General features: G+C 37.5%; 1 protein-coding gene, 1 non-coding gene and 2 pseudogenes across 3 annotated transcripts; 2 read left to right on the top strand and 2 right to left on the bottom strand.

The window, feature by feature from the left end:
* The first annotated feature begins 102,808 nt into the window (after window positions 1-102,808).
* Window positions 102,809-511,932, top strand: TMTC2 (transmembrane O-mannosyltransferase targeting cadherins 2). 2 transcript variants are annotated; one of them, XM_061205504.1, is made up of 12 exons: window positions 102,809-103,589; window positions 263,306-263,876; window positions 307,122-307,950; window positions 330,512-330,626; window positions 366,183-366,268; window positions 366,784-366,968; window positions 368,048-368,126; window positions 396,092-396,213; window positions 428,306-428,387; window positions 450,182-450,296; window positions 462,044-462,107; window positions 467,672-467,891. In XM_061205504.1, the coding sequence occupies exons 1-12, from the start codon at window positions 103,507-103,509 to the stop codon at window positions 467,783-467,785; spliced, it is 2,445 nt and encodes an 814-aa protein (XP_061061487.1). In that variant the 5' UTR covers window positions 102,809-103,506; the 3' UTR covers window positions 467,786-467,891. The 2 variants fall into 2 exon arrangements, with proteins under 2 accessions (XP_061061487.1, XP_061061486.1); XM_061205503.1 differs by lacking the exon at window positions 467,672-467,891 and adding an exon at window positions 509,298-511,932 and having other exon boundaries at window positions 102,811-103,589.
* LOC133101861 (U6 spliceosomal RNA) lies at window positions 331,303-331,409 on the bottom strand. Its single transcript, XR_009702747.1, has one exon. It is a non-coding gene; the product is annotated as a U6 spliceosomal RNA (small nuclear RNA).
* LOC133101802 (U6 spliceosomal RNA) lies at window positions 419,062-419,162 on the top strand (annotated as a pseudogene).
* A 6,812-nt stretch (window positions 511,933-518,744) lies between the features above and the next one.
* On the bottom strand, window positions 518,745-571,062 carry LOC133101644 (uncharacterized; annotated as a pseudogene).
* Between the last annotated feature and the right edge of the window lie 5,654 nt (window positions 571,063-576,716).

Below are 576,716 nucleotides of genomic sequence, written 5' to 3'. Positions count from 1 at the left end.
GACATAGTACGCCCTTGTACTTTTCCGGCCATAGAAAGAAAATAAATTGAATTGTAATGGTAACTATAGCTATCTCTAGCTACATTATGAGCTTGTCTGCCCTTCTACAAGAAATTTTCACTTTGCAAGAAGTTTTCCAATTTATTTTACTGAACTGTTGACGCAAAAGCAAGCATATGTGAGCTTTTTATAAAAGTTTAAGCAAATTAATTTTTTTAAAAAGAAGGAAAGGAATATTGCTATGAACTTATATTCTCAGAAAGAACCCAAGAAGAAAAAATAACACAGCAAAGGCCAAGGAAAACAAAACAAAACAAAACAAAAAGCCTGGGAAAAAGTTTTAAAAAAAAAGTCAGGCACAAGTCCAAAAGCATGATGGAAAGGCAAATTTATCCCATTGAAAAAATGAGAAAAGCAATAGTTCATCCTCGATTTCCTTTTTCTGACCTGGAGATAAGGAATCACACAAGTATCAAAAAGGCAAACGATAAAAGACTATGATTCATCCCCAACATCCCCTTCCCTTTCAGTCCTTCCCTGATCTCCCTAAGCAGAACCCACACCCCAGCTTCCTCCTACCCAAGACATGCATACCTCCACAATTGCCAAGAACAAGGCCCTGGGCACTCTTACATTTGGTAGTCCCACCCCACATTATAGCAAACATTAAAACACATCCAGGGACTTCCCTGGTAGTCCAGTGGTGAAGAATCCATCTTCCAATGCAGGGGACAGGGGTTCGATCCCTGGGCAGGGAACTAAGATCCCACATGCCGTGGGGCAACTAAGCCTGTGCACCACAACTACTGAGCTCGTGTGCCTCAATGGGAGAGCCCGCGTACCGCGAACTACAGAACCCATACGCCCTGGAGCCCACGTGCCACAACTAGAGAGAGAAAACTCACACATCTCATCTAGAGAGAAGCCCACGCCACAACGAAGAGCCCACACTGCAACAAAAGATCCTGCATGCCTCAACAAAGACCCCGCGTGCTGCAACTAAGACCTGATGCAGCCCAAAAAGAAAATAAAGAAAATAAATAAATGTTAAAAAAAACAACACACACATAACATCCACATCCTGCAAAGTGGACATGATTTAATAATAGTTACCTTTTTGGAGCACTTACTTGCTGACATGCACAGTCAGAACACTTTATGCCTGTTCCATTGTCAAACCACCCTATATGTAAGTGTTATAATTACCCATGTTCCACCAGTAAGGAAAAAATGACTAAATAACTTGCCCAGGATCACATAACTAGGAAATAACAGAACCAGGATTTAAGCCTAGGGCAGTATTATTCAAAACATCATAAACCATCACTAAACTATCGTGACATAATGGTATGTTCTATAGGTATTTAAATAAATATTTATGTATTTTAGTTTTGCAGTTGTCTTTTCATATTTTGGAGCCAGTGCATTTTTTTTTTCAAGCATCGTAATGTTTCACAGTCCCTTTAAAAAAGCCTATGGTCCCTTTGTTCTGTTCCTATAGTGGCTATTAAGTAAAACAACTCTACTTCCCTTATCACATCATGTTTTTCTTCCTCACCTGTCTCCCTTTCTAGAATGTCAGAAGTTAAATAGTACAGTGTCTTACACAGAGAGGCATTCAGTATGTGTTTAACAGTCAAACTGAAGAGTGGCGATAGAATTTAAAACTGAGTCATTTGCTAAGGACAATTTGCTTAAAATTAACTCAGGGCTGGTATTTGGAGGAGGGAAGTGCTCTAGGGAAATGGCCAATTAGCTAATCATGCAGTAATACGGAAGGGGGGTTATTGAGGCAATGGCTTGGATATCATGCTCCTAAATCAAGCTTATAAATTCAAAAGGAAGGTTATATTGAATATTTTCCTAGAGAACTTCAAAAAAGGGAATAGATAATCCCTCAGACGTTGGCCAACAAGCAGATGATTATAATTAACATCTCTCAAGGGGTCTTATATACCTAATATTTTGTTGTCATATGCTTAGAAATTTATATTATTTGTAAAATACCAATATTTAACCCCATAATTGTATTATATCAATTATAAGTGTTTCATTGAGCCCACAAATGTTATATATTATTTATATAGCAGGTCGTCTTTTCATTTATTTGAAACCATATCCTATATCTTTCAAACTCAAAGGATATTGTTAGAAATAATTCAGTTACCTTGTTAAGGTAATCGTAGAGACTCAATAGTTAAAACAATTTAAGTCGTATTTATTCAGCTTCAACTATATGCTTATCATTGGTTCAGAAGTGGGGAAATACACCTCTTACTATTTCAATGAATGAAAATATATATGCATACCACTCAGTAAAATAACAATGTTAAAACGTACTATCACTGTTTATATGAATGCTATAGAGACTAAGGGACATAGAGGAAAGAGTATCAAATTAGTAGGACTGAAATTATTAAGGATGATTTTCCTGGGGAGAGCAACATCGCAGAGTTTTTTTTTTTTTTTTGATTATTCATATTTATTGTTATCCTTTTTTTTAAACATTTTTATTGGAGTATAATTGCTTTACAATGGTGTGTTAGTTTCTGCTTTATAACAAAGTGAATCAGCTATACATATACATATATTCCCATATCTCTTCCCTCTTGCTTCTCCCTCCCTCCCACCCTCCCTACCCCACCCCTCTAGGTGGTCACAAAGCACTGAGCTGATCTTCCTGTGCTATGCATCACAGAGTTTTTAAGCATATGAATTTTAAAGCCCAAAAGACCTGGGTTCACATCAATTCCCCCCACCTATTTTCTTTGTGACTTTGGTCAAAGTTATTTAATATCTCATGTCTCAATTTCCTCACCCATGAAACAGAAATAATAGTCACTCATTGAGATATGATAAAGATTCAAATGCGACAATTACTGCAAAGCACTCAGAATAGGGTGGGGCTCATCCAAGGAACTTATTAATGATGTTGAGGTAATTAATGATTAATGATGTTGAAGTAGTACTTGCTGTCATAGTCCCAGTCTTAGCAGCAGTAGTAATAATAGCAGTAGCACTGGTAGTAGCAAGAGCAGTACTATTGATAGTAGTAGTAGTAATGGGAGTCGTAACAATAATCAGTTGAGCTGAGTTGTGAGTATCAGCAAAGAGTAGAGGAGAGAACACTCTAATGGTGACAACAGGATGGACAAAGATTAGGAAATAATTATGAGTGTTTATTTTTATTTTTAATTTTTATCAAAATATAGTTGATTGACAATGTTGTGTTAGTTTCAGGTGTATAGTAAAGTGATTCAGTTAAATATATATACAACTGTGTGTGTATATACATATATATATATATTCCTTTTTAGATTCTTTTCCATTACAGGTTATTACAAGATACTGAGTATGGTTCTCTGTGCTATACAGTAGGTCCTTGTTGGTTATCTATTTTATATACAGTAGTGTGTATATTTTAATCTCAAACTCCTAATTTACCACCCCCCTTTCCCATAAGGTAACCATAAATTTGTTTTTTTTTATGGCTGGATTGTTTATTTTTAGATCAGTGAGTTCACCTAGTTAAAGTATAAAAAATGATTACAAAATAATGGGAAATAAAACTGAATAAGTAAATTAACAGTAGATTGCAAATTACTAAGACCAGTAATTTTCTTTTGTTTGGAGGTGAGAGTGGGTGGGTAATCATGAAATAATTCCTCTAATAATCTTCAGTTGTCATTGTGATGCATCTACCTGGCTGAATGGGATGGAGAGTAAGCTGTTATCTTGAATGGAAGGAAAGGAATATTTGAGTGCAGTTTTGTTAACTCTCATTTAGTAGTCAAAGGAATAAGAAATAACCTCGAGTAGTTTAGGCTGAGGATGCAGGGGCATTCTCAACCATTTGGAAGCGTGCTGGCAGATATTTCCTATTATTCGTGTGATAGCTTCAAATCTCTTTTGGATCATAAAGATTCCGGAGGGGGAAAATAATCTGTAAGAAAGCAGGACTTGCAGGGAGCTGGAAGTTTCTAGCCCAGTTAACAAATAACTTTATGCAAAATAACTTTCACACTAACAAGCAGCTTCCAAAGCAGCTGGCAGTGGTTGCCATGCTACCAAAAGTGAGCTCTATGCCTGTCTTCAGTTATTTCTGCTTTGGAGGGTATTTTGTGCCATTTTTGCCTCCAGGAAGAACCAGGCAGTCAAGGCTGGACTGGGCTGTTTGGTTCTCTGGGAAAAGAAGAAAAACACAGATCACTGCCCAGGGGAACAGGGCTCATTAGGAGACAAAGGTGACAGGTGTTTGCTCTCTGAAAAGACTAGTAGCTATAGAAAAACTCAGCTGTGGTGGATTTCCAGTACATGAAAGCTGTTAGCAGAGGGCAGATAGAACAGACTGAGAAGGGAGGGTACAAAGAGTGTGACCAAACATCCTCATTTGCTTGGGACTAAAGGGTTTCCCAGGATTTCAGACTTTTGATTTTAACACTAGGACAGTCCTGGGCAAACTGGAATGGTTGGTCACCTAAATACATGCCGAGCCTTATTTTCTGAGCAGGTAAAATCTTATTCGATGGGCAGCAAAATCATATGCTGAATGTAGATGTACTAGCAGAACCCAGAGATGATGCATCAGACTAGCACTTAAACCATGAGCCATCAGTGGGTAAAATCATAAATAGTCCACCCAAAGTCACCAGTTGCTTCCTACATAAGAATAAAGAGATGTGTAACATTTATTGATCAGTAATAATGAATCTGAGATAGTATTCAAGAACATAATAAATTGTTACTTCTTGATCTTGACAAAATTGCCCTCAATCACAACCTACCAAGTTACTGAGAGTGAGTCCATTTTCCTTTTTGCTGGGGAGGCTTAACATCATAGTGACCGTGCTCATGGGACTTAATATAAGACAGATCTGGCTTCAAATTATGGCTTTATTGCTTTTACACTGTGTGATCCAAGGTAAATTTCTTCACCTCTCTGTGAATTAATTTCCTTTTCTGTAAAATTATAATACCTATTCCAAAGTGTTGTAGAAATTGAAATGAAATTAGAACAGTAAATGGGAAATGAGTAGTCAACAAATATTGAAGGCTCTCTTGTTTAGTCTACTTTTCTCTTGGCTCTTCTTTAAGTCAGGTTTCAATCACAGATAATAGAATCCCTTAACCTACTATAAACAGAAAGGGGTTTATTTCAGGGAATTGGGTGCTTACAATATCTTTAGCTGGACTGAAGGAACAGGCTCCAGGCTGAGCACACAGAGGAGATCCCCGATCTGCAGAATTGTTCTTCTTCTGCTATAATCAGGAAAGCTACCTTCACTTCTGTAAGACAGTTAAAGTAGCACTTTACCTGCTAAACTGGGAAGTTGTCCCTACAGCTGTTGGGTCCAGAGCCAGCCACTTCTGCCATGATCTATGTCTGTAAATTGGCTATTCCACACCCTGATTCTTTTCCCAGAGAATTCAATTCTGACTCAGTGTTTAATGAGAACATTTCGTTGGTGAAACTGAAGTCACGTGAAGAGCCCTAGCTACAAGGTTGTCTAAGAAATGTGTGTTTCTTCAGGCTCTTAGGGGTTGGAAATTGTTTCAGTTGAGCTAATCCATAGCTTCCACCACTGCTCTAATAAAATGGTTAGTTTTATGTGTCAACCTGACTGGGCTAAGGGATGCCCAGAAAGCTGGTAAAGCTTTATTTCTGGGTGTGTCTGTGAGGGTGTTTCTGGAAGAGATTAGCATTTGAATCAGTAGACTGAAGTAAAGAATATCCACCCTCACCCATATGAATGGACGCCATTCAGTCTGTTGAGGGCCTGAGCAGAACAAAAAGGCAGAGGAAGGGCAAATTTGCTCTATTTGCTTGAGGTGGGAAGTTCATCTTCCCCTGCTTGTGGAAATTGGTGCTCCTGGTTCTCAAGGCCTTCGTACTCAGACAGGGATGTACATCACTAGTTTCCCCAGTTCTCAGGCCTTAGGACTCGGACTGAATTACATCATAGATCTTTCTGGTTCTTCATCTTGGAAATGGCAGATTGTAGGACTTCTCAGCCTCCATAGTCACATGGCCCAATTCCAAATAATAAATCTCCTATCTATCTATCTATCTATCCATCTATCTACCTATATATCTATCTATCTACATCCTATTGGTTCTGTTTCTTTGGCGAACCCTAATACAACTTACTTCTGTTTTCCACAGTTAATTACACAAATGAGCAAAAACACTTATAACCATGCATTGGAATTTGAGTAGAACCTTTCCAAGATAAAGCAATCCTTGGGTTCTTTGGTTTAAATAGGAGAGATTCTTACTCTAAAAACATGTTAAGATAAATTTTTTGCACTATGCTAGTGTGTGCTCATATCTTTCTGTGATATGGGTTTAGTGACTTCACTGGTACTCTTTCTCCCTTGATATTTGGCTGAGCTTTGAGTATGTCAAACCCACAATTAAGATCAGGGTAGAACTCAGCAGCCTTCTGGGAACCAATCATACGTTCCCAGTAACCACGGTCTTTGTCAATGATAAACAAGAACTCAAGAAAAGAGAATGTAAATCATGTCACCGAAAACCATTTATCTGGCTTTTGTTGACATAAGCATCTTGGCCACTTTCACTGACTAAAGTGGCCTTATCTACAACATGCATTCATGCTGCTCCCCTCTGCAGAATTATCACCCAGAAGGATTTCAAAGTAAAGAGAAATTTATGTTTGAGAGTTGTAGCATCAGAACTTTATGGGGTTATTTCTAGAGGTAGGAGGTCCTTAGAGATATGTTGCCAACAGCAGAGACCTCATACAGAAGTCAGAGAACTCAATGATTAGCACTGTTTTTTATTTGTAGATTAGACGAGTGTGATGTGAAGTGAAGAAGTCCGTATGGGTGCAGCTCAAATCTGCAAAGCAGGGGCTGAGTTGGGGGATAATTGGAAGCAATAACTGTCTTTGGGGGTCCAACCAAGAATGACCACATTTCTAATTGAACCATGAGCCTGGAAGGTACTGTTGGTGTATGTTAGCCATTTTCCTACCTCCCAGCCTTCACTATCTTCCTTTCCTTCCAGCATCCTCCTTCATCAGCTTCCTCTTGCTCCAGAAACTTGACTAATCAGGTGCAAAACTGTATGGTCAATCAGTGTCTATTTCTTAATAATTATCTGTTGTTGAGTTGAAAGTTCCACGTTGGCCAAAGAACTTTTCAACTCTTCAACAAGGTAATTGCCTTGCTAAAGGAGAAGATGTGAAAAAAAGAACAGAGAAATTTACTTTTTCTGAGTAAACTAAGATCATCATGGAGAAATGTAAGAAAGGAAAACAAATGGAAAATATATATATATATATATTTGAGTGACAGTTTCATTCTGAGCAGAGGCATACATTTGACATCCTAAATCACAGTTAGATATGACAATGAGTAGGATTAATTAAGCATCACCAGTCAAGAAAATAATAGGAGCTCAAAAAAATTTTTAAGGTTATTCATATCTTCCAGTTAATAAACTTCTCTGTAGTGTGTTATCTATTTAAATATATACCCAAGTCTTTTCTTTGAATTCAAAAGAGTTAGCGTTTAGAAATAATGATTCTACAATGCAATGGCTCTTGAGTGCATGTAAATGATGTGTGGTTGCTCCAAAGAACCCTCATACCAGGTGCAAATGACAGACACAACAGGCATGATGACAGAGAGTTTTTGTAAATAGCAACAGGAGGGTTACTTTACTAAGGGTTTCAGCATCCACAGCTGTTTCCCTTCAGCTGATGTGACTGAACTACTTTGTTAATAGACCTTATAATACTCTCTCTGATTATGTTACTGTCTTTGTCTGCTGCATTTTTGAGTATCAGGTTGATACAACACTGAAAAGGGACATTAAAAGATTCTGATGAAACCTAGAAAGATTTCAAATTCAGTGGCGTTTGCTAGGTGCTATGCTTTTCTCTGTTGTTTGTTTTAACTTAAATGAAACATGAAAGTTTCAGAACATGAAAGTCCTTCAAGTGTTATTTTTTACTGTGGAGTGAATGAAATTTTATTTGAGACCTGCGAAGTATACGGTTCAATTGAATTTGGCAATGACACAGTCTTTGTTCAGGGATTTGAGTCAAATCACTTTCATCAGACCGATTGTATTCATGACTGAGATTATTTGAGTTTGCTCATGTTTCAGTATTTGATACCACGCATGCTGACATGTTCTCTAGGAGGGTTATTGTTGGCCATAGAAACCTGGGTCAGCGCTAACAATAGCAGACCGCTCTGGATGCGTGGTTGAGTGTGCTGATTCACCATCTGAACTGGTAGAGGCTCTTCACGTACCTAGGAGAGCACTTATGTATTCAAAATGGTACAAAGTGAAGAGTCAACATCAATGTTTAAAAACAGCATTTATCATCAGCCAGTTAACAGAATAAAATGCCTAATATATCAGCGCTGACTAAAGCAAATTGCAATATGACTTGCTGGATACTGATGATTCAGTGACATTTTCCCATGACCTGGTGATGAGTTATTTCTTCACTAGTTTTATTAAGGTTAATAAAATAAGGAAGATGGATCCCACTGAGATTAAGGCTTTGTGAAGGTGAACAAAAGACCACTAGCTTCTGAAATACTGTGAGCATATATATTATTCTTTCCTCAGTAAATTTATGTTTCAATTAATGAAAATACCCCAAAAATATTCTTCTTGAACTTAAGCTATTCTAGGATTCAATTCAGTAATCTGATCTTTAATGAAAATTAAAATTTGAACTCAGGAATTCTGAAATATTAAGAAAATATCTGTTCAGTGATGTCCAAGTGATGACTGATGTGTTGAAGACATGTGGGAATATCTATTTTCAATTGTATACTCTTAGTTGCTGGAAAAATGCTAATCAAAATTAAGTTTAAGTCGTTGCTAAGCATCATGTCAAGGTATACACTTAATATTTTTAAGGGTTATAAGGAAATTTTGGACTTCAAGCTTACTCTAAACCCAAAAGGGGGTAATCTCTGATAACAATTTAAGCTTTAGGAAACCATTGACATGCTATAGACATTTCCTGATACTTCCTTTAGGTTGCCTATAAATTTCTTTGTGACCAGCAGGGTCCAAAGCCACTGTAAGATGTTCTACCTGCTTCACAGACACAATCTTTCAAAAACAAGATTCATCATCTTCTTCTCTAAAAGCATCCATCCTCTGAGTTCCCTAGCCTGGTAAAAGCTCTCCAAGTCAGAAACCTAGACAGTATCCCTGATTCCACCCTTAATTCCTCCCCCACCTACAATCCACCACCAACTCCTGTCAATTCTAACTCTTAGGTATCTTTTCAGTCTACCCACCTCTCTTAATACCAGTGTCCGTACTCTAGGTTACCATTGTGTGCTCCTGGATTAGGGCCACAACCACTTAGTGGATCTCCTTGCTCTTAACATTTTATCCCTTTGATTTTCCACACAGTAACCAAAGGGACTTTTATAAAACTCAAATCTGCCATGCTTCTCTTTAAATTCCTTCACCAGTTTCCCATGTTTCTTAGGACAGGGTCTACACTCATTATAAAATAAAAGACGTCCAGCACAGCCTGCTACCTTGCCTATAAATGCAAATTTTGGCCTCCAGATTCTTGTCCATGCAATTCCATCTGCACAGAAATAATCTCCTCCCTTAGCCTAACTTTCATTAGTCCTTCAGTGGAAGGTGTCAGCTGTATTATTTTTCCAGGAATCCATCCATAACTCTTCCTCCATCCCCACATCAAGGTCATGTGTCCTTCCATTGTGTATCCACAGCACTCTGTGCTTATTGCTCCCAAGACACTCTGTATGGTAATTACCTGTTTATCTGTCTGTCTTTGTCCATTTGATATAACCTCTCCAAAGAGAGAAACCTTATCTCCTCTATATAGCTCTAGGGCATAGACATTTCTCATATCTTGCACATAATGGGTGCTTAATCGACAATTGTGGAATGAACTAATGGTGTGAAAATTGAGTTGAAACAATTTGTGGTATATAATCATCTAAATAATCTTTTAAAATCACTGTAAATACATAGCAGAATGGAGTAATATAGTTTCTTTGAACAAGGGACTTAGGAATACATGGTGTCCCCCTCTAGAGGTTTACATTCTAAAGTAAAATTTGATTGCTAGCCATTCCACAAGTTTGTGCTTGATAACAAAGGCATCTATGAAAATGGAGTTAAACATATCTAACCAACAGTTCCATGAAACTTAGAAGGGAGCCAAGGAAAACAATAAACAGTTATTAGAGCACAATATTATGAGAACAAACTGAGTTCATGTCGGGGGCTCTGTTACTTACCAGACATGTGATATTTAGTTAATTAATCTCTTTTTAAACAAGGATATGGTGATCCCTACCTCATGGATTATGGGCAGTATTAAATCAATATTATGTATGTAGTATTCGCAATGCCTATCTTCTAAATTGGGAACTTATATTTATGTCATAGCACTCTACTTTCTACCTCTAGCACCTAGCCCATAATAGGTATCCATTAAATCTTTGAGTAATATTAAGATGACAAAGTATTAACTTGCACAGAATCCTAAAATTGGTATAAAATGACAAGATGGGGAGGGAGTCACTTAATGTCAGATATCCACAGAAAAGTTTCCAAAGAAAGTTATAAACTTTCTTGCCATGCATGTCAATGAGAGTATTTGAAATTCTTATTTTAAAATGTTTTCCATTAATTTTTCAGCAAATTTTTTGATTCAAAAAGTTTGAAAATCATAGGAACTTTCCAATCCATGGACTGTCCTAATAATTCCAGAGTTGAAGGACAAGCATACACCTGAAAGGCTAGCCATATAGTACAGAAACCTTTATAGAAGAAATATACTCCTTTCTTAAAATGCATTCATTGAACACTTTTTGTCCTTCCATTTGGTCCCAGGCACTGCATTGATGTTAAGAACGCTAAAGTGAATACTAAACATTCTTGTTTGCAGGAACTAACAGTTACATGGCAGAGATGGACAGATATACTGAGAAACACTACCATGTGATAAGTTCAGTGATAGAGTTATACACAGATGCAGCTGTGTGGCTGTAGGGAACTCGGGAAATACTGCCCTGAGGAAATGTCTCTACAGTGGAGTCCCAGTGTTGTCCAATGTTGTGGAGGGGCATGAGGGAAAGATATTCTGGGCACAAGGGGAGGTGAAAATAGTGTGGCGCGCACGCATGTGCACGTGTGTGTGGGTGTGGGTGTGCATGTGGGTGTGGGTGTGCGTGTGGGTGTGCATGTGGATGTGGGTGTGCGTGTGGTTGTGGACGTGGGTGTGCGTGTGTGTGCATGTGCGTGTGCATGTGTGTGTGTGGTTGTGGATGTGGGTGTGCGTGTGTGTGCGTGTGTGTGCGTGTGCGTGTGGGTATGCGTGTTCATGTGCGTGTGGGTGTGGGTGTGCATGTGGTTGTGGGGGTGTGTGTGTGTGCGTGTGTGGGTGTGGGTGTGGTTGTGGGTGTGTGTGTGCGTGTGTGTGTGCGTGTGCGTGTGGGTATGCGTGTGCGTGTGGGTGTGGGTGTGTGTGTGTGTGTACTACAAGGTATACAATGCTGGTAGAGTGGCCAGAGATGAGACTGGAGAGAAGACAGGGGCCAAATCCTGGAACCCCTCAAACGATATGTGAAACCTTGGACTTTATTCTGAAGGCAATAGGGAACAGTGACATGTTTTATGCAGAGGCGGGATGCCAAGGACATCTGTGCATTTTAGATAGAGCATGTATTCTGTAAACCAAATGTAAAAGACATTAGAAGCTTCCTCCTCTCTGCTCCAATAGGAATTTATACATAACTCTTATCAAAATGTTTTGTAAATCTATTTGCTTCTATTATTTTCCCTAGACCTGTGGTTCTCAAACCTGAGTATAGATCAGGATCACCTGGAGGTGTTGTTAAAACACAGATTGTTGGGTAAAGTTGGGAGCCTGATTTTCCATTTCTAATGAGTTCCAGACTGATGTTAATGATTCTTACCCTTGGCCGTATTATGAATATCCCAGCTTTAGACTATGATTTTGGCTTACTTATTATTTATCTTTGTTTCCCAAACATCTAGTCCAATGTCTGTTACTGAACAGGTACTCATTAACTATTTTCAAATAAAAGAGTGAAGGAATGAAAAAATTCCAAGTACAGGGTAAATAAATACATTAAGTAGAATAATTTTGTTTCTCTTCTTCTTCAGAAATTACCATAAATGATAGAGGTGCATATGTTAGTATAAACTGTGGGAGAAAAAACAAAGAGTGACAATAATAATGGTAAAGAAGAGAGCTAAGTTAAGAATCTGAAGATTTCCATTTGCCTCCAGTACCTACATGAATAGAGTAGCTTTGAGCAAACCATTTTACTTTCCACAGTACTATATCCGTGCCTTAGTTGAATGATTAAGTGGCCATTAGCAATACTTCATTGAATAGGCCCTTTGAAAAAATCTCAGAATTTATTCATATAAAACCTATTGAATTTAACTTTCATATAATGAATAGTGCAAATCGAATAAAAGTTCCAAATGTACTACAGCAAGCGTTCTCTTACATCATGTCCATAAATTCTTTTCTACTTGATAAATTATCTTAAAAAGAAACTCTATATTCATTGTAACACTATGCTGTGCTTCATGGGTGAATGCTTCAGTTACAGACTATACTTCATATGGGTGGATTCTGTTTTGATTCAGAGGGTGAAGGACCCACTCTTGGTGTTTCTTTTTCCAGGATGGGTCATGTTTATGTCAAGTAATCCTTACTTTCTCACTTTATACACAGTGACTAAATTTTCAAGATGGCAGGAATGCTTCACTGCTGCTATATATAGCTGGAATTTTTTACTTGGTTAAGGATGAAATCTGCTTATCCCATAGTCTATTCCAACTAACCAGAATCAATAAGCAGAGATGCAGTGTAATCTCTCAGTTAAAATATTTTTGACAAAAATTCAAATATCCTATTGGTCATTGGTGTGAATTTGCCCACAGTACTAGAGTTCAGATAATATCACATTCCCTGAAATTTAATCTGGTTCAGGCTCTACCCACCCAGATAGTAGAAAGTCCAACTTAGTCTGTTTCTAAAAGATACTTCCTCTTCTCTTAAAATTATTAAAGAACAGGAGGATTTATAAAATCTAGAAGAGGGAAGACTTTGGGTATTAAGTTCATAATGGTCATGATTTGAGATTCTTTTCCAATCCACTGAAGAGCAGTTCAAACCCACCTCCTCCTGTAACAGCATCCATTCCTAGGGTGCCAAGCTCAACCACTGACCCTAACATCTATGGAGCTGTCCACAACTTCCCCCCACCTTGAGGTCCTTGCACTTCGAATATTTCCACAACAGAACTGACCTACCATCTCTGCCAGATCCTTTAAGTCTCAGGAAATACATTCTACCCTCTAGGATTATATTACTCCCTTTTTCACAACTTGAACCACCAACCTCCATCTTGCCCTCTCTCTAATCACTCCAGGTTCATTCTCTGATAGGACTAACTCTGTAACAAAGGCTACCTTGTCACCTAGTTCATAGTTCTCCTTTCTTAAGGTGTAAAGCCTTAAGTCTCAAGACTTTCAATTTCTCATCTACAGTGAACCAACTTCAACTGGGATTAGTGCAATGGTCTCCTAGTAGCTCTCCTTGCTGCCTCTCTCTTTAATCTACTGCTCCTTTTGTATTTGCTCTAGGTAATCTGGAAACATAGAACTGATCATTTTAGAACAGTGGTCAGCAAAACAATGATCAAGTGCACAGGTCAAACCTGGCCTGCCTCTTTTTAGTTTTTTTTTTTTAAACCATCCTAAGCTAAGACTTTATTTTTACATGTTTCAGTGATCGAAAACATATTTAGTTAAAGAATAACATTGTCTGGGATGTAAAAATTATGTGGAATTCAAAATTCAGTGTCCATACACCCAGTTTTCTTGGCACATAGCCATGCTCATTCATTTGTGGATTGTCTGTGGCTGCTTCCACATGACAATGGCAGAGGTGACTAGTAGACACCAGATGGCATGCAAAACCTGATATATTTACTAACTGGCCCTCTACACGAAAAGTTTGCCAACTCTTGTCTCTGGGCACTGTTTGAAAACCTTCAGTGAACCACATCACTCAGTAAATAAAGTCCAAAGCCGTGGTCTTCCCCATGAAGTACCATAAAGCTGTTTATTACTCAGCCCTCCCTCCTCCTTCCCTCTGCCTTTCACAGTCTCGACATCCAGCTTTCCAGTCACACAGTCCTTACCGTTCCAAAAAATGACCTTGATTTTTCATTTCAACTCACTCTTGCAGTGTTTCTTTTCCCCCACCGCATTTGCCTGACTTACGTCCATTTATCTTCAAGACTTAGCCTAAATATTGTATTTAATCGAGTTAGAAACGTCCTACTCTCTGATTTTATTCCCTCCTAATTCTATTAGATGACTCATCACATTGAAATACATACAGGTGGCAAACATCAGCTTTGTCGCCTATGGTCCATTCCCTCGTCTCGTGACATTAAGATCCTGATTTAGGTTTTTCTAGCCTCTACCTCCTTGCCTCCCGTGTAATCCCCACCACCCGGCTAAGCCAGTGGGTGCATTCCATCTGCTCAGCCATAATGACTGCTTCAAAGTACACCCAGGCCAAACAAATCAGAGCTAGTAAGGTTCGATTCCAGGACTTTTGTCCTCCTATGACGTTATTTGGTTTCTGTCAACCTCTCATCTGTAGGACAAAGTAAAGGCAAGCACAAGCCTGAAATCACTGGGGGCAGTGAAACATCTGGTGACATTGTTTGAGCCCCAGATGAAGCCATACCTGAAACCAGATGGCCCCTTGAACATCTCGGTGACCTCAATTAAGATCTCAGTAGGATCTCTTTGCTTGAACTAGTTTGGGTCAGGCGTTCCATCACTTGCAGCCAGAGGAGTCCTAACTGACACACTGTCTGCTTTTTCTCTAAGACTCACCTCTGTATCCCTGGCACATGCTTCTCTCCCTGACACATAGGATACACTCACTACATGTTTTTGAAATAAATGATTTTTACTTTCTTATGTTCCTGACCTGCTTGGAAGTAGGATGGAAATGTCCCATCTCCTGAAGTTACGTGCCCTCACTGCCTTCACTTTACCACTTATCTACTTCAGTGGTTTTATCTGGGCTCGAGAGCTGACTGGCTCCTGAGTGCTCTCTTAGCTTGAACTTGAACTGCGATTAGTTCAACCTTACTGACATAGGCACAGGCTCTAGATGCTTTCTCTTTCAAACATCATTCTTTCATTTCTGGTCTCAATGTTATATTCATATCAAAGCTGTAAGATGCCTAAAGTAAGAACATGGCCTTTAAAGGTGGGTGGTCCTAGGCTGGAATACTGGACTGTTACATAATACCCATGATACCTTAGATATTTCTGACTCCTCCTTGTAAAGTGAAGGGACCTGTATCTATCTTAGGTTGTAACAGTGAAGGGAAGATTGGCACAGGCCTAAGCACAGTCACTGTTACATAGTTAGAACTCAATACATAGTTTTATTATTTTAATATAAAAAAAACCCTTGCTTTTTATGTCTTAGATGCAAGGCTTAGGGCATGCATTTAAATTTTTATAAAGAATTAGATTTTTTTGCTTTGAGAAGTGGGTGTTTTTAATTATTAAGAATGATTTTGAAAAGGAAAGTCTGATCCCTTTCAGTTTCATTGTATTCACTCCCTCTAGGTCATTTTGACATTGAGGCCGATTAATATGCTTACACATGTGAATTAATATTTCAGGCTCTCGTGTGAAATTGTACGCTTTCAGAGTCAAAATAAGTTTCCAAAAATCTAAGTAATATCATAAATCTAACTCCAAATTGTATAGATCTATGCATTGATGCCTTATGAAAATATCTAGAAAAGTTCATTGTACAATATACTTTTAATCGCATTTATTCCTCTTTCTCTCCTCTCATCTCCTAATTTCTTTTTTCTTCCTTTCTACAAAGGATCTGAGGAAGAAGAAAATATTGTTAAATTCTTTAGAAGTATAAAAAATTTCAAGTAGTATTACTTAAACTTAAGTAATGCTCTGTAGGCCAGATTCCAGCAAAAACTGACTCTCAAACATCCTTCCCTGGTAGTAAAGTGACCACTACCACTGATCTGGAACACCTATTCCACTGCTAAATTTATAGAAGGCCAAATCAGCAATTCCACCACACCTTTTCCTACCCGCCACCACAGCAGAGACAGAGTTGTGGATTTTCTTCTTAACATACACATCCAGCTGGATGTAAATGATTAGCATATAAATAATTCCAAAGCAAATAAACGCTTTCCATATAAATTTTATTTGAAAGGAGACCTCTTAAACATTTGCCTTCGAGGGTAATAAATCTTTGAACTTACCAAATCGCTTAGCCAGCATGCATTAAAGGCATATTTGTTTTGTTTTCATATGTGTTACTCTTGCAATGTCTAGGGCTGGAAATGAAATATGGATTCCTACCAAGGATTATAGGGAAGGGGATTGTATGGGGGCACAAACATGTAACAACACAAGGAGGTGTTTCAGGTGAGGATGACAGGGACTGGATAAAGGGCAGGAACACATTGTTTACCAGAAGGAGGTATCTAACCCCTTTACAAGGCTTTCTTCTGAACCAGAAACTGGCAAAAAAGAGAAATAGAAAAAAAGAATACATAAAATTTAGGATTTGAGTAATCAATAGTCACCCTTAAGTTCAGAAATGCCAAAGCTGTCCAAAGTCAAAGTTCAATGCTATGTTCCATGAAAATAGCTGTGAAGATGATTTAGGAAATTGAGCAAATTATAGTTTGTACCCCTCACTCATTCACACTACTATTTGTATTCCATTCCAAGGCCAAATTATATTCCTTCTCACATCAGCTCATTGATGTCTAGACTTTAAAATAGTGCTGGCTTCAAAGCTCCAAAGTTTAGCTTTAGATTCTCAAAGAGGTAAACTATCACAGACTGCCTTGAGTATCATGCATTCTTAAAATTCCCTCTGGTGTGTTTGATTATCCTTTAGTTCAGTGACTGAATATCCTTTTCCTACCTGAGATGTAAATGAAGTAGATATGATGTCTTTTTTGCAGGAGTAACTATAAATGCTGTTCTCTTACATTCAATTGCTTTGATCTCTAATAATTGCATTAAATATGTCCAGGTTATAGAGAGTTAATAAAGAATAAAGGATATAGGAAGCTTCAATAGGAAAAATAGACTCTTAAAGGCCCAGAATGTTTCTAGTTCATCTATTTTTACTTTGGATCAGATTATAGAAATGAGACCTAGAATCACACAAATATTAGAACCTAGATAAAGCTCATGAGATCTGACCTTAAATCCTTTCACCTCTTGCAAAAATAAACTCAATTTCATAAAGGGTCAGACTGAGCTTATAAAAAAATCCCTGGGAAGCCAAAGATGAACTAGCTTTGGGAAATTAAAGGCTCTTTAAGACCCCACCACACTTCCCTCAAGGTTTGTTATTGTCATATACACTTATTTCTTTCCCTTTTCATGCCCTTTCCCCTACACCCTTTCTTCCAAGCCAGACCGTTGAACCAGCTTGCCAGAGAGGAGGGTTGTGTTAGAGGACAAAAAGCAAATGTTGCTTACAGATAATCTGCTTTCTGGGCTTTAGAAACATATTGGAGGAAGGGAGAAGGGGAGAGTGTGTTTTGTATAGTGTGAGGTGGAGGAAGAGAAAAAAGATGGGTGAGAGAGCAAGAGAGAGAGTGGCAGTGATGCCTAGACCAAGCAAGGCCTCAGTGGAGGATGGTTGAAAAGCAGACTTACAGGAGCTGGACCTTGGGCTCAGGCCACCCAGCATCAGCAAACCTACCAGCGTTGGAGCCACAGAGCTGCCTGCCTGCCAAAAGCCAAGGGGGCCTGGATGGTGATGTCTAGCTCACTGATGTGTCTTTAGTGCCTAGAACAATGCCTGTCCATTAGTAAGTTCTCAATATTTGTTGAATGAATGAATGAAGTCAGTGGAGAACATCATGAACTGAAGTGAACACTTTCATTTCTGAGGCATTATATGTCTCTTGAATTTTTGTGGGATTCTGAGGAATGACAAGCACCCTTCCCCGCCCCCCCCCCCCAAAAATATAGTGACTTATATTGACTTCCTACCATGCTGGCAAGATGGAAGTTCAGAGTCAGATTTAATTTGATTTCTCTCACAACTACAGCTTTGGAGTGGAATGCATACCCATGCAAAGGTGTATCCATGGTTGCTTCCATGTGCTGGCTATTGTAAATAGTGCTGCAATAAACACTGAGGTGCATGTATCTTTTCAAATTATGGTTTTCTCCAGATATATGCCCAGGAGTGGGATTGCAGGATCATAGGGTAGCTCTAGTTTTAGTTTTTTAAGGAACTTCCATACTGTTATCCATTGTGGCTGCACCAGTTTACATTCCCACCAAGAGTGTGGGAGGGTTCCCTTTTCTCCACACTCTCTCCAGCATTTATTATTTGTAGACTTTTTGATGATAGCCATTCTGAAATAATGCCATTTGCAGCAACGTGGATGGACCTAGAGATTATCACACTAAGTGAAGTAAGCCAGACAGAGAAAGACAAATATCATGATATCACTTATATGTGAAATCTTAAAAAAAAAAAAATGATAAAATGAACTTATATACAAAACACAAGTAGATCCACAGACATAGAAAACAAATTTATGGTTACCAAAAGAGAAAGCAGGGGGATAAGTTAGGAGTTGGGGATTAACATGTACACACTACTATATATAAAATAGATAACCAACTAACACCTACTGTACAGCACAGGGAACTATACTCAATATTTTGTAACAATCTATAAGGGAAAAGAATCTGAAAAAGAATATATATATATATATATACACACACACACATATATATAACTGTATCACTTTGCTGTACACCTAAAACTAGCACAACATTGTAAATCAACTATACTTCAATTAAAAACAAAGAATCATTAAAAAAAAATGCATCCATGGGACACTAAATTCTACAGGAAGAGTCTTCAGAGCCTCTTGATCGCCCTGGGAGGGCAGCTCCAGAATTTTCACTTACGTGATGTTTCTGAGTCTTAAGGTTGGCCATCTAGTTAGAGAAAGAGGTGAGATGAATCATGAAGCTGCATTTGCATAGCATTTCTCATATGATTAAGGAACCACCAACCATGCATTAAAAAAAACATAGAAAAGGGTTTGTTGGAAATGGGGAAGGGAGGCTAAAGTTCTCTCAAGCCACCCTGGGTGCCATCAATGCTTTGTCCTACTTCATGGAAAGGTGCACACGTGTTCTCAAACACACAATCACGCTTGAACACATACATATGCACGCACATACAATGGAGTATCAAACCTTTATCCTGAATATTTTTTATTCTGCTATATTAATAAAACCCTGCTGAACTGAACTAATTAAGATGAAAACAGTGTAAATTAGTTTAAGCCTACTTTAAAGATGTTTACCAGGCCCCAGCCATGGTGGGGTGGGGCTAAAAATAGTCCCCAAAATGTATACAAATGACCATTTCTCAAGTATTTGAAATGTTTTATTAAACATTAAATTAAATTTATATTTTAAAACTTTCCCCGCCACTTTCACAATATTTTTATTGATAGGTAGCTCAAGTCACCATATTAATGACCACAAATTCTCCACCTGGAATAAGTAAATGAGTTTCCACTGATTTAATATGTTAAAATTAGTGCCCAGAATAGTAAATCAAGGACTGAGAATCAATGGGTCTTGAGCCAAATATGGTTATCTTCAAATTCTACTATATGTCCCATTTCTCAAATATTTATTGGAAAGCATGCTTCTGAATATTTCATTCATGTTATGAAATCCACACATTAACACACATGGACACTGGTTAATTCAACAACCTCAAAAACACTGAAAGAATTTATGTTGTGCTCTTTGTTAATCTTTTTTAAAATTATAATTTCCAAATAAAATAGGGTAACACCAGATAGAGAAAGCAAAGATCACTGTATCACAATGTTATTACCTCTGCTGATCTGTGGCTCTCTTTCCTATTATGTAATAATTATGGGATGACAATTCATTGACATACAAGTACACAAGCAATAAATAGATAGATACATTATGTATGCTTGGGTTCAAAGACTAGTGGAAACCCAAGCTAGAGTATGAAACTGGTATTTATAAATATCAGTAACAAAAATTCAAAAGGAACATGCAATGATATATGCTTAAAATATATAGCCAAATTTAGACATTCTCTAGTAGGTCATGTATATTTTTATACAATATTTTGTTTTCATAAAAAGAAATCTGGAAACACATAAAAATAGGAAGAAAAAGAAAAGAAGGATGTTCACAGCCCTACCAATCTAAACACATCCAAAGTTAATATTTTGATTAATTTCCTTTGCCATTATAGATATATTTTTATATAAATTTATTTATTTATTTATTTTTGGCTGCTTTGGGTCTTTGTTGCTGCGCGCGGGCTTTCTCTAATTGCAGCGAGCAGGGGTTACTCTTCGTTGAGGTGCGAGGGGTTCTCACTGCAGTGGCTTCTCTTGTTGTGGAGCACGGGCTCTAGGGCACTTGGACTCTAGGGCACACGGGCTCCATAGTTGTGGCTCGTGGGCTCTAGAACACAGGCTCAGTACTTGTGGCACACGGGCTTAGTTGCTCCGCAGCATGTGGGATCTTCCCGGACCAGGGCTCGAACCCATGTCCCCTGCATTGGCAGGTGGATTCTCAACCACTGCACCACCAGGGAAGCCCCTATATTGTTTTTAATGCATATTTGTACTTTATGTTACATCTTTTAAATTTTTCTATAATATAATAAGCATTTTTCACATTATTTATGCTTTTCATCACATTTTAATGGTTGAATAATATTCTGTTTAGTTGATATATCATAGATTGCACAACTATTGTCTTCAGCACTTCATAAGCCTTTTAGAGTTCTTTGCTATATATGTTTCATGTTAAGATGATATTCTCCCTATCTCTCTCTCTCTCTCTTTCTTTTTCTTTCCCCTCTCACCCTCTCTATCTCATTATTGGAATTAACAATAGAATTTTGTGCTCTTTTTGTTGTTTGCGTTTTGGTTTCTCACCCGTAAAATGCAAAGGGAAAGATGTGTCCCCTTAGAAGAGAGCTTAACAAACCTCAGTACATAATAAGCATTCACTAAGATTGTAGGATAAATAATTGAATGAATTAACAAATTATGACAGGAAATTCCTATTGGGCTTTAATTGTTTGAGTTAGGAGATTAGAGGAAGAACAGCATATCAATATACTTCCCTTATTTCCATTTTGACTCCATTCCATCCTGAACTCTGTCCCATGGCTGGTCACCATCCATCTCTATACTCACCTCTGCCTTCTCCTATATTCGCTTTGGATTTTAGATATATCAAAGGGGAACCCTCCAGAGCAGCATGCGTGTACTCAGAAATGATGAAGTAACGTGAATATTGTCCATTCCCTTAAAAAATTAGCTAGATCCTGTCTCTTCTCTTTCCTCCTACCTGAAATCTAAATTCCATTATTTTCTCACTGCAGAGAACTTGCACAGCTTTCCACTGGTTGTCCTGTGCTCCCCAAACTAAGATATCAAAGGTTCCCCTGATCCCGGCTACATTTCTTTCGGCTAGAGACATTAGACAGGTGATTTGAGTTACTATTCTAAGTTCATAACAAATGTTTCATCACAGTTGCAGCTTTCCCCCTTCTTAGATTCCTAAATTATAGCTCAAAGTCCCCAGCTTCATATTATGAGTCACGTTTATCATAATAAGCTCCTGTATGTAAAATATGCCATTATATCTACTATTACTTTATCACTTCGAAGAAATTCATGTGTAGGAATTTGGGCCTTCCTTCAAGACGAATTTCTTTATTAGGCTGTGGTTATAAAATGCAATCAATTAGCAGAGCCTGTTGTCATCCAACCATTAAAATGTGATGCCCGAGGCTTTTAACTTTGCTCATTATCTTTTGATTCCTTTGTAAATACAGTTTGCCATTTGAACTGCTTTGCTAATTACTGGGAACCATGTTCCATTTCTGCAAGCTAGTGAAATATATAGTTCTTCATTGAAATGGAAGAAGGGTAAATTTGACTCTTCAGCATTAGGATAAAATTGGCGGGAAAGATGACTTGATGGGCTAGTTGCAGCACAGAGACTCTACAAACTGACAGATACTATGCCTGTTCCTCCACATAGACCAATGCTTCTAAAGCCTCTTCAAGGGATCAGCTCTCACAGATACATAGGGTGGTTTTCATAATGTACATTTAGGATCTCTGACACTGACCCACTGAATCAGAATCTCTCTCATGAACACAAAGTTTGAAGAATTATTGGAAAAGGATTATAAGCTTACAGGCTCTAAATTGAAAAAAAAAAAAAAAAGACAAAAATAAAACAAACCAAAAAAACTGCGTTAAAGCTCTTTGGTTTTTCTACCCAACTTTCTGATGGAAGATGTTTGAAGATCACAAACTTATTTTTAGACTCCATTTATCATTGACTCATTGACGATTTTACCAATCTAGAAGGCAAGTGATTATGCCATTCAACTTGTATAAATATTAATGGAATTTATGCACAAACGTACAGATATTAAAAATATCTTCAAATACCAAGAGAAGGAAAATGCAATATATTTCCTTCTGCTACATATTTTCATGCTGTGTGACCTCAGCTGGGATCTCACAGCAGCTCAGAAATATTTTCAGTCATCTGAAGGATTACCTACCACTTCTCCACAGCTGTTTCCGCCGACTGTTCCTGCATCTCTCTGAGCATCTGTTTCTCTCTCCTATGTGTCTGAGAAAATGGAGGCTGTACCACATGAGTGCTTCCAACTTCCCTCCCCTCCAACCTCAACATTTCTCTATAGCATTGTATTGCCTCTGCACCTTGTGTGCATGGAAAAGAAGTACCATCTTTCTTTCTTAAGGTTAATCCTGCCAGAATCCTAAAACTTTAAGTCTTTTGGAGATAATAACATATAGGTTTCAGGAGGAAGAATGATTCCTGCTGCCCATGGGCAGACGGAGGCAAGAGAGAGATGATGGAGAGTACTGGGAATAATTGTGGGGTGAGAAGGTTGAGACATCAAAGGAGAGCAGCTGAAGGGACAGGTGTGGATGACAGGGTACCTAGAAACCAGGACGAATCACAGGATCGAGTACGCTAGGATTTGAGAGACCAAGAGAGGCACCAAACCTGAAGGCGTGGAATGAGAACAGAGCTGCAATAGCTGAATTTATAGCCAAGTGGAAAGATATTACAAATCAAGGATGGAAATATGTTTAGCCTGAACAGCCACAGGGATCAAAGAATATAAGTGTAAATTGTGCTGAAAGCCTTTTTTGTCATTAGTGACCCAGAGGTTTTTGCTTCACCCTTTTCGGTTTTTTAAAGTTCCTGTCCTTATGTGGCTGAAGAGTTTCTTAAGTCCTACAAAATCTTTCTATCTAAACCCTTGACCTCATCGTCTCCCGTCTTTTCCAGGATGCTACACTATGTCTGTAGAATATGAAGAGGATGCTTAGACTACAGGGGATATCTTCTTTTCCTCTTGTTGATACTGCATCCCCTTTGCATAATCCCCAACCCCTGTTGATGTGGTTTGAACAAAATTGACCTTAGCTCCTGGCTCCCAGGATGAGCACGTAAGTCGAGTCTGGCCAAAGTACCACATCCCTCTGGTCCAGTGATGGTTCAAGGATGGTGCATGACTCAAGTTGTGCCGATCAGAGATGATGAGCTTCTGCCTCAGGACTTTTTTAAAGCCAATATAGAGAAAGTAGAGCTGAGATATGGAGAGAAACAAGAGCCACATGAAAATATTTGAGCCTTAGACCTAGTTCTGCCTGAAACTAAGACCTGTTTTTTCTATTATAGGAGCTAATAATTTCCCTCTTTTGCTTAATGAAGATTTAGTTAGGTTTGTTTAACTTGAAATAGAAAGTCATCTAATCAAAATTAAAATGTGGTATAATCCTAGTAAACAACCAAGTATTTTCAGGGGAGGTATAGAGTCACAGACTCTCCAGATAATATTGTGTTTCTGTGATTATTCAGGATTACATAATGTTCAACCTTCTGTCTTTCAGCCTGATCTCTTTTGGATTAGAAGGTTTCTTCCTTCCTCTGGTTGATATGTAAAATTTGCATATTGTTTGTTTTAATCCTATGCTATTCATGAGAGACAACCCAAACTAAATGCTGTTCAGTGAATATTTTATTAATACCCAACGTCTCTTTGTGGAATAATTCTTCCTTCATTCTTAGCCCAGTTGTTTTAGGTGGCGCTGACTGTACCCCAAGCACCAGGTGCTTGGAGCACATGACTCAGAACAATCCAATTAGAAATTTCCCTGAGACTTTTGCTGAAGAAAGGATTACCCCATCCTCTGATATTGCCGATTATAAGTATATGTAAGTCTAAAGCTGTCCGTGGATATCTTGGGGGCACTCAATGCATATATGAGATTGAGCCCATCCCAGAGAAAAGCAGAAATTAGAGATGGAGAAAAGGGAGTAGTTTAATGAAGACATCTTTGAACTTGGATTTATCAATGCCTAAAGTCATCATTGCTTAGACCTCCCAGTCACATAAGTGAACAAATTCCCGTTCTTTGCCCTAACCTGGTTTAGGTTGGATTTTTGACACATGGAACCAAAATCTTGACTAACTATACATTGGCATCAAAATGATGATGCTTATGGGTTAGTGTCAGCTGTCACAAGATTCCAAAAACTCTTGAGAAGAGGTGAGGCTTCTGAAATCCATGTCTCAGGATTTGCTGAGACAAAAGATATTAGTGACTTACTGACTTCTCTGAAAATACAGTTGGTTGTCACAGTGATGGAAGGATGCAGATACTAAGAGAGGATTCTAAAATATTTTTATATAAAACCTGAAATGGGGAGGAGACATATCTAACACAGCCCTGAAAGTCCTCTGAACATCATGGCATTGCTAGAACCTCTTGAGATTCTGAACTACACTGGTCTTGGTTTCTCTGTATTGTGCAAGGATTTGAAAGGGTCAGCGTAATTGTTAAGAGATGACAGACAAATCTGATCTTGTGTCTTTGCTAATACTCAGTGCTGGGTGTCAAATTTTGGTACCCCCTCAGCCCTCTAGACAGCCACATATACTCTCCAGGGATTTTCCCTCTACTTTGTAACCCTGAAAAGACATAATGCATAAGTAATAAGGCTAGGCTTTTAGGTTTTTTTCTTTTCCAATATTTTATATTTATTTTTGAATTTTATTTTATTTATTTATTTATTTATTTTTTTTTTTTTGTATTTGTATTATATTTAATATTATGTACATATGCCTACATGTATATATACATATATATATACATATATACCTAATCTATATATTATTTATAGTGTTTGTAGGTTGAATATGTATATATTCCTAATCATAACTCCATGAGGTATTATTTTGTATTTCATACAAGAGAAAACTGAGGATTAGAAAGTTAGGTATTTTTTCCAGAAGCATACAATTCTTAATAAAGAAGTGGGACTTAGGCACATGTCGCTCTGACTTTCCAGCCTCTGCTTTCTCTTAATATCAAGCCACAAAAATACATTATAATAGAGATTCAATTAAAATCCCCTTCATACTTATATTTAAATTTGTTTTCATGCAGAATTAAAATATATTTTCCTTCCATTTATTTAATGTATTTTAATTCAACTTAAAATTTTATATATATACTTTTAATAAATTTATTTATTTATTTATTTAATTTTTGGCTGCGTTGGGTCTTTGCTGCTGTGCACAGGCTTTCTCTAGTCACGGCAAGTATTCGTTGCGGTGTGCGGGCTTCTCATTGCGGTGGCTTATCTTGTTGCGGAGCACGGGCTCTCGGCGCATGGGCTTCAGTAGTTACGGCTCGCGGGCTCTAGAGCGCAGGCTCATTAGTTGTGGCTCATGGGCTTAGTTGCTCAGTGACATGTGGGATATTCCTGGACCAGGGCTTGAACCCGTGTCCCCTGCCTTGGCAGGCGGATTCTTGACTACTGCGCCACCAAGGGAGTCCCTGTATATATACTTTTAATTGAAGTATAGTTGATTTACAGTATTGTGTTAGTTTCAGGTGTACAGCAAAGCAATTCGGTTTCATATATATATATACACACATATATATATGCATATATATATGTATTCTCTTTCATATTCTTTTCCATTATAGGTTATTATGAGATATTGAATATAGTTCCCTGTGCTATAGAGTAGATCATTGTTGTTTATCTTTTTTTTTTTTTTTTTTTAAAAACGGGAAAATATTTGAATGGTTACTCTACAAAGAAGATGAAGATGAACAGATGGCAAATAAATACAAGAAAAGATGCTCAATGTCATTAGCCATTAAGTGAATGCAAATTAAAGCCACAATCAGATACCACTACAAACCTATCAGAATGGCTAAAATAATAATTTTTAAAAATATAATACCAGTGTCCGTGAGAATGCAGAGCAATTGAAACTTTCATATGTTGCCAGTAAGAATGTAAAATGGTACAGTTGCTCTGGAAAACAGTTTGGCTGTTTCTTATATTCTTTTTTTTTTTTTTTTTTTCTCACACACACTGTATTTTATTTTTACAAGAGATAAATAGACTGACACCAAGCATTGTACATGGATGACCACAACAAAAGCAACAATGATTGCAATTACCAAACATGAAACACACTCATACTATGTCATAATATTGACATTCAGTCCAGTAATCCTCCACTGCAACAGCTCCTTTACTTTGCAGTGAAAATTGATTTGTATATTCTTTGCCTCTGAGTTCTTGTGGGATTTTTTCTTTTTTTAAATTCAACCAGAAAGTCACAAAAATTATACTCATCCTCATCAGTTCACTCAGTCCCATGTAATTAATTTTTTTTTTTTCATCTTGATCTTTTGTTAGCACTTTTATGAGCTCATCAGTTTTTCATTAGAGTTCTGAAAATGCTTATTCATTCAGTTCAGCAGTACAGTCAGGTACCAGAAACCTGTACTTGTCAGAGTCTTTTCCATGAATTTCCTGAAGATGAAACCCTTTTATAGGAACATATTTACAAAAGCATCAGAGTACACCCAGAACTGTCTGTAAATGACAAAAGACTTAAAAATGACCACGGTTAAAGATTTGATGAAAGTTCATAATAATGCAGTTGACAAGAAAATTAGTTATTTCTGAGATATACATTTTAAAGTAATAACTAGGATTATGACTTGTAACATTATACCAGAACATATAAGATTTTTAGAAATTTCATGTAATGTCTGAAACATTTATATTAACATATTTCCATACAAATAACCCAATGAAAGTTTAGTATTAGTTGTTTTGTTTGTTTGTTTATACTGCAGGTTCTTATTAGTCATCAATTTTATACACATCAGTGTATACATGTTAATCCCAATCGCCCAATTCAGCACACCACTATCCCCACCCCACTGCAGTTTTCCCCCCTTGGTGTCCATATGTCTGTTCTCTACATCTGTGTCTCAACTTCTGCCCTGCAAACCGGCTCATCTGTACCATTTTTCTAGGTTCCACATACATGCGTTAATATACAATATTTGTTTTTCTCTTTCTGACTTACTTCACTCTGTATGACAGTCTCTAGATCCATCCACGTCTCAACAAATGACTCAATTTCGTTCCTTTTTATGGCTGAGTAATATTCCATTGTATATATGTACCACAACTTCTTTATCCATTCGTCTGTTGATGGGCATTTAGGTTGCTTCCATGACCTGGCTATTGTAAATAGTGCTGCAATGAACATTTGGGTGCATGTGTCTTTTTGAATTACGGTTTTCTCTGGGTATATGCCCAGTAGTGTGATTGCTGGGTCATATGGTAATTCTATTTTTAGTTTTTTAAGGAACCTCCATATTGTTCTCCATAGTGGCTGTATCAATTTACATTCCCACCAACAGTGCAAGAGGGTTCCCTTTTCTCCACACCCTCTCCAGCATTTGTTGTTTGTAGATTTTCTGATGATGCCCATTCTAATTGGTGTGAGGTGATACCTCATTGTAGTTTTGATTTGCATTTCTCTAATAATTAGTGATGTTGAGCATCTTTTCATGTGCTTCGTGGCCGTCTGTATGTCTTCTTTGGAGAAATGTCTATTTAGGTCTTCTGCCCATTTTTGGATTGGGGTGTTTGTTTCTTTAATATTGAGCTGAATGAGCTGTTTATATATTTTGGAGATTAATCCTTTGTCCGTTGATTCGTTTGCAAATATTTTCTCCCATTCTGAGGGTTGTCTTTTCGTCTTGTTTATGGTTTCCTTTGCTGTGCAAAAGCTTTGAAGTTTCATTAGGTCCCATTTGTTTATTTTTGTTTTTATTTCCATTACTCTAGGAGGTGGATCAAAAAAGATCTTGCTGTGATTTATGTCAAAGAGTGTTCTTCCTATGTTTTCCTCTAAGAGTTTTATAGTGTCCAGTCTTACATTTAGGTCTGTAATCAATTTTGAGTTTATTTTTGTGTATGGTGTTAGGGAGTATTCTAATTTCATTCTTTTACATGTAGCGGTCCAGTTTTCCCAGCACCACTTATTGAAGAGACTGTCTTTTCTCCATCGTATATCTTTGCCTCCTTTGTCATAGATTAGTTGACCATAGGTGCGTGGGTTTATCTCTGGGCTTTCTATCTTGTTCCATTGATCTATGTTTCTGTTTTTGTGCCAGTACCATATTGTCTTGATTACTGTAGCTTTGTAGTGTAGTCTGAAGTCAGGGAGTCTGATTCCTCCAGCTCCGTTTTTTTCCCTCAAGACTGCTTTGGCTATTCGGGGTCTTTTGTGTCTCCATACGAATTTTAAGATGATTTTTTCTAGCTCCGTAAAAAATGCCATTGGTAATTTGATAGGGATTGCATTGAATCTGTAGATTGCTTTGGGTAGTATAGTCATTTTCACAATGTTGATTCTTCCAATCCAAGAACATGGTATATCTCTCCATCTGTTGGTATCATCTTTAATTTCTTTCATCAGTGTCTTATAGTTTTCTGCATACAGGTCTTTTGTCTCCCTAGGTAGGTTTATTCCTAGGTATTTTATTCTTTTTGTTGCAATGGTAAATGGGAGTGTTTCCTTAATTTCTCTTTCAGATTTTTCATCATTAGTGTATAGGAATGCAAGAGATTTCTGTGCATTAATTTTGTATCCTGCAACTTTACCATATTCATTAATTAGCTCTAGCAGTTTTCTGGTGGCAGTTTTAGGATTCTCTATGTATAGTATCATGTCATCTGCAAACAGTGACAGTTTTACTTCTTCTTTTCCAATTTGTATTCCTTTTATTTCTTTTTCTTCTCTGATTGCCGTGGCTAGGACTTCCAGAACTATGTTGAATAATAGTGGTGAGAGTGGACATCCTTGTCTTGTTCCTGATCTTAGAGGAAATGCTTTCAGTTTTTCACCGTTGAGAATGATGTTTGCTGTGGGTTTGTCATATATGGCCTTTATTATGTTGAGGTAGGTTCCCTCTATGCCTACTTTCTGGAGAGTTTTTATCATAAATGGGTGTTGAATTTTGTCAAAAGCTTTTTCTGCATCTATTGAGATGATCATATGGTTTTTATTCTTCAATTTGTTAATATGGTGTATCACATTGATTGATTTGCGTATATTGAAGAATCCTTGCATCCCTGGGATAAATCCCACTTGATCGTGGTGTATGATCCTTTTAATGTGTTGTTGGTTTCTGTTTGCTAGTATTTTGTTGAGGATTTTTGCATCTATATTCATCAGTGATATTGGTCTGTAATTTTCTTTTTTTGTAGTGTCTTTGTCTGGTTTTGGTATCAGGGTGATGGTGGCCTCACAGAATGAGTTTGGGAGTGTTCCTTCCTCTGCAATTTTTTGGAAGAGTTTGAGAAGGATAGGTGTTAGCTCTTCTCTCAATGTTTGATAGAATTCACCTGTGAAGCCATCTGGTCCTGGACTTTTGTTTGTTGGAAGATTTTTAATCACAGTTTCAATTTCATTACTTGTGATTGGTCTGTTCATATTTTCTGCTTCTTCCTGGTTCAGTCTTGGAAGGTTCTACCTTTCTAAGAATTTGTCCATTTCTTCCAGGTTGTCCATTTTATTGGCATAAAGTTGCTTGTAGTAGTCTCTTAGGATGCTTTGTATTTCTGCGGTGTCAGTTGTTACTTCTCCTTTTTCATTTCTGATTTTATTGATTTGAGTCCTCTCCCTCTTTTTCTTGATGAGTCTGGCTAATGGCTTATCAATTTTGTTTATCTTCTCAAAGAACCAGCTTTTAGTTTTATTGATCTTTGCTATTGTTTTCTTTGTTTCTATTTCATTTATTTCCGCTCTGATCTTTATGATTTCTTTCCTTCTGCTAACTTTGGGTTTTGTTTGTTCTTCTTTCTCTAGTTTCTTTAGGTGTAAGGTTAGATTGTTTACTTGAGATTTTTCTTGTTTCTTTAGGTAGGCTTGTATAGCTATAAACTTCCCTCTTAGAACTGCTTTTGCAGCATCCCATAGGTTTTGGGTTGTCGTGTTTTCATTGTCATTTGTCTCTAGGTATTTTTTGATTTCCTCTTTGATTTCTTCAGTAATCTCTTGGTTATTTAGTAACGTATTGTTTAGCCTCCATGTGTTTGTGTTTTTTATGCTTTTTCCCCTGTAATTCATTTCTAATCTCATAGCGTTGTGGTCAGAAAAGATGCTTGATATGATTTCAATTTTCTTAAATTTACTGAGGCTTGATTTGTGACCCAAGATGTGATCTATCCTGGAGAATGTTCCGTGCGCACTTGAGAAGAACGTGTAATCTGCTGTTTTTGGATGGAATGTCCTATAAATATCAATTAAATCTATCTGGTCTATTGTGTCATTTAAAGCTTCTGTTTCCTTATTTATTTTCATTTTGGATGATCTGTCCATTGGTGTAAGTGAGGTGTTAAAGTCCCCCACTATTATTGTGTTACTATCAATTTCCTCTTTTAGAGCTGTTAGCAATTGCCTTATGTAATGAGGTGCTCCTATGTTGGGTGCATATATATTTATAATTGTTATATCTTCTTCTTGGATTGATCCCTTGATCATTATGTAGTGTCCTTCCTTGTCTCTTGTAACATTCTTTATTTTAAAGTCTATTTTATCTGATATGAGTATAGCTACTCCAGCTTTCTTTTGATTTCCATTTGCATGGAATATCTTTTTCCATCCCCTCACTTTCAGTCTGTATGTGTCCCTAGGTCTAAAGTGGGTCTCTTGTAGACAGCATATATATGGGTCTTGTTTTTGTATCCATTCAGCAAGCCTGTGTCTTTTGGCTGGAGCATTTAATCCATTCACGTTTAAGGTAATTATCGATATGTATGTTCCTATGACCATTTTCTTAATTGTTTTGGGTTTGTTTTTGTAGGTCCTTTTCTTCTCTTGTGTTTCCCACTTAGAGAAGTTCCTTTAACATTTGTTGTAGAGCTGGTTTGGTGGTCCTGAATTCTCTTAGCTTTTGCTTGTCTGTAAAGCTTTTGATTTCTCCATCAAATCTAAATGAGATCCTTGCCGGGTAGAGTAATCTTGGTTGTAGGTTCTTCCCTTTCATCACTTGAAGTATATCATGCCACTCCCTTCTGGCTTGTAGAGTTTCTGCTGAGAAATCAGCTGTTAACCTTATGGGAGTTCCCTTGTATGTTATTTGTCGTTTTTCCCTTGCTGCTTTCAATAATTTTTCTTTGTCTTTAATTTTTGCCACTTTGATTACTATGTGCCTCGGCGTGCTTCTCCTTGGGTTTATCCTGTATGGGACTCTCTGCGCTTCCTGGACTTGGGTGGCTATTTCCTTTCCCATGTTAGGGAAGTTTTCGACTATAATCTCTTCAAATATTTTCTCTGGTCCTTTCTCTCTCTCTTCTCCTTCTGGGACCCCTATAATGCGAATGTTGTTGCGTTTAATGTTGTCCCAGAGGTCTCTTAGGCTGTCTTCATTTCTTTTCATTCTTTTTTCTTTAGTCTGTTCCGCAGCAGTGAATTCCACCATTCTGTCTTCCAGGTCACTTATCCGTTCTTCTGCCTCAGTTATTCTCCTATTGATTCCTTCTAGTGTAGTTTTCATTTCAGTTATTGTATTGGTCATCTCTGTTTGTTTGTTCTTTAATTCTTCTAGGTCTTTGTTAATCATTTCTTGCATCTTCTCAATCTTTGCCTCCATTCTTATTCCAAGGTCCTGGATCATCTTCACTATCATTATTCTGAATTCTTTTTCTGGAAGGTTGCCTATCTCCACTTCATTTAGTTGTTTTTCTGGGGTTTTTTCTTGTTCCTTCATCTGGTATATAGCCCTCTGCCTTTTCATCTTGTCTATCTTTCTGTAAATGTGGTTTCTGTTCCACAGGCTGCAGGACTGTAGTTTTTCTTGCTTCTGCTGTCTGCCCTCTGGTGGTTGAGGCTATCTAAGAGGCTTGATGGGAGGCTCTGGAGGTGGGTAGAGCTGACTGTTGCTGTGGCGGTCAGAGCTCTGTAAAACTTTAATCCACTTGACTGTTGCTGGGTGGGGCTGGGTTCCCTCCCTGTTGGTTGTTTTGCCTGAGGCAACCCAGCACTGGAGCCTACCCGGGCTCTTTGGTGGGGCTAATGGCGGACTCTGGGAGGGCTCACGCCAAGGAGTACTTCCCAGAACCTCCGCTGCCAGTGTCCTTGTCCCCACGGTGAAACAGAGCCAGCCCCCGCCTCTGCAGGAGACCGCCCAACACCAGCAGTTATGTCTGGTTCAGTCTCCCCCAGGGTCACTGCTCCTTCCCCTGGGTCCCGATGCACACACTATTTTGTGTACGCCCTCCAAGAGTGGGTTCTCTGTTTCCCCCAGTCCTGTCGAAGTCCTGCAATCAATTCCCACTAGGCTTCAAAGTCTGATTCTCTATGAATTCCTCCTCCCGTTGCCAGACCCCCAGGTTGGGAAGCCTGACGTGGGGCTCAGAACTTTCACTCCAGTGGGTGGACTTCTGTGGTATAAGTGCTCGCCAGTCTGTGAGTCACCCACCCAGCAGTTATGGGATTTGATTTTACTCTGATTGCGCCCCTCCTACCGTCTCACTGTGGCTTCTCCTCTGTCCTTGGACGTGGGGTATCCTCCTTGGTGAAGTCCAGTGTCTTCCTGTCGATGATTGTCCAGCAGCCAGTTGTGATTCTGGTGCTCTCGCAAGAGGGAGTGAGAGCACGTCCTTCTACTCCGCCATCTTGGTTAATCCTTATTTATTTTTTATACAGCAGGTTCTTATTAGTTATCTATTTTATACATATTAGCGTATACATGTTAATCCCAATCTCCCAATTCATCCCACCACCACCACCACCACCCCACCCCACTTTCCCCCCCTTGGTATCCATACGTTTGTTCTCTACATCTGTGTCTCTGTTTCTGCCTTGCAAACTGGTTCATCTGTACCATTTTTCTAGATTCCACATATACGTGTTAATATACGATATTTGTTTTTCTCTTTCTGACGTACTTCACTCTTATGACCGTCTCTATAGGTCCCTCCACGTCTCTACAAATGACCTAATTTCGTTCCTTTTTATGGCTGAGTAGTATTCCACTGTATATATGTACCACGACTTCTTTATCCATTCGTCTGTCAATGGGCATTTATGTTGCTTCATGACCTGACTATTGTAAATTGTGCTGCAATGAACATTGGGGTGCATGTGTCTTTTTGAATTATGGCTTTCTCTGGGTATATGCCCAGTAGTGTGATTGCTGGGTCATATGGTAATTCTATTTTTAGTTTTTTAAGGAATCTCCATACTGCTCTCCATAGTAGCTGTATCAATTTACATTCCCACCAACAGTGCAAGAGGGTTCCCTTTTCTCCACACACTCTCCAGCATTTGTTGTTTGTAGATTTTCTGATGACACCCATTCTAACTGGTGTGAGGTGATACTTCATTGTAGTTTTGATTTGCATTTCTCTAATAATTGGTGATGTTGAGCAGCTTTTCATGTGCCTTTTGGCCATCTGTATGTCTTCTTTGGAGAGATGTCTATTTAGGTCTTCTGCCCATTTTTGGATTGGGTTGTTTGTTTTTTTAATATTGAGCTGAATGAGCTGTTTATATATTTTGGAGATTAATCCTTTGTCCGTTGAGTCGTTTGCAAATATTTTCTCCCATTCTGAGGGTTGTCTTTCGTCTTGTTTATGGTGTCCTTTGCTGTGCAAAAGCTTTGAAGTTTCATTAGGTCCCATTTGTTTATTTTTGTTTTTATTTCCATTACTCTAGGAGCTGGGTCAAAAAAGATCTTGCTGTGATTTATGTCATAGAGTATTCTTCCTATATTTTCCTCTAAGAGTTTTATAGTGTCTGGTCTTACATTTAGGTCTTTAATCCATTTGAGTTTATTTTTGTATATGGTGTTAGGGAGTGTTCTAATTTCATTCTTTTCCATGTAGCTGTCCAATTTTCCCAGCACCACTTATTGAAGAGACTGTCTTTTCTCCATTGTATATCCTTGCCTCCTCTGTCATAGATTAGTTGACCATAGGTGTGTGGGTTTATCTCTGAACTTTCTATCCTGTTCCATTGATCTATATTTCTGTTTTTGTGCCAGTACCAGATTGTCTTGATTACTGTAGCTTTTTGGTATAGTCTGAAGTCAGGGAGCCTGATTCCTCCAATTCGGTTTTTCCTTCTCAAGATTGCTTTGGCTATTCGGGGTCTCTTGTGTTTCCATATAAATTGTGAAATTTTTTGTTCTAGTTCTGTGAAAAATGCCATAGGTAATTTGATAGGGTTTGCGTTGAATCTGTAGATTGCTTTGGGTAATATAGTCATTTTCACAATATTGATTTTTTCAATCCAAGAACATGGTATATCTCTCCATCTGTTTGTGTCATCTTTGATTTCTTTCATCAGTGTCTTATAGTTTTCTGAGTATAGGTCTTTTTCCTCCTTAGGTAGGTTTATTCCTAGGTATTTGATTCTTTTTGTTGCAATGGAGAATGGGATTGTTTCCTTAATTACTCTTTCTGATCTTTTGTTGTTAGTGGATAGGAATGCATGAGATTTCTGTGCATTAATTTTGTATCCTGCAACTTTACCAAATTCATTGATTAGCTCTAGTAGTTTTCTGATGGCATCTTTAGGATTCTCTATGTATAGTATCATGTCATCTGCAAACAGTGACACTTTTACTTCTTCTTTTCCAATTTGCATTCCTTTTATTTCTTTTTCTTCTTTGACTGCCATGGCTAGGACTTCCAAAACTATGTTGAATAATAGTGGCAAGAGTAGACATCCTTGTCTTGCTCCTGATCTTAGAGGAAAGGCTTTCAGTTTTTCACCATTGAGAATGGTGTTTACTGTGGGTTTGTCATATATGGCCTTTATTATGTTGAGGTAGGTCCCCTCTACGCCCACTTTCTGGAGAGTTTTTTATCATAAATGGGTGTTGAATTTTCTCAAAAGCTTTTTCTGCATCTATGAGATGATCATATGGTTTTTATTCTTCAATTTTTTAATATGGTTTATCACATTGATTGATTTGCATATATTGAAGAATCCTTGCATCCCTGGGATAAATCCCACTGGATCATGGTGTATGATCCTTTTAATGTGCTGTTGGATTCTGTTTGCTAGTATTTTGTTGAGGATTTTTCCGTCTATATTTATCAGTGATATTGGTCTTAAGTTTCTTTTTTTGTAGTATCTGTCTGGTTTTGGTATCAGGGTGATGGTGGCCTCCTAGAATGAGTTTGGAAGTGTTCCTTCCTCTGCTATATTTTGGAAGAGTTTGAGAGGGATGGGTGTTAGTTCTTCTCTAAATGTTTGATAGAATTCCCCTGTGAAGCCATCTAGTCCTGGCCTTTTGTTTGTTGGAAGATTTTTAGTCACAGTTTCAATTTCATTACTTGTGATTGGTCTGTTCATATTTTCTATTTCTTCCTGGTTCAGTCTTGGAAGGTTATATCTTTCTAAGAATTTGTCCATTTCTTCCAGGTTGTCCATTTTATTGGCATAGAGTTGCTTGTACTAATCTCTTATGATGCTTTGTATTTCTGAGGTGTCTGTTGTAACTTCTTTTTCATTTCAATTTTATTGATTTGAGTCCTCTCCATTTTTTTCTTGACGAGTCTGGCTAAAGGTTTATCAAGTTTGTTTACCTTCCCAAAGAACCAGCTTTTAGTTTTATTGATTTTTGCTATTGTTTTCTTTGTTTCTATTTCATTTATTTCTGCTCTGATCTTTATGATTTCTTTCTTTCTACTAACTTTGGGTTTTGTTTGTTCTTCTTTCTCTAGTTCTCTTAGGTGTAAGATTAGATTGTTTATTTGAAATTTTTCTTGTTTCTTGAGGTAGGATTGTATTGCTATAAACTTCCCTCTTGGAACTGCTTTTGCTGCATCCCATAGGTTTTGGATCATTGTGTTTTCATTGTCATTTGTCTCTAAATATTTTTTTATTTCCTCTTTGATTTCTTCAGTGATCGCTTGGTTATTTAGTAATGTATTGTTTAGCCTCCATGTGTTTGTGTTTTTTACATTTTTTTCCCTGTAATTCATTTCTAATCTCATAGTGTTGTGGTCAGAAAAGATGCTTGATACGATTTCAGTTTTCTTAAATTTACTGAGGCTTGATTTGTGACCCAAGATGTGATCTATCCTGGAGGACATTCCATGAGCACTTGAGAAGAAAGTGTAATCTGCTGTTTTCAGATGGAATGTCCTATAAATATCAATTGTATCTATCTGATCTATTGTGTCATTTAAAATTTGTGTTTCCTTATTAATTTTCTGTCTGGATGATCTGTCCATTGGTGTAAGTGAGGTGTTAAAGTCCCCCAGTATTATTGTGTTACTGTCGATTTCCCCTTTTATGGCTGTTAACATTCACCTTATGTATTGAGGTGCTCCTATGTTGGGTGCATATATATTTATGATTGTTATATCTTCTTCTTGGATTGATCCCTTGATCATTATGTAGTGTCCTTCCTTGTCTCTTATAACATTCTTTATTCTAAGGTCTATTTTATCTGATATGAGTATTGCTACTCCAGCTTTCTTTTGATTTCCATTTGCATGGAATATCTTTTTCCATCCCCTCACTTTCAGTCTGTATGTGTCCCTAGGTCTGAAGTGGGTCTCTTGTATACAGCATATATATGAGTCTTGTGTTTGTATCCATTCAGCAAGCCTGTGTCTTTTGGTTGGGGCATTTAATCCATTCACGTTTAAGGTAATTATCAATATGTATATTCCTATTACCATTTTCTTAATTGTTTGGGGTTTGTTTTTGTAGGTCCTTTTCTTCTCCTGTGTTTCCCACTTAGAGAAGTTCCTTTAGCATTTGTTGTTTGCTGGTTTGGTGGTGCTGAAATCTCTTAGCTTTTGCTTGTCTGTAAAGCTTTTGATTTCTCCATCAAATCTGAATGAGATCCTTGCCGGGTAGAGTAATCTTGGTTGTAGTTTCTTCCCTTTCATCACTTTAAATATATCGTGCCACTCCCTTCTGGCTTGTAGAGTTGAGAAATCAGCTGTTAACCGTATGGGAATTCCCCTGTATGTTATTTGTCGTTTTTCCCTTGTTGCTTTTAATAATTTTTCTTTGTCTTTAATATTTGTCAATTTGATTATTATGTGTCTCAGCATGTTTCTCATTGGGTTTATCTTGCCTGGGACTCTCTGCACTTCCTGGACTTGGGTGGCTATTTCCTTTCCCATGTTAGGGAAATTTTTGACTATAATCTCTTTAAATATTTTCTCACGTCCTTTCTCTCTTCTCCTTCTGGGACCCCTATAATGCAAATGTTGGTGCATTTAATATTGTCCCAAAGATCTCTTAGGCTGTCTTCATTTCTTTTCATTCTTTTTTCTTTATTTTGTTCCACGGCTGTGAATTCCACCATTCTGTCTTCCAGGTCACTTATCCGTTCTTCTGCCTCAGTTATTCTGCTATTGATTCCTTCTAGTGTATTTTTCATTTCAGTTACTGTATTGTTCATCTCTGTTTGTTTGTTCTTTAATTATTCTAGGTCTCTGTTCTTTGATTCTTCTAGGTCTTTGTTAAATATTTCTTGCATCTTTTCGATCTTTGCCTCCATTCTTTTTCCGAGGTCCTGGATCATCTTCACTATCATTATTCTGAATTCTTTTTCTGGAAGGTTGCCTATCTCCACTTCCTTTTGTTGTTTTTCTGAGGTTTTATCTTGTTTCTTCATCTGGTACATAGCCCTCTGCCTTTTCATTTTGTCTATCTTTCTGTGAATGTGGTTTTCATTCCATAGGCTTCAGAATTGTAGTTCTTCTTGCTTCTGCTGTCTGCCCTCTGGTGGATGAGGCTATCTAAGAGGCTTGTGCAAGCTTCCTGATGGGAGGGACTGGTAGTGGGTAGAGCTGGCTGTTGCTCTGGTGGGCAGAGCTCAGTAAAACTTTAATCCAGTTGTCTGCTGATGGGTGGGGCTGGGTTCCCTCCACCGTTGGTTGTTTGACCTGAGGCAACCCAGCACTGGAGCCTACCCGACTCTTTGGTGAGGCTAATGGTGGACTTTGGGAGGGCTCATGCCAAGGAGTAATTCCCAGAACTTCTGCTGCTAGTGTCCCTGTGCCCATGGTGAGCCACAGCCGCCCCCCGCCTCTGCAGGAGACCCTCCAACACTAGCAGGTAGGTCTGGTTCAGTCTCCTTTGGGGTCACTGCTCCTACCCCTGGGTCCTGATGTGCACACTACTTTTTGTGTGCCCTTCAAGAATGGAGTCTCTATTTCCCCCATTCCTGTCGAAGTCCTGCAATCAAATCCCGCTAGTCTTCAAAGTGTGATTCTCTAGGAATTCCTCTTCCCGTTGCCAGACCCACAGGTTGGGAAGCCTGACGTGGGGCTGAGAATCTTCACTCCAGTGGGTGGACTTCTGTGGTATAATTGTTCTCCAGTTTGTGAGTCACCCACCCAGCCGTTATGGGATTTGATTTTATTGTGATTGCACCCCTCCTACCATCTCATTGTGGCTTCTCCTTTGTCTTTGGATGTGGGGTATCTTTTTTGGTGAGTTCCAGTGTCTTCCTGTCAATGATTGTTCAGCAGTTAGTTGTGATTCCAGTGGTCTCGCAAGAGGGAGAGAGTTCATGTCCTTCTACTCCGCCATCTTGAGCCAATCTTCTCTCTTTTCCAAGATTTTAAATTTCACATAAGTATCTACAGAGCTCTTATTGAAAGACCAAAAGATAGATTCAAATTTATTCTCAATTTTCTAAAATTTCCAAACAATGACACCCTGAACTAAATATGAAATATCATTTGTGAAAATTCTGAGTTTCTATAGAGTTTAGATGTTGCTGAATTTCTTAGAGCAAACTTACAGCTCAACTTTTTCATATAAGATCACATCTGAAATGGTTTAGTTCTTTGTTAATCACCTATTCAAATGGTAGTTTTTATAATGAAAAGTATCATGATAAATTCTGAAATGTCATACACTTGGTGGGATAAATTTTATGAAATTAAGATTTGAGGGTACGTTTTCATCATTTTCCCTTTTTAATGGGTTTTTTATAAAACGTACATTATCTTTTATAAAATAGCAATTATATTAGGAATTAAGAGATGAGTTCTTGCCCTGGTTCTACTATCAGGTAATCCTAGATGAGAGACTTTACCTCTATGAGCCAGTGTTTTCAGATTTAAAATGCAGGAATTGGACAAGATGAGCTCTCGGGTCTTTTCCAACTTTGAGTCTATACTTTTATGTAACAAGCAATTCTTACAAATAGGAATTAGCAGCTATTAATAAAAAAATTTTCCCTATGCCATAAAGACAGAGATCCAGTTCTAAAACTACTTGGCAAATGCGTTATTAAAGCAATTGTTTAACTAGAGGGAAGATGTGAGAGCAAATGTAAATGTGCTTTGTTGGATGTTACATAAGCTACTTCTGGGAGATGTTTTAATTCTTAGACTTGATGACACCACTAGAGGAGTTGGTTCCTTGGCCATGTTTCTGTAAATGAAAGACTGGAATAGACTCCTGCTGTGGTGGGCATGGAGATGTTCTGCCCAGGTTCCCCTCCAAGAAAAGACTCACTGCCCAGCTGAGGGGAATGAGGTCAGCCAACAGCCTGAGGCCGCCAGCTCCTTCAAGGACAGCCACAGCTGCATGGAGACACCGTGCCTGTGTCATGCTCCTTCTGGGGACAGAGTGACTTCCCTGACCAAGTGGGCTTCTGAGGGCTCCAGGCAGGACCCTCCCCAGGCACCACTTGCCCCAGGGCTCCCTGCTGGGTTGGCCAAGGCTTTTCCTGTACCTCCATCACAGCTTTTGCCTTTTCCCTCTGCCCATTGCTGCTTCCTCCCCTTTCCCTTCATGAGTGCTGATCCCTTAGAAATATGTTGCTCCCCAAATTCCATCTTAGCATCTGCTTCCAGGGAACCCAGCTTTGAACACCTGTAATTAATTTAGAAATGATAAATTGATATATTGATCTTTTGTCACACATGAGAGATGATGGGATTAACACCCAATTCAATATTAACAATGGTTGTTTCTAGGTAGTGGGATTTTTAAAAACTTTTTTTGTACTTGTCTGTATTGCTTCAATTTCTCAAAAATTATGAACAAACACAATTTTTTACCCAAAAAAAGTCATTATAAAACAAGAATAATAAACAAATACGGTATTGATTCCACAATGGGATAAGAGAGGTAAGGGATGAATACATAAAAAGAAAATCAGCAGTAGATTTTAAATCAGAATTAAATCATATTTATTTCTGACTTTTACTACAACTAGAAACTTTTTAAGGTTGCTGTAGAGTATTCTCAATATTTGTATCTCATGTTAGTTTTCTTATAGAAATTAATACTAAAGGTGCTTTGAGAAAATTGCATACACTGAAACATTTTACCAAGTTATAAGATAATCATACATACAGTGTTGCTATGGATGTAAAAATTTTTAAGTTTGACAAAGTACACCTTTCTTCTATTTATAAATCAAATTTTGTCCATGCTTTGAGAGGGCTCATGTCGATAACTAGACATATTCTACCCAGTGTGCTTGGGCATGTCTAATATTTTGAACAGACAATAACTTTTGAAATTCTACTTATCTCCACATATTATGGAAAGAAGTTGAACAGAAATAGCCATAGGGATTATATAACATAAAAGTCTTCCTCAGGCAAACCTCAGATGTTTAAAGTTTTCATTAGGATCATATGTGGTAACTGATGGCCAGTTGGTCCTCTCAGCCATGATCATGGTTCCTATAACATTCTGGATTTCCAGAATCTTAGCCAATTGCTGTGGTCTTGATCCAACCAGGAGCCATTCTCAGCATGACTTTTGAGTGTTTTCTTCACTGCTAAACCAAACATTGACATTGGCAAATGAAATCCTTTGGTCTTAGGTGAGAGTAAGAAGTAAAAATATCTCCTCAGCTCTATCCCTAGAGTGTTACTGTTATCCACTAATTAATAGAAAAAACAAAAAAACAAAAAACTTCATTTTCCAAGGGCTACAATGTAGAATTCTGACAATAGTTTGGTAAGCAACCATCATACAAACTTTTCTTTCTCCCTTCCTTCACCAACACAATTACCAATGTAACCTTTCTCTCTCCTCCCAACACACCCCTCCCCAGAATGTAAAGGGCACTATAAAGATCAAATTCCCTTATATGAAAACTTCTTATAAAGACACACACACACACACACACACACATTTGTTTGAAATAACATTTGATGAATGGACATTCCCACTACAAAGAATGCAAACTTTCTTCATATTCATTTGTATGAGGTTTTTAGCTGCTTGTTAAAAATAGACCAAGTGAGAAACAAAATCTCACTAATTGAAATGGATGGGCTCAGAGCAAGTGTCCATGGTCAGAAACAGTTTTTCCAAAGGCAGGATTTGTTAATGTCTCACTGTAGCCACATTTACCAGGCTGTAGCATGTATGGAACAGCTTCCCACCTTTACAAAAGTCAAAGTAAAGATGTGCCCAGTGGGGAATAATAGCAATAGTTCCAAGAAGTGGCATTCCAGAGCTCTAAAGTGTATTTGAGAATTCAATTAAAAGTCCCTACCTACAGGTGGGATTCTTCCAGGTGCTGCCCTTAGGACCCTTGCTCTTTCACGAGCCAGGAAAATGACCAACCATCTACAGGGCTTTGTTTTCCGGGTGTGTTGTAAGACAGTGGAATAATGAACAGCAAACCTAACTGGTGCCAGAGTTCTGTCACACAAGCCTGGCATCTGGGAGTCTGGTGTTTTCACTTGGAGCAGCTGTGTAAGTTTGGAAAGACATTCCAGTTTAACGATCCATTAACCCCTGCTTAGGGCCACATTTTAGTATGAACATTTTTTAAGGGATAAATAAGTGTTGAAGCCTGTTGAACCCAAGCCCAGATTGTGCTAAAAAAGAGTTGCACTAAATAATCTTCGAGATTTCACAGACTCACGTGCTTCGAAGCTCACATTTTGAGAGGTGTTGGCAGTTATCTTGATAATGTAGTTAGAGTGGTTTGCAATGCTGTGCTTTGTTCTTCTGACATGTTTGGGGAAGACATTTAAATAATGCCCTTCACTTAGGATGTGCCTGATCCTTATATGAATGAGGAAATAGTTTTACAGTTCCCGTGAACTATGGTACGGAAGACTGTGCCTTATTAATTCATTCAACAAATATTTGCTGAGCACTTACTATCCCAAGCACATTATTAGGCACCTTGGATTGGGCAATAAGGAAAACAAAGTCCCTTATTATTCCTATAGTTGCACATACACTAGAAGTGTCACTTCTACACTAGTTACAAGTAAGTCATGGGTATATGAAAAATAGCAACTGGGAATTCTAAAATATTACTTAAGTCCTTCAATTCTTTGGACCCATTATAAAGAATAAATTTATCTTTTTTTTTTTTTTACTCTTAAATTTTTGCACCTGTTCCTCCTTACTTCTGGAATATTGTCATCCCCATCTTTAATTTTCAAAATCTACTGGTACATCAAAGCCCTATTCAAAACTCCCTGCTCTGTGCCCACCATCCAGATTCCTGAAGGTAAAATGTATTCTTCTTCCTCTGAGCCCTTAGAGCAACTTGTCTGAACATATCCTAGGCATGATGTATTTATTATATATGACCTATCATCTTTCTCTCCTTCTTATCCTCCCAAACATCCAACAAACTCCACATACACATGATCACTGAGACTCAGTTGGGATAGTCCCATTGTATTGGGTAGATATATCATAACCTTTACACATCAGTCTAGATCCTAGACTACCTAATTATTCTACATAATTTTAGATTGACATTTTGTGCCATGGTTAGAACAAGATTTGGGGCCATCTATGACCTACTCTTTACCATTATCAGTCAGGATGAGTCAGGAAAGCAGAGCCCACATCAGATAGCTTGAGAGTGGGTGTTGGAAGAGCTGAAAGGTCTACAGACGATAGTGAGGCAAACCTGAAAACAGCAATAGCAAGAAGCTCAGGGAAGGAGGTAGGGTTAACCAAGCCTAAGAGTCGATGTCTCCTCATGAAAACCAGAGCTTGACAGAGGCTGTCCAACGTGAGCTTGTACCACAGAGGGAGCAGCTGTCTGGTGGGAGCTGGAAATATGGAGAAAGGGCAGTTATTGCTGGAGAAGCTACCTGAAGTAGAGAGGAGGGGGAAAAAATATCCTGGCTTCTTTGTCCCCTATGCCGGTCTCTAGCCAATGCCTCCCACTGGTAGAAAGCAGCCAGAAGCAGCTGGCAAGGGAGTCTGAGAAATAAAGTTGGCAGGGTTCAGTTACCTGCAATACAGAGCAAAGCAAAGAAAGGGTGGATAACGGATTTGGAGACAGTCAAATCATTAGCACAGCCTGCTGAATCAAATATTTACTGCATATGCTCTCTTCAAATGATAGCTAATTTAGTTTATGAATATTGTGTCTTCAATTAGAAGCCAATTTGATTATAAGATCTTTGAACACGGACCTCTTCTGAGCTATTTGTGAGCTAGACTAGTCTCAGAAAATCATGCAATCTAGTGTGGGTTATTTCTACTGTTCCTCCATCTTCTTTTTCAAGGTTTTCTATAATTTGGTTTGCTCTTGTCTTGGGTTGCTTGCTGTGGTAGTACATATAAGTCTTACTTTGGGCAGATTTGAGTTTTCTTTCTCCTTTCCCTGTCAAACTCCATGTGAGAACACTTGATAGTCTACCACATAGAAAAACATAAATAGCTAAGTGTTGGTAGTAAGTCTCCTAGATCGCTCTCAATTATTCTCATATACTGGAATTCACACTCTTGTGTAGTACCATCTGCTTTGAATCAGAGTTCAAAGTGGAAGTGATCTTGTGTCACTTCGAAGGTTAGGTCACAAATAGTGATGCAGCTTCACCGTGGTCTCTTGGATTGCTTGCTATGTGGATGCCAACTGTCATACTGTCAGGACACTCATGCAGCCCAATGGCCCATATGGAGAGGGGCTGAGGCCAACTTGCCAGCCCTGGAATGAATCACCTTGAGTAAATTCTCCAGACCCAGTCATGCCTTCGGATGACTGAATAAGCTCCAACAGAAATTTGATTGAGGCCATGAGAAATCTTAAGTGAGAAGTGCCTGGCTGAGCCCTTTCCAAATTCCTAATCCTGAGATTTTATAAGTATAATAAAGTTTTGGGATAATTTGTTATGCAGCATTAGATAACTGGTGACTTTTGTTACTATTTTCATGATAGTTCTTCAAGGTTTATAAAGTTGATGCCTTAATAATGCTGATATTCCCCCATCTCACCGTACTTTGCAAGTTGCACACTAAATTTCTTCCAAACAAATTACAGTCATTCTTATATTAAACTTGGGAGTTAGGTGTGGTAATTTTTTAAATTAACGTTGTCTTACATGTGAGGAAAATGATACTCAGAGTTTAAAAAACTTGCCCAAGTTTCCTCAGCTGCTGAGCAGCAGATCCTGAAACCAAACCTGTCTTCAAATCCTTCCACTGTACATTACTGGGGATTTTCAGCACTCGAGCAAGGTAAATATGGAGACTTGGGGTTGGGACTTTCTGATGATCCTCAAAATTTAGAATGTGTGTACCTGGCTGGTCCACCTTTGCAAGTAAAGAATCAAAAGTGACAACACAATGTGCAGCTGTGGAGCTGACCTATAGTGGCCAGCTAGGCAGGAGTGAGCTCTAGCTGTTACTTCACACAACTGCTCTTCTTCGTTTCCCTGTCTACTAATACTTTCCAGACCCTCACATCTAGGCATCTTGAAAATCTAGTTGCAGCTTTTCTTTTCCAAGGATTTGGTTAAGATTATAGACATATGTGCTTGGAATGTCCAGACTCTGTGCATGTTACAATGTGTTTCTCATTTGTGATTTTACTGAAGATTTCTAATATCTAGAACAGTCCCATAGGCTCCAAGACACTTAACACCAAGGCCTGTTTGATAATGAAGACATTTTTTTTCCTCTGACAGCCCACAGTAAATGCACACACCAAGATTTTCTGCCTGTTATTCATTTCATAAATATGAAAATTTGCAATCCCTGCAATACATTTAGTTTCATGTCCTTTGTCACTTTCCAACCTTAAATAACTAATTTCCTGATTTGTTCCAAGTTGGGCACTTTGGTCAGAAGTGGATTTACCACTAGGTTGTGAAGTCCAGTGTGGATGACACAATTACACTCCACTGCCTCTTCTCCCAATATCCTGAATGCTTTTTCTTACAGGAAATCAGATTCAAATAAATATCAAGGGTAGCATTCAAGGGGAAAAGTCACAAAATGATGGCTTCAAAGGATTTTTTAAGAGCAGGGCTTGGCTCAACCCCTTTACTTGGGAATGTCAGTCTTCTTAGCCTAGAATAGTGAATAACCACCTTACCTGCATCTTAGAATCACCTGGGAAAGACAGTACCAAGCAATGATCTGGGTCCTACTTCAAAGCAATTAAATTAATTCAGAATCTTTGGGATGGAGCTCAGGCATCAGTATTTTTAGCCAGTTCTCTAGGTATTTCCAATATACAGCCAGGGTAGGGAGCACTAGCCATAAGTATGGTTCGGGGGTTGACTGAAGACAAGAGAGCCTTCCTACTTTCCCCCCACCAGCTTGCTTTCTGGTGATGATCTGCCTCAGGCAGCAGGCACCAGAGTTGGAAATGACCAGGTCTGTCTCGTAGGCATGCTTTATAGTAGGGCCAGTACTGAGCAACACACCAGAGGTTTATGTTTTCTACCTTGCCCCAACAAAGCTTGATCTTGTTGACCTGAAATAGATTGCCAGCTATTTCTCCAGCAAAGATGGGTTCATTCAGGATCAACAAAAAATTGCAATTTGGGGTCTGCAACCATGTAAGTACCCCCCCCCCTTATGGCAAGAAAAGGAGAAAGCTCTTATAAAGGGGAAAAGGAAGCTGGGAGGACTGTAGCAAAAAGTCCATGGCTTTTCATTGGTTGAGTCCTTGCCAGGGAAGAAGTCTTTCTTCTTCCTGTTGGGCTCTGCTATCATCACAGGGTGTAAGAGCTCCCCCTTTAGTCTCCTGATTGTATTTAATTGAAGTTTCTGTTTAGTAATTTTTTACAGTCTTAAATTTCAGGACACTGTACAAACTTTACTGCTCTCTTTGCCTTCATTTCCCCCCAGTCGTGTGGATAAAGTTACTGAAAGAACACAGTATATCTTAGTTAACAGGTTGAGGGCAGTGACAATAATCGCTGTAGCCTGTGTTCGTTGTGGCCACATTTTAGAAGTAATTGTGTTTAATGCTGCCCATGTTTTAATAATAGGCAGCCTATCATTATAAGCGAAGTTCATTGTTGCTTTAAAATGACTCCCATGTGCAGGCTCTTGCTGCGGCCTACTTATTTAATCCTGGCAGACACTTACATGCCTGTATGGATCACTTATAGAAACCCCACATTGTTTCCTCTCCTGTGAGAAAGGCTTTAGAGCCCTTTTCCTAAACGTCGCATATGTTATCAGTGGGTTCACAGATAGGTCATCATCCCCTTTGACTTTAAAAGCTCTAAATGTAGTGATCTGTTTTTCATAATTCTTTGTGTTTGAGTGACTATACAGTAATCCGCCCATAACGGATGTTTAACAGGTGCATAAAATAAAAGCGTGCAAATGTCTTCTGCCCAATTTCCCCTTGTAGATGGGCAGTTTTTCTCCATTAGAAAAAGGCAAGTCTGGTTATAGAATGGCAAGACTATGTAACAGATCCTTTTCTGCATTGTGTCATTTTCCAGAATTTAGGAGAAAGAAACAGTATAAATCTTCGAACATGAAAATTATATAAGCTTCAGCTTCTAAATAAGCCAAAGCATGAGAATGACAGAACCTTAAATGTAGCTGCCTTGGGAGTGCTGTATTTAAACGGTGGGCAGAGATAGTTAACCTCAGCTTATATGCCAGATTCCTTGGGCTAATTTAACATCTTTCAGTGCCTATACTCATTTTGTTTTCCAACTCATGCACACTGGAGACATTAAAATTAGAAATCTAAATTGTAAATATGTTTAAATATGTCTATTTCCTCTAAAAAATTTACTTTAAAATGTTTAACATTCAAATCCACGCACATGTTTTGGGATGTTCAGGATCATAAACAGAAGTACTAATAGAGATCAAGTGGTGATTTATTATCTTATCCAGAGTTTCACTTTAATATATTAAACTGAACATCTCAGCCAGTAAATATCAATTGCTTTATTTGCCATGCCCACTGCAATCTTACTCTATCTGTGTAACAAACATAATAGAAAATTGATTTTTCTCTTTTTTATGAAAAAAAGATCAATAAAGATTAAGTACAGGCTAAATAGATTGAATAACGGGATTTGACTCAGGACAAACATTAGCTACGGAGAAAAAGAATGTTATATAGAGAGTTGTGTAATATAATAATGGTATCCCCAAATCCCCCCATAGCATGGTATTAATGATATTATTCTTGCTTAAATTCCCAACTAGAAGAAAAAAAACAGATGAGAAACAACTATATGGTTATGCATTATGGTTAATGGGTTTTTTTTCTGTGTGCCTATTTTATGGAAAGTTCTCTATTTTTCTGATAATAATCCTTTTAAACCAAATTCCTACAGAGAAATATATATATATATATTTCTTTGCATATCGAAAAACTGGTGGGAAGAGGACATGGTTTTAGAACTCTTACAATTCTAAGAGAAAGTTTTATAATATAATCAATGGCTTTTCTTGTGCTTGGTTAAAAATAACACGGGATAGTTTGTGTTTTAAAGAGATATCACACACACCCCATTTTAAAATTTTGTTTCACTGAGTTACACATATTTATTGAGCACCTATGGGACCAGGGATTGGAGACAGTGAAAATGCAAATACGGTCCTTCCTCCCATAAATATATGTTCTATAGAGACAAACAATAGCAAGCAATCAAATTTATAAATGAGATAGTATCACATGGTGGTAGGAGTTATGACAAATAAAAGCATAGCGTGATGGGCAGGAGATACTATTTTAGATAAGGTGGAGAAGAAAGTCCTTTTCAAGAAGGAGATATTTGGGCTGAAACTAGAATGTTGAAAAGGAGCTGGCCAGGCAAAATTGCAAACAAGTTTGTTTTCAAACAGGGGAACAGCAAATGTAAGGGCCAGCAGGAAGCTGCCCGGCTCACCGCACAAATCATTGTTTATGATGTCTGTTTGAATTCCATTCGGAATTAGAAGAGAAATGCTGCTGTAATCATCAAAGCACGACTTACCTATGAGGTCAGTCAGTACATGTCCTGAGAACAGTGATGATTTGCATTTAATTGGCCACTTTAATTTTCATATCCTTTAATTCAGCAGACAATTTGCAATTTTCTGTCCAGCAAAATCTCCCTAACAAATATAGTGTACAGATGAGAGGAAGCTTCTGATTTATCATTCAAGTCATTCAGGGCCCAAATCACAATCTTTTTTTTTTTCTCCCCAATAAAATAATATAACCAGTTCACTGCACTGGCTGAGGGCTTTTCAGGGCTCCATCCATCTTACAATTGCCCATTTCAACAAGATTTGGCTGTCCCCCATCTGTAATATGCATTTTGTCAGGAAAACAATGCCAATTCCACATCAGACAACACAACCGTGACAGTCATGGAAGGGGACCATACCCCCAACAACTGGTAATAGGTCCTTTGTGCTGCTGTTAGAATTTTTCTTAAGAAAGATCATTTCTAACATTAAAGCCAGAAACCGTAACTCATTAACAAGAATGAGAGACTCATTTGTTTTTAGTTAAAAATGAGATAAGAATGTGTTTCAAAGGAATGAAAGTCTAAAGTAAAAGGGGGAAAATGCAAATAACAAAGAAAACCTGTCTTCAGAAATTGTAGGCAAGCTGTCTCAGCAGGAAAAGGGAAAATACGAGAGAATAAAGAATTAAACGTTTTAATGCAGTTTCTGCCATTAAGTCATTACTGTTTGTACTAATTCAACGGTATTATGAATGCAGAGAATTATAGCGTATTTTCTCCATCATAGGTGTGTTGTGACACATAAATAATGAAAAGTAAAATGTTATTTAGCCACTTCCTAAAACATGGGAGCATCTGCATTTACACCTCAATAATTCCGAATGCTTCAAAAGTAATTAAGGGATATCTATAAAGACATAGATTTATTATTATACTTTCAAGGGTACATTCTCACTTAATGCAATGAATAACAAAGTTCTTCCATGCAGAGGTTATACGAGGGTCCAAAATTTAGGAGTATTTGTAATTAAGAGCATTGATTATGTGAAAAGTCTCAGAGTATTATAAAAATTTAATCTTCTGAAATGCCTATATATTTCCTTTATAACCTTTAAACAAATTTGGTTTTGCATTTAGATACATGTAGCACCATACAAAAATAAACTCCTATGCCCATATTTCATAATTTTGAATCTCACCAATGTGAGAATGTCAATCACCACCCATGTATCGAGTGGCTGTATTTCCAGAACTAAAATTAGGACAAATAATAGAGTCATAAATATTGGAATTTTGAAGACCTTAAAAACAATTTTTAAGGAGAATAGGCCTAGCTATTAATCAAGACTATTCATCAACCCCCAGGACACATAATAGACACAAAGCAATATGGGGTGCTGACCCTCCATTCAGTTGAAAATTCAAGTATAATTTACAGTCGGCCCTTTGTATCGGAAGTTCCTCTGTATCCGAGGATTAAACCAACCATGAATTGTGTAGCACTGAGGTATTTATTATTGAAAAATATCTGTGTATGAGTGGGCCTGCACATTTCAAACCCCTGTTGTTCAAGGGTCAACTGTACTTTAGTTTTTAGGGATTTGACCTACACTTCCAAATTTTCAGCCAGATTGACATACCCTTTCATAAATTCATATTTTTCTATATCCTGGCCCCAGTCACTAACCTTCACCTTGAACTCCTTCACCTAGTGAATTCCTCCTCATTCTTTAAGTCCTGGCTTAAATAGCAACATATGTTAAAATTAGCTCAACTATACTCCAATAAAAATTTTTTAAAAAGTAAAAAAAAATAAAATTAGCTCATGTCTGCTGAATGGCTACTAAGTGTCCAATGGCTACTAACATTATCTCACTTATTATTTACAATACATTTGTGATATTTCTCCAATAAGAAAATTCAATAAATTGTTTAATGCAAGTGCTCTCCAGCTATCTGTGGTAAAGAACCATTTTATTTTTATTTTCAGCCCACCATTAACCAAAAATTTTTAAAAAATAAAAGTAAAGAAAAACATGAAATGAAAAATGCTATAAAAATACAAGCCCCAATTTATTTATTATTATACTGAACAGACATAAAATTTCTCTATCAATCTGCTGTAAAGTTTACAGAGTCTATGTTTCTGTACTTTCTCAAAACTGACTGAGAACACACACTTCTTGGACCAGCTCTGATGCACGGACATCAGAGCAGCCCAGTTCAGCAACGTGTTCTCAAGTAGCAGGTCAAGATTCTTTTGACTCCAAGGTTTTGTTCTGAACTCGTAAGCCGTAAGACTTCCTTCCACACTTCAGTAATCTGGACAAAACTGCCAATAGGCCCCGGTGAGAAATGCTTTTCTCAGATACCATTTCACACTAAGTCTTGCCTCATTTCCTGTCCCCATGCTAACCTTTCTCTGTGTGAAGGGCAGTGAGAACATTAATTAAGGAATTATTAAGGAAACCTAGCCACAAGGGTGTGGTCCTGTGACTCAAAAGAACAAAATAGAGCACTGTCCTATAGCCAAGTTATTCAGTCTTAGATAAGCCGCAAACGAAGCATTAAGTTCTTCTGTCAGGGTGTCCTCTGGAGTGAGCTGTCCGCCCGCTGCTGTTTCCAGCATTCCCCATGACCTCAGTTACAGATTTCCTGTAAACAGTTGCCTGAAGGAGAACACCCACAGTTCTCTGAGACTAAGCAATAAGCTATAGCACTGGGAAGATTTTAAAAATGAAAATGTCTCCCAGAGACAACTAAATCGACAGAGGCCACGTACTCAGTTTACATTTCGAAACAGAATAAATGACTTAGACCAGAAACATCTACATTCAAGTCATTTCCCTGTCTTCAGGATACTGTGAGGGATCTAGTTTCACAATTTCATCACTAAAAAGCCTATTGCGGTGTGTGATTCTTTTTCCCCCCAAAGTAAATGTGTGACCTGCCTCAAAGGTAAATACAAGTGTTCAAAATTTAGAAGACAGAAAAGTGTAACATCGTTTACTGTTTGGTTTTTTCTAATCTCACTAACAGTTTTAAAAAAATCTTAAAGGGGCTTCCCTGGTGGCAGAGTGGTTAAGAATCCGCCTGCCAATGCAGGGGACACGGGTTTGAGCCCTGGTCTGGGAAGATCCCACATGCTGCGGAGCAACTGGGCCCGTGAGCCACAACTACTGAGCCTGCGCGTCTGGAGCCTGTGCTCCGCAACAAGAGAGGCCGCGACAGTGAGAGGCCCGCGCACCGCGATGAAGAGTGGCCCCGGCTTGCCGCAACTAGAGAAAGCCCTCGCACAGAAACGAAGACCCAACACAGCCAAAAATAAATATAAATATAAATAAATAAATTTTTTAAAAAAAGACCTAAAAGAAGATATACATGGCGGATATCTAAAAAAAAAAAAAATCTTAAAGTCTTGTTTCAGTGAGTCATTTTAATTCAGAATTTAATACACACAAACTATTAACTTCAGAATCTAATAACTTGCTATAAATATCAATTGCTTCCTTCCCTTGAAACAACCAAAACCTAAAATAAACACTGAAATATATTTCTGACACATTGAAAAACATGGTGGGGGATTTATTGTCATTTACACAACTGAATATTATCACAGAAGAAAAGGTCGGTGGATAGATGCACGTAATTTGATGTGGGTCGCCTGACCTAATGATTAATCAGGCCCTGAGCACTTGTACTGACTACTGCACCCACCTTTACAATTGTGTCTCTGGGCACACAGATCTATACTTCAAATAGAAGACCAGCACAGGACAACAACCTCCCCAATCATGACATATTTGTAAACTGTGATGGAAGAAGAAGCTTTATTCTGAAGTCAGCTTCAAAAAGACTTTTGCTGGCAACAAATGATCTTGTTCGTGGTCTCTATAACTGGGTTACATTTAAAAATGTGGTACCATTTTTCACTTATAGAGACCACCAATATAATTTTAGCATGTTCTAGAATGTTCTTCATTGTTGTTATTTTAATTATGTACGTGTTCCACTACCTGAGATGGGGCTCTGGACATGCTACCCCAAAACATGGAACCTTGGCATATTGAAGATTTTAAAATGAAGGAGTTTGAGAAAACAGCAGAAGCAGGAAAGTCAATGTGACCTTCCTCACTTACTTCTCCCCTGAAATGGGTCATAAAAACCTCAAGTGAGAGGTGCCCTTCCTATCCCCGGAGGAAAGGAGGAGCATCCTTATCTCCAAAAACAGGACTCTGGGGCTTCCCTGGTGGCGCAGTGGTTGAGAATCTGCCTGCCAATGCAGGGGACACGGGTTCGAGCCCTGGTCTGGGAAGATCCCACATGCCGCGGAGCAACTAGGCCCGTGAGCCACAACTACTGAGCCTGCGCGTCTGAGCCTGTGCTCTGCAACAAGAGAGGCCACGACAGTGAGAGGCCCGCACACCGCGATGAAGAGTGGCCCCCGCTTGCCCCAACTAGAGAAAGCCCTCGCACAGAAACGAAGACCCAACACAGCCAAAAATAAATAAATAAATAAAAATTTAAAAAAATAAAGAAAGTTGTTTAAAAAAAAAAAGAGTATGGTAATGTTACAAGAAAAAAAAAACAGGACTCTGAGAAGAATCTGAACAAACAGGCCTTGCTAAATGTCTCCAGTTTTTTATATTTACCTTATATTCTTTAACCTATCATATTCCTCCACGACTGTTGCTGATGAAAATAATCAATAAACAGTCACTAATAAGAATAGAAAAGAGTTTTATTTGAGCAAACTGAGGACTAGCCTGGAAGCCTGCTTCCCAGATTACTCTGAGAAACTTCTCTGGAGAAGCAGGGTTTTCAGCACAGTTTTTTATCTGGTCAAAGAACGTTAAACACGTCAGGGTTATGTTTCTTCAAGCTTTCAAAAAAAAAAGAAAAAAGGAACAGTCCAGCATGTACACAGCAAGTCAACATGGCCTTGACACCTGGGAAGGGAATCAAAGGAGTAGCAGTATTGGCGTCTCAGGAAGAGAGACATTTAATCTTTATTTTTAATATGGACCATCTTTACTTTTGGTCATGTGTTCTTTCCTCTAATAATTAAAGCAGATGTACAATGTATGTTTGATAGGCCACAAACAGGCTATGTTAGCTAGCATAAAATTCAAGTTAGCTCAGGTATAAGCCAGAATGACTTCCCCATACCTCAGTATGTGAAAATTTCTTTTATCACTGTCCATTCTTCATCAAACCTAGCATAAACGCTCATGCCTAACTGCTTTTGTGGGTCTTCATTTCCTATGAAGTCTCCTATGTCACATAAAACATAATTTTTAATGCTTTTCTCCTGTTAATCTGTCTTTGTCAGTTTAATTTTCAGATCCAGCCAGAGACTCTAAGAAGGTCGAGGAAATTTTTTTTCTTTCCCTACACCTGATTATGGACAAGATGTTGGTTTCAACTTCGGCTTTTCCTTTTTTCTCTCCATTCTACTACCGCATGAGACAATAATTCCCTCTATCCATTATCAAGTCACGGCTCAGTGACCTGGGATGAATTTTCCAAATTGAGGGTTATCCATTCTTTTCCTTTTTCTCTTCTGCTTCCTGTCCTTTCACATTCTAGTAATTAACCAATACTTTCAAAGATCCAGTGGAAAGTGGGAGGGGGGGGGTAATGAAGTCAATTCTGCTGCTTATTAGGAATTCTCATAAAGTATAACAGAAACCAAGAGCTAAAATGAGATTTTTCTCTGCACTGCCTCCACATCATTAGCATGAAGAATCAAGAGCTAGCTGAACACTGATAAGTGAGCCAGTAGTTTAGAATTGTCCTGAGGCAATTTTCAATTTTCTGGTTCCTTTCTTTGTAAGTAATTCTCTTCTCTATAGATGCACTTAGTATTGCTCTCACATTTACCTCTCTTTCAGGAGAGTAGGTCTTCATCCTTGTGTAGCAAAGATTTGTAGTATTTCTTTTAAGTTTTTTATCAAGACCTCAAAAAATCTTGCATCTACAACACATATTGTATTAGTTTGGATTTTTTAGTTGTAAGTAACAAAACTTAACTAACTTGAACTAGTTAAGGTGCAAAGGTTGATTTATTGGAAAGACACTGAAGTATCTCCTGAAATGAAAATAACTAAAACAAACAGGATGGCTCCAGAGTCAATGGGAACTAAAAATGAAGATTCTCCTGTAGTATCTCTCTTTTTTTTTTGCTTTTTTTCTTGATGTTGGCCTTCTTTCAGGCTTTCTCCCTGGAGAAAGGACATGGTTGCAGTGACTTTGGGAGGGTCACACCCTTAAGGTTCCGTGACCAGAGAGGACAGGGAACTTTCCCTATAAGATATAATTAGAAAATCTGGGGAGGGACAACGTTCTGGTTCAGGCTGGTTTAGCTTCTCATTCCCAGCCTTATTACTAATCAGATGTCATTGGGGCAGTTTCTTTTTATCCTTATTAGTTGTTTTTTAAAACAACTAATATGGATAAAATTTTTAAAAATATTTTTAAAATATTACTTTTTTTTAACTACAAAGCAATTTTATTTTATTTGTTTTCCTTCCAGTTTTATTGAGATATAATTGACATACAGCACTGTAGAAGTTTGAAGGGTATAGCATAAGGATTTGACTTACATACATCATAGAACAATTACCACAATAAGTTTAGGGAGCATCCAGCATCTCATATAGATATAAAAGAAAAGAAAAAAACATTTTTTTCCCTTGTGATGAGAACTCTTAGGTTTCACGCTCTTAACAACTTTCATATATAGCATACAGCAGTGTTAATTATATTTATCATGTTGAACATTACATCCCAAGTGCTGATTTATTATATAACTGTAATTTTTTATCTTTTGACAGCCTTCCTCAAATTACCCCTCCCCCCTGTGGTAACGACAAATCTGATCTTTTTTTTCTATGAGTTAGTTGGTTTGTTTGTTTTTGAAGTATAATTGACCTACAATGCTATGTTAGTTCCTGTAATAAAACTTAGTGATTTGGTATTTCTATACATTTTTAAATGAGCATCATGATTAGGTCTAGTTACGATATGTCACCATACAAAAACATGGCATAGTTATTGATTATATTCCCCACACTGTACATTTCATAACTGTGACTCATTATTTGGCACCTAGAATTTTGTACCTCTTAATCTCCCTGGCCTATTTCTCTCCTCTCGTCTCCCTAACCCCCTCCCCTCTGGCAACCACCTGTTTATTCTCTGTATCTATGAATCTGTTTTTGTTTAGCTGTTTGTTCATTTGGGTTTTTTAAAATTCCACACATACAGTATTTGTCTTTTTCTGTTCAACTTATTTCACTTAGCATAATATCCTCTAGGTCCATCCATATTGTCACAAATGGCAAGATTTCATTCTTTTCTATGGCTGAGTAATATTCCATTGTGTATGTGTATATATATATATATATATATATATATATATATACCTTATCTTCTTTATCCAGTCACCTATTGATGGGCACATTGATGGGCATATCTTGCCTATTGTAAATAATGCTTCAAAGAATATTGGGGTCCATGTATCTTTTCTAATTAGTGTTTTCATTTTCTTCAGATAAATCCCCAGGAGTGAAATTACTGGATCATTTGGTAGTTCTCTTTTTAATTTTTTGAGGAATCTCCTTACTGTTTTCCATAGTGGCTGCACCAATTTACATTCTCACCAACAGTGCATGAGGTTTCCCTTTTCTACACATCCTCGGCAACACTTGTGTTTTGTTGTTTTTTTGATAAAAGCCATTCTGACAGGTGTGAGGTGGTTTTCTCACCATGGCTTTGATTTGCATTTCCCTGATGATTAGTGATGTTGAGCATTTTTTCACATGCCTGTTGGCCATCTATATGTCTTCTTTGGAAAAATGTCTATTCGGATCTTCTGGCCATTAAAAAAAATTTTTTTTGATGTTGAATTGTATGAGTTCTTTATATGTTTTGGATATTAACCCCTTATTAGATATATTGTTTGCAAATATCTTTTCCCATTCAGTAGGTTGGTTTTTCATTTTGTTGCTAGTTTCTGTCACTGTGCAAAAGCTTTTAGTCTGATGTAGTCCATTTGTTTATTTTTGCTTTTGTTGCCCTTGCCTGAAGAGACTATCCAAAAAAATATTACTAAGATAAATGAGAGTACTGCCCTATGTTTTCTTCTAGAAGTTTTATGGTTTCAGGTCTTATGTTTAAGCCTTTAATCCATTTTGAATTTATTTTTGTGCATGGTGTGAGAGAGTAGTCCAGTCTGATTCTTTTGCATGTAGCTGTCCAGTTTCCCCAACACCATTTATTGAAGAGACTGTCTTTTCCCCATTGTATATCCTTGACTCCTTTGTCATAGATTAATTGCCCATGTAAGTATGGGTTCATTTCTGGGCTCTCTATTCTGTTCCACTGATTTACGTGTCTGTTTTTGTGCCAATACTGTACTGTTTTGATTATTGTAGCTTTGTAGTATAGCATGAAATCAGGGAGCATGATATCTCCAGGTTTGTTCTTTCTCAAGATTATTTTGGCTATTTGGGGTCTTTTGTATTTCCATACACATTTTAGAATTATTTGTTCTAGTTCTGTGAAAAATGTCATTGGTATTTTGATAGGGATTGCATTGAATGTGTAGACTGCCTTGGAAAGTATGGCCATTTAAACAATATTAATTCTTCCAAACCATGGACACGGTATATATTTCCATCTGTTTGTGTCATCTTCAATTTCTTTCATCAGTGTCTTATAGTTTTCCAAGTACAGTTCCTTTACCCACTTAGTTAGATTTCTTCCTAGGTATTTTATTGTTTTTGATGGAATTATAAATGGGATAGTTTTCTTAATTTCTCTGATAGTTCATTGTTAGTGTGTAGAAATACAACATATATCTGTATATTAATTTTATATCCTGCAAATTTACTGAATTCATTGATGAGCTCTAGTAGTTTTTTGGTTGCATCTTGAGGATTCTATGTATCATACCACGTCATCTGCAAACAGAGACAGTTTTACTTCTTTTTTTCCAATTTGGATCCCTTTTATTTGTTTTTCTTATCTGATTGCTGTGGCAAAGACTTCCAATACTATGTTGAATAAAAGTGGCGAGAAGGAGCATCCTTGCCTTGTTCCTGACATTAGAGGAAATGTTTTCAGCTTTTCACTGTTGAGTATGATATTAGCAGTGGGCTTGTCATATATGGCCTTCATTATACTGAGTTATGTTCCCTCTATACCCACTTTGTTGAGAGTTTTTATCATAAATGGATGTTGAATGTTGTCAAAAGCTTTTTCTGCATCTATTGAGATGATCATATGATTTTCATTCTTCAGTTTGTTAATATGGTATATCACATTGATCAATTTATGGGTATTGAACCACCCTTGCATCCCGGGGATAAATCCCACGTGATCATGGTGTATGGTCCTATTAAAGTATTGTTGAATTCGGTTTGATAATATTTTGTTGAGGATTTTTGTATCTATGTTCATCAGTGATATTGGCCTGTAATTTTCTTTTTTTCTGATATCTTTGTCTGGTTTTGTTGTCAGGGTGATGTTGGCCTTGTAGAATAAATTCAGAAGAATTCCTTCCTCTGCAATTTTTTGGTATAGTTTGAGAAGGATAGGTGTTAACTCTTCCCAAAATATTTGGTAGAATTTACATGTGAAGCCATCTGGCCCTGGACTTTTGTTTTTTGGGAATTCTTTTATTAATGACTCAATTTCATTACTGGTAATTGGTCTATTCATATTTTCTTTTTCTTCCTGGATCAGGCTTAGGAGATGGAACATTTCTAGGAATTTGTCTGTTTCTTCTAGGTTGTCCATTTTATTGGTGTATAATTGTTCATAGTAATCTCTTGCGATCCTTTGTATTTCTGTGTGTTGCTTGTAACTACCTCTTTTTCATTTCTGATTTATTGATTTGGGCCCTCTCTTTCTTTTTCTTGATGAGTCTGACTAAGGGTTTATCAATTTTGTTTATCTTTTAAAAGATCCAGCTCTTAGTTTCATTAATCATTTCTAGTGCTTTTTATCTCTATTTTATTTATTTCTGCTCTGGTCATTAAGATTTCTTTCCTTGTACTGACTTTGGGTTTTGTTTTTTCTTCTTCTAGTTTATTTAAGTGTAAATTTAGGTTGTTTATTTGAGATTGTCCTTATTTCTTGAGGTAGGCTTGGATTGCTATAAATTTCCCTCTTAGAAATGCTTTTATTGCATCCCATAGATTTTATTTTATTAAAAAAACTTTTAATACCTTTATTGGAGTATAGTTGCTTTACAATGTTGTGTTAGTTTCTGTTTCACAACAAAGTGAATCAGCTATAAGTATACATATATCCCCATATACCCTCACTCTTGAGCTTCCCTCCCATCCTCCCTATCCCACCCCTCTAGGTCGTCACAAAGCATCAAGTTGATCTCCCTGTGCTATGCAGCAGCTTCCCACTAGATATCCACTTTACATTTGGTAGTGTATATATGTCAATGCTACTCTCTCACTTCGTCCCAGCTGCCCCTTCCCCACCATGTCCTCAAGTCCATTCTCTACGTCTGCATCTTTATTCCTGCTATGCCACTAGGTGCAGCAGTACCGTATTTTTAGATTCCATATATGTGCGTTAGCATGCGGTATTTGATTTTCTCTTTCTGACTTACTTCACTCTGTATGACAGACTCTGGGTCCATCCACCTCACTACAAATAACTCAATTATTTTTCCTTTTTATGGCTGAGTAATATTCCATTGTATATATCTGCCACATTTTCTTTACCCATTCATCTGTCGTTGGACATTTAGGTTGTTTCCATGTCCTGGCAATTGTAAATAGTGCTGCAATGAATATTGTGGTACATGTATCTCTTTAAATTATGGTTTTCTCAGGGTATATGCCTACTAGTGGGATTGCTGGGTCATATGTTAGTTCTATTCTTAGATGTTTAGGGAACCTCCATACTGATCTCCATAGTGGCTGTTTCCATTTACATTCCTACCAACAGTGCAAGAGGGTTCCCATTTCTCCACACCCTCTCCAGCATTTATTGTTTGTAGATTTTTGATGATGGCCATTCCGACCAGTGTGAGGTGATACCTCATTGTAGTTCTGATTTGTGTTTCTCAACTGATTAATGATGTTGAGCATCCTTTCACGTGTTTGTTGGCAATCTGTATATCTTCTTTAGAGAAATGTCTATTTAGGTCTTCTGCCCATTTTTGGATTGGGTTGTTTGTTTTTTGATATTGAGCTGCATGAGCTGCTTGTATATTTTGGAGATTAATCCTTTGTCAGTTACTTCGTTTGCAAATATTTTCTCTCATTCTGAGGATTGTCTTTTCCTCTTGTTTGTAGTTTCCTTTGCTTTGCAAAAGCTTTTAAGTTTCATTAGGTCCCATTTGTTTATTTTTGTTTTTATTTCCATTTCTCTAGGAGGTGGGTCAAAAAGGATCTTGCTGTGATTTATGTCATAGAGTGTTCTACTATGTTTTCCTCTAAAAGTTTTATAGTGTCTAGACTTACATTTAGGTCTTTAATCCATTTTTAGTTTATTTTTGTGTGTGGTGTTTGGAAGTGTTCCAATTTCATTCTTTTACCTGTAGCTGTCCAGTTTTTCCAGCACCACTTATTGAAGAGGCTGTCTTTTCTCCACTGTATATTCTTGCCTCCTTTATCAAAGATAAGGTGACCATATGTGCGTGGGTTTCTCTCTGGGCTTTCTATCCTGTTCCGTTGATCTATATTTCTGTTTTTGTGCCAGTACCATACTGTCTTGATTACTGTAGCTTTGTAGTATAGTCTGAAGTCAGGGATTCTGATTCCTCCAGCTCCGTTTTTCTTTCTCAAGATTGTTTTGGCTATTCGGGGTCTCTTGTGTTTCCATACAAATTGTGAAATTTTTTGTTCTAGTTCTGTGAAAAAATGCCATTGGTAATTTGATAGGGATTGCATTGAGTCTGCAGATTGCTTTGGGTAGTATAGTCATTTTCACAATGTTGATTCTTCCAATCCAAGAACATGGTATATCTCTCCATCTGTTTGTATTACCTTTAATTTCTTTCATCAGTGTCTTATAGTTTTCTGCATTCAGGTCTTTTGCCTCCTTAGGTAGGTTTATTCCTATGTATTTGGTTCTTTTTGTTGCAGTGGTGAATGGGAGTATTTCCTTAATTTCTCTTTCTTATTTTTCATCATTAGTGTGTAGGAATGTAAGAGATTGATGTGCATTAATTTTGTATCCTGCTACTTTACCAAATTCATTGATTAGCTCTGGTAGTTTTCTGGTAGCATCTTTAGGATTCTCTATGTATAATATCACGTTATCTGCAAACAGTGACATCTTTACTTCTTTTCCAGTTTGTATTTCTTTTACTTCTTTGATTGCTGTGGCTAAAACTTCCAAAACTATGTTGAATAATAGTGGTGAGAGTGGGCACCCTTGTCTTTTCCTGATGTTAGATGAAATGGTTTCAGTTTTTCACCATTGAGAACGATGTTGGCTGTGGGTTTGTCATATATGGCCTTTATTATGTTGAGGTAAGTTCTCTCTATGCCTACTTTCTGGAGAGTTTTTATCATAAATTGGTGTTGAATTTTTTCAAAAGTTTTTTCTGCACCTACTGAGATGATCATATGGTTTTTATCCTTCAATTTGTTAATACAGTGTATCACATTGATTGACTTGCGTATATTGAAGAATCCTTGCATTCCTGGGATAAACCCCACTTGTTCATGGTGTATGATCCGTTTAATGTGCTGTTGGATTCTGTTTGCTAGTATTTTGTTGAGGATTTTTGCATCTATGTTCATTAGTGATATTGGCCTGTAGTTTTCTTTTTTTGTGACATCTTTGTCTGGTTTTGGTATCAGGGTGATGGTGGCCTTATAGAATGAGTTTGGGAGTGTTCCTCCCTCTGCTCTATTTTAGAAGAGTTTGAGAAGGATAGGTGTTAGCTCTTCTCTAAATGTTTGATGGAATTCACCTGTGAAGCCATCTGGCCCTGGGCTTTTGTTTGTTGGAAGATTTTTAATCACAGTTTCAATTTCAGTGCTTCTGATCACTCTGTTTATATTTTCTATTTCTTCCTGTTTCAATCTCAGAAAGTTGTACTTTTCTAAGAATTTTTCCATTTCTTCCAGGTTGTCCACTTTATCGGCATATAGTTGCTTGTAGTAGTCTCTAATGATCCTTTGTGTTTCTGTAGTGTCAGTTGTTACTTCTCCTTTTTCATTTCTAATGCTGTTAATTTGAGTCTTCTCCCTTTTTTTCCTGTGGAGTCTGGCTAATGGTTTATCAATATTGTTTATGTTCTCAAAGAACAAGCTTTTAGTTTTATTGATCTTTGTTATTGTTTCCTTCATTTCTTTTTCATTTATTTCTAATCTGATCTTTATGATTTCTTTCCTTCTCCTCACTTTGTTCTTCTTTCTCTAATTGCTTTAGGTGTAGGGTTAAGTTGTTTATTTGAGGTTTTTCTTCTTTCTTGCGGTAGGATTGTATTGCTATAAACATCCCTCTTAGAACTGCTTTTGCTGCATCCCATAGGTTTGGGGTTGTCGTTTTTCCATTGTCATTTGTATCTAGGTGTTTTTTGATTTCCTCTTTGATTCTTCAGTGATCTCTTGGTTGTTTAGTAGCATATTGTTTAGCCTCCTTGTGTTTGTATTTTTCCAGTTTTTTTCCTGTAATTGATATCTAGTCTCATAGCATTGTGGTCATAAAAGATACTTTATATGATTTCAATTTTCTTAAATTTACTGAGGCTTGATTTGTGACCCTAGATAATGTGATCTATCCTGGAGAATGTTCCATGAGCAATTGAGAAGAAAGTGTATTCTGTTGTTTTCAGATGGAATGTCCTATAAATATCAATTATGTCCACCTGGTGTAATGTGTTATTTAAAGCTTGTGTTTCTGTATTTATTTTCTGTTTGCATGATCTGTCCATTGGTATAAGTGGAGTGTTAAAGTCACCCGCTATTATTGTGTTACTGTTGATTTCCCATTTATGGCTGTTAGCATTTGCCTTATGTATTGAGGTGCTCCTATGTTGGGTGCATAGATATTTACAATTGTTACATCTTCTTCTTGGTTTGATCCCTTGATCATTGTATAGTGTCCTTCCTTTTCTCTTGTAATAGTCTTTATTTTAAAGTCTGTTTTGTCTCATATGAGAATTGCTACTCCAACTTTCTTTTGATTTCCATTTGCATGGAATATCTTTTTCCATCCCCTCACTTCCAGTCATTATGTGTCCCTAGGTCTGAAGTGGGTCTCTTGTAGACAGCATGTACGGGTCTTGTTTTTCTATCCATTCAGCCAGTCTGTGTCTTTTGGTTGGGGCATTTAATCCATTTACATTTAAGGTAATTATTGATAAGTATGTTCCTATTACCATCTTCTTAATTTTTTGGGGTTTGTTTTTGTAAGTCTTTTCCTTCTCTTGTGTTTCCTGCCTAGAGAAGTTCCTTTAGCATTTGTTGTAAAGCTGGTTTGGTGGTGCTGAATTCTCTTAATTTTTGCTTGTCTGTAAAGCTGTTGATTTCTCCGTCGAATCTGAATGAGATCCTTGCTGGGTACAGTAATCTTGGCTGTAGGTTTTTCCCTTTCATCACTTTAAATATATCTTGCCACTCCCTTCTGGCCTGTAGAGTTTCTGATGAAAGATCAGCTGTTAACCTTATAGGGATTCCCTTGTATGTTATTTGTTGCTTTTCCCTTGTTGCTTTTAATATTTTTTCTTTGTATTTAATTTTTGATAGTTTGATTAATATGTGTCTTGGCCTGTTTCTCTTTGGGTTTATCCTGTATGGGACTCTCTGTGCTTCCTGGACTTGATTGACTATTTCCTTTCCCATGTTAGGGAAGTTTTTGACTATAATCTCTTCAAATATTTTCTCAGACCCTTTCTTTTTTTCTTCCTCTTCTGGGATGCCTATGATTCGAATGTTGGTGCATCTAATGTTGTCCCAGATGTCTCTGAGACTGTCCTCCATTCTTTTCATTCTTTTTTCTTTATTCTGCTCCCTGGCAGTTATTTCCACCATTTTATCCTCTGGCTCACTTATCCGTTCTTCTGTCTCAGTTATTCTGCTATTGATGCCTTCTAGAGTATTTTTAGTTTCAGTTATTGTGTTGTTCATCACTGTTTGTTTGCTCTTTAGTTCTTCTAGATCTTTGTTAAATATTTCTTGTATTTTCTCCATTCCGTTTCCAAGATTTTGGATCATCTTTACTATCATTACTCTGAATTCTTTTTCAGGTAGCTTGCCAATTTCATCTTCATTTATTTGGTCTTGTAGGTTTTTACCTTGCTACTTCGTCTGTAACATATTTTTTTGTCATTTCATTTTTTATTCTTTTGATGGGTGGTACTGTATTCCTGTCTTACTGGTTGTTTGGCCTGAGGCGTCCAGCACTGGAGTTTGCAGACAGTTGGATAGAGCTGGGTCTTGGTGCTGAGTTTAGGACCTCCGGGAAGCATCACTCCAATTAATATTCCCTGTGGTGTGAGGTTCTCTGTTAGTCCAGTGGTTTAGACTCAGAGCTCCCACCACAGGAGCTCGGGCCTGAACTCCAGCCTGGGAACCAAGATCCCGCAAGCTGCATGGTGTGACAAAAAAAAAAAAAAGAGAAAGAAAAAAAGGAGCAGTACAATATCAAAGAATAAAAAACAAAATAAAATTAGAAAGATAAAAAATATATTAGGAAAAATAAAAATATAATTGAAACAACTGCAACAAGGTAAAATAAAACCACAACATAAAAAAGAAGAAAAAAAGGGGGGAGGTGTGGGGGGAACAAGCCAAAAGGAGAGAACAGTAGCAAAGCATAAAAAATAAAATAAAATTAGAAAAATAAAAGATTTATTAGGAAAAATAAAAGTATAAATGAATCAACAACAATGAATCAACAAGGTAAAACAGAATCCCAATCTAAAAGAGGAAAAAAGAAAAAAAAAAAAAAAACCTTGGCTATGGGGCCGGAGTTTAGGGGGGGTTGGAACTTAGCCAGGGGCAGGCTTTAGGGTGTTGCAGGACCTAGGTGGGTGGAGGGGTGACATTAGAGCGTGGGGCAGGGCCTCGGCTCAGGACCCACACAGCCAGAAAGGCCTTGGGGTCAGGGCCTAGGCAGGGCGACGTGAAAGTGTGGAGTTGGGCCTCTGCTTAGGACCTGCACAGAAGGGGAGAGGCAGCACATCCAAAGATGGGCCTCTGGAGTGTGGAGTTCCGGAGTTTGGAGGTAAGGCCCTGGGTGAGTGTGTGTGGGTGGGGTTTAGGCCCAGCACATTGGAGGGGTTCTCCGAGTGTAGAGGTAGGGCCCTGGGTGGTGGTGTAGAGGTGGGGCTTGGGCTCTGCGTGGCAGGAGGGAGGCTCTGAGGGCAGAGGATCAGGCCCAAGAGCCCAACTGGCTCCCTGATGCCTAAGTGGACAGGGAAAACGCTGGGCGCGTTCCCTTCCGTTCCTCTGCACCCCTCCCCCACCATCTCCCCCAGGGTCTCCCCCATCCCTCCTGGACCCCTAACTGTGGGTAGGTTCTGCTGGGTGTAGGAACTCCTCCCCTCCCCCAGCCAACCCTCAGGGGTGCCGGTCCTGGAGGTCCAGCCTTTACTTTTGATCTCCCTTCCTTTCCTCTCACTCCCTCAGGACACACACAGCTGGAGGGGGCCTCAGTGGGCAGAGGATCAGGCCCAGGATTTCAGCAGGCTCCTGGGGGCCCAAGAGGGCAGGGAAAAACCTGGCCACACTCCCTTTTGATCCTCTGTCCTCCCAGTGGTCCCTCAATTCCCCCTTTGATCGTGGGATCCCTTCCCCTTCACCAGCCGCTGAGAGGGTGTGCAGAAAAGGGAACCCTCTTGCACTATTGGCGGGAATGTAAATTGATACAGCCACTATGGAGAACAGTATGGAGGTTCCTTAAAAAACTAAAAATAGAATTACCATACGACCCAGCAATCCCACTCCTGGGCATATACCCTCAGAAAACCTTAATTCAAAAAGAGACATGTACCACAATGTTCATTGCAGCACTATTTACAATAGCCAGGACATGGAAGCAACCTAAATGTCCATCAACAGATGAATGGATAAAGAAGATGTGGCACATATATACAATGGAATATTACTCAGCCATAAAAGGAAACAGAATTGAGTTATTTGTAGTGAGTTGGATGGACATAGCGTCTGTCATACAGAGTGAAGTAAGTCAGAAAGAGAAAAACAAATACCATATGCTAACACATATATATGGAATCTTAAAAAAAATTGGTTCTGATGAACCTAGGGGCAGGACAGGAATAAAGATGGAGACGTAGAGAATTGACTTGAGGACACGGGGAGATGGAAGGTTAAGGTGGGACAAAGTGAGAGGGTAGCATTGACATATATACACTACCAAATGTAAAATAGATAGCTAGTGGGAAGCAGCTGCATAGCACAGGGAGATCTGCTCGGTGCTTTGTGACCCCCTAGAGGGGTGGGATAGGGAAGGTGGGAGGGAGTCGCAAGAGGGAGGGCATATGGGGATATATGTATGCATATAGCTGATTCACTTTGTTACACAGCAGAAACTAACACACCATTGTAAAGCAATTATACTCCAATAAAGATGTTAAAAAAAAAAAAAGCAAAGCAGTGTGCCAATTGAAGAATAAAGCAAGGAAAGAGAAGAAACAAGTAAAAATGATTAAAAAAATAATAATAATAAAATAAAAAGGGAAAAAACACAGGACAACAGAAAAGCAGAGATGGAAATATAGTAAAAAAAAAAAAAAAGCTAAAAGAAAAATATATTAATGAAAAAGAGGTATAAAATATAAGGTAAAAGAATGCAGAACAACAGAAAAGTAAAATAAAAACAGAAATGTATAAAAAATAAAATAAAAAATAAAAATATGTTATAAAACATGGAGATCCCAAAATACTAAATAAAGAAAAAAGACTAAAACAACAACAAACAAACAAAAGAAAAAAAGAAAGAAAAATAAACAAACAAAAGCTCGAACCAACAACAGAATGAATCAAAACATAATAAAATTAATTATAATAATTATGTTTCCCTGGGGTCTCTGCTGTGAGTGTCTTTGCACACGCTGTGAGCCGCAGCCCACCTCCGCCTCCCCAAGAGGCTCTCCTCTGCCTCTGGGCTGGTCTCTAGACCTGCTGTGGGCCCTGTGGGGACCACTCAGACTCTGATCTGGCCCAATTCCTGCGTGTGCTGCCCCCAAAGTCCACAGCTGCCAGAGCTAGACCTTTTTCATTTGTGGGAACACTCATTGTCTACTCCGATATTCCGTAGATGCAGGGTCTACCTAGCTGATCGCGGGGATTTAATCTGCAGCTTGTACAGCTGATGGAAAGATTTTAGATCTTCTTCCTTGGTCACCCCGTCTCTGGGGTTCAGCTTTGGTTTTATCCCCACCTCTGCATGTGGTCCATCCACAGAAGCCTGGTCCTGAGGCTGCCTTGCAGGTCTTGGGTTGCCCCTGTGAGAACCGGGCACAGAGGTGGTATGACTGCTTGGTTCGCGGGAGCCCCGGTGGTGCCAACTGCAAGGAAGCTGGCGGTCATGGGCACAAGAGATATGGCCCTAGTGAGGGCCTTTTCTGAGGGGGCTTCTTTTATTGTCGTCAGCATGCGCCAGCATGTGAGGAGAGAGAGGCTACAATAGTGGCTCCTCTCCCTGTGTGTGACTCAGCAGTAGCGCCCTGCTCCCATGGCAATCCAGTCTCCCTCCACAGGCACTCCCAGCTGCAGATTTCCTCCCTCCTGTCCCCACAGCCCATCTCCCTACACCCAACAGCAGCCCCTGCTCCAGGCCTCTTCTTCAAGCCCCACGCACTAGCTCCCAGCCCTCTTGCACACCTGAGAACACACGTCCCAGTCCAGGGCACATAGGGCCAAGGTACGGACCATCTGTGTATTTCCCACTCTGTCCCATCTGCCACAGATCGGCTGCTTCACCCTCTTCCAGTGGCCTCAAATGCTTCCCTTCTGTCTTAATCGATTTCCCTGTGGAGAGGGCGTTCCCCCAAATTAGGGAATCTCTCCTCTGCTTCAGCTCCCCCGCCCCCAGTGTGCAGGTCCTGTCCGGCTTCCTCTCCTCCTCCTTCTCCCTTCTTTTTTTTCCGTCCTACCCAGTTTTCTCCCTTCTTTCTTTCCGTCCTACCCAGTTATGCAGGGATCTTTATAGTCCTTTCTGGTGTCCAGGGTCTTCTGCTAGTTTTCAGCCAGTGTTCTGTGAGAATTGTTGCATCTACAGATGTATTCCTGATGCATCCGTGGAGAGAAATGAACTCCACGTCCACCTACTCCTCCGCCATCTTGAATCTCCATCTCCCATAGATTTTAGCTTGTGTGTTTTCATTTTCATTTGTCTCCAGGTATTTCTTGGTTTCTTCAGTGATCCATTGGTTGTTTAGTAGCATATGGTTTAGCCTCCATATGTTTGGTTTTTTTTGCAGTTTTTTTTCTTATAGTTGATTTCTAGTGTTATAGCATTGTGGTAGGAAAAGATGCTTGGTAGGATTTCAAATTTTTTAAAAATTTACTGAGACTTGTTTTGTGGCCTACCATGTGAGCTATCCTGGAGAATGTTCCATGTGCACTTGAAAAGAATGTGTATTCTGCTGCTTTTAGATGGAATGTCATATATATATATATATGACATACATACATATATATGAATATATTCCTTTTTGGTCTAATGTGTCATTTAAGTCCAGTGTTTCCTTATTGATGTTCTGTCATTCTGCCTGGATGATCTGTCCATTGATGTAAGTGGGCTGTTAAACTCCTCTACTATTATTGTGTTATTGCTTTTGATCTCAATTTATCAGTTTTATTCCCTTTTCTATCACAAATTAAATAATGACAATTTTAACTGTGGCAATAATTTCAGTAATATATTAGATCTAACTTATTGGAATGTTTACTGTGTGCCAAGATTTATGATAAGTGACATGTATATAACCACTTTTAATCCTCAAAGACTATGAGATGGGCCTTAGAGAGAAACTGGAAAGCAACCAGTTTCCACTGATAATTGATAGTCAAACAATGGCTTTACTACTGAAACCTCAACTAACTATTGTTGAAGTCTCAGAGCTGAACCAATGATCACATGATTTTTTTTATATAGACAGTGCCAGGTTTTTAGCTTTTGTTTCATTATGCATGAGGTAAAGACTTCGGGCTATTCATAAAGTTCCATCTCTCTTCTTTGTGGACTCACATGCAGCTAGACTACATTTCTAAGCGTTCTTGTAAAGTGTAGCTAAGTGATTAAGTTTTAATACACGGTAAGGGATAGGTGCATCTTCTAGACCCTACCCACAAGCCTCCCCCATGTGCATGCTGCTCCGAGCTCTTTCCTCTTCCACTGGCTGGATGGACACAGTGACAAGGCATAGAAGAAGGTGGACCAGAGAAGGACAGAGCCCAGAGGAGAGTTACTCTGGCTACTTGAGTAGCTGCCCTGGACTGTAACATGAGATTTCAAAATCTATTTGGTGGGCTTCCCTGGTGGTGCAGTGGTTTAGAATCCGCCTGCCAATGCAGGGGACACAGGTTCGAGCCCTGGTCCCGGAAGATCCCACATGCCGCGGAGCAGCTGGGCCCGTGAGCCACAATTACTGAGCCTGCGCGTCTGGAGCCTGTGCTCCGCAACAAGAGAGGCCGCGATAGTGAGAGGCCCATGCACCGCGATGAAGAGTGGCCCCCACTTGCCACAACTGGAGAAAGCCCTCGCACAGAAACGAAGACCGAACACAGCCATAAATAAATAAATAAATAAAATTTAAAAGAGATAAGCAAAACATTCTCTCTATAAATTTGACCTTTAAAAAAAAAATCTAATTTGTTTAAAAAAAAAAAAATCTATTTGGTACTACAGGCTACTCTACCCTAACTAATTGAACACATTAGAGATTTTACTTTGTATTTTATAATTAATTTTATAAACATATGCAGTTTTTTTCTTGTCACTAACAATAAGTAAGTAATAATACGTACTTAATTAATTAAAAGAAATAGGATCATGTCTGGCTGACTGATTTAGAGCAGTTGTGCTCCACAAGCAAGGAAAAAATCTTTTCAACAGACTTCTCTGTAATTCAGCCAACTATGCGTTTAGAGAAATTCTCTGCTCTAGAAATGAAGACATGTCTTTACGAAGCCACCCATCTTTTCATAAGCCTCAATTCTTACCATTAAAATATTTGTTTTGAGGAGGAGCTGAGTCATATTTTAAATTTCTTCTCAAGAGCAGTATTATTAGCCCCCATTCCACAAATGAGGACACTGTATTCACTTTCTGTTTGTGCTGTAAAAAAATTGCCACACACTTAGTGGCTTAAAACAGCAAAAATTTATGATGTTACAGTTCTATAGGTCATACTTCTGACGGGTTTCATCAGGCTATATCAAGGTGTCTCCAGGCTGGCATTCCTTTCTAAAGGCTCCAGGAGAGAATCCATTTCCTTTCCTTTTCCACCTTCTAGAGACTGCTCACATTCCTTGTCTTGTCAATCTCTTCCTCCATTTTCAAAGCCAGTAATAGCAGCTTTGAAGTCCTTCTTATACAGCATCATCCTGACCTCCTTTCCTGCCTCCCCCTTCCACTTTTAAGAAACCTTGCAATTACATTAGGCCCACATTGATAATCCAGGACAATCTCCCTATTTTAAGGTCAACTGATTAGCAAATTTAATTCCATCTGCAAACTTAATTCCCCTTTGCCATGTAACCTAACATATTTACAGGTTGCAAGGATTTGAACTTGGACATCTTTGAGGGGCCACTACTCTGCCTACCACAGAAACTGAGGCTTACAAATGTCAAGTTGGCACTACCAGTGTTTAGATTCATTCCATAACTATATTTGTATCTTTGCTACCTATCCTTTAGCTCTTCATTGCTGATTAAATTAAATTCATTCTTCTATCTCTTTTCACTAAGATAAATCTTTTGGTTTTGGTGAAGAATGTTTTGTTTTAAAAGAATTTGAATTTTTATTAAAGTCTTCCTACGTGGCTAACCCACCTTTGTGACACAGATTTGATTAGTACACAGATACTGCGAACCACATTTCTCTAGGCTTTCAGAACTTTTGACCTTTTATTTATTTATTTGTTTGTTTGTTTAATTTTTTGGCTGCACAGCATAAGGGATCCTAGTTCCCTCACCAGGGATCAAACCCATGCCCCCTGCAATGGAAGCCCACAGCCCTAATCACTGGACCACCAGGGAATTCCCATAACTTTTGACATTTTAAACACCTCTTTCCTGAAGTAAAATGAAAGTCTCCATTCCTAATGGGAACACTTTCTCCCCAGTGGCAGAAATAGAAAATATGTGCCTATGTCCACTCTCGGCCCCAGATCCAATCTCTGCCCTTGTTTGTCGTGCATTGTTTGCACAAGAAGCCGGCCCCTGTGGACTATAAATCCCCGGCTTGCTTACATTTGGCTTCTAAATGTGTTCAACCAATGGGAGGTAAGGGTGGAAAGAGAGAGAGTATAGAGTATTTTTTCCCCTGCACCTTCCCTACTTTGGCGCTATATTTACATAGGGCTGATTCCACATTCCTCTTTAACCATAGCTTTCACTGGGAGTCCCCTGGTCCATATTTCCTCCTCTTTTCTCTTTGGTACTAAGGGTAATGGTCTCCAGCTGATGTTGGTCTCTGGAGCATCACCGTCCCTTGTTTGTTTCCTTCATTTGCCCATAGGTACTTCTATGAGAAGTTTTTCAACAAATCTCTCCATTTGAAATGAATCCTGTTTTCTGCTGGAACTCTGACACAATATCCCCAGGCAAATGTTTTTAAAGGGCACTTTTATCTTTTGTTAATGGTAAAACAAATAGATCTGTTCAATGGAGCTGAAAGTTCTACTTTGTTGATACATAAAAATAGCCATGAAGAAAGGAAAGGAGGTAGCCAGTAGGGTTTTCTGCACTCTCCCTCTTTATGCATTTTGGCTCTCACCTTCATAGTATATAGTTTCCTCATAGATATCAGAACCACCCATTCATTCATTATTCAATATTTATTTGGAATAAAACAGTGGTTTTATTATACTGGTGTGCAAAACAGACAGTGTTGGATCTTATAGCTGAGTAGGAGGAGGTGGAGGGAGACAGTCCTCAAATAATCAAACAAATGTACAACGACAAACTGTCTTACCTGTTTTAAAAGAAAAATAGAGGACACTGTGAGTATGGAAGTAGGGGTGCTACTGACCTTGGAAGGGGCCAGTGGAAGCTTCCTTATGAAGTGATGTATGTGCCAAGGTTTGAAGGAAGGGAATGGTAACTCAGAGCAGAAGTGGGAATAGGTAAAGCATGTAGTGTGGTTGTAGGAAAGTCTCAAGCAAAGCACAAAATGCACAAAGGCCTAGAGGAGACATAGAACTTAACAGTTTTGAGAAATCTAGAAACCATTGAAACTGGATTGTAGAGAGCAAGGAGAATGGTAAAAGATACATGAGGAACACTGGCCAGGATTTTGCATCCGTGGTAAACATTTTGGTCATCATCTCAAGAACTGTTGGAGGCTACTGAATGGTTTTAAACAGATATGTGATGACGAGATGTATGTTTCTGAAAAACTCTGGCTGCCACAGAAATAAAGAAAGGTTTGTAAGAAAGCAACAGGCATGAAGCTAGCAGGATAGACTGTTTCTCATCTAGGCAAGTGATAATGGTAGCCTGAACCAGGATGGAGATAGTAGAGATAGAGAAAGGGGGACAAATTTGAGAGATGTTTGAAATTGGCAGGAATTTGTGAAAAATAGAATATGAGGATAAGGGAGAGGGAAGTGTCCAGAATGGATCCTTAATTTCCAGATTATGCAACTGTATGAGGCTTTTAATGAGACAGGAACAATTGGAGGAAGTCCAGATTTAGAAAGAGGAACAGCATATATTTCCTTTAGGACATGCTCCTTCAATATGACCTTTATCATATTGTATTTTTTTCTGTGTGGTAAGAATACTTAAAATGAGGCCTACCCTTTTAATACATTTTTAAGTGTATATACGCTATATATTCTATGTTGTGCAGAAAAAGAAAAAAAAATCCTGAAATTCATATGGAGCCACAAAAGACCGTGAATAGCGAAAGTAATCCTCAGAAAGAAAAACAAAGTTGGGAGTATCACATCCTGATTTCAAGATACGTTGCAAAGCTGCAGTAATTGAAAATAGTATGGTACTGACATAAAAACAGCTATACAGGCCCATGGAACAGAATAGAGAGCCCAGAAATAAACCCATGTATATACAGTCAGCTGATATTCAACAAGGGAGCCAAGAATATACATGTGGAAATGGTGTTGAATAGTACACATTCAACAAATGGTATTGGGAAAACTGGATATCCACATGCAAAAGAATGGTAAGACTTTTAGACGAGACACCCAACTAGCTGAATCACAAAGTAGAGGTGCACAAAATTCTGCCTCTTTGAAGCGAGATCTAAGCATGAGAAATATAAGGATCTTTAGAGAACAGATAATGGTGGACATTCTGAGTATGGAGGAGAGAGAATAGAATGAGAATTGAAGATGATTTTTAAGAAGTTTAGAGTTTAGCAAAAGTGGGTATTGTGTTTAATCTGGGAGATACTGGAGGAAAGATATCATATGCTTTAGGAAAATTTATTGAAGCTTTTACTATTCCTTGACTCTCTGTCTCTCAATCTTTCACCTAAGTTGTAGCTATACTACCCTTTTCTAAAAAGAAAATATTCTACTTCTCTTTTTCTGTTCTTTACCTGGTTGAAAGAAAATTAGTCAATATTCGTAATTTTTTCCTCATATTCCAAAGAAAATAAGTATTTCAATTTTCTAGCATTTAATTATTACTTTAGTAATAATAATCCAAATTTTTATTTTCAAGCTTTCAAATGGAGTTTCCTTTGCAGTGGATCTTAATTTTGAGATGTCGCGGACCTTTGAGAATCTGATGAAATAGTAGACCCTTATCTCAAAAGAAAGTGAATATGCCCACCTCTAAAATTTTGTGATCAAATTCATGAGGCTCAGGGATCCCCTGAAGTCCATCATCCAACATAGATTCCCTAGAGATAGAAGATTAAATCCTCCTGCTCTAAGAAACATAGAAAGAGTGTTTTGCTCTTTTTGCCTTAATTTTAATGATACAACAGACTGCTTTGATTTTGGATACATTAGGTATTTTTTTAAGGACTTGAATTCCTGATATTTTACATATGTTTTGTTTCAGAACCCATGGCTTTTAATGATTATATATTTTGATACTTTTCATGACATTGAACTTCTCCACAAATGACAAAATGGAAGATCAAAGAAGTTTTGAAGGAGAAAAAAAGCAAACCTTGATTTCACAAAAACTATCTCTAGAGAATAACTTTCAACCTGATAAATTTTCCCTTTGGCAAGCAAATTATTTGTTCCTTATGCACAAACATATTTATTTGATTTTTTCTTGTTCTTTTTCCATGGAGGAGTTCACTGAAACTAAGCTGCACACACAGTATGAGAAATATTTTCTAGACCTTTATCTGAAACATAACAGATTGTAAACACAGTAATGTAAGACATGCAAAATTAATGTGTCTGCTTTTCCCATAATTTTTTAATAGCAACAATTCTTCCTTCTGACAGTCCCTTAACTGAGACTGCAAAGCCACTGGTTTTTATTGTGGTTTTTACTTTTTGGCATCCCATTTTATAGCAATATATTGATGTCTGTTGGCTCTCTAGCTGCAACGTTACTATAGATGTAGAAGATTCTTCAAGATATGCGTGTAGTCAGAAATGTTTTATTCAGGTCCGGACCTGTTCTGGCCACTGTTCCCCGGCCCCTGAATAAAGGAGAATTCTATTACCATGACCCATGCCTGGAGCACAGCAAGCCCTCAAGAATTAATTGCTGCCACTAACCAGCCAAGTGTGACTTGGTGATGGTCGGAAGTCTGACTCAGGATCACAGCAGCAACCCTGCCCTCTCACAGTTGAAAGGGGTGGGGGGGCACTCTGAGAAGCATCAGGTTGGTGAGACTGGCGTGCTTTATTAAAACATTTCCTTAGAAAGATAGCCTTGTAATTGAAATGGAAATGAAGACCACAAGATTTCCCAGGCTCAGCCTGTACAAAAAGGAGTGGAGGGGCTACCAGTGTTGGCAAACAGAGAGCTCGCGAGAACAGCAATGGAGGTAGAGATTCATGGGGTTAAAGAGAAAGCAGAACAAGCTGAATGTTGTACTCTTGACCGCATGCAAAGAATAAGCCAACATTTAATTTTCCCACCTAAATATGATAATCCAAACGGAGGTGCAGGCAGAGGACTGCCAAATCTGTCCATATTTTCAATTTTGCTTAAATATGTGTTTTGGGAATCATATAAGAGGAGCATAAACAAAGTTCTTTCATTTTTTGAAAACCTTTAGATTCTTCAAGTGCAGCATTAATGCAAATGCCTGTGGTAAGAATTAAATACAGATCCAGCAACATTTTTGTGTGTGTGTGTGGTTAGCTCTGAGGGCTATGGCAAGGTGGTCCCAAGAATTTGAATACTGGGGAATTTCGAGACCAACAGATAGTAGGTCCAAGCATAGATATGCAAAGTCACCTAAAGTGGTCCATAAAGTGGTCCATTGTTTCAAGGTACATGTGGAATGGTGGGGTGGAGGTAAGGGGGAGATACCTACAGGAAATACTGACTTTATTTTTTTATTTAAAAAAATTTTTGAAGCTTAAAACAGAAATTTATTTTCTCACCATTCTGTAGGCTAGGCATTCAAATTCAAAGTGTTATCAGGATTGGTTCCTTCTGAGGGGTTGAGAGGGAAAATCTGTTCCATGCCTCTCTCCCAGCTTGGGGTGGTTGCTGGCAATCCTTGGCATTCCTGCATAATTCCAATCTCCTTCTGTCATGGCCATCTTTCTTTCGTGCATCTGTGTCTTCACATGGTATTCTCCTATCTAAATCTATCTCTCTTTCTCTTTTATAAGGACACCAGTTATATTGGATAAAGTGTCCATTCTACTCCAGCATGACCTCATCTTAACTAATTACATCTGCAATGACCTATTTCCAAATAAGTTCACACTCTAAGGTTATGGGAAGGACATGAATTGAGGGGGCAGGAGACACTATTCAATCCAATACACGTTCCCTGACTCTCGATTTGAAATAAGGTGCACTATATATATAGTTATGGAGCTGTATCTATAAACATAGTCACGAGTTATTTATTACTGGCCAGTGGTGAGCAAGGCACTTCATTAGACCACATTTCAAGCATTGTACTCAGTTCTGGGCACATCATCCCTGAGAGGGAATGTAATTGAACCAGGTTGTGAACATGGTTATGAAGATTTTAGAAGTAGTGTTATATGGGAAATAACTGGGGTTGCTCTGTTGGAGAAGAGGTTTGGGAAGTCATCATATCCCTCTGCAGTAGGACCAGCCCTTCAGAGGAGAGGTCGTAAGGAAGATCAGATTGTAAATTACACAGATCACAAGTCCGTTCTCCTGTGTGTGAGAAGCATGGTGCTGCCTTTTGGGCGGGTGGGGCTGGGGGTTATCCTTTTACATTAAACCCGATCCAGCTTCCATCTCTCAAAGGACAGGGGATACTGACTTTAAATACTAATGTAATTACCAAAAGACTAAGTCAGTCAGACTATGAAGCCACTGATCAAACTTAGAAGTACAGAAAAAGAAATGAAAAAGAAGTACAGAAAAAGAGAGAAACTGATCATGTTAATAACAGCTAAAGTGTTGAGAACTGAGTGTGTGCAGCCACAGTCCTATTTAGTTCTCATAGTCATCCAATTATTTAAGTACCAAATTATTCCTATTTTATGGATAAGAAGACAGAGGTTTAGTTGCAGCTAAATAACTTGCCCTGGCCACACAACTAAGTGATGGAGTATGAGTTCTAATCCAGACAGTCTGGCTCCAGGACCCATTAGCAGGGCATTCTCGGATAAGGAACAAAGATACCTGCCTTCAAGTGTTCTGTTTTAATGCGTGCCTGTGGTTAGAGTGAGAGAGGTGTTTATTGGGCAATCTCATCCTGGTGCCTCCAGCATATATTTCATTCATCATTTTTTTTTCCCTAGTTTTGCCAACTTTATTATTTTTTTTAATTTAAAAAATTCTATAGTGCTTTACAATTTGCAAAAGTTTCACACACATAATTTCATATAATCCCATAATAACTTTTTTCCCTGCTACTGCTACGTTGCCCCTCTCCCCTTCCGTGTCCCCACTGGTAACTGCTAGTTTGTTCTCTATATCTGTGAGTCTGCTGCTTTTTTGTTTTATTCGCTAGTTTGTTGTAGTTTTTAGATTCCACATATAAGTGATATCATACAGCATTTGTCTTTCTGACCTATTTCACTTAGCATAATGCCCTCCAAATCCATCCATGTGGCTGCACATGGCAAAATTTCATTCTTTTTATGGCTGAGTAGTCTTTCATCGTCTATATATACCACATCTTCTTTATCCATTCATCTGTCGATGGATACTTAGGTTGCTTCCATGTCTTGGCAATTGTAAATAATACTGCTATGAACATTGAGGTGCATGCATCTTTTCAAATTAGTGTTTTTGTTTTTTCGGGTATATACTCAGGTGTGAAATTGCTGGGTCGTATGGTAGTTCTATTTCCACTCATCGTTTTTTATCTACTAATTGACAAACACTATTGAATAACTTTTATGGGCAAAACTGTGCAAATCATTGGGATACAAAATCATGAGTAAAAACAGATACAATTCTTTCTATCACGGAGCTTACAGATGTAAGACGGCAATGGTGACAAACGCTAATGGTGAAAAGGTAAAGGCAAAGGTAAATGGGGCCAGGAGAGCCTAGACCAGGGCAATTTGTCCAAGTCAGTGAGGCCAGTGAAGCATTCCTTGGGGATGCTCTATGTGAACCAAGATCTGAAAAAAACTGTGAAGCAGTGACTCCGTGAAGAAGGGATGGTTGCATGAGGGTGCTAGAGAGGAGGAACTGTGCGTGCCGTGTTGCTGGGGCTTGGGAAGCTACAGCAAATAAGAAACCCAGAAACACCAGGTGGTAGGAGCTGTGGGGCTGGGGCATGTGGAGGAAGATGAAGTTGGAGAGGGGCACTGAGACCAGGTAGAGCCTCAAATGGCATTTAGGAGATTTGTATCATGTGTCCCAATAGCAGTGGGAAATCATTGCTGGAAGGGGCTTGGGGTAGTGATAAATGTTCTAATAAACCATTATAATTATAATATGAAGGATCAATTGGAGAATGGAAGCGTGGAGATCAGGGAGGCTATTGTAATTGCCCAGGTGAGAGATGAGGGTAATTGAAACACCATTTTGTTGACGGTGATACATTGAAGTATAGACGTCGGTGCGATTTTTTTAGAAGCTAGAATCAACAGGACTTCGAAAAGAATAAATTATGAGGGTTGTAAGGGAGAGAATCTTATCCAGAGTGACTCCTGCGATTCTACCTTGTGCAGCCAGATAAAGGCAGTGCCATTCGCTGAGACAGAACCCTAGGAGAGATGGCTTTGAGGGGGAACTTCATGAGTTGGTTTGGGAGATGTGCATATTTTGAGATGCCTTTGAGACATTCAAGGGGAAATGTCAAGAAGGCAGGCAGATAGAGGGGTTGCAACTTGGAGAAGAGGTTGAGGCCGAGATACAAATTTGTGAGTCATCTGCCTCTATTCCGTGATATAAGTTATGTGTGTGGGTGAGATAGCCTGGAGGAAGATACAGAATAAGAAGAGGGCCAGGGAGGAAAGCTGGAGAGTGTTCAACATTTATTCCAACCCCCCATCCCTGGTTCCTGCCTTCCAAGCAAACTTCAGATTCAAGGTGAGCTAACTCCAGGGAGAGAAAGCCCTCATCCTGGGGAGATCAAGTGGCTTCAGTCCTGTGCCAGCATTTCCACAACATAAATTCAAATGTTGCTCCTGAGAATGATGTAGATTCTCATGTAAATTTGCACACGAGGGGAGAATGTACAGATTGTGTGAATGAGATGGTTATATTTTGTATTTTAAATTAGTAAATTGGCACTCTGCTGCTGTCTCACTTTTGTGCATTTCAGATATGGTGAGTCAGTCTCTCAGAACCCAAAGGAGAGAGTCCCAGAGCCTTGGTCACTTTCAGAGGGACACATCTGACCAAACTCTCCCTCCTATAGACCCCACTTTCAGCTCCCATAATACTTATTTTCACATCCCAACTTTCAGTATCCGTGGAGCTGAAAGCAAGATCCTGCTAGATCACAAGATCCTCTAGAGATTCTGGAGAGACACAGACCTTGAGTAAGATGGAAATGCTTGGTTAATAAACATTATATGAAGTTCTAGGTAATCAACACGAAGTATGAATTAGTAATTGCCTGGCAGTAAAGACCCAGTTTAAGGTAGACATTCTGAATTTGTGGAAAACCTGGATTGTACTATTACATGAATTTCTTCCCCCAAACCAAGGAGGCAAGCCTTAATATCTTTATTGTGTTCTCTAGATGTTCTTATTGAGAGAAAAGCAGCTCATTGTTAAATATTTAACTGGGATTAATGTTTATAGTAGGGAAGTATAATGGACAAATCTACTATATTTTGGTTTATTCTTTTCTTGTCAAAGGCATTTTGTTTAAAAAAGCTCTTCCCTAATTTTAGTCTTTAGAACATGAATGTATGTTCATATCTCCATAATTATGTTCACATTTGACATATTTTGCTTTTAGGCCTTTTGTTTTGGGCCATGCAATCAAATTATGTCTTACAAATAAAAGTATAAATAGAAGCAAATGTAGACAAGGTACTTAATCTCTTTGTACCTCAATTTTCTCATCTCAAACAAGGACAATAATACCTACAGAATGGGGAAATCAATTTTCTCACTGTCCTCACGTTTCTGCCTAAAATAAAAAATAGAAACTTCTCTGTCTTAGAGATATTGGCTTAAGGCTTTATGCTCTTCCTTTCACCTTTCTCATTAGCTTGTCCCCACAGGATGAGAAGGTATTTATATAACTGGTGAAATGAAGAGCGTCTGGCATTCACTAGTCAATCCATTGTGCTCTATTGGGCAGGGATAATGTGTTAAAGCTTGGTGTACACATATGGCCTTTCTCTCTCTGCTCCTCTATTTTGGTTAGGGTAAAGCTAGCTGCAGTAACAAACAGACCCCTAATGTGTGCTGTGGCTCAATTACAATAAAGGTTTGTTTCTCTTTCTATAACAGTCCAAGGCAGGTGTTCCTGGTTGCCGGGGTTAGAGGGGAGTGCATTTCCAATACATCGTGATTCAGAGGTTGAGAATCCTTTCATCTGTGGTTCTGCTGTTCTCTAGCCTTGTTGTTATCTGCATCCCACTGGAAGAAAGTGAAAGACAGTGAGGAGGGACAAAAACCCCTTCTTAGAAGCCTTGGTTCAGAATGGCACACCTCAGAGATTTAGGTAAAAATCCAGTAGTTTCTCAGGTTTTCAGCCTTTTGGCCTCTCTGAGCTTGGTGGGCTTTGAGGCAGGTAGTAATTCCCCAGGATGCTCTGGAAGCCCAAATTCATAAAGTGTGAGTCCAGAGATCTACATCTGGACTGTTATATGAGGAGGCCTCTTCTGGATTCAGTGTTAAATTCTCCAGTCCAACTTCACAACATACTGGTTAAGCGTCCTTTCCTGAAGCCAGAGTTTTGGGGTTCAAATACTGATCTGCTACTTACTGTATGTCCCTGTTTCATTCCTTTGTAAAGTCAATCTCTCTCTCTCTCTCTTTCTCCATTTCCTCCTCTGTGAAATGAGGATAAAAATAGAATATACCTCAAAGCATTAGGAGATTAGTTTAATTAATCCCTATAACTCACTAAGTAAATGCTCAATAAAAATGAACACTTGTTATTATTAGTAAAAAGATCTTGTTTCTCTCTGACTTCTGTCTATAATTTCTCATTTGGACTGAATGCAAAAGGAACAGAGTCACATCACTGATCATCTAACACTTACCTTCAAGTATACCTGGCACTGTGCCTGGTGCATGCTAGATATGATAAAAATAGAAAATATTACAGATTTTCTTGTTTTTATCCTCCTCATTTGGGGCCTTAATTTTTTGTTTGTGTTTCATTCTGTCTTTAGTCATAACACATGGTGTCATTCTACTATCATTTGTAGTCTATAACTTCCTCTGTCAGAATGCTTAGATTTTTAAATTTGAATTTAATGTGCATAGATTCTTCACAGATGGCTCTTCACTTGGTTTCTGCATATTTCTTAATTGATTTTCAGCCATGCTTGTAGACTATCTCTTGTATCTTTAGTAGTCGGGGATCACTAAACATGATTTATTTTTTCTTTTTTTTTCTTGAAGTATAGTTGATTTACAATGTTGTTTTAGTTTCTGGTGTACAGCAAAGTGATTCAGTTATATATACATATATATATTTAGTTATATATACATATATTTTTCTTTTTCATATTCTTTTCTATTATGGTTCATTACAGGATATTGAATATAATTCCTGTAGGACCTTGTTTTTTACCCATTCTGTATATAATAGTTTGCATCTGTGAACATTATTTTTAAAGCTCTTCTTTCTCTGCTGAGTTAACATAAATCTTCCAGGGAAGCCTATTACTTTCTTCTGTGTCAACTCTTCTGATGCACTGCACAGAGTTCCTAATCTCCTCCACACTTAGAATCAGACTCCTCTTATTCTGTACACAGATTCTCTTTTGCTGATTTCCTGGGAATAGCCCAATCAGCTCATTGGCTAACTACCAAATATTGATCACCTTGAATGTATAACTTGTGGAGCCATAATGTTATAGAATGACCTCAGTTTCTTACATTTGTACAGTGCCTCCAACTTCACAAAGTAGTTTATCATCTATGATCTCATTTAATAACCAAATAAACTCTGTGAGCAAGTACCTCAATTTCTGGATAAGCACACTAGGGATCTAGGAGGTTAAGCAACTTTGTCAAGATCACCCACTCTGCAGGAGCTTGGGCGCGATGCAGGAGTCCTAATCCCATGTTAGACGTTTCTTTCCATTTAAATACTCTTCCTTTGAAATCGGTAAGCAGACACAATGTCAGATTTCAGCTCTGCTATTTTTTTTATCTTTTCCCTCCAGTTTCTTCAACTCTCAGACAGGATTAATAATATTGATCTCTAAAGATTTCTGTGAGGTTGACCCCTAGCAAGCATTCAATCACTGCATTAAAAGAAAGAAAAAGAAAACAGAAACAGCAGACAGGTTAAGTCCTCAAAGAGAGAGAGAGAAACATAATGATTATGAGAGATTGTGTTTTGTTCTTTATAATTTTCTATCCCTTCCCTAGATCTAAGAAGTTATCCAGGGCCTTTGGGCTCCCCTGTCTTAAGGGGAGTTTGTGGGACTAAAAGAATAGTATCTGAAGACAACTCCCACTTCCTGTCTAAGTCGTAAATTAATATATGTTGGGACTTCCCTGGTGGTCCAGTGGTAAAGAATCTGCCTTAAAATGCAGGGGATGTGGGTTCAATCCTTGGTCAGGGAACTAAGATCCCACATGTCGTGGGGCAACTAAGCCTGCGAGCCACAACTACTGAGCTTGCGCGCCTCAACCAGAGCCTGTGTGCCGCAAATTACAGAGCCCACGCGCTCTGGACCCTGTGCACCACAGCTACAGAGCCCATGCACCCTGGAGCCTGAGCGCTACAACTAGAGAAGAGATAACCCACATGCCACAACTAGAGAGAAGCCCGCACGCCGCAACAAAAGATCCCGCGTGCCTCAATGAAGATCCCGTGTGCCACAACTAAGACTCAATGCAACCAAAAAAATAGAATAAATTAATAATAAATAAATCTTTTAAAAAATAAAAAATTATTTTAAAAATGTTTGCTAAGATTAAAGTCTTATGGGATTAGTGGGGATTCTCAGCCATTTTCAACCCACTCCCTTGCAGTACCTGAAGGAAGTGACAAAATCTTAAAAAAAAGCATTGTGGATTCTGAAGGTTTGAACATTTGGCTCTGAGATTTGGGCACCAATGAGATTCTTAGGCCCCAAGCATGGCAGAAAGGTTGCTGACCTTCAAGGGCTCACATGGGCTTCGGCAATGGGAATTACCTGCAGCAACCATGACAGGTTGAACATGAAGAGTTCCCCTTCCATTTCAGTCAAACACATGAGCCACGGGATTCCTCAGAGAGCCCAGGGAAAAGAAGCAGATGTCCACCAAATGATTGTGTTTTAATCTCCAAACAACCCAGTGCGGTAGGACTCCAGTTAGGTTTCTTTTTTATTTGAATTATTTAAACAAGGTGATGTTCCTTACATACCTTGTTTGGGGAACTAAGATTCTCATCCACCAAAATAGCATTAGAGGGAGAGGCGGGAGGGAAGAGAGATTTATGCCAAATGTGATAGACCATTGGAAGAGGAGCAAAGTCTTCACCTGAGAGAAGGAGAGAATGCCAAAATATGTCTGAAGAGCAGGAGGACTGAGGGGTTAAATGCCAAAGGGCAAAAGTCATGAATTCCCATTAATCCTTTTAACCCTCCTGAGGGGAGTTACCATAACTTCTGCATAATAGTCACCTACTGGACAACAATTGAGCAAGTGCCTATGTTCTTAGAAGATTGGCTTAAGCAGTGGCATCCATGGCAAACTACCAGAAGGGCAATGATAGCCACCTCATTTTTGCATTCCTTGATGATAGGAACTGTGCTACATCATACTCATCTTTATACCGCTAGCATCATGTGAAAGAATGTACTCAAAACTTCCCTAAGCACACGGTGGGTTGAATTATCTAATGAATCCCACTTTACACAAGAACTTTGGGACATCTCCTACAGATACTTCACTATACATTAAACAATGGTCCAGGATTTGTGTAGCAGAACTAAATGGGCCGAAACTCCCACTATCATTTTATATCTTTGATAATCTGAAGTTGTGTCTTGCTCAGCCTAAGTGATCACTGTTTACAAATCCAAACTCAGAGAATACAGATTAATGTTTATTTGCTTTAAAACAGTCAGCAGGACATAGAACACATAATCACTCTCCATCTGTTTCTTGATGATCACACAAAAAATAACAAGCGTCCTCCTTTTGAGCCATAGTTCTTTTATGTGCATCTGGTGGTAGAGAAAAGGAATGTGTTGCCCTCTGGTTTATGATTCCATTTTAGTAACTGAAAAAAAAATAGGAAGACTGTGTATAAATAAGTAACTACAGCATGTTTCTCTCCACTGTTGGTACTCATCACTTTCTAATAGAGTTAATGATTTAACATATGCTATTATTAGCATATGGACTTTTTCATAGAAGCCAAGTGTTTCAGAAAAAAAATCAATGCTTAAATTGATACTTTATTTTAAACTACGCCTTGGAGAGATAAATGCAGGGAAAGGGTGCAATAATTCAGTCCAGTGAACACTTACTATGTAACCACTGGGTGCCAGCACTATTTTGGGAATTTGCCTTTAACCATAATAAGAGAAGAAAATGTCTGTGTTTTTTTCAGTCTACTTGGATATTTGCAGGCCGTTTGAATTTTTAAAAACCTTTATGCTCAATGTAGAGGTGGAGGAAAAGGTCAAAAAATATGCATACTTAACTGTGGTCAGAACATGGTTCTTATTTCTTCTCTCTCTGGAAATGGAAAAATAGATAAATCATTTTATTATTTAAAGAAAAAAAACCATAAAGATTATTTTGTGATCAAAATACCTATTTGGCAACAAATTTTTTGGTATTCCTAAAGGCAGGAACCATATATTAGGTAAAACAGCATCATGCTAACAAAAAGTGTTTAATGTACAGCTTTTGTAGTGTTATTTTTATATACACAACACAACTGACCAAAGCGATCAGACGATAGTGTAATCATCAAGAGGAGTCAGTCTGATGACTCTGATTAAAATGTCTGGGAAATCTGGAAAGCTCAAAATAAGTATAACCAGGATGTCTTTTGAAAATTAATAAACAAGTTGTGGTAGCGTGAAGGAATATGTTTAAATAAATGAAGAGCAGTTGGGAATACTTCAAAAGAACTGTTTTATATATATTTATTTATTTGGCAAATCTCTAACTTCTGCACTGGCATTGTAGAGGAGAGTCTCTTTTCTCTCCTGATCACAGCTTCTCACACATCAGACGCAACAGCTGTTTTAACTGGCACATCAACACAGCCATTCCTGACAGAAAGTGCATTAGGACAGTGAATGTAATTGAAGCTGCAGAATTTAGAGAGACAGCACACCATTGACCAACTGGGAATGTGGCCAGAATACTGCAGGTAACATTTTTCTTTAGAAAAAGGGGTATATCGCTGCACAAAGCCACCATCAACTCAGCTGAAGTCCTTCTCTCCCAGGCAGTCCTCTGCCTCTCCTCATAATGCCTTGTCATGGCCTAGGATTGTTCAAAAGTGCCCTGCATGATCTATGAATGTCATCTTCTGAAAATGTACATTTTGCATACAGCCATTTTCATAGTTTATAAAACCAGATGTGTACAGGATACACAGGGAAAGATAAATAACAGAACAGATCAAATAGTTGGGTTATAGTATGCTGAAAGGATTAAATAAAATATTTTTATTTTACAAGTTAAAAGTTTAAAACAGATCACTTGATAATTGGACGACTTACAACCTCACTCGAGTGATGAGCATTTATGGAACAGGTGTTATGCAAAGGACCGGAGCAGGAAAGGAATGAAGTTGTCTTTCAACATTTTTACCTCAAGGGAAATCTTACGGAACAAACAGCAGAGATGGATACTGAGCCAACAGATGACAAGAGGACTTGCTCCATTCTCTGGAAAATATGATGATAAGAAACAGATTTCAGCTGTTCCTTAAGTTTTCCCTCTATTGGACAACAAAGCTGCCAAGAAATGAGGATACACAGATTATGACACACACAAAAACCCTCCACCTGCATCACATCCTGACAAGTCACAGTATGTCTTTGATTCAAGTACGGGAGACCTACCCATGAAGAGAAATCATCTTCTCCTGTGAAATACTGTATTCCGTAGAAGAATCAAGCAAAACAAATGAGTATTTCTGTGGCATTCTTTAGAAAGCAGCTCAAAATGCCTCTTAACATCGGTAATCAGAGGCTCACATAAACACTACTCTAGAAAGTAGCATCCCACTTTCACCTCCACCAACAAAAACAGACAAATAACAACAACCACCAAAGCTAAGAGAAGTTAGGGACAAAGTTTTGTTACTCTATTTTAAGTACATATTATTTTTCAGTTCTTCTGATATAAAATGGAACTTAGGCCTGCCCCTAACATTCGCGGAGCCCAAGGCAAGAGTATAAATGGAGAATAAACAAATACCATCTACCTCTTAAATCAAGCAAACAGTTTTCCTTTTGCGACAAATATACTTTCATATCAACAAAATTGAAAAATATGTGTAAAGTTCTGTTTTTCCATATGACTGAAATTTGGCAAAATACCAAAGCTGAATGAATTTAATTACTATTGCTCACATTGGGCGTTCACAGTGACGTTTTGGTAAGTCATAAAATAAACAATCATAATATACACATTATTATATGTTTTCTATAGTATTATTTCCTTGTATTCATGTTTCATCCCAGCAAACTCATTAATTATGTTTTTGAAATCAAGATTTTTACATAATTTGTTTCCTAATAACAGTAATGATCTAAGGAACTAAATATGCAATTATTTTTAAAGTGTACAAAATTTGAATGTATTTTCATCAAAACTATAAATTTATGTAAAAAAATAAATACAAATTATTTTGTTTTCAAAGTAAATGATATTTCTTCTAAAATACTCATAAGGAAAAATACAAATTATTATTAGTAAATATAAATACTTTAAATCAAAATGATTTAAATAAATCTCATTAAATAATTTTATAAAAATCAATCAATTAATGATCCCACCATTCAAGGTTCCTGTGGCTGCCAGTGTAAAGAGTCGGTATCACATTTTATTACTAGACTTCAAATATAAATATAAAAGAAATGAATTGTTTAATATTCCACAACATTCTTTAGCTGCCATGTGCAAGAGTTGAGACTATCACACTAAATTTGTGAGAATGGACAGAATGGCAAATGGAAATATATAAAGAAGCGAGACGCACTGGGACCTCATCAGCACAGCAAGATTGAAAGTGGTGAAAAAACTGTTACCATGAAACAAAAATTTTCCCCAGCTGTTGGGTGACTTCATAAGGGGACTCTCTTGTCCAATATACAGAGTCCGAAGATGTTTGATGAACTTGGGCTTGATTCCAGCAGGTATGGTTATGCAAGGAGACCCAGTCTGCTGAGTGGGAATACAGCCAAAGGAGTCCATAGGCATCAGGCTCTACTAGAAGTCAAGAGAGGGATGGAACTGTGGTTTCACATGATATATAGCAGAGCCTCCTTGAGTAGCGGGAGGGTCCAGGTAACAGAGCTCAGCCTCCAAAGACAATCCTGTCAAACCTAGGCAGGATGTCAGAGCTCCAGCCAAGTGGGCTTGGGTGCAGGGAAAAGCTCTACATCCAGATGGGTTTTGAAATGATGAGAGAAAACCAAAACAGATGTCTGGATATATGCATAGATTCAACCAACACAACCAGGGTGAGGGGGAAAGCACTGATTCAGTAGGCAAATAGAAGGGGTGAAACAGGAAGCATGTGGACCCCAGGTCCCCTCCACTTGCTGATGGTGCAGATGTATTTTCTGCCATGGTGAGAATTGTTCCTGGTTTTGGTTGAGGTCGAATCTGAATGGAAAGGGCATTTGTGATTATCATTGAGTGGAGCTCAAGAAGACATTGTCTGAATAATTTTAAAGTAGTGCCACGGCATGGCATACTTTTTTTAAGTGCATATATGTGATTGTTCGGGAAATTATTTATTCTGGTTTTAATCTATAGGTCCAATATATTGGTGAAATTTAATTTATTTTTAATTTTTTTAAATTAATTAATTTATTTTTGGCTTCGTTGGGTCTCCATTGCTGCCTGCATGCGGGCTTTCTCTAGTTGTGGTGAGCAGGGGCTACTCTTCGTTGTGGTGCACGGGCTCCTCATTGCAGTGGCTTCTCTTGTTGCAGAGCATGGGCTCTAGGCACGCAGGCTTCAGTAGTTGTGGCACATGGGTTCAGTAGTTGTGGCGTGCAGGCTCTAGGGTGCACGGGCTTCGGTAGTTGTGGTTCACAGGCTCTAGAGCACAGGCTCTAGAGTGCAGGCTCAGTAGTTGTGGCACATGGGCTTAGTTGCTCCGCAGCATGCGGGATCTTCCCGGACCAGGGATCAAACCTGTGTCCCCTGCATAGGCAGGTGGACTCTTAACCACTGTGCCACCAGGGAAGTCCCATCGAAGTTTAACTATGATGACCGTTTGACCTGATATTTATGAGTAAATTTCCTATTAAAATATTATACAAGTTTTCATTAATTTAAGTGAATGTATATTATAAAATCAATTTTGTAAAATCTTTATTATACATCTTAAGACTCTTGAAACTGCTTTTCCTATGAGTCAATCTGGGGTCTCATGAGTTTGCAATTTCCTTAACATGGATGGCTCTTTTGACAACGTTGAATGGCTGAAATTGTGTGCCGCATTTTTAGTACCAACTATAAAAACATATCTCTATTATGAAACTAAGCTGATCCATGGATCAGCTCTGTCCATGAAAATGCAAATTTCTGAATACAAGATCTTTAAAGAAAGACAAGGTATATTCTTTCATGTCCTGAAAAGTAATTCTAGGTTACATTCTAAAGATGGCTTTCAATTCTGTCAGTAATACTGATGTTATATGAGATTTCGAAAAGATCTTTGGATTTGGAATTTGGACTTCAAGGGACTGGCAAGGAGAGTGGAGTATTTGCCTGTTCTTACTGACTTTTACATTCCAAAGGCTTTTTTGTTTTTATATGACACAGGAGAAGCATAATCAAGGAGCCAAGTAGCCACTTAGATCTGGAGGCTCTGCACTCTAATAACAAGTGGCAATTAGTGAATCAGAGGAAATGGAAGCTACTTTTATTGATGTTTTTCCTGAAAAGGTCCTATCTTAAATAATATTTTAGCTCCACTGACTGATCTGAGATAGGAAATGACCTCTCCTAAAAAACCACTTTGGTGGTAGCTCTATCTGATATTCAGGCAAACACTTTGATTTTAACTGTAGTTTCATATTATTTCCTGCTAAATGCATTAGAAGAATAGTAAACAGATTAATCTTCCTCTAAATACATGATCTATTTTGCTGAAATAATTCTGCCAACAGTCAGCTTATTGAAGTAAGTGTTGGTATTACAGAGATATGCTGTAATGTGTATTTTTTAAATATATTTAGTAGGGTAACATTAAAAAACATATACAGTGAATAGTAAGTCTTAATTCCAATAATATCTGACAACTTGAAATGGCATTAAAAGAGGTACTCTGCAAGTATTCATTAATTATCACTTAAAGTTGATTTCCCAACATCTCTTTCTTTTTTTAACTGTGGTAAAAAACACATAACATGAAATTTCCTCTCTTAATAATCTTTAAGTGTACAGTACAGTATTGTTGATTATATGCACATTGTAAAACAGCAGATCTTCAGAATGTTTTCACCTTGCATGACAAACCGTACCCATTGAAAAGGAACTCCCCATTGCCCCCTCCCCCCAGCCCCTGGCAACCACTCTCAGCATCACTTTTCATGAATGATCCTTTATTTAATATTATACAGTTCTAGAATTTTCCAGAAGTATCTATACATATTATTAAGAATTTTTTGTTGTTGTTTTGAGTCACTTTTACTGAGTAATTGTTTCCAGAACCTTGAACGCTTTCCAAGGATGGATAGCCAAGTTTTACTTCTTTGTTACCTGGTGTTTCTGTTATAAAAAATATTTTTAAGAGGTGATTTTAATAAGATGAAGAGATAGGAAATGTAATTAGTACATCTTTGTGTATATGTTGTATTCTGTAATGTCTGTATTGGGCCTCAAGGTAAAAGGCTAATTTTTCTCTATCTATGAAAGAGTTTAAATAGGTATTTCTTGATGTCTATCTGTGCAGAGTGACATCCCCTCACTTGGCTCTCAATACTAGATTGAGAGATAAAACTTCCAACAGTGAGAGTTGGTCCATTCTCTGCCTGAAATGGCTTCTTTAAAAAATATTTTGGGAATCCCCTGGCGGTCCAGTGGTTAGGACTGGGCACTTTCTCTGCCATGGCCCAGGTTCAATCCCTGGTCAAGGAACTAAGATCCCGCAAGTGACGCAGCGTGGCCAAAAATATAAATTTTTTTTCTTCTAGTTTTTTTGAGACATAAATGACATACAGCACTGTATAAGATTAAGGTGTACAGCGTAATGATTTGTCTTACATACATTGTGAGATGATGATCACAATAAGTTTAGTGAACTTCCATCATCTCATATAGATACAAAATTAAAGAAATAGAAAAAGAATTCTCCTTGTGATAAGAACTCTTAGGATTTACTCTCTTAACAACTTTCATAGATAATATACAGCAGCATTACTTATATTTATCATGTTGTACACTACATCCCTACTGCTAATTTATCTTATAACTGGAAGTTTGTACCTTTTGTCTGCCTTCATCCAGTCCCCACTTCCCCAACCATTTGCCTCTGGTAACCACAAATCTGATCTCTTTTTCTATGAGTTGTTTGTTTGGTTTTGAAGTATAATTGATCTACAACACTATGTTAGTTCCTGTTATATAACTTAGTGATTAGATATTTCTATACATTTCAAAATGATCACCACAATAAGTCTAGTTATCATCTGTCACTATACAAAGATATTATATAGTTGTTGACTATATTCCCCACATTATACATTTTATACCCATGACTCATTTATTTTGCAACTGGAAGTCTGTGCCTCTTAATCTCCCTCACCTATTTTTCTCCTCCCCCCACCACTCTTCCCTCTGGCAACTACCTGTTTGTTCTCTGAATCTATGACTCTGTTTCTGTTTTGTTATGTTTGTTCATTTGTTTTGTTTTTTAGATTCCATGTAAAAGTGAAATTATACTGTACCTGTCTTTCCCTGTCTGACTTATTTCACTTAGCATAATACCCTCTAGGTCCATTCATATTGTCACAAATGGCAAGATTTTATTCTTTTTTTTTATGGCTGAGTAATAGTCCATTGTGTGTGTGTGTGTGTGTATGTGTACATGTATATACATTCCACTGTGTATATATATACACACAATGTAATATTATTATATTAGATTATTATATTATTTATTACATTATTATATTACATTATCACATTGTTATTACATATTTGTGTAATATATGTAATATTCCATCATGTATATAATATATATCACATATTATTACATATATGTGTACATATATACACAATGGAATATGTATATATAATATATATATATATAAAAATATATCTCACATCTTCTTTATTTATCTGCTGATGAGCACTTAGGTTGCTTCCATATCTTGGCTATTGTAAATAATGCTGCAGTGAACAACATAGTGGTACATTTATCTTTTCTAATTAGTGTTTTTGTTTTCTTTGGATAAATACCCAGGAGTGGAATTGCTGGATAGTATGGTAGTTCTATTTTTAATATTTGAGGAATATCCTTACTGTTTTCCATAGTGGCTGTACCAGTTTACATTACCACCAACAGTGCAGACAGTTCCCTTTTCTCCACATCCTTGTCTTTTTGATAATGCCATTCTGACAGGTATGAGGTGATATCTCATTGTGGTTTGATTTGCATTTCCCTAATGATTAGTGATGTTGAGCATCTATTCATGTGCCTGTTGGCCATCTGTATGTCTTCTTTGGAAAAATGTCTATTCAGATCCTCTGCCCATTTTTAATTGGGTTATTTGGATTTTTGGATGTTGAGTTGTATGAGTTCTTTGTATTTTTGGGCATTAGCCCCTTATTGGATATAGCAGTTTCAAGAATGAATCTTAGCTTCTTGGTGTTCTCTGTAGGAATTCACTCCCACTAGTGTTTCTATCTTTTATATTCCAAATTCTTCATATCCTGCCCCAAATTCAGTAGCCATCTGGACTTGCCTTCATTTTTTGTTTGTGCAAAACCTAAACGTGGTTGTGTTTGCATGGCCCATGAGTCTATCTCCTTTGATTCCATTATTTCACAAAAATCTCAGCAGAGCAAAGAAAACACTTTGAAGTCCTCCCCAAAGATGTTCTTCATCATCTTACAAAGGGCTTAAAGAAAGAGAGAATCTGAAAAAGTCACTTCATTCTGAAGATGGTTCTCAATATTGTTAATAAAATGGACATCATATACAATTTTAAAAAAATAAAGGCTCTTGGAACAAGACAGACATGGTATAGAATCCTGGGTCGTCATTTACTATTTGTGCCATCATCTAGCGTAAGTTATTTGATATCTTTGACCCTCAGTTTTGTCATTTGTGAAAAGACAATAACAATACCTATCTGGTGAGACAGAGAATTAAGCTACCTAGTGTATTTAAAATAGCTGGCATAGTGCTGGTAGACAGTAGATGCTCAACAAATATAAGCACTTTTTTTTTTCTCTGTCCCTACATCAGAAACCCAGTTTAATTTGGCAGTATGTAAGAGAGACAGTAAGGGAGACGGGGAGGAGGGATAAAGAAAAACAACGTATTCAAACAAGGTAGAAGCATACATGTGGGCAGCCACAGCGCTTGGCTTTTAGTAGTGTTATTTGGGCAGTGGAATTGTCACATGTACCCAGAGCCAGGTTAAAAGATGGGTCAGCCAGGCAGTTGCCCAGTGCTCTGATCCATTAGGGATACAAAATCACAACTGAAATAAATTGGAAATGTAATGCATATTTGATTCCTTTCATAACTGGCAAGCTGTAAAGATGATTGATCCGTTGAATTGCAACTCAAAAATCTCTTTGGGTCAGAATCAGCCTATCTCGAAATGCGTATTTTTGTAGCCTGCTTCTGTAAGTAGGGGGCCTGGTGCAATAACCCTGAGACTGAGGTCTGTAGATCCTGTCAGCCGAAAGGGTAAAACTGAGTACAAAACATGATATATGCTGTTCGCTGAGAACCAGTGATTTACAACTAAAGTTTAGACACTGTAAGATGTTTCCAAAGATGTTGTCTTGTTCTGAAACCTCACAAAAGTAAAACTGATGACAGAACAGGAACCACAGAAAAATGGGAAATGTTTTGTTGGCATGAATGCGTGAGGGGGGCAGGGAATTTAAATACTAGGAGAAAAAAACTTGTAACTATATCCATTAAATCACTTATCTCTTGTGAAAGCTGGTGATTAGTGCAATCCAATGACAGTATAGATATGAGTGATAATCCCAGCTACGTTAAAGTGTTGTATCACTTTCAAAGTGTACAATAATTTTTTCATTTGGAACACAGAGAAAAATACATGTTGAACAAATATTTTAAGGATATTGGTTAGAAGGAGTGATACCAGCATATCTTTTTTTTTTTTAAGTTTTTAAAAAATTATTTATTTTTATAAATTTATTTATTTTATTTGTTTTTTGGCTGCATTGGGTCTTCATTGCTGCTCACGGGCTTTCTCTAGTTGTGGTGAGCGGGGGCTACTCTTCGTTGCAGTGCGCAGGCTTCTCATTGCGGTGGCTTCTCTTGTTGCAGAGCACGGGCTGTAGGCATGCAGGCTTCAGTAGTTGCAGCACGCGGGCTCAGTAGTTGTGGCATGCAGGCTCCAGAGAGCAGGCTCAGTAGTTGTGGCGCACGGGCTTAGTTGCTCTGCGGCATGTGGGATCTTCCTGGACCAGGGATTGAACCCATGTCCCCTGCATTGGCAGGCGGATTCTCAACCACTGCACCACCAGGGAAGCCCGATACCTGCATATCTTAATCATGCGCTGCCCATTTTACTAACTGGTATCATAGACCATAAATATTCACTCTACTTCTCATTCAAAGAAACTCACTCAGAAAACAGATATATTTACATACCTAAATGCCCACATATACATAATCATGTATTGACATATAAATATAATTAATAAATAAATCAAGAAGAAGCGAAAGAAAACAAGAGCCAAATTATAAGGGCTCATAATAACAAAGGGAAATACAGTTAAAAATTTTGTAATTAAATAGAGGTAAGGAACAACTTTGAAAAAGAACAGTTGTAAGAACTACACTACCCAATTTCAAGACTTATATAAAGCTTCAGTACTCAAGACTGTTTGATATTGGCATAAAAATAGACAGAAGGATCGATGGACAGATTATATGTTCAGAAAGAGACCTACATATATGTCAGTTAACAAAGATACAAAGGCAATTCAGTGAGGAAAACAGAATTTTTAACAAACTGTGCTGGAACAATTGGATATCCAAGGACCAAACCAAAAACAAAACCCCAAAACAAAAAAACCCAAAAAACCACCACCAACAAACCAACAAACTTTGAGCCATACCTCATCCCATATATAAAAACTAAGTCAAAATGGATCATTGATCTAATTCTAAAACCACAAATTACAATACTTCTAGAGGAAAACAGGAGAAAATCTTTGTGACCTTGAAATAGGCAAACATTTCTTGGATCCAGCACCAAAAACACGATCTAAAAAAAAGAAAAGAAAAGATAAATTCAACTTAATCAAAATTAAGAATTTCTGCTCTTTGAAAGACACTGTTAAGAAAATGAAAAGACAAGCCACAGGCTGAGAGAAAATGTTTGCAAATTACTTACCTTACAAAGAACTTATATTTTGAATAAAGAACTCTCAAAATCCAATAAGAAGAAAACAATGTAATTGTTTTAATGGGCAAAAAAAAAAAAAAAAGCAGAGAGATTTGAAGGATATAAAGGACCCCAAGCACCACTGCTGTTCTCGTGAGAAGGAAGGAGACAGTCTCTAAAAGCTAAGAGGCAGGGAATTCCCTGGCAGTCTAGTGGTTGGGACTCCCTGCTTCCACTGCAGGGGGCATGGGTTCGAACCCTGGTCAGGGAACTAAGATCCCACATGCCACGCGGTGAGGCCAAAAAATAAATAAATAAATAAAAATAAAAGCTAAGAGGCAAAGAAATGGGGACCTCAGTCTTACAACTGCAAAGAACTGAATTCTGCCAACAACTGAATGAGTATGGAAGTGGATTCTTCTCCAGTGCCTCCAGATGAGAGCTCACCTGTCTAAACCACTTAATTCCCATCAAATGAGACCTTGAAATGAGAACACAGTTGAGTCATGCTGGACTTCTGACCAGAAAACTGTGAGCTAATAAATTTGTGTTGCTCAAGCAGCTACCAACAATGAAGAAGAAGAGGAGGTGGAGGAGGGGGAGGGGGAGGAGGGGAAGAAGAGGAAATGACTTGAACAGACATATCACCAAAGATGCATGGGTTGAAAATAAGCATATGAAAAGATGCTCAACAGCATTAGTATTAGGGAAATACAAATTAAAACTTTAATGAGATACTACTACACACTTAGTTGGATGTCTAAAATTAAAAAGACTGATCCCATCAAGTGTTGTCAAGGATGTGGAATAAATGGAACTCTCTTAAGCTGCTTGTGGGAATGTAAAATGTTGTAACTATCTTGGAAAAAGTCTGGCAGTTTCTTAAAATATTAAACACTACCAATCAAAAAACTCAGCCATCCCACTCCTAGGTATTTATCCAAGAGATATGAAAGTTTATGTCCAGACAAAGGCTTCTCATAAATGTTCAGTGCAGCTTTGTTTGTAGTAGCCAAAAGCTGGAAACAATTCAAATGTTCATCAACAGATCTATGGATAAACAAATTGTGGTATAGCTATACAAATAGAATATTACTCAGAGAAAGAGATGAAAAGAAATGAACTACTAATATGCACAAAACATGGAAGAATTTCAAAATAATTATGCTTAGTGGAAGATAGCAACCCTCACCCCTGAAAAAGTACATAGTGTTATTTCCATTTATGTAAAATTCTAGAAAACGAAAATCCATCTCTCCTGACAGAAAGCAGATCAGTAATTGCCTGTGTCACACGTTTGCAGTATAAATCGAGGGAGACACTTGGCCAAAATTATCAAAGGTAGTGGATCATAACCTTCCAGCCTAGCACTGGCATGTGATTAACTTCAGGCAGGAGGTGTAGAGGAATGAGAGGCTCCTGACCCAGGTTCCCATTGGTGCTCAGCTTGGAAATGATTCATTCAGTGTTGTCATCATTTGTCCATTTCAATGCAAGGACTGCCTCTCTGGTACTGACTACCAAGAAAATAAATGTCTTAACTTCGAATCTACCATTGCAGACAACCTGTTTTCTTATTAGTTTATATATCTCAGGGCAAGATCTTCACATGTGGGAGGGTGACTGTTGTTTTGTGCACTGAGATTTAAATCCTTTTGTTGGAGCAAAATGTGCAAAAATGAAAGAATAGAATGAAAAGGACAAAAAGAAAGATGAAAGAGATAAAGAACATTTGGAAAGAAAAATACAGGAGGGTGGAAGGCTATATGTAAGGCCATAAATATGTCATTTACTTGTAATTATTATTATTATTATTATTTTATAATCCCATAATCTTTTTTTTTTTTAACATCTTTATTGGAATATAATTGCTTTACAATGGTGTGTTAGTTTCTGCTTTATAACAAAGTGAATCAGTTATACATATACATATGTTCCCATATCTCTTCCCTCTTGCATCTCCCTCCCTCCCACCCTCCTTATCCCACCCCTCTAGATGGTCACAAAGCACAGAGCTGATCTCCCTGCGCTATGCGGTTGCTTCCCACTAGCTATCTATTTTACGTTTGGTAGTGTATATATGTCCATGCCACTCTCTCACTTTGTCACATCTTACCCTTCCCCCTCCCCATATCCTCAAGTCCATTCTCTAGTAGGTCTGTGTCTTTATTCCCGTCTTGCCACTAGGTTCTTCATGACTTTTTTTTTTTTTTTTTTGCACATATATACAATGGAATATTACTCAGCCATAAAAAGAAATGAAATTGAGTTATTTGTAGTGAGGTGGATGGAGTTAGAGTCTGTCATACAGAGTGAAGTAAATGAGAAAGAGAAAAACAAATACAGTATGCTAACACATATATATGGAATCTACTTGTGATTATTAAATAAAGTATTATAAATGTTAAGCTATTTATTCATTCAAATGGGCAAATTAATTAAATCTATTGCAAAAGTTTTAAATGCATTGATTTTCAGTCATTTATTATTAGATGAATAGGCCAAACTGCAAATAGACTTTCTAATCATTTAATAGGAATAATAAGTGGATTAAACATGCTTTATGATGTGCAAATTTGTAGTGGTGTTTTTAATATAATAATATTAAGTCACTTTTATAAATGCTTTACTTGGTTTTCCAAATTTTAATTTACATTAATACTTTCATTATTGTGTTGGAGTTTGGTTTATGCTTACCCCAATTATTTTTCTAATAGATGGTGTGGATTATGTTAGGAAAAAGTCTACGCATGCTTTGAATACATTTATTCTTAAAAATGTATTGTGTGTGTGTATATTTTATGGGGGAGGGTTTCTATCACAGGTTAGAGTGTAGTGTTTGCAGGTATCTATATCAGATTTGGGAAAAATCAGGCAGAAGTGTAGACAAAGAAAGACTTCCACGGTATTTTATCCTGAATCTTCTGAGGGACAGTAGAGCAGGAAGAATATGAATTTAATCAAAGCACCTTGGTTCTAGCCAGGAATTCCCTTTCCTGAAATAGATCCTAATGGGGATGTGGCCTTTTGAATGGGAGACTACACTGAGTAACAGTTGAAGCATAGATTTTGGAGTTAAAAGACATATATTCAAATGTCATGTCCATCACTTAGAGACTGTAAGACTACAGACAATTTATCAACCTCTCTGAGCCTCCATTTCCTTATCTGTAAAATATGGTGGTAAATGTACCTATCTCCCAGGGCTATTGAGAGGATTAAATGAGATCATGAACATAGATTGTGCTGGTAGCACAATAGCTGGTAGCTATTTCATAAAAGCACGTCACATGTGGGTGAGGAGGAGAACAGAACAAGAAGTTCCAGGCTAAAGCTTTGACCACTGGGAGGAGTAGGCAACTGGCTTTTAAGTGAACTCATTGTGTTGTCCAATGTAGTAGGCACTAGCCAATGTCGCTATTTACATTTAAATTAATTAAAATTAAACAAAATTTAAAATTCAGTTCCTCAGTCACAGTAGCCGTACTTTACGTGCTCAGTAGCCGCACGTAGCTGATGGCTACCACACTGGGGAGCACAGGTATAAAACCGCCTTTGCAGAAAGTTCTACTGGACGATGCTGGCTCTGAAGAGTCCATGTTGGGCTAAGCATTGAGGCAATGTTCATGAATAACTGGTTAATTTACCTAAGGTCCACCTCAAAACTAGTCTTCTACCTACTCTTTGATTTATCTTTTATTTTACAGAATCTGAGGCTTATCAAAACTCTGTTACCCAAATTCTGTGCCATTTTCAAGCCGTTAGAATATTTTTGATCACTGTTTATACCAGTGCATGTGAATGCATTCAGAGAGATTCTATGAAGGAGGCTGTCCTTGCTTTTCTTGATTGAGTTTCTGAATTCTGTCATTAGCCTCATCATCTCTGCAATTATCCATATCTGGTTATCAACATGTTATTTCTACACTCTTCTTCCACCTCCTCTCCTCCTCCACCCGGACACCCTGTGAATTGGAAGCTGGGAGACTGGGAGATTCTTAAAGTGATCTTTATTTTAGTAGCAGCTGGTTCTTAACAGCCCTGGGTTTGTGGCAGAGGCGACAGGATCTCTTTCCATGGTTGCATCGTCCTAATTATATTCGTTATGGATCGCAAGTTTTGGGATAAAGCGATGTTACATTTGTAATGTCTACAGGGTAGCATTTTAAGGTATGCTGGGAAACATCGAAAGGTAACATGTGTAGCCGATGCATTTACTGTCATTAGTTAACCAAGCAGCCCTGGTGCCTCTTTCAGCTCCCTGACCCACATTTCATCCACGCTCTGCTGTTTTTCTCCTGCAGGGTTATTTCCTGAGTAAAGCCCAGAGCTTATGAGTCCCCCAGCAGAGAGCTCTGTTCTGACCTCCCTAAACAGGCAGTTTCACCTGCTGAGCTAGTGCTGTTCTGCTTCCTAGTCAATCTGTTAAGATTTTAGCAGGAGATTCTTGGATACCTTTTCACAAAACATATGGGAGATTGTAATTACTTTGGCCTGGTACATATTTAGAATTGAGAGAGCAAGGAAGAGGTGCAAATCTTCTGTTCATAAATAACCAAATCTGTGGGCACTTTAAAAGGCATTCTAGGCTGCAGGAGAATTTATGTGCCACATTTCACCCTTGCCACACTTTACAAATGAATTGTTCAAAGAGAAATTATATTAGGACAAATAGAAATGACGACCAAGACCAGATGTGGATTTTTAGTTAATATTTATGCAACACCCAAAGGGAAGATAGTATTGCACAATAAACTAAAAATGTCTTAGGCAAATAAGGAAATCTTTACCCCAAGGAACTGGCACTGCAAAGGTATGAACTGTACAACAAAGGGCTGGAAATGCAGAACAAATGCAGGGTAGGTCGGGGCAACTATAAAAAATAATTCACTGAGGAAGTGGTGAGGTAGCAGATGTGTGGAACCTACTTGGGGAAAATAAAGGCTTAGCACTTTTTTGGACAGTCTGGTGTCTAAGGTAGAAAACTCAACTCAGTCAGCCTAATTTCCTTCATCTGTGGAGAGAAACAGTAGCTTTAAATAGTATATGCGTGTGTGTATGTATATATATATATATATATTTAATTTTTAAAATACATATATATATATTTTTCAAAACCCAGGCAGCAATCTCACAATGGGTAAATATACCTTAATAAATTAAATAGCAATGTCCTCAGGTTTGAAATGATCTGCCAGGAGAGTGATGACATCCTTACATCTTTAATCTGATTTCCCCCCCAAAGTTGTTCAAGGAAGGTCAAAAATGCAGGCAATGGCTGCTTCTCAGCCCTTGGAGAGCAGTGTGAAAGAGACCAAGGCTTAATGCCCTGGAAGAATATTGAGACCCACGTTAAATTATAGTAGGAAAATTTGTTGAAAGCAACTGGATTTCTCAAATACAGCTGGATTTTCAGCCTTCCGTTCATCAGGGATGGCAAGACGTGCCACTTTGCAGCATTTCTCAGTCTCCTGTGCTTCTAATTCAGAGGAGTTGGGGGGTGGGGGGAGGAGAAAAGGAGGAGGTGAGGGAGCAGTGTAGAAAATATTTCTTTAAATCTGTTGGCTCCTTGAGAAAGAAGACAGCTCTGGAAAATGCTTACAAGCTTTCAGCAGGCTGAACCCACATCTCTCTCAAGCTTTCTTGCCTCTGAGTCCTTCCTCTTAATTACTGAAGGGAGCCGCCTGTGACTTCCCACCACTCCCACTTTCCTGAAGAGTCAATGCGTTCTTAAGAAGTTTTAACCTACTTCCTCCCTCGCTCCTTTGTTAATACTTTACTACCTTTAACATTGACAGTTAATCCGTTTACCCTATTCTCTCATGATGAAAATTCGTGGATTTTCAGTGGTTCTACAGTTTCTGCTGAGCACATTTACTTGTTCAGTAACTGTGAACTTTTTTTTCTTCTACCTGTCCAGATGTTTATAGGTGCTGGGCATTACATGGAAAACAAGACTGATAAGGTCCCTGGCCTCTTGGAGCCACAATTCTGGTGGTGATTCCAGATACTAATGTGTACTATGAAGAAAATAATGCAGCCTGATGGGATAGAGATTGCTGGGGGAGAGGCTACTTCCTAAAGTGTGGGCTGGGAAAGCCTTCCTGTGATGACCTTTGAACTAAGACTTGAATGCTGAGAAGGAGCTGGAGAAGGTCTGGCTAGAAGGCATTCCACGTGGGGGGGAAGAAAAGTGCAGATTCCGGAGGAGCAGGACGTCTCTGTGCCTGGAACACAGGAGCACAGTGAGACGGGCGAGAGTCATTGGGCCAGACGAAGGGCTGGCTAGCTGTGGTAAGGATTCGAGTTTTATTTTATGTATAACAGGAAATCATTGAACATTTTCTTTTAGCAGGGAGATCATAGGGTTTCAAAAGAATCCTCTGTCTAATACCTGAAGTTATGACTGGCGAGGGGTGAGAATTGCAGGAGTAGAAGTAAGGAGAGCACTTAGAAAGCTTCTGCATTTGTCTGTGTAGGGAACATGGGTAGCTTGGATTAGGACTGGAGCAGTGTGGATGTGATGGGAGTATGTTTTGGAGGTAAACACCTAGGTGTTAGTTGACAACCTAAAGGATAAGAGGGAGTTGGAGAGAATAATAATAATAGTAGTAGTAGTAATAAATAACAGCTACCACTTCTATTGCATTTAGGACGCTTCTAGGTGCTTTACACATGTTAACTACTTTCATCTTCATAATAATAGTGCCCATAGATAGGTATTATTATCGTCACTGTTTTATAGGTGAGAAAACTGAGGCACAAAGAGGTTAGGTGACTGGCCAAAGGTCACCCAGATGGTAAGCAGCAGAGTGGGGGCACAAACTCAAGCATCTGATTCTAGAGGAGGGTGCCCTTCTTCCAGTGTCCTAGGATCCAGTATCAACATGTAAGTGCAGTGGAGGGACACAGAGAACCTTGATGGGCCAATTGATATGATCTTAAAAACTTTTTGACAGTGAGCAGAGGTTATGGGGTTAAAAAAAAAAGGTAAAAGATCAGTCCCTGCCTTTAAAGATACAGTTCCCTCTTATGTGCGTTTACTTATGTCTTTCCCAGGGCACAAAAATGGGCCCTTCGTGCATGGCATAATAGGTATAATAAATATTCATCATTTCACCAGTGAATACATAGGTTTCCTTGTGAAATCAGGAAAAGATGTTGCTTTGTTTTGCAGACACCCAAACCACGGTATTTGCTTTTCAGGCCACTGCCAGACATCCGGGGGGCTCAGTTTCTCGCCGCCGTTTTGGAGCGCTTGCTGGTTAGGTGCTGCCTTTGGAGCTATGGCCGAGGTATGGGGGGGAGGGAGGGAGTCAGCCCTCTACAGGTCTGTTTTCCATGCATTGTGGCTGCCATGCAGCAGGGGGCGCTGCAGTAGTGTTCATCGCGGTCCCGGGAGCCACTCGTCCAGCCAGAAAGGGGCCAAGCCGGGAGGAGATGTGGCAGGCAGCCCACGGTCCTCTTTGGTCTTGCAACTTTAGTACCCAGAGCTCGTTCTACACAGACCATTCTTCTACACCATATTTCATCATGTTGGACGTCTTCCATCCAGTCCTGCATCCGGGCGGAAAGGAAAGGGCATTAGCTTCCCGCCTTCCTAGGTGTAAGGATAGCGCTGTACTCGGTTGTACAGGCGTCTCTTCTCCGTGTTCTTGGGGTCAGCCTGACAGTTCCCTTGAAACCACGAAAAGCTCCCGCAGCTGCGGGGTATGGATGTGTGTGCGCTAGTCTTTCTTCCCTCTTCGGGGGTCCTTTTTTTAAACCTGACTGCGGGAATATTTCCCTCCCCACACGTCTCTCCATTGACATTCGGGACAACGGTCGGCTCGGAGCTGAAATCTCTCCCTCCTAATATACCCCTCAAGCTCTCCAACGCCCCCCCCAACCCCCCGCACCGTTTCGGCTCACGCACAGTGAGGGTGTGTGACAGGTCGCGTGTGTGTTTGTGGCAACCAAGTCTGCAGCACTCGCCAAACCTGTTCTTCCTCTCCCGGTCCCCAGAAGTCTCTCCAGCTGACCGGACCTACGCCTGGCAGCGCTTGGCACACGCAGCGCTGGGGTTTGAGATCCAGTCGGTGCTAGGCGCCGCCAGGCAACAGCGGGGCGAGCGAGCGACTGCGTCCTCCTCGGTCTCGTTCCTCCTCTAGCTGCCCCGCCCAGGGCGCACTCCAGCTACCTCTTTGGGCTGTCTTCCAGCCGTCGCCCCTGGGTTCCCTGGGCTTCCCAGAGTGAAATCGAAGGTGAAAGAAACAAGGGGAGGGCGGGAGGTGGGGAGGAGGAGCCTCCGGCCGGGAGAGAGAGTGGGAGGAGCCTTCAGCCCAGGGGGTAGCGTGGGCGGAACCTTAGGGGCGGATCTGGGTGGAGAAAGGGGCTGGGCAAACCCGGTGGAGGGTTGGCCACGCAGGCGCGGGGGGCAGCTCCGAGAACCCCACGCGGGAGCTTCTGGAGTCTCCAGACACCGCTTCTCACTTCATTGGAGAAGGGGCTGGGGCCGGGAGGGGAGCTAATAAAGAGTGAATGAGCTGCAGCCGCTGTGGCGGCCGGAGAGTGCCCGAGCGGCACCGGAGCGGTGCGACCGGGAGGCGGCGAGGGGAGGCGGTTCGCCTTGTCCCTCCCACCCGCCTTTCTCTCTCTCTCTTCCTCCAGCTGGTCTCAGAGCCCGGCTCGGTCCGGTCCCTGTGTCCCCACCCCGCACTCTTCCACCTCCTCCGAGTCCCACTCCTCACCTAGGGCGCCCTGCACTGCCATGGGTTAGGGTGGGGGCGCGAGCCGCGCGAAGGACTAGCCGTGTGCATCCGCCGGGGGGCGCGGAGCCCGAACGCCGCTCGCCGCTCGCCGCTCGTCGGTGCAGGGCATGGGGAGCGCGGTGTGAGCCCGCACCCGGGGAGGACGCAGGAGCAGCGGAGACGGGCGCGAGGAGGAGGAGGAGAACGGTGGATTGGAAGGACCCGAAGGAGGAAGGGAGGGTGGGGAAGCGAGGGAAAAGTGAAGCTGGGAGGAGAAAGCGGCGGAAGGTGGGGATTGATGCTTCTGTTTTTTGTTGCCGCTGTTGCCCTCGCGCTGGTAGCCGAGCCGGAGAGAAGGCGGTGGAGAGATGATTGCAGAGTTGGTGAGCAGCGCTCTGGGGCTCGCTTTGTATCTCAACACCCTGAGTGCGGATTTCTGCTACGATGACAGGTAAGGGGGTGAGAGGAAGGGGTGGCGGGCTGCTTGGGACTCCGCGGTAGCTCTGAAGCTTCCTGCTTTAAGGTTCGAAGTGCGTCTTGGGGGGACTGGTCCAGCACCTGAAGGTTTAGGAGACGCGTAAACATCAACACCTAAAGCAAACGCCGGGGACGCGGGCGCACTGGACGGGCTGAGGGAGTTTGCGTTCCTAGTTTGCAGCAGGTTCCTCTTCCTTGCTTCTAGGCTGTTGGCAGACGCTTAAGTTTCTTAGCGGAAATCACAGCAATTTGGGAAACTCTTTAATGAACGTATTAAAAAATAATCTTGGGTATTCCATGGTGCAACAAAAGCACATTGAGGGATTTTACGTCTGGTCTGGAAGGAAGCTGCTCCCCGTCCCCTAATAGATCTTCCCTGTAATGTTTCCTTTTATTGATGGGACACTTTTATTTCCCGAGGTTAAAACACACGTTTGACAGTTGACAAAATAGTGGAGAAATCGCACTCTGTTTCAACTTTCCCTTTTGACGTATGGTGTACTTTACTTTGAGCCAGGATAATGCTGCTGGTCATCTCTTCCGCTCCCCCGCCTCCCTCACCGATCGATGGAGTAGCACTTTATAAAAGCCTGGGTTTTCGTTTCTGTTTGGGAGTTTTACATTAGACGTTAGCGATTCTTTTGTGCTAACTGGGGAAGAAGACGCCCCTAGAGACTGAAGTTGTCTTCTGCGTTTGGGTTAGTTTGGGTGGCTAATGAGACCTGAACTGTGTTGTCAAAGAAACTGCATCGATTTCTGGGAAATGTCACAGTTGTGCTCGTGTCTCTACCTATTTTTTAAACGTTGTTAGTGTTTAGAAACTGATGAAAAGCTCTAATAGCCATAGGGAAAATTCCAATTTGTGCCTTTCCGGTGACTTAATCTGATTACAATTAAAACAGATGCGTAATTAAAATATATTAGGGAGAACAGCACGCCTGGCTAAACTTATTGACCGTCCTGGGGTGTTTTCATGCTCCATTGAAATTAAACCATCCAAAAAGTGAGCACAGATTTACTTTGACAGCTTTTCAGCAGCCTCTCTGGGTTATGGAAAGTGAATGGATCCTCAGGGTCAGGGCGAGACAGTGAGTGAACTTAAGCAAAGTGGTTGATAGTGAGGGGAGAGGAAGGCAAAATTTTCTGCCGGTGGTGCTTAGCCATATTCTGTATCCTCTCATGCCCACTCTACAGCTAAAAGCATGTTCATGGATGTATGCCTTCAGTCAGCGAATCTTGGTTCACACCCACATGTCTGTTATGAAATACCCTGATAATAGGTACAAGAACATCCAGCAAACCCTTCTTAATTCATTTTATGTAGTGTCTATCAGAGACTAGTTGATAGGAAGCCACTGTTACACATAAACTTTTCCTCAACTTTTAAGCAGTGTACACATTTCAGCAGTTTTGCTACGTGCTTCGAGAAGTAAATGGTCTGTGTGTAAGAGTGAGGTCAGCTGCTTCTGTACCCTCCAATTTTGTGTTACTCTGCACCTGCTATTTCTAGAATATTGGCAGGAAAAGCTCTTGCTTCCAAAGTTGGGTGACTTTTCACTAACGCGGGCTCAGGGAAGAATCTGGGCAGTTACTGGCACTGTTGGGGACAGTTTGAAGAGTAAGCATTTAAACCAATAATTTAGGGCTTATATAAAAAGTAACTTACTGTAATACTGTAACTATTGTAGAACACTGTGATAAATCAAGCAAATAGCATGGTGTGGCTATTCTTTATTGCTGTCCAGTTCTTTAAAAAGTACATGTCAGAAGAAACTATCCTAATAAAGGCTGGAACTAAACTACATTTGCATGTACATTTCTCTGTAGACTTAATGCTTATTTTGTGTTCTTTAATCATCAGTCAGAAGTGTTAGTGTTGTAACTCGGCAGAATGGTGTGAGTGTGATGATAAATTAGTTGTGCTTTGATAGTTGGCAATTGTTATAAGTTCTTTACCTGCTATAGATTGAATGGCGCGTCAAAATTCCTGAGTTATACCTAGCTGCATAGATGAATTTAATGTGATGATTTGCCCGTATCATCTAATTGATAGCATGCCCAATGTATGACATATAGACAATATATACCATTATGATGTTGAAGACCTGTAAATATACATTACACTTAGTTACAATTTGAAAAGTGTATTTTACTCTAATTTTCTTGGTAGCAGAACTGCATATGCAATCACATACCCTTGAGAGTATGAAATCTTACAAGTATCACACTTGGTTTTTATGAATCCTAGAAATTATGAAATATGTATTAATAGGAGCATGGCACATATTTGGTGTCTGCATAGCATGTTCAGGTGATTCAGTGCCAAGGTTTCTGTCTCACTGCTCTAACTCGCTTGTGTGAGAAGCAGGGAAAATAGCTGGGGAGTCAAGTGGAAACTGTAGGATGATGATAATGTGTTTATTTCCACCACTCCATTTCATACTACAAAGACTCAAGTGTAAAACTTTGTTTAAACTACATCTGTGGCTTCTGCCGAAATACCGCCCACTCCCCTTCACCCCCCCCCCCCCCCACCCTAGGAACTTTTGTGAAATATGGTTCTTCAAGGAGAGGGCAGTGCTGGGAGTGAAGGAGCAGCTCAAGGAAGGGAGGTGGCTCTTATGCTCGACTTGCTTAACTAAAGCAAGACTCTGCATTTTAGCTGAAGAATCTGGCATTTATTGTAGGAGGGCTTTCTATTGCTTCAGCTTAAACATTATTGCTGTGGTACTTCTCCAAGTTATCATTTCTTTTAAATGTAGTGCTCAGGTTTACTTTATAAACTATATATGTAATTATATTCAGTGTTTGATGTAGCTTGGTTGAGATTAAGTGGTAATCTGAAACCTTCTTCTAGCAAAATCAATTTCCCTATGGTAAAATTGAATATTTTACAAGTGTTTCTGTGCTAAATGTAAGACTATGGCTCTGATGTGATGAAACAAACAGTAGAAGAGTAGAATTCATCATATCTGATGAAAAAGCATATACAGTTTCAGCTTCTTCCCCTCTCCCCTTGCCTTCAATCTAGTAAAGACTGTATTGAATCTTAAATTGTGGTTAGAGTAAAATTGGAATTATAAACATGCAGTCTTTGCCAAAGTTGAAGTCATGCTGCGTGTGACTTCGTGAAGGACTGTCTCCCTTTCTGGAGCAATTTGATGTTAGGTCAGTGGGAAAAACTTGCTGACCCCGAATTCTCTGCTCTCTTACGTATTTGTCGAGGATAACATTGCATCACTTTCCCTGCATCCTCTTTAGAAGTCCTGCTATGTTTTGCATAAAGATAGCACTAAAAGAAGAGTCAGTTTACTTCAAAGCAACAAAAGTAAAATATATCTGCTGTTTCATAGTGTGATTTCATTTGGCACATATCATCTAATTGACGGCATGCCCTTTGTGATAGATAAGTAAGAACATAATGCACCGAATACATCTTTTTAGTCTCATGTGAGTAAAATAATGCATTAGTTTTTTTAAAAAAAGACAATTTGAGTTTTTGAAAGTGGGAAATGCATTTGTGGCTGCTTTGAAAATTTTTTTCCTTATTGCCCATTCTGCAACTTTTAAACTCACCCATGATCATTAGCATTACCTTTAGGTTCCTTAGTTATTGGTGTGCAGTAATTTTGTGAAACTTGGAGAAGCAACTCCACAGCAGGAATTTCTACTCTTGAAATCAAACCTACTCCAAACTTTCAGTAGCACATCCCTAATTTAGTTATTCATTTAGGTATAAATGTAAATCTCAGTTTTATAGAACCACTTGTTAAGGTTTTTTTTTCCTTAATGTTACAAAGAGTTTGGTTAACAGTATTTAAAATGAAGGAATAGAGGATTTAAGGTATATTGACAAGCTTTTTAGAAAAACCTTTTTTTTTTTCCCTGAAGATATTCAACTATACTTTCTACTTGGTCTTTTAGTGTTATTATCAGTTTGGTTTTTGAGCTGGTATAAGAATAGCTTGTGAAATGATCAGTCCCTCTAACGTCTCTCTGAAAAATTCTCTCTAATAAACTTGCCTTGGACCAATCTGGGTTTGTTATCTTAAAATTCTAGTATGTTCAACCACTGAAGGCATGTCTGGTATTTAGTAAAAGCATGTTTAGAAAGAATTACTATAAAATCAAAGTAAATAAGGGAGAAGTTTGCTTTGCATCAAAGGTTGTCTCTTCAGGTCTTTATTGGAAGAAGCTAATGTGTACAAGAGTGTTATTTTACTCTCATTTCCTTCCCAGTTGATAATGTACTAAAAAAAAGGCCAGTGGGTACAGTTCATAGTTTATGAAATATTTTATGTGACATTTTATTTTCTAGCTAAGTTTTGATTGTTTAATCAGATCTATGTGGAAAAGGTTCATTTTGCTGTTTGAATAAGTACATCTCTTAACAGTAAATTAAAATTAAAATTCGGTGAAGCAGGTATGGACCACTTTGCCTTACCTCCATCGAGCTTGTCACATGGGGTTTATCCTAGCAAATGACCCAGATAGAAGCACTGAACGGACATGTGCAAATGCCATAGGGGAAACTGCTTGCCAGCCATCTGTCTCTTAGTTTTTCTCATTTATAAATACACTATATTTGGGGGAGGGGCTGCATTTATTGCACATTATTAGTTTACATCATCTCATCATCTGCACTTAGTTTTTCAGAGCTAACGTGTCCCTACAGTAACACTGAATTCCCTGCTGCTATAATTCTGAAATAGCTACAACCTTTTGGATTCCAACATGAGTTAAGAGCAGTTTGTCTTCCTAATCTCTTTGTTGCTGTTCAGCGCGCTAAAAGCACTTGTTTAAAATGCCCTTGATGGTGCAGCTGTTTATCATAGGCGAAGGGTATGTTTTCTCTAAAACAGGCACCTTCATAACATTAGGAAAGGACAAAGTTTACCCTTAAGGCGCTCTGATAAATCTGTGGCTGACAGACCTACTTTCTTATAACTTCATTATTCTCACCCAACATGCTTTCAGCACAGTAACTTTCATCTCTTAAATTTTTTGGTCCTCTCTTGGAAGCTAAGTCTTACATGAGCTTTGGGTCCTTCCTTTAATGGCTTCACAAAAGTGACAAGTGTGGCAGCCTTGATGGAAAGGACAAGTGGGTTGCTGAACGTAACGACCTTCCCTCTATGAATAGCTGTCCTCATTAAGAGCCTAGTTGAAAAAAGTGGAGAGGCCTATCATCAGGAGCTACATCCTATTTTTCATGGGATGAAAAAGGCATAATGTTTTGAATCATTACGGGTGTAATTATGCACAACGCTACATGGTTTCTTTGAAGATTTGATTTGTATGTGTTTTTGAGGAATAAAGGGACTACATTCATTAATTCACTAATTATGGACACCAGTAGACATGGGCTTCCCTTATATATGGTGCATAATACAACAGCAGCTGTTCCCCATTGTCAGTAAGCGTCCCTGTCCGTCCTTTCCTACCTGTACTTTACCAGGTACTATATAGTGTTTGAATCTGGGAATCTGGTGATAGACATAAAAAATGCTGATAGCTTGTCCTTTAGCAGAATTTCACTTGCATTGACTCATGTTTATTTTGATTGATACTCATATTTTTAAACTTTTATTGGGATTCTGTTGGCTTCTTTCCCAGAGCATCTCTGCTGAGGATCCATGGTTGATGGTTTGAACTGGACTTTTTCTTGATCTGGTGCTCATTGGCACTTTATTCATATCTGTGGAAGCTTTAGAATACCTTTCCCAAATGGCTCCTTCCTAATTGTTCAGGTCAGTTGTTTTCCTTGGAGGTCTGCAGTGGCTGAACTCTTTGAGTTAACTAGATTTGCCTTGACTGGTCATAGGGATTGAAGACTTTTGCCTCAGAGATTATTTTGGTTGTATTTTCTAGGCAGTTAATTCCAACAAGATGCAGCGCTATCAAATTTCTATTGATGTCTTTTCCTCCACTCTGACAGTTTAGTTTTTCAGTTACATTTGTCAGTTTCTCTGGTACTCGAGGTTTCTTAGAATAAAAGTTATAGGTGTTCGTTTCAGTCTTTTAGAAACTTTTGGGAATTACAATTTTGGGTTCAACCGTGAGCTTTTTTCTTTACAGGTAAGTAGGAAAGAATTGAGTAAGCCTATCTATTCAGGAGAAATTTGAAGAAGGCGGGAACACTGAAATGATTTGTTTTCAAGATTCTACATTAAAAGTTTCTGTTGTGTTTTTAAAGTAATTTATTTTATTTAAGGGCACTTCATAAGATACAGTTAATTTGAGTAACTAGAAATGATTGTTTTAAAGATGAGATGGAGAGAGATTTTGACTTGCTGATGTCTAAAAAATTAATTTGGAAAAGAGATTAGAATTCAAAACCCTAACTCCACCTTTAGATACCATTTTATCATGGAAATAAGTGAAATTATATGTACATTTACTTATTCCAAGGCTATAAACATGCCGCATTGCTTGAGGGCAGTGCTACTGTATCTGTTTTAAAAGTACCTTAGTACGTGGCAGAGGAGATGCTGTTTGCTTATGATAAATTGGTGTAAGCTTTTGTTTCTTGATTTCTTTGCTGGGGCATTTTGTGATATCAGGGTGAGGCAGGGTCTGAAGCGTGGCACAGCATATAGTTATTGTCAAGGAGACTGACTAAATTACATGATTTGTCAAATGAAACACACATCAGTGCCCTTGGAATAGCAGCTATGTGGTAGGTGCTGTGTCCAAATAAAATGTGTCTTTCCCTTTGTCTTTGATGACTACTCTTTATTTCTGTGGAATTTATTATAATAAATGTGTGATTATTCCTCAGGAGCATCAAGTTAAACAAACAAAAAAAGCAAGTTCACTATAGTCTTATGATTATGGTTTAACTAGGAAACAATTGTATATTGTCATTACAGAGCCATTTGGGAAAAGGGGGGTAAGGCTGGCAGCTGTGTTGTTCCTCTGGGGACCATTCTCCTTGTTTTATAAACTATCTTTTGTGTACCTCTGCCCTCCTATCTTCAGGTTTTTAAAGGTATTATAAATACTGAGCCTGCTGCTTTGGGTTGTAAAAGATGTCTTAAGGTAGAATACTTGGGTCCGAATAGTTTGTCAGGTGTACTTTTAGAATAGGATGTTTCTCTCCTCCTCCAAATAATTAACTACAGGACTGCTCTCCCAAAGAAATTGAAAAGAGCTCATTTTGACAAAACAAGCTTCTAATGGCAAATTTTCCAACTACAAGTTTGCAGAAGAAAAGTTCTCCGATGATGAAGAAGTTTAATCAGGCAAAAAGACATTTTTATTTGCAGAAATAGGCCCTTTAGTGGGAGACAATTACTTCTAACTGATGTGAAAAACTACTATACCTGAATTCATTTGGTAAACCTTATTTAAAATAGGAAGGTTATTCTTGTTATTCTATTGAAAAAAAAAATGGAGCTGAGTTGTGTCACTGAATTTATATTAAAGAAATAAGGTTTTACAATTTAACCCACTCTTATAGGGATATGTACTGACTTAACCAAAGAAAATGAATTTGAGGTTTGAACAAAAATCTATTATAAAGACACCAGTGTCCAGCCTGAAATTACCAACTGTAGTTTGCCACGGATATCTAGTCTTCTATTTAAAATATCCTATTGAAATGATCTCTTTTGGTTTCCTCCACCTTTATATTTTTAAGAGTCTTTGTATTTTTTCTTTTAGAAACAGTGGTGTTTTTGGCTTTCGTTCCATGTTGAACAGAAAATGAAATTTCACTGTTTTAAAACCTCTTGTATGTCATTAACATAAAGTAAACCATTTCTGTGAGAGAGTATTTAGTAGCTTCTTTTAAATTCAGGCCTGATATGATACTGAGGATGCCTGTGGTAGGCCAGGGGGCTTTAGACCTGGTCCTCTCTCATAACCCCCCACTTCCACACCCTACCTTCATCCTTTGATATGGATGATTACCTTTTAGAAAATCTTTTAAAATGCAGTTCAAATTCTCAGTTTCTTTGAACCAGATGGATATTTTGGTACCTCTCCTAAAAGGACATTTTTGAGCTGGGCCTCTTGTTGGATCTCTTTCCATCTATGTATATGTATATATATTTCTAGATCAGCGCTTCCCAAACTTCAATCTGCCTGCACATCACCCGGGCTTGTTAAAATGCAGATTCTGCCTGGAGTGGGTCTAAGAGTCTGCATTTCTGTCATTTCCAGGTGTGATAGATGCGGCTGGTTCATGTAATGTACACATTAGTTCAGTGTGTTTTACAGATATTCGGAAAAGACTGCCTAAATTCCTGTATTAAAAAAGATTTAAGATAATCTTTTATATCTCAAAAGCGTATGAGTTTAGCCATTTTATTTAATCTCTCTGTTTTGTTTTATATTTGTTCAATCATGACATCTTTAAATTGATCTTAAGAGTTTAAGATATTGTGTACATTTTGAAAAGGTAGAGAGCCTGCTAAAATCTAGGAGATGATCTCTATTGAAATATCTTGTCACCAACTTGTATTACAGTATCTTCTTTGTAGTTACTGTGGAGACAGATGTTGGATTCTGAGTTTTACAAATAAACTGATAGGCGGTTGCCTTAGGCTTACGACTTGAATAGATGCTGATGCCTAAACTGAGTCTATAGTCAGTGCCTTGATGAGTTTGTACTTTAGTTGAACAATCCCTTGTAAGGAAACTTGGCTTACACTGAATGAAGATTATAGATGTCAGGCAGGTGGCAAAATATAGGCATTAGGCAGCTGAGAGTAGGAAAGATAAAGATTTATTAATGATATTCAGGCACTGGGTGATGCTACTGGGTAAAGGTATATCTACATAGTATTAGAAATGCTTGGGCCCCTTTGATTTTTTTAACCTGGTACACTATACCTCAGCCTTTGGGCGCTTTGGTGGATTTCTGAATAGGTGAATACCATATATATGTGAAGTTTTACATTCCTACTTAGTAGAAATCTTTTTAAAGAACTTATTCTAAAATAAGTTATAATTATTTCTTTCTTTTTAAAACACTGTACTCTGTACTACAGGCAGTATTGTGAAAGAACACTGGGCCAAGATAAAAGAGGAGAGGTCTTTAGTCTCGGAAATAGCACTTAATTAACTAGTACTTGAGCTACTAAGCCTCTAAAACTTGGTCTTGTAATTGGTCAGGAAGTGCAAATGATGATAACAACTGCCAACAACAGAGTGAGGACCGAATGGAATAGTCTGATGAATGTTTTCTGTGTGTTTAAAAAGCTGCATGATGTTGCAGTCAGATGTAAACGGTGTTGGACCAGAGGATGATGAATGACTCAGTTATCCCCGTACATTAGCATCTCACTCTCTTCTCCCCTGAGAACAGAGCTGTGTTCTACTCCATGTCCTGGCTCACTTTTTCACTCAGAGTCAGTGGTTGAGCTCCTGTGGTCTCAGCTTCTATTGCCTGCCCCATCTCTGCTTCTAATCTCTGGCCACCCTTTTGGTCAGCTGTCCCTGGTCTCACTGTAGAAGCAGGTTTTGCTCTCCTGTGTTTCTTTTCTGCTGCTTTCCCTTTGTTTCTGGTCTCTGTGCTTATTTTGAATAGATCTTCTGGCCAATCTGAGCACTTCTTTCCTTCTGCAGGGTAAAAGGACCAATTGCAGTGCATCGGGTGTGAATAATCTTTGGTGCTCTGGTTCTGCTTGGCAGGGTATATTGTTACTGGGTACTCATGATCTCTCTCTTCAATGAAACCCCTTTTCTTTTGGGAGTATGTTCAGATTTAGAGCAGTTCTGGCAGCCCAGTGATTAGGAAAGATAGATGTCAGGTAAGCTGAAGTTTTTCTGCATTGAAGTGTTTGTGTTCATCAGGGGTGTACTGAGAATCTATAGTAAGTGTGCTTAGCACATGTACTAGATGGTGACATCTAATATCTAAACCTGATGATACATTTTTGTAACTAATTAGAAAATGTTTTTTTTCTTTTAGACCTTTCCAAGCAACAAGGTGGCAAAAAGTGAAAAGACAACAAGAGTTTTGGAACCAGATAAACTAGGGATCTAATCCCAGAACTGTTACTTGCTAATTGTGTAATTTTGATTGTGTTACTAAAACTCTTCTAGCCTCTGTTCCTGTTCTATAGAATGAGGATAGTAATACCTAGAGTTCTTGGGAGAATTTAATAAGTTCTATAAAATGCCTGGTACAGTGGTGTCTGTTATTAAGTATTTCTCTTGATCAAGAAATTATTCATTAACTTTATAACTGATATTTTAAAATCATTATATAATAACATCTAAAAATATTGTAGAGCACTTAGGGAATTTTCTTTAAAGCCAGTATTCAAAATTTAAACTTATTTCCAATAATATTTAACTTGGTATTGCAGATAGATTTAGTGTCACTGAAAAGTTCAGTGAAGTATATTAAATAATTACTAATTTAAAATTTTAATTTTCATCTTGGGTTATAGGTTTGGAGAAATGATTTTGAAATTTAACCATTATATACACACATATGCGTGCATACACACACACAAATTTTGCCAATAAAATGTTTGTGGTATATACTTGATTAAATGTATAACTGAATCACTTTGCTGTATACCTGAAACTAACACAACATTGTAAGTCAACTATACTCCAATAAAATTAAAACATAAAAAAAAAATTAATTGAACAACCAATTAAAAAAAAGTACATGCGAAAACCAGAACTCAGATATCTCCCATCTTCTTCACTTCAAGTGACTTTCTGCTTTAGATTAGATAATACTTACTGTGTGTAGGAGCGTAGGCAAAATTATGATTTCTTAGCATCTTATAAGAATTGTTTCACTCTCTGATGTGTAGCTTAGATTTTTAAGGAAAATCATTGTTTAAGGACATATCTTAATATTAAGTTATTCCTTATTAATATTAATAAGAAAAATATTAATGAAAATATGGAGTTGTTTTCGGTTATGTTGCAAAAGATAATGTTGAATAGAGAGTTAGCCCAAATCCCAGGAATACTTTTTATATATCTTTTGTTTTACAGTGAGTAAATTGGATAGAAAAGCTCTGTTCTTTGACGCCTTTTCTGGGAAGCTTTTTATTCTCTAACTTGCTCTCTCACCAGGACCTACAACTCACATTAATTTATTTACAGGTAGTTCTGCATTTAAGAATATTGATCTCTTTCTTGATTAAAACAGATCTTTCACATGTTTACTTACCATTTGACACTAACATTTCTGGCTTTCTCCCCGACTCCCCCCCCCCCCTAAAAAAGAAAATACTTTCCCCCTCAAAGTCCAAGTAAGCTTAGCATGTTGAAGGTTTACTGTATTGATAACATGGTTTCCTCTTTAAAGTCAGGGTGAGGTTCTAATGATCCTCCAGGGTCCTTCCAGCTTAAAGCAGGTCACAGTTATAGGGTTTAGGGTTTGGGCTCATTTGCCTAAGAAATGTATATGAAATTGGCCATTTGGAGGCAATTGATAATGTTTTCAGTAAAACATTGGGCATTTTGCTACATATACCAGATCAACTAGGGATCTAATGTTTTACAGTGAAAATGAAAATGAGGCATTAATACAACAAACCATATCAACCAAAGATGTTTTTACCTCAGCCGTGATCATCATTTTATTTCTTATGTGTTACCTTCTTATTGGTTGGAATGTTTATTACTCTGTTCCTATTGATAACTAAACACTAACAGCAAGTGGCAAGCTCCTAAAAAGGAGAGCACTTTTGGTTCTTGTTGGATAGCAGCCTAGTTTTCTCTAGTGCACATCTGTTCCTTGGAACATTTTTAGGATGTTCAGGTGAAAATTCATCCAGTATTTTAATAAACCAGATTCTGTTACTGATGGGTTAAAAAAAGATCCGTCATACTGTTTTAATTTATTAAAGGGAAACGACAAATGGTTTCTGTACGATGGCTCTCAACTCTCTGGGATTAATTTAAATGAGTACAAGAAACCAATAATTCAGGACCTTATTAAACATGCCTCAGCAGTTGATTTTTAAGACTAAAGAAAAGACCAACAGCTGGATTTCTCCAGGGTGAGGAGTTGGATGGAAAGGAGGGGTTATCTACTATGAAGGAGAAGGTTAAGTTTGACATCCCTATAAATGAACTTTGGTGAAATTGAGAGGAGTTGACTTGAAGAGTATTTTGCCCCTTTCTTGTTTATGATACAGTGCTTTCCTTTTATGGTATAGAGGAGGGATCATTATAGAGAAATTGGGATGACCTTTCTTCGTGAGGGGAAAACAGAGGCACTGCAATGGAAGATGGGTCATTTTGATTGGTACCTCTGTGGATTGGAACCAGAGCAGCAACTGATTGACAGCTTCTTGAGGTTAAATCAAGACAGGTTGTTAGAATGGAAATCCTCTGAATTCAACTGTATTTGTGGAAAGTAGGTCTTTGGTGTTTCAAATAATTCTGTGGTAGATTTTGATTGCATGCTGAATTTGGGGTGTGTGTTATAAAATAGCAGCTTGTTTGTATTTTTTTTTTTTTAAAAAGGCAGTTATCACAATAAATACCCAGATGTTCATCTTTGTGTACTTAGAATTTGCATTCTGAGAATTTATTATTTTGGGGAGGGGGTTGGGTTTATTTTCCAAACTAAAGCCTGAGAGAATTAGCAAATTTAATGTTAAATTGGACACTTTATTCATATACGCAAACCTTGTAGATTTAAGGTAGACCATATATGATATTTAAAAGTTAATATTGTTTTCAATACTAAGAATAATCTTACGTTTAGATTTTCACTTTTATTTCTTTTTATGTCATCATTATTTATGAAAACTGGTTGAAAATGAAGATCAAAGATTTCCTGTAAAACCTAAGATATGACAAGAACGTTATTTACTTTAAAGTTTTCTCTAAACCGGAATAAAAACTTAAACACAAACCAGAACTTATCCCGAATGTTTTTTCTTTGAGCATCACTGGGAATCTATATAAAAATAGAGTAAATGCTTTGCATGCAGCTTACCTACTGCATTTGAAGAAAATCTTTTGTGTATGTCTGCAGGCTATTTGTGTGTTCAGAAAGAGTTTACCAGAATCAACTGAAATTGGTAGGAAGTGGCCAAAGTAACACTGTAGCTATAACTTTATTGAAAACCAGAATGGTATTCTCTGTCATAATCTTGAGTAAATGGAAGCTAATGAGTGATTTCTTTTGTGAAATATTATCAGTTTTCCTTCACTTGAAGGAGATTAATTTTATTTTAAGGATTTTTTTTCCCAAGAAAAATCATATCAGTTCCTGCTAACTTCTATTCTATCAGCATTGAGTTTAGAAAAAAGGGAGATGAATAGAAATTAAGAAAGCAGCAAAACTGGTAAAGAGATAATTTCCTTATACACATACCAACCAAAAGATTTAAGGATACTTAGTAATAACATTGTAAATTGTTTTGTGTATTCTGGTCACTTACCTCAGAGACCAGAAACAGCTGTTGTTGCTAGAAGTGATGGAGAGAAAGAAAAGGTAAGGGTATGTTTACCATTTAAGTAACCTGATTTCTGCAAATTACAGTATAAAAATATGATAATTCTATTCAAAGTTTGGGAGAAAGATTTGATGTGGTTTATTTTAAATTCAGGAAATCCACTCAAATAGACATTCGCCTTTGATTTAAAAGTGTTAAGTCATTCTTATCTAGAAGTGCGTTATCTCCCAAGAAAGCATCAGTGTGGGATGCTCCTGTCATTCCTGTGTTCCTTTAGCAAGCATTTGTAAATGCTTAGCTGTGTCAGGAACCATGTTTAATATGGGGGGCACTGACCCTGAAGAAGATGTAGTCCATAATCTCAAGGATCTTAGAGTCTGGTGGGGAGACCAAGTAAACAGACAGTTTCCCTAATCGGGAGACATGCTTATGATTATGAGTACGTAAGAGGGGCACTTGACCCAGACTGGGAGGGAGGATGAGGGAGGCACTTGTGAGAACTGATTCCTGAAGAACAAATAAGAAATAGCTTAATAAAATGAGAGAGAGGGAGGATTATTTGGGGAAAAAAATGTGCAGCAAGAGAAAGGCATGGTGTCCAAAGAGCAGGGCATAAAGCTAGAGTAGAGGGTAGGGAGCGGGAGGGAAAAGAGATGAATTGGCAAGGTAGGTGAGAGCCAGATCACCGAGGGTCTTGTGTTCCCTGATAAAATTTGGAGAACTGTCTGAAGAAGGGTGAAATCCAAAGCAGAGAGACCAGAAAGGGGTCCATTATAGGATTATATTGGAGGATTTGTATTCCTGTTCGCGATGAGGGCTAAAATAAGGTAGAAACAGAGGTGAAAAAAATTGGGGTGAAATAGAAAGGAAAAGGTGAAGAAAAGTTGACGTCACTTGGTAACAAGCTGAATGTGGAGGGTTGTAGGAGAGGGACTATTCTCAGGTTTCTGTCTGGAGCAAGTGGGTGAGAAAGGAAGCAGACATGTAGATCAGTTTGGGGTGAAAGATGGTGGAGGGATGTGCTTATTTTCCTCAGTGAGTAAGAAGAAGCAGTGAGATGTCACAGCATGGAGATGCTGTGGGTGCTTTGGAGTTTGGCATGCCTGTATTGCTGCTTTGAATTGCTGCTAAAACATTGTCATCTGCCCTTTATTTTTGCTAGCATGTTTTATTTTGATAATAAGGTTTTAAGTGCCCAAAGCCCAGTTCAGAGAAGGTAGAACCTCTTGCTTGTCTGAACCTAAGAGCCCTGATGAGGCCTGAAGACTTCATTTCTTTCTCCATCTCTTGGTCTGGCCATCTTGGTGGTCATTGTGGCCAGTGGCAACCTAAGATCTCTTCCCTAGCTCTCCCAGAATGCTCCAGAGGGGATCTTAGTTATCCTGACTTACGTTTCAAGCTCATCCATGAAATGTACTTCTGGTCTGGCATCGGAGTGAAGAGGAAGCAGGTTTGCCTAGCCCATGCCATATGCAGTACAGGAAAGAGGGAGTTCATTAGAAGGAAGGAAAAGGGATTCTGCGAAGAGAGGGAGACCACACATGTCCATGGAACCCATGATGTCCACTTCCAATCTGTTAATACCCTTAACCAATTGAGTATACTCTTTGGTGCCAACTCGATCATAAATGCAATCTCAGAAGTCATGTGGCCTTACTTAGTTATGAGGTGGTCACACATATGAGGTAGAACATTCATTCATATGGGTGTGTGTGTGGGGGTGTGTGTATGTGTGTGTATTCTGGACTATCATCTAAATTGGGAGTAGGCACTACAGCCTGTGGGCCAGTGTACCCTGTAGCCTGTTTTTTAAACAGCCACACCCATTTGTGGACTTGTTGTCTCTGACTGCTTTCTCTCTACAATGGCAGAGTTGAGTAGTTCCAACAGGGACCTTGGGGCTCGCAAAGCCTGAAATATTTACTGTCTGGCCCTTAACCAAAAAGTTTGCCACCTCCTGATCTAAATGGAAACACATACTTTTAAAATTCTTCCAGCAATGATCTTACTGGTCCCTGAGAGCAGGGGACGATCTTACTGGTCCCTGGGCCCACTCAGGGGTTCCCTGACACTTGATGGGAAACACAGGTCTAAGATACACTTGTTAGGAGTTAAAACTCAAGGTCAGTCTTACAGATGTAAAATGTTACTGACTTCCCTTTCTCTTGGATGACACTATAGTGAGTCCTCACTGGTGATTTTTGGTAGAACTTGGCAAACTGCAGCCTGTTTGTCTAGAATAGCAGTAAGTGACTAGATGGCATGGATGCCACATGTCTGCAGTCGTTTATGGGTTTTGTCCTAACTGGTCCCTGGATCCTGAGTGTGTTCGTGAGCAGTGGGTTTTCAGGCAACAATATGTCTTTGTGAGCTGGTGCCCCAGCCCCTGCCATGCAGCCTGGCAGTCCCGTTGGGCCTCAAGGAAGCGCCCACTGCTTTCATCTCAGAGCGGCCGCCTAGGGAACGCTGCCGGAGCTATTTGTGAACCTGGCTCCCCTGCCTCTGGAGCGGCAAGCCTGCGTTTCCCAGCAGTTGTTGCCCAGCTGTCTGCTGCTTTGTTACATTGTTTCAGGCTTTGCTTCAACCTGTTCTCCAAGTGTTTTGCTTGACCTCCCCCCGGGTCAGGGTCTGAGCCTGGCTTTAGCTCAGCCCTAAGCAGCTGTTTGGTATTCTTCTGGTATCTAGTTCTCATGGGGTCGGCCCACTGGTCCTGATTTTCTGTGATTGAGGTTTTGACACCTACAAAGTGACTGCGTCACTGCTTGGTTGTTGACAGCCTCGTCTTGATGCTTTTTCATTCTCTGGGCTCCCCAAGAGGCACCCTTGATAAAATGTGTTCAGTAATGCGCTGGTTTTTTTTCTTATTGGCAAGGAAAAAGGCCGTATGTTTCTGCTTTGAACTGGATTGCCATTTTACACGTTCTTTTAGAGTCTCCACTTGTCAAATGGTTGCGGTTTGGACGTGGTTGTCTTCAGGTAGAAAAATCGGTGTCAGGACCAGGATTGCCTACTGCAGGATTATATCTGATTCTTAAACTTTTCAGGAGTCTTGTTAACTTGTGAGGCTAGAAGTGTAAGATTTACAAAGCAGTTGTACCTGGCTTTTCAAAATTTGTACCTTGAAGGTTGGTTTGCAAATTTAAAATAATAGACAGATTAATCCTTACTGAGTGGAAAATGCTGCCTTTGGTATTATTTTCAATAGTTAATTTGAAGAATAACTAATTATGTTCGCATGTGAAATGAACCTGGGAGGCCTGATAAATAAGTAGAACACATTTTAGCCAGTAGCCACCTGTTCTGCTTAAAAACAACACCAAATAACCTGTTCATTTGATTTTCAATAAGGGCCTATTAAAAATTCTTAATTCATAAGCCAGGTAATAAACAGTTTCTGTGAAAGCAGACATTTAGATAGAAAGGTTTTGACCTGGAGCTAGTGAAATCAATTAAAAAACATTAAGCTAGAAGAGACACATTAAATCAAACATATATTGTAATACTTGTTTAATATATTGTATTACTTGTGATACTCTTGTTTAAAGGGTATCACAATATTCTGAGTTTGGGGAAAGTTCAATCCTAATGTTAAATTTTATGAGTAGATATGTAATATATATGCATTTATACGCAATTCTCTACTTGCCATAAGCCAAAGAAGAAACAATCAATTTACAAATAGCACAGAGGCAGTAAATTTGTTGGCAGCAGTTCTAGGCCTGTTGTAATTCTGTAGTTTTTTCAATATGCAAGTGGTGAATTGCTAATGCTGCTCTGAGCCAAAGATACGGTGCTATGTGAACGTGTCCAAGCACTTACATTATGTAAAGCTTGGAGGTATTTATATATCAGTGAAATACTTTATGGGAGTAATAGGAAAATGTGTACTGTTGAAATCATATCCATAAAATCAGTGTTTATATTGAAGTTACCCTCCCAACTCACATTTCAGATTTAAGGGTTTGGCTTGGTGCTGTGTGATCAATTGAGACACAGTTCCCCGCTGGCAGGGGTTCATGTCTGAATCTAGACATCTTATTGGCTCTGCTCTAATCACATTGATCATTTTGAGCTGCATCAAGGAGAATGTGGCTTCCAACATGGGTACCCTGTTTTCTTCCACAAAGTTCAAAGTACATTACAGTCTCCCTTTTAGTTGTTCCTCTTTTGATCCGGCTGTCATAGCTTGGGTTCTTTCTTCTTTTGCTTGGATTCTTGCTTTTGCCAGCATGCTTCTTTCTTTTCTAGGCAGTCCAGTATTTCCATCTCAAGTCATTTCCAGCTCGCCTATTGTGTACTTAACTCAGGATCTGAACGAATCACGATCATTATGAACATAATACCTGAATAATGCATTAAAAAGAGAAATATTTTGAAGCTGTATATTTAATTCTCCAGGGGAATAAGAAATTGAGAAAATGGGCTAAATATTTCTCTTAATAAAGGGAAGAAAAATCAAGTATGATGGATCATTGACTAGTGGGAGTCCTTGAGTTTATTCTTCAGTTTTTTACTCTCTGGCGGTGTTACAGGGGGCAAGTCAGTGACTTGTCTGAACCTGGGCTTGCTCATTTATGAAGAAGACAGTAATTCCTGATCTCATAGGGTTGTTATGAGCACGAAATCCAATTCAGCTTCATACACTTTAATTTTCTGTCTAATCCGTCAGGTGCTCTGTTAGTGGAATGGCATGCAAATGGTGAATCATATGGATTCATGGAGGAAATGTCAGGTTGTTAGAATGATGGAAACTTCAAAACTGTTACTGCAGAGTTTTGCATGTGTCTTCAGCATGGATAATGGTAGATGAAAAACATCAAGCTGCCCAGAATGATGATCAGGAGGGAGTAGGCAGGAGGAAGTAGTGTGACTTCATGTGGGGTCCAAAGATGGACTTATTAGTAGTCTGAAGATGGAAACTAGGGTCAGGGCCATGGTGCTCTAGCTGTTAGCTTCAGATCTTCTGGGGCCATGAGTTCTTTTGAGAAGAAAGTAGGCTCTGATTTTTAGGGTTATGTGGAGAGTGGCATCATACTGGCAGTAAAGTTTTAGAGAATGGTAAAGCTATGTGGGATATAAATAGTATTTTGAAAAACTCCATAAAGATATATAGGCATGAAGTAGATTATTATATCTTTTATTTTTAAAATTTTTTTAAATTTTTGGCTGTGTTGGGTTTTCGTTGCTGCTCATGGGCTTTCTCTAGTTGCGGTGAGCGGGGGCTACTCTTCCTTGTGGTGTGCAGTCTTCTCATTGCAGTGGCTTCTCTTGTTGTGGAGCACGGGCTCTACGTGCGCGGGCTTCAGTAGTTGTGGCAGGCAGGTTCAGTAGTTGTTGCTCACAGGCTCTGGAGCGCAGGCTCAGTAGTTGTGGCACATGGGCTTAATTGCTCCACGGCATGTGGGATCTTCATGGACCAGGATTGAACCCATGTCCCCTGCATTGGCAGGTGGATTCTTAACTGCTGCACCACGAGGGAAGTCCCTATTATATCTTCTTGATAATTAAATTATGTGCAAAATATCATAGTAAGTTCTTTACATATTTCATTACAGTTCATCCTCTCAATCCAATAAGGCAGTTATTATAAACATGGACACAGGCTCCTGAGGTTAAGTAACTTGCCTGAGGTCATTGGCCATTAAATGATGAATCAGATTTGAAACCACACGTCTGTCTCTGAAGCTCAGGCTCCTGACCCCCTCTATAAAAGCATCGGAATACACGACAGTTCGGGAGATCTGAAATTGAATCCTGTTTTTTCCCACTAACTGTGTTAGAGTGCACAATTTACTCAAAGAAGTACTTACTTTTTATTACCCATCTTGTTGTTGCAGGGTACACAGAGATGCATTTGAGTGAATTTTGCTTTCAAAGCAGCTTTTATTTGTGTCGTGGATCCCTTTGTCCATCTGTTGAAACCTATGGACTTCTTCCTAAAAAATTGTATTACTTGCATAAAACAAAACATATGGAAGCCCCCAAATTGAAATATATTTATCAAAATACTAAAATACCAAGTTATTATATAGTGAAATATATCCTTCTTTATTAATCTATTTAATAACAAAACCAGGTGGTAGATCCATTAACTGCCATAATATCGAAGTGGTGATGAGGGTAAATGATTTTTTGAGAAATTTTCAAGAATTGTACTGTGATAGAAAATCATCTGTGATTCCTACTGGTGATGAAATCACCGTCATGGTTAGTTGCCTTTATTCAGAATTAAAGGCATTGCTAAGTTTCTTTACGACTAGTGAAAGCTAAGATGTACTTTTTTTTCCATCCAAGTTCATGGACTCCTTAAATTCTCTTTGTGCATTCCAAGATGAGAACAGGATAAGAAGACACTTATTAAGGTCCTGTGAAGAAACATTGCAGAAAAGAAGGATCATCAGTATTGAGAGCTCTAAGATTTCTTGGGCTTTCACCTCTCTAAACTTGGAAGAGTTTGGCTGGAGTCAGTAGCTTGAAGCCTGGGAAGGGACATGGAAATTCACAATCAGAATCCACCATCAACTTCCATTAAAACCCCTAAGCTTGTAGTTATCCAATATGGGATCATATAGGCTAACAAAATGTTGAGATTTTGTTTTGTCTTGGGTTTTGATCAATAATTATATAAATTCAGGGGTCTTAGCACTGAGTAGCTTATGTTTGTCAGAAAATCTGATTGTTAGCTTTGATTTTTGGTTAATAAAATTGAAAGCTGCATTGTGAAAAGACAAAGTTAGGTGTAGAAACTATTTGAAAGCCAGGCCTTGGGTTGAGTGCAGGTGGATATACTTAAAGGGGCCTGTGGAGAAAGTACTGGAAACTGCTGATTTGGATAACCTCTAATACCTCTTTTAACTCTGATTCTTTCACCGAAATATCCTTGATATTTATGGCGTATTGAAATAAGTCTAGTTTTCCGTGGATTCTGATGAAAGAAATGAAAAAAATGAAAACAGATGGAGAACCTGAAAAGTAACTCTTGGTTGATTGACAGTTAATGTGGAGAATGCTTTAGAAAGGAAATGAAATGTTGTCTCCAGCAGATGGGAGTGTGTAAATTTTTCCTCCACTTTAGGGCTAGAATCACTGTGAGTGGTAGTGTTTCAGAATCAGAAAAATAGAAATAAAAATGGTATGGTTATCATCACAGGTAGGGGGAACAGAAAGGGTTCACATTGTTAGTAAAGGCTCATGCCCAAAAGAAAAGCCTCCCCTCAGAGATGTGGGTCTTACCCCTTCTTCCTCTTTCTCCTCCAACATCCTTTGTCCTCAGGGAGCATGCTTTACCTTTATCATCTTCCATTTTCCCTCCTCCCTTCCTGTCCTTTCATACCCTATTTCTCTTTCCTCTCCCCATTTCCTCTCTCTGCTTCTCCTCCCTTTCCCACACACCTCCCTCCCTCCTCCATACTTTCCCCACCCCTACCCTTCACCAAAGTCAAGTGATGCTGAACTTGGGCTCAAGAAGAGCCACTTCACTGAGGTGATGGCACTGTGAGAGCTTCTTTTTGAGCATTACCTCATTCAGCTCTGGACAGAGAAGGTACCTCCAAATCATGCTTGGTGATTTATGACCGGGAATCTGATTAACAAAGTGATACTTGAGCTGAGCTTTGGGAAAGGCAAATGGCCGTCTCGAGGGTGCTGTGAACTGACTAGCTTGCCTGAAGCCCTAAGACTGGCTCACACATTGAGAAAACTGCAGGTTGTTCAGAACGACCGGTACCAAGGGCATATTTGGGAGACTGGCCAGGGATGGAAATACAGAAGTAGGTAGAAATCAGTTTGTGATGGGCCCTGGGTATCACGTTAAGGAGCTCAACTGAAAGCTAGGGGGGCCCTTGAAGGAGAGAGAGATGATCAAACTTGCGTATTAAGAGAGAATCCTCTGACAGAAGCAGGATGGATTGGAGGAAAACACCACTGAAGGTAGAGAGAACAGGTAGGAAGCTTTTGCACTAAATCAGGAAAAAAAAAATTAAGAACTGTGACTAAAGCTCAGGGAATGAAGATAAAGAGGCAAATTCAAGGGAGGAAAGAGGACTCTAGAACTTGCCGACTGGATGTGAGAATGGGTAGGAAAGAATGAAAGAATTTGTGGAAGTTTCTGATAACTGTCTGGATACTCAGAGTGTTCTCTGTGTGGAGAGACTTAGGAGGAAAGCAGTTTTGAAGGGAGAGTTCATTTTTGGACATGTTGAATTTGAGGCTCTGCTGACATAGAATCTGTAGTAGACAGCAAACCACAGTAGGGTATTAACTACTTTAAGTTAGTGTATTGTGCCTTTGACATGTGCCAGCCAGGGTTCTAAGCACTTTACATGGATTATCTCATTTATTCCTTATAATAGCTCTGTGAGATATAGGTATGATCATTGTGAGGAAAATGAGGCATAGCAAAGTTAAGTGATTTTACATATTTAGAAAGTGATAGAATATTGTGTGATTCCATTCATGTGAAATGCCCAGAAAAGGCAAATGTCTATAGAAAAGAGAAAGTAGATTAGTGGCTTCTTGGGAGTGGGAATGGGATTAATGCAAATACACATCAGGGATCTTAATAAGATTGTGAAAATATTCTAAAACTGATTTATCCTGATGGCTGCCCCACGCAGTAAGTTTAATAAAAATCATTGAATTGTACACTTGAAATAGGTGAATATTATGATATAAAGTAAAACTCAATAAAGTTGTAAAAAAAAGTGCTTGGAGTTGGGATCATTAAAAATATTTTATTTTAGCTGTTGTTTTCACTGGACTGTAAGAGAAAAGCGCTCTTAGAGGTATCAAGGCACGTCAGAGTGCTTCAGAAACGGCGCCCTGAAAATTGTGCCTGGACTTTAAAAAAAAAAAAAAAAAAAGATGTTTTCGTCTTTTTTTTTTTTTTAATGCCAGTCTTTCAGCTATTTGCTTGTTTAGGATCTGTGAAGCATTTTCCTGTTGCCTCTTGTAACTTGCTGTTTCTGGTCTCCTTTGGGATAATGTGCAAGATGGCTAAGCTGGCTTCTGCCTCCCCTAGATTCGCCTTTACTCGCTCCCTTCCTTCTATATTCAAGATCTGTGTTAAGGACTAGGAATTAAAAAAAAAAAAAAAACAGAAAAAGAAAAAGATAATTAAAATATTCTCATAACTGGCATTCTAAAATTAAATATTAAAAATGACTCAGTGGGACTCTGAGTCTTCCCTTAGAGAAACCAGGAAGGATCTTTACAGGATTGCTCCTCTGTTTATTGGTCTTGGTTTGTTTCTTGGCTTATGGGACTTGAACATGAGTAGGACACAACCTTGTTGAGAAAGTTCACATTTTGTTACCATCAATGCAAAGGGCGCCTCGTGACTGTATTAGTGAAGATACCTCTAAAAGATAATGACAACAAAAGCAATTACTTCCTCCTCTCCCCCTCCCCACCCCCTCCCAAATCTGATCACATTAGTATCATTTAGTTTTATTTTTGTCATTATGAAATAGTGAAAATTAAATTATCCAATATTATGTAAAATTGAATAGAAGAAGGGTAATAGGTGTTTTGGTTCTTTTGCTTTATTTCTTTTGGAAAACTCGGTGTGTAAATCATTTTCCTTTCTTTCTTTTTTTTTTGGTCAAATGAATCCAGTTTTGAATGCAATAGACTTTTCTGGTAAATCTTTGGCAAACCTGGTACATCTTTGGGCAAAATGTCAACTTTTCATTATATTTTATTACACAAAATGTAAATATTGTGTTCTAAGGAACAAGCTTTTACTTTGTAATCATCTATTCTTATTTGCGCTATCAGAGAATGGCACAAATTGCTGGTGGTAGAATTAAAAATGATAATGGTGCTATTATCAGAATTAGTGGACGCTTGTCAAGTTTTAATGGTGCATTCATATTTGGATGCTTTGGAATATTTGGTAAATTGTTTCTGCGAGTGCCAGTTAACTGTGGGGACAGACATATGTCAGGTGCCTGGATTTATCATTGAATTAAGTAGAGTGGTCTTTAAGGCTGTGCACGACAGTACCCTGTGTTGCATCATTCATTATGTAGAAAATGAGGAGGTTTATATGTAAGACCAAGACTTAGTTATTGAAATGCCCATGAGCCTTTTTTGCTTCTCATATACAAGCATTGTTCTTTACACAATCTGTTGAGAAATTAACATATTCATATTTAAAGCATCACAAATGTAAGGGTGGAAGATGAGAGGGTGATTTAGAATGCTGGGGTGTTTGTATCCATGAGGAATTTATCACCCCTACCCTGGTATGCCTGGAAGTTGAGGACCTTAAAGCAATTCAGTGATAAAATTCTTCACCACATTGTGAACCTGCTCCCAAGGCAAATTTATTATCTGCTGGTTTTACTCCTAAGAGTAATAGGTGAAGGGTAATTTTATATTGTGTACTTTAAAAGACTTATTTTAGGCACCTAAATTGAGCAAATAAAAATCGGCTCTTTAAAAAATTAGAAACAATTGGAAAATCCGAAGCAGGAAATGAACAACACAAAACACCTTGAAATCTTCAAGGGACCTCTTTTAATTATCCAGAGGGCATTCATTCAGTAAATTGTTTAGCACTGACAATATATCAGGCATTTTGTACATTTCTGAAGTTGTAAATTGGCAGCCTAGTTTTTTGGTTATTCTGAATTGTGTTACAAAAAAATAAAAAGCAAAGGAAAACAGAACAAAACAAAAAAATAGTAGGTAGCCAACATCTAAAAATTAGGACACTTTACTCCCCGGTGCATATTTACACCTTTCTTAATTTAAAAAAAAAATTAAAAAGAATTTGACAACCGTGGGCTCATATTCCTGCATGGAACCAATTATCAGGAGCAAAAGAGTGGCTGCCCCCTCATTACCAGTTTTATAGATGAGACAATTTAAGGAACACTGTTAGGCAGCATCCCCAAGGACACAAAATGGGTTGTTGTGGAGTTAGATTTCAAACTTCATCTAATCCAGTTAAAAACCAAAAAAGCTCCTCTACTCTTTCATGTTGCAGAGTATTGTGGAAGTTGCAAAGCAAAGCAAGATAGAAACTAATATTCCCTACATGTGGCAGTGCTTTAAATCTATGAAATCTGAGCTTTCCTAGTATATCCCAACAATAAACCTGTAAATCCAGGCCGATGTTTTAATTCCCAGGTTTCAGAACGGGGAACTCTGGAGGCTCAGGGCATAATTTACTTATGGTCACAAGTCTGCTAAGTGACCGTGTTGGATTAGAACCCTGGTCCCCTGGACTCTGGTGCTGGACCTCTTGGTACACAGTGAAGGTCAAGAGTTGGCCAACAGTTTGAATATAAAGCCTGAACTCAAAAAATGTGTAATTCTTAAGTGTAGTATGAACCATATGGTAGTGCCATTTTGTCTGTCAAGAATGGTCAAAGATCAGCAATTTCATGTGGTTTAGTGAGTACTTCTAAAGAGATCCACCTATTTACTGTGATTCTTTTTTTTGGCTGCGTTCAGTCTTCGTTGCTGCACGTGGGCTTTCTCTAGTTGTGGTGAACGGGGGCTACTCTTCGTTGCAGTGAGTGGGTTTCTCATTGCGGTGGCTTCTCTTGTTGTGGAGCACCGGCTCTAGGCACGTGGGCTTCAGTAGTTGCAGCATGCGGGCTCAGTAGTTGTGGTGCATGTGGCTTAGTTGCTCCGCGGCATGTGGGATCTTCCTGGACCAGGGATTGAACCTGTGCCCCCTGCATTGGCAGGCGGATTCTTTTTTTTTTTTTTTTAACATCTTTATTGGAGTATAATTGCTTTACAATGGTGTGTTAGTTTCTGCTTTATAACAAAGTGAATCAGTTATACATATACATATGTTCCCATATCTCTTCCCTCTTGCGTCTCCCTCCCTCCCACCCTCCCTATCCCACCCCTCTAGGTGGTCACAAACTACCCAGCTGATCTCCCTGTGCTATGCGGCTGCTTCCCACTAGCTAGCTATTTTACGTTTGGTAGTGTATATATGTCCATGCCACTCTCTCACTTTGTCACAGCTTACCCTTCCCCCTCCCCATATCCTCAAGTCCATTCTCTAGTAGGTCTGTGTCTTTATTCCCATCTTACCCCTAGGTTCTTCATGACCTCTTTTTTTTTCTTAGATTCCATATATATGTGTTAGCATACGGTATTTGTTTTTCTCTTTCTGACTTACTTCACTCTGTATGACAGGCTCTAGGTCCATCCACCTCACTACAAATAACTCAATTTCGTTTCTTTTTATGGCTGAGTAATATTCCATTGTATATATGTGCCACATCTTCTTTATCCATTCATCTGCTGATGGACACTTAGGTTGCTTCCATGTCCTGGCTATTGTAGATAGAGCTGCAATGAACATTTTGGTACATGACTCTTTTTGAATTATGTTTTTCTCAGGGTATATGCCCAGTAGTGGGATTGCTGGGTCGTATGGTAGTTCTATTTTTAGTTTTTTAAGGAACCTCCATACTGTTCTCCATAGTGGCTGTTTCAATTTACATTCCCACCAACAGTGCAAGAGGGTTCCCTTTTCTCCACACCCTCTCCGGCATTTATTGTTTGTAGATTTTTTGATGATGGCCATTCTGACCGGTGTGAGATGATATCTCATTGTAGTTTTGATTTGCATTTCTCTAATGATTAATGATGTTGAGCATTCTTTCATGTGTTTGTTGGCAATCTGTATATCTTCTTTGGAGAAATGTCTATTTAGGTCTTCTGCCCATTTTTGTACTGGGTTGTTTGTTTTTTTGTTATTGAGCTGCATGAGCTGCTTGTAAATTTTGGAGATTAATCCTTTGTCAGTTGCTTCATTTGCAAATATTTTCTCCCATTCTGAGGGTTGTCTTTTGGTCTTGTTTATGGTTTCCTTTGCTGTGCAAAAGCTTTTAAGTTTCATTAGGTCCCATTTGTTTATTTGTGTTTTTATTTCCATTTCTCTAGGAGGTGGGTCAAAAAGGATCTTGCTGTGATTTATGTTGTAGAGTGTTCTGCCTATGTTTTCCTCTAAGAGTTTGATGTGTCTGGCCTTACATTTAGGTCTTTAATCCATTTTGAATTTATTTTTGTGTATGGTGTTAGGCAGTGTTCTAATTTCATACTTTTACATGTAGCTGTCCAGTTTTCCCAGCACCACTTATTGAAGAGGCTGTCTTTTCTCCACTGTATATTCTTGCCTCCTTTATCAAAAGTAAGGTGACCATATGTGTGTGGGTTTATCTCTGGGCTTTCTATCATGTTCCGTTGATCTATATTTCTGTTTTTGTGCCAGTGCCATACTGTCTTGATTACTGTAGCTTTGTAGTATAGTCTTAAGTCAGGGAGCCTGATTCCTCCAGCTCCATTTTTCGTTCTCAAGATTGTTTTGGCTATTCGGGGTCTTTTGTGTTTCCATACAAATTGTGAAATATTTTGTTCTAGTTCTGTGAAAAATGCCAGTGGTAGTTTGATAGGGATTGCATTGAATCTGTAGATTGGCAGGCAGATTCTTAACCACTGCACCATGAGGGAAGTCCCTACCATGATTTTTGATATGTTTTCCTTTATGTTTATAGAGATTTAACCTTTCATAGGAAAATGGAAATAGGAAGTTTGGTGCAAGTTTATTAAGATCCAGTTCGAAGTTGTGGATCCAAATAAGCATACAGACTTAGGATTTAGACCTGCAAATACCGCATGCATACCCCTTCTGGATTCTGGAGAGATTAATCCTGTTGATTACAAATAGGAAGCATCACTTTTCTATTTTGGCATATATATTCAGAATATTGAGTGCTTACTACATTTGGAGTGATATGGAACTTACTACATTTCTGTGGCTTTTTGATGATTATATTTGAAATAAGCCTGAATCATAAGATACATTAACAAGATAAATAAACAAAGACTGCAAACGAAAAAAATATTCATTTAAAAAGGTTTTACAACCATCTCTCTATTTTGCAGATAGTAGACTCTCAGGAAATATATTTAAAGAATGAATGAAAATATCATGTAATACAGGTACAGTTAACCCTGGGTGAATGCTTTTTCCCTTCTTTATACCTAAATTACTCATGTAGTAATTTTCTTTGGGCCTGATAGAGAAAACATGACTCTGTCTCTTTTAATTATGATGTCATAATGTAGGAGAAAGAGCACAGCTTTGGTGTCAGGTAACGCTGGGTACGTGTTCTGGTGCCATTGGTTTTCTAACTGTGTGACCACAGCAACGTATGCTTTCTCTTAGATTCTCATTTAACTGCATCATGGAAATAAAAACATCTGAATGTTAAGAAAGTTAGAGATGAAGTGTGTAAGGTTCCCAGCAAATGGTACATGCTAGATAAATGGTAGTTTTTATTATTATTTTTGTTGTTTGTTGAAAAGATTTTTATAATGAAATTTCTACAATTAAAGTGATTTGAATTTTGAAGTACAATGATTAGTTTACCTGGTCTCTAAAATTGCATACTTTCTGCTCTTTTTTCTTGTTTTTTTTTTTTTTGGCAATAGCTTTATTGAAATTTAATTCACATATCATACAATTCACCCATTTAAATTGTACAAGTCAGTGTTTTTCCCATTTCTGTATTTTTAATAAAAATTGTATATATTTTAGGTGTATAATATGATGACTTGATACATACATACATAGTGGAATGATTACTATAGTCAAGCCCACTAACATATCTCCTCACATATTAACATTTTTGTGTGTGATGAGTGCACTTGAAATCTACTCTCAACGTTTTTCCAGTGTTCAATACAGTATTAAGTAGTCATCATGCCTGTACATTTGATATCTACACTTATTTGTTCTACGTAACTGCAACTTTGTACCCTTTGACCAATAAATCTCCATTCTCCCCACTACTGCAGCCCCTGGTAACCACTAATCTACTTTCTGTGTCTGTGGTTGGATTTTTTTCTTTTTTTTGGATTCCACATAAAAGCAAGATCATAACAGTATTTGTCTTTCTCTCTCTAGCTTATTTCACTTAGCATATATTCCCAAGGTCCATCCATGCTGTCACAAAAGGCAGGGTTTCCTTCTTTCTCATGGCTGAATAATATTTCATTTTATAGATATATATATTTTTCTCTATCCATTCATCTGTTGAAGGGCATTTGGGTTGTTTCCATATTTTGGTTACTGTGAATAATGCTACAGTGAACATGGGAGTGCAGATATCTCTTTGAGATCCTGATTTTATTTTCCTTGGGTATATACCCAGAAGAGGGTTTTTAATATATTCACAGATCTGTGCAACTGTTACCCCAATGATTAGAACATTTTAATCACTTCATAAAGAAACTCCATATCCTTTAGCTATCACCCCCTATGCCCTCATCCCCCCTGTCCTATGCAACCATTAATCTTTTTATATAGATTTGCCAGTTCTAGACTAGTCATATAAATGGAATTATTTAATATGTAATCTTTTGTTGCTGACTTCTTTCACTTAGCAAAATGTTTTCAAGGTTTAACATGTTGGAGCATACACCAGTACTTCATTCCTTTTTTATGGCCAACTAATATTTCACTGTGGATTCCATTGTATGGATACACCACATTTGTTTAGCCATGCATCAATTGATGGACATTTGGATTGTTTCCACCTTTTGGTGATCGTGAATAGTGCTGCTATGAACATTCCTTTACAAGTTTTTGTTTGAGTACCTATTTTCAGTTCTTTTGGGTATATTCTTAGGAGTGGAGTTGCTGGTAATGTGATAACTCTATGTTTAACCAGTTAAGGAACTGCCAGACTATTTTCCTAAGTGGCTGCACTATTTTACATTCCCACTAGCAGTCTGTGAGTGTTCCATTTTCTCCACACCTCATCAGTACTTGTTATTATCTGTCTTTGTCATTCTTGTCATTGTCGTGAATGTGAAATGATTATCTTGTTGTGGGTTTGACTTACATTTTCTTGATGACTAGTGCTGTTGAGCATCTTTTTATATGTCTCCTTGTCATTGGATTATGACTTGTGAAGAGAGCAAAAACCTAATTTTTGTCTTGTCTTGTCCACCTCCTAATGGCTGAGGTGAGGGTTGGAGGGGGAGAAGGATTTGTCTGGATCTAGAAAGCTCAGCAAAAGATAATTTAATAAATGTTTCTTACCTCTGCTGTATTTTAGCTGTAAGTAGATCAGGAAAGGAAAGCAAGAATAAAACTAATTGCTCATCAAGAGAGGAGTTAAATATAAGTGGTTCCCATATGCATTTAAATTAGATTACATTTAATGAGAGGTTTTCTAAATGGAGTTAATTTGAAAGGACACACAAGTCATTGGGTTTAATCTGTGTACCTTCCAGCAAAATAGCTAAAATCCCTCCTCTCCCCTCCAGTTTCTGGTGAGTAAAAGTTACTCTTCAGAAGAGCATTTTACTTCCTTGTTTCCCATGCTTTCTGTGAGTGGCAGTGCTGGGTGGGTTCACTAGTGTATGCCACCCAGTGAGAGAAGAAACTCATGCTTGTTTAGTTTTCATCTGGACCAGAAAACATGGGCATTTTGACTAAGCAGCAGAGAAAGTTAAAAAAAAAAAAAAAGATTTCTGCTTACTTCAGTCTTCATAATAGCTTCAATTATGTTTTTTATTTTCTGTTTTTTATTTTCTGAATTCCACAAATTCTCTTTTGGTACTTTGAGTATTAACGTTTAAAGAACTGAGAAATGACTTCTTTATTATAGTTTCCTACTGAATAGAAACTATGTCTACAATTACGCAATGAACCCATTGTCTGAAAAAGACTATGCATCCAACAGTTGACTATGAGGTAATTTCTAAAAATTGTGAAGAGGACGATTGATTTTAGCAAACTCTTTGGAAAAAAAATTCCAAGTTAATTTTGGTGAGAGTGACAGAAATAGAGATTAAAATATGCAAGCTATTTAAAGATTTATTGAAAAGTCATTGCCTTGCTCTGACTAAATTTCTGAGATTTCTGTGATGATATGTGTGACCATTTATGTAGGATGTAATATTTTTTTCAAAGTGCTTTCCCATCCTCTGTAGTGTTTGACTCCTCATGAGAACTGTGTGGTGTAAATAGGCCAAGCAGTTTTTTTTTTTTTTAACATCTTTATTGGAGTATAATTGCTTTACAATGGTGTGTTAGTTTCTGCTTTAAAACAAAATGAATCAGCTATACCTGTATCCCCATATCGCCTCCCTCTTACATCTCCCTCCCACCCTCCCTATCCCACCCCTCTAGGTGGTCACAAAGCACCGAGCTGATCTCCCTGTGCTATGCGGCTGCTTCCCGCTAGCTATCTATTTTACATTTAGGCCAAGCAGTTTTATCCTCACTTTGGAGATGAAGAAATTGAGGTCTCAAGATGGTAATGACCTACCCAAATCTGTCTTCTGACCTACCCAAATCTGTCTTCTGGTTACAGCAAGGATTAGAATCTGGGTCCTCTGACATCATCAGTGCTTTTTCTCGCACATTCTGTGGCTGTTTTCACTTTTGCTGGATTGCTGCTGGAAGAACTACAAGGTTTTTTCCTTTGTATATTTTGCAAATTGGTCACCAGCTCTCCCAACTCCTGCCATTATAAAGACTCTCCTAATGAATTATGCATCAGCATTTGACTTAAAGAAAAATCAAAGGACTTGGATTTAAGTAGTAGTCTCACATGGAAACGTACTACTTCTTACATGTTTTTCTTTTCCCCTAAAATTGTTTGTGAAAGAATGATTTAAATACTAATGTGAAACCTCATATAATGTTGCCACCTCAAGAAGATGTGATTTACTAAGCTGTGGAATAGAGATAGTTTCAAGAAAAATTAACTTCAGTGGCATTAAAAAAGTCTATTCTAGTTCTTTCACGCTGACTTTATCAAGTGTCAATAAAATCCATCCTAAGAAACAAAGCACATTTTGACAAGCATCCCTCACTTTCTGCCTCTTGTTATAATCCTTTGAATTTAACATGTTCCATCTAGCTCATCTATAAGACTGTAGGTTTTTCATGGCAGGTGTTCGTTCATTGCATCTTCATAGCACCTACCACAGAGCCTGATACATCGTCGGCACTCATTAAATACAGGCTGCATGAGTGAATTAGGATTTATAGCCATAGAATTGAAGAGAAATATATAACTATAGCAATTATGACACCTCAAGTCTTATAATTTGGTGCAAGAGTGGGTTTGAAGCTGAGAGTTAACTGGTACAGTTAACTTACTCAGAAGCGGGATCCTGCTCGTGAGGGGAAAGCTTGTGGCATGGAGGTTTCCATTATGTTTCAATTTAGGAACTCCCACTGCAGTTTTCTGCTCCCTATTAGCTGTGGTTGTGCAAGGCCTTCTGGGAGATAGGATCTAATATGGCCTTTTGTGCCTTACCAAACCAAAGCACAGGCTGGAGTACATTACAAAGCATCGTAGGACTTTTGAAAACACACCTAGCCTGCTCAGTGCACTGAAAGGCAGAGTATAGGCTTTCTTGCCAAGTAACCATTTGAGTGCCAGCCTTTGTTACTTACAGCCTGAGATATTTCAGTTAATTTCTCTGTGGTCTGATTTCCTCATCAGGAAAATGAAGACACAAAGAACTTCTGGATTTGTTATAAGAATCAATTCTTCTTATAATTTGTTAGGAGAATTAGTGATAATCAAGGTTAATTGCCCTGGGGAAGGAAAATCTTGTCCAGTTTCCTTCCGATGTAGCTCACTTTTGAGCATTGAGACATGCAAGCTAGACTGGAAATTCAGAAACAATCATTTATTAATTTTGGAGTCATATGAAAGTGCCATGGTGTGCATTAAGAGTCTATCATTACCTTAATGAGGAGTGAAGGGAGATTGGCTATTTAGTCAGAGCCTCTCATCTGGCAGTCTTAAATAGGAAGGACAGAACAATTATGTTACTTGTTAGACTTGAAGGAAATAAAATTGTTGGATGGAGACTTGGAAGGAGACTGATAATCAGTTGTCAGGCTTATATTCCATCATAAATCTTTTAGAGGTAGAACTGTTATGACTCTCTGAGAACATACGGCTATTATTGAGTGACGTTATTGTCTCATATTTTGTTTCTTGTAGATAGCAGTATCCATTTATACTTCCCTAAGAAAAATATTGAGTGACTTCATGACCTTTGATGGTATTATGCTTGTGCAATAAACATCTCTCTGCTCTTGTTGTTGAGGAGATGATACCTGTGAACCATAGGGAATCAGGAAAGGCAAAGGCCATTATAAGCTAATCGCCTTGAATTTTTGAGAGCTCTTCCTATTAATTATCCAAAATTTCAGAATGTTCTTTTCTAGTGTAGGAGAGCAGGAAGGGAAATTATAAACTAGATTTAGAGCAAGAAGCCTTTTTCTTTTAAAAAAAAAATGTTAATAAAATGTCTTTTTTAAAAAACCATCAGTAGAAAATATTTTTGGAATACATCCAGATTTAGAAATGGAGTTAGGGGGGAATTATTTTTTCAAAAGATCTTGCTAATCTGTGTATTCAAAGTAAGTTTTCTTTTTACCAGTCACTTTTCTAGACTTTTTTATTTTCTGTCAGCTTCCTAATAGCTGGAGGTGTTTTCATTAAGTGTGAATTTATTTGTTCTGAACATTAATTTTCCTTTGATCAGGTTGCTTTAGAAAACTGAAATTATGATTTATGGATTTCATTTTTTCGATGAGTAGTTCACAAGATTTGTCAAGAAAAATAGTTCTGGGTCTCTTTGCCCTTGACTGGAAGTGGTCCCCAGTTGTTTATAGTGCACACAGATTGAGATTAAAAACACAGGGAAAGCCATAGATGACTGAATAGTATGTGTGAAGCCTACCTCCCAGATGATGATAATGAGATGGTAATGACAGTGCGATTCTTTTTCCTAGCAAAAAAACATTGTTTGAGTTTTTCACATGTGCCAGGTATTGGCCCAGGCACTTTACGTAGACTTCCTAATGACCCTGGCGGGAAGGTTCTGTTGTTACCTGTATTTTACAGATAAAGAAACTGAGGCCACCAGATGTAATGTAATTTGCCCAAGGTCACATAGCTAGAAAGTTGCAAAGGCAGGATTTGGGCTCAGATAGTCTGCTTTTAACCAATTATACCATACAACCTTTGAATTGCTCTGTATCCTTAGGAGAGTCCCTTTTCTTGACTGATACACAGTTGAGTGATCTGTTAAATAAGGAAAGTCTGATGTTTTCTTTGTTTGCCCTCTAATTCTGATCTTTTATGTTGGCTTTCTTAAAACAATTTTAAAAAAAACACTTGTAACATTTATTTTATTTTTCCCCAGTCATAATGCTCATTATAAAAAACAAACAAAAAAAGAGGAGTTAAACTGTAATTCTACCACCTCAAGCCTATCATCATTCTTAACCCTCTGTTATATTTTCTTCTAATCCTTTTTATATGTGTATTGATTTATCTCTTGTACTGAGATTAAACTACACTACTTATTCAGAGCCATTTGCATTCTGTTTGTTGGGCCTTTGAATTTTCCAATTTGATTCTCTTTTATTGGTGTGAATGAATCTTCTCCAGAAATGACTGTCTCATTCTCAACACAGGGGATACACAACTTAAAAAAAAATCTAGTTTTAATTCAAGACTTTACCCAGAAATCTGAGGGGTAGGGGAAAAGATCACTCCATAACACAGCTCCACTTGAAAGCACACCAGTGACAGGATAGTCCAACAAGTTAAAAAAAAGAAAAGTAAAAAGAGAGAAAGGGCGAGAGGGAGAGAAAAAACAAAGTGGCAGAACAGAATATTAAATTGCCATACAAGTTATAGCTGTTAAGCACTTTTATGTTTGTTATTTTGGCGTCTCCTTTTAACACTTGAGGTCGAGTTTTGAGAGCCTAAATCAGGAATGTAGAATACCTCACATAGTGGCAGAGCCACAACTAAGGAAGTGGTCTTCGTTTTCTTTTGATTCCTGGTGGTACCAGGAAGTCTCCAGCATTTGGAACACACACATCAGAATAACTGGAAATACCAGGCCCTCTTGCCCCCTCGCAGCCACCATTATCACTTAGCTAACTGGAGTGCCTGCTTCTGTGCTGGCCCGCTGGTTGTGAGAACTGGTAATAGAGATGGAGTTCCTGCTCAGTTTCCTATTTTGTGTACCCCTGGAGCCTGTTAAGCAGTAGGAACATTATTACTTAAAACTGGTTTTGAGATTATTTAACTTTCTTAATTTTTATAACAAGTTTGTTTTTATTAAAGTAATCCTTCTAATTTGAAAAGTCAAAGATACTGTAAGACTTTTAATGAAAAACAGACCCTGCCTCATCCACTCCCTGTCTTAGAGTTGGGTTTCCCCCAACCAGCTACTTTCATCTCTTCGAGTTCTTCTCCTGGCTGATTATCTGTGTTGGAAAAATAAGAGGGTGGCCCCAGGGCCACTTCTCAGTTATGTGCTCTAGGAAAGAAGTGGTGGTGGGTACCCAGCCCACAGCTGTGTCCACTTAAACAACATTGTTTCAGCAGCGACACATTTTCGGGTCTCCAGTAAATGCTCTTGACTATTGCCCGTTCTCTTCAACTCATGTCCACTACAGAGATTAACAATCTTAGCCTGTTAATTGTATGGTTTTATATATATCACATAAATATTCTTCAGTGAAGCCATTAGTTTAAGAGTGAACTGGTTAAGTAATCTCAGAATCAGAGACAACGGGATGAGAAAAATTTAGGGGAGACATCCTGAAAAGGAAGCTGTGACCATACCTCAGTGCCCTTTACATTATTGTAGCCACCCTATCCTGTAGAATTCTAATGGGCACACTTGCAAAGTGAGATCTGCTTGGAAACAGTGGAATAAAATTTTCTAGGGAGGTAAAAAAACGAAGAAGTGCGTTATACAGATATCTATATTGCCTTTCCAAGTATATAAGTTGTTCTGATTAATGTGTTTGCACATGGCAAGCTATTGCATTCAGAGTAGCTCTGCAGCTATTTCTAGTAGCTTGTGGAGAAGCAGACATCTTCAATAAGGTAATTATTTTAAGTGCATCCATAGCTATGTAATGTGCACATGTGTTTGTAATTACAGTTGGCGAATTTAGAATCAAGTGCCAGAGTTATCAGTGTTTATATATTCAACAAATGAAAAAAAAATCTATTGAATATTGGCTGCTACCTTTACAAATGTGCATTGTTTCAGAGTTTGCAAAGCACAGTACTTGATAGTTGTCACCACTTAAATTTGCTGTGTAATGTGTAGCACAGAAGATTGTGTCGGGCAACCTAACAGGCTTATCGCCGAACTGAGCGAATGTGACTTTGTAGGTTGCCAATGTGGGGCTCCAGAGTGTCTGGCCGTGTGGTGGTAAGGCTTGGCATGTAGGAGTTCAGGGTTTTTCCTCATCTTTTTAAGAAAGAAAATTATATGTTAGTGAGTACAGTAATATTTTCAGTAAGGAGAAATAACATGCTGTCAGGATATAATTTGTGAGAAGTATTTAGTAGGTCATATACAAATTTTAGAACAGTGGGGATTTGGGGCTAAAAATTTATAGCTGTGTGTTCTTAAAACTGTAGGCATCAGAAGCCTCTATTTAAATACTTGGTATATGTATTAATTTGTTTACTTATCAATTTGTTGAAAGTTTCAGGCTTGAACTATAAATAATAGGCTTTATTTTTGGCCAAGTCAAGAAAAAGAACAAATGTGGGATTTGGCGAAAGTAATATCTTAGCTATACAGTTTAGTTATGCATGTGTACTGCATTTAGACTGCTGTGTATTCAGGAACTAGTAAACCAAGTTAAGTGTTTAGCTGGCAAGGTTCTATTTTATGAGGAATAGTATGTGTAATAAATGACTAAATGGCTCGGCTTTAGTTCTTGGATCATGCTAATACATGCAAAAACAACATAGAGCCAATTCCTGATTAATAGGAAGTTTAATTTGTAAGTCATGAGGGCTTTCTCTTTTTCTTCCTTGTTCATTGCCTCGCCCCCTTCCCCTCTTATTTTCATGTCAACTGGGAGGTAATGCTTAGAAATGTTGGGGTGGGAGAGCAATGGAAATTTATTTGGTAGCGATTGTGGCTGGTATTTTTGGAAGCTAAGAATTGTTAAAATGTTTTGCTGGTGTTAAATTTCAGGATTTGTTTTTTATGTATTTGAAAAATTATTCAGCCTTCTTTACCAAAGGAAATTTCAAGTTGACTCTGGCTGTGTAATACTGGTTCTGGAAGTTTAAAAATCTCTATCATGCTTTACTATCGATTTTTATACAGATTTTTGTCAGACTAAATATCTCATTGGGGCTTTAAAAAAAAATTTATTCTGGCTACTGTTTTATTGAAGGGCAGCTATAACCTCTTTGCATTTTGGTTCTCTTGAGCTTAAAGTCTCAGTGAACAATTGAACGTGGTAGTTATTCACAGATAGACGAGCACTAATTTAGGTTTTCAGCTGTGTGGAAGCACAGTTTATCTGTATTTTTGTAGGTCACACAATTAAGTAATTTTATGGTTCTAATTCAGAATATTCCAGCACCTACCTAAAACACTGTTAGCTGGAGCTTAGGATATGCTAAAACATAGATTCCTCTTGGGTGCCATCCAAAAAAGGTTAATTGCCCTAAGAGGACCTTGTAAGGGAATTTCAAAGCATGGATACTAATACCAGAATCATGATAGTGGGCTGTATTTACATAATTATAGCAATTAAAGGCTTTGACTAATATATTAAAAAAATCTTTAAAAAAATTTTTTTTTGAAAATCACTTTTAAGATAGAATTTATAGTAATGGTCCCTTATATTAAGGAGCTTTGATCACACTGTTGGTGGGAATGTGAATGGGAACAATGTATTTTCTTTTTTCCTTTTTTTTTAAAAATTTATTTATTTTATTTTTGGCTGCGTTGGGTCCCCGTCGCTGCACGTGGGGTCTCCCCAGCCGCGGCGAGCGGGGGCCACTCTCCGCTGCTGTGCCCGGGCCTCCCATTGCGGTGGCCTCTCCGGCTGCAAAGCACGGGCTCCAGGTGCGCGGGCTCCAGAGCGCAGGCTCAGCAGTTGTGGCGCACAGGGCCCAGCTGCTCCACGGCGTGTGGGATCTTCCTGGACCAGGGCTCAAACCCATGTCCCCTGCATTGGCAGGCGGACTCCCAACCATCGTGCCACCAGGGAAGCCCCCAGAATTTTTTGATTTTAATTTTTCGATTTTAATTTTTCTTAGCATCTGTTTAGTTGCTTCACAATACTTTCCACTGGTGAAGCACTTTCCCTATTCATTATGTTTACATAAATGCAGTTAAGAAAGCAAGTTGAATAACAGAAATGCAGTTAAGAAAGAGTGAATATTGGAAAATATTTATTTTAAGCCTGCTGAATTATAAATAGTGAATTCATTGCTGTAAGGTGACAGTAGCATATATGTTTAAGGATACCAAAAATCATCACAGATTTTAGTGCTATTTGAGTTCAATAAACATGTATTGACAGCAATTTCACTTCTGGGTATATATCTGAAAACAAAAACAAAAACAAAAACACTAATTTGAAAAGATACATGCACCCTGATGTTCACAGCAGCATTATTTACAATTGCTAAGCTATGGAAGCAACCTAAATGTCCATCAACAGATGGATAAAGAAGATGTGGTATATATATCTATATGTAGATATACACACACACATACACACACACACACACACACACACACACACACAATGGAATACTACGCAGCCATAAAAAAGAATGAAATTTTGCCATTTGCAGCAACATGAATCGACTTGGAGGGCATTATGCTAAGTGAAATAAGTCAGACAGAGAAAGACAGATACAGTATGATATCATTTATATGTGGAATCTAAACAACATAACAAGAAAGAATCAGACTCACAGATACAGAGAACAAACTAGTGGTTACCAGTGGGGAGATGGGGGAGGGTCCATAATGGGGTAGGGGAGTGGGAGGTACAAACTATTGAGTGTAAGATAGACTACAAGGATGTATTGTACAACACGGGGAATATAGCCAATATTTTATAATAACTGTAAATATAGTGTAACCTTTAAAAATTGTATAAAAATAAATGAGATTACACACATTTAAAAAAACATGTATTGAGTACCTACTATGTTACTAGATATCACGATAAGTATTTGGGATTAAAAGATGAATACATACACAGTGTTCATGCCAGCTCCCTCCTTTGTGTAGAATTTAGGGTTATGGATGGAAGTCAACATTAAGCAGCTAATTCAGTGATTTGAGTTTTTCTTTTTGTGTGTGTGTGGCTTTACCTTTCTAAGAACTGCTTATGGACAGTCAGTCTAAGTGATTAGGTTTACTTCTTACTTTTTTCTTCTTGTAAATGACATGCCTTTGAACATACTTCTCTTAGAAAATAAAAGTTTTTCTTTTTCTTAATTGAAGTAAATATACAATATTGTATTAGTTTCAGGTGTACAATATAGTTATTCAACATTTAAATACAAAATAATCACCACAATAAGTCCAGTAACCCTCTGTCACCATACAAAGTTATTACAATATTATTGACAATATTCCTTATGTTGTATCTTACATCCCCATGACTTATATATTTTATAACTGAATGTTTGTACCTGTTAATCCCCTTCACCTATCTTGCCTCCCACTCCCTCCTCTCCCCTCTGGCAACCACCAATTTGCTCTCTGTATCTATGAGTCTTTTTGTTTTATCTGTTTGTTTGGGTTTTTTAGGTTCTACATATAAGTGAGATCATATGGTATTTGTCTTTCTCTGACTTATTTCACTTAGGATAATACCCTCTAGGTCCATCCATGTTGTCAAAAATGGCACGATTTCATTCTTTTTTATGGCTGACTAATATTCCATTGTGTGTGTGTGTGTGTGTGTGTGTGTGTGTGTGTGTGTATGTGTATAAAACATCTTCTTTATTCATTCGTCTATAGATGGACACTTAGGTTGTTTCCATATCTTGGCTATTGTAAATAATGCTGTGATGAATATAGGGGTGAATATATCTTTTTGAATTAGTGTTTTTGTGTTTTTCAGGTGAATACCCAGAAGTGGAATTGCTGGATCATATGGTAGTTCTATTTTTATAGTGGCTGCACCAATTTTTACTCTCACCAGCAGTGCACAAGGGGAAGGTAGAAGTAGTTTTGAGGGAAGTTTTTTCAGAGATTATGATTTTGGGCGTCACCCTGATGGCAGTGATGAAGCTGGAAGGCAGGGCAATTGGAGTGAAGAGAAATAAGGAACGTGGTGACATTAAGGATATTTTGTCTATCTTCTTTGTGGGAGATACAGTGTAAAAGTCCTTCTATATCTAACCTTGTGTAGTTCTTTATAGATTAAAAAATGAAGGTGAGATTATATCCAAGTAAGTATCCCAAGTTTGCATAGTTGTGGAACTGGTCTTTGAAATGTGTGTTCCTTCAATTACATAACACGGTATAGAATGGCAAAGTTTAGCCCACGAATACTGATTGAGGGCCCATGTTAGACGTAAGTTGCTTCTTTTTCATCATTACTGTCAATACCTTAAATCTTTATTGAAGAACTAGTGTGCGAATTCATTCATCTCTTCAACATCAGCTGTGTGCCTCTAACATGTCTGGCCTTGGGCAAGTCACACCAGGGTGTGTGGGTTAATCCCTAGGCCTTGATAATAAGGAGCTCAGATGAACAATTATCTAATTGCCATGCTTTGTAATATTATGATGAAGTTATGCAGGGGTTGATATATAAGTTTTCTATTGCTGCGTAAACAATTACTGTAAGTCTTAGCAGTCTCGGCTGTGTTCTCTGCTCACAGTCTAACAAGGGTAAAGCATAGGAATCAACTGGATTTTTATCTGGAGGTTCTGGGGAAGATCTGCTTCCAAGCTCATTCTAGTAGTTGACTGAGTCCAGTTTCTTGTGGTTGTGGGTCTGAGGTTCCTATTTCCTTGCTGGCTGTCAGCTGGGGGCAACGCTCTTCAAAGCCAGCAATGGCGTGTTTAGTCCTTGTGTTTCAAATCTCTCTGACATCCTGTGTCACCAGCTAGAGACACTCATTGCTTCTGAAGGAAGGGCTCATGTGATTACATTAGTCCCACCCATATAATCACCCTTTTGCCGTGATCACGGCAGTGACACCAGGGGGCAAAGATTGTGAGGGTCATCTTAATATTCTGCCTACCACCCTTGTTACTGGAAACAGAAGAGGAACACCAAAATCCAATGAGAGAGGTTTAAGAATGGCTGTATGGGGTTGATGATTGCTGAGCCAGAGGAACATGTACTTGGGTTAAAGTCTAGGTCTCTGCTTATTGGCTTTGTCATTATTATCCCACCAATATTTACTGAGGGCCTGTGTTAGGAGAAAGTCACTGTCAGAGACTCGTTTTCCTCAGTCATAAAATGGGAAGAGTTATATTTACCTTGAAGGGTTCTTGTGAGAATTAGAAGTAATATAAATAAAGTACCTGACAAAGAGGGGTGCTCATAAGCGGAGCTATCAAGAGAGTATATTGGAAAGAGTCTGAGATTTGTTGCAGGTGGCAAGGAAATATTGACATAAGTTAATTTACACATTCTGTCCTTCATTCAACAGTTATTTATTGAATCCTAAACAGCAGGCTGGAACTAGGAGGAAGTGAGGGAGATATTTGCCTCAAGCACAAAATTTTAGGGGCAAGAGGTAGTGCCAAAAACTCAGTAATAAAGTAAATTATATGCTAATGTAATATTTAAAAAATCAAATTAATGCCAAATCAAAATAATGAACCAACTATCCAAATAAAGGCAGAATCAGTAACCACTTGTGCTGAGCCATATTTCAGTCTGAGGCAAAAGGAGAAGTCAGCAGTGTAATACTGTTACTGAACCAAACTTAGGTCTGCTCACCCATGTGCAGTAAAGCCAATCTACTGACACCAGGTTGTGGTGAAGGAAAGAGCAGCGTTTTTTATAAGGCACCAAACAAGGAGTCTAGGCAGCTGATGCTCAAAAATCCTGAACTCCTGGATGTGTTTCGGGGAAGCATTTTTAAAGGCAAGGTGAGGGAGGGGTGTCACAGGGTGTGTGATCATCTCATGCACAGTTCTCCGCTTGGCTGATGGTGGGGTAATAGCGTGGTGTCATAGGGGTTAACATTATCAATCCTTGGGCTCTAGCAGGTCTGTGGGCTACGTGCTCATGGTCATCATGTAGTTACTTCTTCCATTCGGTAGGAGTTTCAGTATCTGTAAAACAACTCAGGAATGTGTATCAGATACTGTTATCTATGTACTTCAGGGAGGAACTAAAGATTCTGTGATTGCCATATGGAGGATTTACTATTTAAATTGTTATCAGTTCTCCTGGCCCAACTGCTACTTTTGTTACTACCTGTTCATATCCTTTCGGTCATTAATTCTTGAACCAGGCTTTTGTGACTCAGGGAAGGCCTGGGTGACTAGCTTTTCTGCAAAAAGAGACAGGCAGAGGACATAGAGGGGGTCTGTCCTGGGAGGGTCCCATAGGGTCCTGCTCAGTTACAATATTGATCTTGTGTTTATTTAAACATTTTTTTTTTGCATTAACTTGATTTTAAAAATATTGCATTAATTCCTTTATCTTGATTACTGAATTTTAAGTTTTGCACCTGAGATGAAAGCCTTTCTCACCTAACCCTAGCCCAGGCCCTGCTCACTCAGTATAAGTCTTTTCTTTTCCATTGAGTTACCTCGGAAGTGAGTGATAGAACATAAATGGTGAATAAATGGTACTGAAAATTTAATCAAAGTTAAACTTAACTTTAAATATTATTTTGACTACATTTAAATATTATTTTAGGTTAGCATTCTGGCATTCTCAATATTCTTCCATTTCCTCATTTATTAAAATAATTATCAACAATTGTCAAGGTGATTAACTTATTTTTTGACAAACATGTCCTATGTATACAAACAGAATTTCTTTTGTCTTGGAGTTGCTTTAAACATCTTCCAGTATCAATAAAGTACCATGAGAATGTTCATATAATAAAAAGTCTGCTAGTTTTGACTTTTTTAATTCCTCTTTGATTTCAGTGGCTTTATAATCATCATTGTTTTTAGCTGTTACATTCTATTATGCATGCTTTCCAGTAATATAAATGGTGAGGGCAACTGCAACATAATATCAGAATAATTTTTTTATTACAAACCTTTAATCCATTGCGCTTTTCTTCCTTGGCCTTGTCTGAAAAGGCTAACATTTTCTATGGTCTGGGCATTATTCCCATGATGGATATTTAGTCCCATGATTGCTATATTACAGCTAGCATTTTAACATTTCTGAGAAGTACAAACCAAGATTGCCACTTGCTGTTTTGAATGTATTCCAAACAATAGACTTTACCTAAGAATAGACAGTTGGAAAAGGAAAATATTGGTTGCTTTCAGCTAATCCAAGATGAAATGAAGTCTTTAACTTTGAGGAACGTTCCAGCTACACAGCTTTTAAGATCTAGTAGGGAGATGTATTAATCTCCCTTTTACCTTACAGATGAACAAATGCTCCACTTTTATACACTAATGTATCCATGATTTGAGACATTCTTAAATCATATGAAATGCAAGCAACTAAAGATTAGTTAGAATTTACGACCATTAAAAGAAAATGTCCAAGGGGAGGTAATATTGATTGATCCATTTAGAAATTATGCTGAATGGTGATAAGCTTTGAATGACTAATGCCGTGAGTCTTTTCTCTAATAAAATTTTGACTAGAGTTGTAAAATTATGGTATTGTTTAACCTCCATCCTTTTGAGAAACTTAAAATCACATTGATGTAATGATAAAGTTGAATAACGGTAAATATAACACTAATTTATCCAAATAATTTCTTCCTATGTTATGTCCAACTGAACAGTCTAACGTGTGTTTTTTTAAAATGTCAGGTCTGAAATGACACTACAGGGAGAGTCAAGTTAATAATTAAAATTGGTATGTGCAGCTCTGTTTAGAAATGAATTTGAACCTACGCTCAAAGCATCGACACTGGGAGACTAGACAGTTCTGTTTACTGCTTTAGAGCAACCCCTCTGTGGGAAACTTTTAAAAATAGCCATACGATTAATATATTTATTTAAAATGGCAGGCAGCTCTGCCTACCCCAGGAAGGGAACAGGAAGTATATGCCACTGTATGCAACATAATAGGCTTGCCTCTAGGCTTTGTTTATATACATATTGCAAATAGTTCAGGAAATAAAAATGGATAAATAGTCAGAAGTTAAAGATTAAAAAAACACAGAGCTTTCCAACTACAGATTTGATTGATTGTGAAGAAATTTGAGGTTGATTTAAATCTGTGATGCTCAAGCTTCCTGAGAGTAAGCGGCAAGCACCCTATTGAGATTTTCTGTATGCATTTTAAAGAGGGAATATATTACTCTAAATACCAGCGCCCAAAGGAAGACAGTTCCCTGATGTCCTTCAAAGGATCACATTCAAAAGAAAGCATTTTAGGCAATGATGTGGAATAATAAATATATGTTGGGAGAAAGGAAGAAAGTGCATTGGTGTGGAAAGCAAGCTTTCAGTTCTCAACTTTCCTAATAGTAATTTACAGGAGACATTGAGTTGCTCTGGTATTTTTCTTTTTGCCTCTCTTAGAAGTTTCTAATAGTTCCAAGTTAAATAAAATACTCTAAGTCATTTGATCTAATATAATTAAGTACTTTTTTTTTTCTTTTCTATCCATTTGCAAGTTTGCAAAGGACAAATGGCAAAAATGATTGTGTTCCCTTAAATTAGTACGCCAGGGACGAACCTATATTATCTTTAGTGGATAAAGGGGAATGTCTTCTTTATTCATAAAACTACATCTTTCCCCAGGGTGAGTTGTTGGCCTGGATGTCATGGAGGAACTGATTTTTATCCTATGGTTTTAGCTGCTTTAGCAGACTTTCTACCTTTCAGTTAGTTTATGAGAGTATTTCTTGTGACTTTGATTAAGAAGAGTGATCTTTTAAATTTTGTGATCACTTGCTGAATACAGAGATATTTGCATTCCAAATCAACACACTAAGAATTGTTAATAGTTACTTATGTTCTCTCCTAAATAGATATAAGCAACGGGTTGGCTCTTGTGTTCATTTTAGTTTCATAGTATTTTTCAAGTTTTAATGCTGTATGATGAGTTTTATTTAAGACTTGGGAACATTTTCCTCTGACTCACTTGGAATAAATTGTCTTTTGACCTAGTAGGAAAATGTAAGAGTTGAATATGTTCTCATTCATATGGAGTGAGAATTCCAGATCACTCACCACCAAATATTTAAACATTTTGAGGCTATTGTGGCAGAGCAGAACCAACTATTATTGTTAGTTATTTTAATGTCAGTGATAGCTGTTTTGATCAGTGATGAAAAAAATTAGTAAAATGATCCATAGTAAGTCTTCACTTTAGTTAATTAAAAATGATACATAGAAAGTTGTTTAATAAATGCTTGTTGTGTGAATGACTGTGGCAGTGATTGTAAAAATCATAGTGGCCAGTGTCTTAAACAGTGTCAGTTACGTGTTGAACACTTAAATAAGACACATTTCTGCTCTGTAAGAGCTCAGATTCTCCAGCCTCTTTGTGGGTAGATGTGGCCATATGATTTTGTTCTGGCCAATGGGATGTAAGTAGAAGAGATGTGTGTAACTTGATAGGCCTTATTTTCTTTCCTTTTTCCTGCTGGCTGGAGTGTAGGTGTGGTGGTAGGACCAAGATGGGCCAAAAAGCAGATGTTTTGAGTTGAATATAGCAGAGCAACAAGATAGGATTCTGTACCGGTCCTGTATTATCAGCAATCTGCTGTTTCTAGCACTGGACCATATATTTATGTAGATGGAATGAAATCCCATCTTGTGTGTGTCACTATTATTTTGGAACTTCTATTTATTTTTGCTGAACTTAATCCTATGTTAAATATAATGAGACAAATTTCTTAAACTATATACTTTTTAAAATTAATTAATTAATTTATTTTTGGCTGTGTTGGGTCTTCGTTTCTGTGCGAGGGCTTTCTCTAGTTGCGGCAAGCGGGGGCCACTCTTCATCGCGGTACGCGGGCCTCTCACTGTCGCGGCCTCTCTTGTTGCGGAGCACAGGCTCCAGACGCGCAGGCTCAGTAGTTGTGGCTCACGGGCCTAGTTGCTCCGCGGCATGTGGGATCTTCCCAGACCAGGGCTCGAACCCGTGTCCCCTGCATTGGCAGGCAGATTCTCAACCACTGCGCCACCAGGGAAGCCCCAGATTTCTTAATCATTGGTCAGGAAGCCACAAAGGCTAAGTCAACTGAATAATGGATGAAAGGGCCATCTGTTAGGAATAGCTGGGGTGTAATTAAGGCAAGTGTCCAAGGTTATCTATCTTTATGTGGATAGGAGAGGCTAGATAGGGATCCAGGAGGAATGACTCAGAAAAACTTAAAGGAAAACAGGAGGTGTACTGGAAAGAGTACAAGAGGTGGCTTTCCAAAAATGTGTATCATAGAACCAATATTGCTGCTTACTGTTCATTGAGCCCTAGTTCCTTAAACTATGAAAGTGTGATGGATTGATATAAAGATGAAATGGAACATGTGTGGCAACTTGCTTTGTAAACCATTTCCTGGCTAATTAGTATTCTGAACACATGTAAGTCATGGGATGAAATCATAAGGCAAATTTAAGTTGTGCTTCCTACTATCCATTTAAAATGTATTCATGGGACTTGCCTGGTGGTCTAGTGGTTAAGACTTCGCCTTCCAATGCAGGGGGTGTGGGTTCGATCCCTGGTCGGGGAGCTAAGATCCTACATGCCTCGCGGCCAAAATACCAAAACATAAAACAGAAGCAGTATTGTAACAAATTCAATAAAGACTTCAAAAATGGTCCAGATTCAAGAAAAAAAAAATCTTTAAAATGTATTCAAAGGACGAAGTTTATCCCCTGCTATTAATCAAAATTCTAGCAAGTCCTCTGACTTTTCTGGTACTAGAAAGCCTTATAACCCCTTTGGCTTGCAATGATAGTCTCATTTGGGAAATAAATCCTCTGCCTTTGGTGGACTTTGCTATGGAAGGGAATCTGCATTCTGGACAGGGGGAGTGTGATGGGCATTCATTCATTGCACCTACTAGTTCTAGGCTGAGGATACAGTAAGTAACAAAACAGAGAGGACCCCCTGCTTCTTGGAGCATACTTCTCTCCTTTCTGTTTCTTCTCCTGTCTTCTGTCAAAGACTGTTCTGAAATATAAGAATCGTGTAAAGCGTCCACAGGAAAGTTCTTTCTGTGTGTGTTGTAGATTCACACTGGCTTTGCATACTTGAGACCTAGCAGATACTCAGAGCTGAATTATTTTCTTACGGTTGTGTCTCTGAGTCCATCAGAGCCTTCCCTGCTGGGATCTGCTGACCACAGCTCCCCTGGAGTGTTTTGTGTTTCCCTCTGGCTGACACTTTCCCCTTTGTTTTTTGATGGTCTGTGTCACAGTCTCTACTGGTGACCCTACCATGTGGACTTAAGAAAATTCAAAACCGCTCCAAGCTGCCAGACCTGCTGCTGACCCACAGGGAACGCTTGCCCATCTTTGACCTCCCTTTGGAAAGGGAAACCATCGGTGCTTCCCAGGTACAGCATTGTCGTGCCGCCCCAGGCCACCTGATATTTCTCAGGTTAGCGACACCACTAAATGGTGACTTCCAACCCTGAGACAACATAACAAGCTTTGAATGTGCCCTTGAGGTTCCTCTTTTCTTGAGGTGAAAGAGGTATCACTTTCCCCCTTTTTCTCCTCTCTATTACCCGACACTTTTGTGCCCACTACATCAGGGACGGGTCAGGTACTTCTGTGATGCATACTTTGAAATTTGCATTTTAGTTTGCACCTCCCTGTGTATCTCATATTTATCATCTGGGGCCTCGACCAAAACTTATTTTAATATCCAGTTACACAAGCTTTTCAAAAGTTATTTATTTGTATTCCCTCAAGAGGGCTTTCCTAGGGGTAGCTTTGATTGTTTTTTTTTTTTTTTTTTTTTTGAATTTCAATGCATGGTTAAATGACTCAAACTCAGTCCAGATGTGCAGAGAAAATGAGAGCTTTTTTATTACTCTGTTAACTGATCTGGCCTTCCTTGCTTCCTGGATAGTAGGGAAGGGAACCACTACATAGTCAGGTAGAAGAAACTTAGTCCAATGCAATTAAGTCATATCTTTAGGTAAAATGGGAGGCTCTAGGTTTTGCCTTCCTACCTCTCTTCTCGTCTTCAAGAAGTCATTTGGGGGGACTTCCCTGGTGGTCCAGAGGTTAAGAATCCGCCTTCCAATGCAGGGGACTCAGGTTCGATCCCTGGTCGGGGAACTAAGATCCCACATGCCACAGGGCAACTAAGCCCCCGTGCTCTAGAGCCCATGTGCCACAACTAGAGAGAAGCCCGTGCCACAACTAGGGAAGCCCGTGCACCACAACGAAGAGCCTGCAGGCTGCAACAAAAGATCCCGCATGCTGCAACAAAGATCTCACGTGCCGCAACTAAGACCCGAGGCAGCCAAATAAATAAGTAAATATTAAAAAAAAAAAAAAAAAAAGTCATGTGGGTATATTGGAGAGAAAATGAGACATTGGATAGAGGGAGAGATGCGGTCCTTAGATCTGTATGGAGCCCTTGGAATTCTCATCTGTTCCTGTGATCAGGAAAAGTGATTGCTAAGATGTAAGTGGTTCTGTCTTTCTATTGAGAGAATCTGGACAGATCCCTTTGTTTGGATCCTAGTATTGTTCTTCCAGTCTACATATATTTCTTAGCATTTGCATTTCCCTTCCTGGGTCACATAAAATTCTGGGTCCACTGCATACCATGCGGAGGTCATCGTGAGCCTAGTATGGCCAAAGGGGATTGTCATTCCCCCAAATGTTTTGACGCTCCTCCTAAAGCACATCCCTTTCCCACTGAGTGCAGGACCACTGTACTTGACTTTCATGAACTCTTCTGTGCTCTGCATCCTTATGACCAAAATCCTTTAAGATAGAAGCATGCTTTCATTTATTTCCTTCTGGAGACTTCACCTATGTCATGTCAGCTTCCTTTATGTCTTCAGCCTCATGACTGAGCCTAAATGACACAAGGCTAAGCTTAAATGAGACAAAGATGTCTTTCAAAAATATTGTGATATCTAATATTTACATTGTATGCCGTCACTACATGGTAGATTGGAACATGAAGCAACGGGATAGTCCAAATGAGAAAAAATTAGTTTAGAAATAGCTGACTTCTAAAGAGGATGACTTTCCACTATATCCTGTACATTCTTCATTCCCTAGATCCAGTCTGTTTTTATTACCACCTGCTCATCATCCATACCCCGACCATGTGACCACCTTGCCTCTAGTATTTACCCATTCTAGTGTATTGTGCTTGCTTCATATGTAGACAGTTACCTTTCTATGACTATTTTGACTGTCTATACCTTTTTACCATCTTTATTATGAAATCTGTTTTGCAGCTACAGTAGTTGCTATGTGGCATTTGGCTGGTTAATTCTTTCTGAGCCTTGGTTTACCCATTGGTGAATAAGGATAATAATACCTGCTTCATACAGTTATTGTGAGGATGAAATGAAAGAGCAGATATATAGCCTTTAGCACCATGCCAGGGAAGGACTACCAGGCACTCAGTTAGTGGTAGTTTTTATTATTCCTTTTCATTGCTTCCCAACACAAGCCTTCCCTTTCAGCTGGAGTGGTGGTGTTAGTCTCTTAAACATTCCGTGTCCCACTTTGCCTTTAGAATTCATTGCAAGTCTTATTTATTTTACTGGTGCCTTTCTGATAGTTTTATTTCCCAATAATCTGCCCTTTCTTTTAACTACCTTAACATTATAGAAAACATAACTCTCATAGCACCATAGAAGATAGGACTCCTTAGTCACAATGCATTGTGACTTATGTATTTCAAGTATATATTTTGTATTTTTTCTCATTGTTTCCAATTATTTTCCTGTTTTCCATGGTTTTCCTTAGCTGTTTCAACTAGATAGTATGCTCCTGGAGAGAAAAGTTTTGTTGTCTTTTTGCCCTTTTTTTGTAATTAAGCAAGCATATATTAAGTGCTTGGTAACCCATTGTTCCATAATATTTTTTGGAAATTTTGACTTTGACTACTGTTGACCAGCAATAACTATTAAATGACACGTGGTAGACTTCCATAACCTTCTTTATGGAATATCTATCAAAAGTAGTACTTGTGTGTTTGAGAGAAATATTAGCAAATATTATGACAACCTTCTGAAGTGTGAACTTTTAGTACTCTCATCAAAGGGAATAAGAGTCAAGTACGGTTTCAGTTTGAAATGCTTTTCTTTGCAAATAATAGGAAACCTGCCTCTGGAGACTTTAAACACATAAGGGGTTTATTTTCCCCAAATAACAAGAGATTCGGAGGCCAGTGTTGGGGGCTGCTCCACACTACATACCAGGGCCAGCCTCTCTCCTCCAGCATCCTTGGCATGTTGCCTTAGATCCTCACCATGTCACTTCATTCTTGCATGCTGGTTGTTACACTTCTAAGGGTCAGGTTCATATTCTGGGCAGAGAGAAGTGGAGGGAGCAAAGTGTAGGAAAGGGCACATCTGCCAGGTATTTAAATTTTTTTTTATTTTATAGAGGCGTCATAAACTTTTATGGAACTTCCACCTGCAAACCTCTACTTACATTTCCTTGCATGGAATTGTGCCACATGGTGACCCTTCACTGGAGGGTGGCTGGGAGCAGGGGGCTGACGGGGCTTGGGGCAGACACCAACGGTACCCCACCCAAATATTAAGCAACAGCTTAAGTAGTTATCTTCCCAACTAAAGCCCCATTTTGAAAGTGCCCTCTACTAGGTATCTCTCAGAAAAAATAACTTTAGGCTAATGAAACTATTAATTTAACTTTCTGAAGGGGCGTTTATACCTTTTTGGGGGGTGATTCTGATGCTTGTTGGCTTTCTTTTTATTGTCCAAGACTGTCTGCAAAAGATGCTGCAATCTTCAGGTTTGGATTGGAGAAATGCTTAGAATATAAATCCAGTTTTATTTCTGGAAGGAAAAAAAAAAAAACAGTAAGGCATCAGTGAGCATCTTGAAAGACACGACAGGGATTTATTTTCCCTTCTGTTCATGTGTGTGCCCTTTAATTTTTTCATTCCTCAAGCAGAGCTCAGGCAACCCCAAATTAAAGCAGTTCATGCCGTGCCGCACATGATGATTAAATCTGATCTGGCTGTTCTGGAGATGGACAGATAACAGTTGTTGCAGAAAAACCTTTTGTAGAATCTGAAAAGACGACTGTCACAAAGAATGCTCTAACTCCCCTGTGTTACAAGATAAAGTTAAATTAGATCAGCTGAGGTCCTTTGCAGGTAGCGATCCCTTTAATAGTATTTGATATGTGTCGACTGAACAGAAATTGTATCCTAAGTGAAGTTTCATTATCCATGGGATCCTGTTGTAAATACCAAAGTGTTGTGATGTGTGTTTAGCTAATTTCATGTCCTTTTGAAGCTGCTCTTCAATAGCTGGAAATGCTTATTACCAGTAAACATTGTGCATTAGCACACAAGAACCTAGGGAAAACACCACTTGCTCTTTGGTAATGGACAAATAGATAATAGCGGAAGATGGAAATTAATTATCTTTATGCAGATGTCACATCAGCCTGCAAAAGAACAGGATTATTTATGCTTTGGAAAAAATACCATTTTGTTTTCATGAAGATGCAAAGCAGGCAGGTAGGGGCTCAAGAATAAATTATTTGAGTTGATATGAATTCTGCGGCTTATTCAGAGCATCTAGGAATACAGTGCATGCTTTTTAAACTTCCCCCTTTTTAAATTTAAGAAATACTGCAAAATGCTTCAGCCTTCTGAACTAGGAACTGTGGCTGAATGATTTGTTTCTTTTGTCCTGCTCTTTCCATGGGCCGTCTGTTTGCTTGTCGGCGCTATTCAAGGTGTTGATCCTAAATTGTATTACTTATTGACCCTGGCTGGAGAGGGCACTACGGTGCTACTGAAAGCATTATGAATCTTTGTAGAGAGGTCTTGCTTTTACATTAGAAGTTTCTTCTGGTGAAACAAAGAGCTTTTATTATAACGTTAGAAAAAGGTATGGGACACTGGAGTTTTGGAAATAACCAGGAATTGTATGTTCATTTTTTTTAAACATCTTTATTGGAGTATAATTGCCTTCCAATGGTGTGTTAGTTTCTGCTTTATAACAAAGTGAATCAGCTATATGTATACATATATCCCCATATCCCTTCCCCCTCGCGTCTCCCTCCCACCCTCGCCATCCCACCCCTCTAGGTGGTCACAAAGCACCAAGCTGATCTCCCTGTGCTATGCGGCTGCTTCCCACTAGCTATCTGTTTTACATTTGGTAGTGTATATAAGTCCATGCCACTCTCTCACTTCGTCTCAGCTTACCCTTCCCCCTCCCCGTGTCCTCAAGTCCATTCTCTACGTCTGTGTTTTTATTCCTGTCCTGCCCCTAGGTTCTTCAGAACCATTTTTTTTTTTTTTTAGATTCCGTATATATGTGTTAGCATACGGTATTTGTTTTTCTCTTTCTGCCTTACTTCACTCTGTATGACAGACTCTAGGTCCATCCACCTCACTACAAATAACTCAGTTTCATTTCTTTTTATGGCTGAGTAATATTGCATTGTATATATGTGCCATATCTTCTTTATCCATTCATCTGTCAATGGAACTTAGGTTGCTTCCATGTCCAGGCTATTGTAAATAGAGCTGCAATGAACACTGTGGTACATGACTCTTTTTGAATTATGGTTTTCTCAGGGTATATACCCAGTAGTGGGATTGCTGGGTCATATGGTACTTCTATTTTTAGTTTTTTAAGGAACCTCCATACTGTTCTCCACAGTGGCTGTATCAATTTACATTCCCACCAATAGTGCAAGAGGGTTCCCTTTTCTCCACACCCTCTCTAGCATTTATAGTTTGTAGATTTTTTGATGATGGCCATTCTGACTGGTGTGAGGTGATACCTCATTGTAGTTTTGATTTGCATTTCTCTAGCGATTAGTGATGTTGAGCATCCTTTCATGAGTTTGTTGGCAATCTGTATATCTTCTTTGGAGAAATGTCTGTTTAGGTCTTCTGCCCATTTTTGGATGGGGTTGTTTGTTTTTTTGATGTTGAGCTGCATGAGCTCCGTGTAAATTTTGGAGATTAATCCTTTGTCAGTTGCTTCCTTTGCAAATATTTTCTCCCATTCTGAGGGTTGTCCTTTCGTCTTGTTTATGGTTTCCTTTGCTGTGCAAAAGCTTTTAAGTTTCATTAGGTCCCATTTGTTTACTTTTGTTTTTATTTCCGTTTCCCTAGGATGTGGGTCAAAAAGGATCTTGCTGTGATTTATGTCATAGAGTGTTCTGCCTATGTTTTCCTCTAAGAGTTTGATAGTGTCTGGCCTTACATTTAGGTCTTTAATCCATTTTGAGTTTATTTTTGTGTATGGTGTTAGGGAGTGTTCTAATTTCATTCTTTTACATGTAGCTGTCCAGTTTTCCCAGCACCACTTATTGAAGAGACTGTCTTTTCTCCATTGTTTATTCTTGCCTCCTTTATCAAAAGTAAGGTGACCATATGTGTGTGGGTTTATCTCTGGGCTTTCTGTCCTGTTCCATTGATCTATATCTCTGTTTTTGTGCCAGTACCATACTGTCTTGATTACTGTAGCTTTGTAGTGTAGTCTGAAGTCTGGGAGCCCGATTCCTCCAGCTCCATTTTTCTTTCTCAAAATTGCATTGGCTATTTGGGGTCTTTTGTGTTTCCATACAAATTGTGAAATTTTTTGTTCTACTTCTGTGAAAAACGCCATTGGTAGTTTGATAGGAATTGAACTGGTCTGTAGATTGCTTTGGGTAGTACAGTCATTTTCACAATGTTGATTCTTCCAATCAAAGAACATGGTATATCTCTCCATCTGTTCGTATCATCTTTAATTTCTTTCATCAGTGTCTGATAGTTTTCTGCATACAGGTCCTTTGTCTTCTTAGGTAGGTTTATTCTTCTAGGTATTTTATTCTTTTGGTTGCAGTGGTAAATGGGAGTGTTTCCTTAATTTCTCTTTCAGATTTTTCATCTTTAGTATATGGGAATGCAAGAGATTTCTGTGCATTAATTTTGTAACCTGTTACTTTACCAAATTCATTGATTAGCTCTAGTAGTTTTCTGGTAGAATCTTTAGGATTCTCTATGTATAGTATCATGTCATCTGCAAACAGTGACAGCTTTACTTCTTGTTTTTCGATTTGGATTCCTTTTTCTTCTCTGATTGCTGTGGCTAAAGTTTCCAAAACTATGTTGAATAATAGTGTTGAGAGTGGGCAACCTTGTCTTGTTCTTGATTTTAGAGGAAATGGTTTCAGTTTTTCACCATTGAGAATGATGCTGCCTGTGGGTTTGTCATATATGGCCTTTATTATGTTGAGGTAAGTTCCCTCTATGCCTCCTTTCTGGAGGGTTTTTATGATAAATGGGTATTGAGTTTTGTCAAAAGCTTTTTCTGCATCTATGGAGATGATCATATGGTTTTTCTCCTTCAGTTTGTTAATATGGTGTATTACATTGGTGGATTTGCGTATATTGAAGAATCCTTGCATTCTTGGGATAAACCCCACTTGATCATGGTGTATGATCCTTTTAATGTGCTGTTGGATTCTGTTTGCTAGTATTTTGTTGAGGATTTTTATATCTATGTTCATCAGTGATATTGGCCTCTCGTTTTCTTTCTTTGTGACATCTTTGTCTGGTTTTGGTATCAGGGTGATGGTGGCCTCATAGAATGAGTTTGGGAGTGTCCCTCCCTTTGCTATATTTTGGAAGAGTTTGAGAAGGATAGGTGTTAGCTCTTCTCTAAGTGTCTGATAGAATTTGCCTGTGAATCCATCTGGTCCTGAGCTTTTGTTTGTTGGAAGATTTTTAATCACAGTCTCAATTTCAGTGCTTGTGATTGGTCTGTTTATATTTTCTATTTCTTCCTGGTTCAGTCTCAAAAGCTTGTGCTTTTCTAAGAATTTGTCCATCCCTTCCAGGTTGTCCCTTTATTGACATGTAGTTTCTTGTAGTAATCTCTCATGATCCTTTGTATTTCTGCAGTGTCAGTTGTTACTTCTCCTTCTTCATTTCTACTTCTGTTGATTTGAGTCTTCTCCCTTTCTTTCTTGATGAGTCTGGCTAATGGTTTATCTATTTTGTTTATCTTCTCAAAGAACCAGCTTTTAGTTTTATTGATCTTTGCTTTTGTTTCCTTCATTTCTTTTTCATTTATTTCTGATCTGATCTTTATGATTTCTTTCCTTCTGCTAACTTTAGTGTTTCTTTGTTCTTTCTCTAAAAGCTTTAGGTGTAAGGTTAGGTTGTTTATTTGAGATTTTTCTTGTTTCTTGAGGTAGGATTGTATTGCTATAAACGTCCCTCTTAGAACTGCTTTTGCTGCATCCCATAGGTTTTGGGTCCTCGTGTTTTCATTGTCATTTGTTTCTAGGTATTTTTTGATATCCTCTTTGATTTCTTCAGTGATCTCTTGGTTATTAAGTAGTGTATTGTTTAGCCTCCATGTGTTTATATTTTTTACAGATTTTTTCCTGTAATTGATATCTAGTCTCATAGCATTGTGGTTGGAAAAGATACTTGATACAATTTCAGTTTTCTTAAATTTACCAAGGCTTGGTTTGTGACCCAATATATGATCTATCCTGGAGAATGTTCCATGAGCACTTGAGAAGAAAGTGTATTCTGTTGTTTTTGGATGGAATTTCCTATAAATATCAATTAAGTCCATCTTGTTTAATGTATCATATAAAGCTTGTGTTTCCTTATTTATTTTCATTTGGATGATCTGTCCATTGGTGAAAGTGGGGTATTAAAGTCCCCTACTATGATTGTGTTACTGTCGATTTCCCCTTTTGGCTGTTAGTATTTGCCTTATGTATTGAGGTGCTCCTACGTTGGGTGCATAAATATTTACAATTGTTATATCTTCTTCTTGGACTGATCCCTTGATCATTATGTAGTGTCCTTTGTCTCTTGTAATAGTCTTTATTTTAAAGTCTATTTTGTCTGATATGAGAATTGCTACTCCAGCTTTCTTTTGATTTCCATTTGCATGGAATATCTTTTTCCATCCCCTCACTTTCAGTCTGTATGTGTCCCTAGGTCTGCAGTGGGTCTCTTGTGGACAATATATATACGGGTCTTGTTTTTGTATCCATTCAGCCAGTCTGTGTCTTTTGGTGGGAGCATTTAATCCATTTACATTTAAGGTAATTATCGATATGTATGTTTCTATTACCATTTTCTTAATTGTTTTAGGTTTGTTATTGTAGGTCTTTCCCTTCTCTTGTGTTTCCTGCCTAGAGAAGTTCCTTTAGCATTTGTTATAAAGGTGTTTTGGTGGTGGTGAACTCTCTCAGCTTTTGCTTGTCTGTTAAGGTTTTAATTTCTCTGTCAAATCTGAATGAGATCCTTGCTGGGTAGAGTAATCTTGGTTGTATGTTTTTCCCTTTCATCACTTTAAATATGTCCTGCCACTCCCTTCTGGCTTGCAGCGTTTTTGCTGAAAGATCAGCTGTTAACCTTATGGGGATTCCCTTGTATGTTATTTGTTGTTTTTCCCTTGCTGCTTTTAATATTTTTTCTTTGTATTTAATTTTTTTTTTTGGAATCAAACATGTTCACAGGTATATATTCCACACCATCCCTGAAACCATTTGTTTGGAGTTGCGTAGGACCCCTGCCCTTGCTGTGAGCCTGCAGGGGAGTCATTGGGTAGTTTCTTTCAGATTTGACAATGGCAGGGCAGCAGAAACATGTCTTGGAACTACAGGGTTTTTCAGTCTCCTCAGCTTCTGATATTTCTGACCTTTGCACTCTTGAATAACCAGTGGGCAGCATCGTTTACTTTCCCTCCCTCCCTCCCTCCGTCCCTCTGTCCCTCTTTCCCCTGCCTCCTTCCCTCTGTCCCTTTTCTTTTTTTCTTTTGAAGGCCTGCTCTCCTCTTTCCTGTAACCCTCGCCATCCGCACTCTACCTGCAGTAACTGCAGTATGTTTCAGTATTGCACTATGCTCGCTCACTCTCATTGATTTTCACCCTGGCCCTCTGAACTGCATCCCCAGAACTGTTTTTGATAGTTTGATTAATACGTGTCTTGGTGTGTTTCTCCTTGTATTTATCCTGTGTGGGACTCTCTGTGCTTCCTGGACTTGATTGACTATTTCGTTTCCCATATTAGGGAAGTTTTCAACTATAATCTCTTCAAATATTTTCTGAGTCCCTTTCTTTTTCTCTTCTTCTGGGACCCCTGTAATCTGAATATTCGTGCGTTTAATGTTGTCCCAGAGGTGTCTAAGACTGTCCTCAATTATTTTCATTCCTTTTTCTTTATTCTGCTCTGTGGTAGATATTTCCACTATTTTATCTTTCAGGTCACTTATCCATTCTTCTGCCTCAGTTGTTCTGCTATTGATTCCTTCTAGAGAATTTTTAATTTCATTTATTGTGTGGTTCATCATTGTTTGTTTGCTCTTTAGTTCTTCTAGGTCCTTGTTAAACGTTTCTTGTATTTTCTCCATTCTATTTCCAAGATTTTGGATCATCTTTACTATCATTACTCTGAATTCTTTTTCAGGTAGACTGCTTATTTCCTATCATTTGTTTCGTCTGGTGGATTTTTACCTTGCGCCTTCATCTGCTGTGTATTTTTCTGTCTTCTCATTTTGCTTAACTTACTGTGTTTGGGGTCTCCTTTTCGCAGGCTGCAGGTTCGTAGTTCCCGTTGTTTTTGGTGTTTACCCCCAGTGGCTAAGGTTGGTTCAGTGGGTTGTGCAGGCTTCCTGGTAGAGGGGACTGGTGCCTGTGTTCTGGTGGATAAGGCTGGATCTTGTCTTTCTGGTGGGCAGGACCATGCCCGGTGGTGTGTTTTGGGTTGTCTGTGACCTTATTATGATTTTAGGCAGTCTCTCTGCTAATGGGTGCAGGTTCGTAGTTCCCGTTGTTTTTGGTATCTGTCCCCAGTGGCTAAGGTTGGTTCAGTGGGTTTTGTAGGCTTCCTGGTGGAGGGGACTATTGCCTGTGTTCTGGTGGATGAGGCTGTGTCTTGTCTTTCTGGTGGGCAGGTCCACGTCTGGTGGTGTGTTTTGGGGTGTCTGTGGCCTTTTTATGATTTTAGGCAGCCTCTCTGCTAATGGATGGGGCTGTGTTCTTGTCTTGCTAGTTGTTTGGCATGGGGTGTCTAGCACTGGAGCTTGCTGGTCGTTGAGTGGAGCTGGGTCTTAGCGTTGAGATGGAGATCTCTGGGAGAGCTTTCACCATTTGATATTACGTGGAGCTGGGAGGTCTCTGGTGGACCAGTGTCCTGAACTCGGGTCTCCCACCTCAGAGGCACAGGCCTGACACCCGGCCGGAGCACCAAGTCCCTGTCAGCCGCATGGGTCAGAAGAAAAGGGAGAAAAAAAGAATAAAAGAAAGAAAAAAATAAAATAAAGTTATTAAAATAAAAAAATTATTAAAAATAAAAAACTTAAAAAGTAATTAAAAAAAGGAAAAAAAAGAAGGAAAGAAGAGGGCAACCAAACCAAAAAACAAATCCACCAATGATCACAAGTGCTAAAAACTATACTAAAAAAAAAAAAAAAAAAAAAGAAAAACGGACAGACAGAACCCTAGGACAAATGGGAAAAACAAAGCTATACAGACAAAATCACACAAAGAAGCATACACATACACACTGAAAAAGAGAAAAAGGAAAATAAATTATATATCTTTTGGGAAGTCTGAGGTCTTCTGCCAGTGTTCAGTAAGTGTTCTGTAAGAGTTGTTCCACATGTAGTTGTATTTCTGATGTGTTTGTGGGGAGGAAGGTGATCTCCACATCTTACTCCTCCGCCATCTTGAAGGTCTCTGTACGTGCATTTTTAAAATTCTTTTTCCTCATTTGCTCAGTTATTTAGCTTTTTATTCGTATCTGGCATTTTCCTATTGAAACAACTAATACATAATCAACATTTTATCCATCTGGCTAATAAAGTATCTGCTTTGAGGTAGGTACATCACATTTCTGTTTAATCTTGAGTGCTAGGGTTCAATTAATGGCAGCATTTAGCACCATGTGTGTTTTTGTCTACAGGGTAGTATTTTGCTGAATTGAACAGATATTTATGGGACGCATCATATTTCAGCACTTACGTGTATAATGGAGATACAAAAAATGACTGTGGCTTCCAGCTTTGTGAAGGGACACACACATGTACATATCAACACACACACATTGTAGTTGGAATTCTGAAGATGGCCCTCCTAGTTTCCCATCCCTTGGCTATTCAGTAAACCGTGAATCCAGGCACTAGTGTGAAGGGATTTTGCAGATGGAATTAAAGTCCTAAATCAGTTGACCTTAAGATATGGAGATTATCCAGATGGGCCTGACCCCAGAAGGTGAGCCCTTTAAAAGCAGAGAGGGACTTCCCTGGTGGCGCAGTGGTTTAGAATCCGCCTGCCAATGCAGGGGACACAGGTTAGGTCCCTGGTCCGGGAAGATCCCACTTGCTGCGGAGCAGCTAAGCCTGTGTGCCACAACTGCTGAGCCTGCACTCTAGAGCCCGCGAGCCACAACTACTGAGCCCGTGTGCCACGACTAGTGAAGCCCGTGCACCTAGAGCCCGTGCTCTGCAACAAGAGAAGCCACCGCAATGAGAAACCTGCACACCGCAGCAAAGAGTAGCCCCCACTCGCTGCAACTGGAGAAAAGCCCACATGCAGCAACAAAGACCCAACGCCGCCAGAAACAAATTAATTAATTAAAAAAAAAAAAAGAGTGTTTTCTCTGGCAGTGGCAAAGGAGGAAGTCAGAGAGATTCAAAGCCTGAGATAGACTTTACTCACCTGGCCATTGCTGGTTCGAAGGTGGAAGAGCCATGTGAAAAGAGGTGTGGACAGCCTCTGGAGGCTGAGAGCAGTTCCCAGCTGACAGCCAGCAAGGAACTGGTCAGTCTTAGAATAGCCAGGAAACAGAATTTGTCTAACAACCTGAATGAGCACAGAAGTGAATTCTTGCTTAGAACTTCCAGATAAGAGGCCAGTGTAGCCATCACCTTGGTTTTGGCTTTGTGTGAGACTCTAAGCAGAGAACCTAGCTGAGTCATGCTGAACTGCTGACCTACAGAACTGTGAGCTAATATATTGGCACATTATGAGCCTCTGCATTTGTGGTAATTTATGCAACAATAGGAAACTAATACACATGCAGATAGACAGGGTGGTCCTCTCCTCTGTGCTAGGAGATGTTAGAGATACCGAATTAATTTCAGTTTTCAGGACACCAAAAAAAAAAAAGAGTTGGATAACATTATCAGAGTTTTAGATTTACCATCAATATTCTAATTGTACACATGAGAAAATAGAAGTCCAGAGAAGTTATGAGTTTGTCTAAGGTTTTAGAGCTAGCTAGAGGCAGAGCTGGGACAGGCACTCATATCCTGATTCAAGGTTCAATGTTGTTTCCATTATATCTCACTGTGGTGCGTAATGAATTCTAGCTTTAAATTGGAACCAAAGTGCAAAGCGAGATAATGGCAATTGCTCTGTCATAATGCCTAATGTAAGGAAGGAAAGGAATAGGACAAAAAGGTAATTTCAGGAGACCATTGTTATTTTTTTCCCTAAAGATTCTAAAGCATGGAATGAAGTATGGTGTACATGCTTGTGACTCGTTTGTAAGCCAGCATAAGAACATTGCCTCATTCAGTGGAGTAGCGTTCCCTTCCAAACTGAGCCATGGCTGAGCTCTCCCAGTGATTCTGCAGTTATTTGATGTATTTTTTTGCTTTAAACACATTTAGCACTTTCTTTTGAACATTCTCAGTGATGGCAGCTGCTTTACCCTTGAGGGTTTATTTGATATTGTTTCCAAATAGCTTTTGGATTGGTTCTAATATGACAAATCAGATTTGGTAATCAGTATGAATAATCTAATGAAAATCAATCTGGGTAATACGTAAGAAAATTGGTCTGGGTAATATAAAAAAGAAAACACTGCTATCGTGTATTAAGATGGCCTTTCCTATTTGTTTCTTAAATCTAACGGACCATAGTTTTAAAGAAAGTTTAAAAGTCGTTTGCAACAGTGTTCACATGACTGGGGTAAGTACCCAGTTGCTTCTGATAAGTAGTTAAACAGAACATGTGCTTTGGAGAGAGTTGAATCCTGACTTGACAACTTTCTATCTGTAGGATCCTGGGAGAGTTAACCTCTTCAGACCCTGATTTTTTAATATGTAAAATGGAGACAGGAGCATTAACTTTATGCCCGTCACGTAGGAGATACTCAATAAATGAATGAAATGAGTGGATTAAGTATTAGTTATGTAAAGCTCTTACATATAAACCTTATGCATAGTTTGTGCTTAAGCATAGTTTGTTTTTCAAAATGTTATTTTTAGTGAAGGTTAAATTATATGTTCAGGTTTGATGAGTAAGAGTAGCTTCTTGTTTTACTTGAACCCAAGAAATAGAATTCTCCACTGAATTCCTTTCTTTGTTGATTTGGTGCTGAAGCTGTGTAGAACCTCTTTGGTGGTGGCCTGAGGTGTGTCTGCTCATTATAGGAGGTAGACTGGGCTGTTCTCTGTTTTTTGTAACCATGTTTTCCCTCTTTTCCAGTGGACCCATGTTAGTGTGGGATCATTCTGGCTTCTCTTGAGTGTGCCAAACTCTTTTTTTTTTTTTTTAATTGAACTATATTTAACATGCTACATTGTGTAAGTTTAAGATGTACAACATACTGATTTGATGTAGTCATAGTGCAATATGATGGCCATTGTAGCGTTAGCTAATGCCTCTATCACATCACATCATTATCGTTTCTTCTAGTGTTGGGAACAATTAAGATTTGCCAAACTCTTTCAACTTGGACTTGCTTCCACTTTAGACACAAATATTCATTCATTTATATTACACAGTGAGAAAATAACATCTTTGTTTTCCTCCTCAACTTACATTCTAGTGAGAGAGACAGATGAAAAACCATTTTTTCTTATCACAATCTACCTGCTCAGCCTTTCTCACCTGAGTCTGAAATGTGGGCACGGCTCCACCTTGTACACCTGGTGCTTTTTTTGTGTATGTATAGCTGCTGAATTCCTGACTTTGAGGCCCGGCCTCAGCACAGAGAACTCAGTGTCTCCATTCCTTTCGGCCCGTTCTGATGCTTGTGTGATGTCACACCATACACTTATTTGTACTTTTGTTTTCCTTCCCTTTAATCATATTTGGTTCAAGTTATGAAGTGCCTCCGAAGTTTTATATCATTGAGCTCTAAAAGTTAAAACCATTTTTTAAACAAAGAATGATGGATGTTAAGTACTTCCTGTAATGCTGACCCAATCAGGCAGGCTTCTGTTAGGGACCAACGTGCATGATTGAGATGAAGGAATGAGACGGCCCTTGACATCCTTTCCTCATGTTTTTGAGAGGTGACCTGACACAGCATGGGGTTTGCCATTTCTTAAAGCACTTAAAAGACCCTCCTGGCAATCATCACCCCATTCTCCCCACCTACCACCCCCAGTGAATAGAGATTATATTAGAAATAATCATGATGTTAGTTATTTTATAATAATAGCTGGTATGTATAGAGATTTTTTTTTTTTAACCTAAGGCTAACTACTTTGTATGAATTAGCTCATTTAATTTTCACAAAAATCCTGTGAGGTAGTTATAGCTATCATCAGCCCTGTGAGATAATAATAACTATTATCAATCCTGTGACTTTAGAGCCCTCATCTTTTGAGTGTATGCTTGTTTCTGACACCACACAAAGTGCTTTATCTGTATTATTTTTCTAGTTCCTCACCACAGCCCTCTGAGTTATTATCCCACCAGTGTATAAGCTCTATGAGGTCAGTGACTTTGTTTTCTTCTTCTGGGCTAAATCCTAGGACAGCAGCTATTATAGTGCCTGGTGTACTTAGTAAATAGTTATTGAATGAACAAATTTGTAGTTTTTGGATGAGGAAACTGTTAAAGAGAAGTTAAATAACTTGCCCAAGGTCAAGTGGTGAATCTGGGGTTTGCACCCAGGCAAGTATGACTTCAGAGCTGTGATCTTTACCTGTGTTCTATGAGAGTTATTTTTTTGTTGACAGATTTCTGGGATAATGTTAAATTCTGAGGCACAATGTTGCATAATTCCAGGTTTCTGAAATAAAAAGTATAATGTTGTTTTGGAAACTGTGCAAAAATTTATTTTGTAACTGTTGTAAATCATCTCTTAATGGAAAAGCTATGGGTTTAGAAGGACTGATCTGGAAGAAATCATGAAAAATGTGTATATTGCTTATTTATGGGAAAATAGGAATGTATAGGAATATATTAATATTTATGCGAATGTATATGACTATATCAAGATTCTGTGACACAATAATGTTTTTAGTCCGTTTAAAGAAGGAAAAATTGAAAGTATAGTTTTAGCAAATTTGCCAGTGTTTTGCATAATTAAATATGAATTTTCAAAATTTATTGATTTTAGCACCTACCATTATTCCTAATGCTTTTTTTTTTCCCTTTTAGAAAAAATATCTGGAATTATGAACACTTACATTGTATGGAGTGTGAAATATGTTTTTGATACTTACATATTTAGGGTGTCTCCAGACAAGTAGTTTTGTGTTAAAGGGTGAGCAGAATTCCAAGGTATTTCAAAAAAAGATTGCGCCAATTTCCACTGCTTCTAGAATATTGTGAACATATACTTTATTCTAACCAATATTATTGGCTATTGGTTTTCAGAATTATTGCAGTTTCTACAGGGGAAAAATGGCATTCCATTTTAACTTGCAGTCTGTATTTTTGATGAAGTTAAGTATTTTTCCAAATTGTTGTTAACTAAATACACTTCCCCGTAGACTGTCAATTTTTTCATTTATTGGGAGTTCCTTTTTTTTTTAAACTCTAGTTGGTTACCTTAGTCGACATGAGTAAACATCTAGTATGTAGAACTTTAAAGAAACTAAGCACTACAGTAGGGCTTTGCTTTAAATAGGAACAACGAACTTCATAAATAATAATTTAAGACTTTGGGGAGTAGGTTTAGCAATATATTAAGGTTTATCCCTCTGTCTTCTCTTTATCCCTGTTTGTAGCCGTGCTGTGGGGTAGCACAGCTGGCTCTGAAATCTCCCACATCAGGTGCTACTACTGTCTTGTTGTCATTAGACACCCAGGTTCCAGGCACCTGGATCATTTGTTCCTGCTGTCCTTGAGGGCTGCGATAGTGAGGGTTTCTATCTCCAGGTATTTCCTTCACCTTTCTGAATGAGCTCTGTTCTCTTAAGCCAACAAGTTAGAGCCCTATACCTGATTGGCCCCCTGGCTTTTCTATTCCAGTAGCCCGCAGCTACCAGATATACAGTTGGCCCTGTAGGCAGCTTATCTTTTCTACTCATTACTCTTGCCCTCCTACCCTCAGGAGCCAAGTAACTCCACAGATTAACTGTGTAGAGTTTTTTTTTTAAACAAAATGTACAAGGAGGAAATCACTTATTGGTGCAGTCTTGATATTGCCATGCCAGTTTGCTCACTGAGAACAGAATAGCTTTTTTTTTTTTTTTTTTTAATGAAAGAAAGAGGGGAATTCCCTGGCAGTCCAGTGGTTAGGACTTCGTGCTTTCACTGCTGTGGACGTGGGTTCAATCCCTGGTTGGGGAACTAAGATCCCGCAAGCCTAGTGGAGTGGCCCAAAAAAAAAAAAAAAAAAATTAAAAAAAGAATAAAGGAAAGAAGAAGTTTTGTAAAAGCAAAAAGACCAACCATGTGTAAACATTCTTTAAATGATTTCCTCATTTGTGGCTTTACTGAGTGTGGGGTTAAAGTTTAAAAGTAAATACGATGTTATTATAACAAGTGTTTACGACTAGTTTTATGTACTGGCTACTATTTTATATATTGAGTGGCTTAGTAATTTTAACTGGAGGAAACTGACTAGGAAAATAGTCGTTCATTTCTTTTTGCTGAATTGAGAAGAATCTATAAAAAACAGAAACTTCAAGAGCTCATTTCTTTTAAAGAAGGTTTGAAAACTTTACACATAACTTTTGAAATTTAGGTCTCTCATGTGAGACAGCCAAAGGCATAATACATTCTCTGTGAGACCCAATTGATTGTGTGTAAAGCTGTTCAAATTTTCAAAGGTCTTCTAAAATGCATTTCTAGTTTTTAGATGCAAAAGTTAATTGATTTCAAATGTCAGCCTGTGTCTTCTGTCGATGAAACTGTTTGGCCCTCCTAGGAAAATATAGGTAAAAATAAATTGTACTACATTAATTAGAAAAGCTTGATGGAATTAGAGCCATCATTGAGCAGATTCTCTCAGGAGTCTCAGTAGGTCATGTTTTTCCGGGCATTGGGACATGCTGGAATCCTGCAGTCACGTCTGTGAAAGGGACAAATGGAGATGTCACTAGAATGAGGAGATTGAGATTTATGCCTGGAGTCCACCTGTTTTTCCAGGAGATACCCCGAGAGAATGACATCTGCTCATATTTCCATTATTCTGCCTTTTGTTTATCAGATAAATGGAGAGATGATTGAGAAACTAAGGCATTTCTTTGACAATAATAATCAAGAGTAATTGCATTGTTTTAAATGCACTCCTTTCTTAGTGGCTTCTAGAAACAAATATTCTGTTATTGATTTTCTCACCAGTAGTTTAATTCACTGAGTTCAGAAAACAGTTATAAAACAAAAAACAAAAACCCATGGGGCATTAGGCTTAGCAACTTTGTATTATAAGAAATGGATGGCCCTCAGTTAAAACAATAGATAGGCTTTGCTAATTTATTTGTAGAACAAAGCTTTGTAAATTAAGTATTTGGATTGTACTAGAGATACTTTTAAAAAGTACTTCAGCTGAGTCAGTTCCTGCAATGCTGTATCATTTTGGAATGTAAAAAAGCACTCCTGAATTTATGTGGCCTGGAAGTTGGATTTTCTTGTATTTGATTTTCTCAAAGTACAGTACAATTGCACTCATCTCCTTGTGAACAGGAATGTTTGAGGATGGGTTAAATGAGCTACAGAAAGCATCCCAGAAAAAAATGTCATGCGAGGCATAATTATTTTCCAAGTACTATCTGTAAGCAGCTTTCACAAATCAAAGCTTCCTCGAAATAAGAGATTACAATCAAAGTTCATCTGTATACTATTGTATTTGGAGTGCCTACCAACATTCCAACTTGCAGTCACTTTGAGGGGAAAATTCTTCAGATTCATCAGTGTTGTAAGCAAATGTAATTGAAATTCTGATTACAGAGGCGTCCTTAGGCAGGTAAGTTGAGCTGCTCAGTGCCTCTGTTTTTCCTTTGTTCTTTTAAGGTTTGGAGCAGTGGTTGATTATGGTGGGTATCTATTGTTGGTGCTTCTCCAGCATCAACATCAGTTTCCCTTTCTTCTCCTTATAGTATCTGGAATTTCATTTGGGAAACCTCTCCTCGTATATTCTTTGTAGTTCAAGAGGGGCTACCTGCACCCCTCCCCTTGCTATGATGGACAAGGGACCCATCCACCGCCCACAGAGACTAATTGATGGCTAAGTAACCAATACTGGTCAAGTGAGACTCAATTCTTGGACTTTCTGTTGCAATTTTTGGAAAGGAGACTTTAACTTTTTCCTCTGGAATTTCTTAGCATGTAGCAAGCAAGATGGTCTGGTGTTGGTGGGAGCTCCCATCATTTCTGAGGGGAAGGCAGAGCTTGAGCTGGAAATACAGACTCCTGACAGCCTAGTATGAATATCTTATCAGTTATGTGAGCCAATGAATTCTCTCTCTCTCTTTTTTTTTTTTTTGTAAACCAGTTTGAGTTGGGTTTCTGTCACTTGTACCCCAAATAGACCTAATTGATTCACTCTTATTAATTTAATGTTGGATCCACCTTCATCCTCAAAACTAACTGGGTGTATGTATCGTCAACTGAAGAAAAATGCACAACCTTAAAGTTGCAAATTGTGTTTTATTCAGTACCTTACTGAAGACTATAGCCTGGGAGATTGCCTCTTAGATAGCTCTGAGGAACTGTTCCAAAGAGGTAAGGGAGAAGCCAGGATATACAGGAGTTTTTGCTGGGAAAAAACCCCAAGAAAGCAAAAAACCAAAACAACAAGAAGAACAAAAAAATGTAGTTGAACATCAAAAGATTACTGCTAGTCACAAAAACAGACATCTCAAGTTAATGATTTTATTGCTTTTCTATGTATGCAAGAGTCTGGGCTCATTGAAATTATTCCTTAGATATGCATCTTAACTCTCTAGGGCCAGTATACTGGGTTTTTTTTTTTTGGTCAGTAATTTAATTTTTCTTAAAAAATAAAAATGTGTTTTTTTATTACAATACAAAAAGTAAATTACTAAAGGTAAAATGGCATAATAGAAAAAACCAAAACTCTTACATCCATGCTCACAAGTGACATAGGTGGCCTTTGTCTAGTTTGGGAGACAGGGTTACAGTAGCTCATAAAATGAGTGGAGGAAGCATTTCCTCTTTTTCTATTCTGCAAAACAAGTTGTGTAAGAGTGGAATTACCTGTTCTTTGAATGTGTGGTAAAGTTATCTCTAAAACTACCTAGTCACAGCTTTATCATTTCCGTATATTTTCTTTGTTTTTTTTGTCTTATTTTTCTAACTTCTTAGGTTGGATGCTTGGTATATTTTCTCTATGTACTAATAAAAGTATGTAAGATTGTAAAAAAATTGAACAACCCGGCCCTCCATGTCCCTCCCATCTATAATGATTTACAATTCCAGGACTTTGAGGTATATGAAACACTTCCGAGGACAGAGTAGTCCTTGATTAACAAGAGTAGCTGGGTTATTAGTCTGTGTCAAAAAGTTAAGGGGAAACCCTGTATTTTCTTTATAGAAGAAGAGGTTGGGTGTGCTTGGGAGCAATCATCCTGCCGGTAAAGCTGTGGGAGGATTTCACCTTACTGTTGTGGCCTTGCTGTTTCTGGCAGGTATTACTGCTTCCAGATTTGGTCACAACATGGGACAAAGGAATATACAGACCTCCTTCCTGCCTTTGAATAATTAGCTCCAGCGTAGTAGTATCCTGAACAGTGATGGGATATAAACAAAGCAAGCAGATAGAGAACCTGGAGAGATTTGGCTTTGGAAAATTATTTAGCAATCATCCCCAGCTCCATTGAATGTGGACGCATTTGTGGATTTTGATAGCATTTTCCTTTGGCCTAACAGGATTTGGTTTTTTTGTTGAAGGGAATCAACCACATAGCAGAAGTGATAGCCCTACTGCTTGTACACACAGATGGGCAACTACCAATCCAAATATCACACTGTTACAGGAGGATTCATGCAAATGGCTCTAACTGAGCCCTTTGCCTTCAAGGGCCTTTTCCTTCCTGTGAAGAAAATTTGAATCCTTGTGTTAGCAGTGGTAATAAAAACATTGCTATTTTAGAAGCTTTATTTTACTTAACACCTCTTGTGTTTTTTAGTCCAGGTTCTTTTCCTAAAACAAACCCTGATTTCCAGGGATAAAAAGAAAATGCATGACAAACCCTAAATATTCTCAGTTTTGTCCTGGCTTACAGTATGTAGATGACCTTAACTTTATCTAATATAGGTATGTTCCTGCAAAGTTGAAAATAAGTCGATCCCATTTTCCACATAGCTGAAGAGCTTGCAGTTTCAGTAATTTTACTGGGACTCTATTAGGAAGCCAGTGAGAGCCTCCTCTAGTGAAAGCTGGGACATGCTTAGCAGTCGTTGTCTCTGGATATCCACTGGGGATTGGTTCTAGGACCCCAGATGCTCAAGTCTCTTATATAAAATGATGTAATATTTGCATATAACCTACATACATCTTCCCTTATACTGTATGTTAAATCATCTCTAGATTACTTATAATACCTAATACGATGTAAATGCTACGTCAGTAGTTGCCACTGTGGGGCAAAATCAAGTTTTGCTTTTTAGAACTTTCTGGAATTTTTTTTTGTTTTTAATATTTTCAATGCACAGTTGGTTGAATCCACAGATGCAGAACCTGCGGATATGGAGGGCTGATTTTATTCCTCTATTATTTGTTATGATGTACTTTGTTCATTTGCTTCTAAGTTGAAATAAACATTGCTTCATTTGTGTAATTGCCTTCTCTGGCAATTTGCTCATGAATACAAATCTCTTTAAAATATTCATATTTGATTAAATGTGCTTGAATGTTTACAGAGTTTTTCATATAAATTGCCTCGCCTTCTTTATAGCAACATTGAGGGGCCAGTGGTTTATTAATGTTTCCGTCAGTCAGTTCAGTGAAGAGCAATTTGAGGCTCTACAAAGGTTAGGAAATGTACTCAGTGCTAGGAATCCAACTTGTCCAGTGCTTATTATCATAGTTCCTGCAGGAATGAGGTTGCTCTCCAAACCAAGAAAATATTTATTAATGATTTGTCATTAATAAATGACTCCTTATTCATGGATCCCTCTCTGCTTAATCCTACCAGCATCTCTGCTCTTTGGCGTCAAGTCGATAAGTCTTCTGCTGTCTTCTGTGAACATCTCAAAATCGCATGCAAATGCAATGCAAAATGCACACAAATTAGACATCTTGCACAGTATTTGGGATTCCATGAAGTCAGTGGAAGTGGCTCAGTAAGATCTGAGTTAACACGTAAACCCGTAGATAAATGGGGGTATAACGGGATTGGATCAGGCAATTATCACTACGGATATGACAAGAGAGACCCCTCAAAAGAGTATGATTGAAATATCAAAGGATTAGTCAGGAGTCTCTACAAGATCCAAATTCTTGACTACTTTGACAGAAATAGTGTTTTCTAAGATTTTACTGTAATGTAAAGTAAGACTTGTATGGTACTGTTGTCACTTTAAAAAATACAAATTTTAATAGGTAAGCAACAAGGATATACTATATAGCACAGGGAATTATAGCCATTATCTTGTAATAAACCATAATGGAATATAATCTACAAAAATACTGAATCAAAGTGCTGTACACTTGAAACTAACACAATATTATAAATCAACTATATTTCAATAAAAATACAAATTTTACATGATTTTATACTTACAAAAGAATATAGTAAAATATATTTAATCACTGCACCCAAATCCCATATTTCTGCTTTCACCAGGAAGAAAACCCCATCCAGAATTTTGTGTTTATTCTTCTGCTGTTTTTTTAAAAGTAGTTTTATTATGTATGTGTATATCTCTCTATTTACATTTTTCTGGTTTTGAGCTTTATAAAAATGATATTGAGCTCTATAAAGCCTTTTGTCATTGCTTTTTAAAAACTCAATGTAATATTTTAAAAATTCATCCTTGTTGTGATACGTGACTCTCTTACTGATTTATACTACTGTATAATATTCTGCAATATTACTGACAGTACTAAGATTTGGTATGGATCCGTGGGAATTCATATATTTACAAGTGTGAGTATAAATTGGTATAAAACTTTGAAAAACAATTTAGCATTAACTTATTAAACTATTTGTATAGTTTCCTTCCTAGGTATAGATCCTAGATCTAGAATGATAAATTTGAATTATAAATTTTATAAAATTATCCATGACAGTGTTAATAAGTGTTGTAAGTGTAGTACAGAAGGTTAGATGTGTGACTTATAACTAATATTGTTAATGTGAAAATAAAACTGTGGAATAATTATTTTCTATTCAAACACCAATTTAAACACAAAGCATATTATCCCTTATAGTAAAAATAGATTTTAACAATAATAAAACACTGAAGATTAAGGTAATTTTGGTTAGTTTAGCATTATTTGATGTAAATATATATCCAGTAGAGCTTCCCATCTGCTAAATATTTACCATGAACTTGAGAAATGCAAACCGTTGTATAAGATGTCACTGTAGGAGATAGCGTAGCCATAAGGGATGAATCCTGGATTGGATGTCAAGAATTGGAATCTATACAAGTGCTTCACCTCTCAAGCCGCATCTGATCTTAACCTCTTAACATCAGTTTCATCATTGGTAAAACAGGCGTGATGATATCAGACTTGCTTCCATGGCTGTATGTCAATTAAGTGAAATAGAATATGGGAAGATTCCTTTAGTGATAAAGTACTGTGTAAACCACTTACTAGTATTGTTACCATCACTGTTGTTTGAGGAACCCTGCTTTAGGAGGCAAATCCAGATCACGTATTTTGAACATTTATATCAAGAGAATATGTCTCAGTGGCCCGGTGTATATTGAAACAGGCTTGTTTAAAGAATGCCTTGAACCCTGCTTAATACCTAATCTTGCTTTTGTTTTGTTACATAAAATGAACAAGAAGCTGTCTTAAGAATTTAAAGTAACTTTTCCTCCTTCAAATGGATTTTTAAAAACTTATCTTAAAAGAGAGATAAGATTCCATTGTAAATTTTGAATAATTCTTGCTCTTTAGGGAAAAAAGTCCCAAGGATTATACAAAAACACTTTTATGTAATGAGAATGCACTGTAATATTGAAATCTTGATCCTATGTGTCAGTAGCTATCTGATGTGATTAGTATATAAGCACTGAGTTCTACTCAAGTACTGGGAAAATTCCAGTACTTGATTGATATATTATAAACTCTGTTAATAATAATTTGAAAAGCTTGCTGTGTGAAAAGCTGGAAATATAAAAAGTTAAAAAAATTGACAAATTTTCCAAGCTCTGGTAACAAATAAGAACCATGCCCTTTTATAGATGACAACCCCAAAACTAGTTTGTATTTCTAAATGACTTGTAAATGTCAACTCCAGTTAATGCTTGGGTGAATGAATGCCTGTGGGTTGGAAACCTGGGAGTTGATAGATAAAGTGATTTAGATAAATGTGAGGGTGTTTAAACTTTTGGTGCTCCTCTAAGCTAAATGCAAACAGTATTATTTTAACAGATTTTGGGGTACTTCACTAACCTAATTTTTAGAGAAGTATATCTAAAATAACTATATGGTGAATGATGATGCCACTGGATTATTTCTTGTGTTTTGTCCTTTCCTAACTCGAATTTCTTCGTTATTCAAGTCATTCTATCACTTCTGTCCAAAGTCGGGTCTCAGAATTAGAAAAACAAATTATTAACCAAGTAAATTTGGGACATTACTAATTTATATTTTTAAAAACCCCAAAAAACCTAGGTTTTCTAGTTATTCTAAAATGTGTAGTCAGCATTTTTGAGGTGTTCTGATTTAGTTGAATCTCTACACAGATATTTGTAGCATCTTCCTAGCAAGATTTCTGACATCATTTGGCATTATCTTTTCATTTGCAGCCAGTGTAAAAAAACACACAAATGCATATTCTCAGATTTTCATTCAATAACTATATTTTCTTAGCGTTAGGAGAATATTAAATCATCTACTAAAATTATTCCTCACTGGGCTTTAGCTTGCACTGTGCCCCAGGTTTCTTTGGAGAGCCTTCAATGGCAAATTGGTAGTTTGAAGTCCAGGATTCACCTATAAAAGGGACATCTTAGTTTGAGGATATAGTACAGGGAGCAGTAAGGAACATGGGTTTTTGTCTCAGGAAGATGAGACAACTTGCCACTTAAGCAGCAATGTGATCTTGATCAAGTTTGGTAACTTCTCTGAGTCTCCATTTTCTAACCTCTGACAGAAGGGAGTGTATTTTTCACTGTACTAAATGTTAAAGGAGATGCTGATACAAAGTGCTTACCTGTCTGCCTGGCATGTCATGATGCTCGGTAATGGTTCATGAGGCATGCACCTGATTAGGTAGGAGAAATTGCAGAGCAGTGAGGGGTGGGACAATTATTGTGTTGGCTGAAATGGAGATGGCTCAACAGGGAGAAACGTGCAGTCCAAGCTGTGGCCACCCCATTCTCAGATTCAAATAAGTATTAACTTGAATCCCTGTCCAACATAGGTTGGAATTCCCTGTGTACTTACTGTCTGTAGGGATTCATAGAAGGCTCACATTTTCCTAGTTGGGCTGCCAACTCTAAGTTTCTGCTTTTGCTGCGATCTGGGTCACATTACACATTGTGTCTCCTACTTGTGGTGTCTCTTTTCCACCCCCTGGCAACCCGCTTAGCTGAAGTGTTCTCTTTATTTCCCAGAGCCCTGCTGATGTTAGTGCTTTGGACCTAGACTTAAATGAAGGTTTGATGTGAGCAAGGGGGTTTACAGTACAACGCAGCAACAACTTAAAACGGACCCTTAGAAATATCAGTCTTTTAAAGCCCCTCAGTTATTACTGCTCTGGGAAGTGTTCATTCATTGCTTCTTTTGGCTGTATACTCAGGGACTGGCCATCTACCAGATTGCTGGCCATCTTCTCTCTCCTGGTGACCTCACTCATCCTCCTTCTCCCAAATGCTTGTGCAGGGCTACTGCAGAGCTCTTGAAGTGTTTTGTCCCAAAGCATCCTGGTCTTCACCACATAAAAAAGACCAGCCTTATTCCCCAAACACTTACCTTCCCAAGGGGAATGCTGTGGCCACTTAACCTCTTTATTTCCTTTGATAAGACTTGAGAGATTGAATATAAGGGACAAAGAAGAAAGAGTCAACAATGAGTACAGAATTTCTAGACTGGGGGACGAGAAGAATAGTATTTCCTGCAATGCAAAGGGATAACTGGTAAAGGAAACTGACATGGTATCTGAATATTCAGGAACTCTTTGCCATATTTGACATTTTCATCAGGCTAGATTTAGAATACCTAATTATCTTTATAAGAAGGAGGCGAAAAATGCAACTTTGGAATGGCAGATAGCTGCAAAACCTATTTGCTGTTAATTGTGGTTCCTCTAAGACGGAAATGAAGTGCAGGAACTAAGGCAAAACAGTATAACGAGAGTGATCAGTCACCGGGCAGATGTCTGTCGGCTCTTCCCGGCTTTAATAAGGATCATCACAGGAATTGGCACTGAATCGACACCATCTTTTTTCTTTGGGGCTTTTATTTGTTGAAAAACAGGAAGCTGGGAGAGACATAGTAACTTGGTTGGGAGTCTTCCCAGCAATAGGAGTGTGTAGTCACAGATAAGAATACACGTTTGTCCGGATGTTCCAGGAAGCCTACAGTGTAAAGTGTGCAGCCCGAAGGCAGAAGGAGGGGGTCGGAGAACATCTGAAGACTCCTCCTCAGCCCTGTGATGTTGGAAACTAGTGGAAGGCTGGAGCATTTTCTGCATCAGCACTGAAAGCCTAGACACAGAGAAACTTCTAAGCCTTCATGATCCAAAGCAGCAAGAGGCTTTTAACCCTAAAGCTGTCACAGAGTCCTAGGCCACCAGAACCCGGGCCAGGACCTGAAGCTCTTTTAGCTTGGCTTCAGTGCTAGTCTGCATCCAAAGGAAACCTCACCCCAAAGAATCCCTGTCTAGTGAGAGCTCAGTGATATTGAGACCCACTGAGTTCGTGAACATTTTACAGTGTTTGCAATTAAAAATCTGAAAAATCTTGTTTGATAATCTCTTTTTTGAGGGCTTTCTTTTGCTAGTTAGATTCTTTCTAACTTTTCTTCCATTCTTTTTTTTTTTTTTTTAAACATCTTTATTGGAGTATAATTGCTTTACAGTGGTGTGTTAATTTCTGCTTTATAACAAAGTGAATCAGCTATACATATACGTATATCCCCATATATCTTCCCTCTTGCGTCTCCCTCCCACCCTCCCTATCCCACCCCTCTCGGTGGTCACAAAGCACCGAGCTGATTTCCCTGTGCTATCTATTTTACATTTGGTAGTGTATATATGTCCATGCCACTCTCTCACTTTGTCCCAGCTTACACTTCTCTCTCGCTGTGTCCTCAAGTCCATTCTCTACGTCTGCGTCTTTATGCCTGTCCCCCAAGGTTCTTCAGAACCTTTTTTTTTTTTTTTTAGATTCCATATATATGTGTTAGCATACGGTATTTGTTTTTCTCTGTCTGACTTCACTCTGTATGACAGACTCTAGGTCCATCCACCTCACTACAAATAATTCAATTTCGTTTCAGAACTCTTTTCATCTTGCAAAACTGAAACTCTGTACTCATTAAACAACATCTCCCCATCTCCCCCTTTCCCCAGCCCCTGGCAACCACCATGCTACTTTCTGTCTCTATCAATTTGACTACACAAGGTACTCCGTATTATTGGAATCATACAATATTTGTAGTATTGTGACTGCTTTTTTTTTTCACACACACACACTGTATTTTATTTTTACAAGAGATAAATAGACTGACACCAAGCATTGTACATGGATGACCACAACAAAAGCAACAATGATTGCAATTACCAAACATGAAACACACTCATACTATGTCATAATATTGACATTCAGTCCAGTAATCCTCCACTGTAACAGCTCCTTTACTTTGCAGTGAAAATTGATTTGTATATTCTTTGCCTCTGAGTCCTTGTGGGATTTTTTTTTTTAATTCAAACAGAAAGTCACAAAAATTATACTCATCCTCATCAGTTCACTCAGTCCCATGTAATTAATTTTTTTTTTCATCTTGATCTTTTGTTAGCACTTTTATGAGCTCATCAGTTTTTCATTAGAGTTCTGAAAATGCTTATTCATTCAGTTCAGCAGTATAGTCAGTACCAGAAACCTGTACTTGTCAGAGTCTTTTCCATGAATTTCTTGAAGATGAAACCCTTTTATAGGAACATATTTGCAAAAGCATCAGAGTACACCCAGAACTGTCTGTAAATGACAAAAGACTTAAAAATGACCACGGTTAAAGATTTGATGAAAGTTCATAATAATGCAGTTGACAAGAAAATTAGTTATTTCTGAGATATACATTTTAAAGTAATAACTGGGATTATGACTTACAACATTATACCAGAACATGTAAGATTTTTAGAAATTTCATGTAATGTCTGAAACATTTATATTAACATATTTCCATACAAATAACTCAATGAAAGTTTAGTATTAGTTGTTTTGTTTGTTTGTTTTTTTATACTGCAGGTTCTTATTAGTCATCAATTTTATACACATCAGTGTATACATGTCAATCCCAGTCGCCCAATTCAGCACACCACCATCCCCACCCCACCGCAGTTTTCCCCCCTTGGTGTCCATATGTCTGTTCTCTACATCTGTGTCTCAACTTCTGCCCTGCAAACCGGCTCATCTGTACCATTTTTCTAGGTTCCACATACATGTGTTAATATACGATATTTGTTTTTCTCTTTCTGACTTACTTCACTCTGTATGACAGTCTCTAGATCCCTCCACGTCTCAACAAATGACTCAATTTCGTTCCTTTTTATGGCTGAGTAATATTCCATTGTATATATGTACCACAACTTCTTTATCCATTCGTCTGTTGATGGGCATTTAGGTTGCTTCCATGACCTGGCTATTGTAAATAGTGCTGCAATGAACATTCGGGTGCATGTGTCTTTTTGAATTATGGTTTTCTCTGGGTATATGCCCAGTAGTGGGATTGCTGGGTCATATGGTAATTCTATTTTTAGTTTTTTGAGGAACCTCCATATTGTTCTCCATAGTGGCTGTATCAATTTACATTCCCACCAACAGTGCAAGAGGGTTCCCTTTTCTCCACACCCTCTCCAGCATTTGTTGTTTGTAGATTTTCTGATGATGCCCATTCTAACTGGTGTGAGGTGATACCTCATTGTAGTTTTGATTTGCATTTCTCTAATAATTAGTGATGTTGAGCATCTTTTCATGTGCTTCATGGCCGTCTGTATGTCTTCTTTGGAGAAATGTCTATTTAGGTCTTCTGCCCATTTTTGGATTGGGTTGTTTGTTTCTTTAATATTGAGCTGAATGAGCTGTTTATATATTTTGGAGATTAATCCTTTGTCCGTTGATTCGTTTGCAAATATTTTCTCTCATTCTGAGGGTTGTCTTTTCGTCTTGTTTATGGTTTCCTTTGCTGTGCAAAAGCTTTGAAGTTTCATTAGGTCCCATTTGTTTATTTTTGTTTTTATTTCCATTACTCTAGGAGGTGGATCAAAAAAGATCTTGCTGTGATTGATGTCAAAGAGTGTTCTTCCTATGTTTTCCTCTAAGAGTTTTATAGTGTCCAGTCTTACATTTAGGTCTCTAATCCATTTTGAGTTTATTTTTGTGTATGGTGTTAGGGAGTATTCTAATTTCATTCTTTTACATGTAGCTGTCCAGTTTTCCCAGCACCACTTATTGAAGAGACTGTCTTTTCTCTATTGTATATCCTTGCCTCCTTTGTCATAGATTAGTTGACCATAGGTGCGTGGGTTTATCTCTGGGCTTTCTATCGTGTTCCATTGATCTATGTTTCTGTTTTTGTGCCAGTACCATATTTTCTTGATTACTGTAGCTTTGTAGTATAGTCTGAAGTCAGGGAGTGTGATTCCTCCAGCTCCGTTTTTTTCCCTCAAGACTGCTTTGGCTATTCGGGGTCTTTTGTGTCTCCATACAAATTTTAAGATGATTTGTTCTAGCTCCGTAAAAAATGCCATTGGTAATTTGATAGGGATTGCATTGAATCTGTAGATTGCTTTGGGTAGTATAGTCATTTTCACAATGTTGATTCTTCCAATCCAAGAACATGGTATATCTCTCCATCTGTTGGTATCATCTTTAATTTCTTTCATCAGTGTCTTATAGTTTTCTGCATACAGGTCTTTTGTCTCCCTAAGTAGGTTTCTTCCTAGGTATTTTATACTTTTTGTTGCAATGGTAAATGGGAGTGTTTCCATAATTTCTCTTTCAGATTTTTCATCATTAGTGTATAGGAATGCAAGAGATTTCTGTGCATTAATTTTGTATCCTGCAACTTTACCATATTCATTAATTAGCTCTAGCAGTTTTCTGGTGGCAGTTTTAGGATTCTCTATGTATAGTATCATGTCATCTGCAAACAGTAACAGTTTTAATTCTTCTTTTCCAATTTGTATTCCTTTTATTTCTTTTTCTTCTCTGATTGCCGTGGCTAGGACTTCCAGAACTATGTTGAATAATAGTGGTGAGAGTGGACATCTTTGTCTCGTTACTGATCTTAGAGGAAATGCTTTCAGTTTTTCATTGTTGAGAATGATGTTTGCTGTGGGTTTGTCATATATGGCCTTTATTATGTTGAGGTAGGTTCCCTCTATGCCCGCTTTCTGGAGAGTTTTTATCATAAATGGGTGTTGAATTTTGTCAAAAGCTTTTTCTGCATCTATGGAGATGATCATATGGTTTTTATTCTTCAATTTGTTAATATGGTGTATCACATTGATTGGTTTGCGTATATTGAAGAATCCTTGCATCCCTGGGATAAATCCCACTTGATCGTGCTGTATGATCCTTTTAATGTGTTGTTGGATTCTGTTTGCTAGTATTTTGTTGAGGATTTTTGCATCTATATTCATCAGTGATATTGGTCTGTAATTTTCTTTTTTTGTAGTGTCTTTGTCTGGTTTTGGTATCAGGGTGATGGTGGCCTCATAGAATGAGTTTGGGAGTGTTCCTTCCTCTGCAATTTTTTGGAAGAGTTTGAGAAGGATAGGTGTTAGCTCTTCTCTAAATGTTTGATAGAATTCACATGTGAAGCCATCTGGTCCTGGACTTTTGTTTGTTGGAATATTTTTAATCACAGTTTCAATTTCATTACTTGTGATTGGTCTGTTCATATTTTCTGTTTCTTCCTGGTTCAGTCTTGGAAGGTTATACCTTTCTAAGAATTTGTCCATTTCTTCCAGGTTGTCCATTTTATTGGCATAAAGTTGCTTGTAGTAGTCTCTCAGGATGCTTTGTATTTCTGCGGTGTCTGTTGTAACTTCTCCTTTTTCATTTCTGATTTTATTGATTTGAGTCCTCTCCCTCTTTTTCTTGATGAGTCTGGCTAATGGCTTATCAATTTTGTTTATCTTCTCAAAGAACCAGCTTTTAGTTTTATTGATCTTTGCTATTGTTTTCTTTGTTTCTATTTCATTTATTTCCACTCTGATCTTTATGATTTCTTTCCTTCTGCTAACTTTGGGTTTTGTTTGTTCTTCTTTCTCTAGTTCCTTTAGGTGTAAGGTTAGATTGTTTACTTGAGATTTTTCTTGTTTCTTTAGGTAGGCTTGTATAGCTATAAACTTCCCTCTTAGAGCTGCTTTTGCTGCATCCCATAGGTTTTGGGTCGTCGTGTTTTCATTGTCATTTGTCTCTAGGTATTTTTTGATTTCCTCTTTGATTTCTTCAGTGATCTCTTGGTTATTTAGTAACGTATTGTTCAGCCTCCATGTGTTTGTGTTTTTTACGTTTTTTTCCCTGTAATTCATTTCTAATCTCATAAAGTTGTGGTCAGAAAAGATGCTTGATATGATTTCAATTTTCTTAAATTTACTGAGGCTTGCTTTGTGACCCAAGATGTGATCTATCCTGGAGAATGTTCCGTGCACAGTTGAGAAGAACGTGTAATCTGCTGTTTTTGGATGGCATGTCCTATAAATATCAATTAAATCTCTCTGGTCTATTGTGTCATTTAAAGCTTCTGTTTCCTTATTTATTTTCATTTTGGATGATCTGTCCATTGGTGTAAGTGAGGTGTTAAAGTCCCTCACTATTATTTTGTTACTGTCAATTTCCTCTTTTATAGCTGTTGGCAGTTGCCTTATGTATTGAGGTGCTCCTATGTTGGGTGCATATATATTTATAATTGTTATATCTTCTTCTTGGATTGATCCCTTGATCATTATGTAGTGTCCTTCCTTGTCTCTTGTAACATTCTTTATTTTAAAGTCTATTTTATCTGATATGAATATAGCTACTCCAGCTTTCTTTTGATTTCCATTTGCATGGAATATCTTTTTCCATCCCCTCACTTTCAGTCTGTATGTGTCCCTAGGTCTAAAGTGGGTCTCTTGTAGACAGCATATATATGGGTCTTGTTTTTGTATCCATTCAGCAAGCCTGTGTCTTTTGGTTGGAGCATTTAATCCATTCACGTTTAAGGTAATTATCAATATGTATGTTCTTATTACCATTTTCTTAATTGTTTTGTGTTTGTTATTGTATGTCTTTCCCTTCTCTTGTGTTTCCTGCCTAGAGAAGTTCCTTTAGCATTTGTTGTAAAGGTGTTTTGGTGGTGCTGAATTCTCTTAGCTTTTGCTTGTTTGTAAAGCTTTTGATTTCTCCATCAAATCTGAATGAGATCCTTGCCGGGTAGAGTAATCTTGGTTGTAGTTTCTTCCCTTTCGTCACTTGAAGTATATCATGCCACTCCCTTCTGGCTTGTAGAGTTTCTGCTGAGAAATCAGCTGTTAACCTTATGGGAGTTCCCTTGTATGTTATTTGTCGTTTTTCCCTTGCTGCTTTCAATAATTTTTCTTTGTCTTTAATTTTTGCCACTTTGATTACTATGTGTCTTGGCGTGTTTCTCCTTGGGTTTATCCTATATGGGACTCTCTGCGCTTCCTGGACTTGGGTGGCTATTTCCTTTCCCATGTTAGGGAATTTTTCGACTATAATCTCTTCAAATATTTTCTCTGGTCCTTTCTCTCTCTCTTCTCCTTCTGGGACCCCTATAATGCGAATGTTGTTGCGTTTAATGTTGTCCCAGAGGTCTCTTAGGCTGTCTTCATTTCTTTTCATTCTTTTTTCTTTAGTCTGTTCCGCAGCAGTGAATTCCACCATTCTGTCTTCCAGGTCACTTATCCGTTCTTCTGCCTCAGTTATTCTGCTATTGATTCCTTCTAGTGTAGTTTTCATTTCAGTTATTGTATTGGTCATCTCTGTTTGTTTGTTCTTTAATTCTTCTAGGTCTTTGTTAATCATTTCTTGCATCTTCTCAATCTTTGCCTCCATTCTCATTCCGAGGTCCTGGATCATCTTCACTATCATTATTCTGAATTCTTTTTCTGGAAGGTTGCCTATCTCCACTTCATTTAGTTGTTTTTCTGGGGTTTTTTCTTGTTCCTTCATCTGGTGTATAGCCCTCTTCCTTTTCATCTTGTCTATCTTTCTGTGAATGTGGTTTTTGTTCCACAGGCTGCAGGATTGTAGTTTTTCTTGCTTCTGCTGTCTGCCCTCTGGTGGTTGAGGCTATCTAAGAGGCTTGATGGGAGGCTCTGTTGGTGGGTAGAGCTGACTGTTGCCCTGGCGGTCAGAGCTCCGTAAAACTTTAATCCACTTGACTGTTGATGGGTGGGGCTGGGTTCCCTCCCTGTTCGTTGTTTTGCCTGAGGCAACCCAGCACTGGAGCCTACCTGGGCTCTTTGGTGGGGCTAATGGCAGACTCTAGGAGGGCTCACGCCAAGGAGTACTTCCCAGAACCTCCGCTGCCAGTGTCCTTGTCCCCACGGTGAAACAGAGCCGGCCCCCACCTCTGCAGGAGACCCTCTAACACTAGCAGGTAGGTCTGGTTCAGTCTCCCCCAGGGTCACTGCTCCTTCCCCCGGGTCCCGATGCGCACACTATTCCGTGTGCACCCTGCAAGAGTGGGGTCTCTGTTTCTCCCAGTCCTGTCGAAGTCCTGCAATCAATTCCCACTAGGCTTCAAAGTCTGATTCTCTATGAATTCCTCCTCCCGTTGCCGGACCCCCAGGTTGGGAAGCCTGACGTGGGGCTCAGAACCTTCACTCCAGTGGGTGGACTTCTGTGGTATAAGTGTTCGCCAGTCTGTGAGTCACCCACCCAGCAGTTATGGGATTTGATTTTACTCTGATTGCGCCCCTCCTACCGTCTCACTGTGGCTTCTCCTCTGTCCTTGGACGTGGGGTATCCTCCTTGGTGAAGTCCAGTGTCTTCCTGTCGATGATTGTCCAGCAGCCAGTTGTGATTGTGGTGCTCTCGCAAGAGGGAGTGAGATCACGTCCTTCTACTCCGCCATCTTAGTTAATCTTTCCATTCTTTTTTTTTTTTTTTTTTTGACAAATACTTTTTGAGCCCCACTGATATGACCAGGATGAGAAAATAGTGACTATGCTCACAGGGTACCTGCTTTAGGAAGCTAATAATCTACCTGGAGGAAGGAGAGAACACCTAACGTGCTATCTGACACAGACTAAATTTTAATACATATTTATTGAATGAATGATTAAATACTATGATACAGAAAGGTGCTGTGAGTATGTGGGCAAAGTGTGGTCTTTCAACAGTGTCCTTGAGCATTTATGCCTCTTTACTGTTGTTTCACTGGGGTTTTGTGAGAGAGCAGAGGTAAATAATGTGTTTTCACTTTGCTGTCTTTAACAAACAGCCTCCATTAAAAAAAAAAATACATACACACACCTTTATTTTTCTACCTTCACATGTTGATGTAAAAACTATGCTAATAATTTTCCTATAAGTAAATGAATATTGCACCTGACACTAAAACCAACAGAAGTACAGGGTGATGTATTAATACATTGCTAGAGTCTATATGCAAGTGGTTTTTGTATTTGTTTTCATGAGTGAGATCGGACTGTGGTTTTCTTTTTTTAAGCCGTATTTGTCAGGATTATGCTAGCATCATAAAACCATTTGGGAAGTTTTTATGTTCTCTGAAACGTTTTATATGACACGAGTATGTGTTCCTTGGGTTTGTATGCATTTATCTATGTAACCATCTTGGCTTGGTGCTCTTTAGAAGGTATTTCATTGACAGCTTTTTACTGCTTTTGTGGCTATTGATCTGTTCAGTTTTATTTTTCTTCTTTAATCATTCATTTTTTTCTTTTTTTCTGGGAGAGTAATTTATGTCTTTGAATGTTTAAAATTTATTAGGATAAAATGGTGAATAGTGTTTTCTTATACCTTGAGATATCCTTGCCGTATTTTTGTCTGTCTCCTTCTTTTTATTGAGTTGTTTTATTATTTTATTTATCTTTAACAGACATGAGCTCTGGGTATAAAACATTTTCTTAATTCTCAAAGGGGTGTCCTCAGACCACAGGTATCAGGACCACTGGGATGCTAGTTTAAAGTGGACAGTCCTGAACACTATCCCTTGCAGGTGAGTCTACATACTTTTAATAATTTCTCCAAGTGATCTGTAGGTGCAGTAAATTTTGAGAACTACTGATCTAGAGGGTTTTCTTTTTCATACTTTTGCTTCATAACACTTACTCGTGGATGTACTAATCAGTTCTACAATGTTTTTTCTATATTCTAATGAATGTCTGACTTGATTTTTATGTTAGTTTTTTTCTTGTTAAATTTCGAATTTCTGTAGTTGAATGCTTATTTACCTTTTTCTACTTTAAAGTGCTTAGAAATGAAAGCTTTTTGTTATAAATTTGCCTCTCACTACTACTTGGCAACAAAGCATAGGTGTTAATTTTATCATTATTTTTTAATGTGTTCTATTTTTATTATTTAATAAAGTAATATTTAATTTACAGATTTTTAATTTATACATCTTAAGGTAATTTATAGTTTCAGTTCATTGTGATAAAGGAAAGACTTCCTTTTTCAAATGTGCTGATTTTTTTTCTGTTATAATACAGGATTAGTTTTAAAAGTACTCCATAACAATCAAAGGTGTACCTTTTATAGCATATAGAACTTAATATATATTTGTTAAAGCAACCTTATCAGTTCTAATATTCAGATTATCTGTATATCCATTTCTTTTGCCTGTGTAAATGGAAAAAGAAAGAGGTCCCTTAATATTTCCTTCCCTCCTATGTTTCTACATTTATTCTCTTTTATTATGTATTTTTAATACTTTAGTTTTTGCTACGTGAAACCTCTCTCATTTGCAAATTTTTCATTTACACCTCTCTAATTTGCAATTTTTTCATTTACATTTACCTACCTTTAGTAGGTAATGCCTACTGCACAGATTTTAGTCATGCTCAAATGTCCTATGTAAACATTCTTGTCAGTCTTTACATTTGTTCAGTAGGATAGATTATACATATGTATGTGTCTCCCTTCCTCCTTCTCATCTTCCTCTGTCTGTACACACACACCCCTGTTTACCCATCTGTGTGTATGTGTATCTTCATTTGTATTTTATCTTTTCATTCTAAGAAACTGTCTTTAAATATAGGAGTATAAGTCACATATATTGCCTTGACTAAATCTGTGTCTTTTTCTCTCATGTAGTTCAATGCTCTTGATGGATTATTTTTTAAGTTATTTGAGAGGAATGCTCATCTCTTTTAGTTTCCATAATACCTACCTTAAGTTTTTAAAGCACAGGAACATATATTTTTGTGTTCATTATTAATATAAGAAAAGATACATTGGTATCCTCTTTTAAAACTGGCAATATTTACTCAAATTTACTCTCTTTTACCACTCTTCTCCCTCTATTTCTTTTTGGCATTTTATTATTCTTTTTATGTTTTCATGTATTTATATTTTTTCTTTAAAATTTTTTGTGTCTTTGCATTCTCTCTTTTTTTAAAAATTTATTTATTTTATTTATTTTTGGCCTCGTTGGGTCTTCGTTGCTGTGCACGGGCTTTCTCTAGTTGCTGCGAGTGGGGGCAACTCTTCGTTGCAGTGCACGGGCTTCTTATTGTGGAGACTTCTCTTGTTGCAGAGCACGGGCTCTAGGCACGTGGACTTCAGTAGTTGCAGCACACAGGCGCAGTAGTTGTGGCTCGCGGGCTCTAGAGCACAGGCTCAGTAGTTGTAACACACGGGGCTTAGTTGCTCTGTGGCATGTGGGATCTTCCCTGACCAGGGATCAAACCTGTGTCCCCTGCATTGGCAGGTGGATTCTCAACCACTGTGCCACCAGGGAAGCCCTGCACTCTCTTTCATGACCACGTTTACAATAGCTATTTTTTCATCTCTCTCTTGACTCTGTATGTGTATGAATACCACCTTTGTATGCAAATATATAAGGGCCTTTGCATATCTGTCACTTTTTTTTTTTTCTCATCACGAATGAACAACTTGTGTATGCTAATCTTGAGTTACATACAGTGTTGCTTCCTTGGCTTCTGGGAAAGTTTGAAGCCAGTCTAGTTGTAGTTGAAACATTTTTCTGTCTTGATGCTTTTAGGATTCTTTTTTAATTCTTACACCTCAAAGATGAACTAGGATATAGCTAGACCTTGGTTAGTTTTCATTAATTTTGCTGGTGTCGATCATTTCCTTGTCCTGAGTCCTCAGCTTTGTATCAGCCTCTGAAAGTTTCTTCCTCCCAAATGTTTGATATTTTCTTCCTTTTCCTTGGTCTGTCCCTCCAAGGTTACCGGTAGGTTGGTTTCCGTTTGTTCTATGCCCTACCCAGCTTTCCCTTCTTCTTCATCTGATTTTTCTTTCTCTTTTCCTTGGGATGGAGGAAGTTTGTTTTCTACTGATTGATTCTGTTTATTTCATCCTGTGAGGAGTTAAATGCTGGTATGGAATTTTCAGTTTCAGTAAACTACTTCCTCAAGAAACCCAACCACCTTTAAATCCTGCTGCTTTCCCAGCCGGTCCTATGTAAACTCTCATTCTAAACTCTCAGATCTGGTTCATAGAGACCATGTTTTCTCAAGTGGTATTGAAAATCCAAAGGTGAGTTTAAGAATTTGTTACCTGAAGTAATTCTGTTTCAGAAATAAGTTTTTCTTTATGTTTTAAAGTTACTTTGTATATATATATTTCCTGCTACATTGTCTTTGCAAATGGAGAGGTCTGTTCAGAACCATAGTTTACCTGGCTGTCCCATCCTGTAGGATTTCCATGAGGCTCCTTCTCTGAGAACTTGTGCTGGGGAGCGAGGGGATAAAAATCAACTCTGTAGAATGAAGGTTTTAGAAGTTAAAGGAGAAGCAGAGAGGAAGGTGGAGATCTACATAGTCCAGCAGAGGAATGTTGTGTCTGCTTCTTTCCCTCTGCTGTTTGCTGTGTCTGTAGTGTCCGAATGCACACTTAGTATCTGTGTTTTTGCTTTGACCTCAGAGCCAGGTTTGAACTATGGCTGTGTCTAACCCCCTTTCTGGTACTTCAGCTCTTTATAGAAGGAAAGGCCCTAGGACACTTGTTTGGCTGTGTGAACAGTGGGCCTCCCAGCGCAGCTGCTCTGCGTTACACTGAACAGTGCATGCCCAATCTCCCAGGGCCTGTCCACACTTCCAGCTCCCAACCCTGCAACTTAAGATGCATCGGTGGAATTCTGCAAAACCTGCTTTGTGTACTTCCTACAGTACTGGGTGGTTTTCTGGTGGTGTGGCCAGTTTTTTAGGTCTTTAGTGTCTTTTTAATTAGGTTCCTTATGTGATATTTCCAGAAGAAATTCCTGAAAGTTTCTGGCATCTTGATAGGGGTGCTTCCTTAATTTATAGTGTGGATGCAGGATTTTCTACAGTGGTATATTTATTGGTCATTATGGTTGAGGTTCTGAGAGCCTAAAGTTTTTTTTTTTTTAACATCTTTATTGGCGTATAATTGCTTTCCAATGTTGTGTTAGTTTCTGCTTTATAACAAAGTGAATCAGCTATATGTATACATGTATCCCCATATCTCTTCCCTCTTGCATCTCCCTCCCTCCCACCCTCCCTATCCCACCCCTCTAGGTGGTCACTAAAGTTTTTTGTTTTTGTCTAGAATCAGAACCAATCGAGAGAGAGAGTATGGGAATCAGGTGGGGATCACACTCTGCTTAATTACCGATAAAGCTGTTTGAATGCGGCATAGACTGTGACAATCTGAAGAACTAATACTTTTTCCTTAACAAGGCTTCCACACCCAGCCACAAGCGACACGGGCAATCAGAGACCTTCTCTTCCAAGGACAGATTCTGCCCGGCTGCTGGGTGGCCTAGAGAACATACCAAAATATACAATCTCTGCAGGCAAGTAGATCCCAAAGCAGACCAAGGAAGGACTGACCCACCCATGCCCAGCTCCATCCACAGTTCACCCATCCATCAAGTCTCTCCATTTCTCTAAGGAGGACCAGTTGAAGGGCCACGAGAGTCTGGCAGTATTACTCCAGTAGCAGCGAGATGTAGCTGTTAAGTAGTTAAGAGCAACTACTGAACAATTATGGTGATGACCTAGAAGTTATATATGTTCAAGCCATCGTCCTCCCTAGATGTTTCTGGAGCGTAAAAGTGAGAAGTGAAAAAAAAAAAAAAAAAAAAAAAAAGTGAGAAGTGATGTAAGAATATTTATTTTTCATGGGCTAAGTTTTGTTTTCTTTTAACGCAGTCCTTCCAAAATCTGAAGAACCAAGATGCCTATATTCTGACTTTTTATTGAAAATTATCTATGTCAACCCAAGTATAAAATTCTACTACTAGAGTTTAATTTTGTGTGTGGATGTGAATTCCATTAGCATTTAAGTATCTTTGAGTAATTTATTATCATACCCTTTATAAAATGCATAACTACAAGCCAGATTGTGACTTTTACTTCAGTTTGCCTGGGAAATAAACCTTCCAGTCTGTGAAATTTAGTATCCCCTTTAATACATTATGACTGTAGTAAATGGTTGGGCAATTAAATTTCTTAAAGGTATGCATTTGATGAGTTGATTTGCTTCTAGTAGCTCTTGGTCCATTGTTTATAAGGGTATCTGAAAGATTTAGGGTTTCAGATTTTCAGATACCTATTATGTTTTACTCTGTTACAGGATGTTGGAAGAACTGAGTGCTCTGTTTTAGTTCAGCAAGATTTTTCTGTCCGTTTGAGGGCTCAATAACTTTCCTCCATAGAGTATAGCCTACAAAAAAGGATATGTTATTCCTCAAAGCAAGGTAAATAATCACAACCACTGACCTTTAGAATAGCTACCCCTGAGCCTTCCCTTGAGATAATTTTTTCATTTGTACAAGAAAGGCCAAGGGGGAGATTGATTTGTCCTAAGCACTTAATCTAAATGGGCCCATCACTCTTTTAATCACTCTGCCCTACTTTAGGTGGAACCTTTATGGTTATCTAAAATTGCCTTATTAATGTGTTTTCTTGTTTATTATCTCTCTGCTCTATCAAAACCTAAATTGTCCTGTTCACCAAAGTATTCCTGGCTGGGTGCACTGTAAAGGGTCTGTTGAATGCAAGAAAGTGAATTTGCCTAGAGCTTATCCCGTAGGGCAGAGATCAGAAATCCATGGCAGGATCTTGCCAGAGGATATTTGTTTGATACATTCAGTATCTTTTTGTTTTATTTTGTTTTTTCCCCTTTTAATTGAATAAGTTAAACATTTATAAATTTGGTTTTAAATAAACACCTGAGTGTCTGGCTTCCCTTGCAAACTTGAAAGAGTTGGCAAGCCTGGTCTCACATCACCACGTGGCATCACCAGCAGGACTGGGTAATGGCTGTCACATGTTAGACAGAACACCTTTCTTTTTTTCTTAAACCTGCTTGGCCACTGAAGGCTTAGGAGTTCAATACCCTTGCTTTCAAACCAGTCCTTAATTTCATTATAAATAAGAACAAATAATGGTTTGGCTTAAATGCAACACCTTTGCATTTGACAATACGAATTATATTGGCATGGGTAAGACAAAGATAAATAATTGAGTAGGACAGAGAGCTTATAAATAAATAATGAACAATAGAAAGTGATAAGCACTATTTTAGTGGAACTCCATTACCTGCATTTAATTTGCATGAATTCAAATATCTAGAATGGTTGCAGAATAGAGAGAGGGAGGCTGGAAAGGAAGTAGGTAGTTAAGGAAGAAAGGTAGGTAAGCTTAAAAAGGGGAGTAGCAGTAGATAAGGAAAGAGGAAGAGATGCTGTTGCATGGGTTCCTCTGTACTGCATTCATGTTTGCACCGGAATACCTGTGATTCTCACATTAGTTTCATTCACATTGTGTCTCTCCCTCTGCTGCTGTCAATTGGATATCTAAATGTGGATTGTTCTTACACTGCGGCCCTTAAATGTAAATCTGCTACTGCATTTGGTGTTTAACAAATCAGGAATGGTGTTGAACAATTGGGAATGTGTTTCCAACTTGGGAGAAAAACTGGCTTAGGAATTACTGGTCTTCTTTGTATATGGGATTCTTAGTCATTTTGATTAAACTAAATTTTTGCCTTATTTGCTGACCTAACCCCATGTGACTTCTCTCTGTATATTTAAATTGCTGTGGCATACCAGAGGAAAGAGATCTAACTTCTAGGCTGCAGGATCTGGAAATATTTCGTAGAGAAGATAGTGTTTGAGTGGAGACTTGAAAGATGGTGGAAATGGAACTCCATCTGGACTTGTGTTTCCAATATGGTAGCCACTGGCCGAATGTTCCAATTAATTCAAGAAATAAGGAGTTCAGTCCTCATTGCACTAGCCACATTTCCAGAGCTCCTTAAACTCTCTTGACTAGTGGCTTATACAGTGCAGAACATTTCCATTATTGCAGAACGTTCTACTGATGGTTCTGCTGTCTACTGATGGTAGACATAGGAAGTAGTTTACATCATTGCAGGAGGTAGAAAATTTTGACTTCTGTTAAGGTGAACAGTGAATAATTAATTTGGAGTATTTCCTGTCCCCACCCTCCCTACCCTCAAATAAATTGAATTCTTTTTCCCCTGGAATCAAAAGCTAAGCTAAATAATGCTAATTCCCCAAGAAATTGTGGAATTTTATAAGTATTGAAATTCTCTGCTGGGTCTTTGTTTTCATTAATCATCTGTTGAATTATTCAGCTGTTGAAAGTGATGTTGGGCTAGGTGAGGATATTTCTTTCCTAGGTGTAAAACAAAGAGGCAGGGTAATTACTGATTACTTTAGAAAATTGTCCTTATATTTCTTTATTGACATAGGTTTGAAAGAAGGTGGTTTTTTGTTTTCTTTTGTTTAGTTTTAAATGTAGTTTGGTATGTTGATGTATGTGTAGATTATAGTTTTTCTTCATATCATTTATATGCCACGTTTTTTTTTTTGCTGGAAAAATTGAGCCCAAGTGAAAATGTTATATGTTGCTTGGTTGTTTCTAGACTCTCTCCCACACGCTTCTCTTCACAGTTATTCCTGAGTTAGTTATATTGGTTGTCACCAGGGACTACCAGCTTCTATGTCTTTTTGGCAGTTTTAGAGTCTTGTTTCAAATTATATACAGTCCAAAGCTTGGCAGTGATCTGTTACTGCTCGACCTAACGTTCTTTTGATTGTATTGCAGTTTGTGATAAAAAGTCTGTAGATTTGTGATAAATAATGAATATTGTTTGGACTGTTGGAGTTTCCTAGGTAGTGGTTTATGTGTGGAGGACAAAAGAAAACGTTTCCAGCATGTAATTTGTCCACAGCAAAATGAGAAGGGATATTTCTTTAGCTAGAACATTAATGCTTGAGCCCTGAAGTGGCCCCTGGAGACCTTTTTTTTTTTTTCTTTTTCCATTTTCTTAAAGTAGATGTTACCTTTTCTTTTTCCCAGGCAATTTCAGAGATGAGAATTTTAGGGAAGATGTTTCTGTGTCAGAATGAAGAGTAATCCCTTGTTATGCTGTTATATGTAAATGTATTTTTTAAGTGTGAGAATTGCATTTTTTTAGAATTGGTATTGCCCTGCCAATGGTTAAGAAGACTATTTCTTTCATCCAGGATATCTTTACCTTTTTCCTCTATTATTTTACCTAGAAATGAAGAGACATGAAGAGAACAGTTGATATAGTCATCAATTTATAGATTGAAGGTGCTATTTTATTTTATTTTTATTTTTTTTAAAAGATCAATTTATTTTTTTTAATACATTTATTTATTTATTTAATTTTGGCTGTGTTGGGTCTTCATCGCTGCGCGCGGGCTTTCTCTAGTTGTGGCGAGCGGGGACTACTCTTCGTTGTGGTGCATGGGCTTCTCATTACGGTGGCTTTTCTTGTTGTGGAGCACGGGCTCTAGGCACGCGGGCTCAGTCGTTGCGGCGCACGGGCTTAATTGCTCCACAGCATGTGGGGTCTTCCCTGACCAGGGATCGAACCCGTGTCCCCTGCATTGGCAGTTGGATTCTTAACCACTGTGCCACCAGGGAAGTCCCAAAGCTGCTATTTTTAAAATAAGCTGAAGTAACAGTGACTTCAGGGTGATAGAAGTTTATTTTGCTCTCATATAAAAATTCCTATCGAAGGCTGATAGAACTCCTTCCATCCATCCTCAAGACTGGGCTTTTATCTCATTTCTTAGATGGCTGCCATGCCCTCCAGCACTGTGTCTCCACTCAAGGCAGTACTGGGGAAGAGGAAGTGGGTGGCACCACTTTCCTCCAAAGGCAGGACCTGGAAATTGTCCTTATCCATTCTACTGGGTCCCCTTTGCTAGAAATTGATCTCATGGGCACAGCTAGCTACCAGGGAGGTTGAGAAATAGTCTTTGAGTCTTCATGTCCTTGGCCCAAACCGGGTGTTCTGTTGTAAAGCAATAAGGGGAAATATATCAGCAATAGCATGGTGCTTCTGCCACAAACCCACTGCTTGATTTCCATTCAACTTCCAAATAAACTGTGAATATTGCAATTGGTAAGATTGACCCCAGAATGCCATTAGTAAATAGGATTTTATTTTAGGGTTGATTTTGCTACTAATGAAAATATTAATTTAACCATAAGGAAAAAAATTAAAGCGGGGCTGCCTATTTTTTAGGGCCTGAATCGAATAGTTAGAAACAGGATTCCCATACTCAGGAGCCATGGGTGAGGGCCTAGAAGAGTAAACCTTGTGAGAGGTGCAAATGAAGGGAAACTTAAGAGAGAACTTGAGCTGTGATTATAGCTGATTTTAGGTCTCATGAAGTACATGGAGTTCTAGGTAACTAATAATGGTCACTGAACTCTTTCGCAATCTCAAAAAGAAAAATATTTTTACTGGAGAATAAAAATGTTCTGCTTGAGGCCAGCCTTAGTCTCTAGTAGCAGTAAAAGCCTGTGATGTATAATGATGCTCATATTTCTTCCTTTTTTAATAGCACTGTGGTAGGGAATGTAAATGTACCAAGTCATATCTAGTAGAAGGAGACAAAACTCAGCCCTTTTTGCTTTTATGCTTGATTTGATTTTTCTCTGACATATTTATAATCTTTCAGTTTCTTTAGTCTCAAGTTGAGGGCTTGGCAGATTTTTCTTTGAGAGGATCGTGTTCTTTCCTTTTAAGAGGAAACATAAATTTAGGAAAAAACTGGAAATGGGTTGTCTGTATGTGTGTGCTTTAAACTCTGTTTCTGGTTTTACCAAGAAAATTAAGTATGTGTATGTATAGAGTATCCCATTGAATTGAACCAACTTTTATTGAGTTTCCAGTGATACGTACATAAATATCAATATTAGCTAATGTATGTTAGGAATGTCTTGGCTTATTCATGTTAGCCTTTCCTATAGTACCTGTTTTATGTTTAGATTTTTTTTTTTTTAAACATATATATGCTAAACGTAACATAGCATGGAGCAAAGAGAGGAAAGGGCCAGTGTAGGCCTTCCTGATGGTTCCTGGGCTTTACCAGGTGTGGATGATACAAGTCCCCAGGGAATGCTAGCACCGCATCCTGTTTCCACTCTGGGTGTATCCTAGTTTTGAGGTCACCTGCACATTTTATTTTTGTTTGTTTCCTGCTGGGGATTTAGTTTAGATACTAAAATCTGTGGCACAAAGGTGCGTCATGTAAAATAAGCTTTGAAAAGTATGCCTTAAACTGTTCTGAAAGTAGGAGCCAGCCAGCATGCTTTGATCTCTTGGTTCCTTCTTCCTCTGTGTGACACAGCTCCAGGGGTGCCATATTCATAGATTTCAGTGTGAATGGTGCCCCATAGGGTTGTGTAACAGGAAGTCTCCTGTCACAGCCTTGACATTGCTGTGTTCACTGTAGTATCTTCTAGCTAGAAAGACTTTATCGTTTATTGTCTAAGCTAGATTTTGAGAGTGAAAGGGGACATAATTAATAACTACGGCAGAATAACAAACACGGACTCAGATTTTTCTAGAAAACCAGGCACTCACGGTTCTCCTGTTTGTAGCAATCAGTGTATACCACTTGGTTGGTGATTAAAATAGGTTAAGTAAGTTGTTCTGTTTGAAACATTTCTGTTGATAGAATAAGGCAGTGAAGCAAAGGAATCAAAGTGAAATATCCTAAGAATGGGTTCCTCTTTCCACACTGTGTAATGTCTAAAAGAAATCTTTAGAGGGTGCATTTATTTTTTTGTTTTGCGGCCATCTTTACAAAGGATGCAGGATGTTCCACTCCTTTATGTGTTTAAGTCCAAGTTTCTCCAGCTGCTAAACTGTTAAATTCATAGTGAATCCTGGTGAGGTTTTCCCAATAAAATGTACTGGAGGCTATTATTTAAAACATCTTTCTCAAATTCTTTAAATCTGATGTTGACTTGCTCACAAACTGCCAGTTGCAGACTTATATACTATCTCATTCCAAATGCTTTTTTTTTGGCTTTGCATCTCTTTAGGTACTGGTTCCCCAGCTGAATGTTTCGCTCTTGCAGATTCCTCTCTTCACAGTCTCCAAAATTGTTGATGTTCATTCTATTTTCATTGTTTTTCAATGGAAAAGCTTAGCTGTTTTCTCCCTTTCCAGATCCTTCCCATTCTCCAAATGGTCCCTTATATCACGGTCCCTTTCCTCTGTCTGCTTTCTCTATGGGGTTGTACCATGTTGAGAAAGTGAAGTGAGAATGAGTTATATTAGTGTCCTAGAATCATGTCCCAGATCCATCCTAAAAAGAGTTGTATAACCTTTTGACTCATTTTTACTTTCAGTAAGTTGGGTATAATATAAAATCACTCCTTCATTCAGTTACAAGGATTAAATTTGGTAATATATGGAAATTACTGTATACATTGTAAAATAGTATATACATTTTCATCGTTCTTATTCCCATCCCTTGTTTTTTGGTCAAATTTGTTAGTGTCTACTAATTATTTGATGTACAAGAATCTTACTGCCCCGATGATATTTTACATAGTTTAAAAGCGGAGACGGTATCTTACAATGTTTCATTAGCTCTCAGCCATGCCTAGAGAGCTGTGATAGGCACGTTATTAAATATTGAGCATTCTAGGTCTGTCCAAAGTCTTCTCTCTTCTTCAGCTTCATCTTTCTGAAGAAGTTTGAAATAAGGCTTGCTAAGTATTAAACTGGAGAGTTCCTTTTATTGCGGTTGTCAGTCACTTAAGAATTCTTACACTTCAAGGCTGAGTAGCTCTCTGGGCAAGCAGTGTGGCTGAGGACATTCCAGACAGAGAACATAGCACGATCAGGCAAAGAATCCTAACATCGTGGCAAAGTGGAAAGTGTAAGGAAGTTGGAAATGGTTGCAGTGCTGCATAATTATGTTGGTAGTGATGGGGGCGAGGTGGGGAAGGTTGGCAAAAACCAGATGCTGATGGGTTTATGGTAACCTTGCCCATGGGGAGATGCTGAAAGATTTAGGCAGGGGTTGTAAAATATCAAATAGGATCTATTAAATAGATTATTCTAATGTAATCACTCATAGAAGATAGCAAATAAGAATATTTCACATGATAAGCCTTTCAGATGTAACTCACATTTATTATAATTGAGAAACAATATTCAGGGCATAGCTGTACATTGTAAAACCTGCCAGGATGAGCTTATGAATATCTCTGTTATTCAGAAAGTATATACTAGCAAGTATAGGTTGTACTGTAATCAAGAATAGTGAAGATGTGACAGTAGATGGGATCTTTTAGCAATTTCACTTAGCATAGCGATGAAACAAAATAGCCACATTCTCAGGATGTTACATGCAGTGGTTCTAGCATTAATGGAGTCTCGCTGATCACATTTCTCCTCTAGAGTAGGGGTTGTTCCTTCAAAGATGGATGTTTTGTAAGTTCCTTTCTGAACCATTTATCTGTAAATATTTAATGACAGGAAAGATTATCTTGATAATTATCTGCTCTCCGTCTTTTCTGTTTCCCTTTTAGCACATCCACACCCACTGTAAGATCATTAATGAATCGAGCAAAGCACAATATGAGCATTTGCCAGTATCTGCTTTTTAAACCTTTAAGTGTTTAATGCAAAACTGCTGTTTACTTGTCTGCCTTGAATAATCTTAGAGTGAAGGAGAATATCTTGCTCATTTTCATTAATCTAATGAGTTTAACTGATCATTCTAACATCTAAGAAAAGTAGTTTTCTCTAGCTTCAAAGAGCAATAAAATGACTTTATTTCATTTTTCCCTTTTGTGAAAAATATAGAGTAGATGGCTTTGAGATAAGTTCCCTAAAATATCAGACTCAGTGCTGTTTTTTGACAGCAATCCCTACCTCTTTTATTGAAAGTTCATATAATGCAGATACTATTGAATACATGGTATAAATTCTATGTATTATACTGATACCTTGTGATATGAATATATAAAAAGCATAAGTAGCATATAAGGAAAGTTCGTAAAGTTAGTTTGCACATTCTTTCACAGTCAAATGGAATGACAGAGAACAATTAGGAAATGTACTTTTTAAAAAGTATCTTAGAAATATAAACCAAAAAAATAGTGTTTTCCCCAAGAGAAATTTGAACTAACACTTTGCAGTTTTGTGATAAGAATGTATCTGTGTTCTCAGAGAATGCATGGGACACAAAATGTACTTACGTATTTGAATAAAAATGTTCTATCTCATCTTCCTTTTTTGTTGTTGATTTTTCAACATATCAGAAGTTTTTTTTTTTTTAAGTAGAATTAATGGGCTTTCTGGCTGCAAACACTTGTTCTTAAGTTGCTGTCTAGTTGGAGGAAAAGTTTCTTAGTAGGGTTGTCTCTCATTTGTTTTTGTTATAAAAACAACTTTCTGTTTTAGAAAGTAGGGCTAGAATAATGAATGACTAATGAATGTTACATTTTATTTTGAGTTTTCTGAACTTCTGTTTCTTTTTGTGTTATCTTGGAAAAATTTTGCCTTTGCAATTATAAATATTTTCTGACCTTAAGCAACTTGATGGCTGATATAAAGTCTATTCTCATTCAGGACAGCTAAAACTTTCCCCAAGTTGGCTATGAACAAAAGTAGGATTAAAAGAAAAAAAAAAAAAATCCCCAACAAATCAAAACAGGGCAGGGGATTATGGTTGATGATCAGATCAAAGTTAACAGGGTTCCAAATGCTGAAAATATCTCTCTCAAACTTTTCCAAATCAAATTTCTGTAGTTATCTTGCAGTAATTTGAAGAAGGAAGGGTTTTTACTGCTTGGAGAATGAAAAAACCAACAGTCCCATAGTACATTTTGAAAAAGGGGTTCTTTGTCACTTTTGAATAGAGGATGTGTGTGGAGTTTGTTCTTTATTATTTTCTTCAACGGAAAAAAAATTCAACAAGTTGGCAGTTAGTTGCACCGATTTCCTCTTTGTGGTAGAAATACTGGGATGTCGTGGGAGAAAACCGCTGCCCATCTTAACACGGATGCTTAATTGTATTCTTTAATTCTTCTTAGTTACCATTGCGATGTTCTTAGCTGCCTTTTATTTGTTGTTTCTCCCGAACAGAAGTGATTACTAATTATTGCTGCACCGAAGAAGTGGGCCATTTGGTTTTCTTTTCTTTTCTTTCTTTTTTTCTTTTTTTTTCTTTTATTTTTTAGGAGACAAAGTGAAAGGAGGATTGGAGATTTTCTGGCCAACTGCTCATCCCCTACATGCCTGGGCTGCTTCCCTAATTTGCATGGGTACTTTGGGCATTGTCCTGTGGGACTGGGGTACCTTGACCTCTTCTTTAGTTTAGTGACCCTTGTCATCTTGCTGTTCATTCGTGGGGCCTGTTTAATGCTAATTAGTCCTTCAACCAGTTGCTGTTTACAACTGTGTGCTTTAGAAAGCAGGGCCCTCTCCAAAGACCACATTGGTGGTCTTAAACTGAACTACTAGGATTGAAGACCCCCCGCCCCCCACAGAAGAGCTTGTTAACATTTCTGTTTATTTCGAAATACGTAGCAATCACATCATTAACATAAATAAACAAACAGTGAAGAACTGAATTTTTGGTCTCAATGCTTCTTAATTTTGGACAGATGCTCCTTAGGAAGCTGCTTTAATCCTTAATCTTTAACTCTGGGTTCCTAAAAAATATATGATCTCAGCCTTCACATTAACACTGCGGACCATGAATATTGGATAAAGGTATGATAAGAGTGCTGAAAAAGAGAGAGCAGGTTCAATGACCTCAGGTTTAGGAAATATTTACAATATGGTTATCTACTGTTTGATGAAACTGATTGAACAAAAAGAAAAAACTCTGTGGACCTCATGCTTGGTGTGTGTTTGACCTTGGTAAATATAGGCCCCAGAATTTATTACTGGCTTTATTTGAAAGACATTGAATCTGCATTTCAGCTGAGAGTTCTGTGCGCCTTCCTGGTGCTTGGCTAATGTAAGGATCAGGAATGCGTTACAGACCTCTTTGACCCGACACTGCCGTTCTCGTCTTATGGACGTGTTGACTAAAGCCAGTGCAAGTCAAAGGCCTCTCCTGCCACCACTTTGGGGTGCTGGTTACAAAGCCACATTTTGAAACAGAACCTCTGAGATCAGTGTTTGGCATAGTCACTGAAGCACACTGTCTCTGAAAAGAGGACAGTGGAAAGAAATCTGTGCCCTGTGGCCATTGATATTCTTTATCCTTTCCTGACGAAGTTTAATGTAGATGGCTGTTTAAAGGGTTGGGATTCAAGGCTTGTGTGATACACAGTACCTTTGAGTTACTTCTGAGTAGCCTCTTTATTCCTAATTTTGATAGTGTGACATATTTATTGCAATGAAATTAACAAAAAATATTGAATGCCCCTTTATGTACAGAAAGAGTATGTGGAGTTTAGGGCGGGGGGGATGCTTGCACTTCTTTCATGAGCGCAATAAATCTCATGTTGACAGGCTAGTTGGCTTGATAAGCTTGTTTATGCAATTTCTTTTACAATGAAGATTGGGTAATGCTTAATTGAAGCATTTTTTATTAGAAATGCTTCAATTAAGGGCAAATGAGATTGGATGCTAAATGGATTTGAGTAACTTCCTGGATTTGGGGGAAACTTAATATGCCCTAAAAAGTAAGTAAGGCAGGTCATGTATTAAATAAAAGTTCTTACTTAGTTCATGGCCTGAGAAGACAAACCTATTTTCTAGTTGTAGGGCAGGTTTTTGGCTTTTAAGTAATATTTTGGTAGCTCTTTCTGCAAGAAGTTGGATGTGTGAGTGTGTGTGTGTGTGTGTGTGTGTGCGAGAGAGAGAGACAGACACACAGAGACAGAGAAGGAGAAGGGAAGAGGGAGGGAGGGACAGACGGACACTGAGTGGTCCTAAGGCCAATTTAAAGATCCTCCCTTGCCTCTTGCCCCTCGGCTTTGTCTCCTTCTCAAATACAAACATGAAGCGGGTGGGTGGAGACAGACCTTCTTTTTCGTTGGCCGTGACCTGACACTAGGATATTTGTAGCTCAGAGAGTAGAAGTGTGCCCCATCTGTGGAATTATTTTTTTTTTTTTCCATCTGTGGAATTCTGATTGTGCACTTCCTTTAGTAGGTCACTGATTTTTTTCTCTACCTAAATTCACATTCTTCTCAGTGAGGGACTGACACTCATGATTTTTAATCTGGCTGGAAGAATGGTTATGTTGTTGTGAAAATCTGGGGGCGGAAGGCTCACTACCAAGTTATCATTTCAGGAGGAGTATATTTTACTGTTGTTTTTCCAGCACTTGAAGGATCCTCAAGGAGGTGATTTTTGTACAAGGGGTGGTACAAACCTCTAGCAGAGGAGAGGAGCAACAGGCTGGGGAAGAGGACCGAGTCAACCTCACATTGTCTTCCCCATTTCTTGGTTTTCTCAGCTGTTAAAAACTGGGACTGCACCCCATCTACCTGCTACGTCACAGAGCTGAGAGAAGTTGTAATGAGATAACGTTTATAACAGTCCTCTGGAGACTTTGGAATGGAATACACAAGGATGAGGAGAATTCTGACTACAGCCATTTTTGACATTAGTTACCCTCAGCCGACAGGAATATATAGAGTAGGCCTGCCTGTATGCTAGTAGTTATTCTTCCCTTGTTTTGACCAATTTGCTCTACCATTCCAAAAATATTTTGGAACACATGTACACTACAAATATTTGGAAAATACATTATATACATATAATACTGTAGTAATATATCTTGTATATGACAAGCCTATAAAAATGGAAACTAAAATAGATACAGATAGAACCCTCAGTATATTTCTCCCATACCCCAGTTGATTATCTTGTACCAACTTTCCTCCTTGGGAGTATGAAAACCCCCTTTAAAGGCATTGGTTAGGGCATTGTACCCAGGAGAAGATGGGCTGTGTTGTAGAAGGACTGCATATTTAGAAAGTAGAATGAAGTTGACATGGTACGTTATTGGTAGGTATACCCCCTAGGTGGAGTTGGGTCTGATGTAATTGCTATGCTCCTGTGGCTTGATAAAATTCATGTTTCCTCCTACCCTGTCAGAAATTAATAGAGGGCCACAATTTGTTCATGTGCCATGGTGTCCTGCTTCACTACCAACGGCCTGGCTGATTTGGTGCACATTAAAAGGAAGCAACACTCTAGCCTCTCCCTCTCTCTCAAGTATCTTACGGCCACCTCACTTCTTTCTCCCTCCAGCTGTAGACCAAGGCTGACTTCCTTTTGGATTCTATCTGGAAGTTCGAAAGTGGTTAGGAAATGTGAGGTTAGTGTTTTGTCAGGGTAATTCCATGCTTCATTTGTTGGTTTTTGGTCTTTAATCTTTCCAGCACATATTCAACTAGAGTTAACAGCATATTAATTTCCTTAGTAGAGAACATCGGCTTTATTGCAGAATTTTGCCCTGGAGCTTTCTGTGTGTCATCGATTTATCTTCTGTGTGTGTGTGTGTGTGTGTGTGTGTTTTGTTCCAGTCACATTAGATTTTTCAGAAAATAACCTAGGTTATAATTTTTATGTCTTCTTTATTTTCCATTTCCATTTGGGAATGATAAGAGTGAGTAGTTGAAGGCTCTTACCTGGCACAGAAGGGAAGAAATTTACCCTACCTTCCTTGTGGTTTTTGTTTCTCTTAAACCTACAGCGACGGAAGATTCATCAAGATACAGGTCAATGGGAAAGGACTCAGTTTTACTTTGCAAGCTCTCCTTAGGGCCTGAAGCTGCTGGAGAATTTCTTGAGCACCAAAACATTAGATGGGGAAGATGTAGAGAACAAATTCCATTTTGCTTTGATTTTTGTCAGAATTGGGAAATCTATTGGAAAAGGAATTCCCCTGTCCTGTGCTTAATCCTGAGCCCTCTTCTTCTTTCTCTTTGTATCAGCTATTTTAATTTTTAATCTAAAAGAAAAAAACTAAAAACAAAACAAAACAGAACAAATCAGAGCATGTTCTTCTGCACTGGGATGTGAGAATTTAACTTTTCTTTTCTTTGTGTCTTGTGAATATTGGTTGGTTTACCAAGTCACTGGCAGTAAAGCTCTTTGCTTTCAAACAGGAAAATACATGTTGCAAAAAAAAAAAAAAAAGACTATTTGCTGAGAGGTTTTTTTTTTTCCCCACATGATTGAATTATATGAAAAATATTGTGAATTGAAGAAATCTTTCCAATATCTTGAAATGTTACTACTTATATTTTATTAATCCTTTTATTAAGAAAAGCTGTTGAGTTTGTTCTTATCAGTATCATTTCCTAACATGATTTTTCCTTTGATGAAATTTTAAAAACCAATTATTAACTTTGCCAATAAATTTAAACCCATAGAAAACTTATTATTTTCTTGATGGATAGAACTGCCATAGAGACTGTTCCTTCTATCTTCCCCATCCCCCTTACTTCTTTCAGGTAGGGGGAGTTGGTTCTCAGATGCAGAATTTAAGTTTTTATAAGAGATATACTTGTAGTTGTTTACATATATGTATGTATGTATATATATATGTGTGTGTGTATTTTTTATGTGTGTTTGCATACTTACATATAACTATATCTGTCTGTTTATTACTGGACTGCATAGTGTAAGCAGACTTCACAAGATAGAGCAGCAGCGGAAGAATGTTTATTACCACATTCATTCTAATATCCCAAATGCCCTAAAGAAAATTGAAGTGACATTGAAGGAAAAAATGACAGTCTCTCACCATTGAATCTGACTTGTAAGCCTAAAGCTTGGTTCTCTTTTTTTTTTTTTAATTATTTTATTTATTTATTTTTGGCTGTGTTGGGTCTTCGTTGCTGCATGCGGGCTTTCTCTAGTTGCGGCGAGCGGGGGCTACTCTTCATTGCGGTGCGCAGGTTTCTCATTGCAGTGGCTTCTCTAGAGCATGGGCTCTAGGCGAGCAGGCTTCAGTAGTTGTGGCACATGGGCTCAGTAGTTGTGGCTCTCGGGCTCTAGAGCACAGGCTCAGTAGTTGTGGCACACAGACTTAGTTGCTCCATGGCATGTGGAATCTTCCCGGACCAGGGATCAAACCCGTGTCCCCTGCATTGGCAGGCAGATTCTTAACCACTGCACCACCAGGGAAGTCCCGCTTGGTTCTCTTTGTTACTTTAAGATTCTCTGGTCTTCAGGATTCTAGAGACTAGGACTCAGAGCTGACCCTTGGCCCTTGAAGGAGCTGGTTCATTTCTGCAGATGTTTGTTCACTCTCTGATAGGTGGAAGGCCCTGGGTAGGAGTTTATGTCTCTGTTTCAATTTGAGATTTAAGTAAATACTAAAATTCTGAGAGAAGGCAAGACTGCTTTTTATTGTATCCTCTCTGATTTTTAGATTTCTTTCCAAGTTTTGGTCACTGCAGAGACAGTCTTTAAGGTGTTTCTAAATTTTTTGCCTCTAGAACAATATAGAAAATTAAGCTGCCCTGATAACCTGACTGTTGTTTGGCTGATAGCTTCTTCTGATTTCCTTGTGTTCTGTTTGCTGAGGTTTCCTTTCTATTAAGAAGCAATAGATCAGATGGTTCTATATGTTTCTATCTCTATGTGTGCAGAGTGTTAGGAAAAAAAAAATAAGCATCTAAACTTCTACTTTCCTTCTTCAAAGGAATTATAATCTAGTTGAGAAATTATGACATATACACCTAGAAAGGTAATTATCTCCCCCTCCCCAATTTTAATTACAGTATAAGGCAATAATGGAAAGATGTCACAAGGTGTAGTACGCTAGATATTGCCCAATAAATTGTAGTTGTTCTCACAGTTCAGAAGTGAGAATTATTTTATTTCTTTCATTGCCAGCATTTTATTCATGTTAACACTGAGATCAGTGGCACTGAATTAATTTCCTTCAATTTGTACTTTGAGAGTCATTTTCACCAGCTGGTATTTCTGATAGGGAAACAGATTTTGGTTACATTTTTGGGGAAAAATGAGCCTCTGTCATTATTTTGAAGTAGTGCCGATGATGAGTGTTGAAATGTGGACTTTGCTGACTCTCATTTACTGGGGATTCCTTGATTAGAATATTGCTTGCTACATCTCTTCTTTTTGTCTCCAGCAGTGACTTATTCCATCACATTTGAATAAGATGTCTCAGGCCCCTTAGAGCTCTTCCTGAGAGATTTTCCTCTGTCTCTGTGAGGACCTCGGAGAGGGAACAACACCAACTCCAAGGGATCCTGTAGATTTTTTTATTTCTAAGAACATTTTTACTCTTCAGTTATGCTATAGCTGATTTATGTCTATAGCATTTAAAAATGAATTCCTTGTGCAGTTTTCTTATCCCAGGATGGAGAAAATGGAAAGTGCTTCATTTTTTTAATTTGTCTTTATTGTGCTGTAGAAGACTGTATAACAGTACAGTTTGTGTTTAGCTCTGATGCTGTTTTGTTCGCCCAGTGATCTTCATCGGGCTGTTTCTTTCTAACACGTGTTACGTCTTGGTTGGATGGTGGGTTTGTACATTTTAATGATTATACCCAATGAAAACCGGTAAAAATGTTTTTCCTTTTTATATTTTCACTATACCAGGCGAAGCAGTTTTTATCATTTTCTATATTCCTGTGTTTTTTCCTCCCAGAGTTAATTTGAGGTGGTCTGAGTTGGATGGGATGGCTAACGGGTATTATTTATGAAATGTCATTGGACTTATCTTCTGAACTGAATTTCCACTTTACGTGTAATACCTTTTTTGCTATTTAACTGTTTCTAAATTGGAAAGGAGATACTGTTAAGGAATTGTTTATAATGATGTTTAGACTTTCACTCTAAAAGGGTTCGAATAATACAGAACCCATCTGTAAATGTAAATGAATTTATATTTTTCCCTGTAGTGTTAGGATTTGCTAAACCTTCCAAGACTGCTCTTTGCTAGATTTGCTTCTTAAGGTCTTTATCTTTTACAGTTATCTTTGAGCTAATTTATTTTATCATATCGGTACAGGTTTGTGTGTATATAATTCTCTTAGCTGATTAAAAACAGGCATTGAACATTACATGTCCTTAGAGGAACAGTGTGCTGAACTTGTCTTTCCTCACTCCCTTCTGATAAAGTGTGTTTCCTTTTTTAAGAGAGTAATATGTGCTTTCCCAAAATGGCATTTTGGTGTGAGATAGGAATAGACTTGCCAGTGTCCCAGTAGTGTTCCAGTGATTTCTATACAAAAAGTCTGTCATGGGTTTCCTTAAAAAAAAAAAAAAAGGCAGGTCTGCTTCTGTATTTCAAATATGACTTGATAAAAAAAAAAAACAAAAACTTCTATTATTATATTATTATGCAACATTTTAGAAACATCTTTTGGGTAAAGTGCTTTTTATTTTGGGAAAGAATAGTTTATAGCAATATTATTCTGGTACAGAGATGACATGACAGGACTTCTTCTGACCCTTTATATAGATATTTGGAATAAGAAAAATAAGTATTTTCCCACAAATTCAATGGAAATAGTCAACATTCTTACATCATTGCAGGTACCTGTAGCTACTAGCAAACTTGAGGTTAGATGGCATATATTTACTGAGGACGCAATTCTCGGGGTTACGGGGTTTGTTTTTAATAGCAATGTTTGGTAGGCTGGGAACTGCAGGAATGTGCATAGTGGGGTTGCCAGGGTGCGGGATTGGCAATGCTGGGATGGTAAATATGTCCCCTTTCCCCTTTGCAGTCTACCCGCACCCCTCCCACCAACAGTTCCCCTTCTTACGTGCTCCTTTGTGTTTTGCATATGTCTTTTTACCTTTTTACAGTTTGTTCAATTGCAATCTCCCTAGTATGATGAGAAAAAAATTACTAGCTTAGTTTGCTTTCCTATCTTTCCTTCACATCTCTCCCAGAGCCTTTTCATGTTCAAGAACTAATGTCTCCATCTTTTCCAGCCGGCATTTTAGGGACTCTGGAAACTGTATGTTACAATCATGTCCTTAACATCTCACACGGCACTAACTGTGCACACTTAACTGCTCTTGGGTTCTTGGCCTATTCTGTGTCTCCTTTGCCTAGAATTCTGAAGTTCTAAACCCCTGCAGCTTTTCCCTCTCTTCACTTTCAGAACCAAGGAGCTCTGAATTAACTTTTAAAGGAAAGCCTGTTTCCTATTTCTGTCTGTCACCAGATGTTCCTAACTCACTGAGGGATGCTCTTTTCAGGTGATAAAGCGTTTCCTTGTGCCAAATGGCTTCCTAAAATCTCTAGATTCATTCCTTTTGTCTTTTTGAAACCAGCCACTGAAACATGGGATAAACAAAGTTCAGCATTTTTTGTTTTTAATCTTCTGAATGCCAGGTGTAGGAAGTAGGGCTTTGCCAAATGATCAAGAGCGTCCAAAACAGTCTGGGGAGAAGAAGAATTGCATCCTGTAGGCTCTAAATATGCATATGCTGAATTCCAGAAGTTGTTAATAAAGAGGGAAGATCCAGTAGGTTTACGTATACTATTATGGTCAAGAAACATTTGAGATAAGAAATAAACAAACACATGTGGACTCTATAAATAAATATTACTATGGTATATTAATGGCATTAGCAACATGAGCAATGAACAGATTCGTTAAACAAAGTTTGTCTTTCCATCTAATATGAACAGTATTGACTTGAAGTGCAATGCCATACCTGATTCAAAATTATGTAGAAATATTGACTGAGTCAGTCTCTCTACTAAGATATGCAAACAACTCTGGTTCTTGATCACCTCTGAAGAAACAGCAGTGATGAAAGAAGCCAAGGAATCTAAAGAAATTTGTGCTGTTAATACTGTAGAAAGAATTCTGACTGGTGGGCATTTGATTCATCTTCCCTTCTTTGAGTGTAACCTTGAGTCTTTTGTGAGATCATGATAGGAATGCATAAGAGTTTGTGATAGATTATGCTTTCTATGTTGCATTGTATTTGCTTTTCACATTTAACCTGTGGAGTAGGCAAGGCAAGTATTATTAGTATTATCCTTTATTTTACAGAGGAGGAAACTGCTCAGAAAAATGAGTGAACTACCCAAGGTCATGCTGTCAGGGCCAGAGTACTGTGCTTATTGATGTTGAGCCCAAGACTTTGTCACATTTGTGGAGGGATGGGTTGGGCTGGTAGGAGTTAGTTTTCTCTCTGGCTGTAGTTTCCTGTTCCTGTTTGAAAGATTCAAGGTTTGAAATTTCTCTAATATTAGTAGTTTGTTTTGCTTTGGTTTGGAATTGTCATTTGATAACACTTTATTTTTCCCCCTCTCATGGATTCTCTTTAGAAGAAGGGGATGCTGTGTGACTACAGGTAGGTAGTTCTGTTTCCTTTTTCTCTTGCATTTTTCCCCTCTTTCGTGAACCTTCCTTCTTAAGACATTGAAAATTGAAAAAGAAAGGAGAGAAAAAAAATCTCAACAAGAATAATTTCGGTAACAAAATGATGTGAGTCACTGGGTGTGGCAGTCCTTTGTACAAATATGAGTAAAGTAAGGAAGTGGAAATTAAGTAAATACCATCCTGTTATCATTTGCTTTATGCTTATTTTTTCTTGAGGCTGTCAGGAAGGGTGAGCATATCATTACATACATTCTTACGTAGAATGTAATTTATCTTCCTCTCCAAATGGTATGGGCTCAAGAGAGAGAGATTAGTCTATTCATCCATCTGGCACTCCAGTGAAACAACACCAGAAATTCTACCTTTCAAATGGCGTTGGAGTTTTCAAGTTTTTTTTTAAATAAAATGATAAAATACTTAAAAAAAGAAAAAGAAAAAAGAAGAAGGGGTTGCTGACTTTGCTGAGGAGAAGTAAATTACTGGACCAGGTTCAGTGTGTTTGAAAAAATTCCTTCTTTTCCTTCCCTCCCTGCCTTTCTTCCTTCTTTCCTTCTTTAGACAGACAAGTCAGGGGAGGAATATTATCGTAGTCATCTTTGATTTTCTAAAGATACAGAGTGCTTGCCATGTAGTATATGTACGATTCATCTTTAAATTATGATAAATTAAAATGGGCTGAGTATCTGAATCAGACCACAAAGCATGGTCTATTTTTTGTCAAGTGAAATTAGTGTATGTTGTGCAGTCCTTGTAATCCCTTTGTGATTTCTGCAAGTGTGCTGTATGTTTATCTTTCCTTTAGCAGGGTACCTTTTGACTGAATAGATACACACATACATAAATTCACACAACCATTTCACTGTTTAGTTACAGGATAGCTGCATCAGTTAATAATTCTGAATAGTTTCCACGATGTCCTCACTGCTTGGTATTTACACAAATCTGACTATTGGTATGTAAAGGATAAAATACTATTTTCTTTTTTAGGATCCCCTCTTTCACCTTCTAGGTCTTGGGTTCTTAAGCTCTCAAAATAATGTTTAACATTTGTAAAGGACTTTGTATTTTGTGTAGTTTTTTCATTTACATGTCTCACTAATCTTTATCCCAGGATAATGAAGTGATTGACTCAGTCTTTTTTTTTTTTTTTTTAATTAAAACACAGCTTCAGTTCTAAATTTAGGCACATATTTACTTTGAAGATAATAACATCTAAGAAGCATTATTTAATTAACGGTGATGGAGTTTTCCAATGAAATGATACAAATTCAATTTATCCTTAATATTTTAGATGCAGAGGAACATGCTTTCATTCTAAATGACTAAATTAGTATTACTGCCTCAAATGACACTTGATTTCCCTTTAAACGTATTCATTGTAATAAGGAATTAACAGCATGAGGATTTGAATTTTTACATGCCTTCTTCCTGCTCCCCTTAGAAATGACGTAGGAGTTAGTAATATGGTGTCGGGGTGGGCATGGGAGGTTTTCAAGTTGGAACACTGGAGCTCATTAGCATCTTCCAAACCCCAGTGCTGTTTTGTTTCAGATAGATTTATTACACTGTCTTTCTCCCCAATTCACTGCAGTGTGTGAAGGCTCAATGGGAACAAACAAAAGCGATATGTAACCCCTGAACCAATTAGCATCGCTTACGATGTTCTTAATAGGCTTATCTACTGTATATGAGACTTGGGAAAATGACTTGACTTTTATGCTTGCTTGATCTCTCGGGAAGTTTTTCAGCGTTAGCTGCTTTGTAGCCACAATGTAAATTTCACGTGTTTGATTTCCAGCTTTCTGATAGAAAACCTTCTTTACAATTTGATGGCTCCAGGGTGCCATAGTCACTCACTTGCAGCTATTCACTTATTTGCACAGGGTCTGTTGATGCGTGAGAAGAAGGGACATGTGACTTGGTCCTGGGGCAACTGTCTGCCCTCGGCCGGCGTGTGGGACAGGGCACAGCCCTGCAATTTGTCCAGCTAGTGCCGATGCCTGGGGCGCACGCCTTCTTTCTAGCTCCTCCCTTTAGCCTTTGTCCTCTCGCTTTTGACTGCTTGTCATGGAGCTGTGGTTCCCCTTTTGTTCCCGAAAGGTATAAATGATTCACGTTTCCCCTCTTCCACTGCATTGATCCACTGACACACAAAAAGGGGAAATAAATTGAGGTATATCGTTAGTGACATTTCAGGGAACAGGCCAAGCCCTGCCTTGCCTACCTAGAGAATGTTGATTCCACAGACAAATGGAGGACTGTACCTCCTGTGAATTCAGCTGTTTTACATTTTAAGTAAAAGCGTCTACAGTTTTATTTTGTGTTATGTCAAAAGAGTTACTTGTATTCCTACTTTATATAAAGGATTCTATTATAAACATGCGAAGATGATCCTTCAATTACCGTAATGTATGATATTCCAATTTGAGAAGGTGAATCTAACCACCTCTTGACAGTATATTTGTTACAAGATTAGAGTTGGAAGACAGACTTGCCTTAGTTACTGACTGGTTGACTTTAGACACACTACTTAACTACTCTAAGTTTTAGTTTCTCCATCTGCAAAAAAAAAAAAAAAAGACAGTAATCATGGGATTCTCGTGAATATTCATATAAAGCTACTGGTAAGTCTCTGCCTTGTAGTAAGCATGCCAGAGAAGGTAGCAATAATGCCTATAGAAATCTTTTGGAAAAATAGAGAAAAGGAGCCTAGGATCCTAAGAAATGTAAGGCAACTTGGAATAGTTCATTAATGAATCTCTTGAAATGGAAGAAGTTGAGAAAATTATATGGTAAGGCAGCCTGTTCATTCCATAAATTCTCTCTACAACTCACCCGCATCTTGATATCCTGGTCCCGTATTCAGCCTAGTGTTTGTATCTGTAGGGTCGAGATTGGGTTGCCTTACATGAATGTTGGCTTCTGCAGGTTTATAGTTGGGGAGCATGATTAGATAATTTCCCCTGCTTTCTCCTCTTATGTTGTATCCATAGATACAGGTTTATGTCAGCGATTTTGTCCTTTCGGAGGTAATAAGATGTGCTAGAATACCAGAGTGTTCTGAGCGCCAGAGCAGTGCCAGCCACACAGAAGACACCGAGTGTGTGTATCTGAGATGAGTATGAGAGGCCTCCTATGAGCCTTTTAAGTTGTTGGATTTTAATAAGATAGGGCGGAGAGGGTGGTTGTTGGAAGGAGAGGGTGTCTGTAGCCAAGGTGACCTGGCCAGATTCTTTGCCAGTATTTTCGTGAAAGCATTGAGCATTAGAGAGGGGTAATGCTTACTAAATAGAGCTGGTTACTAAGGTATCTTGAAACAAGGCTGAAGAATGATTTTATTTGCTATTAAAAAAAAGGACTTTTATAATAGACCGATACCAGCTGAAGGGGCTGGTGGTAAATTGAACTCTTTGGCTTCTGGTTTTACTAGTGAAAAAACTTCAGGGAAAGCTAGTGGGATTTACTTTAATACATATAACGACCACTTATTTCCAGTCCTTTACATATATTTTAACTTACTCAACGGCCTCCTTTAACTTTTGGTGAAAAAAATTGATAAAATTAACTTCAGCCTCTTCTAGCAATTTAAGTAGTTGGTCTAAGAATAACTTTGTTGGGGTGGTCAGTTTAGGGGAAAAAAATGTATTCTGCATAACACATTTAATAAAGTCGTACTAAGTGACATTTGTGTTCAATTTAATGTGTCTTTTTGAAGTTAGGCATAATTCTATATATCTTAAAAAACAGTATTTTAAGAAGTGATATTTGTAATCTATGTAACCACTGGAGAATAGACTTTAAAATAGTAGCTGGCAAAACATCAAGGTCCTAGTGTATAGCACAGGGAACTATATTCAGTATCCTGTGATAAATCATGATGGAAAATAATATAAAAAAGAATGCATATATATACTTATGTTTGTATAACTGAACCACATTGCTGTACAGCAGAAATTAACACAACATTGTAAATCAACTATACTTCAATTAAAAAAAAGTAGGTGGCAAAGAATTGTAGAAGAGTAGTATACATTTAGTTGATAAGGCAAACTTAATTTTGTGAGGGAAAAGTGGCAAATCTATTTGTGTTTAATTTTGAGTATACATTAGATGCATGGTTTAGCTTTCATTCTTTATCTTTCTTTACTAGGACCATGTTAAGGTAGTATATTTGAATAATACAGTATTATTTGAAAAATATGGCGATTTTATGAGTTAGAGCCAAGGTGATGGGGTGTGCAGGGGTTAATTGAAATCTCACAGCAGTCCAGAGCCATTTCACGTCCCGGGTAATCATTGTGTTCTCTTGGTGTATGGTACAGTGGTGTAATGAAGTCCAGGTCTGGGTTTAGAGCCTGTGCTTCTTAGTAGCCCTGTGACCCTGAGGAATATGATTAACCTCTGAGAACCTCAGTATACTTATTTGTTAACTGTTCATCATAGTACCTGGCACAAAGACATCACTGGGGAAAAAAAAGTTCGCTCTATTTCTACTGTATTAGATAGTGTATTTGAAAGTGCTTTGCTCAGTATTTAGCATCTAGCCTAACAGATGTAGATACATAGATGTACATTGAATTCATTTAGTCTCTTACCTTTCCCTGTCATCACTACCCTCACACACCCTTAATATAGCTAAATACCTATATTAACCAAGAATATGCATTCCACTAGATTGTCAGAGATTTTGTTACCAGAAATAGAAAAACAGCTTTGGAGTCACGGGAGGACTCCTGCCCTGCAGTCCTCTCTTCTGCTCTGTAGTTGGGGTGCCCCTGGCTGACCTCAGGATGATTCTTGTACCTACTGAGGATATGGCTACATCTGGGGGTGCCCCACTGTTCAAAGCCATGCTAAGCCCAGAAAGGCCACCCAGGATCAGTTTCAGTATTTTCTTCAGAGACCTTATCTGAGGTTGTAAGTATCATCGTCATCATCCTCTTTGGTGAAACCTTGGTTGAAACTTCTGCCCAAGCCCCTTTCTTTCTAGGCTATGTCTGTTAAGAAGCAATGTGGCCTAAAAATCCAGAGCAAGTTATCTTGGGAGCCTGGGATGTAAGTGCAGGTTCTGCAACTTGCCAGCTACTAGTTAAGACCTTGGGCAGGTTACTCTACTCCTCTAGGCCTCAGTTTCCACACCTGTAAAACGGGGATATAAAAGTTTCTGCTTCACAATTCTGTGAAATTCTATTTAAATCATCATCTGGTTAGCTATAATCAGATCACAATAAAAGTTAGCTTTAATAATAAAAAATTATTATTTAAGATATGTCTGTGTAATAGAAGGCTACATGTTGGTTCATGCTGTGATTTAGATCAAAAGAGTATCTGAAAAAATCGATTTAGTTGCCTTTCAAACGCAAACTGTTTACACTATACTGTTCATATATTATATTGTTTATTATCTTCCCTGCCTTGTTTTCTGCAATACTGATTGCCGTTTTTCATAACATTAAAGATGTTCTGCAAGTGATTATGGAGTTTTTATTTTTACCGTTGGAAAATGATTTGATGAAATATTACTTCCTGTAAAGCCAAGGTGCTACTGTGAGGTTATGTGTTGCTAATTATAATTTCAATAAAAGGGGTGGAGGCTGTCTTCTCATTCGTTGCTCTATTCACGAAGGCAGTCCTTACGCTTCTGTAGCATAATGAAGGAGACAGTCACTCTTATGGACTTAAGAGAAATAGGCCTCCTTAACCGGATAGGTTAACCATCCTAACCGACCTCCTTAATAGGTTGTTAAAGTGAATAGGCTGGCCGAATTTCTCGTAGAAATGACCATGCGGTAGGCTGATACGTGGTTGTTTCAGTATCACTAACTATTTTCTTCAAGTGCCATCATATATATTGGCTGCTGTGTGAAATAAGGTCTACGGAGACACAAAAAAATGTCATGTCAAAAACTTATGTGAAAACATACCTCAGTACCTTTGTTGTCCAATTCTGTGCATTGGACAGTAAATCCACTTTCTAAGATAATAGGCTGTAGTTCATCAGCCTTTGAAGTATCTGACCATGGCTCGCTGGCTTATTCATATATTTAGTACATGTTTTTGAAGGGTTTTACATAGACAGAACCAGGACAATATTGAGTCATTTTAGGCTCAGTGGGAAGATTGGATCACGTGATTTATATGAAATGCTATGACACTTATAGTTCCTAGGTACTGTGGACATCTCTAAATTTTTGTTTGCAAAGCATTTTTTTCAAGAGTAATTCTTCTTCATATAACCGATCTAATTTTTGTTATAAAAGATGTAAAGGTTTTCTACTTAGAGAAATTGTGACTAATGAACAGCTAGAGGTAAAGAAAATATACATTTGAAACAAATCCAAGCAATGATGATATTTGCAGGCAAAATTTTGTTTTCAAGAGCAATGATCTCTGGTTGAGGCACTCAGAAAAGCCCACATTGCATTCGTAACTCCAGCAAAAAATATCATTCCTCCCCGATATACAACATGAGGTCACTCCCTTCTGCCAGCCTGTGCATCAGTCTAGCTGAAATTCGAGCTTATAAAATATTTCCATGGGAGAATTACTACCAGGTAATTAACTTATCTGTAGTAGCTATCTGTAATTTTGAAACTTACCTAGACTTACTACACTCTTGATAACACTGATGAGAAATACACTCAGTGGTGAAAAATGAACTCAGTCCTGCAAACCAGAGTGCAGATTGGTGCAGACTGATGATGCAGAGCCTGCCTTGTTCGGGAATCACTTGGCTCTCGCTTCCAGGGTGCCTATTGCAGGAAGAGAGGCTGTGTCCTGCTGTTTCCCAGAGGTGAGAAGTGATTTTAATACACTAAGAGGCATTTCCTAGGGAATACATGCACAGGTAGAATGGAAATATGGTCTCTTATTTGCTACTGTGGCCACATGTCTTTTAAATTTTTGGAAGCGGGGTGGGGGTGTGTATTAGTTTCTTAGGGCTGCCATAACACAGTACCACAAACTGGGTAATACAGGAAAAAGACATCTAGTTCTAGAAGACTGAAATCAGGCTGTCAGCAGGGTTGGTTTCGTCTGCGGGCCATGAGGGAAGGATCTGTTCCATGCCCCTCTCCTAGCTTCCAGTGATTTGCTGATTAGCTTCCAGTGATTTGCTGATTTGCTGGCAATGTCTAGCATTCCTTGGCTTGTAGAAACATTACTCTGATCTCTGTCTTCATCTTCACGTGGCATTCTGTGTGTGTGTGTCTGTGTCCTGATTTTCTTTTTGTATAAGAACACCAGTCATATTGGATTAGGGCCTACCCGAATGACTTCATTTGGGTTGTACTTGATTACCCCTGTAAAGACCCTATCTATCTTCAGACTGGGTTGCATGATGAGGCACTAGGGGTTTGAACTCCCCCATATTTTTTGCGGAAGAAAACAGCTCAACCCATAACAGGGGTCTTGCTGGTGAAGCCCTCAGTGTTACTTACTGGGGCGTTGTATCACCGAGGAGCATGAAGGAGCATCATGGCGAAGCTTTAACCAGCACACGTGCCTGCAATCAGGCTTGTTTTATTGTCAAGAGTCTCAGGTCAAGTCAAGTTCTCTGGCCTTTTATGAGACACACATAGGAATAAGTAATAACATAATAATGATAAAGCAAATAAATATAAACATAAAAACTAATATAATCTGTTTGTAGGTACGAAGCAGAGAGGTTAAGAATTTAACGTGGCAACTACTAGCTGTGTGTGATCTCAGGCAAGCAGTTAACTTCTTGAGCATCAATTTCTTCATCTGTAAACCAAAGGTAGTAATAGTATCTGCCTCACTGTGGATTGCTTGCGGATTGGATCAGATAATACTCTTAAACTCTAGGTACAGTGCCTGGCCTGTAGTATGAGCACACTGAAGGACAGTTCATAAGAAGGCAAACAAAAAGACCCGCGGCCCCTGAGGATGCTGGGAAACAGGCATTTCCCAGAGTGGCAGGAAACATCTGGCTTCTTACCTCGCAGTGCTGCTCACCTGTGTCTACTACAACCCCGCCCCTGCCACGGTCTCTGTTCTCTTCAACTGTGTGTCTGGGCACTTGATCTTAGCACTTGGCACCCAGCTGGACAGCAGGCTTCCTTCTTCTCTTTCAAGTTGTTTTCTTTGTTGTGTTTTCAGAGCTCATATTTTTGTCATTAAAGCAGATTATTGGAGGAAAAGGGGAAAAAAGTATAAACGTCAGAATTCACTTAAGCTCTTAAAATAGTCAAAACTAGTTAACGCTCCCCTCCCCCAAATTTTAGTAGTTTTAGAGTTCCCACACTCGAGAACTTGGAAATGTATGATTCTCATTGATGAAATAATAAAGATGTCATGTCCACACTTTTTGCAGCGGTAAGGAGAAAACAGGGTTTGTCCTTGTTGAATTTTGATTGGTAGAGTCAAATCGTATACAAACACATTTTTCCTGTTAGCATTTACTGGGAAATATGGAATGTATTTGTGTGTAGCTTAGAGCTGTCCCAGTTGGCTGTAGATCATTTTTAAACAACAAAGAGGGGGTTAAATCATAAACACACATTGGCATGCTTAGAAAGCATGTGCACGGAAGTGCTGGGTAATAGGCTATATTTTTGTAAATTTTGTGTATTTTTGTATGACTATATTTATTTTTAAAGCTTTTAAAGGGGAAGCAAGGGTTTTGACAACTTTCAAAATATTTGACCATCATTTTTAAGAATCTCTTATATGCAAGGCTCTATGTGCAGGGTGGGGATGAGGACAGCTTCCAGTGTAATAAGGGACATAAGGGAGCAGGCTGAAGGCACTTGAAGGAGAAGAACTGATTCCCAAGTGGGGAATTCAAAGAAACTTTTAAAGTTTTTCTCCTTGAAGGATGAAACTGATTTTGACGAAGAAAATAGGATGAAAAGGAGGGAATTCCAAGTAAAGTGCATGACGTACAGAAAAGTGAATTGCTTGGTTTGATGAATAAAGGTTAGAGATAATGTTGGAAAGGCAGAATGAGAATGGATTATGGAAGCTTAGAGTGGCAGGTAAGTGGGTTAGACCTTGTGGTAAGGAAATAAGGAGCAACCTCTTTAAGGAGGCCCTGCAGTAGGAAGGCTAGTCTGACAGTGTAGGGTACTTAGAGAAGATGGTCTGGTGATGCGGAAAGCCTTTAAGGAGCTTCTGTAGTATTCCTGGCTTATAGCCATGAGGGCCTGAATGTTGTTCATGGAAGCTGGAACATAGAGAGAATGGCAAGGTGTGAAATACTGTAGAAGTATTATCAGCAGGACTTGATGCAGGTTAGAATATGAGAGAGAGTCAAAGGTAGCCCCAGTGTTTTGATCCAGGGTGTCTGGGAAGACTGGGTACCATTAGCAAGTGTCAGGAATACAGGAAAAAGATGTTAAATTTTGGATATGTTGAGTTTGAGTGGCCATGATGACATCATGACATCCAGATGCATACACCTAACAGGTTGGAATTGGAAATATGAAAGAGACTCTTTTGGTGGAAAAAATATTGGACTCATTCTCATTGACAAGATAAGACCGTTGAGTTCTGTGGGGGTGGTAAATCGAAGAAAACAATAGAGTTAAAAGCTTTCTGGTTTAAAGGAGGAAATGGAAACAGAAGAGAAGAGAAAATGAGCTTCTGAGAGCAGAGAGAGGAGTACAGCTTCACAGAATAGTAGAGGAGAGGGGTTTAAAACAAATATAGTAGACAATAGCATTAAATGTTTTTGTGAGATTAAGGAGGTTGGCCACCTTTTAGAAAACAGTTTTGGCCCAGATGAGGGGGGTCCAAGTCGAAGTATATGGAGTTAAGGAGTCTGTACATGTTAAAAAAAAATAAAAACTGCTTATACTGACTTTTTTTCCCTAAAATTTTCAGGAATTTCTTTGGTTGAAAAATCAACCCCTTTCAGTTCAAAACAGAGCCTTAATACATAGGACTGATTGAGAGGTTGTTTGAAGCAAACAGGAATGTGAAGGTAGATCTTCAAATTCTAAATAATTAATAGAAATATTTTAAGATACAAATGTGCTGCCTCACTCAACATACAGTTTTTAAACCTATGAAATATCATGTAAGGAGGTGATTGTGTTCATTGCCGAATTATTTTTCTTTTTATAAAAGGATTCACCCAGGGTTCCTTTAATTAGGTATTTTACCCAGTTCATTTAAGTGTTAGTTTCCAGACCATTAACTCCTTGACAGAAGACTGGAGGGGCAGAGAAGCTTAAACCAGAGTGTTAGGAACAAGCCTCTAAATTGTATTATTCATATGGAGCAAAACAGAGGGATAACTAGTTCCCTTTGTCTCCGTGTCGATTGGTGGGAAAATCTTTCCTTTTCTTATCATGTGTGAGTGCTACCTCTATGAGATAAAGTAGATATAGTTCAGTCTCAGTTTCATCTGTGACATACGCACCAAATGTAGACTTAGATGTGCCAGAGGGTAATGTGAGGCAAAGCATATTTCTGTGACTCCATGTAAATAATATTCCATAAATCTGTTCTTGGACCTTAGATAAATAATATATGACTTCTGAATGTGTGGCCAAATTGAATGAGGGTACAGAAGCAGCATCATATGAGGCAAAATCCACCTTCCCTGGAATAACTAACAAATACAAAATATCCAGACTAATTTATTCTAGGAGATCATAAATAGACCAACGACAGAATATTGGTATACTAGGTGTTGGAGTCACCCTAATACACAGATTTATATTGAGATTTAGGCTAGAAAGGAATTGTATGAATTTATGTGAATATATGAGTGAGTAAAAGTAAAACTATTTAAAATATAGATGGATGATTAAAAGCAGAATTATCCAATTTATATGTGTAGCTATCTGAAAGTGAGTAGCCCATTCTTAACTTATAATGGGCTCTAAGAAATGTCAAGTTTTATTTGATAAAGACTTGGATAAAATTTAATTAGATGTAGAAATTGACATCTCTAGAGTCAGTCTTCAAGAAATGGTTTGTGGCTTCTTCTCTGGGGATTAAAAGGCAATAGAAATTATTGATATAAATTGAACTAAAATTTTATTAAAATTCTAGATACCTCAGAGATGATTAACTAAATTACCTAAAACAACATGAACTTTTTTGAAACGCTTCAGAAAAAGAAGTGGATGGTAATATAAGTAGTGTACATGTATCCTTTAAATTTTTTTTCCAGAATTTTTGATATTATGCTTGCTTGAAAAATAGTTGGCAATATAATTTTATTTCTACATATAGTAAGATAAGTTAATTACAATAAAATGACTTTTATTTGTACATTGCTTTGTAGTGTTAAAAGCTCTTTTATGTTTATAATCTTATTTAATCTCTAAAATTCCTAGATAAAGAAGGAATTATTGCTGTTGGTTTGTAGATATGGAAACTGAACTGGAAGATCAAATACATTAATCATCAAGCATTATACACTCTCATTCCTTTCTTTGTTTACTTATTTATTGCTCAGATACTCACTGATCACCCTCTGTGTGCCATGAGGTCCTTTTTAAGTACTGGAGGCAAAGCTTGTACTGAGTCTTTTATCTAGTCCAGTGTTCTTTTCTGCTGCTATTTGCTGCATCTCAAAGGTATTAATAGTTCAATATTATAAATTAAGTAATCCCTTCTTGTCTATTTTGTTCAGATAGTATAACAAACCTTTTTACTAAACAGAGTTTCTAATTAGTTTTATTTTATAATAGATATTTTTTTTCTTATCTGTTAACACTTTTGCATATAGGTGTTCTATAATCAACTTTTTTTTCAAATGTAAATTTGTATAAGTCAAAAGTTTTGTCCATTACAATATCAAATTATACTTAAGCTTTTATATAATCTCTCTCTCCATTTGGTATCAGCCACCACTTTCAAGATATTTTACTCTCTTTAATCCATTACTCACTGATTTATTTTAATGAAAAAAGAAAGATATCTCAATTAACTTTCTACCCTGAATGAGAGAAAATGATTGACTCCGAAATTATTCATTTATAAATCTGCCAATATTTAGAAATAGTAAATGAAAGCATCCATGGTGAGAAGTAAAGAATATTAACAGCTAGTTATCAGTAATATACAGTGGCATAAGTAATATACATTGGAAGAAAATTCCAAATCTGGTTCAATAGATTTTTCTTGAATGTCTACTCTGTATCATGCTAGGTACTTTATAAGATAAATAAAAAGAAAAAGCCTCAGATCTTTCTTTTAATGTCATTATACCCTAGCTGGGAAGAGATTCATTGTATATTATATAGCTAATACTGCAAAGGAGAGTAAAACAAGCGCAGCAAGCTTTTTGACTGCACAGAAGAAGGAATGCTTCAGTCCTCTGGGTGCAGTTTTGGTAGGTTTAAGGAGAAAGTTGCACTGGAACTCGTTTTCAAGGAGGAGATTTTCTGTGGGGGAAATGGACACCTTGAGGTGGTGCCACAGAATGAAAAAAAACACAGAAATAGTATAAAGATATAGGATATAAATGGATATAGAAATGATTTAAAAATCAGTTTTATTGCTTTTAGACCTTCTCACAAACACTTATTCATTTGCATTGTTTCTTACTTTTTGAACCCATGGTCTCTGGGCATAGATAGGGGCTGCAGGTAGGAGTGGATTCTATATATGTAATCAGTCGCTCCTTGACAGTTGCCTGGAGCCTAGTGGTTTGGGGGACTGGAATGTGAGAGAGAGTTGGGGATTCATGTCAGGGGTGAGTAATAGACAAGAAGTAATCCTTTCTTACAAACATTCTCTGGATTGGTGACTTTGAGAAGAAACATAGGAATCCCATGCCCGGGATGTACAGAATTTTCTTCAGCTGTCCTTTGTACTGGGTAGAAATGTGTGTGAAATGGGTTTGTATAATTTGTATGTTATCTAAATTAGGCCAGCCCTTTCCATGTACTTTCCTTTAATCTCTCCATTTTGGAGGAGCTGAAACTGAGAATTTATATGCAGAGTCTTTTTCTGAAGAAACTTGGAATGCTTTGGTCGTGTGTAATGATATTTACCTTTGTATACGAAGAGAAAATGTCGCTCATAATCAAAATCTATACCTGTTTAATAAGAGAGAAGTGAAGTATAATCAGTTGTTCTTACATACCACTTTCTTTAAAAAAGTAAAAGTGGATGTTTTTTCCCTTTGCTGTGGTCAAAGGAAGCTTATGCTGATTACTGTCAAATGTTAGAAGATTTTGATTTTCCTTAAAGTATCATGGATGAGATTTTAAATTGTCTTTCATGTAAAAGGCGAGGGTACCATGTACATATGAGTTCCACATTACAAGCTGTTTTAGTTTTAAACAACGTAGAAATTAACTATAATTTACACTAATGACAGAACTATTAGGGAAAAAACTCAAACATTTCACACGTAACATATTGAGCTCCAAATTGAGTCCATAACATCTTCTTTAAAGCATGGGAAATTTTATATTTTCCAACAAGACTTTTATAGAATGGAAATCAAATGTTTTTCACTCATTTTATGTAGGAAATATTTATTGAGCACTGACTGAGTACTTCTACACATTGCGGTACAGAAAAATCTGCCCTCATGGAAATTATATTCTAATGAATTAGTGAGGCTTGGTCAATTTCTTTTATATTTATATTTCATAAGAATGATTTTTTTTTTATTTTGACCGTGCCATGCGGTATGTGGGATCTTAGTTCCCCTACCAGGGATCAAACCCATACCCCCTGCAGTGGAAGCGCGGAGTCTTAACCACTGGACCACCAAGGAAAGCCAATATTTCATAAGAATGATATTAATTTGGCTGCTTACTATACATATTTCTTAAGCTAATATTATGTGTAAATTATAATCAGTGTTAGAAACAATACAAATAGGAAAAATCAGTGTAAATGGATATGTTATAAGGAATACTCAGGGAAAAAATTGTTTAAATTATTATTTTCAAACAAAGGACAGGTCGGAAGTTTCATATGTTTGCAAATTATTTTAGAAACTCAAAATACAGTTTTTTAAATTGCAGTGGTAAGAGCTCATGTACATTTATCTGAATGAAGGAACCATTTATACAATGATATTAGATCCTTGCTACAGGAAAATTACTGAATGTGTTTTTTTTTTACTTTTATTTTTATTTATTTATTTTTGGCTTTATTGGGTCTTCGTTGCTGCGCTCGGGCTTTCTCTAGTTGCCGCGAGCGGGGGCTACTCTTCGTTGCGGTGCATGGGCTTCTCATTGCGGTGGCTTCTCTTGTTGCGGGGCACGGGCTCTAGGCGCACGGGCTTCAGTAGTTGTGGCTCGCGGGCTCTAGAGCGCAGGCTCAGTAGTTGTGGTGCATGGGCTTAGTTGCTCCGCAGCGTATGGGATCTTCCTGGACCTGGGATTGAGCCCGTGTCCCCTGCATTGGCAGGCAGATTCTTAACCAGTGTGCCACCAGGGAAGTCCCACTGAATGGATTTTGTCGAGGTCTATTTGAAGTTTTCTGTAGCATGCTCTGCTTCCTAAGCTATTTAAACATCTGAAATTTTAGGAGATTGTTGATGCCTTAATTTTTCTTCCTCAGTGGCTACTATAGCTCACTGAAACATACTAGAAACAAAATCACTTATTGTAGTTGTCTTAGACTCTCTGTCATTGGATGTTATTTTAGCTGCATCTCTCTCATAGTGATTATATGGAGAAAATTGATTCATGAATCCTTAAGTTCCTTGAGAATTAAAGAGAGACTCCATAGGAGGTAAGGAATTACTTTAAAATAATGGCAAAACTGGAAATCTGCATGTATTACAGCTAGTCTGTTAAATGGAAAATGTCAACAGACTTAACTAATTCTTTTGAATGGAAGGGGCATTTAAAGTGACATCAAATCGATGTGAAATGTAGACAGAACTAAAATCAAGTGGAGTTTTATTAACTTTATTGGATATTTTTCTGTATCATGTGGAATAGCTTTGTCAAAGACAGTTATGATAAAATTTTTGAGGCTGTCCTTTATATGTGATAAAAAGTCATCTCTAGGCTCATTGAAATCAATGAACACATTAGATTATAAATCCTTCACTGGCTTGGTCTGTTTCCCTCCCTCCCTTTTTTGCTTTCTTTTATTCTTCCTTATTTCTTTTATAAATATCTTGTAAGCCTGTAGAAAAATATTGAGAATTAGGTGTTTCTTTTATGCAAGAAATGTGACTGATTTAGAGCATGATTTTTTTATAATTAAAGACAAATTTTAAGAAACAGTGAAATCGCTTATAGCCTCTATCCCTAGAAAAACAGTTTTCATTTTTTATTATTAGATTTAATTGGTATATATAATTTACTTGATTGCAGTCGTATTGTATGCCCAGTTTTATCATTCTGTGGAAACTCAAAGTTTAACAGACATATCAGACCAGTACATTCATTTATTCTCTAGCCTCAATATAATAATATTTACTAGTATCTTTTCCTTAAAATGTGTAGGAACTCAACTACATAGTACTTAGGGCAATATATATATTTTAAAATTTCCTAGCATTTCTGGCAGATGCTATCTAGTTTCTGCTTGAATGCTTATGTTTATGGAGGACTCACTACTTTGTAAGAGTAGGCTGATATATTCCTGGGCATCTTTAATAGTTGTTCTATTTTTATTAAGTCAAAAGATTCTTTCCACTACATTTTTCCTTATTAAGCTTTTCCCTGTGAAGCCACACAAAGGTCAGCTATTCCCTTTTACAAGTGACATTTTTTCAAATATTTCAAGGCAATGGTCCTATCTGCACATCAGCTTTTCACTTTCAATTTAAATATTCCATTTCCTTTGTTCAGAAGTTTCTTATTTGGCTTTATTTTTATATCCGTAACCATTCTGGTCACCTTTCTCTTGACATATTCCATTTAATCAGTACCACATTTAATTAGTATGTGGCCCTAGACTGAGCACTATACCATGAAACTACTACTTCCCTTGATCGATCAACTATGTTTTTGCAGTTTCATAAGTTTTTCTGGCAGCCAGTTTACACTACTGGGCTTGGTAAAATTTTTTCCTACCAGCCCTACTCTTTTAAGCTATATTTCCTTCTATTATCTTATCTATGTGCAGTTGTGTTTTTAACCATCATTTATTGAACTCCTATGTGCCAGGTATTCTAGTAGGTGCTAGGAGATCATGATGATCAAGATGTAGTACCAACTGTATTTCCTCTGGTGTCACAGTACACTGATTACACTACCAGAGAGAATGGGGAATGGTGGTGATGATGATGATGATGATGGTCGGCAATTATGGCTACTTCCCAGGTGCTGGTACATTTAGCTCTCACAACAATCCTTAAAATACAGTTATTATTATTATTCCCATTTTACAGATGAAGATAACTACGGTTTATAGAGATAAAGTAACTTGCTGATGGTCAGCTAGTGGTTGGCAGAGCTAGCTTTAGAATCCAGATGATTCGCATGCCAAATCCATTGTCTTAACCACTCTTCTATAACTCCTTGTTTCTGTCTTAGCAATTTAAGTAAGGGGAAGATTTTGTTTTTCAGCATGAATGACCAAGGCTTCTTTGAGGAAATTAGCTTTTGAGGGAGATGGGGGTATCCTGTTTATTTAGTTTGGCTATAATGTGACATACGCATAGGCATGTTGAGGACAATAAGATAGAAAAAAGACTAGAGATCGATTGTTGAGGACCCTTCATGTCAAGCCAAAATAAGTGTGTTTTGTTGGCAAGTAAAAGGAGATTATGGATGGTTTTTGAACAGGTATGTTCCATAGTCATCTCATGCCTTGACAATATAATCTTGATGTAGTTAGGGAGGAGTAGAAAGGAAGCATGTAGAAAACAATCAGATGGGAAACAAATTAGGGCTATTTCAGTAAGCAGACTAAGAGGTAATGAGAGCCAGAATTACCAGTTATTACTGAAAGGAACAGAAAGTAAAGAACAGATACAGAAGACAGGGCATTGCTTGAATTGTTTGATTTTGAAACCAAATCAAATTGGAGTCAGCAAGAACTGAAAATGAAGATGCTGCTCACAGAACTAGTCATATGTGATTGAGGAATATGAGGAGTATTTAAAAATGTTGAGTTTGAAGTACTGCTTGAAATCCAGACGGAAAGATCTAATAGGAAATTTGAGAATCAGTGATATGGAAGAAAAGATAAAAGTGGAGATGTTGTTAATGAAAAAAATTCAATTGAATAAATTTACCGATCCAATTGGCTTTATTCAATGATTCATGAGTTGGGCAGCATCCAATCTAGAAAGTAGAAAGGTGGTCCTAGGAACTATACAAAAGGGAAGGCTTTTAGGGATAGAAGACAGAAGGAGGCTGAAAAAAGAAGTTTCTAACAAAAAGTGGATTGTTTCAGACAAGGTCACTTTCCTTTGGGGGAAGGGCTGGGGTCTGTCATGCAGATTACTTCACTAGTGCTAATCACTTAATTCCAGATTACCTGGTTATAGGTCACATTTCTGGGATAGGCTGAAACTATAATTAGATTAGATATTGTCTTGGTTTGTTGACCTGGGGCTCAGCACAAGTGACTCCATTCGGGACCTGTTATTTGTTTCTTTTTTTTAAACATGTAAACCACTTTTAGATGTAAAGGGGTAGGTGTGAAACAATGTATGAGGGCATGAAGGAGGGAGGGGACATGGCAGGTGCTCCTAAACTTGAGATGACCAATGGGATTTTCTGAGAGTAGTATGTGACAGATAACAGCATGGCCATTTTCTTAAGGACTTTGTATGTAATTTCAATTGAAGCTGTTCGTTCATGCATTTCCTGATTTTTATGCTTCGTTCCATGAGTGGGTCAACCTCAAACACTTCATTACGAAGACCAGATGCTAATTCCATTATCTTTGCCAACGTTTCAGATTTTAGTTTAAATTTAACAACAAGATCCTTGTCTTATTATCATTCCTTTCATCACTTGGCTGAAATTTGTCATGGTTATTTCTCTGAACCCTTAACTTTTGTAACCTGTAAATTCTATCGTCTCTTCTGATTACATATTCCTAATGTTTCCTTTCTGGTTAGCATCTTGTAGCCCACAGTCCTATGTATGCTTTACCATCAGGTAGGCTGCGTCTACTGATTTCATTGAATTTGCTGTACATGTAAAGCATTGTAGGATATCCGTATGGCAAAATGTAGCTTGATTTATATTGTTTGGAAATGATTTCTTCGGGATTTCTTGTGTGGTTTTCAGAGTCTTAGAAACCCATGGCCTAACGTGCCTCTGGCAACCAATCAAATTTATACTGATTAGTGATAAGGTTATTGTATTGGAAAATATTTAAAACCATACTCTTTTAAATACTATGTTTTTACTTTTCCAGTTTTTAAAGACACAATTAAGAATTCCCTTGAGGCTTGATCCAACCTTACATTTAACATTGGAGCGAAAAATGTAGCTCCTCTGACATTTAGGGTCAGGAATTGAATTCTCTATTATCCTTGAATTTTAAAGGGATCATAACAGTCAATCCCCATGTGGGAAATCTCGCTTTCAAGTTGTATTGATGCTGGCAAGTTTTCTGCTGAAGATAAATATATTGTTGCTTAGTCTAGTCCAGGAAGAAGCAGGAGTGAAAGTCTGGAGGTTAAAACATTTAATTCATTGCACAGTAAAGGTGTGACCCAGCAAGTTTGAAGAGCCCCATATGCTTCAGAGTGACGTGTTGAATCAGTCTGAAGGATAATACTGCCCATTCCCAGGAGAGAGTATGGGCTCCATTAGCTTCCATTATACAAGATGATTCTTCTCAGGTGCCTGGGTTGAGGTTGGAGTGGGAGTGGTTTAATTTGAGCAAGTCTTTACCTCCCTTTACTTCCTTAAGGATTCTAATAGACCTATATTAACTTCATCTCTCTTCCCTCTGTAAGCAGATGGTGCTCATCTTTATTTCCGTAACTGAGCATAATACTTGATATAGTAGGTATGTATTAAATAATTGTATATATGAATGAACACATTTTGTCTAAGAGGAAGTTTGCCCCTTTAAAAAATTTTGTTGAGTTGAATGTGCTGGTTATGCTTTCTCTAATTCTTCATTTTAGAAGTGAACATGGAAATTTTCCATTCTAGTTGCTAAAAAATTTATAAACCTTAAGACATTAAAACGTTAGGACATCAAGAAAACCTAAATCATTCCAGAATGACCAAACATAGTAGCTCAAATTCTTTTAGTGAAATTAAGCTTTACTCGTGAAGAATTTATTTAAAATTGAAAGGCATTTATTTGATGCACATATGCAATCCACATACTCTATTCCCATCACCCTAGAATCAGGGGCACCTTTAATACTCATTGACGCCTTGAGGGCCACAGAGTTTTTAAGAGTCCACCAGGAAACCTCCAAAAACCTCTTGATTAGATAGTGCCCTGGTGATGGTTTTAAAATGTTGTGACCTCTGAGACCCAGTATGAGTTTGTAATAAGTTAGAGTGTATGTCCAGTACAGTAGACTTTCATCTTCCTGCATGTGTGTAGAGAGTGGCTCTGTTACCTCAGGACCACTAAGAATCTGCTGGCTTTACTTCAGATAACATTAGGCTGAGGTTAAGACATGTTAAAAAAATGATTAAAGAAGACCATTTAGGTGATACAAACTTTATTTAACACTTCATGAAGTGGACAGTCTCCTTTCATAGAACTGTAAAATGGGGCAGAAAGTTGGTAGCTTTTATATGGGATAAAGAGCAAAAAAGCAGGTAAACATAGAAAATATCTGATTGGCTGAGGTCACATAGTCAGGCTAGTTTGGGGTGAGAAGGCCCAGAATTGGCCTGGCATTTGGGGATTGGCTGACTGGATATACCGAATTTCTGGTCAAGCAGAGCATTTACAGGAACACGGAAGTTATCTAAGTTTGGGTTTGCTGATATGGCACCCTGGGCAGGAGTGGCTCCATCTTGGGCCTAGAAATTGATTTCTACAGATGAGAGGACTGTTTTGACTGTTTGTTGTTTCTAATAATGGAAACGGCAGGCTTGCAAGTTAGTAAATTTCCAAGCACTGGAAATATTTAGTAGAGGTAGGAAAAATTAGAGAAGATTCTAATTGGAATCTTCTCTTGGAAGAAAGATTGGATAAGATTTGTCTAGGCAAATAAAACTTTTCTTCTGCTTATTCCAATCCATACTCTAGAAATAGTTTAGGTTGAGTTGTTGAAGTGGACAGAGAACAGTGTATGAACATAGGAACACAAGTTAGAAGAAATAAGAATTTTTCTTTCTTCTATAAAAATCAATTTCGTCCATTTTACTTGGTATCTAAGAAGTTCTCTCCTTTCCCTAAAACCGTCTTGTATTAATTTCACTGTTATATAATATTCTTTTGGGAATTGAGCCTGTAGTTCAATAATTCTGTGTAATACAATTTGGCCTATGTCATGTAATAATTCTTGAATGTGGGTCTCTGTACATGGAATGACAAAAGGCCATTTGTGCTGTTAAAATCTATTGCCCTTGGCAAAGGAAAAAAGAATGTGTGTGTGTGCGTGTGTGTGTGTTTACTACTAGTGACTTGTTTGAATCAAATTCTTCACTCTTATTCATTAGGTCATTTGTGTCTTTAGTCATTAAACTTTGTCTTATTCCTCAATGAGCGTGCACACAGTGAGGTAATAAAAGAAGAAATTGGCACTTCAGTTACTCCATAATAAGGACTCCCTTATTTCCAAATGAACCAAGTTGATTAGATGACTGTGATACTGTTAACTTTTTAAACTCCCAATCAGTTAGTTGCCTTTTGCCTTTCTGCAGTAGAGAAGATAGAAATTCGAGTCTAAAATTTTTCAGTATCACAAAGATCAATGTATACATCCAAGAACCATTGGCATGTGCCACCGGGCTTGAGCCTACCAGTGAGAAAATGCAGAGAGGCAAAAGGCAACTGATTCTGGAATTTAAAAAAGTAACAATTACTAGGGTCAACTAATCAATTCAGGCTCATTTGGTAGTAGGGGAGTCCATATTATAGAGAACTGAAGTGTCAATTTGGGGGCACATGCCAGCCATTCATGGGCGTGTAGGTTGACCTTTGTGATAATAGAAAATTTTAGGACTCTAATTTCTATCTTCTCTGTCTTTGGTAGCATTTTCTGTATTGTATCAAGCAGCACATTTTACTTACATTTACACTTTAAAGGAAGAAATGAACTGGAGCTTGATTTTAAGATGCAAGTAAAATTGGTAATTTTTCCTTGTGTCTCATCATTCAGTATTTGTATCTCATCTTTTCTTCTATTTTCTTCTGAAAATAATTTAGCATTTCTTACAGAGTCTTAAGTTTTGGACTTCCTGGACCTAAGTTTTAATTTTTTACTTTATTCTAGTAATTTTCATAGACCTGCTAACTGGCTCTTTTTTATATTTTAAGTTAATCAATGAAGGAAAGTAGAACTCCAAATACTTCCAGATGATGAATATTATAGAAGAGTAATTTCTTTTGTCCGTGTTCATGTTGTGGTCTTTTCTTCTCAATATAAGTTTTCCGTAGTAAATCTTTGCAAAATTAAAACTGTTTCTTATTTATGGGAGGTCTAAAAAAATGATGGATGGCTTAACTTTAACGCTTCCATTGTTTTCAAACATGTAACAATATTTTGCCTAACTCTTCCCATGTGCTTGGCCAGATGCCCTAGACCATGATACAATAGAAAGGTTAATTGCAGGGTTCTCTAGATCACTGGTAACAATGATCACAGATGTAGGTGAAGTATTTCATGTGTAAGTGTATCGAGAGAAGGGCATCCCCTGGTTTGATTGTCAGCATTTTTAGGGTTCTTTGAATCTCTGTAATTCTTAGTATGGCAGTGCTCACTAATATCTGCTTAATGAATATGGTGTTAAATAGTGTTCTAGTATTTTCAACCATCATCTATTTGCTCTCTCGTGTTCAGCCTCTTAGAATTTTATGATGACAGATCCTGAAAAGAGATCTGTTTTGAACCACATGAACTGCAAGCTAATTTAATTTGATTTAATATGAAAATAAAAAGTGGATCATTTGTTGGCTAAATGTGCAGCCATAGACTTCATCTCAAATCTGAAATAGTTACAGTGGATAAGCTTTCTTACCACTATCATGCATTTTTATTATTTTTCATTGTGCTGTATAAAAATAAACTTACAGACCAAAGTCACAGTAAGCGTAAAAAATTAAGATCTAACTTTTTCTAAATAATTCATAAGAATTAGTCTAGTGGGCATCCCATAGTGTTTAAGGAGTGTTTTACATAGTTTTTAGGATTACTTATATTTCATTCTAAATGTGAGGAAAATGCTAGAGTTACAGCATCTTCAGTATGACTTAGAGATGGTCACCTAGCCCCTGTTTGAATGCTTTCTTTGAAAGGAAGAAAGGAAGATTACTACTTTAGGATACAATTTTTTCCATTCTTGAACAACTCTAATTATTAGAAATTTTTATTTCAATTCAAAGTTAATTTTCTTCCTCATTACTTTCAACATTAATTTCTCATATGACATGGTGGCTCTTTTATCAGACTTATCTCTCATTTTCTAACCATTTAGATAACATGGTTCCTAGATCCTTTATTCTTCTGTTATTCTTTTAGATAATCTCCAATTTATCATGGTTCCCTTTTTTTCCCTTGTATTTATTAAATGAACTGATTAAAAGTGGGTATATGAGTGTGTATGTGTGCTTACTTATTCGTTTATTTATATTTAACTTATACTGTTTCTAGGGATGTAAAAAACACTGGGTAACCTCGGTTCTTTTTTCTATTCTGTATTTTTCTCTTTTTTTTTTTGGTAACTTTTTTTAGTTCCTTTTTTTGTCCTTTTAGTAACATTATTGGCTTTTAAGATACTTTAGTTTTTCTTTTTTCTCTTTAGTATTTGAATTTTTCCTTTATAAACATTCTTATGATATACTATTCTTAATAGTGGCTAAAATTTAACTAGTTTTCTTCACTCCTTTGTCTCTAGTTTCCTAAATGAATTTAGTAGAGGCTATAGAAGATGAAATTTACCCTGCTTAGCACCCTTCAGAAAAGTAGATATTGCAACCCCCTTTAATAATTCTTATCTTTGTTTAACAGTTCTCTCAGTAAAGTTTTCCTCATTTCTTTTTTTTTCTTCTAGTTTTATTGAGATATAATTGACATACAGCACAGGTTAAGTTTAAGGTGTACAGCATAATGATGTGACTTACATACATTATGAAGTGATGACCACAATAAGTTTGTGAGCATCCATCATCTCACATAGATATAAAATTGAAGAAATAGAAAAAAATTGTTTCCTTGTGATGAGAACTCTTAGGATTTACTTAACTACTTTCATATGTGACATAGAGCTGTGTTAATTATATTTATCATGTTGTACATTACACCCCTCGTACTTATTTATCTTATAACTGGAAGATTGTACCTTTTGACTGCCTTCATCTAATTCTCCCTCTTCCCCATCACCTCCCACCTCTGGTAACTACAAATCTAATCTCTTTTTCTATGAGTTTGGTTTTTTTTAAAGTATAATTGATCTACAACACTGTGTTAGCTCCTGGTACACAACAAAGTGATTTGATATTATGAAAATCTCCATTTATCATCATTTGTTTTGAAATGTAGTATTCAGAACTAGACACTGCTGATGACCTATTACTAAGAAATATTATTTTTTATATTACATATGTTTTATATTCTATTTATTACTATTATATTATATTATTATATTTATATTATATATTACTATTTATTTTTAGTAATTCACCTTATGTATGTAAACAGATTATTTTTGCAAACAGATTATAATATAGATTCTTAATAACCTTGTGAATAATTAAAACACTCATGTTTTCTGCTATTAAACCAGAGCTCCCTTGTCCTTTACTGGTGCATTTGATTTGTGGATCTGGATTCTAGGTTTTTATATTCAAGGATATTAAATATCATTTTGCTTGTTTTGGTCCTTTTTACTAGTCTGTTGAAAACGTTTTGGATCTTGACACAGCAAACAGGAGAGTGAGAGCCTCCTTAAATTTTGTGCCTTAGGTGTCTCACCCTAGTTCTGGCCTTGATTTCCTCTTTCCTTCACCATTTTATTTTCCTGGAACTAAAAGATTCATGACCCCAAATTGAAAATATTGTTTTAGTTAAGTTAATTCATGATAATAGTTGCTATTGCTAATAACTCTTTTAAAGGTATTCTTCTAGTTTTCATATAGCGTTATGAGAGACGGTATTAGCCTCTTTTTACAGGAAATGAAAATGAGGCTTAGGAAGAGTAAGTAACTTCATATGCACATTCATCTAATCAATAATATATTCATTCAGCAATTCATTTACTGGATACCTGTTATGTGATAGGAACATGGAAGTTTTAAAAAAAAGTAGATGTGGCCTCTGCCTTGTACCTCTTGCAAGGTGCTATAAAATTTTCATCAGAAGTGCTCTAATACAATGGAATGTTATTCAGTGCTAAAAAGAAATGCACTATCAGACCATAAAAAGATATGGAAAAACCTTAAATGCGTAAGTGAAAGAATTTAGTCTGAAAAGGCTTTGTGATTCCAAGAATATAACATTCTGGAAACGTCAAAACTGTGGAGGCCATAAAAAGATCAGAGGTTGACAGGGGTTAGGGAGGAAGCAGAGATGAATAGGCACAGCACAAAGGATTTTTAAGGTAGTGAAACTATTTTATATACTCTAATGGTGGATACATGTCATTTTACATTTGTCAAAACCCATAGAATGTACAACACCAAGAGTGAACCTTGATGTAAACTATGGACTTTAGGCGATAGTGATGTGTCAGTGTAGGTTCATTGACTGTAACAAATGTACCACTCTGGTGCATGATGTTGATGTGGGGGGACAGTAGGTATATGGGAACACTGTACTTTCTGCTCAGTTTTGCTGTGAACTTGAAACTACTCTAAAAAGTAGTATATAGCCTATATTTCTCTCTTTTCTGGGGGGGAGGGTCTACAAAGATCATGAAGGATTTATGAAAGACTAAACTAAAGCTCAAATGCCCCCCTGACAATGTATTCCCTGTGTATACAAATCTAACCTTATCAACCTGTAGTACCAAGGAAAATGTTCCTGGATTATTTTGTGACAAACTTGATTTCCAGTGAACATCTCCTTCAAATTCCCAGTAGCAAATGGAAAATTTGACAGTGTTACTAAAAATAGGTGACATCTGAAATAGTTTTATTAAAATGCATGTGGCTCTCCTACTGTGGTGTCGCTATTTTGTCCCTTGTACAGCAGAGCACGTTACAGAGTGGGGTGTTTTCATTTTCCATGTGGTGGTCTAGCCGTGACTAAACAAATTAGCCTCATAATCCTTACACAGCCTGAGAGCGAGCCAAAGTCTAGAGGTAGGTGTGGGAGAAAATGCTAGAAAAAGACAAAAAAGAAGGAGGATGGAGGGGGCATCCTAAAAGCCTTCTTTGAAATGATGTTAAAAGAAAGCCTAGAGTATTCTGAGCATTTTTAACTTTTACTTTAACTTTTACTTTAACTTTTACTAAAAGTGTCCTTTTATGGAACTGAAATTAACCTGTTCATCTACCACGTTGTTGATTTTGGGAAATGATATATTCCATAAGTTAATTCTCTTATTAATGTTAGCTTTTTTTATTCTGAAACATTAGCAAATTGGTGGGAAATCCTTACAAAATATATTCCATACTTAGCATCATAATTGAAGTATATTGGATTTATTCTTTCACATGACTCAATACCATCATTGTGATCATTGCATATTGTTTTTTGTTTTAATATGTAGACACATTCAGAAACTCGTTATATGTATAGGAAACTTTTCACTACACAAAGTGACCCCAGACTGTTAGTTTGATTTCGGTATTTAATAGAAAAATCCTTAATATTTTTTCCTTCATAATTATGCTGCCAGCTGTTACTTCTTGCTCTTCGTATGAGTACTATACCAGGCTTTCCACATTTCCTGATTTGTTAAAACCAATTTGCTGTGGAATGAAAAATAAAAGTATTTAGTTAGTATTTTTAAGAGTGAGTGGATAATCAGTAGCATAGATATTTTCCTTGGCTCAAAGAAGGATGGGTAAAAATCTGCAGTGGGAGAATATACAATTATTTGAGGATTTGGACCTTTGATAGTTCCAATGTTGGCTCCCCTTCATTATTTCCACAGAGAAGACCCACGTAGCCCTGGCCCTGAGAAGGGGAATGGGTAGCTATTTCTTCTTTTGCTCTGATGTTCTAGTCCTGAGTATCTTCTTGTACCAAAGAAGATGGGTAGATGTTTCTTATCTTTGCCTGTGTTCCAATCTTGAGTCTCTTCTTCTAATTTCCTTGTTCCTCCACTCTGTTTCTCTCTTCTCCCTGTCCTCCCCCAAAAAAAGAGAGAGAGGAAGAGTAACGTGTAAATATTAAGTGCTGGTCTAGGTGCTGGTTGTCATTCCATTTCTTAAATAATGGGTATTCTGTCTGGATCTTACAATTTCTGTTGCAGAGGCTTGACCTTTAAAGAGAGAATACATAATAATTATGCAACAGGCTGAGTACATTAGCAGAGCCCAAGACCTTTTGCTAGTGAGTTTGGTGGCCAGACTAGGTCAGAGTGTGACCTTGATACACGAAAAATGTACATTATTAATTATAATAATTTGGTTCAAGATTGTTCTATAACTCACCTGTTAAAAGTGTCTAGCACATAGCAAGCACTCAATAAAAATGTGTGAATGAATAACAGTGAAATGCTAGTTAGGTATTTGGGTAAAAATCAACTTCTATCACATCTATCAGTGTCTGCAGAAAAGGAATGCTGCCAGTATTTGATAAAATGAAAAGATACAGAACGGATTACAAAGAAATTCATAGGAATTTCATGCCTGTAAAAATTTGGTAAAATTAAATGGCCTGAGAAATCACTTTTCACTAGGATGTTAGAAATGAATGGCGTAGATCCTATGTTTTGTGATCGTTGAAATTTGCATTTGAATTTTAAGTTTTCTAGTTAAGTGAGGGGGAAGCTAATTATTGATGAGATTGTTTTCAGGAAATAATCTATTAAAAATAGATGGGTAATTTAGAAGCCACTGTATGTGTTTCATTATGATTCAGCCCTTCCTTTGACAGAAGAGATAGGAAACTACGAAAACTTTATTTCTTACATTGAGTTAGAGTTGTTTTCTGAAGTTGTTTTATTTGAAAAAATTTTGGATTTATTAATAGCACTGGCAACGGAAGATATTTATAATGGGACAAAGACAGTTGGAAATGTGAGGTGGGTTGTCCTCTTATTTTCCGGCTGAACCTGAATGGGGAGGGCAGGCAGGACTCCCAGGTACAGTCAGCCATGGGAGTAGAGACTTGCAGTCAGTGAAGAACCAAGACACATGGGGGAACAATGCTGCTGTTTTTAAAGTAATTTCAATTTCTCAATTCAACTAAGTGTTTTCAATGCTTCACTGTTAGTTTCTCTTGTCACTGGTGCTTCCTTTTCTGCTTTTCACGCATTTTATACATAATTGCTTCCTTTTCTAACCCCTTCTCTTCTGAGAGTCTATCTCTCCAACCTGGTAGGATGAAAAAAACCCTATTATGTATTTTGAAAAGAACCACCACCACAACAAAAGAACTCTACCAAATAGATGTGTATATTTACATATGCTATGAAAACATAGTTACCCAAATCATCGGGATACTCTGAGAAAGACTTAACTTGAAGAAATGGAAGCTTTCCTATAATAAGAAATTTTGTTTATTTTGAGTTTTTATATTTAACTTTCCTTAATAAGTCTTCCAGTTTGTTCACTCTGTAATTAAAAAACCAAACCGAACCAAACCGAACCAAACAAAAAACCCCACCAGGTTGCTGGAGATAACCAGGTTTCTTCAATATTTAGTGAGAGAGTACACATAAATAAATAATAACTAATTGAAAATTTCACCACAGGTTCAAAAAACTTATTTCAGATTGATGTTTGTAGTAAGTTGAGAGGAAGCGGCAGATGATTCTGGTTTTGGGTACATTTACATATATCAAGTTGATCTTCAAACTTCATTTAAAAAAAGATGTTTAAGCAAATTCATTAATCTACCCTGAAATATAATTTGAATGTCTTTTCATCCCATGAAGGAAATTGGTAAATGAATACATGTTTCACTGTGGTTTGAGCTTTCATTACAGTACTGTACATCTTATACTCATCCTGGTGTAGCCTTCCTTCTTATGAAGATTATAGATTAAGAGGATAATTATGAAGGAAGGGAGTATACTGACATGCTCTCTGCTTCCGTAGTTAGACCCCTAGAAGACCGTGCTAATGTTGTCCCAATAATGGCTTTACTAAATATGTAATCTTCTGCTTTTTAACTTTGTGCTACCTTTTTATCTTTTTACTCCACGTCTCTAAAGATTTTTCTTGTTCGCTGCTAAGTTTTAGAGCCCAGAGTATAATTTTAATGGTCTGCTTAAAAAAGGTATTTTAAATTTTGCATTCCATTTCAAATCACTTACTCACATAAAAAGACTTGCAGAAATGGAGAGCCTCAATTATGTTCATATGTAATTATACAACAACATTTGCTTCAAATCATTGCACATCTTTGGTGGGAGTAGAAAGTATTTCTTAATTACTGGATGGACTGATTTTTTTCCTCTGGTTGAATATACGTGGCCTTCCTGATGAGCTATTTGAAATTCTCTCTTACATGGCCATCTAACATGCAGTCTTGTTTACTGGGGTTTTGAATATCTTTTTGGTGACCAAACCTGTAAGAAGCTTTCAAGCCTAATGCCTAAAGCCCTGTCTGTATTTGTGAAGTATTAGTGCCTGCAATTTGGCCTCCTTTTTTCTGAAAATTTACTTATTAGATAAACATATTTCATCTTAAATCTTATGTATCCATTTTAGAGCTAAAGAAGAGTTTAGGGATTCCCAATTCCCTTATTTTACTGATGCAAAGATTCGAGTGTAATGATGCTAAATGATTTGCATAAAGCAATTCTTAAAATTGCTGACATTACGACTTGAATCCAACACTGAAATTTTATTATGTGAAATTATAAAACAGCTAGGTCTAGTAATATATCAATTAATAAATGGTCAAAAGGAATATTAGGAGTAAGATGTAAAATATCAAAGACAATGGAAGTTAGCTAACCATGATGTCTTAATTAAGGAACAATGTTAAGCTGGTTTGTTTTGTATAGAGTTAAAATCTGTAAAGGTGTAATACCTACTTCTTTTCTCTCTTCTGTAGGGAGGAGGGCAAGAAGAAGGTAAGTCATATTAACTAACCACTTACCCTTTGTCAAGCAGTTGAGGAAATGGTTCTCAGTGAGTTAAGGAAATGGCCCAAGTTCACTCAGTTAGTAAGGGACCAAGCTGAGAGAGGTCTCGTGCTTGCTGGCATTCAAACTTTTATTGTTCCTTACATCAAATGATATGGCCTTTAAATATAAGAGGGAAATATGTATGCAACTTTTGTGAATTTTGGAGGTATGATTTAGTTTGAATAACCCAGGTTAAATTTTATCCTATTGTGTTATGGGAGAATAGATCGGAGATATAGAGTTTTATGAGAAGGTGAGGAAGTTTCTTATGGGGACAAGGTCAACTAGTAACCATGCCTTTGCCTGATATAGCACAAGGATGAACATCTTAAATGCTTTCAATTTTGAAGGGCCTTGATATACTCTAGGGAAAAATATTCTTTGTAAAATAGGCAAATATTTAAGCATTTATCAGTATTATGAGTGATAGACTTTACTAGGTTGTTTAGAGAAAAAGTACATTATAAAGGGTTTTTTCTGTCCTCAAAATGTTTGCAATTTAATTGGGGTACACTATCAGCACCCATAGAACCCTTGGACCATACATGTAGCTCCCAAACAATGCTAAATTAGCTAATGCACATCATGATAGGTGTTTCAACTTGAAAAAAAAATTAGATGTTAAGATAAAACAATCAAGAGACTGAAATTCAGAAAGTTGCTATTTTCAGGGGCAGTCATTTGGGAAGTTGTGTACTGCCTAATACAGTGATGAAAATACATGCGGAAGTATTATCATTTATTGAAAAGCAGTAGTGTTCTCAGTAATCTTCAGGAAAACAAAAATGGGAAAAGTAATCAGAACTTGTTATAGAACCAAATTATAGTCATGTGAGTACTTTGATGAATAAAGTGTTTAATGTGCAGTCCAAGGGTTTATGTTATTTTGACAATAATATTTTTTAGGTGGCATCAGGATTCTCCAGATAAGGCAGTACTTCTGAAACACTTAATTTCCTGGCTGCGCTATGGTTTCATCAACCTTCTTTAGTTTTTGTTCTTTTGTTTACAATTGAGAAATCAGAGACCTGATTCAGATAGCCTTTCAGGATCCTCACATAAATCCATAGTCAGAACCAAACCTACTTCCTAGTGTCTGGCTTATTTTCATGATAATATTGTAGAAACATAGAGTGCTAGAATTCGAAGGAGACTCAAAATCAGTTGTCTTGATCCCTTATTTATATAAAGATAAGAAAAGGGCTTTTCCTACACAGCTCGTGAGTAGCAAACCAGGGATTATCTGCTGAAGTTTTGTTTACTTGAATTTTGTTTAATGAGTGGCATTTAAAAGAGAATTTACGCCATCCAAGTTTTTGGTTTTTGTGAATATTTTAAAAAGTATTTTATAAGTGAAGAGATCATTCACTTTAAGAAAAGAGGCATCAAAGCAATCCTAGCTTGGTGATAGAAATCAGTACTAATAAGCATGCCATTAGCTAATTTTGGCAAATATCACCCCTAATTGATCCATATTAGTTTAAAAAAGTTATACATAGACAACTTAGTGCTGTTTATATATAATTATTATTATTATTATTTGTTATTCAACCTCTTAAACCTTAAGATTACGTGAGTTCTTATTTGTAAAGGTAGAACAGTGCCTGGCACATACCAAGGGATATAAAGGCTTTGTTAAATAAATAAGTAATTCTGGATGTTAACTAGACTTATTGTGGTGATCATTTTGCAGTATATACAAATATCGAATCATTATGTTGTATATCTGAAATTAATATCATGTTATATGTCAATTATACCTCTAAGTAAATAAATAAATAAATATTAAGTATATAATAGATGGTGTTATGTGATCTATGCTTTCTAGTTCTTTAGGGAGAGGAGATAGGAGAAAAAATTTTAAATCCCAATGTTCTGAATTGCCAAATTAAAAAGTATAATTTAGAAAGAGTAAAGGGTTGATCTTTTATAATGTACATAGTTACCCTTAACCTTTATTCTGCCCTAATTTATTTAAATTCAGTTTATGTCATTTGCAAATAGAATAAGATTAACTGTCAGTGGAAATACAGACTGTGCACATATCAGGACAGAATAATTATAGAGCATTCACGTCTGTGAATGAGAGTATTTGTAAGAGTCATTTTATTTAATGATGATGATTGTCATAATGTTATATTCATGTTTCTGAGAAAGAAAAGACCAGAATGTGTCCTGCAGAATTTGTACTCTATAGAGGTGCCAACGCTGCATTTGAATTTAAAATTGTGTCTTACTTGGCACTTGGTATTGTTTGAGATTTGTTTACTCAGCCAGCATTTACAGAGTGTCTACCGTGTCAAAACCTATGACAATTTCCCTTGCAGTATTTTTATTGGTTTTGAGAAGTTATTTGAGCACTTAATATGTTTCAAGCACTCTTCCAGGATATAGGAATATACTGGTGGAAAAACAAAGCATAGTCTCTGCCCTTCCAGCCCGTTTGGTCTAGTGGAGGAGAGAATCATTAAGCAAATAATTATCATTGTGATGGGTGTTATAAATGTAAAACAAAGAGACTTCATCTACTCAGAAATGTTAGGAAGGTTTCTGAAATCAACTTTGAAGTTGAACTTTGAAGGAGGAGAGGGAGTTTGCAAGGTAAAGGTGGATGGGGTTAAGATAGGAGGAAAAGCTTTAGAGGGTCTTTAGAAAGATACCTAGGGCATTATGAACTCTGTAAGAGAAGCGATAAAAGTCTGATGTGACTGAAGGTTTGATACTAAGGGAGAACTGGCCTCAGATGTAGCCGAAAAGGTGAGCAGAGGCCGTGTAATCCTGAACTATGTAGACAATGTTAAAGGTTTTCTTTTTTATCCCAAGAGCAATGGGATGCACTTAAAAATATTTTAAAGCATGGAGTTACAGATGAGGTTTGCAGATCTGCTGCAAAAGCAACCTGACAGCTTTTTCTTTTTTTTTTTCTTCTAAGGGGAATCTGTTTGTTTCCTAAATGTTGAATGCAAGATTGGAAGGTTTGAAACAGCATTTTCACAAGCTAAACTGTATGGTCTCAAATTGAATTCTGTTGTGTTTTTATAATTGCACCTTTGTGTCTCTGCCTAGCACAGTGGCCTTAATGTGTTTATCGATCTAGACTTCCCTTAGCCAATATAAATGTCTGCAGCATAGGTGAACTAGCTGTTTAGGGCCTCATTGAGGCACATTATATCTTGTCCTTCAGTGTTGCGAACAGTGTTTTGGTGATACTGACACTAATTTATAAAATAGCTTAGAGATAATGTTAGTAGAACATCAGATAACAGTGGTGCTTTCCTAAAGAACAGTATGTCCAGTAGCCTTTTTTTCTTACCATGCCATTTTACCATGCCCTAATAGTCTCCCAGGATATGTACTGTGTGTTTTCAGGTTTATTTTTTCCCTATCTAGTGCATAATTGGAAGGCTAAGCAATAGCTTTGAGTTTTATGTGTTAAAAAACCATGTCAAGCAAAAAAATTGGAAATGATCTAAATGTCTACCAGTACTCTCGGGTTGTAGAATCTTCATTCATTGAAATACTCTACGTAGTTACAATGAAGAAGTTGTATAGATATGGGGCAAATCTCAGACACCTGTTGGTTGAAAATGTACGTTGCAGAATGAGGCTTAGTTTATAATATATTTCAGTAAGTTTTAAGTGTACACAGAACAATACCATCTATTTTACATGGAAAATATTTAAGTGGTAAAAATATAAAAACACAGAATCATGGAGTAAAGAATCATACGGACTTCAAGATGGTGGTAACTTCTGAAAGGGAAGGTAAGGAATAGGCTAGGGATAGGTTAAAAAGTAAACCGTAATTATATCTGTTTGTTCTAAAAGAAAAGCCTAATTGAAATAAATAATACAAAAATTGAATATTTGTTAGTTCTAGATGGTGAGAGATATATATGAAATATCGAATAGATAAATAAGGCTATTGTCAGTTGCTTTGACTTTGGTAACCAATAACAGCTGATTAAAAGTAGATTAAACTATAATAAGTTTATTTCTTTATTTACTAAGAAGTCTGGAGGAAGGTGGTCTCAGGGTTGGCTTGGTGACTTAACCATGATATCAAGGATTCATGGTCCGTCTATCCTCATAGCTCAGCAGTTCCTCTCCTGTTTTGTTTTTTTTTATAAATTTATTTATTTATTTTTGGCTGCATTGGGTCTTCGTTGGTGCACGTGGGCTTTCTCTAGTTGCAGCAAGCAGGGGCTACTCTTCGTTGCGGTGCGTGGGCTCTAGGTGTCCGGGCTTCAGTAGTTGTGGCTCACGGGCCCAGTAGTTGCAGCACGCGAGCTCTAGAGTGCAGGCTCAGTAGTTGTGGTGCATGGGCTTAGTTGCTCCACGGCATGTGGGAACTTCCCGGACCAGGGCACGAACCTGTGTCCCCTGCATTGGCAGGTGGATTCTTAAACACTGCGCCACCAGGGACGTCCCTCCTCTCCTGTTTTTAAGGTGGCTGCAGCTCCACACATCATGTTCTCATGAGAAGTCACGAACCTGGGAGGGGGAAGGGATGAGGAGTGCTTTTCTCTCTTATCAATGAGAAAATATTTTCCAGAATAGTTTATTATGTCTCGTTGACCAGAGCCTGGGCTAAGTCCTCTCATAGTACAAGGCCTGGTAGATTGTAGGTCTTTAATAAATATTGGTTGAATGGATTTATCTTTAGTAAAGGGCAATGGGATTGTCACAGTAATTCTGTGAGGTGTGGGTTTGTGTGTTATCTTTATCTTCAGGCCAAAGTCTTTATCGATGATGTACTTTTTTTCTGAAATGCTTAGTGTAGAAATGTTCATAGTTTTTTTGTTTGTTTAAATGAGCCAAAAGGGAGTTGAGAGATCACTGGTCTCAAAATTTTTTTTTCCTAGATGAGGGAGTAGATGTTCAAACAGGTTATGGTGGTACTAACACTGAAACTCCTAGCCCTCGATTTCTGCTCCAGTGTGCTCTCTCTACCTCTCCCTTCCTCCCTCTCTGTCTGTCTGTCTGTCTCTCTGTCTCTGTCTCTCTCTCTCTCTCTGTGGACACTCAAAGAATGTAACTGGCACCATGAATCTCCTAAAGGATCGTACTGAGAACTTCCGGTGAGGCTGAAAGATGTGTTAAGAAAAGTTATGAGATGTATAGAAGTCCTCTTGGCTCCTTACTATTATTGTGTCATCACTTGCCTAAAATTGAACTCGTAGCTCAGTGTCGCCTTTATCATTGATAGGAAATGGCTTGTATAGAATCTTTTATGTGTGCAGTACCCAACCATTACCATTTTGAAGTGACCTAAAGATACGGGTGAGCTTCTCAGGCTGAATAAGCAGGTTAATAACCACTTCTCTTCATGGAATCAAGCTTGCTTGGTGTCTTAATTTTTTTTTGTACTGGCCATCTAGCCAAATTCATTTCAAGTGTGACGTTACAAAGAAAAAAAATCCTAAAATGTAACTTTGCAAGCTGAGTTGTCGCACAGCAAAATTTCTTGCCAAACTTGCTCCATCATTCCTTCTTTTTCACCCTAGCCAGACGTGATGTACGTTTTATTTGAGATACAGTTGCTGTTTTTAATTATGTGTGCAATTCTTTTATAAGTGGAACTTGTGTTACACATTTTCAGGCTGAATAAATAATATACTACTGTGGACTGTTTTAACAGTTATTTTTATTGCAAATGTTATCTTTGTAAGTGGCTTAAAGTACCTCTATGTTTTGTCCTGAGTGATAATTTGTCCTACATTATTGCCTGGGGTATATCTTCTATAATCCCAACAGCATTTCTTTTGCAAAGCAGTGGTGAAGTTTTATTAAACTCTTATTAATTTATGAGGCTTAGACCAAAAAAAAAAAAAAAATCTACTGAAAGGCACAAGTCTTCACTACAAATAAATTGCATGCCAGTGGCAGCTACTAATTCAAAGCAGCTTTTGAAGCCTAGCAGAAAGTTTTAAAATTCTCTGAATTATAGCTTTAACTTAATTTGTCATTCAAAGAAATGAAAAAACTTCTTTAAAAGGAGGAAAGAGGGATGGAGGACAGAAGGAGATGTAAAAGGTCTGTCTTAGGAAGCAAATGTTTTAGTTCCAGATTTGCAGTCCCAGTTCCCTGCTGTTTCCACCCCCAGTAGAAATTGAATATAAAGTTTGGGTCATGGTCAAGGAAGGCGCTGTCCAAGAGATTTAATGCCATCCAAGGACTATCCAAGATGGCTTCAGTCTAGCACCAAATTCCGTCTAATTGTAGTTAGACCTGGCTGCTTTCTCTTAGTGGAGGTTTTCCTCTTCCCTTTTTGTCTTCTTTCCCAAAATGTCAATAAACTTTATGGAGTAGAACATATAATGCTGCCATATTTTCTAAAGTGTTTTTTAATGACCAAGTTGTTTATTTTTTAAGGTAGCAAGGTGGAAAATGTTTTGTTCCACCACAGCATAATAAACCAGGAAAACCAGCTGGACAAACATTTGTCAACTAAAGTAGGTGCTAAAGCTGGGTGAGAATCCCCATTCAAACCTTGATCATGTGTGAAGAGCCTTTTTTTCAGTTTATGGCAGATATTTTCAAAATTGCTAGTGAGGCTACAAAGCAGTGTCAACTAAAAGTAAGTCTACTAAAAGCTTCTGTGTTTTAAAATATAGGTAGTTTGGGCTCTGAGAAGTCTCTGCTCTTTGTTGAGAGTCTCTCAAGGTAGTTTTGGCAGAAAAGCAGTTAGACACATCTTATTTCTTTTTCTCAAAATGCTTCTTTATTCATTGAGCTGTTTCACTCTCACTAAATGTATGGGATATTGCCAAATAAGTCTGTAAGGAAAACAAAAATCCCAAACAAATATGCCAAATATACAGCTGTTAATCTGTTAGCTAATTGGAATATTGATAAGTTCAATAATGTATTCAAGACTTTTGAGCTCAACTTTAAGAAAAGTTAATGGTGACCAGAGCTCTGTCTTGACACTTAAGGCTGTTGCCCATTATATGAATAATTGGTTTCCAAAATGTGAGGCAAATACAGCCAAGTAAGTAGGAAGCCTGGGAAATGTTTTTCCATTGTCCACTCTTAAACAAAGCAAACAAACACAGCAACAATACCACAATTGTACCAAAATATGATAATTACCCACCAGGTAATTAAAGGGGATTTTCAAGGCTTAGAGATAGGGGAAAAAGTCTCTAAGTAGAAAAATGTATGCACTTTTGTAACTGAGAACTTACAACAGTGTGTTTAAGTCTGGTATGTGTGCTTCTGATTTTAGGAGGTATTCACCTAAACATTTGATTTTAATGTTTATTTTAAGGGTTTTTATTAAAAATATGATTAGCATGTCAGATAGTCCATGGATATTATTGCTAAGAACAATAATATTACTATTCTAATATTAGCCCTCATCTAACATTATTCTATCATGACCATCTCACCTCTGTTTTTAGACTTCTGTTGATGGAGAACTCACTAACCCTTAAGGTGGAGTGTTCTATCACTAGAGATATATCTAACCGTTCACGTTCTTCCATGTAGCTCAACATCAAGCTGTTTGTAATTCTGTGATCTCTGTCTGTCTTCATGGTAAGTATAGATCAAGTCTAAATTCTTCTTTGGTGTGATGATAATTTGAAGGAATTTATTCTCTCTCTTCTAAGTTGGATAAATAAGCCTTTTCCAAAGGCCTTTTAACTTGGATAAGTCAGTCTTTTCTAAAGTTCCCAAAGTGACATGGTTCCAAGATCCACATGTCATTTTGTTTGCGTCTTTGAATGTTTTCTGGTTTTAAGGTCTCTTCCCAAATGGTTCCCTAAAGTTAGGTAACCTTGGGTAATTGACTTAATCATTCTGAAGATGAGGATATTAATTTAGATCTTACAACATCCTATAAAGTAGATGGTGAATTTGAATTCTTCTGTTATAAAGTCTGTCACAAAAACTAATTAGTAAATATCTCTCATCACTAATTTTTTTTTCATTTTTTCTTTTAAAAAGCATTTTATTGAGATATAGTTCACATACCATATGACTCACCCATTAAAGTCTGCAGTTTAGTGATTTTTAGTTCATCATTCTTATTTTTATTGTTAATATGTATAATAGCAATAGTCAGTGGGAATAGTGATAATAGCTCCCTGTAATATATAATAATACTGAGATGTTTTGAGTTTATTTTATCCTTATTGTAGGTACCGTAGCTTTTGATTATGTATTGTATTTGTTTTTACTGCCGTCTGAATTTGCATTTGATTTCTTTTTTCTTTGGTGGCCACATTACACTGACTCATTGAGTTTTCCTTTTTTCTAAAATCTCCAGCTATTTTTCCATGCATGTGTAGCTGACTCACGTCTTCCCATCCTGTAGCTCCTGGCTTTGAGCCCAACTTTAGATCTTAGGATCTAATCCTTATCCCTATTAAACTTGACTTTGTTTATTTCAGTTGGTCATCCATTCTATCAGGATCAGTTTGGATACTGCACTCTGTTAATCTAATCATCCCCCTGCTTAAAATAGTATCAACACATCCTTTTTTTTAAAAAATTAGGCATTCTTTTCCCTCTGACTTTATTTCCCTCATTAGGAATGGGATGCATACTCATTGTGGCAATCATTGGCCAACTAAATCAGTTCTGTTGGGACACTAATATTTAGCCAGTTCTCACTGCTTTGACAGTTGCAGTTGGTAAATAGCTATCGCCTCCTGCCCCCCTGAGGCTCTTCTCTTCCTTGACCATCTTGTGCCCTCACCCGAGATCACCTGGACCTCCCCAAGGACCAACTACTTAAAGTTTAATGCTGAACATAGCAGAGGCCCTATAAAACCCTGTTGCAGTACTGCCCATTCTCTAGTAGTTGATAATATTTTGAATATCATCCCTGGGTATAACATAACATATGTGAAATCCACAGCCATGAACTGACCACTTACCTTAATTACAAAGTTTAGTTCTCCAGATTGTATTTGAGGCCCAGGAGGGATTTTAGAGGGAGTTTTGAGTGATGAAAGCTGTGTGGAGCTTTGCTATGAAAATTGTTCCTCTCCTTCAAATCAGGAAAAGCTTTGGGATTTTCTCTGCTCTAACCTATCAACTTATTTTCCACTTTACTTTGTCTTATCAGAGTGTTGCTCCAGCCATTTGTATCATGTTTTCCTTTGGTTAGTATAGAAAATAAGAAATGATGGTAATTTCTGTTGGTTTGTGTGCAAGTATAGACTATTGACTCTTGCTCCTGTGTGCCTATGGAGACGGGCCTATGGAGATGGAGTACCATGTGTACTTTAGTCAGGAAATAATTTTCATCACCTTGTTAATATGCTGGGTTAAGCCTAGCTATGTGGGACACCATGGTAGGCAGAATAAAGGCCTCCCCAATATAGCCACGTCCTCATCCTCAGAACCGGTGAATATGCTGTCTTACGTGGCAAAAGAGACTGTAAGGATTTTAAAATGGGACATTATCCTGTGTCATCTGGGTGGGCCTGGGGCAGTCGTGAGGGTTCTTGGATTGGAAAGAGGGAGGCAGGAGAGTCAGAGTCAGAGAAGAGAGGATGGAAGCAGAGGTTGTGTGATGGAATTAATTGCTGGCTTTGAGGATGGAGAAAGAGCCCATGAGTCCAGGAATGGCTTCTGTCAGCTGGAAAAGGAACTGGATTCTCTTCTAGAGCCTCTAGAAGGAGCACAATCCTGACGTTGATTTCAGTCAGGGCAACTCCTTTTGGACTTAAGTCCTCTGGAACTGGAAGATGATAAATTTGTGATTTTTTTGCCCCTAGGTATGTAGTAACAATAGGAAACTCATGATCACATTACATTACAGTAACAATAGGAACATAATACAGACACCGATATCACCTTTTTTGCCTATCATTAAGGTTATCTAGCTTCAGTTCTTATACTGATAAGTACAAGCCAGAGGACAGAAGAAACAAAACCGTTTGACCTGAATACCTTCCTCCATCATTGTTGAGACGGGAATGCTTGGGATTTTGTGTGGCTGGTGTTCTCTCTCGCAAATCTACTCAAAATTTTCTTCTACTCTGCCATCTTTTTTTTTTTTTCTTTTTCTTTTTCCTCCTCTGTTTACTTAGTTTCTAATGTGTGCGATATATACATTAGTCAAAAGGGACAACAAATAAGACCCTGTTAGATTAAAAATAAAAATAGAAGTCAGTTTTCAGAAGGATCTTTTCACAAAAACTCTAATACCTATTCTTGAAGCCCCACCTTGAGATGTGATTTAGACGCTGTCTTCTTGTCACAAAAGCAGCTTTTATTCTTCATGTGATTTATACTTGGAAGCTAACTTGCCTTGGGGTAAACCGTCTACGGAGGTCTGCTTGGTGCAAAATAAGTACTAAGGCTGAAGCTCAGGAAATAGGAGGGATTTAAAAATTAAATGGCTTGATTCAAGGAATGTACAATAGTGACTTCTCAGTAGAGTTTAAAAATTCAATTAATTTTCATCAAAGTTGAACTCTAGAAGTGGAAAAACTATAAAGAATAGTTTGGCATGATTTTAATAGTCTGTTTTTGAAGTTGTTATTTAAAGACTGGAAGGCTTTTTGATCAATAGAAAAGTCAATAAATGCAGGACGCTCCATGGTGAAATCCTTTCTGTTCCAGACAGCTTTCTAGTATGTTACACTAATTCAGCATCATTTAGACCTTTTCGTCAGTGCCGTAAGTTGCAAAATAAATGGTGTTGGCCAAAGGGAATTGACTGAAACGCAGTTGTGCTGCTTTATTGTACATTATTATTCTTCAAGTATAATACAAGTTTTTAAAAAAATTTTGATTGGTTTTGTGTGTGTGTGTGTGTGTGTGTGTGTGTTTAATTGTAAGTGAAAAGGGGGCAGGGGCCTCCCCAGTGCAGAAATTTCATGACTGGAGACATCGGAGTTGCAGAAGTAACACTTGAACACTAGTCCAAAGATCTGATTTTGTTTTCCTAATTCTGCTCCTTCCTCACTATGTGATCTTGGATGAGAGTCTTTATTTTCTTCACTAAAAAGATGGGAAAAGCATTTGTGACATCACGTGATACATATAAAAATACATGGAAAACTAGAAAGCTCTATACGTATGTTAAGTCATGTTGGTTCTTATGTAAACTTCCTCATCATTCGTCTCACCTCCTTTAGCCACTTTGGGGATCCAAAGAGAGTCACAAGCTAACACAGGCTGGTGCGACCAGTATTGACTTTATTGTGGTGGCAGCATGGATGTCGCGATGTCCACACACTTTTGACAACCATGGCTTTGTTTCTCTGTTATTGCATCACTCTCCTAATATTATTTCCACCCTCAAAACTACTAATGCACTGTAATCAATGTAAAAACAGTGTTAGTCCCAGAGTAGTTGTGTATGAGCATAATGTAGATAATGAAACTCTTGTTTGGTTTGAAAGTTAGGCTTTTGGTGGAGTGTACTTCCTACCATGATGGTCATTTTCAGCATGTGGAGCCCATTAAGCGGTGTTGGAGCTAGATTCACAGTTTAACCTGCTAACACTGCATCTGTTTCTACCCTGATGATAACACCTGGGTCAGTTTAAAACTGATGTAGAAGTTTAAGATGTGGTGTAGTTAATTTCTAAAACAACTGTTGATCTTTATACGTGTGAACTCCATGGTCTTTTACATTCCAGACAAATTCACTGCCATTTGAGTTGATACCTGTGTGCGCTTTCAGAATGGGAAATAAAAAACACATGCCTTCCCCTCTAGGAGCTTTATTTTCACTTAAATTCTGAGAGGTGACAATGATGAGATTATTATTTTTTTCCTTTTTTGAGGGGGATGGAGAGGAAGATGCCATTATGTTGTCCTCTTGTAACCTATTTCAAATGTTCATCCAAAATTAATAGGTGGTGGATGATTTTCCTTTCTGCTTTGTCAAAATGCATGCATACAGATAGTCTAAGACATTGATGATGCCATGAGTAAGTCATTGATTCCTCTTGAGAGCCCTGAAATGCACAGGTATTAAAAATTAAAGTAAGGTGATTCTGTTGCTGAGACTACATGCCTTATCTCTGTGACTGGCTAAAAGCAGAGTGGCAGTTCACTGGAGCTTTGAAAAGTGACTTTTCCCAATGACCTATTGCCTTTTAAAGACAGCAGAGTTTGGAGTTCCTTTTTAAAGTGGTAAATGCCCTTGGAGGGTTGTAGTACAGTTATATTCCCATTAGAAAGATTGAACTTCTCTCCAGGATGCCCTCAAAAAAGAAACCATTAGAAGGCAGGACCGATATAGCATTTGGGGATGCCTATTCTGTTATCCTCCCCAAGGCAACTTTTAATGTTAGTTTTTCAATGTGAAAATCCATCTTCTCTGAGTGGCGTGACCATGACAGAGTGTGTGACATTGCTTTTTTTCACAAGGTGATTACATTTCTGATCTTAAACTTTTCTAGATTGTCTTCCAGGCCATCACAAATTACAGTCAATTTACTGCCCACCTGCCTAAGATTGGCTTGTATGAAGAATATAAGGAGGACTTTTTCAAATACTATGTTGACTTTTACTTTTTGTTAGCAAAGATATAAATGGTTTAATATATATTGTCCTGCTTTTTAGAAGTTGCTGTCTTTGAAAACATAATGATGTGTGTGTGTGTGTGTGAGTGATTAGAAATGCCTGGAGTAATCCTTTTCCTACTTTGTGCAAGACAAAATAGGCCTTGGGAAGCTTAAAAAAAAAATAAATTCACAGATCACATTATAGTTTTATTAGAATTGATGATCTTTCTGTCAAAAAGACATACCCAAGCCTAGCTTCTTTGATGATATATAACTGTTGTCCTTCCTATGAGGCTGCTTCCCAGAATATCCTAATTAGGCTGTGCACTATGACATAGGTCCCGTGACTCTTTTTCTTTCTGTTACGCTTTTTGGTCCCCTCACTTAACCTCGCTGTCATCCATTCTTCCAGATGAGTTAGACCGCTGTGACCATCATTCTTGCGCTCTTAGTTTGGCTAATGGGCTTAACTTACGATGAATACAGACACAATTTCAGGTGGCTGTGGTGGGGAAAGAGGAACAAAGGACCTGAAGAATATGCTAAGAGAAAAGATAAACGATACTGAATGCCAGATGGAGTGCTGTGTTGTGGAGTGTATGCTATGAGGTCCAGGAAGGCAAGGGAGGTGATTCATTGTGGTACCAGTCATTTGTGAATCAACTACTATGTGTCAGGAGTGAACCTCCTTATCTGATTTAATTATTATTTTATCTTCACCAGGAACAGCAGTTTATAGATGAGAACACTGAATCATACAGTTAGTATATTCAAGAGGAAGAATTTGAATTGAGATTTGGCTGACGCAAGTGTGTGCGTGTGTGCGTTTTATACTGAACATCGATTTTAGGAGTTGCTTCAGATAAAAGATGTAGATTATTTTTTTACAGACTGGAGTGAAAAATTAGATCTGTTATGCTTAAATTCCTCTGATTAAATAGTGTCTCCCATTCTTACACTTAGGTTCTGCTTGTTCGCTTCATTACTTGTGAATTTAATTAGCATGGATACTTAACGAGTTGAAAAAAATTTTCTTTTATTGACAATGGACAGGGTGACAGAAACTATGTTTAGTGAAGGCACTGATGGTCAAGATTGAATACAAATTATCCTGTGGTCTGGTTTTGGGATTTCTAATCTTGTGGAGGATTTAGCAGTCTTAAATACAGAGGGCTAAAACAGACCCTTCTCATATCCAACTCTTCCAAGTTTGAAGATTTGGGTGCCAGCAAAAGGGTAAAATATAATACCATGCTTAAGAGTCTTAAAGGGACATGTTGGTGCTTCATAATTTGTCTGTTTATAACACAAGATCTGAGAGAGCTAATAGTTTCATTATTCAGCGTAAGTATTTTGAATGCCTACCATGATGATTTTTTTAAAGGGCCACAGAGCAGAAAGTGTCGGGGCTTCCTGAAGTTTGATTTATTTCTTGATAATTAGTTTGGTCAATGAATGACATCTATATTAGAAAGTACTGTATTTTGGAATGCCAATAAATTTTCATGGTGGGGTTAATATCTTTCTCTCCTCCTTCTGGGATGAAATATCTCTTGCCTTCCATGTCAAATTAGAGGCTTGCTGGTGGTTTGTGGACCAAATGTTTGGGTACTTTGTGTAGGCTCATCTGTGTTAGTTTTAAATTAGAGTGTTTTCCCCCTTGCCTATCTGTTTTTCATCAGGGCTCGTATATTCTTGTGTCCAAAAAGACTCTCTGATTTAGCTGTGAGGCTGATTTTATTGTAGGGATGTCTGTGTATCCTGTCATCACAGGCAACCCTGGTGAAACTTCCCATGTTGTGTGTGTGTGTTGCTGCAATATGTTTAAAGTTTGATCTTTCTCAGATGTATGTGTGTGTGTATAACTATTTTATGGCTGAAAGGGATGCAGGCAGCAAAATTTCTGCCAGAATATGTTTTCTATTATATTTTGTAGTATGAAATTATAGGTTAGTTTTTGGCTTTCATAAAGCTGCCTTTTTCACCCATCACTGGGAGACAAGTAACACCTTCCTTTGACTCACGTTTTCCAAGACTCAGTGTTAAAAGAAGACTTTCTTTTTGAAATGCAGAAATTAAAAGAATGTGGCACAAAAGCATTTTTTATATTTATTGAGTCTTGAGGGCAGATATATGGATTCCAGACAAAATGCAATAATAGACTAGGATTTTACTTTCAAATCATCTTACAGACACTTCTCGTGGGAGATCTATTGTCCATGTGGAGGAACAGGGCTGCTTTGAAGGTTAAATGGAGTAGTTTGGAGAACAGTGTTCAAGGTCTTTCTCTGCCTCTTATTTTTTTTAAAAATAAATTTATTTATATTTATTTATTTTTGGCTGCATTGGGTCTTCGTTGCTGCACGTGGGCTTTCCTTAGTTGTGGCGAGTAGGGGCTGTTCTTCATTGCGGTGCGCGGGCTTCTCATTGCGGTGGCTTCTCTTGTTGCAGAGCACAGGCTGTAGGCGCGTGGGCTTCAGTAGTTGTGGCACATGGGCTCAGTAGTTGTGGCTCACGGGCTCTAGAGCGCAGGCTCAGTAGTTGTGGTGCATGGGCTTAGTTGCTCCGTGGCATGTGGGATCTTCCCGGACCAGGGATCGAACCCATGTCCCCTGCATTGGCAGGTGGATTCTTAACCACTGTGCCACCAGCGAAGTCCCTCTGCCTCTTATTAAGTATGTGCTCTTCTTTAACTAACTTAAGCCATCCAGCGTAGTTTTCTATTTTATAGCAGTATTGTGAGGATAATATGAGATAACGTGTGTGTGCTTTGTAAGCTTTGTGATCTCAATGTAAATATGAAGTAGCACTTGTGTTTTATTACGTGTGTTTAGTTAGAGTTAATGCCCCATTGGCATGATCAGGATTTTTTTTTTCCCTCTGTTAAAGCATGTAGACAAATCCTGGCAGAACTAAGAATAAGATACGTCTTAAAGTCCTATTTATACTCACAAAGCAGTTCAACCCCTGTCATCAAAAACAGAGTACCAGACATAGTATTGGACAAATAATAGCTTTTGTGTGGAATCTAGTTTCTCTGTAACTCTGAAGGATAAACAGGAGAGTGTATGTAATTATGTACGATGGTCGCTATTGTATAGTAGGGTGTATTTGTTTCTTAGGACAGCCATAACAAAATACCACAGACTAGGTGGCTTAAACAATAGAAATTTATTTTCTCAGAGTTCTGGAGGGTGAAAGTCCCGGATCAAGGTGTAAGCAGGTTTGGTTTCCCCTGAGGCCTCTTCTTGGCTTGCAGATGGCCACCTTTTCATTGGTCCGCACATGGTTTTTTTCCTGTGCACGTATGCCTCTTGTGTCTCTTTGTGTGTCCAAATTTCCTCTTCTTATGAGAACACCAGTTAGATTGCATTAGGGCCCAGCCTAAAGGCCTCATTTTAACTTCATTACCTCTTGAAAGCTTCGATTTCCAAATACAGTCACATTCTGAGGCACTTAGAGATTCAACATATGGATTTTAGGGGGACACAATTCAGCCCGTAACATAGGGAGGGCAGTAGACAAGGAACTGAAGTTTGGATTCCAGCGTGGGCGGCTCTGATCTGTACTGATGCAGATGTCTCACGCAAGACTCCTAACTTGTCACGTCCACATCTGCTTACTCACGGGGCGGTGACAAGGATTCAAGACAAGTCGTGAACATGAGCACATTTGGGGAAATATAAAAGCATGATACAAATGCAAGGTGGTATTGTAACATGGATACCTGTGAGGGATACATTGGCAACATGTGGAAAATTTTAAGTAGAAAAGACAAAGGATCATTGCAAATATTTGGCTAAAGAAGCCTCTTGGCTAGTCTGTTTGGCTGAAGGAGAGGCGTGAATAAAGAAAGGTGATTTGGTTAAGACTTAATTCAGAGAAGACAGGAGTTAGGCTTACAGATAAGCCAAACATCTGGATGATGTGGGTGAATATCTTCGCATCTCCCAATGGAGCCTGTTTTCTTAAAGACTGTTAGTTTCTTGGTTTAAAAAATTTCCCCCTACCTTCCATGGTCTGGCAGTGAGAACTCTTAGTGGGTTTCCAAGCAGTATCATAGCCGGAAGGCACTTTTCCTATTTACCTTAAGTGAAGATTCTATGACACCTCCTCAAGGATGTGATTTTTTTTTTTTTAAGGTAATACTTGAGTAGTTGGGAAAACTTCCATGTACTTTAGGATATCTGTTCTGAAATTTGTACAGCATGTTTATATACATAGGCAAGTATTTTAATTGAAAAAGTGTATTCTCAGCTTGCCATGCCTACCTATTTAGAATGCATTTGGATTCTTAAGCACAAAGCACATCATCTTCTTTTATTCTGTAAAAACACATAGAACAAGACCATGCACAAAATAGGTGTTCTTGGAATCTCATGGTTACACCTGTGTTCTCTTTCTTGGACTCTGGTGTCCAATAGAGCCCAGTCATTTTTGAAAACTATAATCTCATATTCATTTCTCATCTTAAAAAGAATCAAACATTTGTAGTATTTTAAAAATAGAATTATAAGGAACCAGTCATACTGTAAAACATATCACTAGTGCTCAAGACCCCATCGTAAGGGAAACATAGTATGAAATGTAAGAAAACCAAAATTTTTTTAATCACCTTTTTATAGAACTATGAATTTTTGAAAACCTATGAAACTGACTGAAATTCATAAATTATATACAGCAGTGTACTAAAGTGGTTCATAAACTTGGAGTTTATGGAGTGAAAAACTTTTGGGAGTGAAAAAGCTTCATAGTACCTCTTCCAGTGTAACCACTGGAATTTCAAGTCTGGAAAACTAGGAATAAAGATATTTTCATTAAGCTTTTAAGTTGAGACTGATTCAATTTAGTACAGCTTGAAGGAGGTGAATTGTAAGTATAATATTTTATGTTAGGGTGGCATGATATGGATATAGCGAACAAATACTTGTGTGGAAAACATTAATATTGTTTTTCATCATGCAGATTGCAAGGCAATGAAAAATATTTCAAGTTGTTAAGAAGCTAATATTAAGGTAGAGGATTATTTTAATCAGTGAAATTAAATGCTTGGAGTATGGTTTTCGTGATTATCTCATGCTGTTAGTTTTTGCTTTAATCTTGTCAAATGCTTTTCATATTAATACTTAAAAAAACATTTTTAGTAACGGAAGTTTTAATTGTATAATTTTTTTTAAAAAGTCTTTAATTTTTTTTGGCCACACCGTGTGGCATGAGGGATCTTAATTCCCCCGCCGGGTACCGAACCCATGCCCCCTGCAGTGGAAGTGTGGAGTCCTAACCACTGGATCGCCAGGGAATTCCCAGAAATTTTAATTTTAAATCATCAGCTTTCTTTTAAATGGATTATTAATTTGTTTTCAGGGTTACTTAAAGTTTTTTCTTGACCATTTCCTGTAGAAACTCTGAAAATGGCAGCATTGATTTATTTGGGGAACTAAAGACACTTATTTAGCTAAGGTTCATCCTTTTCATTTTCTCCCACTAAGACAAGAAGAGTGTCTGGGCAAACTCTAGACTTGGGAAACTCTAGAGAGTGAATCCGAATCTCCAGCAGCTTAGTTCAGCTTAGTTCAGCTGCAGCTGGGGCCACATTTAATCAGAAGGCTTAGTTTTCTTTGTTTGGGGGTGGGGGGAACTGGAGAGGGTTGCTGTGTCAGATGTAGCTCATAAAATTCCTTTATTGCTTACAGGAAAAACTCCTAAAGAGATGGAAGAGGAGTCCACTAAGAATATTCCTTTAGTTACAAGGCTGAGCATTCTCAGACTTACCTTCTCACAAAGCGAGCAGTTACTCGGGGGCCCTGTTCCTTGGATGTCTGACAGCAGGCTCTTTGTTACTCCTGTGGCCTCTTTTCATTCAACATCTAGACAGTGACAATTCGCATTTTTTAAAAAGTGCCAGTTGCTTAGGAAGTCATCATCTCTGCTGTTGAAGGGTTTACAATTTAGTAGGAGGAGATCAAGATGGAAATAAGTTTCGGAATGTGTTACATGTGTAATGATAATTTCATGCCTAAAGCATAGTGCCTTCCATTTCTGCAGGGACCAAGAAAGCTAACACCGAAATTTATTTGCCCTACCTGACATTCCTCTATGAATCTGAAATGCATTGCTTCTCGCCAGACTAAGACAGGCTGTAAGATGTTACAATATATCTCTCATTTCCCTACCCTGGTAGCTAAGTATTTGCATATTTACTGGAGCTTTCTAAATATAATGGCTTATCCCTAAAGAGAGACTCTAATGAAGGGATTATAGGTTAAGTGGGAAATGCGTGCCAAAGACATTTGGGTAAGCCAATTAACCTGATGGTTTTTCTCAGTTAATTATCATTGAGTGAACAGAGTTTAGTGCCCAGAGTGAGTGAACTACTTTTAGATGCAAGTGATAATTCCCTATATACTTAAAACAATGTAGAATTTTTCTAAAAGGTGAGTGCAGCTTATCAATACCAATCATTTCTAGTTAGAATTCAGTTCATCAAATATATATTGAATGCCTACTGTGTGCAAGGCTCCAAAAGATAAATAAGATACTGTTCTGTTTCTTAGGAGTTAACAGTGCATTGGGGAGATAAAGCAAGTCCTAACAAGCTGAATCGAACCTGAAGACCATTGCGGAGCTTGATGTCTAGCCACATTGCTCTCCATCCCATGAAGGACAATAGTACAAGACAGAGTAATGCCAGTGATTCCTGACACTCCATCCCTCAAACTTCACTCTAGCCAAACCAATCTATTGCATTTTTTTCAGGTCCCAAGTTCACCACCTTCTTCTCTCCTGCCTCATGGTCCTTGAAAATATTGCCCATCAGTCTGGCAATATCCCAACTCCCTTACTCCTTTGCTTAACCCCTTCCGTGTATGTAGACATGCTTTCCTCCAGGAAGCTCCTGACCCGCTGACCGTCGGGAGTTGTTCTGTTCTCCCAAGGCAATCAGGATTTCGTGTTAGAGTGGTATTTATCATACTGCAGTGAAATTGCCTCTACACATCTTTGCCTCTTCTACTAGGCCGTTTCTCAAAGTCAGTGCATCTGTTTTACTCACCATTCTATCTGCAGTGCCCTTTATAGTGTCTAGCCCATCACAGAATGAATGAATAAATGAGTGAGTGAATAATTTTCTTAAGACAGAATCAATCCATTTTGTTGAGTTGTGATTTTCAATAGGGTAGAGAAGAGGGACTGTTAAAATGCCCTGATTTCAATGCATATATTTCCTCCTACTCCTTCTGAAATGTCTTCCACATCTCATCCCATTTAAGATCCCTGATGATGGTAGTAAGAAGTCAGTGTTATTAATGGGAATGTGTCAATGAGCAATGTTAAAATCGAGCCGATTTGCAACAATAACTAGGAGAGACTTTAGGGGAGACTGGGGCATCACAAACGAGCATTGGCAATTGAAGTGTATCTGGACAGATGTAAACTGGTCGAAGAACAGCAATCAGGCAGAGGAAGGGAAAAAATGATCTCAGCGAAGGTCTAGAAGCTGGGAAGTTCGGTTGACATTAGGATGCATATAGAGAAGTAATGGGAGATTGGCCTAGAAGTCATAATGGGGTTGGCTCTGAATGCTGGGCTGGGAAGGGTGTTTATTTTGGTAAGAAATAGGATGTGATGAGGGATTCTTGTGAAGCAGAGTGATGGTGTTAGGGTTATACTTCAAGAGTTATATTTCAGGAAGTTTCTCTATCCACAGCATGTATAATAGATCAAAAGGGGAATGAAAGCAGGCAGGGTTGACTATTTAGTTCAGTTTTACAAATATTTGTTATGTGCCTAATGAGGGGACTTTGAGCCTAATGAAAGAAACAGAATAATAAACAGGCGCTTTTAGTAAGCCTGCTAAGCAATAGAGGTAGGAAATGATGGAAGCCTGAATGGGGGCGGGGGAAGGAGAAAAGAGAAGTTAGAGGTGAATTTAAGGGAAACTTGCGAGTTAGATTTTTCTCTGAGATCCTGACTGGCGTCAACATATCCTTAACCAATTTAAAAGTAGATGTAGGAGCAAAGAGAGAAGGACCCCCTCATGCACAACCTCAGTGTCAGTGGTGGAAGAATGATGGTGCTTAATGAGGGGCTTGTATGAAAAAGGAGGTAGTGTGTAAGGAAAATTATTTGGATTCAGTCTTATTCAGCTGAAGATACTGAAAGGGCAACTAACAATATTACTTGATAGTTACACAGTGCTATTTTATTTAGCACTCTTCTGGTTGCACATGTCAGAATAACAGTTCAAACTAGTGTATTGGCTTATTGGCTTATTTAGTTATTGGCTTATTTAGCAGTGTTAGCTTCAGGCACGACGGGATCCAGCTGCACTAAGTATTGCCTCTGTCTCCTTGTTCTGGGTTTTTTGTGTTGGCTTCATTCTTAGGCTCTGTCTTCAGGGAATCCTTTAGTAGCCCTAGGATTTCATCTCATTCTTAAAAGAGGATGTCCTTTCCCAGTAGATTGTTGGAGCTCTTTTGACTCCGACCGACCTGGCTGGCTAAGTCAGTTCTTGTGGCCGGAAATGAGGATGGGGGGATATAGTACGCTAACTGGCCAAATCAAATGATAACCTTTCATCAGGAGGTGGGGATAACAGCTTCACTCTATGCACATGGACTGAGGGTGGATGTGGCCTGTTCTCAGAAGGAAGATAAGGACATTGTTAACTAAGAAGAAGGGGTCTGGAAAAATCAGTCCGTGACACCAGGCTAAGTAATTTTTCAAACATTTTAAGTTAACATTGCCTCATTTGATCTTCAACACAACAATTTGTGAGAAGCGTTGTTATCTACCAACTGTAGGTAAAGAAGCTGTGCTTTAGAGAGGTTAACTGGCCAAAGGTAAGACTCTGGTGTTAGTAGAGGAGCCGGGAGTGCATCATTCAAGTGTGGCTGTCACCTGGGGCAGTACAAGTGTAGGCCTGTGAGCCACACCCAGACGGGAGGCGTGGGTGGAGAAAGCATCTCTTGAGTTGCAGGTGTCAAAGATGATGACCACAGAGGTGGAAAGTGTAGAGAGAGGGGAGGTCAGGAGACAGAACCGAGAGAAACATCCACATTTGGGAGAAAAATCTGAAAGAGATGCTAACCAAGGAGAGTTGGAAAGAAGTCAAAAAAGATAGGAGGGGAATGGGAAGAGTAATGTGTTAAAGACCCAAGGTAAGACTTCATAAATGTTTATTATTTTGTGCTGAGAGTGTCATAAAAGTTTAAAGGAATTTTAAGTGAAATAGAACCATGGTACATAGATCTTTGAAGACTATATATATATGAAGAAAGAGCACTGATTTTGCATTGATGGCTATCACTAGTTGTTTGGTGTTAATGGTGATAATACTAATAATGACAGAAGCTAACATGTGTTACATATATTACATATAACAATGTGCTTTTTGCTTACTAGCTCCTTTACTCCTCAAAATGGTCCTATAAGGCAAGTACAGTTATTATCCTTATTTTGCAGATGAAAAAACTGAGGTACAGAGAGGTGGAGTAACTCCGGTCCAGTTGGCTCCAGACTCAGTTTTCTTAACCACTGCATTTCACTGCCCTTTCTGGGCATAGATAGGTGTGCTTGGGTAGCACTGAAGCAGGGCAGGTTAACAAAGGCCATGCTCTTCTTTCTCCTGTAGAACAAATTTCAACCCATCACCTAAAAGAAAAAAAAAAAATTTTTTTTAAAATATAGAGTTTGGCCTTTACTTACTTTTTAGTAGAACAATTTGAAAGTACTTGGGAAGAGTGTGACATTTGATGTTTGGAGAATCTAAGCATCATTCCTCCTCTGAAGGACTGATGGCCATCATTTTTGTGGGTGCTCATGACTGAAAAGGTCAATGGACAGAAAAAATAGTAGTGAGAGAAACCCACACGAGGACAGTTGGGATGGCAGTGTCATATCATTCATCCGTTTTACGTTTTACAATAGCATTGGCCTTTGTCAACATTTTTTAAAGGAAAAATCATAATGCAGCAAAAAACAAAGAGCCACAAATGAACAAAACTGAAAACAGATTAAGACCTCCTTGAAAGCTTGAGAGTGCATCTTTTTGCTTCAAAAGACAGTCTCTTGGGCCTGTGTTCTCTGGAGAATTCTGCCTACAATTGTTTCTTTTCCACACCTGCTGCTTCAATGTTCTTCACCTTTCCTGGAGTGGAAAATTTCCCAATTCCTTAGTGTCTTTCTGAATTTTCAATACCCACTCACAGAAGTAATATCAGAAATTATATCAGCATGACATTTTGTTTTGAGTTAAGCCTTTTCATTGACTGAGAAATAGCAGATTTCCCCTCTTTCAGTTTTGGACTTGCATAAGAAAATGCAAATAGATGAGAATCTATTATGTTGAGTGTTGAGCGACTACCTTTACTTCTCATTTTTCTGGCAGATTATTCAGATTCCATTAAATCCCTTTTGGTCTGTGTCTTTCTTAATATGATGTGAGGGATGCATAATGCATCCCTTATCACTGACTTGTATGTGTGATGTGACTTATGTACTAAAGCCCAGTACAATTTAGTCTTATTTCATGTTCTTTTGCCGTAACATTTATCGAGTAAATAAAAACCTGGCTAATAATAAGATAACGCCCGTCAGAGAATTTTATCAGACTGAAGTCTCCCTTAGTGCAGTGTATTTTGAACATGGGTGGGATGTTCCTTTGCTCTTCTATTATTGTTTTATTGACACTGTTTGCCTTTAATTCTTTTTCTACAGTGTAAATTTAGGGCTGTGCCGCATCAAAGGTTTTTCTCACAATGAAATTATGAGATTTGTTAGTTTTGTTCTTTGTTTTGAAATACTTGTTTCATGAGAGTTAGACATATATCTTGTTGGCTGCTGCAGATTACTAGATTTATGGCTACGGATATAAGAAATTCTGGCAGCTTTGAACAGATTTTTAAACGTGTGTTTCTTTTTTTTTTCCTTTCCCTCAAAAAGTCTTTTCAGAGTTAGTTATGGAGCTGAACTAATAGCATGTAGAAAACCTGGTTTAGGGAACATGCGTGTCCATTCTATAAGGATCTGCCACGGAAAGGGTGAAGTATTGTCCTAAACAAAATGTGCTTTTCGGCTTTTCTCGCTAAATTAGCCAAGCCTTATCCCACAGTGCTTTGCTGTTGAACTTTCTGCTGCCCCGACTTTGATAGTATGAACGTTTCTGCATTGATATTAGAGAAATTCACATCAATATCTAGGTTAATGTTTAGTGGAGGCCAGTTGGCTTTTCATTCTCAATGGCTTGAAATCAGCTCTCTCTAACAACACTGGCAGTTTGGCAGTTTTTCATATTTCTTTAAAATTTTAATTATAACCCATCAAGTCTTAAGCAATTACTTCTGGGGTAGACTCTTGATGAATGTCATAACAGGGTGTTTTAGTTTAATGGATCCAGAATAACATCTGTTTCTAATATTTTAAAAGCCAATTTATATGGAAATTCATTTATACACAGTCAATACACGGAGCCTTGTAAAAATCAAAATCAAAATGGAAAATCAAACCACTGTGATACAGTAGGTCTTCTGTTAACAAAGGATTTCACTGATGAGTAGATTCAGCTGTGCTAACACCCAAAATATTGCAGCTTAAACAAGATAGCAATTTATTTCTCATACTCAGGTAGTTTGCCGAGGGCCGGTATGGTCTACCATGACAGAGACTCGGTTTCCTTCAGTCTTATTGCTCTGTGGGCATGACTTCTATTCCTAAGGACACCTTATGAGTCACGATGGCCGCTGGAACTCCAGCTATTACATCTGTGCTCCAGCAGGAAGGGGGTAGGGGTAGAAGAGAGAAGAATACTAAGCTTTTTCCTTTTAAGGATACTTTTTTCTAGAAGTAGTGCATAGCACTCTGCTTATGTTACACTGACCAAATATTAGTCACTGGCCAAATACTAGTCACATGACCATATTTAGCAGCAAGGGAAGATAGGAAATGATAATTTTTTGTCCAGAAGACATGTACCCAGCTAAAAACTAAAGGTGTTCTGAGTATGGGAAAATGGAGAATATAGACACTGGAGAACTGTCTGTAACATTGAGTACTTTTTAAAACCTGATTTTGACAGACTTTCTGCCTTTTATTGAGCATCTAGAAAAGTCAGCTCGTTTTCATAAGTAGATAATATACGCAGAAGGACTCGCATAGTGTTTGGCAGAGTAGATAACCAACCACTATTAATGTATGTTGATGTCTGTTTTAATTCCAGCCCCCAGGTGCACCTAATTTCAGAGGTTGTGGGTCAAACTGAACTTTATAAGGGACTTTATGTAGATTAGAATACAGTCTTTGTAGAATAATAATAGCAGCAGCTCATAGGGCCAAGATGTTCTTTGCACTAGGTCTCCAGAACACTCATGTATCTGCAAAGCAGTGTTCTTTGCTTTTTTACACAGTAGATAAATGAACAATTACAAGGGTTAGAAATGTGGAATTTCGGCCTCCTCCCCAGACCTACTGAATTAGAACCTTTACGTGCCTGTTAACAAGATCCCCAGGTGATCTGCATGTATGGGAAGCATTGCTCTGGGCACAGATGTTCTACCTAAAATTTATTTCTGCTAGCGGGGGGCTAGTCCTTGCTCTAAGTGTATCCCCTGCACCAATATCACCTGAGACTTTGCTTTCTTAAAAAATGCAGATTCTCAGGCCTCATATCGACCTGGCACCTGAAATCTGGATTTCTAGCCAACATGCCACACGCGGGCAGTTGTTTGGCAACTGCTCTATTGAACCTTAAGAGTTAAGCCTTTAACTCTGCATTTATTCTTTAAAGGTATTTGCATTCAAACAAGGAAGAAAGCTTTTGAGGGAGAGAAATAGAACCCTAATTGCGGATCTAGTAAGCATTAAGGGGAGGATCTGAATTCAATCTACCTGTAAAGCCGGCTCCAAGGCTCATTTGCATTAATCATGTATACCTGGAATCCCATCATAAAGCCACGTGATGACAAAACCACGTGATGACAAAGCTACGAAGGAAGGCAGTGTTTTAGCAGCATATTTTAACAGTGTATTTTCTTCTTTCCTTCTGTATTTTACATTAGATTTCTGTTTCGACATTTTATTTTTTAGCCGTGCTATCAAGACTAATCAGGACCTTCTCCCAGAAACCCCATGGACCCACATTTTCTACAATGATTTTTGGGGGACGCTGCTAACCCACAGCGGCAGCCACAAGTCCTACCGGCCACTCTGCACTCTTTCTTTCCGCCTGAACCATGCCATCGGAGGGCTGAATCCCTGGAGCTACCATCTTGTCAACGTGCTCCTGCATGCGGCGGTCACTGGTCTCTTCACGAGCTTCTCCAAGATCCTGCTTGGGGATGGATACTGGACCTTCATGGCTGGCTTGATGTTCGCCTCTCACCCCATCCACACGGAGGCGGTGGCAGGAATTGTGGGCCGGGCCGATGTGGGGGCCAGTCTCTTCTTCCTCCTCTCCTTGCTCTGCTACATGAAACACTGTTCTACAAGAGGCGCCTCGGCCAGGACCTGGGGCTGGTTCCTGGGGACAGGACTGTGTGCCGGATGCAGCATGCTGTGGAAGGAACAAGGAGTGACGGTCCTGGCAGTTTCAGCCGTTTATGACGTCTTTGTCTTTCACAGGCTGAAAATGAAACAGATCTTACCCACCATTTACAAAGTAAGTGATTGTTGGTGCTTGAGCGTTGGATTACTGAGACCTCTCCTTGCTTGGTCCCTTTTCCCCATTTAAAAAGCAAATGTGTTCCTCTTCAAAGAGAATTTAAAGTAAGTTACTTTTTGATCTTCGGGAGGTGGAAGTGTCCTCTCTGACCTTTCCCTACTAACTGGGTGTCAGTCACGGATTATTTTATTTCTCAGGTTTCTTAACTTATTTTCATGATTTCCAAGGGGGTAGACGGACAATTCTGCCTTGTAAAGAATATGCATCTTTATTATTTATTTACTTTTACTCCTCGATTTCAGCCCTAATTCCCTGTAATCCAATAAATTGCCTCTAAGAGGTGTTTGAAAAAAATAACACAGCTGATCGTAGAGCTAGATGCTCGACTCTGTCAAGAGGAAATTCTCTGCTATTTGTTAATACTACTTTTCCTGAGCTGACTTTGGAAAACAACCCTCTCTGCAGTGCACTGGGAACTCACATTCTTAAATCATTAGTCATATTCACCTTTTCCTGATGTAGTGTATAAGAATAGAAGAGTCAAAACAGAAAGTGGTTATTGTAAGTTTTGCCCTGAGGCCAATTAAGACCTTTGCTTCAGGGCTTAATATGTGTTCTTCTGTATTCCCTTAGTGGTTTCAAATGCAATGTCGTCTGAAGGTCACGGAAGCACTTTGGGATCCCACGTACTTAAAGGGAACTGAGCAGTTTTCTGCTGGTGTGTTTGGGTGGACCAACACCTCTTAAGAAACTGCCTCCTTCCCATCTCCCCATCCTCCCTCCCTGACAATAAACTCACCCTTGCTTTAACTTAAGTATAAAGACAACTTCACCAGTGTTTGCAGACCTCAGCCATTTTCTAAATCATGGACCTCAGCCAGCTCCTCCATCCTTTTGGACACTCTTAAGCAAGGAATTATGGTTTAGGATACTGACCCTGAGAAAGCTGTCAAGTTTTCTAGTTTTTACCACTTTTTTCCTCTCAGTTCTTAATTTTGCTTAGAATTCAATTGGGAAGAAATTGAAATAAAGAACAAAATTGAGGGAAATGGAAACATTTATTTATTTTTATTTTTATTTTATTTTATTTTTAAAATATATATATTTATTTTTGGCTGCGTTGGGTCTTCGTTGCTGCGCCCGGGCTTTCTCCAGTTGCAGCGAGCGGGGGCTACTCTTTGTTGTGGTGCATGGGCTTCTCATTGAGGTGGCTTCTCTTTGGTGGGGAGCATGGGCTCTAGGCGCCCGGGCTTCCGTCGTTATGGTGCACAGGCTCAGTAGTTGTGTCTCACCGGCTCTAGATCGCAGACTTAGTAGCTGTGGCAGACGGGCTTAGTTGCTCCGCGGCATTTGGGATCTTCCCGGACCAGGGCTTGAACCCATGTCTCCTGCACTGGCAGGTGGATTCTTAACCACTGCGCCACCAGGGAAGTCCTCAGAAACATTTATTTATTTTTAAATGATTTTTTTTTTTTTTTTTTTTTTTTTTACACGCAGGAGGCAGAGTAATTACTGCTGTGCCTCTGCTCTGCAGGGAACTCCAGTATCAAGTGCTTCATGAAGTTCTTTTGTGATTTCAGTTAAACGCTGAAACTTTAAAAGGAAACTCTGGTTAGAGTCTGATGCTTTGCAAACAACATATGGTTTGAAAGTCAAGCTTTTAATTTCAAATCGATTTTAATTAGTCTCTCAAGGAAATTTAGGGAAAATAATCTTTTTCTTTCCTTTGAAAACCATGCCATCAACAATAGCCAGTTTTCTTGTTTTACTGGAAATACAAATAGAGTAAGTGTTAAGTCATGGTCCTTGTCCTATGCAGGGTGAGAACTATTTGGGGATGCAGACGGGGTGTTTTAAGACCTTGCATTGATAGCCTGTGAAACACCGTGGTTTCTCCTACAGAATTTTCATGTTACCATCTCATGAATTAGGAAATTACCTTGGTATGTCAATTCAGGACTTGCTTTTAGGACCTTTGAGGTTCTCTTTGGAGAAATTTTCAGGTCTGTAAGCCTGTTTTCAAGGATTAAGTTGCTGATTGATCTCCTTACTATAAATATGTCCCATGCAGTATTTGGGACATACTTATAATAGAAGATTATTCTTTGTTCATCTGAAATTAAAATATAACTGGGCATCTCGTATTTTATTTGGCAGCCTTACTCCTGCAACTGCTGCTTCAGAAAACGAGAAGTGCCACTAGTGCAGGGGAGAAAAACTTTTCTCTCCATCTAAGTTCTTTGGCTGGCCTAATAATCAAATTGCCCTAAGACAGATTAACAGGAGAAAAACAAATTTTTAGTTTTGTGCATACAGGACCCCCGCAAAGACAGGAGAAGCTCCTCAACAGTTAGGCAGTTGAGGTTTCTATGCCATCCTGAGCTAAGGAAAAGGGGGAGAGGTCTGGAACTTCAGAGGGAGGAAGACGATTCACAGGAAGACAGGACGAGCAAATGTTTGCCACGCCAGACCAAAGAGTCTTCCTTATGTAAAAAAGTTATCTTTGGTAATAACTCTCTTCCTGGCACAGGCTAAGTAACTGAATTCTTTTAGGCATTTAAGAGGGACGTAAAAACTTCTTCTTGAGTCTGTTGGGCCTTAATTGTCTTCAGCTCCATATAATCCACATGCCAAAGTGGCACATTGTGCGGCAGCCTGCCCCGAACCCCATCACTGTGAAGGAATTCATAAGAGTAGAGAGTGTGAAGTCCCCCACACTATGGGAAAGGACTTAATGCTTTGAATGTTCAGTGTCTTGAGAAGTTTTCAAATGGAAACTTGCCCAGGCTGTCTGGCAGCTACTGCTTGTGGGCAAGGGAAGTGGTCAGGGCAGCAAAACACTTCATCTGATAGTTGCTATCTCAACTTAGCTTTTTCTTTCATTCTTAGGTTTTGGGCCAGTGAGCTTAATGAGGACATTGGGATAACAGACTTTACAGATTTGTAAGGAACCTTGAGACCATCTATGCCAGTCCCCTTGTTTCCAGCTGAGGTGTAGAGAACCAGAGATGTGTAAGTCACCCGGAAAATGCTGGAATCACTAGGACTAGAAGACATATTTGTGACTGTCTAGTCATCTTACACTGTGAAGGTGTGAAGATGAATAAAGAAAGCAGTCAGATGACTCCACAGTAGAGAAGAAAATTATAGGCATTGAATCTTAACGTGCACTGGCTGAGTCACCTTGGACTAGTTCAATGACCTGTTTCTTCATGTAGAAATAGAGATAATTAATGTTCTCTGCTAGAGATGTTAGGAAGATTATGTGAAACTGTAGAGTGTTCGTTGTGAACTGGGTGCCCAATATTTGGAAGTCACTTAATGCACATTAGTTGAAGGGAGAGAAGAAATATCAGTGGAAATTGTAATTCTTTATCTCAAGAAAGAGAAGGCCAAAAGATAAATTTCTACTAGTCTTTAAACATGCAGTGGTTTGAAAGCATATGAATTAGGAATCAACTAAAGCTGAAGCATGAATATTTAAGCAAAAACTTTCATTTAGAATTTCATGACTATGGGGCTTATAAACACTGGCATAGATTACATATGGAAGTTATAGAAAAATTCCATATTCTGTCTTTAAAATAAATAGATTTCTATGCCTGGGGTGAGTTAGAAGAGACTCTGAAGGAAGTGGATTAAAAGACTTTTCAACCTTAAATGAATAATCATCCTAAATATCTTACTAATTAACTCTGCATCAGAGTTATCATAGTTGGCCAGATGAAATAAACTTCCCTGCCTTATTAAAACATAACTTACATATAAACAGAAAAATCCAGTGCACAAATGTTTACCTCTATTAGGCAAACTAGAGAACCAGCCAAATACTCAAAAATCTAAAGATGGTGGTCCTCCTCAAGCTGGAAATTATTAAAACCAGAGGGGCAAGGCTCTCCATTTTTATAGTTTTGTCCGTAATGTTTTTCTCATGGCAGTCACACTCAGCTTCTCCCTTCACATTTCTTCAGAAATGTCAGAGGTTAGAGGCCTATCAGATCCAGGCCCCAAAGTCAAATGCACACCAGGACCAGGCAGAAGGGACTGTGGTGAACTAGAGGTTATGCTCTCCCACTCGTACTTCTCTCCATCCCATTATTGCAATAAGCAAATACAGGTTTCAGTTTCATAGAGGTTAATATTTTTCTAAGACAGACAGACATCTGGATTTTCTATGACATCTCCTGTTATTTAATATTGGTTACTAATTTAAGAACAAATATGCCCTGTTTGGGCCAGACAATCTCCTTGGGATGACCGAATTTGGCCAGAAGTCTTGGCTGCCATTTTTTGACTTCTAAGATTCATGCAAGGGATGCCTTTGTCCATATGACATGTAAATTTTTTGTAGTTCTGCAAAAGAAATAGGAAAGTTTTTTCTTCGGTGAAGTGTTTGAAAAACAGTAAGTACCCAGAAAATCATAGATATTTTATTTAGTATTTGGTAACCATGTGTAGTGTTTATATCTGCCAGGCACTGTTCTGAATATGTCAAAAATATTAACACATTTAACTTATTTAGTAAATGCTTATCAAGAGAGTAATATGACTTATGAAATAATGTGGTTGAATATAATATGAAATAATATAGTTTTCAATAGGAAGATTTCTAAGAAAACAATATAAAATCTTCAGGAACGTGTACGAACAAAATTAGAGTTCATAACTATTTTTTTGAAAATTGTTAAATGTTCTAGATCTTCACTTCAGCATCTCTTTAATATGTTTCCTACATTATTCTTGGCATCTAGTGCACCATTTGGCACATAGTAGGTACCTAGTAAATTACTGAATTCACCCTTGTTTAAGATTGACTTTTGAAAAAGATGTGCCTGCAATGGTAAAGTGAAATGCTCTACTCTCCCCTTTCTACAGTGAAGATTTCATTACTGTTTAGTGAGGTCTGGAAGGTGGGATTGGAAGAAATGCATGTCAGAAAAATGTTGAAAAATGAGTTTTCTTGACCTCTCACCAAATGATTATTTTAGCCTTTCTTAGATGATTTTCACTTACTTTTTGACAACATAAAACTAAGTAAGGGGACTGGGGAACTCTTGAAACACACTTACACTAGCCTTGCAAATAAATGCTAGACTTTTATCTGCCCACAAAATATTTTACAAGTCTCCCATGACCCCAGGAGGTACATGGGTAATAAAATCAGTAAAGGCAACATTTTTCTTACTTAGCCAACATCAGTCATTGCTTGCCTAGTGGCCATTTTCTGTGCTTATTTAACATCTGTTAACTGTTTTAATGTGGAAACATCTTTTTTTCCCCCCTTTATTAGCCTCATAATCGCTTACTCAGTTACAGGTGCGGAAAAAAAATTTAAAAAGGAAGGAAATCTGAAAGTGGGTGTAACAATTCTAATTTTATCCCAAAATAATTTGGAAAAATGAAGCCCTTTGAGTTTGATCTTTTTTAAGACTTTCTCTAAAGATGACTGCATTAATTTTGCTGTAGTTGCTTCCAAGATGTGCATTATCTGGACAGCCTCCTTCAAATAAAATCTTGAGCTCTATTTCATGTAAACAAGATAAAGAGACTATATTATTAGGGAAACGGGAGGCATTGCCGCTTTCAAAACACAAGTCATCTCTGTCTAGAAATAACTTTATTTTAATGCTAAGCAGGATGTGTTTGATGGAGGTTGCCTTTGTTGACCAAGTTTACCTTTATCTTGGGTATTATGTAAGCTGGGCTCTACAGCTCTACAGCGGTGCAGTGATCAGACCCACAGGAACAAACAGTCCCATGTTTCCAAACCATTCACAGGGTTTATCTTGAGAATGGTTTCCGAGGGTTGGGGCTTATGTTCTGTTGAAGGTTTGGGTTTGTCGCTGTCGGAACACTGAAGACATTAAACGCAGTGCTTCTGTATATCAGACTATTTTGTGTGACTCCCTGTGTACAGAAGAGCCAGCGCATAGCCCGCAGGTATTTGCACATTGAATCCACATGCGCTTTTTTTATTTGATTAGCTGCTCGGATGACATTGGTGGAATCTGTTATCATTTATGTCTCTGTCCCTTTTCTTTCTAGACCAGGTTGTGGTTTTACGCAAGATGTGACCCTCCTATCCATTGCCTTGAATGAAATAGGATATGTTTGCTCTTTCTGATTGTCTCTAATCACCATCTGTGCCACTCCAAGTAGTGTCCCTGCTTTCTGAGGATTGTCTTTTCCCGCATTTGCCTTACACTTGACTTTGTGAGAATCCAGATATAGCAAGATGCTCCGATTCCGATCACAGTATTTCCTCGCATTATTGAAACTGGAGGACTGTTTGTCATGCAGTTACAAATGAATCTGGATTTCCTCCAAGTAAACTTGTTGTAGCATTTGCTATTCATGACCTGTAGTACTTCAAAACTTCGAACTGCTGCCAAGACCGCTAACCAGATAATACCACAAATAAAGTCGAGGTTCAGAAATATTTTACAATTCAAAAAGTCTAAGATTAATAGGGTATTTTATTCCTGCAGGTTGGCTTCCTCGCTCCGCTGACTTAAGATGATTCTGTATTCTAGTTGTGGTTTAGGTTCCAGTTCTTTAAATTTGGGAAGCTGACTACCCTTGCAGGTTTCTGTAATGCTTGCATTAGCGTGTCAATACCTGGGACAGTGATCTATTCACAAATTATGATTATTTTTTTAAAGATTCATCTTTGTGCAAAGCATTGTGTTAGGTGATGTGGGGAATCAAAGAGGAATCGAAAAAATTCTGCCCTGAAGGACATTTGAGAGTAGTAGGAAGTGGAGAATAGCGCCTGCCAGCGTAGAACTGAAATTCAAGCTGGAGAGTGGTGAGGGCTGGAGGGGAGGCCCTGGGAGCAGTAGGGCAGTTTAGAGGAAGGGGAGGTGAATTTCAGCTGAAGTACCTTCAGGAGCAAAGGTGTGTGAGGCGGACCTCGAAGGATTCTTGGGATATGGGCATTTATAATTGGACAGACGAGGAAGAGTGGAGAGTGGAGCCTGAGCCTTACACAGAGGGACTCTCAGAGGAAGTTACTGCGGAGCACTGAGCAGTCCTTTTGGCAGATACACAGAGCACCGGAACTTAGAGAGGAAAATGAATCAGGAAAGGTAGACTGAGACAGCTACTGGGTCTAATGATGTCGGGGCCTTTTAAGATAGGTTGTCATGGGGCTTCCCTGGTTGCGCAGTGGTTGAGAATCTGCCTGCCAATGCAGGGGACACGGGTTCGAGCCCTGGTCTGGGAAGATCCCACATGCCGCGGAGCAACTGGGCCCGTGAGCCACAACTACTGAGCCTGCGCGTCTGGAGCCTGTGCTCCGCAACAAGAGAGGCCGCGACAGTGAGAGGCCCGCGTACCGCGATGAAGAGTGGCCCCCGCTTGCCGCAACTAGAGAAAGCCCTCGCACAGAAACGAAGACCCAACACAGCCAAAAATAAAATTAATTAATTAATTAATTAAAATACTTATTAAAAAAAAAAGAGCAGTACAGAAATTCCCAGTTTAAAAAAAAAAAAAAAAAGATAGGTTGTCACCCCGACAATGATGGGAAATGATGCATGGCTTTCAAATGTGCTAGCCCTTGGACTGGTCCATGGGAGAAGCCCAAGAATGTATAGGCCAGCTCTTCTTGCCTCTTGGAGAACTTTCTTTTCTGTTCTTCCCCTAAACCTGAGAGAGGGTCCCTTGGGTGATGAGACTAAGGATCAGACTCAGGAGTAGAAGTTGTATCTCATTCAGTGAGTGTGTCTCCTATCAGTGTTTATCTCGTTCTTTAGCATTTAAAAGAAAAGCAGTTATTTTCTGAAGGCTAATATTGTCGTACTTTTTACTCTGTTAATATTTGGCATATTATTATATACTCCTAATGAGAAAAACAGGGAGTCCTTAAGGGCTCTCTCCTATGTCCGTTTTTCCAGTATTCCTGAAACGTGTTCAGATATTACTGTGAATGGCCACAAATACAAAATCCCTCTTTGTTTTGTACTCTTTCACAAAGGAAGACAGAAAAAAAATTTTTTACAGGACGGAATAAAACACCCTATCAGCACTAAATTTCAACCAGTTAACTGAGTACACTGTCAGTGAAAATGACACGCAAATTGGACCTTGTGATGAATAAATAATGAGTCTCATTGAAATCATCTCTGCTGTTCTCATAACACTGTCTGGGATGCATATTACATCACTTGGCTCAATTTTCGATAACCTGCTGCCTCAGAGGAATCAAATTGACTGACGGGATCTCATGACTATCAGGTTACTCATATTCAGCTGGGTTCTGTCAATTTCACAGAAAATGATGTGGTTTGCACAAATTTGAAATCCATTGTCATTGCCTAGAAGTCAGATTCCCGTCTTAAATGCCTGGAACAATGGAAATGCTAATTTAGTGTTGATTTCTCAAATGAAACTTAAGCTATAGAAAGCCGGATTTCCAGAGTACATTAGAGATTCCTTAAAAGGTGTGAGCAGGGTGGGAGGTGGGTTGGATAAAACTGAATATTAAATCAAATTCATTGATCATTAGAATATCTGTGATATATGATACTGTGGTAAAGGTTGCATGGTGTGATGTTTTATTTTTTATATCCAGTTTCATACCTATTGATCACAGTATTCCTTTCTTCAAAAAGGAAAATAAGAAATCAAAAGGGAAGAACAGCACTTTCTAATACAAAAGTCTGCAGTGATTTGGTGCTAGGAAGGTCAATGTGCCCTTGCTCTCAGGGTTTGTCTTTACAACTCTGCAGCACCCAGATGGCTCCTGTATGCTCTGTTGGTCTGATTACAACTCTTGCATCAAGTGAAATAGCATGAATTCAGAATTTAATACATGTTTCCTCAGTAATTATGCCCTGATTAGTGAAGTCAGTGTTTCTGTTCCAGAGGACACTTTCTTTCTTTCTCCACATGTTCATTCATTTCATTTCAGGAAATCAAATAAAATGCAAAGATCATAATGCTTCTCTTTGGTATAATAGGGGAATCTGCAATACCTGCCTTTGGGTATGTGGTTGTCGTTTTGTTTATAATTAATATAAGATTCAAAGAAAACAGCAGGGACAATATGAGAAAAATGAAGGACATGTAAAAACAAATAAATGACTCAGCTTTTAGTATATGAAGAAATGGAAGATACATCTAGAATTTCCATTAATGTATTGCTGAAGATAACTACATACCAAGTACATTTAATAGTCTTTGATTATATGCAACATCATTTGTGACTGCTTAAAAATAATTAAATTTTATGTATTTAAAAACAGCAAAAAAGAAAAAACCTTAATATTTTAATTTTATGAATTTTGAGTCATTATACCTGTTAGCAGTACCAACCCAACCTTTTGAGGGCATTGTCTTAGTTTTTAACATATAAGACACTGAGTCCCTTCCCCCTATAAAAGGGGGTGTGTGTGTGTTTTGTGTGTTCTATCAGAATACATGTTTATGTAATGTAGTCGGATTATACCAAAGTTATACATGAATGATTTGAGTGTATTTCCATAACTTTTATGAAATGGAAAGCTCCAAATTACATAGGATTATTTTTTCTAATTTGAAGATTCAGGCAAAAATTTGCCAGTTTACGTGTTCCATCGAGTGAAGTTTCATTCTTAAAATCTCATGACATAGTGTGATAAAAAGTTAAACAAAAAACGTAAAAACAAGTGATGTTCACTTTGGAGAACGACTTGGTGATTGGCTAGTCTTCTCACGTATAGGTGCAAGTAAGGCTATTTTGGAAAGGCTGTAGGACTGGAACATGCAGATTTAGATTTAAATGATATGATTTTAGATAAAGTACTAAACGTATTGAACATCAGTTACAGGGTCTGTGAACTAGGAATATAATATTTGCCTTGCCAAGTTATTGCCAGATATGAATATAGTAAGTGTACACTCTTCAGCCAAGTTCCTTTTCTGTAGTACGTATCATGAACATCAGCATTTTACTGCATTTCCACAGCATTTCAATAGTAGTGAACTTTTTGTCTGTTGTTTTACAGAGCACTCAATTAGCATAACTCCGGCTTTTCTAGTGGGATGCAGGGTGAAATGTCAATCACTTGTTTGCTATCCTATTCACCAATGCTGACCATTTAAAGAATATTGAGAAGAAGACCTTTTTTAAGGATAATTTTTCTGAACAGCACGATTTGATCATTTATCTTTTGTTTGATTGAAAATAAGTACACATACTCATTCCTTAATTTTTTTCCGTTGATAATATCTTGCCATCATCTCATACTTTTATAGCCTGATTTTTCCCCTTCAGGGTCAGGATGGTGCTCTTGCTTATATATATGAAAGTGGAGGGGAGCCGGGCCTTTTCTGGTCTGCTCCCCCCCACTACCCTGTTTCCTGTATATTTCCTTTTGGTAAGGTTTATAGTAAGGAAGATTAGTTCAGTAGCTGCAGTAGCTTGCAGCGTTCAAGTCTCATTCTTTGGAGAAAGAGGAAGCAGTTATCACCTAAGGGTGAATGTGCATCTCTTTCCTCCTCCTATTCTTCCCCAGCCTGGCAGCCAATACTGTGGCAGCTGATTCCAGAATCTTTTATAACAAACCTTTTCAGGGAAACATTGAGGCTGCTTTTTGCTGTTGTTATTGCTGCTGTTACACAGTTTAGTTTATTTCCCTACCTCCTAGGGAGAGCAGAGAAAGCAAAAAGTTTTATTTTTAAAGCATTACTATTTTCTGGCTGCCAAAAATTTTATGAAATGTTTCAGGCGTCTTAATAACATTAAGACCAAATTATTTTTACAGAAACTTAAATCTGGTAACTTGGGCTTGCTGAGAAAAGTCTACAGGTAAAATTAGTTTTTGATTTCAGAAAATTCAGTATTTAAAAATCTGGGTTAATTGACAGGTAATAACAGGGGTGGGTGGGGGATGGTGACTGTTTAAAGATTAGGATTCATTATGGGCTTCCAAACTGGGATGATCATCAGCCTCTCCTGGGGAAACTGTTTTAAACCAGAGATTATAGCCCCAAACTGGAAGCTACTGAGTAAGAATATTTTGCTCTGCTTATTTTTAGTTTGTTTTTGAGGTGTTGAGGGGGAGCTGGTGGAGAGGTAGCAGGAAAGAAACTACTATTTATTATTTATTTATGGCCGCACCTCACGGTTTGCGGTGCACGACCTTCAAGATCTTAGTTCCCTGACCAGGGATTGAACCCAGGCCCATAGCAGTGAAAGCGTCGAGTCCTAACTACTGGACCACCAGGGAATTCCCAAGAAACTCCTTTTTAAAAGTTCCTGCTGTTGTTACCAAACCCAGGTTTGTTTACTTGCCGCTCATAAGCCAATAATTCAAGAGGCAAGTGTCAGTACAAAGCGAAGGTGTTCTAATCAGAAAAACTGGCAATCTGGGGAGAAGGTCGACTCGTGTCCAGAGACCAACTCTGAAGATCCTGCTCAGCCATGGCAGTTTTTATTTATTTATTTTTATTTTTTATTTTTTAAATCTTTTATTTTTTAAATTTTTAAAAAATTAATTAATTTATTTTTGGCTGCATTGGGTCTCCATTGCTGCGCACGGGCTTCCTCTAGTTGTGGCTAGCGGGGGCTACTCTTTGTTGTGGTGCGTGGGCTTCTCAATGCGGTGGCTTCTCTTGTTGTGGAACACAGGCTCTAGGTGCATGGGCTTCAGTAGTTGTGGCATGCGGGCTCAGTAGTTGTGGCTCACGGGCTCTAGAGCACAGGCTCAGTAGTTGCGGTGCACGGGCTTAGTTGCTCCGCGGCATGTGGGATTTTCCCAGACCAGGTCTCGGACCTGTGTCCCCTGCATTGGCAGGCGGATTCTTAACCACTGTGCCGCCAGGGAAGCCCAATGGCAGTTTTTAAAGGGAAAAAATGGGGGAGTGGGGGAGAATCTCAGTGAATCGTCAAGGCAGGAGGTTGGGCTCTGCATCATTCTTCATCGCGTGCAGACTGGGTGGCTGTCTCTTCAGATGTTACCTTGCCCATGTGATCTGTCTGCAGGATTGCTAAGGGGGCTATTGCAGGTAAAGAGCTAGTCATTTTTTAACAGCTTAATTCTTCATTCTTCTTTTTAACTAGGAAAAGAATCAACAGGTTAGACAGGGCATGGTGCGCATTCAGGAGAGCATAAGTCAGGGGTTAGTTTCAATTGCTTACTGATCTCATTTCTATAATTAGATTCTTTTACTGTTAAGAGGGGAACAGAAATGGGCAAACAGGAAAAGGGCAAAAGAGCTGATTTCACTGTGATTTTGATGAATAGCTGGGTTTGGGACCCACTGGTGCACGTCGAGAATCTGATACCCCATACAATATTATGAAACATTATAAGATATTCATAAAGACACAAGATTTTGTGGCTGGAGAAGGATATTAGAAATTATCTATCCATATGCTACCCCATCTCTTTTCACAGAATTTGGGGCCCACAGAAATTAGTCACAGGATAAGTCGAGCATAGAGTTGGCACGGTACCTCGTCCTCCAGGTCCAGTGCTTTTACCACTGTGCACATTGCTTCCCTGCCTTTAATTTATAAAAAACTTGTTACTATGGAAATACTTTTCTATTTGCCACTTTAGACTAGAGACTTGTAGTGGACTGCTATGTACCATCCCTCAAGTACGTCATTAATTAAGACTCTGCCCTTCTTATTTCACCCTAGGTTCTTTCTCTTTTGCTGTGTTAATAATTCCAGGGCACCTTTTGAAATTGAGTTGGTTTGTGTTTTGTTATTGTTTGCCAGGCCCATCTTTTTCCTATCCCTGCCCCTTCCTCCCCCACCCCCTGAGCTAGCTTCACTTAAGGGCTCAAATATTGTCCTGTTGCCATTTTAGGGCTCCAGCTTGATTTAAGCTTGCTTTAAATAGGAACATATACTTTTGTAGCTACCAGAAGCTGAACACAAAGTGACTAAAATCAGAGTATTTTTCTTCCTGATTTGGTTAATTTCCTTTACTAACAGGATATTATGTTTGGAATAGGTTACCCCTCAATAGAGGGATCTTCTCTTTGAGGATGCTGAGTATGAGATTGGTCTAGAGGTGGAGAAGTAATAAATACCGGGGCACCTCCTTTTTGACACCCTCTTCCAACTCTCCAAGATACCACGGCTCAAACTTGGAGAAGAAAAATTTTAGGCATTAGCAGTAGACTCATCAGCTTGGTGTATCATCATTCACCCTGGCGCTTGCAATTCCAGGAGTGTGGTGGACACCACTCGTGTCTTAAAGATGCTTAAAGTTTCTTCTGACCATATGATATGACTTTAGTTTCTCACTGTTGGGTGAATATTCTAATGAGTGACAACCCTAATGTCAAAGTGAGGATGGTTCCAAAAATGAAGGTAAAATTGCCAGAAAGGAGAAAATGCAGAGGTGCCAATTGAAAAATGGGCAGGCTGAGTGAGAAAAGGGCTGAATTTAGGCTGTCAAAGCAACAGCCGAAAGTTTCTGGTTCTTGGACAGGGTAATTTGTAGTCTTTGATTCTTTTGCATTTTGCAGTATAATCTTCTCCATGGCTCTGCTGACTTCCATATTCTTTAAAGAGGAAGACAAATACCCAATTTGAATTCATTAGCCTTCATTTGCATATACACAGAGCTGGTGGTAATTACGATAACAACCACCATTGATCAAGGCTTACCGTGGTGTGCTAGCAAAGTGTCCTCTGTGCATTTCTTTGTTCGATTCTATGAGAGTAGGTATTATTAACCTCATTTACAGATAGAAACTAAGAAGAAACTAAGGTTTATAGGAGTGAAATAATTTGTCCAAGGATTCAGAGAGTGCCTAGGGGAGAAGGGATCTCCTTCCAAAGTTTTGACACCAAAGCTCATGGTCTTTCCATTATACTGTTTTTGTACAAGTTTGGCTAAAATGGAAGATGCAAATAGGATGATGAAAGAATCAACCGCTTTCGTATTACTTGGTCTTGGGACCAATGCTGTTTACCTGGAACAGCTTTAAATACAAATAACCTGCACTTCCACATGCAATAGCTGATTTTATGTGTGCTAAAAATACAAAGATGGATAATATATTATCCCAGTCCCTAGGAAGTATAAGACGTGTACAAATTATATCACTCTGCCTTAATGCTAATAGAATTTCATATAAAGTGCACACGTGTCTGACAAATTTATTTAGTCTGGTGAGGGAAGAGTCTTGAGTGACAGAAAAGCAGTGGCATTTCAGTAGCTCTGCTCATCCAAGATTTTGTTCTGTTTTTAACTATTTTTAGAAACATTTCATGTGGGTGCATTTAACTTGGGTTCAGAGTCAACTTCCATTTTTTTCTCCCTCAATACCTGTCATGTGACTAGAAGTTTGCTAGATGCTTTCTTATTTTTTCATTTTTTGAAAAATAGGTACTGAGTGTCTTCTAGGTATGAGGCACCTTTCTAGATGTCGAGGATAAAGCAGTTAAGAAAACAGACAAAATTTCTGTTCTTTTGGAATTTACATTTGTTTTCTAATTTAACTGTCACAGTAACCCTGTGGGGTCATTATTTGTACCCATTTTACAAGAGATGGAGTGAATTCCCCTGAATTGATTAGCATGCAGTGAAGCTGGATTTCAAAGACAGTGCTAATGGTAAATCCAGTGATCATTTCCAGTGCAGCTCATTATCTTTCAGTTGAGTTCCTTCAAGTAAAATGTGGCCTGATGATTTAAGGTATTATATGACTAATACTGATTGTGTGTGTGTGTGTGTGTGTGTGTGTGTGTAGTTGGTTTAGAAGCCTCCTTTAGAACAAGGACTGGATACTCTTCTTCTTTTGCATCTTCCTGTGCCAGAAGAGAAATAGTCATTGAGTATTCTGAGCTTGATCATAAACATCCCGTTGGCTTGCAAGGGCATAGCATGTCCACCATGGTTTTGTCCTACACTGAACAGATTTAAAAGAGAGGCCTTGTACATACCTCCTTTGAGGTTGGACTGGGTTAGATTTGCTTCTGAAGCCCCTTACAGCTCCTCTCCCTCCTCTGAAATGCATGGTGTTTCTCAAAAGCATGCAAAAAAGAATTATCTGGAGTCAGTTCACAGTGAAACATTTGGTTTGGCTCCGAATTTCATATTGCCGCATCACTGCTAATCAACCCTATTAACTTATTTATGTGTATAGGCAATGCATTCCTAATGGCTTTATAAAAGAAGAGTCTGTGATACAGAGGTTGTTTTATAATTCAGGTTAAAAACTTTTTCCTGTAAATTTCATTAAAATTATAAAACAGCTTAGAATAACTAGCAATGTTGTGATGCCAACAAGTGCCTATGTGTCTTAGTGGGTCCTACCCTGCACAGGATGTCGGGTCTTGTTGGACGAAGATTGTAAAGAGTGTTTTTGGAATCTGAGCTTTCCTCTATTTCTATAAAAAAGGCTCTAAGTTCCCTGATGCAGTACCCATAACCTTTGAGGCCAGATGTAATTCTGTTTTTTAAAAAATTATTTGGAAGTAATGGTGCATAAACTCTGTATTAGATAACACCCCCAACGTGGCAGCATTTCAGAGTAGGAAACTTTTAGTATTTCTGAAGGGAAATATATGAATATTTACAATAAATGGCATAAAAACTGTAAATAGCCTCATGTCAGTTCAAGTTGGGCTTTTTTGGTATTTTTTTGACAGTTTTATTGAGATACAATTCGCATATCATAAAATTGGTCGATTTAAAGTGTATAGTTTATGTTGGTTTTGAGTGTATTTACCAAGTTTTTGCAACTATCACCATAATCATATTTTGAAATTAAGAATGAGGGAGTTTGGAGCTGTAGTTACTGTTTTTAAAAGAGGTAGGGTTGTTGTTGTTTTCCCTTTTTTTAAAAAAAAATTTTCAAGTTTAATAAGATCTGTAGAAAAAAGTTCTGACCTCAATCCATGGAGTTGGTTAAAGTCTTACTGAGACTCCTTCATGTTTTCACTGGTGTCTTTAATATGCTTGCCTGTCTTATTTACTGTTTAACAAATTGGTTACGGAGTTTGGGGAATCAAGGTATCTTCCTTGGGGTTACGTTTAGGTCAGAATGCTTGGATCCTTATTTTGTTTTTTCAAAATTATGATAAATTGTAGGCCCCTACACAAATGCAATTTTCTGCAGTAAGAATCTGACATCAGTATTTGATTGCTTTCTTGACTGTGTGCTTTGTACATGCAGCCCTTGGTTCTTGAATGAGTAACAACGGCTTATAGTGTAAATAGGAATCTAGGTACTTCTAAGTCTTTTCCATATATTTGCCTCTCAGTGTGTATTACATATGTCTTACACATGCAGAAGTAATTGTGTCCTATTTAAGTGCATGTTATTGACTTTTTTTAGCTGTGACCAGGGGTTTTATCAAAGTGTAAAGGTGCTTTTAAAATCTAAGATAGACCCAATTTCCATACCTTTACTTTTTTAAAAAAAGGAAGCATATTTTTAGACAAACTAAACATATTTAAAGATGGAACAGAATTTGGAGTATTTCTTTACCCCTTTAAAGAAATGGCCATCCTAAAATATGTCCCAGCTTATTTCCTAGAGGTAGATTTACTTTTGAGCAGCTTTAAAAGAGAAACAACATCAAGTTAATTATGGGAGAACGATTCTATAAAAATTTAATATGCCATTAAGACATTTGCTGATTTACATCAGACTTACATAAAGGTTGTTTGAAGCTACACCTTTGCATCCTGCTGGTGGCCTTTTTCTGGGTTAATTACACGCGAGCCACTGAAAAATGTTAGACATTTGAGAGAAGTTGTGATTTCAGAGAAAAGGGAGCACGCTGTGAAAAGTATGGCCATGTAGCATAATGACATAAATCCTGCAGTTCTAATCAGGAGGCCTGGGTTCTCACAGTTTCTGCCACTACCTGCTTGTGTAATTGTGGACAAGTCATTTAACCTCTCCAGGGGTTATTTTCCTAATATGGGAGTTTCTGGGGATGCTTCAGGAACCAAATTATACCATACTATTTTTAATCATAATTTAAAAAATAATTTTATTGCTAATCTTTTTTTAGTAAAATCATAACTTTCTCTGTCTTTGAAATAATCTGATTGGAAAAATGGAATTATTATGCAGATATTGAGTTCTTCATTCATTGCCAGAACAGAAGATTAGATCCCCAAGTACTTATAATAATATTTTTTGAGGACCAAGCATTTATTGCAAACTGAAGTGGGCTCTATGTTTTGTTTCACCTTTCAGAGGAATCTATTTGTATTAAAATATCTTCATATCTCCCTTTTATCTTGATGATTTGAAGTTATTTTTTTCATTATCTTCTAAACTCAAATATAGTTAACACTTGGTTTTCTGAAATGGATTCTCCTAGAAGTCCATCATACTTTCAAATTCTTAATTCCCTATTCTCGTCCACATAATTGTTTCCTTATGTCATTTCACATGAGCAGTACTGTCATTTTAGGCCCGTAATTAGAAATTGGCTTTGATCCTTTTTTCCATGCAAGAAAAAGAGCATGTTTTCTTGAAATACCAAATTGAATTTGCTATTCTCTATAGGGAAATTTTAAAAGAAAAAAAAAAACAACTAAAAGAAATAATATTGTCAAGTGTCAAACAGTGATCTAGACTGAGAGCTTGCCATATTGTATTCTCTGTCTCAGAGGTCAGCAAACATTCAGTGTCAAGGGCCAGACAGTAAATATTTTCCGTCATTTGGACTCCATGACAACAGTTCAGCTCTGCTGGATTACTGCAAACAACTGGATGTTCTGTGTTTTAGTAAAACTTCATCTGAAAAACAGGTGTGCACTAGATTTGGCCAGTAGGCTCTAGTTTGCTGACTTTATCTAGAACCTTAGCTGATACACACACCCATGTGGGTTAAATCATACAGGCTCTCCAGAGAGACTATTATCCAATTTTGGGATAATATCTTTATAGTAGTATCATTCATTCAATTTCCTACAAGTCACATGCATTTTACAAAGGAATTTCACATTCATTTTTATTTTTATCTGGATGTTTAATACTTCTGTCAAGAGGATATTAATCTTCTTCCTTTATAGTGGAGGAAATCTAGAGTGGTGAAGTTTGCCTGAGGTGACCCTGAGAAGACAAATCCTCTCTTTTCCTGTTCTGTATTTTATCCAAGTACCAGAGAGCTCACGGAGCAGATATCTCCTATGCTGCTTTGTGTTAGTGGGCTCTCCTTTACCCTATATTTTGAAAGTAAATTCAAGTCCAAATTTAGCACTCTGGCTATTCTCTGGATACTAAATTCATTCAAAATAATCATGCAAAGTAAACTTTGGTAACAATTCTCCCCTAAAGGAAGCCCAAGTAAGCAGAAGGTGGTTTCCAAGAATAACCAGCTCTAGAAGTTCATAGCAGCTGTAAAAATATATCTTCAGTAGAAATTTAGCTTGTAATATAAGGGTACTTGAATTTTTATTTTTCTGTATCTTCCTTGATTTTTTTTTTTTTTGCAAATTATTTAGAAAGAGATGTTGAGGATATTTATTTATTGCTCTTAATACAAAGGCCAAGCACTTTTATCGTGAAGGGGAGCTGTCACTGGAAAAAAATTGAGAAGTAAATACCGGTTTCATAATCTTTTTTTCTTGGCTGGTGTTGTTACTGGTGGTAGTGGAGTGATGGTGTACGTCTTACTGTGTTTACCTCCCTAGTAGATAAGAAGTTATTTGCTTTGGCAGTGATTTTTTTTTTTTTTAATATCTTGGTGATCGATGTGTTGGTGGCTGTGACATAGTTCAGTTGGGCGGTAGTGGAAAGTTTGACAATGTTATATTTACTGTGTTATAATTCTCCCATCTTGTCTTTTTGAAAACTGGCCATCTCCTTCTGTCTGAATGAGGAACACTTGGGGCAATCAAACATCATTAGAAGTATTGGTTGAGAATTTTAAAAATCCAAGATAACTAAATCTATAAGGATCCATGTGAATTTGGCATCTCTTTTCTTTTCTTTCAAACTCATCAAGCCAAAATCTCCAGTTCTGAATGTTCTGTAAATACATTCTAATAAGTAACGTTTAATTGTTCTTTTTGAGTGCGACGTTACACTTGGCCCTTTTCAAAGTTATTTCAGATTTTTTAGCGATGATTTGTAATATTTTCGTCCCTATCTTAATGATGCAGCTGGTTGCATGAGGGAATGAATAAATAAAGCCTGCTGTTTTAATAGTGCCCTGACCGGGACATTCTGATTCTGCCTCTTTGTGTCTCAGTACACCTCAAATCTAGGGTTTTTTTGATGATTAAATGAGTTACTATGTAGAAATCTCTGAATGCCTAGCACACACTAAGTGCTCCATTAATGTGAGCTGGCTTTATTTTTATCTGTTTTAAGACGGTTACTCTTCTCTGCAAATTGGCTAATTTTAAAGTATGTGCCATAAGAATGGTTTTTCCTGTTATTTTTTTTAATATTTTTTTTTAGAGGTCAGAGTTCATTAGAGAATTGCAGTAAATGTGAATATTCTGATACTATTATCTAACATTGCAAAGATGTTAGTCCATTTTTATATTTATCATTTGCTAAATTTTGTTATTCTCTATGTATGACACTAAACTAGGAAGTGACTGCATTTTCAACAGGAATGTTTAGAAATGAGATTAAAAATAGCTTCCTCCCTAGGACCATAGTCTCCCGTCACTGGGAGGTATGCAGTTACCTAGAAGTTTCTCACAACCCACAGTAGCATCCTTTTTTTTTTTTTTAATTAATTAATTAATTAATTTATTTTTAGCTGTGTTGGGTCTTCGTTTCTGTGCGAGGGCTTTCTCTAGTTGTGGCAAGCGGGGGCCACTCTTCATCGCGGTGCGCGGGCCTCTCACTATCGCGGCCTCTCTTGTTGCGGAGCACAGGCTCCAGACGCGCAGGCTCAGTAGTTGTGGCTCACGGGCCCAGTTGCTCCGTGGCATGTGGGATCTTCCCAGACCAGGGCTCGAACCCGTGTCCCCTGCATTAGCAGGCAGATTCTCAACCACTGCGCCACCAGGGAAGCCCAGTAGCATCCTTTTGAAGGAACTAACATTGCTGTTGCAAGAATATCCATCCCTCATACGTGTAATGTCTTACGTTTGTCCAGTGTTATATTTTTTTTTTTTACAAGCCTTCCTAATACTACAGATCACTTCCTGAAGACCTCAGGAAGGGAAGTGGATATTTTAAGGCTCTTCATTTACAGCTGATGATGCCCAGAGGTTTTTTTGTAATTTGAATACTGTCATCTTGTTCAGGTCAACTTAACAAATCTAATGATTAAAAGTCTTGTCTTCCTGACTCCTTTTCTCCCTGCCTCCTTCTCTCTGTCTCTCCCTCTCCTTTTTTCTTTTCTTTAAGACAGTATATTCTTCTCCTATTCTTCATTGATTAAAAAGAGCCCTAAAGATTTGGAACTTGACCTGGCTTCATGTTTCAAATATATTTAAAAAACATTTGAACTTTTTTCTACAGTAAGGAAGACAGGCCTTATTAGCTACCGGGACCTTTAAATGCTTTACCATTGTTCTGACTCCTGAGTTAATAGAGTACCCACCAGGAAAAATAAACGATTTGTTAAAGAAGGTATGGACAGCGATATAAAATATGTAAGTTAAAGAAATGAGGAGCTGCATTATCACCTAGCCATGTAGACTTCAAAAAATCCCAGGGTAAAGAATCCCCTCTCTGTATTGTCCTTTATAGGTATGTAGACTAGAGAGATCAGATTGGACAGTTCGATCATTGTATCAACATTCTGGTGTATCTAATACTGCGCTCATATCTGCCCTGCAGCTCCCTTCTAGACTGCTGTCTTGGTTCATTGTTCTTTTGTTCATTCAATCAGTCATTTACTCAATCACTCATGTGCCCATTCATCCATCTAGTGTTGAGTGCCTGCCCTGTGCCAGGTGCTGGTCCAGTTGCTATGGATAGTTTACTTCAGTGAAGAAAACAGACAAATCCCTGTCCTCTAGGAGCTTGTATTCCTGTGGGAGCAGTGAGACTTATTTCTGAAGAGTGTGATAATCATTAAGATTATATATGCTTAGTGTCACTTTGGGCCTTAACAACTTAGACTTGACCTTTACAATATATCTTTCATATATGGTACAAATTTGTAAGAGTAGAGAACTTTGAGAAGTCAGGGATTAATGTAGCCAGAAGAAGTTGGGGATGTCTTGTGGAAGAACTGGAATTTAAACTGGAGGTGACAGAGAACATTTAAGATAGTGTAGACATTTAAGACATTAGGTAGATGGATGCAAATTTGTTTAATGAGACTGATACCTGGGGGAATTTTGAAGTTTTGAACAAACAAAAAAAGAGATCAGTATTACTTAGGGAGGGAGGAGTCAAGATGGTGGTGTGGGAAGACGTGGAGTTAGTGTCTCCCCACAACTAGGGCACCTGCCGGCCGCTGGTGGGGGACTCTGACCCCCAAGGAGACGGGAGGAACCCCAGAGTGAACTGGTAGGATGTAGGGGGACTGAGGGGGGAGGGGAAGTGGAGGCCAGACAAGATCGGTGCCCCTGAGGCGGGGGAGATTAGGAGAGGTAGGTGGTAGGGACTCTCCAGGAAGAGTGGGAGAGGGGCAGAGGGCGATTGCCTTGGCCCACTTAGGCCCAGGGAGTGGGAGAGGGGCGGAGGGCGATTGCCTTGGCCCACTTAGGCCCAGGGAGTGGGAGAGGGGCGGAGGGCGATTGCCTTGGCCCACTTAGGCCCAGGGAGTGGGAGAGGGGCAGAGGGCAATTGCCTTGGCCCACTTAGGCCCGGGAGTGGGAGAGGGGCAGAGGGCAATTGCCTTGGCCCACTTAGGCCCAGGGAGTGGGAGAGGGGCGGAGGGCGATTGCCTTGGCCCACTTAGGCCCAGGGAGCCTGCTGAGCTCCCAGGCTGATCCCCTGCCCTCCAAACCCCCCTCCAGGCCACATGGGTCCTTGAGGGCATAGGAGGGAGGCCGGGAAGATCAGGAGGGACAGGCAGGAGGGGCCCTCTGGGAGGAGTGGGAGAGGAACAAAGGGCTATTGCCCCGCCCACTCGGGCACTGGAGCCTGCTGAGCTCCCAGGCCGGTCCCCTGCCCTCCAAGTCCCCTTCTTCCCCGACCCCCCCCAGCTGCATTGGTCCTGGGAGCATAGGAGGGAGGCCAGGAAGATCAGGAGAGGCAGGCCAGAGCGGCTTTCCCAGACACCAGACTGGAGGAGCAGGACAGGAGAGGAGGGCGTTTGCCTCACCCACGTGAGCCCAGGAAGCCTGCTGGGCTCCCAGGTGAGGTCCCCTGCCCTCTGAGACCAGGGGTGGGGGGCATGCCGGGGCCCCTTCTGTTCCTTGAGGCTAAGCCGCAACTCCAAAGCCCCCAGGGCCTTTTCCAGCCCTGTGGGTCCTGAGCATTGGCCCCGCCCACCACCCAAACCTCGCCCTTGCTTAGGCCCCGCTCTCCACAGCCAAGGCCTCCCCACAACCCCCGGCACGCTCTTTTTTTTTTTTTTTTTCCCCACTCCTCTTTTTTACTATTGTGCTACTGATGTATCTTCCGGTTGTTGACTCATCTATATTTTTATTTTTACATTCTTTCTAACATATCGGTTAGTTTCCTAGTCTAATTTTATTTTTTACTTTGTTATTGTTCTCTCTTTTTTTTTTGGCCACCCCATGCGGCTTGTGGGATATTGATTTCCGAGCCTAGGGTCGGGCGGAAGCTCCTGCCATGGGATCTCTGAGTCCGAAACACTGGACTAACAGAGAACCTCAGACCCTAGGGAATATTCATCAGAGTGAGGTCTCACAGAGTTCCTCATCTCAGCACCAAGACCCAGCTCTACCCAGTAGCCTACAGACTCCAGTGTTGGAAGCCTCAGGCCAAACAACCAGTAAAACAGGAACACAATCCCACTCATTAAGAAAAATAAAAAAATAAAAATGAGATGGCAAAAAAATATGTCACAGATGAAGGAGCAAGGTAAAAACCTACAAGACCAAATAAATGAAGAGAAAATAGGCAATCTACCTGAAAAAGAATTCAGAGTAATGATAGTAAAGATGATCCAGAATCTCAGAAATAGAATGGAAGCACGGATTGAGAAAATACAAGAAATGTTTAACAAAGATCTAGAAGAACTGAAGAACAAACAAACAGAGATGAACAACACAATAACTGAAATGAAAAATACACTAGAAGGAATCAATAACAGAATAATGGAAGCAGAAGAACGAATAAGTGAGCTGGAAGACAAAATGGTGGAAATAAATGCCGAGGAGCAGAATAAAGAAAAAAGGATGAAGAGAATTGAAGACAATCTCAGAGACCGCTGGGACGACACTAAATGCACCAACATTCGAATTATAGGGATCCCAGAAGAAGAAGAGATAAAGAAAGGGTCTGAGAAAATATTTGAAGAGATTATAGTGGAAAACTTCCCTAACATGGGAAAGGAAATAGTCACCCAAGTCCAGGAAGAACACAGAGTCCCATACAGGATAAATCCTAGGAAAAACACACCAAGACACATATTAATCAAACTAACAAAAATTAAATTCAAAGAAGAAGTATTAAAAGCAGCAAGGGAAAAACAAAAAATAACATACAAAGGAATCCCCATAAGGTTATCAGCTGATTTTTCAGTGGAAACTCTGCAGTCCAGAAGGGAGTGGCAGGATACACTTAAAGTGGTGAAAGAGAAAAACCTACAACCAAGATTCCTCTACCCAGCAAGTATCTCATTCAGAGTCGATGGAGAAGTCAAAAGCTTTTCAGACAAACAAAAGCTAAGAGAATTCAGCACCACCAAACCAGGTTTAAACAAATGCCAAAGAAACTTCTCTAAGCAGGAAACACAAGAGAAGAAAAAGACCGACAAAAACAAACCCAAAACAATTAAGAAAATGGTAATAGGAACATACATATCGATAATAACCTTGAATGTAAATGGATTAAATGCCCCAACCAGAAGACACAGACTGGCTGAATGCATTGAAAAACAAGACCCACATATATGCTGTCTACAAGAGACCCACTTCAGACCTAGGAACACATATAGACTGAAAGTGAAGGGATGGAAAAAGATATTCCATGCAAATGGAAATCAAAAGAAAGCTGGAGTAGCAATACTCATATCAGATAAAATAGACTTTCAAATAAAGACTGTTACAAGAGATAAGGAGGGACACTATGTAATGATCAAAGGATCAATCCAAGAAGAAGATATAACAATTATAAATGTTTATGCACCCAACATAGGAGCACCTCAATACATAAGGCAAATGCTAACAACCATGAAGGGAGAAATCGACAGTAACACAATAATAGTAGGGGACTTTAACACCCCACTTATACCAATGGACAGATCATCCAAACAGAAAATAAATAAGGAAACACAGGCTTTAAATGATGCAAGAAACCAGGTAGATCTAATTGATATTTATAGAACATTCCACCTAAAAGTGACAGAATACACTTTCTTCTCAAGTGCACATGGAACATTCTCCAGGAAGGATCACATCTTGGGTCACAAATCAAGCCTCGAAAAATTTAAGAAACTTGAAATCATATCAAGCATCTTTTCTGACCACAATGCTATGAGACTGGAAATCAATTACAGGAAAAAAAACTGTAAAAAAAACACAAATACATGGAGGCTAAACAGTGCGCTACTAAATACCCAAGAGATCACTGAAGAAATCAAAGAAGAAATAAAAAAAATACATAGAAACAAATGACAACAAAAACACGATGACCCAAAACCTATGGGATGCAGCAAAAGCAGTTCTAAGAGGGAAGTTTATAACAATTCCATCTCACCTCAAGAAACAAGAAAAATCTCAAGTAAACAATCTAACCCTACACTTAAAACAACTAGAGAAAGAAGAACAAAGAAAACCCAAAGTCAGTAGAAGGAAAGAAATCATAAAATCAGAGCCGAAATAAATGAAATAGAAATGAAGAAAACAATAGCAAAGATAAATAAAACTAAAAGCTGGTTCTTTGAGAAGATAAAGAAAATTGATAAACCCTTAGCCAGATTCATCAAGGAAAAAAGGGAGAGAACACAAATCAATAAAATTAGAAATGAAAAAGGAGAAATCACAAATGACACTGCAGAAATACAAAGGATTATAAGAGACTACTACAGACAACTATATGCCAATAAAATGGACATCCACGAAGAAATGGACAAATTCTTGGAAAGGTACAATTTTCCAAGACTGAACCAAGAAGAGTTAGAAAATATAAACAGATCTATCACAAGTTATGAAATTGAAACTGTAATTAAAAATCTTCCAACCAACAAAAGTCCAGGACCAGATGGCTTCACAGGTGAATTCTATCAAACATTTAGAGAAGAGCTAACACCGATCCTTCTCAAATTCTTCCAGAAAATTGCAGAGGGAGAAACACTCCCAAATTCATTTTACAAAGCCACCATCACCCTGATACAAAAACCAGAAAAAAGTATCACAAAAAGAAATTATAGACCAATAATCACTGATGAACATAGATGCAAAAATCCTGAACAAGATACTAGCAAACAGAATCCAACAACACATTAAAAGGATCGTACACCATGATCAAGTGGGATTTATCCCAGGGATGCAAGGGTTCTTCAATATACGCAAATCAAATCAATGTGATACACCACGTTAACAAATTAAGGAATAAAAACCATATGATCATCTCAATAGATGCAGAAAAAGCTTTTGAGAAAATTCAACACCCATTTATGATAAAAACTCTCCAGAAAATAGGCATAGAGCGAACCTACCTCAACATAATAAAGGCCATATATGACAAACCCACAGCAAGCATCATCCTCAGTGGTGAAAAACTGAAAGCATTTCCACTAGGATCAGGAACAAGGCAAAGATGTCCACTCTCACCACTCTTATTCAGCATGGTTTTGGAAGTCCTAGCCACAGCAGTCAGAGAAGAAAAAGAAACAAAAGGAATCCAAATTGGAAAAGAAGAAGTAAAACTGTCACTATTTGCCAGTGACATGATACTATACATAGAAAATCCTAAAGATGCCACCAGAAAACTACTAGAACTAATCAATGAATTTGGTATGGTTGCAGGATACAAAATTAATGCACAGAAATCTCTGGCGTTCCTATATGCCAACAATGAAAATTCAGAAAGAGAAATTAAGGAAACACTCCTATTTACCATTGCAACAAAAAGAATAAAATACCTAGGAATAAACCTGCCTAAGGAGGCAAAAGACTTGTACTCAGAAAACTATAAAACACTGGTGACAGAAATCAAAGATGACATAAACAGATGGAGAAATATACCATGTTCTTGGATTGGAAGAATCAGTATTGTGAAAATGACTATACTACCCAAAGCAATTCAGATTCAGTGCAATCCCTATCAGGCTACCAGTGGCATTCTTCACAGAATTAGAACAAAAAAATCTTACAATCTGTATGGAAACACAAAAGACCCCAAATAGCCAAAGCGATCTTGAGAAAGAAAAACAGAGTTGGCGGAATCAGGCTCCCTGACTTCAATGTATCCCACAAAGCTACAGTAATCAAGACAGTATGGTACTGGCACAAAAACAGAAATATAGATCAATGTTACAGGATAGAATGCCCAGAGACAAACCCATGCACATATGGGCACCTAATTTATGACAAAGGAGGCAAGAACATACAAGGGAGAAAAGACAGCCTCTTCAATAAGTGGTGCTGGGAAAACTGGACAGCTACATGGAAAAGAATGAAATTAGAACATTCCCTAACACCATACACAAACATACACTCCAAATGGATTAAAGACTTACACGTAAGACCAGCCACTATAAAACTTTTAGAGGAAAACATAGGAGAAACACTCTTTGACATAAACCACAGCAGGATCTTTTTTGACCCACCTCCTAGAGTAACAGAAATAAAAACAAAAATAAACAAATGGGACCTAATGAAACTTAAAAGCTTTTGCACAGCAAAGGAAACCATAAACAAGATGAAAAGACAGCCCTCAGAATGGGAGAAAATATTTGCAAATGAAACAACAGACAAAGGATTAATCTGCAAAATATACAAACAGCTCATGGAGCCCAATATCAAAAAAACAAACAATCAAGTTAAAAAATGGGCAGAAGACCTAAATGGACATTTCACCAAGGAAGACATACAGATGGCCAAGAGGCACATGAAAAGATGCTCAACATCACTAATTATTAGAGAAATGGAAATCAAAACTACAATGAGCTATCACCCCAGGCCAGTCAGAATGGCCATTATCAAAAAAGCTAGAAACAATAAATGCTGGAAAGGGTGTGGAGAAAAGGGAACCCTCCTGCACTGTTGGCAGGAATGTAAATTGATACAACCACTATGGAAAACAGTATGAAGGTTCCTTAAAAAACTAAAAACAGAACTACCATAAGACCCAGTAATCCCACTACTGGGCATATACCCTGAGAAAACCATAATTCAAAAAGAGACATTCACCAGAATGTTCACTGCAGCACTATTTACAATAGCCAGGACATGGAACCAACCTAAATGTCCATCGACACATGAATGGATAAAGAAGATGTGGCACATATATACAATGGAATATTACTCAGCCATCAAAAGAAACGAAATTGAGTTATTTGTAGTGAGATGGATAGACCTAGCGTCTGTCATACAGAGTGAAGTAAGTCAGAAAGAGAAAAACAAATACTGAATGCTAACACATATATATGGAATCTAAAAAAAAAAAAATGGTACTGATGAACCTAGTTGCAAAGCAGGAATAAAGAGGTAGACATAGAGAATGGACTTGATGACATGGGGTGGGAGGGCGAAGCTGGGGCAAAGTGAGAGAAGCATCGACATATATACACTACCGAATGTAGAATAGTTGGCTGGTGGGAAGCAGCAGCATAGCACAGGGAGATCGGTTAGGTGCTTTGCAATGACCTAGAGGGGTGGCATAGGGAGAATGGGAGGGAGGCTCAAGAGGGAGGGGATGTGGGGACATGTGTATGCATATGGCTGATTTGCTTTGTTGTGCAACAGAAAGTAACATGGTATTGTGAAGCAATTATACTCCAGTAGAGATCTATTAAAAAATATATATATATTACTTAGGGAATTTTGAAGTTTACATAGTAAAGATGGGCCAAATTTTGGACAGCTTTGAATACTAGGTCCACAACATTGGAATCTAATTATTCCTGAATTATTATAGTTTCTTGTTACAGAGTAGTGATTAAAAATAGAAACAAAGGGATCAAGTTCTTTGCCACAAACACAAAGGCAGATGAAATTTGTGGTTCTGACCTCAACCAAATAGCTCTCTGTGATTGGGGAACACATTTAAACTCTATGGACATCCGTTTCCTCACTGCAAAAATAAACATGGAGGAGACAATTTCCAAAGTTCTGGGATTTTACAAATAGAGATTTCTGATCTCTAGACCTCTTCTAGCATTTACCCATCTGTGGTTTTATGAGCCTCTCCTGTGGAAGTGATGGTATTTTATGTTGGATAACACCTGGAGGTTGGAGAGCGTGAGAGCAGGTTAAGGAACCTGGCTGGTGAAGGACTGGAGATGGTGGTTGAAGAGTGGGAACTGTGGGTTTGGTTGCGGGGAGGGGTAGGCCATAGCACCCTGGACTTTTAAAGGACATAGCTTTGAGTCCTAGTTCTTCTACCCATTAGCTCTGGGATTCTGACCAACCCATTTCGTCTCTCTGAGTTCCACCTACCCTTTTTTAAAAATTTTTTATTATTATTATGTTTTTATTTATTTTTGGCTGCGTTGGGTCTTTGTTGCTGTGCGCGGACTTTCTGTAGTTGTGGCGAGTGGGGGCTACTCTTCGTTGTGGTGTGCGGGCTTCTCATTGCGATGGCTTCTCTTGTTGTGGCGCACAAGGCTTGAGGAGTTATGGCACGCGGGCTCTGAAGCACAGGCTCAGTAGTTGTGGCGCATGGGATTAGCTGCTCCGCGGCATGTGGGATCTTCCCGGACCAGGGCTCGAACCCGTGTCCCCTGCATTGGCAGGTGGATTCTTAACCACTGCGCCACCAGGGAAGCCCCCACCTACCGTTTTGTAAAATACACATTCACAAAGTTTACAAACAAGGTTTTAGAAAGAATCCCTTGAGATAATATATGTAAAAACATTCTGTAAAATGTTTACTAAACCTTCATAATTAGTGTTACTCCTACTAATAAATGATTTCGCCCCGCATTTCACAGTGAAATATAATGACGAAATAGAATGTTGTTTTCTGGGCACTGCTCTCTTCACTAGATGCCAGGGCCTCATCTGGGAGGGATAAAATGACTTAACAGGTGTTTGAATTCATTAGGGAGTTACACACAATTCTTTCTTTCCTCATAATATCTGGTCTCTCATGGAAAAATAGAATGGAGCTTAATTTGTACTCACGTTAGCATATCATTTGGATGACCTTCATTTGTTTAGATTATTGAAGGAACAAGATAACGTGGGTTGATTTGATGGTCCAGAATAGAAGAAAAATGGATTTATTGAGAAATATGATCCTCATTGTAAAATTTTTGGGGTTTAGTTTAGGAGTTGTTACGGAACCTGTTCGAGAATGGAATTTCCTGATACTCCTTAAAAAGGAATGCTTGAGTCACAGAGGCTAAATAAAGACTCAAGCATATCCTGTAATTTTTATTATTTTCTGGCTACCAAAAGTTATAGCACAGTGTTACCATACACTGTGGGTTTTATTAATGTTCGATTTGCCCGTGGCATGGGTTGCATGAGTTTGTACACTTTTAAGTGTTGCTGGTTCGTTGCTGTATTGAAGGTGCCTAACTGGTCACATTATGCGGGGACAGGGATAACTAACATGTTTGAACAAGGGCATGTTAAGTATGGCGCCGGAAGCCGGAGCAGCCCAGTCAGGTATTTTAACCAGTCCTTTCCACTTCCCCTTTGCTTCGTCCACACTTACTGAGTACCAGTCACACACCTGGAATAAAGCTTCTTGCTTGTCTCCCAGCAGGGTACTTGGGGCCAGGAGCCAATCAAAATGATTGACAATTTAGTCCGGGAGCATCCACTAAACCACAACTACTAAAGCAAGACAGAATTCCCGTAAGACGAATTCTTTTTGGATCTAATCCAATGATAATAATCTATTAAACCAAGTTGTCTAATCTTATGAGTTAACTTGAAAAGAGAAGTGGATGCAGGGTGAATTGCAAAATGTTTGCACGTGGGAGTTCAATTTATTTAATTTTAAATAATTAGGGCATGGCAATGATTAGTGCTCATTGGAGCTGTGTTGGGCTGAAAGAATTATCCAAATATGTTTTGAAGACTCATTGAGAGATTTTTGCAGTAAATCTTAACTCTAGGATTTTTTTAAATTGATATTGCTAAAAATCAAAGATCTACATCTTAATTAAAAAAATACCAGATTTTAACCAGATTTGAAATCTAATACTTTAATGATAGCTACAAAGGCTGGATGTGCTTAAAAAGGAAGATTAATGGGGAGAGTTTTAATGGCCCTCAAAATAGGTATTTAATAAATGCAGAATTCTTTTTTTTTAAACTAATTTGAAGTAAGATCAAACTTTTGGGTTGTATTGAAATCTTATTCAAGTGGAAGACAAATACTGCAATAGTTACATGGGTTTCACAGTTGTCAAATTCCTTTCTGTTTCAAAATCTTCTTGTGAAGCTGCCTATGAACTTTCTGAAACACCTTAGATCACATATATAATCTTTAAAAGTTAGTATATGATTAAAATTTAATTTCAAATCTCACAATAAAAGAGGGAAAAAAAGAAATTAGGTAGATAATATTTACACAAAAATTCCATCTGTTTAGATTGGTAGCCACCACCAATGGGCTCCCAATATTGCATTTTGCCAAGTTGCTTCTGGCAAGAAGACACACTTGGAGACGCAATCAGAACAGAATCTGAACTGAAAACTTTCTAGTATTTTCGTGTGTTCTCAAACATCTGGCTCATGGCCACTTGGCAGCTATATGAATCATTTCTCTGTCTGCATAACATGAAACATGCAACTAGTTTATTATTCATGAAGTCAGTATAATCGAGGGTCACCCTTTTGATGATTAATTTCAGCTAATAAAAGCATGCATTTAAAAATGCTTATTTGATGGTACAGATATTACTTGGTGCTCTTAGAAAAGATATCCCACTTCTTTATAATAAGTATTGCCATCTAGGTTTACTATTTACTTTCCAGAAGAATTTCATTTTCAGAGTAATAAGATGCATAGACGTTGAGCGATGACTCTTCTTTTCATGAGAACTCAAATTATATTTTTCGCCTTTTCTCACATCACCCATCCCTAGACTCAAATTTTGTTTTTAAGGTATTTTCAAATAACTAGCCTTAGGTTACTGCTGATATCACTACTTTGCTACTCCTCACATCTCTTCCTATATTCAAGGGAACAAACCAAATAGTCCACCCAAAAAAGATTTGAAAGTAGAGGGTTTTTTGGGGTTTTTTTTCTGTAGTAGATTCTAGTAACCATAACTTCCCTTCCTACTCTGATCACTTGAAAATCTGGCATGGGCACTTGTTTATTCTGTTTTCAGTTAGGCAAGGATAAAGGGGAGGAGAGGTGATGACCCCCATTCTCCTTGCTTAGTAAACCCAGAATGTTCTACTCAGGTGTTCTTATTGAGAATTCCAGTTCTGTTTAATTCTGCTCTGAATGACTAATAATTGTAATGCCTAAGTATGTACCAGAGTGTTGTCTGGGACTTTCTGAATGGTTGTAATCACCAGATATTGAGAGACGAATTTTAAAAATTGATGGATGTTTTCCCAAGGGAACATTTTCTTTCAAAGACTCTAATTACTCTACCTCAGTTTCCCAATCAAAAAAAGTGTTATTTTATACATCAGTGGGTATTTTGCGAATATAGACAAAATCCACATGAGAATTATATAGATAAAAGGCTACATTTTTAACCCTGAGAGAAAGTGAATAATCATTCATCCATTTTGACATTGAATTTACTCTTCATATTTAGCAGAAGACAAGTGTAATTATAGAATGGGAACACATTTATTTCCATGTAAAGACATTAAGCATTAAATTTATGCTTATTAATGAACACCTACCTATTAGGTATGTATGTTGTTTTATATATATATATGTATATATATACATATATATATATAAAATCTTCCTTTTCTTATTGGTGTCTTTTGTATCTTCACAGGAAAACTCCCACACTCATTAAATAGCTGTCTATTCTCTTTGAGAGAAGATGGATGTCTCTTGGCCTCCCCACTGAGTGAAGTCTCATTATAATTTGTCTCTTTATGTTTCCAAAATGCTGGACTCACATGCTTACCTCATTAATGAGACTGGAACGCATCTCATAATGGCTGGTTTGTCTCACTAAAGCCACACAGAGTTAAAAGAATGTTGCCGTTTAATCCATTGGTGCAGGAAATGCATTTGCAATGCAGTTGCCCATTTGAGGAGAAATGGATAGAAAAAGAGGTCCTTTTCCAAATTCAATTAATTTTGAGCTCTTTTATTTTGATTTCTCCCCCTATTAGGTGTCATCGTAAAGTATAGGCAAAGGAGCTTAATAAGAACCAAAAGTGTTTTGATAGAGAGGTGTCTTCTTTGGTTTAAAGCTTTTTTTGTTTCTTAGGTCACGAAGGCTATTTTCTTCACATATTTTCTTCATAAAGGCTGGATTGTTTCATGGCTAACCTGATTTGACCATAGCGCACTGCCTGGTGGGAAGTGTTAAACCCCTTATTTTAAGCTAAACAAGATTACTCTGAAGGCTGGCATTCAGAGGCTAGCTTTTAGTATAATGGGATAGGGGCTGTGGCACACCCCTTGCAGTTTCAGTAATTGAACTCTTTGGGTACTTCAGTTTCTAATAGTTAGCTCTGGAAGCAGCTTGCCATGGGTACACAAGGAATTGCTAACTGCTTGATTTCCCCATGTTAGCTTAATGAGGAAGACTGGGTCACCATGCCAACCAAAACACCCTACCTATGTGTTTAGAAGCGTCCTTTCCTTGATATTTGCTTCTTGTTTGGGGGTTTCTAGTAAACTACAGAAGCTGTAGAGTGTCAGACAAAACCCAAACAGGATTTGAAATCGGCATATCATCTCTCATACAATCCATATAAACAACTGTGGTCATTTAACCTGAATTAAATGGTCATTTACTTCATTTTGTTGTTCTATCCTTTTAATTTTGAAGACATGTGAAATGTTAATAGGCACTTATGTTGGTGTTAATTGTCAGTTATTAATATTTCTTGGCTCGTAGCTTTCAGATATTGATCTATCAAAGGCCATCTATTTAATTTTGTTTGGTTTCTAGCAGCTTTTATTCTAGTAACAACCGTTCTTTAAAATAGACTTTATTTTTTAGAACAGTTTTAGGCTTACAGAAAAATTGAGTAGAAGAGTTCCCGTATATTTCACATACAGTTTTGCCTATTATTGACAGCTCACACTAGTATAGTATCTGCATTACAATTAATTAACCAATGCTGATATGTTGTTATTAAATAAAGTTCATAGTTATTTCAGATTTCCTTCATTTTTACCTCATGCACTTTTTCTCTTCCAGGATGCCATCTAGGATAGCACATTACATTTATTTGTCATGTCTCCTGAGGCTCCTCTTGGTTGTGATGGCTTCTCAAACTTTATTTTTGATAACCTTAACAGTTTTGAGGATTCCTAGTCAGATATTTTGTAAAATGTTCTCTATTAGAATTGGCTTGATGTTTTTTGCATGATTAGACTGGGTTTATGGGTTTTGAGAGGAAGCACACAGATAAAGTGACGTTTGCATCATGTAATATCAAGGATGAAAGGTACATGCTATCAACATGACTTATCACTGTTCAGGTTGACCTTGATCATTTGGCTGAGATAGTGTTTTTCAGGTTTCTCTACTGTAAAGTTATTCCCTCCTGCTCCCCTTTTTTCATATCGTTTTATTATATCATTTTTTTATCAGTATGGACTCATGGATATTTTATACTTTAGGTTATAACCCAATACTACTTATTTTATTGCTCAAATTGTTCTGGCTTCGGCCAGGGGAGCTTTTTAAGTAAGCTCCTGTGTCCCTTTGGCACTTTGCCATATCCCATGGGTGGGTGCGTGAGTGTGTGTGTGTGTGTGTGTGTGTGGGTGGGTGTGTGTTTTGAGCACTTTCTTACTTTCTAGCACTTGTATATTTCCTGCCCCAGTCCTAAAATCAGTACATTTCTCCAAGGAACCTTGGTTCCTTTTATTGGAAAATGGTATTCGAAATCAAGATGTGAACACTAGGTAACACCTTTTAAGGAATAAATAAAACAAAATTTTAAGTAAAATTAAGGAGGTGTTTTCAAGTATGCTTAAATGAAAGAAGAATAGATGGTTGTCTTAGGTTTCTTATCTTTACATCACATTTAAAAACTATTCTAAATGTCCATTTTTACCAATGTTAGCTAGTATCATATATATGAAAAAATATGAGATTTCAAATAGGCTAATAGTTGTGGTTATAATTGAAATAAGAAAAATAATCCTGTTGTTTCTGGTGGCTTTTTACTACCAAATTGATCCAAATATATTTGATTTTAAACTTCAGATAAATATCCTGTGTCATTCCTTATATCAGATACATGAAATATGCTTCAACACTCTTTGGATTTTTATATAACTATACTCTCCCTCGATGAAAACCTTGTTGGGTAAGTTATAATCTGGTCTAAAAAAATCTGTACGTTTTCATCAGTGAATTTCAATCTATAACTGATTTTATTGAGATGCTAAATATTTTTCTGGATATGTGAAATACTTCCTGATAGATGGCCAAACTTAACAAAGTATTATGGTGTATTGTAGAGTCAGCTTGAATAAATGAAAAAATTCCTTATAATCTAAAGTGTTAAGTATCTCACCGACATACTTTTTCTTAAATGCCCTTAATTTTTAAATTCTTTCCTCACAAAGACTGGATATGCCCACCCATTGAACCTCTTTATAGCTTTTGAAATACCAAACATTAAAATTCTTTTATCTTGTCTGTTAGTTGGTATGGAAAAAAGTTTCTGATGTTGTATAGAGGGTAATTATTAATAAGGAAACCCATTTTTCCTTTGAAGGGAAACAGAGCTACCTGACAACTTGGTTATGGCAAAACTTTGATTAATCACATGAATATATTCTAGAAAAAAAATTTCTAATTATACTTTTAGCCGTGCATTCCTTCTTGTCACATATTCAGAAAAATCTGCTTTTGTATTCATGTTTTGGAGTGAGTCTCCAGTGAGAACTATTTCAGAAAGGAGGACAGCGAGGAGAAATCCTATATTGTTGATACAGTGAAAGCGTATGACTTCAGTGATGAATGGTGGATACAAAATAGGGAATGCTCGATTTTTGTTATGTCTGGATAGCCTTTTCTCTCAGTTATTCTTATAACTTTCAGATACTGATTTTTATCTACGTTATTATTACAACTCTACTATCATTGCCAAGGGCTTAATTTGGAATTAAATGGGCCTTATGCTTAAGTAATTTATTTTCATTAGTTTGCCAAAAAGTGAGTCTCATGATGGTTTTAATACTCTTAAGGCAGAATGTTTACATTTTTCTTTCATTGAGTCTAAAATAATCCTTTTCAGTTTCCTTTATGTCTCACAAATTGTGAGAGCAGAAGACAGTATTGAAGTTGCCATCGTGAGTGGCAGTTTTCCTTGAATAATAGGGAGGGGAGCTGTTGTAGTTGATTTTTGCTTTTCTCTTGTATTATTTCTTTAGTCAAAGACTCCCCATAGGAGAAAATCACCACAGGGCTTCTATAAAGGCATCACCACTAATTAATATGGCAGGGTCTTCTCATCAGCTTTGCCTTCATATTTCAGGTGATGTGTGGGAAAGACTTTTATGTTCTATGATACATTTCTCATTATTTGCTTAAGCTGTAGCTACATTCTTGTATTCGATTAGTGTGTCCAAAGACTAGAGATAAAATTGTCAACCATGAACTTTATATTCTTAGCTGATTTCCATTCTATGATTTCCTATGTTTGACAGTTCCATAAAAATTCCTCTAAGATTTTGTGATTAGCAATGTATAATTCTTTAAAATGAAATGGAGATTAGATCTGATTTCCCTTTTTATGTTAAAGAAGAATTTTTAAAAAGATGAATGTATTTGAACTTTTAGAGAAATTAGACTTTCATAAAGCAGATTTATATCATTTTGTAAGTAAATAATGAATTAAACCATGAAGGAACCCTGTCCATTCAATAATTGACCTAAAATGTGTCTGATAAGAATTTTTTTAGGGATGCAATCAATTTCCCATTTCTAATGCTACTTTTGGAATGAAGTTGTAGTCAGAAAAATGTTCCTCCAGAACATATGTCATTGCTTTTGTGTGTCCTTTTCATGGAGAAAGATTGAAACAGGCAAAAAGTGTTATGATATAAATGTGACAAGGCCAAGTTTCTGTATATGATGACAACAAGCTATTTTTAAATAGCCTTGGAGTTGTGCAATATTGTTTAATTTATGAGGCTTCATAAGGGATTAGGAGTGAGGATTTATCATAACAAGATTCAAAATGTGTGAGATGATAGGTATAAACAGACTTTTGGTTTGAGGGTCAGAGTTAGTTTAAGAATAATTTATTTGAATACCTACAAATGTCAGAGTGTGTATTAGCTTATGGGGATTCAAAGATGTGTGATTATACCCCAGATATAAAAGAGTGCTTTGGGGTAATATTATCATAATTTTGTATCCCAACTAGGGTGCATTGTGAAATTAAGAGATTTTCTAGCAAAATTAAGGTAAGGATCACAAAATAATTATAGATAGGTTGAATAGGGACATGGAAAAGTATTTTTTAATTAAGAAACAATTATAAAATTATAGCTACAGTAAATACTAAATATAGAAAATTATAGGAACTAACACATCAGATACTTAAGTGCCTATGACCAGAATTTAGATTTGTTAACATTATTTGCATATTTAAAAAAAAAAAAAAAATTTTTTTAAACCCAAGAAATATAAGTTTAGGCACATCAAATTGTCAAACCTTGTTTTTTACAATAAATTTTGGGAGGCTGTGAATAAATAGCAACTACTCAGAAATTTGAAGCCCCCTTTGTCTCTTATCCATCAGTCCATCTCCCTGCCCTATGCTGTCCCAGAGATTTCATCATCTCATGTTTGGTGTAATTATTTCTAGACTTGGAAAAAAACAAAAACAAGCTAACAAAAAACCTTTACATATATATGTATGCATTTGTGAAAAATAGATGGTATTTTTTCCTGAATAGCCAATATGGTTTTATGATACGAATATTTTACACAATGATTATTCACTAGTCATGTTACTTTAAAATGATTTGGTTCGTTTGTCTTAATTGCTATATAGCATTTTTCATGTTGATATATATGTATGCATATATACAAATATTTGTATCTCTATATATATTATATATGTTTATATATATGGTCTTCCTTTTAATTACCTTATAGATTAGATTATATGGTCATACCATAATTTATTTTCATATTGCTCTATTGAAATTTTTAGCTATTTCCTTATTTTTGCTTTTATAAATAGTGCTGCATTAGATGACATTGTATTTAGATCTAAGAGGTTTTGTTAGAGAGTATGTAACTAAACCCAGATTACCAAATGATAGGGAATACAAATTATTAATTTTCCTAAACACTTCCAAATTTCCCATGCAAATTGTACAATTTATGTTTTTCACAAAGTGTGATAGTTGTCATTTCAACACAATTTCAGGGACTTTAATATCCAATTCTTTTGTTTTTTCACTTAGGTTCATTTGAAATATATTCTTTTCACTTCAACTTTCATTTTATTAATCAATGAGATTGAGCATCTTTTCAAATGTTTATTGTTGTCTTTTCTCTGAATTTCCTGTCTGTAGTTTCACATCTGTATTTACTATTGGATTATTTGCTTTTTGTGGTTCATACTTAGAAGTCTCACTTTTTTTTTTCTGAGAACAAACCCTCTGTCTTCTGAATGTCGCAACAAGACTTGAGTATTTCAACCCTGAATTCTACTTATTCCAAAGACCTCAATTCCTTTATAGCCTGACTTTCATTTCTTATGCTGAGTTCAATTTGTCCCAGAGACTCAAAGAAAGCATTATTAATGTTTCATTATGGTTTCTTCATTTAGAATGGGGAAAATATGCCTTAGACTGTGAAATGAAAGCCAGAGTCCAACAGTATTTTTAGTGGTAGTAATAAGAATTAGACTTGTGCAAATATGTCATGATTCTCAGCCTTGCCTATGTTACAATCTCCTATGGATATTTTAGTCAGACTAGGGTATCAGTATTTTTAAAAGCTCACAATTGATATTGATGGTCCTTTAGGTTTGAAAACTATCATTGAAAACACTAAGATTTTTCTCCTTCCAAAGTATTTTTCTAGGCAGGGTAGGATACGCAAAGCTCCAAGAGCACATGGGCTCTCATTTCTTCTTACAGGTGTATGTCCAGCACATAGAAGAGTGTCTGCCACATAAAGCAGCCTTAATGATGTGTTGAATGAACTGATTATGTTTTTGCTATTAAATTTCAATCATTTTCTAATGCTCCCAATCAAAGGTTATACTTAGATCATGTTTAAATTTCCCAGACTTTGGAATTCATCTTCTATATGTGGTTTTTACTAGTTTTGACTTTCAAGTCTATGGTGGCAGGTCATCAGAACTCTCATGCCTTATCTTGGAAATAACTGTGTTGAATCAATTTGACGCGCCAAGCCAAGAACAAAACAATGTAGAAATGCTGAGGCTAATTGTATGGTCACTTGGCTCCTAGTTGTAGCTCAATAAAAAATTGTTAATTTGATTTAATCCATAAATCAGAACGTAAGGATTAAAATTAATAAATAAAATCTTTTCATGCTTTTTTTTTTCACCTTTTAAGGCCATCTCCACAGGAATAGTGAATGTGAGGTTAGAAGAGAGATTTGGTTTTATCAGAATCCCATTTTTATAGGTGATAATTTTAAACAAAATTCTACGAGAAGGCATTAAAGAGACTTGAAAGTTGCAATTTCAGACTTTGGCTACCACTTTTTTGAAGTATCAACCTATCACAAGGCTTTAGAAACTCTTCTACTTTAAACATTTAAACATCAATTTTCTTTTACCTGTTAGCTCAGTTTTCCTTTAATAGTGTAATTTATTTAGCCCTTGTAGACTTCACCATTATGGCAGAATGAGTGTACAGAGCATCTCACTTCACAACCTTTATGTCTCTTGATCTTAGTTATTATGTCAGTTGTTTAAATCAGAGACTGTATGTGAAAATGTTTTAAAATGTAAAGTACTTCATGCTGGTATTTTATTTTTATGCTTTTTCATTTTTCTCATTTTCTCAGCACTTAGCCTTCTTATATAGTATTTATCGTTGAATAGTTTTCATTACTCACATTTTTATTTTGTAGTTTAGTATATTTAAATATTCTTCCAGAATCATTTTATCATATCTTAAATCTTGTTTTATTTTGATAGTAATTTATTAAAATTTAATGATGCTTTTATTAAAAATTAATGAATAAGGTAGTTTTGCCTTATGACATTTCTATCTTTAGGAATCAGATAGAATTATGTAATTATTAAGGCTAACTTCTTCTGGAGTTTCACACCAGCAAAGAAACCTGATTAATTTCCCTCCCCAGGGTTCTCTTACTCCCTTGCTTTTCTTGCCTGATTACAGCTTGTTTTTTGTAATGCCTTCTTCCTTCTGTTCATCCTCTCTGCTTACCCCCACCAGAAGATTCTGTAATAGAATGGCCCTAATTGCACTTAGAACACTTGGTTAATACTTAGTTACAAAATGGACTTTTGGTACAAATTCAAAGTTGAATTGTTTTCCAAGATCTGTCTCCTTTATGATACCTTGATACCTGGCCTCATTTGTCTTTGTCAAATGATGTGTTTCTCTCTTGCATAATCTAAGAATACTCAGTTTCGTGATTGATCCAACAAGTTATTACAACTTTTAACATACGGTTTTATGTGTTTTTTCCCCCTAAAATCAAGAAATTTTAGGACTTTTGCTAGGTAGAATTTCAGGGGAGCAAAAGAATAGTTTGCAAAAGTTATTCTTAGATGAAAATGAGTCTTCAAACATTGCATTTTGATAGGGCAGACCTGAAATTGAAAGCTTGGTGATAGATGAACATATTACTCCCCCAGCCATTAAAAATTCCATGTAACATTACATGAATTAATTTTGAGCAGCAGCCTGCCACAGATGTTTTTAAAACACTGAGGCAGTTAATTCTGTGAATTTAGTGTTACTGTGATACGATATTAATGAACAATTTCTATTTTGGGCATCTTGAGTCTGAGGTACCTAAGGTGTCTATGACTGTGCCCAACAGGCAATTGGATAAATGACCATGGAGATGAAGGAAAGTTAAGGTGGTGTCATTAGTATTGACTAATAAATTTTAAAATCACGATCCTTGCTGAGATTATTCGGTTCAGAGTAGAGATGGAGCAGATGATCCATGATGAGTTCTGTGGCTTCCAGCAATTAGAGTTGGGGTGAACAAGAGAGAGTCAGAGGAGGAGAGGCCAGTGACAGTTTAATACAGACACTTTTAATAGAACTTGTATATGCTCAAAATATATTGTTTTGTGGACTAAGGTTTTTTTCTTTTTGGGGGGTTATAATTGACATTTAACATTGTATTAGTTTTAGGTATACTACATGATGATTTGATACATGTATATATTGCAAAATGAGTACCACAGTAAGTTTAGTTAACATCCATCGCCACAGACACACAAATTTCTGTTTTTCTTCTTGTGACAACAACATTTAAGATCTATTCTCTTAGCAACTTTCAAATTTGCAATACTGTGTTGTTAACTATAGTCACCGTGCTATACATTACATCCCCACGACTTATTTATCTTAGAACTGGACGTTTTTACCTTTTGAGCACCTTTATCCCTTCAACCATTTTGCCCATCCCCCCAACCCCTGCCTCTGGCAACCACCAATCTGTTTTTTTTAATCTATGAGCTCAGTTTTTTCCTTTTTTTTTAAATATTCCACCTATAAGTGAGATCATACAATATTTGCCCTTCTCTGTCTGATTTATTTCACTTGGTGTAATGCCTTCAGGGTCTATCTGTGTTGTTGCAATTGGCAGGCTTTTCTTTTTTATGGTTGAATAATATTCCATTGTATATATGTGCCACATTTTCTTTATCCATTCATCCATTGATGGACATTTGGGTTGTTTCTGTCTTGGCTATTGTAAATAATGCTGCAGTGAACAGTGATCATGGGTGTGCAGGTATCTTTTCAAGATAGTGATTTAGTTTTCTTTGGATAAATACCCAGAAATGGAATTACTGAATCATATGGTAGTTCTATTTTTAATTCTTTGAAGAGCCTCAAAAATGTTTTCCATAGTGACTGCACCACTTTACATTCCCACCAACAGTGCAAAAGTGTTCCTTTTTCATCACTTCCTTGCCAGCACTTGCTATTTCTTGTCTTGTTGACGATAGCCATTCTAACAGGTGTGAGGTGATATCTCATTGTGGTTTTGATTTGCATTTCCCTGAGGATTTGTGATGTTGAGTACCTTTTCCTATACCTATTGGTCATCTGTATATCTTCCCTGGAAAAATGTCTGTTCAAATCCGCTGTCCATGTTTTAAACAGATTGTTGTTTTTTTCTATTAAGTTGTTTGAGTTCTTTATATATTTTGTATATTAACCCCTTACCAGACACATGACCTGCAAGTATTATCTTCCATTCAGTAGGTGGCCTTTTTATTTTGTTTGATGGTTTCCTTTGCTGTGCAGAATCTTTTTGGTTTGATGGAGTCCCACTTGTTTATTTTTGCTTTTGTTGCCTTTTATAGATTGTTTTTTAAACTAAATATTTGGCATATTCTTTGCATGGTTCCAAGCACATTTCTGAATGTCTTTGAGGAAGATAGTTTTATATAGTGCCAGAATGTGTGCAGTAAGAGATCGCATTAGCAGTGGATCATTAAAGTTGGGATATGGTGTCCATCCTTCCCCCTTCCCCACTGCTTCTTCAGGACTTAAATTATTTGAGGTCACTAAATTCTTATTCAGGTTGAAAGAGTTTGCCAGAAATTTCTCATTAACAGGGATGCCCTTTGGCCTTCCTCTCACAATTTTCTGTCTTTCTCTTGAAATAAGTCCATTATTAAATTCATTTTATTTTTAAAAATTATCATCGACATGAAAATTTTAGGATTCACGAGGAGTCTTATTAGATGTTTATTGTCACTGATGTCACTGAGAGCACAGGGTAGCAGATGATAACCCAGTTTATAAATTCTGCAAGGAGATTCAAGACTATTAAATGGGGACTGGCATAGACATACCATGGTTTTTACTATCCGAAAGTAGATTGTTCCCGTGAAACCTTTTGCAAGCCAAAATGGCTTAAAGCAAATAAGCTATTACCTGAGGGCACATCTTGCTAACGGATGTACCAGATAAATCAAGATAAAGTGCAAATGCTCACAGAAACAGTTTAAAGCTATGGCAGCCTGATGCTGAGTATAGCTCCTGGGGAAGGAGCTTGGCGGTGCCACTCACTGGGGTACGCACCGCCTCTGTAGATGGCTCCCTGCAAAAACAAATGCTGAACCTATTTTCACTTTTCACCTTTTTTGTAAAAGTGAAAATCCTCTTTGCATGTTTGTTGTTGTTAATGAAAATAGGTGCTAATTTAGGTCTCTTGTAAAAGCAAGGTGGCATAAAGTGAACTTTTGAAAAGCGGGGATACCTGTAGCTAAATGCAATTGAGCCATGCAGGATCCTGTCATACTCCATATTTTTTGGCACGTCTGCTCTTTGTTTTCTCCAGAATCTAAACTATAAAATGAAAGAAGACATTTATTAGATGTCTACTATATCCCATATACAGTGCTAAGTACTTCCACTTTGTAGTCTGATTTTGACCTGATACCAGTTTCGAGAGGGAAATATATTCAACCCGTTTTATAGAGGTCAAGAAATTGAAGCTTTGGTTATTGGTATTTAGAGAGGAACAAGAAGAAAAGATACTCATCAGAAGTTATATGCAGAGTAGAATTCCATAGTCTATTTTTTTTAAGCTTACAGTATCTGTAAGCATGTTTAAAGGAGATGGAAACGAAGTCACGTATTTGAAACCTAATGCTCTGTTTTTAGTTGCCCATTTAAAGTATTTTTCATCTCTAAGTGTTGTATTCCTATGTTGTCTTGATGATGATCTTAATTTTTTTCCCCCCTCTCTTTTGGTTTCAGAGGAAGAACTTGTCTCTTTTTCTCAGCATTAGTTTGTTAACTTTCTGGGGAACTTCCCTTTTGGGTGCCCGTTTATACTGGATGGGAAACAAACCACCAAGCTTTTCCAACTCTGACAACCCAGCTGCTGATTCGGATAGCCTCCTGGCTCGGACACTCACCTTCTTCTACTTGCCAACCAAGAACCTTTGGCTGTTGCTCTGCCCAGATACCCTCAGTTTTGATTGGTCAATGGATGCCGTGCCTCTGCTCAAAACAATTTGTGATTGGAGAAACCTACACACTGTGGCCTTCTATACTGGACTCCTCCTCCTTGCTTACTATGGTTTGAAGAGCCCAAGCGTAGAAGGAGAATGCAACGGGAAATTTGTAACAAATGGCAAGCAGAATGCAAATGGACATAGCTGCCATTCAGAGGTGGAGTACCGGAACTCAGAGATTAAGCCCAGCTTTCCATCCAAAGTAGAAAATGGCATTAAAAATAATGTGTCACAGAGAACACGGCTTCCTTCTACAGAGAACATTGTTGTTTTGTCTTTATCTTTGTTAATAATACCCTTCGTTCCTGCCACGAACCTGTTTTTCTATGTTGGCTTTGTAATTGCAGAGCGAGTATTGTATATCCCTAGTATGGGCTTCTGCCTCCTCATTACAGTGGGTGCGAGAGCCCTTTATGTCAAAGTCCAAAAGCGGTTTCTCAAGAGCTTGATTTTTTATGCTACAGCTACGTTAATTGTTTTCTACGGACTCAAGACGGCGATCAGGAACGGAGACTGGCAGAATGAGGAAATGCTGTATAGGTCAGGGATAAAAGTAAACCCAGCTAAAGGTAATATTTTATTTTATGCTTTTGCCTGGACGGTTTACTTTTTCTACCTTTTTATATCTTTGCTTCTTGCCTTAAAACACACAGTATAAAGGAAGAAGAGGTTCTTTTACTCAATACTTATAATTTTTGTTTTTTTTAAGCGAGGGAGCAGTACCATTATTTTAGAAATATCCAGCATTCCATATTTGGAACAGGGAAGTGTTTTCCTATGTTTCTGACTATACTTGTCCAGAGGAATTGGAGCTCCTATTGTGTAAAAATACTGACTATCGTAAGAATTTTAAAAAAGGCTTGGTTTCCACATTCTAAAATACTGATACGGACATCATCTCTTTTCATCATGCAATGAAAGTCAGGTTATCCCACGTAAGTATAGTTTAGCTCTTCTGTTTTCCAAGCACCGCCTGAGGAAATACCACGAGGCTTACACTGATATCTTTAAAAGATTTGGAGGTAAGGCCACCTCTGAACCTTGACATGGTGTCTATAGGTGTCAGTGTTTGTGCGTGCAAGTGTGAGTCACCCTTAGCTTTGCAGAGACTAAGTAATCTGGGTATTGCCAAGCAGTTCGCATATTCTTATTTGAAAGTCCTTAAGTCACTTAAGGAAATAAACTTTTCACTATACAAGGAGAAAATGGAGCATATTTTTCATTACTGCTTTTGATTTAAAAAATTATTTTAGTAAATCTCAGAATCTATTGCTTGAGTAGAAAGTAGCCTTTAAAGCATAAATGAATAGTCAAAAGCTGTTAATTCAGTGATCTCTCTGGTTTAGGCAGTGAATGATGAGAGAAGCTAGAGAGCAGTTGAATGAAAATAAGTGTACATTTTAAGTGTAGAAATATACCATAGTAAATAGTGCCAAAGAGTCTTGTTCTTCATACGGCATTTTTTAGTGTTTTATCCTTTAAATTATGGTTGCTTGCATAGCATTTGAACTGGGCTTTTCCCACTTTTTCCAACACATTTCTGTACCAGTTATTCAAATACTGAATGTGTGAAACTGTTCCTAATGAATGGAATGGCCTGCTGATATGTATCAGGATATATATATCCAAAGATCTAGATGCCCCAGAAACAACTCTGGCATCCCTATCGATTACCAAGTAAGTCAAGAGTTCAGTGAACCACTATTCATTTCTTTCAGCCAAGGGACTAATTGTTGGTACTTATAATGCTAAATAGATTGCAGAGATTTTAATGGGAGTAGAAACATTAAAATTGAGCTAATACAGAGCATAGAATTTCTCAATTCTCTTGGAAAAATCTTTACCATGTGGCGTTTTAAGTAGTGAGTGCTGCACAGTTTATTGAATGCCTGAACCCCAATCTTGCTGTAAAAATTGTTGCAGTCAGTTCTCACAGAATGCTTTCCAGCTAGTTTTTCTTCACTGGTACATGTAAATATATAAAACAAGGCTATGTTGCTAGTTTATTTTCCTGCTGTTTGAAAGAGATACACGGTAAGGAATTAAAAGAAAAACCCCAGCATATTAATTTCATCACAGGGTTGTTCTAAGGATTTGTTAAATGTATTGGTTAAGTTTCAGGTTAAGCTACTGTAACAAAGAGCCAAGATAACAGTGGCTTAAATAAGATAGAAACTTTATTCTTTCATGTAACAATCTAAGCCTGTGTAGTCCAGTGCTGATAAGATGGCGCCATGGGTTTTCTGGATCCGTGCTCCTTTGCTTTTGTTCCCTTGCCATCTCAGTAGTGTCACCCTGTCCAAGTGGTCCAAGATGCCTCAGCATCACATCAGCACTTCAGCTAACAGGAAGAGGGAGAGAAAGGGCAAATGGTGGGTGTTCCCATTCTCTTTAAGGGCACATCACAGAAATTGCCACACCATGCTTGCTCCCAGACTATTGGCCACACCTAGCTACAAGGAAGGCTGAGAAATGTTATCTTTATTTTGGGAAGCTAAGCACCCAGCCAAATTTTATTACTCTTGAAGAAGGGGAGGGCAGATACTGAGATGTTAGTGTAAGTAGCAGTCTCTGTCCCAGAGTAAGCGAAAGCATTTTGTAAACTCTTAGATATTTTCCAGCATTAGCTACTGTACTGCTGACACTTATGATTCCGATTTTGCTGAAGTTATTTTGGTGACATGGTTAAGATGACTGATCATTTCTTCATTCATCCATTCACTCAGTAAAACAATTATTAAGCATGTCTTTGGTTTCTGATATATTTCCATGTCTCCTTAGTATTTAAGAAGTGCTATAGTATTTAGGTACTCCAAATTTTATTAGTTAAATGAGTACACAGCCGACCAATAGTATAAATCTTTTGAGACATCAGAAATTGAATTCCTGAATAATGCCCCCTCCCCAACCTGTGCCCCAGCCAGCTGCTTTACTTACAGCATTTACCATCTCAGTTGGTGGCAACTCCATTTTCTCAAAAGCTCTGACCAACACTTAGGAGTCATCCATACCTCCTCTTTTTCTTTTGCACCCTACCTCCATTTCATCAGCTAATCCTCTCTGCACTGTCTTCAAAAGTACATCCAGAACTTGACCACATTTTACCACCTCCACTGCTAACATCATGGCCAAAGTCACCATCATCTTTCATCAGATTATTACTAAAAGCCTCTAAAGTAATCTCCTTGCTTCTATCTTCTTGCCTTTTAGCATGCTTTTGTGAAAGTCGGACATGATGTATCAGGTAATAGGAACTTAGGTAAATAGGCTTAATGTGAGTTTTAATGTTAATCTGGCTCTGAGTTGGGCTTGGGTTTAATGTTTGCTGTAGCTATAGGTGCCAGAGGCATTGTATTTCCCTGGTGTCCTTGTTCTTGCCTCCCCTGTTGTTTTTGGGCTTCCCCACCCCAAGAAGTCGGAGTCTGTATTTTGCATCTCTTTCCGCTGTAAATTCACCATTTTTATAATGGAGCCCTGTAAGTGTGTTGGTTAAATGTAGGAGGAGAGAAGTGTCCTCCTATTTGGTGATTAAATCCTAGTGCCTCCCACTAGCTATCTATTTTACATTTGGTAGTGTATATATGTCCATGACACTCTCTCACCCTGTCACAACTCACCCCTCCCCCTCCCCATATCCTCAAGTCCATTCTCTAGTAGGTATATGTATAACTGATTCACTTTGTTATAAAGCAGAAGCTAACACACCATTGTAAAGCAATTATACTTCAATAAAGATGTTTAAAAAAAAAAAAAAAAAAATCCTAGTGCCTCTGGGCTGTAACCTTTGTGAGAGTGTCTTGGCTTTCCCTGTGTCTCCTAGTTGGGACAGGAAGGCCAGAGCGGATGGGGGTGATAGGGAGGACTGTCCCCCACAGCTCTGGGTAAGGCCACTCCCCTGGAGAGTAGACCTTTGCTATGAAGGATGATCAGGGCTTATTTCATAAAATTCGTATTTCTCCTCCTCTTGTAGAGCCAGGAAGGCCTGTTTCTTGGCTCTTCAATGTGAGAACGGGGGGTCCCTGGAGGTAAAACCCACAAAAGAGTAGAGGCCCCTAAGACCGTGGCCTCCAGGAGTTTCTCCCTCTTACTGAAGCTCTTCCAGCAACTCCTCTCAAAATCGCCAGTTACTTGTTCCTATCAGTTTCTGCTCCAGGTAATCTCATCTCTGCATGACTGGATTTTCCAGTCTCTCCAGATTTCCTGGTGATGGTTTGCCCAGTGACCTCAATTCACTGATGGTTCCAAGAAAAGCCGTTGGTTTTGCAGTTCCTTTAGCGTATTCTTTTTTTTTTTTTAATTTTTATTTTATTTATTTATTTTTTGGCTGTGTTGTGTCTTTGTTGTTGCACACAGGGTTTCTCTAGTTGCGGCGAGCGGGGGCTACTCTTCGTTGTGGTGCATGGGCTTCTCATTGCGGTGGCTTCTCTTGTTGCGGAGCACAGGCTCTAGGCGTGCAGGCTTCAGTAGTTGTGGCACATGGGTTCAGTAGTTGTGGCACACAGGTTTAGTTGCTCCGCGGCATGTGTAATCTTCCCGGACCGGGGATCAAACCCGTGTCCCCTGCATTGGCAGGCGGATTCTTAACCACTGCGCCACCAGGGAAGTCCCCAAGAAAGGCCATTGGTTTTGCAGTTCCTTTAGTGTATTCTTGTTGTAAGAATGGGAGTGATGAGTTCCAAGCTTTTTACATGTCTGAGCTGAACTCCTGCTTCCATTTTTCCATCCTTAGCATCCACCCGTCATCAGCAGCCCTAATGATTCCTTTGAAACATAAACCAGAGTATGGTGTTCACTGCCCCCAGTCCTCTACTGGCACCCATTTCTCCCAAAGTCAAAGCACACAATCAGAGACTTGACACTATACATCTCCCAGCCTTGCCTTCAACTTGCTTCACTCCAGCCCTACTGGCCCCCTTTGATGTGCCTTCTCTATTCCAGATAAGCCCATGCCTCAGGGCTTTGGCACTTGTCATTGCTTCTTCTTGGAATGTGTTTCCCAGGAGAGTCTCACCTCTATCTCCCTCACCTCCTCTAGGTCTCCAGTCCAGTGTTGCATTATCAGTAAGGTGCTTTATGTAAAACTGTCTACCTTCTGAAAAATTGCAACTACCCCTCTGCTTCTGCCTTGTCTAGCATTCCCTATCCTCTTTCCATACTTTGTTTTTCCCATAACACTTAGGACCATTTGACATACTATATTTTCCATGTTTCTGTGTTTATTGTTTGAATGCATTGTCAGTGTCCATTAAAATGCACGACACAAGAAGGCAGGGAGTTTCGCATTTTTTTTAATGCTATATATGTAGCGACTAGGACAGTGCCTGGTAGAGAGAGGGCATTCAGTAATGAATACACTGACGAATAAACCTTAGTCATAATCCTTCTCCTTAAAGAGTTTAGAGAACCTGTTGAGAGATAAAATGTACATGCATTAAAGGAAGTGAAAGTGTAAAATATGCTGTTGATATACCAGGTACTGAGGCATGCTCCATAATAAGAGGGATAGAATTGGGAGTGGAGTTAAGTTTTGGACTCCACGAGTGCCTTCTGTGACATACGCTTCCATTTTGATACAAGGCAAAACTTTTAAAATCCAGGTTCCTGATTTTTTCTGTTTATAACATGCTAATAAATATAGTTCTGGCTACAGTGACTTCTTTAGCAATTATGAGACTGGTAGTAATCTTCCTTAAGGTAGATTTTTCTAAGTCTGTGATGTTATTTGAGCCTAGCCAAAGATTAGAAACTCTTTAAAGCCAGTCTTATGTAAGGTTGTCTGAGATGACAGTTATTTCATTGAGTTAGTTTTTCTTTCCCTCCTTTGAAAGCCTTTGCAAATTTTGGAGTACTTCAGTCTTCCGTGTACTTTAACAGAATATGATTTTAAGCCTCATGAAGCATTATACATGAAAGCTGCTGCCTTCAGTAATTGGTCCTGCAGACAGCTGCCAGTCATTAACTGATTGGATGCAAATGATGATGGGTAGAGCCTGTCATAGTGACTGTGTTGCTAATTTATGGTTTAAATCTGGATAGTGGAGAAATGATAGCTGATTTGGACTATGTAAACCACAAGTTCTATCTCATTATGTGGTTGATAATGTCAGGAAAATACTAGACATAGTTGATTACCACAGTTTGCTGATTTCACAATAACTCTTTGCATTTTTGTGCTTAGGAAAAAGGAAATTTTCTTTGATGACTGCTTTAATGAGCAAGCCACATAATATTTAAAAGGTTTTTTTTTTTGAAGCGTGTGTTTAAAGCACCGTTTTTTATAAACTGTATTGATTAGCATTTGCTTGAAACAAGCATTTCTTAATTCATTACAAGGAGGTTAAATGTATGATCACTTTCCTTCTGGGCCTCTGGCCTTATCTAAATCCCTGTGTGTCTTTGGCTGTTACAGAATTTGGCACCACTGATTTCTGCTCTCTGGCTTTCAGTGCCACTACACAATTTTGACTGTCTCTCATTTTCCACAGCTGTCTCTTGTATGGTTTTGCCTCCTCCCAAAACTGATTCTTTCTGCAAGGTTCTGTCCAAAGACTGCCTTCATTTTCCTTTCTGTATAGAATCTAGACCACTACCTGGATTATAGTACGGGGTCAATATATGTGTCATTGAATTTCTAAGTTACCTTCCCCGTGACTTCCTATCTATGTGGGACTTCTCCACCTGGGTGATTTGTCCACATCTCTAACTCTTCACCAGTCTTCCCTAAAACCATCTACTCACTGACTTCCTTAGTGATTAAGGTCATAAGCAGAGACTAACAAAGTTATTATAGATAAACAGATCAGTAGGCACATATACATAAAATAGGCAGCATAGCTGGTGTGCTAAAAGGCATTTACATTTTTTCAAGTTATAGATTAAAAATCAAATCAGCTCTTTAGAATGGTTGGTTTATTAACTCTATATATCAATTTGCTTTAGAGAACATATGACTATGCTTTTTAATTGTTTGGAAACAATTTCTTAAAATAATTAGGAACAATGAAGCAGGGTTCATCCAAGGAAAATTTAACAAGAAAACATTTATTTTAATGCCTTTTTCTAATGTAAATATGTGAAATGATAGATATAAAAGATGTGTATATAATGATGCACGTATTTGAAACTCTAAGGGTGATTTACTCACACATCCTGTATTCGACGCCTCCTTATGCAAATGACAAATATTGCCCATTTAGATATAGAAAAACAGAAACTAAATAGTTGTTTCAGCCATGCAACATTTGACAGTTTTTCTTTTTTCCTGGATTTCTGTAAAATTGACACTTCAATTTCAACTTCACATGGTTGCAGATTTCAAGAAACAAGTATGTGGAAGGAATATCATTTTATGAAGGAAACAATTCATAATTTAAGTGAAATCTAAACCTCTAAGTCATGTGAAACTTGACTAATTCTGTGTGGATTTTATGGTCTAAGTTTTTGATTACCTCTAATTGACTGTCTTCTTTAACTATGGTAAATTGCAATTAACCAGCTAGCTTTGAGATTGTGTAATAAATTTTATTATATTTCTTAGCTAATTTGTCATGTTACTTCTGAAGTAAGATGAAAAATTTTCAAAAGAGGTACAGATTTTTATGAAAAATAACATGAAGCAGTTAAGTCAGGAAGGAAAACCAGTATAATATCTTATCAGATTGGCTGGCCTGAGTTAAAAAGTTGTAAAATACAGATTTTAATTTTTAACAGATATGGTAGGAGATAGCTAGCAAAAAGCCCCCTAAAAGGCTGATTGAGAGAAAAACAATGCAAAGTGGAATCAGGTTTCCAGAGGGTAAAGAAATTGTGTTTCTTCTCAATTAGTCTCTTCTGAGTAGAAAAAAGAAATATAAAATAATGGGACTGACAAGAGTAAAATGAAAATGTCTCATTGGCTCAACCAAAGAATTTAAACAAGTAAATCTGCTAAATTTTTAAGGCCCCTTTTAAACATTTGATTCTTGAGGAAATCAACTACGGTCATTTCTCAGTTGAGATAGAGTAAGTCACAGTAGTTCAAAAGCATGTGGTTTCCTTGCCTCTAAGAATAGAGTAACACATAAATCTTTTCTTTGGTTCCAGCTCTAATGGCTCCAAGTACAGTTGTGTAGGGAAGAAGAAAACAAACAAACAAAAAAAACAGACCACAACAGACTCAGTGAAAATGGTCCTACGGTGTATTACCAGTGAAGTAGGTGACATACTGCTGTTTCTTTGGGATTATCCGTAACAGAACTTTTAGAATCTTTTTGGGTTTTTGAAAACCCTCAAACCTAAAATTAGTGTTGCCTTAGATTGAATATATTTACCAGTGGTTATATTTCAAAGGAACTGAAACTCACATATAATTAAAATACGTATAAAGTTACTTTATTCTGATTTCCATATTAGTTTTGTATTTGATTCTTAAAATGCTCTAACATTTCTTTGCTTTTCTTTTATTAAACATATATGAAATATTTCATTCATTGAGAAATATATACACATACCTCATATTTGAACCACTTAAAGGATACTACTAAAACATGCATTTTGCAGATTAAGAGAAAGCTATTACCAGAACAGTTGATGACCTCCCCCATACCTCTTCTTATTTCACAGTTTTGTTTCTTTCATTTGTGTTCTCTTATTTTATGCTAGAACCCCCATTACAATCTCAAACAAAAGTGATGACAGCAGGATTTTTGTCTTATTCTTGTTTAAGAAAGAATGTTTTAAATATTTCACCATTAATTATGTGTATTTTATAGGTTTTTCAGTAGACAGCTTTTATCAGTACAGTTTTCCTCTTATTTCTAGTCTAAAATTTCTTTTTAGGAATTAATGTTGATAATGATAGTGATTTTCTCCACTCAATCTATTTATGTTAATGATTTATATTAATAGATTTTCTAATGTTGAACCTACTTTGCATTCCTGGAATAAGCCCAAAAATTACTTATAATGTTTTATCAAATTTATATTCTTCTAAATTTGTTTTTCACCCATGTCCCTGAGTGAGATTGGCACTTCCCTTCAGGGGGTCTGAGTCCAATCTGACCTCCCTTTTGAAGCCAACTAAACCCCAAGCCCTGTTCCTCTTAGTTTCACAGATATACGCAAGGTGAATACCATCTTCAGAACCGTTTAACCTTCTGGATTCCTGCTTTCAAGCAGTTTCTAGGCTTAGGGATTCCCCTTACTTTCCCGTCAATTAATGCATTCATTAACAAATATTTGTAATTTCTGTCTAGCATGTGTTCTGTACTAGGAGGCAATCTCTGAACATCGAGTTTCACTGTACTGTCGGAAAGAGAAACACCTAAGAAATATTCTTCAATCTAGCATCTATTAAGGAATGGGTTAGCTACGTTAGAAGTTAGAGTTTGAGAATAGAGTTGTTTGTTTATGACATAGAAGATATTTTTGAAATTTTAAATTCTCCTTCAACAAAAGAGAACCAAATTGCCTAAGTAAGCTAAAAAGTGTATTAGAGCACTGTCTTAAGCAAAATTAAATTACAGGTATTTGACCCTTATAAAACACAGAAGGGTAATGTATATTTGTTTTCTGCTGTAATATAAACTTGCAGATAATGTCACAGATATAGCAGATTTTCAAGAAGACAAACACATGTTTTTTAGTTTTACCCTTATTACACGTGCACACCTATTACTGGTGATGGTGGAAGTAAAAGAAAATTCCAGTTAAGTCTCAAGGGATTATGGAAAAATCGGAGATGATCCAAGTTGTATAATTGTTGAAAAAGACTTGGATGTAGAAGACTGTTTATATATAACTCTATGGGAGAAACAAAGTGTGAGCCCTATTTTTATGCATATGGGTGTTAAATTAGAAATCTCTCCTCCGTTTAGTTTTAGTTTTTAGTTTAGTGTTAAATTTATTTCTAATTTAAAAATAGAAATATTACTATCCAGAGGGATCTAGTGGAAACATGTATGTGCTTACTAAAAAATAAGGACCAAACACTAAAAGATATGGTTTAAAAATGATAATATTATTTACCAAGTAAGACACTACAATCCAACTTGATTAAATAGTAGAGAGAAACAAGCACAAACAAACAAACAAAAAACCTTGCTCGAGGGCTGGACTCTATTAGGGGCTTTGTTGTGTCTTGTATTTAGGAGTCTAAATCCCCATGATGTTAGCTGCCACTCTGAACATTTATTCAGTCACCTTAAACAGCATAATTCAGTTTCTCTATGTAAAACACCATGGGGTATTATATTAAAATATCAACATTAACATCTTTTTTGGGAGTAGTGTAGGCATACATTTTAATTAGGAGAACTTTCTCTCTAGGAATTGGGAGTTTAGAAAGAAGGAACTGGATTAGATATGCAATACAATAGCTGAGTCAAATTTTGACAAGAACAGATAACTGAGGTGTCAACGAACTTTTTTTTCAGCTCTTTCCCTGGATGGCAGAGGAAACTTACAGTCTTATAATGTTTGGGGCTCTGCATATTACAACTGGGAGTTTGTATAATAAAGAAATGCGATAAACTTTCTTTCTTCTCTTCCTCTCTTTTCTTTCCTTGGGAAAAGAGAGTAAATTTCTCAAATTATATATCACGAGACTACCAGGAAGGACCAGGAGGTCTGAGATATGTTGAGATAATATCTGGTTTTACTTTATCAGTTGGCTTATTCTTTTTGAGTTTTACAAATAAGCTTTGGTGGTTTGCAAAACTGGTATAGAATACCTCATTTCTTTACTTAGTCTGTTTTCATATTATCTGAATATTTCCCAAGGACAGCTTCAAGTCGTGTTCACTCTAGTGGTTAAAACTGAATGCTGTTGTCCATATTCATGTGAGTGTTGAAAACAATTTTCAAGTAGAGATAAGTTTCTGGGTTTACATAAAGAAAACATGAGCATATTAATTAATGATATTGTACAAATCCATGTGCTGTGCGTTTTTCTTATCTCCAATCACTATTTGAAATTACTTTTGCTCTTGCAATTCTATTATTAGGAAGCAGTGGCACAAGATTTAAAAAATCTCTTTTGCTTTTACAGTTTAGGACAATGATTTTGAGAAAGTTTTTTCGGGCAGGTGATACAGTCACTAAAGTTCTTTCTGTGCCTGCCGTACCTTTGGGCTCTGTGGTGCGATTCTAGAACCAAGAGTCTTAAGTGGTACTTTGATCAGAGGCCTGCCTTGCTTTGATCATGGCTGTTGGTTCCCAGCTCATGTCCAAATTGAGCCTGGAGTAGATATTTACTTTTGAGGTTTTTAAGTTAAAAGTTCAGACTTAAAGAAGTATATCCTAACCCCAATCCTGATGATTTCATAGGGAAATACAGCTTCTCTGTGGGTTTTAATCAACGTAAAATGTAAATCCTCTGAACGTCAACACCACTTAGGACTCCTGGATGGAATATAGGGGTTTATGCCTCTAAAACCACATATCTAGTCATAATTTCTAGTTGGTAATATTTATTAAACACTAATATGTATCCAGTAGATGTGTTTGGTGTAAAAGAGCCTTTTATGGCCTCTGAAAATTCCCTGTTGGGATCCGGTCCAGTTAAGATTAGAGCTTCAGGAAAATGGGCCAGCCCTCCTCTTTCTCATAGTGCTCAACTGATGTGAGAATGCCATTTTAGTGCATTCACCCTTCTGGTTCTTCCTATTTATTTTACCCCTCTATTTACTAGCTTCCTTTCGCTGCTTGGAAGTAGGCTTTCTGAGTTGTACGTTTAAGGCTGTTAAATGAATAACATCATCCTTTGTTTCAATATTGTTTCTCAAGTGATGCAAAAATGCCTCATACAAGTACTGGCTGCACAGCCTTTGAAGAACCCTTATCTATTTGTCCTGTAGCAGCAAAAAAGGCAAAGAAAATTAACCTCCCTCTTTTTTTCTGTTGTTTGTAGTTAGCTGAAAGTGCAGAAGAAAATACATTAAAATAATAGTTGCCCAAGATTTGTGCATATAGAAAGGTAATAGATATTTTTAGATATGTAGTTATTTAATAACTAATTTTTCTTCTCATTAGCATTCCTAAGTAAATATTTTTCTACTCACATAAATATTTTATTCTTGATATTTGTTTTTACTGGTCATTTTTCACTTTTTAAAATGCTGTTTTTTCTAGTTATTAACTCGACTTTTTCCATGTTCAGCACTAGGTGCTGAGTTAAGAGTGACTGTCAAAAATTAATATATTGGACTTCCCTGGTGGCGCAGTGGTTAAGAATTTGCCTGCCACACGGACCAGTACCAGTCCGTGGCCCGGGGGTTGGGGACCCCTGCTATAGTGGACTTTTTGTTTATAACAGCCCCTCCCAACTTTCCCTTCTCCTCAACAAAAAGTTTCCTCTCCTTTCTTTGCTGGACTCGCATGTGGTTTGCTATAGTTGCGTGTCTCGAATTGCAGTTCTTTTCTGCTCCCAAATAAACTTGCTTTTGCTTTGCTGGTATTAAAAAAAAAAAAAGAATCTGCCTGCCAATGCAGGGGACACGGGTTCGATCCCTGGTCTGGGAAGATCCCACATGCCGAGGAGCAACTAAGCCTGTGTGCCACAACTACTGAGCCTGCGTGCTGCAACTACTGAAGCCCGTGCGCCTAGAGCCTGTGCTCTGCAACAAGAGAAGCCACCGCAGTGAGAAGCCCGCACACCGCAACAAAGAGTAGCCCCCGCTCGCCATAACTAGAGAAAGCCCGTGAGCAGCAATGAAGACCCAACGCAGCCAAAAAATAAATTTAAAAAAATTAATATATTGAATATATTAATGTAATATAGCGTATAACATGGTGTCCTGATGGATGTTTGAGATATACTGCATGTTTATCTTAGGAACTGATTTTTTTAAAAGAAAATGTAATCTTTGATTTTTATTATTTTTCTCTTCTTAAAACTGGCTTTGAGAGTATTTAATGTTGCTCTGAGATTTGTTTTTCTTGGCCTGGATTTGCTTGGCAATGAAATCCTCAATAGCATGACCATAGATTCTGAATACGGGAGATATACTGTTAAAGTGTGTATCTAACTGGTTATGCTTTTTATGGATGATGATCTATTAATGACATATTATTCCTTTTCCATAGTAATGTACTTTGCAGAGTTCTATTTTCTTATTTAATTATCTCAGTGATGCTGGAGTTTAACTTGGGCAAGCATTGTTACCCCTGTTTTACAGATGAGAAACTAAAAGAGAGGTAGAATGCTTAGGGAGAAAAGGCATGGTAAGTAGGGCAGATTTTGCAGTAAGGTAGATCGGGGTCCTAATCCTAACCCAGACCATGAATAGCTGTTATCATCGTCCTTAGAGTGTCAAGTGGCTGATCTGTATAGTGAGTATAGCAATACCACTGTGTGGGACAGAGTGTGTGTAGCACCCTAGCCCAGGGTTTGGCCCATATTACATGTTTACTTACTACTGCTAATAAGAAATAGGAGAGTCCAGTAATTTACTTCAGTGTACCCAGATCTAATTGTTAACAGAACTAGAACTAAAACCTTGGGTTTGGGATATTTTGGTTTATGTTTCCACATCAAATTTCCTTTTAGCGACACATAATAGGAAACTAACCTGGGGCCATTCGATGGCAGGGACCCATCCAATGGCAGGGACCCATCCAAATGATGACAGGATTCACTGTGAGATAAAGTAGGTTATGAGATTGGATTGTAAAGGAACAAAAGAGAGAACTAAAAAAAAAAAAAAAAAAAAATCACTTCTCTGTTTTCCCCCTGGAGTTGTTTAGAATTCCTGAACTCTTGCCTTTTCTAAAGGTTGTTCATCTTTTAGAGCTGAGCCAGACTCAAATGATACCAAATATGTCAGAGACAAACTCTAAGAGATTCTTTGGGTCTCTTATGTTCCTTATATGAAATCAGAAGCAACTCAACTACTGTGTAGAATTTACAGTCAACCTATGGTACTGGTTGAACAGCCTCATAGGCTAAGAGATCAGCCAGATGTGAGGAATTTCTGATGAGTCTTTACTGAATTGGTATGTCTTTTGTATAAATAGGGTCACTATATACCAGTTATATATTCACCAAGTGTTTTAGATTGACAGTGTAATAGGCAAAAAAAAAGGGTCTGTTGGTAAGATTTGAGGAGAGCCTCAAAGCTCAGATGCTTCTAAATTCTTCCTCTTTGTCCAGTCATTATATTTGCAAATGCAATTGTATTTACTGTCTTCTTCATGTATAATGCTGTGGGTTAGTTAATCAGAAACTTCACAGAGAGCACATTGCTATCAGAAAGGAACATAAAGAGATTTGTTTTGTTTTGATGGAGAGGCAATGGGAAAAATTTTGAGCACAGATGGGAAATTAAAGAGTGAAGGCTTCCACAGGTGAGACCCAGCTTCACAGACCATGCGTGTTACTGATAGCAGACACTGAACTGTGGACCTGGGGGTGGCTCATAGTTAGTCAGACTACAGTAGAGATTGCAGATGGTAAAACGCTAAGGAATAACCCTAGATATGTTAAAACCAAAAAACCTGCACTGAACTGTATATGTGGATATTACAATATGCACATAGATAGCGTAGCAACTAACAATGCTGTCAAGACAATGTTAACATATCAGTGGAATACTAAATTTTATCTTTTCATTTTTAATACTTTTTTCCCTTATTAGGAATAAACTTATTTTCAGGTCCGTGTGAAGTAACCAAAGGTAGGGAAACGAGAAATAATTGCATATTATTAAATTGCTCCATTTAGAGTGTAAAAGTGTATAGTATGTGTATTCCGGTATCATATGAATCATAATCTTTAAATTATGTGTACTTTTTCCACTTAACATTTTAGCCAGGCAGTTTTTCTTTTTACCCACTTAACATTATGTTCGTTTCTGTAATAATCCAAGGTATAATTACTAGGAAAAATAAATTCTTGTAGGCTTATAAGGGCTCTTATTTCCCTGCAGTCACTATCATACAATTAGTAAAAAGCCCAGGCTACAAATGTTGACTCCCTTACAATGTTTGTTAATGGATAGAATGAGAAATCATTCTGGTTAACAAGAAAAAAACCACATTCACATTAATCTTAAGTTTCATGCAGTTGAGTGGCTCTTTTTTCCCCTCCTACTTTCTCTTTTTTCCCTTTTCATTGAGATTAGAAATTTTAACATAATTATCCTTTATATTTTAAAATGACATTTATTTAACTTATATCTTTAGTAACACCATTTTTGGAACACATCTGAAGTCCAAGTGTTCCATAGTGATTAAAACAAGGGCTTTGGAACCAAGCAGACATAACTTTTAGCTCTGTTAGCTTTTAAGTGTCACTTTCTCTGAGGCACAGTTTCCTCATCCAGTACAGGTACATTAGGCACTCCTGTATTTATTTTCTTTTGCTGCTGGCCTGGCTTAGATAACTGGCAAATTTCAATGTTTAACCCTTTTTGGGGGGTAGCATTCTGATTTCAAACAAGTAACTTAGAATTGGAGGAAGCAAAATTTAGGATTTATCACCTTATTTAAAACAGTATTAAATGTTTCAATTTTGCCAGATCTTTACATAGAACTTGGTGTTGATACAGGGACTAAAGACATATATTAAAGTTCTAAAGTAAAAATAAATTACAGCTGAAGGCAGAAGTCAAAAATCGAGTCCTTGCTGATTTTGGTGGCTGTGTTCGCTGCACCAATGAAATGGAAATGCTGGTATGATAACCCCGAGGCATGATTGCATTCCTGAATGTTAAGTAGCTAAAATTTGAATATTAAGAGATTCATTCATCTTTTTTTTTAACATCTTTATTGGAGTATAATTGCTTTACAATGGTGTGTTAGTTTCTGCTTTATAATAAAGTGAATCAGCTCTACATATACATATATCCCCATATCTCCTCCCTCTTCCGTCTGCCTCCAACCCTCATTCATCTTATTAGCTGATTTTTCAAAGAGTAATGCATGCCGTAATCATAAGAAAATTATTTAAACTTTTTTTTATAATCAATGAATATAAATATCTCCAAACTTTTAGTGTAAAGTAAAAATATCCTTGAATGGCTTCCCTGGTGACGCATTGGTTGAGAATCCGCCTGCCAATGCAGGGGACACGGGTTTGAGCCCTGGTCCGGGAAGATCCCACATGCCGCGGAGCAACTAAGCCCGTGCGCCACAACTACTGAGCCTGCGCTCTAGAGCCCGTGCTCCGCAACAAGAGAGGCCACCGCAGTGAGAAGCCTGCGCATGGCAACAGAGTAGCACCGCCCCCCCCAACCAGAGAAAAGCCCGCGTGCAGCAACAAAGACCCAATGCAGCCAAAAATAAAATAAGTAAAATTAAATTAATTAAAAATATATATATCCTTGAAAAAATTGCTCAAATCTCCCTGCATTGATTTTGTGAAATATATCAAGTGCTATGAAATTGCAGTAGTTACTTTACAGTAAGTTTGAATTACTTTATGAACTTAGAACTGCTGTATTTGAATGAGGGCTTTGAAAAAAATTTGGAGAGATTCATTGCTGTAGATCACTTAACATTTCCAGAAGGGGCTCACATTTGATTTTCTCTTTAGAAGAACTTTTGCAAGACGGGAATATTTAATTGTTTTTCTGCCTTTCAAGGAACATAAGATGAACTGTGTCAGATTGTGGACGAAAGTACAAGAGAAGCTTTCCTTGTGAATTAAGGTCAAGTTTCTTAGTAAGTGGATACCTTTTAGATGCAGTTAAATACCAGTGTGAAGGGCCCTTGAGATATGAGTTATTCTTGCTTCTTTGCTTCCTGATTTTGTTTAAAAGAAAAATTTCGTTTTCTTTTTGAAAATAAAATAACTTTACAGATGAGATTTCCTAAAGCTTATCCAGTGATACCTAGAAGCATCTGTTTGCTTTTCCTTAATATAATCATTATATATGCTTAGTCCTAAGAACTAAGTCATGTACTTGTTAAACAATGCTTTTTAAATCTCTGTCACATGTAAGGCATCTTCAGGGCACTTAGGAGTCCTTGATAAATGTACCTAAATCCCCAGTATCTTTGAGCAACAACCATTTATTTACATAGGTAGACTCTGTTCTCTTTCCATTGCATTAACTAGAAAATGTGACATTTAAAATTCCATTCCCAAAGAAATGTAAAACACTTAATATATTGTTTGGCATTAATTTTTCTGTGGTATAGAAAATACATTATGAATTATGGGTACTAGATAGCTTTAGTTTGTTGTTTCTGGAGTATTTTGTCCCTACCAGTTCTGAGGGGATGACTCATTTGGATAATTTATCTTGGTTCTGTATTATACTCTAGTCCCTCAATTAAATATGTGTAAATATTGAGTACTCTAATATGTGATCTACTTTGTATTCTGACTCAGTATTGAGAGGGTGAGATTTCGATGCCTGGAAACAGATCTGGTTCTCTATTGTCATTAACTTTGCAATTTAAAAAGTTAACTTCAGTTTATACATCAATGAAATGGGTATAGTAATGGACCTCAAAGGTTATTTTTGTGTTAAATAAATTCTGGACACTGTCAAGCATATAGTAAACTTTAAATAAATGAAAGCACTGTTATTTTTATTATCCCAATATACATATATTTTTATTCCTTCTCCACCTCCCCTTCTCCCTTCACCTTTTCCTTCTCTTTTTCTCTACCTAGGCTTTTAGTGGTGCACGTTAAGCCCATGAAATGGGACAGTAGTCCCCCAACAAGAGCAGCTTCTTATAGTATAAACTGTGTCAAAAATAGGAATAAAATGAGTACTCTGAATATTTTGAAATGCTGTTTGTTGGGAAAAACTTTCAAAAATTACATTGAGATTTTAGGATAAACTGATTACATTTTTTTAAAACTTCAAATAATTGATTTATTATCTCCAGTGCTTTAATTTGTGAATTGGATTCATCTGGGCACACTGTCTATTAAAATACAGACTTTAAAAAACTAGATAGGTTTTTATTAGGCTTCACTCACAATTTCTTGGAAGAATTTCAGGGATTTTATTCCAATCAAACTGTAGTTTTAAAGGTCATTGCAGTGAAATAAATGCATCAATAAAATATATGAGATTAAAAATGTAAAAAGTGTAAATGACATTAAATATTAATGAAAATACAAGATCTTTAAGCTATGTTGGTCCAAAGTATAATTACCAAGTGAAAATTTGAAGATAATCTCAAACATCTGTTTCGAATTGTCTTAGAACAAGAAAAAGTTTAGTGAATGTTAAAACCCTTTATTCCTGAAGTAAGATATAGAATAACCCCATCTCTATTTTAAAAGAATGTGAAGTGACCTTCATTTTCCTTTTGTCTCTTCTTTCCTATCCTCCCCTCCCCTCCCCTCCCCTCCCCTCCCCTCCCCTCCCCTCCCCTCCATTCTCCTTTTCATCCCCTGCTACCTAGCTGCAGAAGTTAATTATATTCCTCAGTTTGCAGCCAGTTTTCAGGGTGATCCCTACAAATTTCCTCTCTTTTATTTATGTATTTATTCCCTTTTATCTCTATTCCTAACTTGAATTTCCCTTTGCATCATAGGTAACTGCTCTAATGTACTTGATTTGCATCCTTAGATTTATAATGTACCCTTGTAAAATATGTAGTGATATTTTGGGTGGGAATGAATTTTTAATATTTTTAAAAGAATGCATTAGATATTTTGAATCTTTGTAGGCTTTTCAAGGTCCATTCATGTTACAGTATTTACCCGGAATTTGCTGGTCCTCACTGCTGTATAGTAATCCTTGAAGTTTATGTCTCACATGATACTCCCATGATGGGCAGGTTGATTATTTCCTACTATCAGCCAACACTCAGAGGCTTGCATTAAACATCCTCTTAATGTTCTCTTAGAATTTCTCTGGGAGTGGGATTGCTCGTCAGGGATTATTCATGACGTAGTCAGTAACATTTGCTGATTTGACAGAGTACTGTCAGATGGCAGAACGCAGTGGTTTCCCCAGGCTACAAGGCCCCCCACAGTGCCCAGGGTCCATTCCCACATCCCCACCAGTATTTGACCTTATCCAGTTTTCTAATTTTTGCCAATCTCAAGTCTCATTGTTATAATTTGCATTTCTCTGGGTTACTAAGGAATTTGAGTATTAGTTCAAATTATTTAATGTATTCTAGAATTTATTTTGGTTTCCCTTTTTGTAGGTTCCTGTTCATATCCTTTGCCCATTTTTTTCCCGTGCTGTTGGATTTCTTATTTTCTTATTGCTTTGTTTGGAGTTCTTTTTATTTCTAAATGCAGTTCCTTATTTGTTTAGATGTTTGAAATATCTTCTCCTGGTGTATTAATGCATGTCCATAGTGTCCTTCAATAAGTAGAAGTCCTTCATTTTGAGATACTCAAATTCATCAATTTTTTTTACTTTTTGAGTTCTATTTGGAGGTCTTTTTAAGAAGCCACTTTCCCTTCCACAGAGATAATCTATATATTCTTCTGTTAGCTTTACTTTTTCACATTTATCTTTTAAAACCATCTGGAGTTTACCTTTGTATATGGTGAATATGCTATAAAGACCCAGTTTCATTTTTCTCTTCTATTATGGTTATTAGAATACATTTTTTTGAGTTTGTTAATAAATTATGCTAAAATATTGATTGGAATTATATAGCATTTATAGATTAATTTTGGGAGAATTGACATCTTTATAATGTTAAATTGTCCCATCCGTGAGCCTTGGAATATTTCTCCATATTTTTTGAGTTTTGGTTTGGATACTTTCAAGTCATCAGACCAGCTAGGTGTAAAAATTGATCTGATATAAAACAGTTGACTTGGTTGATATGATCAAATTTGTCAAGTAATAGAAAAGAAAACCCTAAAGCTACACTGATTAATTCTATAGGTTAATTATATAGATTTGAAATCATCACATTAGCCCTTTTAAGATGTACTTTTTATAGTTTATTTTAATGTATTTTCCTTTAAACTATTAATATATCTGTAAGAGCTAGATTTTAACTGGTTTATATGTCAACAATGTTTTTTTTTTCCTACTTTTTGTTTTGTCACTGAAACATGAACAACTTTTGTGAAAAGATTACTATTTAGTTGACTACTAATAGGATTTTTAATTTTAGGTTATATTCTATAGGGTAGCTTTATATTTTTAGAAGTAATCTTTAGGTTAGCATTGGTTTCTGGTAGCATTGAAGCAAAAATCAATAGTATTTAAATTTGAAAGTATGGAATAGTAACAATAAAAAAAAAAGCAGGCAAAAATTATAGGCTTAGTCTTGTCAGCTCTTACTTAAAAACCTAAACTCTCTTTTGGTAAACACAGTACTAAAGAGTAATTATCTAAGGAAGAAGGGATTTTGAAGAAGAATTGTTTTCATATTTGAATGTGATGAAATCCTCTATGTCGGTGCCTTTCAGGCAGAGACCAGCAGGAACACACTGGTAGTAAGGAAGTTGGCTTAATCACTCCTTGCACTGAAGGAACACTGCACCATTGGGGTCCTGGGGAATCTCATTATATGTCCTGTCATTGGATTTGGATTTTGGTTGGGTGATTTGGGAAAGGGTCTAAGGAAACAGGGGAGTCCTCTAGATCGGATGCTGGGACAATTCTATCTATGCCTGGTTAAAGAAGTCATTCGTTTAGCAAGAGAGGGGGTTGTTTGGTATTTTGTGGGTTGTACAGTGGCCTTTTTCTTTTTTGTGTTTAGTAAAATTATGAAGTGATCTTGCTTGGTATCATTTACCATGGTCTCAAAGTAACCTTGTCTCCAGCTGGTTTCCTGTTGTGTATGTACAACAGGAGAACAGAATGGCCTGTTGGTGAGTGTCAGATGAGCTCAGGACATCAAAGTCTACCCTTTGTTTCCTCTCTCCCCTACTCCCTCTTTTATCCATAAGCAATTAAAATTGTTTAAAAACTACATACTTAATTTGGGAATTTTCTTCTTTTTGTAGTCACCTAGGGCAATGACTTAATCATAAATATGTGAGTGATTTCTGTTTGGACAAAAGAAACTTAGTAACACGCTGTGGCTTTGCCACAGATAACTTTGCTGATGATTTTTAATTTATAAGTTGTAGTCTTACTTTGAAATAACCATCTCCTCTACTGCCTTTCCCTGCGGAAGGCATCTTAGATTCTTTGCTCTTACTTTTCCCCCTACCTGGAATTGCTGGTCTTTGCAAGACTGCTTCCTTATCCTCAGTTTTTAGAGATCACACCCATTTCCCTATTTCTAAGATATCCCTGTTTAAATTAACCTCATTCCCTCCATCTTACTTTGTTTTATATTGTTTGTAGCACTTATCACCTGAAGTTAATTCATTTCTTCTATTGTGTGGTCCTCCCATCCCCACTCCACTCCCCACTTCAAACATAAGCTGCGAGTGGGTGAGAACTTGTATATATGTACAGTTGTGCCAGCCCCCAGTAATGTTTCTGGCACAAAATAGGTGCTTAATAAACAAATACATTTATGAATTAATAAATGAACCACTAACCAAATGAGTAAATGTATATTCTAGACATAATTATGTATTTGTTGACTATTAACTATTAATTGGGCTATAAGTACTTGAAAAAATGTCAATCAGTTTCTCTGGAAATATGCCTTAATATTCAAAGTAATTTCCTGCTATAATTTTTTTTCATCATCTGTGTTCAAAGACTATGGGTAAGATGGGATAACGTTATAATGATGTTTTCCTGGTGCTTAAATTACTAGTTGGATGCATTTCTCTGGAGTGATCCCAGTGTAAATATATTTTCATTTACTAATGCCACAATCAAAGCAAAACTTTGGGAGAGGTGAGGTGGGTTGAAAAACAGCCTGGCTATTAGAAGTTTCCATTGAGCCATACTTTGTTATATTGGTGGTGGGATGGGGGGTTGGATATAAAATACATATGGTGTTTTGCCTATTAAATATGAAGATCATAATTTATTTTACTATATGTTTTTCATACTTTGTATTTTTTTAACTTTTATCTTTCAAAAAGATAAGGATTCAATTTTCTATGGACTCATAGTGCCAAGGCCTAATTCGTAGCGTGTGAATGTTGGTTTGCAGTGAAAGGTGAAACTTGGTGTGAAAATATTTATTGAGTATTTGCCACATGGCAGGCACTGTCTTAAACACCCTACGTATACAAACTAATTTAATCCTTGTCAACAAACCCAGGAGATATTATTCTCCCCCATATTACAGATGAGTAAACAAAGGCACAGAGTGTTAAATTACAGGGCACATAAGCAAATTTGGGATTGAAAGAGGCTACACATTTTTATGCATTAAAAAGTGATATCACAAAACCCCTTTCATTCTTCATATACAGCTATTAATTACCCAAATAAATAGATCTTGGTACTCATGAGCCTTCTCATCCTCATCTTCTAGTTGGGAGGGACTCTGATTTCAGGACCTGACACCCCATCTCCTTATGGGAAAGAAACAAGACAAGAGAAGCATCCAAGTTTGAGGGATAGGTCTGTTGAGAGCCATGCTGTGTGGGCAGCTATTAATGGGGTGTCTTATAATATTGAGAAATCATGATTATTTGGAGTGAAACATAAATGGTATACAGAAAATGTAGATTTTTAACTGTGACTATTTGTGAAAACACTGTTACTGATTTTCCCATGTATGAATTTATTAACAGGAAGGGTATAAAAGAACATTATATGTGAATAAACCATATATACTTAACTGTTTTAAGAAGCAGAGTGTTTACTGATACATTCTGATGACTATTAAGCCTTTTTATAGCTTTGGTCTCCTTAGTTATCTTCTTTTTTATTTCCAGTTCTTCTATGTCATTTATCAGTGTTTTTGTATTTGAATGAAGTCTTTATTTTAAGATGATTTCGTACAGTTTCTGGTTTAGTAAGTATACAATAATTTCAGTCCACGAAGACCCCTACCAAGATTTGAAAGAGCTTCAAGTCTTTGTAGGTGATCTTAAGATAACATAGTTCTTGGCCTTATGATGAACTGTACGTGTATATCAGCTTTGAGACATATTTTTGTTTTAGGCTTTCATTGTATTTAATCCCCTAGTTTGATGAAATGTTGGAGTATAAAGGAAATAAATTTGCTTTCTTAAAAATGTTTTATGAGAGTTTTTTCTCTCATTGTGGTACTTCCTGACGGCCTGATATTATGTCATATATAATTGGAATGACACTCAGCCTGAATACTTCTTTCTCTTTTTGGCAGCATGGGGTAACCTTGGAAATGTTCTCAAGAGTCAGAGCAAAATTTCTGAAGCTGAAAGCGCCTATAGAAACGCTTTGTATTACCGAAGCAACATGGCTGACATGCTTTATAATTTGTGAGTATGCGTTGCTTTCTCTGGTTTGGTTCATCTTTGAAACATGTGGCGAGAGGGGCTATTGATTTAACTGCTGGAAATGGAGATGATGGTAGCTGATATTCTGAAATAGTCTTTTCATGAATCATGCTTCTGAGATTAGTAAATGGATGGTATTTGTGATCTCTCTTTTGGGCCACATCATTGATATTCATGTGTATTGATATAATATGGCTGAGGTTTTTTTTTTTGAAGTACTATTCCATATAACGTAAAAATTGGTTTAAATGCTTTTAGCTTTTTTTTTTTTTTTAAAGTTCACATCATTAGTACTTGGTTGGGCTCATAAAATAAGGCTGCTATGTATGATACTCTATGTAATTGATATCTTGATTTTTTTTAAAATTATTTAATTATTTATTATTAATTTACTTAATTTAGAAAATATCATTTTAATTCTCCAAAGGAAATTACAGGAAGTGAGAGGAACAATTACTCCTTGTATAAAAACCAGTCCTCCAGACTCACTCATTGCACTTGTACAAAACTTCATTCCTTCATTCACCAAACGTTTTCCAATTAAATACCTATTACTGTCTAAATGAATTGGTTTTTTGCATGTCATATACTAAATGTATATTTTTTATTTATATGTATATATATATATTTTTAAACATATTTATTGAAGTATAATTGCAAAAATATGGAACGCTTCACGAATTTGCATGTCATCCTTGCACAGGGGCCATGCTAATCTTCTCTGTATCGTTCCAATTTTAGTATATGTGCTGCCGAAGCGAGCACAATATCTTGATTTTTAATAATAGATTTTATCCTTTGTTAAAGAATTGCTGGTGTCAAAGTATATATAGAACATGTACTAAACCTGGGGAGTTATCAAATAAGATAATGTTTTTCTTTTCTTTTTCCACCCCCTCCTCCAAAGGTAGTGACAATTAGGTTGGGATAATGGGATAATTTAGAATGTCTGTGTATGTTGGGTTAGAAAAATCCCTGGGGAAAAATCTGTTCTGTTATTTGAATGGAAAGCCCCAGGGGGTGCAGTTAGATGTGAGTGGATAAATGCAAATTAAACTGAAATCCTTTTTCTGTCTCTTGTATTTATGACACTCTTTTATTTATAAGTAATAGAAACTTAGTCTAAACTTGCTTAAACACAAAAGAGAATTTATTAGCCCCCATAACTGAAAATTCCTGGGGTTGACTAGATGAAGGCACAATTAGATCCAGTTGTTTTATTATGTTTCGGGTGTTTGTCTCCATTTTGTGTCTTTGGTTTCTTTTGGGTTCACTCCTTTCTCTGTGGGACTCTAAGTTAATGAAATGACTCCTGCACCTTTATGCATATAGACTCTTCTCAGTCTCTGAAGGAGTTGTCTTGGTGTCTCTATTAATCCTGGAAAAAGATCTCTGACTGACCTTTCTGGGATCATGGATCATTTCTTAAATGAAACTTTGGGCCGTGTGTCCGGGGCTATAAGAGCCCTCCATTGACAGTGCCTCTGGGGTTGGAATGGAAGGGAGGAGGACCAGTTCCCTGTAGGAGGGGACCAGGCATATAAGATGTCTACTGCTTGTGTTTAATGACTGCTATGTAATATTGACAATATTAAACTAATTTGTCAGCTTCATTTTTAATGTGCATTTGTGTTCTGGTTATGTCTAATCTTTTGTACTAGCTAAATCTAAAAGCACAGATGTAAAAAATTTTTTTTAAAAACCACCAAAATATCTAGATTTTTAAGGGAAAGCAGACAAGATGAGCTCAGTTTAACTTCCTGTTTGTACATTTACCTTTCTTTAACTTCCTAGACTTTAACCCTCGTGTCTCAGTCTCCTGGCCTATAGTCTAAATTAGGTCAGCATGTGTTTTGTGTTGACCTGCACAGTGTTCAATTTTCTCTTTTTTACCTGGGATGCCTTCAGGTGGAGCACTCCCTCTCCAGTTTACACACCCCTGATATTCACTCTCTGCTGTGTTTCATACTTCGTCATTTTCCCCGAAGTAATTTGAGATTGCATCTTTTTCTTTATTTGAATGGATATATCTAGATACAACTACAAAGGCTTTCCCCCATGTCTTCTTCATCTAAATAATGTGATGTTCCTATATTATTGATTAGTATTGATTATTGAATAGTATTTTTATTTCATGAAAAAGAACCTTATCAGTTTGATAAATTTACACATTCTTTTTTTTTGCCTCTGAAAGTAATGTTGTCAAAGGGACCTCTTGTCTTGCAATGTGGGATGCCAGTTTGCTTCTGGTGCCCATTCTTCATACATTGTCAGGGGAGAAAGTAGCTGAACAACCAGCATCCCTTCTTTGAACTTGTTTTTCTCTCTCTCATCTATAGCCACTGGTTGAAAAGTTACCTACCTTCTGGTGTTACTTGTTGGGCAAGGGTTGAAAGAAAAAGGAAATGTGTCCAACCAGGCTTATTCTTTGCTGAGAAGAGAAATTTATTCAATTAGATGAATATACTTTCCATGAAATTTAAAAGCTGCATCTTATAACTTACTCTGTGGATGCATATGTAAACTGTGAAAGCATATAGATACATCTCCCTAAACCCCAATGAAAATTTCTTGCTGAAGAAGTGGTTATTAACAAGATTTGGTTTCTTCCCCCCTATTTGTAGGAAAAGGGATATGGCATAATGCCATTTATAGTTTCAAAATAATTTTACTACTGTGACAGGTTTTTTTAACTATACTCTTAACGGTTAGCTCAAATGGAGAGGCCTAAATTCCACAAGAAATATCGGCAATAATTTTGAAGGATTACATAACCCATATGGTTGACAGAATTCTGATACATAACTAATTATGTTTCAAAATAGGTGAGTTATTCAATGATTTTTAATCAAATATTAATAAGACACACCAAGATAGATACTTTACAACCTGTAATATCATAAATATGTCTGGCATCATATGTCCCTAGGAGCAATCTTATTTTTTTTTTCTGTTTATTTACATAGTTAGGAAAAAAGCCAGGTTTTCTCATGAACAGTTAGAGACTATGTGACAAATAAAATTTTTTTGAGATATGTATATGCTATTTTCATCACAATTTTTTAAAATTTATTTATTTTTATTTTTGGCTGCATTGGGTCTTCATTGCTGGGCACGGGCTTTCTCTAGTTGTGGCGAGTGGGGGCTACTCTTTGTTGTGGTGCATGGGCTTCAGTAGTTGTGGCACGCAGGCTCAGTAGTTGTGGCTCGTGGGCTCTAGAGTGCAGGCTCAGTAGTTGTGGCACACGGGCTTAGTTGCTCCGCGGCATGTGGGATCTTCCAGGACCAGGGATCGAACCCGTGTCCCCTGCATTGCTGGGCGGATTCTTAACCACTGTGCCAGGGAAGCCCTCATCACATAATTTTTTCTGACATACAGAAATTGCTCCTTGTTCTATTTCAAATCCTGAAAGAAAAGGAGTTTGCTTTGCTCAGTTTTACCAGTAAACTTAACCAAACAACATTCCTTTGTGGTAGCAGCAGGTGTTAATCACATTTCATATTATCAGTTAAAGTTAAGTCTCTTAAAGATGTTTTATAACCAAAACCTGAAACTAATGAAGCTATTGTGTTAGTTAGCATGAAATACCCATATTTGTTAATGAGTTTTAGAAGCTGTTGAGAATCATAAACTCCTGTTAGTTCCTCTACTTAACTTTAAATCAGTAACCTAGATTTTTTTGAACACATTCAATGTTCATAGATCTACGTGCTTTGTAAATTATTGAAAAAAATTCCTATTGCTAGAAAATTTTATTAGGAATATAACTTGGAGACATGCATCATTATGTAACTTCAAAACAATAATTACTAAAGAGAGGTACACTACCACTGGCCAGACACAGGATGATTCTAAGAGGCCAGAGATAATCTTTAAATTAATCCCTGTAATTTTATATTTATGTTTATATTTAAAAAATATAACTAGCACGTCTAAATATTGTTCTAGGAGAGAATAGAGAAAAAAGGAATGATTTGGAAAAATATTAAATAAGTAATAGTACAAATAATACATGGTTATATCTGAAGTTTAGGAAACATTGCATTAAAAGATTTTAAAACTGAGGACATTTTTTTTGCAGCAGTAATACCAAGTTATATCCAAGAGATACATATAAATGGTTATATTTCTTATTTATAAAATGATGGAATAATTTTAACTTTTTTTCTTTGGGAGCAATTACTTGAATTACTTTTATGTGCCAACCACTTTTCTTAGTTCCTTACATATGTTATGACAGTTTGTCTTCACATGAAGCCTACAAAATGAGGAAAATGCAGAGGTAATTTGTGTAAGATCACCCAAACAGTAGAGGAGCCAATATTTGAGCTTAAGATGTTCTGACTCTATAACCCTGCAACAATTGTATTTTTGCTCAAGCTGGCAGAAGTAAACCAAGGGTATGGGGGAAAAAAATCACAGTATACAGCTGTCAAATTCAGAAAAAAAATTAATTCAAATCACTTTTCATATAGAAATAAAATACTTGGAATTACATCTAACAGAAAATGTAAGTTAATTTTTTTTTTTTTATGATCGTTTACTGAACTCATGCTGTAGAATTTTGTTAAAAAGATCATGGGTTTGCACAAGTGAGCTAAGAGTTGCTTTCAAGAAGAAGATACTGCAGAAATTGTTTTTAATTATCACATTGTTTTGATATCACTTCAATCCATAGTTACAGATTATAGACATATAATGTGAAATTTAAAACAGTGCTTAGGTTCTACTTTTCTGTGTTGAGGTATAATTGACATATAAGATTTTATTAGTTTCAGGTATACAACATAATGATTCGATATTTGTATATATTGCAAAATGATTACTACAGGAAATCTAGTTAACATCTGTCACCATACATTGTTACAAATTTTTTTTCTTGTGATGAGAACTTTTATTTAGCAACTCTCTCTTAGGAACTTTTAAATATGCGGTATGGTGTTATTAACTAGTCACTATGCTGTATGTACGTTACATCTTCAGGACTTATTTATTTTATAACTGAAGTTTTTACCTTTTGACCCCCTTCACCCATTTTGCCTACCTCCCCCCAATTCTACTCTTAATAGCAATAGATGTAGTACATTTATTGCATAGCCTTATATTTAGCCTTTTATTCATATTATCAAATTTATTAAAATTCAGTAGTTCCCACAAGTAATTTTAAGACCAGGTTTAACAGATCTGCCTTATGATGTTGGTTTCTCTTTTCAGGTATAATAAATTTTCAGGGACAAAGCAGACGGACCACCAGTCAATGATTTACACTGTCAAATCTTATAAATACGTAGTCGACTTTCAACCTTTTAACTGCACCACTCACTGCCATTTGAAATACAATTGATTTCTCCTCTGAAAAATGCTCTGTTCTTTCACTGTTATAGATTTGCCCCAGTCAGTCTGTTCCAATTGCCACCGAAACAGGGAATTCAATAGAGCATTGAATATTTCATTAGGCATTAGATTTCAGAATGCAGATGATAAATGTAATGTGGTTTAATCAATTCTTGATTATCTTACATAACAGAGGGGATTATTTCTGTGGCTAATAGAGATTTTGCCACCATAAGTTAGTTGTCATTTTTCTTCTGTAAGCATCTAAGTAATCATCTAATCTGAGAAACTAGGAAAGGAGCAATACAGTAAACTAATAAATTTAAGGCAAGTAAAAAGAAAATGTTAATGAAGTAGAATATGGAGAAACAATGGGAAGTAATGAATAAATGTAAGAGCTTGTTCTTTAAAAGATCAACAATATATGGCAAAGGTAATGGACAAAATAGAAAATCTCAAATATACAATACAATACTGAGAATGAGAAAGGGCCTGCATCCAGATGTATGGAAGCTTAAAATAACAAAATGTTAGTTATGTATATGAAAATCTTAGTAATATGAATGCTTTTCTGGGAAAATATAAATGATTAACATTAGCCCAAGAAGAAGTAGGCAATCTGAATCAAAAACCTTGGAAAAATTTGAAAACCATATTAAAGAAATTTCTCTCCAAGGAACCAAGTTAAGGCATTTCACAAGTAAGTTCTATCAAATCATTAATCAAATGGTATTTCTTGCATTAGTTACACTTCTCACTTATTTTTGTGAAGCTAGATAAAACTGATTGCAAAAGGTCTGATGATACTTAAAACCAAACACAAAAGAGAATAACGACAACAAAACTCAAAAAACAAAACAAAAAGCAAACAAGCAAGAACAAATAACAGAACCAAAACAGGCCAATAGACTTATGAATATAAATGTAGACATATCTTAAAATTAATATAGTGGATGCAGCAGCATATTAAAGATTAAAACACCACTATCAGATGGGATTTATTCTAAGTTTTATAGTGGAGTATTCAATACCACAATTCAATTGCTATACTCTTTCAATTTAAAAAGTCAGAAGAGGAAAAAAATTATGATCAGTTCTAGAAATGCCAGGAAGGCTTTCGATCAACATCTGCCTCAGAGAACAAGGCATAAATAAACTAGGAATAAATAAATACTTCTACAACATAAAGATTATCTGTCTAAAGTTATAGAAATACCATATTTAATATTGAAGTACAGTGGTCATTACCATTCATATTCAGCTTCATGAAGTAGTGGCAATTTCTTATTGGTCATTATATCTCTCCATAGCTACAGGAGTTCTGACTATATTTGTTGCTTTTATAAATGAATTATGAAATTCATATCAGAGCAGAGGAGATTCCATATGTCACTGTAAGTGGTAAGATTAGTAATGGGTATTAGCCACATTCTTTGAATTTTGTAAGTATATGTTGATCATTGTCATTAAACAATTCTGGGTTATGACAGCCTTCTTGAATTAGGTGTCTAGAGTTGTTATCTTGAAGGTTCAGAAACAAAGACATTTATGTTAGCGTTGGTTTGTGTATTAGTTTCTGTAACAAAGTACTGCAAATTAGGTGGTTTAAAATAACAGAAATTTATTATAGCACAGTTCTGGAGGCTAGCAGTTCACAATGAAGGTGTCCACAGGGCAAGCTCCCTCTGAAACCTTTAGGGAAATCCTTCCTTGCCTCTTTCCTGTGGTTTGCTGGCATTCTTTGGAGTTCCTTGGCTTGCAGCTGCATGACCCCAGTCTCTGCCTTTGTCATCACATGACGATCTCCCTGTGTAACTTTGCCTTCACATCCTCTTATCTGGATACCAGTCATATTAGATTAGGGGCCCACCCTTGTTATCACATTACATCTGCGGTGATCCTTTTTCCAAGAAAGGACATATTCTAAGGTATTGGGGGTTACAACTTCAACGTACCTTTTTTGGGAGAGACATAATTCAACCAATAGCTGCCTATTGGGAGCTTCATTTTAAGAGGCAGAGTGACACATAGTGGTACCATTCTACCTATCCCCAGTACCAAGCACAATGCCAAGCACATGAGTTTTTAACGGGGGGGTAGGGGTTGAGGAAGCTAAAAATTTGCATAGAATTTCAACAAGTTTATATATCTCATGATGCCGAGAACTCTGTCTTCAAAGGAAGTAATTTAGGAGGATAGAGCAGTGAGGGAATGTGGGGTGCAGAGTTGTCACCATAGATCTAGTTCTAATGAGAGATCTTTTTTTTTTGTTCAGGACCAGCTTTTGAGGACCCTTGAGAGGTTAGAGGGATCAGAGGTTACAGAATGGAAGTGGTGGGACTATCTGATAATGGGGCTGAGCCATTCCATGAATCCCTGTTGAAAACAAGGCATGAGAAGCCTGTGGAAGTGAGGTCTGTAGAAATGAGGGGGAAAGTAACCCTTGGCCAAAAGGCTAGAGTCCAGGGCAGGGTTTCCTGCCAAGTTCCATGGATGTATGTATGTGTGTGTATAAAGGATGGAAGGAGGTGTTCAAAGGATACCAGGTAAGCAGACTGGTCTCCCAAAATAGACAATTCAGGAGAGGCTATCAAACAGGAGGGCCAGGAGGTGCTTGCCATGTCTGATATCAAGTGAATGGGACTGAGAAATTTTGGTGAAATTCCGTTGGCTTGGAGTCACCAGAGATCTGGATACACAACTCCTCTGGCCCTTTAGTGATTCCTGGAAGGAGATGAGACAGCTTGCAGGTACCTACCTACCTGTTCACATGGCAAGAGCAAAGCCTAACACTCATTACATACTTTCATTTTGTTTTAATTGATCATTTTTACCACTTAATTTATACTCAAATAGAATCTTGTTGAAAACATTGAAGCAGTACTGAAGAATAAGGAGTAAAGCATAAAAGTTATTATTGCATTCCTTACACATCTTTTTCCCTCCTCTAGTATATATCTTTTCACTTTTTTCATAAACATTTCTATATGTAGTTACAACATGTAGTTATACAAGCATACTTTTAACTTTTTCACCTGTGTATGTGCATCACCAGTTATTTTTTTACTTCTGGATGTATATACAAATGTGTCATAATTTTCATGACTGTCTCTGCTTTCATTAACATTACATTGTTTCAATTGGGGCTGTTACATAGACAGCATTAATAAATGTCCAATGGAATGGTTTCAAAACTATGTTGCTTCAAAACCATGTTTCCGTAATTACCAGTGGAGTTTATTTTGTTTATTAGCTCTTTGTAATTTTCCTGGGAATTAATTGTTCAGGTTTCTTGCCTACTTCTTTATTGAGAAGTTTTTCTTGTTGATTTGTGTGGTTTAAGGTGAAAATGGGTCCCTCCGCCGCACTTACTTGTATAACACAAACATCTTTTCTGCAGGTATTTTCTCCTAGTTTTTGCTTGTATTTTTACTTTTCTTATGATAATCGTTATTGTATATAACTTGAATCTCTCTCTCTATATATAAAAAAAAATCCACAGACCCTTTCCTTTAAAACCTCTGTATTTTGTGTCTCTATGAAAACCATTCATAGGCTAATATTTTTAAAAGTTATTGTCCATTTTTTGAATAGTTTTAGAATTATTTTTGGATTTTTTCTTTAGGTACTTAGCCCACCCTGGATATATTATTTTTTGTATTAAGGTTTTTTTTTTTTTCCCCAAAATGAAAACTAATGTCCCCATGATAATTTATTGAATGCTTCTCACCTAGGCTGTTGGTATGTAACCCTGGAGTCATTGTTATGGGCTTTATTTTGGTCTTTTGGTAACCCACACCAAGAACAATTTGTTTTATTTACTGTAACTTCTAGTATATTTTATATTTTAAGGCAAGTTTCCCATTCTTTTTATTTATTTTCAAGCAATTCTCGATTATTCCTCTGTGTTTTGTCTTTAATATGAACATGATCATAGCCTTGTTAAATTGCATTAGAAGTCTGTTTGGGCTTTTAGTTGGTTTTCCAGTGACTATATGTTCAAGGGAGGTAAACTGACATTGTTATAGTCTACAAGTTTCCCTTCTAGATATGTGTATTTCTACATTTATTTCAATTTTTAAATTTCCCGTGTTGAAAATACTGTATTTTGGTTCAAAAAGGCCTCACATATTTGAGGTTGATTTATTCTTTTTTTTTTTTTAACATCTTTATTGGAGTATAATTGCTTTACAGTGTTCTGTTAGTTTCTGCTGTATAACAAAGTGAATCAGCTATATGCATATGTATATCCCCATATCCCCTCCCTCTTGTGTCTCCCTCCCACCCTCCTTATCCCACCCCTCTAGGTGGTCTCAAAGCACTGAGCTGATCTCCCTGTGCTATGCAGCTGCTTCCCACTAGCTATCTGTTTTACATTTGGTAGTGTATATATGTCAATGCTACTCTCTCACTTCGTCCCAGCTTACCATTCCCCCACCCCGTGTCCTCAAGTCCATTCTCTACGTCTGTGTCTTTATTCCTGTCCTGCCCTTAGGTTCAGCAGAACCATTTAAAAAATTTTTTTTCAGATTCCATATATATGTATTAGCATACGGTATTTGTTTTTCTCTTTCTGACTTACTTCACTCTGTATGACGGACTCTAGGTCCATCCACCTCACTACAAATAACTCAATTTTGTTTCTTTTTATGGCTGAGTAATATTCCATTGTATATATGTGCCACATCTTCTTTATCCATTCATCTATCGATGGACACTTAAGTTGCTTCCAAGTCCTGGCTATTGTAAATAGTGCTGCAGTGAACATTGTGGTACATGACTCTTTTTGAATTATGGTTTTCTCAGGGTATATGCCCAGTAGTGGGATTGCTGGGTCTTATGGTACTTCTACTTTTAGTTTTTTAAGGAACCGCCATACTGTTCTCCATAGTGGCTGTATCAATTTACATTCCCACCAACAGTGCAAGAGGGTTCCCTTTTCTCTACACCCTCTCCAGCATTTATTGTTTGTAGATTTTTTGATGATAGCCATTCTGACTGGTGTGAAGTAATAACTCATTGTAGTTTTGAATTCCATTTCTCTAATGATTAGTGATGTTAAGCATCCTTTCATGTGTTTGTTGGCCATCTGTATATCTTCCTTGGAGAAATGTCTATTTAGGTCTGCCCATTTTTGTATTAGGTTGTTTGTTTTTATGATATTGAGCTGCATGAGCTGCTTGTATATTTTGGAGATTAACCCTTTGTCAGTTGCTTTGTTTGCAAATATTTTCTCCCATTGTCTCTCCATCTTTTTTATGGTTTCCTTTGCTGTGCAAAAGCTTTTAAGTTTCATTAGGTCCCATTTGTTTATTTTTTGGTTTTTTCCCATTTCTCTAGGAGGTGGGTCAAAAAGGATCTTGCTGTGATTTATGTCATAGAGTGTTCTGCCTATGTTTTCCTCTGAGAGTTTTACAGTGTCTGGCCTTACATTTAGGTCTTTAATCCATTTCGAGTTTATTTTTGTATATGGTGTTAGGAAGTGTTCTAATTTCATTCTTCTACATGTAGCTGTCCAGTTTTCTCAGCACCACTTATTAAAGAGGCTGTCTTTTCTCCACTGTATTCTCTTGCCTCCTTTATCAAAGATAAGGTGACCATTTGTGTGTGGGTTTATCTTTGGGCTTTCTATCCTGTTCCGTTGATCTATAGTTCTGTTTTTGTGCCAGTACCATACTGTCTTGATTACTGTAGCTTTGTGGTATAGTTTGAAGTCCAGGAGCCTGATTCCTCCAGCTCCATTTTTCTTTCTCAAGACTGCTTTGGCTATTCGGGGTCTTTTGTGTTTCCATACAAATTGTGCAATTTTGTGTTCTAGTTCTATGAAAAATGCCATTGGTAGTTTGATAGGGATTGCATTGAATCGGTAGATTCCTTTGGGTAGTATAGTCATTTTCACAATATTTATTCTTCCAACGCAAGAACATGATATATCTCTCCATCTGTTTGTATCATCTTTAATTTCTTTCAGCAGTGTCCTATAGTTTTCTGCATACAGGTCTTTTGTCTCCTTAGGTAGGTTTATTCCTAGGTATTTTATTCTTTTTGTTGCAGTGGTAAATGGGAGTGTTTCCTTAATTTCTCTTTCAGATTTTTCATCATTAGTGTATAGGAATGCAAGATATTTCTGTGCATTAATTTTGTATCCTGCTACTTTAGCAAATTCATTGATTAGCTCTAGTAGTTTTCTCGTAGCATCTTTAGGATTCTCTATCGATAGTATCATGTCATCTGCAACAGTGACAATTTAACTTCTTCTTTTCCAATTTGGATTCCGTTTATTTCTTTTTCTTCCTTGGTTGCTGTGGCTAAAAATTCCCAAACTATGTTGAATAATAGTGGTGAGAGTGGGCAACCTTGTCTTGTTCCTGATCTTAGAGGAAATAATTTCAGTTTTTCACCATTGAGAATGATGTTGGCTGTGGCTTTGTCATACATGGCCTTTATTAATGTTGAGGTAGGTTCCCTCTATGCCTACTTTCTGGAGAGTTTTTATCATAAATGGGTGTTGAATTTCTCAAAAGTTTTTCTGCATCTCTTGAGATGATCATATGGTTTTCATTCTTCAGTTTGTTAATATGGTGTATCACATTGATTTGTGTATTTTGAAGAATCCTTGCATTCCTGGGATAAACTCCACTTGATCATGGTGTATGATCCTTTTAATGTGTTGTTGGATTCTGCTTGCTAGTATTTTGTTGAGGATTTTTGCATCTATATTCATCAGTGATATTGGGCTGTAATTTTCTTTTTTTTTAGTATCTCTGTCTGGTTTTGGTATCAGGATGATGGTGGCTCTTAGAATGAGTTTGGGAGTGTTCCTCCCTCTGCTATATTTTGGAAGAGTTTGAGAAGCATAGGTGTTAGCTCTTCTCTAAATGTTTGATAGAATTCACCTGTGAAGCCATCTGGTCCTGGGCTTTTGTTTGTTGGAAAATTTTTAATCACAGTTTCAATTTCAGTGCTTGTGATTGGTCTGTTTATATTTTCTATTTCTTCCTGGTTCAGTCTCTGAAGGTTGTGCATTTCTAAGAATTTGTCCATTTCATCCAGGGATTTCATCCATTTCATCCATTGTATTCGCTTATAGTTGCTTATAGTAGTCTCTCGTGATCCTTTGTATTTCTGCTGTATCAGTTGTTACTTCCCCTTCTTCATTTCTACTTCTGTTGATTTGAGTCTTCTCCATTTTTTTCTTGATGAGTCTGGCTAATGGTTTATCAATTTTGTTTATCTTCTCAAAGAACCAGCTTTTAGTTTTATTGATCTTTGCTATTGTTTCCTTCATTTCTTTTTTATTTATTTCTGATCTGATCTTTATGATTTCTTTCCTTCTGCTAACTTTGGGGCTTTTTTGTTCTTCTTTCTCTAATAGCTTTATGTGTAAGGTTAGGTTGTGTATTTGAGATTTTTCTTGTTTCTTGAGGTAGGATTGTACTGCTATAAACTTCTTTCTATAACTGCTTTTGCTGCATCCCGTAGGTTTTGGGTTGTTGTGTTTTCATTGGCATTTGTTTCTACGTAGTTTTTGATTTCCTCTTTGATTTCTTCAGTGATCTTTTGGTTATTTAGTAGTGTATTGTTTAACCTCCATATATTTGTATTTTTTTTACAGTTTTTTTCCTGTAATTGATATCTAGTCTCATAGCCTTGTGGTCGGAAAAGATACGTGATACGATTTCAATTTTCTTAAATTTACCAAGGCTTGATTTGTGACCCAAGGTATGGTCTATCCTGGAGAATGTTCCATGAGCACTTGAGAAGAAAGTGTATTCTGTTGTTTTTGGATGGAATGTCCGATAAATATCAATTAAGTCCATCTTGTTTAATGTATCATTTAAAGCTTGTGTTTCCTTATTATTTTCATTTTGGATGATTTGTCCATTTGTGAAAGTGGGGTGTTAATGTCCCCTATTATTATTCTGTTACTGACGATTTCCCCTTTTATGGCTGTTAGCCTTTACCTTATGTATTGAGGTGCTCCTATGTTGGGTGCATAAATATTTACAATTGTTATATCTTCCTCTTGGATTGATCCCTTGATCATTATGTAGTGTCCTTCTTTGTCTCTTGTAATAGTCTTTATTTTAAAGTCTATTTTGTCTGTTATGAGAATTGCTACTCCATCTTTCTTTTGATTTCCATTAGCGTGGAGTATCTTTCTCCATCCCCTCACTTTCAGTCTGTATGTGTCCCTAGTTCTGAAGTGGGTCTCTTGTGGACAGTATATATACAGGTCTTGTTTTTGTATCCATTCGACCTGTCTATGTCTTTTGGTAGGAGCATTTAATCCATTTACATTTAAGGAAATTATCAATATGTATGTTCCTATTACAATTTTCTTAATTGTTTTGGGTTTGTTTTTGTTGGTCTTCTCCTTCTCTTGTGTTTCCTGCCTAGAGAAGTTCCTTTAGCATTTGTTGTAAAGGTGGTTTGGTGGTGCTGAATTCTCTTAACTTTTGCTTATCTGTAAAGGTTTTAATTTCTCCATCGAATCTGAATGAGATCCTTGCTGGGTAGAGTAATCTTGGTTGTAGGTTTTTCCCTTTCATCACTTTAAATATGTCCTGCCACTCCCTTCTGGCTTGCAGATTTTCTGCTGAAAAATCAGCTGTGAACCTTATGGGGATTCCCTTGTATGTTATTTGTTGCTTTTCCCTTGCTGCTTTTAATATGTTTTCATTGTATTTATTTTTTGATAGTTTGATTAATATGTGTCTCGATGTGTTTCTGTTTGGGTTTTTCCTGTATGGTACTCTCTGTGCTTCCTGGACTTGATTGACTATTTCCTTTCCCATGTTAGGGAAATTTTTAACTATAATCTCCTCAAGTATTTTCTCAGACCCTTTCTTTTTCTCTTCTTCTTTTGGGACCCCTATAATTCAAATGTTGGTGTGTTTAATATTGCCCCAGAGGTCTCTGAGACTGTCCTCAATTCTTTTCATTCTTTTTTCTTTATTCTGCTCTCTGGCAGTTATTTCCACCATTTTATCTTCCAGCTCACTTCTCTGTTCTTCTGCCTCAGTTATTCTTTTATTGATTCCTTCTAGAGTATTTTTAATTTCAGTAATTGTGTTGTTCATCATTGTTTGTTTGCTCTTTAGTTCTTCTAAATCCTTGTTTAATGTTTCTTATATTTTCTCCATTCTGTTTCTGAGATTTTGGATCATCTTTACTGTCATTAATCCGAATTCTTTTTCAGGTACGTTGCCTATTTCGTCTTCATTTATTTGGTCTTGTATGTTTTTACCTTGCTCCTTCGTCTGTAACATATTTTTTTTTTAATTAATTTATTTTATTTATTTATTTTTGGCTGCACTGGGTCTTTGTTGCTGCGCACGGGTTTTCTCTAGTTGTGGTGGGCGGGGGCTACTGTTCGTTGCGGTGCGCGGGCTTCTCATTGCGGTGGCTTCTCTTGTTACGGAGCACGGGCTCTAGGCATGTGGGCTTCAGTAGTTGTGACACGTGAGCTCAGTAGTTGTGGCTCACGGGCTCTAGAGCGCAGTCTCAGTAGTTGTGGTGCACGGGCTTAGTTGCTCCGCGGTATGTGGGATCTTCCCGGACCAGGGCTTGAACCCATGTCCCCTGCATTGGCAGGCGGATTCTTAACCACTGCGCCACCAAAGAAGCCCTGTAACATATTTTTTTGTCATTTCATTTTTTTTTTTTTGATTGTTGGGGCTGTATTCCTGTCTTACTGGTTGTTTGGCCTGAGACGTCCAGCACTGGAGTTTGCAGGCAGTTGGATAGAGCTGGGTCTTGTTGGTGAGATGAGGCCCTCCAGGAGACCTCACTCTGATTAATATTCCCTGGGGTCTGAGGTTCTCTGTTAATCCAACAGTTTGGACTCAGAGCCCCCACCACAGGAGCTTGTGCCTGACCTCCAGCCTGGGAGCCAAGATCCCGCAAGATTCGTGATGCGGTTTAAAAAAAAAAAGGAAGAAAGAAATAAAGGAGCAGTACAATATGAAAGAGGAAAAAACAAAATAGAATTAGAAAGATAAAAATTATATTAGGAAAAACAAAACTATAATTGAGACAACTGCAACAAGGTAAAATAAAACCACAACAGAAAAAAGAAAAAAAAAGTGGTGGGGGGGAACAAGCCATACGCAGAGAACAATATCGAAGTATAAAGAATAAAATAAAATTAGAAAAATAAAAGATTTATTAGGAAAAATAAAAATATAAAAGGATCCACAAGAACGAATCAACAAGGTAAAGCAGAACCCCAATCTAAAAGTGGAAAAAAGAAGGAAAAAATAAAAAATAAGCCTTGGCTATGGGGGCGGAGTTTAGGCGGGGTGGAATTTAGGCAGGGGCAGGGTTTAGGGTGGGGTGGGACCTAGGCCGGTGTGGGGGTGACGTTTGAGCATGGGGCAGGGCCTTGGCTCAGGACCCAGTAGACGGGAAAAGTCCCTGGGGGCAGGGCCTAGGCTGGGCGACATTCAAGCCTGGGGTGGGCCCTCTCCTTAGGATCTTCGAGGAAGGGGAGAGGCAGCACTTGGAAAGGAGGGCCTCTGGAGTGTAGAGTTCCGGAGTTTGGAGGTAGGGCCCTGAGTGTGTGCGGGTGGGGTTTGGGCCCAGATTGTTTGAGGGGGTCTCTGAGTGTGTGCGGGTGGGGCCCTGGGTGGGGGTATAAGGGCAGGGCTTGGGTTCTGCATGGCAGGAAGGAGGCTCCGAGGGCAGAGGATTAGGCCTGGGAGCCCAACAGGCTTCCCGGTGCCTAAGTGGACAGGGAAAGCCCTGGCCCAGTTCCCTTTGCTCCCTTCCCCCACCATCTCCCCCAGGGTCTCCCCTGGCGCCGCTGGACCCCTAATCGTGGGTGGGTCCTGCTGGGTGTAGAAACTCCTCCCTTACCCCAGCCACCCCTCAGGTGTGCAGGTCCCTGAGGTCTGGCCTTTACTTTTGCTCCGCCTTCCCTCCCTCCCACTCCCTCAGGACCCACGTGGCTGGAGGGGGCCTTGGTGGGCGGGGGAAACCTGGCCACACTCCCTTTTGATCCTCTGCCCTCCCAATGGTTCCCCAATTTCCCACTGCAGGCGTGGGATCCCTTCCCCTCCCCCAGCCATCCCTCAGGGGCGCCAGTCTCATCCCGCCTCCACTTCTCCTCCCTCTTCACTCCCCCCATGCCCTACGTCCTACCTGGTCACTGGGGGTTTCTCCCATCCCTTTAGGTGTCCGCGGTCCCCCTCTGGTGCCTGGTAGGTGCCCTAGTTGTGAGGAGACGCGAATTCTGTGTCCTCCTTGTATGCCAACTTGACTCCTCCCCAAGGCTGATTTATTCTTAATTTTTTCAAAAAAGTATTTTTGCTAAAGTGAATTAGATCCTTTTTTTCCCTCATTACACTTTAAACTGGTTGAACCTGATTATTTAGATTTTATTTTTTCAAAAGATGCTTGATTCCAAATTTTGTTGTTGCTCTATCATATATCTGATTTTTAGTCTAAGGTTCTTTCTTGGAATTTTCCTAAATATGTTATATTCTTATTTGCTGGGGGGCCTCTGCACATGCTATTTGTTTTGCCTGCAACATTCTCTACTGTTTTCTCCTCTTATGACCTCTTTATACCCTACTCCCTATCCTTTTTGCCTAGCCTGATACTTATACATACCTATACACTTCTCTGGGAGGATTTCTCGATACCTTTCCTATTTTCAGAGCTGGAAGAAAGATAGTTGCTCCCAAATGTCACCATAATACTAATACTAATGTCACCATAAAACTAATACTTGGCTCTTTTTAGTGTGGATCATATTTACATATGTGATCCCCTTAATCACAATGTAATCTCTTTAAGGCCAGGGAATGTTTAGGTACCATTCCATCCCTAGTGCCAAGCACATGAGCTTTAAATTATATATATGATGATTAAGAAAGTAGTAAGTCAGTTAAACTATGATTAATAAACTAATGAATGAGTTAATAAACTATTAAATGAGTTGATTAATGAATTCACTAATGAATGAAAATAAATCAACAAAGTTCAAGTTTGCTGGACAGCATTTCCTGCCCATTATATGTAGCCAATCCACTTCTTTCTCAGCTCATGTTACTGGCCATGTTCACATGTTTGACTCTTCATATTGATTTATTCCACAACTTTTTCCATTATACATATCTATGAAAAAAGTCACTGTCCAAAAAACGTAAGAATAGTAAAATTCCCTCACATTGAACATGGTTATTGTATACATACTGATGTGGGATAAGGATTCTGGAATATATGATCTGGTATCAAGACTTGGGTTCTCTTTCCCTTTCTCCCACCAAACCCAAAATATTTTCTTTGTTACAAACATATTGAAAACTGTTTTTCAGAATGGGTAAGAGAAGATAATGGATGTTACATAATTGGATAACCAGCCAAGGAATGTTTCAGCACAACAAATTCTGATATTTTCATTTGTTAATCAGAAAAAAATTAAATAGTAAATAATGAAGCCTATACTTCTATTCTGATTTATTAAAACTGTGATGTTTCATGTTTCTTAAAATAGTAATAGTCCCTTTAAAATCCTACTTGAGATGTGTAAGTGGCTATGCAACTGATTTCTCTTTATAGAAACACATTACTTAAATGTGTCTTTTACTAATTTTCAATTCTAATTTGTAGACTTCCTGTAACATTAACCATGTCTACAGGAAAAGTGGATGAACTAAGTATATAAGTGTAGCCTTTATTGAGAATATTTTCAAAAGTAAAAATTAGTGATTATTTGAAACTAGGGCAAATTAACCATGCTTAATGATTTCATCAACCATGTATATGCATTTGTACATGTAAATTCTTGAGTATATTTTAGCATTAAATTATCCATCCTTGAGTTTTGGCCATGCTACACTCTATTCAAGAAATTTGGCCAAGCCTGTCTTGTCAAGATGCCAAGATAGATTAAGGCAAGAGAATTAATATTTGATGACCTGGACGTCTGTAGGATGGTAAAGAGGAAGTCAGAAATAATTTAATTTAATAACACATCCAGGTCAATTAAAAAAGAAAAAAGCACAAGATGAAAGATTTTTTTATTGCAGGTTTTATAGTGTAAAGCATCATATGTAATTATTAGTTCAAATTACAAATTGTAGGTAACATGAAGGCTCATTTTACAGCATTCAAATATCTAGTGAGTTTTTGCAAGTAGTTTGAGGGAAGAAACAATCAGTTTAGGTGCATGGGGTGCTTAGTTGCCTGGGGTGATCAGTCCCAGAGCAACCTACTTATATAATAAAAACACACAGAAGAGTGACAGAGTTCCCCTGTGGTAGTAGTGTTTTCATGGGATTTCCCCCACTGTACTGTCACAGGTACTAGAAGGAATCAGAGTCCAGTCAAATCTGCATGAGAATCATAAGTTTGTTTGGTAAGTATATGTATCCATGTGTTAAAAACATTCAGTTTATAAGAACATCAGGCTAAAGAGTATTGGATGGATTAATTTATAATGACATTAGTCTAAGGCAGCCTGATGCTGTGAAACCTCTTGGCTGAAGCTCTTCCTTCCTTGGAAAGTGCTGGAATAAGTGCTATTGGCATTTGCCTCTGTAAATCCCCATTTACAGACCTTTCTTCCAAGTCACACCACCTCTCTTTCATGCAGACTTTTACATTTTGTACTCAGTGGTTGTGTTAATATAGTTAAACAAGTAAGCGCTTCATACCTGCTAACTTCATAGCCATCTTCTTTCCACAGTTCATGTTTTGAACACTGATTCTCTGATTCATTGTGAGTTGATATTACAGTTTAGCTTTCAAGGTGAAATCTGTTTTCTTGCCACTCTAAAATCCCCAATGCTTATAACACCTATGTCAAACATCACTAATTTTCACCCATTTATGAGACGTAATGACCAATTATAAAGTTTGATTAATACTGATTATATTTTCTGAGTACATTTGTGTATATGAACACATTTGTAAGTTCGTGTATTGGAAATAAGGATTCATTAATTCATTCAACAAATATTAGTGCCTTCAGAGTGACAGATATTCTATTAGATGGTAGGAATAAGCTGACAAAGAAAGTATAGTTTCTGCCCTCAAGTAGCTTGAAGTTTGGATTTAAAAATATGTTAAGTAATAAAGTAATATCTCTTCTAAGAGAGAGATGCTTGTATTATTATGAGAAGGCAGGGACTTAACTCAGGCTGGAGAAAAAGGAAGAATAATAAAGAGAAAGACAAGAGGAATCGCACTTGAAAGACAAATGAACAAGGTTGTTTAGGGGGAGAATTGTACAGTTTTGGCTACATAAGTTTCAGGTGACTATTGGGCATCCACTAGGCAACTAGAACGTGTTTCTACCACTCATGAGAGCATTCTGAGGTAGAGGATGTGGATTTTGGAGTAATTATCTAAGTGTGTAAATTGAAACTGACTGTCAATAATATGTGTGTGTGTGTGTGTGTGTGTGTGTATGTGTATGTAATATGTATAAGGATAAAGGAAAGAAGGACCATGGATGGAATCCTGGGAAATACCAGTATTGAAGGAGCTTGGTAGAGAAAGTGGAACCATAAAGTGTGCTCAAGGAGAAGGAAAGAAGCCCAGGGTACTTTGATGCCATTGAAGCTGACGGATAGGACAGTAAGAAGGGAGAAAATGTCCAAAGATCATGTACTATAGAGAAGTTAAGTATTTCTATGAGGTTTTTGTGTCCCTGTGGGGGAAAAAAAATAGTGGCATCAATCATGGGTCTAGAAACTTGGAAATATTATTCACTTCTCCTGAATGTAGTAGAGAATAACATTTTGCCATCACAAAGCTACAAGATGTCCTAGAGAATAATTTTATCCTATGAAATCCATGGACACAATGACCAAAGAATTGAAATTCACTCTAGGAGCTTCTTAGGGACTGGGGATGTAATTTATTTATGTCTTTATTTCTAGCACATAGTGAAGTCCTTGACACCTTCCTGGTACTAACAAGTACTTTTGGATAGAATTGAATTAAACCACTTATTATTTCACACTCATTTCTTTTATAGCAGTGGAAACTACACATTGTGGTACTGGTGTCTAGGATTGCTTGCTGGAACTAACTGTTAAACTTTGCCCTCCCCATTGCAACCCAAAGTAAAATTGAGGGAAATCAGAATCCTTTTAGAAATTGGAGCCTGGCAAAGAGAAAGAAGGAGATTAAATCATTCCTATGCTTGTTTGTGTTATAGGTTTTTTATTACAAATGTAGTTTTAAAATGGCATTGTATGGGTCATGCTTTTCCATGTAGAAATACTCATTCAAAATTAACTGTATAGAGAGAGTTAAACTATTTTCCATGTTGGAAAAATGATGAAAAGCATTTTTCTGAAATCTCATTAAAATGGCCTTTAATTTTATAGTCATTTTTATCCAAAGCACTGCAGGTAAATTTGAAGACATGTATTAGAAAGCCTATAAAAGAGGTTTATAAAAAAATTCATAATTGCATCCTGTTTTAATGCCTTTTGTTTGGTTTAACTTTAAAACTGATTGAAAGTTGCTCAAATGGCCAGAAGCATTTTTGTTGTTGTTCCTAAAATTATGTTCATTTGGGAGGTGCAGGCTGATAGGCAGCAGAATTTCAAATAAATTAATTTCAGTTTTCTCAGAAGGAGGTTTTGCACTATGAAAAAAAAAGTGTGTTTTTTCCTCTACTCCTGAAAAAAATGAACAGATGTAAATTTGTTATTTGAGTAGTTCCAATCAGTCCTCTGCAGATTTCCAATTACTATGACTTAAGAATTATTTCCTAGATACACCAGGAAATACAGTAATATTGTCTTCCATTTAATTTATTTTTTCTCTTACACAAAACCTAACTGATTTTGCCTGTGTTTTGGAGAAGTTGCTTAAAGTATAATTGAAATTGGAGGCCATCTGGGTATTCAGATGATGATGAATTTTAAAAATTAATATCTTGTCATCTGTTTATTTTTCTCTTATATGTTATTCATATAAATATGTACTAAATTATTACTGTGGCTAAATTATATCTCATATCACTCCTTTCAATTCTTTACTCCAGACAGTTGCATTGGGCTCCCCAGATGTGCTATTTAAACTGCAGCCCCTCCACTGCTCTCACACTCCTGTTCTCCTTTACTTAATTCCTTTTTTTTACATTACATTTATCACCTTCTAGTGAACTTTATAATTTCCTATTTAGCTCTATATAATGGTATTAAAATAAATACAATGTATAGTTTATTTTGTATATTGCTAACATGTAAGCTCCCTGAAGACAGGGTTTATATATATATATATGTCTCCTAAGTGCCTAGCACAGTGCTTACCTCACAGAAACAAGCTCGATAAATATATGTTGTATGTATATTTATATGTGCTTTCCATGATTTAGGTACATCCATTTTCCTTAAGCTCTTTGTGTGTGAAGAGTGCATCAAGGATTATTTCAGAGACTTGCCTCCCTGCTTTTTCTTTCTTCCTCTGTCCCTGTTTACCTCTGTAGAATCAGAGACCGAAGGATGCCCTTTCTCTTTACTCCTCCATTGCTTGCAATTACAGTGCCCCTAAGTTGACTTTGCCCCAGGCACCCTTGTAGTTGGAAATGACTAGATAGGGGTTGGATGAATGGCAAGAGGGAGGAGTGATCCCATCTTGCAGTTCTTTTTTTTTTTAACCCAATCGACACTTCTCTGCTTCTTAATTTAATTAATTAATTTATTAATTAATTTATTTTTGGCTGTGTTGGGTCTTCGTTTCTGTGCGAGAGCTTTCTCTAGTTGCGGCAAGCGGGGGCCACTCTTCATCGCGGTGCGCGGGCCTTTCACTGTCGCGGCCTCTCTTGTTGTGGGGCACAGGTTCCAGGCACGCAGGCTCAGTAGATGTGGCTCACGGGCCTACTTGCTCCGTGGCATGTGGGATCTTCCCAGACCAGGGCTCGAACCCGTGTCCCCTGCATTAGCAGGCAGATTCTCAACCACTGCGCCACCAGGGAAGCCCCCCATCTTGCAGTTCTGATAATAAGGAGAACACTGTGAGGAAATGCTCGCCAATCATCTAGAGAAGAACAACCAGATCCAACCTGGTCAGTGTAACCACATCTCATCATCAGACTCAGAAAATGACAGGCAGACACTTTCTTAGAGAATAGAAATTTCAGGTTAGGGGATTAATCTGAGCTGTCCTGAAGTCTAAAGGTAGTCCAATTTTGAACACCATTTATATTCTGTGAATAGCCTTTGGTTTTTCATTTTAATGACTCTGTGTGTGTGTGTGTGCGTGTGCATGTGTATCCCCTGTATCTTTGCCTAATTCATGTAAAATTCTCAGAAAATTCTCTAACTCCTCAAAGACCAGATTTCAGGGTGGGTGCAGACCTGGGCTGCCAAATGAGTACTCAGTCTCCTGAAACTTAGGGTTGAAGAAGAGAGTGGAACTGTAATCAAAAGCAACAACTGACATCGAGGAAAGATGAGCAAGCTGGCCAATTTCCAGACTCTGTTCTAAAAAAAGTAATGGGAAGCATTCAGAGGTGAGAAGTTTCTCTGGGAAGGGCCAGTACCTTTATAAAATATGAGGGTGGAGTCAACAGAAAAGATAAGAAAATAAAAAGCAAGTGGTGCTGAAAGTATTCACCCATTTTTCTCTCCATTGCGCACCTCAATCCCCAACTTTCCGTCATTCCGTTCAAATCTTCTGGCGCTCCGCCAGCTCTTTTTCCTTTTCTCCAGCCACTAATTTGCCTCTGGTTCCCACTGCTAGGACCTGTAAATGATGACTCCTGACACGAATAGATCCTTGCTCTCTTGACCCTTGAGTTGGGTGAAGGGACATCTCTTCTCAGCACCAAAATTAAACCTGCAAGGGCAGTTTTAGGAACATTGTTATAAATGGTGTTTTCTTTCAGTTCTTCAAGTACTGCAGGATAAGCCCATGAGTGAATTGTTTCTAGGTTGTAAAATCTATTCCAGGCCAAAAGAGATAGGCTAAGACTTTCATTTTTGGAACTGCTCATGCCTGTTCTTAAGTTAGAAACTGCTGGTTTGACCTAACACCTATTCCTGCTGGTCTGTGAGATACATGATACCTTTTCCTCTTTCATAATTTATTGCTTCAACAGCAGACTTTTGTTAGAGCCCTGCTGTTAAGGGACAAAGAAAACACCCACTTTGTTGAACATTTATGTTTAAAGTGAGTTCATTGCACTAAATCACTGTGTGCCCATGGGAACATCTCTAACCCAAATTATAACCATATCTGTGATGGAATCAGGCCCTGATTTTTTTTTCTTTTTTGGTAATATTTTTTTGAGTGTGTTGATTCCTGTGGAATTCACAAATGTTCATTACTATTTTTTTTTTCCCAGTGCCTGAACCAACTAGTTTTGTGTTAGGTTTCCTTGCTGTGGACTTCCACAGTGCATCAGACTGTATCATGGTACCCTGTACACAACTTTGTTACTTCTTTTTAAATTATCTCTCTTTTCTGCCAGTCATTAAAATCTCTATAATGGCGCTTTCAAAATATATTTTGAATGAATGAATGAACAAATCAAGAGTCTAATTACATTGACTTTTACTGAGCAGGTCAAGCTTTGGCCTACTCCTGTATCCCAGCTTGGGGTTCCTCCACAGTGATTGTACACCATCCAACTGATAAATGTCTCTCCTTCAAAAAATGACATAATAATTAGTCATCGATTTTGGATAGCCCCTGTAAATAGCAAAGAATAAAAGCAAGTCTGTATATAGGTTTAAAGTTCCATCACTGGTGGTCAATGCCTTTAATTTGTGTTAGGTATGCCTTAGTTCTTAATTTTGCTTGTTTTAAATCACAATTCTCTTAGAGAATGAGGAAATATTTGAAAGAGATTTGACTATGGTCCCAGAAAATATATATAGACCTACCTGAATAATATTTGTTTTTGTGGGGAGAAAAGGAGTGGGGAAAAGGGAAAAGTTTCATTTTTTAAAAAATTTAACTCTCACCTTTGCACCATGGAGGCAGCTTTGTGAAATATTAAGGGCATGGGTTTTGGCATTAAACAGAGTTGGATTCAGATCTCCCATTTATTGGTCCTGCGCTTGGTCAAATTGCTTAATCCTTATTCTTCATCTGCAAAATTGGGCTCTGATATCACCTAGTGTTGTAGCAAGGATTAAATAAAGTTCCTGGAAACTTGATATAATTGTATAATAATAGAAGCTAAAGAGTTTGTTAGCTGTTAATTTCTTTCCGTGTCTAACTGCTCACAGCTCTCTTTTGTGAGGATATTGCTTACACTCACTGGTAAACATTTCCATTAAGAGAAGTGGGTCTTGAGCACAAGAATAACTCAAGGAAACCCCTTTTTAAGTTGTATTAATCAGAGTCTCCAGAGAAACAGAACCGATAGTGTGTGTGTGTGTGTGTGTGTGTGTATATATTGTGTGTATATATATATAATATATATATAATATATGTATATAGTAAAGAGATTTATTGTAAGGCATTGATTTATGAAATTACGAAGGTTGAAAAGTCTCATGATCTGCCCTCTGCAAGCTGGAGACCCAGGAATGTTGGTGGTGTGACTCAAAGACCAAGAGCCTGGTGTAAATTCCAGTCTGAGTCTGTAAGCCTGAGAACTAGGATTACTGAGGGCAGATCGGTGTCCCAGCTGAGACAGAGAGAAAGAAATCTTCCTATTCTCTTTTTTGTTCTATTCAGACCCTCAACAGATTGGATGATGCCCACCTACAATGGGAAAGGCAATATGCTTTACTCCCTCTGCTGAATACAATGCTAATCTTCCTGAAACATCCCCACAGACATACTCAGAAATAATGTTTAACTAGTGTTCTGGGTATCCTATGATCCAATGAAATTGACACATAAAATTAACTATCACACCAAGTATATTGGTTATGATGCATTTCTTGGTGAAGTTGACTTGGCATTGGAGGCTGTAGTTTACCCACCTTTGAAGCAAATCCAAGATGTTTATATATTGGGATGGGCATGTATAAATACAGAAAGAGAGAAGAGAAATTTGTTGATACAGAAAATGGAAAAGCACTGGGTATATGAGCAGGAGAGAGAGGGCAATTATAAATGCTTAAGCTAAGAACAGGTACATATTCCCAGTGGACCAATGTGGGAAAAGACATGGAAAGACATGTGACTTGAAGGCTGGCAGCTCTGAATTTGTCTCATCTTAAGACTTTCCAGTTGTGTTATCATGGGCAAGTTGTTTAATTTCTATCTCTGATGTTTTCATATCTCTAAAGTAAAAAGAGTAATAATATTTTAAATTGCTAATTTTAATTATGAAAAGAAATAATATGGAAAACACACATCGAGTGTTAATTCTCTTTCTTACTTCCTATTAAGTACTGTGTTTTAACTAGGAAAGTATATTCACACCTATTATTATTGTATGACATGTAGAGGAAAATATAGCCTTAATTATATATTCGGAAGACAGGTATAAAGTGAATTATGCATATATTAATATACATTGTAGTCTGTGTATCCCAGATCCAACAAAAATTAGCTATGTGGATCTGAGTAGCCATTCTGATTTTGGGGCTCCTTATTTGTAAAATGGGGATTATACCTTTATAGGTTTATTGAGAGAATTACATAAGATAATCATCGTGAAGCATTTTGTTCAGGACCTGTTACAGAGTAGAAGTGGACTTATGTGGGATAAAGGCTTATTTAGATGTCGTAGTTCAGGTTCTAACTCAGAAGAAGTATCTTCGTAATGAATGCTCCATTTAACTGAGTCTTCATCTATTTTTCAGACATGGTATTATAGTGAGGATACATTTCTCTTTCTTTAGACCCTAAGCAAAAACTAATTTTTTTTTAAATTAATTAATTTATTTATTTATTTTTGGCTGTGTTGGGTCTTCGTTTCTGTGCGAGGGCTTTCTCTAGTTGCGGCAAGCGGGGGCCACTCTTCATTGCGGTGCGCGGGCTTCTCACCATCGCGGCCTCTCTTGTTGCGGAGCACAGGCTCCAGATGCGCAGGCTCAGCAATTGTGGCTCACGGGCCTAGTTGCTCCGCGGCATGTGGGATCTTCCCAGACCAGGGCTCGAACCCGTGTCCCCTGCACTGACAGGCAGATTCTCAACCACTGCGCCACCAGGGAAGCCCCCAAAACTAATTTTAAAATAAAAAAGTTAATAAAAGCTACAACTTGTTCATTTCCCCCCTAATATGAATTGATGAGGTTTTTAGTAAAGTGTTGGAAATATAAAAACAGTTTTTTGATTGGATGCCTCCTGCCCCATATTTGATAGGTTAGAATAAAAAATAATCATCTTTATGAAATAGGATGTCATTACTGTACTTTATTCAGTTGTCAAAGTCTAAACAAAATCCAATTTAGAACAAATAAACAGTTCTGTGTCAAAAGAAAGATACCAGAGAGGAGGCTTAACTGTATTTTCTGAAACTGTATTACTTGGCAGTTCTGTGACACTTAGAAGTGATACCCAGTGAAACGGGTTTCAGCTTTGGGGAGCTATGTAATAGAATCATGTGTGCGCTTCTGTCTAGTTCACGTCACGTGGTTGTTGTCTTTTTCTCCATCTCCATTTCCATTCTTCTTCAGGCAATAAAAGTACGGAGCAGGGAAACAACTTGCTCATTACTCTGCTCAGTGGGATTTAACCTTTTCAAGAAGTGACATCTTTTTATTTTGCTCAGAGTACATACAGTATATAATTATCATGTGTAATAACTTAGCAGTAGTTTAAAATTAGTATCCAATTAAATTATGCTTTTTGTAACACACATATTATTATTCTAATAAATTGAAATTGTGTGTTTTAAGTAAAAAGTTAACTGTTTATATTCCCTTTCTCTCTTAGTGCTTTTCTAGTTTAATTAAAAGAAAAGGAGAGAAGGAAAGTTGAGTTTATGATTTGACGAAAAAAAATATGAGTAGAGAGAATTCTTTTGCGTGGTCCTCAAATACAAAATCTATTATCCTAGGGTGACCTGAAAGCCATAGATGTGCCATGTGAGACCAGAAAATTTATATAACTTTGTCTCTGGAATCTCCCATGGAACTCAAATTCAATCACTTATATCTTTTTTCTGAGATGAAAATCCTACCTATTTCTATTTCACGTGATAATTCCTATGAGTCTGCTTCTTTCTAGTTATTTGAGGATTGAGAGGATTAACTATAATGCTTTTATATTAAAAAATGCTACTAATGTCATCACTCTTTTGGGCAAAGAGTGATAATTCTGACCACTCTGATGTCTAGACATTTAATTTAAGAGTTCCAATTTCATGCCCCTATTACACTCTAAAATTATGTAAGTTTAATTGAATATTTTAATTGCAAATTTCATACTTGGCAAATTGCCTCATCTGGTTATCACTCAAAAGTAGACAACGCATAATTTGTATTCATTCAAATATAATTAATAGAAGTTTTCCTTAAAATTCTCTATAAGAGCCATACTTGATATTACATATTTTAGTTTTTAAAAAAACAAAAGAAAAACTAAAGAAAACAATGCATGTGCTTTTATATATATATTTTTTAATTTTTAAATTTTATTTAATTTATTTTTTTATATGGCAGCTTCTTAATAGTTATCCATTTTATACACATCAGTGTATACATGACGATCCCAATCTCCCAATTCATCACACCACCACCCCCCACCACTTTCCCCCCCTTGGTATCCATACGTTTGTTCTCTACATCTGTGTCTCTATTTCTGCCCTGAAAACCGGTTCATCTGTACCGTTTTTCTAGGTTCCACATATATGCATTAATATACGATATTTGTTTTTCTCTTTCTGACCTACTTCACTCTGTATGACAGTCTCTAGATCCATGCACATCTCTACAAATGACCCAATGGAATATTACTCAGCCATAAAAAGGAACAAAATTGGGTCATTTACATGTGCTTTTTTATCAGTAGAGAAGAGATAAGAAAGTAAGTGATAAGAAATCCCAAATAACATTAGCTTAAACTAGTTAAAATTGTATTCTCTGTACAGAGAAGTCAGAGGTGTGCAGTCCCAGGGTCATGGGAAATTTTTATAAAGGGCTCAGTTTCCTGGGCTCCTTTCAATTTGCTCTCTACCATCTTCAGAACAGGGCTTTTCTCTACCATCCTCAGAACTGGGCCTCCACCTATAGTCAGCAGAACAGAGGAAGGGTAAGGGAGAACATGCTCTCTCCTCTTTGAGGACTTTTCCTAGAGGTGCTCCGGCTACTGTGCTTTCATTTCATTGGATAGAATTTAGTCACATGACCGAGACTCCTGTACTGATTGATTCTGGTTCTTTGTATGTATTCAGTGGCTTGTGCATATTAGATACTTAATTTCTAAGCTCTTGTGTCACCCTAAACCTTGGCATTACTGCAGTTGATTCAAGTAGTAGTCATTTATTCATTTTACTTACAGCTTCTGTTTTTAAAAAGGACTTTGAGTTTCATTCCATTTACTGCTGGGATAGTCACTTGAGATTTTTGCCTGATACCTATTTTATCAAGCAAGATTTGGGGGCATTTGTGTGTTATGAGTTTGACATGCTATTAATTATCACTTCTGTCCGATAATAGAGATTAATGATTTATGTTTGCAAATATCCTATTAAGAACATAGACTAAAACTAGGCATTAATCTTGGAAAAACAGAAGAAATGCAACTGTAATGCCATTTCACAATTAAATTACATAAAATCTCGTTATTAGAGTCATTAGCTAAAGTAGCAAAATCAATTATTAAATTTGAATTAATGCAAAGTTTGAATATGATGCCAAGCCAATGCCAATTAATTTCAGTTGGGAAATTTCAGAGGCATAAATACCTTAGGAAAACATTGAACATCTAAAACATATAATGTCTTATCTCTGAGGAAAGAAATCTTAGTTTCAGAGTACCTACATGTGTTAAAGGATAATCAAACAAAATAAAATTCAGAAAAAAAGTCTCAATTTAACATGAACATGATGTTTTTGTTAGTATTTGGACCTTAGGGATTATCAATTATTTTGTGAACCACTGCCTGTAAACATTAAGCTATCTGATTTATTTTGATGACTAAGAATTTTTCCCCAGGGAATAACGAAACAACTTATTACTGAAATATTCTCAATAATATAATCTTAATTTTAAGTTGTTTTAGCTTTTCAGTTTCCAGAAGGCTTCTAACATAGATCGTCATTTAATTTCCATGAAGCTTGTCGTTACTGCTACTGGTAGATTAAAATGCTATCCTCTGTAACTTTGAGTTTTCATAAGCATGGCGGCCTGATCTGTCTGGAACTCCGTTCCCTGCACGCTTGCCTTCTCTACAAACCTCACCTGACCTGTCATTGTGGAAAAGTATCCCTTTTGTGGGTTCCCAGAACACTTTATGCTTCATTTACACTGTACTGTGAGTGTTTGATCGTCTGTCTTCACCATGAGATAGTTCATTAAAAAAATATTTACCTATTGTTTGGTAATCTTATTCTCAATGTTTAATATGGTGTAGGAGTGCCACAAATTATGCTTTAATGAAATTGAAAAAAGAAAGAAAGCTACTCTCCTTTAGAATTTCCCTAGTCTTAACAGCTCATGGCTCTGTAAAACACATCCTGTCTCACCCATGTTCTGAGTAAATGTCCACTTAGTTTACTGCAATTCATATTCTTGAAAACTATACTTTTCTTCTGTTTACTGCAATACATATTCTTGAAAAGTATACTTCTGCTGATGTGCTTTATTAATACCAATTTTCAAACATGTCAGATTTCAACGATTTTTAAAGACCTTTGTTTGAACCTGAGGCAAAAGGTAGCTTTACTTGAAGATTTGTATGTTTTGACAGTTCTGTATTGAGGGCAACCTTCTACAGAGAGTCACTGACATTTTGTTTGGATGTACTGACAACAGTGGGGAAGGGCATGCTTTTTAAAATAATTTAGAAAATTTATTTTTTTGCCTTTTTAAATGAAAAGTCAGTAGAAAAGAGGATAGATTCGATTTTTATTGAAAAAAATAATTTATTCCCTGTAGTTTGCTTTTTTACATTCTATATTCTTTACATAGTTCATGTATGTGGTTGGCAAGGACATGAGGACCTTATGTTCTGAACAAATGTGTTGCAGTTAGTATGTATGAAATGCTAAATGTGGTTTCTTAACCTCAGCACTATTGACATTGGGGGCCAGATAAATCTTTGCTTTGGGGGGCTGTCTTGTGTCTTCTAACATGTTTACATATTTAATGGCATACCTGGCCTCTACCCACTAGATGCCAATAGCATCCACCCAGTTGTGACAACCATAAACGTCTCCAAACATTGCCCAGTGTCCCCTGGGAGACAAAGTCACCCCTGGTTGAGAAACATTGTACTAAAAAATGCTCGCCTTCTGTCTCTGTCAATATTTAGAATCAGCTAGGGATTTGTATGCCTATTTACACTTAATGTTTGCATTTAACTCTGTCCAATCCACTGTTACCATGGGTTTGACTAGTTTTCATTTATCAAGTATCTGGAGTATTGTGATTTTTTTTTTTTAAATGGTATTTTAGAGAAAGGGTTGTTAGAGGAGACTGGGGTAAAGATGGGCAAAACTTTTACAAGAAAAAGAAATTCTACACACTTAATGGTAATTCCTAGAAAATGGTCAAAATCAGGTTAAAGAAAAAAAAAGCTGAAAGGATTTAAGGGAGGGCATTTTGTTGTTTTTTTCTTGAAGTAAAGTGGTCTTCTGGAATTTAAGTGTTACAGTGAATAGTACTTTTTGTATCCAGATGTGTTTTCTTCCTTTGACTATAACAAGTATTTATTCTTTCTGTTTCTCCAATTTGTATTCTTCAATGGCTGCTTAATTTCAGTGACTGTGGTTCTGAAAGATAAATCACTGGGGGAGAAATATGAGAAGTAAAAGATTTGAATCCATTAAAATACACTATAATATATCCACCTACACACAGATACATAAAAGTGACCCAACCATTTATTATTTAGAGATCAATAACATTTTTTCAATTTCTCCCCCAAAAGACACTTTGAATTCACATTAATGTATAGCATGGGCCAGTTTCCTTAATTGTAAAGCAACTTCACATAATATGAATAAAACTATTTCTTATTAGATTCTAGCTTGATGGTATATTAAAATGTGTTGTTGTTTTTAATATACATAGAAACCAGAAGATTTTATTGACATGATCAGCATGTAAACAAACTGTGTCATCAATTTTAAACAGCTGTGGAAAAGCCTTTGGTATGAATGCTCTATTAAAATACAGATCCTCCTTTACAATCGGATTGCTGGGCTTGAACTGTGGCACACTTCTTGCTAGTTGTGTGTGCTCTGGTATGTTACAGAACTTTTTCTTGCCCCAGATTCATCATCTGTAAAATGAGACTTGTAATAATAACCTACCTCATAAGATTATTGATGAGTAATAAGTTAATATATGTAAATTAAGTTAATATATGTAACACTGTAAGTGCCAAATAGGTTTAGCTGTTGTTGTTGTTCTTATTATTACAAACACAACTATTACAATGTGAAGGTTTCTATCCTTCTATCCATTCTTCAGTAAAATAAAGAATGGGTTCTATAAATGTGGAAACCAGCAGTCATAGAAATTTTGTTGTTAATAGTGCTAGAATTGACCCAAATTCATCCTGAACTGTCAAAATGGCATTTGGATTCCTTTTCAGAGCATTAATTCAAATTCATATTATCCAAAATCTGAAAAATTTTAGAGCAAAAGGAAACATAACCTAGTACATATGCATCTAGACCTGAATTATCTTCTCTCTCCTCTTCTTTTTTTCTTTTAGAAAGAGCATGGGATTTAGTGTCGGAGAAACTGTGTTGCAGTCCTGGCTTTGCCTCTTATTAACCATAAAACCTAGGGTTAGTTGGTAAATTCTCCATGGACCTCGCTTTCTTCCTGTGTAATGCGGGGCTGATGATGACACTCTTTACTGCTGGCTAACTGCTGCTTACTTTCAAGCCTCTGCCCAGTGGCACTTGGACTCCGTGAACCTTCCTCTGTCCATTCCTGAGCTAGAGTGGTGTTGCTCCTCTGTGCCCTATCATCGTAATTTTCCACACCATTTATTTTCTTATTTGTCTCCCTCAATAGATCGTGCATCCACAGGAGAGTGCATCTGTCTTGTTCACATTTGTAGTGTGCATACTAGAGCATAGTTGATGCTCAGTTAAATCCTTAGCCATGAGAAATTGGTCACAATAGCCGTCTAACTTGGACTCACTCCATTGCTAACTTTATTCAGATGATACAGAGGATGATGCTCTCTAATTCAAAGAGCCACTTTATATATAATCCTGGAGACTTGGCTGCTCCATCCCTCTGTGTGACTAGTTTCTTCCGAAGAATGAGGCAGGCTGGACAGGATTGTCTAGGTGTGGTTATCATGCTGTATTTTATGAGGTGGAAAATGACAGGACTGTAATACATCAGTATTGGGGAGCCCATGAGGCTGAATACATCATTTTCAAGGTTTATGGGCTTTAGGTACAGTTTCAAAGATATGCATTCATCTCCTCATGTTCTTTTTGTCTAGCCTAACAGCATATTTGTCCTTTAGAAATGTGATTATGTGCAGACTAATTAGTGGGCAATTGCAGTTATTTAGGTGACAGGAAAGGTAAAAAGGGCTCTGCCAGATCTGTAAAAGTGAACCTTGAGGGGCCAGAGTAAAGAGCCTTAGAAAATAAAATAAGAATTGGTAGGCTTTGGAGACTTTCTAAACCTGGGATTTTGAGGGTAAGTGAAAAGTCACGAGTGATAAGCAGGTTTCTGATTTTAGCAACTGATGTAAAGGATGGTTCTAATTGTTGAGGAAAGATTTTTTTCTTCTTTTATCTCTTTCATTTATCTCTTTATTTTTGAGTGGGAAATATTGCTTTCAATTTTTGGATGTGTTGGTTTTGAAATTCCAGCTAATAAGCACCTAGATTGATGTGGTTGAGTAAGCTGTTGAATTTTCAACAGATCTGGATGTCAGGAGAGGGATCGCTATTTTAGAATTGAGAACAGTCAGCATATGAGCTGCATGTATGCATGTTGTCATGCAGAGACAGTACTTACCAAGAAAAGGAGAAAAAGACAAAGACCTGGGAAATACCAACTTCTTTTAAAGGAATATATGAATAAAGATACACTTTTCTTCATTCTTGGAAGGATAGTCTCAGGGATAGAGAATAAGGAAGACTGGTTTTCCAGAAGCCGAGGAAACACAAGAGTTTCAGGAAGGCAAATGGGTTTAATAATCACAGATGCTACAGTTGAGTAGGTGATTCATATAAGCAAACTATTTTGGGAGTTTGATAATTAGTGGAAATTCGATTATGACATCTCAGCAGAATTCTGGGAAAGAGCCTAATCTGGATTTAGGGGTAAATGGGATTTGAGTCATTGGACATGTGCACCACAGACTGTCCTTAAAGGAAATCTGACTTTGAGGGGAAGAACGACAGTAAGAGGTAGTTAAGAGGTGGATGCAGGAATGATAAGGTGGTAGGGTTTTATCTTCCGCTCTATGCTAAGAGGCACACAAACATTTTTGTAGTCTTAAGGGAAAGGAAATTGCAATGGGGAAAAAGATTGAAGATATTGGATAAAAAGGGGCTCATGGAAGGACTTTAGTTCCTAAGGAAAGTAGAAAGACTCGGATTAAGATGGATTTCTCCTCTGATGACATTGGCCTTGTATCAAAGAAGAAACACCTCTTTATCTGAACCTCAAAGGAAAGTGACAAAGACAATTAAGGTTGTAGATATGTTTCTGAAATGAGATAATGTGTATGAGCTTAGTTAACTGGAAAGCATTTTGTCAAAATTGTTTTTATAAAGAATATTATTCCTTTTTGGAAAGTATGTGAGTGTTCTTTCTCTTTATCAGTTTTACTTGCTTTTAAAGACAACTGAACTTTTTCACAGACTCTTGAATACCGCACGAAGCTTTGTTTTTCCTTGTTCCTAGCAACTGAAAAGTACACTTAACAGCAAAGCATATCAATTTCATTATCAAATTGTTGCTCTAAATTTTCTACAGATATGTACATTTCTGTGTATATGTAACTGTTAATGTGGCTTGGAACAGTTTCATTTATTCAAATGGCTCTTTTAACAAATAATAGAAATAACGAGGTTAATATCTGCTAATGATACAAGTGAGCAAACTTTAATTTCAAAATGATTTACTTCATTATTTTTCAATCATGCCCATTAAGTAAAAAGCTGAGTATTTTAGAATACTCTACAAAATGATAAGTTTTTGTCAGTGGCCTTCTCATTTTGCAAACCTCCATTTTTACCGCCTTTTGGAGGCCTCAGGAACTGGCAAATGGAATCTGCAATTTGAGGTTGATGACAGTAGGACTCAGGTCCAAGAGAGGTGCCAAATGTCTGTAAGACACTTGCTGATTATAAGAGAATAGGGATAGGCCAGAAAGCCCTCTGTGAGAACTTTCAGAACTTAGTCCAGTTCCTTGGTACTGTATTTTCCCAGACATGATTATAATTGATTCTCACTTGTCATGAGGGCAGGGCCTGGAAATGCTGGGATAATCCATGTGGCCACGCACTGCCAAAGGAGCCTCCTAGGGAGGCCCAGAGTCTGAGGGTCTGTAGACAAATGCATGTCTCACAACAGTGAACTGAAATTTGCCCAGTGTTCTGAAATTTAAGCATATTTGACCAAATCCAAATAATAAGGAAATAACAATGTGGTTGGTCTTCAGTCTTTGATGGAATCTGATAAGATTCTGACCCTATACTATTGATCCAGATTACCTTTTGCCTTTCAAGCAGTCATGGGCCAATATTTCCCAAGCAATATGGCCAGTGGGAGAGGCGTCTCAGGTTTAAATGTACATATGTATATCAGGGCCTTATACAGGTTTCCTTTCTGAAGTGATGAAAAACTGTGCATGCTCCAAGGAGAAATCCAGGTGGTTTGTAATTCTAGTGGGAGATAAAAGATTGCTGGAAAGGGGAAATTTCAGTGGGGGTAAAGAGCTTTTTGAAAATACTTCTTAATACTTTCTAATGCAACGTAAATGCAGTTGATCCCTCTCTAGTATTTTCTCTCCTGAGTAATCATTTCCTTCTATTTAGAATTTATTTTTATAGTACCTCGTCCTTTTTGTGGCCCCATTAACCATTTTTATTTTTGAAATATAAAATAAAAATTTGATTTTATGTATAGTAATACAGTCTTGTCTCCAAATTTCTATTTTGCTCGTGCAGAGGGTTACTTCTACAAGAGAACAGCAGGTTTGCAGAAGCACGACATTATTATAAATTGGCGATCGGGAGCAGGCCTACGCTGGCTTGTAAGTAATATTCAAGTCCTTTTAAAGTATCTCTCCCTCCCTCCCTCCCTCCCTCCCTCCCTCCCTCCCTCGCTCCCTCCCTCCCTCCCTTCCTTCATGAAAATGGTGACTTACAGCCTCACAGATTAAAAAAACATGGTAACTCTATTTCTGAATACTTGCCAATCAAATTATGAGACTTTAACAATTACATCTCTCTCAATTTTAATATTTTGGTGCCTGTTTATCATGTTAATATATTAAGATAAATATAACTTTTATTCATCTAGATATCAAGCTCAAAATATTCTGACTCCTTGAAGGCAGAGACTATTATATATATTTTTTTCAGTGATACCTGTACTTCTTACTACACTGTTGTTCTTTTGTATATTTGTTCCCTGGGTATTTATTTCTTGGTTTTCTTTTAAAATCATAAATAATACATAGAAACAAAACTGAAGTAAAGATAACTTTATTGTTTCCATAGTGTACATCATCTTCTCACATTCGTATTTCCACTTGTCTCCCCTCAGCTGCATATTTAAACACCGGGATTATTCTAATGAACCAAGGAAAGACAGAAGAAGCTCGACGCACGTTCCTGAAGTGTTCTGAGATCCCTGACGAAAACCTAAAGGACCCTCATGCCCATAAGAGCTCGGTCACCAGCTGTCTGTACAACCTGGGGAAACTCTATCATGAGCAGGGACACTATGAGGTCAGGCCAAAACCTCTGCCTTATTCCTCCCCCTTGTTCTGATCTAGTCTCAGTGTTTTCTACCTACGATCTCATTGTAGGGACACTGATCATTTAAGAAGCTAATAAGTGTTTTTATTAAAAGAGTTTTATGGTGAAATTCTTTAGGAAAAAAACTCTGCTTAAGCAAAACTTAATGGATTTCTTCACTGTGAATTTCTCAGCATAATTATGACTCCTCAGGAAAAGGAAATAACATGCATTGCAGCTCAAGCTTATTTGCTTACCATCTCTTTGATTTTAAAATTCAAGACACATTATTTTTATCTATATCCATTTTTTGATGTTAAAAAATACATTTTTGTACTCTGCGTATTGAGTAAATGATTTGATATAAATCCTACTCGTTTCTTTTCATTCTTTTTAAAACAATAACCCAATGAAAACTAATTTTATTGTGTTTTTGAATTGGGGAGAGGGAAAAGGTGATGGAGACAGGGTCTTGTATGGGAAGTTGGGAGGTTGGCCCAGTCCTGTGTTCCCTGTCTCTCACACGAAGGCTGCCTGCATGGGTTTCTTCTCTCCCATTCAGTATGGCTCCTCCCTCTCTCAAATGACACCCACACACACTCTTACACAATGTATTAAGACTGCAACGTGAGGGTGAAAATAGAATTTTAAAAATAATTGCATTTAATGATCTCAGTAGGTCTGAGTAGCTAGAAGATTCATTAGTTGATATTTTATTTAGATCCTACTTGATCACCTGACTTGAAGTACCTACAGATTTTAGATGACTGTGGGTGACTTCTGGTTATTTTATTGTATAATCTATGGGAACTGAAAAATTTATACTGAGAGAACAATGGTAACATTTGACTGCTTGTTAAACTAATTTTTATATGACCTTCTTCACGGACTGGGTTGAATATTTTTATTCATGAAATGGAGGCAGTATGATATCAAAGGACGGCTTAATTATTTTCCTCTAAATACCATTTAGAAAGAGCAATGGAAGATTTTAATTTTGGAAGGATGTTGTTATTTTATTTTCAGTGAATAGCCCTGTACTTTAGCTCTTTTTCTGTTTCTTAAATTAGGATGCACTTAGTGTATACAAGGAAGCAATTCAGAAAATGCCAAGGCAGTTTGCCCCACAGAGCTTGTACAACATGATGGGTAAGTAAAATAGTAATATTTTAATTGATATTTCAGGGACCTGTGGAAAAATTGAAACCTGTAATTCTGTTAAATGGAATTCTAATAAAACATATTGTTAAGCCTCACTAAAAAAACCCTGTTCACAATTGAGTGTCACATTCAAATTTTTACAAAGCATACTTATTCTAAGAGAAATAAATGTGTTAACATAGTGATTTTCAACAATTGGCTGGATCCCAGAGTTGTTCAAAAAGGGCTCAAAAACTGAAGTGGGTATTGAGTGTTAGCTAGACCCTAGAGATTGAAAATGATGAATAAAGTACATGTAGATTTTAATGAATTTATCAAATTTGTGATAATTTTTGATCATGTTATTTTCTTAATCATAATGTCCTCCTCAAAAATAAACATGCTATGATGTAGAGATTCATGGTTTTGATGCTTATAAAAAAATGTGAGCAACTGAGCCAACTTGTATGGTTTTCACTGATAAAGGCTTGGATCTCAAGAGGTTTTTTTCAGGGTATTATTTTAGAGTAAAAACAATACTGTGAAGAGTGTAAATATCCTACTACAATTATTCCTTTTTCTACATTGAATAATTAGCTTAATTTTCTTATTAATCAGAAAGTATGTAAGCTAGGGCATTGATTTTTCTAGGTACAAGAGGTCAAGAACTAGAATTCCTAAAAAAATAATCTGCCTATTACCTGCAATTGATTCGTGGCAGCCTTATAGGAAATTGTTACCACAGCTATTTGATGGTGGACACACCTGAAAATTGCCTATTTGGTATGTGATTCTTGAAGAGAATCCCTAAAGTTTAAGATGTTCTGCTGATTGGTTAACTTTGCTATTTCCAGATAAGGGGTTACTTTTGTCCTCAAATCAAATATTTCTTTTTCTCCGAACAACAAATCGCAAACTCAGATTTTCCTTTTTCATTAAACTTGGTTAACTTGCTTAGTATTTCTAGGCCTTCCTCATGCATATAAACTAAATGTGACTACATGATCTCTAGGATTATTTTATGCTTTTATATTCTGTGATTTGAGACATTTGATAGTAGCTGTATGGCTTTGAGTACACATATAAAATCCCAAGCCCTCCCAAACTAGAAAATATATGCCTGGCAAGGACACGCACTTCTACTTTTTTTTAAATAACAGAAAATTCAGAAATAGTTTAGAGCTAGAACAAGGCACAGGTCAGTAAATAGGAAAAAAAAAAAAGATTTGGGAGAGGTTTATATATTCATTCCCTGTCTCTGGGAATCCTGACAGTTGGCCTGGACAGCAGTAGGGTGATTTAATGCTCGTGTTAAAGAGAACACTGGAGTAGTTTTAGTTGCTGTTTCTTTTTCTCTTTGGTATAATTACTGAAAGGTAAAATCTAACTTCCTTAAATGTACTTTTGTCTTTATCCTCTTATGAATTAAAACCGCGCCTTTTACTATCTAACATTTTACCATCAATCTATCCACTCAGGTGAAATGTACGTGTCCATAAAGTGTGTACCTAGAGTATGTAGATTTATCAGTTGAATTAACTTTCTGTGTTAGTGCTGGATGGTTATTCATGTCAAAATGAATATTGAAAGAACTGTGTTCTCTAATTTTGTCTGAGGAGGCACAGTGGTTTTAGTTTATAATTTTATTTTTAACGCTAATGCTTGGGAAGGGCTTTTTCCCAATTTTCCTCAATTATCAGAGAAGATATCTTTCTTTAAATTAGGAAAGGTCTCAGATCCATGGCAACAGACTGCATATGGCATCTTTATTGTTAATAGGAAGTGTGGTATTCACTATAGTTAATGATTTGAGAAAATTCATTCAATTATTTTAAGTAAATACATTTGATTGAAAATTCAGCTGGTACCTTGAGATCTGTGTCTCATGTGGTTACACAGATGCTGAGCACACACAGGCAGCAAAAGATAAGTGTATCCCTGGGGTGATTGCTTAGTCCTTTGTCTTATTTTCCATTACAGAAGGAGGGAGCCGCTTTGCCCAGACTCTGCAAAGCCCTCTAACAATTTGCAAGGGGAGAATCCCAATATAATTTATCATTCCAGATTTCTGCCATAATTATAGTGGCTGCCTTCTGTTTAATTTTATGTGACGGTCTGTCAGCTGACTAGGTTTTGTAGTTTCAGTTGTTCACGAAACTATAATTTTCTCTGAGAATGAGTTCACCTCCTAATCAAATGGGTGAAATCCTCTGAGTGTTGGCTTTAACTCCTAATACATTTTGATTAGCCTCCATTTGACAAGAAAAAAAAAATGGCCCAGGAGATAAGCTGCCCTATCAGTTCATCATTTTCATTAGTCTGTCAGCATGTGCTGATTATCCTATCAAGTTTATCAACAGCCTTGAATGTGTTTTCTAATTCTCACATTTGCATATTATTGGTGCCCTTTAAGGATCAGTGATGGATTATAACGTCTGGCTAGATTTAGCCTGCAAGTATTCATTTTTCTCACAGCTCATTCATTTACCCCTTCAAGACCACTACCCCCAAGCACTTGCATGTATATATGCAAACATTATTTATTTTCTTTTATTTGGAGGTTAGGAGACATAAAGGAATATGTATGAAAAAATACAATTATATTTGAATGTTATTATTACTTTAATAACTCAATTCATTGCAGCTGCTTAAAAAAACAAAAAAACAACAAAAAAACCCAACACTCCAGCCCTTTGCATTTTCCCTTCCCTTGAACATTTTATGAAACACATATCACTCTATGCTGCATGCCAGTAGTTGACTTATCCTGAACATCGAATGAGCCTATTTTTCGCATTTGTGTATTAACAGAAAATAACAAGTTTGATTATCGATTACTACTTGCTTCCCAACTTAAATTTTTCTATATTTTATCATAAGACTTAGTTTTTATTGTGACAATTTATAAGTAAATTTAAAAATCTATTTAAAAATACATTCTCATTATTCTCTTTGATTTCATAGGATCAAGGTGATTGAGTAACAATAATTGAGGAGTATCGTCCCACCAAAAATTAAGTGAATTTACGAGCATGTACAAATCATATTTTAAAAGACACTATATATCATTTTTATAAACAAAAATTAAAGTTTCACCTAGGTGGCAGTTACAATTAGTAAGGTATGAAAATACATGAAATGTTAAGAGGCCAAATCACACAATAACTGTTAAAATTGCTCCTAGCCAGTTGTGGACCTCAGTTTCCTCCTGAGAGAATGGGTTGGATTCAGTGGAGATTCAGTATAGTGTGAAGTCAGATAGCCCAGGTTCAAATTATGGCTCTGACACTTAACAGCTGAGTGACGTTGGGCAAATTACTTAACTGAAGCCTCAGTTTCTCCATCCATAAGGTGCTCGTAATGGTAGTGTCAGTTTGAGGACTGATTGAGATAATGAAGGTAAAGCATATTGGACCAAATGCCCAACCTAGTAAGTGTTTCATAACATTACCTTCCGTTGTAATCATTATCCTTTCTGTGGGCTTTAAACTCCAGAAGTCACTGATTGTATTCTCTCTGGCAGTTCTTTTTGTATTTACCATTGTAAATCTGATTTCTCTATAGATACAGTTTTGATGTACTGATGGCCTTGGAGTCACCAATGGGGCTTCTGTTTAGTTCTGTCCTGTCTAGAATTGCTGCATTTTCTCTCGAAGTCCATTTCCCCTTATTTCTCAACAACCACAGTCAAAATCCATCTTTTATCATTAACTGCATTAACCAAAAGTGAAACAGCATACTTAGTTAATGCCCAATTAATAATTCCATTAATAGAGTATTCCCTTTAAATTGAAATCATCATATTTAGGTTAGAGTTTCTTCTCCTTTTCCTGTCATGACATATTTTTCCCCTAGACTTAGTCAAAATTATTCTTTATTCTGACACCTATTGTAGGCCTTTATTGAATCTCAATTTCTCCTCTTTTCTTCTCAAATTGTAAGTGATTTTTAGAATCATAGAATGTTAGAGATGGAAGATTCATACCTTTAAAATCCTCCTAACATAATCTTTTATTTTACAAGCTAGAAATTAACACTCGAATAGTTAGGTTGATCTGAGCCTGAACCAAGATGGCGGAGTAGAAGGACGTGCTCTCACTCCCTCTTGTGGGAACACCAGAATCACAACTAGCTGGTGGACAGTCATCGACAGGAAGACGCTGGAACTCACCTAAGAAGATACCCTACATCCAAAGACAAAGGAGAAGCCACAATGAGATGGTAGGAGGGGCGCAATCACAGCAAAATCAAATCCCATAACTGCTGGGTGGGTGACTCACAGACTGGAGAACACTTATACCACAGAAGTCCACCCACTGGAGTGAAGGTTCTGAGCCCCACATCAGGCTTCCCAACCTGGGGGTCCGGCAACGGGAGGAGGAATTCCTAGAGAATCAGACTTTGAAGGCTAGTGGGATTTGATTGCAGGACTTTGACAGGACTGGGGGAAACAGAGACTCCACTCTTGGAGGGCACACACAAAGCAGTGTGCACATCGGGACCCAGGGGAAGGAGCAGTGACCCCGGGGTGACTGAACCAGACCTACCTGCTAGTGTTGGAGGGTCTCTTGCGGAGGCAGGGGGTGGCTGTGGCTCACCACGGGGACAAGGACACTGGCAGCAGAAGTTCTGGGAAGTACTCCTTGGCATGAGCCCTCCCAGAGTCCGCCGTTAGCCCCACCAAAGAGCCCAGGTAGGCTCCAGTGTTGGGTCACCTCAGGCCAAACAACCAACAGGGAGGGAACCCAGCCCCACCCATCAGCAGACAAGCGGATTAAAGTTTTACTGAGCTCTGCCCACCAGAGCAACAGTCAGCTCTACCCACCACCAGTCCCTCCCATCAGGAAACTTGCACAAGCCTCTTAGATAGCCTTATCCACCAGAGGGCAGACAGCAGAAGCAAGAAGAACTACAATCCTGCAGACTGTGGAACAAAAACCACATTCACAGAAAGATAGACAAGATGAAAAGGCAGAGGGCTATGTACCAGATGAAGGAACAAGAAAAAACCCCAGAAAAACAACTAAATGAAGTGGAGATAGGCAACCTTCCAGAAAAAGAATTCAGAATAATGATAGTGAAGATGATCCAGGACCTCGGAAAAACAATGGAGGCAAAGATCGAGAAGATGCAAGAAATGTTTAACAAAGATCTAGAAGAATTAAAGAACAAACAAACAGAGATGAACAATACAATAACTGAAATGAAAACTACACTAGAAGGAATCAATAGCAGAATAACTGAGGCAGAAGAACAGGTATGTGACCTGGAAGACAGAATGATGGAATTTACTGCTGCGGAACAGACTAAAGAAAAAAGAATGAAAAGAAATGAAGACAGCGTAAGAGACCTCTGGGACAACGTTAAACGCAACAACATTCACATCATAGGGGTCCCAGAAGCAGAAGAGAGAGAGAAAGGACCCGAGAAAATATTTGAAGAGATTATAGTCGAAAACTTCCCTAACATGGGAAAGGAAGTAGCCACCCAAGTCCAGGAAGTGCAGGGAGTCCCAGGCAGGATAAACCCAAGGAGAAACACACGGAGACACATAGTAATCAAATTGGCAAAAATTAAAGACAAAGAAAAATTATTGAAAGCACAAGGGAAAAACAACAAATAACATACAAGGGAACTCCCATAAGGTTAACAGCTGATTTCTCAGCAGAAACTCTGCAAGCCAGAAGGGAGTGGCATGATATACTCAAAGTGATGAAAGGGAAGAAACTTCAACCAAGATTACTCTACCTAGCAAGGATCTCATTCAGATTCAATGGAGGAATCAAAAGCTTTACAGACAAGCAAAAGCGAAGAGAATTCAGCACCACCAAACCAGCTCTACAACAAATGCTAAAGGAACTTCTCTAAGTGGGAAACTCAAGAGAAGAAAAGGACCTACAAAGAGTTAGGTTGATCTGTTTAGGATTACACAGTTTGTGTTAGAACCAGAAGTGTAGTTTACTGATTTAAATTTAAATGCTTTTTCTATTCAGTCTTTCTGTATTGCCAAAACTGGCACATTCTTCACTATGTCAATATAGCTTATCTTTACCCATTTAAAAACAAGCATATATATCTATATGTAGATATAGGTATATAGATATATGGATATAGATAGCATTCCTTGTCCAAATATATATTTAAAACCTTTTCATCTTAAAAGAATGAAACACCTACAAAATTGTGGTTTCATTACAGAATGCATGAAATGCAGGATATTAAAATTCTTTTAATGTAGGATAATTTTTAACCACCCTCATTTTTTCTCTTCTTTCTCTATAATTGTTTATTTCCCTTACTTTGTCTACTTAAGCATTGCTTTTGAATAATCCTAAGAGATTATGGGAAACTAAGATAGGCTGTAACTTTCAATTTTATCAGTTTGAGCCCTTCCAATCCCAAAGGTCATTTTAGGCCTATTTACTATTTAATATAAAATTACTTGGCTTTCTCAATGCAAAGTGATTGTTTGGTTTAATTATAATATATAAGCAATTTAGGCCATTTCATCTTGGTAATATATCTTGAGAACAAAAAGCCACAATGTATTCATGGAGTAAGAGTCTAGAGTTACAGCCTTGTTGTTGCAGTCTGCAATCACTATGTTTAGAATAACCTCTGTGTGCAAAAAAAAAAAAATCTTTAAGTCACAGGTCCTGAGTTGGGGGGTCGTATAGTGGTGGTAGAATGAAATGGAAGTAGTCCATATGGTTTCTGCTCTCATAGAACTTTCTAAGGGATTTCACAGTTGGTCTAGTGCTCTTTAGTATCTTTCCTTAATAAGTAAATGCCTATAAATAAAATGGATAATTGTATTACTCTAGCCTCGAGAATATTTTGTTTATAACTATGTAGGCCTACTATGTTGACTGGACCAAACAAACCAAAACAAACAAAACAAACAAAAATCTCAAGCTTTTTTTTTTTTTTTTGATGTGACACTAGTGTCACAATTTGCATATATATTTATATATCCTTGTTCTTTAAAAAATATGTCTATGGGTAACATGCTTTTATCTTAGGGAGAGATTACATTCTTCCAGGGGAATTCCATGATAATGATCATTGATATTTATTACCTCATTTGCCTTTATTTTGATCTTACCATTTTGATTCTCTTATTTCTGATAATTCCTAGATCTTTTTTTATACACATCCCTGTTACTTATGCAATCCTAGCTCAGTATTAGAAAATATATTTTTCCTCCATCAGCCTGCAACTAACAAGTCTTTTACTTACATAGGTTTCAAATTGACAAGATGCTTTTTCCTCACATTCTCTCATAAAAAAGGAATCTTTTGACTTAATTTTCAGTTTTGTGAAAACGGCTCTTCAATTATGAGAGATTTCCCCAATTTCATTGAGCTAGTTAGAACGGTGAAAGAACCAATAAATAGGAGACACAGTGAATTTATTATAACAATTTTTGGAGTAAAGAACTTGTCCAAATTTTAGAATTTGTATTTTTGAGAAAGAAACTTGTGGAATGAAAAAGTTTTGTCATAAATGGCTACCAGGGACCTTTAGATTCCTTACTATCATTTAGGTAAGAACTGACAAAGAAGATGTCAAATGTACCTCCTGACAGCGAAACACAAAAATTCTCACTTGTAAATTTATCCTAACTCTACTCGAAGGGTGTATACTCTATGCTGAATTCAGTTAATAGGTTGGCTGTCAGAGAAGTCTGTTTTTCTCTCAGCCTCTGTATGGTTGGTTTTTTAGATGCATAATTTCTTTCTGTTGGATTTGTCTTGTGTGCACATTTGCGTGTGTGTGTATGTGTTGACCTCACTTTGTTCCAGAATATATTTAGAATAGAAATATTCAGAGTAAATTTTTGACAGGATGGTTCACATGCTTAATGTTTTCTTCTGTGACTGGTGGTTCTTAAGTGGATTGCTCAAGGCATTTAGCATGCTGACTGTGAAAGAAATGGTTTTTAACTGTGTGAGATTTGAACTTCACATCTTTCAAGTGTGGAAGCATTAACACTCCAGTAGTGTTAAGCTTTTTATACCACCTGCTTCCCCTATTTTGAGTTCTGGTGATTTTCCTATGATTGCTTCCATTGGCACCCTTGAAAATCTGTGAGTCAACCCTTCAAATATGATACGACTGTATAACTGGATTAGCCATTGATCTGTGTACCTCTACAAGAATATAAACTTCTAATTTTTAAGATAAATCTTTTCATTGCATTTTCATTTTTCATTCGTCAGAAAGGACAAGACCAGGAGAAAGGATAAGACCAGGGCCAGGAGATTTTAGAAATTCACTTTGTAAGATATGGAGCCAATAAGATAAGGAAATATGAGCTTTGGGCTGTGTATCAAAAAGAATAAATATATGAAATGTATGTACACAATTTGCTCCTAAAAGTTCATTTCTCATTATAAAACTGTAGTGGTTTATTTTTTTTTCTTTTTACCATTCACGCTTGATATAAATTCTACATTATGTACTATGGTTACAGACATTAATTTGCTAGGCATTAGTCTATACACTACAAAGGCCAGCCTCCAGTTCAGCTGCATTAAATAGGTAATATATTTTGTTTAAAGTTTCAATTAAACCCAGGACCAGAAGATATATGGTCCCTATGGGGAGTTTGAACATTTTCATGCCAGTGCTGGGATTGCCTAAGGATCATGCTTAGGTCTAGATGTTGCTTGCTTTCCTGGAAATATGATATGAGACAGTTGATTATATTTCACTGCTATTAAAACCACACGAGCCCACCTGTTACATTAATTTATACTTTTGCCAGTTTAGTGGTAAAGGAGAAGACTGAGGCTTAAAAACTTTATTTTTAAATTGAGTTATAAGGAAATGAATATATTCAAATTAATACCTAATTATATCCTTATTCTCTGATTCCCAAATAATTTCAATATGTTCTGCTTGAAAAATATGTTTTCTGAGGCTTCAATAGAAATAAATGAGAAAAAAAAAGTGTATATTTTACTCTCTTATTGGGCACTATCCACGGAGTGAATCTTTTACTCAGTAATAAATATGGGTTGGATTGTTCTCAGAAAATTAAAGTGATGCTATGTTATACTTGGAAAATTAACTAAATTTTGAATTCTGACATTCTTAAAAGATGCCAATTTTGATGACATTGAGACGAAATGAACGTAATCATGGGAAGAAGAAAATCTTGTATGAAGGATACAATCTTGAAAATCAATGTCAAGAAAATGATAAATTGTTGCACATATTTAGAATAGGCCAGTAATACAAATGAAGTTAAAAATTAAATACATTACTCATTGTACATACTTTGCTCTGTGTGTATTTATATTGGCTTTTCCTAATAGGTAGGGAAAAGTTGTTTCCTACATGAAAATCTTATTTAACTCCCCTATGAACTGTTACTTAGTTGTGATTTTATTTACACTGAGTGAAGCTATTGTCATATTCAAATTGAATAAAGCATTAAAATAGAACATGCAAAGTTTTGTTCCAGATGACAAGTCTTTTTTTTGCCAACATGTAAATTATGAGTATGGGGTTCTGTGAGCTGTTGTAGAATCTTATTTTTAAGTATTCATTAAAAATAGAATGAATTTTTAAATTTTTGATATATCTTAGTAATTAACATTAATATAAAAATTTATAGTATAAAATAAATTATTCATTACATATTATAGAGACATATTGCTTGATCCAGGAATACATATGAAATGTAATCCTAAGAGGATGTGTATAAAACTGAAAATGCTTTTATTATTCTCTTCTGAGGTCTTCCTGCAAATATGTATATCCTATTTCTCTGAATACTATTATTTCATTAATTCTTTCCAAGCTAGTACAACATTTACTCATTCTTTTTTCTTTTTTCTGGTGTAAACTTTGGGTTTTTCTAAACACAATTTAGAAATTCCTTGCATATATTTTTAGTATTCCCTAAATATTTCAGTTGTATTAAGCCGTTTTATTTTATTCCACTGTAATTCTCTTGACGACAGTATTATATTTTTTGGGAGCGGATCATCACCTCCAACATATACAGGGACACACACACACACACACACACACACACACACACAGTCTCACTTTCTCTTTTTTTGGAAAATCTGACCATTTTATGGGATGTCTCCAACATTCGTTGATTGATTGCTCTTAGTGATTTATTTCCTTGAAAACATAAAGGAGATTGATTAGCCTAGAGAACTTCAGGATCCCCAATTGCAAAAAGAGACATAATAACATAGGCTCCTGGCTATTTTCCAAGTTAAATTTTGATGGCACATCAGATGTTTCCGGTATATAACACTAGGTAGTAGGAACCTTTTTAACTTTCACTGAAGTTTAACCTCTTTCTTCATGATTTGTGTTTTTACTTAATGAAACACATTTTCATTTTTTTCCCCTGCATTTCCTCTCTTTGCTTTAAAACTACCCCTTCTGGCTTCAAGGGTTTCCCCTTAAGTTTGGTGCTGTAAGGACTTGCTAAAGAATTATGTATTGAACCTTTTTATAACCTTCAGTTTAAGACTTGGATTATATTTCATTTACTTCCAATCACTCCGCCCCAAAGGAAGAAGTTATAGTTGATAAAGTCTGTTGTCAGATACTAAGTAGCCTTCCTAATTTCTGTAATCATTTTAATTTTTGTCTTTGTCTTTGCCTGCTCTGTTCACTACCTCTTAAGGATTTCCAATCAGGACTAATATATCTAAGGTAACTGGACTCTGTCATCTTTATGATACCATAAGGCTGAGGAAAATATTAGGATGGAAATACAAAAGATTCACAAAATTTGACAGCCAATAGTTACAGCAAGTTTATGACATAAATAAATAAAGGCCAGACTCCCTAATGTTTCTATGTTAATGCTAATACCATGAAGTAAAAAGTGAGAATTAAAATCACAGCAAGTTAAACTCTTGACATAATAGGCTCCTGATATCATGTGGTTCTGTCCGACCTATAGATTCTAGAAAAAGAAGTTACTTGGAAATTTTTCTTCAGTGACATACTGGGCAAAAATGTAACATCTAAATCCAAGTTGATACATAATGTGATCAATTATTTCTCAGATATTTATCAAGACTCTGTGGAGCCACTTCTGAACTTAGGTTGGAGGACAGATAAAGAGATGAAGTGTTTTCTGTCTGGCTCTACACATCTCATAGTCTAATTTAAGATCAGGAAGATTATAATTGGTGAGGTAAGTCCTATAGATACATTAAAAAGATGGGGGACAGATAGGAGTTGGAATAAATGAAGAATTGAGTATAATCTTAAATAGGAAAAGTCAATTTTGTAAATATTGCCATCTTTAATTGATCTCTGGATTATAATTCAATAGCAATAAACATCTCAAAAATTTATCAAAAATTTGACAAAATGATTCTAAAGTTTATCTGGTAGACTTAACAGGAAAATAGAACCAAGAAGGTTTAGAGAAGAATAATGGGTGAGACTTGCTCTACTTGATATTAAAATATTAGTATCAATAGAAGCTACAGTAATTAGAGCAGTGTTGCTCTGGCATAAAAACAGAAAATCTGACTAGTAGGACAGAATGGAGACCCCAGAAACAGACCAAAATTTATTAAATCTTTATAGATAATAGATGTGGAATTAAATATGATTGAGGGAAGGGAGTTTTTATAAAAGCTGATCTGGGAGAATTGATTAAATGTTTGGAAACAATAAAATTAGATATCTGCCTCACACCATATGGTAAAATGTATTTCATGTGGAATAAGTAGCTAATTTTAATAATGAAACTATATAAGTAGAAGAGAATATATGTCCCTATGATGGAGAATAATTTTGTGCAAAATAGATAGTGATTAAACTACAAAGGAAAAGTCAACTTGATTTACATATGTAAAAATTAAAATAGTCTGAAATGAAAAGCTATTACCATCTTTTGCCTATTATAAGGAAAAGATAAATGTCTTAATTAAAAAATGGTTTAAAACCATTAAACAGTGACCCACAATTTTAAAAAATTCATGGTTAAAATTTTATTAAAAAATTTGTGAAAATATATGCATTTTCATTAGTTCAAGAATTCTACTGCTATATATGTATTCTAAGATAATAAGAAAAATTTTTTTAAAAAGGTAATTACGAAGAAGGATGATAATTGCTGAAGTAGGTGTAGTACCTGCAAAAAAATTGGGAGGGGAATTTGAATACACAAAAAATTGATCTTGAATGAGAAAATATAATTTTGGAAAATTTATCATATTTTTTAATATAGTTTTAAAATGCTAGAAGGAACCCAAATATTTAAAACTAGCAAAATATTTTACTTATAATTGATTTTGTTCAAAATACAAAATAAATTCTGGAAAAACACCAAAATTTTACCAATCACTATCTATGAGTGATGGGATTCATCTGATTTAATAAAATTATCATCTTTCAGATTTTCTACAATGAGTAGATATAATGTTTGTAATTAGATAATAAATATAAATATTAAAAAAAATTTTTAAGGATTAATCAGGACTTGGGCTAGTCAATCTTGAGTAGATCATCTAGAAAATCCATGAATATGACAGTTCCTTTTTAAACTAACTAGGATATTGTCACTGGTTTATGAAATGACTATGTAAATTACTGGACAGTGATGAATCTACAAATGATTATATAAATTAGGGGATTAAGGAGTTATTTAGTCTTAGCCCCTCATTTTGTGGATGATAAACTAAGGTCTTGTCAAATAACCTGTTTGTCTATAACCATACAAAGTTTTAATGGAAAAGTAAGAATTAGAAACCCAGCCATCTAATTACTCTTTTGGTATATAATTCATAATTCTGTGCTGCATCATAATTATAAATAATTTCGACAGGTAGATGGACAAACGAAGTTAATCAGTCAATTAATTTAAATGTGTTTATTTCATTTTAAAATTATGTGGCAAAATTAGTTCCTAAGGAAAGAATTAAAAGTAACATATAAAAAAAAAATCGTAAACTTGAAGATGGGTAAAGTGCTCATTAAAAGAAAAATGACCAGCACAGAAAAACACTTCTCATAAAAACCATCAATATAGGACTTCCCTGGTGGCACATTGGTTAAGAATCCGCCTGCCAACGCAGGGGACATGGCTTCAAGCCCGGTCCAGGAAGATCCCATATGCCGCGGAGCAGCTAAGCCTGTGTGCCACAACTACTGAAGCCCGCGCGCCTAGAGCCCGTGCTCTGCAATAAGAGAAGCCACCGCAATGAGAAGACCGCGCACCACAGCGAAGGGTAGACCCCGTTCACCGCAACTAGAGAAAGCCCGCGCACAGCAACGAAGACCCATTGCAGCCAAAAAAAAAGAAAGAAAACAAAATAAACCTGCTATCTTAAATGGAATAGAAGCATTTCTTAAAAATGGAATGATTACGTTAGTGACCAGCCAAGTCCTTAAGCTGGGAGAGCTTAGAAATTAGACAGATTACCATAGAACGCCTGACCTTCAGGCAAAGTATCCTAAAACACTTGCAATATTGACAGTCAGATGCGTTCACCATATCAGCAGCAGAAAGCCTGCTAGAAATCATGTAGGGCTATTTTCTGAATGCTCCTATTCTTTACAGGCCAGAAAAACGCTATAACCTATGTGAGCCCTTTTACAAAGGTAGCATTTCTCCCCAGTGTGCTGGTGTCACTGTATTTTACAAACATTCTTCTGAAACTTTTAGAACTTCTCAACTTATAGCTAGGCACATGCAATTCAGTGTTGTTCACACCTTTTGCGCTCATGTTCCATTGTTCACTGTGATTTTGCTCATAACCACTTACCATCTGTTTTATTATTTACTTGATATTTTTCTTCATTCTAAAACATATCTATGAAATCACATTTTTAAACACAGATTAAATGAAATTTATAAGTACTAAATTTAAAAAATTTTTTGTGTTGTTTCATGTGCACCTAAAAATCAAACTTTGGAAAATACTGATAAATATATTTCTCTCACAAGATTGTAAGTACCGTGAAGGCGGGAATGAATGATACCTCATTAGCCTTTAGGTTTACCATCATATGCATTATCCATGTTGGCTAACCTAAATTGATATGCAAGATATGTATTTAAGATTTTTTTTTTTTTTTTTTTTTGGCTGAGCCATGAGGCATGCGGGATCTTAGTTCCCTGACCAGGGATCGAACCTGTGCCCCCTGCATTGGGAGCGTGGAGTCTTAACCACTGGACTACCAGGGAAGTCCCTATTTAAGAACTTTTTTTAAAGAGATTTAACAATTACCATAATAATTGAGAAAGTGGTGGGAATGTAAATTGATACAGCCACTATGGAGAACAGTATGGAGGTTCCTTAAAAAACTAAAAATAGAACTACCATACGACCCAGCAATCCCACTACTGGGCATATACCCTGAGAAAACCATAATTCAAAAAGAGTCACGTACCACAATGTTCACTGCAGCTCTGTTTACAATAGCCAGGACATGGAAGCAACCTAAGTGTCCATCAACAGATGAATGGATAAAGAAGATGTGGCACATATTTACAATGGAATATTACTCAGCCATAAAAAGAAACAAAATTGAGTTATTTGTAGTGAGGTGGATGGACCTAGAGTCTGTCATACAGAGTGAAGTAAGTCAGAAAGAGAAAAACAAATACCGTATGCTAACACATATATATGGAATCTAAGGGAAAAAAAAAAGGTCATGAAGAACCTAGGGGTAAGATGGGAATAAAGACACAGACCTACTAGAGAATGGACTTGAGGATATGGGGAGGGGGAGGGGTAAGATATGACAGGGTGAGAGAGTGGCATGGACATATATACACTACCAAACGTAAAATAGATAGCTAGTGGGAAGCAGCCGCATAGCACAGGGAGATCAGCTCGGTGGTTTGTGACCACCTAGAGGGGTGGGATAGGGAGAGTGGGAGGGAGGGAGATGCAAGAGGGAAGAGATATGGGAACATATGTATATGTATAACTGATTCACTTTGTTATAAAGCAGAAACTAACACACCATTGTAAAGCAATTATACTCCAATAAAGATGTTTAAAAAAAAAAAAAAAGAATTGAGAAAGGGGTGATTACTTTTGGTACCTGTGGTCAAAAAAATTTTTTTAAGTTGGGGAGGAGGGATAGATTGGGAGTTTGGGATTGACATGTACACATTGCTTTATTTAAAATAGATAACCAACAAGGACCTACTGTATAGCACAGGGAACTCTGCTCAGTATTCTGTAATAACCTAAATGGGAAAAGAATTTGAAAAAGAATAGATATATGTATATGTATAGCTGAATCACTTTGCTGTACACCTGAAACTAACACAACATTGTTAATCAACTATACTCCAATATAAAATAAAAATTTTTTAAAAATAGGGAATTTGGAGGGTGGAGGAATTACATAAGTTGGTCAAAAGATACAAACTTCCAGTTATAAGACAAAGACGTACTAGGGCTGTAATGTACAACATGATGACTGTAGTTTACACTGCTATATGGTGTATTTGCTTAGGGAGTAGATCCTCAAAGTTCTCATAACAGGGAAAAAAGCATTATTTTGTATCCATATGACATGATGGGTATTAACTAACCTTACTGTGGTAATCATTTCACAATATATATGTCAAGTCATAATGCTGTACACCTTAAACTTTTACAGTGCTGTATGCCACTTATATCTAAATAAAGCTGAAAAAAAAAATAGGGAATCTAAACTGAATCTTAACATAGAAATATATTCTCTTGAGCAAGGGCAGGAGAAACAAAAGGTAACACTAGCGGATAGGGGTAATATGTACCCCTACATGCTCTATTCTTTATCTGGTAGCTGGAGCTGTCCAGTAACTTGAAACATGAAAATTAGTGAGATCTGGACTCTTACATCATCAGTAATCCAGCATTCTTTCCTTTAAGGAGTTAGTCTTTGCCTTATTTAGATTCAAGGCTTTTTAGGGAGGAAGACTGACATTATTTGTTCTACATCTGAAACTGGTTTATATCTGCCTGAAGCCAGCCTGGAGACATCGAAATCCCTTTTGTCTGTGAGTGAATTGGAAATAAATCTGGGTGATGAATCTGATCACTACATCATCACACTGCAAATCTTTGAATTCTTACGAAAGTACTTCTATTATGTCATTTTTGTGTGTGTGTATGTAGGGTGAGAAAGAAAAATAGTCATCATTGCTTCTTTCCTCCTGGGTAGTATAAACATTTTTTTTTCTATTATTGTAAGTTAAGAAGAATTATAGTACCAGAGAAGATGACTTAACCCTCCTCCCTCCACCCCATTCCCAATCAAGTATCTTCATTCCCTTCCTTATTGAATTTACTGAACTTTCTTTTCCTGTGGCCATTTCCTTTATGGAATTTTTATGATTTTAATATTTTAATCAAGCTTGAAGGATTACATGTATACCATTCTCTCCTAATACTGAATCCACTGATGGCACTTTTTGCAGTTATTTTATCCCTTCTCTAATTATTTTTTTATAGTATTTGAACAGAGTGGAATAGTAGGAAAAAAAAAGAGAGAATCTAATCTGAATCCTGAATCTGTCATTTGCTTGTTTTTGAACACTGAGCAAGTTGGTTAAGCTCAATGACCCATAGTCACTTTGTTTGTAAAATGAGACCAATACTAATTAGAGTGTAGGAATAATGTAAAAAGTATAAAGATAATGGGGGGGGGGAGTGGGAGGGAGGCCCAAGAGAGAGGGGATATATGCAAACATATAGCTGATTCACTTCATTGTACAGCAGAAACTAACACAACATTGTAAAGCAACTATACTCCAAAAATATATATATATATAATACTTTAGTAGGTATTCAATAAGTAATAAACTTTATATAGTAGGTAGCTTGATGCATTGGCAAAAAGTATGGGCTTTCGAGGCATTCACACCTTTTAAGATAGGATTATTAACTGTTTAAGTCACTTATTATTCCTGTACCTTCCTCCACATTCACAAATGAGTGTTTTAACCCCTTGTATGAATTAGAAATGAGAAATATGAGGCTCCTACCTTGGCAGTGCCAGGGATATAGCAAGTACTTGGGCTTGTATTGTTTGTTGCCTGAATCTTTATTGAGTTACCTTTTAAACACATTTAAATTCATCCATGATCATTTTCTTGCATTTTAGGTTTTCAATCTTGATTTTATTACCACTTTTATGGGCTGTTTTGTGTTAAGGTTAACCTTAGAACTTTTTTTTTTTTAATTAATTAATTAATTTATTTTTAATGGCTGTGTTGGGTCTTCGTTTCTGTGTGAGGGCTTTCTCTAGTTGCGGCAAGCGGGGGGCCACTCTTCATCGCGGTGCGCGGGCCTCTCACTGTCGCGGCCTCTCTTGTTGCGGAGCACAGGCTCCAGACGCGCAGGCTCAGTAATTGTGGCTCACGGGCCTAGTTGCTCCGCGGCATGTGGGATCTTCCCAGACCAGGGCTCAAACCCGTGTCCCCTGCATTGGCAGGCAGATTCTCAACCACTGCGCCACCAGGGAAGCCCTAAAGTACATCTTATATGCTACATATTTCCCTCTTAATAATTGAATAAAGTATGAGGCAGAAACGTTTTTAAAGGTCAACCATGGATTATTATTGCTCTTCCTTATTCCTTTAATTCAATAGAGAAGCCCAAGGCAAAGTGAAATGAACTTGATGGCCAGTGTATCATAAGCTAGAAAACAATTTTCCGTGAGTGAGACAGAGTATAATTTTCACCTGAGCTGGAGACTTGGAAAGTTTGTGATTATTCACTAACAACAGGTTAGCAATGCACTGAGGTCAGGTCGTCCTGGGTTTGAATTGCAGTTTTACCACTTTATACATTTATGGTTTTGTGTGTTTGATTTAGCCACTGGGCTTTTCAATTTTCTTATCTGTGAAATCCAGGTAATTAAGGATGTTCCTTAATTTAAAAAATGAGATACATAAGCAACTACTGTAGAGATTGAAAATATGTTTCATCTCACAAACCTAATTTGAAAAGTTAGTTGGTACTGGCTGAATGAGGGTGATGCGTTAAGGCCCCTTGTGGGGCTAAGTGAGAAAACATTCTGTGTGCCCAAAGGTATAGAATGGGAGGAGTGGCTGCATGTAAGTCAGACATTTGCTCCCTATAGCTTGCTACCCTATTTTGTAATAAACATTCAATGAATGTTATAGTCATTGTTGTTACTGAGATGCAATGAATGGTTACATGAAGTTTTTCTAAGTTGTAATGAATAGTACCTAAGTAAGCTGGTTATTTACATTTTTCATATACTTACCAAGATGCATTATGGCATTATATTTCTTATTTGTGGTCCTTTGGTATTTCCCCACCTCACAAGCTTTATAACTTAATAAGTTGCTTTTGAGTTCTTACTAAACAAAATAGTTCAACCTAAGTAGTTAGCAAATTAATAATATTTCATTTCAAAATGGGTTTTAATAATGATAGATTTCTGACTTGGAAAAAAAATAGTGCACTTTCTGAAATGATTTTTTAAAAATCAGACACTTAAATATAAAGATTTGAATCTCGAAAGCACCCTGGAATTGGGGTTCTCCTGCACTCTCTTTCTGTACAGGTAACTTACCTGTTACTATTCTACAAGTTAGTTGAATTTTTAATAATGAAAAGTAGAAGCCATATTAAATGCAACGATTGTAGAACTTCTAAAAAGTGATCTATGAGCACTTGAAGACCCAAAGTAGAATTTCAGGTCAATTCCAAATAGAACCTATAATGCAGACCCATCTTTCAGGTCTAACTCTGAAATTTTTTTTTTTTTTTAACATCTTTATTGGAGTATAATTGCTTTACAATGGTGTGTTAGTTTCTGCTTTATAACAAAGTGAATCAGTTATACATATACATATGTTCCCATATCTCTTCCCTCTTGCATCTCCCTCCCTCCCACCCTCCCTATCCCACCCCTCTAGGTGGTCACAAACCACCGAGCTGATCTCCCTGATCTCCCTGTGCTATGCGGCTGCTTCCCACTAGCTATCTATTTTACGTTTGGTAGTGTATATATGTCCATGCCACTCTCTCACCCTGTCATATCTTACCCCTCCCCCTCCCCATATCCTCAAGTCCATTCTCTAGTAGGTCTGTGTCTTTATTCCCATCTTACCCCCAGGTTCTTCATGACCTTTTTTTTTTTTTTCCCCCTTAGATTCCATATGTATGTGTTAGCATACTGTATTTGTTTTTCTCTTTCTGACTTACTTCACTCTGTATGACAGACTCTAACTCCATCCACCTCACTACAAATACCTCCATTTCGTTTCTTTTTATGGCTGAGTAATAGTCCATTGTGTATATGTGCCACATCTACTTTATCCATTCATCCGATGATGGACACTTAGGTTGCTTCCATGTCCTGGCTATTGTAAATAGAGCTGCAATGAACATTTTGGTGCATGACTCTTTTTGAATTATGGTTTTCTCAGGGTATATGCCCAGTAGTGGGATTGCTGGGTCGTATGGTAGTTCTATTTTTAGTTTTTTAAGGAACCTCCATACTGTTCTCCATAGTGGCTGTATCAGTTTACATTCCCACCAACAGTGCAAGAGGGTTCCCTTTTCTCCACACCCTCTCCAGCATTTATTGTTTCTAGATTTTTTGATGATGGCCATTCTAACCAGTGTGAGATGATATCTCATTGTAGTTTTGATTTGCATTTCTCTAATGATTAATGATGTTGAGCATTCTTTCATGTGTCTGTTGGCAATCTGTATATCTTCTTTGGAGAAATGTCTATTTAGGTCTTCTGCCCATTTTTGGATTGGGTTGTTCGTTTTTTTGTTATTGAGCTGCATGAGCTGCTTGTAAATCTTGGAGATTAATCCTTTGTCAGTTGCTTCATTTGCAAATATTTTCTCCCATTCTGAGGGTTGTCTTTTGGTCTTGTTTATGGTTTCCTTTGTTGTGCAAAAGCTTTTAAGTTTCTTTAGGTCCCATTTGTTTTTGTTTTTATTTCCATTTCTCTAGGAGTTGGGTCAAAAAGGATCTTGCTGTGATTTATGTCATAGAGGGTTCTGCCTATGTTTTCCTCTAAGAGTTTTATAGTGTCTGGCCTTACATTTAGGTCTTTAATCCATTTTGAGTTTATTTTTGTGTATGGTGTTAGGGAGTGTTCTAATTTCATACTTTCACATGTACCTGTCCAGTTTTCCCAGCACCACTTATTGAAGAGGCTGTCTTTTCTCCACTGTATATGCTTGCCTCCTTTATCAAAGATAAGGTGACCATATGTGCGTGGGTTTATCTCTGGGCTTTCTATCCTGTTCCATTGATCTATATTTCTGTTTTTGTGCCAGTACCAAACTGTCTTGATTACTGTAGCTTTGTAATATAGTCTGAAGTCAGGGAGCCTGATTCCTCCAGCTCCATTTTTCGTTCTCAAGATTGCTCTGGCTATTTGGGGTCTTTTGTGTTTCCATACAAATTGTGAAAATTTTTGTTCTAGTTCTGTGAAAAATGCCAGTGGTAGTTTGATAGGGATTGCATTGAATCTGTAGATTGCTTTGGGTAGTACAGTGATTTTCACAATGTTGATTCTTCCAATCCAAGAACATGGTATATCTCTCCATCTATTTGTATCATCTTTAATTTCTTTCATCAGTGTCTTATAATTTTCTGCATACAGGTCTTTTGTCTCCTTAGGTAGGTTTATTCCTAGATATTTTATTCTTTTTGTTGCAATGGTAAACGGGAGTGTTTTCTTAATTTCACTTTCAGATTTTTCATCATTAGTGTATAGGAATGCAAGAGATTTCTGTGCATTAATTTTGTATCCTGCTACTTTACCAAATTCATTGATTAGTTCTAGTAGTTTTCTGGTAGCATCTTTAGGATTCTCTATGTATAGTATCATGTCATCTACATACAGTGACAGCTTTACTTCTTCTTTTCCGATTTGGATTCCTTTTATTTCTTTTTCTTCTCTGATTGCTGTGGCTAACACTTCCAAAACTATGTTGAATAATAGTGGTGAGAGTAGGCAACCTTTTCTTGTTCCTGATCTTAGTGGAAATGGTTTCCATTTTTCACCATTGAGGACAATGTTGGCTGTGGGTTTGTCATATATGGCCTTTATTATGTTGAGGAAAGTTCCCTCTATGCCTACTTTCTGCAGGGCTTTTATCATAAATGGGTGTTGAATTTTGTCGAAAGCTTTCTCTGCATCTATTGAGATGATCATATGGTTTTTCTCCTTCAATTTGTTAATATGATGTATCACGTTGATTGATTTGTGTATATTGAAGAATCCTTGCATTCCTGGAATAAACCCCACTTGATCATGGTGTGTGATCCTTTTAATGTGCTGTTGGATTCTGTTTGCTAGTATTTTGTTGAGGATTTTTGCATCTATGTTCATCAGTGATATTGGCCTGTAGTTTTCTTTCTTTGTGACATCTTTGTCTGGTTTTGGTATCAGGGTGATGGTGGCCTCTTAGAATGAGTTGGGGAGTGTTCCTCCCTCTGCAATATTTTGGAAGAGTTTGAGAAGGATAGCTGTTAGCTCTTCTATAAATGTTTGATAGAATTCACCTGTGAAGCCATCTGGTCCTGGGCTTTTGTTTGTTGGAAAATTTTTAATCACAGTTTCAATTTCAGTGCTTGTGATTGGTCTGTTCATATTTTCTATTTCTTCCTGGTTCAGTCTCGGCAGGTTGTGCATTTCTAAGAATCTGTCCATTTCTTCCAGGTTGTCCATTTTATTGGCATAGAGTTGCTTGTAGTAATCTCTCTTGATCGTTTGTATCTCTGCAGTTTCAGTTGTTACTTCTTCTTTCTCATTTCTAATTCTATTGATTTGAGTCTTCTTCCTTTTTCTCTTGATGAGTCTGGCTAATGGTTTATCAATTTTGTTTATCCTCTCAAAGAACCAGCTTTTAGTTTTATTGATCTTTGCTATTGTCTCCTTCATTTCTTTTTCATTTATTTCTGATCTGATCTTTATGATTTCTTTCCTTCTGCTAGCTTTGGGATTTTTTTGTTCTTCTTTCTCTAATTGCTTTAGGTGCAAGGTTAGGTTGTTTATTCGAGATGTTTCCTGTTTCTTGATGTAGGCTTGTATTGCTATAAACTTCCCTCTTAGAACTGCTTTTGCTGCATCCCAAAAGTTTTGGGTCGTCGTGTCTCCATTGTCGTTTGTTTCTAGGTATTTTTTGATTTCCCCTTTGATTTCTTCAGTGATCACTTCGTTATTAAGTAGTGTATTGTGTAGCCTCCATGTGTTTGTATTTTTTACAGATCTTTTCCTGTAATTGATATCTAGTCTCATAGTGTTGTGGTTGGAAAAGATACTTGATACGATTTCAATTTTCTTAAATTTACCAAGGCTTGATTTGTGACCCAAGATATGATCTATCCTGGAGAATGTTCCATGAGCACTTGAGAAAAATGTGTATTCTGTTGTTTTTGGGTGGAATGTCCTATAAATATCAATTAAGTCCATCTTGTTTAAGGTATCATTTAAAGCTTGTGTTTCCTTATTTATTTTCATTTTGGATGATCTGTCCATTGGTGAAAGTGGGGTGTTAAAGTCCCCTACTATGATTGTGTTACTGTCGATTTCCCCTTTTATGGCTGTTAGTATTTGCCTTATGTATTGAGGTGCTCCTATGTTGGGTGCATAAATATTTACAATTGTTATACCTTCCTCTTGGATCGATCCCTTGATCATTATATAGTGTCCTTCTTTGTCTCTTGTAATAGTCTTTGTTTTAAAGTCTATTTTGTCTGATATGAGAATTGCTACTCCAGCTTTCTTTTGATTTCCATTTGCATGGAATATCTTTTTCCATCCCCTCACTTTCAGTCTGTATGTGTCCCTAGGTCTGAAGTGGGTCTCTTGTAGACAGCATATATACGGGTCTTGTTTTTGTATCCATTCAGCCAGTCTGTGTCTTTTGGTGGGAGCATTTAATCCATTTACATTTAAGGTAATTATCAATATGTATGTTCCTATTCCCATTTTCTTAACTGTTTTGGGTTTGTTATAGTAGGTGTTTTCCTTCTCTTGTGTTTCTTGCCTAGAGAAGTTCCTTTAGCATTTGTTGTAAAGCTGGTTTGGTGGTGCTGAACTCTCTCAGCATTTGCTTGTCTGTAAAGGTTTTAATTTCTCCATCAAGTCTGAATGAAATCCTTGCTCGGTAGAGTAATCTTGGTTGTAGGTTTTTCTCCTTCATCACTTTAAGTATATCCTGCCACTCCCTTCTGGCTTGCAGAGTTACTGCTGAAAGATCAGCTGTTAACCTTATGGGGATTCCCTTGTGTGTTATTTGTTGTTTTTCCCTTGCTGCTTTTAATATATTTTCTTTATATTTAATTTTGGATAGTTTGATTAATATGTGTCTTGGTGTGTTTCTCCTTGGATTTATCCTGTATGGGACTCTCTGTGCTTCCAGGACTTGATTAACTATTTCCTTTCCCATATTAGGGAAGTTTTCAACTATAATCTCTTCAAATATTTTCTCAGTCCCTTTCTTTTTCTCTTCTTCTTCTGGGACCCCTATAATTCGAATGTTGGTGCGTTTAATGTTGTCCCAGAGGTCTCTGAGACTGTCCTCAGTTCTTTCCATTCTTTTTTCTTTATTCTGCTCTGCAGTAGTTATTTCCACTATTTTATCTTCCAGGTCACTTATCCGTTCTTCTGCCTCAGTTATTCTGCTATTGATCCCGTCTAGAGTATTTTTAATTTCATTTATTGTGTTTTTCATTGTTGCTTGGTTCCTCTTTAGTTCTTCTACGTCCTTGTTAAATGTTTCTTGCATTTTGTCTATTCTATTTCCAAGATTTTGGATCATCCTTCCTATCATTATTCTGAATTCTTTTTCAGGTAGACTGCCTATTTCCTCTTCATTTGTTAGGTCTGGTGTGTTTTGACCCTGCTCCTTCATCTGCTGTGTGTTTTTCTGTCTTCTCATTTTGCTTATCTTACTGTGTTTGGGGTCTCCTTTTCACAGGCTGCAGGTTCGTAGTTCCCGTTGTTTTTGGTATCTGTCCCCAGTGGCTAAGGTTGGTTCAGTGGGTTGTGTAGGTTTCCTGGTGGAGGGAACTAGTGCCTGTGTTCTGGTGGATGAGGCTGGATCTTGTCTTTCTGGTGGGCACGTCCATGTCTGGTGGTGTGTTTTGGGGTGTCTGTGGCCTTATTATGATTTTAGGCAGCCTCTCTGCTAATGGATGGGGCTGTGTTCCTGTCTTGCTAGTTGTTTGGCGTAGGGTGTCCAGCACTGTAGCTTGCTGGTCGTTGAGTGAAGCTGGGTCTTGATGTTGAGATGGAGATCTCTGAGAGATTTTCGCCGTTTGGTATTACGTGGAGCTGGGAGATCTCTTGTGGACCAGTGCCCTGAAGTTGGCTCTCCCACCTCAGAGGCACAGCCCTGATGCCTGGCTGTAGCACCAAGAGCCTTTCATCCACATGGCTCAGAATAAAAGGGAGAAAAAATAGAAAGAGAGAAAGAAAGGGGATAAAATAAAATAATATATAGCTATTATAATAAAAAATAAGAAAAAAAATTAAGAGAAAATTTATTAAGAAAAAAAATTTTTTTAATTTTTTAAAATATATTTATTAATTTTTTATAATAAAAAATAGAAAAAAATTATTAAGAAAAAAGTTTTTAATTTTTTTAAAATAAAAATTAAGAAAAAATTATTGAGAAAAAAATTTTTTTTAAATAAAAAGTAAGGAAAAAATTATTAAGAAAAAATTTATTAAGAAAAAAAAATATTTTAAGTAAAAAAAAAAGCAAAAAAAAACGGACGGACCGAACCCTAGGACAAATGGTGAAAGCAAAGCTATACAGACAAAATCTCACCCAGAAGCATACACATGTACACTCACAAAAAAAGGAAAAGGGGAAAAATTAATATATCCTGCTGCCAAAGTCTACCTACTGAATTTGGGATGATTCGTTGTCTATTCAGGTATTCCACAGATGCAGGTACATCAAGTTGTTTGTGGAGCTTTAATCCACTGCTTCTGAGGCTGCTGGGAGAAATTTCCCTTTCTCTTCTTTGTTTGTACAGCTCCCAGGGTTCAGCTTTGGATTTGGACCCGCCTTTGCGTGTAGGCCGTGTAGGTCACCTGAGGGTGTCTGTTCTTCGCTCACACAGGGCGGGGTTAAAGGAGCAGCTGTTTCAGGGGCTCTGGCTCATTCAGGCCGGGGGGAGGGAGGGGTACGGAGGAGACAGGGTGAGCCTGCAGCGGCAGAAGCCAGCGTGACGTTGCAGCAGCCTGAGGCGCGCCGTGCGTTCTCCCGGGAAAGTTGTCCGTGGATCACGGGAGCCTGGCCGTGGCGGGCTGCACAGGCTCCTGGGAGGGGCGGTGTGGATAGTGACCTGTGCTTGCACACAGCCTCTTGGTGGCGGCAGCATCAGCCTTAGCGTCTCATGCCCGTCTCTGGGGTCCGCGCTGGTAACCGCGGCTCACGCCTGTCTCTGGAGCTCGTTTAGGCGGAGCTCTGAATCCCCTCTCCTTGCGCGCCGCGAAACAAAGAGGCAAGAAAAAGTCTCTTGCCTCTTCGGCAGCTGCAGACTTTTTCCCGGACTCCCTCCCGGCTAGCTGTGGTGCGCTAACCCCTTCAGGCTGTGTTCACGCTGCCAACCCCAGTCCTCTCCCTGCGATCCGACCGAAGCCCGAGCCTCAGCTCCCAGCCCCCGCCCGCCCCGGCGGCTGAGCAGACAAGCCTCTTGGGCTGGTGAGTGCTGGTCGGCGCCGATCCTCTGTGCGGGAATCTCTCCGCTTTGCCCTCCGCACCCCTGTGGCTGCGCTCTCCTCCGTGGCCCTGAAGCTTCCCCCCTCTGCCACCCGCAGTCTCCGCCCGCGAAGGGGCTTCCTAGTGTGTGGAAACCTTTCCTCCTTCACAGCTCCCTCCCACTGGTGCAGGTCCCGTCCCTATTCTTTTGTCTCTGTTACTTCTTTTTTCTTTTGCCCTACCCAAGTACGTGGGGAGTTTCTTGCCTTTTGGGAGGTCTGACGTCTTCTGCCAGCGTTCAGTGGGTGTTTTGTAGGAGCAGTTCCGCGTGTAGATGTATTTCTAATGTATCTGTGGGAAGGAAGGTGATCTCCGCGTGTAGATGTATTTCTAATGTATCTGTGGGAAGGAAGGTGATCTCCTCGTCTTACTCTTCCGCCATCTTGCCCAGACCCCCTAACTCTGAAATTAGTATGTGTTTTCTTCTGGCTTTAGAATCCCTTTTAGAGATAAATAGTTGGATTTGGTTTATCATTAATTGCTTTACAATTTTTAATATCCAGGATTGTGCATCTTTTCTGTTATATAAATCATATCTAGTATCGTTTTAGTATGAAGAAGTGGTTCACTCTCCCTAAGGAAAATTACTATTTGTTTTGTTTGGAAATATTTATTAGTTCAACATGGCAAAAAGAAAATTGTATGACATTGTTTCACTTATTAGGAGATATTATAATTAAAAAATATAATTATCGCAGAAACATGTAAAAAATTTTTTAAATCCATGCCTAATCCTACCATCCTAACAACTATGAATGTTTTGTATATTTTATTCTAGTTTTTGGTCTTTGCTTCAGGATTTCTTGCATCTCACCCTGAGCATTTGATTAAATCTAACCAAATTCTTCTTAAATGCAAACACATTTTAAGCTTTAGGAAAAACATTTTTTTTTGAGCTATCATTTTTATGATAATATAGTTTAGTGACTTTTCTCAGAACTAGAAACACATAGATGTGTGTGAGTAGTACCTACATTTTTATGCATGTTACATATAATTTGACACCAGTATTTTTACTAACCGGTCAAGCAAAGGGCACTCAAAAGGTCAGGAGACGCAAATCAATTCAATTCATCAGACATATTTCTATTGACAATGCTGTGCTAATGCAAAAAGAATTTGATTAAAATAAAAGGAAGCTAGCTCTTCCTTTGAAGCAAAGATGTACACCCAGTGTGGGTAACACATTTAGGAAAAGCCTCTGATTATTCCTCTAAATGGAAAAAGCCATCATAATTATGATTAGTTAAGCTATAAAAGTCTGCTTGAAAAATAATGCAGGTCACCAGTCTGTTGCCTGGTCTCAGAAATTAAGTAGCTTCAACATTTGCAGTGTTTATTATAACTATAATATTTAACTTACATACACAAATCATCTTAAAATACACTTTTACCATCAGGTGAATATTCTACCATACTATGAGCATAGAAGGGAGAGGGGGATGATAATAAGCAGGCAACTGATACACTTTTGGCTTTATTTCCAATTTTTTTCTCTTGCTTGGCTGTTAGTGAAATGCTATTTGGTGGGCAAAATTTGTGTAATTTGAAAGTAACAGCTGATGGCTGAAAGGCCTTAGACTAGCTTTGCACATGGTGATGGGCATGCTAAGTAGCTGTCATATATTCACTGGATCTTCCAAAGGAAACTGGTAAATTTTATTTACTTATTAAAATATAAAATGCAAATAATTTCTGAAAAAACTAAAATCTAGCACCAATGCTTAAACCCAAATATTTTTAACTCCTTCATTTAATCTTACTTTCTCAACAAGGTTGTCAACCTTAGAGGGTAGGACCTTGAACTTCTGTTGTCTAGGTGCTGCATAATACTCTCCAATTAGTAGTTATTCTATAAATACTTGAGTGTCTGAAGGAATGAATGAATGTGAATAAAAAAGAACAAATGATTGTACATAAGAAAGACCCAATTAAAAAAAAAAAAAAGAAATGATGACAAAGCACATATTCTTGGGAGTTAGATGTTTCTAAGTTAAAAAAAAAATCAAAGCTTTATCATGTGCTACATTTTTGACTTTTAGGCATTTCACTTAATTTCTCCAAACACAAGTTTTCTCATCTGTGAAATAGACATGATGGTGACTTTTGGGGAATCAAATGAGGTAACGGATGAGAGTACTTGCCACAGAATCTGAAAATGTGTGGAATATAAACATGATGATGTGATCTGTTGCAAATGTTCTTGGAAAGCTGTATCCTCATACTGATTTTCATGATTCTCTTGCCAGGTGAAGCGTACATGCAACTAAGCAAGCTCCCTGAAGCAGAGCATTGGTATATGGAATCACTGAGATCCAAGACAGACCACATCCCTGCTCATCTCACCTATGGGAAACTGCTTGCTCTAACAGTGAGTAACTCCCTTTCTCACCCTTTAGAAACTGGTTCTGCCTGTGCAGACTGAGGCAGATAGGGTTTGAGGTACTGGTTCCTGGCCAGTTAACCCAGATTGTTAGGATTTAATGATGATAATACTAAGTTAGAACTCTGTACAGAAAAATATAGAAAAATGCATTCCTTTGGCTATGGGGTTTGCCATAGATAAAATATGATATGTATCCTTGATGTAACTTAATTGAAATGTATAAATGGAGAACTCCAAATATGAGATTATATAATGAACTTGTCAAAATAACAATATTTGTATAAAGACTATGTTCTCCAAGCCAGTGTTAACCCCAGATTGGCTATAATGTGGAATTAAGTCTGATTCTTTCCAAAAAGCCAGCATTATATAAGATACTGCATGTGCGTCCATCACTGTCACCTAGAATTCCTACTAATTGGAAATCATTCTGTAAGAGAAGTGGAGCCATCATTTGGCCACCCACTATGTGACAAGCTCTCTTGGCCACATTTCTGTGAAAGTGGTATTATTTGAAGCATAAGAAATTGTTGATATTCTACCTTTGTGACTTACAAAAACTGTAATTTTATGTGCCTCAAAGTAGTATTAATGTTTTTATTTTATACAATCGGGGATTGTTCAAAATATTTAAGTAACTTTTCACCCAGCTAATAAATGGTACAACTAGCCTCAATCCTAATCTGAATCTATTATCTGTGTTATTTTAGTTATATCCCTTAATCTCTCTCCAATATTACTAAAAATAAATGAACACTAGCAAAACGTAGAGCAAATGGTCAGGAAAGTGATTGCTAAGTGAATTCGTAGAAGGGTGTCTTGTAATTATTTGAAAATAATAACATTTTTATTTCCCACAGAAGATGATAAGCTAAACACTTAAAAGTATTATGTATCCATTCTAAGATATCACTAAAATGTTACTAAAGAGATTATATAGGCAGACTAAGTAACCAGAAAACATCCCACTAAAAAACATCTAGATATGCCTAATAAACTACAACAGATACGCTCTTAATGCATGGCTGAGCTCAAGGTGTAGAAAGAGAATTTCCCAGGGATGGAAATGAAGCAATAACTAAACACCAGAACAGTAAACAGTAGGCTGTTCCTACAGCTGATTTGGGATAGTTTACCAGTTGCAACAACCCATGGGAAGGAGCTTATTGTTTGTTTTCCTTCTTGTTGGAATAAGAGACAAAACCTTGGACCAACAGAAGGCCAGGAATTAGATGCCTAAATAAAGCAGGAAAGTTCATATCCTCAGTGAAAGAATAATGTAGAAAAAGTTCACATACTGATACAAGAGGACAGCATGAAAGTTTGTCTATCTCAGCATGGAATCTGAAATCTTTGCAGAGAATTTGTCACTATCATCCTCCCTTCACCAGGCTTTGGGTTTTGAATTTAGTTTACGTGAATGATCAGGGAATTCCTAGGCCAAGAAATTAAAGTCAGTCCACTAAAACCTCTAGCTGAAGACGTTACTGAAGGTGTCCTTCGAAAGAACACAGTTAAATCTAGAAGGAGTTACTAAGTGGGGAGCAAAAAGACTGGTGAACAAAGAAATGGTGATTATGTGGGTAAATCAGAATAAACTTTTACTGAATAAAACTATTGAGAAGGAATAACCTCACAGGAACAGTCAGAATGGGAGGGGAGATGAAATTTAAGCTGATTTTTGGAAGCCAGAAAGCAGAAAGAGGTATTACAACTGATTCGTCAGAACAGAGTAAACCACCATCTAAAGGGAGTTTGGAACGGGATAACAATGAGAAGAAAGCTGGAGAGACTCAAGACGTGGTGGCAGCTGGCATAGAAGAGAGTGAGTTAAGGAGTATAAAATAGGGTAATCAGTTGTAACTTACATATGCGGCAGTCAGGTTTCTCCCCGTGTGCACAGTGCTAGCAAGCCGGCACTCACCTCCAAGTGGGGAAGGGATGCTCACGGTGGCGGAGCAGTTGGGTGAGAGAGCTCCATGACTCAGGAACAGCTTGCCCAGTCAAAGGTGGAATGCAGAGGGGACTGAAAAGAGGATTGATTGAATGTCTTCCAGTGGAGTACTCAGATTGTCAGTACCGCTCCCCTGCCACACGCAGAACACAAGCTACACAAAGTTCATACCCCCTCAGCAACACATATACACACACCTCACCTCCCAAGAAATGGTTGCATTCTTATCTGGAGAAACTGAATCACTGTAGGGGAAAGATTTCCATATACCTACCTTTGGAGGTCCCTGAAAATGACTAGCTCCCAAACCAGACAAACAAAAGTGACTCCAGTCTAGAAAGCATACTTATGCCTAAGGAGTTCATTCAGCTTTTATTACTTTTAAATAACAATGGGCAACCAAGGATCATCAGTCATATTAGGAAAGCCTCAAATGTAAAAGATTGGAACTGAAACAAATGATTAGCAAAAGGAAACTGAAGGAAACAAAAGAAAAAAAAATCCTTAGAGATGGTAATATAGCATTTTGTGAAGTGCAGGATGCCATAAAAAATAAATAATGAAAAAACAAGAAAGAGCTTTTAGAAGTTAAAAAAAAAATGATGGTAAAACAATTTTCATTTGAAGGATAAGAAAATAAAGGTGAGTAAATGTTTTCATACATAAACATAAAGATGAAGAAAAAAATATATGAAAGAAGAAATTATGAAATAAATTAATATGGGGGCCCAAAAAACGAAGGAACAGAGAAAGGGAAAGAATATTACTTAGAATTGGAGGGTATAAGTTGCCATTTTGGCCATCTATAGGATCATAATATGTCTAGTTTAATCAGTTAGAAAAAAATTATTTTACCTTATGAAAACCTGTTCCATTTCCTATTCTGATAGGCTGATAATTCACACAGCTCCATATAAAAATAGAATGCATATATAACTTTGGCCTCAACTACTGTCTTTGAGATGTCCTTATGGAATTCAAATGGAAACATTTTTAATTAGATTGAGAAATGGCCACCTTCAAAGAATCTAAAAGTTTCAAATGCCTGATTTACCTCTCCACCAAAAAAAGTCATTTAGAAAAAAAAAAAAAACTGAATGCTTAAATGTACTTAATTCTGAATATACCTAGATTGTGACACTAGTTTGGATATAGAAACTACGTGTCTTTTAAAATGTTTTTTCCTTCTTCTTTTCACGCCTGAATAATTTGTTTCCTGTACCAAAAATATGATTTTACAGGCTGCTTTATTTTTCAGAAGGTATTTTTAAGAACAAGATTTAGCAGTTTTAATTTACTGAAACATATGGAAGGAAGGGAAGGAAAGACATGTATTACAATCAAATTTTAATCCCCACCCCCCCCCATCAAGAGAACTTTCATAGTTTCCGACTTGCTGATTAGATGAAATACAAATCCTATTATGGAATGGCTTAAACTCAAAGTGCCAAAAACTCCACAACCATCCTTAACAGTCTCTTTTTGAATTATGAGATTTGGCAAATTTCTGATCCCAGTGGATTGCTTTTGTCTAATTTTGGGTTTCTTGGCCTGGTAATATGCCATTGACTTAACATGGAATTGGCAAGGTAGAAAATGCCACACATTTGACTTCTGAATGCTTTAAATATAAAATATTATAAAATGGAATTGGCTATTACTCTCAAGGGAAGAAGAATAGAAATGGAATTGTGTTTTTACTGTTCCATCAAAACTGACCAAAGGCAAAATATGTAAAACTGATATGCAACAAAATTAGACTTAGACTATAGAGTAGGACTTCATATAAAGAATTATATTTTTCTGAGACAAATTAGACAAAAAATTGATTATTGGTGCTTTTATTATAGCCAGTGGAATGATTCACTCGAGCATTTTTGTACAAAATTTTCTTTAAGAATTTGTAGTATTTATAGTATTTAGAAAAGTTCAAAAAGATTTGGAATTTCCCAGAATGCTCTGACAAATTCCATAGATCAAATCCTTTTTTATTTCTTTGACAAAAATGTCCCTTTCCTCTCTCTACCTGTTCAAATTTTATTTCATCTGTGAAGTCTTGCCTGAGTCTTTCAAGCAATGATTTTTTCCTTTCTCTGTACTTCCATGGCACTGGTTTCAGTATCTCTATAATAGCACATTTTAGATTGAATGGCAGACATAAATCTATGTTTTTTGACCCTGGACATGGGACAGGGACTAAGTCTTAACTTATCTTTTTATCTCTTTAGTATATGGCATTTCAGTATCTTGATAACTATCCCTGTACCCTCCTTTTGCATTTCCCTTGTTAAGTTACATAAGGGCTGGGCATAGGTCATTTTTTCCCCCCAGTTTTATTTAGATATAATTGACATATAGTACTGTATAAGTGAAAGGTATACAGGGTGCCTGACTTTTTAATATTTCTGTTTCCCTAGCCTGATTCTCATGTCCTCATTAGTCCCTTCATTTTGCCAACACATGTATAGAGATTTGTTAATCCATGCTAGGGATCACTCTAATTCCCAATGATATATACTGAATAAATGAATGAGAGTGGCATGATTGTAGAGTGGATACAGTGTAATGTTCCAAGACCCTGGAAGGGGAGGTGGTCACAAGAGGATTGTACATCTCTTGAGTGCCTGTGATTGATATATGTTATTTCATGAAGCTTTACAACGAGTACTGTCCTCTTTTTATAAACGAGGAAACTGAGCTTCAGAGATTTAAGGAATGTCCCCAAGAATAAATAAGCCACTAAATAGTAGAATTGGATACATCCTCAAGGATTTCTGAATTAAGCATCATTAATTTTCATTCTATATTAAATAATTTTGTGTGGAGCTTTTTCCCTCCTTTTATACTTGATCAGAGATTCTAAAAGGAAGTTAGTGCTCCTGCCTCCCCGTTTTTTTTTTTTAATTAAATTTATTTTTTATTTTTTGGCTGCGTTGGGTCTTTGTTGCTGCACGCGGGCTTTCTCTAGTTGTGGCGAGCGGGGGCTACTCCTCATTGCAGTGCGTGGGCTTCTCACTGCCGTGCATGGGCTTCTCACTGCGGTGGCTTCTCTTGTTGCAGAGCACGGGCTCTAGGCACGTGGGCTTCAGTAGTTGTGGTGCGCAGGCTCGGTAGTTGTGGCGCACGGACTTAGTCGCTCCGCGGCATGTGGGATCTTCCCAGGCCAGGGACTGACCCTGTGTCCCCTGTATTGGCAGACGGATTCTTAACCACTGTGCCACCAGGGAAGTCCCATCCCCGTTTTTTATAACTTATTTTTAGACATTACCTCTAAATGCTAGTTTAGTTTGAATGGGTAAACGCATTTTTATTATTAGGCGTTATAGGTCATTAAGGGTTTTGGCTATTGGCAAAACTTTTAACTTTTAACATTAACTTTTGGCTATTGGCACTTTTGGGTCCTACATTACAACTCAAATACAAATGTTCCAGGGTACCCTAGAGAATAGTTAGTTCTGCTTTAGGGTCACTGGTAACCTCCATGGTTACATATAGTTGGACCTGGGTGACATCTCTTTAGAATATATGGAACCTTCATACCAATGTCATATCCAATTAAAATACTAAACACAAGCTGTCTTTAAAATTGATTTATTCCTTGTTTGAACTTTGTTACCTAGGGCTAATGCCATGAATTTAAAATTGGGCATGCATTAAGAGAGAAAAGAAGGAATAACATTTCCATTATTACGGTGTTTCAGATGGTTTTATAGTTGTTTCTAAACCCATGTGTGTTCTCTAGTTGTGTGTACATCCTTACTTTGATTTTTTTTTTTCGTCCTCCTTCCTTTTGTCTTTGTTCAATTTATTTCAGCCGAATATTTTGCAGTTTTTGTGAGCCAGTAAAATTAATATTGACTTAAATTGTAGTAAAAGCAGCTTGGCTGTTAGCTTATTTTCCAGATTTAGGTTAGTAAGAGAGAAGGAAGGATATGGGAGACTCTGACAGTAATTCTTGATACAGCAAACCTTTATTTTGGCTACTGTATGGAAATACTGAGCCAGATTTCTGTGTCTAGCCAAAGTTAATTGGGCTACATAAAACTCCAGTTGTGAAAGTATTTGAAGTTCCATGGAAAAGTTCCATACCCCAGGCTAAAATGGTGTCAGTGTAGTCTATCTGGAGCGCAGCGCTGTGTGTTTCCTTGGGCCTTTTGTCATAATCATTACTATTTAGAGCTGAGATTATTTTTCCATTTGCTCCTCTTTAAAGCAAAGCTCTTCCCATTTTGCACGTTGACTAACATTTAGGTTCCTTTGTTTTATTATAATCACTGCACAGTCATGTTTAGATTGGAGGGAGCAGGGAACAAAAAATTTTCCTGTGACTCTCACTGAATGATTATTATGGATATATACCATTGAAGTTGCAAATTTATTCTGTGAAAAGAGAAGGCACATATCACATATATCATGCTACTGAAATACTGGATAACATATAGAAGAAAATTTAATTTAATATAGTGCTCAGCTAAACATTTTATATGAAATTGCCTCATCTAAACTTCATGATTTAGCATTCTGGAAGTTATCATTGTATTATTTTTACTCTGAAGCATAATGAATCTGATAGTTCTTTTTTATGCATTTTGATATACAGAATCAATCTTTTTTTTTTAATTGAGGTATCTTTATAGAATCAATCTTGTAATTACGCTATTTGTTGCCACTGAGTGACCTAGGAATCCAAGTATCTCCAAAGTATTCCAGAGTTTTACTCTGCTTTTTTATGTCAGTTACTAAAAGGCATTGTTACAGATATTTTCTTTTGCCAGAAGTAACATTATTCTCAGAAATAATATTCTCAGAATAATAATATTCTCAGAAATAATAAAATCAAAATACTCAAATTCTCAGGCATTGAAGGTCATGTGGAATAATTCTACCTGCTTTATATATACATATCATGATGCTATGTTTGAAAAGAAATATTAGCTTTTTACTTAGGGGTAAATAGGATGCTGCTGCTTTGAAACTAACTTAAATTTCATTGTTATTTTGTTTGATTTCTGTATTTGGTCTGTAGTTAACATTTAGTGCAATTTAAATAGCCCAGCAAAAATAAATAAATAACTAAATAGCCCAGCAGCCTCAGGCCTCAAAATCCCCCAGGACTCTGCTATCCCATGTTATTGGAGGGATGCAGATGGAGAAGCTGTATGCCCTTAAATATAGCTTGGCTTTCTTACAGGACTCTAAAAAAGCAATCCTTTATAAAAACCTGAATTCAATATACATTTTCTGAACCTGAACGTTGTGTCATGTTCTGTAATAAACAGTGGTGATACAAAGACCAGCAGGGCGTTTCTTTGGTCTCAAGAAGACCTCAGTGTATTCTCTTTAGGGGAAATTATAACAACTGTCTATAGTAGCTTCAGTGGTGGGCTACCATGCTTAAGACTGGTGGAAATGGTTTTTGTTTCAGAAAGGACAATTATGTAGGTACCTTAATCTTATTTTCTTTTTAATTTTTATTAGAGGCATGGGATTCCACACCACTTAGTAGATATTTTTCTCCCACTTTGCAGTCCTTTAATTTGTTACATGAGCCTGTTGATACACGAAATGACTTGGCATCACGATTTCCAGCTTGTTATCCTTTCTGCTACATCATGTTGACTCTCCTGTCATGTAATCAAGCATGAACACATTTTAATGTGAGTTAAACTCTGTTTGTAATTTATGTTTTATATTTTCCTAGTTTGATCATTATTTAATAGAAGAAATTTTGAGTATCTTTCCTTGTTAAAACAGCATCCTTGTCTAAGCCCCTGTTTACCTTTGAAAAAGGTGGTACTGACCGCATACATTTTCAAAAGCAAGTATCTTTCCTCCCAAGGAGTTGGATCAACACTTCACAAAAAAAAGTTGCCTATTTTTTCCTGTAGCCTCTGGATGTGTATACATATATTCATACACACACATATACACACACACACAGAGGCATATATATAAAGGAAGCCACGTCTGTTCTAAAATGTGAACGTTTTCATTTTTGCAGCCTCGTAAATAGGTTTATCAGCCCATCCATGAACATGTTTACAAACCCATGACATTTTGGTCATTCCCCCTTATATTCATCTACATTGCATATGAGGCCGCTTGAGCCTCAGCAGCCTGAAGCATGACATCTGCAGACTTGTAGATTTTATCCTTAGTTTTTTATTAAAATTATACTTCTTCCAAACAATAGTTAATTCTGAGTTCAACTTTTTTTTTTCCCCCCAAGTCCTGAGCTTCTAGGACCCTCTGAACTTCTCATTCATTTCCTATCTCCCTTGAAATCAATCCTCATCTCTTGCTTTCCCACCTAAAAAGAATTAAATATTACCTACAGGGTGGCCCCTGACCCTGCCGCTTCTGTGATCAGGTTAATCACAGTACTTCCTGTAGTTAGCTCGTACTCTTTATCATGCAGTAAACTAGACATTGTGAATATGCTATTCTAATATTTCTCACATAATCCCACGATCTAGGTACCTACTCTAGAGATGAGGAAACTGTGGTTCACAGAGGTTCAGACCTGTGTCCAAAGCCTCTTGCATTATACTCGGTTTTTCTGAAAGCTGTACTTAAGTTTCTCTTCAACCTTTTGTTAATTATGATCAAATATGGATATATGGTGCCTTGTACGCATAAATGCCTAACTTCAAAATATGTAAAAATTGATGGACTTCCCTGGTGGCGCAGTGGTTAAGAATCCGCCTGCCAATGCAGGGGACACGGGTTCGAGCCCTGATCTGGGAAGATCCCACATGCCGCGGAGCAACTAAGCCCGTGTGCCACAACTACTGAGCCTGCGCTCTAGAGCCTGCGAGCCACAACTACTGAGCCCACGTGCCACAACTACTGAAGCCCGCACGCCTAGAGCCTGCGCTCCACAAGAGAAGCCACTGCAATGAGAAGCCAGCGCACTGCAACAGAGTAGCCCCCGCTCAATGCAACTAGAGAAAGCCCGCGCACAGCAACGAAGACCCAACGCAGCCAATAAATAAAATAAATAAATTAAAAAAAAAAAAAAAAAAAATGTAAAAATTGATTTTTAAAGAAAATCTTTATTCAGTTTTTAGATTTTCTTATAATGCAGTTCTGAAGTGAAAAGACAACTTCTATGTATATCGTTAAATTAAAGAAGAATTTTAACATGGGTAATTCAAAAAAGGATTTAGGTATCTATATATGTGAAGTAACAAGAAAATAGTAATAGTGAAGTTGAAAGTTGAATTTTTAATTTAAATACGGTTTACATGGTGTACCTTATATGGTGTATAGTTTCTCTTGTATTTTAAGTCTTGAAGGAAACATTATGATATCCCAAACGGAAGGGGAGCACAAGGTCAGATGCCTGAGTGAAGTGACTGCTGACCTTTACCTGGTTAACTTTTAACTGGTAGATAGTGAGTTGAAGCCAGAGCACCTGAGCACATACCGGCCTACAAATTTATTTAATAAATGTATTTACTTCTTCTCACAGTGAAAAAGCATAATTCCTTTAAAAGACTTAAAATTGCAGGACTCTTATTTCTGAGGTGTAATTGAGGCTCTTTGTCAAAAGTGACAGGATGGCGTACGTTCTTGAGCTGACACTGTAATTCAGTGTGCATTGTAGTAACAGTACTTTAGGTGGAAAGATGTTAACATGCAGGAGGATTGACACTTAATATGACCCTTTGGTCCCTTTGACATTAACCATGTGCCACTGGGTTTAAGATGGGCACTGGCCATTAAATAATGCCATGTATTCTAATGCCATATAATGGAAAAGTAGGTAGTGTAATTGGTAGATGTAATGGTCAGTCCGGGAAATTTTTGTCCCTGAGCAATGGAACTTAAAGATATTATCCACTGTAAAGTTTGTTCTATTTCTCATTTTTGGGGATGAAACAACACTAGCTAGAAGAAGAACAGAATTTCCATCTGCTTGAATCAGAAATTTACTCACTTTAAGCAGAAAATTACTGATCAGGAGTATTTTGTTTAAGGTATCTTTGCATATCCCAAAGAGATTACCTCAGTAGAGGTAAAGGATTAAGTTGAAATCTATTGCTTTGTCTAAAGGTAGTTTTCCTGAAGGTGTCTGTTTTTCTCTTTCCACCCAGGATGTGCATTTGCCACAGGTGGTAATTATCTTCTCCAATCTGTTTCCACTTGTGTGGAGGAGGGGTCCTCCATCCTCTCCCCATCACCACTTCAACAGTTCTCAACCTATTTATATAAATAACTGTGTATACATGGCACTTATTAAATTTGATACCTTTTAATTATAACAAAGCTGATTCAAATAGTAATGCTACATGACAAGGATTGCTTTTACTTGATTATAAGATGGGGAATTTCAAATACGGTGAAGTTTAAGGGTACCAAGAAGATTTTACCACTGCCATTATTGCTTTGATAGTTTCTATTAAAGCAGTATTCCCAGAGGGTACAAAATATATTCCCCAAGTGTATTCCATAGACATTAGCACGTCTAGGTGTTCCTTAGAAAAAATTAAGTAAGCAAATAGTGTGGGAGAAACTGTAATAATTTTCCTAGCTCTGAAGTCTTCTTTGTCTGAAATTAATACTCTAGCTTTCTTTTGATTAGTGTTAGCCTGGTTTATCTATATCTGTCCCTTTGCTTTACCTATCAGAGTCTTTATATTTAAAGTATATTTCTTGTAGACAACATATAGTTGGGCCCTTTATTATTATCATTAGTCACTCTGACAATCTCTATCTTTTAATTGGTACATTCAGACCATTCATATTTAGAGTGATAATTGATATATTTGAATTAATATCAACCAGGTTTGTAACTGTTTTCTATTTGTTACCAGAGGCTTCGTCCTTCTCTGTTTTTTTTTCCACCTTATTTTTTTTATTGTAGTAAAAAAAGAAAACAAAAATTTCTATCATAACCATTTCTAAGTATATAATACAGTAGTGTTAACTATGTGCACATTGTTTTGCAACAGATCTTGCAAAACAACTTTTCGTCTTGTAAAACTGAAACTCATTACCCATCCAACAAGTTTTCAGTTTTTCACTGTTGAATATGATGTTAGCTATAGGTTTTTCACATATGGCCTTTATTATGTTGACATAATTTCCTTCTATTACTAGTTTCTTGAGTGTTTTTTATCATGAAAGGTTATTGAATTTTGTCAAATGCTTTTCCTGCATCAATTGAGATGATCATGTGAATTCCCTCAGTTTTTATTTGTCCAAAAAGTCTTTATTTCTACTTCACTTTCTAAGGAAAATTTTGCTGGATATAAAATTCTAGTTTTGTAGTTTCTTTCTTCTCTCAACATTTTCAGTGTTTTACTCTACTGTCTTCTTGCTTGATGGTTTCTGATTAGAAGTCCAATGAAATTCTTAACCTTGTTGCTCCATTGGTAAGGTGTTTTTTTTTCCCCTCTGACTTTAAGATTTTCTCTTTGCCTTTAGTTTTCTACAGTTTTTACATACTCTGCCTAGGCTTATTATTTTTGGAATTTATCTGGCTTAGTTTTCTCTGAGTTTTCTGAATCTGTGGTTTGGCGTCTATTGTTAATTTTGGAACGTTCAACATCATTATTACTTTAAATATTTCTTCTGCCCTCTTGTCGTTCTTCCCCTTCTGATATTCTAGTTACTCATGTGTTACATGTTTTGAAATTTTCCTATAGTTCTGGGATGTTCTGTACGTTTCATTCATTTTTCTCATTACATTTCAGTTTGGGAAGTTTATATTGACCTATCTTCAAACTCACTGATTCTTTCCTTGGTCATGCTGAGTCTTCTGATGATCCCATCAAATGCATTCTTCATGTCTGTTATGATTTCTAGCATTTCCTTTTAATTCTTTCTTAGAATTTCTCTCTGCTTACATTACACATTTGTTCTTGAATGTTGTCTACTTTTTCCATTAGAGTCCTTAACATATTAATCATAGGTATTTTAAGTTCCCTGTCAGACAATTCCAACATCTGTTTCATATTCCAACATCTTATTATGGTTCCAATGCTAGCTTTGTCTTTTCGGACTATGTTTTTCTTTCCTTTGGTCATGCCTTGTAATTTTTTTGTTGAATGTTGGATATGTTGAATTCGTAATAGGAATTCAAATTATTAGGCCTCTAATATGAAGATTTATGTTAATCTGGCTGGGATTTCAGCATTGTTTAGTGTTTGTTGTAGCTATTGGTGCTAGCAGCTTCAAATTTCCCTAGTGTCCTTGTTTTTATCTCCGTCTTGGTGTTAAGCTTTCCTTAATACTCTTTCTCAGAGAGACTGTGTGTCTTGAAGCTGTTTCAGGTATACTTCAGTATTATCATACTGGAGCCCTGTCGTGGGGGTGTTAGGTATGGTGGAGGGGGAATGTTCTATAATCGTTCAGTTAAATCTCAGTCTTTGATTCAGCCTGTGTCTCTGTCCCATGACCTTCACACGTTTTCCTGCTTGTAGAGCTACCCCCCCTCACCACCTTAGATGAGACAAGAAGGCTAGAGGAGGACGAAGTCAGAGAGTACCTTTTTGCCACAGCTCTTTAAAAGGCTCTAGTAAAGTCTTTTACCTTGGAGAGTCAGGCCTTTGTTATTGAGAAGGCTCTGGATATATTTCACAAGGATTACTCTTCTTCCCTTGCCCTCACCAAGAGGGGATATTTTTTGGTTCTCCACTATGAGAACCTGGTCAGGTTCTTGGAAATAAAGACCATGAAAGAGTGGGACCCCCCCCCCCTCAAGACTGGCCTTCAGGAATTTCTCACTCTCAAGCTAGTCCACAGTCCGCCTCCAGCAAGTCATCAAAAGTACCACTTAAAGTATGCCTACCTGTTCATGGCTCCATTGGTTTCTGCATCAGATAAGCAGATCTTGACTGTGACTGTCTCTCTATTTCTGTTTCTTTTTCTCAATCTACGTCTGAATATACTGGGAATTGCAGGTATTCATGGGACGTGTTGTATATTTTTGTTTTCCTGTGGCTCGAAGAATAATGTATGTAGTAAATGCTCAGTAGTTATTTTCTTAGTATTTCAAAGGTATAGAAACAGATGTTTAGAAAAATATATTTGATCACATAGCTTGCCTCCCTTCTCCATTAGTACTCCATCACCTTAGAGGGGATGCATCCGTAATATATGAACACTGGCTCCAGATTGCCTGGCATGTTCTACTACTTATTAGCTCAGTGATCTTGGTTATGTTATTTAACTTCTCTCTATCTTATCCTGCCTGTTTTGTATAATGAGGGCAAAAGTATTTCCTTCTTGAGAGGGTCCAGAAGTTAAGTGAGTCTAAACGTATTATAAAAGCATTTAGAATACTGCCAGGTATGTATGTTGTAAGGACTCAATAACTGTTAGCAATTAACAGTAAGAACAATATCATGATTCTTATTCAGTAAAATCTTTATGTCTTTGTGTGACATGGAACATTGTTTATTATTTGGCCACAGCCTTTCTCATTAAACCTCATCAGCCATTATCCCCCCACAATAGTAAACTTCTAATGGCTCCCTAAGCATGTTAAGAAAGAATCTATTCATTCTTTGTCTTTTCCAAGCATGCTGCTTGCTGCCTTGGCCTAGAATATCTTTTTCCTTTATCTCCACTTGGCAAAGCCCTATCCATCCATCCAGTTTCATCTTTAACGATACGTTCCATAAAACAGTGACTGATTCTTCCAGGCAGCCTTCATGCTTCTCTTCCAGGGTTCTTATTGCACGTGAATATCTGTGATAGCTGAATACTAATGTATTACTATTGGTTGCTTTTTTTAGGCAGTGATAGTAGAGACCCTGTCTCTTTATTACTATTACTAGCTTGGTGCTTGGCACATAGTTATTCAATAAATATTTATTGAATGAATGTAAATGAAATGACTCTGAAGCAGAGATTGGCCCAATTCACATAAAAGTCTTCTGTCAGGGCATAGCACTGATACATCACTACCCTTCCCCACTGACTTGATTCTTCTGTTATCTGTGCTCTCATGAAAGTGGCTCCATCACCTTCTGTTACTGTTAGTCATTTTCATGTCTGTCTTCCCCACTAGACTGAGAGCAGCTCGGTCTTACTCATTTTTTTCAGATGCCAAGGGAGGGTCTCGTACAGCAATAACTATTTGTTGGACACATTATTTCAGTGTTGCATGGTGGAAGGAGAGGGTGAGAGAAAGGAACAATAAAAGTTTGAAGGAATAAACGGCAAGGGGGTTATACAAGTAATTAGGAAGGAGAAAAAAAGTGATGTTTTAAGTAGGTTCAAGTAAATAAAAAGTATGAGAACTTATTTTTTGTTCTGTTGGTTAAAAATGTCAAAGTCCTCAGCATTAAAAAGGGATTGAAGAGTGAATTTAAAGGGTCAAATAATTGGATAACAAAATTTTGGGGAGTGAAATTTCTTTCTCTTTTTTTGTCTCAGTAAAAATGATATGGTAATCCTACGAATATAGAAATCCTGATTACTATTGAAAGATAGAAATGAAAAAACACAAAATTGATATATTCCTTTATTTTTTTCTGTTTGGTGACATAGCGAAGCATGATCTTCTGGCTATCTGTTTTGCTCTGATAGCCTTGGAATGTAATCTCAGTAGAGTGCATAATATAAATCATTTCAGGGGACTTTGTAGAATTTCATGAACAGTGATAGTGATGATAATGAATATGTGCTCTTCTGACAGGTACAATAAAATACAGATAATCTTTTGGTTTTGGGGTTTTTTTTTAAAACTATTGAGTATCATGTGTGGCAGCCAGGAATAATAATATCTTTTATATAAACTCTCATAATATCTATAATTTTACTTGAAGAGTCAGCTTGATACATGAATTTAATTGGGCTGGAGAGCAATATGAAATATTTTCACTGAGAAGTGATTAGGTTGAATTTACACTGATGATGACTATGAAAGAAGCAAGCTTTTCTTTTCATGTTTTTGCTATAGTTTTGCTGAACTTCATTTGTGATGTTAGAAAGTATTAACACAATCTCACTTACTCAATTTGAAACAAATAGTAAAATAACTACTGTACTAAAAGACATTTAAGAAATCTTTATTTGGAACTCTGAGGAATTTTTCTTTTCATAATGACATCTCAGATATCCAAATATTTGTGAAATGAATGGATTACTATTATTCTTTTAAGCCGCCCAAATCTAAAACAGTCACTATCCCAGAAAGACTGAATATTTCCTGTTGTATAAAATCTTTCTTAAAGGTAATATGATTTATTTTAAGTGACCCTTGTTTAGGCACTTAGCTTAGTCTCCTTAGGCTTTTCTAACTTCATTTGATCATTAATCTAGTAAGTCCAGCAACACCAAAAACTGTCTTTTCTACTCTGTTTCTTGCTTATCCTTCAGTACAAAAGCTATTTGCTGAAAATAATGTCTTCTCTGGGTGTTGTCTGTACTTCCTTTTATTTTCCCTCCATTGCCTATCCAGTACTTCTTATTTCATTATTATGTTTTTAGAAACAAAATAAAAAATATTAATATGATAATATTTAGCATTTACTTTGAAAAAGAAGTGTGAAGAAGGACAGATCTGAATAAAATGATATTTTGATTAACTCAAGTTTTGCTTCCAGGAAATACCAGGTATCTGAATATTGCAATAGTGAAGAGTCAGCTATAATTCTTCTACTCTCTTATTGTTCTAAGATTGGTAACAGCTTAAGCCACACTAACTAGTTCAACGTGAGCTTGCCAAATCATGTCAAGATTTCAAAGTGAAAATGGACCTTTTGGAAAGTACATATTTCTGAATAAGGGGAAATATATTCTTAAACTGTCGCCAGTATTTATATGGGTTTTCCAGTTTGATCAGAAGTGGTCGTAAGTACTTTTTACTGTAACTTCAGTTTCGAGCTTTGGTATTTTCCCTGTTTTCTCTTTTCTTCAAATTCTCTGAACTCAAAGGCAATTTTTGCCTGTGATATTCTAAGACATTCAAGAACAAGAGATAATTTGGTTGATAGCAAAGTATTTGGGATCACAAAGTTCTTAACGTGGGTGTGTTACAAGAGTGCTGCTTAAAATACATGAAAAATAGTCATCTACTTCCATGAGCCACCTTTGAGTAAATGGATTTAGGTATAAGAGGGCTAGTTAGGAGGAGAACTTTTTCTTTGCATGCTAACAATGTGTTGCTGTGCTATGCTTTTAAAAATGTATTTTACTTCATTTAATCCTTTTAAGATATTGCGTGAGAGCTACTGCTGCTCCTATTGCATAGTCATCATGACAGTTAACATTTGTTGAGCACTTATTATATGCCATGCGCTGTTGTAAAAGCTTGACATGTACTGTCTCAGTTATAAACCTTATCAGGAGGTATCATCTTATCTCTATAAGGTGCTGAATTTCTGCAGACATTAAACAATTTGCCCAAGTAGCCCGGCTATTTTAGGGATCATTCTTGAGGAGATGATCAAACTCAGGCCTATCTGATTCCTAAGCCTGCAATCTTTCCTCTATGCTGTTGCTTCTCTTTTTATAACATATCTATGCTTATTTAAAAATTAATACCACTTTAAATGATTTAGTAATTTAATAGCTTATATTTTCCCCCAAGTCTTCAAAGTGCCATGTTTGTGTTTTTCATGGCATGGCACCATATACCCCAACGTGCACATGTATTCCATTTTTAAAAGTTGAATAGGTCAATATGTTTCTTCCAAAGGCTGCTTTGTATTTATAGCAGTCATGCAAGGAGTGTTCCACCACCCTCCTGTAGACCTCCGCATGGCTTTTAAAGATGCTCTTGTGATTGGGAGTGTCAATTCAGCCCCTCTTGAATCTCACAGATAAACCTGTCGACTCAGGTGTCAATTACACAGCAGACTGTGACGAAGACAATTTGGGAGGTTGATGTCTAATGAGTTCTATGCAGCCTTCATGGCACATTTTTGCTACCAAGGTCAAGAGGGTCTGAGATGTTGACAGTGATAATTTAACCCTGAGCTGAACCACTATTAAATTTTCTATTTGGAGGCAGAGAAGTTCAGACTTTCTATTTTCCATCTCCATGTCACCTCTGTACTGGATTTTTTCCTGTTAGTGACCCACATCTTCTTGTGACATTATGCATTTTCTCTTACTGTAAGAAAGAGAAGAGAGAATCTTACTCTGTGATAATGCCAAAACCCAAGTGTGTATGCTTCTTACTTGCACACTATTCTGCTAGGACTTGGGAAAGATCCAGTTCGGCGATATGCTTGTCATATGTATTTATACATACAAACTTGTTCTGCTGGTAATGTGCCAGCCTCTGACCATTTGCTGTGTGTGTTTGTGTGTGTGTGTATTTTTCCCATTTTTGCCTAAAGTTTCCTGTAATTGTATATGTACTACCTCTGGTCACTTCACACTCTAGAAATTAAAGTGAGTGAGCATTGCATACTAAACAATGCTGTTTTCAATAGATCTTTCTTTCTTTGTAAGTCACAGATAATTATTATTCACAGAAGGTGGCTCAAGAATCATTAGACTGACAGAAAGTAGAAATTTGGTAACTGGAGTTGTTAAATAACCTTATTTTCTCAGATAGATGTGTTTTGAGTTGGTTGATATCAAATGAACCTTTGTAAGCTACAGGGCCTTCTACTGTTAAAACAAGGAACATTTTCTCCATTAGACTGACTTTCTAAACAATATTCTTAATTTGGATCTCATAAAGAGAACTTGTAAGTCACCAGCACTTGGACTTAGCAGGTAGTCTGTTGTCTTGATGCTTGGCCAACTTTTCCTCCATCTGTGAGCCAGCTGAAGTATGCCACCTCTTTTATGAGACCTCCCCGAACTCACTCAGGCACAATAGATGCGTTGGTCTCTGTTTTCTCCTTATGTAGGATGCATATGTCTAACGAGAGCCCTTTCGAGTATGATCTTGCAATTGGTAAACGCCCACTTCCAGAGTTATCATATTATTCAGTCTAAAGAGCAGCAGTCCTTTCATTATCCAGTGCCTGCCACGATGCTAGGCATATGGTAGATGCCCTCTGAATACGTGATGAGGGATGGATGGGTGGGTGCATGAATGTATGGGTGGACCTACTCCATAAAGCTCGTCTTTAAATAACGTAATGATTCCTGGTAGTAAACTTCTGAACCAAGTCGATAATGCAATACCACAAACTGTGAAGCCAGATTGTCTCTGTTTGAACCCCAGCTCTGCCAAATCAAGCTTCTGTACCTTGGGCAAGGTACTTAACCCCTCTGTCACTCAGTTTCTTATTCTGTAAAATGGATAATAATAATATCTCAGGTGTAATATGAGGATTTAATGTGACGACACAGAGAAAGCTCTTGGAACAGCGCCTGGCACATAGTAAGCTGCTTTTATAATGTTTCTGTTCTTATCATATAACCTGTAAAGACAAAGTAAAATTGCAACGTGCTAGGACAACAGACACCCAGAAAAATCTGTTTTGGGGAAGCAGAGACGAATGGAAATTTCATTACTCTTGACAAAGATCACATGGTCTTGTGCTGTGAAAGGATGTCTTTGTTCATGCCTTCTTTGTTAGGAGTGGGGCGGGAATAGAAAGCTGAGATCTCACCGATGCTGCTAATGGAGCCTCCTGGTTTCATCTGCTGGGACATCTCAGCGTCATAAAGCCATTGTTGGACTCGTCTGATTTAGGTGAATACTTGTGAGAGGGAAACAAGAATTAGGGTAACTATAGAATACTTGTTCAAACCAGGAAGGGGGTGCTGTTATTTTTCCACTGAAACAGTGGGCATAGACAGAATAGTTTCAGGCAAACCAGAATTACTTCCAAGAATTACTTACAAAACCAGAAGCACAGTATACACTTTCAATATGTATGTGGTCTAACTGGCGTAAGAACCTTTCTAGGACATTCTGCCTTTGATAGGCATCTTTACTTTGAAAGTCCTTTCAGAAGAAGATAAATGGATCATTTATTCCAACTTCATTTAGTTTCATTTGTTGGTACATTAAACTACAATTGAGTTTAGGTCTCAGCTACTATCCCCAATCTCAGTGTCGGCTGGCTGGATCTGGGGGAAGGCCAATTCCTTTTCTCTATCATGAATTGGAAGGCAATGGAAGCAAAGGAGTATGACATGAATTAAGAGCTTAACTTGCCTTTAATCTGAATTTTTAACCAATGATGAATTCCCTGAATTGAATTCCATTTTTTAAACAGCGAATTGTAACCAGTAGAGTTCAGTTAACCCAGGTCCTTTGATTGGCGAAGGAGAAAAATGAAACCTTTCCAAATTAGGGGTTTTCTTTGGTGGTTCACCTTCTTGGTATCAGAACCAGATTAGAACTCAGGTTTCTGTGACTGAATCCAGTGCTTTATTCAGCACCCTGGTTCAATCATCAAAGAATTTTGCGTCTAAATAAATTAAATAACCCTCTATGTCCTTTACTGCTGAAGATTTCTACAAAGAAAAAAGTACAAAATTAGGGAATTATTTACATCTGGCTTTATCCTCTTGTGAGAGCATTTGGATTTGAGAGCCAGTGGCACCCTGCCAGTGACAAATGGAGGCACAGAGATTGCCTTCCCATCATCCGCTACCTTTTATGGTGTCGAGGGATTGCTTGCTCTCCTTTGTGACCCAGCTGCAAAGCAGCTGTTGCTGGGGCTCCTGCTTTTCCACTCTCACAGCGCAGCTTTCCTGACTATCCCCATGGGGTTTAAACTTCTGCAGCACGAGTGTCAGCCCTGAGCTCTGTGAGCCAAGGCCAGCTCTGTGGGGACCAATCAGCATAGCCACTTTCCAGGCTGTTGCTAAGCAGTTTGGGCTGGAGTGATCCAGCAAATTCTCATGACAAGCAAGAAGCACCCATTTGCACAAACAGGCAAGAAAATGGTTGGAGTTGTTGCTAATAGCTAAGATTCAGGGGCTTTCCAATGGCACTGATTCCCTAAATGGTGATCACATGGACCACTTTATCCATCTAAAGTTTCCTGTTGGAAACTATTTTCTACGAACTTGTGGTGCCATCTTATGGACCACAGAAGGCTGATAAAAATTGTGCCTTCTTTTTTTCCCCTTGTATAGAGGAGGTGTTGACAACAGTGCCAGGGGTGACATTCTGGGTATCACTGGGGCCTCATGATGTAATCAGATTTACCCACTGAAACCTACGCCCTCATTAAGGCAACAGGACTTCCCAGTGAGAGCATGCGTTTATTTTGAGTGTTTGCTTTTCCAAGATATTTAACGTTTTCATGCATTTATGACCACCTACTATGCATCTGGCCCTTAGCGAATTGTTGACTAAACAATTCCCCTAAAGTGGTTTACGATTAGAAGAGATTACAAGTGGTAATTAGAGTACATATGGTAAGTGTCACAACAAAAGCAGGAATCAAGTGCTGTTAGGGCACCCAGGAGGAAAAGACACAGTTTAAAGAATTCTGGACTGGTTTAAATTTGGCCATGACCATAATTGGAAAGTTACCTAAGAACTCTAGAAATGGAATTTTGAGGTTTTCTCTTCTAATTTTCAATTAAACTAAGGGGGAAAAAAAGCCCTCCGCATTAATTTTTATGCCCAGTTGTGATTTATGTTTTGACTCTCTGTTTTCTTTTTCGAAACACTCAATATGTCTCATTCCCTTCTGCTGACATGGTCACTTTCCCTCCCCTTCAGAGCCAGACTATTGACTGAGGGTATCCATTTCCTCGCTCCACTCCCCAAATTCCCCCCCACTCCCCAAATTCCCCCCCACTCCTTCTGGCTTTAAGACCTATTATGCCATAGAAATACACCTTACTGAACTTACCAATGATCTCTGTGTCATTAAATCCACTGGATATTTTCAACAATTGACATAATTGACTACTTCTATCTTCTTGAAATACTCTTTTACCTTACCTCAGGCCTCTTGAGTCAGCCTAACAACCCACATCTTTGACAGCTCAGATGTCTCAAAGGTACCTCAATCTCTACAGTTCTCAAAACTGAGCTCATGATCTTCCCCCCTTAATCTGGTCTTTCTTTTTCTATTATTTACCAGCTTTGTCTCAGTTTCAGAATCAGAAACCTAGAGGTCATCTTTGTGACCTCTATCTCACACCCCATCCCTCTCCTATCCATCATGTAATCCTATCTGTATTACCTAAATATCCCTTCTGTCAGTCCACTAATCTTCATCTCCATTATCAGCCCCATCACTCTCTTTTAAAAGCCTGGATTAATCTGCCTGCATCCCTTCTGTTCCCATTACAACCGTTATCCACACAACCCTCTGAGCGATATTGACAAAGCAGATAAGGACAAATTCCTTCACATAATCTATTCGCCAGGCAGGCTCTGCCCCTCCGACCTATTCGCATGGCCCACCTCTACTCCTTCTCTCTGTCTCCCTCACCCTGGGCTCATGCAGTGTTTTTGCTACAGAAATTTTACCTTTGCTGTGTCTCTACTTAAGATACTTTTGTCTACCCTTCAACTAGATCATACAACTAGTTAATCATACACAGCTCTCAGATTGTTAGAGCAAGCAGGAGTTCTTTTGGAAACCTTTCCTGAATACTTCAACTAGTTCTAAGTGAAATGTACAGCCCTTATTTGTGTTGTACTCCTAACAGCTACAGTTTTGGACTCTTCAGGAGGGCAAGGGTTATGTCCTTATTCACCATTTTCATCCTAGCGCTTAACACAGTTCCCAATAAATATTTGTTGGATTAAGGAAATCAATGAATAAATTTAATGAACTGCTAAAAGTTCATTGTTTTAATTACAAACAGATATTTTTCTATTTAATTTGTGAGTCAAAGATAAATTCTGTGTATTATTCTGAAGTCTAAAAATAGCTGATTTTGATATTTTAAAATGATTTACATAATTTTAAAGTACATTTTAGGATACATTTATCTGCAATTTAATTATACATTTGATCCAAACAAAATTTCTACTTACTTCACTGCAACTTCCTTAGACATTTTAATAAAATATCTGAATTCTCTTCTCATAAATCGATATTATGGATGGAGAAGAGTTGTGGTAAGATGTTGGCTTTAACTTGACTTTGACTTTAGTACAGCAATGCAATGTAACAGCCTAAGCAATTTGCCCAGATGGGGCTTAAGATGTGGTTGTAGCCTATCAAATTAATTACCTTCCACTGAAATGTTATTACAGTGTGTGTGGATGACCTCTTTAAGCTTGAAGGGAAAATATACAAGTGAACAGATGTAGAAAGGAAGTAAAAACTTGTTATATAACAAGAAATCTGAATAAGTTAAACACCTTCAGTTATAGAATGTTTCAGAAATTAGCTATTTGTATTTATACCTTAAAATCTAACTTTTAACTCCTAATGTCAAAGCTGTGTAGAAAGCAACATAGAATTTAATTTTTATTAATCAAATACTTTAAATATTTATGGAAAGCAAGCTACTTATTTTAAATAGTTATTTAAAATCCTTTTCTTCTCTTTTATTGAAAACATGATTGAAATAGAAGAGTTCTTTGGTTTTGTTTTTGCCCTTTTTTTGCTTTCCTCTTGGCATTCTTCCAAGTTTTCTTTTACTTTCTTCTCAGGGAAGGTACTAGATATCTGGTGTTCTTGCCAAGGCTTGGTCTGTGACCTCCTTTCTGGCCAGTCTTTCTAAATTAGTCCTCCATACTCTCCTGCCCTAGCATTTCAATCAAACAGAACATACCCAATCCATCAGTCACCTATCTGCGAGATATTCCGAATCTAACCACATCTCACTGTTTCCACTTCTTTCACCCTAGTCTTAGCCATGGAGTATTAATAACCTCCTACGTGGTCTCCCTGTTTTCTGTGCCCCCTACAGTCAGTTTTCCAGCCAAGATCTCCAGTGTTTTTGTAAAAATACGTGAGATCATGTTGTACCTCTATTTAAAATCCTCTGTCGTGTTCCTTCCTAGTCAAAAGAAATTCCAGGGCTTGCCTCAGCAGCATGTACACTAAAATTGAAATGACACAGAAAGGATTAGCATGGCCCCCACGCAAGGATGACACACATTGATGAAGTGTTCCATATTTTGTGCAGTTCCCAGAGGCTGTTTGATGCTTTGCTGGTTAACACCAAGGAAATGATATGAGTCAAAGCAACATGTGACATCCGATGTTGAAACTGTGATTTTTTTTACTACCAAAAAAGAAAAATTAATTCCAAACTCCTTACCGTGCCTACTTTGCTCTACACAGTCTGGTCGCTCCTGTCTCTCACACTCATTTCCTGTGATTCTTTGCAGCATTTACTCCCCTGCTGCCATATTGGTTTTCTTGTTAGTCCCTAAAATTCCAAACATGCCAGATCTTTGCATGGTTCACTCACTCCCTTTACTGAGGTCACTTCTCCAGTGTTACCAGAGGCCTTTCTTGACCACTTTATCAGACATCATCCCACCCCAGTGTGTGTTGCTCTCTTCCCTTAGCCTGTGTTATTTTTTTTTTTTGTACCAACTACTTCAGACAGACAGTGTCACCTGCTCGTGTGTGAACTATCATTTCACCACCAGAATGTGAACTGCAAAAGGGCAGGAACTTCGTCTTGATTACCAGGATCTGGAATACAGCCTGTTACATAGCAGGAGCTTAATCCATTTCTGTGGAGTGAAAGTCACATCTCTGAAGCATTCTCTTTCCCTTTTCAGTGGACTAAGTTGTTCTGTGTTCTCAGGACACTTAGTTTGACACTAACACAGCACTATTTTTTAACAGTCTAATCTAGAAGTGTACTTCCCTCCCTGTCAGTCTTGAAATACCAAAGGACCAACCCTCTCATTCACCTTTGAAATCCTGCAGTAAAATGAGCCAGTGATACAGGTAGTGCTAGCCTCCTTTTTAAAATATTCTTTTTGTTTTTTAAATGTAATTAAGACATAAACAGAAACTTACAACCTGCTTGTTTCATTTAGCAACAGATCATGGAAATCTCTTATAGTTTCAATAATTTCTACAAGATCATTTTAGTAGATACATAATATTTCACTGAAATGACATTTGGTTAACCAAGTCTATGCTGGTAGACACTGAATTTGTATAAACAGTACTGCAGTGAAAATAAATAGCTACCTCTCGGTATTTACAGATATTTCCTTAGGACAAATGCCTAGAGATAGAACTGTTTGGCCAAGATATACCTATGACTTAAGAGCTTTGATACATATCAAATTGCTCCCAGGAAGATCTTATTATCTTTTACTATGTTTTAGCTGTGTGTTAGCTGAGTGCTGGTTTTTATGAACCCTCAGGAATACTGAGTTCTATAATATTGGGGCAACTTCACTGATAGATGATTAATAACATCTCAGTGTATTAATTTACATTTTAGGTAAACTGAATATTGAGTAAGTTTAATATGTTTTTACAGGGATATCGAACATTATTTTTTGGTATTTGCGAACTGCTTATTTGTGCCTATTGCTCATGTAACATGTCTGACATTCGAGCCAGAGCCCCAGCTGCATGCGGATGATCCGCTTTAACTTCTTTGAGGGAAATTCAGTCTACTGCAGTCTTTCATCCCACTTGGTCCGCCGCTTCCTTTCAGCCAGTTTTGTGGCCTCCTCCCCTTTCAAAAGTTCACCTAAGTCTGGGAGGCTTAACGGTGTTCAAAAAGCTGGGAAGGAGGCTGCCCTGGGCAGCTTGGTCTGAGCAGATTTCTTCACCTTGAAGTCTGATGGCTCTGCAGCAGGACGCAGGACGGGTTTCGGAGAAGCTTTGCTCAGGTTGGGAGCTGTGGTTCTGGGGTCCAGCCTTGCTCTAGGTGTACCCCAGAGCCATGCCTCCCTGCTGAGGTCTCAACACCTACTCTGGATGCAGCCCCTGGACACTGAGAGGGCACTCCCTGTCACCACTAGCTGCCCTCAATGTCATTTGACATGCCTTTTCCGTGAGCTTAGGCTTATGACAGTATACTCCAGGTATCTTTCAGGCAGCTTCTGCTTTGGGACGTTTAGGAAAAGAGATCAGGAAAAGGCCTGACATTTATAGAAAGTGAAACTTGAGGGACATTTCAGGGAGGAGAAACACAAACTATTATCAGTAAGCTATTTAGCCACATTCATTTTTGTTTATGGTAGCCTTATTCTGTTATATTTTAAAGCTTTCCAGAAGAAATGCTATTCTGTCCCTAAAAAAAAGAATGTCATGGTCAAGTTTTAGGCCCCTGATGATTTGATGGGAAATATTTTAGTAGTATGGAGATAAAGTATTTCATCATGAAAGTTACCACTGCCCCTGTCCCTTCACTTTGCCTCTAAGGTTATCTCTGGCTGATTATTTATAATGACTTGGAGGGACTTTAGAACTAAATGGTTTGATGTAAATCATCTTGGTTAGTAAGAATTAGTTCAACTGTTAGATTTTTTTTTAATGATATTTTTCTTGTGATGAGGAAAACCTTTTTTATCCTGAAGACACTTCACATACAAACACTGTGATGTTAAGATAGACCATGAAACAACACTTCTTCTATTTGTAAATGGTGGCCTTCACAAATTAATTTTTCAAGGCTATTTGATTGCTTTTCCTTTTGCACTCATTAAACTATAATGCAGCTGTAAACAACACATTTACCAAACTACATATAAGCTTTTGGACCCGTTTTATTGGCTGCTTCCCTTTCTTATTTCTTATCTGTGTAGATACACTCTTGAATGTGAAATGAAGATGTGATTTTCATTGGTTGTGAAAAATGACTGACATTCACCATTGTCAGACTTTCCCCCAAAGTAGACACTATGTATGGGAGTGACTGCTGGATACACAATTGCAGAAGGAGACTCTTTACACTAAACTTACAGCAGCCTCTAAATATGAGTAGGGCCACTTAAAGGAAAACCTCTGGTTTGTTCTTTATATTATTCTAACTGGTGTTCCTACCAATGCTGAAGACACAGGTAGTCCCTTATTAGGATATAAATATTTGGTTGAGAATCAGGCTAGTTCTGAGGAACACTTTTTATAGTTTTATAGACCTTGGTTCATGTGACAGTTTCCAGAAGTAAAGTGTAGAAATCACTGCTTTATTCATAGCTCTGTAGTTTACTGAAAACATGTAACCATGTGAACTAAATAAGGAGTAACTATATGCTATTAAGTTGTATACAAGAAAATAGTGGTAGCCTGTTCATTTGTTGACTGGTAATTATATTTATAGAACACTTGGATGGCTATAGATGAAAAAGTAAAGCCTTATGGGAGTAATCTAGTTTAGAGGACAAGATTAATGCACTAATTATATTTTATATATTTATATATATATTTATAACGCAATGCAACAATGCAAAGTCTTGATGTTTTCAGGTCATTCAATAAAATAGCAGTTCTGAGCTGTGGCATCAAAACACACTGTGTGTAGGGTGGTAGATATAATGAGTGATTTGTTACCAAAAATAAGTACAAAATTTGGTATATGGTTAGCTTTTAAAAATAAGACAATTCAAGATGAAGCCATTAATAGTATAAAATTTTCTCATGTTTAATATTACCGAGTGCTTCCTTGAGTAGGAGCTCCAGGTTTGGGGTGTGTGTGTGTGTGTGTGTGTGTGTGTGTGTGTGTGTGTGTGTAAATATATAAGTATCTATTTTTATATTTCTTCACTTTGTAGTTGGAAAAAACGTTGATCAGCCCTCAGAAGAGAAACTGTTTGCCTTGTATACCCGCTCAGGTGGGCACCTCTTTCTGAACAGGGGCAGTAGCATCCAGTTTAATTAGAAAACAAAATAAATGTGCTGAAAACTAATCTTATGCTGTGGAACAGGCTATCTAAACTTTACTGAATATTTATCTTACATGTGTATGTTTTATTACTGCCAGTCAGAAGACGACCTGACCAAGCCTAGTCCTGATTGAGGATGCTTTTTTTCATGAGTTTAAATGATATTAATCTTGAATCTGTGTTTTTAACACTCAGTAGAGTGCTACAAATATTATACAAATATAAGGATAAGTATATTGATAATCTCAAATCCCTAACCCCTAGTTACTCATGCAGCCCTTGCCAGGAATATGTCTCTGCACTGGTTCCATTCAGTTCTCCTCTTTTCTCATCTTTCTAGCTCTTTCCCTTCATCCCATAGTCATTTATGCTTCTTCAGATCCAACCAGTTAATTCTTCATATCAGCACTAATATGCTAACTGCAGACAATGCCTAATCTAGAATTGTTCAAAGTTCTGATGGTAAAATTTCTAAAGTATTTGTCAAGTATTCCTATAGGTCTGTTTGATATTGACTTTCTAATCTTTTGCACTGTCAGTTGCTCTTTGCTTCCGCATACTGGGTTTTTGCTGTTTTAACTGACTCCTGCGTGAATACACCAAATTGTTATATACAAACTGTAAATACTTTCTGAGAATTACAGTTTGCAAATTTGAAATTCTACTTGCCAACCACCTTAGTTTATAATGAAAGCCCTTGGTCTAGTATTGTAGGGTTCAAGTTGTGTGACTCCAGTGTGATAGTAATGACTCTAAAAAAATAATCATATAAGCACAATTAAAAGGAAAGGGAAATTACTGGGAGTTGGAGCCATCACAGAGGGCTTTATAAAAAAGTGGGATTTCAACCAAGGCTTGAAGCATAAAATATATATGAATGAATGAAAAAAAAAAAAAAGAATAACATTACAGACCAGAAGAAATAATTAAGGAAGAACATAGGAGCTTCAGTTAAGGTACATAAGGAAATTGGCCTGATAAGGTACAGGAATTTATCCAAGAAGATTTGAACTAGATTGTGAAATATTTTGAAAATTAGACTGGTTATTAAAATGAGTGGAAACAGGGTGCTATTAAAATATTTTTGAGCAATGGCATAACATGAAAACAGTTCTGTTTAAGTATTATTAAGCTGGTAAAATGAAGTTCAGTGAGTCAGGAAATCTGAAATCTACTGTAGCATTCAAGATGTGAGCCGGAGGCTTCCCTGGTGGTGCAGTGGTTAAGAATCCACCTGCCAATGCAGGGGACACGGGTTCGAGCCCTGGTCCAGGAAGACCCCACATGCCGCGGAGCAACTAAGACCCTGTGCCAAAGCTACTGAGCCTGCGCTCTAGAGCCCACGAGCCACAACTACTGAGCCTGCGTGCCACAACTACTGAAGCCCGTGCGCCTAGAGCCAGTGCTCCGCAACAAGAGAAGCCACCTCAATGAGAAGCCCCCGCACCGCAACAGAGTAGCCCCCGCTCACCGCAACTAAAGAAAGCCTGCGTGCAGCCACGAAGACCCAAAAATAAAATAAATAAATTTATTTTTTAAAAAAAAGAATATTTTAAAAAAGATGTAAGCCGTAAGAGCCTTTTATTTGGGGAAGGGGGAAGTATTGCGAATGAGAGACATTTTATAGGAAAATCGTGAAATTTAGTTTCTACCATGACATAAAATTCTGCAAAGGATTTTTAAATTTTGGTAATTAGGAACCAGACAGTGGCATTCAAGGTGGAAAGAATAAAATTTTTTTGAGGAGATAGATGGAAGAAAAATCAAGGAATGTCAGAGCTCTCTATGCCAGGTCCGAAGCTAGTTATTTCCCTTTGACTTATGATTTTAGCAACCCCTCAAAATTGGTATTATGTTCATTTTTCCAAATGAGGAAGAAGAGACTAAGAGTCACACAGCTAAATAAGTAGAGGCAGCAAGATTCAAACACAGGCTAGTCTGGCTCTGGGCCGGTTCTCTCAATGAGAATTGAAGAAATTCATTGTTAGCCCTCAGTGCTCTATGACTGATCCCCTTGCTTATTGGGTTATTTGTTTGCTATGTGCCTCCTGCAACTAGGACTTGCAAGCGAGCAGTCTGTGTTGTTCAGTTATATGGTTATATCCCCAGTACTTGCAACAGCGCAAGGCATTCGATACAAGTTTTTTAACCTACAAAAACAAGTGAACACGCAAATAAGTCATAGACCTGGCAGCGGAAACCGAGCGTCTCCACTCACATTTCCCTTATTTGTCACAGCTGACCACAGCCCCTTTTTCTTGGTTTTCTCAACCACCACCTGTGTCCAAACATCCCAACCAATATACAAAATGAGTAACGATGCTTGATGTGAGAAGTTCACATAACCAGAGGCTACTCGGTAACGCTTGCTTGTAGAAAATGCTGACATAATCTAAAAGACTCCAAGAAAAACCTGCTGAGCCATGATGTTTTTCTTCTCCACTTTCTTAACTGCTACCCCTCTATAACAATAATAGTGAAAAGAGCCTGATTAAACATAGTGTGACCTCCTTACCACCCTTCCTAGGACCCAGTGATGTGTGTGTTTGGTTGGCTTATGCATCTGCTTGAATTAATTTTTTTTTAATGCATTTTAAAATTTTATTTACTTATTTATTTTTGGCTGTGTTCGGTCTTCGTTTCTGTGCGAGGTCTTTCTCCAGTTACGGTGAGCGGGGGCCACTCTTCATCACGGTGCGCGGGCCTCTCACTGTCGCGACCTCTCTTGTTGCGGAGCACAGGCTCCAGACGCGCAGGCTCAGTAGTTGTGGCTCACAGGCCTAGTTGCTCCGCGGCATGTGGGATCTTCCCAGACCAGGGCTCGAACCCTTGTGCCCTGCATTGGCAGGCAGACTCTCAACCACTGCGCCACCAGGGAAGCCCCTTGAATTAATTTTATATAGTGTCCTGAGAATTTTATTTTCCTCATAATTTGGCACTTGACCAAATAGTGGTCAAAGTAGAAAAATGGGTCTTTGCATGATGGTTTGATACTTCCCCCAAAAAAGAATGTTCTGGCCTTTGATGTATTTGTTTTGTATCTAGGAGGTGGTGGGACTCACTGTCTTTAGTAACCTGAGACTACTGGCCTTTGAGTTCTGATTTATTTTTTAAAGCTATATACTATTGCTTTGCCAGTGCTTTTCTACACATAAGAATTTTACTACGCTGTTTACTGTGACATTGATAAATGAGCCACTTTCTTCTCTTCTGTCCGTAAAACTTAAGTGGAAGAAAGTTCACAGACCCTTTTATATTTTTGCATATAACATTTGTACAGGCTCTTTACCAATGATAGTTTTCATTTTGCATCTTTCTTTTATCATCTTCTGCAAGTTCTTTGTACATTATTTTCCAGTGGTGATTTAAAGGCTAAGCATGTGTTTTGAGGCTGTGTATATAATAAAACATATTCTTTGTCATTCAGAACTCTGCATTCTATTGCATACTATATATGTATATATATATATATATATATTTACATATAAATAATAGTTAACATTTATTATAAACTCAGAATATGCCTATGTACTGTAATAGCTACTTCATGTGTATCCTTTCAGATAATTCAGTAATCTTATGAAATAGATTTTATTATCCTCATTAAAAAATAATAGACTTTATTTTTAGAGCAGTTTTAGGTTTACAAAAAAAATATTGAGCAGAAGTTACAGAAATGGCATATACTCTCCCACCCTCCTATACAGCTTCTCTGGTTGTATCAACTTGAGCTCATGTTGTACATGTTGCAATTAATAAGCCAATACTGATACATTATTATTAATTAAAGGCCATAGTTTACATAAGGGTTCACTCTTTGTGTTGTATATTTTATGGGTTTTGAAAAATGTATAATGACATGTATCTGCCATTACAGTATCATGCAGAATAGTTTCATTGCCCTAAAAATCCTCTGTTCTCCACCTGCCCTCTTTTTTGTAACAGAGAAAATTATAACTAGGAGATGAAATTATTTTCCAAGGTTCACGTAGCTACATAAGTGTGAGAGCTGCTCGGCCTCCTGGCATCTGTGCTCTTAACTGCATGATCATTTAGTGAATCCTAACTGGGTAAGATTCTTGCTAATTCTTACTAACTTCATCAAAGTGTGATATGTGTAGCAAGTATTTTGCTTGTGCTTGCCTTTGAACTTAAAGTGCTGTGAGAAATATCGCAGGAGATTTTAAATTTTTAATTATTGGAAATTTGACAAGCCTTGTGAATTAAAGAGGAGTTATTGACTGGAGTAGCATTAGTAAAATGAAAGAGGGCAACAGAGTGAATTTTTTAAATGAACGAATAAAAAGGAGAAGTCGTATGGAGCAATGAGTCAAAGTTGCATGAAATGTAGAATATTAGCTTAACCATACACCTCTATCTTTGGAAGAATTATCTCCTTAAAAGTGATTTTAAAAATATATGTGAAGGGGAAAGAACAACATCACCTGAAGTTTATGTGGTAGATAGCGTTTAAATTAGAAGGAACAGACAGATAAGATTGTTTCTCTTGACTCTAGACCCACAGCTTCTGGATACCACCCTGTGCCTTGCTTCCATCCAGTTAGCATAGATCTTCATTTTAACCTTGCAGGATGAGACAGAACTGTTTTAGGAAAGGTCTTCTTTGGGCTGTTCTCCTACCTTGAAGTCACCCCTTTTTGTTACTCTGGAGTCAATTTTGGTGCAGAAGCTGTAGCACAACAAAGAATGTCTAGTTTTAGAATCTGCCTGGATTATGATATTATTTCATGAAAAATCAGTTTATTGCATATAAGCCTTTGCCCCTACTTTTTGCTCATTTTTTTTTCTGAGGATTACAGTAATGTTTACTTAAAATTGTAGCTAGGGAGAAGATCTAGCTTTAGATTAAATCCTGATTTAGCAGTATTGTAGTCCTGAATGACAGCAGCAAGGATAAGCAGTAGTTGCTTGAGAGTCAACAAATTGTGACTTAGTTTCTTCCTATATAAAGTGAACGTTAAAAATAAATAAATAAATAAAATAAAGTGAACATCAAGACAAAATCATCTCAAAGCTAAAATAGTCATCATTCCTTATAAGGAAGAATGAATAAATGAATGAAGAGAAACAGATCAAAGGGAGAAAATAAAATAGAAAATGAAAATATGTTTCCCACCATTCCTGAAAACTCTCTTATCCTTTTGGTTTCCGTGAAACCATTTTTTCCCTTTTTTCTCTTGCTCTCCTGGTCTCTTCTCTTTGACGTCTTTAATGAACTCACTCTCACTGTCTCTTCTAATCTTGATGTTTCCCAGGATTCTGACCTCAGTCTTCTCTCTCAACATATTCTCTTTGATCATCCTCGTTTAGATAGAAACAAAACACTGTTTTTTGATGATGATTACTAAGTAGACATTAGTCTACTTCATTTGGGCCCAGGAGGTGAAGAATCCCCTCATGATCCGCTGCTGAATCATCCATTTTCTCTGTTTTTCAAGGGTCGTAAGAGTGAGGCTGAAAAATTCTTCTTGAAGGCTATTGAGCTGGACCCCACCAAAGGAAACTGTTACATGCATTATGGTGAGTGGTTGATAGTTTTTTTTCCATGTCCCCTATGTTTACAATGAATGTTGATATGAGATTTAGGTTGTGCTGGCAAAGAACATTTTGAGAGGACATTGACTTTGCTGTTGTAGATGTAGCCTCATGCTATAGTCTTGCCTTCTTGTTCAAAGCAGTCACGTTAACAAGGGCTATGCCTTATGTTTACTTTTAGTAATTTTCATAGGACTTCAGTGGGGCAAGGTATTTTCACAGTTGTTGTTTTTTTATTTTTCAAGTTCAGTTTGGAGTTTAAATGAGGTCTCGTCAGAAAATCATCTTGCTCCTTGCCTGATGCATGGTATATAATTAAAATATTAGCTCTCTTTTCATTCTAAATGATAATGTATTGCTCACTGAATGTATCATTTTGAAGTTTTAGAGGCTTACATTTTGGCCTCAGAGTCTTGCTTTCTGGAAGATATGGAGTTACCCCAGCCTGTACTCTAAATGCCTGAGATTGGGGTCAAGGATAAAAACTATGAAGGCTGTAAAGGATGTGTCTCTCACTCGGTTTATCTCAATCAGTCTGGAATGAAGTTACATAACAACTCTGTCACACTCCATGCTGTCATTAGTAGTGAGTCATGTGTTCAGTGAGGCGAAGTATATAGCTGGTTTGGTGTTGGTTAAGATGTGCTGATTTCTACCATATTTGCATTTGGACTGGCTTTCAAGGAGCCTAAAAGCATTTATTTTTGCTGATCCCTTGGAAAATAAAAACAAATTTTTGACCACTGTTGGCTTTGATGTGTTTGTTTTATCACGTAGTAAACTTAAAGATGGATGGAAATGAAAAATCCTGGGAAAATAAAGCTAATATGCTTGTATAATATTAAATTTCTTCTTCCATTTCCCAACTAGTAAAAATAAATCAGTGACAGGCTATGAGTGTGGAAAATGGAAATAAAAAAATGGAGGCGGGGCTTCCCTGGTGGCGCAGTGGTTGAGAATCCGCCTGCCAAAGCAGGGGACACGGGTTCGAGCCCTGGTCCGGGAGGATCCCACATGCCGCGGAGCAACTAAGCCCGTGCGCCACAACTACTGAGCCTGCGCTCTAGAGCCCGTGAGCCACAACTACTGAGCCCACGTGCTGCAACTACTGAAGCCTACGCGCCTAGAGCCCGTGCTCCGCACCAAGAGAAGCCACTGCAATGAGAAGCCCGCGCACCGCAACTAGAGAAAGCCCGCGTGCAGCAACAAAGACCCAACACAGCCAAAAATAAATAAATAAAATAAATAAAATTAAAAAAAAAAAAAAATGGAGGATACACTTAACCAACCACCGGTCCATTTGTTTGTATTGTATGTATATGTTTATAAACCTAGGGTTGTGATACTTTATCTTTCCAGCATAACATAGCATGTAATTTCACACAACTTATTGCATCACCACTCCTGATTTTGTTTCACAATGCAGTTTTATTGCCATGTTAAAATAGTAGTCAACTAATTTAAGTTTGCTGCAGAATTTAGTTTACTTCTTCAGGTTTTCTTATATGAAGTATTTTAAATTAGGATTTTCTCATGCATATTATTTTGGGTGCCCCTACTGAGCTAAAGTAATTCCCTGATTATTTTCTATGAGTGCTAAAGGACCTCTGGTCATTTTATGAAATAGGATTTTTTTATCCTGTCTTGGTGCTTGCATTTTCTGTACCTCAAACTAATCCTACTTACTGCATCTTCTAAGCTTGTTTCCCATAATTTTATTATATGCTTTAGATTTTTCACATTCAATTCCTTTAAACTTCATCATTGCTTCATCTGAAATGCCACTGAAAAAAGTCACTATTTATTAATTTTAAGAGATAGCCCCCTTATTTATTATTCTGACTTGTCTGTCTTTACCCACTTCTATCTTTTTATTTATTATTGTTTTTTATATTACAGTATTCTCCTGAAAATAAATTTTTTTCCAGTGGTAGTAATAGGGAGTATTACTCCAATGAGAAATTTTGGGATTTAGTTTTAACAGAAAGTGAAACAAATTCTTTATTGTGTATGTTATTTGGAAAACAGTGATAGATGTTCTGTAAATGCATGTGTAAAACTGATTCTTCTTAGTACTCTTGGGTTATTTTAATTTTTTGGCATATACCTATTATTAGAAGTACATTTATTTTCTAAGGGAGGAATGAGTGCATAATTCAATATATTTTTATGAAATAGTTTCAATATTTTTTCCCCACTCTGGAGTAGGAAATGGAAAGGACTGAAGATGAGGCATCAAAAAGTAGTAGTTAAGGCAAAATAACCTACAAACAGACAGGAAGCCCATAGCTGAGGGCCTCATATTCCTATCTCACTGTGCTCAGATTATTTAAAAATGTACATTTAAAGGAATACTAATGATTTTTATTTGGAAAAAGTCTGCTTCAAATGACTAAAATTTAGAACTGAAAAGTTCTTTTAAAATTATCTAATATAACCCCTGTTGTACAAATAAATAGATTGAAACCAGGAGAGATGAAGTTGATTTGCCCAAGTTAGCTGTAAGTAACTAAATTTTGGGTCCCTTGATAACCATCATTGCTTTTTCTTCTATAATATGTATTCCATTTCTTTCACAACATTGTAGATAGAGAGACAGACAAGTAGGTAGATAGGTGGCTGGGTAGGTAGATAGATATTTTTGATTAGTCAGCCCTTCTGTGCAGTTTTAGAATGTCAAATTCATATAAATCATGACTTAGTTTAAAATTCTTAAGGAAGGGTTTTTATTAATTTTAATATGTATAAGATGCAAAGCACTGTTGTATTTTCAGAAAGTGAGTCTGTGCTATGTAGGCAATAAATAGGATGATGTCATTTTTAGAAGGTGATGTGGTGGGCAGTAGGGTACTTCTTTTTTTTTTTTTTTTAAACATCTTTATTGAAGTATAATTGCTTTACAATGGTGTGTTAGTTTCTGCTTTATAACAAAGTGAATCAGTTATACATATACATATGTTCCCATATCTCTTCCCTCTTGCATCTCCCTCCCTCCCACCCTCCCTACCCCACCCCTCTAGGTGGTCACAAAGCACCGAGCTGATCTCCCTGTGCTATGTGGCTGCTTCCCACTAGCTATCTATTTTACATTTGGTAGTGTATATATGTCCATGACAGTCTCTCACCCTGTCACATCTCACCCCTCCCCCTCCCCATATCCTCAAGTCCATTCTCTAGTAGGTCTGTGTCTTTATTCCCGTCTTGCCACTAGGTTCTTCATGACCTTTTTTTTTTTTTTTTCCTTAGATTCCATATATATGTGTTAGCATACTGTATTTCTTTTTCTCTTTCTGACTTACTTCACTCTGTATGACAGACTCTAACTCCATCCACTTCATTACAAATACCTCCATTTCATTTCTTTTTATGGCTGAGTAATATTCCATTGTATATATGTGCCACATCTTCTTTATCCATTCATCCGATGATGGACACCTAGGTTGCTTCCATGTCCTGGCTATTGTAAACAGAGCTGCAATGAATATTTTGGTACATGACTCTTTCTGAATTATGGTTTTCTCAGGGTATATGCCCAGTAGTGGGATTGCTGGGTCGTATGCTAGTTCTATTTTTAGTTTTTTAAGGAACCTCCATACTGTTCTCCATAGTGGCTGTATCAATTTACATTCCCACCAACAGTGCAAGAGTGTTCCCTTTTCTCCACACCCTCTCCAGCATTTATTGTTTCTAGATTTTTTGATGATGGCCATTCTGACCGGTGTGAGATGATACCTCATTGTAGTTTTGATTTGTATTTCTCTAATGATTAATGATGTTGAGCATTCTTTCATGTGTCTGTTGGCAATCTGTATATCTTCTTTGGAGAAGTAGGGTACTTCTTGAAACCAAATAGTCAGGTTAAGCATCTTTGAGGAGGTGATATATGAAATCTTAGCTTATGCCAACTCTTTGAAGAGCCAGATAAGAGCATTTCAGACAAAAGAAACAGAAAGTTCGAAGGTCGCAGGCAAGAACAAGCTTGTGTTCACAGCAAAGAAAGAGGCTAATGTGACTGGAGCATATTAAACCCGACGGGAAAGTGGGAGGAGATGAGCTTGGAGAGGAGGCAGGGCTAGAGCCCAGGGGCCTTCGCATTTTATTTTAAGAGCAATGGAAGGGACCATGTGGCAAGACAGGATCAGAGAAAGGTCAGAGTAGAGCGAGGGGAACTCTATTGCTGTCTCACAGGCAAGAAATGGTGGTGGCTTAGGCTGGGGAGTGTTGTGGGAATGCAAATATTTAAATTGAAATTTTACACTTACCTTCCTTAGAAAATTCTAAGGTAATTAATAGGGAAGACCTATTTTCCATTTTTGCACCATCAATATCTGGCATATTGCCATGTCACAGTAATGTGCAATAAATGTTGAGCTCAGATATATTCTTAATTTTAGAATTGGATGGAGGTTCCAAAACTGACTAAAAGTTTCTTCTGTTAGAATTTGTTTTGCTCTTTGTCCAAGAAGATGCATACTATGATTTTTATATCAGTTCTTCTCCAACTTACTGGTTATGGATATTCTTAGGGTATTTATGCCCATGGATTGAATGAATAATAATACTTCTTCAGCTTAAAAATAAATGTTTAAATGAAATGTTAATGTTAAATGAATGTTTATGTAATGTAAATGAAATGGTAAATGTTGTTTTGAGTCTTTTTTTTTTTAATGCTTTTGCAAATGCCAATGAAAATGCCCGAGTTGGTGAGTTTTGTTCTATTGGAAATTCACTCTGCTGGGTGATTGTGTGCTTTTCATTTGCTTGTTAATGATACAGGTGACTTGGAATATGCCATTCAGTTGGGAATAGACAGGAAATTACAGGAATTTATACTGGCTGCAATGGCAATTAGAAGGCAGTATTTAAAAGTACTCTTAGTTATTTGTGTTTTGAATCCACTAGTTTTATGTCTTGGGAGAAGGGATTGCATTAGAGATTGCCTTTTTTTCTTCATGTTGGCTTGCAAGAAGGAAAGCGAGGCAGGTTTTTAAAACTGGTTTAATAAGTTGGTTAAATGTAGGCCTCTGTGGTACCTATAGTCTCTGGGATTAAGATTCCCCATGTATAAAGTGAAAGGATTGATGTGGGCTTCCATAATGTTTTCCAACTCATATTTCATGTTGTGTCTAATATATACTTAATTTCTCACTGGTCTTTCATCAAAAATTTTAAGGAATGTATAAAAAATAGGTTTCAAACTATGCTATAATAGTATAATGTTGTATTCATATCTCATCAACCTTACAGTGTACTCCCATGTCCATAAAAAACAAATCATGTCTATTCTTTACAGAATTTAATTTATAAATGTCAAAGGTGAACATTTGGTGCCCTGATGTCTCATGTGGGCCTGTTATTCAAGGGATTCTCCATGAATTTCCTTTTGGCTCCAGTAGAAAGCTTCTGCCAAAAGAATGAAAGTCAAGACAAGTCCCTCCTTGTCTCTTTGTCTTCTTTTGTTTTTTAAAGAATTACTGGAAAAACCATTTTTTCAGAAAGAATATATTATAAATCTTTTCTTTATATGCATAGTAGTAAATTTGATATAGACTGAAACAACTAAAACCAATACATATTTGTTATAAGGTACCTACTATGCATAAATCTGGGGCAGATGGAAAGTCATTAGATATTAAGCACCAAAGCATAAAAAGTTAAAAGGGAGCAGGTTGTGACAAATGATAATGAGAAGAAGTACTCTTTTATGTAGACATTGGACGGTTCTTCTTTTCCCATCTACCTCTTAACCATATGTTTCTAAGAGCAAAGACTTTAGTGTCTTTTTCTTCATTATTGATCCTCTCTCTGGGTGATGTTCATTTCCAACAATAGTGACAAGTTCTGATCTTCTTCCTCCAGTTCAATATTTAGCAAGCACTATACTAGATGTAAGTGTTACCAAACTCAGGTCCAGCCGCTCACTGCTCGAAAGCCAATACTCAAGAGGCAAGTATTGGTAGAAAGGAAAAGTTGCTTTAATCAGAAGGCCGGCAATCTGGGGAGAAGGTGGACTCATGTCCCAAAACTAACTCTGAAGATTCTGCTCAGCCATGCCAGTTTTTAAAGGGAAATATCTCAGTGAATCATCAAGACAGGAGGTCAAGCTCTGCACCGTTTTCCATTGTGCGCAGGCTGGCTGACTCATGCTCTTTCTTCAGATGTTATCTTGCCCATGTGGACTGCCTGCAGGATCGCTAAGGGAGCTGCTGGGGGTGGAAAGCTAGTCATTCTTTAACTACTTAATTGTTCATTCCTACTTCTTTTAATTTAGGGAAAGAATCAACAGGTTAGACAAGGTATTGTGTGCATTCAGTAGAGCATAAGTCAGGAGTTAGGTTAAATGTTACCTAGTGATCTCGTTTCTATAATTACGGTTTAAGGGGAACAGAAATAAACAAACAGGAAAGGGGCAAAAGGGCTCTTACAAATCCCCATTTGTCAGACATCATTCCATTTCTATGGGATTAGGGACGAAGGTCCATCTTCTATAACTTCTTCATGCTGACATAGGGCACCATATTCTCGGAGTAGAAGACATGGCTAGTAGAGGTAGTTGACATGGCTCTGTAGCATCTCTTTGCTGACAATTTTAGCTGCCTGCTTACATATATGGGCACAGCAAGCTACAATTATTTTGATGCCCACAAAGATATAGATTATTATGAGCAACAGTGTTAATCCCATTCTCTTGAGGCCACTTCTTGGAATTGTGCTACCCATAGATTCAGTACTGCTCAAGATGGAGCAGCTTGTGTCATGGCTACAATCTGGTCATCATGCAGTTAGCTTTTTCCCCTCTGGTAGTAATTATAGTATCTGTAAAACAACTCAGGAATGTGCATCAGACACTGAAAGACTCTGTGACGCTATTGTCCTTATCATTAACTACTTGAGCCTGCTCTTTTGTGACTCAGGGAGGCTTGGGAAACTTCAGCTTTTCTACAAACAAGAGGCAGGGGACATGGAGGGACCTTTGTACTTGGGTGGGAATTGGGGTGGGGAGCCACAGGATTCTGCTCAGTTTCATAGGGATACCACAGGGAACAAGACAGGCTCCAATGTAGACTGCAAACTGAAGAGGGAGGCACAAATTATAAAAATAATGATTTAATTGCAATTAGTTTTTAAAAGGAGACACAATATCAACTAAGGGGCCTTGACCCGGGTGGCTGGGGTGCAGGAGAGCCGTGCCTGGTGCACGTAAGCTTCATTTAAATGATGAGTAGGAGTTCTCCAAACAAAAGTGTAGAACTGAGGGGATGCAATAAAGAACATTAAAGCAGAGAAAGTGCTTGAGGCAGAAGGCACGGCATGTGTCTGGGGAATAGTTCAAGGACAGAACTAGGACCATAGTTAGATGCTAAGAGAAGATACATAGAATGTACATCCAAATTGAGGAAATCCAAATTATGAGAGCTGATCATTTTTCATCTTGGGCCCACAGAGAAGTGTGGACTTTTTTAAGCTATAATTATCTTTATTATTTTTTAGAGGTGTTACTATCAACAAGATTAGAATCCTGAAAACTTCTTACTGCATTTATCAGACAATTTATGATCTAACCCAGTGTTTTCAGACCCTGATCTTCTTTGGTCATTATCTAACCCCTGTGAGGTAGGAATGGATCCCAATACATTTGACTAAGATAATAGAAGTTCAGCATTTTCAAGTGACTCTCCAGATCAGAAATTTTCAACATATGTCTGTAGTGGGAGAAGAAATTGAAAATCCAGCTCTTTCAACTTTTTAAGTCCAGAACTTTCTGTTAATGTTGTAGTCTGTTTTTCTCCAGCATGGTTTATATATATTAAATTTCATTTTAAAAAGTAGTTACTGGAGAAAATTGTTAAAATATTGGGTTTGACTTTTCATCAGTGAACACTAAAAGAAGAAGCTTGAAAACTATGTAATGGGTTGAATTGGTGAGAGGCCTATGGTTTTTATTATTTGTAATTAAAATAGAATATGTCAGTGAACTGAGGTTGGTTGTAACATTTCATTTTTAATCACTTCAGAAATTGTAAGAGTAATTTTAAAAATTAAATAATGACCTAAATAGTGGTATTTCCTTGATTAAAAATGAAAATATATTTTTGGCCTTTGCAAAAGTTATATTGAGATTCCAGTTATATTCAATGCTTAGGATGAAAACATTTTGCTAAAATATCAGTGCTTTGTGTGCTTTTACTGCTCCAAGGACAGTACAGGGAGCTTACAGGTGTATAATTAGAATTGGATTTTTCTAAATGTTGTTCCAAACTATTTCACGTCTTGCCTAGGATTTTTTATTTTTAAATTCCCTCTTATAACAATGTGTTTAGTAATTTAATTTATCTTCCTACCTGTGTGTATTTTATATGAGATACTTTCCAGAGACTTTTAGAGTTAAAACTTTCCCATGAGTAAAATGGGAAGAAATAGGGAAGGGATAAGCTTACAAGCCAAAAATGAAGGAAAATTAAATGATTAATTTGTTTCAAAAAAGGGATATAGTTAAAGGACAAACAGTAAAGTGATAGGAAATAATTTCCTTAAAAGCAAAAGATAAAAGATCAGGCTACTTAAGACGAGAAACTCTATAAAACTACGAGGAAAATAGAATACAAAGACCAAAGGTTACGAACAAACAATTCTCAAAAGAAGAAATATAATAGGTTTTAAAAGATAGGTAAACATACAATTTCATTAGAAATCAAAGAAATTCAAATTCAAGTAAAGAACTCAATGAATTCTTTTCAGCTGCTCTAGCACTTATTCTCAGTAATTCTTGGTAATATATCTTAAGAAAATATAATTTTTTTCTGTGTTTATCAACAAAGATAGTAATCAGAGCACAGCATTGCTATTTATTAGAGGCAGAAATTTAAAAAGCATCTAAATGCCCCAAAAAGTAAAATAATTAAATAAATATGGTTATCCCCTTTTGAGGAAATATTATAAACCCTAGGTTAAATTTATAAAGAATAATAATAACAGAGGCAACTATCTATGTTATGGTACATGAAGAATGATTAAATTATACAAAATAGCTATATCATTAAAAAAGCAAAGTAAAACAAGCAAACAGTGTTAAGAATGGATATTTTAGCTTTTTGGACTTTTACAGTCAATTTTTTTTGGAGGGGGGAACAGGCTTAATGTTTTCTATTTTATGTTTTCTTTAATGAGCATATTAGTTTTGGAAGGACTAAATTCTTTAGCAAAATGTGAAAGTACAAGCATCTTAATCCATTGCTCAGATAGTCTGTAGAAAAGATAGGAAAATTATTATAGTAACCAAATAATTATCCAAAAATTATTTAACAGAACTCAACATGTAAAACTTAAGACAAAAATTAAGTGAGAAAGGAATAAAAAGTAGAGCAAGGCATCTTGTCTGAATTCTCTATTAAATACTGTATTTCCATGATGAATTCATCAAATATAATAACAGTACAAACATTTACTAAGTGCTTTTCTGTCCTGAGAAATTTGCATTGAATCCCCACAAAAGCCAGGTGATGAGGTTACCTGTCTCCATTTTACAATGAGGAAGGTGAGGTCATCAAGCTGTAAGGTAGATTACCTAAGATTTCAATGCCACTTAGTACAGAGGCAGCATTTGAACCAGAACACTCCTGACTGCTGTGTTGCACTGTCATCAACTCTATGTCAGTGTAAGAGATGAACACAGATACTTTACATCCATGAATGCTTTATTGGTGGATGATACAATATGTATCAAATACACTGAAAGTTGGGAATCACTCACCTTTTATTATCATTCGGGACATTTAGAGGTAGAAGACTATTTCTATTTATCTTGTCAAACATGGACAACTCATTTAAGGTCCAAGCTTCAGTGAATGATGAGGTGGTCTTTGTTCTTCTGTTGTTTTTTACCTTTTTTATTCTGAAGCCATAAAAGCCTTGAAAATAAGAGGGAGAAGTCTTTATGGAATTCATGCATTTATGATGAATATTCCATTCTTGGCTCTATCTGAATTTTCTTTTGAGGAAGGAGAATAAGTAAGAATTTTGTATACATATAATATTTATTATTTTGAATCTACTACTTATTGGCCTTTTAAATTTCATTTCCAATAACCTTTTATAGAAAGTATAATATAAAATACTACTTAAAATATGAACACTTTGGGGCTTCCCTGGTGGTGCAGTGGTTGAGAATCTGCCTGCCAATGCGGGGGACACGTGTTCGAGCCCTGGTCTGGGAAGATCCCACATGCCGCGGAGCAGCTGGGCCCGTGAGCCACAACTACTGAGCCTGTGCGTCTGGAGCCTGTGCTCCGCAACAAGAGAGGCCGCGATAGTGAGAGTCCCGCGCACCGCGATGAAGAGTGGCCCCCGCTTGCCACAACTAGAGAAAGCCCTGGCACAGAAATGAAGACCCAACACAGCCATAAATAAATAAATTAATTAATTAAAAAAAAAATATGAACACTTTGTATAAAATTTTAGTTTTCACAGTACAACTAAAACTCAATATATTAAGTACATAGTATATCAATCTATAACCCCTATGCAGTGTATACTTGAGCTTTATAAGCATTTTTCATAAAACACATTTAAAATCCAACTCATTGTGGTGATAGCAGTCAGGCATCCCGCAGCCTGGCACCATTGTCATACAAATGGCCCCTTGTTAGTAGTACTGCTGTAAGCAAATGTCTTTACCTCTCAGCGCTCCCATTTCCCCGTATGGAAGATGCTCATAATACCATGCTTCTGAGATTCCAAAATGACAGAGGTCTGACTCACTGTCTTAGTCCATTCAGGCTGCTGTAACAAAATACCACAGACTGAGTGGCTTATAAACAACAGAAATTTATTTCTCACAGTTCTGGAAGCTAGAATTCTGAGATCAGGGTGCCAGCATGGTCCGGTGAGGGCCCTCTTCTGGGTTGCAGATTTCCCCTTGTATACTTGCATGGTGGAAGAAATGAGGGAGCTCTCTGAGGCCTCTTTTATGAGAACACAAATCTCAGAGCCCTCATGACCTAATCACCATCCAAAGGCCCTACCTACTAATACCCTCACCTTGGGAGTTAAGATTTCAACATTTAGACCATAGCACCCACCAAGTTTTATTATATTTATTATATTTCAAAAAAGAAATGCATACTATTGTTATAAAATATACAAGGATTATAAGATGCTTCACAGTACTAGAATGATTAAATCAATTCAAGTAATATGGCGTGGCCTGACTCCAGAGTTTTCAGAATTTACATAAAGGAAAGTGCTTGGTGTCATGCCAGGCACATATGTATCCATTAATGCTAGTACTCTTATTATGGAATCTCAGCATCAAACAGTTACATTTCTGACCCAGTGCTGGGTGCTTTTATGCACGGTTTGTCACTCCAGTAATCTAACCCTGTTAGATTAAAATAACATTATCCCTGTTTTACAGATGCAAGATTTAAGGTATCAAGAGTGTAAGTGACATATCGAAGGCCCTTACGCAGAGTAACTTGGAAGAGCAAGGATTTGAACCTTGTCTGATCTCCAGCCCATGATATTTTTATGGTTTGCCTGGTGCTTTCAAAGATTCACTCTTAGGAAATATGAGCCTGGTGGGTCTTCAAAGGTGACACAGATCCAGAATGCTGAGATTTTGGAGGACTGCTGGTGGAGAAACCCACGGAGCTCTCATAATCATGTACTTGAAAGCCTCAGGAAGGAAGGGCAGCTTGAGGTCATCAAGGCAGGGAAAGAGCCTGAAAGGGGCAGATGGAGGGAAGGAGCTTAAGTAGAGGGGAGTGAAAAGAAAAGACAGGAGGCAAGGCACCAACCCACACCCTGGGCAGTTTTATTCATGCTGCCTTGTTTATTCCTTCTGATAACACAGTGAGGTTATCCTTGTTTAAAAAGTGAGGAACCTGAGGCTCAAAACCAGAGAATCTTGAAAATTACCAGGTGGCCTTTCTCCAGCACTGAACACAATACCTCACACAAAGAAGGTGGTCAGTCAATATTTTGTTCAATAAAAGAATGACTAAGGGAGGATAGACTGGCTTTCAGTTGGTCTTACTCTTTCCTTTTCTTATCTCTGCTTCCATTTTTTGCATGAGAATAGAATCTACCTTGTTTAAATCATTTGTGACTAAATCTTGTTTTGCTAAGAAAAAGGTACAGTTAAGTTCTTGTCTTTTTTTTTTTTAATATAAATTTATTTATTTATTTATTTATTTATGGCTGTGTTGGGTCTTCGTTTCTGTCCGAGGGCTTTCTCCAGTTGCGGCGAGCGGGGGCCACTCTTCATCGCGGTGCACGGGCCTCTCACTATCGCCGCCTCTCTTGTTGCGGAGCACAGGCTCCAGACGTGCAGGCTCAGTAGTTGTGGCTCACGGGCCTAGTTGCTCTGCGGCATGTGGGATCTTCCCAGACCAGGGCTCGAACCCGTGTCCCCTGCATTGGCAGGCAGATTCTCAACCACTGCGCCACCAGGGAAGCCCCTAAGTTCTTGTCTTAGTCCACTAGGGCTGCTATAACAAAATACCATAAACTACATGGCTTATGAACAACAGAAATTTATTCCTCACAGTTCTAGAGGCTGAAAGGCCCAAGATCATGCTCAGGTCGATTTGGTGCTGGTGAGGCCCCCTTCCTCATTTACAGCCATCTTCTCTCTGTGTTCTCCTGTGGTGGAAGGGAAAAGGGAGCTCTCCGAGGTCTCTTTTATGTGGGCACTGATCCCATTCATGAGGGTCCCACCCTCACGAGCTAAGCACCTCTCAGAGGCCCCACTTCCACATACCATCACTTTGGTGGTTAGGATTTCAGCATATGAATGGGAGGAAGGCAGAGACATTCAGACCATAGCAACAATTTACATATATTCTTTTGAAGATTTTGTATAGGACTCAAAAAGCTATAAAAGCAAGATGACGAGAACTGAATTAAGTTTTGGATTAGGGCACAGAAAATGCACTGGATTTTGGACGGCAGATCATGGATTTTGGAATGAGGCACACCCAGCCCTACTGCTGAGTATCTCCTTGAGCATGTTCCACGTTCCGCTAGCCTCTCTGCTGCTCAGTTTCTCAATCTGGAGATGATTGCTACTGCCTCAAGTTGTGAGGATTCACTTACAATTTCATAAAATAACTGGCATATAATAAATGCTCAGTAAATTGTAATAATGGCCATTTATTCTTTTTTTTTTTTTTCAATTTATCTTTTGGCTGTGCTGCGTGGCATGTGGGATCTTAGTTCCCCGACCAGGGATCGAACCCATGCCCCCTGCATTGGAAGCGCAGAGTCTTAACCACTGGACCACCAGGGAAGTCCCTATTCTTTTAAAATTATAGTGGAAACCATACTAATGTCCTGGAATGAATGAATTGTATAGAAAATTTTTTGAATAAGATATATAAACAAGGGACAGAAATTAGGGGAAGAGGAGACAGAATAAAAACCTAGGAATTAAGAAAAAGAATAAATCCTTACCTGTCAATGTGCAGACAGGACCAGAGAGAAAGGGAATAATTGCTTATAAGAAGAAAGAAGATTATAAGTTACAAGTAATTGGGAACAGGGAAAGAAAGGGTGGGGAGGAAAGAGACAGAGACAGAGACTGTTTTTCCAGTCTTAGCTATTTGATTTAGTGACCGAATGCACTTGGGAGATTCTTGTTTGCATTCTGCCTCTGCTTAATTAAAACAATTGTTCCCAAAGGTACGTTCGTGTACCCTGCCATTGACTCCTCCGTGCCTTCGTGGATGCATCTGTAAGTGAATACCTCCACAAAGCCCTTAGAGATGGTGTGGAGCACAGTGAGAAGACTCTGAGCTCTTCTTAGGAAGAGGATGTAAGCTCTTTGACCACCTCTCTCCATTCTCATTACCGCCTGCCTTAACTTAGTCTCAGAGGCATGTTCCTTTCTGTAGTGACTTCGGTGTCTGCGTTTGAGTCCTCAGTCTGCCTCATCTCTTTCCTTACAGCTGCTTTGTCTCAGGTTACACAATATCCCAGAACAAAGTGAAGCTGCTTACCTCTGTCTTTGATTAGGTTGTACCCCTCATTTAGTTATGTCTTTCTCTTCATCTTTAGGTGATGAAACTCAGATTGTTTCAAGTCTTAGCATGAACGTCTCATTCTTGATGAAGCACACTTGATCTCTATTGAATCTATGTATTACTTAAACTTATAATGGGATTGGGTTGCTTCCCCCTCCGTGCCCCTTCCCCCGATCCTCCGCTCTCTCTGAGCTCTTCAACTCCTCCCCAGTCTCCTCTCTTCTCCTCCTTGCTCCCCGCTAATTCCCATTCCCCATCTGACAGTCTTCATAACTCCATCAGTTTCATAACCCTTCTGGAAAGAGTCGGGGGGGAAATAAATGCAATAAAGCAATGCTAACCTTCCTGACCTCCTTTTCAGGTGAGCACAGAGCCCTGGCCTGCTGTTCTTCTACTCTCCTTTGCACTGGACACCTTTCATGCCACCTGTCCAATTCAGGGCAAATTCTTGGCCTCATCCATGTCCCTGGATCTTAGGGACAGATCCAGGGCCTTCCAGCCTCAAAGTGAGCAGTCCAGATTGAGCTACTGGGCGTCCTTTTCCTTGTTTCCCCGGCCCACCTGTTTTCTTAGCCAGTAACTGTGGCACATTTATCACACTGAGTCTGTCTCAGTAAACCAGAGCTTTTATTAACTCAGGCGGCCAACGCACAAAAACATAAAGCAACAAAACTCATAGGAGGGCAGGGGAGAGAGATTGGTTTGAAGAGTGAGAGCGTGCCTCACTCAGACATTCAGCAAGCTTCCCTTCCGAGAAGCAAGAGAGAAGATTCTCCTCCATAATTTTACTTCTCCCAGGCATAATGAGCACACATTAACAAGTAGCCTGTCTTCAGCAGACTCTCTTTTCAACAGCTCGTCTAAATCCTGACCATTGGGTTATCACCCACGCTGTCTTACCAGGAATGCATTACTCACCTCCCCTAATAGAAACAGCCCATGAAGGGCTCACCTCAACTCCACTTTACCCACTCTTCTTGTTATCGTTAGATGTCACCAAAAGCAGTCTGCCCAAATCCTTCCACTGTGGCTTTTTCCTTGTTCCAGTCATCTGAATCTTTGGAAAAAGCCCTCAGGTATAGATAATTGTTTCTGGATACTAGTAATGTTCTTTTTCCTGATCTGGCTTCTGAATACATGACCATAGTCACTTTGTAAAAATTCACTTACTTGTGCCCTTTATGTATATTTAAATTTGATTATAAGTTGAACAAAGCCAAACAATCCACCTCCATCCAGAAATGATGCACTTAGCTTGATACCTTGCACACCTCCCTTTTCAAATTTATATCCATTTTATAGTTAAACTATCTCCATAATCTCCTCTTTCCTCTGCTAGATGGGAACTATTCCAAGGATAAATGTTGCATTTATCTTCATATCCCCCATATCTTGTTTATACAAGGCACAATGTACATATCTTGGGTTGGATACTTTAACCTACAGTTTCTTCTTTTCCCAAACCTTTCAAGTGATTCCATAGTACAATAGAATATAATAAATTTTAGCCACCTTAGGTAGTTTGAACTGTTCTGGAATTAAGATATCTCTGAAGGTATAATTGATGTCTGGATCATTTGTTGTATTCCGAGGGAAATTCAAAGCTCTAAAACCATGGCCACGGCCACCATGTTGCTCAAGTCCAAGAGACACATTCATAGAGACATCATTGTGAATGGCACCCTTGAGAATTGTGCAGTGCCCAACATGTGTGGCCATTCACTGCAGCCCTGCCTAAAAATCACTGTGAGATGAGAAGCTATGAATAGGCAAGTGCCTGGTGACCTGGGCTAACTAGGTTCTAGCTTGCTCTGGAAGATGAAGCAATATGATTAGTTAATTCAGTCCTGCCATTGAATATGTATTTATTAAATCCCCACCATGTGCCAGGAAGTAAGAGAGTGAGCCACTGTGATATCTGGGGGAAGAGCATTCCAGGTAGAGGGAATGGCAAGACTGTGGAGCATGGGTCTTTGTTACTCTGGTGTGTTAGATGAACAGCAAGGGGCTAATATAATTAAGTAACCAAGGGGGAGAGTAGTAGAAGACAAAGGAGATGAGGTCAGAGAACCGATGTAGAGGTTGGGAGGAGAGCCCCGTGCTGGTCATATCAGGCAGTGTAGTCCAGTGTAATGACTTCCACTTTCCCTGAGTCAACTGTAGAATGACGGGATCTGACAGGATCTCTTTGACTGCTGTGCTGAGAATACCCTGTAGAACCAAGGGCAGAAGTGTGGAGACCCATTAGGAAGTTATTGCTGTAATCCCGGGGGAGAAACGGTTTGAGACAGGGTGGTATCAGTAGAAGTAAGACAATTCTGGATACATTTTGCTAATCTGATGTCCTCTCTAAGGGAAACTATTTTAACACAAATGCTATGTTCTAGCTGTTATTTTATAAATAAGATTTTCATTTGCCTTTGACCATTTTTAAAGCTATATATGAATGATTTTTTACTAAAGAGAATTGGATCATTATGACACTTATTACAGATCATTTTATCTCCTTAATTTAGTAGCATTGATCATAAGAGTGAATTTTTCATAGTATTTTAGTAAGAAATGACAGTTCCACTAAGCTAGGGAGTTTTTATGCAGAACTTTTAAGCAGTATTTGAGCCTACAGCTTAAGGCCAGCTTACAATTTTATGGATTTCTACCTTTCAGACAGCTTTTTAAATCCAGGAATTAATGAAAGATTGATCTTCACAGGCTTGTCATATTGATATGTTGGTAAAAATCTACCAAGTAATTTAAATTGTTCAGTTAGAGAATTGTCCAGAGAAGAAATGGTATCCCTTTAATGCTGAAACAGTTGAATCCAAAACTGTTGACTGCTTTTCCCCTTTTCCCATGTTAGCCTGTGAGGAGACTTACACTCTTTGTATCTGGACCTCTAGAGAATGCTTTCTCTTTTTATATCCTCTTCTGTTTTTTCCTATTCAAACGTCTTTTTTCTTTCTTTCTTTCTTTCTTTCTTTACAGTTTCTCATCTTGTTTTTTTCTCCCTTTGATTGGAGAAATGAAATAAGATGATAATAATTAACTTGGGTAAGACAAATTACAAACCAAAGAAATAATGATAAAGTGTGGTAGCACAATACACCCCGGAGAATAAAATGTATTTTACTTAAATTTTTGTGGTTTCTTTATTTGAAAGTCTACTCAAGTATCAAACACAAAGAATGTGTTTGTCTACTATATCTGAAAGAAAAGTGATGTCTCAGAGATCTAGTCTGCAAATGAGGGATAAAACTCTTAAATCTCCTTATTTCGAGTTTGAGAGAGTAAACTTATATGTAATGAGTATATCTTATTCATACACATATGTATTTCTAGCTACACATGTATGTGTAACCTGGTCATTATGCCTGTAATATGAGGAAGGGCATGCCACATGCAGTTGATTTCCAGAAAAGTTCAGTCTAACTGGTAGCCAATCCCAGACATGGAGTCCCGAGTATGGTGCAAAACATTTATTTTCTTGTTCCGTAAGACAACTGGTTCTCAAACTGTGGGCACTGGCAGCATCAGCTTTAGTTGGAAACTTCTTAAAATTGCAAATCACGGGCTCTGCCCCAGACCCGCCGCATCTGAAATTCTAGGGATGGGACCTAGCTCTCTGTTTTATCAAGTCCTCCAGGTGATTGTGATGTGCCCTAAAGCTGGGGAACCACTGGCAAAGGCAACCTTTCAGGTCTTACAGAATCCACCAATGTGGATGGACTCTCCAAAGTGCCTGCCCTTCTCAAGTTTTCTTGCTTTCCTTTTCTGACACCTTTCACGCCTCACAGTGTCCTAGCTCCATTGTGTCTCAGACTGACTGAGGTACCCTCAATCTCAGAGCCCCAGTAGCAGCTCCTACCCACAGAACTTCAGGATCTGGCTCTGTCTTGGTGGGCGCAACTGTCGGGCTTTATATTCTTCAGTGAAGAGCGCCTCTGGCTCACTTGCTGGTATTGATCACTTCTCCTAAAACTGATTCAGTGCCTTATTGTGTAAAACAGTTCACTTCCCAATAGTGATCAAGACAAGAGGATTGAGATCAACAGCCTGTCACATATGCTGTATGTGGGGCAGCGGTACTGGGACAATTCTGGTTTATTCCCCCTTGTTCCAGCACAGTTGACAATACCATTCTCTTTCACTCTTTTAAGTACTCTAGTTTAGATGGTAAATCATAGTACAGTGAACTTAAATCATAAGCAGTTCTACCACTATTGGAAAGTGGTCAAAGAAGGATTCACCAAGAAGGAACTGTTTTAGGGCATAAAAATGAAAGATGTCCAAGAGGTAGGCAAGACAGGCCTGGAGCTTGGGGTGGGACAAGGCAGAGAAACCTTAGAGGCTGAGGGTTCAGGACAAATAAGGATGTGAAGCAGCAGCTTACACTAAGGGAAGCGGAAGTAGTTCAGAGTCTGGAGCCAGGGTCTGGTGGGAGCAATAATAGAAGAAGCTGGTGGAAGAGGAGCAATTAAGGTCATCTTCTTGTTTGTTTGTTTGTTTCTTATTCCCCCAACAACGTATCGATTTAGGCTCTTTGGATAATTATTTAGAAGAAACCTAGTATGTCTTCGTTTCCTTATTTATGTTGGTTCTATGTATTTGAAATGCTTATTGCCCTATTTTCCATCAATTTTGGGCCCTCTTTCAAACAAACGATTACTACATAAATAGCATAATAATAACGTACTTTCAACTTTGGTTCAGATTTTCAAATTCACTTTAAAAAGAGATACCAAATGATTCGCATTCCATAATGTTTTAGGCTTTATCATAGCAAAACAGTAACCCTGGACTATGGAGATCTATGGCCTGTCGAGAACAGAGTGCAGGGAATTATGCAAATACCTTACTAATATGCTGTGTTATTGTTTTTCTGAATGTTAATATGATGATTGAATCCTCCTGTTAGAAAATGATCGTTTAGGAATTCTTTCCGTCACCGTTTGCAATACTAGAAATTATGTGTTGCATGTAGTTTTGTGATCTTGGAAGCTGCTTACAAAGTCTGTGTTCTGTGGCAAAGCTTACCTAAACCATAAGGAAATGTTTTTAAATATTTGAAAAATTGTATATTTGATTTTACACAATTAGTTAATGTTACTCTTTTTTTGTTGTTGATGAACACAGAGATGTGTTCGGCATTAATAGACCTTGGAAGGCTTTGCCCTGGACATTGCATATCAACTGTCCTCTTAGGCCATTGAGTATCATTGTCTTCATCACATAGACTTCTTGGCAGTGTCCGTCTGTGTTTCTGTATGGACAGCATAGATTTCATTCCCTTCCTTCTTTCTTTTTTACCAGAGCTAATATTATCTCCTTTTCCCTCTACCATCTGGAGTAATAAATTTTAAGAAAATAACCTTCATTATTCCATTAATTGTTGCATTTTCCTACTATTAATATAGAATACATTTCAGGATTAATAGCTGTCTAGAAAAGGAAAAAGAACAATTAATAAATTCCTACATTATCCTTTGTTTAAATATCACATAAGTAGTATATTTATTAATACATTTAGTTAGGTAAATAGGCCTTGAGGACAGGTAGCAATTAATATTACGGTTTTTTAAAATCAATTTATTTATTTTTGGCTACGTTGGGTCTTTGTTGCTGCGCACAGGCTTTTCTCTAGTTGTGGCGAGCGGGGGCTACTCTTTGTTGCAGCGCACGGGCTTCTCATTGCGGTGTCTTGTTGCAGAGCACGGGCTCTAGGCACGTGGCTGCAGTAGTTGTGGCACTCAGGCTCAGTAGTTGTGGCGCACGGGCTTAGTTGCTCCGTGGCATGTGGGATCTTCCCGGTCCGGGGATGGAACCCATGTCCCCTGCATTGGCAGGCAGATTCTTAACCACCGTGCCACCAGGAAAGTCCTAATATTATGTTTTAATTTTTTTTTTTTAATCTGTAGTAAGTATAGCTAACTGAAATATGGGTTTAGCCTGGTATCCTGTACTAAGATATATGTGAGGAGATATTAATTATTCAGTACGCCACAGATTGTCTAATTTTTGTTTTACTTTTTTAAAACCTCGTATACTTTAAATTGTATCTCATATCAACATGTCTGTAGGGTTAGGGTCTACATGAATTTCATAAGTAATGTGTTTTTCTGTTTATCAACATAACCATTTACAACTCTGTTTTCTTAATTTTCTGACCCAAAAATTATATTTGTTTTGGGAGATGAGAAAGGCACCAAATGTTAGGTGACAAACTAAGAAAGTGATGTAAAACTTTTTGTAGAAAGAACTGAAGGATCTCCAACTCACGGTCTGAAAGTAGGATTAAAATCCTAGGCCTATCTTTACGCACCACTCTTTACCGATTGAAGTTTAGAAGCGGTTAAGTACAAGCAGTGGCTGTGGTTTATTATAAATCCTTAAAGCAGAAAACTTCCCCTGTATTTTAAGAACTGGTCCTTTTAGGTCAGAAGACAATTTGTAATATTTAGTAGATAAACGGTAAGCGAGGGACCCACCATTTTTAAAGTTTTTCAGTTTCCATGTATGCCTTAGGACTTGTAATCATTTTTGTAACTATTTTTCATGTTGTTAAAGTCTTGAACTTTAAGCAAACAGGAATCTGAAAGCAAAGAGAAATAATAAATAGAAAACAATTCTATAAGCCTATCAACTGCATGGGTGGTTTCTGCATATCTCTGTCCTCCCTTGATTTGGTTTTCATTTGATTATCTGTATCAGACAAGGCTTAACATCATTACTTTTGCTGCTAATAAATCCTTAGCTATGAAAAAGCAGCCTGCTCTCTCTGGTTGCATGTTTACAGCCTTAAAATTGGGCCCCACTTTTATGTTGCTTCCTTTGCCTTTACAATGTGATTCTGGGATAGCATCATATAACAATTCTCGAGATACAGTTTTGAAGAATTGTGTGGCTCTATCTGCAATAATTCTAACCTTGCAAAGCTGACCTGAAAGTAATCTCAGAAATCTGTATTTGTTAATATTCTTCCGTGTTTATTAGTCAATCTATAAGTTAATGCTAAACCAACCTTTCTATGTTCTTCCAATAATTTTAGTGTTACTTAAATATAAGAAATAAATATATCTTAATATGGGTAGCCCTGTTTGTGAATGTGCATCAGAGACAAAAACTGTTTTAAAGGACCAATAATTAAAATCAATTCAAGTTATATTTGTCATATATCTTTTTTTCCTACAAAGCAACTCTCATCTTAGGATCTCAGAGGTTTATAGCTAATAATTAAATTTTATACTAGTGATGCAACATAATGATTATAGTGACTTATATAGTTGAAACAACTAATGTTTAAACCAGTTGATGGGTGACTTACTGAAATATATTGCACCCGAGCTGTAGATTCAACAGAACTAATATAGGGCCTTAATCCCCAAACTCTTTGACCATCAGAAAGCTAAAATCTCCCCAGTAGTCTTTTTTATATTGCTTTACTTTTTAAAAACATTTTTACATATCTGTAGTATGTCTTTAAATTTGTTCATTTTATTTCTTGCTTCAATAGTCTTTGGAGGATTTTTAAGAAAAAAAATTTGTTAATGTACCAGATTAGGTACATTGCGATGCCCTGCAATTAAGGGAAAGGTATATAAAATATGACTAAATAATGAGCACGTAGATGCACGGTACACATAAATCTTAGCTTCGTATCACCCTTACCACTGTTCTTACGTTTTTCTCTATAGCAGCTTTAGTTGTTTCACAGGATTATTATTTTCCAATTTTCAGCTCACTTGACTTCATGCTTTGCAGGTCAATTTCTTCTGGAAGAAGCTCGCCTCATAGAAGCAGCTGAGATGGCAAAAAAAGCGGCTGAACTGGATAGCACGGAGTTTGATGTGGTCTTCAATGCTGCCCACATGCTCAGGTTAGTTTTTGCTACTGTGCCTGAGAAGACCAACACTGTAGCTTTATTCTTTTTTTTTTTTTTTTTTTAATTTATTTATTTATTTTTGGCTGCGTTGGGTCTTCACTGCTGCACGCGGGCTTTCTCTAGTTGCGGCGCGTGGGGGCTGCTCTTTGTTGCGGTGTGCAGGCTTCTCATTGAGGTGGCTTCTCTTGTTGCGGAGCATGGGGCTCTAGGCGCGCGGGCTTCAGTAGTTGTAGCTCGCAGGCTCAGTAGTTGTGGCTCGCAGGCTCTAGAGTGCAGGCTCAGTAGTGTGGCACGCGGGCTTAGTTGCTCCGCGGCATGTGGGATCTTCCCGGACCAGGGCTCGAACCCGTGTCCCCTGCATTGGCAGGCAGATTCTTAACCACTGTGCCACCAGGGAAGCCTGTAGCTTTATTCTTATTAAATTAATATAATATAATTAAATCAATTATACTAATTCCCCTTATATGTCACCTTATTCCATATTCTAAAAGTGAATTATGCTGCTTAACCATGTTAAAATCAGTCAGGACTATTTAATTCATTATAGTTTATGTGCATAGTATATAGGGTATATGAAGTTTTAGGACTCTGAAAATTATTCAGGCCCCTTTTCTCTTTCCTTCAAAAATTATTGGCCATAAAATACAAAAGGAAAATTGCAAAATTGAAATTAGTAACTGTCTAATTAAATGTTTCCAAGACAAAACATTATGTCAGTTAGTCAACTGCATCTCAACATTTGTGTTTTTGTATTAATTATATTGAATGGGTCATGTGGATACATTTTATTATGCTTGGTAGTAGAGAGGATTATCAAATACAAATATAATTAAGGCCTATCAAATTCTCAAAATGGCCCTATAATTAGCACTGTTGCTATGTGTTAAAACAATATATGTTTTTAGACCATTAGTGCGTCTGTTTTCAGAAAGACTATTTTGAAGGCTAATTACAATAATAGCAAAACAAAAGGCAGATGAACAGTTTTTTGTGTGAATATAAAATGAAAGTCAATGCATTAAAGGAGGACGTTTTTAAGAAACTCGAATGGTTTATACAGTTGTTTAAAAAGCATTGTTTGTTCTGTTAGCCATATGTATACCCCTTCACACATGCTGTTACCTGAATTTCACTCTGTTAAATCTCCACGTAAATGCTTCCTTGGGTGACATTCACACTATGGGCTCTGAACTTGGCTTCTAGGGGCAAGTTTCTAATTATGTAGATTACTCTTACATGGGAAGAAAAATAGCAGAGAATTGGTCCACATTTGGATGGTTTTAAAACATGGACTTTTTGAGAAAAGTAGAGGAAAATTTTTTTTAAAAATTTTGGGGATCATTGTAGATTTGCATGCAGTTAAGAAATAATACAGAGAGATCCCTGTACCATTTATCCAGTTTCCCAAGTGGTGATATCTTGTAGAACTACCATACAGTATCAAAACCAGTATTTTGACATTGATGCAGTCCACTGGTTTTATTGGGTTTCCCCAGTTTTAGTTGTACCCCTGTGTGTGTCTGTGTGTTTTTAGTTTTGTGCACTTTTGTTACATGTATAGATTTGTGTATCCGTCACTCAGTCAAAATACAGACTATTTCTATCACCACAAGCATCCTTCATATTCTCCTTTTATAATCACATACCCTCACCTACCCCTGTCCCCCAGGAACCAATATTTAAAGCAAGTTTTGTAAATTACCTTGGATTTATAATTTGAGATTATCACTGTAACTGTATCTTAGTGGTTTCCTCCTTGGCTTTTAATAAGTTTTAAATAAGAAATTCAAAGTCTGTTTGAGAGGAAAGAGTGTACTGTGAGGTTTCAGTTGAATACCCTCATTCCATATCAATGCTTAGCGTTCCTAAAGCAGGTACCTGCAAAGAGAAATCAGGATTCAATAGACTATTGGTATATTTTAAAAATAAACTGTAGCCAGTTCGCAGGAACCTTCAATAGAAGGATAATTTTTAAAAGATACTTTAATTTGCATGACAAGGTTAGGTGCTGTGTTGGGAACAGGACTTTTTTGTTCTTCATGAATAAAACACTGTGCTTTTAGTTACAATAAACCATTTAGAATGTGAATGCACAAGTTTCTAGAAATTAATTTATCTTAATCATGATAGATACTTTCATCAACAAGGCATTTTGCTATATATTAAATCAGTATCTGAAATTCAAGGTCTACCAACGGAAACTCGGAAACTCGTTATAAGAACATTACAAAAAATGTCCTTGTTAAATATATAGCTTATAACTTTTCCTTAGTTACCATAGTGCTAGAAACCAGTGGAAAGTTTTTGTTATACATTGGCGACGTGGAAATCTTTAGCATTTATTTTTCAGAACATTCTCTCTAGCCTTCTACAGTCTGCATTCCTCATTAAGTTGCATTCAGTCAGCGCCTTCCTATCTTGATTGCGAGTATGACCACAGCAACCTGGTCATATCCTTATTCAACTTGGTGGCAGTCTGTATGAATGTTTTTACTTATTTTTTTAGCTCTGTCAAATTCAACAATTTCTTGAATGCCTATTGTGCAAGCTGAACACCAGCCTCTTTCCTTATTAATCAAGAACATATAAGACTTTGTTTGCTAAAAAGAATAAAAAAGGTTATTGGTTTTCCCTTGAATGCAGCCTTATCAAAATGGTTAGCTGTCAAGATTTTGCTTATTCAGTGTTACATCTAACATTTCCCTTGGGGCTTCCAAATTGTTGTAAATTGAGTTTGATATCAATTTTTTTCCTTCAAGAGCTGTGTTCTTTCCTAAGATATTTAGGAGACAAAATTGGCAAGGTTTGGTGATCAGTTCAATGGGAGGGAAAGGGCAGATGTCTCCCTGGCTGTGTCTTGGTTAGCTGGATCAGTGGTTGACCTAATATACAAAATCAGCAATTTAGGAAATGTTATGGTTCAAGATATACTTTGAAGCATACTTATTTAACTTCCCTTTCCTTGGGTAATTCCCAACGAATTGACACAAAGAATCTATTAATAAGGAAAAAACTGCTTATCACAAAAGCCAAAAAGAAAAAGGAAAAAAAAAATCATTCCTCCAGAAGAGACTAGTTTGGAAGAGCCCATCAAGGGGCAAATCTTTAACTTATTAGGACCTTCAAGAGGCTTGAAATTGGAGAAATGTCTAACAGACCCATTTTAATTCTCAGTAATGGATAAAGATCTTTTTCTATAGAATTAGAACATTTCTAGTTCCTGTTGTCAAGGTGATTCACAAGAACACTGTGTGGGGTGGAAGTATTTATGCTGTTCACCAAATATATTTGGCCTTCCCACTTCAAGAAGCATAATAGGATTGCACTTTCCTGCCTTCTTCCAAGTTGAAGACCTTCCTGGGTCTTATTGGGTCGTTGAATGTGTGTGAACGTGATGTATGTTATTTCTGAGCCCAAATTGTAAGAGTCAGTGCTTTTCTCTTTTTCTGACTTGGAAATTGTGGAAATAGATCCAGAAATAAGCAAAGGGAGACAAACCTCCCTTCTCACCTGCATTGGATAGGATGAATGAATGCAAAATAAATTTTGTCTTAATCCACTGAGATTTAGGATGTGTCTATTATCGCAGTGTAATCTAACCTATCCTAACTGATCAGAATATATCTGTGAAAATAAAATACAGAGTTGGCAAGAGGAGCCATATAACATCAGAAAAGATTAAGCAATTAATAGGATCTCTGAGTTTATAACTACAGTGGAGGCAATGTAAAATTGATAGATTGAAATTTAAATAGAAATTATAGATATTTTCCTAGAACTTAATGAAAAATACTAAAGACATGAAAATGATGACTGGAAGGATAGAAGATTGACGAATAGATTGAGAATAGTATATATACATTAGTAATTTTATTTATATGTATATGTTTGTATAATTATATATAGTATACAACTATGTATATATAGTTATATACACATGTATAGTATATAGGTATTGTTTATGTAATATGTGATACTTTTGTCTCTGTATATATAAATATGTATATATAATTATGCTGTATGTATGTGTATGTAGTTAGATGTGGCATATATACATATATAATTTTATTTGTTGTATAAATGTTAATATAAAAAGAAAATTTCTGAAGGAGAACATAGCTCAGATGAGCAATTATCAACAAATAGAAAAAATTTCCAAGATAGGATGGAGGTCTTTAATCATCATATTAAAACCAAAATTAATGAAAATAGATCTACTCCTAAACTTGTCTTCTTGCATGGGTCACCGTTTTTAGTTGCAAACTAAAGAATCCACTCTTGCCAGTTTAAGCAGAAACAGGATTTATTGTAGAGAATTCTATAGCCCACAGACTCTCCCATAGGCTTGAGAGTGCTCTACATAGGCAGAAATAATTTCCACCACCTAGCTTTCCTTGGGGCTCAACAGCTTTTAGAATCCAGAGCTCTGCCACCATCACCCACAAGGAACCAAGAAGAGCAAGCACCACATTCATTAGAAGATGAGTCTTCTGAGTGCAGCTGCCTACCCATTATACTTACTTTTGATTTTGATTCTCCTGAGGTTGCATCTGATTGATGGAACCTGAGTCATGTACTGATACCTTGGCTGGAAGAAAGTTGGAAGATGAGGGAATTTTTGGCTTCTGCCTTGTTTGGGAAGAGAGGATGCACACTGTGGCTAATTACTAAATATATTTCCAGGGAGGGTGATCACAGATGTTGAAGGCCTCACATAATGAACGGTTGACTACACGTGTTGACATTTTTAGTACTTCAAATAAAATGGAAAAAGTACTGGATATTTCCAGATGAGAGCATTAAAAAAAAGCAGATTGGTTATCATCAAAGGAAAATATCAAAGGAATTTAAAATACTAAAACTCAGTAGAGTTATGTCTATAGAGTTATAAGAGGAAAGTATTGAATCAATTATTCTGTTAGAAACACTTTGTATGAATGGATTTATTCAGTGTTCTCCCAGACCTGGAAGCTAGAAAGTGCACAAAGGTATTTGACACCTGAGAGGAAGTCTTGAGGCACTGAAAACAAATTTAACTCATTCACAGCATTCATGGGCTCTGGGGGAAAGTTGTTTTTTTCTTTTATTTTCTTTTTTTAAATCGATTTACAGGATAATGAAGGAAAAAAAGTAGCATTTATTCAAATATCTCCTGTCTACCTAGCACCGTATTTTGCATTGTATATGTCACCCTCTTAATTATAATTTCACATATATGAAATAGACACTAATATTCCCGTTTTACAGATGAAGATGCTGAGGCTCAAAGAGAGTTGGTATTTCCCATACTTGGTAAAGCTGGGATTTAAACTTAGCATATTCTTGCCAAGTATAATACTGTTTTCACTGTGTCACATTGGCTCCCTCATAGCTTTTTAACTGGATGATTACCTAGAAGCTGTGATTCCTGAATTTATTGATGGAAAAAGCATTTATAGAGAGTAACAGGTTTTCAAATGTGTAAATCCTAAATAGTAAGATCCTTCCAGTATTATTAGATTATCCCTTTGTGGTAAATTTTAGAAAGTAGGTATATAGTCATAGGAGAGAGAACTCCAAGTTTGTACTCTCAAAGGAACATTAAGTTTTTAGACATACCATCATGGTATATTGTCTGACAAAGGACACACTGCTGAGATAAGTGTGCAGTTTCCTTTTATCCAGGCCTAAGGGCCCAAGTGCTTCCTAAAGTAGTAAGAAAAGCAAAACTGTACTGTACCAACTGGTTCCCATTGCTTCCCTAATTTCTAGAGAGCAGAGTGAATATATGACAAAAAATTATCTTTCAATTTTCATTCTCAAATAATTTCACTGGAAATGACATAAAATAGACGTTCCTAAGGAATAAAGGAACAAAATCAGATTATTTTCTCAAAGCAGATTGTGAATGTACACCCACACACACATGCACACATATGTTGGTTGTTGGAGATATATATACATATATCCAAGACCCTGTAAGTAATATGCTTTCTTCTTTAACACTTCCCAAATTACCGAAGACCACTCAAAAAGTTATTGGGTTTTCTACTTATAAATTGTACATTACTGCCAACTTTTGGTCAAGAGGGGCCTATTTTAACTAGGTTATAGTGGGATGTAAGGTCTTTAAAGCAAAGGGGTGTGGCAGATGAGGTTAAAGGTAGGTACCTTCCTACTCTGTGCCTTTCCAACATTAATGTTCATGTGAATCACTCAGGGATCTTGTTACATCACATGTTCTGATTTAGTATGTGTGGGTGGTACCTGAGGTTTTACTCTTCTAACAAGTCGCAGGTGTTGCTTATGATGTTGGTTCTTGGACCACTCGTGCAATCAAGTTCTAGTTTGCCTTTCCTCTTGTCATCCCTCTCAACCCCTGCTCCCCAGCCAAGCATTACAACTTGAACATAAGTAGTAATTTACTATATAGGAATATTATAGTGGACATTACTGATACACATTTCCTTCCTTTTAATTTTTCCAGTACATTTCATTATGTAATCTTTCCAGATATAGGCTTAACCTGTCCTTAGCAGCCCTCAAAGATTTGAGGCCATGAAACAATGGCTCAAATTCTTACGGGACATCAAGAAATATCTAACTTCAAGGAATCATTTTGTAAAACTTACACCGTCAGCATAGTCTTTTCCTCTGTTATTGCTACATTTCCACTATGCCTCTCTATCCTTTATATTTAGTATTGAGACGGATGCCTACAGGTCATGAAGCCATTTTTGATGTCTTGATTGAGAAGTTTTCATTTAAGAAGCCTTGATGATCATAAATAATTTATTCTAGCAGTTTCATTACAAGGATTTTTTTCTACTCCATTATTTTTACATATATGTGACTCTGGTTTTGCTATTTTAAGATTTTCCATACATTTTTATGTCCTTGTTTATTTCAGTTCTACTTCTATTACTACTGTACAGTTTATCAACCAGAATTAAAATTTACCTCTGCTTTGAGTAACTTAAAGCTAAGTGTAAGTTTAGCAAGTTGGCAAGAACACAGGAAACATCAGCTACTGTTTCACCTTATTTTCATGATACAGGAACAAACAGTTCTCTAGTTTAAAAAAAAAATCCTCATAAGTTAGCCTTGAAAATGATCACCAAGACTTAAATAAAATATTGTCTTTCATATGAGTCAAACAGTGGTTATCATCCATATTAAATAATTTTAATTCAAAACTGACAGTTCACAACCATTAATAATTGTAGTTAAAGAGAGTCTTCTAAATGCTACTTGAGTTTTTATTTTCTTTATTTTTTCAAGGAAGTAATTTAAAATTTACCAACCTTTAATTTTATAATTCTCACAGAATACATAAAAATGTAGGTAATTGCAAATGATTCTTTTAATCAGTATCTCATCAACATTTTATGGGGTATATTAAGTTGTTTCATAACGTAATTGATTCCCAAATTTCTTTTATATATCTTTTCTTATAAGAATATTGGGCCCTAAACCTGTGTTCCAAAAGACACTTTTGTGTCATAAAATAATACCAGAGAGAAGAATTAGCTGTATGAAATATATTTCTATATTTTTTAACAGATGTAAGTTTCATAGTCCCATGTGCAAAAATGGAATTCTGTAGTAATCAGATGATGACATTTGTTTGTGACTTTTGTTACTATTTGTTTTCACTCTGAACCTACTTTTTCACTGATGGCAGAAAAACTGAATCTAAAGACTTTAAAAATATAATCAGCGCAACCCAGTGATTTCTTCAGAAGTCAAGGAAGACTTGACTTCATAGTCTAGTTTACAAATACCATCTGGCTTCATAGTCTAGTTTACAAATACCATCTGGCTTTTTCTACCTCCTTACCTTTTGTGGCCCTGAGAGGCCACAGATAATATGCAGAGGGAGAGGGCCTTACATATGTGATGGACAGGAGTTAATAAGAAAGGAGCCACTGTATCAGTCTCCAATTAATGTCTATTGTTGGCATGGTGATTTAATCTTTATTCTCTAGATAAGGGACATAATGTTGACTCAGGGTGACATGTTAGATGAGGGTAGTCACCCATCTGGACCCAGTGTAGTTTCCTGGTAAGAGTAATTTTTCTTACCATCTCATTCCTGGCTTTTGTAAAGTATATTGTGGCCAGAACACAAGGTTGTCCACATACGGCCTGGGAGATCTCTTGGCAGAGCCAACTACTTTTCCCTTTACTCACCTTCTGAGTCTTCTACTTGGACACGTGGGAAACTTACGGTCCCCTTCTCTGTCTAATTGTGACCACTGCCCCCCAAAATAGGAGATTTGGGGGGTAAGAAAGTAAGTATCCAAATACTCTTCTTGCTTTTTCTCATTCCCTATTTCCTTGCCTTTCCCCTGAATTCCTACTCTTCCCCTCCTTTATGGGAGAGGGTGAAGTACATGCGGCAAAATACTATAGTGCATTTCACTGTTTGTTCTTAAAACTATCCTCTGCTCAGCTGGGTCTGGTGAAGTTCACTTCTATCAGTTTGGGAGTTAGAATTGGAAGGAAGTAAAACCTGTCATTGCAAATATTCTCCATATTCTCCCCTTTTCTTTTCTTTTTTTTTTTCATATTCTCCCCTTTTCAAATCTCATTCCTTACTTTAAATCATCGCTTTTAAGCATAATAATCAAAAAGCATGTTTTATTGCTTTCTTAGTATTTGATGTAAGAATTGTTGTGGTCATCTGCCACAGAACAATGTACCACATGTCATTCTGATACATCCGGCTCTCACAAAGATAGCAGCATGATCCTGTGATTCAGATATTTTATTTTAGAGCCCTTGATTCTGAGCTCAACCACTTACCAGCTGCGTTGCCTTGGGGGACTGTCAGCTTCTCTAAGCCTCATTTTAACCATCTTTGAAATGTGGTTAATAATAGCAATAATAGCAATAGATTCATAATATTGTTGAAACTGGAAAATAGCGTAATCAATCCATGGAATTTTGTAAGTGATACATAGAGAATTTACTATCTCAGAAAAGAAATAGTGAACAAAGAAAAGAAATATGGGTATTCAGGAAAAGTATATTTTATCAGCTTCTTTAAATAGTTTGATCCCAATAGTCTTTGGAACCTGAGTCCTGTAATCAATCTCTAACAATCCAGTGGTTGAGGTTCTAGGGTGTTTACTAGAATCCCCTAAGCAACTGGCAGGATATTGCTACTTTCCTCAGTTTTCAAATGTTGACTAATGATTCGATCATTTTTGCATTAAGATTTATTAAGTACTCCCAGGATGCTTCTTGCAGAGGGGGGAGTATGCAATACAGCTTACACCATAAAGTAGACATTGGACAGCTCCTCATGAGTTTTCTCTATAGAGAGTAAAACAAGGATATACAGGAAGATTCAGTGGGTAGAACTGACATACTCTTTTCCCTACAGTTTTCCATGTGTTGCCATAAGTGCCTAGTAGTCAGTAAAATCCGTTTAATATTAGAAGAAAAGTCCTAGAGGCAAAATTAATTTTCACAGTTATATGACAAATATAATAAATTCTATTTGTATTTTCTTATTTCATTAGAATATCATCAATTCTACTTTTAGCTTAAGAAACTATGTCTTCTAAACTAGATATTTCCTTTGGGAATTAAAAAGACTGAAGACAGTGAAGACTTGAAAAACTAATAACCTTTTTAGGGGGAAAAAACCTTTTTTTCAATTGCATTGATTATTATTTTAAAGGCATTTTACCTAGTGAATTCCTGAGTTTCTCTTCTGATCCTTATCTACCTCATGAATCTGAATGTCCATAAAGGTGAATATTAATGGTCACCATACTTTCTATGTTAGACATCTATTGGTTGATCTTGCTTCAAAGTAACTTACTTCTTTGTAGAATTAAGTTACTCTAATTTCCTACTCCATGCCTTTTATTTTCCTCTGGAGAAAACCTTTCCAGGGCATGATCTAATGAATTCTGGTTCAAATTTCCAAATGAATCTGAACCAAATTGATTCTATAGTTTGGTTTAGGGAACCTTCGTTAAATACCCTAGCGAGAGAATTTTTACGGTTTCATACCAGACTGAAGTACTTTTCTTGACATATTGAAATTGAACTTCAACATTTATGAGAATATAAATTGCAACAGCACTTTGTAACATGTCATTAAGTCCAGTAGAGTCTTAAGTCAAGGACTTTTACTTTCTCTATAACCCCATTAAAAATAGCAGTGTTTCTAATTATTTTTCCTTTAAAAATTAGAAAAATATGTCCTGCTCTCCAGAGAAATGTTATCTTCACTTATTCCTGTAGTTTATATGGTTGCATGCCATATGTCTTTATAGTTTTTATGTGGCTTGACCAAAGTGCAAATTCAATTTTATAGGTATGGCTAGTTTGCCTTCTCTTTTAAAGAGAGAAGTGGTTTTCTAATTGAGAAAGTTAATTTTTGTTTCTCCTCTTTATTCCTGACCTCTTTGCAATCTTCTTGTCTCAAAAGGTTCTTCACATCACAGTTTCAAGAGAAGACTCCATTTTAACTGCAGGACCGCACGGCTTTAACTACTATTGTTCACACTATAGTTGTGCTATACACATCATCTGAAGTTGAATTTGTCCTTTTTCTATAGCATTTCTTTTCTACACAAATATGGTCACCAGAGTACAGTGTAACTTGCAAGAGCTTCTGGCTTTTATTATCTACCATCTTGGAAGGTTTTCAGAAAGCAGCATGGCATGATCAAAAAGCATAATGTTTTGATGACTAATTGGCTGGGCTTCTTCGGGACTCAAGAGATTTGATTTCTTCTGTTAACCAATTGGCTGAACCAAGGAGTTTGCTGTGAATTGCAAGAATAGACAGTGCACAAACTTATCTATAAAGTTTAGTCTGCATCTTATTTTTATAAGTCACCTGTGCCACTCATGGTATTTGGTAGTAATTAAGAAAAACTGACTGTAGTTATTTGAAGGCTGTGGGAACTACAGAATTCACTATAGACTGGAAGACATAGCTTGAACTGGCAGGAAATAAAGTAGCCCCAGACTCTTCCTGCAAAGAAACAGGACATCCAATAGCAGTTCTTTACAGGAAGACTCTGACCAGGATATAGCCCTGTTGCCTCTACCACTGTCACTGTGAGCAAATTCTAGCCATCCTCTCATCTTTCTGTCATTTGCTCAGGAATGAAAGTCCTAAGCAAGAACATTCCATTAGCTGAGGCTACTTCATATACCCACCCTGGTGGCGAGAGAGCAAAGAGAGGGAGAGGCTGGCCTTTTTTTTTTTTTTTTTTCCGGGTAAACTACACACAATGGAAAGTTCCCCTCCTGAACTGTAAAGAAAGTAGCTTTCTAGATAGATTTTTTTTTTCTAAAACCTGAAAATGTTTACTATTTTCATAAAACAAAAGCAACTAAATAGTAATCTTGACAATTTATTTTTAAGAGTTAAGATTTTTCTAGGACATCATATTGAAGCAGGAGAATCCCAACCCTGTGACATACTATCTACATTAGCCTGGAAAAGGAAAATAACATTTCTAATTCCTAATGTGTAAATTTAAAATAATGCCTACTGAGTAGGATTAGGTTGAGATATTATTTACAATGCCTTAAAGATCATGACAAATACATTGTGTGCATTCAATTTTTACTGATCTTTTTCTGCTTAGTCACCTTATTATTTGATTGGCATGATTGTAATTTTTTAAAAGTTAATATTATTTTGCTACATAATGATTCTGTTCACCTATCTGAAATTTTAAAATAAATGATATAGTTTTTGTTTTTGTTTTTGTTTTCTTTAACAGGCAGGCTAGCCTCAATGAAGCAGCCGAGAAGTATTATGATCTGGCAGCCAAGCTGAGGCCTAATGTAAGTACCTTCCTAATGAGAAGCATTATTCAAAGGGATGGACTCACAGCATGTGAGAGTTTTAGACATAGAAGCCTTGTGATACTGGTATTTTTCTCTCTGATCTCTTATTTTGAATACGTGTTAAATGGCTGATTCAACCATAAAATATGCCTGTCTCAAGCTTCTTTCTTTTTCCAGAGGTACAAATTGCTATTTACTACCCTGTGTGAAGCACCATACATTTTTATCATTTGAACACAGGTTTTAGCATTATTAGATATTTTGCATTTGGATGACTTTTAAAATGAGTTCTTTGAAAGTATTTTTGCTGTGGTGTTACATACCTTTGGACTTCCTAACAACTCATTGATTCTTACGTGTTGTCAAACCTCAAGCTGTGTGCCTCTTCCCTATTCCACAGTCCTCATTTCTAGTAACTGTGCTTTTCAGCTTTATCAAGTATTTTTTATTAGAATTTTTCCCTGGGTAGTCACACTTCCATAAATTAAATCATTGCTATTGAAATAGAGTAACCATTTACGAGAGAATAAGAACTGGTTTTGTATCGGTCTTCTCAGCACTTTTTTATTCACAGTACATCATTGAATTCCAGGGCATTGCTTTTATTCTCATCCACACCGCTCTGCATCACTCTGCAACACTAAAACCTCTACCCTGCTCTCTAGATCTACGCCGTCTATTGAGAAATGTAATTTTCAAACAGTAATGAAAGTGCACGTGTGATGGGACTACAAATAATGGAATCAGTCCCATTTCTTTACAGTAACTCATCTATTGGACAGACGTCTATAGAGTACCTGCTTTGTGATAGGATACAGAGATTTCATACCCTAAAAGACCACACAATGTAGCAGACAAGACTGAACATAATCAACTAATTGAAATACAGTGTGGAACAAGGGGAGGATTAATGCTTCCTGAAAGCAACCCACACAGGAAGTAGCTTTTTGATCAAGAGACTCAACCACATGTAACCTTAGCCCTTGAATCTAAATGTCCCAGTTTCATTAATTATGAGGTACTTTAAGAATCGGTAAGCTGTTTGCAACAGAAGAAAATAATTTAATAGTTGTAAGAATGATAAGCACTAAAATTTATTAAACACTTGCTATGTGTCAAGCATCATGCTAAGTACCTCAAGTGAATTCTTCAGAAATGAATTCAGAGAAATTAATAACTCACCCAGTATCACAGCTAATAAGTGGAATCACATTGTAACCCAGGCTGCTGTGTGTATAAGAGAAAGCTTGATGGAAAAAATGCAGTTGTATCTTAGAGAGAAAATGCAAGCCAGAAGTCTAGAAAAACAAAATAATAATGGTCCTCTCATTTATTCATTAAATATTTACTGAGCATCTATTAAGTGCCGGACACTATTCCAGGCACTGGATACACGGCAGTAAACAAAATTGACAAGAGTCTCTGCCCCTTAGGAGCATATAGTCTAGTGGTGAGGAGACAGAGCAGAAGCAGATAAATAAGATATATAGTATGTCTGACAGCAATAAGTGCTTTGGAGAAAAATGGAGCAGGAAAAGGAAATTAGGAGGTGCAGGGGGAGGTATGCAGGAGGCACAGCTTTGTAAATGCCCGAGTTGGGCATCTTGTGTAGCATTTCTAAGAAAAGGGTTGGACTTGAGACTTTAAACTTATAAGTTCACTGAAGACAGGAATCAGGATTTTTTGTCTGACTGACTGACTTCCTTCCTTTTCCTCCTTTCCTTTCCTTTCCTTTCCTTTCCTTTCCTTTGCTTTCCTTTCCTTTCCTTTCCTTTCCTTTCCTTCCTTTCCTTCCTTTCCTTCCTTTCCTTTCCTTCCCTTCCCTTCCCTTTCCTTCCTTCCCTTCTTTGATTAATAGAATTGATTGATAGAATCAATAATAGAATGATTAATAGAATGATATAATACTCTTACTATATATACTAAATGATGGTAAGTTCAACCTTTATTCATCGAGTAGCAGTCCCTTGAGTGTCACTTTTATTTTTGTTAAGTGGTTGATCACATGGCCGTCTTCAGCACATTGTAATGGATTAGGGAGAAAAGGGCTATCTGAACTCTCTGACCTGACCTCAAAAATGAAAAAGAAAATGAGGCACCACAAGATTTAAACCTGACTTATAAGATTATTTATTTTAAAGACTGGCCAAATCATAAAATCAATATTTAATCTCCAACTAGAAGCCACTTTTTCTGAAACCCCAAAAAGTTTCTTCATAAACATGCCACAGATTGCTTTTGAAAAATGCATTTATTCAAATGATATTTCTCTTACCTGGTAACAATAAATTAAGTATTTTATAGACTTGGATAAGATATGAAGTCTGTATTTAACAATAAGTAAATGATGTTACAGTTGGTGATCAACAGATGTGATCTTTCCCTAATCTGTTTTATGAATTGTGTTTGGTTTTCTGTACATAATTTGGCAAGTAAGATGCCACCAAGACAAGACTGATAAAATATAAACCTTAACAATAACACAGGTTTCTATTCTGAAATGAAGAGACCTATTTAAACAATAGCCCCGTGTCATGAATTATTAGCAGTTAGCATGTGAACTAAATTAAAACATCCATCTGACATTTATCTTGCTCATAGCTGTTTATTCCCTTTGTCATAAAAACATTCTTTGTTATTTCTGTACTTAATAAATTTCAGTTACCTGTTTATATGAGAACATGGGAAACAGACCTCAACTCTTATTCCCTGTTTAAGTAGTTTCACTATCTTTTCTATTTTTCTTGTCTGCATGGTAATCTAATCTTATTCTTATTTTTCATAAAGCATTTTCTTCTGTTGTTTACTTTCAACTACAACAGTCTGTAGCTGTATGTCGGGGTCCTCTGTGGATTTTTCAGCAGTGCTCGTGTCAGATCATGACTATGCGAAGTAAAATTTTTTATTGCAACCCTGTGTACTACCTACTTACTGTATTAAGAAGATTGCTGATTATCTGTGAGATGAATTCCTCTCTTAGTAAAATACCTATTCCATTTCTTTAGTATGTCCCATGATGAATTGCTTTATATTTTTTTCTTCTACGAAAGTCTTATTTTTCCATACAACTTACTTGAAAATTATTAATTGACTTTTAGGGTTATTCATAGTCAAAGAATTTCAGTGACCAAATGATAAAATAAAGAAATCTAAATTAGCAGGCACATATAACTTTATTTTTTTAACATCTTTATTGGAGTATAATTGCTCCACAAGGGTGTTTTAGTTTCTGCTGTATAACAAAGTGAATCAGCTATACGTATACATATATCCCCATATCTCCTCCCTCTTGCATCTCCCTCCCATCCTCCCTATCCCACCCCTCTAGGTGGTCACAAAGCACCGAGCTGATCTCCCTGTGCTATGTAGCTGCTTCCCACTAGCTATCTATTTTACATTTGGTAGTGTATATATGTCAATGCTAATCTCTCACTTCATCCCAGCTTACCCTTCCCCGTCCCCATGTCCTCAAGTCCATTCTCTACATCTGCGTCTTTATTCCTGTCCTGCCCCTAGGTTCATCAGAACCTTTTTTTTTTTTTCAGATTCCATAAATATGTGTTAGCATATGATATTTGTTTTTCTCTTTCTGACTTACTTCATTCTGTATGACAGACTCTAGGTCCATCCACCTCACTACAAATACCTCCATTTCATTTCTTTTTATGGCTGAGTAATATTCCATTGTATATATGTGCCACATCTTCTTTATCCATTCATCTGTCGATGGGCATCTAGGTTGCTTCCATGTCCTGGCTATTGTAAATAGTGCTGCAATGAACATTTTGGTCCATGACTCTTTTTGAATTATGGTTTTCTCAGAGTATATGCCCAGTGGTGGGATTGCTGGGTCATATGGTAGTTCTATTTTTAGTTTTTTAAGGAACCTCCATACTGTTCTCCATAGTGGCTGTATCAATTTACATTCCCACCAACAGTGCAAGAGGGTTCCCTTTTCTCCACACCCTCTCCAACATTTATTGTTTGTAGATTTTTTGATGATGGCAATTCTGACTGGTGTGAGGTGATACCTCATTGTAGTTTTGATTTACATTTCTCTGATGATTAGTGATGTTGAGCATCCTTTCATGTGTTTGTTGGCAATCTGTATATCTTCTTTGGAGAAATGTCTATTTAGATCTTCTGCCCATTTTTGGATTGGGTTGTTTGTTTTTTTGATATTAAGCTGCATGAGATGCTTGTATATTTTGGAGATTAATCCTTTGTCAGTTAGCAGGCACATATAACTTGAAATGTTAGACTCTGATATTGTTTCTTGATCAGGGATATTGAATACATCGTCATTTACTGAAGTGCACATTTAGAGAAATATATTTATTTAAGTGCACATTTAGAGAAACATTTTTGTAGTGGGAAAACTCTTTACCAAAATTGCCATTTTAAGTTTTTCCACTTTCAGTTTTCCATTTTTATAAATAAAATTGATCTTTCTGTGGAGGTTGCTTTAAAAAGACAACACTTTTCTCTGTCTTCTCTCCCATTTATGCACATCAAAAACTGCTGACTCTTGAGGACTAGAGAGAACATTAAAATGAAACGGTTTTGTTCCTCCTGTGGGAAGTGAGCCAAATTCTGCATTAATTTATAGGTTTTTAAATTTTCCGTAAAATGTGAAGAATGGGGAATTTGCATAGTACAAAGTCACCCAGTTCTACTTGGCTTTTAGTAAATTCCAGAGTTAGAAGAGGGTAATTCCTAATAATGAGGAATTATATGTCTTTATATTTTGTATTTTTCTGCATGTAATTGTTTTTGGTCTGAATTCATTCAACTTTTTTTTTATTATTATTAACTTCTAACATTGTGTAAAATTCTACGCCAAGTGCAGTAGGATTTCCAAGTTGTGAAAAATTAACCCTGACCTTGAGAAATGTACTATCTAATGTGGGGGGAAAGTGAGGGAGAGAACCAGGGATCCAAATCCTCATACTTCAAGGCAGTAAAAGATGCTGTATAATAAGTGCTCTGTGAGTGACAGAAGCTAGGTGCTGGAAAAGTGCACAGGAGAAAAAAAATACTTTCAGTTGTTCTGATCCTAGAAGACATTGAGTCACAGTTGACAAACTTAGAGAATCTTGAAATGTTTGGAGGTTTATAGGTGAAGTTTTTAGCAGGAAGAGGAGGAAAGAGAGAATTCTGGCAGGTAGAGGCATATGCATGAACAAAGACATGAGCTCAGAAAGCATGTACTATACCCAAGGAACAGTAAGCAGATGTGGTTAATATTGCCCACAGTTGGGGGAAGAGAGGAAGAGTGGGAGAAGATAGAACTGAAAAATAATATAAAACCAGATGAAGGGCATTGAATACCATACAGAGAATGAGGAGTTTGTATTCCAGGATTGTGTTCAGCAGGATGATGTAATGAAAGTTGTAATTTAGGATGGCCATTTATCTGATGTGATGAAGAATGTGTGTTTCATTTGGGAAAGTAGAAATGACAGATGCAGCTTTGAGAAAACCAAATAAAAGGTCATTGAAATAGTATAGGCAGGACTTTCCTGGTGATGCAGTGGTTAAGAATCCGCCTGCCGATGCAGGGGACACAGGTTCGAGCGTTCGTCTGGGAAGATCCCATATGCCGCGGAGCAACTAAGCCCATGCGCCACAACTACCGAGCCTGCGCTCTAGAGCCCACGAGCCACAACTACTGAAGCCCACGCACCTAGAGCCTGTGCTCCATAACAAGAGAAGCCACCACAGTGAGAAGTCCGCTCACTGCAACTAGAGAAAGCCCACACGCAGCAACAAAGACCCAACGCAGCCAAAAATAAATAAATAAAATTTATTTAAAAAAAACAACAACAACTTGCCTTCTCTCTTTAAAAAGAAAAAAAATAGTATAGGGACAAGGCATAATATAGATCCTAAAGTACAGAAACACAGTAGAATGGAAAAGAACATGCAGGGAAAGTAAGCATATTATTTGATAGGATATGACTAGGAAAATTAATTGGCCCAATGAGTGTTCCAAAATTTTAAATTTAGGTAACTTGGAAAAAAAGAAATCCCCTAAACAGAAATAGGACAGAAAAAATGTGTTTATTTCAAGAAGAAAGTGTTAAGTTTGAACCGAGCAGATTCTAAGTGAGAGGGAAGATGTTCTAATTTTCTATGGGACATTCCTATCAAGTGGGCAGTTGGGGGAAAGGCCACCGTTAGGCATAGAGATGCAGGAGTCATTTGCAGAAACGGCATCGTACCAAAGGAGAGGATAAGATCACCGAGGGAGGGAAAGTACAAAAGGAGAGAAAAGAGCCCATTTCACATCCGTAGTGGGAAAACTCACTGTATTGGGAATATAGGGTAAGGAAGGCATAAGACAACAATAGGATGTAGAAATCAACATTGGTGAGCAATTTCCACTGCTGTTAAACAGTAAAGAAAAACAAGGACTGAGAAAGTCCTTTGACTTCAAAGGATAAGATGTAGGGCTACCTTCATGAGTTCAGTTTCATGCAAGTGATATGGGTTAAGTATGTGTTTATTAAATATTGAAAATAGGTGTTAAAGGGTATGTGTATGTGTGTGTGTTTAAATATGAGATTTAAAATGTGTCCAAGTAGAGGGGAAAGCAAAGGAAATATAGAAGATCTTAAAGGATTATTTCCTCCCCAGGGACTGAAGAAGAAAAAGTAGACTATGAAGATATAAGGATGAAAAAAAAAAATTAGAAATAGAGCATGTGTAGGTAGTAATTTACTACCGTCATCTTTATTTGGCTGTCCGTTGGTCCTGTGGCAAAAAGGGCAGAATTTGAAGCCAAAGGCCTGTGGATAGAGCTGAACATGCCAGGCCAGGCAGTAGATAATATTTGCCATAGGTCTGTACCATCTATATATGATCAGTAAGTGCCAGGAGAAATTCTGGCCTTAAACCCTTTGTCATCTTGTGATAATTCTCAGTGAAGTTCTGAAATCACTGGTCGATTGCTTCTAGTTTTGATTCAGTTCTCTGACTTTTACACTGATTGTTGTATTCACCCTTTATATTTCTAGTATGTATAATATTTTATAAATGTTTTCCAGTGCACATCCATTGCATATGAATTCAAGGGGAATGTGTTCCAAGGATTGGACTGTCCAATAGAAAATTACATACATGCATTATACCTTTCCTGGGCACTTAGAACATAAATTATTTCAGAGTATTATTATAAAATCAAAGCTGATGTTATGCATTTGGGGCTCTTTGGCAATGATTATATGTCAAAGAGCAAATGAGAAATATGAGATTCAAAGAAATGAGCTTACTGTAAGAGAGTGCAGCTGTGTTATGAGCTAGTACATAGATTCTACAATATATTCCTTTCAACTTGGACTACCTTTTTATGGTAAATATGGTTGTGGGATAGGGTAGGGAGAGATGGCTATGCAGTAGAAATAACCACTAAGACTAGAATCTGGGGGGAAAGGGTAAGAATTAACTTCTGATGGAAGAATTACCTTCTGATAGAAGAGAGAGAAAATATTCTGAATTATAGTTATTTTCTGATGGGGAAGATATTCCTCAACCCTAATTAGAACAAGAGACCATGAAATTCAGTTAAACAGGACAGATTCAGATTTGACCATATAGGGGATTTTGGTGGGGGAAATTGCTGAGATTGCCATCTCACTGGGAAAAAAAAAAAAATGGCAGGGTAAATAATAATTTGTCTGGGAAGCAGTTAAACCACATTTCTGCTTGTAAATGGAGGAAAAAACATATGGCCTTTTCCAAAACTTTCCACAGGCTTCTGTGATGTGGGAAAATTACATACCATGTGTCTCTTGACTCTCAGGCATTAATAATATATGGATCCCAGAATCACCAGATTGACTTTATGAGTAAAATGTATTTTAATATTGTAAATATATTTCCCACTCTCAGTAGTCATTTCAGTTTCAAATACCTCTATATATTTTACAGTCAAAAATAGAGTAAGTTGACAAACCCAGAATAAATAGGTTTCCATCAAGAGAAAAATTGCCATTAGTTTCCCTCCATATTTTATCTGGTTTTATTAAAAGGGCCCAGAGATATCATTGAAACAAAAACTGTTGGTTATTCACACATACCCAATTAAGTCAACAAACCCTAATTCTACTTCAGTTCATAAATAAGCTTAATCCTTTTGATGTTATGGACATTTATGCACACGGCCGTAGAACTCAAATATCTAATCCTTCATGTCTGATTTCAGCAAAGTAGATGCTCACTTCCCTGAGAGCTTCAGTTATGCCAGGATCGATTTTAGCCCCAATTTTAGATATGAGAAGACACTCATATCTGTCTTCAAACTCCTTTCTACTGTAGATCTTCTTTCCAAATTATTTAGATGTTGCTTTTCTTCTAACAAGTTACAAAGTCGAGTTTTTGGTGCATTCATTTCTCTCTGCTTACATTGTTGTTGCTTTGTGTTATACTTCTGTTTCGAAAATGTTAGATAAACCAGAAAACATGTATTTCTGAAGTGGTTACTCTTTTTGTTTATCATCTGTATAATTCTTTGTGCTTAGAAGACAAAGATGGTTAGTATAATCCACTTGTTTACTAGCTGTTGATGTGGGCTAGTTGTCGCCTAGACTGGGATCAGATATTTGGGCTCAACTAAGCTGAATTTACAGTTTTTCCATCCTTGGAGTATTGTTATTCATCACAATCCACATGCAATCACGTTTGAGCACTATTTTTTGAAAATGTATGTATGTGTTGTGTGTATGTTTTAGATTCACAACCAGAAAAGGATGAAAGGGTGTGAGACATGGGCAGGAACTTACGTGGCTCTTGGCTATAAAGAAAATCAGCCTGAATACTTTAGGGTTGAGAAACATCAAAAACTTTGGGGAATTCCACTTAATTATGTTCTCTGATTCCAAACGTGTTTATTTTTACTCACATTTCTTTGTGAGGGTATCCTTTGCATCGATTTATAGCTATAATTGTTTGAACTGTGGGACCACACACTAAAATTACTTTTAGTCCCTTTTCTTCCAGAGAAACTAGATTCCTGTTTTGTTTTGTTTTGTTGTGAACTCAGCTAATCTAACCACACTGGCCCATGTTCCTACCTGGGAATAGCAACTAGGGTGGACCAGTGGCTGCTACCATGAGAAGGATATGACCTTCCCTCACCCCCAGTCACCACATTCTTCATAATCTCCTTTGGTTATTTCCACAGCTGGCCTCTCTCATTTCTTTTTTTTTTTTTTAATTTTTTTTATTGAAGTATAGTTGATTTACAATGTGTTAATTTCTGCTGTACAGCAAAGTGATTCAGTTCTACACATACAGACTTTCTTTTTTATATTCTTTTCGATTATAGTTTATCACAGGAGTATAGTTTCCTGTGCTATACAGTAGGACCTTGTTGTTTATCCATTCTAAATATAATAGTTTGCATCTGCTAGTCTCAAACTCCCAATTCATCCCTCCTCCGACCCCATCTCCCCTTTGGCAGCCACAAGTCTGTTCTCTATGTCTGGGAGTCTGTTTCTGTTTTGTAAGTAAGTTCATTTGTGTCATATTTTAGATTCCACATACGAGTGATATCACATGATATTTGTCTTTCTCTTTCTGACTTACTTAGTAGGATAATCTCTAGGTCCATCTGTGTTGCTTCAAATGGCATTATTTCATTCTTTTTTATGGCTGAGTAGTATTCCATTGTATATAAAATTTCTCCCCCATTTCTATTTCAGACATTTATGTTTCTCATCCTTGATTGGTCTCATGGGGCCATGTTTTTTCTAAACATAACTGAAACATTAACAAAAAGCCGTGTTTGTGTATGATTCTTTATCCCCTCCCTCTTCTGATTTTCCTGTAACATTCCACTCCTCTTTCTTCTATTTTCTTACCTTTCTTCTACTCCTAACTCTTTGTTATCTACCTAAACTCTCATTTACATCTACAGATAAAATTATATTTTACTTTACCCTAAAGACAAGTAAAAGTTGGGCAGATCCTGAAAAATTAGAAGATTGATAGATTAATTTCTTCTTGAAAGTCCTGTGTCTTTGTTAAAGAAAAAAAAATTATTCCAATGCTTTTTAAAAAAAATTATTTATTTATTTGGCCACACCACACGGCACGCAGAACTTCCCCACCCAAGGATCGAACCTGTGCCCCGTGCAGTGGAAGCGCAGAGTCTTAACCACTGGACCACCAGGGAAGTCCCCAATGCTTTTAAAAATAGTAATGAATACTTTATTCAGGACTATTGTGATAAGTGTCATGACTATGGAAATAAGGGAGAGAGATCAGGTTCAACCTTGCATACAGCAGAGACAGCAGGGGGTGGTCAGTGGATGGAAAATTACTAAGAAGAGACCTCAAGGGTAGGAGGATTCTTGGTAAACCAACTTACAGAATTCTTGCTGAAGGCAAGCCAGTATGATCAGATAGCGAGGGTGGGGGGATTCTCGCTAAATTAACTTAGCAGAATTCTTGCTACAGCTGGGCTAGGCAGGCCTAAGAAAAGACCCAAGGATGAGGCCTAGTCAAAAAGAGGACTCAGAGGAATGTCTTCTTTGGTCAAGGAGAGTCTGTGTCATTCTGGATGACGTTGTTTTCCCAGACTGAGTTGTTATAATGTTAAACTTCTTGTCACTAGATAATGTCAGAATCAGGAGTTTCCCTTTATCAACTTGAGAAGAATTTGCTTAAATATATTGCTGTAACATCTTTGCTAACAAACCCTAGAAGAGAGCTGAAAAGAATGACATCTTTAAGAGAGGGGAAAAAATGTGTATGCTACAGAATGTCTCAGTCTTTGTCTTATTATCAACTGTTACTTCCTTAGATACCAAGTGCCAACAAATGACCACTGTGGTATGGTATTCAGAGTTTTATCAGTTGTCTGAACCTGCACTGTGATTACAGCAAAAACATAAAACTATAGAGAACTCAATTTTTTAAGAATAGGACCTTTATATTTTACTTACTCTCATTATTTCTGTGTGGTTTTCATCTCCGTTTTGTTCTTGTTGTTGTTTTTGTCACTTTCTTAAATGAGATCTGTAGCGAAATAACTCGCAGAAAGGCAGCTTTACCACATACTATGACCTGCTGAGACACTGCCCTTTTGAAGAGTAAATGGCAACTTAAAGAGGGCAAATATGGTGCCATTAAAGGTCTTGTGACAAGAGTTTGAAATGGTCAATTCACTGAATTGGTTTCATTTTAAAAGTAACTTCTTCGGATTAGGAATACTGAATTTTAAAGAGAGAAGCAATTTTGACAAGATTTGTTAGAATGATTTATGAAATATATATTTATATATTTACATATATGTATATATACATATACAATTTATACTAAAGAAAATAATTGCTTAAATCACATGTGGAAATAATCAACTATGTTTTTGATAGTATCATATGATAGATCTCAACAAGCTCAAGAATGGATAGATGTAGAACATTTACTGCTACTGCTTTCAAACACTTTTTTTCCTTAGTCTCCAATCTAAGTTACTGTATCCTTAACTGTTCTACTTAACTGTTTAATCCTATAAAAGATAGCTGGATCTTCCCCATGGAATCTATATTTGTACTACAGTTTATTTCTTGATTCCATCTGTAATTTTTACTGGTTGTTTATATACAAATCCTAATAAAACTACTAAAACAAATGAATAAAAATCCTCAATATGTATTAATTTAGTTTTCCTACAAGACAAATTATTTTTCTTAAATATATAGTGCATTTTCCACTATTGGTTTACAGAAACCAATGGTAGTTTTCCCTTTTTCTTAACAAGGTTCAACTATCTTTTCCCAAAGAGTCATACTATTTGTTAAATTTTTATAATCATAGCTTTCATCTGTTTCAACTAGCTGAGCTTTTATTTGTAACCACAAGTATGCTAATGTACATATCTATCAGCAAATCAAAGCTACTATAATAAATAAATCCTTACTATGCACTGATACTTTTCTTCATCCATGATTACATGCATTATTAAAATGATACCAGAAATTGTGAAAAACTGTATTTGAAAAAGTGTCAATATGAAAATATTGAAAGAACAAAGGATTTTTAAAATGCATTTCTGTAGGTCACTCTACTTAAATGACACACCCCAAACACATGGATATCTGTGCTTATTTTTGAATTTTCTTATGGAGAAAGAGATTCCTATGTAGAATTTATAATTTCTCACTTACGTTTAGTTGCTTTTCTCCACTTTAATATCTTCTTTTTGATATAGTTTTCTTAGGCTAGCTTTGAGAGCAATAGATTCCATAAATCTGGAAGATGGAATTATTTTGCTGCCGAAGGAAGATTATGTACTTTGATTAGCCTTGGAAATCTTTACTGGATACATGCACATATGCTTATTTTTCCTTTCATTGAGTAATATAACATTATCATTTTCTTTTCTAGTATGCTGATTGACACAGTAACTCCTAAACATTTCCTACTTGTAGGGAACTTTTATGGTGAACAGATGATGGATTATACCCTAAGCACTGTAGTACCATATGATTGCTTTAAATCTATTATTTACATTTGAATTTGTATAAACTGTGTCTGCATGTTTGGAAGTTAGGAACCTTTTTTATACACACTTAATGATCTAAAAAAGAGAACATTCACCTAAATGGAGGTGATAATATTGAGTAGGTTAAAAGTTGATAAACAACTATTATAGGTCCATATTTCTGCTTGTATCTATTATGAATTATTACCAAAAAAATTTTGTCTCTGTAACTTGTAGAAGAATAAACATGATAATGTTGAGACCAGAAAAATGTCTTTTTTAAAAAATTAGGAAGCGTCAACCTAACAACATCTACACTAGTTAAACATTATAAGTTAAATTCTACCCCATTTTTACAGATGGAGAAACAGAGGCAGGGTAGTTTGTCTGGGATCTCACAGGTAGTGGTAGAGTCAGAATACAAACCCAGGCAAGCAGAATGCCTATTATATGTCAGTATCTAAAATAAATACCAGGGATATAATGAGAAACAAGGAAGTTGTGATTCCTACTCTCTCAGAGATGTCGCTGATGCAGGCTTAGCATTTAATTGTTTCTTAATTTTTTTCATGAGTGGTTTGTATAGTTTATGAGTCTTGAAAGTTTGCATCTTCCATACCTTATACAACAATTCTTAAAAATTCATGAACTTACTGTGTTATCTTCAGAGAATATTCAGGGACTTCAAGAAACATAGCAAACATATTACTGTTTTTGTATTGCTTGAAATGTGTTGATTACTTTGTCTTGGGCTGACTCATACAACCGCAGTAAATCTGCTTCTCATTTTTTCATAAAGGTAATTTATTTCCTTTCCTTTAATAAGCTGAAGCAAGCAAAATGATTTAGTGAAATGTTGGTTTAGGATTTGGAAGGCCAGATACTTTGGACAGTAGACTCTTACTTACCTGGCAGTTTCTTTGTGAAGTTTTGCTGTTAACTGAATTTGTGTTCTTTAAATGAGAGTTATGGTAGAATGACGTGCAGGTATCATATCAGCTTTTATTTTATTCCTACTATATGTTTATTACGGTCTAGAGATGTATTTGACGAAAGTTCGTATGTTAAGGTTATTGTGATTTCCAGTACAATAATGTTTAAATACACTGGAATCTAAAATTCCCCCACATATAAATAAAGTAATATTAACATTCTCCTTTAAAAAAATCCCTAGAAAAGAAAAGAAGAAAAAACTACTTAGAAATATGCTAAGTTGATTGTAGGTTTTTAATCTGTTTAATGACGTGTTATGAATAGAGTATTACAGCAAAAAGCTTTTTTTGAGTAATTCGGAATTGATCTTTTAGTCCTTAATTTATCCAATCCTAGTACTTCTCTTACATGTCTAAACTGAAGCTGCTGGATATGGTGAAGATGTTTATGTAAAAGGAACTACAGCATGAAGATATTATATGACTCAATTCTTTTTAAAACTTGGTTTGAATTTTCAACTCTGCTTTAATGGAAATTTATTACCTCCTCAAATATGTGCGTGCTATAGCACTTAAAGTGTGCTAGAACATGCTAGGCTCTGGGAATAACCAAAGTTCTGCCAGATGCGTGTTGGCAATAGCCTCAGAACAAGTCAAGATCCCTAGTGAAGGCAGGAATGGTGACAAAACATGATACACACCATCAATAAAGTTGATAGTCAAAGGGCAATTCATGACTGCAGGTTTTGAAAGCCTATTTTGAACTAAATGTTTTCATAAAATTACAGTGTATAGTGCTAAATGATCCTTGATATAGTGTAGATTTTATTTAGTGTAGCACCTTCAAATATATATCAAGTTTTTATTTTAACATGTTTTCCAGAACCTATATCTATTCCCACCCCACCTGGTCTGGCTTATATATGCTATATCTCAAAAAGTGTAGCACTTAATCATGAATATATATTTTGTGTACCTTAATGGCATCAAAACATTTTTAACGTTTAGGGATAAAGTGTATTCCACTCATATGGCAGCAGTGAAAAAAAAGATACCTACTTCCAACATGATATTTCACAAAGAAACTTTGGGTTTTGCTTTCCTGAATGTGCAGAGACATGGGTAGCACATAGGGTTTGTCTATTTACTAGATGTTGCTATAAATAGCATGCTTCAGTGACTTCACTGGTTTGGGAAGAGCAGTCTCTGCAGTGAATTTCCAGTGGAATCATGCCATTTTCACAAGCCCTGGTAGGCAACATAGCTTAGCAGTGTAGGCTCTGGAATTACATGGCTTGGGTGTACTAAACAGGGCTTCACCTGCCTCTGGTTCTGAGATCTTGGGTGTGATGCTTACATCCCTAAGCCTCATTTGCTCCCTCTGTAAACGGAGGTAATAATAACTACCTCAGAGGGTTTGTTATGGGAATTCAACAATACGTACAGAGCACTTAGAATACTGCTTGGTCCAGAGCTAGTGCTAAATTATTTACATTGCAGGAATTTGTCTATATATTCTTTACACAGAATAATTTTTAAATAAGTCAATTCCACTTGCCAGGTTACATAAACAACAAACAAATTGGTGTTGCCTGTCACAGACTCAAGCATGCTCCTTCCTCCGGGCTTTATAATCATACTTTTTCCTCCAGCTGCTGTGCTTTTCCTCCAGATAGCAGCATGGCTAGCTCTGTCACTTTCTTAAATATCTGCTCAAATAGCAACTTGTATCAGTAAGATTTCCCATCCTGCTTCATAGGAAACACCTCTGTACCAGTAATATACCCTACCTCTTTTATCCTGTCCTGCTGTACGTTTTCTCCTTGGTTTTTATCACCATCTGCAGCCTATGTATTTTCTTACCTACGTGCATTATCTGTGTCCGCTCTCCAGACCAGGAGCTCTGTGGTGGCGAGGACTTTATTTTCTGTACTTCCGCTTTCCCCAGCACATGCGGCGGTGCCTGGAAGACAGTAGGTGTTTGGTCAGTGTTGTGAAGGGATTCACAGGAAGCTTCTGGCCTCTCAGGCTGTGTTGGCTTTCTGTCCTTTCCTAGCGTGGACATCTTGCAGCACTGAGTACGGTTCTCGTGTTTGAAACATGTTGTGTTCAACGTGTCCCCTCCCCCAATGAAATTCAGCCTCTAAATGCAAGCCAACCACAACATGGGCTGCTCAGCACAAAACACGTTGATCTTTTACAGTGCTGGAAATAAAACCAAAAGCAACGAGACTGGCTGCCAGGAACACGCTGAGAGGCTCTACTGTAGTTTACTTCAAGAGCCATCCAAGTGATTTTTTAAGAGAGATGTTTAAGAATAATGTTGATTTTTTTTTTTTTTTTTTTTTTTTTAAACTCTCACTGAATGGAGAACCTTGAAATCTTCTCTGTCTGCCCGCAACTTGCACCCACCCTGGGTCTTTTGGTTCTCTCTACCTGAGTCTCAGGAGACGGTGATCACAATGAACCGGAACTCTGTCGAATTTTAAATGACTTCATACTCTCAGGAAATGCAGAATCACTCTTGATAAGTGTTCATACATTCAGATTCTGAAACTCAGCCTGTGGTAGAAGTGACAGCAGATCTCATAGAATGAATAGCTGTAAACCTTTGGAGCAGCTTCTATAGCGCTATAATCCAAATAAAGTACATTTATTATTACCTAGAAAAGCAGTGTAACCCTTAAACTTCTTTGTTTGACCTAATGGTATGCCTACCTCCTTTACAGGCCTCGCTTTCCTCTGCAAAACACAAAGTAAACCATAAGGTAGAAGCTGATTTTATAAATCCATCCAGACCTTATTGAAAACTGGCCAGTGATTTTCCAAAAAGTAGCCCCTTAAAGGGCATATCTCCCTCTCCACAGGTAATTTACCTTATATAAGATTTCCTTTTTAAAAAAACAATGACAAATATTTCGATGCTAAAAATAAGAAGGGTAGGTGAGAAAACTTAGAATAAGAATAATAAGCCAAAAATTTTCCTCCCCATTAGTCAATTTTATGAAGGAAAAAGAAAAAAAGACTAGATTTTGTGGTTTATTTCCCTGTGCTGTTGTCTATGGATGACCTATTTTGATATTGGGAGCCACAATAGGAGGAAAATACCAGTGAAAGGGGAAATGACAAGCAAACAAAAAAAATGGTGAGGCACCTATACAGAGAGGGCAACAGTGCCAAAACCTAATATGACAAGCCGCAGCCCTGGGAATCAGTGGTTTGTGTCAACCATAAGAATGAGCGAAAGGCCAATTTTTCTCCAAAAGAAAAATTGCCTGCATTTCAAGAAACCTGACTGTGGTTAAGAAATAATTTTAAAGACAAAAATAACAAATTGGCTGAACTAGTATGTGTGCTTTCCAGGGAGAGTATTTTTTTTCCCCAGACTCTTCCTGCCATCACTGTGTCTAGCCTGGTAGTGAGTCTCTTGGGTCAGGAAGCAAGAGCCAGAGTGTTGACCACATGTCCTATGTCGGGATTTGGTGGTGATATTCTGTTTTTAATAGGGTTGTTGAATCAACACTTCATCATTGGAAAAGAGCACTCGGTTTGAGCCCCCTCCACAGTTTACATTTGCTATTAATTCTTCTGTGAGTTCCATCAGTTGAGGAAAAGTAAAATAAGAGTGGAAAACCAAGGAGTACACTTACACTTTTTTTTAACTATGCCTTTGAGAAAAGGTCTTAGTGGGGCCAGTATTTGTCCTCACTTCCCTCAACAGGTAAGGTTTACCAAGCATTATCCTTTTTCTACCTTACCTTTTTCTCATAGCCTTTCTGTTTGCCCTGGAGAGAGGGCATAGTTTGTTTTATTTATTTTTTTAATGGCTGTCCATAGACAGTTTCCATCATGCTACAAAAAATTTTGCATCCCAGATTTCTCTTTGGGACTTCATTTGTTGTTTGAAATCCCATTCATAAAACAGTAGTAAGATACTGGTATGTATTCACTTGGATTGAGAGGAATATTTCTTATACCTTGAAAACATTGCCCTCTGTGTCTATCAGAAATAAGTGCCATGAAAAATGGAACCCACAGAATGAAATTAACACTTTAGAAATTAGCCATCTATTTGAGCCCAATTGAAAAAAAATCCTGCAAGGCCTCTCCTAACATGGTATTCCTGGACTGTTTCTGGAAACAATAGAGTGAATTTACTATCCAATTAAAACTGATAAGAAAGTCAGCTTTGACATCCGTTAAATAAACCCAAGATTCTATATTCACTCTGGGACTCTGTTTTAAGTTATCTATAATGTTTTTGCTTACGATCAATGTTAATAATTTTCTAACACAGCAAAGGCAATAGTTCTATTATTTATTACTGAGTTTTTAATCTACCTCCTGCCATTGACCTTGAGCCCAAATGTTATTTTCTGAGAATAGAAATAGTAGTCTTGACTTTATGTTGTACAGTGGTTCTCAGCCCTAGCTGCATTAGAATCACCTAAGGAGCTTTTACAACATCCTGAGCCCTGCGTCTCACCAGACACTCTGATTATAATTGGTCAAAGACAGAACCCCATCATCCTAGTTTTTAAAGCTACCCAGTTGATTCTAATGTGCCATGAGACTGTGGACCCCTAGTTTAAAAGCTAGCATTCTTTTCTCGATTGGCTTTACTCCCATCAGCCAGTTCCAGCTAAACCATTTACTTTGTGACCTCGAGTATGTTACTTAACCTCTCTGTCTTTCAATTTCCTCTTCTGTCAAATGGGGTATTAGTAGCACTTAAATCATAAAATCATCTTGAGAATCCAAGGAGTTAATAGATTTTAAGCATTTAAAATAGTGCCTGAAACATAATAAGTGTTCAGCAAAGGTTAGCTGTCATCAGCATTATCATCTGTTTTTAAAATTAAAATGATAATAATGAGCCTTTGAATTGCTTCCTTCTGTATACTTCCTAACTTGGGCTCTTCTGGAACATCTGCTCATTTGTGCTTTCACTATATTATAAAACTGAGTGAAACCTTTGTTTTTATTCTGGTTCAGCCACTTACATGTTGCATTGCCTTATACAGATTAACTCGAATTCCTCATTTTATTTTTCGCATCGAGTTGGTGTGAGAATTAATTTTAAAAAATTGAAGGGTACATCATAAGCATTCAATGAATGTCACTTATTATTATTGTTTGTATTAACTTTATGGTACTGTTGCTATTATTAGCTGTGGTGTTTCAGAAGATAACTAATTCACAATACAGCAGACACATTTTTGTATTTTTTATGTGCTTTTAGCCAAACTAAGTAATCACTTGGGCCCAGTAAGCACTCTGAAACTAAATCAGACAAATAACTGTAGCCTGCTCTGTAGCCAGCATGATGCCTATGTCAGAAGTATAAGAACAAAAACATAAGCCATAAAATCCTCAAATTTTAAATTCTTAAAATCTTTACAGGCTCGTCGTGAGAATCTCAGTTTGAAGTATGGCATGGTAGTGAGCAAAAGAAGCTCCTTTCAACTTCAAATGCTGACCTCTCCTAAGTCATGACCTTTCTGTAGGCAGTGCTGACTCGGGGGGTTTTCAGTGATGCATCTTGACTTGATAAAGGCAGAGCAAGGGGTTGGCTTGATAGTGTAAAAACCACAAGGCAGATTTTTATGTTCTTTTTTGTGCTTCTGTGCATGTGCTTTCTGCTTCCTATATTTTGCAGAATTCAATGCATGTACCCTAGGATTACAGTCAACGTGGGCTCATGGGCTCAAATTTGAGTTGTGATAGAGGACATGGAGAGAAAAAAGCATCTTCCTGTCCCCATGTTTAGCGTTTTTTATGCCTTCCTTTTCACATCAAATCCCTAATAAGTTGGAAAGACTAGGCATAGTCATAATATACTGTAAGATTGTTACCATGGTTTAGATGTTTTAAGTGCGGCATTAAAATAACTAATTTTCAGAAGCATTAGAAGAGAAAGGTTAGATGTAGATATATTTTCCTGGATTTAGTCTCTGTCTTGAAAAAAATTACTTAAATCCACGTGCTGAGTGAAGGAGAAAAGAAATGAATTACAGTTGGAGAAATCAAATGAAATATAATCACTAAAGTACTTTATTCTAACATCATATCCTGCTACGAGTGTCATGTCCATGCCCTTTAGAGAGAAAACTCATTTGCACTAATTGAATATTGAAGGTTCTATTTCCATTGTTATGCATTAAGAGTCATGCAGCTGACATATCACAAGTGTCTGCAAAAAGTTAACTTCTTTGGATAAGATAGTTTTCTGAGATCAGCTTTTATCCCTGAATTCCCAGAGTATATGAATGGTGCCGTCATCTGCCCCGGCACTGAGCAAGAGGCATAGACAGCAGCAACAAGTCTGCCCTTTTGCTAGGCATTCCATCTCGCATTTCTCAAATCTGTCTTCCCCCCTTTCCATCTCTTCCCACATTGCCCTTGTACAGGCCCTCAGGATGATCCTACCATTGCATGAGTCGTCTGCTTCCTTCTTAGATCCATTTCCTGGGTTGCTGCCGAGTGATATTTCTAAAATGTAGATCTGTTCCTATTACTCTCCTGAATGAAGTTCACACTTGTTAGGTTCCTCTTACACCCAGCACTCCAAGAGTTCTCCCAGAACTCCCAAGAGTTCCTCTTGTGCTCTGCTCCATTGAAACATGGGTAGATCAACTAGTACATTCAGTCATATCAAGTATAACCCAGATACCCCCAAACCTCAACATGATGTGACTGCCAAATAAAGTCACATTTCCTTTAATATACAGATTTCAATGCTGAACTTAACCATTCATATAATTTTCAGGTTTTCCCCAAAGAATGGCTACATGTTCTATAGAAGTGTCTGGGTGGTTTCCTAGTCACCACAGTAAACCTTTCTCTGTCCAAACCCTCTTTGTTCTAAAGCTCAGCACATCATCTTTGCCCTCCCTTCACTGCTCTTCTCCCAGCATACTTTGCCTCAAATTCCCTTTTTAAACTACCCTTTGGGGGCTTCCCTGGTGGCGCAGTGGTTAAGAATCCTCCTGCTAATACAGGGGACACGGGTTCGATCCCTGGTCTGGGAAGATCCCACATGCCGCGGAGCAACTAAGCCCGTGTGCCGCAACTACTGAGCCTGTGCTCTAGAGCCCGCGAGCCACCACTACTGAGCCCGCGTGCTACAACTACTGAAGCCCGCATGCCTAGAGCCCGTGCTCTGCAACAAGAGAAGCCACTGCAATGAGAAGCCTGCGCACCACAATGAAGAGTAGCCCCCACTCGCCGCAACTAGAGAAATCCGGCGCGCAGCAATGAAGACCCAATGCAGCCAAAAATAAATAAATAAAATAAATTTTAAAAACAAACAAACAAACAAAAAACTACCCTTTGCACAGGTGACACTAGTATGTGGCTTTAAACATTTTAAGATGCTAGAGTATAACTGAAGGTCATTTTAAAGAAGAGTAAAACTTCACTAAGGTATTACCATCAGTTGGTCAAATTTTACCCTATTGATGAACGTTTCATTTGCTTCTTTTTTCTCCCTTTCTCTAAATGCTCTTATAAGCAGTGCTGCAATGCTTCTTTTACATAGCTCCTTAAACATTTTGTTTTTACTTCTCTAAGATAAATTCCTAAGAGTATGGTTGCTGAGTCAAAGAAGATGAACATTTTAAATGTTGATAGTTGCTATACTGCCAGATTATTTTCCAAAAAAGTTACAGCAATTCACATTCCTACCAGCCCAGTGGCCAGATTGGAGTAATAGCCATCTTTTATAATTATTAACAACCTGAAGACTAAAAATTGCTGTTTTGTTGTTTCAAGTTGCATCTTTCTGCCTACTCTTGTGGTAACACAGCTTTTCAAATGTTTTATATATTAATTATTTGTTAAGCATCTTCTGTGAGACTTGCCTATATCTTTTGCCCACTTTTCTACTAGGTTTTCTTGTTACCAAGATGTCTATCTTCTCCACTATGGCATGTGAGTTTACACACACATAGGGGAAGGGGGATGAAAGAATATGTGTGAGAGAATAAGTACCAACATGTATATGTTGGTTTGGATGGAAAGGAAGAAATGGACATTATGAACCTCCTTTGGAAAAGTACATTTGTGTGCCTTTGAGAGCCATGCTTCTGCTCATGGGGCATCCCTAACTGGCCTACTGCCTTCATGGTTGCCACTGTGTTTTAGAGATGATCTTGCTTTCTCCCAAAGGGTATACTTTTGCAGTATTCTCACCTAGACAGAAGCCAGGCCCAACTCCTCCCAGCCTCCAAGAGAGTCTAAGGGACTCCTCCTTCCATTCTGTTCTGCCATCCCGGAGGGCATTAGCCTCTTCTACATGGTCGCAACTGATTATAGGCACGGCTCTGTCCTAATGTGTTGGAGAACAAAAGAAAGGAACTTCAGGGTAAGGATTTCCTTTTGCACAAGTTACACACATCCATTCTGCTTGCATTTCATTGGTGAGAATTTAATAGCATGACCAAGCCTGGCCACAAGACAAAGTGGGGAATATTGTTTCTAGCGGGTAGCTCTGTACCCAGAAAGAAGAGAAAACTAGATTGTACTGGGGGAGCAATCAGCAGTCTTCATCATATTATTTATATTGTTTTCATCATGTACTCTTACCTTTCTAAATACACGTCTCTATTTATAATAGGTTGTTTTGCATAGTTCAGTTAAGTAAAAATAGCATCCATGTTCTTGCTATCCCCATGATTAAAAATGAACCTTTATCATAGGTCCCCTATCAGGCATCCCTCTATCAAGCAGTATCAAGTTGTATTTACTACAACTATAAAGAGACAAGCAAAGCTTGGATGTCCCTTGTCTTGAGAAATAGACAAGTGGCAAAGTTAAATAAAAGCATACTGTGTTCTTCCCCCTACAGTTATGCAAACAGCTATTTGCACATGGGTTTGAAATTTAATGGTGGGAATGTGGAACATTTTTAAGATACGATGTGTTCAGTATTGAAGTACTGTTATGCTTCAGAGATCCCCATACTATCTCTTGGGAGGCATGCAAGGAACTCTGTTGCCTATTCAGGATGTCATTCTGTGTGTGTGTATGTGTGTGTGTGTGTACACACATTCCTCTATCAGAGTCTATATTACTTTAGCACGTGGAATAGCTCAACAAGATAATGAGTAACAACGTTAGAGAGGAAAATCCTTGCAAAGGTAAGATACACAGCTAAATTTCTTGTGATCAAGCCTGTAAGTGATATTTTACATATTTTTATATTTTCTGCCCTGGCTGAACTTCACCAAAAAAAGAAGGAAAGAAAAGGAAAAAGACAGACATCTGCAGACTTTTCCTTTTTCTTTGTGTCTGCGAGTTACAACTGCCAAGTTCAGTGAATGAGACAGGAACTCCAATGAATTCCCAAAGGTATCATATAAAACAGGGAAGAAGAGGCACCAAAATATTTTTTATAACTCTTGCTTCAGACTTTTTTCTGTGTATTAAATAAGTTGTCAGCTTGTTGGGTTTGTTTTTGTGAGAGTCTAGAAGGTAGCGAGGGATTGCAGTAGGTGAGTTTATACTAAGCTTGTACCTGCTCCATCTCTACAGAGGAACCACCTCTCCTGCCCTTCTTGCCTGAACAAAGGAGATAAATTGAGGTCTAGGAAGCGAAGAGAACACTAATAAGCTCCCTTAAACTAGGGCAGTGGTAAGTAGGAGAGGGAGAAGAGGCATATTTGAGAAATATTTAGGCGATCAAATGGGCAGCATTTGATGATTCCTTAACAGGGACAAGGAAGTAGGGAGGAGGCAGGAGGCTGTAGCTTGGGTGATCACGTGGATTCTGCCACTTGTTATTTAAATAGGGGATCCTGAAAGATGAGCATTCTGATAGGCAAGACAATGCATTGACGTTGACTGCTGGATGTCCTTGATGCCTATCAGGCAACTGAATGCAAGCCTGAAAATTAGGGGAGAGATCAGGGCTAGAGATACAGGTGTTGAAGTTATTTTAAAAACCCAGAGAGAACAAGTAGAATAAGTGTTTTAAACCTAGAGTCCATGGAAAGTTATCAGGAGGTTTTGTGATTCCCAAACTTGACATATTAGTGCCAATTAAAAGTGAAGTTTACAGAGGTGACTAAGAACAAATTCTTGAAGAGGTGGGATGATCGTGGGTGTGTGTATGAGTGTCTGTGTCTGCGTGTACATATGTTTAAGCAGAGCCTACAGTATTGGCTGATGGATTTGATGTACGGTGTGAGAGAGAAAAGTCGAGAAGATTCCATGGTTTTTGGCTTGAGCAACTTTCATAAGGATGGAGTTGCCATATCCTGAGATGGGGAAGACTCCCCAAGGAGCAGGTTGAGTGAGTGAGAGAGTGAGTGAGTGAGTGAGTGAAAGAAATAGAGAATGAATAAATTTTAATAGAAAATGCAGCTTTATAACTTTATCACAGTGAGTTAACTAATGATAGTGCATTTCTAAGCCTTACTAGACCATTGTAATGAACAAACTAATTTACATTTTGTAGCTTCTCATTTGCATGTAAGCCATGTATTGTAAAGTAGTTGGCCTTGCAGGTAGGTTAAATATGCCTCCAGGAAGCCCTCTCCACAATATTAATTTACTTATTAACAAGCTCTTCTTCTTAAATATTAGAAATGGAAATTTACACTCAGATGAGGAAGACTGCTCTAGATCTGAAGTCATGGCTGATGATTTCTTACTATTATAAAAATTTGACATCATGAGCATGTATGTGATTGAGAGAAAAATCTTACAAATGTCACAGATGCATCCCTTTTAACCAACACAAAGCAAGTTGCTTTTATTCAATTCACTTTACAGATACTTTACACATTATTCAAATATGCCTTCTGTATATGTGGAAGAGTTTATGGTTTTTAGAGACACTGTTTGGAATAGTAAGTTTTCTGCCACATTCAGGAAGTTTACTATACCTACACCAAAGTATGCATGGTGTTATCAGTGGGAGAAGCTACCAGGGAAAGGCAGCATGTGGGAGCCCTTCGTTCACTAAGCCCTTAAGGTGGCTTTTAGCCCCTCATGATACGGTCTTGAGTGATCTTTTTAGTCACATCTCACATTTCTCTCTCCTTTGCTCTCCAAGCACTCATCAGCCTGGTTTTCTATCAGGTTCTTACACATGCCATGCTTCATCCCAACTCAGGAATTTGAACTTCTACCCGTACCTCCCTCATCTGTGAATTTCTACTCATTCATGTGATCTCAACTCGGCAATCATCATCTAGAGAAACCTCCTCTGAACTGCATTTGCTCCCTACAATTTGCTTCATATTTATAGTTTGTATCATAGTTGATCTTCATTTAGTTGTGTGATGATTTGATTGGTCATTTGCCTCACAAGAGTATAGGCTCCATGAGGGCAGAGTCCCACAGTATCTTTCCACGGCGAACGCTTAGTAAATAGCTATCAAATAAATAGATGAAGGTGGGTGATCTGCCTGAAGTCATACACCTAACTAGTGGTGGAGCCAAGGTTCCAATTCAAGCTACTAGTCATTGAAAGAGAAATCAAGGAGAGGTGAGTTTTAGTTTGTTTCTGTGTCCTGGAAAGGATATAATGAAGTTACTTAAAAGTAATTATTATGGGGATGTCGTTCTTTTCAAACACGCACACACACACTCTCTCTCTCTCTCAATCTCTCTCTCTCTCATACATGCAAACACAAGTAGTAGCTTAGCCTACCAGATATAAATCAATCATTGTACAACTGTTCCTAATCCCTCTGTTTCTCCAGGCTTTCTCTTTCCTCTGGGCTCAAAACTACTTCCGAGCTATATGCACATAGCTGTGCCACGGGGCACTTCAAGCACACCATTTATTCTTTCATTTACCAAATATGTATTGAATATCTATTCACAGTCAGCACTGCCCTAGGCCTTAAGAATGAACAGTAACAAGGGAAATACAGTCCCTTTTATTTACAAAAAGGATTTTTATTCTGATCGTGGAAAGGACATAAAAACATAAAATATTATTGAATGATGCATGTTATGAAAAAAAAAAGCATAAGCCGTAAAAAAAATAAGAGTAATTGGCGGGCCACATACTGTAGTTTGGATAATCACTGTTTAGCATATCTAAAAAGTGAGATATAATCTGGGACTGAAATACCAAGGAGCTAGTCATGCAAAAAAGTGGAGACGAACAGCTTGTGTAAAGGCCTGAAGACAAGATGGGAGGAAACTTGGAGCAGAAGAAAACCCGTGTGGGCAAGGAGCATATGAGAGAGAGAAAGAGAGAGAGAGAGAGGGAGGGGCAGGAGCCGAGGTTGGAGAGATAAGTAGGGGTAGGCAGGAATGACTTTGGTTTTAAGTATAGAGGGAAATCTCTTGGGTAATTTAAGCGTGAGGAAAATAATTTTATTTATATGTTACAAAGATGTCTGGCGTTACTGCATGGAGAATGAGTTATAGAGACCAGCTGGAAGCAGAGAGACAGTTAATCAGCCATTGGAAGAGCCTGCGCTGTAGACGGTGATGGCTTAGTCCTAGGTAGAGATGGGAAAAATGGACATATTGAGAACAACTGATTCCACCCTTCCATCCCAGCACATCTCTTCCTCATGGATTCTTCACATCAGTTATTACATTTACCACCACTCAAGTGGCCAAGCTAATAATTTCCAAGTTAGCTTCACCTTTCTTTTCTTTTTCCGCCCCCCTCCCCCAGGAGATCACCAAATCCTATCAGATAACAACCAAAATGGCTCGCTGTAATATCTCTTCTTCATCTCTCTTTTCACTGCCTTAGCTTAGGGTTCCACAATTCCTGGCATGACATTTTCAAGAGGTCTCTAACTGCTCTCTCTCTCTGCCTCAAATCTCAGGTTCCTCAAACTGATCCTCTAATTTAGCCACGAGAACTGCATCTAAAACACATTTCTTTCCAATTACAAATATAAATACTCTCTGACTTCTCATTGCTGATAATAATCTTTTCCCACACTTTTTGGGCAGAAACAAAATCCTTTTTCTAACAAAAGTTTTATCAGAAACCAAAGATGTAAAAGGTGAGCTCACCTTAGCAAGTGTGCCCCTACCCAGTGCCGGCAACCCCGCTACTACAAGGCACTTCATTTTACTACCTCCCAATCTCCCAGTACCACCGCCATCCATGAACGCAACATGCTGTGAAATTCCATGCACTTTACCCTTTCATTCCCCTGAAGTTCTTCTCCTGCCTATAGGTCCTGCCCTGTTCTCCCTGGCCCCAGGAATTCACCTTGAAAATCTATATCAAATGCCTTCTCTGGGTACTGCAGCATTGTTTCTAAACAGCAAAGAAAGTAGAAACAACCTAGATACCCACTGAGAAGACTTGTTAGATAGATTAGGGTATGTTACACCCTTTTAAGGAATTTAGAGTAAATTAGAGTATGTCATATCTTTTTAATGAATTCTTTTAATGAATATGCTATACTAAGAGAGAAATCTATCTCTGTTGCTGGAAGAGAGTGATTTTTCTCCATAATCATCAGGTTCTCTTAATGCCAGTATCCTCCTATAAAGGTCCAATATTTTTTTCAGGCTTTCCTACTTTGCAAAAGAATGAAATATGATGCCTCCTCCTTCCCCAGCTGTTTCCCAGGGAGCTCCTAATTTCTTGATTAAAAGCTTAATTTCGTTCTTTTTTCTTACACCATAGGTGTTATTCTTTAGCATTTATGGTAAAGATTTATAGCAGGAATGAAATTTTCCAAGCTAAATAAAAACAACCCCATAGGCAACCAGATGAGTTCAATTTAACTTTTTTTCTCTAATAAGATTCTTACTGTGCACAACATCCACAGTCCTCTCACACTGGATTTTAAATGTACACTTGTGATTTAGAGCCGAAGTTTAACCATATGCTGCTTTGAATTTCCTTGTGCTACCATTAGTATAGTTTGCTTTTTTCCCAGAGTCCAAATTCCTCCAGCATTAGGAAGGAAATGAAATATACTTGTATATGTGCTCTATGCACATATATTTACATCTCCTCAGACGCCTCTTGGGAATAAGCGAGATTAAGAGATTCTCCGAGGCTTATTATTGTTCTTCTTCAACCGAAGAATTTACAAAACAGAATTTTCCTCCACAAATTAATAGAAGAAAAATGTTGATTTTCTTTCAGTTTGGGGTTGGTTACCTTACCCTCATAACTAATGTATTTTCACCCTCGATCTAGTTTTTTTTCTACTAAGACAGCACCATCTGGAAGTTTGCGTATTACCACTGAAATATTACAGCTTTTCTTTTGGTAACATGCTGTAAAATAATATCTAACATTTCTGTAGGGTTTTATAAATTGTTTGTGTACCTACTTTATTATTTGTACCTACTTTATTATTTGTACCTACTTTATTATTCCTCATAATGTCTAATGAGAAAAACAACAGCTATTTTTGCAGGGATTTTTTTGTTTGTTTTTCATTTAGGAAACTGACTTAACAATGTTGGGTAATTTTTCCAAAGTCATATAGGTAGAAAATGCTAAAGTAAAAATTAAAATTTGGATCTTCCTACTATTAATCCAGAACTGTTCCTACTTGCCATTTTGGAGATATACATACATATATATTGTTTTGGTATATTTGTCTTAAAACATTTCCTCCTCATTGGGGAATAAATTTATCAGCACCTTTATAATCTGAGGTCTGTTTGTTATTTTCAGCAAGAATGATCTGTCTGAACAAAATATAATTATGTAGATCAGGCAGCTTGGGAAAACCCCCCATTGTAATGCATCTTAACCTAGATAATATACATGGCGCTAATTCTATATTTTACCTATCTAGAACACTATTTTTTTTCCACTAACAAATACTAGCAAGAATGGCTGCAGTTAAGATGATCTTTCTACTTCTAATACCTAATAAACACTGAAGTAAGTATTACAAAATCTCTGGAACCTTCTTCCAGAAAGTAAGTATGGCACTACCAGCACATCTTAGATGCTTCTAATTGATTAGTAGTTATTTTATTATTGAATTGCTTTGCAGTTCGTGTTTTATAACTAGTTTTCCCTGTACTTTGGTGGCTAGCTAAAAACAATATTGATCATATTTTTAATCAGTCTTCATTGAATAGAACTTGATAAATGAAAATTAAATTTATAAATCAAGTAAATTAAAACAGGCATTTGGCATGATTGCTCGTGACACGATTTTGCATTCAAAGATAAAACTTCAATAGCATATTTGGTGTGATTAAATAATCTTGGACAGCAGTGTTTTGTTTTTAAATATCAAAGCATTATAATTTTAACGCTACTGTTTGTGAGCAGTGGGCCAATTATAAAGATATAAATTTGTCTTTCTTCAAGTAGATAGTGATTTATTTTCACTCTTAGAGTACATGAAGAAAGAAGTAAAGGCTAAATTAAGAATTATTTCATTGACCCCAAATACTGTTTAGTGTGTTTCAGAAAAGTCATAGAAAATTCGTGCTGGTGCAGATAGATTCGCTGTATCTGTCAATACCTCTGTCTCATTCTCTCCATCTTCCAGTTAGCCTTATGCCCTTAAATTATAGTTACAGGATATTGTCAGTGCAATCTATCCGAATGTTTGTGACAGACATTGTGAATCACTGCCAGTGTTTACCAAAATGAAAACAATCCCCGTATCACCATCATAATAAGTTGGAATAGTAGAGTGGAAATAGAGTGGAGAGAATTGGGTTTTGGACCCAGTAGTACTGATCACTGGCTGTGTTACTTTGAACAACTGAATCCTTCAGGATGAAACCATGTAAGTATATGTGCTTTGAAAAATTTAAAAATAGCAAAAAAAAAAAAAAAGTAAAGTACCTGTAGTATAAATAATAGAAGACAGACTTTCAGACCCATTAAGACACTAAGACTAAAAAAAAGATCTGGGAGCTTTATATATACAATACCTTTGAACAAAAAATTGCACTGAGGATGAAGATGATTTGTCATGCTTAAGGTGAACAGTGGGCTAATGCTGTTTTCACTAGGGAAATTGTACTAGAAAGCAGGTAACAAATTCATATTACAAAAGTAATTCAAAAACTTGCAGTTGACAGCAAAGCGTATGTGACTAGCTTACGTATTGACATTAGCTCCTCGCAACTGGGTAGACCTTTGTGACTTTCAGGCCGTTAGGGTGCAGATATTCCTGTAAGTGAGTTTGTACCCACATGAGAAAAAGCTTGATTTTGGATAGACAGCAAGAAAAGTAGATACATGAGTCCTTCATCCATCCCGTGAACATCAAACCTAGCAGCATGGAAAGTATGCCACGTCTTACTTTTTCTATAAGTGAAGAAAGGAACAAAATATATTTGGTCACTAGTCTAATTTGCTACTTAATGATGAAAGGAGAGAATAGAGGAAGGAAAGCAAATTTCTTCTCATTTTGTGGGGATGAAATTAGGCTTTATCTTGGCAAGAAGTCGAATTGCTCTGCTGACAACACGATATCAAACTGAAATATAAGAAAAGGGTTGTGTCAAAGTGCAAATCAGTCAGTGTTCTTTATAGGAAAAGCATTACATACTTCTGATAAATAAACTGTGTAGTGGTTCTCAGTAGTAAGCTGAACAAAGTGAAGTACTGCCAAAAGTGGATAACATTCCAGGAGGATGTCAAAGTGTTTCATTAGATGTCTGTGTGCTTTTATTTGTTTATGTTGCTTATCTGTATTTGCCACTTCCTCCCTTCCCTTGAGTTTGAAAACATTTTGAGAGCAAGATCCACTTTCCTTTTTACTCTCCGTTACTCTGAATGGTCTTCACAAGATGCAGACTCTGTAGTTGTTGTTAACTAACTTCATTAATATGACACCTTTGAATTTTGAAGCCAACTCTTAAAATTTCAATGACTTTTATAATCACAAAGACTTCTACTTCGGTCAGTGTAGCAGGGCATAGAGATTCTCTCTTCTGGTAAAGGACAGAATAATGTTCTCCTTCTGAAATGCTGTTGGGCTTTTAAGAGGGAGATGAGAACCACTCTTCTGAAGTGGGGAAGGGTAAAGGAAATAACTGTAAACTGGAGTTGGAGATTAGAGAACTGTGGTTACCAGGAGGGAAGGGTTGGGGGGAGGGATAGTTAGGGAGTTTGGGATTGACATGAACACACTGCTATATTTAAAATGGATAACCAACAAGGACCTACCTTATAGCACAGGGAACTCTTGCTCAATATTATGTAACAACCTAAATGGGAAGAGAATTCGAAAAAGAATAGATACATGCATATGTATAACTGAATCACTTTAGCTGTACACCTGAAACTAACACAATATTGCTAATCAACTATACTCCAGTATAAAATAAAAAGTTTACATGAAATAAAATAAAATTTTTAAAAAGGAAAAAAAAAGTTATCCTAACTAATCAATGCCCCTCCTTGCTAGTTATTTGTTAACAAAATTGTTGTGTCATTTTTTTTCCTTGGTACCATCAGGACTAATCTCAGTCATGTTCTCTATCCCTGTTCACAGAAGTCACCCCCAAAAGGCCCCGTCCTCACAAGTCATCCCTCTTCCCCAGAATCTAATTCCCATAAGATTCTATTTCCCTCCTTTGCCTGCATCACCCATCAATCACTCCCCAACTCTTAAAATACTGTATTAACTTTGGTCTGTCAAGAGAGCCCTCTTAACTAGTTGCTCTTTTCTCTACCTCCACGATCTCATTTCACACAGCCCAGTACCTGCCTACCATCTCTAACTCTGGCACCAATTTCCCAAATGCTTCGGCCACACCCAGGACCTACAGTCCATTGAAATCACAAGTGTTTCAATGTTCTTGACCATTATACCTCACATTCCTCTTTATTGAGATTACATTTCAAGGTCAATCATTATCACTCCCTTGCATGCAACCTCAGCTCCTTTGCTTCTTTTTGCCCATCATACTTTTCGGGCGCAATCAACACCTGGTTAAGTCCATCTCTGCCTGTTCCATATCTGCATCTTGAAGCTAAACGTAGCTCGAGAAGAAGACAACACACTTTAAGCTCAATATCACTACTTCAAGTGAGACCACAGTGCTGGGTGGCAAACCTACTATAATTTTCTAGTCTGTTCTGTCTGACATTTTTCTAGATTACTGTTCACACTTTACTGTCTCACCTGAAATTTCCAACAGCTCTTCTTGCATCATCACACTCAACTGATGGCCTTGCTTCCTCTTTCACTGAGAATATAGAAGTAATCAGAGAGAACTTCCACAGAATCCCGTCACAAAATCTAACCATCTATTTGCATCTGTGCCTTTAAATGCTACCTTTCCTCCCATTATTATGGATAAACTGTCCATACGTGTAGCTCAAACCAACCTCTGCATTTCTTCACTGAATGCCTCTGTTCTTGACTGAAGGACGTGCCCCATCCCTCTTCCTCTGTCTCTCCTCCCTCTCTCCGTTTTTCTATTTCTGTATCTCTGACTCTCTCTTATATTAACACATTTTTTTCTCTCTACCAGGTTTTCTCCATCAGCATTTAAACATGATATTATGTCTCCCAAAATTGAAAAACAAAAAGCCTGTCAAGCCCATTTCTGCCTCTAACTACCACTCAATGTCCCTCCTTCTGTTTATAGCAAAACTTTCTATTTTCATTTGGACCTACTCCATACAGGCTTTTTCCCCAATGATGTCACCAAAACTGCTCCTGTCAAAGTTACTAGAACAGCACAGAACATCATTAAATCTGTTTGTTCTCAGTTTAACGTTATTTGTCGTATTAATCGCGTTTGACACAGATAATTACTCGTTCCTCCTGGAAGCACTTTCTTCACTTGGTTACCAGCACACCCTCTCTCTGCTACCTCCTAAATCTGGTCCGTCTTATCACTCTTTCTCTTGGCTGATTCCTTCCCAATCATCCAGTCTCTTAACCTTGAAGTTCTTCTCTCTTGTTGAACAGCTTCACTCTTCTCTGTGTACTCAGTCTGTCAGAGATCCCAACCTCTCTCGTAGCTTTAAATACAGTGACAACTCCCAAATTTATCTCTCAGGCTGAGATCACTTCTTTGGACTCCAGACTAATCTATTCCATGTGTACTTAGTACCTCCACTTGCAGGGACCCCCTCAAGCAACTAGTCCGAAACTGAGCTCCTGATCTTCTTCCCACACCTTCTTCTCACATGGTCTTTCCCACTGCAGTAAATCATCTCATTCTTCTAGTCGCATAAGCCAACTTCCACTGCAACTACCCTTGTCAAAGGCAACAACGTCACTACTGACCTATAATACTAAACTTGAGTCCTTCATTAGTCTACTTTCAGCACAACATTCAAAGCATAAGTCAGATCATGTCACTCCTTGAGAAGCTTACACCTTCACCTCCTTCAATTCTTCAGTCAAGTGCCATCTTCTCTTAAGACGTTTCCTGATCTCCCTATTTAATATTGGCAAACTTTGGTTGTAGCAGACCAGGTGGTAAATATTTTAGGCTTTGCAGTCATAATGTCTCTGTTTCAACTATTCAGCTCTTTGCATGCCTTTGCAGCATGGAAGCAGCCATAGACAATACATAGATGATTGAATGTGGCTATGTTCCAGAAACATTTTATTTATGGGCATTGAAATTTGAATTTTATGTAATTTTCATGTATCATAATATATTATTCTTTCTTTTGAGTGTTTTCAGCCATTTAAAACATGTAGGTTTTTAAATGGGCTAGCAGTGGGCTGGAGATGACCCACAAACTGTAGTTTGTTGACCTCTCTCCTTACATACATTCCTTAAACCCTTTCTTTGTTATATTTTTTTACCCTATCATATCGCAATATAACATGCTATATATTTTACTTATTTTTTTGTGTATGTCTTAGAAGTAGCATTTAAGCTCCATGAGGCCTGAGATTTTTGAACTGTTTTGTGAACTGCTGAATCCCCAACATAGGTGCTCAATAATTAGATGAATGAATTAGTGAATGAACAAATTTCATTAAAAAAGAAAGTAAAGAAATTTGGCTATAATGGATGAGATCACTGAAGAACTCAAACGTATTTTAGAAATGATAGTCATAGAACTACAGGAGAGAGATTTTAACCATTTGCAGCTTACAAGTCTCCTTCAGTGACTTTCTTCTTGAAATTTTAATTATTTCATTGTTATAGATTTTTTTTTTCAACCTCCCTAAACCCCCATTTATTTAGTAAGAGATACTTAATGTAGTGATCTACTTACACTTGGGATGGCCATGCTTCCTGTCCTGCTATGGTTTGTCGGCTGAAAAAAATTACACAACCTGAAAGTAGAGAGTTATGTTTTATTCAATGGACGCTCTGAGGACTTCAAGCCTGGGACACAGCATCTCAGATAACGCTGAAAAACCGTTCCCAAAGAGGCAAGGGGGGATCCAGGATATATCAATATATGAGATTTTGCAACAAAAGACCAGGTAGTCTAAACATTTCTTTTATTAACATTAGTGTTAATAAAAGAAAACCAGATATCTCAAGTTAAAAATTCAGCACTTTTCTATGTATAGGAAGATGCAAGAGTCAGGGCTGACTGAAATCATTCCTTTGATATGCACTTCAGCTATCTGGGGCCAGTATCCTGTGTTTTCTCATCCTGAGTTGCCTCGGGGTGCATCGTCAGAGGTGGTTGCAGCAGCTGATTTTTAGATGGGCTTGGCAGTGGGCAGCCCATTTGTCTCCATCCTGAGTTCCCTCAGGGCTTACTCTCTGGGCAGCTGTAATGTGATGGCTTGATGGCTGCAACATTCTTTATTTACTGATATGGCAGGCAATACTTTAGTTCACAGGTTCTTCAAGTTCTGGCATTAAAAAGACCTGTAGATTCACCACATGCCCTCCTGCTTCTCTGCTGGAGGCTGCCCTTTCACGTGGCCGTCATGTTCACTTAGCATCCAGGACTTAATTTTCTAAGAATATTGCCTTCATAATTACCACTTAATTTCTTCTTCTCTTGGATGAACCAAAGAAGGTCACAAAGTTCTAAAACTTCTGTCTTTGACTGAAATAAATAAAAGTGTTAAATTATAGGCATTAGAGCATAGCTTAATTTCTATGAGCCATTTCAAGATACTGAAATTGGATTTAGTTATTATATGTAATGGACATTAAGCATTTATGAGACAAATGGCCTATAATTTAATTAGATACTTAGTGTAGTATTCATAAGATACTTTAAGACTAGCTAATATATAATAGCAGAAAAGGATCTTGCCTCTAATTTCTTCCATGAAATAATTGAGATGTGCCTCTCTTATACTTCTAGAGAAGTTCTTTTTGTTTTCTTGTTCAGATACAAATCATAGGTAGAGATGAAATGTAGCCAAGTTTTTTCTGTAGTCAAATATCAAATCACTATTCAAGGTTGTTGCATTGTCAATACAAAATTATGTTTTTTGAGTAAGTAAAAATGTATTACTTTGTGATTTTGTAGACATATTTGACATGTATCACATATTCATTATGGTTCCCTAACTCAGTATTGAAGATGAGTCTAAAAGAAATCAAAGTTGGCATATGAGAATTAATCATTGGAATAATTTATTTTGTTCTACCTTCCTTTTCAAGTATTTTGGTTGTTATTTGTGAGTATGGGTGAATAAGTATTCAATAAATATATTTGAGATTCTCAGTTGCTTGGACTCTTGGTCTGTACGGTTGCTTTATTGATTGCTTATTATTTGCTTGCTTGCTCACTTGTTTTATATTAATAAGTTAGACCAAGGAAAGGAGTCAAGAAAATAAGTGTGTAGCATTTTCGAAAATAGAGTTGCTCAGAGAAGAGATAAGATTAGGTCAAGGTGATACAAAATCTGTTTTATTTACAATTTTGGAAGCTATTATGCAGAAAAGTGTCATCAAGCCAGTCTTTAATGCCTTCCTATAATGTGCTGACTATACAGGCTTTAAGTTAGGAGGTTCAGTCTGAATGTGACAATTTCAGGTAATGAACATTTCAGAAACAAAGGCCAAGTGTGCAATTGAATGCAGAGATCTTGAGGGGGAGATGTGAGCTTAGACTACGTGAGCGGCAGAAGTTCTGCCATTTAGCCTCCCTTGATTTGCCATGAGTGTAGATACACACAAGCCATGTTTATTTTTACATTTTCAGCAGGTGTGACACTTTGGCCAGCATAATGGCTTGGAGTACAGCATGGCTTCACCTTGATTGGTGTGTCCTGATGGAATATTTTCTGAAATGATGTGTGAAGACCTTGCATCATTATTTTTACAAGCATGTATCAACAAAGTCTAGGCCCTAGGAAAGTGCAAATAGAATGCCATGCAGCAGACAGTGTGTTTACATTTTATTTTTAGTCCCTGGAAAGATTTATAGTTTCTGGAGGAATTGCTTTGCTTCTGCTTGTTACATTTGATCTGGTCATCCTAACTTAGAGCATTCACAAAACTTTCCACTTGCTGTGTGCCGGAATTCTCCCAGGGAAATGTGTTTCTTCCTATTCACTCTGCGGATGTACAGTTGCTGCCTTCTAATGTCATGTTGAAATGTGATTGTTGTGAATGACACTGTCGACCTTGCATTAATCCTGCTTGTTCACACCAGGGTCCCCATCTGCTTTGTGAAACGGAAAAAAAAAATGTGTTATCCATCTTTAGAGAGTGTAAGCCTAACCTAAATTTCATCTTAATCCACTGTTTTAAGGTCTCTGACATGCTTATTTCCATAATAAAAAAATTAATATTTTCAATTAGTCCCATTCAGGAACAAATCTGTCATTTCCACAACATGCAAACTACTGTCTCTCAGTTGACCTCCATCAGATCAAAGCTATTTATTGCAAACATAGAAGTTAATTATGAGAAGTGATGTACATAGGTTAAAAATAATCTCCTGGATCTGATTGTTGTGGCATCTGTCAAGTCTTTCCTCCAGTATAACTTTGATTCTGTCAATGTGGTATGTCCATACCTCTTGCTATATTGTATTTTTTTGATCAGATCAATTTACACAGCAAAAAAAAAAAAAAAAAAAGGCCAGCCGCCGGCCCCCCCCCGCCCGGCAAAAAAAAAGAATTAGCTCTCTGCTTCCATCTTCCATGGCAGTTGCGTTCTTAAATATTATAAGCCTAAATCTCAACTTCCAACATGTCTCTGAAAATACATTTTAATAACAACGTGATTATTCCAGTGACATGTTTCAACTCCTTGGGAGCAGTCATTGTATTAGATATATTCAAACTCATGCTTCACACATACACACTTGGATGGCCTGTACAGCTGGAAATCCTTCTGTGTAATATGACTATGATTGAGGAAGCATGCATGTGTTCCTCCCTCCCCTTCATGCTAAAAAGAAACGAATAAAGTGTAGAGTGAATTATGTCGCTTAAATCATATTTGGACTAGAAACAGGCAAGGACTTTGGTTCAAAGAAAAGGAGAAGAAGATGCTATGGGGTTTTGTAGCAGCTCTCTACATTAGTAAGAGAAGACAGCTCTTGGTGTTTGAGAGAAATAATGTTTGCCTACCGTGCAGATCTTTTTCTAAACTTCTTTCCTTCATTGTTTTTAACCTTCAATAAATTCTTCTTACTTTCATTTTTCTAATCTTCATGCACTTTAAGTCATCGTACATTTTCTCACATAGGTAGAAATTTATTTAGTCATTTTCCTTCAAATGATGAGCTATGTGCTTGTTGCAAATCAAGATAAAGTGTGCCAATTGCATTTTTTTTAATTTATTCATTTATTTAATTTTTGGCTGCATTGGGTCTTCGCTGCTGCACGCGGGCTTTCTCTAGTTGCAGTGGGCGGGGGCTACTCTTTGTTGCGGGGCACAGGCTTCTCATTGTGGTGGCTTCTCTTGTTGCAGAGCACAGGCTCTAGGCGCGCAGGCTTCAGTAGTTGTGGCACATGGGCTTCAGTAGTTGTGGCTCGCGGGCTCTAGAGTGCAGGCTCAGTAGTTGTGGCGCACGGGCCCAGTTGCTCCGCGGCATGTGGGATCTTCCCAGACCAGGGCTCGAACCCGTGTCCCCTGCATTGGCAGGCGGATTCTTAACCACTGTGCCACCAGGGAAGCCCCCCAATTGCATTTTATAAAAGCTGTGAGTGAGGGATAGGGGGAGAAGAGGGTTATTATGGGACTGTATGAAATCATGTGTGTGTGAAACTTTTGAAAACTGTAAAGCACTATAGAATTTAAAGAATTTTTCATTCAATTAAAAAAGGTTAAAAGAAAAAAAAGCTGTGAGTGAAACTTAGGTGGCCTGGGATCAAGGTTTTGCATTTGGATCATGTGAGAGACTTCCTGTGAAATTAAGGACATAAGGAAAACCTATCTTTGAAATAGGATCATCCTCAGTGAAGAATAATTTCTGAGGTCATATCCTTAATTTAGTAGATGTACTTTAAAATCTGTTAGAAATTGCCACCACCTTTGAAATGACTTTGTTACAGTCACTGTTTGCTATCCCCCAAACCACAGCTGTTGGGATTTTGATTGCTATAGAAATGAATAGCACTCCACATTGTGGCAATCACACCCATCATAAAAGTTAAATGAACATTCTTGTAATACCCGCTGGGATGGGACAGAGGTAGGAGATAAGGATGGAGCACACAGGATAAAATATGTCACTGACAAATTGAAACTACTGCGTCGTGTCTTGCTTGTCACCTATATCTGTTTTGTTTTATTCAAAGCTATTTCAAAAACACAAATACTGTGTTGAAACTGAGAATCAGAATGAATCATTTCTATTATCTGTCAGAATTTGCCTTGCCATTGCTAGACTTCCTGTGTTGCTTTCCCTTGCTGGATGTACAGTTTGATAAATCTTTTTGCAGAGATGCTTTATTCAAAATATGACTGTAGTCAGAATATGACTACAAAGAACTATCATTTCTGAATTGGGAACATTGCACTGGTTGTGGGGTTTTTTTGTCATAAAATTTTGTGAAAGACCTTTCATTTGTTGTATTAATATTTCATTTTTTAATAAATTTTTTTCCATTTTGGTTTGGTCTCAGAAGGGTTAACATCATGGCTGTCACTACTAACATCTGAATCTCCAGACTAATTGAAATGCAGACCCTGCTCTATGAGGGCTTCTCTCCACTGCTGGCTCTGCTCTCCGCAGTTTGCTTTAAAAAGTAACAAACTGATTTTGATATGACCCATTCATTTCAAAAGTTTCTGTATCATTCTTATTTCGGAAGAATAAAAGATTTGAAGCAACCTGATCATTTATCTTGTCTAAAAGCTTCACACCCATAAGGAAGGAATCTCCCTTTACCCCTTAGCTCAGTCTTCGTACGTCCTTTGTAGACATGTCTGATTCTTCTTTGGCGTAGAAGAATTTGTATTCATGCCCTGGACTATAAACTCCTTGAGGGCGGTGAAGCCTTCTGTACAATCCCCTATAGTTCTTAAAACAGGGCATGGATATCAGTTTTGCCTACCTCACAAATTTCAGGAGCATAAATGATATATAATAGAATGTACACCTCCTAATAGTTTGTGATAAATGCCAAGTGTGCAATTAAAGTTAGCTCAAGACACATACAGACCAAAAAAATATATTGTTCTTTTTTACCACTTATATAGCGTATCTGGCAGCAACCTTGACATATAGTAAGTGCTTAATAAATGTTTGTTAAATTACGCTAAGATTGGACTAGAATTTACCTCTCCTAGGTCACCTCTTTTTGCTAAACCATACAAATTTTCCTTCTTTCAGAAAGCATTCACTGAGAGTTTCTTTCACATGCCAGAGCCTGGCACTAGCACTATAAAAACAAAGTAAATTCACTATCTTACCTTCCAGCATAGAAGGCAGATACAACAAGTAGATATAATTCATTGTGGTAAGTGTTGCAATTAATGTATGTAGACAGTACTATGGCAACATAGAAAGTAAGCTGTGAATAAGAGATTGTTCAGTTCGTTTTTGAAATGAACAGAAGTTTGTAAAAAAGAGAGTGGAAGAAGAGCTTTGTCAGAATAGTAGTTTGATAAGAAATGGATGCTCAAAATAGCACATGGCAGAAAGAGAAGTTTCACGTGGCTCATGAAGAATGTATATGGAGGGCTTATTTGGGGTGCCAAGTTGTAAAGGGTTTCTTAGTACTGGGATGAAGAGTGGATTCTTTTCTGTCGACACAGGTTGACCCTCTAAAACCCCATCGCGCTTAAGAAAGACAGATGGTCAGGTGGAAGGTATTGGAGTAAGGAAGAAATTGAAAGTGGGGAGAATAGGAGGCTGATAGCATTTCATCCCATTCCTAAATGCTATCCCAGGCAGTGCCAGTAGAAATGGAGGGTAGTAAAGAGAGGAAGAATATGAAACATACTGTTCATCTTAAATTTGCTTGTTGCCCCTGGGAAAAGGAACTAAGAAGCCAGAAAGCAAGGAATCTGAATAGAGACAGAGAAGCAGGCCAGAAAGAAAAGTCTGTCCTGCATGCTAGGAGCACCAGCAAAAAGCCATCCTTCTCCCACATACAGTGGTCCAGGCTCCCCATAGTCACTGGGACACATTTTGGTGGCTCCTGCTGTCCCTCTCGCTGCCCAGACTTCTGTTATCCTCCTCTCACCGCATGGAAAGTGCACCTATATCAAGGATTTTCCATTTTGTGTATAACAGATTTTTCACCTTAGAAACAGTGGTTATCTGGTTGTTAGTCTTGAGAAAGTGACTCTGACCAGGAAAACACCAGGCCAGACAGTCTTATTTACCAGCTGTTCTGAGGTGATGGGAGCCCTGAGTAATTACCTTTCAAATATCACCATGTAGTTGACAATCCCTACAGAATGTATTCTGTCCAAATGTTAAAGAACAGGTGGATCAGGCTTCCCTGGTGGCGCAGTGGTTAAAAATCTGCCTGCCAATGCAGGGGACATGGGTTCGAGCCCTGGTCCGGGAAGATCCCACATGCCATGGAGCACCTAAGACTGTGCGCCACAGCTACTGAGCCTGCGCGTCTGAAGCCTGTGCTCCGCAACGGGAGGGGCCGCGATAGTGAGAGGCCCGCGCACCGTGATGAAGAGTGGCCCCCGCTCGCCGCAACTAGAGAAAGCCCTCGCACAGAAGAGATGACCCAACACAGCCAAAAATAAATAAATTAAAAAAAAAAAAAAAGAATATTGATGACAACCTCCTTTTTTTTAAGATGAGAGTTTTTTTTTAATTGAAGTGTAGTTGATTTACAATGTTGTGTTAATTTCTGCTGTACAGCAAAGTGATTCAGTTATACATATATATATATACACACACACACATTCTTTTTTATATTCTTTTTCCTTTATGGTTTATCACAGGATATTGAATATAGTTCCCTGTGCTAGACGGTAGGACCTTGTTGCTTATCCATTCTATATCTAATAGTTTGCATCTGCTAACCCCAACCTCCCAATTCATTCCTCCCCCATCCTCCTTCCTCTTAGCAACCACAAGTCTGTTCTTTATGTCTGTGAGTCTGTTTCTGTTTCGTAGGTAGGTTCATCTGCGTCATATTTTAGACTCCACATATAAGTGATATCATATGGTATTTGTCTTTCTCTCTCTGGCTTACTTTACCTAGTATAATAATCTCTAGTTGCATCCATGTTGCTGCAAATGGCATTATCTCATTCTTTTTTATGGCTGAGTAGCATTCCATTGTTTATATGTTCCACATCTTTTTTATCCATTCATCTGTCAGTGGACATTTAGGTTGTTTCCATGTCTTGGCTATTATGAATAGTGCTGTTATGAACATAGGAAGGCGTGTAGCTTTTTGAATTATAGTGGCAGACTCTTTTAAATAGTCTGTAAGCCCATCCTTCAGAAAATGGGTAGTCATTCAACAGAATTTATGTGAAACAACAAAACCTTACATATATCAACAAGGATAAATCTGAAAAACAAAAAGATGAGCAGAAATTTCAAGTTCCAAGTGAGTGCTTGTCAGGATGGCATCCCGTGATGGATAATGACATATGTATAAAATTAAAACTTATGAATGTATAAGATCATACATTTGCTATGGGTACACAAAAAATAAAAGTGTGAAACATACATGGGAATGATAAATACCAACTTCAGGATAGTGGCTTTCTTGGAAGGAAGGGGGGTTGTTTCACTGAAAGATATTTGGGGGCTTCAATTGTCTTTATAAAGTTTTATTTGTTGGGCAGGTACACAGTTTTTATTGTATTCGCTGAAATTCTTGTATGACTAAAATATTTACAATAAAGAAAAAACCCTGCATATGGCTTTACTTGTGTGTTCATTCATTTAACCTGTCACCCATCAGTCTTTTCAGCTACCCATTCATTTATTATTCTTTTCTGTCAAAATCATTTTATTTAAACAATCTCAGAAGTTGATCATGGCTTAAACCAAGTTGGGAGAAAGGAGCATAATTATAATTGAAAGACAGATTTAAGGGAGATTTGAGGGTGAATTTGCCAAGACTAAACAATTGGATGAATGTATTTGTGTGCATGTGGGGGAATGTATTCATTCCCCAGGAATCAAGGGTAATGTATTGAGGTTTCTAGCTTGGTATTGGCCCACTGTGCATGCCAGTGGGACCAAGGAGAAGGAGTGATATTGGAACCGAGGGGAATAGGGTATCTAATTTTGTCTCAGTCCATGTCACACTTTTTTTCCATAAACCTGATAGGTAATCTTAAAAACTTTAATTCGGTAATTATTTATTAAATATTTGCCATGTACAAGGCACAGTAAATATAAAGAGATCCCTTAAATGTATGCGTAAATACTCTTTTTCATGAATATGTTTCTTTAAAGTTTATACCATTCATTTTTAAGCATCATGGTACAGTTACTGCTCCAGTAAATTAAACTGGGTAAGCAATTTCAACTGAATCCAGTTGAATGGCAGTAGGCAGCCTTCATTAAGTTATTGGGTAACTATTTGAAAAAGAGTGAGAATCCATTAAAAACTTCAGACTGTGCAAACTCATTTAAGTTTGCAAATTCAGGAGGGAAGTTAAAGGTGGTTATCTTGAAAACATCCCCCAAATGTGTAGTGTATTAACTGAGTAACAGCTGGGTAAGGCTAACTTTAGACATTCTTTCTTAAAAGTTATTTAGTTCTTACAACAGTAAATGTACAACTATATGGATAATTTCAGCAACACTTTGAGTGAAAATTGATATATTTATAAAACTAGAACTATTGGTCTGTTATCTCTGTCTTCATCTTTTTCATAGCTTCTCTTGCCTGTTGATTTATTTTCAGAAAAGGGAAGTGGTCTCAGGGACTAATGGGATACAGAGAGGCCAGTTACTGTGTGGGTTTACAACTCCAGAACATTTCAACCAAGTCCTTCTTTTCCTTTTCCTAGGCCTCACCCATGTCCTCTGTTCAAAGTTCTATATTTTAGTCCTGTTCCCAGTAGAAACATGGATTCCCAATCTTAAATCCCCTTATGGTCTCACTATTCCTCCTCCATAGATATCTTTCCAAGACTATGTAATAGGCAAAGGCTAGGAAGATGATTTTGTGTTCCAATGCTGTGTGATCAGCTGGGTTCCTTGGGAGCCTCAAGGGCATTAGATTAGAATAAGACCTTCATAATCTTACCTTTGCTCTACCCCACCCCAACATACATCTACATATATATTAATTTTAATTTTGCTTATTTCCTCCAGTGTTAGAGAAGTAAGCCAAAGACCACAGTAAAGTAACAATAAAGGCATAATTCCCTAGAGACTTGGAAAAGACATCATTCATAGCCTCATTATGGCTGCTAGTCAGACCCTTTGATGTAAAGCATCTGTCCTCTTCAAGGAAACGAGAAAGGTCTGGTTTTCCTTTCTAGTCTGTGAAGTAGGAGGCGGTGTCATTTGCTGTGAGGAGCCACAAGCCCCATGTTACTGGGTTGCAAGCTGCTTGACTGCCTTTGTTAACATGCTGAAAATTTCATCGGCTGTCTTTAATAAAAGAGGATGTGTGTGAGGGAAGACATCAGCAGATGTGGTTGGGTTTCTGCTCCCCAGTCCATGAGTCATAGCTGGCAGAGAGCAATGACACTACTATGTAATCAGACAGCCAGTCAGTCAGTCACCTGGACTTCTTGCATTTCAGTTATATAGTGAGGTAGTCTTTAAATCTGTTTAGAAACCTTTACATGCTCTTCTTTGGTTATGAGAAGGCTTTTCATTCCCTCTCCTTCTGTCTAACAATATTTAGTCATTTATGGCTTCTGTTAACAAAGTTTCATTTGAACATTTATTACCTTAAATAATTACATGGCCAAGAGAAGAATTCTACTTTATGGAAGGATAGACATGTGATCTGATACACTTTTGTTCTGTAGGAACTTCATCTTCTTATAGGAAACTTCATCTCAAAAACCCTAAAAGGACGTAATCTAGAATCTGGAAGTAACCTCTAGAACCATGCTTCTCCAATTTTAATAAGCATACGAAGCATTGGGAGATCTTGTTGAAATTCAGATTCTGAGTCAGTAGGTGGCAACTGAAATTCTGCATTTCTGTCAAGCTCCCAGGTGATGCCAGTGCTACTCCTTGCAATTTTTGTAGCAAGGCTAGAAGACCTGAAGGCATTCAGTCCAGTGGGCATCCACTAAGCTACCCTTGTCATTGCTGTGGAGGAGAGACATGACAGGCTTAAAAGATAAAGAAGCCCTTGTCTTTGAAGAGAGAAGATAACCATATAAGAAGAAAGTCTTCTATATCTAGTTTTATTCATAAATGTTTAACAAACACATGAAATTTTTTATCAAAATAATGGTTGATACTATCAAAGCAGTTACCTAAGGCAGTGATACTCTTATGTCACATTTGAGCACACCAGTATGTAAATTTCATCAGTTTCTATTTATTCAAATAAGAAGCTATAGTGATGCTTTAAGCATTACATAATGTATGTCCATAGGCTTTTAAAATTTTTTTAAAAAACTTTTTTTTACTCTATTAAAATAGACATATCTAAACCAAAATGTTTCATCTGAATGTAGAAATCTATAGCTGCTTAAAAATATTGAATGATGTTCTTAAATATGCACATTTTTAGTTTATTTGGATTTTGACTCTTTAGGAGACACAGTTAATGAGTATATGTGAGCTTTCAGGAGATCGGTTATCCCACATTAACTTCATAACGTCAATTTTTGATTATTTTTGTTTAATGAGTAACACTAACATGGATAATGCAAAACTAGAATCATTCCAAACACCGTTATAATTAGCATTCCGAACTCATTTTGATAACAGATATAACTTCCTAATTGTGTTTTCTTTGAATAATATTAACTTTTTTTCATCACTTGATAGCAGAAAGGTGACTTCAAAGTAATCTAAGGACAGAGGGACCCGAGGCTGCAATTTAGTAACAATAGTAAAGCCTATTTATGTGGCTTGGTATGTACTTCACCACCTGGTTTCACAGCTGTCTTTTCCAGGTTTAACCTAAGAAAGGCTACAAACCTAGTATAGGCAGAGCCAGTTCACAAATCCTCAGCATCTGGACTCAGTGGTCATTCAGGCATATTGACAAGAAGATCCTACTTTGTGTGTATGAGATGATGAGGAGACAGAAAAGAAGAGGGAAAAGACAGTAATTTTGTATCCTCATGTAATCTCATCAACAGCCCTGTGAAGCAAGTACTGGTCTCATCCCGTTTCCAGAAGAAGCTGTGGTCTCAGTGCTTCCTAAGTGCACATGTCACTGGAGCAGAAATGGCATTGGAACCTAGGCAGTGTGATTCTGTAACCTCTGAGTGTTTTTAATAATCCCCTTGAGTTGCAATTATAGTTAGGTACAGACTCTGATAATAAAGTGGTTCAAGAAATAACCACTACCCCACAGAGCCACCTGGTTTCTCTCAGCCCCATCACTGGGCCTTTTCTATTTCTGGTTAGTAGGGAATGGTCTCCAGCCGTGGTTCTCCCTCCCCATTTCCTCTCTTCCCACTCAGGATAGCAGGAAGTCTGAACATTTTATCTACTTAGCATCTCCAGTAAGTCAGGCTGTGAACACACTTCGCCTTCAATTTAGTAGCTGTTTATTGATAGTCATGCTAAACTCTGGGAGTGGACGTAATTCAGAAATGTGTCCCAGCATCAAGAAACTCAGTATAACAGTGGGTGGTATGATAACAAAGTTCTTTTAGGAAGACAGAGTAGGTGGTGTTATTTTAGGTTTCCAATGTGGAGCTAGTCACTGCTCATGTAATTTAGAGCTATGTTTATTTGGATTGGTGTTTAAAATTAGAAGTTGACCATCTGTATTTTTCTTGATAAGTATGGAGTCATCCTGACCAAAAGGTTTTCGAAGGTCAGGAATAGCTTATATTTGCAACATTATTTTTGGAAAAGAAAAAAGGATACAGAAGAGCCAGAAAATAATACCCAGCAGTTGAAGACTTAAGACAACTTTGGTATACATCCAAAGAGACATGTTATGCAGCCATTGAAATAAAAATTATAAAGTATGTATAACAACATAAAAACCATAAACATGCATGTGCTAGACCTCAAGCAAAATGAGACAAGAAAAAGTGAACTTGACATTTGTAGAGTGTTTATTATGTGCATGTATCAATACTATGCTACATTTATTTTCTCATTTTGTCTTTCTAACAACCTGCAAAAAAGTTGATGTTTATTCAGTATTTCATAAATGAAAGAATTGGGACACAGATATGTTAGGGGACCTCACCAAGGTCACAGCTGGTGGTTGAGCAAGAACTCAAATCCAGATCTCTTCAAATCCAAATCTGATCATCTTTTCCCAGCTGATTTACTCGGAGCTATTCAACCCTCCCCCCAGCATTGTTTTTGATTGAGAAATAATTGTATTTACAGTAAAGAGTGGAGTCATATGAATTCAGCTGAAAAAAAATGCTTGCATTGTGAAAACACTAAACCATAAAAATAATTGTGAATTATTTTAGGCTGTATCATAGTTGCCAAGACAATTAATAGTTGACACCATCTGTAAAATGAAAACATAATCTTAGCATAAACAATTTTAGTTTTATCTGATGTTTGAAATATGCATTTATGTAACTGCCAAGGTATCAGCTGCCCTTTGTTAGCCAGAAAGTTCCAGGGACAAGACAAGAACGGAACAGCCCTTATTCATAGATAACAAGCAAACTGTTTTTTCCTTTGGGAAGGCCTTGTTGTTGTTAACTAATGTTTGAGAATTTGGGGATGGAAACCCTTGTATTAAACTAGTGCTACATACTATATTGCTATATTGATTGTAAACATCGACCATTAGAAGTTTAAAAGCTGTTTGACTTAAAAATTAGAACTTTATCTCGTTAAACTACATGAGTTAAATTTGGAAAGCATTTTTAGTGATTGCATTTGAATTTTTTTCAGGGTTTTCACCCTGAAAACATCAGTAAAATTTTACAATATATTTTACTTATTTATATATGTTTGCGAAATGGCCTAGAATATTGCTAAGGAGAGAAAGCAAAGAATGGGTAGACATAGATTTGTCAACTTTTTCCACTTAATTTTTTATTTCTTGGCATTGAGTTGAAAAAAAGTTCAATTCTTTCCATCTAAAATTGTATCCCGTTTAACTTTTTTCTCAAGAAAGTACAGTGTGACTAGGTTACTAGGTCTCCATAGGTAACCTATACTTTCTCATTAAAGAAAAAGCTATTTCCCTAACTGCCTGCCCTCTTTAAAGCACAAAGTACACAGCAGCTGTTTGAAAACCTTTATTTCCCTTCCTGTTTTATCTATTTGTATAAATTGCTACATTGCTTCCATAAAATGCCTCCAGACATAAGGGGATCATTTGCATAAATGGATGAAGATTTTTGTCTTCCATGAAGGAAAGCTTGCCATGGCCTCTTAATCGTTTTCCTTCCTCTCTCTGGTTCCAGTATCCGGCTGCTCTGATGAACTTGGGAGCCATCCTGCACCTCAATGGACGACTCCAGAAGGCCGAGGCCAACTACCTGCGGGCGCTGCAGCTCAAGCCGGATGACATCATCACGCAGTCCAATCTCCGCAAACTCTGGAACATCATGGAAAAGCAAGGCTTGAAGACTTCCAAGACTTGACACAGGAGGGCCGTACCTCATCCTCCTCCATATTTGAAAGCCGGCTTCATTAACGAACAGAACTTCCCAGCAGTGCTATGACAAGAGCTAGTTTGGACTTCAAGACTGGGGGGCAGAGGTCACTGAGGTCACTGCCACTTCTGGAAGTATCTACTTTGCTTGGGCACAGCCCTTAACACCAAAAAGAGAAACATTGGAAACCTCCTGCAGGATGTAATTGTTACCCATAGAACTGTAAACCAGAGCACTTAAAACAGGATCTTTTGGCATTCTTAAAGGGGGGAGGGGAGTCTGAGTTTCAAATTTTGTTCAATTTTGAAAGCTAATTTAGAAATTATACTGTTCCTTAAACACTGTGAGAGGAAGTCAGAATTTCTGTTCAGCCACGGTAAACTATTACGGTCAAGTGTTCACACACAGTGATTCAAGTGTCGTGTGAATCCTGGTGAGCTGGCCGGTTGTCCTGACGCTGCTGTCTTCCCTCTTTGGGACAGCCTGCTTATCAATGTCTAAAACTTAGAAAACTTTTTTTTTCTTTAAATACTGTGTCAGGATCTGTCAGAGTCTACATTTGTTTCCTGACTAGTGCACATAACGTTTTATGATTTAAATGTCACCATCATTTGGGCATCCTTTGCTTTTCATGTTCTGAAAAGGGTATACAGAACAGAGCAAACCATGTTTCTCACTGGTGTTGTAGAAGGGACTGGGGAGGCCTTATGCATTCCAGGCAGGCATTTTTTACTTTGACGTCACTGACGTTTTCCCAAAACTGCCTAGGAGGATTCATTGTATTAATTCTTAGGCTTTTGAAATTGCCTTTTAAAATGGCTATTCCTGGTTAACGCTCATGCTAAGGCAGTAAATCAAAAGGAAGCTTAACAAATGGTCTAGTTCCAATAACTAACCAGCAGCTATTAGACAAAAGGGAAGATGCTTTGTGCCTTCCAGATGTTGCTGGGTTAAAAATCAAGTCTGTGCGAGGGTGTATAATGATGGTTGCCAACGATTTTATATTTTGGAAAGAGTTGGTATGAAATGCTAATCACTTTCTAATAGGTACCTAAACAGCAGTGCTGATAAGTTTTTGAGGAATTATTTTTAATCATACTTTGTTCTTCCCAAAAGACATAAAAAATGACTTATTTTAAGCTGCAGTAGACTATAGCATTAGCCCACGTGTTTCTAGGTCTCCTGCCAAGTGCTTTTCACAGTTGAAAACTATTTTTCACTAGCAAATTTGGCATTTTATTTCATTACCTATTAGTAACCACTTCAGTGATAATTTCACAAGTAAAAGACTATAAGGGAAGTAGAGAGAAACATTTACTGAACATTTTTTGACTTGCAGTCAAACTTTGCTACTAAAAATTAACTGTAAAAACAACAATCCACTCTCAACTTCTTCCTAGAGAAAGTAGCTATACAATACCCAATATATTTATTTATTTATTATTCTACCATAGCAAAATAACAAAACTTGATTCATTAAACCAGTTCTTTGCAACTTAAAATTAGCTTTTTTTCTTGTCCTTTCACATTCCGTGTATATATGGTCAGCGTCCCCATTTAAGGGAAGCTGGACATGCAAATAGATCATATTATGTTTTCTTCATATTTTATATGTTTTGCTGCATATCTGAATAAGGTGGGATAAAGAATTAAAGTAGTGTTCCTATGGCATTAGTGTTTTGGTGAGAAGGGCAACATAGTGAGAGAGATTTGTTGATGGCATTAAAAGAAGGCCCTCCTAATATGTATATTATTTGGTAAACATTTCATTGAAGGGCCAAAAGTTAAATTATAATTAAATCACTGTGTTTTCAGAATGATATTTAATGTTTAACAACAACAAGCACGTGGTCAAACCAAAAGCGTGGGTTGAAGTATATTTTTCATCTTCTAGTGCATTGGCAATTGCAAAAAAAAAAAAAAATTAATAAAGGAAAAAAGGAATTTAATATAAGGATATAGAGGTGAATTCAGTGTCTAACATTTTTATTTATTTAAATAGTTATTGACCTATGATGACTTCCTCGTCTTAACATTTTGTGTCTTTTTATTGTTATTGTTCTTCTTTTCACACACTTGGTTCTTGGTAGGTTTGCTGATGGCACAGCAGAGGCACTTCATGTTGACCCAATTCCCAAGTAGCATTAATAATTGGGCCTGTGTCATAAAATGCATGGATCATTAACAACTAAATGTCCCTGACACCTTTCACTACAGGGCTGGGCTTAGTAACTGACCAACTTGGGGGGAGGGTTGAGGGGGTCTATAGAACATGGTCAAAAAATGTCTCCGCTCAGGGATTTATGGTGGATTATTGCAGACAGTGCTAAAAATATAGAGCACAAGTTTACTAAATTAAAATTTTATTTTTTGAGAAACTGTTATTTGTATAAATTATCAAGATTTGTAGGCTTTCCTTTTGTAGAAATAATTGTTTTATGTGCCAGAGAATTTCGATTTTGTTTTCAACAATAAAGCATTGATAACAAATACGTTTATAAGCCTTTTTAAAATCGTCTACAGCAACAACACTTATACTGTCTTGGATTTTAACAGACCTATGAGAAAGCTGGAAATCTCCAGAAACTTTTCCCAAACACCATTTTAGATATTAACTTTGTAGATTCCTTTAGGTTTTTTTTAATGACCTCATCAAGTTGTCTCACATATTTGGAACTTTCTCATTTGATCCACGATTTACTTGCTAAACAAAAGCTCTTCACTCCACTCTTCGGAAGTAGACAATGAACTAACACAATAACATTAGAGAGCAGTTGTAAGAAGTTGGGGGAACGTTTTGGAAAACTTAGGAGAAAAACTTCACAGAAATTTCAAGTGAACAAGAAGCTTCAAATTCCAGCAGTACCCCAGGGGGCAAAATACATCTCAAATCTCTATGGAATTACAACAACAAGAGGTCAATATGTGGTGAAGTGGCAGAGGGAATGAAAGCCGATTCAAAGTCTTCTCTGATTGCATTCTGCAGGAAGACCACCCAAAATCACACAGGAAGAAGGTTAAAATCCTGGTACGCACCTTTCTCTACTACAAAACTAAATATAACAGAGTTATCCTGGTTGCATTGCCATTTCAGCTTGTGGCAGTTCCAATGCTTAAGCCAAGTTTTCTAGCAATACCCCTTCATTAAACTGAGTTGAGTGTTAAATAGTAGGAAGCAAATTCTATGGTATTGGAAATAATATTTAAATTAAGTGAAAAATCATATTCCAAAGGTACATAGAAATGAATTGGAATGATTACAATTCTTAAATTATCCACAGAAACCCAGTTTTTCCCTTGTAAGAGAATAACCAAGCCTTACATGCATTTCCTTTCTTTGTACTGGAAATGTATACTATGTGAAAACTGTCATCACTTTCATTTGTGAAAACATCAAATGAAAAGTCATTGGATCCCCAAATCTCTACTTTTTAGAAAGTGATTTTCAAAAATATCATGTTGATCATGAGCAAATAGTAGATGTAATTTTCATTTATGGTCTATTTTATGTTTTTCTACTCAACAGTGTGCCAGGCTAGAAAAACAATGTGAGAAAAGAAAGACATGGCCCCTGCCTTCACTGGTTTCAGAGCGTAGTGCCTCAATCCAAGTTAAAACTCTACCCTGATTTTAGAATAGAATCAATTATGCAATTATTTCATATACTAAGACGACTTAGTATCTAACATTTCTGTAGCCTGTTGTATAACTGCCACTAACTAGTTTTGGGAACTTGGTTAAATCACTTACCTTGGGGGCCTTATACTCCTCAGGTGGCAAGTAAATGGCTTTAGTTACATGTTCACTGAAGTCTTGTTTGGCTCTCACAGTCTAAATTGTTCAGATGTTTTTCATGCCTTACCTGTCTTAGTCTGTTTGGACAGCTATAACAAAACACCACAAGCTGGGTAGTTTATAAATAACAGAAATTTGTTTCTTACAGTTCTGAAGGCTGGAAGTCTAAGATTAGGGTGCCAGCATAGTCGGGTGAGGGCCCTCTTCCGGGTAGCAGACTTCCTGTGCCCCCTCACATGATGGAAGGGGTGAGAGTTCTCTGGAGCCTCTCTTATAAGGGCATTAGTTCCATTCATGAGGGCTCTGCCCTCATGACCTAATCACCTCCTAATACCATCACCTATGGGCGTTACGTATTCAACATACGAGTTTTGGTGGAATGTAAATATCCAGACCATAGCAACCTCCTTTCATCTTCATGATCAATCTGTAGTAAGAGAGGCAGAGAATGTGATTTGTGGAAGATGGAATAGCTAGAGAAATACCAAAGGGGGCGGGGAAACCACCTCCGGACTCAGGTTCACTGCCTGAGTGCTCTCATGACACAGGACATGTGAGCATAGGGCAGCATGGGGACGGGCTTGCTGCTTGCTAGCTTTGGGACATGGACAGGTTATTTCATACCTCTGAGCCCTGGTTTCCTTAACTGTAAAGCTGGAACATAACCTCACACATCCACAGGGTGTTTGGCATAAAATAAAATCCTTATAGCTAAATTTTATCCTATAATCAAGGAATTAGGCGATATATAATTTTGTTATTATATAAAAATTTTAACGAGATAATGGAATTCTCTGTCAGTTTTTACCTTGTCTATTGTATTTTATGTTCTACTCAACAACAACTCAAGCTTTCCTTATAACTGACTCCTGAATGTGCTGTACCCATGTCTCTCAGCAGAATACAGTTGTGCTTTCCTCCAGGATCAGAACTAGAGAATCGGGGTCTTCTAAATATGGCCATTTTTACCAGAACAGTGTTTGAAGTAGGGAATTTGGCCCTGCTTGGGATATTAACACTTTTCTATAGTTCACCAATAAAATGAAACTATGTCATCTTTTCTGAACACAGAAAATCTGTTGATATCAGCAACCCTTACTATAACTACTACAAATTAATGATTATTATTGATTATACATTAGCCACATGTACCTACCTCTCTCTCCTACCTCCTTTGGATTTGACAGGAATATCCCTCATTCAAGACAAAGCTGTCAGCCATTCTCAAGTCAGATGGAGAGAATAGAGTTCTATATTTCAGTAATAGCTCAAGACTCCTAGAAGCACTTTTTCTAATAATTTTCTATCATGTATCTTTCTTTTCCATCCCAGAAGACTCAGAATAACTCCTCTGAGAACTTTCTCTTGGCAACATCATTGAGCAGCTAGAGACTATAATGAAAGTTTAAAAAACATATTGAGAGAGAAATCAAGCAAAGTAATTTCTTTCCAAAAATACTAAAAATGTCATAAAAGAATTAAAATGCCTTTTTTGTTTTTCAGCTGGACACTCCTCTAGTATTGTGTAAAAGATCATTTGTTACCAGAGAATCAGAATTGGTGAGGGAGGAGAGGGGTGAGTTTGTGTGTGAGGAATAGAAACAAGTGATTACCTTTGATTTTTTTAAAATTAATTAACTTATTTTATTTATTTATTTTTGTCTGCGTTGGGTCTTCGTTGCAGCGTGCAGGCTTTCTCTAGTTGCGGAGAGCGGGAGCTACTCTTCGTTGTGGTGCACGTGCTTCTCATTGCGGTGGTTTCTCTTGTTGCAGAGCACAGGCTATACGCGCACAGGCTTCAGTAGTTGTGGCACACGGGCTTAGTTGCTCCACAGCATGTGGGATCTTCCCAGACTAGGGATCGAACCCCTGTCCCCTGCTTTGGCAGGCAGATTCTTAATCACTGTGCCACCAGGGAAGTCCCTACCTTTGATTTTAATGTAGGCCCTTTTCTAATCTCATTTAGCAAGTAATGGCCATATTGACTCTGGCGATAATTAGCTTTTTAATTCTGCAGACATCAATTTATTAAATTACATAAAGCCAATTAATAATCTCAATATGTTTTCATTTTTAGTTCTTTTTGTGTTATTTTTAAAATGTTGTTATGCTTACTGTCTGGATATTTTATGTTTCCTTTGCAATAGACTATTATTCTGTAAATGTTCCTTTGCCTATACTTTGTAATGATGGCTGTTTGGGAAATTTCACTGGAATTATGATATTTTAAAGTATCTTTTTAGAAATCTGTCCTATACCACCAAGTATTTAGCTGTTACTACGTAGTATTCTATTAGATTTCAATTGAATAATTTTGCATTAAATGATATAGAAGGGTACATCAATATTGTTTTATTATATCCCATTGGGTCTATTCTCTCAATTACCTACTGATGATATTAATAAAATGTGATTATACTGGCAAAGTATATCTCTCTATAATGTGAGTCAAGGAACTTTATCAGTTAATTTTTTGTCACTTCTGTTTATAGAACTAATTTTTGCTTGGACTTGTATTCATTCCAAAATTTTGCTCTGTGAATGATGATAAAGATAAGTTAGTTTGCTACTATTTCTCAAGTGGCCACAAAGTGATATTCATGGAAGTCATAACAGCAACCTGAACCCACATGCCACAGAGCAACTAAGCCCACGTGCCACAACTACTGAGCCTGTGCTCTAGAGCTCGTGAGCCACAACTACTGAACCCTCATGCCACAGCTACTGAAGCCCGTGCACCTAGAGCCCATGCTCTGCAACAAGAGAAGCCACCGCAATGAGAAGCCCACCCACTGCAATGAAGAGTAGCCCCCGCTTGCCACAACTAGAGAAAGCCCGCACGCAGCAACAAAGACCCAACGCAGCCAAAAATAAATAAACAAATAAAACAAATAAATTTTTTTAAAAATTCTAATATTCTTTCCTGCTCACTAGCAGGAGAGAATATTAGGTTTGACCTCTGCACTTTGAAATGAAGAAGCTGTAGTTTATAGCAGTCAAATGACATAGCTTAGCTTACACATTCACAGGGATCAAACATAGCAGGTAAAGTGTCGAGTCCTAGCTACAGGTTACATCCTACATGGCTCAATGCCAACCATCTAGAGTTTGTGAAACATCTCTTCTTTGGAGGAGAGGGTAGACACAAAGCTCACCAGCAAAGATTTGCTCATGGATTCTTTATGGATTGCATACGTGGAAGATATTACTAACTGAAACTCCTAATCACTAAACTCAGTGTGGGTCCCTGATTTAAGACATGAACTCTTCATTTTAGGATAAATTTATGAACCATGCCTAACAAAACACAGCTGGTCTAAGTAAAAGTGGTACAGAGAAGCATTAGGGTCGATGAAACCATTTCTAAAGATCCATTCCTGTCATCTGATGACACTGCTTGGTTATTTCTTCTGACCTGGCCATGATGGATCAGTGATACAAAGTTCATTAGCGATTTCAACATGCACAATGTGCAAGATTTCAGTAGACATAACCAAATTGGATGTGATCCTTCATGATGAAATTGACTAGCGTTTTTTTTTTTAATTTATTTATTTTATTTATTTTTATTTTTGGCTGCGTTGGGTCTTTCTTGCTGCACGCGGGCTTTTCTCTAGTTGTGGCGAGCAGGGGCTACTCTTCATTGTGGTGCTTGGGCTTCTCATTGGGTGGCTTGTTGCAGAGCACGGGCTCTAGGCGTGCGGGCTTCAGTAGTTGTGGCACTTGGGCTCCGTAGTTGTGGCTCACAGGCTCAGTAGTTGTGGCGCACGGGCTTAGTTGCTCCACGGCATGTGGGATCTTCCCAGACCAGGGCTCGAACCCGTGTCCCCTGCATTGGCAGGAGGATTCTTAACCACTGCACCACCAGGGAAGCCCCTGGCTAGCGTTTTATCCTTTATTTTACTTGAGGCTCTTCTATTTGGAGTGCACTAGCTAGATGAAAGCTTTTTATAGGCCAGAGAATAATTGTAAAATATGAATAACATGCCATTTCCCTGTTGCAGTGTAACAACAGTAAATACATTTGCTACAAGTCTTTATGATCATTGACTAATCTGTGTGATTCCCTTTCACCAAACTTGTCCACCTTCTCTCTGTTATACACACACACGTGCTTGCACACACGTCCATGTACACACACACACACACACACAGTCTCACTCTAACTCACTCACTATGTGGCTGGAAAGTCTACAACTAAACTTGAGTTCAAACATAAGTGTCTGTTCATTTGATCCTCCAGGAGAGGAAGTCATGAGGATTGAGACATACTTTGAAACGTTTTGATTAGCAGAGGAACTAAAGTGAGATCAAAGCTTTTGTCCTTCAGTGAGCGATTTAAATCCAGACAAGCAAGCGTCCAAAGGAGATGAGGGCAGGCACTTCTTAAGCTACTGTTGTAAACACCTTGGCATATCTCTTCACACTCTCCTCTGTGCCTGTCAACAACCAAGCTGAATCACTCCTTTATCTAGGGCACTTTCCTGTCCTCATTCTAGAAAAGAAATACCACTCAGATCATGAGAAGACATGGCAAATGTAGATTTGTTGCTCTCCATTTTCAGGATAAGAGAAATTGCCAAAATGACCTTTAAATATCTTAGTTTTAAACGTATTTCATCTTGGAGACATTAACCAAATGATTAAGCAATACGAATTCTCTAATACAGGAAGCAACACACTCAGTAACTCTAAGCACTGCTGAAAATGAGGTGACCACTGGAGCACCCCAATTATATCACCTTTCTCCATTGGCTTTAGCTCCCTGGGTGATGTTATATGCCATACATGGCATTCAACTTGCTCCTTGGAATTGCAGGGCAGTGGGGTCCTTCCCATAGATATAAATCTGAATGAAGAGAGTTAATTATTTCATTTTTTCACTCTCAAGTTTGTGTTCCTGTTGTAATTATCTTTTTTGCATGCAGAGCGTTTTGCAGTTTTCAAAAGGCTTCATATTATTTTTATACTTAGCTCTTGAAAACAATTAAACAAAGTAGACAAGAGAATCATAATTACCCTCAAATCCAAACTCCAGATGAGGATTCAGAAGCTTAGAATGGCCATACGACTCATTCAAGATCACGTTCAGTACAAAAGCAGGTCTTTCTCCTAATTTTATGACTTTAGTCTAAATCCTGGGCAGGCATTGATGGGTATGGACGCAATCAATACACCATTATTCCCTTAGTCTCTGAGGATCAGATGTGAGTGAGGAGTGTTTCCATCTGAAAGACTTTCACTGAAAACTAGAGACCAATTCCACCTACATCCCTACATGGTGAGAGGGTAGAAAGAGGAGGAGAGGATCATTCAATTGTACAATGAGAATACATGGGTCACAAAAATAATTTAGCTTTTTTCCAGTCACTTTGTTCTCTTTCTTTACTTGTCAGTAGTGGGGGGTTGGCATGAATTGCTTCTAATTAAAGTGTACCAATTGCAGCTTTCTCCTGCAATTCAGGTGTCAGCTGAGCTCAGCCGATGTTTGGCCTCCCCATCTTCTATGGGATGTTTGGTGCAGTTCCCTAGTTCTTGTGAATACCTGCCTCTCACATCCTGAGGCTCTGAGCCTCGGCTTCCACTCTTCTCTCTTGGCTTTTTCTTCTTACTGCTCTGCCATTCAGAGCAGACTCTTTTCTGATTTCCCCTAAAACCATTTGCATTTGTGTATGTGGCCAGCTTTAAAGGTTTTGGTGGCACAGTGGTTTTAATCAAATAACTTAAAATTGAATATGAACGTCCTTGTTTTCTGTATTTCTCTAGCCTCTCCCGGCAAGTGGGATTTCTCACTGGTTACCTCTCTCCGCGGGTTTCACTCCCCTCTCAGGGGGTCCTCTCTCCTGTGCTCATCCTAATCTCAAAACTCCCGTTACCTGCTTATGCAAAGGCCTCCAGACCTGTCCTCCTATAAGGAAAGCTGATTATCCAGGTGTTTTTCGTAAAACAGAGTTTGAAAACTGGCAGCCTATAGGCTGAATTTAGCCTCCACACATGTTTTTTAAAGTGTGAACAAATATTTAGGAATCTAGAGTTTTAAAATAAACAAAAATAAAAACAAACTTGGGTTTCTGGTTTTCCTTGAAATACAAAATATCTTGCAACTGGGACCACATCTCTGTGGGCTGTTCCATTCAGATAGGACTTTACTCGCAGGTGTGTCACGGTCCACACCCCCCCCCACCCCCCCCCCCCACTTCTGCTCAGCCTCTAGAGGCATTTGAGTTCAAAACTCCTGCTCTAATCAAAGTCAGTTCCTCCCTTACCAGGTGACTCTGACATCTGCTGTTAATATATTTTTTTCTCTACTACATGATCTTATAAAAGTGTACTCGAAATGGGAGAAGGGGGTGGTGGTGGTGTGATGAATTGGGAGATTGGGACTGACATATATACACTAATATGTATAAAATAGATAACTAATAAGAACCTGCTGTATAACAAATAAGTAAATAAATAAAAATTTTTTAAAAGTGTACTCGAAATGTTCAAAGATGATGGTTTACCTAGAATTTTTTAAATATTTGAAAATTTCTTTAGGACTAGGTTCTATCACACCATTTTTAAAACACTGAGTTGTTTCCACTTTTTGGATATTATGATTAGTGCTGCTACGAACATTTATATACAAGCTTTCATGTGAACACGTGTTTTCAATTCTTTTGGATAGATACATAGGAGTAAAACTGTAGGGTCATAGGACCATTCTACATTTAGTTTTTTGAGCAACTGCCAAACTGTCTTCCACAGTGGCTGCCCCACTTTACACTCCCATCAGCAATATATGAGAGTCTAACGTCTCCGTGTCCTCATCAATGCTTGGTATGTTCTTTTTTTTTCATTATAACATCCTACTGGGTGGGAAGTGATCTCATTGTGGTATTTATTTGCATTTCCCTGATGGCTAACATTATACCATTTAAAAAAATTTTTAATTTAGTAACAGTGAAGTTTGCAAACGAATTGAGGAAATAATTGACAATATTATGGAAACTTTTTCTCTTTTCTCTCAATTTGCTTTAATGTTATTAACTAATTCAGATAATGCCTGGCTTATAAAACTTAACTCTTTGTTGGTGTTTGACTAATGGATTGTTGCAATTCATCATGCCAGAAAAGGACCCCTCCTAATGTACCATATTGCCTCAGAACAGAGTTATTTTTCATATCCCTTATCTTGCAACCTTATCTATTCAGCTACAGTTATTCAAATAGTTTTAAATGCCTCCTACTGCAGAATTTAATTTTGATGGATGGAGACCCAGTCTGAAACCTACAAAGAGTGTGATGCTGAGGGAACCAAAAAAATGAGACAGATGTTTAAGGACAGTCATATTCTGTTTCACCTTTTAACTTTAACTGGAGATAATAAATGAACACCAACAAAAAAGTCCATATGCAAGAATTTTGCTCTTGAATTTGGCATATTCATTGGGGTTTTTTCGGTTAATATCAAGCGGTAACTTTTGAATCCATAAATACCTGATATATCGAATTTGTAAGTTGATTAAAGTTAGTTTACTTCATCACTTTCTATGCAGAAGTCTCTGCCAAACCCTATTAAAAGTTTCATCAGTTTAGGAATTTCTTATCTGAAGGGTCTGTTTGCCCTCTGTCTCTCCATAATTGTCTTCAATAGAGTGAACATGATTAATGGGCTGTTTCATTTTTCAGGATAAAGCTTTTTCCTTTTCCCAGCAATGCTAGCAAATTACTTGATTAATATCAAAAAGCTCTCATTCACACATAACCTTTGAATAAACAAGTTGTGATACTTTTGGCAACATGTGAAGAAGTATTCCTGTAAGTAGGCTATAAAGGAAATTGCCTTTGTAATTAAATATATAAAGAGGGAGCCTATTTTTTGCTTGTTACAAATCTTTTTTTTTTTTCTTCTCTCTTATAAGTGGAGAATGTATAATGAGATTGGGCAAAAGCAGAACGCAGGATATCTTTCTCTATGCTAGGTTTCCATTTGTATTTCCCTCACCACTGGAAGCCAGGAAGAAAACTGTGAAACATTTATGAAACTTAAATAGAGTTTCTAGTTCATAAATTTTAGGGCTCTTTAGCTTTCCGTTAAAGTGCAGCAACAGGAAGTAATCAATCCCTTGTTGACTGAAAGATAGATACCCCCCCCAAAAAAATTTTCCTGATATTAATTCTTTAAAAATCAGAGTCTGGATAACAGCTGTTTTCATGGAGCAGAGAAAAGGCCTTTATGAATAAGAAAGAATTTTAAATGAAAATGGAGGAAAGTGAAAGGAACTAAAATATGTCCTCATCATACAGTAAATACTTTATATACATCCTATTTCATATAGAAAATTAAAGCTACCCTTTATTGCTGCATTGTTAGTTCCCTATCCAGTAGTCATTTCTCTAATAGTTCAACTATGAGAACACCAACTTTGTCATAGATTTTTGCCCAGATCCGGTTGATGGGTTATCATTGGTCCAAGCCAGAGGTCAGCAAACTATGGTCTCCTGGGCCAAATCAGGCCCGCCATCTGTTTTTATACAGCCTGTGAGCTCAGATTGTTTTGTACATTTTTGAATGGTTGAAAAAAATCAAAAGAATAATATTTCATCATATGTGAGAGTTATGTCCAATTTCCGTGTCCGTAAATAAAGTGCAGTGCTACTGGAATACAGCAGCACTCAGTCATTTATAGATTGTCTACGGTGGCTAGAATGGCAGGATTGAGTGATTACAGCAGAGACTGTATGGGCCACATAGCCTAAAATATTTACTATCTGGCCCGTTACAGAAAAAGTTTACCAACCCCTCGTCTAAGCGAATTGTGATAGTGCTCTCTCTGGCTTTTCCAGGCTCCAGTCCAGCTGGCAGTGCCCATGTGACAATGAAATGCAAGCAGAGGTCTGCTAGGCGGAATTCTGGAAAGGCTTTGCTTTCTTCATAAAAGGCTGGCATAGTAACTGCCCCTTCGGGTCTTGAATAGGAAAGTGAAATCTGAAGGTGAGAGCAGCCGTCTTGCAACCATGGGGTGATGAATATAAAAGCCAAAGCTAGCACCTTAGAGGAAAGGAAAAGACCTGAGTTCCTGATAAAATTGTTAAGCAGCTGAATCAAGGCCAATACCTGCTTATTGCCAGACTCCCTGTTATGTGAGAAAAATCACCCCCGTCTGTAAGGCAGTCTTCACTGGGCATTTAGTCACTAGCAGGCAAATGCCTTTCTGACTGATGTGCCCTCTTTCTTTCCTTTAGGCCTAGAACCTATTTGGTCTCAGTTGTATAAGAAGAGTTGTGGGGGCCAGGAGACCCTTCCTGGCATCCGTTCAATAGGCAGGAAGTAGGTAGCCATCTAATCTTTCCACCGGTAAGGTCGCACCTGAATTTGCTCATCCTAACAAACCAGTGTCCTCAGCAGCATTATCTTGATATTTGGGGAAATGGTTATGAGAACGGTCTATTCCCCTTAGTTACTACAAGTAGCTCACAGCAGAAGGTCGTTTACATTGCTGCTGCTGGTGGCCCCCCTCCCCCTCCCTCCCAGTTAGATAGATGTTCCACCCTCTGTCCTCCCATAAGGTTCAGGTTAGAATGTTATTCCACTCATGACACCATATTCTGTGTATTATGTCAGTTTATGTACTCAGCTCCAAGTGCCTCAAGGGCAACATCATGTCTTATTCGCTCTGTCACCCTAGCCTCTAGCACAGTGCCTCATACATTATAGGTGATGAAGGGGTGAATGGAAGGAAAGTGGGCAGTACTGTTGCCAGATAAAAGAATGCAATGTGGAATAAAACAAATATATTCTTTAATTTATCAGATATTTATTGAGTCTCTATTATATGCCTTTTTCTGGGTGATGGGAATGGATAAATTGATGAATAAAACCAGCATCATTAGAAAAGCTAACATTTACTGAGTATTTACTAAACGCCAGATACTGTTCTAAGCACTTTATAAGTGTTGGTTTATTTAATTGTAACAAAAATCCTGGTGAAAAACCTGAGGCATAGAAAGGTTAAGTAACTTGCCTCCGATCACACAGTTAAAAGTGATTGAGTTAGGACTGGGATTCATGTCCAGTAGGTCTAGTTCCAGGATACTACTTACTTACTTACTACTATACTTTCAAGCTACTTTTCTGATGTATTAGGTGTGGAGAATATAGTGTGAAGACTACTGCCCTCCGTTATGCAATTCCAAAGCAAAATAATATAAGCTACAGTTTGCATGATAGAGATCTAGGTCCAGCCTGCTGGGTTTTAAGTCCTGGCTGCAGCATGAATTTGGCTGGCCAAAATGTTCGTTCAGGTTTTTCTGTAAGATGGTACAGAGGAACCCGAACGAACATTTTGGCCAACCCAATATTTGAGTATGTTAATTAACCTCTCTGTGCCTCGGTTTCCTTATTTGTAAATTCGAATCATAATGATATCTAACTCACAGGTTTGTTGTAGGGATTGCATGAATTAATACATATAAAATGCTAAAAACAGTGCCTGACATTTTTTTAGGTGTAAAACAATGGTTGGATGTCATTACTGTTGCTGTAGTAGGTAGTTTGGTAATTACTACATTGTAATAATACTAACAATAGCTATTGCTATTGTAATACACTCAGGGGACATGTAGTCAGACCGTAAATGATCTCACAAATAATTTTATATAAAGTGACAAGTAGTGATTAAATGTTGAACAGGTATATTAGAGTTCTCCCAAGAAACAGAACTAGAATGAACAGGATATATTGGCTCATGAGGAGAATTGGCTCACAAGACTGTGGAAGCTGAGAAGTCCCAAGATCTTCTGGAGACTTAGGGGAGCTGATAATACCATCAGCTGGAACAATACCGTTCCAGTCCAAGTCCGAGTTCAAGTCCAAGAACCAGGAGTGTGAAAGGTATAAGTTCCAGTCTGAGTCTGGGTCCAAAGGCAGCAGAATAGTTATGTCCCAGCTTGAAGACAGTCAGGCAGAGAAAGCAAATTCTCCCTTACTCAACCTTTTGTTCTATTCAGACACTCAGTGGATTGGATGAAGTTCACCCATGGGAGGGCACTGTGTTTTACTCAGTCTATAATTCAAATGTTAATCTCATGCAGAAACACCCTCAGAGACACATCCAGGGTAATGTTTGTCCAAATGTCTGAACACCCCGTAGCCCAGTCAAGCTGACATGTAAAATTAGCCATCACAAGTTGTACAGACACACACACACACACACACACAAATATCCATACCAAAATAAGGAGGAAATACTCATGACAGTACAGTCCATGTTTCTGTAACTGGTCACATGGATGTAGCTGATATTTATGCCTATCTTCTTGTACTACCGATTCTGTATTTTCTTTGCCCTCAGCAAGTACCTCAGCTGGTCGTGATTCTTTACCTGGTGGAGTGACCCAAACCTTCACTCCTGAAGCTTCTGAGCCATTAGTAGTGCTACCTGGATTAGGTTGTTGAAGTTTTCCATTGATCTTAATCACAGAGCATGGTAATAGTAAGAGACGCCCTACAGGGTCTCCTGTATTCTAGACATGCTCTTCCTTACCTCCATTATGGGTAATAGTCCAATTTCCCTTGATAGTCAGGGTCAATCACCCCAGCCAACACCATAATTCCCTTCTTTGCCTGTTGATTCAGAGGCATGAGGAGTATAAAGTGGCCAGGTGGCAGTCTTAACTTCCAGTTCAATGGAATTATTGTGTCTCCTGGTAAAAACATTCTTCTCTCTGGATAAGACTTCTAGGCGGGTAGGGCATAAGGTCAAGAGAACAGGAACCAAAAATTTTGCCAGTGGGTCACTAGGAGTAATGATGAATAGTGAATTTCCCATTTTTACCCTTTGATTCCTGGGCTCATGAATCCTGGCTATTGGAGAGACAGCACCATATATTGGATGCTGATTCTGAGCATATACAGCCTTCTGGAGAACCTAGCTGCAGTCCTGCAAGGCATTGCCATCTAGCTGTCACTGTAACTCAGTCTTCAAAAGGCCATTCCACCAGTTATCAAACCAGCTGATTCAGGATGACCAGTGAATTACATGAGCATGGGCCCATTGCCAATCTTCACTTGCTGTGAATTGAGCTCCTTGATAAGAAGCAATGTAAAACATGACAGTAGATAAGGCATTCTATAAGTCCACAGATGGTGGTTTTGCAGAAGCATTTCAGGGAAAGTAAATCCATATCCAAAGTAAGTGTGTATTCCAATAAGAAAAAAATGCTGCCCTTATTATGATGCAAGCCATCCAATATGGTCAACCTGCTACAGGTAGCTGGCTGATCACCCTGAGGAATGGTGCCATATGGGGGACTCAGTGTTGGTCTTTTGCGGCTGGCAGATTGGGCACTCAGCAAGGCCATAGCCAGATTGACTTTGGTGAGTGGAAGTCCATGTTGCTTACACCATGCATGACTTTTATCCTTGCCACCATGGCCACTTTGTTCATGAGCCCATTAGGTGATGACAGGGGTGGCTGGGGAAAGAGGGCGACCGGTACCCACAGAATAGGTCATTTTTTTCCACTTAATTATCAAAGTGTTCCTTTGCTAAGTCACCTTTTGGTGAGCATTCACATGGGACACAAATATCTTCACATTTTTGCCCACTCAGAGAGGTCTATCCAAATATCTGTCATCAATTTTCCCCAAATTTCCTTGTCATCAGTTTTCCAATCATATTCCTTCCTGACCATCCAGCCAAACCATTGGCCATAGTCCATGAATTGGCATATAACTGCATGTCTGGCTAATTATCTTTCCAAGCCAAGTGAACATCCAGGTACACTGCCTGAAACCCTGCCCTCAGTGAAGATTATTTTCACCACTGTCCTTCAGGGATGTCCCAGCGAGGAACTGTGATCCTGCAGCGTCCACTTCTAGGAGGTTCCTGCATATTGTGCAGAACCATCTGTAAACCAGGATTCTCTTCCTCTGTCAACTGACTATAGGGAACTCCCCGTGAGGCCATAGATACAGGCTGAGAGAGAAAAGGTGGTGTAGCAGGAGTGGGCACCATGAGCATTTGGGAGGTAAGATAGGTGGCACAATACACTTCTACTTCTTTTCCCCTTGAATTGAAGATGATCCCTGGTGCTGTGTGATCAAGTGGTTAGCTATGTCTATTACACCCACATCAAAGTTACTGCTCATATAAAGACTTTCATTTTACTTTATGGCCACATTCTTTACCAACCTCCTGGATTTTTAAAAATTGTGCTTTGCATTGTGTTAATGTTTACTATGCTGAGGAGACCATATAATGTTGGAAAGACTTGGATAAATTCATCACTGCCTTGGGGAAATATGTCTGATGAACAGGGACGAACAGTCTTGGCTTGAACACATTTCCATTGAGCGGAGAGCAGGATTTTGAGACCTGGGGGCTAGGCCAAGAGAGGAATGGATCCTGAAAGAGAAAGGAGAAGAAGACTCTAGTAGTATGCTTCAGCCAAGGCCTGGGAAAGCTGGGAAGACCCAAGCCCGGAGAGTCAGACTTACTCAGCCATCAAGTCCAAGCACTGGAGGTAGAATCGAAAGCCAGCGTAAAGAGCCCTAAATCGGAACCTGGATCCAACCAAGCGGTGGGTGAAAAGGCCTGAGCAAATCAAGGTTGTTCACGCAATTGCTGTAAAAATTCCCAAAGTGTTCCTGGTTACTTCTTGTGGACCTCAGCCTGGCTCTACTTCTCCAGGACATGCAGTGGACCATGATGCTTTAACATACAGAGGAGAGTGAAGTATAGGGCAGAGAGGAGAAGAAGCATCATTTATATTCAAAACATCACATTTTTTAGAGCCCTAAACTATTTCATTTGCTCATGCATTTTTTTTTTAATTTATTTATATTTTTGGCTGTGTTGGGTCTTCATTTCTGTGCGAGGGCTTTCTCTAGTTGCGGCAAGTGGGGGCCACTCTTCATCACGGTGCGCGGGCCTCTCACTGTCGCAGCCTCTCTTGTTGCGGAGCACAGGCTCCAGACGCGCAGGCTCAGTAGTTGTGGCTCACGGGCCTAGTTGCTCCGCGGCATGTGGGATCTTCCCAGACCAGGGCTCGAACCCGTGTCCCCTGCATTGGCAGGCAGATTCTGAACCACTGCGCCACCAGGGAAGCCCTGCTCATGCATTTTTCACTTCTCTATAGGGCTATTTATCCTTCATTCATTCATTCCTTACCTATCCCTTAAGTTATGGAGAAGATTTAAAAGGCCCTATGTAACGAAAAGAAATAATACAATGGAATTAGAAGTGGAGAATTATGAAAAAGAAAACATGAACACAAATGGAAAACTGAGACAAAGTAGAAAGACAGGGAACCATGTTTGTGTTTAGTTCCTCAATATAAATGAAAACCCTCAAGAAAAATATGATGGAAGCCCATCTCATAATATCTTAATGGGTGATAAGGTCAAAATGTAGACTAAATTGGGTATTCAAGAGCCGAGATGTCTCATCCCAGCTCCGTCACCCCCTTCCAATCAATGACGAGCCCTCGGTTTCAGTTTCCTCTCACATAAAACCATAATCATTGCTTAGTGAAAAGAGCCAAGGTTAAGAATCAGCAGTGTCTAGATCTTTCTCTGCCACCTGACCTTGGAAAATTTATTAAACCTTTCAGATCCTCAACTTTTTCATCTGTTAAATGGAAATCATGCGGAATTTAGACAATATGTGATGCATTTAGTAGAACACACCATGACATTTGCAAATGTTCTGTCACAGTAGCTGTTTAAAAATAAGGTATCGAAGCAAGTGATCTTGAAGGTCTCATATAGTTTCAAATTCAGATTCTTTGAATTAACTCTTTATCATATGAAATTTTAATAACCATTACTCTTTTATCAGTGTTTGCTAGAAAAATTTATCTGTGAATCACACAACCGATTATATTCTTGGCATAACCACTAGGGAACTCAAGAAAAATAAATGCAAACTGACAGCAAAACTGACTATAAACATTTGTAAATCCTTATAAAAGAACAGGCTGCAGATGAAAAGCTTTCCTTGGTTTCAAATGAAACTAAGTTTGAGACAAAAATTTATAAACCAAAATGCTGTGGTGTAAAGGAAAAGCACATAAGAGCTCTTTAGCTCTTATGGGAGATACTTTCTCCCATCGTCTGTTTTGCAAAATACAATAATAATCCTAATAAAGAATTAATTGGAAAGCTACTTTGGATCACAAGAAATTATGACAAAAGGATAACTTTTCCAATGAATGTCATTGAAGTTTATAGGAAGAAAAACCAAACACTTTTTCTAGGGGAGATGCTGGTTTGTGGGGGGATGGCCTGAGGAATACTGGTTCAGAGAGAAGGAGTCTGCAATGAATGGTCCTGATAGCTTCTTGGATGCTGCCAGAAGAATAGAAAAAGAATTGAAGATGGAATAAAGACAGGATATACCATGTATTAAAGACCTATTTAGTGATCAAAACTGCATCAGAAGCTTCACTTTGATTTCTTACTTAAGCCTTACAATATCCTAAAAGGGTAGCTCAGTTCTTTTTAATCTAGTAGGAGGGAATCAAGATTACAAGAATTACAAGGATTGAGTAACTGCCCAGGATTCAACTGCTGGTAGATAAGCGATAAACCATGATTAGAAAATGAGCTTGTCTGACTATAAAACTTATGCCGTTTCCTCTCTGCCAGGCTGGGAGAAGGTTTCTCTTGGGAAGCCAGCTGCAAACCTATTTCAGCCGGGCTAGACTACTATTTATCACCACCACAGTAGCTGCCATCCTCATGATTGGGATACAAAGCATGTAGCTGACCAAGCACAGGGAAGAGTGTACATCTGTTCCTTTATCTCCTTGGGGGGTGCCGAGGAGGGAAGCAGCAGTGGTGAAAACCATCTGAGGCAGGGCACAAGGATGCCCGTGGATGGCATCTTACCATTCCTTTCTCTCAACTTCTCTGCAGAGAGGGGAGAGGTTACTGACAACAATAATGTTAAAAATATCTTTACACAAACAGTATTTTTATCATTCATAGAGAACGTCCAAATATATATGGAATGTATCCACATTATTATATATATATTTATATATATTATTTATGTACACATTATTTTATTTATATGATATACCTTATTTTATATATGAATATATATAATATATATAAATATTCATATATAAAATAATGTGTATATATTATTCATATACATTATTATACACATATGCTATTCTATTCCTCTTCATGGCCATAATTTGTGGTTATGAAGAGGATATGAAAACAGAGAAATCTGAAGTCTAAAGTGCTAGCAAGTGACAGACACAAACACAAACCCAGGTCACCTAACTACCTTCTGTTACAATCCCAGCACTCGCTAGAAGATGTCTGTCTGTTTTAATATAGTTTGCCAGTTTCACAGGGCAATTGCAAAGCTGACTTCCTATTTGAAATTAAGATTCTTTACTTCCTCAGAAGAAAGCTTCTATATACAAAATATAATGGCATAGTAATGAGCTCCCCTGAGTGTATCAACCCTCTATGCCCACCCTCAAATATTACCCCTCTTTTGCTTCCTGTAGTGTCCAAAGTAAAAATCAACAGGAACAGTAGGTGGCTGGGAGAGCATAGAAATTGGAAGTTCAAAACAGTTGAATAACATTTAAGAATAAGTCCTTATGAATGGTGAAATCTTGGTTTAGAAATACCTCCTTTTTGGAAGAGATGCTAGGGTGGGGAGAAGGACCCTGTTATTTAGAGACAGACTGGGGACTAGGAACAATCTCTCCTTTTCAGTTTCTTGTCTTTGAAAATGTGTGATCCTGCTAAAATAATTCTCAGCCAATTGAATATCCATTGAACAAAAAACATAGATGACATTTTTTTAGATGACGCCTCTCTGTTTCGTGCGAATTATATCTGACCACCGATATCTTGAGAGCAGTGCAAGGTATTCACGGGAGGTAGATCAGAAGTTTGGTGTAAGAAATAATTTCTATCCACCTTGTATTTGCTGACAACAGATGAGAACGCAAACACAATAGGAAAATTCCTTTGGGGACTCCTGATCAATCATGTAGTAAAGTGTGGGATTTGGGTACAATAATTTATTCATCTTTATTTCTTTGTTGAAGAACATTAAACGTAAAAAATTGGAACATCAACGCAGTTCATCTTAGATATTCAAAATTATAGAAGTGGAGAAAAGAAAACATCTATGGCAATGATTCTGAGCTAGTATGGAAACTGAAACGTTGCTTGATCTCAAATTACTTCTTTTAAATCAACTTGGGAAATGACATAACCATATTTAATTCCTCCGAGAAGAATTGTTCAGTTCCAACCATCCGCTAAATTAAGCAGCAGTGATTATAATGAACATTTACAACAGACCTGATACAAAAGGGGATAATAACTTTATGCATAAGACAAAGTCCTGGGAGGCTACTGCAATCTCAAAGATGAAGATGGAAATTAGGAGAACAGATTTTACAGTGTACTGGAACTCTAGGAGTGGTGATGGTCAAAGTGCAACATCACATTTCCTTAAATTTTTATTTCATTTTAGGAAAAATGGTCACCAAATTCTATCAAACTACCAGTTTTCCAGATTTTTCTTTTACCACGTCTCATCAGATCACTAGTTTTTCTTTTTCCTGGTGGTAACGGAGATTTTGTTTTCTTGTTTATTGTCCCTTCCTCTGGGCAGGTACAAAAGTTTTCAGCATAACTTCTAACCAATGTAAGAAGACCAAAAAATTAAAATAGCTGGTCTCCTAAGGACCAGTAACCCTGAAAGATGTGTCATTAATGAGTCTAGCAGTTTTCTTCTTTGGTCCTTGAGTGGATGTTCAATGTTTCTGCAATTTTCTGGCAGTGTTCATTTACGCGTGCGGGTCCACACACATTTTCCATGAAACTAGTTTCCTCAGACTAGTATTATTGAGGTGAAATAGTAATAATAATAATAAGTTTTTCGGCCTTGCCTGCCCTAGAATGTTGCCTATGTTTATTCTTCAACCGGAGAAACTGTTTTCATAGCACAGGATCACATTATTAAATATTAGCAGGGACTCCTCATCAAAAAAGAAAAAAAAGATTTATATTTGCACGTGGCTCCAAGTTCACAGAAAATAAAATGCCTTAGAAGTTCTTTTCCTTCCAAATGCCAACAGAGCTAATATGATAGGGGCACTAAGGCACCTGGGAGAGAGCTAAGTGATGTTTTAGATTTTCAAAGACATATTTCTGATTGTGTTGCTGCCTCCGCCACCGACAGGATTTGAAAGCTTGAGAACAGGGGAACCTCCCTCTCCTTCCTCACGCACACGCCCACTGCCGTGGAAGATATTATTTATGAGTCTTCACAATAGTCTCACTCATGAAATGGCTTCCCTGAACTTTACAGTCTATGGAACAAAGAGGTCTGGAAATTGATTAAAGGCACTAATTACTGTAGTTGCATTTAGAGGTGTGATTGACAGGGCAGATCCCAGGGAAAACACAAATAGTCTCTCCTACTCTAGCAACTGCTCATATGTTAATTTACTAGAATTAAACATGTTCAGATTACATAATGCGAATAATATTCAGTTTAGGAATACTAGTAAGGTTAATAAACACAGAGGTCTTAAAGGGCCTTTCTTTTTTTTATATCACTGATTGTACCTAGCGGAGTCTTTAACAAGGCTTTCTTCCTCTTTCTTAATGCCATTTTGTAGGGATATTGGGATGATTCATTTCAAATAATATTGAACTCTGTGAAACTCAAAGACCCATGAGAAAATGTTTGCCCATCACCCATTCATTTATCCATTCATCCATCCATCCATCCATCCATCCATCCATCCATCCATCCATTTATCCATCCATCCATCCATCCCCTAAACATTTATTCACTCACCATATATTTCTTAAATCACTACCATGTTTCAGGCACATAGTGAGCAAGAAAGATATAGTTTCTGCCCTCATGTGGCTTATATTCAAAATAGAAAAGACAGAATATTGAAAAGAATGATTGATCGGGTATTTTTGACAGACACTGTGTTAGGTTCAGCAAAGAGGCAAAGATTTCCCTCGGATGTCACTCCCAAGGACTTAATATCCTAGGCACATGGCCTCCTAGCCTTTCTAAAGTTTCCCACATTCCAGTAGTGACTCTGAGGCAGAAGTCTCCAGACCCGAGAGACCACATGGGCTAGTCCAGCTTATGTCTCTGTGGTAACCAGGGAGGACAGATGCCCGACTTAATGATGAGCAGGAGTGGCAAGAAGAGGGAAGTGCCCAGTGAAAATGCTGGCAGTGTGCCAAAGCCACACAGATGATCGTTATTTTTGCAGAAAGATACAGTATGCCTCACGTGAGAAATGTTAAACTGAATACAATTCCACTTGCTTAAATGGCAGGTGACAAGGATTTTTACCTGCTCTTTCAGTGAGGCTAACTAGAGAAGCAGTGAATGCACATCAGCTGAAGAGGAGGAAATAGGTGACACACTGATTCTGGATCACCCTCACCTCTAGAGGCCACAGCCATCTGGGGGTTTGGCTTCCTCCCTGGGCCATCACAAGGAAGTGCTTGTAGGATCCACAAACTTCTATTCATTCCCCAGGCTGTGGGTTCTCTCCCTGCCTCTCCCACCCTGTGGTTGCAAATGCTGCTCTGGAAGACAGCAATACAATTGCAAGTTAACAGGCATGTACAATCTACTTTACTGTTTGTAGACTAAAATTTGTCTTTCTACCTCAGCCTTCCCAATAGGTGTTCCATGTTGAACTAGCTCTTCAATTTTGAGGCAATATTTGCACGGTCTCGAAGAAGAACCAGGTTCATAGCCGAGTGCATCTTCTGGAAATGAATGCATTCAATGAATTATTTATCGAGACTCTTGGGTATATTACTGCTGCCTTGACAATAGCTTTAGCTTTTGAGTGAATTATGGGGTCTAGGGTACTGGCCCCAGAGAATGTCTTAGGAGGTCAGGAAAGTAATATGTTTTATAACATCACTAGGGTAACTGCAAGAGGTGTGAGAGAACTGGTGGATTTAAAGAGTTGCTTCTTCAGACAGCTTAAGTTTTCATTTTCTATGCCAGGTTTATGTCAAAAATGATATTTTGGCAGTGAAATAACAGAATAACTAAAGCAACTAGCTAAAATGTGGGAATTCAGTCAATTCAGTGATTTAGGATCAGGTAGACAAAATAACTCATTTTTAAAAAATAATTTTTGAAGGGAAAGATATTTCTGGATGTTTTATTCAACTCTGCATGTATACATAGCATAAATAAGTATTTTCTTAGGATGTAGATAACTTGCAGCAACTGATCAAGTACATACAAAGTTAAAAACAGATGTTTTACTGAAAGCCATAGATTGTTTGCAAACTTGAACTCTCTTTGCCTTAGATCTACCCTTACTTAAAGATCTAACACACTTTATATTTCTGTATTTTAGATAAAACTAAGAGCATAGAGGGAAGAGATATGGGAACATATGTATATGTATAACTGATTCACTCTGTTATAAAGCAGAAACTAACACACCATTGTAAAGCAATTATACTGTAATAAAGATGTTTAAAAACAAAAAACAAAAAAAAAACTAAGAGCATAGACCTATGACTTCCAGCTCTGCCACGTCACATAGAATTATGAAAATATTTCACTTATCTAGTCTTCATTTTGTGATCCAGTGACAAAATAATCAAGTGTTTGTGTGATAGAGCAGCAATAATAAGAGTTCTTTGTTTCTATGATTCTGCCCCTACTCACTCTGTGATAAATTGATACCTTCTCACAAGGGCTTGTAAATGTAGAGCTCCTGACTAAGACAGGACATTCTGCCATTCTGGTCACTTCTCTGATCATCCCAGTGATGTCTCCTGTCCCTCAAAAGTCTAGTGTTTGGTTCCACATCTGGTTGGTCTTGCTTGTGGCTCAGACCATTGTGCGTCCCATTCTTGTTCCATCCTGCACCAACTCTCACACCAGATGTGGAAAGTTGACTTAACATCAACCTGAACCACATGTATTCATATGGGCCCCAAGGTCTTGCTGCTTTATGCTCTCAGTATCTCACAGATCTGTGGCAATGTGATTCTCATTTTATTATTATTTTTTAAAATTTCATGCCCCTTGCCCTAGATCTCCACAGCTCTATTGAGGGTTGGGAGCTGATCTGGAGGATCCAGCATACCCTGCCTAACACTGTTTCTCTGACACTTTCATTCTCCAGTGACTATTGACTGAACATGTATGCGCTTAGCATTGTGCTGGGTGCTGGAAATAGAGTTTTGAGCAAGGCAGACACAGTTCCTGTCCTAAGGGGGCTTAGAGTCTAATGGGGGTGATAGGTGCAAACAAGTAAATCAATCAATAAATTATTGTTTAAAGATAGATATTGAAGAAATAATTACAAATGTAAGGGATGTTGAAAAATGGGAAGTAAAGAGTGGTATGAAAGGGTATATTGAGGGGAAATTAAACAACCTCAGAGGGTCAGGAAAGGATTCCTGAGGAAGTAACATTTAGGCTGAGATCTGAGAGCTGAGAAGGAATTAAATAAGTAAGTGACCGTGGGAAAAATTGGAGGAAAAGCAAGGGTGCCTCAGCCATGTTCAAAAATGATATTCTGGCAGTGAAATAATTAACAGAATAACTAAAACAACTAGCTAAAATGTGGGAATTCAGTATATTCAGTGATTTAGGATCAGGAAAATGTGTGAAGACCCTGCATTCCCAGAGATCAAACCCCATTTGAAGAGGTCAAATGAGAGCACTGTGTTTTCTTTAATGAGGCTGGAAAGACCAATGAAAACCAGATCAAGGGGGGCCTTGTAAGTCACAGGAAAAGGCTTGACTTTTATTCTAAGATAATGAGAAACACTGAAAGCTTGATTAAAAATATTTTAAATTATTAAATATTCTAAAAGGACAAAATAATGTAAAAAGAAAATAATGTAAAAAGAAAATAATACATTAGATACCTCTGTAGTCATCATCGAGCCTAGTATTTTGCATTTGCCTCACAGAGTTTGAAGAAATAAAATATTTCACTTCAGCTAAAATCCCAGACTCATGTCCCTTCTTCCTCCCTGTCTTTCCAGATAACCACTATCCTGAAGTTGGAGTATATCAGTCCTATGTAATGATGTAGTATCTAGTGAAGCTCAAAAAGTGCAATCTCCATGACCTTGCAATTTGTCTTTTAGGTATCTATTTTAGAGACCTCACATATATGCACAAGAGACATTTTCAAGAAACCTAATCACAGCATTTTTTATTGCAATGAAAAAGTGGGACTAACATAATAGTCCTCAGTAGAGGGGTAAATAAAGAAACCCTGGTTTAGTCATACAGTGGAATCCTGTTCATGAGTTGAAAAAAAGTGCCTTGGAGTTTATGAATTGTTGAGGATAACATTTAAAAAATAAGATGTTTAGTTAAAAAGGCAAGTTCCAAAGGAATATCTAGTATATAGTTCATGTATAAAAAATTTAAATACATAAATAAAATGGTATCTATTATTTATGGAAGCAAATATATATAGTGAAAATATAAAACACATTCAAGCTTCTAAGCAGGGAGATATACAGTAGAAATTGCATTTTATAAGCTCAGTCTGGCTACAGTTTTAAGAATGCAATCACAAGGGTATACCAGTAGAGTATATTACAATATATTACTCTATTATAGTTGAGTAGTTGAACAATAACTGGAATTTTGATTAGGGAGCAATGTAGACAGATTCTAGAGCTATTAGAAGGTAGAATTTTTAGGATACGTGTTTGGCTATGAGGGTGTGAAGGGTGGAAAGGAGGCAAGTGACTTACAAGTTTCTGGCTTGAGTAACTTGGTCACTTGTGCTTCTATTTACTGATGCAGGGAACAAGGATTGCATTGACAGCTCTGGGAATGAGTGGAGGTAATAAATCCAGTGTTTGAAAATTGAATTTGGGTTGCTTTCTTCAACTAGAGAAGTCAGGGATAGATGGGAAATGGACCTGATGGTCAATAGAGAATTCCGAAATGGAGATAAAGTTTGAGCATCCTCAGCATATACTATGGGAGGTCATTCAATTTGTAAGAGTAGGTAGAATTGATTAGACACACGGGATGAGAAGAAAAGATGGCCTAGGACTGAGCCCTGAGAGACATTAAAATGTAGTGCTGTCAATGGAGGCTGAGAGGAAGAGGCCATAGAAATACGGGGGAAAAGAGATGGGAGAGAATATGGAATCAGAGAAGCCAAGGAAGCAAATTATTTCCAGAAAAAGGGAGCAGCTAACAATTTTGAATGCTGATGATACTTCAAGCAAGAGAAGGGGTGAAAAGTTGGATTTTGGGATTTGCTCTGCTGGATTTTGCTCTATAGAAGTCATTAGTGATATAAAAGTGAGCATATTCAGAAGAATGGTTGGACTGAAGGCCATTTGGGGTGGGTTGAGAAGTAAATGGAGGAGTAGAAGTGGAGATAAGCAAGAGGAAGCGACATCTTATATGAGTAGTTTGGGAAGGAAAGGACAACCATGGGTAAGAACTGGGGGACTAGGAAGCTAGGGTGAAAGGAATAATTGTTTTGTTTTTGTACATTTGTTTCTTTAAGATGAGGCAAATTTGAACGTGTTTAAATGCTGCTGGGAAGGATTCAGTAAGGAGGAAGAGACTGAAGATATAGAAAAAAGAGAAGATAACCAATGGGTGAGTTTCCCCAAAGAAGGTGAAATTCAAAGCATTCTACAATGATTTATTGTTGAATTAATTGATGCATGAATAGGAAGAAGGATGTCATTTCTCCAGAAACAGCAGTAAAGCATAAAAAAAATGGCCGTGGTCATCAATAGGTTTACTGATTTGGGTAGCAGTGAGCCGAGGGTTTTGATACCTGATCGCTTCTATTATCTCTCTGAGAGAAAGGAGAGGGAGGGGTAGGACTTAGAGGTGTTAGGTGAGCAGAGTTTGCAATAGTTGTGGAGTGTTGGAATGAATTCTGGATCAGGAAACAACATAGGATTTCTGTCACTTTTTAGTTCCAAGTTGAGGTTGGAAATTGTGAATTCATGGTGGTGCAAATGTCCTTGGACCACACTTGTGTATCTATGCTCTATTCCCTTTGGATTAATTCTTTCACAAGAGTCTCCTCATTTCTTCCTACAGACTCCCCTTCCAGGTGTGCCACACATGTCTGAATTTACAGTCAATATAAGGCATAGGTCAGTTTCAAGGAGCCAATGCTGTTTTCTTAAACTATGTCCAGCATATTTGAAAGAACCTTATACAATGGCAATATTCTAAGGCTTAGCTATCTATAACTGTGTCAGAAGCATTCATGGACTCCCAAATTTGTTGGGTTTTTAAGCCCTGAAGGAAGAATTGGGTATTTAACATTTTAGCTCTCTATAAATGACAATGTGAGGATAAAGAGTTCCATTTTTCACGGACAATTTATATAGTCTGTGACACAGGTTTCATCAACCCTGGACTGGAAATACAGAACCTGTGGTGTGCCTTCTTAAGTGTGGCAATGTTTATGTTATGCAAATTTTTATTGTTGTTGTCATTTGGTCATAGTCTTAGTTTGGGAAAATGTCATAAGTATTCAGAAGTCTGGGAACACTGCAGAATATTCTCATATGGTTACTGTGGTCTGATTGAGTCAGCAGCATTTTGACACACATTCGCTTTTCCATAGATTCAAAAGAACCAATGTTTTCTTTTTAAAAGTGACCTCATTTTCCATCGTAAACGTATCTACTCTAAGGCCTGGTGAGAGAATTCCTTGGAAACCAAAGAACATTTAGTCATTTAATGTGTATGTGGGTGTTTTTCTCTTTAATTTATGAAGTCCTTTGAGCGAGTAAATTAAAAAGTGGTGTGTTGGTATTCCACAGTTTGTCATTTTTGAGGTGAGTTTATTTCATAAGCAAGTCTATAATTTAAACAGTGTTCATGATCTTCTATGAAACTTTTAGTTATATCTATGCCATGCAAACTGGTTGAACCGTTTTCACACGATTTTGATCAGAAGGGTATAGAGCAGTAGAATGATCACCAGTTGTGGAATAAGAACCCTTGGGTTCCACTTCTAACTCTGCTACTAACAAATATAATCTCGAGTAACTCTTTATCTGAGCTCCAGTTTCCTGACTTGTGAAAAGAGGAGTTTTATTAGGTGATTCTTAAAATATTTTCTAGATCTTAACCTCAGTTTTAGAAGTTGACACAGCTGTTTGGCAGCATGAAAAAAAAAAGGCTGAACATTGTTAATTCTTATATGGTGCAATTAAAAATGTGCATGTTCAAGCCTGGGGTTTAAGTTCATAGGATTTATTCATTCATGCATATGTTTTTTTTTTTTAAACATCTTTATTGGAGTATAATTGCTTCACAATGGTGTGTTAGTTTGTGCTTTATAACAAAGTGAATCAGCTGTACATATACATATATCCCCATATCTCCTCCCTCTTGCGTCTCCCTCCCTCCCACCCCTCTAGGTGTTCACAAAGCACCGAGCTGATCTCCCTGTGCTGTGCGGCTGCTTCCCACTAGCTATCTATTTTACATTTAGTAGTGTATATATGTCTATGCCACTCTCTCACTTCGTCCCAGCTTACCCTTCCCCCTCCCCGTGTCCTCAAGTCCATTCTCTACATCTGCGTCTTTATTCCTGTCCTGTCCCTAGGTTCTTCATAAACTTTTTTTTTTTTTTAGATTCCATATATATGTGCTAACATACAGTATTCGTTTTTCTCTTTCTGACTTACTTCACTCTGTATGACAGACTCTAGGTCCATCCACCTCACTACAAATAACTCAATTTCATTTCTTTTTATGGCTGAGTAATATTCCATTGTATATATATGCCACATCTTCTTTATCCATTCATCTGTTGATGGACACTTAGGTTGCTTCCATGTCCTGGCTATTGTAAATAGAGCTGCAATGAACATTTTGGTACATGACTCTTTTTGAATTATGGTTTTCTCAGGGTATATGCCCAGTAGTGGGAATGCTGGGTCGTATGGTAGTTCTATTTTTAGTTTTTTGAGGAACCTCCATACTGTTCTCCATAGTGGCTGTATCAATTTACATTCCCACCAACAGTGCAAGAGGGTTCCCTTTTCTCCACACCCTCTCCAGGATTTACTGTTTGTAGATTTTTTGATGATGGCCATTCTGACAGTGTGAGGTGATACCTCATTGTAGTTTTGATTTGCATTTCTCTGATGATTAGTGATGTTGAGCATTCTTTCATTCATGCATATTTTTATTCAATAATGAGCATCAGAAATTTGCTGGACAATGATGAATAAGAAACATACCCGTCCTCAGGTGGTTCACATTGATGCATGGTCTAGATATGTCGGCAGGTTATTGGAACAAATATGATAAGTGATCCTGCTATAATGTCTACATAATGTTCAGAACTTTCAATTCCCATGGATACCACTCTGGTCCAAGCTACCATTATGTCAATACCTCATCTAGACTGTTGTAAGGACGTCCTTATTGCTCTCCTTACTTCCATTCCTGTCCCATTCCAACTTATTCTCAAAAGGCAGCAAAAAGCAACATATTAAAAATATAAATTTAGTCATGGCACTTCCATTCTTGGATCCTCCACTGACTTCCCATTGTATCTCAAATGAAATCTAAGAATTGGCACTATCTGCCCCTCCCTACATCTCCAACCTCATCATGGTGCTTTACCTCTTGGTCCTAAAAGTCAGCCATGCTGGGTCAAGTTCTCATTCTTCAGGTTTCAATTTGGAGATCTTCATCTCAGAGTGATTTCTGTTACCATCTAAATAGATTGTACATCCTCCCTTCTTTTTCTGTTTCACTACCACTTGCTCTTATTTTTCACAGCACTTACAGCAACATTTAACTTGATAATATTTTATTCCCTTATTTATTGTTTAACTCGCCCACTAGAATGACATCTCCATATGGGCAAGGAATTTGTCAGTTTTACTAACTTAGCATCTAGCATAGTCCTTATTGTATAGCTCATTAAATATTACTTGAAAAAAACCAGTCCAGTTATTATGACTTTCTCTGTTTTGCAACCTGAAAATATCAAGGAAATGGAAACAGAAGACATTCTTTGACATTTCTTATCAATGATGTGTCTAACAGTTACCAATTATGCAAAGATTGGCATGGTTAAAATAATAATTTGCAATTTGTAGTATTATCACATTCTTTGTTTTTTTAAAACAAGGCATCTATGAAGAACCATAAAAAGAGAAATTCTTAATCGAACTAAGTCAAGTTCTATTTAAGTACTTATTCATACAGCAAGTTTTGGAAGAGTTTTAATTAGTAATGGGCTTAACGACTGTCTAACAATGTTTCACACCTTTCAGCATTTACTCTTATACTGTTAACAAAATAAACAATAATTATATTATTCCTTCTTATTAATTTTTCACTCATAAAAGCCTAAGTACTAATGTGCTCGTAAATTGCCATCAATTTTCGTGTGCAATAATTTACTTACTTTTTGATCTTTCCTATTACATTGTGATCTTATTTATTTTTACATAAGATTGAATATCAGATCATGATGATAAATCTTATGTTTATAAATAATTAATAAAGGGAAAGAAGGAAATATAAAAATAATAAAGTAATTTTTCACTTATATAGCTATTTGAAATTAATAAAAACTTGTGAGTGACACAAATGAAATTATTAAGAAATATGGCTATAGATAGTTCAAATTTTATAGCAAAGTGTTTATTTTCCATAGTAGATAATACAGTAGGCTACTTCGACTCTATTAATACAGAGCTGCCTCTTTTTTTGTGTTATTCTCACTTCCTGGAATATTCATAGTTCTCCTTTGAAGACCCACTACATCTCTAGAATTCTTAGTATATAAGAATCTATCACAAAGCAGGTAGCTAATAAAATTTTGTTGACCTGAAGTGAAATATTTCTCCAAATTATTAAGTCCTACAGTGCTTATACTCTATGCCATATGAATTATCAAAACAGATCTGAATTCTATTTTGTGTTTTAAAAATAGGATAATCACTAACATTTTGTTATTTACAGTTAAATTTTATTTAGTTTTTGGATAGGTTATATGCACACACAGGTTATGTTTTTAGGGAAATGGAACCACTATTAATAATCTTGACATGCTCTCTTTCTTTTTAGTCTTTTTTCTAGGTATATTTAATTTGTTAAGGTCATACCATAATATAAGGTTTTGTTGTTTGTACTTAATGTGTTGTAAATATTATCACAGTGCTTTTTAATAACTACAAAATATTCTGTCTACAGTTATATCTTACTTACTGTTATGCTATTTTAAAATACCTGGATTATTTCCACTCTATGTTAATATAAACCACGCTGTGACTAATATCTTGTGGTGTATATCTTTGTCTGCATTTTCTTCCCATTGCACCTCATGATAGGGATATTTTTATTCATTTTGAGATGTGTTGAAATAGCATTTAAAAAATTCGACAACTTTTAATAATAGCTAAATTTACTATGAATACTTCAGGCACATTTTCTCATAACTCCCTTTTGGTAGGTATTATTATTATTCATTGCTTAAAACCATTGGAGAGCTCAAGTAATGCAGCCAAGGCCACATAGCTAGTTTGTGCTAGAATCAGGTCTTCAGCATAGTTTTTTCTGACTACAAGGATATACAATCTGAGTTGGCTTGCTTGGCTGTCGTAAAAAAATACCAGAGACTAGGTGACTTGAACAACAGAAATTTATTTTCTCTCATTTCTGGAGGCTGGAAGCTCAAGATCAAGGTTTAGTGTTCCAAGTTCTCTCTCCTCGGCTTGCAGTTGGCTGCCTTCTCACTGTGTCCTCACGTGGTCTTTCCTCTGTGCATACATGCTGTGTTCTAATCTCTTTTTCTCTTAAGGATACCAGTCGTACTGGATTAGGGCCTTCCCAATAAAACCTCATTTTACCGTAATTACCTCTTTAAAGGCCTTATTTCCAAACACAGTTATATTCTGAGGTACTTGGGATTAGGACTTCAACATACAAGTTTTGGAGGGACACATTTCAGCTCATAACATCATCCTTTATAATAAATAACATTTTCCTAAAGCAACAATCTACCTTACACTCAATAGTGAAATGTCATTTCTTTTACAGTGTAGAATAAAAGAAAATATTTTATTTTTTAATTAAAAAATGTCTTTTGTTTTTAATTTTTCTTGAACTTCTAGATTAAACAATTTGACATGAAACAACAACAGCAAAAAGAACTATAGCAAAAAGGAGGAAACAAAATTATTATTATATGCAGATGATATGACTATACAACTAGAACTACACCCCACCCAAAATTAACAAAAAAACTCTTCAAATATTGAGGTATTCTTTAAAGTCTTAGATATAAAACATTCAAAACCAATAATTCTTCCATTGTTAATTAAAAGAATGTTGTTCCAACAACAGTAATTTCACTGTAGAAATTTTTTTTTTATAAAATATACATACAAAAGAGTACATATAACCTGTATATATAGTTTAAAGTATAACAAAAAACAAACACATACACTCCACATCAGCTTAAGAAATGGAAACAACACACTTCCCTAAATGTCTGTCTGTCCTTTCAGGCTCCAAGATGTAATCAGAATTCTGATGTATTTACCACCCCTTTCCTTTTTAAAAAAAAAAAAAGTTTTCTCATATCAGTGTATATCACTAAGCCATATATTTTCTATTTTGACTATTTTAGCACTTTATATAAGTGGAGTAAGTCTGTGTATGCTCTTCTGTGAGCAGTTTTTTCATTTGACATGTTTTTTGAGATTTATCTGTGCTGTTTTGTAAAGCTGCAGTGTATTCATTTTTATTGCAGCCTAGTATTCCATGATATAAAAATACCACAGTTTATTTATCCATTTTCCTGTCTAAGGATGTTCAGAGTTGCCACTTTTTTAAGATATAAATAATGCTGCTATGAAGGTTTGTGTTTCTTAGGATACATGTTTAAGAATATTCTAGGGCAGTGGCTTTTAAACTGTTTTGACTCCCACCCTCAGTAAAGAATTCATTTTACATTGTAGTGCAGTACACAGACAAGCACATACAAACACCCACACATGTATATGCACATATAACTACAACAATATTTTTACAAAATAATAATACATGCAGTGCTCATTGACATTTTCTATTCTATTCTATTTTTTAAAATGCTGGTGGTGTACCAAAAAATTGATTTTATGGTACCAAAATATCTCTTTTAAAAGCAGTAAAGAATAATATGGAATTTTACTCCATATTAATATTGTGGAATGCTTCATATTATTCTCCAGAAGGATGGCTTTAAATTCTACTAATATGGTAAAACTTTCTTTAAATCCATTTTAATCATATCTGTTCTTTTCTCAAAGTGCCTCTTTTTTTTAAAAAAATAAATTTATTTATTTATTTTTGGCTGCGTTGGGTCTGTTGCTGCGTGCAGGCTTTCTCTAGTTGCGGTGAGTGTGGGCTACTCTTCGTTGCGGCATGCAGGCTTCTCACTGTGGTGGCTTCTCTTGTTGCGCAGCACAGGCTCTAGGCGTGTGGGATTCAGTAGCTGTGGCTCATGGGCTCTTAGAGCACAAGCTCAGTAGTTGTGGCGCACGCGCTTAGTTGCTCCACGGCATGTGGGATCTTCCTAGACCAGGGCTTGAACCCGTTTCTCCTGCATTCGCAGGCGGATTCTGAACCACTGCGCCACCAGGGAAGTCCTCAAAGTGCCTCTTAATCTGGTAGATATTACATCATCCACCTCCCTCCTCTCTCTCTCGAATCAGTTTTTCCTGCCTCTTTCTATTTCTAGTTTTGATCCACCAATCTCCTCGCCCTTTCAAAATCTTTCTCTTTGTGTGTCTCTAATCTTTTTTTTTTAACATCTTTATTACAGTATAATTGCTTTACAATGGTGTGTTAGTTTCTGCTTTATAACAAAGTGAATCAGTAATACATATACATATGTCCCCATATCTCTTCCCTCTTGCGTCTCCCTCCCTCCCACCCTCCCTATCTCACCCCTCTAGGTGGTCACAAAGCACAGAGCTGATCTCCCTGTGCTATGCGGCTGCTTCCCACTAGCTATCTATTTTACGTTTGGTAGTGTATATATGTCCATGCCACTCTCTCACCCTGTCACATCTTACCCCTCCCCCTCCCCATATCCTCAAGTCCATTCTCTAGTAGGTCTGCATCTTTATTCCCGTCTTGTCCCTAGGTTCTTCATGACAATTTTCTTTTTTTTAGATTCCATATACATGTGTTAGCATACGGTATTTGTTTTTCTCTTTCTGACTTACTTCACTCTGTATGACAGACTCTATGTCCATCCACCTCACTACAATTAACTCAATTTTGTTTCTTTTTATGGCTGAGTAATATTCCATTGCATATATGTGCCACATCTTCTTTATCCATTCATCTGTTGATGGACACTTAGGTTGCTTCCATGTCCTGGCTATTGTAAATAGAGCTGCAATGAACATTTTGGTACATGACTCTTTTTGAATTATGGTTTTCTAAGGGTATATGCCCAGTAGTGGGACTACTGGGTTGTATGGTAGTTCTATTTTTAGTTTTTTAAGGAACCTCCATATTGTTCTCCATAGTGGCTGTATCAATTTACATTCCCACCAAACATGCAAGAGTGTTCCCTTTTCTCCACAAACTCTCCAGCATTTATTGTTTGTAGATTTTTTTGTTGGTGGCCATTCTGACTGGTGTGACGTGATATCTCATTGTAGTTTTGATTTGCATTTCTCTAGTGATTAATGATGTTGAGCATTCTTTCATGTGTTTGTTGGCAATTTGTGTATCTTCTTTGGAGAAATGTCTATTTAGGTCTTCTGCCCATTTTTGTATTGGGTTGTTAGTTTTTTTAGTATTGAGGTGCATGAGCTGCTTGTAAATTTTGGAGATTAACCCTTTCTCAGTTGCTTCATTTGCAAATATTTTCTCCCATTCTGAGGGTTGTCTTTTCCTCTTGTTTATGGTTTCCTTTGCTGTGCAAAAGCTTTTAAGTTTCATTAGGTCCCATTTGTTTATTTGTGTTTTTATTTCCATTTCTCTAGGAGGTGGGTCAAAAAGGATCTTGCTGTGATTTATGTCATAGAGTGTTCTGCCTATGTTTTCCTCTAAGAGCTTGATAGTGTCTGGCCTTACATTTAGGTCTTTAATCCATTTGGAGTTTATTTTTGTGTATGGTGTTAGGGAGTGTTCTAATTTCATTCTTTTCCATGTAGCTGTCCAGTTTTCCCAGCACCACTTATTGAAGAGGCTGTCTTTTCTCCATTGTATATTCTTGCCTCCTTTATCAAAGATAAGGTGACCATATGTGTGGGTTTATCTCAGAGCTTTCTATCCTGTTCCATTGATCTGTATTTCTGTTTTTGTGCCAGTACCATACTGTCTTGATTACTGTAGCTTTGTAGTATAGTCTGATGTCAGGGAGCCTGATTCCTCCAGCTCTGTTTTTCTTTCTCAGGATTGCTTTGGCTATTCGGGGTCTTTTGTGTTTCCATACAAATTGTGCAATTTTTTGTTCTAGTTCTGTGAAAAATGCCAGGGGTAGTTTGATAGGGATTGCATTGAATCTATAGATTGCTTTGAGTAGTATAGTCTTTTTCACAATGTTGATTCTTCCCATCCAAGAACATGGTATATCTCTCCATCTATTTGTATCATCTTTAATTTCTTTCATCAGTGTCTTATAATTTTCTGCTTACAGGTCTTTTGTCTCCTTACGTAGGTTTATTCCTAGATATTTTTTTCTTTTTGTTGCAATGGTAAATGGGAGTGTTTTCTTAATTTCACTTTCAGATTTTTCATCATTAGTGTATAGGAATGCAAGAGATTTCTGTGCCTTAATTTTGTATCCTGCAGCTTTACCAAATTCATTGATTAGCTCTAGTAGTTTTCCAGTATCATCTTTAGGATTCTCTATGTATACTATCATGTCATCTGCAAACAGTGACAGCTTTACGTCTTTTCTGATTTGGATTCCTTTTATTTCTTTTTCTTCTCTGATTGCTGTGGCTAACACTTCCAAAACTATGTTGAATAATAGTGGTGAGAGTGGGCAACCTTGTCTTGTTCTTGATCTTAGTGGAAATGGTTTCAGTTTTTCACCATTGAGGATGAAGTTGGCTGTGGGTTTGTCAGATATGGCCTTTATTATATTGAGGAAAGTTCCCTCTATGCCTACCCTCTGGAGGGTTTTTATCATAAATGGGTGTTGAATTTTGTCAAAAGCTTTCTCTGCATCTAGTGAGATGATCATATGGTTATTCTCCTTCAGTTTGTTAATATGGTATATCACAATGATTGATATGTGTATATTGAAGAATCCTTGCATTCCTGGGATAAACCCCACTTGATCATGGTGTATGATCCTTTTAATGTGCTGTTGGATTCTGTTTGCTAGTATTTTGTTGAGGATTTTTGCATCTCTGTTCATCAGTGATATTGACCTGTAGTTTTCTTTCTTCATGACATCTTTGTCTGGTTTTGGTATCAGGGTGATGTTGGCCTCATAGAATGAGTTTGGGAGTGTCCCTCCCTCTGCTATATTTTGGAAGAGGTTGAGAAGGATAGGTGTTAGCTCTTTAAATGTTTGATAGAATTTGCCTGTGAAGCCATCTGGTCCTGGGCTTTTGTTTCTTGGATGATTTTTAATCACAGTTTCAATTTCAGTGCTTGTGATTGGTCTGTTCATATTTTCTATTTCTTCCTGGTTCAGTCTCGGAAGGTTGTGCATTTCTAAGAATTTGTCCACTTCTTCCAGGTTGTCCATTTTATTGGCATAGAGTTGCTTGTAGTAATCTCTCATGATCCTTTGTATTTCTGCAGTGTCAATTGTTACTTCTCCTTTTTCATTTCTAATTCTATTGATTTGAGTTTTCTCCTTTTTTTTCTTGATGAGTCTGGCTAATGGTTTATCAATTTTGTTTATCTTCTCAAAGAACCAGCTTTTAGTTTTATTGATCTTTGCTTTTGTTTCCTTCATTTCTTTTTCATTTATTTCTGATCAGATCTTTATGATTTCTTTCCTTCTGTTAACTTCGGGGTTTTTTTGTTCTTCTTTCTCTAATTGCTTTAGGTGTAAGGTTAGGTTGTTTATTTGAGATGTTTCTTGTTTCTTAAGGTAGGATTGTATTGCTATAAACTTCCCTCTTAGAACTGCTTTTGCTGCATCTCATAGGTTTTGGGTCATCGTGTTTTCATTGTCATTTGTTTCTAGCTATTTTTTGATTTCTTCTTTGATTTCTTCAGTGATCTCTTGGTTATTAAGTAATGTATTGTTTAGCATCCATGTGTTTGTATTTTTTACAGATTTTTTCCTGTAATTGATATCTAGTCTCATAGCATTGTGGTCAGAAAAGGTACTTGATATGATTTCAATTTTCTTAAATTTACCAAGGCTTGATCTGTGACCCAAGATATGATCTATCCTGGAGAATGTTCCATGAGCACTTGAGAAGAATGTGTATTCTGTTGTTTTTGGATGGAATGTCCTATAAATATCAATTAAGTCCATCTTGTTTAAGGTATCATTTAAAGCTTGTGTTTCCTTATTTATTTTCATTTTGGATGATCTGTCCATTGGTGAAAGTGGGGTGTTAAAGTCCCCTACTATGATTGTGTTACTGTAGATTTCCCCTTTTATGGCTGTTAGCATTTGCCTTATGTATTGAGGTGCTCCTATCTTGGGTGCAAGATAATTATTAAAAAAATTTTTTTTAAGTAATAAAAAAAATGAAAGAAAGAAGAGAGCAACCAAACCAAAAAACAAATCCACCAATGATAACAAGTGCTAAAAATTATACTAAAAATAAAAGGACAGACAGAACCCCAGGACAAATGGTAAAAGCAGAGCTATACAGACAAAATCACACACAGAAGCATACACATACACACTCACAAAAAGATAAAGGGAAAAACATATATATATTGTTGCTCCCAAAGTCCACCTCCTCAATTTGGGATGATTCGTTGTCTATTCAGGTATTCCACAGATGCAGGGTACATCAAGTTGATTGTGGAGATTTAATCAGCTGCTCCTGAGGCTGCTGGGAGCGATTTCCCTTTCTCTTCTTTGTTCGCACAGCTCCTGGGGTTCAGCTTTGGATTTGGCCCAGCCTCTGTGTGTAGGTCGCCTGAGGGCATCTGTTCCCCGCCCAGACAGGAAGGGGTTAAAGTAGCAGCTCATTAGGGGGCCCTGGCTCACTCAGGCCGGGGAGAGGGTGGGGTACGGATGCGGGGCGAGCCTGCGTCAACAGAGGCCGGCGTGACGTTGCACCAGCCTGACACATGCTGTGCGTTCTCCCGGGGAGGTTGTCCCTGGATCACAGGACCCTGGCAGTGGCGGGCTGCACAGGCTCCCAGGAGGGGAGGTGTGGATAGTGACCTGTGCTTGCACACAGGCTTTTTGGTGGCAGCAGCAGCAGCCTTAGCGGCTCACGCCCATCTCTGGAGCTCCTTTAAGCAGCGCTCTTAATCCCCTCTCCTCGCACACCAGGAAACAAAGATGCAAGAAAAAGTCTCTTGCCTCTTTGGCAGCTCCAGACTTTTTCCCGGACTCCCTCCCGGCTAGCTGTGGCACACTAGCCCCCTTCAGGCTGTGTTCACGCCACCAATCCCAGTCCTCTCCCTGGGATCTGACCGAAGCCCGAGCCTCAGCTCCCAGTCCCCGCCCGCCCCGGCGGGTGAGCAGACAAGCCTCTCGGGCTGGTGAGTGTTGGTCGGCACCGATCCTCTGTGCGGGAATCTCTCCGCTTTGCCCTCCGCACCCCTGTGGCTGCGCTCTCCTCCGTGGCTCCGAAGCTTCCCCACTCCGCCACCCGCAGTCTCCGCCCGCGAAGGGGCTTCCTAGTGTGTGGAAACCTTTCCTCCTTCACAGCTCCCTCCCACTGGTGCAGGTCTCGTCCCTATTCTTTTGTCTCTGTTTTTCTTTTTTCTTTTGCCCTACCCAGGTACGTGGGGAGTTTCTTGCCTTTTGGGAGGTCTGAGGTCTTCTGCCAGCGTTCAATAGGTGTTCTGTAGGAGTTGTTCCACATGTAGATGTATTTCTGATGTATTTGTGGGGAGGTAGGTGATCTCCACGTCTTACTCTTTGGCCATCTTGAAGATCCTCTCTAATCTTTTATTATGTAAAAAAATTTAACTTTAGGATCAATGCACCTTGAAACAGGAGGTTTTATGTAACATAGTTTCCAAAAGATAAGTATTTATCAATTAATGAATCCCGAAACCAAGGTGGGTAAGACCAGTGTTTTTTCACTGAACTATAATAGATCAGAAAATAAGTAGGTTTTGTTTTGCAAGACCTTTGCTACAATTGTGTGTGTGTGTGTGTGTGTGTGTGTGTGTGGACTAGGTTGCAATAATATGTATTTCTTATTTTAGGTATGTAACAAAATATTTTTTCCATCATATTCTTCTTAGTCAACAAAACAAAACACAGTACAATAACAAACAAAAAACAATAACAACAACAAAAAACAAAACAAGTTCTTAATCTTCTTTACACTGAGCTACACTATTTACTGACAAGCTCTCCCCCCTTTATCATTGAAACCTCCAGAGATGTTATAGCAGAGACTGACCCTGTGATTCAGGCAAATCCATTGGTATAAGAATTTCAATGGGTCTGCATGTAATAACTGCCCAGTTTAGCTCTTAGCTCTACCTATGTCTTCAATAGGAATCAGATAGTATTTTTCAGAGTTACTTTCTGACAATGAAATCTGGGAGGATTTCCATCTCCCAAGAGTTGAGCAATATTGGGTTACTTCTTAAACTTTTCCCATCAGCCTTGTGGTCTAGTTCTAAGCGAACAGTGCCTGAGTGATCATGATAATCTTGCTTGCATCATACTTCACCACATTTAATGCAGATTCCAGGGCCTAGCCTGGCTCTGAGGAGCCTTTGGAAGCGGGTTGGAAATTGACCCTCCTGCCTGGGGGCCTCGGTGGTCAGGAAGCCCACCTGAGTGGCCCACTTAGCCCACCTAAGTCTCCAAGGCAGGCCTACAACAGCTTACTGCACTGGTGCTTCACATGATTTTCTTATTCTTTCAGTGTAAACACCTTCTGTTCTTCTCCCTCTTCTTTCTGATTTGGTTTCACCCATCTGTAAGAGCTGTACAGGCTCTGGGGAATCCTACACTTTTTCAGTCCCTTGTGCCAATGTGCTGATACGTTGTTGATTCTGCCTTGTTCCAGTCATTTCCAGTTCTTTAAACTACACTCCACATAACCTTCAAATCTTGCTACCAGAATCTTTTGATTCTGCGTAAACATTCAGGACAAATCTCTCTCTAAAGTTTACATATGCTTATAAATATAAGAATCTGCACATCTCTCCATCTTAAGCTCTTTGGAATGAAGTGCAATGTTCTTCTATAGACCTAGAGCTTTGGGGTATTAAGTTCTCATATAATTACAGCACTGAAATCCTCTAAACTCCTAGGTCATCTCTGCTACTTGTCTACCTGTGAGGCTTGATATACAATATAATACCCAGAAGTATGTTCTAATCATGACTCGGAAGGCAACATCCCATGCATGTGTGTATTTTCACATTTCAGTGTTTTAGGTGTGAAGCATACTAACTATAAATATGTTACATACCTAAAATAAATTTTTGCCCGAGCCCCAGCGTTTCTAGCTAGTCTATACCAGATAATAACATCCCCAGAGATTTCAGTGTTAAAGATCACTAAATTATTCTACAAAATGAAAGATAAGAGACACCAAAGGGGAAGATTTTGAAATGGCAAAGAGGCTAGTGGATCAGTGTTTTTAAAACTTACTTCATAATATACCCCACAACTTCTCTTTCTGAGGGATCACTTTTGAGCAGGTGAAGCATAGCAAGGCTGTGAACCAGCGCAAACATGCCTGCCTCAGACCTACTAGTGTGTTAGCACCTGCACCTGTTGACTCAGGAGAGACAATGGTGTGCAATTATTTGTAACCCTGCCTTCAGTGACATCATGTTAGTGACAATATCAATGTTGAACTTGGCCATGGTGGTAGTATTTACACCGCAGAAATCGGCAAATGTATGTTACAAGTGAGTGCTTTTTTTTTTTTTTTTTAATATACTTTGTTAGCACATTTGCCGGCATACATCAGCTTATAACTGATCTTTCTTTGATTTTCTTTTCCAGGAAATAATATAATTTATTAAGACACATCATGTATGGAAAGGTTGGGTTAAACTGCAATTTTCAGTCTAGAATTTCACATGGATTCCCTTGGATTATTTTATTAGAGTAAGATTTTATAGCATTGTGTTCATCTGCTTTTTCAATGGAAACGACCAGTCCTGAATACTTCCTTAACTCTCTAACCTGTGAAAAACTGAAAGCGTGATTGAGGGGTGTTTTCCACTCTCTTGTTTTACATTTGATGTGGTCTGTCATCACACCTCTTGTCAGTTCAATATCCACTGACTTGCCCTTCACAGTCATTACAGGGATGCAATGTTGCCTCAATTCTAAGTTGATAATTCAAATTGAGTTGTGGCTGTACTTGCATTTTAGGATAAACATTCTAGACAGAAACCCTCAAGGGTTAATCTGAATGTAATTGGACTGACTTGGAAACTTCTGCTCTTGCCCTGGGCTGCACTGAGACCAACTTGCACATCCAAGGAAACAAACAAAGGAGAACATTAACATAAATTAAAACATTACACACATATACCTACTAAACCCTGAAAGCACAGATAACCAGTGTAGACCTTTATCAAAAGGTTTGAGATTAGATCAGTGGTTCTCAAGGGAGGGTGATTTTGCCCCCCAGGAGACATTTAGCAATGTCTAGAGACATTTTGGTTGTCACGATTAGGGGAAGAGTGCTACTATCTCTAGCGGTGAGCCCCTGCTGCTCAAGTTAGTAGAATGCATAGGAATGTCCCCACAATGAGGAGCCATCCCGTCCCAAATGTCAATATGCTCAGGCCAAGAAACCCTAGGTTGGAGGGATATGGACCTTATAAAATCTATCACTTTATAAAACTTCCTTAAAAATCCATTTTGGAAATTCCCTGGCGGTCCAGTTGTTAGGACTCGGTGCTTTCACTGCCGGGGTCTGGGTTCGATCCCTAGTCGGGGAACTAAGAGCCTGCAAGCCATACGACGTGGCCGGAAAAAAAAAAAAAATCCATTTTAATTACCTCTGCTCTCTGTCCTTGGCAGCTGTCACATCTATTTCCACAACTCCAATCTTCTGGCTGACCCACCCTTCCTCTCATAAAATTCACACTTCCATTTCTTTGGAACAATTTAGCAATGGTTTATTTCTCTTCTTGCCTCCTGTCTCCCCTTCATTTTCCAAAATTATCGTTACTTGTCACTCTACTCAGGAGGGCAAATGAGTTTCCCTAAGATCTATTCTCCTTAGAGAGGAAAAGAATTAGGAAAAGTTGTGAATAATAAACGTCGTTTTCCTCTCTCATACACGGGAGAGCTAAGTTAACCTTAGAACGCATGAGTAATATCTCTCTTAACTTTAAATTCACTTTTTCTATTTAAGTTTGTCATGCTTTCTACTTTGTTCTTTATTTGGGTAATTAAAAGGTAGTAACTCAGCAGGTGGATTTTTCCCAGCTGTCAGAATTCCTGCTAAAATATGGTTTAGAACACCTTGAATCAAAAACGACCTGACAATTAAAGTGGTCTTTTAAAGGACTGCACAATGAATGTGCGTCTTTGGAAAGTTTATTTTCCATCCATTACTATACTTTGAAGTGGAATTACTGATTGTTATTCAACAATATTTCATTACAGTTAATTGGCTTCCAACATTTGAAAATGATTTTCTCCCACTGCTCCAGAAGTTACTACTAGTAGCCCCTAAATCACAACCTTGATGGGAGAGCTTCATGTTCTTTCCTGATAACATTGTTTTTGCAATTCCAAATTTAACAAGGTGATTATATCCTTGAATTTTTGTACTTTGTGAATTTTTTTAGGAGGAGTGACAGGGTCATGCTAAAAGAATCCTATTTTTTAATTGGAATCTTAAATCTTCCTCCCTCCTAAAAGATATTCCCAAATTTTACCATTCAAATGGTCTCTGGGAAAATCCATGCAGAGTTTTACAAGGGCTTTTATACGTGACCACATGAGTGGATATAAAAGCACTTCAAAGATAAATTAGCTTCCTCCTAGACGACTTCATCCACAGCTCATGGAAATCAAATGCAGAGTTACGTACTCCAAAATCACTGGAAACTCTGGCGTCTTCTAAGGAAAAATTAAGTAAGCAGACACTGGAAAACGGAGCAGTTACTATCCTTTGTTAATAGCACAATCAGATTAAGCTATGGTTCTGCTACTGTGTAATCTACAGACAGATCACTTTACTTTTTGGAACTTCTGTAAAGTTGGAACATAGTGTTTGCCATTACTCTCTCCCAGTGCTGCATGGATGATTTGGGGAGCTCATTATTCTCTTAATAAATATTTATTTAAACCCAAGCATGTAATAGACCCTACAGTAGATAAAACAGATGTGGTGATGAGCAAAGATGTCAAGGTCTTTGCTCTTTTGTAGCTTTTACTATCTAGCACTCTGCCATTGAAAGAGCAATGCATACTATAACATTGGCATGCTCCAGAAGCTTGTTAAAAATCCAGAATCTCAGGCCCTCCTCAAGTCTACTGAATCAGAATCTATATTTCAACAAGATCCCTAGGTGATTCATATGTATGTTAAAGTTTGATGAACATTGATCTAGCAGATATTACAAAAACTAATTCTAAAGTTAGGAAAGTGCTATGCAAATATTTTTTAAAGGCCAGTTACTCCTAAAACTAGATAAAAACTGTATTAAAATTTCAAAGAAATATATGCATATGTGCTTACTTGTCAGATACTTTCTGTTAAAAGTATAGATGAAAGATAAATTGTAATTATTATTTATATTATTATTAGACCTTTTAGCACCAAAGCAGTTCAAGAAAAATGTCAGAAAAAATAAATGAGATTTCCGGAGGAAACTATCCATTGAAGTTCACATATAAGAAAATAAGAAGGATGGAACTTCTGGTTCAAATCAGTTGAGCCATGGAATCATCCTTAGGTTATTCTTGGAAAACAGTATTTCATAGTACTTGCTCTTTGTGGAATCATAACGAAAAAACATAAAAGAAAAAATGTCTTTTCTTTTGGGAAAGAAAGTACATTTAAGGCAAAGAAAAAGAAACAGAGAGATGAGTAAGGAAAAACAGAATTGGCTTGAGACAAGAAATGAGTCTGAAAGGGAAAGAATCAGTTAGAAAGTAATTAGTGTGCCTCCAGACATCAAAAAGAAGAGTAGAATATATTTCAGGGCTTGATATTCCTGAACAATCAGAACAGCCACAAACTACTGTCAGTAATTTAGCAGAGACATTATGGCAAGAACAAAATCCACACCCACAACCTCATACTCAACCAAATTGCATGCAATTGCTTATGACAAGTCCTTGCTGGAATCCTCTTATCATGGCAAACATCCTCAGTGTTCTTAAACAGTGTCATGAAGGAAGAAAAAAGAAAAAAGTCCGAGACTGGGGCACAGATTTTCTGTGGAAACAAGAAAAAAAATTGAGTGGCTCTACAAGAAACTGTTGTCCATGTGCAAAGATGGTTGTAAATTTTATAGATACTATGCATACAAAATACACGCATTCAAGCATTGTTTCCTAAAAGGTATATAAATAAGTAGACAAAGGTGACTTTTTTTTATTACAAAGCAGTCAATTTCAGTTTAAGGATTGAGAAGATTCCAGAACTAACCCTCCTATTACTGATTTTAAGCTTGCTAGAAGAACACAGTACTGGAACAGAGCCAAAGGATTGTGCCAACAGTGTAGGATTAAACACTTGCCAAATTCTGCTACTCAGGCAGTACACTATTCATTGATGGAGTGCTTAATAACAGAAGAGAATTCAATCCAGTTCACCTGTCCTTGGGAGGTATTTACAGTGTGATACCAATAGAGCTTCAGTCCATTTATTCACCAAATATTAATTAGGCCACTAATATATACCAGTCACAGTGATTTGAGGAAGTTTATAATCAAATTGAAGATATGAAAATGATAGTAGCAACTGAATGAATGTGAATCATCCATGTAGAAACTAACCCCAGACTTATTTTAGTTCTATAACTGGCCTCTGTAATACCTCCATCAGTAATGTTATTGCCTAGATGTCACCAGTGGAGAGACCAGTTAATTGTAAGTCTATTGCATGGCTGGAGTGTTGTATATACAACACTGACATGGAGTGTGGAGGTGAGAACAATCTCAAATAGGGAAGGCAACAAGTGATTTAATAATATGGACCTTCAAACATTTGGGGGTCAACTGTAACAATAGTCATTACCGTTAATTCATAGAACGATGCAAACTGCCAACTCTCTGACCCCAGAAAAAGGTGATAAGGTAAAAAAAAAAAAAAAAAAAGCATTGCACACTATATTCCCTTTAACATACAGCTTGCCACACTTATTGTAGGGTAACTTCCTATTTTATTATTCATCTTCTCAATCGTAAGCTCCCTGAAAGCAGGGATTGTATTTATATTGGTTGCCATTCTATTTGTAGCAAGTAGCATAATGCTTGACATTTATTCATTCTAAACCTTTAGTAAGCATATATTATGTGACATCATTGTCCTAGCTGTTACCCGAAAACTGGGCTCGGTTCTTGATGAGTGTCAAACCAGTAGGCACAACCAAACCAAAGATAGGGAGAAGGAAGGATTTATTATTACTTGCAGCAAGTAAGGAGAACACTTCCCAAAGCAGTGTCTCCCCAAACAGCGAAATTGGGGAAGTTTTAAGCTAAGGGTACATGCATATTCATGAAAGGGCCTGAGCAGAGGAAAATTCAGCATAGAATTGAGGCAAAGGTTGACAGTATCCAAGCTTTAGTTGACTGAAGTCAGGGGGGGTCAGAAAATAGACTTTATTTTTTAGAGCAGGTTTAAGTTCACAGAAAAATTGGGCAGAGAGTATCGAGTTCCCATGTACCCCCTGCCCCAACATATGCACAACATCCCTCACTATCAACATGTTGAACCAGAGTGGTACATTTGTTACAATCCATGAACAATCTATATTGTTCATACTCACCCAAAGTTCATAGTTTACATTAGGGTTTACTCTTGGTGGTATTCATTCTATGTGTTTTGGCAAATGTATAATGACAGGTATCCAGCCTAATATCATACAGAAAAAAGTAGTCTCACTGCCTTAAAAATCTTCTGCGCTCTGACTGTTCATTCCTCCCTCTCTCACAACCCCTAGAACCACTTTTTTTTTTTTTTTTTTTTTTACTGTATCCATAGTTTTGCCTTTTTCAGATGTCATATGGTTGAAATCGTACAGCATATAGCCTTTTCAGATTGGCTTCTTTCACTTAGTAATTGGCATGTAAAATTTCTCCATGTCTTTTCATGGTTTGATAGCTCATTTCTTTTTAGTGCTGAATAATATTCTATTGTCCAGATGTACTGGGGTCTTTTTATCCATTCACCTACTGAAGGACATCTTGGTTACTTCCAAGTTTTGGCAATTATGAATAAAGCTGCTATAAATATCAGTGTGCAAGTTTTTGTGTGGACATAGTTTTCAACTCATTTGGCTAAATACCAAAGAGACTGATTGCTGGATTGTATGGTAAGATGTTTAGCTTTTGTAAGAAAGTGCCAAACCCTCTTCTAAAGTGGCTGTATCATTTTACATTCCAGTTCCTATTGATCCACATCCTCATCAGTTGTTAGTGTTTTGGATTTTGGCCATTCTAATACATATATAATGGTATCTAATTGCTTTAATTTTAACTTCCCTGATGACATATGATGTGGAGCATCTTTTCAAATGCTTATTTGCCTCTATATATCTTCTTTGGTGAGGTGTCTGCTAGTCTTTGGCCCATTTTTTAGACAGGATGTTTATTTTCTTATTCTTGAGTTTAGGGATCCTTTATATATTTTGCATAACAGTCCTTTATCAGATATATCTTTTGCAAGTTTTTTTTTCCAGTCTATGGCTCATCTGCTCATTACGTTGACAGTGTCTTTTTGGAGAGCAGAAGTTTTTAATTGTAATGAAGTCCAGCTTATCAATTATTTCTTCCATTGATCACAACTTTGGTGTTGTATCTAAAAGTCATTGTCATACTCAAGGTCATCTAGATTTTCTCCTACATTATCTTCTAGGGGGTCTTATAGTTTTGTGTTTTACATTAGGTCAGTGGCCCATTTTCAGTTAATTTTTGAGAAGGGTATAAGGTTTGTGTCTGAATTCACTTTTTTGCAATATGGATGTCCAGTTGTTCTAGCACTATTTGTTGAAGATACTATCTTTGCTCCATTATATTGCCTTTGCTTCTTTGTCAGAGATCAGTTAACTATATGTGGATCTATTTCTGAGATTTCTATTCTGTTCCATTGATCTATTTGTCTGTTCTTTCACAAATACCACTCTGTCTTGATTACTGTAGATTTATTGTAAGTCTTGAAGTCTGGTAGTGTCAGTGCTCGAGTTTATTCTCCATTCATATTGTGTTGGCTACTTAGGTCTTTTACTCTCCATATAAACTTTAAAATCAGTTTGTCAATATCCATAAAATAACTTACTGAGATTTTGATTGGGATTACATTGAATTTATAGATCAAGTTGGGAAGAACTGACATCTTAACAGTACTGAGTTTGCTATACATGAGCGTGGAATATCTCTCCATTTATTTAATTCTTTGAGTTTTGTTTTTTTTTTTTTTTAGCAGAGCTTGATTGTTTTTCACATATAGATCTTATCCATATTTTGTTAGGTCCAACAGTATTTTTTAAAATTTAGTCATTCAATTATTTCTAAAAATTTAAAAACTATCTACCTTTCCAGCTAGACTGTTAACTGCATGAGATCAAACCAATGACTGCATTGTTTAATACTATATCTCTAGTGACACACAATAGACACCTAAGATAAGAAGTATTTATTAAATAAATGAAATAATGAATACCATATGTGCTGAAATATGTAGTAAATACTAGAGTTTTCTCCCCAACATCCCTACCCCAAATGAATAGGCTAGCCACATGGTATTAAATTACCCCTTGTCAGTGACTTGTTCCAAAAAGAATATGGCCATTCTGTCTCATGAAATGTTAGAAGTTCTGGAGGATTCTAGGGAAAATATTTCTTACTCTTAAAAGAGGCTTCTTTGTAGGCATGTTGCTGGATCTGGATCCAGCACCTGGAAATTATGCAGCCACCTTACTATGAGCCCTAACATGAAGACAACATGAAGGATGGAACTACAGAAAGGTTGAGAAAAAGATAAATCCCAAACTGAGCCTTGAAAAATGTAATTGTGCTGTTGAGTCAACCAGTCTGGAGTCTGCTTCTCCTCTGGGTGCCATGTTATGTGAGATAGTCAATATTCTAGCTGTTTAAGCTAATTTTAGTCTCTAGATTATCAGAAAAAGTTGGACATTTAAAAGTTGTTTTAGTTTGAAATGTACCTATTTGAGGTCTACTTAAGCTAAAAGCAAATATCCCCAGTTGGATAGAAGCATAAAGATTCTGACACTTCCTTGTTGACACTATTTGATATATTCACCTTCTTCTCACATCCACTTCCAAGAATACACTATGTGCTTTAGTTCTGCCCTAGGTCATCTTTGTACGTATCTCACTGGATTCTACTAGGTAATTAAGTAGGTATTTTTGTTTATCCAAGTGTAATGTTTATATATATATATATATATATATATATATTTTTTTTTTTTTTTTTTAAATCCAGGATATAATACTCATCACCACCTTAAATTATTGAGGCATAAAAATAATGACCTCAAATTCAACCTTCATAAAAAACATATCTTTATAGGGTAAACATCTCCTCACATAGCCTTGTCTTTTTTACTTTTAATTACCAAATCCTCTGCACACACACACCCCACCATAATCTCTCTCTTTCAGAAAAACTCTTTTAAACTCCAACAATTATCTTTGTGCTGCCTGTATAACTTTAAAATGAAGGGTATTTGAACTGGTAAATGGATTAAAAGGTTAATTGCCTAATCTTAGTTTCATTCCTGAAAAGACTATTTTGACCTATACAAGTTTCCTGTCTGGAAGCTAGGAATCTTTTGAAACATACTTAAATGAATCAGTCTTATCTCAAAGGTTAACTACTTTTACGTAATTATTCTAGTTTCTTGGCAACTGGTATTTTTCTTGTTATGCTATTATGTTTGGAAAACTATGATCTCTAACCTTTGTTTCTATTAAATATTTTGAGAAAATATTTTGGAAAATGTCATAAATATTTGAATAAACCTTGTATATTTCCTTCTTTTCAAGATGCTTGCACTCTGAAAATAAAATATCTGAAAAATTAGATCCATTTCAGAAATTATTCTATTTCTATTTTTATTAAATATTTAGGATGACAAATTGGCCCTTCAAAGGTGTTAGAAAAATATTTCATTTGGAATAGCTTGCATAAGCTATGAAATGTCCCAGTATAGTTCTCAAAAATGCTGGTGAAAAATCGCAGTTATTCTCAGCATACCGTTAACATTTAAGCATCTCACATTCAGTAGTGGGAATTTGAAATGTTTCATGTCTTAAATTTCCCCAATGTGTTATTAGCTTGAATGTTCACACTTTGCTTACATGATAAAAATAAAGCTAGTATTGATTTTATTGGGCTCAGTTCCTTGAGTTTCATCTTAAATGATCATACTTTCATTTTTACACATTTGATATCTTTGATTTGGATTCAAGGATATTTAAAATATACTGTTTCTTAGTGATATTAAAGTACCATGATGAAGAAGTGACATTTAAGATTTTGGCTATTGATTCCACTCCTGTATAATTTTTAGGAACTTATAAAAGTAGAGAAAAACCTGAGGCAGGGCTGTCAGAGTTAATATCCTCATTAAATTATATTTTTCTTTTACCAGTTCAAAAGACAAGGTCCTTAGTTAATGCATTTTAACTCTTCTTTTCTTTCTAAAATAATCTTCATTTAGAAAGAGACCTAAGTCAATGTTTAGACATTTCCATGAAGGAAAAGTAATGGAAAAAGCACTAAATGGGATTGTCAGCAAGGGAAGAAGAAAGCCACAGTGATACAGCCTGAAGGCATAAAGGCAAGGAAAAGTGAAATAATAAGAGAGAAAAGAGAAACATACAAAATCAGAGAATACCTAGATAGCACAAAGAAAAATGCCTGTGTTTTTGATGTAGGAAGTTTGCTAAGCCAGGGTAGAATTCATCAGCAGATGAGGTGATGATTAAAGAGGAGCAAATGGGGTTGACTGAGTTAGGCTGGGAATAGTCATTACCTCATGAGAACATTTATGTGGCTTGTCTCTAAAGGCCAATAAACTAACACATGACCTGGCTGCCATGGAGCATGGAGCATAATGGGTCAATACATCACAACAAGTCTAAGTAGAGAATTGTTTCATTTCCAGTATCTTTGGTCTTCTAAAAAAATATGAAATATATAAAAATACAAAAGAGTATATTAAGAGTGCACAGCAATGTTTCTCAAACCTAGTTATGTATCAGAATCACTTGGAAAGCATTTGAACCCAGACACCTCAGGATAAATCAGTCGGTGCCAGGGCATCCGTTTTTGGGTTTTGTTCTTGGTTTTTTAACCTCTTTAGATGAGTCCAAAGTGCAGCCTGGATTGAGAGCCACTAGCAAAAAGAACGACAATAATATTAATACTCATATATGCATCATAAGCTTAAGAAATATAACATCACCAATTCCTTTGAAGGCCTCTGTGTTTCTCTAACAGAATTACCACCACTGCTCACCCCACATGTACAAAAGCGTACATATCCTACACTTTGTATTAATCATGTCTTGCTTTTCTCTCATGTATCTCCAAATATTTTAATTTTTAGCTTTCTGGCCTTAGAAGTTTTTATAAATGGGGTTATACTAAATATACTCTTCTACATAAAGATATTCTTGATATTATTATTATTATTATCCACTGGTCCGATCACCTACCAAACCACCCAGAAATTTTTGGCCTGCTATAGCAATGGAATGGATTTTAAGGGTACGACCTGAGTATTGCCTGGAAGATGGTATTCTACAAGGATAGGGCCCCATCCTCCAGGACACAGCATACACCCTAACTAGCAACCATGAAAAGGTGCTCTGTCCTGAGTAGTTAGAATACAAGGAACTAGAACCAAGAACTGGAAACAGGAGTGGCCTCACTTACCATCACTCTTGATGATCTACTTGGGGATTTTATATTAACTGAACCCCCAATTCTAAGTTTATAGAGAGCCTGGTTCCCAGGGAAGGAATGCTTCCATCAGGGGACACAGATTCCTAAGAACTTTTATTCCATGGTTGCCATCTAATCACTTTGTGTTCCTCATTCCAAGAGACCAGCAGACAAGAAGTCGCTATATTGGCAAGGGTAATTGACTCTAATCCTTAGGCGAAGTTAGAGCTTCTGTTACACGATGAAGGTGGAAGAGACTATATTTACCACCCAAATGATCTAGGTGTGTGTCCTTTGTCATTTCTTTGCCCAGTGTTGATGGTGAATGGATGAGGGCAGCAGCCACGGCTAGAGAAAGGCTTAGTGAACAGATGCTCAGAATAAGTGTTTGTCACCCCACACATAAAGCACCTAAACCAGTAGATGGGGTAGCCAAGAGTGAATCTGGAATGGTCAGTAGAGTAGAGAGACAATGAAGGTCAATTATATCTCCAGGAACTGTTGCAATCGTGAGGGCTGTAATATGTCCACTAACTTTGTCTTTGCAAATTTACACAGGAATAGAGATAAACAAGAATCCTGGAGTTGTTTCCAGGGAGGTGAACTTATATGAAGCAGGTAGCTCCAAGTGTGGGCAATCGTGGAGGCTATGGGGAACCAGCTTGTGGTGAATCCAGATGCCTCGCTCATTCCCCCAGCCGCTAGGAATGTTGACTTCTGACAACTCACAGCTGAGGCCCCACTCGGCATGGCTGGCAGCCAAAGAGAGCAGCTTTGCCCAAGTTTATGGCTCCTTTGCAGAGGATACTGCATTCAGTGACAGGTGCAACATGGAGGTTAAAATGCCCAGCTTTCTTGCCTCAATTTAGAACATCTCTGAAGAGCCATCCCAGTTCCAAAACTTCTACAGGATTGACTAAGGCCTCTCTTGCAATTGAATTTCAGTTCAATTTCTCCCTCTGCTCAGCCATGCTTTGCTTCCTAACAATGTTTTTCTGGAGAGCTCTCACTATTAAATGTCCTGAATGCAAATCTTTTCATCAAAGTCCTTTCTCTGGGGTACCTGAACAGAGACAATGTCCCACAATCTTTTACATTTTTATATGTGTGTGCTTTCTCATACCTTTTTTTTTTTTTTTTCTGGTTTGGTTTTTTAAAAACTAATTTCTAGTTCACTAGCACCTAGTTCTAGTCACTGTTTTCAGCTGTGTTCAGTCTGCTGTGCAACTCATTAATTACTTAGCTTCAGATACTTTCTTTTTTCATTTATGGAATGTTCATTTCATTCTCTTTTATAGATTTTAATTCTCTTTTAAATTCTCCACCCTTTGATCTACTTTGCCTCTCTTTTTCTCTATTGTTTTTTTAACATTAACCACAGGTTTTTGAAAGGCCTTGTTTGCTAACTCCAGTATCTGGCTCATCTCTCCTCTCCTTTGCTCATGAGAGTTGGTCATAGTTTCTCATCTCCACACTTGTAGTAATTTCTTGTTGCATGTTGGACATTGTGCTCTAACTCTTGAGGTTCTACATTATGTTATCTTCCTTTGTTGGTAAATAGAGTGAGGGTTGGAGCACCTGAATCCAATCAGACGTTAATTAAAGTTGGGGCTGGGCTTCTGTTTTATGTAAACCCAGCCTGATTCTGCTTTACGCCTGCTCATCATGTTTGCTGTGCTCCCTCTCTGCCTGCACAGGGTTTTGATTCTAAGTCGGTAAGTCTCTGTCTCCTCCAGTTTGGAAGACTGCAGAAAATTCAACTATATGTCCTTCAGAGATCTCAACCCAGCTCTTCAGTCTTCCAGCTTACCTTGCTTCAAAATACGGCCAATTCCTTGAAGGTAAGACTAGTAGTATATTTGAGTTAGGTTATTTCCACAGGACTTCTGGAGATTTCACTTTGCCTTCAGGAAGCTTTTGGCCTAGTTCTCAGCTTGCTGTATAGCACCAAAACTTAGCAAATGTTCTGTGAGGAGGAGCAGTTGCGAGTTTGAAAACCCCCAGGTTTCCAATTTGTTCCACTACTCCTGCAGAATCACTAAAATTTTTGCTAGTTTCTCTTTTCTGTAGCCAAGGGCCTGACTGATCAAGCCAGAACCTCCACAAGCACCCAGAGTTAGAAAATGCCTGCAGGAGAAAGAAAGAGAAAAATCCTTGCTCACAAAAAAGAGTTTTTCTTCTTTCTGGAATTTTAGTTTGTTGCTTCTAAAGTTCTCTGATGCTTTTAAAATATGATATTTATAACTTCTCTGGTTTTGTGCAGTTTTGCAGCAAAAGTGCTTTCTTGTCCTGACCTATTTTAAAACAGAACGCTTGTCATTAGTTTTTAACTACATCAGTTATACATTGTTAATATTATGGTTTGGTAAAATCAAGCTTTCAATGATTTATTTGAATTGAATTTATTTATTACAACTTAGGTTTTCTTTTGGGTCAGTTTCTTTCTTCTTGAAGTACTTTCTTTAGAAGTTCCTTTAAGGAGTGTTTGTTGGTGGTAATATTCTTAGTAAATGTTTGCATAGAAATGTCTTTAATTCACCCCAATTCTTGAAATATGGTTAAATTGGGTATACACTGAATTTTCTCTCTTGAAGATTTAATCCAACTCTCTCTTGCCTTCCATTGTTGAGAAATATATTGTTGGTGTAAATGTAAGCTCTTTGTAAGTTGTTCTGTTTTTCTGATGGGCTTTTAAAATCTTTTTATGTTTGGTGTTTTTCAGTTTCCTTGGATGGCTCTGACTATAGATTTATTTATTTTATTGTGCTTAGGATGTATTTTGCTTCCTGAATCTAGAATAGGAGTCTTTTATCAATTCTGGAAAATTTTATTATGTCTGAATATTCCTTCTGCCCTTTCTCTCTAGGTTTCCTAGAAGTCCAATGAAATGTTTATTTTATTGCTTCACTACATGTTCTAAATCTTTTACTCTCATCTGTATTTTGCATCTTTTCCCCCAAGTTTCATTAGGAATAATTTCTTCTGACCTACCCACCAGCTTACTAGTTCTTTGTATAACTATGTCTATTCTGCTGTTAAATTGATTCAAAGAGATTTAAATCTCCAGAGTTTCTGTTTGATTCTATTTCCAATCACTAGGGTCAACTTTTATAAACATATTTTAAAACACATGACTATCTTATTTTCTTAACCCTTCTTTTATATTTTATATAGTTTTTTCTGTGTTACATTCTAAATATTATTTTTATATCTTTTCAATTCATTTATTCTCTCTTCAGAATTTAATTAGTGTCTAATCTGGAGTTTCTAAATTCAATTATTACATTTTTATTTCTAGAAATCACATTTGGTTCTTTCCAAATCTGCATGGTAAATCTCAAAACTCTGTTACTGTTTAATTACAATTTTAATGTAACAATTAATATAGTATTTTATTAATAGAAACATTTTTATTATCCCTGTGATAATTCTAATAATTGTTGCTTTTGCATTTCTACTTCTGCAGTTTATTTTTTCTGCTCTCTTGTGCATGGTGGCTTGTCTCCTTCTGTGTTTTATTATTTTTATTTGTAAAATAATCCTGGAATTGTATCTTTGAGAATACTTGATCCTAGATTTAAAGTTTGTTTGCAGAGAGAGAATTTGTATTTCATCTGCAATGTACCTGGGGGACTCTAACAGTTTGAGGCCACTCTGAACTAATTTTTGTTTGGACTCTTTTTATTTTTCCCCCAACACAGCTGTGAGTATTAATTTCAGCATCGTATTCCTATTGAGGGCAGGTATTCCAATAATTTCTCTCTGTGGAGCAAGTTTTTTTTTTTCCTGGTTCAATTATTTTAATAATCAAAGTTATTAGACTAAATGTAGTTGGAAGTAAACCCCCAAATTTCAATGGCTTAAGAGAATGAAGGTTTATTTTCCTCATGCCAAGTCTGATGTGGAGTGGGCTGTCCTCTCACATTTTTAAACTGTACTGTGTGGAATACATTACCTCTAGAGGGCCAGGTCTGGAAATAGAGAACATCATTTCCACCCGCATCCTACTGGCCAGAATGCTGTCACACAGTCCCCAAAAAACTGCAAGGGAGGGTGGGAAATGGGCCTTCCTCTGTGCCCAGGAAGAGAAAGGATTATGATCAACATATAATACTGTTTCTGTCACATCCAGCAAAGTTGAATGCTTTTCTGGTGTCCAGCATTATGTGGAGGTCTCCATTCTGACTTCCCAACTTTCAGGGGACCTAAACTTTTTTATTAATGCTCCCCTAAGTCAGGCTTATGGCTAATTAAAATCAAATCCTTGGGAATGTCATTTCTAGTGCTTCAGGGCTTTATGGGTTTGTACTTTGTTGACAATTCTGGCTTCAGAGAATTTCCCTTATTTTTCTGCCAGCTCATCAGTGAATATTTTTAAGCGTTTTTGGTTTGTTTGCTTTTTTAATTGGGGTATAGTTGCTTTACAATGTTGTGTTAGTTTCTGCTGTACAACGAAGTGAATCAGCTATATGTATACGTATATCCCATCCCTCTGACACCTCCCTCCCCACCCCCCATCCCACCCGTCTAGGTCACCACATGTGCACTCTTCTTAGGTATTGTGTACCAGAAGATTTCTTAGGACTCGTCTGACATACTGCTAAAAATGGAAGTCAACCTCAGTCTTTTTGAGAGGTTATTCTGGGCCCAACTGATAGCCATACACTGTGATTTCTCATATGGAAGAAGAAACTGGGTGATTTCTTCATTTTGAAAGTGTATGAAATGTTAGGGCTGCCAGATAGCTGCTTCCTAGTCATACCGCCTCTCTCAATTTTATACTTTATGTGAGAATCCAAGTTATTCCCAGACCAAGTTATTTGAATTGTTTCCAAGGGGCTGCTGTTATCTAGCTTTCATTTAAATCAGTACTGTGTCATCTTTCTCATTTTTCTTTCAAGATGTCCTTCAGGGACATTTAACCTGTGGGGAAGAAGAACTAATTTGATAACACAAGATACAGTTGACACTTGAACAACATGGGTTTCAACTGCATAGGTCCACCTATACACTGATTTTTTTTCCATAGTAAATATGACCCAAGTTGGTTGAATCTGAAGATAAGGAGGAACCCTGGATACCACGGGCTGACCATAATAAGTTATATGAGATTTTCGATTGTTCAGAGGGTTGGCATCCCTAACCCCCAAATTGTTCAAGGGTCAGCTGTAAATTCATAATTACCCACATTCCAATTACAACTAAGTAATATAAATGACATGAAATATTGAATTTATAGTTAGAGTATTAGCATTTCCTTTTTTATAAAACTTTAAATAAAGCTCCCTTGTAGTAAAAACACACTGAAAACTCAAGAATTAAGATAAGTGGTCCAATCCAAGATTATCTTATTGTGAGTTGTCAGTTATAGATCATGAACTAATTTAAATGTCATGTTTAATTACCTGTAAAGATTATTTTGTATTTTCTTAAAAAAAATGATTACTGTGGCATAGTTGATTTTATTTATGTTAAGTTGTTATTAATCAGGACTATATATTCTCATATAGTGTTAAACAAATTTCTATTGCAAAAAATGCTTTAAAATTACTTTTGAAAATTTTTGCAAACCTTAAGAGGCAACATTGGATGAGCTCGATTTAGGATTTTAGATTGAAATTAGCTTTAATTAATTCAGTGTCTTGATAAAGTCTCTTCTGTTTTTGTTACAATATTTCTAAAAGAATTTCAAATCGAAAAAATTTCTTTAGCCCCAATTTTCTTTTTTGTTTTTGTAAACTGACTTCAGGAAATCCACCATAAATATTTGCTAAACAGTAGAATCAGTACTACATAAGGCAAACTTAAAACTTTTTCAAACTCTTTTTCTCAAATTATATCTTTCAGCTTTTCAAATGATATTCCCTGTTAAGAATTGTTTTTCTATATTGCTCCCTTTAAATGTTTTACTTTTCTATCAATTATCAAGAAAAGTTGATTTTATGAACCTAATTGATTTGAACTTACCTTATTATAGTCTCAAATTGTCAAATTCATGACATGTACTCTAATACCATTGTCAGTTTGGTTATAGAAGGTAATTGTTGCTTTTTAAATATTATTCTTGAAACTTTTTCTTGTCTTTAAATTTGATAGATAATATTCCCTTTTTCACTCATTTCTTTCCACGACAGTATAGATTGTTGCATGAATAAGACACTGCAGCTTATAAACAGTACCTTTAAGTCCAATGAAAAGAGAACATGTATTAGTTAAACAAAATTCAGCTGAGTAAATTTGAAAATCTAATTGGCTTTATCCAGTGATTCATGAATCTGGCAGCAACCCACCTAGTAAACAGGTGCTCCAAGGAGTTTTGCAAATTGGAAGGCTTTTCTAGATATAGGGTGGGACAAGGAGGTTATTAGCAAAAAACAAAACAAAACCAAAAAAGAATTGTTTCAGACTGAGTAACCTTTCCTTAGAGGGAAGGGCAGGGAGTCTTATCAAGCAGATTACCTTATCAAGCTGACAAGGAAATTCCACACTGATTGGTTTAAAATTCCATTCCTGGGAGAGGCTGAAACTGCAGTTGGGTTAGATACTAAGTCTAGGTGAGGTTTAGCAGAAGTGACTCCAGGCTTGTTTCTTTTTAATGTAGTGTTTGCATTAAAAAAAAGAAATCCTGTTTTGTAGCCATTGTGCAGGTTTTCTCTCAAACATTGTTTTGACTTTATTCACGATTCCAGCAAGGTTTCCAACCTGCATCTTATAAGTATTACAAAGGTGAAGGAATATCTGCTAATGAAAGCTAAACTGGCAATAGCTGGATATGCAGTGTAAGTATCAATTGGGCATCACAAACAGAAGAAAACAGAGTATTTGAGGAACGGATGACCACACTTGAATTGGAGAGTTCAGGAAAGATCCAAGGAGGCGACAGAACTTGAAATAGTCTATTACACTTATTCTCCTTTTTCCTTCTCTATGTTAAGCCCCGAGCTTCTAAACATTTTATGGGTGACTTTTTTCTTTTGTCGTGGGACTATTTTACCAGGTTAAGTTGAAAATGGAAACTTTTATTCCTATATCTAACACCTGGAAAAACACATTCTTCAAGTAGGTAGTTTTTTTTTTTTTAAATTTATTTATGTCTGTGTTTTGGTCTTCATTTCTGTGCGAGGGCTTCCTCTAATTGCGGCAAGTGGGGGCCACTCTTCATGGCGGTGCGCGGGCCTCTCACTATCGCGGCCTCTCTTGTTGCGGAGCACAGGCTCCAGACGCGCAGGCTCAGTAATTATGGCTCACGGGCCTAGTTGCTCCGCGGCATGTGGGATCTTCCCCGACCAGGGCTCGAACCCGTGTCCCCTGCATTAGCAGGCGGATTCTTAACCACTGCGCCACCAGGGAAGCCCAAGTAGGTAGATTTTTATACCTTAAGGGAAGTCTTGTTAGTAGATCCCATTGAGATTCTTTCACCAGAGAAATTTCTATGTACCCAACATTTTACAAACAATACTTGAGTGTTCTTGGAATTTATGCATTGATCCCAGGCTAAGAATATAATATTTCAGTACCAATTGAATCAAATTTGAAAGTCTTAAGAAGGAAAAAGTAGACTACAATGATAGTGAATGATTCAGCCACTTGATTAGTTTCTACCACTTTTTCTGTGTATTTCTATAGCTTTGTGTCTTTTTGTTATGCAGATTTGAAGTGTTGAAAACTGTACTCCATGTATTACATACCCTAGATGAAATAAAGTATTTAGGGAACCATGTAGGTTAATGAGTTCATTGAAGAATAGTAAGACTGGTCTGAAGGGATTAGTTGTCTAAGGAGAGGAACAAGGAGGAGGAGGCTGGAGAAGTTTCCAGGGATCCAGAATAAACAACTTCTGATGAGAACTGTGTATATTAGTCTGTTTGGACTGCCACAATAAAATACCACAAATTGGTTGGTGTCAACTGAAAAAAAAAAAAGCACAGTGTGCGAGTTGTGAGTTAAGTTTTATTTGGGGCAAAATGAGGACTATAGCCCAGGAGACAGTATTTTTAGGTAGCTCTGAGAAACTGCTTCAAAGATGTGGGGGCGGGGGGGAAGGTCAATATATATGTGATTTTGGTGAAGGGGGAGTACATGCAATCAAGCACATATTTTTTGCAGAAGTTTTCTGCTAGTCTCATGAAGGTTATTGCTAGTCACAAGGAGCAGATATCACCATGAAGGATTTTAGGGCTTTTCTAGATATGAGGAGATGCAAGAATTGGGCTCATAAAATCTTCTTCTGAAAATATCTATCTGAAAGACCTGTTCTGCCAGTTTTTCCCAGAGCACAGAGTGCCTCATTCCTGATCTCCACCCTGAACTCCTTTCAGGGGGTGTTGGTCAGTAGCTGCAGTGGCTCATAATTTGGTCCTTGTAGAGGTAGATGGCAAGTGCCAATTTGTAGGTGACAGTGGCTTCAAAAAAAGAAATGTATTTTCTCACCGTTCTGGAGGCTAGAAGACCAAGATCTAGGTTCCAGCTGATTCAGTTTCTGGTGAGGACTTTCTTCCTAGCTTACAGACAACCTCCTTTTTGCCATATCCCAAAATGGCCTTTCCTAGGTGCATGTGTAGAAAGAGAGTATGCTTCCTGGTGTCTCTTCTTATAAAGACATTAATCCTATCAGAGCAGGACCCTACACTTATGACCTCATTTAACCTTAATTGCTTCCTTAGAGGCCCCATTTCCAAAGACAGCCACACTGAGAGTTAGGACCTCAACATATAAATTTGGAGGGGAGGGAAACAGTTCATTTCATAACCCTGTGTGTCTCATAGTAGGCTGTAAGCCAATAAGGAGTAGCCGAGGACGTTTCTCAAGTTCAGTTTCTGAGCCGTCTCTGTTCAACTCATCTGACCAAATGCAGATTCAGGGGTTTCTGAACTCACATATTTACTGAAATAAAATCTCTAGGATTGGGGCAAAAATATCAATTTTAAATAAGACCAGGTAATTAATTTGTACATCAAATATTAAGATTCATAGCCTAAAATACTTAAAAAGAGTTGATACTAGGAGAAATCAGTAGTTTCCGTCAGAAAGGCTATTTTATTGAGCACTTGTTAGACTTCTACTGTGTATAAATGGAAGTGTTGATGAGGACGACATTTTTTTCTTCCCTTTTAAGTTCTTCTGGCTGGTCTAAGAATTAAATTTACATGAGACAGATGAACAGGGGAAAAAAAAATTTAATAATATGTATACATGGGAGAGACCCAGGAAAACTGAGTAACCCCTGAAAATGGCCAGAGCCCTCACCTTAAATACCGTCTTCAGTTAAAGACTAAAGAGGATGTTGGGGGTAGAGGTTTGGGACTTCAGAGGGGAGGAAGGCAGATCACACTGAGATGGAAAAGCAAATTTTGGGTAAATGTTTGTTGGGCCCTGCAGAGGCAATAGGACAGAGTGGACTTTGATCCTAGGCCATGTTGAATTTCCCTACCATACCTGGATCATATTCTCTATAGAGATCTCTCTGATAGCTCTTATCTGGAATAGGCCCTTTATCTAACTTCTTTGAGGCAGTTAAGAAGGATGTAACAAGAAAAACTTTCTGAGTCATTGTTATTTACTTATTTATTTATTGAAAATTTATTTTTATCTAATTTTTAAAAATTGAAGTATAGTTGACTTATGTTAATTTCCGATGTACAACATAGTGATTTGATAATTTTATAGATTACACTCCATAAAAAGATATTATAATATTACTGACTCTATTCTCTTTGATGTACATTACATCCTGTGAATTATTTATTTTATAACTAGTAATTTGTACCTCTTAATCCCTTTTACCCATCCCCCAACCCACTTCCCCTCGGCAACCAACTCTTCATTCTCTCTACCTATGAGTCTGTTTCTGTTTTATTTGTTCATTTGTTTTGTTTTTTAGACTCCACATATAAGTGAAAACATATAGTATTTGTCTTTCTCTGACTTATTTCACTTAGCATAATACACTCTAGGTCCATCCATATTATTGCAAATTGCAAAATTTCATTTTTTTATGTATGAGTAGTGTTCCATATTGTGTGTGTGTGTGTGTGTGTGTGTGTGAGAGAGAGAGAGAGAGAGAGAGGTGTATAGAGATTTTATATATTTAAATATTAATATATATATTATTATTATCCATTCATCTGTCTGTGGACATATGGGTTGCTTTCATATCTTGGCTATTGTAAATAATGCTGCTATGAATATTGGGGTGCATGTATCTTTTTGAATTAGTGTTTTCATTTTCTCTGGATAAATACCCAGGAGTGGAATTGCTGGATCTTATGGTAGTTTTATTTCTAATTTTTTGAGAAATCTTTATACTGTTTTCCATAGTGGCTGTACCAATTTACTTTCCACCAACACACCAACAGTGCATGAGGGTTCCCTTCTCTCCACAGCCTCGCCAACGCTTGTTATTTCTTGTCTTGTTGATGACAGCCATTCTGAAATGTGTGAGGTGATAGCTCATTGAGGTTTTGATTTGCATTTCCCTGATGATTAGTGACAGATGAGCATCTTTTCATGTGCCTGCTGGCCATCTGTATGTCTTTTTTGGAAAAATTCCTCTGCCCATTTTTTAATTGGATTGTTTGTTTTTTTGATGTTGAGTTGTATGAGTTCTTCATATATTTTGGAAACTAACCCTTTATCAGGCATATCATATGCAAATATCTTCTGCCATTCAGTAGGTTGCCTCTTCATTTTGTTGATGGTTTCCTTCACTGTGCAGAAGCTTTTTAGTTTGATATAGTTGTCCTATTTTTTTCATTTTTGGTTTTGTTGCCCTTGCCTGAGGAGACATATGAAAAAAATAGGCTAAGAGCAGTGTCAAAGAGCATACTGCCTATGTTTTCTTCTAGTAGTTTTATGGTTTCAGGTCTTACATTTAAGCATTTTATCCATTTTGAGTTTCTTTTTTGTACATGGTGTGACAAAATGGTCTAGTTTCATTCTTTTACATGTAGCTGTCCAGTTGTCACAGCACTACTTATTGAAGAGACTGTCTTTCCCCATTGCCTATTCTTACCTTCTTTATTGTAGATTAATTGACCGCATGTGTATGGATTTATTTCTGGGCTCTCTAGCTCTCTAATCTGTTCCATTGATCTATGTGTCTGTTTTTATGCCAGTACCATACTCTTTTGATTACTATAGCTTTGTAGTATACTTTGAAGTCAGGAAGTGTAATGCCTCCTGGTTTGTTCTTTCTCAAGATTAATTTGGCTATTTGGGTCTTTTGTGGTTCCATAAAAATTTTAGGATTATTTGTTCTAGTTCTGTGAGAAATGCCATGAGTATTTTGATAGGGATTGCATTGAATTTCTAGATTGCTTTGGATAGTATGGCTATTTTAATATTAATTTCAATCCACAAGCACAAAAAATTATTTTCATTTATTTATGTTGTCTTCAATTTCTTTCACCAATGTCTTAATGTCTTAATGAAATGTCTTAATGAAAGAGTACAAGTCTTTCACCTCCTTGGTTAAATTTATTCCTAGGTATTTTATTCTTTTTGATTTGATTTTGATTGTAAATGGGATTTTAAAATTTCTCATTCTGATAGTTTATTATTACTGTATAGAAATGCAACACATTTCTATATATTAATTTTGTATCCTGCAACTTTACTGAATTCATTGATGAGGTCTAGTAGTTTTTTGGTAACGTCTTTAGGATTTTCTATGTATAATAATCATGTCATCTGGAAACAGTGAGTATTTTACTTCTTCTTTTCCAATTTGGATTTATTTTATCTCTTGTCTGATTGCTGTGGCTAGGACTTCCAATACTATTTTGAATAAAAGTGGTGAGAGTGAGCATCATTGTCTTGTTCCTGATCTTAGAGGAAAAGCTTTCAGCTTTTCACCATTGAGTATGAAGTTAGTTGTGGGTTTGTCATAAATGGCTTTTATTATGTTGAGGTATATTTCCTCTATACCAACTTTGTTAAGAGTTTTTTCATGAATGGATGTTGTATTTTGTCAAATGCATTTTCTGCATCAAATGAGATGAACATGTGATTTTTATTCTTCATTTTGTTAATGTGGATATCATGTTAATTGGTTTGCACATATTGAACCATTCTCACATTCCAGGATAAAAACCCCCTTGATCGTGATGTATGATCCTTTAATGTATTGTTGAATTTGGTTTGCTAATATTTTGTTGAGAATATTTGCATCTATGTTCATCAGGGATATTGATCTGTACTTTTTTTTTTTTTTTGGAGTGTCTTTGTTTTTGGTATCAGGGAAAAGCTGACCTTGTAGAATAAGTTTAAAATTATTCTCTCCTCTTCAATTTTTTGGAATAATTTGAGAAGGATAGGTATTATCTCTTTTTTAAATGTTTGGTGGAATTCCCCTGTGAAACCATTTGGTCTTGTACTTTGGTTTGTTGGTAGTTTTTTTTTTTTTTAAAGATAACGTTAATTAATTAATTAATTAATTAATTTTGGGCTGTGTTGGGTCTTCGTTTCTGTGCGAGGGCTTTCTCTAGTTGTGGCAAGTGGGGGCCACTCTTCATCGTGGTGCGCAGGCCTCTCACTATCGCGGCCTCTCTTGTTGCGGAGCACATGCTCCAGACGCGCAGGCTCAGTAGTTGTGGTTCACGGGTCTAGTTGCTCCGTGGCATGTGGGATCTTCCCAGACCAGGGCTCGAACCCGTGTCCCCTGCACTAGCAGGCAGATTCTCAACCACTGTGCCACCAGGGAAGCCCTGTTGGTAGTTTTTAATTATTCAATTTAATGCCTAGTAATCAGTCTGTTCAGATTTTCTGTTTCTTTCCAATTCAGTCTTGGTAGGTTGTATGTTTCTAGGAATTTATGTATTCTAGGTTGTCCAATTAGTTGGCATATAATTGTAGTATTCTCTTATGATTGTTTTTCTGTGAAACTGGTTGTAATTTCTCCTCTTTCATTTCTATTTTTTTCTATTTCCTCTTTTTTTTCTTGATGATTCTTACTAAAGTTTTATCAATTTTGTTATCTTTTCAAAAAACCAGCTTTTAGCTTTACTGATCTTTTCTATTGTTTTTGGTCTCTATTTCATTTATTTCCACTCTGATATTTGTTATTTCCTTTCTTCTACTAACTTTGGGGGTTTTTTTTTTGTTCTTCTTTTTCTAATTCCTTTAGGTGTAAAGTTAAGTTTGAGATTTTTCTTGTTTCTTGAGGTAGGCCTGTATTGCCATAAACTTCCTTCTTAGAACTGCTTTTGCTGCATCCCATAGATTTTGGAAAGTTGTGTTTCTATTTTCATTTTTCTCAAAGTATTTTTGATTTCCTTTTTTATTTCTTTGTTGACCCATTTGTTTTATAGTAGCATGTTGTTTTAGTCTCCACATGTTTATGTTTTTCCCCATTTTCTTCCTTAAATTGATTTCTAATTTCACACCATTGTGGTTGCTAAAGATGCTTGATATGATTTCCATCTCTTAAATTTATTGAGACCTGTTTTGTGGTCTAGCATGTGATCTATCCTGGAAAATATTCAACATGCACTTGAAAAGAATGTGTTTTCTGTTTTTGGATGGAACGTTCTATAGATATCTATTAAGTTAATCTTCTCTAATGTGTCATTTAAAGCCAATGTTTCCTTATTGGATTTCTGTTTGGATAGGATAATTTATTCATCGATGTAAGTGGGGTATTAATGTCTCCTACTATTATTGCATAACTGTCAATTTCTTACCTTATATTTGTAATATTTGCTTTATATATTTAGGTGCTCCTATGTTAGGTGCTCATTTTCTTGGTGCCAGTCCCCAGGCCTGGAGCGTGCAATGTGGGTCTTGAACCTCTTGCTCCTTAGGGAGGATTTCCAAATTTGTGATATCTGCTTCTCAGCATGGCTTTTTCTTTATATCCTTAATTGTAGATGAGCTGTTCTGCTTTTAGAGTTGCTTTTAGAGTTGTTGCTTTTAGAGTTGGTCTATTTGTAGTTGTAGTTTTGATGTATCTGTGAGGAGGTAAACTCAGAGTCTTCCTACTCTGCCATCTTGATCCCACCATTTCTGAGTCTTCTATTTTTTAAAAATAATCAGCCTAAATTAATCTTAATGCCAAAAGGACACATTTTGGGGTGGCACATTTTGCTCCCCTACACTCCCACCTTTGAAACTTCTCCAAGAAATTTCACAGTCCAGAAGCTGAGTTGGTAGATTGTTCCATGTTATTGAGTCACTTAGTCCTGACAATAGGTCATTCCAGTTAAATTCATTTCAAGAGGTGCTGATGCAGGTGGGCTCTCAAAGTTAGGCCTATAATATGCAAGCACCTTCTATGGAGGTGAAAGAAAAACAATGGTTAATGATTGGAACAAATTATAAAACCAGTCTCTGGCTCCTGAGAGCTGCCAGTTGAGATTTCTAGATGTCAGGCTCAAAGCATCTTCAGCTGGAGTGAGGGCAGGCAGTGATGATCTGACAGATTTTCCTGTTTTATATTTTAAGTGTCTCTGATGATGTCATCGAGTGTTTGGGTAAATTTTCTGAGTGGCTTACATAGCAACAGGCTCAAATATTGTCTAAACATGGACTGTTGTTGTGGTCTCTCTTAAGTCTATATCAAATTGTTCAGCTTCTGTTTTCAGGGCTTCAGGAGAAGGACAGCTTTTTCTCTCAATCATTCTAAGTAAAATGTAGGTGAAATATTGGAAACTCTAGTTTGGAGAGTGGTAGCCAAATATTTGAGGAAACTAGAAATAGGACCAAGTCCAGTTTACAGGTAGAAAAATGAAGATGATTTACAGAAATAGAATTTAATATCCACAATTGTGTATTATAGTTTCTACTGAAACACATTGTTTTTTTTCTCTCTAAAATCACACTTATTTTTACCAAAGAGAGCCAAATTAAGGCTAATCTGTTTGTAAAATAAGTCTAGTTTTAATAAACCTGGCCTGATTACATAATTCCAGCAAGAATAGTGATTGAGCATATAGACTCCATTAAAAATGCTTTGCTGGAACTTTTCATAAGGACTCTCCAGACTGAACTTTTAAATGCCTCTGAGGCCAGGAAACCAAGTCAATAACTTGCAGCAGACTCATCTGTAATACTTATGGATTTGGGAGAACTCCTCTCTTCTTGAGGTCCCCCAGATTTCCTCTGGTTCCTGTACCTTCCAGGAAGTGACCTTCTTTAATCACCTGGTAAGGCTGCTTACACCCTCTAAGCAATGTATCAGGCTGTTTTTCCAAGGGACTTTTTGACTTC

This window comes from Eubalaena glacialis, chromosome 11, assembly GCF_028564815.1.
Source record: "Eubalaena glacialis isolate mEubGla1 chromosome 11, mEubGla1.1.hap2.+ XY, whole genome shotgun sequence".
Taxonomy (NCBI): domain Eukaryota; kingdom Metazoa; phylum Chordata; class Mammalia; order Artiodactyla; family Balaenidae; genus Eubalaena; species Eubalaena glacialis.
Note: the sequence above shows the minus strand (reverse complement) of the source record. Positions and strands in the feature narration are given on the sequence as shown.

What these genes read in the sequence shown, in the direction of transcription:
- TMTC2 (XM_061205503.1), top strand. Translation starts at nt 103,507, where the DNA reads ATGATTGCAGAGTTGGTGAGCAGCGCTCTGGGGCTCGCTTTGTATCTC. An exon ending in AAAAGTAAACCCAGCTAAAG is followed by an intron (nt 307,951 to 330,511) that starts GTAATATTTTAT and finishes TCTTTTTGGCAG; the next exon opens with CATGGGGTAACCTTGGAAAT. An exon ending in GAGCTTGTACAACATGATGG is followed by an intron (nt 368,127 to 396,091) that starts GTAAGTAAAATA and finishes TTCTCTTGCCAG; the next exon opens with GTGAAGCGTACATGCAACTA.